The sequence below is a fragment of the Pseudonaja textilis genome, chromosome 3, assembly GCF_049901715.1.
Source record: "Pseudonaja textilis isolate UNSWEBS1 chromosome 3, rPseTex1.2, whole genome shotgun sequence".
In the NCBI taxonomy this organism is placed as follows: Eukaryota; Metazoa; Chordata; class Lepidosauria; order Squamata; family Elapidae; genus Pseudonaja; species Pseudonaja textilis.
Window position 1 is genome coordinate 112,753,767 of NC_141992.1, and position 576,716 is coordinate 113,330,482.

The window sequence follows — 576,716 nt, forward strand, 5'->3', positions numbered from 1 at the left end:
GGCTCGCCTTGCCTTGGGTGCTGAAAGAATCCTCACGCCTTAGTTTTGTTCAAAGCCACCGCCCCCTTCGATGAAACTAAGGCGCGAGGATTCCTTCAGGACCCAAACGCCGCTTTCCAACCGGAAAAGCTCACCCGGAAGCACTTTCTCATCAAAACAAGATGGCGGTGCCCAGCAAACCAGCGGTCCGGTAGAAAATGTTCCACGGACCGGTACCAGTCTGGGGGCCGGTGGTTGGGGACCCCTGGGGTAGGGGACAGCTATTTGTATACCAAATAGCTGCGTACTAGGCATGTTAGTGAAAGAATGGGTGGCTGGAACTTAAGCTGTGGGGAAAGACCCAGTCTGACCCAGTGTGCATTCCTGACATGCCTAGTACGCAGTTCAACCCTCCACAAAAAAAACCTAAATGCGATGTCTAACACTAAATGGTCTCCCTGATATAGATCTGGAGAAGGAAGCACAGATTTAGGCTCAATGCTGAAATGACTGCGTGGTTATGGCTGTTTGGTTCTCCTGGGCTGGGAATGTTTTCATTGTTGGTCTTGGATGGAATAGCATTTCCCCATTTAAGACCAGGAACTTGGGGAAAACAGTTGGAGATAAGCTGGACTCACAGCTAATCGTTGAAAAGCTGTGGCCAGAAAAGCCTTGGCTGCAATGGGTATGTGAGAATGACCTTGAGGCTGGGCAAAAAGAGGCAGCCAAGGGAATGGTCAGATAAAAGGTAGTGGAGTAGGCACAGGAATGTGGCCAGGGCAAATGGCCTGAGAAAAGACCCGCACAGGATTGAATTAGGTCTCCTGTTTCAAATACCTGGGAATAGTCCTTCATTCTGAGAACAGCCGGAAACCCCATTTCACCAATTACGCTGCTGAAAATGCACAGAGCTGATCTGCCATTCTTAAAGTATTCATGACAAGATGTGGCCTTCATATACCTGAAGCACTCAAATTATTTAAAACCAAGCCAGTAGAACAGCTTCTTCTTTAGAATACTGTTTGTTCGAGTCAGATAAGTTTGGCCCTTCAAATCCCACAATGCTTCTCTAAGCCAGCCTGAGACTCGAGGCAGGCCTCACAAAAGTAGAGGCTCAGATGTGGGTGACCATACTCAGTGATTAGCTCAGACTATCCCTTTCCCCACTTGGCTTTGCCCCATTAAGTATGAGAGATGATTTTCAGTCCCACATACAAAAAGGCAGTAGCAACTAAAATCCCATTCCTGGGCTTCTCTCCAGGTCTTCTACTCAGCACCGGATATGATTAAGCCAAAGTGTTTATTAAAACAGCTTGTAGCAGACACAGAGCACTAATTGGATCTAGAGTCAGGCACCCCATCTTTATTGCCAGTGAAGAGAAGGCACTGCTTCCCCAATGACATCTTTAATTAAACTTGAACTACCTAACCACTGGAGTACCTTTGCTTTGACATGCCCTCTCTTAAGCTGTCCTTGAAGTCTGATACAGGAAAATTCCCTACTTGGAGAGACAAATGTCATGGTGGCGCAGCAGTTAGAATGCAGCATTGCAGGCTAACTCTGCCCATTGTCAGACATCCGATCATGACTGGCTCAAGGTTGACTCAGCCTTCCATCCTTCTGAAGTTGGTAAAATTAAGATCCAGATTGTTGGGGGCAATATGCTGACTCTGTAAACAGCTTAGAGCAAGGGCCTTCAAACTTGGCAAGTTTAAGGCTTGTGGACTTTAATTCCCAGATTTCCTGAGCTAGCATGACTGGAGGAGGAATTCTGGGAGTCAATGTCCATAAGTCTTAAAGCTGTCGAGTTTGAAGATCCCTGGCTTAGAGAGACCTGATAAGTGCTATGAAGTGGTATATATGTCTAAGTGCCAAGCACTATTGTTAATACCGCCTGTGACTCTGGGCATACAACAATCTCAAAGGTCTGAGGGCCGGTTGTGGGTAGAGCTGAAACCAGCATGCTCAGGAATCGTTAAGCAAACCAACCTTTAATCTTCACTCAGGCCAGAGCCTCGGTACACAGTGACTGGGGAACAAAGTCATTTGCAAAGTCAGTGCTGGGAGCTCCTGCCTCCCAGCGCACTATATTGCCAAGGGACCACTCTCTCCGGCCAGCTGGACACACTCCACCAATCAGCCAACATCTGGTGACTGTCCTATGTTCCAGTAAGTCAGTTTTGGCCTCTTTGCAAGTCTGGCCGCAGCGGCACTCCCTCACAACCTTTGGTGTGTCTGGCGGAGCAATCAGCTCGTGAGTGGCTGACTGGTGCATCAGCCGGAAGTACTGCTGCCAACGGTTGCCATAATTTTACCCATCACTCTCTTTGCTCCAGGCTGCTCCACTTTCTGTTCACTTCCCCCCACCAGGTATGGTGAACCCCAGACCGGGGCTCAACAGCTGGGCACTCAGCTGCATGGTGTCCCAGTTGGTTGCACTGGAAACAGCGTAGTAGTGAACAGGACTTTCCAGGGGCCTGCCGCACTAGGGGCAGGCCGAGCTCTGCCAGGTTGTCTTTCTATGACCTTCCAGGGCCCAGGGCCCACATCCCCTTGGGACAGAACTCCCGTAATCCAGCGTCCCGGTCAATGACCGCCTGGAACCAATCTTGAAGCCAATGCAGGATGCCTCAGTAAACACAGATCTGGCATAGATCACAGTCCAAATCCACCCTGAATTGATGGACCAGCAACCTCTCTGGTCAGGCCCTCAGCTTACCAGTGACCCAGTGGAATTCCCAGACGTTTTCCACCACTGACCAGCCCCTCTGCTTCAGCAATAGGAGTTCCCCTTCCACCCATTGTGCATGGGACTTATCCTTGAATCTGACCCTCAGTGCCTCTAAGGAAATTCACCAACTATTCATTATGCAAGTCTGCAGCCTCACCTTCCAATACTGCTGTCACTGTCACGACCATTGCCATGTAGAACCGGGCATATTGATCTAAATGGCTAATGGCTTGGCTCAGAAATAAAGCCGTGTGGTCAGGATTCCTGTCAAACGATGCTTGCAATGGTGGCAGACCCCATGGCACCTTCTGGGGCCAATATCCTGTTGACCACGTGGGCCCAAGTCTGCCTGGCTTGGGTCTGGGACTGCAGGAGATGATGCCCACCAGCCCAACTGGTGGGACCTTGGGCACAGCCTCTGGTCCTGGGCACTACTGTTCCCCATTATGTTTGTCCCTTCTGTGGCCTATTCCAGGTATCCTACCAAATCAGCCAGTGAGGAACTCTGCTCCAAGGCCCCCACCTGCAAGGCATCATGGGTGCGGCTGGATGCCGGGTCCAGGTGGAACTTCAAGTTAGCCAGATGGAACAGGGTCAGCGGAGGCATAGCCGGTTGGGGTCCTGACCTCCGTGGCTGCCATGTTGCTACCAACTCTGCTCCCGTCTTCCATGGCTGCCAGGAGGGAGCATCCCAGAAACTGCCTTTCCTGAACCGCTCCCACAGCACATCCATGGAGTAACTACCCAGGGCAGTTGAGTAGCTCCACTCCCCCTCATCATTGTCTGTCCATCGTCTTTCCCACCATTCAGTCAAATGAGCCCCAGAATGCGGAGAGGTTGGCAACCATGGACCAAAGGCCCCAGTAACTGATGAACTGTGCCACCTGAGGGCCCGGGCTCTGGATGGCCTCTGGGACCCTTCAGGCCTCTGCTGGCTGCACCATTCTAGGTGTCTCACACTCCTTTGGCCTCACAGCTGGCTGTACACTTCTTCCATAGCCTTGGGCATGAGTATCTCCTCCTCCAAGCAGGCCCACCTCGCCCACATCTGGCACAGTTCCTTCCACCATCGTGCTGCCTTCCTCCTATCTGTCAGTTGCTTGGTCAATCCACAAGACAGGCTGTGGAAAAGAAAAGGGGAAAGAATAAAAAGAGAGGAGTACTAGCTTTTTCTCAAAGGTCTGAGGGCCAGACCTGGGTCGAACTGAAGCCAGCACGCTCAGGAACCATTAAACAAACCTAACTTTAATCTTCAATCAGGCTGGAGCCTCGGTATGCAATGAGCGGGGAACAAAGTCACTTGCAAAGTCAGCGCTGGGAGTTGTTCCTGCCTCCCAGGGCAATATATCACCAAGGGACCACTCCTTCTGGCAGCCTGGACATGTCCTGCTGATCAGCCAACATCCGGTGACTGTCACATGTTCCAGGAAGTCAGTTTCGGCCTCTTCGCACATCCAGCAGCAGCGGCACTCCATCCCAACTTTTGGTATGTCCAGCAGAGCGATCGGCTGATAAGTGGCTGGCCGATGCAGCATCTGGAAGTACCGCCGCCAACCGCCACCGTAGTTTCGCCAGTCATTCTCTCTGCTCCGCGCTGCTCTGCTTTCTGCCCACCTCCCCCCGCAGGTATGGTGAATCCTGGACCGGGGCTCAACAAACAACTTCTCCAATACCTGTTATAGAGCATATGCCTGGTTTAGCAAAGGGGAACTATACAACTGTCCTACTTTCAGTTATAACATGTGCTGCCAGATTCTGCACTGGTGTCAGATGACCTATGCTATAACCCAATCTTAATGAGTATCTTGTTTTTTTTTTAATTCTACAGTGTTCTGCATTATGATCGTTTGTCTATCATGTATTAACCTTTATGTTTCCTATACCCATCTAATATTTTTACCCCTCCTTTTAGATTTCTTTTTTGTTTTTATATATACTTCTATTTTATATTTCTTTTTTTATAATTATTTTTATACTTTGATATATTTTATGCTTTTTAATTGAATGTAACTCACCTTCCTTATGCTGGTCTTTGACTATAATAAATATTTGATTGATTTCAGAAGAGATCCTCCCTAGTTTCGTGGACTATAAATGGTTGGGGGTGAGAGAAGTAATTTCAGACATGCAAGAATGATGTCAGATGTTGCAAAGCAAGCAGAGAAGAAACATAGTCAGATGAATCGATCCTACTTTATTGTAAGATTACATTAACAAAAACCTGTGTGGGTTACTAAAATATGGTTTGTTTTGGCTTAGTGTGTGATCTAGCCATCATTGGGTAGGATGCACAACAGGTTCTGTGGAAATCAGCCACTGAATTCTTTGCCATAGTAGCTGGCTAAAAGAGTTGAGAAATGATGAGTCCTTACCCTCATTAAGCAGAGATCTTTGGATAAATTTTCTAGTCAGGCTGACAGGGATAATTGCTTAATTTTCACCTTCAGTTATACAAACCTCTTAACCCGCTAATCCTCTTAATCTCTGAGGAATGAAGGCAGTTGGGAGTCTCCCTGCAATCTTTGATAGTTCTTTTACAAAGACTTTACTAAATGTTGTACTAATTCAATTTATTAACTTAATCAGCCAGAAAATATAATCCAGTGAAACATCTAATGAAAGCAAAAGCAATTCATTTAACGCAGTCCTAACAGAATATCCAATGTTAGGTTTATTTTAAAAATAATACAGTGATGAAATTTGATGAAATTGTGTTGTTTGCAATTGCAATCCAGTGGACAAACTCTTGGGAGCAGCATACCCCAACAACCACAGTGGGGCTTATTTCTCAGTAAACATGCACAGAATTGCTTGTTATCAACAGGGCAATCAGAAAGTTAAAGACCATTAATACCTATATAACAATAGCATTTAAGTCTATAAAGCTCAAAATATGTATGCCTTTTAAGTCAGACCCATTAGATCTCTCCACTTTCTCAATGTTCTGGCATATTTTAATGTGAACATCTAGTAATGAATATACAGTATATAAAAATCATGCAAACATGGTTTTCCATGAATGAGGTCAGTTAGCACAGGGATAGTTTAGCCTTTTTTATCAGAGATGGCGATCTGTAGGGGGAGCTCTCTCTTCACACTGCAAAACTGATCCAAAGATTTAGTCTGGCTGAAAACCCAGCAAACTCCAGATTCAGCAAGCTTCTATTATAGCTCAACAGATACTACATTAGTAATCAAAATTGTGAACCTTTCAAAAATGGCAATTAAATAGTCATCCACTGAGTGATATAAATCAATCAAAACATCAGAGAGGACCTACATATTCATGGCTCTTACCAAAAAAATTCCAAACAACGAAAACAGCCCATTTAAAGTTCAATTACCTGTTTCTCAAGACTGTCACTAAAACTGGGAAATAGTTTAGCTGTCTGAATAACTCAGTGAAAGACTATTGTATTTGTATTTGTATTGTATGTATTTTGTATCCCAAAATACAATGCCTACCTTTTTCTTCAACCAATACTCATGCAAGAATGCAAATTTATTTGCAGGAAACAGTTGGTAGGAACTCAACTAAAGCCCAAACAGTACAAGAAAATTTTGGATTCTGCATCCACTGCCAACCTGCCTATCTTCTATCTAATTTTTATGGAAGAAAATGCATGCAGATCATGATTGTTGTTATTTCACCTTTTTATTAACTATTTGTACATATTACACAGACTTATCACCTAATAAAATCATCTTATCTTCTTCAGTCATGGGAAAGTATGGGCACCTGGGAAAACTGAAGTCAAGAGAAATTGAAAGTATTAATATTTCTTTATATTTTGGCCATAAAGGCAGGCTACAATCCTATGCACCGATGACCATGAAGGTACAGTCAATTTTACTGAAGACAGTGAGATGCTTTTCTAAAGGAAAATCAAAAGACCAAATGTCCATTGACACGAACAGCCAAGCACCTTGCTTGTGTGTGTGTATATGAGGAACACATTATCGTCATCTGGGCATGGAATACCTTTACGTATTACCAAGAATATTCTAACCACCCCGTGCATGAGTTGCTTAGGGCTCACAGGCACAGCGCCTTACTCAATTCCCTCAATTGCCTTAATTAGTGACACTTAAACTGCTAAACTGATCCCTTTCTTCAAGGGCTGGTTGAAGGGATGCCAAAACCTCTCGGGGAGTTTTTAAGGCCGGCGTACAAAACTGCAGCTCGACTTACTTACTTCCTTGGTCAGGTTATTGCTTGGTATTGCCATACATTTGAAAGGTTCCCCGAAGGAAGTTTGAGAGCTAAATGGGAGACCTGAGACCAATTAGGCTGGGGAGAGAGTCTGCTGTTGTGGTGCCCTCTTGGTTTTTGGCTCCTAACTTTTATAAGTCCTTCTTCACAGGCTATAAGGTAGAAACTTAAGTTCAGGCCAGTCCCTGGCACAACCCTGTTTGGCTGCTAAGAAGCGATCAGGCTGCAGCCGCAAAGATGCCAAAGGGAGGCGCCTCAAAATCGACTGGTGAAGGGAGCGTGCTTGGCGCCCGCTTTCTTTGCCTCGAAGCTCCCCAGAAAGTAGGCACAGAAGGGAGGGCTGGTAGTCAAAGCTCGCTCCGTGGTTCTGGGACGTGAGGAAGAGGGGTGGGCCTTAGCGACTCCCTCCGCGGCGGGAGGCGAAGAGGGCTGGCCGGCTCCAATTCCACACCCTTCCCCGCGAGGGCCGGAGGAGGAGCAACAACCGCGGCAGCAACTGGCCGCTCGCACATGCAGCAGCTTCGGCGCCGCCTCCCGGCCAGGTCTTCCAGCGGGGGACCTGCTGCTGGCGCCGCTCTCCGCTCCCTTTCCCATCCCGCTAATTTCCTCGTTTAGTGTCTCGGAAAGTGCTGCCGGCGGGCGATCCCCTTAGCCCCGGGGAGCCAGCCGTCCAGGGTCTGTGCCCCACCCGCCTTGCAGCCGCTCTTTTAACTCCCCCACCTCTCCGGAACCTTCCCGAGCGCTCCGGGTTGCCTCCTGAGGTGGGTCGGCTGTGCAAGTCCTACTCCATCCGAGCCCCTTTCGGAGGATAGTTCTGCGGCGGCCACAGTCGCGTCGCCTCGCACTTCTTCTGCCCTTTCCTTGAAACGGAGGTGTGCAAAAAGTGAAGCCTTCCCGACAAAGGTGAGAGTCGGTCGCGCCCTACAGCCTCGCCCTCCCTCCCTCTCTCTCCGTGTTTATTGGAAAGGATAACGGCTTAGCCGATTTCAGTCGCTTTGTACTTACTTCAAGTGGCGGGCAGGCTCACGAAGGTACGTCGCTGAGGTCGGGAGGTTTGCTCCGAAGACTTTTGCCTGGCATTTATTTCCTCGCTAGGCTTTGTCGCGGTTTCACCGAAGCGAAATCCGCGCGTACGCGGGATCGCGTCGAGGGTGTGTGGGCGCCTCGCGTTGCCTTCCGAAACTAAACATGGGACGCCTTGGACTCTTCTGTGTGTCGGTCTGAGGAATGCGAGGGAGGTAGAGACGCGGGGCGGGGGTGGTTTTAAAGGAGGTTTACTACAGGTCTCCTTGCCCCGTAGGCAGAGAAACTTTGGATTTGGGTAGTGTCACTTCACACGCTTTTCCAAACGCTCGTCGGTGTATAGTAGCTCAACTTTGGTATCTGCTTTGAAACGTTTGCTTCCAGCATCCTGCAGCTTTGAGAATTTGTGCCCTTGTCGGCAGGGGGCGCTTGAAGTGAGCCTCTCAGGGCAACTTCTTCTTGTTGTTGTTGTTATTATTATTATTATTTTAAAAACCTCAGATCGAAGAAGAGTTTAGTGACGTGCAAAGAAAACAGAGGAAATGCAGTTCCGCAAAACTGCTCTCCGTGTTCCTTTGTACTCCTGAACTTTTATTTTTATTTTTAAAGGAGGTATTTGCTGGCTAAGTTCTTTTAAGATTCACACACAGCAAATAAAAGTGATTTCTAACTAGGCTTTAGCAATAGCACCCAGACTTATGTACAGCTCCACAGTGCTTTACACTGCTCTCTGAGCGGTTTACAATGTCACCACATTGCCCCCAATATTCATTTTACTGATCTGGGAAAGATGGAAGGCTGAGCCACCTAGAACTGCAGGCTGTGGGCAGAGTTAGCCTGCAATACTGCATTCTAACCACTGTGCCACAAGGTGCTATACTCCTTGTTCTCAGTAAAAGAACAGTTCTGTAATGGAGTCCTACATATGCTTAATAGGATGTAAATAAACCTGAATTTTGAGCATCTTAAAAGTTTCTTTTGGGCTGATCTTGCCTCCTGATGACTTTGTGAACACATCTGTTAGAAAAGGCTGTACAGAAAGGGCTTGCTATTTTCTGGATATCTTTTCAACTTCCCCTTGTGGGATTCACTAGGAGGTGCTGATTCAAGTACTAACTAGGTTTAAGTCTGCCTTGTTTGGGAAGATGACTAGCCAAGATGACTAGCTTGTAGTGTTGTAAACTAAGAAAACAAAAAGCCAAGATATTATCTATCTGTGTTTTAAAATATATTTTGCATCATACAGGAAGCAAAAATATAAGACAGTAGCCTCTCCCCCAATATCTTCATGCATAAATCTTGCATATTGTACTGTGAAGTTAAATTGCCAATATTTAAGTCAATTTATATTCTTTTAACAATTTATATTATTTTCTATTAAATATAAGAACTAGAATATGCAACTCTGAATTCTGTTCAAGATTCCCTGCAATAAATATTTTAAATATCAAAAGAGGGATATGTTGCAGTATCATTTCAATTATATTGAATTATAGAAGTGTACACTATCTTGTCCTTGTTCTATTAATCTCCAAGCTATTGCTGTATTATGTTAAAATAGGCATCTACAAGAATCTCTTCAGCTTATTGGAGCTCAGATTTGTCTAGACAAAATTCATTCATTTTACATACTGGTGAGTACCATTTTATGCATACATAAAAACCCAATTCACCATTTACAAAATAGCATTATACATGCAAAAATCTGCTGCTTAGCAAACATTTACTTTCATGTATTACTCCAGTGAACCAATGCACATAAAGTATCTTCTTTTTAAAAGGGAGCTATCAAAGTAACACAACACTATGTTGTATCAGCTAGTGTTATGTTCAAATACCACATACAATTTATCTGTATTTATCAGTTTCTTGCAATAGATACAAAATATTTCTGTTGAAATAATACATTTAAATTTATAAAACTACATTAATGTTCACTTAGCAAACAATTCAGTTCTTTACACCATGTCTCTGTATATTCTCAAATATCAAATTAATATTTCCCAACAACTGTTTTAAGCAGTTATTATTGGCTTATTAATTTATATTGAAGTCCTGTAATACTAGAGGGAATTCCGGGAGTGCTTAATATGGCTTCTCTACACTTTTTCAGGAAATGCTTCTTGCGTTCTATTACAAGAAATAAATATCACCTGATTTGGTTGATAGTATGTGTATGTTCTTCATGTCATATTGATTCTCCAACAAAAAGATAGCTTTGCTATTCTCCAATTTGGCTTTCCCCATTTCTTAACTGAGCATGATTGTAAAAATTAACAAGCAGGCAGGGTAAGAAAAATAGAAGGTAAAATTCTATAGTTTTCAGGGAAATTGGAATCTTTTGGGGAGCGATATATGCTCATTCTAAAATGGCCCATGTGGCCAATTTTCCAGTGCACCAAGAATAATATTGGACCAACAATCAAGTAGCAAACAATACCCCAATCAAAGAACTGCCAAGCAAGCCAACTGTAAACAACAGCACAATCAAGGAACCAACAAGACCACTCCCACCAGCAGTGACAGGGCAAGTCACTAAAATACAAAATGAGGAGAAACTCCACTCCCTACTAGCACTGATAATGTTATGCAGTTTGGTAATGAGACGTCTGCAAGAAAACAACCAAGCTCAGAGAGTACAAAGAACCCCACAGATCAACCCTGAGCCACAAATATTCTCTTCTATTGGTACAATAGGTGGATCTTGCAATTCCTTCACCTGAAAAAGAAAACATGCCTTCCTTAACTGACTCTAGAAATTTTCTGAATGAAAACAGGATTGTTTTGCCAAATAGACTTCTGAAATAGCATATGAAACCTCTGTACGTATATCTTAAGAACATATGGAGGCATAATATGCAAGTATGGTAAACATTACCATGGTGAAATATTCATCTTTCAAATATGAGTTTTCCCCACATACTCAGTTTAAATGAAGCTCAGCTGCCTAAATCTATTGCTGTTTTTCATCACAATATATTTATATTCAGCTTAACCATCTGAGTTAAGCTTGAGGTATTCTCAGTCCAAGATGAATTATTGTCTTTGGGCACCATCAAGACTGTCCAGAAATAGTTGATTTTGAAGACTTAATAGCTCCCTAAGATATCAATTCAGATGTAAACCAATTAATATACCCAGAAAGGGTTCCCAGATCATAAATTAATTTTGTTGCTTTTGGTTTGTAACCCTCAGACTTTTATCAATAAATAGCAACATATTGTCTAAAAATGGGGTTACTTTGCTTTTTATACCGGTATGAATTAGAACATAAATTTCAGTGTGGCCTTTGATCTAACTATAGTTGCTAATGGTTCTAAACTAAATCAAACAGTAAAAGAGAAAAGAATTCTGAGGGAAAATAAAACTTTGAAAAAAATTTAAAACTTGCATTGCCGATACATTTTATCAAAAGCCTTCTCAATATCCAATGAAATATTGACAGCTGGATTCACCTTAGGATTATTTACAGCTGTAAAATGTGTCAGTATCTCATCTACAAGAAATAAACCCAGCTTGATCAGGATGTACCAGGTGTGCTAGTATATTATCTTCTTGGGTTGGTTGGCAAGTTAATAAATTTTCTAAATAAATACCATTTCTCCATTTTTATTCATTGATGAAATAGGTCTATTTTTAGTACAACATAAGATCATCCTAATTTGGTTGAGGACTAACAGTCCTCTAAGCTAATAGAATACCAGATGCAAACATTCTCATAAATACTGAATAGTTTAGAAGCTGAAATACTGGTAGCGTATTTGGTTTATACTATTATTTATGTAAACCAAGTTGGCATTGGCGTTATTCTTTATATTATCTATCATATTATGCTTCATATTATCATACTCTGCTTGAATAAAAAGATAATGATTTCTTCAAGATGACCTTGCTCCTTGTGATTGCATCCATTCAATTTTCTTGCCAACATTATAGAAATATTTGCTATTGCCTTATTCCATGATGCTTTTTTCAATTTTCCAGTCTGGTGAACAGCCATGGAATTCCAAGTGATTTCCCATCCAAGTTTTAACCAGGGCCAAGTTGCTTAAGCTTTTAAGAATTGCCAATTTGAGCTAGACTCTGCTACCTAGTGTAAGATCAGCTTTTTGACTCCATGTCTAGTGAAAACTGAGCTAAAAGAAACATTCATTTCCTACCAAATCCTTATGTTTTTTTTTTGTAAAACCTTGAAATATTAAATTTGTGTCTTCATGCATTATGCAGCATTTGTCCTAACTATTGAAATAAAAACCTGAACTTTTGTTGCTTTATTGTGCCAAAAGTTTACATGATCATTGTTTGAATTTCAAAAATCTTGCTGTATCTGTGTTAGCTCACAGTCTACCTTTGCAGAAAGCAATTTGTTTGCTCTCATATTTGTCACTACTTTACTTTCAGTGCAATAGCATCAGAGACTATGATATTTAGCTACTTTAAAATTCAATAACATTAAAGCCAGATTGAGTTGCAAGTGGATTCCAGGTTATTTTACTTGTTTTATCCAAATACTTCATAACGACTCATAGATCAAATAATCAAATAACAATTTTGCAGTATAATAAAATACTATAACAGTTAAGCCCCAGAATGAAAAAAGCACAGAATTATGAAGATGGGATCTTAAAAAGAAGAATCATATATACCCTTAAATAGTGGAATGAATCACTGTATAATCTAAATACAGGTAATTACAACAGTTTGTTTAGTGACTCTTCAAATTTAGAACGGCACTGAAAAAAAGTGACTTATAACCGTTTTTCAGTTATGATCTTTGCGTCATCCCCATGATCATGTGATCAAAATTCAGATGCTTGGCAACTGGTTCATATTTATGACTGTTGCTGTGTCCCAAGGTCATGTGATCCTCTTTTGCAGCCTTTTGACAAGCAAAGTCAGTAGGGAAGCCAGATTCACTTAACAACTGGTTTATTAGCTTATCAACTGCAGTGATTCACTTAACCACTGAGGCAAAAAAGCTAGTAAAACTCACTTAACACATGTATCACTTAACAAGAGAAATTTGGGGCTCAATTGTGATCGTAAGTCAAAGACTATCTGAAGGTTCACACTACCATCCTTGGCAATGCCCTATCCATCACATACTGGAAGGTGGCAAACCCAATAAGGCCAAATGGAATTTTTGAAACTGTAACAGTTCTTAAGGGGCGGCAAAAGTCTTTCCCTTTGGATTCAGTTTCCAGTTAGGACTATCAATAACTCTAGGTTATATCAAGTATATGTATATATCTAATTCCTATTATCTAGCAAATACTGTAGTATTTTCCTGGTATGGCATGGCTTTCAGGTTTGGCTAATGTGTTCACCTCGCCATCTACTTATTTGCATTGATCAAATTTGATTTCTATAGGCATCCACCTCAGCAAACGACTCTGGGAAGCCCACAATTCAGAAACACATAGTTAAAAGCTTAAAATCATTTTAAAACAAAAACAAACCATTAAGACACTAAAAGCATTAAAATTTAGATTTGTCTAAACTCATCACTTAGCTTTCAGACTAAGACTATTCACTTTATGATTGTTATGAAACATATAGCCGTTGATGGCAGCTTTTCCTTTGTTGGTAATTTTTGAGTTTCAGCAATGGAAATCAGGCAGATGCTGCCATTACAGTATCACATAGAGAAGCTGTACGGGTAGCAGCAGAGCTGAATTCTGATCCTGGTGTAAGGGTACATGTGGGGGAAGTCTAATTTGCATTGACAATGATTTCCACCCAGCTCTGGGATAGGAGGAGAGCAAAGCCAAGCAGGTAAGGGAATCAGTCAGGAAGTCATTGAAAATTCGTTTTTTGTTTTTGGGGGGCCCATCTCTATCACCACTTTCTTTTTCTCATACAGCCAAATGAAAGAGGAGGGGGAAAGGGCTGAAACAGGAGCTTAGTAGACTGACCTTAACGCTGACCATGATCATGTGGGTTCTTTGTTATACCAAATGTTTGTAGGAGCTGGGAAGACTTCATGGTTGGCACTTGACTGTCTGGGTCATCTGCAGTCATGCATTACCAGCACATGGGAGGGACTTAATTTCCCTGGGGAACTGCTGACTTAATCATTTTTGCCATCTGAACAGGCAGGGTGATGAGTATGAAGCCCAAGACATTATTTTGATTGATTAACCCTTGAAGTTCTGGTGGGTTCTCTTTGTTTCTTTTGTGTGTGGATATTTTGTGTACTAGAGGTGAATATCAAGTTGCTGTTAGGTGTGAATGATATATTTAAGCATAAAACAATCCTCGCAGTGATTTAATTGACAGAAAATGTGCTGATTCAGAATTCTGAAAATAAATCTGCTAGGTTGATTTCTATGTTTATATATAGTCAAAATGCTAACTTTTTACAGAACCAAACAATTATGATCCTGAGAAGCAAATGGTTTAGATGGGTTTGTAACAAGCACACAATTAAAAACATTTCAGCAGCTTTCAGTAGTGCTATATTAAAGGAAATGTACTTTGTGGCATTTTGTTGTTGTTAAACCAAACTAGAATTCAAACAACCTGTTAAAATATTCTGTTGAGCATAAGGTTTACGTATCCTGTTTTAGGAGAGGCAGTTTAATGTTATTCTCCCATCTTCTATCCCCAGAGCAGACCTGTAATTACTAAACATGAGCATTGAGATGATCTTATGTTTTATGCCCACTGTTTTTCTTTCTGAGGTAGTTCAGCAATTGGTAATATATTACTTCTTTCAAATGCAACAGGATTCCTCCAGGGGAAGGCAGAATGGCATGGTACATAAAGAAATGGTGTTGCCTTCTGTTAGATCAGGGGTGTCAAACTCGCATCGTCACGGGATGTATCGGGGCTTTTTCCCCTTTCACTAAACCAGGTGGGGGCAGGGCCAGCACATGACGTATCCGGCCCTCGGGCCGCACATTTGACACCCCTGTGTTAGATGAACAGTTTTCTTAAAACTTGAATGTTATGTGTGATTGTAATCTGGCCTCTTTCTTGCTTTTTGCTGCTGTTTCTGTTTAAGCTGCAGATACCGTGACTACTGAGGCACTCAGCTGGTCTAGCCTCTCCATTGTGCAGCCTTCCAGATGTTGCAGAAGAACATACCCCACTACTCCTTATTATTAGCCCTGCCTGCCAGGGCTGCTTGAGAGTTGTGGTTCAGCAGCCTCAAAAGGCATGATCATATCTTAGGATATCATTTCTTTTGACAAGGCTGGTTGAATAAGTGTTTAGCTCAGCCATGGCAAGGAGGGCCACCTTTAAAACTTGCTGACCTTTAACCTAGACAGCTTAGGGCTGGAGTATTTTAGGCTCTGCCTGTCCCATTGAGAAACTGACCTGCTATTATGATCTGAAAATGTTCCTTGATGTTAGGGGATTGTTAATCTGGCATGCAGGAGGCCACCTTCTAAATTACTCCCAGGCTACAAATACAGTTCATATAGAGCTGTGTTTGGTACTATCCTCTTGGGGTATAAGGGTGCATCATCTTATTCTTATTATTCTTATTATCTTGCTTTTAATTCCCTAATTCTGTACAGTATTTTTAATTTTTAAATAGGCTTTACATTGTAAGTTTCCTAGAATCTGTTTTTGTCATTTCTTAATTATATCCTACTCTTCTAGAAGTTCAAGGTAGTACGCATGCCACTAAATTTTGTCCACAACCACAACTCTATGAAGAAGGTTAGGTTAAGACTAAATAAGTGGTTTAAATTTGTATAAGTCTGAGTCTTAGGAAATGGTAACGTGTAGCTGGCCGAAGCTAAGCAGGGTCAGACCTGGTTAGTAACTGGATGAGAGTACTAGATGGGGTACTAGTTCTGGAGAGCCTAAAAGCCAATCTGGGAGAAGGTTATGATAAACAATTACTGTATTCTCAAGAAAACCATATGGACGTATCTGTGCACTTAGCTTAACTAGGCACTTTTCAGTACAGCAGTGTTTCTCAGCTTGGCAGCTTTAAGGTGTGTGGACTTCAACTCCCAGAATTCCCCAGTCAGCTATGCTACACACCAGAGGAAGGCAAGCCTCCCAGAAGCAGCTTATTTCTAATCCTGTTCTTTAAATCACCCAGGTACCCTAAAATAGACAAATAACTATGCTGGCTGGGGAATTTTGGGAGTTGAAGTCCACACATCTTAAAGCTGTCAAGGTTGAATAACATTGCAGTATAGTATATAGAGCAAAGGAATTTCTGAAACTCTAGGTTTGAACAGTTTCTTGGAAGATGATTGGAAGGGCTAACCAGATATTGGGGACACTTTAGTCAGCGTAAATTGTGAGTTTGCTGATTCACAACCTTCTAGGGGAATGTATTTGTTTTACTCATTGCCACTTTCATCAGTGAAGTCTGATGAAACACAGACATCAGTCTCTGGCTGCTGGCCCAGCATCATTGTTGATCTGAATACTCATCTCAGTGCTTCCTTTAATATTACAAAATACTTCTGAACTATATTTAAAAGTACTGTACTGAGCTGAAAGATGAAAAATATAGAGAAATTAGGAATGCTACCTCAGTAAAAACAAGGTTGATCATGAATCAGCATTGGTAGATGACATAAGAAGAATGTTAATGTACTAAAAGACTAACCCTCCGCAATTATTTGATTCTTATTCCTAAGTAAAAGCTTTTTTTTTTAAAAAAAGCCCATGAATAAGATACAACTTCTATATTATTGTACATCTTTTACTGATATTCCTTGAGCCCTCTTAAACTCTAATTGGACAAAGGTGTGATATTTCTAAGTAATTATATATATATTTACATATGAGGTTTAAAAAAAACGATGAAACAAGACAACCAGTATAGAGAATCAATTTATTGGTGTAGGTCCTCTCCCCCCCCCCCCCCCAAATGGTACTTTATTTAAATCCTCCAGATGTTACAAATCACTTCATGTAAGATCTTTAGTCTAAGGTCTGATAATTTAATGAAGTGCTATTTTTGTAGCCTAGTTATTTTGTCCCCTTTGACAATCCTTGATCATTGTGAAACTTAGTTTCACCTTCCAAGTGGATTCTTCTGAGGTTTAATATTCTCAGTATCTGTTTTGGTTTGCTGGCAGCAGGTGCAGATGGCTGAGGAGAGCGATGACTCTGATGAGGGGCCAGGACCATCAGGGAGTAGATTGCTGCCTTCAGGGGTTGTGGGGGCTGGCAGCAGTGATGAGGAGGTTCCCGAGGAGCCTGTGCCAAGTGCGCGTGAGCACAGGATAATTCGTAGAAGAGAACAGCTGGAGCAGCACAGGCGACTCAGGAGTAAAGATGCAACGTAATGGCCCCTCCCTCCAGGGAATATAAGCCTGGTTTCAAAAGGCTTTTGCTTTTGCAAAAAGCAAAAATGTTCTACGGGCTCAGCATTGTGTGTGGAGACTCTGCCTTATCTGAAGAATTCTGTCAAGGCTTTTCTGATTGGACTAATTGTCTGCAAGCCATCTTTTATCTACAAAGAAGTTGTTTGTAGATTAAAGCTTGTGAATGTTTGAGTTGCTGCGTTTGTTTGAGATTTTCTTGCTGGTAACAGGGTTGGGTCAGAACAGTATCAGTCCTCTTGCTCTGTCTCTTGCATGCTTTGGCCCCGGGGCATCATGATCTTCAGAGCTTCTTGTTAATCCTCTACTTTATTCAGCAACTAAAGCTTTTTTCTTTCATTGCACAGTTTCTTGAAATGCTTTTGTTTGGAGGGGGGAACCCACGGCCTGTGGGCCATTTTGCACTTCCTCCAAGTCTCTGAGATAGAGCCATCAAGATTTACAGTCAAATGGTTGACTTTAAATGGTGTGAGTTTGTCTATTTTAGAGTTCTTGCTGATTTAAAGAATAGGATTACAAATTAGCAAATTGGATTGTCTTCCTCTGGCATGTAGTTTGTTGGATCTGGTTGTAGTAATTCTACTTTAAATCTACAGTGTGTCCTTGTAACATTTACAGGCCATTCTTACTCCATCTTATGTCAACTTGGCATTCCCTTTCTATGGCACATTTACTCTCTGGAGGTTTCTTTAGGCAGTATTCAATGGCTATCGAGTACAGTCAGTTCTTATAGTGTTTTTTTTTTTCCTTTTGGAATTTTTGCCATTTTTTTTGTGGGTAGGTGTCCTCTTACTGAGCATTCTGATTGTCTCTCTTTGCTTCTCAGTATTCCTGCTTTTGGCTCTATAGTTGCGAACTTTTACTGGATTATAATAATGCTTGAGTTGGAGGAAACATGCTTTCAAATAGTAGTTGGGGTGAGAACGAGAATGGGGTGATATGCTTCCATCCATCCCTTGCTTGGGAGTTCTCCAAAGGCACATGGTTGACCATGGTGAGAAATAAAATGTTGGACTAAAATGGGCTTTGGCCTGATCCATTAGGATAACCTTTCTGTGTGGCTCTCTGTGAATTTTTAAACCTATTTTAGTAAGCCTTTTGGTTGGGTGTAACCTCAGCCTCTTGGCTGTAGCCAAGCCTCCCACAAGCTTACAAGTGGGCCACAAAGTTCCCAAGATTGGAAGAAACTAAAATTTGGGACTTGCACAGCACCCCAAATTAGATTATTACCCACGTTTTTTAGGCAGAAAGTAGTTGATTCATTAAACAAATATCATGATAATTGCAGTCTTTTTTCTCTGCAATGATGGATAGGAATAAGAAGGAAGTTGACAGGATAATGCATAGAAAAAGATGTACTACATTCATCATGCCCAGTTAATATACAACAAAAATGTTTATTTCCAATTAACAGAAGGAGATTTGCACAATCATGTTATATAAATATAGCCTTTTAATTACCATGATGCTATTAGTACATAATACATAATTGCATAATTATATATGTATAATTACTTGTATTGTATAATACTGTATTATTTTAAAATCTACAATGGAATCAGAGAATTCTTGTTTTTGTGAAATTGCAGAAAAGGGTGGGGGTGGTGTAAAATACATTGGCAAAAAAAAAAAAAAAAAGCCAGACTACTATTGCTACCAGGACAAATTAGGGGAAGCCAGTGGAACTTAATTCACGTTGAAGAACTGTATTTTAATCCCCTGCCCCGCTTTCTCTATATAGTCTGTCTGTCATCATTTAGTCCCCCACAATTGGATAAATGCAGAATTTTCCATGATCGGCTCCAGAATCTCAGACCAGAAACCGTGGCCTGCCTTAATGCAATGTTAACCTTTAAGTTGAAGTGAGATGTCACGTGATTAGCGCTTTCAACAAGGCAGCGTATAATTGCATTGCTGCTACTGTTGGGCAACAAACCACATTTGCCATTGTTCTACAAAGCGCTGTTTTTAAGAAGAAGGGAAAAAAGCACTGTAGAAAAAGTAAGAAGATACAACATCTTTCATGGTTCTCATACTCTTCAAATGGGTTGGACCTGGAATCCCATAATCCTTAATCAGGATAGGCAAAAGATGATGATTGGGGAAGTTCGGATTAATTGATCTGGATGGCATCCAGTTGTAGGCAATCTGAGCAACAACAAAACAAAACACCCCACTCTGTGTTGGTAATGAATATAATTTGTCCCTGAAGCTCTTCTTTTTCTCCCCCATTTTCTTTTTTCAACCTCTGCAACAAAGTTAGAAAGGCACCTGACTGTGATAAATGGATGAGCTGAAACGTTGCTAGGAGGTATGCCATTGGGGGGAGGAGGAGAGAGGTAGCGATAACTACACCACCTGCTGTTTTTGCTCCTTAACTTGGGTTTTCTAACGCCCACTGGCAATGTGATGGAAGCACATCTGGATTTAAAGATCGTCATATTGGGGGGTGGGGGGCAAGATCAAAGTGGGGCTAAGAGAATTCTTATAGTTAGATAATTAATGGTTTCCCCTGTTTGCTGATGTATAAATACTTAAAAGAGGAGCATTGTTTTCTGTTCCTCTCTGCTCTTAAGCCTCCTCTTTCATATTCCCTCATGAAATCAGTTATAAACTACTATGCACACTGTTTTTGTCTTTCCCAATTTGTCTCTGTAAAGTATTGCTGACTTGAAAGAATGTGTGTTTTATCAGCCATACCAAAACATATTTCAAACTGACCTCTCTGTGACATATAGTTTTTGCCAGCTGTTCATGGTAGACTAGTTTTAACGTTTTAGCCCAGAGCGCTGCAGGATTGCCCAGCCAAGAACAGGTGGCAGATTACTGTTTTGAAGCTCCCTAGAAATCTGAAAATCCCTTAGAGTCTAAACAGATATTTGCAGGTAAAATTAGGAATTGTGGCGGCAGCCTTTCATGAAGTTTTTTTTCCTTTTTCGATCCAGGGAAGCAGCAATAAAAAGCTTGGGCGGTATGAGATTTTTCCAGGAGCAGAGCAAATACATCATTTGCCATTGTTTTGGCTTATGATGATGATGATGATGATTTTTACTACTACTAAATGAGTAAGTAGGAACATTTGGGATTAGCATATGACTTGACTTTTTCTCAAGTTCTAGCAAACAAATATATTGTAGGTCGTCCTTGACTGATGGGACCAGAATTTCCGTTGCCAAGCAAGGCAGTTAATTGAATGTCATACCTGATTTAAGACCTTTTTTGCTAGGATTGTTGAGCGAACCCCTACTGTTGTTAAGTGAATCGTATGGTTGTGAAGTGAATCCAGCTTCCATTGACTTTGCTTGTCAGAGGCTGGCTGGGAAACTTGCAAACGGCAATCACATGATCCCTGGAAGCTGCAACCATCCTAAATACATGCCAATTGCCAGCTGCCCAAATTTGGATCATGTGACCGTGGAAATGTTGCACTGATCATAAGTGCAAGAACTGATTATAAGTCACATTTTTCAGTGTTTTTGTAAATTCATATGGTCACTAAATGAATGGTTCTAAGTTGAGGACTGCTTATAGTGGTATGTGTTAGGTTAATATAGAGTCTAGAATACCATACCTTTGAGAACGTGTTTCAGATCTAGAGGAGTAACAGAAGTGAGTTTGTAAGTCTTTAACACAAAAATCCATTTTTTGAGTTTTCTTCTACCGTGAGTTTTCTGATGTTATCAGATTAATTTAAAGGGGGGGGGGAGTTAAGCAAATATAGCAGTCCTGTCAATTATTGTGCCCCTCTCCCATTCAACCAATTTGCAGACATGAACAACAATCAAGTTTGGAGTTCATTCACTAGCTTCCAAGTTGGCATAATATAAATAATTAAGGTGCTAACATTCTCTAATCAACTGACCCATAAGGTGAAAATATTTGGGACTCAAGTCAGTCTCTGGGACCAGGATTTTTACAGCAGTTAGCAAAGCTGGCTGAGGAATTCTGGGAATTGAAGTCCACAAATCTTAAAAGTTGCCAAGGTTGAAGACTCCTGAGCTATAGGGGTCTCCAACCTGCCCAAGGAGGTGATGGTACAGCTCTACAGAGGAATTAATTGAGTCTATCATCTGCACCTCTATAACTGTCTGGTTTGGTTCTGCAACCCAACAGGACAGACACAGAGGATAATTAGGACTGCAGAAAAAACAATCACTACCAATCTTGCCTTCAGTTGAGGACCTGTATACTGCACGAGTCAAAAAGAGGTCTGTGAAAATATTTACAGACCCCTCACACCCCTCAGATAAACTGTTTCAACTCCTTCCCTCAAAATGACACTACAGAGCACTGCTCATCAGTACAACACAAGAACAGTTTTTCCCCCGAATGCCTTCACTCCGCTAAACAAATAATTTACTCAATACTGTCCTATTTACAAAGTCTACACTATTACAGTTAATGTTCTCATTACTCCTTATTACCCATCTCCTCCCACTTGTGACTGTATGACTGTAATTTTGTTGCTTGTATCCTTACGATTTATATTGACTGTTTCCTAGTATGATTTGATTGCTTATTGTACCCTATGACTATCATTCAGTATTGTACCTTATGATTCTTGACTCTTGACGAATGTATCTTTTCTTTTATGTATACTGAGAGCATTTGCACCAAGACAAATTCCTTGTGTGTCCAATCATTCTTAGCCAATAAAGAATTCTAATTCTAATAATAGGTTATAGACATGCAGGGCATTTTTGGAGGCATCCAAATATCCTCTCCCATTTTGCTGTGCTCAAACTTGAGCTCACTCTTTAATTTTTAAATTGATTTTATTTATATACTCTCCCTTTTAATGGCAACGACTCTTGTTGGCATAGAAGGATGCCAACAATGACAAAAAATCAGCAGACCAAGTAATAAATGTCTGAGGTGACATAAATCATATCAATTTTAAAAAAGTAATAAAAATAACCGCTTGCTTAATCTCCCAGTCTAGTTACCTGGTAACTAGACTAGTCTTTAAAGCCCTATGGAAGGCTATCAGGGATGGATATGTGCTATTCTACTAGGCAAGAGCTGCCTGCGACAAAGGAGGCCTTCTCTTGGATCCATTTATGTATATAGTCCCACCTTTATCTTTTTTATAAACAACTCAAGGTGGCGAATATATCTAATACTCCTCCTTCCTTTTGTTTTCTCCTCAACAACAGCCCTGGGAAGTGAGGTGAGGTGAGGTGGACTGAGGCCCAAGGCCACCCAGCTGGCTTCCGTGGCTAAGGTGGGGCCAGAACTCATGATCTCCTGGTTGCTAGCCTGGAATCAGAACACAAAATTTGGAAATTAAATGAGCATGGTTTTTGAACAATAGACTACCTGACAATTATGGTCACAGCCAACCATTTTTCAGGGGGTGCCACCAGAAACTATGGCATGAGTTGGCAAGTCTTCCTGAGACAGTGCAAAAATAAAGACAGTATTGGCAAAGATTTGGGAATCATTGGATTTCATCAGAAGCTAGTTGCACAAATGTTGTCAGGTACCATTCTGTCATTGGAAGTCATGCTATCCTTCAGATTAATAGAGTTGGAAGGGACCTTGTGGACCATCTAGTCCAACCCCTTGCCCAAGCAGGAGACACTACACCATTTCTAACAAATGGCCGTCCAATCTCTTCCTGAAAGCCTCCAGTAATGGGGCGTTGGTTCTTACCTGATACGCTTCTTTTCGTAGAGCTGTTGAGAGTGTCCAGGTTGGGAGGAGCTCCAGTCTCGGCTCTTCCAGGCTGAGCTTGAAATTGAGGAACGCCCCCTCACCGTCACGTGGTCCTCGGGCGCTCCCCAGGTTTTTGCACAGACGAGAAGGAAGGTCCTGTTCTCATCACACTCAGGAAAAAAATATATTAGATTGCTCGGTCAAACAGCCAGGTTTCCCACCAGACGGCCTACGGTGGGGCTGGACACTCTCAACAGCTCTACGAAAGAGCGTATCAGGTAAGAACCAACGCCCTTTTCCATAGAGCTGTCTCGAGTGTCCAGGTTGGGACATACCAAAGCTTGGCTAGTCCTGCGGGTGGGGCCCCGTCTGGTATAGAATCTCTCCTGGAACCCTGATGACCCGCTGGAAGGCATGCCCAACAGGAGAAAACCCTGGATATTGGGATGTCTCAACAAGTGGCCTAGAGAGGAGGCGGAGCTATCCGGGAGGCAGTCCCGCCAAAGAGGCCAACAGGTGTGCACTGGGACCGGGATTCAAGAAACTGGGAAGACCGACCCGTGTGGGGAATTCCCTGGGAGAACTCTGGGACAGAGAGAAGGAGGGGAGGTGCAGAGATCTGTGTGAGGCCGGGAGCGCAAGAAGGGACCCGGCTAGCATTGAATGGGGGTAGATGTGTTGCCGACCAGGCGCCCAGGGCAGGGTGAGGAGGACAAGAGTGCTCCTGGGGTAGGAGCCTGTTGCAAGCAGGGGTTAAAGATCGGAGTAGAGGTAGGCCTTCTCGCACTCCTTCCTCTTTTTTTTTTTTTTTTTTAAAGGACAAGCGCCTGAGGGCGACTGCATTATCGAGAACGACGGAACGAACCTCTCCCGGATCCCCGGGAGGGCTTCCTGGAAGGATTACCTCCGGACCCATCCGGCTCCGCTCGGTAGGGAGATCTATAGGGAGAGGATCGGTAGTATCTGGCAAAGGAGGAGGAATGAGAAGAACCCTGGCGAGGAGAGGGGGAGCCTCTGAAGTCGGACCTCCTAGAGAGGGAAGGGAGGTACTTGCGCTTGTTCCGGGTCTCGGCCAGGAATGGGTCGAGAACCGGTCCAAATAACTTCCCCCCAGAGATGGGGGCTGTTGCTAGCTTAGTCTTGTTTTTAACGTCCGCTTGCCAGTGGCGGAGCCAGAGTAGACGGCGGGCGGTAACCTGGGACGAAATGGCCCTGGTGGAGAACTTTGCCGCCTGGAAGGTGGCGTCTGCAGCTCGGCCGCGGCCAGGATCTTGGCAATGTCCTGGTGCGCCCTGAGATTGGCTGTGGGGACATGCTGCTTGAGCTGCTGGAGCCACTTGATGGAAGACCTGGTGAAAAACGACGCGGCAGTGGAAGCCCTGACTGCCCAAGCGTCAGAGAGGTGAGCGGCACAGGGCCAGTTCAGCTCGCTTGTCCTCGGGCTGGAGAGCATCGAGTGAGTCGCTGGGAGTAGAGCGGGAAACCAGGCCTACCACGGGCTGCGTCCACGGGGAGGGATCGAGCAAGGTGGAGAACTGCGGTTCCAGGTTAAAAACCGCTTGTCCTGGGTGTTGGGGGGAGGAGGCCCCGAGGAGGCCAGCTGCCTAGAAACCATGTCTGAGAATATGGGCGGGACAGGGATCACCTCAGTTTCGCCACGGGCTGAGAGAAGAGAGAGTCGGGAGGAACCCCTGCCGCCGCCGGGTTGGGTGGGGAGGGGGTTCAGGCCCGAGGTGGTCCTGGCTTTGAACAGGAGGGACCTAAATAGGTGTGGTTTAAAGAGCCCTAGAAACGCGGGCTGACCTGGAGGAGGCCCTCGTCCTCCGACATGTCCCCTTCTAGGGGACCTGTTCCCAAAAGAGTTCACTGCCTATGAGGGACCTCATGTCAAGGTCCTGCTCGTCCCCAAAGAGGGAAGGGTCCCGGGTTCTTGGGCCTCCATTCCCTCCAACTCCAAAGGTAAGGTTAAGTCCTCTTGGGGAGTTGCTTGACCATGCGAGGCCGCTGATCCTAGGGCCTCGGGGGCGCAGCCGAGGAGCCAGGCCGGCCAGCTGCTGCATCTGTTGTGCTACCCTTTGCCGGATGGCCAGCTCCATAGCCTGCATTAGGTTTTCGGGTATTTCCGCCATGGGGAGAGACTCCTCCGGGCGCAGTTCTACAGCAGTGGTGGGCAAGGTGACCTCAGGGGCCTGTCCAGGCTGTGGGGGAGAAGCAGAAGCAGGAGGGGAGGGGAGAGGAGGATGGGTGGAGGTTGATGGAACGGAAGGGTCCCGGGGCACAGAGCTTGACTCCTGAGAGCGTCTGTCAATTTCCCTTTCGAGGGCCCTGTGTCGCCTGAGGGCATCCCTTTGGGAAGCTTTGGATGGTTCCTGTGCCTGTTTGCGCAGGTGGTGGGATTTGGCCTTGGCCTTCAGAGAAGTGCCACGAGAGGTATTGTCGTCTGCCATCTGGAGAGGAGAGAAAAAAGGAAAAAATTTTTGGTTAATGCGAGGCGGTTAACGGGTCTGGGTACAGCCAAAGCAGAGGCTGGAACTCCCAGTGCTCGTGTTGCACCCCCTTTTTGTCAAGGCCACAGAATTGTTCTGTAACGTGTTGGGAAGTAGGGCCTAGCCCGGGGCCAATCGGCCAGAGTAAACGCCAAGCTGTCCCTGCCGGGCGAACCGGGGAAGGGACATGGCAAGCAACTAACTCCTTAGTTGGGGGAGACTTAGGCAGGATTGCAAGGTATTTGAGCAGTCCCAGGATCTGCCCAGGAGTCAGGAAAACAATGCGGCCTACTGGTAGGCCTCTGAAAAAAAAAAAAAAAACCAATGACCCTGAGGCCGCAGGCAGAAGGGAATAATGTAAGCTGAAACCAGGTCTGGATGCGGCCTACGGGAGGCCGGGAATCCCAACGCACGTTCCACGCCCCCCTTTTAGTCAAAAAAATTTTTCTGTTTAAAATAGAGGTTTGGTACGAACCAGGGCCTAGCCCAGAGACCAATCAGCCAGAAAGGTGAACGCCAGGCAGCTACCCCTGCCGGACGGACCGGGGAAGGGGTGAGGGGGGCAGAGCTGCTACTTCGCCTGCTGGGGAAAGAAAGGCTGCAGGGCCAACAGACCCTATTTCTGCAGGAGGCCTTTGGTGGAATGAAAGACAGGCTGAGACGAGGGAATCCCAGGCTGCCTAATAGTCAGTTAAGGCTGCGGCCTGTAAAGGCCTCTAGTAATGGCAGACGGCCATGCGGCCACTCCCAAGATGGCGGCCGCCCAGGGCACACCCAAGATGGCGGCCGTTCCAGGGCACACCAAGATGGCGCCGTTCCAGGGCCCACCCAAGATGGCGGACGCCACAGGGGGCCCGAGATGGAGGCCGCAAACGGAGGCAGCCCCAGCGGCGGTAAACTCCCAGGGAAGATTAGAGCCTTTGGGAGAACCAGGGAAGCGTACCCTGGGCTAGAAGGCGTCGCGGGGGAACAGCGGCTAAAGCGAGGAGAGGCAGGCAGGAGCGAAGCGGCCTCGCGCGGAGCGATTAGGCGGCAAACGAAGCTGGGGGCAGCGCTCGAAGCGCTGCGTTTTCTCCCCTAAGGAAACAGTTCGGAAGTTAAAAACACTCCTGGGGAGTTCAAACCTGAAGTCCTGCGCTGCCTGCGGTGATCCAGTAGAAAGCGATGAGAAGGAGAGGCCTAGAATGCTGAACGACCGGAGCAAGGGAAAAACAGCCTGTTAGCCACGAGGCTGAGCAAAAAACTGGGGAGTGCCCGAGGACCACGTGACGGTGAGGGGCGTTCCTCAATTTCAAGCTCAGCCTGGAAGAGCCGAGACTGGAGCTCCTCCCAACCTGGACACTCGAGACAGCTCTATGGAAAAGAAGCTCCCACAACTTCTGAAGGCAAGCTGTTCTATTGGTTGATTGTTCTCACTGTCACAACATTTCTCCCTATTTCTAGGTTGAATCTCTCCTTGATCAGTTTCCATCCATTATTCCTTGTCTGGCCTTTGGGTGCCTTGGAAAATAGCTTGACTCCCTCTTCTCTCTGGCAGCCCCTCAAATATTGGAACACTGCTATCATGCCTCCCTGGTCCTTCTCTTCAAGTTCCTGCAACCATTCATCATATGTTTTAGCCTCCAGTTTCCTAATCATCCTGGTTGCTCTTCTCTGCACTTTTTCTGCTTAGGCACCAGACCCAAAGGGGGCACCACAAATGAGAATATGGCTTCGTTTGTACAGTATGTGCAAAGGAGTGGGGCACCAAGATTTGTCAGCGCTTAGGGCACCAGTGAGCATCAATCCGCCACTGCCTGCAGATAACCTGGCCCTGTGGCATATATGGATTTAAAGGTGATGACCACCTTGAACTGTACTAGAAAGAAAGTGGAAGCCAGTGCAGCTTGCCCAGCAGAGGTATAAAAGAGATGTTACACGGGCAAACCTACCCTGCCGCATTCTGGACCAGTTGATGTTTCCGGGTAGTCTTCAAGGGTAGCCCCATTTAGAGTGCATTGCAATAATCCAAACTGCAGGGGTCAGCACATCCAGAGTGCAGTGAGTAAACACCATCCTGGGAAAACTTTTTTAATGATCAAAGCATATTTGCTAGATAACTTCAAACCAATCCTTTTGTCATTGACAAAATAAGCATACAGGTGGGCACTCAGAATTTACCTAAATTTTGGTGGTCTGCTTGATAAAAGAAAATAAAAAACAAGAGGAGTAAGGATGATTTATGTTAATTAGGCATTACAAAACACAGGAGGTCCTTGACTTAAGATGACAATTTGGATCAGAATTTCCATTGTTAAGTAGGGTAGTTGTTCCCAATTTTATGACCACTTTTGCCACAGCTGTTAAGTGAATCATTGCAGATGTTGTGTTAAGTTAGCTTCCCCCATTGGTTTTGCTTGGTGAAAGCCAGTTGGGAAGGTCACAGATGTTGATCACATGACCCCAGGATGCTGAACCCATCATTAATACATGCCAGTTACCAAATTTTGATCAAGTGAGCGTGGAAGATTGTGTGACGGTTGTAAGTGTGAGGAATGGTTGTAAATCACCTTTTTTTCAGTGACTTTGAATGGTTGCTAAAGAGATTGTTGTAAAGATGATGACAGTCTTGAAGTTCTGTGGAACCAAGAGAGAAGAAAAATTAAGCTCTGTATGTGGGCTTATTTGATAGTTTTTATTTTTTGATCCTACCCTCTCCACTGTAATGTGTTGGATTAATTGGTTACAAATAAAAAAAGAATATATGATTGAAGTTGATTCTTGGGATTGAGGGAGGTTTTCCTCCCTGGAGATAAGAAGGCAGCTCTTCTTGACCCTATCTCCTCAACTGAAGAAGAGTTCACTTTTCCTATTACTGTTTTATTGATTTCTTCTTGGCATATATAATTGATGTTGTACAGAAAAATTCTGATTCGATCTCAGTTTGGAATGTCATTCAAACTGCAGGTGAAGAGTGAAGAAATTGGACATTGGAAGTTCCCATTATTACCTTCCTTTATATTATAAGCTTTAGCCTGTGTTGACCTTGAAGGAAAATGAAATGTGCAAGCAATTCAGGGGTCATGTTTATCTAAGGAAATCTGCCACAATTTGGAAGCCATAACAGGAATTGGCAGTGAAATGTTGCAGGGCACTTACATTTTTAACCATTGTTTCTCTGCTCTTGCCTGACTAGAACAAGGACTTTGAACAATAGCGCTGCCTTTGAAAGGCTGAAAGCAGGGGAAATGATTAAAGGGTACTTTTTATTTTCCATCTTCTTAGAAATACAGGCAGTCTTCTACTGTGACCACAATTGGGTCCAACATTTCTGTTGCTAGGTGAAACATTTGTTAAGTGAGTTTTGCCCCACTTTATTACTTTTCTTGCCATAGCTGTTAAGTGAATCACTGCAGTTGTTGAGTTAGTAATCAGTTGTTAAATGAATCTGGCTTCCCCATTGACTTTGCTTGTCAAAAGATCACAAAAGACGATCACCTGACTCTGAGACACTGCAAATATGAAACTGTTGCCAGCCAACTGAATTTTGATCATGTGACCCTGGGGATGCTGCAACATTTGTAAGTGTGAAAAACAGTCATAAGCCACTTTTTTCAATGCTGCTGTAACTTTGAACAGTCACTAAGTGAACTGTTGCAAGTTGAGGACTACCTGTCTAACCTACCAAATGGAAGTGCTTGTTCCTACTTCTGGTTTTATAAAGTTAGATTCGATCTCCATATCCATCATCCCCTTCCGCAAGCAGGTAAATAAACCATAATATGCTGATCTTAAATCCCAGCAAGCAGAGCATATAAATTCACCTTAATCCATAATGCTTTGGGGAAATTATGACGAGTTAGTGGTAGAACTACTACTACTACTACTACAGTCAAAGGACTGGCTATTTTTTAAGAGATTATGTTTCAGGGGGAGGAGAGAACCGGAATAGGGGATGTTGTTGAGAGGTACAGGTGAAAGTATGGGTCTAACAGAGGTGATCAGGCCATACCGAGGCTTACTTCCCCTAAGGAGGTAGACAGCGCTCTGGATAATTTTAATTATTGATTATAGGTTGATAGCATTGATGAAATATTACTATTTTATGGAAAAAAAAGAACCTTTTAAGTTATATAATAAAAAGTCAATTTGTTCTTTTGCACCAATTCTTCTTCCCGCCCCTTTTGCCTATTGTGTTTCTAAACCTTAGCAGCTTTAAAATATGTGGACTTCAACTCCCAGAATTTCCCAGCTAGCATGCTTAAAGAATTTATAAACCCTGAAAGGAATTTAATGATGACTGCAGGAAAAAAAGGATAATGTCTTCTCAATCCTGTCTTTGGAATTCAGCATTTTTTTTCATGATGTCTTCTGGAATTGTTCTCAACGCTAAGCAAAGTTCTTTCCTAGTTCCAATTGTGTCTCATTGTCTAAATCTTTTTCCATAGCTCAATTTATTTCTGTTTTATTTTCCAAAATGTCTATTTTATCTTTAATTGGTTTACTTCAGTTTTTATACTTATCTTTGTATTTGTTTGTTTGATTTCTATGGCTACCTATCTCAACAACTGATTTTGGGTGGTGCATATCACAAATGTAAATACAAATTTTCTTCCATATTTGCAAATCTTTCCTCCATCCTATGGCCAAATCTCTTTTAACAGATGCAGTTGCTAATACAGCTACTGGAGCTGTGACATTATTCCCCAGTTTCTTCAAACATCAATTTGTAAAAATTTCTACTGGAACCCCATTTTCTGTGATTGGTTGTCCCTCTGTCAATTTATTTATGTATTTATTTATTTTATTTCACAAAAAGCAACTTTGAGCAGTACACAGCAGCCAATAAAACAATAAAATATATTAAAAAGCAATTACAAAAACAAAAAGTCATTAAAATGAAAAAGCACTAAAGTGTTTAAAATATATAAATAGAATATAGCATAAATCCATTAGTGTGATAGCCTACCTCTTTTCTGTGATTTTTCACTGCTTTTCTAGCAACTTTTCTTCTTTTCTAAATTGTAATCCAGAGAGGAGAAGTAACGAGTAAAATAGCAACTGGTTTCCCCCTCCTTTTCCCTCCTGAGAGACACCTGTGTCCTAGTCACAATCTGTAAATTTATAGTCATCTTAACTTTCACAACTTCTGATTTCCTTTGATCCCATACTTACATATTTAACAAAGTCAGCAAATCATCTTTAGCAAATTTAAATAATTTTCCAAGAAAATTATTTAATTAAATTAATTAAATTAATTAAATATTTAATTAATTCTAAAGTTCTTCAAAAAAACCCAATGTTCTGTTGAAAGAAATATCCTTCCAGGTTCAGTTCCAAATGGGAAAAAGACACTGGATTCATGGAAGTTGCTTGGAAAGAAGGTTTACTGCTGGACAGGACCCCATGCCTTGGAGCTCCTGAGCGAAAAAGGGCAGAGATGCTAAGAGTCCCTTGGTTTTATACCCTCTCTTGGGCCCCACCTTAGTGTTTCCTGTTCCTCTGTAAGAAATGTATCCCATTGGCTGTCAGACTCCCAGGGGTGGGGGTCTTAGCTAACTTTGTAGACTTTGTCTGGACCACATGGCTTCACCTGAGTGCTGGCAGATGCAATCTTCCCAGGCCATGTGGTGAGATGAGTAGAGGCCTTTGTTATGTAGAATATTCTGGCCCAGGCCTTAATGGCCTGCCCATTAACAAAGGTGGGGGTGAACTTCTGCTTCTGAGTTTCTACTTCTCTTTTTAGGGAAAATATTCTGCCTTTTTAGTATATCCTAAAATATTTCATTTTCCTAGGAGAGGGGTGGGTGCTAACTTCTTACAGTTCCAAATTTAGCTGTGTCTTTAATCTGTTTTTATCTTTTGTATTTCAGGCCCTTGAAAAACTTTTTTTCCTTATAGTTCTCCTTAAATCCTTTTGTCTATTTCCTTGCTTTTTATTTTAATCTATCTTGTGAATTGAAGGTACACTCACTGAGTTACTTGAGAAACTCTGCTGCTTGATAGATCTCTGTAAACTTTAAAATGTCTCTTCAGCATGCTATAAAAAGTGAATAAGCAAACCTAGTGTCCTTTAGACAGGCTTTGCATGAAACTGTGGGCATGAAGTTTTCTTCCATGACTCCCAGCACTTGCACTGTGCTTGCAAGTTGGTTGTAGAGTTCTTCTGGATCTCACAGTTTCCACACAAGGAGCCGTCTTCTGGAGCTTGACTGAATGATCTCTCAACTTCTCCTTGTCCAGAAAAGCTGCATTTGCTTGAGCTCACTGCCCAGCTACTAGTCTTGCCTTAGCATCATCTGATGCTTGGAGGCATCGATGTTATTCTGCTAAATTCTTCTCCCAGAAGCAGTTTCATTTGAGCTCTACAGAACAGTATCACTTTTCCCTCCATAAGACACTGAAGTAACATTTAAGCTAGTTTGACATGTAAGTTAACTAACATTTAACTTGAAAGGAGTTTAAGACAATAAAGCTGGAAAGTGTACATGAAGTTTGGTAACATAAGAAGGAAATTAGCTATTTGATTAGAAAAAAATGATAAAACAATATATTGATTTGAAACCAGAGTTATTCTTGTTGGTTGTACTACCAGAACAGTATGACAAAAGGAAAATATATTTAATTTTACATATATTAGCAGCAGCAAGAATTGTATTCGCACAACAATGGAAAAACGAAGAGATCCCTACAGGTGAAAGTGTTATATAAAAAAATTAGAATGTGCTGAGATGGATAGATTAACACTTAAAAGAAAAGAAAAGGAAGAAACAGAATACTTCTTGACATGGGACTTGTTTTACCAATGGTCAACTAACAGAATCAGAGATTAGAATCTAAAATGATCCAAAAGATAATAAAAACTTTTGTATTGAAAATTTTGTAAATAACTAATTGTATTACTATTTTGCGATTATACTAATATGTTTATTATGCTTATTATTATGATTAATGTTGATTAATATTGCATTTCTACTTAAAATTAATTGTGTCAGATAACATGCTGTTCAGATAGATATGGAATTTTTTATGTGCTATAAAAATGTATTAATAAAACATATTTTTTAAAAAGAAGGAAATTAGCACTACAGTGATACTTGGTATTCAACTGCTTTGAAACTCATTGAATTTGGTACTCAACACATTTTGACAGAAAAATTTTGTCCCAGTATTCATCTATGTTGGCTACCTTGCGACTCATTATTCCTTATCGGAAACATTTGTTTGGTACTCATCATTTTTGCTACCCATTGTGCCTCCCAGAACCAATTAACAGTGAGTACTGAGGTACCACTGTACATTTAAAAGTAAATACATCGTATGAGCAGTGAAGATGATGAATCTTGAGCAGTTCTGCAACAACTCATATTTCTTCATACATATATCTCTATGTGCAGTGAAAACTTGTTTTCAATTTGTTTTTATTGGCAGACATACGAGTGGGGAATGAAATAGTTCCAGGAACACAACTGAAAATAAATCTGCACAAATCTTCTTTTTCTAGAGCCTAGCAATTATTGTGGTATGATGTGCTAGGAACTGTGGATATAATAAGCCAAGGCTGGAATGGTTATACATAGCTCTAATTCATAGTTTGGTCAGTTGAATCAAATGGGTTTGTAAGCCAGGTGGATATGGATTGTTACAAGATATAAATATAATACTTTGCTTGTAAGAATGGGCTGTTCAGTTAAAATAATGCCTAGATTTATTAGTCAAAATGTAAAGAAGCCCTCAGTTGAGTTCAATTCCTGCTGATATAGATATGTAAACATACCTATGTTGGTGTTTTTGGCAATAATGTGAAAATATTTTGCCATTCCATTCTTCTAGGATATTTTTCAATTGATCAGTTTAGCTTGCAGTTCTAGTATTCCATTTCTGCATGGAGCCAGACATTCCCCTGCTTAGCTTCGGAGCTCAGACAAGATCAGCCAGGGCAATGCCACATACTGCAGCAAATTTTAGTAGGCATATCTAGTTTTTCAAATGGTCTGTCAACAAGTGGCTATTATGAGAACTAGTGTGTTAAGGCATCAACCTAGAAATCAGGAGACTCTTCTGTCTTAGGCAGAAGGCCAGCTGGGTAGCCTTGGGTCAGTCACTTTCTCTCAGCCCTAGAAAGGAGGCAATGGAAAACCACTTCTGAAAAACTTTTCCAGGAAAATTGCTGGGACTTGTTCAGGCGATCTCTGAGAATTTGCCGTGGTTGAATGGAAGAAAAGAAAAGTGGTTTAGTTAGCAAGAAGGGAGACGGGGGCATCAGTATAGCAATCAGGTTTTCTGACGAACGAACCAAAATCAAATCTCAGTAATGATTTGACATAACCTGATGAGCTTTGGGATACATGGTTAAGCCTGCCCTAATGTTTTGAGGATCTGTGTCTTTTGCTCTGAAATGGCAGGAATGCTGAGTGAAAGAGACAGGCAAGCCCTTTGCTTCAGATGTGCCATAATTTCTCACTTGGCTATGCTCAGTATAATTATACATGCACAGGAACAAACAACTCAAAATATCAAGTTGCTCTTGCCATGCAATAAGTACTTCTTCAAGCATAAAAATCAATGCATGAATGACACTTGGGCATTGTTACATTGTCAGCAGCTGCATCTCTTTCCAGTTTTTGAGGCCAACAAATACTGCTTTTTCTACAGTACTAGATACTTTGCTATGTCAGTAGTTGCTACAAATATGTCATTGTATTGCATGACTCTGGGAGTAGGGGGAGATTTATGGTCTTCAATTAAGAAACTTGTTTGGAGATAATGCCTACTTCTGTGGTTCTTACCAATGCCCATGCGAACTTTGTAGGAATCTGATCATACAATGACTTCTTAATTTACTAGTCCTTGATTCACTAGAATTCTCAAGCAGTGGGTCAAATTCCATTGCGTTTTCTACCATTTGTATAATCCGTCTCAATGCAAGTGTGTCATTAGGCAAATGAAATAAATATTCATGATGATGTGCCATCCAATTTATAGGATATTTGTGAAACATGGACATTTCCTTCCCCACTTAGTCTGTAAAAACAAGATTTCTGTGTAAATAAATCTCTAAAGGTGCATAGCCATTACTGAAGAAAAATTAAATTACGCACACTGAATTCCCAAACAAGGAATTTAGACTTGAAAAGTTACTTGAAATGCTGTCACCCTTCTTGGGCCTATCATTTAAAAATTATGTTAGGGGGAAGAGTTAATATCAGATTGTATATATCATTAGCTTGGAGGTTCATAACCAATTGTGCATAGATAAACTAATAGCTTACCCTGTCTTGATTTAGGGCAGTTAATATTAGTCTGATGTCCTCATCCTACATAAACCTGCAAAATGGCTGATCTGCTAATTCAAGCTTTATCTATATTGATATCAGTGGGAACAAGAATGTTAAGCAGCTGTGTGACTGGAATCTGATTAGACCACTCAGAGTGGGATGGAAAACAAAGTTACATTGAGAAAGTTAATTTATGCAATAGAGACTCATAACCAAGAGCCAAAATCTTGGCAGAATATCACTACTATAACATTATTGAAGCCTTTTCGTGCCTCATGTTTTGTCATTTCTAGCAACACAATGTAGAAAACAATATAAACAAGTTCAGTTAGGGGAAACAATCTCTGTAATGTCTTTATTGGCAAGAGAAGACATTGTGTTAACGCTATGCAGATATCTTGATTTTGCAACGATGCATAAAGAAACACCAAATTTTATACAGTACTGGATGTAGAATTCCTATTTATAGGACTTCAATCTTTATTTAGAAGATGTACTCTGAAGACAGAGGTGTTATTTTCTATGTAATATAGGCTATATAGTCTGGGAAAAGAAGCTGGTGAACCCTCTAAAGGTTTGACGCTAACACTGAAATGGCTAGTGGGGACATTTGATGAAGTGGTCCATTTTAAGGTAAAAGTTAAGACTCCTTTGAATCAACTTCAATTCTTGGTGGCTTCATATCACTTGTCTGCTGATGGTTCCCTATAATCAGGACTTGGAGGTATGCTTCTCCATTTCTTGTGTCAGTCAGCTTCACTGGCTACCTCTGGCAGTAGTAGTTTGATGGAGGAAAAACTCCTCTCTGTCTGTTATTTTTTATTAATAATGATTCAGGGTAAAGAGCCCAAGAGCCACCCTGTATCACCCACCTCAATTTCTGTCAGTCCACTCCACCTGAGGATCAGGCTCCCCCCTGACCCATTAACAAGCTGACAAATGAACAAAGAGATCCCATATGTTGAAACATATGAGGATGAAATTTACAAAGTGCTTCTCTTATTAAGAAAGCACACTCCGGGGCTAGCTTACTAAAACACTTCTAGACGCAAAACCTTTTAGCTACAGAAAAACAACTCTTGCACTAAAACTTCTCGGCCCCAAACCAACATCCTAACGTACAAGAGATTAAGGATTAACATTCCCTGCAAAGGTGAGAAAACTAATTACTCCCACCAGCAGACACCTCTGAAAGGATGTCTGCAGAATTCATGAACAAAGGACAAGTTTCTGTATAAATATCATCTTCTTGGCCATTCCATTGGTGGCTGTATTGCATGTTATGCTGTTGAATAAAACCACCCACTTCAAACATGTTCATTTGTGACCTGGCTTGGATTCAAACTTAGAACCTTTTCTTCTATCAATTTGGCAACCCAGATGGGATTCCAAACTAACCTGGCTGATGGACCCAGTGGAAGCCAGACCCTTCTACACTGCCACATTCTTGAGCCTGAGAAAATGGGAGAGGGGAATATCTTGGAGTGTATGTGGTTAGACATAATAGCATTCTTCTTCTCAGTCAAGGTCATGTTATTCTGCACCTGGTTGAGGGGATGTCTCAAGTTGGGATGGATGGTGATTGGGGGATGTGATGCGATGATGGGTGCAGGGGGTGGATTTTTAAAATTTTACTTGTTGTAAGGAAACCCGGAACTTTCAGATTCGGGATTTCCCAGATGTGCCAGTTTACTACCCAAATTAAAAAATACTTTTGAGAGGATGTCTGTCTTGGAGTTATTTGTTGGAGTGGAGGTTTTCTGGAACGCTGACACACAGTCTGGGTAACAGTTTTCACACAGCCAGTAACAGACCACATGTCCGGAATGTGCTACCCCAAACTGCCCATTACAACACAGGTAATCTATAAAGTTGTTGGTTTTCAGCTTGAACTGGAAGACCTAATCAGTGAGTACCGTGTGTGTGTGTGTGTGTGTGTGTGTGTGTGTGTTCCCACAGAGTGAATGCATGTGTGTGTGGGAGCCCTTCTCTATTTTCTTGCTGCAGTCCAGAATCTACATCCCACATCATTCTTGGCCACACCCAAACTTGAGCTTGTGTTGAGTTGTGACCAAGAGACCTTGGAAAGCAAGGGAGATTGACAGGGTTATCTAGATCCCAGCAGGTGGCAGAAGGCTGAGTGAATGGGCTCTTCTCTGGGCAATTACCAGCCTAGTCCCTGAGTAAATCCAAGTAGAAAAGGGGCTACCTGAACTCTGTGTAGGAGTCCCACTCTCAAATGCACAGCACTCAAAAACTGAGGACAAATTTAGGGAAGCTCACTAGGAGGTCTTCCAGGATGTGTGCGCGACACCCCAGACTGGCCGGGGCATGCATGTGGAACAAGTCACTGGAAAATTCCGTGTCAAAATTTCATCAGTTTCCCCCTTGGGAAGATTGCTTATTGCTCAGGATGGCAGGAAACTGTCCAGACAGAGAAGAAAAAAGATTGTGCATGGCAATTATGTAGGGTGTGGATGAAGCTATCAACTCAGGACAAAATGGATCACTGACTAAGGCTAGTAAAGGTGAGGCTGGAGAGAAGGAAGAAAAATGTGTTTTTGAGAAACAAGACGATGATATTGAAAATAGGAAAAATGTAATTTTAGGATCATGGTAATTTGTGTTAAATGAAAAAGAAGATCCTTAATAATCTAGCAGTAGAAAACATACTCAAAGAAGCTATAAATACAACTGGATAGGCCCTGAATTACTATTATATTGAATAAAAAATCTTTCACAATCACGGAAGCACTTTGACATGCATGTTTAATTAAAAAAAAAATCTTTTTGTATTTTCAGTCCCTGAGTGCACAATTGCTCCAGAATATGTAGAGACTTGAGAAGGTCATTGTGTTATGTAAAATGAGGCACAGAACCTTCACGGAAGCATGAAATCAAAATGATAGGATACCTTAATTATCCCATATCTGTTAAGGGACAGGCTCAGCCAAGCATTGTCCTAGCAGAAAAAAAATTCTTCAAAAGAAGAAGATCAGTTATCCTTGAACCTCATTAACTGGGAAGGATTTGCTAAGAAAGTAGAAGGAAATTAAGGGAAGTTATCACATATCTCATTAACTGGGAAGGATTTGCTAAGAAAGTAGAAGGAAATTAAGGGAAGTTATCACATATCTTTTTTTAAAAGTAGTTGATAAGTGATAAACAATGATAAGCTAGATCGTATGGGAGGAGAAGTTAATAGGAAAAGGAACTCCAACCACGAGGCAGTACCTAAAGTAGCAGGCACTAAAAATGTAAATGCAAATAGTTTCATTCAGGAGGGGAAAAATGCAGGATAGCAAAAGAAGCTAAAGTGGCTATACTAAAAGACTGAAAAACAATATAGGATATATACCAGGGGTGGGATTCTACAGGTTCGTACCTATTTGCTAGAACCGATTGTTAACATTCTAAGCAGTTCGGAGAACTGGTTGTTAGGAGAAATTACTGTCCTAATCCTGTAAGGAAGGCAGGAAGGAAACATTCTGGTGTTGCTTACAGAAACTGCCTCTCCATTAACCCTTATTACATTCTTGGCAGGACTAGACTTCCTGTCTCAGGATCGTCTCTGGAGTTTTTCCCCCTCCTTTGCTGGTACTTTGCTTGTGTGGAGTGACCATTCAAAGTTACAATGGCACTGAAAAAAGTGACTTATGACCGTTTTTCACACTTACGACTGTTGCAGCATCCCCACAGTCATGAGAGGCCAGGTGAGGAGATGCATGCCACGATGTGAGTGATGTTGAGTTGGCCACACCCAGCCAATAACATGACCACCAAGCCATGTCCACCCAGTCACCTGACCACCAAGCCATGCCTACCACCTAAGCCACAGCCACAGAACTGGTTGTTAAAAAATTTGAATCCCACCCCTGATATATACCGAATGTGGACAAAGGGAACAAGAGGAATACAACCAACTCAGAACTGTCAGGAAAGCAAAAGTTCAGAATAAAGCTAGCAGATAAGCAAAAAATCATCGATATATTTTTTTTTTAAAGGTTTGTAAAGAATTACTGTACCAGCTATTCAGTAAAGAAGGCAAAATGCAAATACATAACATGGAAAATACAACTTTTGTCATCCCATCCCTCCCCAAACAAGAGCCCTGTGTTCTATAGAAAATTTGCAAAGAATCAAATGCAAGGGCAGAACTGAAACTTGAGATTGATAGAAATATTTCTTCATAGTGAAAGAGTGCAGTTCTCCAAGTTCAAATGAATTGCATCCTTGAAGACTGAAGGAACTAGCAATGGGTCTGCCTGAACTCCTATGCATTATTTTGTATACCTTGTGGAGACCTGGAGAAGTGCCAGATGGATGAAAGAGAGTTAATGTTCTTTTCTTTAGAAAATGGGAAAAGGGAGCTCCAACAAACTGCAGACCCATCTCTGTGTTACTGACACTTGAAAAGATTCAAGAGCAGGTCATAAAAAAAAATCATTTGTAAGCACTTGGAAACAAGATAGCAATCACCAGAAGTCAGCATAAATTTTGCCAGACCAATCTTTGCCTTTTATTTTTGATCTTTTAACTGCCTTAATAGATTGTCAAATGCTTTGTTGAACTCAAAGTACAGTATATTAAGTCTGTCCTACTGCAGCCCTACAAGGAAACCAGTGGGAAGCTAGTTAAGTGTGGGTTATACAGAATAACTAATAACTGGATAGGCAAATGACATTAATACTGTACTCCAAAGCTAATGGATCTTTATCAGATTGGAGAGCGATATCAAGTGTTTATGCTCCAAAAAACATTTGTGATGTGCCCCAAAGCTTAGACCCGATTTGGGTAAAAAGGTGGAAGGAATGCTTATCAGATCTGCAGATTATACAAAATTGAGTGTGACAGGCAACACCCAAGAATTTAGAAATAATATTGAAACGTGATCATAATAGATTATGAAAGTTCAATTAAAGTAGGTAGAACACATTTAAGATTAGCAAGTGCAAAGTTCATTACTTAGGGAACAAAAAATAATTTGCATAGATATAGGAAATGGGAGAGGTACTTGGCTGAGTAATAGTATATACAAAAAAAAGTCTTGGAACATTTGTTGATGTGCAAATTGACTCCCAACCAGCTGCATAAATAGTAAATACAATTTTAGGCTCCATCAACAGATAAATAACAAATGTTAAATCACAGGGAATAGTAATTTCACTCTATTTTATTTGAAGTAGTGTGTTGAGTTCTGAAGTTGTTCTTTAAGAAAGTTCTTAAAAAATGGAACAGGTTCCAAGAAAAGCAGTGAAGATGATCAGGTGCTATAAACTTAATTGCTATGAAAGGAGTTTCATATGCTTAGCCTCGAGAAAAGCTGAGGAGTCATATAATTCATTTTAAATACTTGAAAGGAAGTCTCATGGAAGAAGATCAAGACCTGTTGACTCTTGTTCCAGAATACAAAATTTGGAATAAGGGTCTTAAATTGTAGGAAGGCGGATTCTGAATGGATATTATTATGAGCGAAATTTTCTAACAATGAGAGCAGCTGAACATAGAACCAATTATCCAGAGAGGAGGTGGCTTCTCCTTCATTATACAGGCTCACATGTGGCATAGACAACCATCTGCCTGGGATACTTCAATAAGGATTCTTGTACTGAATAGAGGATTTGATTTAATGGTCTCAATGACACTTCCCATCTGTGTGATTCTTTGTGACTATTCTGTGATTAACTCTCCAGATTTTGTAAAACTCAATTACATTCTAAAGGGCATGTGATCCTTCCCCACTCCAGGAATGCCGTTTCCTGCCAGGATGAAGAACCAGATTAGATTCCAGTAGCTGGTTCAGGACAAATATTTTGCCCTGTTTTGTAGGCCCTGCCCACTTAGTTTGTGCCTCTAGGATCCTTCTCAGGAGTGTTACAACAGGTATCAACAGTAGCTGATCTTGAAAACAGAACAAATTAGTACTTGAATGGGTTGTCACTGGAGTTTAGGCAATAAACTAGCCTAGGAAATAAATGTTCTAAGACAGGAACATTTATTGTTTCTAAGATGAGTCTTTATTAAATTGCATACAGGTAGTTCTCAATTTATGACCATAATTGAGCCCCAAATTTATGCTGCTAAGTAAGAAATTTGTTAAGTGAATTTTGCCCCATTTTATGACTTTTCTTGCCCCATTTGTTAAGTGAATCACTGCAGTTGTTAAATTAGTAACATGGTTGTTAAGTGAATCTGGCTTCCCCATTGACTTTGCTTGTCAGGTCACAAAAGTTGATCACATGACCCTGGGACACTGCAGCCATCATAAATAAGAACTACTTGTCAAACATCTGAATGTTTTATTTTATTTATTTATTTTGATTTGTCAATCGCTTACAAGTATAAGTATATACATAGTTATGAATACATGAAATGGACACATATAAGAAAAATAAAAGAAACAACAGGACAGGGATGGAAGGCACATTGCTGTGCTTATGCACGCCCCCTACAGACCTCTTAGGAAAGGGGTGAGGTCAGTAGTAGACAGTCTAAGGTTAAAGTTTTGGGGGTTTGGGGAAGAAACCACAGAGTCAGGTAGAGTATTCCAGACATTGACCACTCTGTTGCTGAAGTCGTATTTCCTGCAATCAAGTTTGGTGCGGTTTACCTTGAGTTTGTATCTATTGTGTGCTCTTGTATTGTTATGGTTGAAGCTGAAGTATTCATTGACAGGTAGGACATTGCAGTGTATGATTTTATATAGAAAACCTTGAATTATGCCATAATTCAAGGTTTTCTAGTTCTAGAATTTCAAGTCTGGTGGCATAAGGTATTCTCCAACGAGTAGAGGAGTGGAGAACTCTTCTTCTGAAATATTTCTGGACTTTCTCAACTGTGCTAGTATCAGATACGTAATGTGGGTTCCAGACTATTGAGCTGTATTCGAGTATTGGTCCAGCAAATGTTTTGTATGCTCTAGTTAGTAGTGTGATATTACCAGAGAAAAAGCTACGTAGGATTAGGTTAACAACTCTTAATGCCTTTTTGGCTATGTAGTTACAGCGGGCTCTAGCACTTAGATCATTAGAGATGAGTATTCCAAGGTTCTTTACAGAGTTTGGATCATCAACAAGGTCTTTACTATTCAGCTTGTATTTTATTTTCTGATTTTTTTTGCCAATATGTAAGCCAGAGCATTTATTTGTTGAGATTTGAAGTTGCCATTTGTTTGACCATTCTGATACATAGTCAAGGTCTTTTTGAAGGGTAGCAGTATTGTCTGTGGTGTTGAATAGCTTTACATCATCAGCGAAGAGGACACAGTTGCTCTTAATATGATCACAGAGGTCATTTACGTAGAGTATGAAGAGAGTTGGTCCTAGAACACTACCTTGGGGGACACCACTATTGACAGGTACAGAATTTGATAGGACACTCCCAATTTTGACCATTTGTTGTCTGTTTGACAGGAATGCTTCTATCCAGGTATGAAGGTGTCCAGAGATACCATAAGATTTTAGTTTTAGGAGTAGTTTGTTGTGTACCACTGAATCGAAGGCTTTACAGAAGTCTATGTAGATTGCATCTATTGCTTTGCCCTGATCGAGTTGTCTAGTCCATATGTTTTTGCAGTGTAAGAGTTGCAGATTACATGGTAGTTTTTTCCTATAACCAAATTGTTTATTGGAGAGTCGGTTGTTTATTTCTAAGTGGAGGATGATGGATTGGTTAATAATTGATTCCATGACTTTATAGGTGACGTAGCATAAAGAGATTGGTCTGTAATTTTCAACTAGGCTGGGGTCTCCCTTTTTGAAGATGGGGATGACTGTGGCTTGTGACCATAGTTTTGGCAAGGAGCTGGTCCTGAAAGATTTTTCAAAGATTATGCTTAGAGGTTCTGCTATGGCATTGGATAGCTTTTTTAAGAAGTAGGCACATATTCCATCCAGTCCAAAAGATAGAGATAGTTTTAGATTGCGTATTGCTTTTTCAACATTGTCTTCTGTAAAATCGATATGTATTAGATCATTGTAGTTGTCTGTGGTTCGGTGAGGAAATACTAGGCATGATCCATTGCTGTTTACAAATACTGAGCCAAAGAATGTGACCATGAGAATGCTGCTATGGTCATAAATGTGAAAATGGTCATAAGCCACTTTTTTGAGTGCTGTTGCAGCTTTGAACAGTCACTGAAGGAACTGTTGTAAGTCAAGGACTGCATGTATTTATAAGCAAATACAATACATTTCTATGAATGTCATAGAACTTTACACTTTTTCTTTGGGTAAGGATTTCTAGGGGAAGAGCTTTAATTTCTAATGTTCCCTTCTTATGTGGCAGTTGCTGGAAAGGGGGGGTTGTATTTAATGACAGATAGGTAGGAAAGATTTGATATCGTCCTACCTTTTCACAGCTCTGTCAATTATTTTGGAATGCTTAAGAGTGTAGAGCATTAAGTGGAGAGGAATGCTGAGGACAGATTTAGTAAGTTCTAGCCCTCCTGGTGGGAATACTGTGGGTTGCTTCATAAATATGTACTTAGGGTATGTATCTTCAATGCAGAAATGGGACTTCAATAAATACAAGTGTCATATACAGTTGCAAAGAGAAGCAATTGGCTTCCAGTTAAGTAGATAGCGTATTCTTTCTATTAACTCAATACTCAGTGAAATATAATTCAAATGAAATGGCTCTGAGCAGTAAAAAGGAAGGCTGAAGTCCTCTTCTATATTTTTCACAGATATTGGGGTTGGCTATTGGGATTGATTGTAGATGGATTTGGGCACTGGACTTACTTTGAGCTCACATCCCCCCAAATGTAGCATGAACTTGCTCAACAGCCATTTTTTTTCTACAATGTCCTCATGACTTTGCTACAATGTCAAGATGAAGCTCCCTGATCACTTATGACATCACTGCTTGCAGCACAAATTGAAGGTTTCACTTGTTCACTATGGATTGCAAAGTCCTCCAAGCCTGTTACCCTTCAGCTGGGTAAATCTTGAAGACAAACTGAGATTCCTTCAAAAAAGTGTTGGGTACTTTTAAAGTATTATTTTTAAAATATTTAAAAATAATCTGATTTGTAGGTCACAGGTGTCTAGGTAGGATTATGTCAAGCAGACGCATCAAGAAAACTCATTCCCGCTGTACTGCATTTACTCTCTTTCAATTTATCACCTGGGCTACAGTATTTGGATCATTTTAATGTTTTTTTTCAGAACAGAACTAGAACCATGTTCAAAAATTGATTGACATGACATGTATAACTATTGTCCCTGTTGGTTCCCTATTGTGTAATCCAAACTGATAACTTTCTCTAAGAAGTAAAGTCAAATCAGTATCTCCTCACTGATAAGCAAATCTTTAAAGCAGTGGTTCCCAAACTTTTTCAGTCCACCACCCCCTTGGTGCTACAAACTCATCCTCAATGCCCCCTGGGATTCAAATTTCTGTGGGCATGGCCTAATTTGAGGGTGTGGCTTGCTGTTCACGTGACTAGGTGGCATGGCTTGCTGGATGGCGCAGCTTGGTGGTCACATGACCAGGTAGGTGTGGTTTGGTGGTCATGTGACTGGGTGGGCGTGGCCAGGTGACTGGGAAACCAAATACAAGTGGTCCTCACTTAATGGCTGGTTTCTTAGCAAGTGTTCTAATTTATGACTGGCCTCCCTAGACCTACTTGAGCTGTTTTTGGAGTTTTGACAGCCACGCGCGCGCACACACACACACACTCCCTTCTAACCCTGCTGGAGCAGGTCATTGGGCTAGAATCAGCAAAGTATCTCTGATTAGATTCTATAATCAGAGATGCTTTGCTGATTCTTGTTGATTTGTTTTATTTGTATTTCTTTATTTTATGTTGCTGAATTGCATTGACATGTGTGTCCCTTCCTGTGCATAGCCCAGAAGCTTTTGTGATTCTTTGCAGCAAAAATTACTGACCTCTGGCTTCGATGTACTTTTCAAATGTGCCGCCACTGCTGTGTTCTAGGTGCCAGCTCTTCAGGTCCACCCCATTAAGCCTGCTACACTGGAAGGACCTGTCCAAGCAAGTCCAAGTGGAGCAGTGCACCAAGTCAATGGGGTGAGCCTGAGGTGGGAAAGAGAGAGAGAGAAAAGAAAGGGAGAGAGAGAGAGAGAGAGAGAGAAGGAAGAAAAGAAAGAGAAAAGGGAAAGAAAGAAAGAAAAAGGGACGGACAAAGAAAGATGGGGGGATGGAAGGAAGGGACAGAAAGAAAAAGAAATAAAGGAGGAGGGAGGGAGGAGAAAGATAATGAGGTATCTATTCTAGTCCAATCACCTGCTCCAGCAGGGTTAGAAGGAAGTGTGTGTGTGTGTGTGTGTGTGTGTGTGTATGTCTGTATGTGTTCTCCTTGTAATTTACCAGTACATTTTAGTTTTGTCTTCTCCAGAATTGGCACTGTAATACATTGGGAAAAAGTAATTTTTGGGGTGGAGGTCTGGTCCAATGTATCCTGTTTAAAGCCTCAACAAAATGTGAGAGCTTCCTGATAGTCTTGACCATGTTTTGTCCACAAAACCTTTAATAGAAGTCAAAGATGTTTCAATGTGCTGGCAAAGATGCTGGCAAAGATGTTTCAATGTGGAAAAGGGCCTCAGTCTAAACTAGGCCTCATTTCAATCTGATGCATCAGGTCTCTCTCTCTCTCTCTCTCTCTCCATCCATCCATCCATCCATCCCCCCTCTTCCTTTGTCTGACTCTTTTTTCTTTCTTTCCCTTTTCACTTTCTTTTCTTCCTTCTCTCTTTTTTTTCTCTCTCTTTTTTTCCCTCTTGCAGGCTGACCCCATTGACTTGGTACACCATTCCACTTGGACTTGCTTGGCCAGATTCCTCCGGTGAAGTGGGTTCAATGGTGTGGACCTGCGGGCCTGGCGTCTCGAATGCGGCAGCGGTGGTGCATTTGAAAAGTAGAGTAAAGCCAGAATGGCTTTGCTCTACTTTCCCAATGTGTCGCTGCCACATTTGAGGTGCCAGCCCTACAGGCTCACCCCACTGAGCCCCTTGCACTGCTCTGGTGCAACAGTCAATGGGCTGAGCCTGCGGGGCTGGCACCTCGAACACGGCAGTGGTAGGTTGCTGTACTTTCCCAACGTGCTGCTGCCGTGGCGTTCAAGGCACAGGCCCCACAGGTACACCCCATTGAGCCCTTGCACCGTTCCAGTGCAATAGCCAATAGGGTGAGCCTGCGGGGCCGGTGCCTCGAATGTGGCAGTGGCAGCACATTGGGAAAGTAGAGCAAAGCCACAGTGGCTTTGCTCTACTTTCCTAAAGTGCCGCAGTGGCAACATTCAAGGCGCTGGCCCCGCAGGTTCACCCCATTGAGCCTGCTGCACTGGAGGGACCAGCCCAAGCAAGTCCAAGTGGAACGGTGTACCAAGTCAATGGGGTGAGCCTAAGAGATGGAAAGAGAGAGAGGGAACTGGTAGAATCCCACCCTGAATTGTGCTCTGCGAGGGGCCCACCTCCAGTGCCCTCCTGACATCTCTTAGCGCCTCCTTGCTGGCCCCCTTACCTCTTTGCACCCCCCTAAGGCATCCCCCAGCAGGCGGTACTGCCCACTTTGGGAACCACAGCTTTAAAGTGTCATCATATAATCTTGGTCAAAAAGAAATCTCATTAACAGCTAGCAAAATACATAATGTATCTATTTTAACTCTTACCCAGTGGATTCTCTTCATTTTTAAAAATCTTGATGTTTAATCTTATAGTGTCCCACAAGTGGATTTCTTTTCATTTTCTTTTTGGTAAATAGCTTTAGCAATTCATTTTTGCCTCTTCTCAAACAGAATCTCCTTGGTTCCAGACATTCCTTTTTTTATATGTGAAGTAAGAAGGTTTTCCAAGTCACTCTTCTGATTTATTATTTGTATGTTCCCTTTAATTATTAAGACATCAATTGGTTTCATTTGTAAATACATTTTGGCATAATTTTCTATATCACTCATATATTCTGACATTTTAAAATCCATTTTCAAACACACATCTATTTCCATATAACCTTTATATTCTAGCATTTTTAAAACTCCAAATCCATATTCAAATCAGTCTGTTTTCTCCATAAAATCTGTTGTTCTTTATCCTCTACTATACTATCAAAAGAATTTTGTAAGCTATTTCCGAGTAAACTGATCCCAAATAGCCTTAATTTCTTTTATAGTCAAATAGAGTTACTCCATTGTGTTAATTGGTCTGTTCTCCTATAAGAATAATTCTTTTTTTTTTTCTGATACTCTATAGCCAATCTTTCAGTCCCCTCTTTTATCTCCTTATTTTCTAAGCAACACAATTTTCTCTCAGGAGGATTTCTGACATTTAATTTCAGACTTCATACACAGATAGCACTTGACTTCTGACCACAATTGGGACTGGAATCTCAGTCGTTCAGCAAAATGGTCATTAAGCAAGATGCCCATGCTTTATTCAATGACTGTAATGACGACTCTCTCAATCGTGGTCATTAACTGGATGGAACAAAAGAGCTGCCTGCCAAAGGAGGACAGGCAGCTTGTCTCCATCCATGGAGGGGAACTCCAGCGCTGGAATGCAGGAAATTGCTCAGATCTTCATGAACGTGAAAGGTAACTCCTCTACTGGGTTGTAGATTCTGAAGATCAAAGTTTCAGTTTCCGCTGCTCAACAAGTGTTTCCCATCCCCTTGCATGATAGAGGTGAAATCCTTCAGCGTGCAACAGCAGCTTTCAACCCTCTGATGACTTTCCTGTTGACTTTCTGGTGAAGCCGGCAGAGAAGATTGCAAATAGTGACAACATGATCACAAAGTGTTTGGCAACCAGTTGTAAGTGTGAACAAGATGCAAAACACCCAGATCATATCATGTGATTATATGGCTGGAAGTGCTTTACGAAAAGCACCCTTTCTGAAGTGTTATAACTTTGAATGGTTGTTAAATGACTGATTGTAAATTGAGGACTATCTATGCAACGTGACTTTTGAAAGGTTCTTAACTCCAAATAACAAGTAGCTTTATAAAGTAGTTAAGAGGGTAAGAAGGCAGACCCAGTGGCTTTTTGAAAAGTGTTGAGCATGACTTAGGCAAGACCAGTGGTAGGATTCAGCCAGTTTGCACCAGTTCGGCAGAACCAATACTTATTTTTTTGTTGAGTTTGGTGAACTGGTTATGATAAATCTGTGTTTTCTGGAATACGTCTGGTTTTCGTTCAATTTCCTACCAGGCAAGAAAAAATAACCCTCCCCAAAAGTCCAAGAGAAGAGTGACGGAAACCAAATAGAGATGCAGCACCTTCAATCACATCACTCAGGTGAAAACTGAAAATAAGATCAGGTCTTTTGAAAAGACCCATTAGGTCTTATTTTCAGGGCATGTCTTCCTTTACATAGGCAGCAAGGGTGGGGGTGGGGCCTGCCCATAAGCTGGCAGCTGAGGGCCAAAGCGCCAGTGGAGCGCCAGAGGGTGAGGGAGGGTGCTGAAGCAAGTGGGTTGCCCCTTCCTGGCCCGAGCTGGAATGCCACTGCATTTAAGTGCCAGTAGGTGCTGGACTTCCCTCTGGTGGGCCTGGGCAGCTGCTGGAGAGAGACAGGTCCATTTCAGTGCCTGGCGCCCAGATGCCCTCGCTTCTCCCAAGCATTTCTTTACTAACCTGATTTCTAGCTCTGTTGCATTTCTCTGTTGCATTTCTTGCCATCATGTGCAAGGAAACAAAAGTTTGTGGGACTAAAAAAATGTTCAATCAATTCCAACTTCTCACAAAAAAAAAAAAATCTCGCCAAGTTGGAATTGATTGAGGTTTTTATTTAGTCCCCCAAACGTTTGTTTTCCTGCGCACGACGGTGAGAAACACGACAGAGCTGGAAATCAGGTTAGCAAAGAAATGGTTGGGAGAAGGGAGGGCATCTGAGTGGTAGTGGGCGGGGCAAGCTCTATGACGGGACAGTGCACTGCAATGGAGAAACAGGAAACGGACTGGCTGGCATGAGGGGAGGAGGAAGAGCAGGGATAAAAAAGAGGGAAAGCGGCCTTCTTCTTCCCTTGTGCCAGCCACCTCGTTTCTCATTTCTCCACTGTAGCACAGTGCCCAGGATCCACTTTGACAGCCGGGGGGGGGGTTGTTGGGGGTGGTCAGTCCCCATTCATGCCATGGTCACTGACCAATCACCACACCCTCTCTTAGGAAGACAGCGCCAGCTGCCAATGCATCTGCGGGCAAGTCACAAGGCAATCCCACCCACCGGACCTGCCGAGCGATGCCAAAAACAGTAGTCGAAGCTTCCTGGAACTGCTGGGATCTGCGCATGCTCTTTGTAATCCTCCTGCTTGAAGTTTTGACTGCTGGGCAGGACCTCTCCCGACAGAAACTTCTTCCCTGCTTCCCTTCCAGAGCAAATTGCCTTTGCAGAATCAGACCCTGGAAGATCGTGGGAAGTGTATGTTTAGAAGCTATGTGCAACCTCTCCCTGTAATGAGAATCGCAGGCAATGCTGTTTGTAAAGGATCAATGAGACTTTCTCAGAATGACAGGAACTATAGTTCCCATCACCTTCAGGAAGCCTGGGTGATGGAAACCTTAGGCCAGGCTCCTCACAGCTGAAACAATCTGGCTCATCTAAGGTTTCCATCACCCAGGCTTCCTGAAGGTGATGACAACTGCAGCCCACCATGGGTGAAGAGTTTAGCTGAGCTGTGAAGTTGAACTTAACCAGTGCACCCCAAGCGAGAAAGCATTGTGAGCTTTGAGGATGCGAGTGTCTGTATTTCCGTGCCTCATGTGCAGAATTCATGCCGCTCCTTACCATTGGTGTTCAAGGAGGTAGTAATCATGGTAAATACAAATCATTATATTGATGACGAATGCAAATGAAAAAGCAGTTTCCAAAACCTTCCTCCCCCACCAAGTGAAACCTGAGTCACCGCGTAAAGTGGGATATCTTGGGATGCCCAGCTTCCCTTCCTGCTCTTTTGTAGAGAAAGAGAAAGCCGTTGGGGCAGTGCAGGCCACCTCTGGAGGTTGCTTCAGGGTGAGGGAGAGAGAGAGATGCTGAGGGTTGATGCCAACCCTCACCCCCGCCCACTCGCCAGATTCCTCAATCCAGGGTAGGGATAGAAAAGAGGCAGCCTCTGCTTGCCTCCGCCCTCAGTTCTCTTGACATTCAGGCCACCTTGCAGTCCTAACATTCAGGCCCTAACCCTAACTCTTTTGGTATATTGTTTTTTTAATACTTAAAATGGTCATTAGGGCAGAGAACCAGTTGTTAAATTATTTGAATCCCAGCCCTGGGCAAGACCAATTTTCTTCTGCCCCCTGGACCTCTCATAACTTTAGAGCAGAGGTCTCCAACCTTGGCAACTTTAAGACTTGTGGACTTCAACTCCCAGAGTTCCTGAGCCAGGCTGGGCAATTCTGGGAGTTGAAGTCCAGAAGTCTTAAAGTTGCCAAGGTTGGAGACCCCCTGTGTTAGATAATGCTGTTTTGTGACCTTCACAGGAAGTTTCTATAAGGAGCCAAGCATGGGTGATATTTGCCTTCTGCTTAATCTGGATAGGAGTTCTGAGGAGCTCATTTGCAAGAAGCAGAGTCATATTTAGTCCACTATGGTGCCACAGAAATTGAAATTGCTCAGCCCCTTAATCATTATGATTGCCATTTTCATCACTTTTTCCACTGCTATAATATTCTTTTTGAATTGTAATAATATTACAGTTTTATTTCAGTATTGATGCTTTTTCTCGTATTTTTAGAAAAGGAATTTGATTTTTTTTTATTGCAGCTACGTGCAGAATCAATACTTTTATTGAACTGTCTCCGATAGTCCTAAGCTTCTTTTCCTGATCAGCCATAATTAAGTCACATCTCATCAGTGTATGGATGAAATTGGAATAATTAACCTTAATATGCATCACTTCAATTTTTTTTTAACAAATTTTATTCAGTTTTTTACATAAAAATAAAAATCTCTTTTTAGTGGACAACATATTTCCAGGTCATCACCTTTACATACAAATATGACAGCAATTATACATTCATATACGCATACTTAATTCTATTATTACCTTTTCCATTCCAAATTTTCAGTAAGGAGAGAAACAAACACATTAATTCTAGCCTCTTTCATTAATCTCAATCGAAACATCTTTTTGCTTCATTTCAATTATTTCAAATATAATCCTTTAATACTTATTTTAAAAATAAAGATAAACAATATGTGTTCGCCTAATAATAATAATAATATGTTGCCAATGTCTCTCCTTGCTTTTAATAGTCTATATTGACTTATTAATTTAGTTGGTTCTTTAATCTGTCATATTCCCTTTCCATCACAAATTCTTTTTATAAATTCTAAATTAATACAAGTTTTAACACTAAAGAAAAAAACAAGTATAGGTTTCCCCCCTTTTACTGCTTTGAGTGTGACACCTCAGTGGTTAAAATATACCTTTATTCCCCCATCTTGATTCCCAATAAACCATTATTTTTAAGAAGTTACAATAATAATCATTACATCTTTTCATTTGGATTCTGCAGCATATTTCCCCCCCTTAATTTTTCATAAGAGTTATCAATATATTACCCTATTTTCTAAATATTTTTAATTGCAGAAATATTCTTATTACCCCTTGTCACCCTGCAGAATCCCCTTTTTAATTCATCAACCATTATCTCTGAAAAAACAATTTCTTTTCAACATTTTACTATTTCTGTATTTCTTTATTTCATGCGCCTGTTTCTTACTGCTTCTCCTCCCCCTCTTTTCCCCATATCTTTTCTCATTCCAGTTTATATCCTTCTCTTTCTTAATATCTTCCTTTCCCCTCTTCTGGGTCTTTCTGTCTTTCCTAACTTCACAGGTATTCCCCCTTTTGATTGCCTTCTTAAGTCTCAACTTTTTAACCTTCCTTCTTTCCCCACTTCTTTGCAGCGTTCTTTGTGTTAATTGTCTATTTAAAATGTCTTCTCCTTGAATCGACTCCTCCTCCTCTGAAGCTCTTTCTTCTTGTTCTTCAATCGCCATTTCCATTTTTTCTAACACAGAACAAAGTGATTCACCTCTTTCCTGTAGTAATTCTCTCATATTTTTAAGTTCCATTTTTAATTCCCGAAGAGATACCATCATTACACACTCTTGTATTTTATGATTGTTAAAGTCCACACACACACAAAAAACACTCTTACTTTCCTTCTTTCTTCTTTCAATTTTCTAAAGTTCTCAATTATTCCAGCCCAGGGTCTATACCAAAAATATCAATCAATCCCACAGTCAGTCTTTCCTTGCTTTTTTCTTTATTCTAGTTCTGCTTTCACTTTCTAAGATTCTTACTTTGTTTCAATATTTCTTTAATATTATATCCACACAAGTTCATTCAGAAACAAGATGTTTGAGCTCAAGTTTTTGTCCAAAGGTGGCACTCTCCATTATACAAAGTCTTCACCTTTTCCCTCTATTTTTTTATTTAGCGTTTTTCGAACCTCATTATTCCAACACAGTCCAGTCTCCAATTTGTAAACTTTATTATTATTATTTTTTGACAATCTTAAGTCCAGCTTTATTTTATGCCTGTTTATTGCCAAAATATTTTAGTCCAATTTAGTTAAATCTTTAGTTCCGGCTTCTTCCTTTCCTGGTTCGAAGCCCTGCTTAGCTGTCAGAAATACTTTCTTATTTTTTTTCCTGTCTCTTTGTAATTTCGCCACTCACTTTTCTTTTCTTAAAAATTCTATGTTACCTTAATTCTGGGGTACTTTTGTTTAGTTGTATCACCCAATTGTCCCAGTTCAGATGTTATCCACCTCTTTCTTCCCTCCTGCACAAATCTTAATCCAGCTGAGTCCTCCTCTTCGGGGTGGCCATTTTAAACCACCGCTGCAGTCGTCTTCGGGGGGAAAAAGACCAAGCCCAGCAGGGGAGATGTGGCTCCCCTAAACCTGGCTTGTGGCTTCCCCTTACTCCACCGCCCCTCCAAGGCAGCTTCAGCCCCTAATCGTAATGATTGGGGCTCTCCAACAAAAGAACACTGACCATAGCCGCAGAGAGTTGCAATCTACGGTCTGTCAGCGAGGCGGCTCCGCCTTCTTTTTCATCACTTCACTTTTGTCTACCGTGAACTCTGACAGTATTTGGAACCCTGAATATTTAGGTGATATTAGCTAATTTGGCTATTTCATGGTTTTCTCCTAATTCCTAATCATTTTTTAAAAAGTTAAAAGTATGAGCCTCAGGAAAGTTTCTTGATATGTTCTATTATATATGCACATTTATTGCAAATTATATATACAATATTTATTCATGCTGTTTTTTCTACTCAACCAATCACGTGATTATAAATTTTCTCAGGACTCTCAAGAAAAACTCAAGTTTCTTAAAACTCCAGGTCATTGCTATCTGCATGCTTATTATAAATATTAGGAATTCTAGAAGATTAGTGAAACAGACCTTGCTTGTTTTGACAGAAGCCATTTTGTTCTTTCACCCTTCAACACAAACTTGGCTTTCCATCTGCTTGTCAATTTCACTTTTCATAATGCTGCTCACTAATTCCTAAAGATTTGAGTTTGCCTCCATGTCTTCTGTATCTTTTTTAAAAAATTCCCATAACAACAGCTGCTTTTCAGGCCTGATGTGGGCTTCTAGGGATAAGTTACATATTTTTGTCTGGCAACCAAAGTCATCAGCATGTTCCAGAGAACCTAAGAGAAGAAGGCCTGTTGTTCCGGTGAGCTTTGAAAGGCTGATGCGATATTGAATAGCCCTGCTTAAGTTGCTCTGATGTTCTTCAGAGGAAAGGGGTATTTTTATGACACTCTGCGAGAGCTCCTGTCTCTGGAGAGTTTAAGGCTAAATTTGAAAACCGCCTATGAGTTATGGCAGGAGAGTTGGTTGGGAAGTGCTATTTGTATGCTTTCAAATAATCCCATTGACTGTGCTTTTATTATAGGTTCTTTTATGAAAATACACCATTTTTTCCCCCCTGGTGTCAAAATATCATTAAGAACCTGATGATTAAGGGAGCAATTAGCACATCTTTTGCAGAAGATGGATGTTAGAGAGCTATGTGGTGCTACACTATATTGATACAGAATACACTCCTATATTAAATAGCTTGTCGTTGTTAGGATTTAATTAATCACACATGAGTGAATTTCTGAGCACCATTAGTAAGTAGCATCCAGTGGTTTCCATACGAATATTGTTCATTTCATGACACTGTTTTTTCACAGATACTACATTCCAAAAACCTGATTTTTCTATTCCTTTGTTGCTATGTTGATTCTTTCTGTAAAATAGATATCTTTTTTTCTGTATTTAAATTTACCTGAATTTAAACTCATTACATAATATAGAAGCAAATTGTAATTTTGTGAAGAATAGCAGCCAATTGTTGTGATTCGCTGGCAGCCGGTGCAGACGGCAGAGGTATCAGACATTGAGGACAAAAGGGAACCAGTCAGGGAGTGTGGAGAGGACTTGGATGAGGGTCCCCATGTCTAATGTGGGGATAGGGCCAGGACCATCTGGGAGTGGGGTGCTGCCTCCAGAGTCTGGCAGCAGCGAAGCAGAGGACCCAGGGGAGCCTGTTCCCAGTGTGTGTGCTGGGAACAGGCTGCTAGAAGGTGAGAGCAAAGCTGCTAAAAGGTGAGAGCAGCTGAAGCAGAAGAGGCGACTCGGGAGTAAGGCTGGGAGGTGATTGCCCCTCCCATAAGGGATAAAAGTCAGACAATGACGAACGCTTTTCAGGAAGCAAACAGTTCAAAATATTCGGAGTCCTTCTTGAAGCTCTGCGTATTCTGGTCATTTTTTTCTGCTACTGTTATAATAAAGTTGGATACTTCTGTTTTTGGCAGCATTCCACAGCACTGACAGGCGGGTGCTTATCTGTTTAAGTTAGTTCTGGCTGTGAATGAAAATAATTCCCAGTGTTGCATTAAAATAGGTTTTGCTTTTAAAACAAGTTTGTGTTTAATTACGTTTGATGAAGCCTGGGTCAGAACACCAATACAGTTAACGTAACTTCCTACAGGCATGCATTTTTCATCCTTATTATTACCCAACCTCTGCTATTTCCACCCCTCTCTTCGGTCCAAATAAGAATGCCCCTTAAGGAAATGAAAGTTCACCTCTCCTCTCATATTTTTATTTTATTATTTTGGGCAGAAGTATTTACACTTTCTGGCTATTTATTATCCTCCCCCCCCCCCAATAATTATTTCTATATGTTGCACCTTCTGTAGAAGGATCCTGAAGAACACCATAATTCATGTAGGAGTTAACTGTGTTAAATGCCAGAACGATTGAGACAATATCAACACAGTTATTCTGTGTGAGCTTTGATAAGCTACCATCACCTCTATCAGGTGAAGTTATAGAACATATACATTCAATATTTGAGTTGAAGATAGTAACCAATACAGATATGGGGAAACAAAATACAGGACATGTGAAAAGTAAAAATAATGTTGTCGAAAACATTAGCATTCCTAGCCTGCATCTTTGTCCTGTACAATACATGGTTTAATTTGTTAGAAGTGTTCTACCTGATTCAGTGTAGTTCAAACAGTCCAGTCCCTTCAGCAAGGATAAACGGGTTGAAATCTGGCCATGCATATTCAGTGTTCCAAAATCAATGAGGAAAACACTTTACTTGGAACATTCTGTCAGTGGCCTCATAGATGACCTCCTAAAGCAAAGATTCTACAAAAGTAATCTTATGAAATTGTTGAACTAAAATCCATAAAGTGTGTCAGCTTTAATTTCTCATGGATTAAATAGAAATTAAAGGTTTTTATCAAATATTGTTTAGTGTGATATGTGAACCCATTTATTAATCCACTCTTCAGTGTAACATCTACAAATATTAGCACAAAGATGAAATCATCCTTCAAAGTTATTGCTTTATTCCCATCCATACAACCCAACCTCATGAAAAAAAGTGAATGCAAACTGCTGCACAAGAATACAACAGAGAAACAATATAATTCCCAACCTAATGAATTTATTACAATTCAGACTGATTATCATCTTCTGATCTAACAGCTCTGTATGCCAACAGATCACAAGAACATATATGGGATCCCCCATCATGGATGTATAGCAGAAACAGTTATGCTACAACTAAAAAACGTGGCCCTTTTAAACATCATTATCACAGAACTGGAGGACGACATGCTGCAATCCCAAATTTATTTTTTTTAAGTGCAAGAATCAAGTTTAAAATTTCTGTAGGAACTCCCCCCCCCAATTCATAAAATCAGTTACATCTCATCAACAAAGTATATCTACACCAACACTCAATAAAGCAGAATTTAATTTCCTACAAAATACATTAAAGAAGATCTACTTCTACAGTTTTATTAAACAAATGTACTAGGAAATGAAACTAATCAGATAGTCCACATTTTAGCAACTAGAGTTAGGACTTACAAAGTGATGGTTAAGCAAAGCAGTTACAAAATTAAAATGCACTGTGCTTATGATTTTAATTTCACATTCCTTTGCAGACCTGAAAAGAACATAAGTGTGAGGCTTTGTCATAATTTTACTTTTACATCACCATTGCAACTGTGTAAAGTTGTTAATTAGGCAGTTGCAAAATAAGGACTGTTCGTAAACAAAATATGCTACAGAACTGTTATAATACTGCTATACACAAATCTGCATTAGAAAGCATTCATGGTTCATCAACCATGAACATCCTATAAAAACACAACATAGAATCCTGTACAAACCAAAAACTGCATACATGGCCAAGACAGACTAACATGATATACAATCTTAACTTCCTGGATTATAACCAATAGTTATTATGGTGAACAAACAGGGCTCCGGTAGCTTCAGCAATTGATAGAATACAACATTGCAATAAAAAACCAAGATTCCAAGTACATAACAGCCATCCATGCCCTTAAAATTGATCATGCCTTTGATAGGCAGGTTACACACAAAAAGCAAGAAAGCCAGATAATGTCTAGAAACTGTTATTCAAGTAACCGATCCATTGAGCTGGATGCTACTCAAACAAATGAGTCCCAATCAAAATGGAAACATTACTCCCAATAACGAATTATTAGACGTTTCCTGGGAAGTGTCAATCACTAGTCAGCCCCTGAATTCAAATGTTACACAGATTTCTGATACTGCAAGGCATACTAAAAAGGGAAAAGGGAATGGCCTTGAAGGACAGGAGGAAGAGTTGCTACAAAGGCAATGGTCAGATAAAGGATGTCTGAGAATGGGGCAAGAATGTAATGTGATTAAATCTCTCAGGTAAGATAAAGAGAGAGAGAGGGAGAAAGAGCATTCAGATTTGCAAGATTCTGTTACTGTAGCTTTATAATAAATGTAGTAGTATATGGCATTGGTTTTCTAATCTGATCTATCTTGAATGGTTGACACATACCCTCCTCTGGACCTTTTTACTGAGAAAGCCTTGCCCAACTGTGAGGTGAAATTTTTACAGAAAACCCAGTTAACACTTTGCCATTAAGATCTCAACATCTGGAGTACCCAGTCATAAGGTATAAACATTTACTTGGTGAATAACTTCTACTTAAAAGTAATTATCTATAATTAAAGTGCCTCCATTTCATTTTCATTGTCCTGTTTATTATCCAAAGCTCTCTTCTCCATACATATATATTTGTCTTTTAATAATCCATGAATCTCATGAAATAAATAGTACTGCAGAAATCTGTATGTCATGGTTAATTTTTAAAATGCCATGGAAACAAATTATCTTGTCACTACAGTCACTACATTTCTGGGGTCAACTTTTTGGTCTATGAAGAATTACAAAATTGTAGCATTATTTCATGGTTTGCAATATTATGATTATTCTCACTGAGACTCACATCTTTTAAAGTGTTTTCTAAAATCAAAATGTTTTTGATATTCAAGGATATGTATACCACCTACATTTCAAATGATGAACAAACGTAAAACAAAAACATTTCAGTTATCCTGTAGATAGTTACTTAAAACATAACAACAACTCAGGCCTGGAATATGGAAATAATGTCATTATAGTTATACTTTGCTACATTCCTGGTAATTTTGCAATGATTAAATTGGTATGAAAACAACACATCCCATTTTAGTTTAGTAATTTGTTATTGCTCCCAACCATTTGAAAAATTTTTGCTTATGAATTAATAAAGATTGAACAGTATAACCATTGGTTGAGTTAAATTTTTAATTTTCCATTAACAATCTCTAGTTATGAGAATTAGATTGCATGTTCCAAATTAATTTTTGTTTGTTTGTTTGAAAAAGAGAAAAGCTTTCCCTGTTCCCTGTGGTCTTATGAATATTAAGAAATTACTATTTTCTTGTAACTTCAGTAGCAAATAGAATATTATGTCTTGGACAGTGCAGTTCACAGATTAAGGGTAGATATTGCCCAGTTTATCTCTATTAACAACAGTAGACAACCAGTAAGACTCCACTCTCTTCTTTTTAACTTACATCATTGCAAAGGCTAAGCATATGTGAACGTAATATGAATCTATGTCAGGAAATATTTTGATACATCTACATATAAATAACTTCCTCTACAAGTATTTTATTTTTAACATTATGGTAATATGAAGCACTGCAAGGTGATAAATTGAGACCACAGCCTGTTACATGCATTTTAACATTTGAAGACAGGCTGGCATCAAACAACTTAATGAAAATTGATAATACAGGATGGATTAAAACCTTACTCTGGAAAATCTATCAAGTGCCTGGTCTCCTAGTTACCCAGAAACCTGTTGCTTGTACCTGAGTGTCTTTCGTGCTTTCTATTTGTGATAGTAGTAGTGTATATTTCCCATCCAGTATCCAACCTACTATTCCTTGGTAAAAAAAAATTGAGAATGTTAATGGTCTTTGACCCTAACGATAGTTAACCCTAACCATAGAAGGCCCTGCGTGGAATGGATTACCTAGAACCTTTCAGTCAGATTTAGGCCTGGGAATGAGATGGATACGGCATTTCTTCTTCTTGTGGGTGAACTTCAATGATGTTTGGAGAGGTGCACCTTTCCTGACCTTGTTAGAGACTTCAGTGGCATACAATATGATTGACCATAATATCCTTTAGGACTGTCTTCAAGGGCTGGGGATTGAGGCACAATTTTGTAATGGTTCTGTAAAGGTGCTTCCAGTGGAATTTCTGGGAGGGGAAAGTCTTTGCCAACTTAAGTGTGGGGTGTCCCAGGGCATATGTTTTTTTCTCATTTTGTTTAATATCAACCAGTGGAGAGGCCATCTATCAGTTTGGGATCATGTATAAGCAATCTGTTGATGATACGGAGATGTGTTAAAAATCCTGACCTGAAGACCGTAATAAACTATGCAAAATAACCCCAGAACCATGGAGGAACAATTGGTATAATAATCTTCTGGTAGCAGGAATGTTCTATTTACTACTGTAGGTGGGATTGCCTTTTTGTGCAAGAATTTCTGTGTAACATGGGGGTACTTTTCTCTCTGTCTGCTTCTGGGACAGCCTTCAGCTATCTTCAGTTGCCTTTTTTAGTGACTCATGACCTTGTCATCTCTTAGAGTACTGTAATACAGTTTATATCAAATTGCATTTAAATAGTTTTTGCAAGCTGCAGCTAGCACAGAATGCAGCTGCCAATTCAGCAGGAAAACATCTGTTGGTTGCTTGTAGGCTCCTGGATTTAATATGCTCACAATTACCTGTAATCTTTTATATGGTTCTGTATAGTTTGGTCTACTTGCTTTAGGTAGAATCGTGCTTTCTATGTTGAGCACAGACAGAATGTTTTGGGTATTGAGTCTAACTAAGATAAGGAGGCTTGCAGCTTGGGGATAGCTGGGGTAGTTTTGTGGTAGGATTTCCCAATCATGAATGGCATTATTTTATTTTTAAAATGTGTTCATTGTATGTTTCAAGGAATAGGTAACATACAAATGTGGGCAAATAAATTATGTTAAAATCCCTCAAAGAAACAAAAAAAATGTAAGAATGTAAAATTGTGCAGATTGATTTCTAATGAGAAATAATCACCAAATGCATCTATTATATACTGTATGTGCACCCTAAAAATGAGGAAATATAGTAGAAAATCAAGTTAATGAGAAGAAAACTGGTGTAAAGTGAAAGTCAAGTCATGAGAATGCTGCATAAATATATAATGTAAATGTAATAGTTGTAGTCAATAATTATAACCATGTTGTTATACTGATTTAGACAAAATAATTAACCTTATGCATAAGTTTCATGAGTAGAAATGGCAACCATGGCAAAAGGTTGATAATCCTTCTGGAAACTTCTTCAGATTACAGTACCTTAAATTCCTCCATCAAATGACAGAAAGAACTAATTTTTTTATACTTCATCCCTATATAAATGAAAATGGTAAGTTTAGTTGCAATTGTCAGGGGTGGGATTCTACCGGTTCTGACCGGTTCTATAGAACTACTTGTTATGATTCTGTGCAGTTTGGAGAACTGGAAAATTGCGCCCCTGGCTGCCCCCCGCCGCCCAGTCAGTCCTTATCATGCATGTGCAACATTGCGCACGTGCTGACATAGCTGGCTGCTTTCTTCCCCTCCCAGTCACTCCTTAAGACAGTTCTTTCCCTCTCTCCTGACAATCAGCTGTGCCAGGATTCCCCTTGCTTACTTACTGCTTCACCCAGGAGGCTTCCTGAGGCCTGGGAAGGCAAAAAATGGAGCGCCGGGGGTGCTACCCCCCCCGCTCCATTTTTTTTCCTTCTTGAGCCCCAGGGAAGCCTTCTGGGAGCAAAAACTGCCCCCCAAGGAAGCTCCCCTGAGGCCCAGGAGGCCCTAAAATTGAGGGCAAGGGGGTGCTGTGTGCCCCCCCCTGCTCTGTTTTTTTCCTTCCTGAGCTGCAGGGAAGCCTTCTGGGAGCAAAAAAGCCCCCCGCAAGGGTTCCCTGAGGCTTTGAAGCCCAAAAAATGGGGGGGGGTGTTGCTGCCAAAAAGAAGAAGCCATGCCCACTCAGTCACATGGCCACGCCCATCTAGCCATGCCCACAGAACGGGTTGTTACAAAATTTGAATCCCATCCCTGGCAATCGTGGATTATTTTCTTGCTGAAGGTGCTAAATTGACAGAGGTAAAACTGTTCTCTGTGACTCCTTTTGGGAATAGGAATTCCTCCTCTGTACTATGGTTCATAGAATAGTACAGTCTTAATGTAGCTCTTACATTTCTGCTATTTTGCCAATTTTTTTTCTTTTATGTTTAAAAGAGATTTGGAATACAGTTTTAAGAAAACAAATGAGAGGGACAAAGTGGGCAACACTTTGGAAGTTGGGTAGTTTTTTGGGGGGTAGACTTATATAGAAGAGATGCAGTGGAAGACATCGCATTGCTGGCAACTCCAGATGGTCCTTGCTTAGTGATCATTCAAACTTACAGTGGACTCCCCAAAAGTTACTTTTGACCTGTTTCCAGATTTCCAATGACCCCCCCCACACATCCCTGGTCATGTGATTGCATTTTGGGCACTTGGTACCCAGCTCACATTTACTGCCATTTGCAATGTCCTGCAGTCATGTGACTGCAATTTTCAGCAATCAACATAATAGCACCTCATCAATTAGACGTATTAACATTTATCCCCCTTTCTTCAACATTTAAATATGTGGATTTTAAGTAAGCAATAAGTAAATAATTTATTACTAGAGCCTATGTGTATATAAATTTCTGGCTTAAAAGTTTCTTGGGGTTAAAAAGGAAAACAAATCAGGGATTTGCAACCAGAATTGTTAGGGAGGGGCTGGGGAATTTAGTTCAATCTTTTCCTTTGTGTTAAAACGAATTATGATTCATTCATCCCTTAAAAGGCCAGCAGCAAAAGTGTCTGGTCAGATCCACTCCTTTCACCCCCTGCTCTCCCCTCTCTCATATTGAGAAGCTATAGCAGAAATTGATTAACAAGTTTTTTTAAAGGAGACTTTTAGGATGGAATTTCTCTGCTGCTGTTTTGGGGCATTTACTTATTTATTTTCTTTATGTTGTAGTCAGACTGCCAGTGAAATTTAATGGAAGTTTCTGGAGTTCTAGGTGTCACAAGTTAGTCTTTGTACATTTGCATGTGAGCTGGTGATTGTGTTCTTTGAATTTAAGTGGTCAGTTATGATCAGATTCTGGTCTGGAGTTCTGTTTGATGCCACCTGTTTATGTACCAAAGTAAGTCTCATCCTATTGGGTCTCATTATCTATTTTCAAATACACTGTGATATCTAACAACCAGACAAGGTACGCCATGCATTTGAGGCCAGGACCAGATAATGCAATGTAGCACAAATGTAGGTAAATATAAAAGCATTGAGAAGACTATCCGGGTTAACAGAATCTTCAATAACTTGGAGACAACATGAATATCTTTGGTACAGCTTCTCTGCTTCTGTATATTATATATTGAGTGAAACTTATTATTATTTAACAGAGTTATTAGCAACCCCACACTATAGTTAACTTACAACACTATTTCAGATGAAAAAGTAATATTGTCAGTTGCCAAAGGATATTGTCAGTAAGCTTGCAAGAATGATGTGTAGAATGAGACTAAATTGTCTGGTTGTTAGACATCGTGTTAGTGAACAAATGATGCTAACATAATTATCAATAAATTTAAAGTCCTTGTGTCAAAAGAATATAAAAATCTTGAAAGCAGCAAACTGCTAAAAGTAAGATCTTGAATTCTGCTTTTGGACTCTACATGTAACCCAAAATTCAGAAAGCTATTAATGCAGGATATTCAGTTCTCTTAAGCAACTATGTATCCGTGGAATGGATCTTTCTGTTGACTTTAATTCAGACTGATTTTTATCTATCTGGGATGGATGGGCCTGAAACTACGCCGTTCCAAATTCGGGCATACTTTAGTCACAGTCTGTTTCTTCAGACTTGTGACATGTAATGAATTATAGCACTGTGACAGCTTTCCCTTTACCTCCAGGATTGGTTGCTTATAATGGAGAGGTTTCCCCCAGCATCCACAATAATGCTTTCTTTGGACCTTGATGGTCTCACAGGAAGATAAGAGAGAGGATTACATCCAGTAATTGACAGATTTGCTCTCAAATCAAAGAAGACTTGCAGTCAGGCCACAGTTTCTCCAATGCTTAGAAGGTCAACAACCAACCTTTCAAAAATATCCATTGATTAATCTGATAAACCACACACAATTTTTTTTGAAGAATTGACCTTGCTGTGTGATTAGAAGAAATATATCTAATTTAAAAAAAAACAAAGAAAGACCAATCAGTTTGAAATGTAGGGAACTCTGGTTCTGTATTCTGGATTTCTTATATATTTTCTATATTTATTTTAATTACATTTAAAAAAATCAATAAAACCAAATGACTTGTTTACTTTCTTCCTCAAATACATTCAAAACTGTAGTGTTTTTAAGGCAACCTATATGTTTGTCTACTTTGAAAATGAGATCTGTGACTCAGCAAAAATGGTGATAAGAGAAGAAAATCTAGACACATAACCTTGGGTACCTCAGCATTTCCTGGCCTCAACATAGAAGGTTTTATTGGGCAACTCATAAATAACCATTATCATCCTTTGGAAAATTCTATCCAAGGACTGTCAAAGTTTTTTGCTTGGTCCTGGTGGCAATTGATAATTAGCCATTTTTATCTCAAACTTTGTGGAAGTGCATAAAGATGAATTGTCATCTGCTGTGTCTTTAATCATTTGTTGAAATGCAGGCTGGTGTGTTGTTCTTCAACACCTATCTGTCCCAGCCAAAATGGCTTGTGGCGAAGTCTAGTGGGAAATGTAGTCTAAACATTTGGAAGATACTGTTTTCCTCCCCACCCATGCTTAAGAAAGTGTCTATGCACTCCTGAAAATACTAATATTTAGCCATCCTGGCTCCACGTATAACCTTTGGACAGTTTTCATGATAAGGTTTTCATGGTCTGGTTTTTAGAAATCTTGCAACTTTCTTACCAAACTTTAGAATATTGTAACCTGAAAATTAGGAATAAGTTTGCTGAGTTGTAAAGATATGTCCAGTGCAAATGATAGTTCTCTTACTCCCTGTACGTCTTCCTCTTCCATGCAAAATATTAAAGGATCTACAAGTGGATATCCTTGTGAGTAGTTATAGCCAGCAAAGGATAAACAGTAGATAAATGGAAAATCAAAAAACCTTGTATATATTGATATGGCAGAATAGACCATGATATAAAGACTGTCGTCAGAGAACTTCTCAGGACCAAGAGTACTGATGGAAGGGAGGATCATCAGAGGAGTTTCTTAGTTAATAGCTAATTAATATTAACAATTAATGTGTTTTTGATAAAATCCTCTCTCTCTTGAATGGTTTGGGGAAATAAGTGTTACAATGATCAAGACTATAAATTATATTTAGGAAAAATCATTCAAAGGGTATTTTCTTTTTTAAAAAAAGTACATTTGAACAGGTTTTATTCTCTGTCTCAGGAATGCTTTCTGAATCAAAGGATACTTCTGGGATATCATGAACAGACATGTTTCTACCATCTCTGTCACATAAAGTATGTCTGAAAAATTGTGAACAAATAAAAAGAGGGCCATGATATTGAGACAGACAAATCTTTTTTTTCTTCCCAAGACTCATTACAGGCTTCTTTGTTTTGGCTTTGAATTTTGCACTAGTCAATTTCCTGCGGAATGTATCTTGTTTTAAAATAAGAGATCAGAATATTCTTCTGACCTCTTATTCTAAAAGAAGATACTGTACATTCGGCAGGAAATTGACTAGTGCAAAATTCAGAGCCAATTGGGACACTGTGGTTGTTATTGTCAATGAAAGCTTACAAACAGCAGTAAAGGCTGTTGACTGTCCAACCTTGTCTATCCTTCACTCTCACTGCTGCTTCACCACTATCTATTTTGGAGTAAAAGCTCCTTGGAGCCAGGGATATCAGTGTTGCTAATATAACAGTACATGGACTGATAGCAAAATATAAATAATAAGTAAGCTAGGATATCTAAGTTTTAAATACAGGTAATCTTCGGCTTAAGACCACAAATAAGCCTCCAATTGCCCAAAGCCTCAAAAACGTAGTGAAACATTTGTTAAATGAGTTTTGCCCCATTTTACAACCTTTCTTGGCCAGTTGTTAAGTGAATAACTGCAGTTGTTAAATTGGTAACATGGTTGTTTAGTGTGTCTGGCTTCCCCATTGACTTTGCTTGACAGAAAGTCACAAAAGCTGATCACATGACCCCCAAGACACACCGCAACCATCATAAATATGAACCAGTGGCGAAGCATCTGAATTTGGATCATGTGACCATGGGGATACTACAATGACCGTAAGTGTGAAAAAGGTCATAATTCACTGTTTTTAGTACCATTGTAACTTTGAACAGTCAATATTTACAGACCCCTCACATCCCGGACACAAACTGTTTCAACTCCTTCCCTCAAAACGATGCTATAGAGCACTGCACACCAGAACAACTAGACACAAGAACAGTTTTTTCCCAAAAGCCATCACTCTGCTAAACAAATAATTCCCTCAACACTGTTCAACTATTTACAAAATGTACAGTACTATTACTGTTAATCTTCTCACCACTCCTTATCACCCATCCCCTCCCACTTGACTGTTTCCTAGCATGATTTGATTGTTGATTGTACCCTATGACTATCATTAAGTGTTGTACGTTATGATTCTTGATTCTTAACGAATGTACCTTTTCTTTATGTATACTGAGAGTATTTACACCAAGACAAATTCCTTGTGTGTCCAATCACACTTGGCCAATAAAGTATTCTGTTCTGTTCTGTTCTGTTCTGTTCTATAAGCGAATGGTTTTAAGTCAAGAACTGTTCGTGTTATTTTTCTTTCTTTTAGCCTAGAGTTTGAGGGCTGGCAGGTTTATACAGTTAGGTCTCAAAATATGACCACAGCTGAGAGCAGAATTTCTGTTGTAAATAAGGCAATTATTAAATGAGTGGCACCTGATTATACAGGGTTTTTTTTTGCCATGGTTGTTAAGTAAATCACTGCGGTTGTTAAATGAATCATGTGCTTCTTTAAGTGAATCTGACCCCCCCCCCGACTGCTTGTCAGAAACTGGCGGGCCACAGATGGCGATCCTATGATCCTGGGATGCAGCAACTATTGAAAATACATGCTGGTTGTCAAGCACCTAAATTCTGATCACATGACTATAGGGATGCTGCAGCAGTCATCAGGTTGAGGACTGGTGATCACATTTTTCAGTGCTGTTGTAAATGTGAATGGTTGCTAAACTAATGGTTATAAGTTAAGGTCCCCAACCTTTCCTGCTCTGTGGACCGACGGTATGTGTGTGGGGGAGGGGATGGTTTCCACATGCGTGCCTGCCCCATGCACAAATGGAGCTTTTCACCCTTACCTCCCACTTGCGTGGCCTGGTTCCCAACGGACTGCAGACTGGGAGTTGAGGACCCCTGAACTAAAACAATAAAGTGTTTTTGTAAGGGCTTAATTTTATCATTTGGGGGCTAAGGGTCATTCATAACTATATTTCATTTTCATCTTTTTCTTTTCAGCAAGCCGTATAAATGCCACACTCTCATCACTCTTGTGGACATGTATTTACTGTGGAAGTTTCAGGTGTCTCTTGTTCTGGAGATTGATAATATACATCTTTCTTATGTTTAAACATCCCAGTATTTTTGCTAGGAAAGTAAAAAAAAAATTCCTCTATCTAGTATATGCCATTACTACTGATGTGATTACTGTGTGCAATACAGGTGTTTAAGGCTTCAAATCAATGGTGGGATTCATTTTTTTTTACTACCAGTTCTGTGGGCGTGGCAGGGCAGGGGAAGGATACTGTAAACTCTCCAGTCAGAGGTCGTATTTTCTGGTTCTCCAGACTACTCAAAATTTCCACTACTGGTTCTCCAGAACTGGTCAGAACCTGCTGAATAACACCTCTACTTCAAATGGTTACTTAGTGGTTACTTTCTGTGACTAAAATGGAAATTAGAAAAAAAAGTGCTAATTATTTTCTTCCTGGTCTGGAAACTAATAACAATTTTTTCCTGAAATGTCTAGCAGACATATTTGTTTCCCAGTGAAATACAACAACATATCCCCGCTGCATTTTCAGATGTATTAAATGAATGTTTGCCTGGCCTTTGGCTTCTGCTGAAATAAAAGTTCTGTGAATTTCATGGTTGCTGTGGATACAGGTAACTGCCTTTGGTTGAAGGGACACTTGCACAAAGCTGCCCTTGTCCTCTAACAGATGCCTGGACAAATAATTTCAAAAAAGAGGTAGAGTTATTTGTATAGGAGAAACTGGTTTTTCTATACTCATGTAAATGCAGTGTCCATTGTGCTTGCAAGAGCAAAAGGAGATCTACATCACTGCTGAAACTGTGACTTTGAACACTAGTAGTTCTAAAGGCTGACTTCTAACAGAAATAGTCATTTATTCCGTGCCATGGCTGGCTTCTTAGCAGGGTGCTGTGGTTGAGCTGGAAACATTTAAAAGGGCTTGTGTGTGTGTGTGTGTGTGTGTGTGTGTGTGTGTGTGTGTACACCTACATATAAGCATTCTGATGTACTTCACCAGTTTGTCTGATTTAAAAAGAACAACAAGGAGATGTTTACAAGATGCCTGAGAATACCAGACTGGCCAATAAAGAGATTTTTCTATTCCCAAGGTGTTACAAAGACTTGTCCTCATAATCCTTTGAAAGGAGCGGTGGGGGCGGGGGGGGAGTGGGAACTGGAAGAGCAGCAGTTCTTTTGTTTTGGGGTCACTCAAGGGACATAGACTACAGTACTGAATAGGAAAACTTGGGCTTTTCCTTTAATTATATATCTTCAATTATAGATCTCAAGCTGATTTTGCTCTTTAAAGGGAAATTGTCATTTCTGGAATGGATTTCTAGGGGGATAGTGAGTACAGTGGAAACACTTCTCTTCTGACATACTGATGATGCATTTGTTTCATTTTGCCACGCTAGCTGAGAATTCTTCATGTCCAGCAGATCTAGGAGGCGAGAGGCTGGAGAAATCTGCAATAATGCAAGCCCTGGCATTTGTAAGTACTGGCATGGTTATAAATATCCACGATCAGTAGCAATATAGTTTTTCAAATGCATTTCGAGCTGCCACTTCTTTTACACAGATTGACAGTTTTACATGAATTCTTTCTCTCTAGTTTCTTCACTATCTGCGACTGTAAAAATCATGCTGAATATTTGCATAGATAACACCACTTGAAAAATAAATAGAACATCTGATAGGCCCTAATCTATAAAATGACTTACTATTTTCAAGTCACTGAATGCTTTAGATTTTAAATGATTCTGTAATAGCTTCTGGCTGCTTTGAGGCATCATAACCAGTTTATCATAAGGGCTTCCCACCTATCAGGACTACCATGCATAATTGGCATGGCCATGAGAAGACGATTGAAAGTATTTACTTCTGTTTTAGACTAATAATGTTTGCTTCATTCTCCAAAGTCCAAAAATTTTAATATAGTACAACAAACCAACCAAATGATAGTTTACAAAGATAACTTGCCTCGATGAACTGTAGTTAACATTAGCCAGTGATTAAGAGGCAATGTTAAAGTCAAAAGTGAAAGCATTTGATTTTATTGCTACCATGCTAGTAAACAGTTTAGTGCCACAACTAATTGTGGTGCTCTAATTATGAGGAAGATAGTTGGACTTGTTTTATAATTTGCTCTAAATTTATAGGGTGAGTATATAGGCTACCTGTAACTCTGCAATGGCAGAAGAAATGGAATGTCATACTAATGTTTGTATTGTATTGTTTTGAAATATTAACAGTGTACATTGGTGTGAAGTCTTTTTCTAGTAAATTTCATTTAGACTGTTTTTGTTGTTGCTAGTCTTAGAAAACATGCGGTTTGTTATCAAAGAGAAATTTCAGTAATGAAAGTCAACTTAAAAATATTTGGGGCAAAAATATTGTGTAGAAGAATGAAGTGCTCCATATGAATAGCTGGAAGTTGTGGTACATTAGTGAGGAAGATATCACACTATGAGGAAAACCAGTAGTGTGGGTTACTCCTTGATCAGAATTGAAAACATAGAATACTTATGCTTCTTTAAAAGGGAGTTACTTTAGGTAATGTTTTAGAACATCGAAGGCATACTTTTATGTCCTACCTTATTAGATGCCGCATAATGGCAAAGTTATTTTCAAGTAAGGATGGAACAGTTAGTTATTTGAATAAAGTACAATAACTTGTATTACTCTTTCTATGTTGGCATGTTGTTTAAATTTTCCTGCCGTTTTCCAGTACTTATTAATTGGCTGTTTACATCAATATTTGTTTTAGATAATACTGCTGCAGTATGCTCTAATAATAGCTCACATATTCATCTTAAAACCACACCCACATACACCCACACTATTTTAAAAATGTATATTATTCTATGAATTCATGCTTCATCTTTCGACTCATAGAGTGATTTCTGTGACTATGGCAGACCTGGATTTTCTCCATAGAGCTGCTGCGAGCATCCAGAGTGGGAGGTGCTCCAGTCTCAGCTCTCACAGGCTGAGCTTGAATTGAGGAACGCTCCTCCCCATCACATGATCCCTCGTAGCGTTCCCCAGTTTTAGCTCAGCCTCGTGACAGTCAGGCTGTGTTTCTTGAGCACTTGGCCGATTCAGGATTTCTCAGTAGGATTTCTTCTCCAGGTTGGACCTTTTAATTTGGTTATTTCTGTGCAGTTGCCTTGGGGTCTATAGCTCCCTAAGGGAGTTCCCCCATCCTGGGGTGGGGGTTCTTAATCCTTTCCCTTTGGGCAGAATTCCAGCACTTCGCGTTGCTGGGCCCCCCCCTCGCCTACCACTTCGTTCGCTCTACCGCTGAGCTCCGTTTCGTTCCTGCCTTCGATCGGTTGTTCCCCCCCACTGAACGCCCATAACCAGGGGAGATCTATCCCCCCCCTGTTCCTCCTTTTTCGGCCCCAGGCCTCCCCAGGGGGGGGGTGCTGAGCCCTCTCGCAGCGCCTGGGTGCGAGGCGGGGGCGCCGCCTTGGGGCTGTCTGGGGAACGGGAGCCGGGGACGCGCCCCAGGCTCCCTCACAGGCCTCCTCCATGCCGGGAGAGTAATCCGCCGCTGATAGCCCCTCTCACAACTCGTGGCCGCCATTTTGGGTGCCGCGTGGCGTCCACCATTTTGGGCACGACCTCGTGGCTGGCCGCCATTTTGGGGCCTTGTCTAACAGTGCAACCAGGCTGCGTTGATAAATTATCTCACTAGGCAGATCCCCGGGGACTGCTTAAAGCCACGCTCATTCCCTCAGGGTCTTTTCGAGGGTTCCCGAGCCTCCACAAGGTCCGTTGGCTCCGCAGCCGTTTTCAGCTGGCGAGGTAGCAGCGCTTTTCAACCCCCGGTCTTTGCCTGGGGAGGCAGCTGCTGTAGGCCATCATATCTTTTCTCAGGCCTGGCGTTCGTTTTGGCTGATTGATTTACCATCTGTACCTTACAACTGCTGCTCCCTCCCTTCTGGAGCAACTTTAAAGTGCATTAATAAAATAACAAATAAAACCGAAAGGGCAACAGGCCCAATTTCTTCATATATATATATTCGTCTTGCTTATATCTCAATTTCAACGCGTTTTAAAAAAAAAAAGGAAAACAATTAATAAATAAATGATTAAATTCATATATATATATATATATATATATATATATATATATATATATATATATATATATATATATATATATATATAAAATTTCACCAAAAGGGTGTGTGAAACAACCGCTGTGATACCCGGCCTTGGTGCAAGGTCGCAATCAGACAAGCCAACTGTCTCTTACTAATTTTAAATAATTTTTTCCAGCTTCTTTTCCAGATGGCAGATGACAATTCTTCACGTGGACCTTCTCTGAAGGCCAAATCCAAAACGCATTACTTGCGCAGACAGGCACAGGAGACCTCCAAAGCCTCACAGAAGGATGCCCTCAGATGCCACAACGCACTGGAGAGGGAAATAGACAGGCGGTCTAGAGAGTCATGCTCCGTGCCTCTGGCCCTCCCCCCCGCCACTCCCTCAACCTCCACCCAACCCCCCTCCTCCTCCCTCGCCTACTCAATCTTCGGCCTCGGTGCCTAGACAAGCTCCTGAAGCTACTTTCACCCCCACTGCTGCTGGCTTGCGCCAGGAAGAACCAGAGGAGGATTCCATGGTTGAAATCCCTGAGAAAATGAGATCCTGGATGGAGTTTGCCATCCGCCAGGGAATTGCGCAAGGTCTCCAGCAGATGGCCGGTCCGGCCCCTCGGCCTGCGGCCCCTGAAGTCCAGGCTCCAACCGTCAGATCTCTCCCCAGATCGGATGCTTCACATGGTCAGGTACTCTCCCAGAGGAACTCCCTCTCTCTCATGGGGTAGAGGAGGAGGAGCAGGAACAAGATCAAGGGGACCCGATTCATTTCGGGGAAGAGGAGGACCTTGATTTGGGGTCCATGATCTATAGCGAACCCCTCTCGGGGGCAGACCCAATGGAGGGGGAGATGTCAGAGGATGAAGGCCTCACCCCAGACCAGCCCACCTTTGTGGGGTTGTTCAAGCCACATCTGTTCAGGTCCATCCTTTTCAAGGCCAAAAATATCTCCGGCCTGATCTCCCAGCCTCCCCCTGAACCCGCATCCTCGGGGGGGGGCATGACTCCATCTTTAGTCAGCCAGTAGTAGAGACCAAGGTCATTCCGGTCCCACGTATCTTTTCCGATCTGGTTTCCAAGCAACTGGCCTCTACAGGGGCGCCTCCAGCCCCCTCCAGTCAGGACAAATGGTTTTTCAACCTTGATCCTGACTTCTCTCTCCTGTTAGACCCCCCCACGGTCGACGAACCCATCATGGGCTTGGCTTCTTCCTCGACCCCTAGCGATGCTCTAGAGGCCCTGAAACCAGAAGACAAGTGAGCCGAGCTAGCCTTACGCTGGGCCCACCAATCCGACGCCTGGGCCATTAGATCGGCCACGGCCGCATCTTTCTTCACCAGATCCTCAATCAGATGGCTCCACCAGCTAAAGCAACATGTCCCCGCGTCCAATCTTAGGGCACACCAGGACATTGCGAAGCTCATGGCGGTGGCCGAGTTCTCGGCCGACGCCATTTATCAGGCTGTGAAATTCTCCACCAGAGCCATATCCTCGCAGGTCACAGCTCGCCGCTTGCTCTGGATCCGTCACTGGCAAGCGGACATTAAAAACAAGGTGAAATTGGCATCCGCTCCCATTTCGGGAGGTAAATTATTTGGTCTGATCCTTGATCCCTTGCTGGTTGAGAGTCGTAACAAGCGCAAATACCTCCCCTCTCTTTTTCGGAGGTCCGACTCCAGAGCCCCCACCACTTCGACGAGGATCCTTTCATTCCTCCTTCCAGACCTCTTTTCCCCCAGATACCAGAGATCTCCCTCCTACCGGCCACCCCCATCACAAGATTGGGCCGAGTCCGCCGAGAGGTCCAGAAGGGGTGGCTCCTATAAAAGGCCCTTCCGGGGATCTGGGAGCAGGCCCTTTCGGTGCTCCAGATAACTTAACCCTCTCCCTCCCCATCGGTGGCTGTCTCAAGTACTTCGCCAACCGATGGGAGGCCTCTACTACTGATGCATGGGTCAGGGACACGGTCCGTTTTGGCCTTGCCCTTGAGTTCCAGTCCCCCCCTCCTGACTTCTTCATGTCCTCCCCCCTCTCCAAAGACCCTGCCAAGCAGGCCCTCATGGACGCCGCCATCAGTCACCTCCTCGACATAAAAGCTATTCAACCCGTCCCCATCTCTCAACGAGGATGAGGTTTCTATTCCCATCTGTTTGTAGTGCCCAAGCACTCGGGGGGTTGGAGGGCTATCTTAGACTTAAAAAGACTGAATCGTTTTCTGTCTCCCCGCAAATTCAAAATGCACACGTTACAATCAATACTCCTAGGAACCAGATGAGGGGACTGGCTCACTTCAATTGACCTCTCAGAGGCATACTTGCACATCGCAATTCAACCCTCTCACTACAAGTTTCTACGCTTCTCCTATAACAAACAACACTTCCAGTATGTCGCGCTTCCCTTTGGACTGTCCTCCGCTCCCAGGGCCTTCACCAAGGTTTTGGCGGCCCTGGCAGCCCACCTTAGATCCCTCCCAGTCCGTCTCCACTGCTACCTGGATGACATCCTCATCCAGTCCTCCTCAAAAGATCAGGCAGAGAGAGACACCAAACTCACTCTTGCTGCCCTTCAGGACCACGGGTTTCTGATAAATTGGAAAAAAAGTCACCTTTCCCCTTCTACCCGGCTAACCCATCTTGGGGCAGTGATTGACACTGTTCAGGAGCTGGTCTTCCTGTCCCCGGAAAGACTCCTTAGCATTCAAAAATCTATTAATCTTATTAGGCGTGCAAAAAAGGTCAAACTTGTCAAAATTGCTAGGTAAGTTGGTTTCATGTATCTCTGTTATTCCTTGGGCCCGTTTTCATACCAGATCCCTTCAATGGTTCCTGCTTCCATATCAGCGATCAGGAAGGAGCAACTCAAGGCTCCTGGTCAGAGTCCCTCCAAGAGTCCTCACGTCCCTCCTCTGGTGGACCAGACCGGCCATCAACAAGGGCCATTACTTCAAAGAGCCCAACCAGCTGACCCTCACCACAGACGTGAGCCTATTCGGATGGGGCGCTCACGTCCACACTCTCTCGTCCCAGGGCAGATGGTGGACAACAGAACGACTCTGCAGCATAAATTGGTTGGAGCTCCACGCCGTTTACCTGGCACTTCGCAGTTTCCTACCTCAGGTACGCGGGCGCCACATCCTGGTCCTTACAGACAACGTCACGGCCAAAGCCCATGTCAACAGGCAAGGGGGCACCAAATCGATACGGCTCATGAGAGAGGCCGAACGCCTTTGTCGATGGGCGGAAGCAAACCTGTCATCCATCAAGGCAGACCATATCTCAGGGGCTCTAAACATCCAAGTAGATTGGCTCAGCAGAGCCACCCTAGACCAAGCAGAATGGTGTCTCCACCCATCCCTATTCAGGGAGGCAGCCTCAATATTTGGCCTTCCCAAGGTGGACCTCTTTGCATCCCTCCTCAACGCCCAGCTACCAAGGTTCTTCTCCAGGTACCCCTCTCACGGGGTGGAGAACCACAACGCCCTGCGTAGTTCCTGGCCCCCAGGGCTTCTTTATGCCTCCCCCCCGGCCCTTATCCCGAGGGTCATCCACAAACTAATCCTGGAGCAAGCGGAAATTCTTCTGGTGACCCCCTATTGGCCCAGACGTCCGTGGTTTGCGGACCTCCGCAACCTCTCAGTGGCCCCCCCTGGAGGATCCCCCCCGACAAGATTTCTCTGTCCCAGGGCCCACTTGCACATCCGAAACCCCAATGGCTCCAATTAGCCATCTGGAAGTTGAGCGGGACCGCTTAAGAAGGGAGAAGTTCTCCAGCCAGGTCATAGACACCATTCTGGCAGCCAGATGGCCCTTGACCACACGAATATACAACGCCACATGGGTCGCCTTTCATAATTGGTCCCACAAACTCCAGATCAATCCCCGCTCTCCCTCCATTGCACAGGTCCTGGATTTTCTTCAAGAGGGCCTTAACAAGGGACTATCCCCTACCACCTTAAGACGGCAGGTCGCGGCCCTGGCAACCGTTATTCCCACCGGTAGTGGGGGTACCCTCTCTCATCACTCCCATATCCGGGACTTCCTTAAGGGAGCTTCCAATCTGCGCCCCCCAGCTGTCCACCACTATCCCACCTGGGATCTCAATAGGGTCCTCATTTCCCTCACCAAGCCTCTCTTCGAACCCATCAGGGATGCCTCCCTCCAGGTCCTGACACTCAAAACTGTGTTTCTCGTGGCTATCACATCTGCTCGCCGGATTTCGGAGATAGCAGCCCTGTCCATCAGAAAGGATTAATGCGTGTTCCATTTGGATAGGGCTGTTCTCCGACCTGACCCCACCTTCCTACCCAAGATTAACTCAGCTTTTTACAGAGCTCAGGAGCTCATCCTCCCGAACTTCTGCCCTAGACCCTCCCGGGAAAGGGAGAGACAGTGGCACACTCTTGATGTGCGGCGCGCCCTAAGGATCTACATCAGACGCACACAGCCCTTCCGGAAGTCAGAGGCATTATTTCTGTCTTTCCAACCCAAGTCGCTCGGTCACAAAGTGTCACCTACCACTGTTGGCCGCTGGATTAGGGCCACCATTTCTAAGGCATACCAGACACAGGCCCTACCTGTTCCCCCCGGCATAACTGCTCACTCCACCAGGAGCGTGGCTACCTCGGCCGCATGGGCCATGCAAGCTTCAATAACCAACATCTGCCGGGCTGCCACCTGGGCATCCCCGTCCCCTTTGATCAGGCATTACAAAATCGATGTGTTCACCTTGGCTGAGGCGTCTTTTGGCAGGCGGGTCCTTCAACGGGTCCTTGAGGTTCCAGAGGAGATTCCGAACCAGACGGGATCCCTCCCGTAGGACTCGCCAAGCTTTGGTATGTCCCACTCTGGATGCTCGCAGCAGCTCTATAGAGAAGGGGCGTTGGTTCTTACCTGATACACTTCTTCTTGTAGAGCTGCGTAGAGCATCCAGCCCCACCCCTTTAGTTCCGTCTGGTGGGGAATCTTGTTTCGGCCAATGGATTAGTTGTTAGTTAGGATGAGAACAAGGCCTTTCCTTCTCGTCTTCGCAAAACTGGGGAACACTACAAGGGACCACGTGATGGGGAGGAGCGTTCCTCAATTCAAGCTCAGCCTGTGAGAGCCGAGACTGGAGCACCTCCCACTCTGGATGCTCTACGCAGCTCTACGAGAAGAAGCGTATCAGGTAAGAACCAACGCCCCTTTTAGTGTCCAGAGACCACATCCAGCCTGCAGGTGGTCTCAGTCCAGCTCATGGCAGCAGGTGGTATCAGTGGGGGCAGGGCGTTATCAGAGGCAGGGGTGAGGAGTCAGCAGCGGTGGGAGCAGGATGGCAACAACTAATCTTTGCATTTACAAACCTAGCAGGTCTATAAAACAAAGAAAAGGTAAAGTAAGATCATAAGCACAGTCATGGTTTTACCTAGTGACCACTTTGCTTAATGACTGTGTTGCTGGTCTAGTTCTGATTGCTAAGTGAGAACTACTAGTATTGTGGAGAGAATTGAACCAAGAAGATCCTAATTGTAGCTTGATACATCATAAAGTAACATCACATAAGAAAAGCAAATATTGCAGATTTATTAATGTTTTCAAAGGAAGTTGACATAGTTTTCTGTACCTTCGGATTTAGATACAAAGTTTCCTGGATTGTGGATTGTGTCCATTTTATCAGATAAATGGAAAGTATTATGAAAAGGATTTTATAGGTAGAACAATAAGGGAAAGACACTAGAACTTAGTTGACTGTAATCATTAGTAATATAAGGCTTTCTGGAATTTATTTGAAATATCCATTATGTGAGGTTTTGGTTTTCAGACTATTTGTCTAATGAAGGTAGACAGGATCTACAAAACATTATATAAAAATAAATTGGTCAGCATTATTAGTGTAAGTTGTTAAAACTATAGTCCAGACCAGGGGTCTCCAACCTTTTGGACCTCAGGGACCACCAAATTCAGAATTTTAATCCTGCAAACCACTGATATGAACCCCCAGAAAGCCGCTTGCTGAAGCATCTGGACTCCCACTGACAGGATGGGGTCCTTCAGGCACTTAGCTTGGCTGCTTGTTTCTGCAACCTTAAATACTCAAAAGAGTCATTTGGACCCATTTCCCACAGAAAACAAAACACTGGGATCTCTTCTCTGTCTCTGTCTCTCTGTGTCTCTGTCTCTCTCTGTCTCTTGTCTCTGTCTCTCTCTCTCTCTGTCTCTGTCTCTGTCTCTCTCTCTCTCCCTGGGGGTGGGGGGAAAGGAACCTCTGAACTGATGCTGGGTGGTGGGAATCTGAAGTCTGGAGGCCGACGAATCAGATGGCTGGTGGGGAGGTGGGGCAACGGGTGATACTGGCGCCAGATGGACTGATGTGTTGGGAGATCGCAGCATCTTCCTGGGTGTTTCCTGGCCTGCGAAGGGGGAGGAAGGGGGGGAAAGGAACCTCTGCACTCTGCATTGCATTCTGCCTCCGGGAAGGGCTCCGATGCTGTGATCTCCCGTGTGCATCAGTCCATCTGCTGCCAGTATCACCCCTGTTGCAGACACGGGTGTGCTGCAGACCACCAAAATTTTATCACGGACCACCAGTGGTCGATGGACCACTGGTTGGCGATCTCTGGTCCAGACAATGATCACTTAAATGTGTTTCCTGAGAAATTACCTTTAGCCCCCTATCCCCAACTTAACTAGTATACATAGACTAAATCTTTGTTGTAAGCATTCATTAAGTACAGCCTGGCAGTAAAACTTTGTTGGCTCTATACATGGACATGTGATTGGTTAATATAAACTTGTGATCGATTTTTGATGAGGGCTGTTGAATATTTCCTATGGCACCATCTCACTATCATTTCTAGAGAATCAATAGAGTAATTATATAGTTTTACTAGTGAATGTCTCCTTTAGATATATTTGAGGGGGGGAAAAGCAAAATAGCAAGCATTATAGGAGAAAGTTTAATTGGGCCATGTAGACCAGTAAGAGTGCCCTTAAATTTTCTAATACGCCTAAGAGGATTTTACTTTAATTAAGAACTAGCCCTTTGGCAGTAGGAAATGAAATGAGTTGAACTGTTCAGGGTTTGAAATACTCCAAGGAACTTTCGCTACTTAAATTAAGATCATCATTTTAAACAATTCTAACCAGAAATACTTGGTGCAAAAAAAAAAAGAGAGTCAAATTCACAAGTATTAGAAATTGGAAGAAGTGCTACTTCTTCCAACTAAGGGGAAATCTTAGCTATTATATTAAACGCTACAAAAAATTAGGAGCTGTGCTGCTGATGTGTTATGCTATACCATCATTTGCTTTAAGTATAAATTTTAATTGATTGTGTATGATCAAATCAACGTTGACTCTGAACCACATACACATATTCTCCAAATGACAATCTGTTCCTAACCTTTTCCCTCAGGTTTTCCAAAATTATTCCCATTGTCCCTATAACTGAATCTGTCCACCTTACTGCTTATCTTCTTCTCTTTCCTTCCACTTTTCCCAGTATTATAGCCTTCTCCGGCTCTTTGCATAATATGTCTAAAGTAAGATAACTTGCGTCAGTAATTTACATTTTCAGTGAGAACGCTGAGCTGATTTGTTTGATGATCCAATTTTTGTTTTGGCTGTCCAAACTATTCTCAGGAATCGCCTCCAACACCAAAGTTCAAAAGTGTCAATACTCTTTCTGTTCTGCTTCTCCATCCATTGATTATCATAGGGAATACCACGGCTTTAACTATTCTTATCTTTATAGGTATAGACATATTGCAGCATCTGAGTATATTTTCCAAGGCCTTCATGGCTGCTCTACCAAGTGCTAGTTTGCGGCATATTTCTTGACTTGTTGATAGTTGATCCTGAAAGGCAGGAGTTATCTACCACTGCCCTATCTTCATTGTCAATTCTAAGGCTGGTTATTGTACTTGTCATTAGTTTCCTCTTCTTTATATGTAATCATATTTATTCACTGTACTTCTTGACTTTCATAGTTTATTAAGTATACCAAAAATAAACCAATTACTACATATTCACCTGATGTGGCAAATTAGGCTCATTTGTTATTGATCGCTCTTTCCTGTGAACAAGCGTGGTATAGAAACAGCTTTCTCTGGCTTGTTTAGGACTTACTGCATCATCTGTCCCCTAGGGGCTTCCCACTGGGAATATCTCAGTAAACAAACTTCATACCATGGAGATATTCTCCCTCCCACGGATGAACTGCATTCATATGTTATATAAGCTTTAAACAAAATGCTAACAGTTGTTTCCAAGCTCTGCAACAGGGACAGATAGAGTGACCAGACAGGTGTATTTGCCAGTAATGAACAAGCCTAGTCTTTCGTATCTTCAAAGGAATTCATTTTGCAGAGAAGTAAAAATGGCTAGCTGAGCTACTTCTTAATTGGCATTTTCTCCTTTTCCCCAAACTCTTTGACCACAGGTTTGTGGTTAACGGAGGCTTGGGCCCAGGGGTGAGATTCAAATTTTTTAACAACCGGTTCTGTGGACGTGGCTTAGGTGGTGGCTGTGGCTTGGTGGTCATGAGACTGGGTGCACATGGCTTGTTGGTCAAGTTATTGGCTGGGTGTGGCCAACCATTCACATCGAGGCACGCATCTCCTCACCTGGCCTCTCAAGGTTGTGAGGATGCTGCAACAGTCAAAAGTGTGAAAAATGTTCATGAGTCACTTTTTTCAGTGCCATTGTAACCTTGAATGGTCACTCCACACAAGCAAAATACCAGCAAAGGAGAGGAAAAAAACTCCAGAGTAGCTCCGGAGACAGGAAGTCTAGTCCTGCCAAGAACGTAATAAGGGTTAACAGAGAGGCAGTTTCTGTAAGCAACACCAGAATGTTTCCTTCCTGCCTTCTTTACAGGATTAGGCCAGTAATTTCTTCTAACAACCGGTTCTCCGAACTGCTTAGAATGTTAACAACCAGTTCTAGTGAATAGGTATGAACTGATAGAATCCCACCCCTGCTTGGGCCAGGCCCCAACCCAAATATAAAATATGTCAGGAAACTGCATATGGTGGCAAGCTATATTTAGATTTGCAAGCTAAAAAACAATGGTTTCAAACTAAGTTCTGATCCTTTGTTGATTCAGTGACCTCACTGACATTCATGGTAAAGCACATACATTCTATTATGGCTTAGCATGATAAAGCACATACATTCTATTATGGCTTAGCATGATAAAGCACATACATTCTATTATGGTTTAGCAATATCCAGAATGACAGGACTACTGCTTGAACAAAGTGAGCAAAAAGGAGATACAGACAAAAAGGAGACACAGACTAACATTCAAGTTATATTTCAGAAATATGCACAGCAGCACAGTTTCGGTTTCTCATTAGTTTTATATCTTATGCATAAATTGTATATCTCATTGGAACATTGAACATGGGGGGGTAATGGTAGACGACAGCTGCAGTCAGCAAGGTTTTCCAGCAAAAGAGACTAAGGAGAATTTTGGATTTCAGAGGCAGTATTCCAAGAAATGCCTTTAATTTGTGCAGTGCCAGCCTTGCAAGGTAGTCCATACAGGAAGTACCTCCAGATGAACTAATCCTACCTTGTTTTAAAGTTACATTAACATAATCTTGCAAATCTGAAGGTATATTTCTCTTTCTCTCCTCCCCCCCCCATCACCTTTACAACCCAAGAAACTAGAGAAGGTTGTTCTGAGATGTTTCTCATGTCCATATTCTTTTTGCAGGCTAAGCTGCTTCTTATCCAACCATTCCCCTTGTTGTGACTCTTCCCATATCTCCCAATGCCATTTCCACATACCATTACAAATAGTGGATTGCATATAGTGGATTGCAGAATATTACTACATATAACAGGCAGATATTAGTAGCTAGTACTTTCAGTATTTAACATTTCTACCCAAACTTTTAGGACATATATATGACATTCAGAATACCTGCTATCAGTATTCTCACAAAATAGCTGTCGTATTATATGTAGTCACAAAACTCCTATTTACCAGAAGGCTATTGAAATTACTCCTCTTTAGCCCTGTGGGATGCTTTGGAGCAGGGCTGTCAAACTCCTGGCTCATGGGCCAGATGTGCTGCACGCTGGCCATGCCCACACCTGGTTTAGCGAAGGGGGAAAATGTCCCAATACATCACATGAAGCCGCCATGACAACATGAGTTTGACACCCCTATTCTGGAGTATATCAGCTTCCTGCACTCAGTTTGCCAAATGAAGTGTTAGCCCCATCATATTTGGGCTGCAGTCCTCTATCATTATTTTCTAACGATCCCTTCAAAATGTTATCTGAAGCTGACTTTATGCTTGACACACTAGCTTTGTTAAAAACATAAATAATAAGTTAATTAAAAATATTAGATGATATAAGGGACCTGCTGGGTTTTAAAGGTGGTCTTACTGGGTACATTACTGCCTATGGAGATTACAGGTTAATAACTCCGCAAGACCAGACCTGAATAAGTACTGTGAAGTAGAGCAAGCACAATGATTTAAGATCTGTTATCCAAAATAAAATATAGGGGGTGCAATGGTTCAGTGTTTAAAGATGCTGAGCTTGTCAACTGGAAAGCTGACAGCTAGGGTTTGAGACCCACATGCTACACAATGGGTCAGGTCCCATTCCTGCCCCAGTCTCTGCTTACCTGGCAGTTTGAAAGCATGGAAATGCAAGTAGATTAATAGGTACCGCTTCAGTGGGAAGGTAATGGTGTTCCATGTGCCTCTGGTGCATAGCCATGCTGGCCACACAACCACAGAAAATGTCTTTGGACAAGGCTAGCTCCCTTGGCCAAGAAATGGAGATAAGCATCCTGCCCTAAAGTCGGACACAACTGGACAGGGAAACCTTTACTTTTATAACAATGATACAACAACTAGAAAATCTGCATATTGACAAAATTTTCATCTGTCAGTTATAAAATGCCATACTGCTTGGATCCACACATATATGACATCCTAGGTTTTGGGGAAGAACTGAGAATGAATGCAAGCTAGTGTTTATTAATAAACCTGTGATTTTACATTGTTGTATGTATAATAATAATAAATTCCAAAACATTACTTGAACACCATCAGCATTGACAAAGTCACCATTAGTCAATTGCAACAGGAGCTTTACTTGGAACAGCTTACATCCTGCAGTGATTTAACACCATCAAATAACAACATCTACGTATCCCAGATTCTTGGGAAGAACTAGATAGGTGGATAAAAATGCCAAATTCAGTCTAAACATCTGGCTGATTATGTAAGGTACCATACTAATAAATAAGATAATGGAAAGGATGTAAGGATGTTGTTCCCCTTTTGTTTGTATTTTTCTAATATGTGTAAGTATAGCCTCCTCTCTATAGCCAGTAGGGAAGAGGGTACACAGAAAATGGACACGTACAGCATTCTGAACCAGACTGCCACCAAAAGACTGTTTCTATGGTGAATATTGTTGCCTGCAATTTCTTATATTATTACAAATGCTTAACTGGAGCTACTGTATCCTTTAGACTCCCCCTTATTCTTTATGTTTTATTTTTCATAGAGAAAGGAAGCCTAGATTTCCTACAAAGGAAAGAAATGTTTCTCATTATGAAATTTCATTATGAATCTGACACACCTGAATTGGCCGCTCATGTATTCAGGAATCAGGATCCAATCTGGAAGGAAGAGAAACTGTCTGTTGTCTTGTGGTGTTCACACATTGTATCCTCTGGGACGATGTTTGGCATGTTCTCTCTGTATGTCTGCTTATGACTTGGTCAGCTCTTTCTGGGTTGGCATTTGACTGCTAGAGAAATGAATGCATTGGGAAACAAGAGCCAAGAATGCATTTCAAACAGATCTTAGAGATTTCTTTTTAAGGGAATCAATCTAGCCTAGACTTCCATTCCGTATTATAAGTTTCTAACGTTGTTGTTTTTTTTTTATTGAAAGAATGGTGAAGCAAGCAATGTACAACTGCACATTACAGATAGTTTCAATTTAAGAGATCATATGTGTGTTTTCATGGGGGTGCATTGGCTCAATGGTTAAAGATGCTGAACTTATCAGAGAGAAAGCTGATAGCCTGGGTTCGAGAACTGATTGCTGCACTAATGTTGTTTCTCCTTGGAAACCACTTTTGGACTTTATGATTGAGGTGGGAAAAAAATGAAACCCTGCTTTTGGGTTTTGCCAATTACCAATAGATTTGTTGTTATAGAAATGGCTAGTATATACTATTATATATGCATCAAAAAGGAGTTAGAAGTCAATGCTTTTTTTCTTTTTACCCTCTACCCCTACACTTTTCTTTCTTCCCCTTTGCCTCCCTTATTCTCCCCTTATTTTCATTTTTCCTTGTACTTCTGTATTTTATGTTTTGATAAACCAGTAAAATAGTAAAACTGAGAACCATGTGCTCTGCAACAGGGTGAGTTCCCATTATTTCCCCCAGCTTCTACCAACCTAGCAGTTCGAAAGCTTGAAAATGCTGACTCCCTTGATTAAGGAAAGGAATTGAGTGCTGCCCTCTAAAGTCAGACTCAACGGGGGAAACCTTTACCTTTATGCATTTCGATTCTCTGTTTCTAGACTCACTGAAGGGGAAAAGGACTATTTTGATTTACGTGTTAAAACTAAACACACCTAATACTGAATCTGCGTTTCTACCTCATTAGACCACTAAAAGTTTTACCATAGGGACTTATTTGTTGTCTTTGTTTGGGGTGTATTTTTCCATTTGGAATCATTTTAGTGTTTGGGTTTTTGGTTGTTGTTTTTTCTCTTTGTGGAGTAAATTTCTAGAAAGCCATTCTCTCCTTGTAAATCAACGTTGGAAAGAAATAAATTGGCAAGAATTACTGTGCTCTGTGTTGGTCTCACCAATCAAAGCTGCAACTTTAGAGTTCTGCTTTTAAATGTCATTGGCCATAGATTTGGAGACCCATTCAGATTTGGAGGAATAGTTCCTTCTGGATTCTTTACACTTTCAGTCTAATTGTCAGCCCTACTCAGTAGACCAGACCAGGAAAGCAAGTCCACCAAATTAAGGCTAGAACTACTTTTATTGAGGTTGGCAATAATCCGAATCTCCCAAGTCTGATTGTTCCATGCCTCTTTCCCCTTCTTATAGTCTAATGCAAAGCTCCCCATAACTTGAGATTTTCAAGAAGAAATTGGACTGCCATTTGTCTGAAATGGTGTAGGGTCTCCTGCTTAGGCAGGGGATTAGACTAGATGACCTACAAGGTCCCTTCTAATTCTGATTATCTGTATCTGTATCCCAGTCTCTGGGCTGTGGACCAGCACTGGTCTGTTACATGCTAGAAACTGGTCCATGCAAACAAGTGAAGCCCCATCCATGGTCTGTGGAAAAACGTCTCTCCATGGAACCAGTCTCTGGTGCTCAAAAAAGGTTGGAGGCTGCTGCTCTAATGAACCAGGGCAGTTTTTGTCTAAGCTGCTTCTGAGAAATATTTTATTTCTCAGGACATAAAAAAAAGTTTCAGGTACCAGTTCTTGCATATTTTTGTCAAGGTCATCTTCCTTACAGTCTCCAACAACGGTGCTCCAGAAATTCTGAAAATGAGGACTAACACCTCTGGCAAGCATCAGATATGAGAAGGCTGTTTTAGCCTCCCACAGTTACTTCAGTTTTTTAAAAAATAGCCAATCAAAATGACTAGTAGCTGGTAAAAGCAAGATCTTCATGTAATTAGCATTTTAATAGTGAAGGAAGGTGTTGGAGATTAATGAGAATATTTAAAAGTGGCACTAAATTGGTTGAACTGCTTTTCCATTTCTTACAGTGCTGCATATAGTCTCACATTGAAATTAACTACCTTCTTATTTCTTCATAATTGCTCATATCATATTTTGGGATGACGCTAAAGAAATTAAAATATAAATAACCAATTTCTGTTTGCAAAGTTCCTCTTCCCTATCATCCCGTCCTTGTTCTTGGGTTGACATTTGTTTTGGAAATTATGCTTGTGTTTCTCAAAAGTGGGAAGAGAACCAATCTTTTTCTTCTTGTGGTTATTTTCCTCATTATTTGTCTTGAAGGCATCGACTGTAGGAGGAGAAGTAGGAGACAGTGTCCCTTTTCATTGGTCCTGTCCTGTCCTGAGGCCAGCTTGGGAATAAGCTATCTTTAAAAGATTATTTTAAGACTGTTTGGCAACATTCAGTTTGGAGGACGCAGCAGATTGCTTTTCACAATAGTCTGGCAAGAAGGCAATGGGTATAATGCCTAGAGATTGTTTCTGTGGTGGATGAGTGCTGAGTGCGGCCTGTTCCAGCCTTTATTGGTGAGGAAACAACCTGGTAGTGCAGATAAGCCCTTACTTAATTGGGAAGCAGTGAAGTGAGAGCACCGTACGGAAAATACTGAAATCTGTTTTTTATTTTATTGCCGGTGTAATGTTTATGGAGATTTGAGTAGGTAGGCCACATTCAGCATGTGGTCTCAGCTCCTTCCATAATCTTCAGAGCCCCAAGAAGTGCTAACGAAATTCAGCAACAAACTGCATACAGGCTTTTTTTTTTTTTTTTTAACTGTGTCAAATTAAGTAAAATTGGTATGTTCAGTTTCTAAGCTTAATGATAGGAAACATTTATTTAAAATATTAAAAAGCAGAACCTAAGGGAAAGTGATTACATTAGTGCCCCGTTGCTTGGGGTCCTTGACTACTAGAAGAATAATTTGAATAGTGCAGGCACCAATTGCAAAATGATTAACTACTTCTGATTGTGAGCAGAAATTAGCCTTTTTCCACTGAAAATGAGAATTAGAGGAAACATTGTAAAGTGTCCAGTTTAATCCCTGGGCAATGCTGGAAACTAGCCAGGTCTACAGACGATTGTGCAGTTTCTGCTTAAACTCCTCCAAAAACAGAAGGCCCTTCATATTTCAGGCAGTTTGTGCTCTAGCCATTATTTTTTACTGATAAGATCTCTTTATTAATATTTAGTATACAATCGGCTTCTTATTTCTACCCATGGGTACTGGCTGTGCCCTCTGGAATAACTCTGCTCCGCTTTGCATAACTGCCTTGCAGTTATCTAAAGATATTGTCATATCTCTCTCTCAAATCTTTTCTTCCCAAGTTTGTCTTATTCAGCTCTTGTCAGGCTTTCTTCATATAATTTGATTTCCTGTGGCTTAATTGATCTTTTCTGGTATATGATTCAGTTTGCAAAGTCTTCCTTGAATTGTTCCAGGAATGAATCTAATTCCAAATATAACCTGTTTAAGGCAAAATAATACATGACACGTACAGGGGTTCTGATATAACTAAATAGCAGTTACAAAAACCTGATGGATAAAGAGAGTTTCAGATCATCAGAAATAATCTGATTTACTACTACTACTATTACTACTACTACAACTACTACTACTACTACTACTACTGTATCTAATAGACACTTCACCGAATGTGATACATCGAACATCTGTTGGGAATTAACTTAACACGAACTTTCATAATTTGTTTCATAAACTCCTTTTGAAATTATCTCACATGATAGTTGATGAGCAGTTCCTCAGTTCACATATCTTTATAAGCCTTGGTTTCTTTGCTGAATAACCCACAGCATGCTACAGACAGTGGTTTACAATTAAAGTGGTTGGGTTTGTACAAAATATTCAGTCAAAGCTATATCTGCTGTGTTACAGTTTAGCAGAGGAGTTCTCGAAGTGTAGATCAAACCACAGCAGTTAAAAACTCAAAGGAGCTAAAAACCATTTTTAAAAACGTGATCAGTCTTGCATCAATAAAACTTGTTTTGGGCTTTGCTTCTTATTTTGAGTGTGCAGGCCTGCAGATCAGAGTTGTGACATAGTACTGGATTGTAAGGTTTAAGATGCCCTGGGATATGTAAATGAAAATGTAATTATGAAAATGAAATGGTATATTCCTTTCTTGCCCAACTGCAACTTAAATGAACCATTTGTTTTATACATGAGGCCACAAAAAATTATTGTGTTATATGATATCAGGCCACTATTTAAGGAATAGTGCTGTCCTGACATTGATCAAAAGCTTGTAATTGTAGAATGAAGGAGAGATGTATATGACTTCTGCACAAATTTGGGAAGCTAATGATAAACTACAGAGGGATGACACTTTCAAACTCACTAGGTAGCTCAGTCCATGAAATCAACTCCATGGGAGGACTAAAACTACTTTTATTGAGATTGGCTATAAGAACAGAATTTCCCAACTTTGATTGTACTGGATCTCTTCCTACATCTCATTCAACTGTGAATTAGGGAGGTGTCTGCCTGAGCCACATTTAAATATTATCTCTATTCTCATAGCTTAAAAATGTTTCATTCCCCTTTGCCGAGATAATGATTTTTGCATATTTCTATCAAAGTCACCTTTCTTACTCCCTACAGGTACTGAGACACCTATTCAGGCTGCTTTCTGGTCTCTTCTGTCTCTCTCTACCCCCACCCAAATAATTTTGAGTGAAGCTTACCTGATCAGAGTTTAGGCTAAACTAAGCTTGAATGGCTCTTATAGGTAAAGTCAGGACCCAGGATTTTCTTACAGGGTTGGATTTTTTAAAGCTCAGTGAGAACTACAAGTAGTCCTTGAATTACAATTATTCATTTAGTGATCGTTTGAAGTTACAATGGCTCTGAAAAAAGTGGTTTATGACAATTTTTCACACTTATGACAGTTGCAATGTCCCAAAGTCATGTGATCACTTTTTGTGACCTTCTGACAAGCAAAGTCAATGGGGAATCCAGTGTTAACAACCGTGTTACTAATTTATCAACTACAGTGATTCACTTAACAAGTGAGGCAAGATAGGTTGCAAAATTCACTTAACAAATATCTTACTTAGCAACATAAATTTGGGCTCAATTGTGACCATAAGTTGAGGACTACCTATACTTCTGTGTCTTCTCCAGGAACATTAAAACGGCCTGTTTTTTCAGCACTTATAAAAAGCAGGGTTACATGGACAATCAAAAGTTTGGCAATGTTTGTTTCAACAAAGATCTCTTAATCAGTTATGCCAGTAACAGAACATATTTAGCTATAAACTGAACAAAGTTCTCTCTACTTGTCAGGATGTTAACACCTTTTTCATAATAAAATGTGCATGTTCTTCAACACTTAAAAATTCACAAGAAAATGCTTTCTTATGACTAAACTGGAATATTGGTTTTCCCCCTTAGTCAGCCAGCTTGAGAAATATTAGTTTTGAAGAAACTCTTCCTAATTAGGCTTATATTTGGAGTAACAAATATGATGGTTGATTGATTTTTCTTGTCTCCCCTTTTGGCTTTGTCATGTCAGCATTTTGTAGACTGGGAACACCCAAGAAAATGCTCCCATGTTAATGTGTTCAAACACCAGCTGCTGCTTCTGCCTCTGTTATTTTCTGAAAGTTACTGTCTTACATGTTTGTGCAGCCCGTCTATTTTAAGTGCCGTATACCACACTGGAAATGTACCCTCCAATTTCCTAGCCTTTGATCTTTTAAAATTGATTCTGAATTGCTGAGGGTATCACCAGTACAATACAAGGGTTGATTTTATTTTTTCTAATCAGTCTGTGCAATTATGGTAGCTCTTGTTAAGTACAGGTTTAAGTGTTTCCTCAGAGGCAAACAGTGAAAAAGAATTCAACCAGTGTTGATATCAGGTCAATGCTATAATATATTGCTTTTCTTTTTCAGAATACATTGGCAACATTATGTTCAGGCTGTGTTAATTGGCTAGGGGCTCTGGTTCAGTTCAGATTTTATATTAAAACATACATGACACTTAAAAAGCAAAGTTTGGGTTTCAGTTTTCAAATATACAACAAACAGGTTTAGTCTGAGTTAAAGCTGATTCTGTCTCCATTCCTGATCCAGTTCATTTCCAGCTGAATTGTTTCTAAGAAACAGCAGCTATAAGAAGCAGTGATAGCAACTATGATTAGTCTCTACCAGTGGTGGGATTCAAATCATTTTACTAGCGGTTCTGTGGGCATGGCTTGGTGGGCGTGGCAGGGGAAGGATATTGCAAAATCTCCAGTCAGTGGGGGTATTTGTCGGTTCTCTGAACTTCTCAAAATTTCCACTACTGGTTCTCCAGAACTGGTCAGAACCTGCTGAATACCACCTCTGGTCTCTACCATATCACAGGCACCCATCAAACTGTAGTTAAGGTTATTTTAACCAAACCTCAACATGATCTTTTAATTGAGTCCTAGATTCTACCTCCTCCCCACGCAGGTTATATCGGTATATATAATATTTGCCCAATGTTACTGTCATAATATCCCTATCCAAACTTGGATTGTGTTATGTATCATGGTTTGAACAAAGCCCTTAAATTGGAAACCAACAATATAATGCCAAGTCAACTGCTTAAACGTGATCAAGAGAGAAATTAACTTAGAAGAGAGGAAAACAGTATTTGACTTATTTATTCCTTCATTTATCTGCTGGGCTTTGTAGGTTACTTCAGCTGTGAATAACTCTGTTTTGAGAGGGCTGTTCTGATTTTCACAGACTGCTAAAAACTATGCAATGAAAAATAAATAAATTTAAATACACAACCTGCATATATTCTATTTAATTCATTTATTTATTTAAAAACTATATTTATTATATAGCTGCTCATCTTAGCTCAAACTCTAGGTAGTTCCCAATCAACAAGTAAAATAAGATAAGTGAAAACAAAATAATATATAAATCTTTTAGAATGAAAAACATTAAAAACCTGGCTTCCAACATCCTTGTTAAATCTTCCCATCTACTTCACCCTATCCCAGTGCTTTGGGGAAAAGCCAGATTTTAAGTGCTCTTTGGAAGGCTAGATTGGTAGTGTCCTGCCAAACCTCAAGTGGAAGGGTGTTCCACAGGGCAGGGGATGCCAGGGAAATCTCAAATGGCAAAAGAGCAGCAACTAAGCATATGCCCACCATATTTGACCTGGTAGGATGGGTAAATGTCCTTAGGGAGAAGCAATCCAACAGATAACCTGACTCTGTGCCATATAGGATAATAAACAGCATCTTGAATTGCACCTGGAAACTGGAAACCAGTGCAACTCTCACAAGAGAGTTATATGGCTAAACCTGGAGATACCCATCACTAAGTATCACATTCTGCACCAGTTGTAGCTTCAGGATGGGTCTTCAATCCAAACAAGAGGTGTGCAAAGCCCCCAGGAAAGAGCACAATTGGCACACCAGATGAATCTGTACAAGCCCCTCCCAAGCCATCTCAAGCAGGAGAAATAATAGCCCTGCCCCCAAACTGCAAACCAACTTATTCCAGGGATATGCTCCCTGACTGAGAGCTAGAGATAGAATATTATTATATGGCTCCTAGTGGGGACACAAACCCAGAGTCACTGACTTGCTAGGGGTGAGTTGAAGTCAATTCTTCCCCAACTCTTATGGCCTCCATGCACTTTGCAGCACTGCTACAGTACCATCTGTCTGGCTAGGGATGGAGATATATGTTAGGAATCTGTCCACCAATTAGTTGGGTTGGCAATATATAAACCAACAATGTATGTTTGTAGCTTTAAGACAAAATCACTGTATTAATTTATACTATATTCCAATTGGTTGATTATATTACAAATAACCATAAGAGGGAGCTAAAGATCATAGCTTGCTCTCTCTGACATTCTGTTGCTATCTAAGGTTCTCTGTTGTATTTATGCTGTGCTTATACTTTGATAGCTTTGTTTACTGTAAATGACAAAGGCAACCGGTATGAAGACTTTCTAATTGGATATTCTTTGGACTGTTAAATGTATATGACCTGGACCGTTTATTGGACTGTGCTATTTCTTGAAGTAAACTTTAACTCGATTTAGTGTATCTGTGTGTGGCTGGATAATTATTCATAACTACTCTCATAAATGTTTCCATGTGCATATCCTTGTTACTCAAGGGTCATTCTGTATATATCATAATATTGGTTATGGGCCCAGAGAGAGATATTGAGAATCAGTGTGAATATACAGTTTCATATTCAGATTGCAGTTTATTGTTAAACTACCAATGGCACAAGAACAGTCAACCAGTATATCCCAGATAACCCAGTTGGATGGAACAAACTATGTTTCCTGGTCTATGAAGTGCAGCCTACTTCTGCATAAGGTCGGATTATGGACTGTAATTAATAGTCCACCAGATGTAACAGCTTGGGACCCATTGAATGATGAAGATAAAAAGAAAATAGCTAACTTTAACTGGGATAATGAAAAGGCTCTTAGTATAATTGGACTGATACTGAGTGATCAGCAGCTAGTCCATATTCATGGTGAAGAATCTGCTGCTAGGTGTTGGGACATTTCGAAGAGGATTTATGTTTGAGATAGTGTGGGTGCACATATACACCTTATAAACTGTTTAGAGCCCGTCTTATAAAAGATGGCGATGTGTTAGCTCATTTGGAGTTTATGAAAAGGACTTTACAAGAGCAACAAGAAAAGGAGCTGTTTTTCTTGGAGTTGCATCAAGTTTACATCATTCTTTCTTCTTTGGATGAAACTTATGATGATTATGTGTCTTCACTGGAAGTTTTAAACAGAGATGAACTTACATTGACTGGCATAACTGAAAGACTGTTAGAAGAGTCAAGAAGAAGGCAAGATAGAAATCAACTGAGAGAAAGACAACCACAGGAAGAAAAATGGTCTTGAACTGCCTATATTGTTAGGAAATGTTTTTCTTGTGGGGCTAAAGGTCATATAGCCAGATACTATAAAAAGGGTAAGAAACAGAATGCTATTAATATACAGAGAGCTTATAAAGATATTAGTTTAGTCATATCAAGTACAACTACAATTGTAAACCATGATATATGGGTAGTTGACAGTGGACCATTGCAGTGTATAACTAAAAGTAAAGAGGTTTGTTAACATGATAAAGAGTAAACAGCATGTATCATTAGCTAACGGATGGAAATTGAGAGCATCTGGAGAAGATACTGCATATTGTTAATGTATGTTAAACAATACTGCATATTGTTAATTGTTTACTGATGTTATATGTACCTAGACTGATATTTAACTTACTATCTGTAAGAGCAATGGTAAAAGCAGGATTTGTTATAACTTTTCAGGGAGATAAATGTTTAATTGAAAAACAGGGTAAAAGTGTTACTGCAAGATTGGATAATGATTTGTTTATTATATATGATAACCATTAATTAATGCTAACTCAGTTTATGAGAATAAAAAGCTTCATGATGAATATATTCATCTGCTCCATAGGCTTATGGGACATATAAATTTCAAAATGCTAAAGAAAACTGTTGAGTTATCTAATGGTATAAAATTAAAACCTTGTACAAAGTATTTAAATTGCAATGCTTGTAATCAAGAAAAAAGCAAGGTAACTCCTGCAAATAGGATAAATGGATTCAAAACCAGTGAACCATTAGAGGTTGTTTTTGGTGGTATTATTGGACCTAAGAAACCTAGTTTAGGTGAAGCCTGTGACGTATTAAGTATAATTGATCATTTTTCCAGATATGGTTTCTGTTATTTAATGAAAACGAAGATAGAAAAATACCAGCATTTTGTAAACTGGCTAAAATTTGCTGAAACAAAAAAGAAACAGAAAGTTATTAGCTTGGTAACAGATAACGGTACTGAATTTACCAATAGAAAATTTGAAGCCATGTTACAGAAAGTTGGCATTGAACATTGAAATGTTTATTTTGCTCCTTATAGACCACAACATAACTCATATATTGAATGTAGAGGACAAACATTACAGGCTATGGCTAGGACTATGATTTCTGGTTTATCAGAGAAACTTTGGGGTGAAGCAATAATGTATGCTAACCATGTTTTGAATAAAGTAGTGAATTCAATGACAGGTGAATTACCATTTACTCGTTGGAATGGAAAAAAGCCAGATCTCCATTATTTACATACATTTGGAACCCCAGCATGGGTTCATATTCCCATGCAAGTAACATGAAAGGGACAACAGAGAGAGAGAGACAATTATATTTTGTAGGTTATGAAGCTAATCATAGATCATTTAGATTTTGGGAGCCAAGTACTACTAATGTATATTGCAGTGCAAGTGCTAAATCATGTTGGCTGGAGAGAGCTTGAACAGGAATATAATAAGGTACAGGATAGTGTTGTTGTTGAGACTCCACTGTTTACCAATAATCCTGATGATAATAATATTGATGATAAGATAGTGGAGGAATCCTCAATGGAGGAATCATCAATAGAAGAACCCTCTATGACTGTAGAAGATGAGGATTTGATAGGGGAGGTAAAGGAAGAACACATGCCAACAACATGCACTGAGTTGCCTAGGAGGTCAACTAGGGAGAGACATCCATCTGACAGATTTCAAGCAAGCATTGTATGTCAGGTTAATACAGGACCTTCTAACTTCAATGAAATAAAACTGTATCCTACAAAGGATCAGGTAGCTTGGCAGGAAGCTATGAATAGGGAGTTAAAATCATTAAAGGATTTAGAGGTGTATGAGGATGTAAAGTTACCACTAGGTGAGCATGCAATAGGTTGCAAATGGGTGTATAAGATAAAGACTGGTGTGGATGGGACTATTACCCATAAAGCAAGATTAGTTGCTCAAGGATTTGCTCGGTTAGATAAGGATTATGATGAAGTATTTGCACTTAATCCGAGAGCAAAATACATTGAGAGCAGCATTAGTTTGGGCAGCTAAGAATAAATGTAACATAAACTATGTAGATGTTGAAACTGCATATCTACATGCACCTTTACAACATACCATCTATATGAAAAAGCCATTAGGTTTAAAGGATGATGGAAAAACTGATTACTGGAAATTAAAGAAAAGTCTTTATGGTCTAAAGCAATCCGATTATGAATGGAATAAATGTATTGTAAAGGAATTAGTTTCAATAGGTTTTGAAGCTGGTATAGCTGATCCTTGTTTGTTCCGAAGAGAAAAAGTTGGTTTAATTTCTCTATTACTGTTATTTATGGATGACATAGCAATTATAACTAAAACTGAACAAGAAGCAAATGATACTGTTTATAGATTACAGAAAAAGTTCAGGATTAGAAATTTAGGGGAAATTATATGGGTTTTGATATAGTGAAAACGAATAAAGGTTTTAAAATTTCACAAGCCAAGATTAGCCAATTATTAAAACGTTATAACATGGAGCATTGTAAATCTGATAAGACACCAATGAGTAAGGAATTTACACATAGTGATATTAAATGTCCTATGTTTGATAAGGAAATATATCAATCCTTAATCGGTAGTCTATCATATCTGGGTAATTGGTCTAGACCAGATATATCTTACAGTGTAAACCAATTGGCTAGGTATAACACTGAACCAAATGAAAGGCATTGGCAAGCAGCTAAGTGAATAATTAGGTTTTTAAAACACACAATCAATTATTCATTATATTTAGAACCAAGTAATGAATTAGTGTTAACTGCATATGCTGATGCAAGTTTTGCAACTGATATAATGACTTGTAAGTCAACATAAGGTATAATGGTAATGTTGGGTAATGCTTTAATAGGATGGAAGTCTATTAGGCAACAACATATTAGTTTATCCACTATGGAAGCGGGATTCTCATGTTTATCGTTAATGTGTACAGAATTGATATATTATAGACAATTGTTGAAGGATATTGGAATTACTGTACATGATCTATTTATTGTTTATGAAGACAATCTGCAATTAGTATGGCTACTAATTTCGCTGTTAAAACAAGGTCTAAGCTTACTGATTTGAGATATTTGAACGTTAGACAGTGTGTTCAAAATAAATTAATTCAGTTAGAATACTGCGTGACTGAACATAATATTGCAGATCATTTCACAAAAGCTCAAGGTGCAATTAAGCATAAAGAGTGTTGTGAGAATTATGTTTAAAGATGTAATGTATTATATATTGACCTACCCAAAGGGGAGAATGTTAGGAATCTGTCCACCAATTAGTTGGGTTGGCAATATATAAACCAACAATGTATGTTTGTAGCTTTAAGACAAAATCATTGTATTGATTTATACTATATTCCGATTGGTTGATTATATTGCAAATTACCATAAGAGGGAGCTAGAGATCATAGCTTGCTCTCTCTGTCATTCTGTCTCTCTGACATTCTGTTGCTATCTAAGGTTCTCTGTTGTATTTATGCCGTGCTTATACTTTGATAGCTTTGTTTACTGTAAATGACAAAGGCAACCGGTAAGAAGACTTTGTAATTGGATATTCTTTGGACTGTTAAACGTATATGACCTGGACCATTTATTGGACTGTGCTATTTCTTAAAGTAAACTTTAACTCGATTTAGTGTATCTGTGTGTGGCTGGATAATTATTCATAACTACTCTCATAAATGTTTCCATGTGCATATCCTTGTTCCTCAAGGGTTATTCTGTACATATCATAACAATATATAATTGAATCTCACCAGTGGATGACCTCTTTTCATGTAGAGGTTTAAAAGGAGAGGGGAAAACCTCAAGCACTGGGGCACCCCACAACACAGGGTCCCAAAACATGACCTCTCCCCTTCCACCTGCACCCACACAGGAGATGAAGCACTCCCTATCCCCAAAGACAGTTCAGAAAGATGCCATGATCAATGGTATTGAAAGCCACTGATTGATCCAGTTGGGCCAGAATGGTTGCACCACCCAACAACATTCATTAATACAAGGGTCTTCAAACTTGGCAAGTTTAAGACATGTGGACTTCAACTCCCAGAATTCCTGACTGACTGGAGGAGGAATTCTGGGAGTTGAAGGCCATAAGTCTTAAATCTGTAAAGTTTGAAGACCGCTGCATTAATGTAACCAAAAATCAAAAAGCATTGTACTAGCAGAGGGAAAAAGACCACATTTCAAGTTTTTAAAGCTTGTGGAATAATTAAATCTTCCTAAAAACAGGAAGAGGAACACATTCTTCCTCCTTATTAGATACATTTTAAAAGAAGGAAGCATTTGGATATATGGCGGCATGCTGTTCCTAGAGGAGAGGCAGAGATTGAGGGAGACTCAGGAGTTCTCATTCCAGCTGAGGGAATCAATACTGTGGGAATTAAATGATGGAGCAGTATTTGCTTCTTCTATCACTTCTGGGTTTTTTTTTAGCACATCTTTCCATCCAATATGTATAGGACAAGATTGAAAACGTTCTTAAATTTAAAAAAAAAATATCCAAAATTTGTGACTCCAAAACTTTTAAATCTTGACAGATGAAATGTAAAAGCAATTCCCCTCCCAAAACAACAATATACAGTAGTTGTTTCACTTTAAATGCACTGTGAATGTAATTGCTTTTTAAAAAAAATAACATTTTGTAGGAGACAAAATAAAAAAGCCTGAATTGTGATTAATTGGTGAGTTCTTTATGTTGCTTTAGTGTTCTTGTACTGAAAAACAACAGAACTGTAGTATATTAGAAAAAATAATAATTTTATACTTTTATTTTTATGCTGCAAAGAATTTTTTTTTGATGCTCTGGGTCCCTAATCAGTCCTAGGTTACATCTTGGTAATGGGCTTGGCCCTAGATGGCCCTTTAATAAGAATGTAGAAGTCCTTTGAGACCTGTTAAAAAATATTGGAAAAGGTTGGAGTAGAGAACAATCAGCTTCTTTTATAAGCTTGTTTGGAGGAGCTTGTCAGAATGGCCAGAAGCAATGGTGAAATTTATGAACCATCCATTGACGCAAATGATATTAGTATGTTAAATGTCACTTATACTTTATGGCACTAAACAGGTTGCAATCTATACTGCTTTTCCATAGTCGACTCTACAAATGGTGAAACTAAAAAAGCTAGCTTTTTCCTTCCATTTTTATTATTTTGAAAACAGAAAATTTAAATCACCAATGTCTAAGCTATGATTTGTATTAGTTTATTCTCACCTTTTTCAAAGGAGAAAATTGGACAATTTTTTTCTATTTAAATCTTGTTTCTTTTTGGCTGCATCTATATATATATATATTGGAGGCTTTTGGTTAAATAATTCTAAGAGGGAGCATTAACTTATTTATAACAAAATTGTATGCTGTCCAATTCCAAACAGCTCAGCATAGCTTTCACAACATATAAACTGTACAGTCATCAGCATAGGCAACATAATACTCCAAAAGCCCTCTTGTGTATTTTAACACATTTGTAAAGATATTTTTGTTTGTGAAAATGACAGTAGTAGAATTTAAAAAGCCTTCTTCAACACAGCATATTTAGTCATCTGTGGTCACTATGTCTATACTGGGCAAGATGTTGATGATTTTAAGTTCAGTAATATCAAGTATTTCAATCTGTTTCTATCTCAGGCTTAAGATTGAAAACAATGGCTTCAGTCTGTGGATGAGAACTAGGCAGTAGGAGTGTGTCTTTTTTTTTGTTTAAGCTCTTAGCAGCTTTTGTGACTATTAAATATAGTATTGTCTGACGTCAGATGGAGAGTATGATGGTTAGGCTATTGTTTATTGAGTTTTCAGTCTTTCCTAAAGAATAGATTCAAAGTAGATTTTATCTCCTGAGCTTGGACTTATGGACCTCACCCCACCATTTCTTTAAGATCTTCATGAAACTACAAGAAGCAACTCTCAAGGGTTTTAAAATTCACTGCCTACAAAAAAAGTGATGATAGCTTAACACCCTTTCTACCTCAGTCTAAGGAGATATGGATTATTTGTTTCTAAATTTAGTAATTATATGAAATAATCAATTGAATAAAATTAGAAATGCCTTTAAGAGAACATACGATTGCAGGATAATTCTGTAACTTATCTTCAATGTATTCAGATTGTTCACCTCTTAAAAGAATTGGGTTTGCAATTGTATGGTTTTTATTTTTTTAATTATAAATTATATAGTTGCTAGTCATTCTATGTAGTTTTGAGCCAGAAAGATGAGGGGCAAATGCTTTTATAAATAAAAGTACCACATAAGAATTAATGCAACAATAACACTCCAGAGCTATCCAATTTAGTGAATGAATTGAATTACAAGCCATTCATTAATGGATTACAATTTGTACAAAATGTAGCTTTGACCTAGTGCTCAATGTTCAGTTAAGTTGTGTAGTCAACCTATGCTAACTATTGCATTTTTCCATCTATCATCAAACCAAGCCAGAGACCAAAAGGGAAATAAGAAAGTTGTTATAAATTCATTTATATTATTACTGTTCAATGCTTCTTGTGTTGTGAATCATTTCTGCACATTAAGGTTGGTATTTTATCATTCCAATCATCAATAGTAATATATAAATGATTTTAAAGTTGATTCATTATCCAATGGAGATGTCATTAAAATAATATGAGATTAAATAAATAACTATTCAACTCCTTTGTTTTGATTTATTTGTTTATAACCAGATCTTCAAAATTAATAGCTGGTAATTTGCCTGAGGCTCTTCATTCAGTTTTTATAAGATGAGCTACAAGCTTTGTGATGGTTCTTATACGAACAGTCATTTCATCTGCAGAAATAATAGTAGGGAAAACAGCAGGAGTTGTAAGAGGATACATAAATGAAGGAAAGAGTTACTTAGAAAAATTTTATCCATTTGAGAAAATTTATTATGAGGTAGTTTAAGTATCTTTTTTTAAAAAAAATAAACAACTAAGAAGTATATCTTTGTAAATGCCACATTCTGAATTTTCTATGTAGTTTTAGAAGATGCAGGCCAGACCTGGTGAATCTTATTATTGTTCTTTCTAAGCTAGAGAATAATTGAATAAGCTTTCTTACAACTGGCCATTGTAATACCTACCAGAAACATTAACAAACTTACAACTAACTCCAGGGTCCTCTGAACCACAGATCAAAAGCCATTGCTCATAGCAATTGTCCTTACTGGAAGCTAAGCAAAATAAAGTATGTTGAATCATATATTATCAAGAGTGAAAAAAAAGGTTGCTGTGGTGCAAATGGTAGAATTCTTTAATAGGTCTAATTTATTCTTATATTCCCCTTGGGCAATCTATATAAACTGGATGACAACAATACTAGGTACCTAACAGGGATATATAAAATGATGTTCTCCAAAAGAGACTAAACAAAACTTCATAGAATATTCATATCAAAGATATGCTGGCCTAGAAATGCAGACCATTTGAAATGGATATTTTATAAAGAAAAATAATGATGATTTTAAAAAGAAATGACAGTTTTAAGAAGAAAAAATGATGGTGCTTTTGAAAATATAGCATTATGGATAAACCACAATTTTAACAACTTTGTTAATTAAATAATATGTAGAGTTGCTTTTTTTAGCCTCACATTCTGCTCCCACCATTCTAGGTAATATTAATCTTTATATTGCACATTTCTGGCAGTTATGAAAACAAAATTCCATTTTACATAATACATTTTAATATTCTGAATTTCTGTACGATGCAAATGCATCATCTCTTAATAGTTTAGGTCTGTCTGACTGGTAGCTTCGGAATAAGGACAGAATGGTATTGATATTGTATCCTCTGAAATACAGGAGTTTATCATTCTTGATCTAGTTTAGGAACCATGAATTATGGCTTCAGTTTGGCATGTCATGGCAAAATAATTTTTGGAATCATCAGAAAAAAAGACAATAGTTTGAAGTGATGTTTGTGATTACATGAGCGAGAAAAAGATGCAGGAAATTTTTTTATATGTTATTATATCTTTTCTATATTGTTACATTTTTATATGTCATTATGTTATTATGTTATTATTTGTATGTCATCAGAAATGTTTATTGTATGAATAAAAGAGTTGGGATGAATGACAAAACATGCTTTAGGATTAAAATCTGGAAAATTGGATGTGTGCCAAGAATAAACTAATTGTTAACCTCTGGTCTAATGGTAATTCTGGTGTTGTTGCTTTTACATTTTGCAGGCTGTTTTCGCATCTGAATACCTGAAGCATTTCTGATTAAGGGAGATGTGATTGGTGCCCAGGATCAATATGCAAGACACTATTCTGACAGCAATTTTGATGGTCACAAGTCTGGAGATAATATGTTTGGGAGGCATGGCAGTGGAAGATTCCCAGTGTCAAAGGCTGGAGCATCCCATTGTTACAAGTGAGGGTAAGTAACTGAGAAAGAGCTTTTTCCAAATAATTTGGTAGGAAAGAAGATCAAATTTGGATCTTTTTAGACCAAAGCAAATGTGGGATTTTTTGTGCATGTTGTTTATAGATATCTCATCTATTTAGAGGATTTGTACATAAAGGTTAGGTACAGAGCTCTGTTTATAATCCCCTATAATTTACGGAATTACCAATCTTCATTTATGGAGTCATTCGGTAGAAGCCATTATCAACATTTTTGGTTTGCTTTTGACCATAAGGTTAACAGAGTTGTCCTTGAGCTAATATTCTAAGTTACCGTATTTTTTTTTTTTTTTTTTAGTTTTCCATTCATCTTCAAAACTCCTGGGATTTGTTTTTTCAGGACACCTTATCTTCTTGTTGTTTTGTCTTGGTAAAAGTTATGCAGTTAAGTGCTACTAGGTGTTGACCAGCAAGCTGATTTCAGTAATCCACATTTGCATATGTATCGGGAACAGTTTTAAGGGAAGCAAACTCTGAAGATATTGTAGGCCCCTTCTTTTTATCGAAGTCATTGATTATGTCTGCAAAATTGTCCAACAGTGTTCTCCCTTTGAAATTCAATTCTTCGTATCCTGCTAAGAAGCTTACTGCACTAATCAACCCAGAATAAACAGTCTGTTAAAGATTCAGTAGCCTATAAGTGTAAGTGGCCTATCCATCTGATTCCAGCCAGGATGAAAAGTAAATGGGATCCCTATTCATAGTTCCCCTTCCAGCAGTCTTGACTTCTTGTACATTGTGGCATCCTTGAAGTGTGCTAACAATGGTTCAGTCATTTTGGATGATGAGACCAGAGATGCATCTCTTTAATATATATCTTTGGACTGCCTTATTATTAATTTAAACAATTGAAATCGAACAATTCAAATCCTTTCAACCATCTTAGGATCACACAGATTTGGTTACCTCATGCCCACTGCCCTTCCAAAGAGTGTCTCCATTTCAGTGATTTCCATGCTGTTGTATGGTGGCTTATTAATCATCTTGGCAGCAAAATATGTCCCAGTGCATTCTAGTTTTTCTCCCCAGTATCTCTTTGGATGGGTAGTGGAAACCAGCAGATTTTTGTTATAAACGGTCTAAATAGCTGTCTCCCCTTCTAATCTGTGCTTCTTCCCCAAGAGCAGTGATAGCACCTGAGGCCTCCTTTTCTGGTAGCTAATCCCCTACTGGAGGTATGCTGAGTGGATTCAAACTTCCGCCTTAATCCAGATATGTAGACTGTAAACTTGAAGATATTTCAAGAGATGCCACTTTGGAAAAGCTGGTTATCATATGATGGCCAGGTCTTTTGTTTCCTATTCAACCTGCTAATCCATGTGTGAATCACAGATATCATGACGAAGAACTAGTTAGTATTTGAAAATATAGGTAGGTTCTGATGTCAATTGGGACTTGGGTTGTTGTTGCAAAGTGATGTGGTCATAAGTGATCACAACACTTAGAGGCGGCAATCCTGCTGTCTAGTTTCCATCATAACCTCAGGATGGGATGGGCTGCTAAGCAGGAAGAGGTGGGAGGGTGCCATGGACAGGCTCTATGACACTTACCATCCCTAAGATCTTGTACTCCATGATAGGCTCTTGGGAGAAAACCATGGCATTGAGTATTCTTCCTAAACCTAACCTGTAACATTTTGAACAGAAATGCCACAATTGCATTTTCATATTACTGTATTTGACAAAAATCTCATTTTCTGCATAGTGATAGTTAGAAATAGTTTATATTGTCAGACCAAGATTTGATTAAGGCAAATTTAAATGCATATTTGACATTAATTAATTATCTCTCTAAACTTATCTGATTTCTTTTATCACTTATTTGGTAGTCTCAGAAAAGATACTACTATATCATCTGAGAAGTGAAAGGCAAAGGAAGATAGTTAGAAGTACTTGGAGCAGCCAGTATAAGTGTGAGAATGAACAGCCAGAGCAAAAAAAAAAAGGAGTTTGGTATGAGTTGAAGATGAGTTATGGTTTGGGACCATAAGGCTTACTTAAGTCTCTATTTTTGGTTTTGACCACCTCACATTTTGATTAGACTGTGGCGGCACCTGGTTTAGCCTTTTATTGTACAAGGCCTTCCTTTGTTTTATTTTTCCTCTTCTATTTGCTTAGGCTGCTATAATTTTTTTTACATACACATAGACACTTGGTTGAAAATTCTTCTTTTTGATCCTGAGGTTGTGGTGGTGGTGATTTGATTACTGTAAAATAATTTGCCCCTTTGACTCTGCTTTTGGCTCTTTGTGCCTTGCCTGAGCTTGCTGTTGTGGTTGTAGGGTGCATTTTCTGTGTCTCTCTAGGCTACCCTGTCAGCTGACTCAGCAACCAAGCTAGACATTCAGAGGTTTTGTGTGGGCACAGAGAAAGCAAGCAATGGTGGAAGTGCAGAAAAATGCCATGTTCAGTGGGACATCTAATGCAGGTAGTTATTCAAGTGACCCGCAAAATTTGTATTAGCCTTTTCTTCCCCATGCCTCAGAACTGCCTGAATGAGAGACTCAACAAGTGTGTGGAACTGGTTCTTTTAGAACAGAAGGTGAAAAGGTTGGAAGCATGTCATTCCAATTTATCAGGGAGGGAGCACAGTTTTGACATGAAAGACTGCAGTTCTCTAAATCAAAGCAATAAAAAAAGAGTAAGAGGTGGAGGAATGAAAACATGATTTATAGGACCAAGAGAAAGGAGATATTCTGGAAATGCACTGTAAACACACAGCTGTTATTTAGACTTTTGACTTAGTGAGTGATGCTGTTATGTTAAAAGAAGAAATTTTAAGGAAAATACTCCGAATCCTGTGGATGGAAAGTACTTAACTGCCAGCCTAAGAAGGAGCAGACATATGGTTGTCAGAGATTTCCTGTGGAGAAGAACAGAAGCAACCAAACCTGAGACCTTTGAAAGAGCATAGCTTTCCTGGAGCTTGTATTCCAGATGTGACAGCAGACTGCTGAGGCTCTTCAGAGTAATTGGTTACTGCTTTCCCTGGCTAATTCACATGGGACAAATGATCCAGTCAGAGGAATTGTTGAATGTATCTCCAAAGTCAATAAAGCTCAGGATAAGAAAAGAATTCAGGAGCACAAATGATGTTTGCATCAGTACTTACCATTAAAGGTCAGAATGCTGGGAGGAAAGACTAGAAGATTACAGAAGTACAGTTGGCACCTGAGCCTGGACAGAGCCATCAGCAAAAGATTAGGGTTTGTAAACCTTGCTTTATAATACCAAAATGGAAATTCCTTATGGGTGACAGGGATGCCTATCATAAGAAGCTGAGTAGAAGCTTGATCAAAAAAGGCTTGGAACTAAATCTTGGGGTTTGAGTGAGTATAAAATATTGGGACAAGAGTGATTGCAGTAAGACATTGGCACTGGAAGCTAATAAATTACAGGCAACCGAGATCAGTAATTTACAAGCTTCAGAATAATCGGAAGGACAACATTGATGTATATCATTATATTTTTATGCTTTGAATCCTGATACAGTATAATAATACAATCTAAAAATTAATAGCATGAAACTATTGATAAAAATATTGTAAGCAAAGAATAAATTTTGTTCCAGAGAACTAGACTTCACTGCAAGGAAAAGGGGGCGTTGTTTGTAAAAAAAATATGTAAATCTGTGCAGAAATCCCTTCTGAGGAAGCATCTGGGTAAAAATGAAGAGAGTCACCATAGCATTGCTATGGCAAATCTACTCACCCAACCATCCAACCAGAAGACATAAATGATACTTTCCTGAATCATAAAATAAGGCTTATACATGGATGAATTTTAGTTGAAATCTTCCATTTACTACTGTCTTAACATATCCTGGAACCTTCACTTTGTCAACAGGGGAAGACTTGTTTAAATTGTCTGTTTGATTGATTGATTGTCACCCTGTCTATCCTCCAGCAACTCCAAACCAGCACACTGCTACTTTCCCCAGTTTTCTATAGCAAGAATGAGGTATGATTCTGAATCTATGATAGTGATCAGCTGACTAAAAGTGACTAGCTCAAATTCACCCAGTGAGCTTCTATGGATGAGGGAAGTTAACTATTTCACTGTACAAGTGCTCATTTATGAACAAAATATTTCCTTGCCTTGACTGCAATTTCATTTCTGGAAAAGTGGAGGAAGAAACAAGGGGATTTGTTGTCCTAGATTTAATGCTGACCCTTGTTGATGACATAGAAGGAACAAGAAGGAGAGAAGAGTTCGTCTCATCTTTTGTGTAAACAAGAGCTGTGAAAAGATAGTAACTACATGTATCCCTTGGACAATATAAAAGCTGATTTTGAAAGTTTGGAGGAAAAAAAAATACTATTCTGGACAACTTTCATCCAGTTCCTAACGTTGAAAAGTTGTAGAAATGGTGGTTGTGCTTCAAAGGTCTCTGGAAAAAGTGGGTTATCTGGACCACTTTCGGTCAGGGTTCAGGCCTCTGTGGGAAACTGAGAAGGCCTTGATCACAGTCTTGGATGACCTCTGGTGGAAGCATGATGGGATTAGAGCAGCTGTCCTTCTTGTTCTTTATCTTTCAACAACCTTTATTATAATCTGTTATGGTATCCTTTTCTGCAGCTTTAGTGCAGTATTTTAGGGACTGGGTGATTTAAAAAAAATCAAAGTGCATATTCTTTTTTCATTTTAGAATTAGGTGGCCTTCTATAGTAAATAAGTGTGATTTATAACTGCTGATACAGAGAGATAATGACCATTTAAGCAGTCTGCTTTCTGAGACCTTCTGTTTGAGCATAAACTGTTTAATCTCCTGCATTAAATATCTTGTTGGGGAGGTTTTGGGCTGCTAATAATCTCTTTTATCTTAGAGAATATAATAACTATTAGTTTGTTTTAGATGAGCAGCAGTGAAATATAAGTTCAGTTTTAGTAATTAAAGATTTAGTAATGGTGGCAAGAAAAGGAGAATCAGAATGGATGAATGAGGCAGTAAATAGCATTAAGAAAATAGTGACTCCTCAGTGAGAGATATTAAATGTATAACAACAATGAAGAAATAAAATCCAACTTTTTGCCTTCATTCGTGAAATCCAACTATGCTTATTTTGAATACTTTTTGAGTATAGATGTAGGCAAATTATATGTGTCCCAGGATAATGTTGCAAGATCCAATCTGGTTCGGTCACGGGACCAGAGGTGTTTTTGTGTTTTTTTAATAATTGGTCAAATAACTAAACCATAAAACGTTGTTGACAGTTGCAGTATAGCAGCTCACATTCTCTTGGTTATTGATCCATTTATTTGGCAAAGGCTGAAATTGTGAACTGAAGGGAGCCTGCAGGGCTAAAGGACGAATTGAGAAAGAAATGATTTCCTTTCGATAATCAACATTTAGCGAAGAATCAGCAGCCACTATGATGTCATGGTTTCCGCAATCCAGACAACAAGCGGGAGGAAGATTCCTCAAGTAGGAGGATTTTGATCAACTCCCAAATGCTACTCCAGCAGAAGGCAGCAGCTGCCTTAATTCTCTGGGCTTACAAACTGCACAGGAGACCTCCAAGAGAGGTGAGGCTGCCTGGGAAGCTGGAGATGACGAGACAGCAACCCACTTCGGTATTACTGCTGAGACAACTACACATTTATTTCTATGAAGTCACTGGAAATTGAGCATTACACAAAATGTATGCATGAGGAGCTTTTGGGTGCTTCCTGCTGACAGCAGTTTTTCTTAATGCCAATTCATTCCTCCGCTTACAGCAATTCTCCCCAAAAGCTATTCATAAATTAGGATAATCTTCAGTGTAGCATTAAATGTAGCACAGCAGGAAGGCGGTTATAAAAAAGATAACAGACGCTTACACACTCACACACCCACATGCATACCCTTGGATACACGCATCATGTTTATATTAATATTTAAATATTTCAGATATTTCAACTGTTGCATATTTTTCAGTCACTGTTTACAGCATAACATTGTGAAAAAGAAGCCCAGTTTGATACACAGGTTGTCCTTGACTTACGATCACAGTTGGGACTGGAAATTCAGTCACTAAGCAATGTAGTCATTAAGTGAGTCACAGCTGATTTTTTTGACCTTTTTTGTCATGGTTGTTAAAGGAATCTGATTTTCCCCCATTGATCTTACTTATTGGAAGACCCCCTAGGAATTATATCATTAAAGGACACTGCCTTTATTATTTTTATAAATGACTAAAAGTGGCAAACATAGTCCTTTCCTCTCCTATTTTCCACACACAACAACCCTGGTGGGTTGGCTTAAATGAGTGTGATTGGCTGACGATCATCCAGCTGGCTTTCATGCCTAATGTATAGAAACCAGGAGCCTTTAGACCATGCTGGCTCTAAATACATAGAGGTTGTCAAGAACCTGAATTATGATCACATGAATGTGAAGACACTGCAATGGTAATAAATATGAGGATTGTCCTCAGTCACTTTTTTCAGCTCTGCTGTAACTTCAAATGGTTGTTAAATGAATAGTCACGACTACCTGCAGTGGGACAGTTTGGAAACCCGTACAGAGTTGAACTGTAGATCATCCAGGGCAGTTTCCAACCTGGGTGCCTGAGGTTGTGTGGGTTTGAACAAAGGCTGAGAAATCAATCAGTCATTCTGTGGCATAAATGTAGGTGAATCGAAGGAGAACTCCCCGGATTGGAAGGCTGAACAATTTTGCCACATTTTTCAGAGGTTCCTGGAATTACCCTGTTGACATATGGGAAGGGAAAGCATTTTGTTTCACTGTTCGTATGAAACTGTATTTTTGATTGAGCATGTAGACTAGTGAAGGTGACAAATCTGTCACTTCACATTGAAGCTTTTGGGTAACTGGGGAACATTCTGTTATGCTGGAAGGAAGTTGGCATATTTCAAAGCGTTAAGTGTTAAATGTTCCACTTCTTTTTCTTAGTGAAGCAGACCATTTGCTTTCAGTATCAGAACTGATTTGAAAAACGATAACTGATAAGGCAAGGAAATGGAATAGAAATTGCAAAGAAATTAGTAGGTAAACAGCAGATTGGAAGGGCTGCATTCACACCCTGCTGTGTTACTTGTGTACCATATGTCTTTAAATACTGTTTGGAAGATGCACTTGGTGCAAAACACCCACTTTATCTTCTCTCCAGGGTGGAAACCAAAATAAGGGGAGACAGTGTCTTAAGCACCAATAGCAAATAATTATTTATTGTCTAGAAACACATGTTTTGGACTGTTCCTTCATCAAGGGCATTCTACAAGAAACCCTTACAAACAGTTTGTGTGGTTTTATCCATGTAAAAACATCTGTGTCTAAAAGCAGCATCCAGTACATAATAAACATGTTAAATAACCAGATAGCCTCTTGTGGAGAGCCAGGAATCTGAGCAACCCACTGCTGAAAGTTACCAACCCATGAACTAAATTAAGCCTCTTAGGGTAATTATCCAGAGTTTTGGCTGGAAACCACTGGTATCCTGACTTCTTAGAAGTCGTGCCTTGCTTTGAATTTATAGCCAATGTAGCAACAAAGTATATGAGGATAATAAACTGAGTTTGAACCTTATCAAAACTGTTAGATCTGGGAGGATGGTTCAAGAACGGAGGCAAGACTCAGATAGCAACAACAGCTCTTTATTAGTGACTTCAGATCTGAGCAACTAACCCCAGCCACAGCAGCCCCTTATATAGGGCTGGCTGCGGCTAGGCAGCCAATGAAGGCAATTTGAGTTTGCCGCTCTTGGCAGGGCCAATCGCAGCAGCCCGTTTACTGGCCAACCTCATCAGTCTATGGCGACCAATCACAATCGGCAATCAGCGGGCCAATCAGAGTTGCAGGCTTTCGAGCCTGCTAGTCTGGAACAAAAACAGACATGGTTGGGTGTGAGGCTCCCAATTGGATAGTTTGCCTATTAAATAAAGCATATTTATTGTATTATTTTATTTATATTTATTTATAATATTTAAGAACTACCTATCCTCTCTCCCCCAGAGCTGCATTCTCTCTCTCTTTTTTAATAGTTACATACTATGGGGGTTATCCTAAAACTATTAGCATCCCGGAAGTCCCAAATGGCCAGACTAAGCTGCACAATTAGTCTCATGTTTAGATTATGAATCTGAATATAAATAACCAGGGGACTGGCCCACAGTGCCTCTGCTAGTGAAAATGGGCTGTGGGGGTTGCAGGTGGCCTCCGTATATTCTGTTTTTGGCCTGGATGGCCTCCAAAACCCTGCCAGCCAAAACGAGCCATGAGGGTCCACCCGCAGGTGGCAGGAGCCCATCCAGGCCGAAAATGGGCCGTGCATGGCCCCCATGCGTCCCATTTTTGGCCTGGATGGCCTCCTGCAGCACCCTGTCAACCAAAATGGAGCATGGGGGACTGCCTGCCAGTGGCAGGAAGCTGTCCAGGCCAAAAATGAGGTGTGCAGGGGCCACAGGCAGCCTGTTTTGTCTGGCAGGGTGATGCAGGAGGGTGTCTGTCCTGTCTCCTCCCTCCACCCCAGCCCATGGAGGACAACTACAATGTTGATCTGGCCTTCCAAGAAATCCAGTTTGATGCCCCTGCTGTAGAGGCTGCAGCTAGTCCAAAATATGATGGACAGGTACTGAATCTGTCATATCTCTGCCCTGCCTGCAAGTAAGCTACTGAGCCAAATTTGAGGTTTGGCTTGAAGGCCTTAAAGAAGTAATTCCTGACACAGGATGCCTTCTTCATTACAGCCCTTGTTATTTGCTTAGATCTGTGTGAGCAGAGAACTGCAGAGAAGCATCTGGTGATTGCCCGTGGCAAACCCTCTCTGTGGAATGTCTTCCCTACTGACATCCAGGGAGTTTCTACCATACTATGTCGGAGGCATCTGTTGGAAACCGATCAGTTTACCACTGACTTCCCTTTATGAATGCCAGATGGGTCTTTTGATTTTGTCCTTCTTCCTTTTAATGAGCAAATGTTATATGGTTTTAAATCATTAACTTTTAGTACTGCATTTTATGTTTTGAAAATTGTTCCAAAATGCATTTCCACAGGAAATGGTATAAAAATGAATTTGGCAAATTCTCAGTATTCCAGATGTGTCTACCAAGTCAAAAAATTGGGATTCCTGGCTTAGAACTTCCCTTTTTTCCAAAGAGGCTCTTCTGAAAATGCATCTAGGTTTGGAGGGTAGTGTATTGAGCAGACAAGAGGCAGCTTTCCCTAGCATCACCCTTGAGCGATGGAAGGCAGAAGTGGAAATGTATATGGTGACCTGAAGTATCTCCGACCCCTCACTGCCTCTTTGCTGCTTGTCTTGTTTTCAGTGTAAGTCTAAAACTGCTGTTTCCTTGGTTATTTATTAAAGTTAATGTTCATATCAATATTAAAGAGTAATGTTGTTTTATAAAGCAGAGGATGGGAGAAAAGGTTGACAGGATGGACCTGAGTATCTTGTAATTTTCCCTAGGTCTTGATTCTGATGCTGACAATATTTACATTTATTAAGAGGCTCACAGAAAAGAAACAGGAAGGAAAGCAAACTCCGGGTCTACAGAAAACCAGAACAGAATTGAAGTGATTAATCACTTTAATTTTACAAAACTGTTGAGATCATTGGTATAAATAAAATGATTTGATAGCACCAAATGAAAATAAATGCCAATTAGTGTGTATATTATGACTATTTTCTTTCTGTTCTTGTAGAACTTGCTCCTTGGTTACATGTGTTCAGATCGGAAAGTGCTGTTGACTTCTCTCAAATAACATTTGATCCAAGACAAAAAGAACTGATTGTTGGCGCAAGGTGAGATGCTATTTTTAAAATGTACCTTCTGTTTTCCGAGTGCATTTGTGTTAAAATAACCTGGTTATATTTCTCTGTTATACTATGTTTTAAGGCATGGGTAAGCAAGCTGGCCGTTTCCTGAGGTTTTGGGGTTTAAGTTTCCATCAGTCCTGTGTGGTTGTTGCCCAAAATGTGTGTGTGGAGTATTAGGTCAATTAAATTAGATGTATGAAAAAGAATTGTGACACTTGTGTTTATGATTTTCTACACTCAGTATGTGACAAAGTCCCCTTTCCAATTTCAGTATGTAAATTCAGGCATTTCTCTGAATACACAATGGCTTGAAATTGGATAAAGGATGAGTTTGCACAGGATAACCATGCTACTTCATCTCTGTGATTTCTCTTTTCTTTTATTACAATGGTGCAAATCATGATATAATCAAAGAACAATTATTGCAAACCATGCAATTATTTCAGTGTAGTTTTCAGTGCATTGTTTATATAATGTGATTAAAATTATTATCACTCTACTATTTGAAAAGATAGGTGGGTGTGATGGCTTAGCAGTTAAAGATGCAGAGCTTGTCAACTGGAAAGCTGGCAGCCCGAGTTCAAGATCTGAGCACTGCACAATGGGATGAGTTGCTGTTACTTTCCCCAGTTCCTGCCCACTTAGCAGTTCAAAAGCTGTTCTGACCCAAACCTGGTTCCAAGAGAGCAAATACAAGACAAAGGCAGCAGTATAATCTTTTTATGTTTAAGCTAAGAATCCTGTTTCTTCACAGATAAAAGGCTGCTTCCAGTTAATTAGTTCTGACAAGAAAGAGCCTTGCCAAGTTTTTTCAAGTCTGACAAAAAACAACAGATAAGAAATAGTTTACAAGAATCTTTAAATACCAACTGTAATGTCCACGAGGCTGAGTTCAAAACTTCTTTGCTTTCTGCAAAGAAGGTTAGTTTCACAGCTGGCTTTTAATCTTCTTGAAGGAGGGGCCATTACCTTACAGCCTTACTCCTGAGTCACCCGTGCTGTTGTAACTGTTCTTTCCTCCGAGCAATCCTGCGTGCATGTGCACTTGGCACAGGCTCCTCGGGAACCTCCTCATCACTGCTGCCAGCCCCCACAATCTCTGAAGGCAGCAGTCCACTCCCTAATGGTCCTGGCCCCTCATCTGAGTCCTCACTCTCCTCAGCGTCCACACCTACTGTCAGCTAACCACAACAAAAGCCGACAAATGAGAGTAGGTAAATAGGTACCACTACAGTGGGAAGGTAACAGCATTCTGTATGCCTTGGGGTATAGTCATGCTGGCCACCTCACCATGGAAATATCTTCAGACAATGCTGGCTCTCTTGGCTAAAAAACAGAGATGAGCACTGTTCCTAGAGTCTGATGTGGTTGGACAGGGAAACCTTCACCTTTTGTTACCTATTTGAAAAAGTTACAGTATTGGAAAAAAAAGGAGAAAAGTAACATTCTTTACTAACTCTTAGGAAGTTAAGAAAGTCAGCATACTGATCTATCTTTCTTTCTTTCTTTCTTTCTTTCTTTCTTTCTTTCTTTCTTTCTTTCTTTCTTTCTTTCTTTCTTTCTTTCTTTCTTTCTTTCTTTCCTTCCTTCCTTCCTTCCTTCCTTCCTTCCTTCCTTCCTTCCTTCCTTCCTTCCTTCCTTCCTTCCTTTCTTTCTTTCTTTCCTTTTGCAAAAAAACCTGAAGAGTTTTTTGCAAGCAACTACAACAACCCCAAAAGAAGAGTACCTCTGAAATGTTATGATTTAAATAGAGTTTGTGGCATCATCAACAATGGCATGGACAGCCCAAAAGCCTTAACTTCATATGTTAAAGCTGTAGCTCTAATGAAAATTATACATCATCAGAGAGACATTACAGATAGTCCTCAACTTTCAATCATAATTGAGCCTGCCGATTTGATCATAAATTGTAATGGTCATAAAGTATGTTATCCTGTGACTGTCTTGATTTTACAATCTTTTTTGTGGCGGTGATTTAGCAAACATGGGACTGATTAAGGTATGAACATAAACATGAACAAAGGAAGTAAATACAGATAAATAGGGACAGTAAGAGAGGGATGTAGGTATGCTGATGCACTTATGCACACCCCCTTTAAGGATATCTTAAGAATGGGGTGAGATCCACAGTAGACAGTTTGAGGTTGAAGCTGTGAGGGTTTGAGGCTGTAACAACGGAGTCAGGTAGAGCATTCCAGGCCTTGACCACTCTGTTGCTGAAGTCATATTTTCTGCAATCAAGCTTGGAGAGGTTTACCTTGAGTTGGTATCGGTTGTTTGCCCGTGCATTATTGTGGTTGGAGCTGAAGAAGTTGTTGACAGGCAAGACATTGTAGCAGACCATTTTGTGTATTATGCTTAGATCGGACTGCAAGCAGCAGAGTTCCAGATTGTCCAAGCCCAAAATTTCAAGCCTGGAAGCATAGGGAATTCTGTTGTGGGTAGAGGAGTGGAGTACTCTTCTTGAGAAATACCTCGGAAATACCACTGTGTGCTATGGGGCATTTTTGCTGGAAACCAGAAGTAAACACTGGTTTTCCTCAAGAACTTTGCAAATCATTGTCCTAGGACTGTGAGATCCTGCAAACGGCCATAAATGTGGGCCAGTTGCTTATTGCCCAAAATGGGGGCATCACATCATAACTTTGAAAGATCACTAAGCAACTGGTTGTAACCCTACAGGTACAGCTATGAAGGAAGATGGTAGAGACAATTACTTTTTAGTTTAGTCTTATTTTCAAATGTAGCCTCACTTTTAAAACACACTAAGAAGGAATTAATTTAAATTGGTAAACCAAAAAAAAAAAAAAACCCTCACCAAACACAGTGATCAATCTATATAGTCAGTATATTCATAAAAATGTCTACCTTTATCCTAGTAAATAGCCCAAACCCCCCATGAGAAATTGGGGAATGAGCAGAGGCTGTTTTTCTATTAACATAAGGAATACCGTATGTTTTGGCTTTCTAATGGCAAAAACATCTATAGATCTGCTTTCTTTGACAGCTGTCTCCCAGCAACCCCTGTTAAAGGAGGCCAGAAATAGCTCCTGCAGACTGCTGGATATCTCTTCTTTCAAGCTTCTTGAACCTGCCTGCCCTGATCCTCTCTTAATCCTACTTGGCTCACTCATCTATTCCCTCTCTGTTTGTCTTTGGCTTTAGCCCAATCTAGCTTCAGCTCTGCTGCCCTGGCTTGCGACCTATACACAAATCAAAACTGTCCAAAATAACATGCTATAAAAATGATTCTTATGAAATCAGTGTTAAAGCCAAATGCTTACAGTATAAAATTGGACACATTTTCAGCGTGAATAGTAGAGTATCAATGCTTGTAATAAATACTGCTACATATTTTCTCACTTCCTTAAACAGTGGCAAGTTTCAAGAGCAATTCTGTTAAAAAATTAAATTGTTTACTTAGCCTCTTTTCATATGTAACCATAGAAGGAAGAGAATTACCGGGCTTTCCACTGAACTCAGGGTTATTGTGAGGCCCTTGAAAATGTGAGATCAGAAATGCAGTTGAACGATGAATGTCCAGTACGAGAGTTTTGTGTTGTCATTTTAACGCATGACAGATTTATTGTCCTTGGAGAAGGAGTGCATTGAAAACAGAAACCAGTGGTTTATTTCAAGTTATGTTGGACATGAAACTGGTCTTCAGCTGGATACGTCTAGAGTAGTTTGAGGGAAAGAAAAGGCAAAGATTGGAAAGACAATTTTGGAGACTAAGCAGTGAAGAGAACACTTTTCTTCCCTGACTTTCTAATATTTTCTCAGGTGTAAAACTACTGCAAGAAGTGGGGGGGGAAAGTAAGATTTTCAAATTGAAATTAAATCCTATCCACAATTTTATAAGAAGCCTTTGTTCTATGCAATTTAGGCATGAGCATTTGATGTTCCATAGGTCAAATGAACCTCTTCAAAGGGGTATTCATCTGGCTCTTGGTTTCCAATTCAGGGAATAACGTCTCCGAAGGGAAGTATCCACTCAAAGAGGAAGGCTAATTCCATATTTTCTCCCCCCACCCCATTATGTCAGCCTTGTAAGCTGATTGTTGCTTAGGGATACAGTACATTATTTTTTTAATCAAATCAGTAGAGTAGAAATACACTGCTCAAAAAAAATAAAGAGAACACTTAAACAATACAATGTAAAATCACACAAAGTCAATCACACTTCTGTGAAATCGAACTGTCCACTTAGGTAGCAACGCTGATTGACAATCAATTTCACATGTTGTTGTGCAAATGGAATAGACAACAGGTGGAAAGCATAGGCAGTTAGCAAGACATCCTCAATAAAGGAGTGGTTCTGCAGGTGGTGACCACAGACCACTTCTCAGTTCCTATGCTTTCTGGCTGATGGTCTGGTCACTTTTGAATGCTGGCGGTGCTTTCTCTCTAGTGGTAGCCTGAGACAGAGTCTACAACCCACACAAGTGGCTCAGGTAGTGCAGCTCATCCAGGATGGCACATCAGTGTGAGCTGTGGCAAGAAGGTTTGCTGTGTCTGTCAGTGTAGTGTCCAGAACATGGAGGTGCTACCAGGAGACAGGCCAGTACATCAGGAGATGTGGAGGAGGCCATAGGAGGGCAACAACCCAGCATCAGGACCGCTACCTCCACTTTTGTGCAAGGAGGGGCAGGAGGAGCACTGCCAGAGCCCTGCAAAATGACCTCCAGTGCATGTGGCTGCTCAAACGGTCAGAAACAGACTCCATGAGGGTGGTATGAGGGCCCGACATCCACAGGTGTGGGTTGTGCTTACAGCCCAACACCGTGCAGGACGTTTGGCATTTGCCAGAGAACACCAAGATTGGCAAATTCTCCACTGGTGCCCTGTGCTCTTCACAGATGAAAGCAGGTTCCACTGAACACATGTGACAGACGTGACAGGGTCTGGAGATGCCATGGAGAACATTCTGCTGCCTGCAACATCCTCCAGCACGACCGGTTTGGCAGTGGGTCAGTAATGGTGTGGGGTGGCATTTCTTTAGGGGGCCGCACAGCCCTCCATGTGCTCGCCAGAGGTAGCCTGACTGCCATTAGGTACCGAGATGAGATCCTAAGACCCCTTGTGAGACCATATGCTGGTGCGGTTGGCCCTGGGTTCCTCCTAATGCAAGACAATGCTAGACCTCATGTAGCTGGAGTGTGTCAGTTCCTGCAAGATGCTATGGACTGGCCTGCCCGTTCCCCAGACCTGAATCCAATTGAGCACATCTGGGACATCATGTCTTGCTCCATCCACCAACACCATGTTGCACCACAGACTGTCCAGGAGTTGGGGGATGCTTTAGTCCAGGTGTGGGAGGAGATCCCTCAGGAGACCATCCGCCACCTCACCAGGAGCATGCCCAGGCATTGTAGGGAGGTCCTACAGGCATGTGGAGGCCACACGCACTACTGAGCCTCATTTTGACTTGTTTTAAGGACATTACATCAAAGTTGAATCAGCCTGTAGTGTTTTTTTCCACTTTAATTTTGAGTGTAACTCCAAATCCAGACCTCCATGGGTTGCTAAATTTGATTTCCATTGATAATTTTTGTGTGATTTTGTTGTCAGCACATTCAACTATGTGATGAACAAAGTATTTAATAAGAATATTTCATTCATTCAGATCTAGGATGTCTTATTTTTGTGTTCCCTTTATTGTTTTGAGCAGTGTATATTTCAGAGAGAAAGTTACCATTCTCTTCTCTTCCATTTTGAAGTATCTAAGCAGGGGTAGAAAATATGCAAGACATAAGCAGCCCCAACAGTCCTCCTACTCTTTGAACAGAGACTGAATGGTCATCTATCAGAGATGCTTTGATCGATGGATTCTATAGTGAGCAGTATAGGACTAGATGATATCTAAGCCACCTTTCGAACTTGATAATTATCAGGTGCCTGCCTATCTAAGAAAATGTTTAAACGCCTGAATAAGAAAACGCTTAACTCACAGACTAAGTTAACTTAAACCAAGCTAAACGGCCATGTAGAATAATTTTTCATGCTTGCTGTGTCATAGTTTGTACCTAATAATGTTAAATGAATGTTAAATGCTTTAACGCTATGATAGTTGTATTACAATCTAGGAGCCACACGTGATTGTATAAAGCATGCAACTTTACCTTGAACTGAGACATGAATCCCTTTAGCCAAATTCTTTGTTTTCTCCAATTGACAAAAAGAGCTGATCACATTAACTCCCGAAAAAGAATCATAGCTGTGGGGTGAAACTCATCTTCTGCCTGCAAAGAGTCAGACTGAGGCTGGCTTTTTGCAGTTAGAGCAGATGGCTGGTAATGAGAAATACCCCTGCTGCCAATCATAGTAAGACATGGCAAGGACAGACGGGCCAGTAGTTTCACTTGGAAGAAAGCAGCTCTCTGGCTATGTACACCTGGAAAGACTGGAAATTGAAGTGCACTACTAGAGCACGTGCATTTCTATTTAATTGTGGATCTTCCTCCATATCATTGCTCACTATGTCAATCTAGAGATAGGGGATGGGTAAAATAGTATTTTATTCATCATTTAAAGCATAAGTGTAAACCTACCAATGAAAAACATAATTATCAATGAAAATTGTTAAATGTAGAGTTTTAACTAAAACATGAGATATTTCCTTAATGTTTGTTTCATCACATATCAGTGTTCTGCATATGTTAGTAGATAAAAGTAGAACCTATATAGGTATAGTTGTATAGAATTACACATTCAAAGGGAAAACCTGACCTTGTAGAAAATAATACTGCAGAATGCCAGAGGTTCCTGCTCATTTTTTTTTTCTTGAGATGGTATCCTTCTGCTGGTTACTTAATCATGTCTGATTGTCTTTCGTTACTACTTGGACTCAGAACTTCTATAACAGCCATCTTCAACTTTTACAGTTTTGCAGATTTGGGTGTGTGTGTGGAATAGTTCTACACAAGTGGCAGGCGAGCGCATGCATGCCCACTGCTTGCACAAATGGAACTACATTTGTGCACTTGTCCGCAGGCTGTGTGTGCAAGTGGAGTTGCATGCGTGCACATACTTGCCACCACTTCTGCAGTATGTTTCTGAATGGGCTGCAGTGAAGTAGGGGGCTATGGCCCAAGGGCTAGGGACCCCTGTTCTATAATAAAAAGACACTTCCCAAACAATTATCTTGTTTCTCCCAGATACTAGGATTTTTTCAAGCTGATAGAGAATGCAGTCAAAAATATTTGTTTTTGTCCCACTAGGGCTTAGTTTATTATGTCAAATCAAAGGGTTTTCAACTTTCCTACTTGTTACTTGTAACCTGAATACTAACTTGTATGTTTGTGTCTCTTTCCTACTTTTTTCCTGCAACCATCTTAATATAGGGGTTTCCTGTAATTAGAAATTTTGTACAACTACTATCTTATTTCATCCATCTACTGTAGGGGTGGAGACCCCTACATTCTATGTCCACATTCTCAAATCCCTACTGTTGTTAGCTCCGTAGACTATTTTTTAAAGCTCTGAATTGTTCTTACTTCCTTGTCCTTAGCTCTTGCTGCCAAACGTTGTCCACTGACATTTAGAAACCTTTTCCACTCCCTCTCTGAGATCTTGCAGCATCTGAGTTTTTCCTCTCCCCTCTTCCTCCACTCCCGCTGAGCTCTCCCAGTCTTGGAGCTGGCTTGTGGACCTCTGTACTGTTGCGCTCAGAGTGGATGCTCCAGGTCCATTTTTGCAGATGTTGGTTGGGCTCTTCCCTGTGGGTCTGGCCATTGGGAAGCTGTTCCAAGGAATGCAATTCCTTGTGTTATCCTGGGACCCCAGCAGTATTGAAATTCCAGATCTCAGGACCGAAGAAAAGGGCTTGCATATTTGAGGCATTCTTTCATACCAGGCTGCCTTTTAGTAGCTGCTATTTCCATGTGCACTAAGTTCTGAAACTGGATTCTGCTTTAAGTATCTATTCTTCCCTTCATGTTGTATATGAATTTCAGAGCAGAGAGCAGGCTTTTCAGTGCTGTAACATGAGTAGTAATAATGAGAATGTTTATAGAATGCCTCTATTTCAATCCTATTTGCAATCAAACTGAATTGTCTGAAATTCTCTTCCTCTCCACTACCCCAGAACTAAGTAATAAGAGCAAAAACCGAAAACCATAACCACACACTGCCAAAATTCAACCATTTTGTGGATGAATCTTCTGCTCAAGATCTTGGAGAGCTTTGGCGATGGGGTGTAGCCCATGGTCCACAGGTTCCTCCACTGCGATACTTTATTAAATTAAATTCCACAGTCAGTAAATCAGTCATTTTGTTTCAATCTTTCACCAACAAAGGGTTCTATAGTCTTGTTGAAGTGGTTTGGAGATAAATGATGGCTTAGGAAAGGAGAAGAACAAAATAAATGGGAAAAAAAACACTATCTCTTTACATTGTAAGATTAGGACCCACAGTGAGTTAATTTCTAAAATAATTGGTGTATGTTTTCTAGAAAGCCAGGCTCATTCTATGAATTAATATGGTTATGGAGAATTGCAGGAAAAGAAAAATGGTGGAGGTGAAAAAATGAAGTGAACTGTCAAGGAATTTATTTTTAGAACTGCATTCCTACAAAACTGTGATGATCTGCAAGTTGTTGGTTTCTTAGAAAAAGCAACCTGAAATAACAGCATGACTACTTACATCACCCACATTGCTGTGATGTAATTGGCTCTGGGTATGTCCTCATTATATTAATGCAACTGAGAAAATACCTGTAATCTCTCAAACTTTGCCTCCTTCCTTTAGAATGTAATCCCTTTACATCCCTTTACACCAGGATGTGTAAAAAGTACAATAAATACTGAACTTACGAAAAGTACAATAAGTACTGAATCTTTACCAGTAAAGTGAGAGTTGTATTTGGGAGAGAATACAATGTTAAATTCATAAATTCATTCTTTTCTTTTTCTTTTTGCTAATGAGCTTCAGTTACTAAGGCCACATGTAGAGGGATGAAACTTGATGGCTCTGTGACAAATCAGAGTTCTCTAGAAAATTGGTTTGCTTTTTTGTTCCAGTCAGGCTATTCTGTAGAGGGCTTAAGTTTCAGAACCAAGAACATCTTTATTTCTTAGAATTTCAGTTATATTATCTACATAGTCTGAATAACTGCTATTTCCTCCTTTTCACTCTAGGAACTACTTGTTCAGGCTGCATAGTGAGAATCTTTCTCTAATCCAGGTAAGCTTACCTGTATGGTAATTTTAAAAAGTACAATTTTCATCTTTTTAACTTCATCTTTATTTATAAAGTCACTGAAAACCTCAGCGTATAATTTGACTTACAATGTAGGTCCGGGGTAGGCAACTACCACTACTTTAACGACCTATGGACTTCAACTCCCAGAATTCCTGAGTCAGACATGGCTCAGTTCAGAAATAAAGAACTTGAAATTCTGTTCCTGTTTCTTTTTAGCTTGATTCCTTTCCATGTAAATGGATTTTTATTTTATGATAGAGGGGCTATGTTATAATAGAGTGCCTACAGCAACAGTCATATATAGCATGGAATTGGTATAGCTCGGAAAGCATAAAGGTAGTAAGAACAGATTTCAGTTTCTCTTCTAATTTCATTCATTCTGTTCTATTGAAAAATGAAAAAAAAATGCATCCATTTGAGTTGTTTCCTTGCCAGGTAATGAGGAAGCAGACCTACATTTTTTGTAACCCTGCTCCAGAATTTGAGATTGACAAAGATTCCCTTCCTCATCATCACCATAATTCCAAATGATCCAGAGTGGATTGGGCCATTTTGACCCTTGAAGTGCATTGTGTAGCCTTTACGCAGCCCAATGATAATTCAAATGAAATCACAGCAAATCTCCCCATGTTGGAAAGGCTGTGACTAGACAAGAGAAGCAGTCAACCGCTCTGTTTGCTCTCCAAGAGTAAAGTATTGGTGCATAATTTCAAGTTCTCTGCTCTCTTTTCTTCTAACTTTACTTTAGATTCAGATGGGTATCTTCTTTTCCACATAATGTACAGCAGTGCATTCATTCATCCCTCTGTGGAAGGCACGATGTTATGTTGAATATAATGGAGTAAGTGGATCAAGACTGATTGATCTGTGTGCTCACCTGCTTACTCCATAAAATGCCAAACTAGACTATGGGCTTGTCTTAGTTTGCTAGCAGCCTGGACTGCAGACAACAGGACAGATAGAACTGAGTTTTCAGTATCTCCAATTTTGTGATTAGACAATTTTTCTGTTAAATTTAGTATTAGAGCTATTTTCCTCTGCAGGGCTGGGGGAGTGATATACATGAAAACGTCTCAGTTGCACTATTGTGGCCACACTGTTCACTTTTTTTATTTTGTTTACTACAGCCTTCTAATGTTCATTTGATAGCTCACTTCATGAATGCCTTGACTTGTTGTTTAGAGCTCTTCTGCAAGCAATGTTACAGAAAAATTTGGTTTTGCCAGTATGGGGACTCAATTTTGACAGAGCTAGGCCAGTATAAATGGTCAAGTTCCAGGGAAATCAGGAGATTCAGGCAATTCAATTGAATATCAAGATTTATTGCAAGGTTAATCTCTCTACAAGAATCTGAACTACTAACTGTCAAGGGAAATTAATGTGAACTATGAATAGAAAGGAATTCAAGTGGGGCTGGACTTAGCTCTCTTCTAGCTGTGTAGGTACTTATGCGTGATGATGTGTTTGACTTCCTCCCTTGGGCTCAGCTTGATCATCTTCCAGAATAAGTTCTACCATGAATCCCCTAATTTTCCTCTTTAAATCTACCTCCAGACGTAGTTAGCTTGATTGGCTCACAACTGAATCAAAGCATTATAAGGTTAATGTTCAACTACACAAACTCCACACAAACTAATATAATCATGGCAACAGACTAAGGGCTTTATAAGAGTCTGTACTTTGTATTTTCATTGTAGAAATTGGATAGAACTTGTACAGACAAAATCTACCTCTGGATTTAATGTGTCATTGAATTATGTTTATCTTCAATCTTTAAAGATGTCTTTGTAGACACATGCAATGCTTGCTTACATATGCATCCAAGGACAAAAACCAATGAATAAGCCTCTTTATTATAAAGAAAGTTTTGTGTATGTGCCTGCTTTTGTTTGCATTGCAAAGGTAGCTGCCATTGTTATATGATGAATGAGTGGAATTCTGATGTGACCCACATCAATAGAATAAGTTAGTCATTGTAGCTTAAAACTTATTGATTTTACTATAACTCAAACATAACATTCTGGGTTGTGGCAAGTGTGTCCAAAGCAGCTGCCTGTGCTTAAATTCCCATGTTGGGGGAGGGGAGAGGATGGTGGAGGCTGCCCTTGTGCACAATATTTATGAAACAAATGCTTAGGACCACATTTTATAAAACAAATGTTTTCATTGCACATTTCTCAGAATTCCTTATTTTCTATAAATATTTGATGGTATAAACTGAGATGAAGATTGGTCTAATGGTGAAGGCACCAGGCTGGAAACGGAGAGACCATGAATTCTAGTCCTGCTTTATACAGGAAAGTAGGCTAGGTGACTTTGGGCCAGACACAAACTCCCAGCCCAGCCCACTTCAGTGGGTTGTTTTTATGGGGAAAATAGGAGGAGGAGTGTATGTTTGCTGCCATGAGTTATTTATAAAAAAAATAAAGCTGGGAGAAAAATACATAAATAAAACATTAATGCTAAGTGGAAAGGCATAAAATTGCATTATAAATATGTACATGTTTATGAAAATTATGATTCAACCATGCCTTCCTGCAACATGGACATTTATGATACACATTAATGACCAACTCTGATGGACACTGTGGCCAACACCATTTTCACTTCAAAAATAGAGTGTATGTGAATATGTGAAAGGTAAGAGGTAATTAGATTGCCCCCTAAATTATATTTCATGATTTGATAAGTTAAAAACTGGATGTTTTAATGTTTAAGTCAGAATTTCAAATTGGTTGTATAATTTATTAAAAGTTTGATCTTGAGAATTAAGTGGAGTTTTAACATTTCTTATATGCTTGGAAGAGTCACTGCACACTTGATCATGTCAGAACAGCTCATTAAGATGAAATGGCTTCGAACTCGACACAAGGCATGCTGAGCTTAAAATATTTTGATATACTTTTATATTTTATACATTAACTTTGTTACATGCAAAGGAGGGTGGAGGAGGAGTGGGGTCATGGGACCATAATTATTTAAATGGAATTTAATGCTCTCCAGTGTTTCATTCCAGATTTTTTAAGGATTATAATAGTTTGCATATTTGTTGAGGAGGGTTGTGTTTCAGAAATTGGGGATTTAGTTGTATTTATCCTTATTTTATTTTTTGATCTTGATTGTTTAACAACATTGGGTGTAGCATAAGCACCTCTATTTCTATATAATTATATAATTCTAGACCTAGAAAACCTAGAACTACGCCACCTTCGGTCTGATCTAAGTATAGTATATAAAATCATACATTGCAATGTCCTACTTGTCAATGAATACTTCAGCTTCAACCATAACAACACAAGAGCAAACAATAGATACAAACTCAAGGTTAATCGCACCAAACTTGATTGCAGGAAATATGACTTCAGCAACAGAGTGGTCAATGTCTGGAATACTCTACCTGACTCTGTGGTTTTTTTCCCAAACCCCAAAAACTTTAACCTTAGACTGTCTACTATTGACCTCACCCCTTTCCTAAGAGGTCTGTAGGGGGCATGTATAAGCGCACCAATGTGCCTACTGTCCCTGTCCTATTGTTTCTTTTATATTTTTAAAAATTTTTCCTATATGTATCCATGTATTCATAACTATGTTTTTATTTATACCTATTATCTTGTAAGCAATTGACAAATATAAATAAATAAATAAATAAACAAACAAACAAACAAACAAACAAACAAATAAATAAATAAAATAAATAACATGAGATTCTGGACTTTAGAGAGAGATGAATATGAAGTGCACAACTTAAATTTCCTTTCTTCCCTCCCTCCCATCATTTCTGGCATGTCTGTATTTTGACTGTGTTGCCCCCCACCCCCAAAAAGAATAAAAGACAATTTACCAATACTGATGAATAAATACTGCACTAAACACATGCTGGTTTCACAATCTAAATTTTATTAATATATCTTTCTTCTGCTGCTATTTCTCCACTTTCTCTGACATTGTGCCATTTCTTTCTGGGATAAGCAAAACACACAGAAAGAGTCAGAAATAATAATGCAAATAAGTTAAAGCATGAGTTTTAAAAAAAAACAAGAAAATGTAAATATAGATTATGGTCACAATACCTTTCTATAACTTCCTACAATTGTAATCTAGTTTTGCTTCGGCTAGGTTAATACACTGCTTCATATGTTGCCTTTCGTTCCCTAAACTTTTCATTTTTCTCTTTTTCAGGATCTCATTGCCTCCGCTCAACTGTATCTTTCTCAACCTTCTGCTTCCTTTGAAGCCATTCAATCTTCTTTCATATATTTATTTTGTGATTCAATCCTTGTTCATTCTCTCTGTGTGACAAACTACTTCAGCATAGCTACTTTGTATTTGCCACCTGTATTCTTGCTTTATGTACTTTATATGTAACCAATTCCCACCTCTGCACATTCAAGTTTTGCGTTTCTCCTGGTGGGTATAATCAATACTCACTCCTGTAAAGCAAAATGGGCAAAAACATTGCCATTTTAATTTATTTAATAGATTTCTGGCAATACATTGTAGGCTATCCACTAACCCCCTACCAGAATTTCCTATTAAAATCTAAAATAATTTTTACAATTCCGTTCACTCTGTTTGAACCTTGTTTGTTTTTCCTCTCTTTTCCTATTTCCTGAAGACTTTAATTTCCATCAAAACCACTCTGCATTTTCTTTAGCTCTTTTAATATTTACTTTTCCTTGCTCTCCTTAATTATATTATTTCCACTATCTTTTTCTCTCTTTTCCCAGTAATAACTTTTGCAGCTGTCACTCGCTAGTGTGTCTTTTTCTCATCCACAGTCACTTTTATGTCATCACTCCACAGAATATTCTTTTTTCATGCTTTCCATTAGCACATTTCATACACTTCTGTGGCATTGTGTAACTTAATTCATTTTGCTTCTACATCCTTTTTTAATATTAGGAAAAATGAGATTCATAGATTAAATAAGATAGAATGATTTTCCGCTCATTCTGTTGGGAATTAGTTCTATCTTCAAATATATTTTTCACAATAAAGCTCATACCTTTTTTGGTTGTCATTCTGCCTTTTCTTTATTATCACTTCTTTACTTTTTCTTTCATATCTATTTTTCAAAAAATATTCTCTTAGCACCCTGAGATAATAGCCTCACATTCCCTTATAATCCTTGTATCCTTCACTAACTCTCCGATCGCTCATGTTTTTTAATTCATTATTTTGTTGTGTGTGTATATGTGAATAGATTTATGCATTAACGACATGCTTGAAACATACTTTTTCTAAGTGGATGGTTACTGAACAGTTACCATTAGCGTTCATTTTTACTCTTTTTTACTGTTCAATCACTTTTTCTGTGTTCTGATTTTGTTCCACTTATCAGTCCATGTCACCAAGTAGATTAATGTTTGCCTGGATTGCGTTCATTCAGATTATAGTTTTTCCTCTCCCCATCCCTGGTTCTTCCACTGTTACTGTTCATTGAATCATAACATACATATGCACCCTCATCAGTCTAAATAACATTAATTTGTATTTTCTAACATACATTTTATCTCTTTAATTCACCCATTAAACTGTAGGTTTTTTAGTTTTTAGTTTATGCACCATACTTTTCTTTCTTTTCTTTCATTGTTTTTAATATTATGCTTTTGCATTTTATTTCTTTTGCATTCTAAATCACAGTCTTCTTTTTTATATGCCATGATTAACACCTGATGCAGTCATAGATATTTACCTTCATCGACTGTATGACTTTGGTAAATTGAGGCTTCCATATTAAACTTTTAAGCAGAACTACAAAAGATGTAGTGAAGCGAAATTATCAATCTTGATTATACCCATGCAGGACTAATAGCAAAGATGGTGTAGATCAGTTCTGGTACATTTTGGCCAATGTACAACAAGTGCACAAAAGTCCAATTTTATCCAAAGTGTGGACGAGAAGGGAAATATAACCAGAATGGAAGGAAAACTTCACAGAGAAAAGATAACACAAGTATATATTATTTAGATTTTGTTTGATTTCACTGAGTGACTAACAACGGAGGTCAAAATACTCACTTAAAAACGGAACTGTAACTGGAATAATGTAACTAATGTAAAGATTATAATTGTGTTGATTTTCATTCCATAATTTTGTGACATGGAATATTACATAGAGAAAAGGCAGATATGCTTTGAGTTGAATTCATCCCTTGGCAACCTTATCAATTTCTTGGTGGCCACAATATAGTAGTAGTCTTCCATGACGTCCTTCTGTATTATTTTTCATTCTCTCCCTCTTAAGCTAGAGCCATTGCATTCATGGTGATCTCCTATTCAAATACTAAACAGTCCTGATACAGCTTTGCTTCCAGGCCAAGGCAAGGTTGAACCGATGCTGAGGCTTTCCTGTTATGACATAATCTTTTCTGTGATTTTTTTTTCTTGTACTATTGTTGCAGGTTCTTCACTTAATGAGACTGTAGTAGAAAGTAACCCAGATGCTTGAACATTTCGTTTCATTTGCCAATAGCTGTGCAGACTTGCCTCATTTTGATTACAGAATTTGCCTGACAGAAAATTGCAACATGTGTCACCAGTTCAGTGGTAGTGCTTGAGAATCCTGCCAAGCACTGCTAAAGGGTACAGCTGGAATTAAATGCCAAATATGTTCTAGCACATTTTGACACAGCTTGAAGTGTTTTTTCATAGCTGCTTCCCAATTGCATATTGAATAATGTCCAGTCCATCCATCTCTGAGGCACTCAGAGATGAAACATGCTAGTACTGGAACTAAAAGTACACTGAACAACCGTAAAGTGGAGATTGTTCACAGGCCTTTGAATGAATACTAAGCCATGTGGTATTGTGGTAGGCTATTTAATGAGTATACGCAGTGGCATTGAAGAAGACAGACCCCTTTGTTAAGGATTATTATTGCAATATTGAAAATAAGGTGGCTATTATTCAAATACCTAAATACAATTCTCTATTACAGCTCTGTTTGCAATAAAAATCATACTGACAAATATAACAAGGAGCAAAAAAGGGCAATAAATAGACTCAAGGGTTAGGGCTTTTTAATTATATGAAAAGGTTAAAATATCTCAACCTTTTAAATATGGGAAAGTTGCAATAAAATAGGTAATGTTTATAAAATTATTTGTAATAATTTCATTAGATTATATGGCTGAAATAAATTATCTGGCTTTAAGTATTTGGGCATCAGCTTCCCTGGGGAAACCTGGTTTTGATATTTAGAATACACATTTTTACAAATAAAAATAAATGGATTTTTATACTACACCTAGTATGGAGAATGAAATTTATTGCCAAAAGTTATGCTAATGGCTTATACCTTACTCCTCTTTTCGATGGGTTTAAATGTATTCTTGGAGGAGTCCCCATTTTCCTTGAGCGTATAATCTTATTTGCTAAGCTTACTGGTATCTTAGAGCATCTAGCAAATCAATGTGGGAAACAAGATGCTGGTTTTGATAGACCATCAGGTCTCATTAGCTAGGATTCAGGGATCATAAATCTCTTCCTCCTCCAGCTTAGCACAAAGGCAGCCATTCTTCTTTCGAGTTGTTCATACATTAAACAGCAACACCAGGGACGAAATGCATTGTCCCAGGGAGGAAATCAGACCCTGCCTTTCCATTTTTAAAAGATCTCCAGTACATACAGCGGAAGAGGACGGCAGAGAGTCAACCTCTCATTTTCTACCAAGGTCTAACACTGCACAGAGCCACAAAACAAAATATAAAAGGGGAAAGAAAAAAACTGCTACTCCAAGCATTTTGGGAAATTTCAGTTTTGACTCTCTTCCCATGGTTCCTTGAAGTTACTGAAAAGCTGTGGAAGATATTCTCACATCTTCCAACTATAAAGCCTACAAAAAGAAATAAAGACTTTGCCTGTGATGGGGAAGAGTTCAATCCACAAATCACATCTGGCCAGCTGAAATATGGGATGTCTGTCTGCACAGTATAGTTCCATTCTGGCAGCACGTTTAACAATTACATTATTGAATTTGTACATGATTGTCTGTCATTTTGATTGGCAATATGTGTGGGTTGCAAGAAAAAGACCTATTCATTACATCTTTCAGTGGGAAAAGTTTCCAGACTCTGATCTCAGTTCTGTGATTGAGGCTTGATAAAATGGACCAGAATCCAAGCAACCAGAACATGAAATATTAGAGTCTGGTGGAAGAAATCAGGCAGGGAGCTGGTGGTCTGCAAAAAACAAACAAACACCTTTGCATATTCCTGGACCCTTCAGCTCACATTCTGATTATACTGGATTACCCAAAGGGGAGTCCCAGAGTTTTTGGGTGACATATGAATAAGTAAATATTATCTACTTATTTCTTTTTGGAAGTTAATGCTCAGAATATCTCAATTTTTCAATATAAACATAACCATTTTAAGCCAGATCTAGGGAACATGGTTTATTTTAAATTCTAACTCCCCTTGTATCCTTACTGCTTCTTCCATCTTTTTTTTCCCCCTGAACCACGAACGGTATATTAAAAGATGGAAAAAAGGAAACAGGAAAATTGCAGAATCCTAATTGATTTTCTATCTAGAAGCACCACATATTTGACCTCATATTCTTATGTATTTTATGCTAATCTATACCTTCATCCAACAGGAAGAACAACCAATATCACATTACTTTGCTATCTGTTGTTATGTATGTCTAATCAAAGTAGTGCCTACAATCAAAAAATATTTTAGTAGAGTTCCAGGGAGCATCCTGACCCCACAAGAAGTATCTTTCAATTCCGAATTTCTTCTTGCTCTTTCTTTACCATCATTCTTTGGCTCATAAGGATGAATAAGTAGGATATAGTAGTATTAGAGAATATGAGCAAAACCCACTATCATAATTCTGACAGTTAATAGTTACTAGTAGCAGTTAAGTGTGTCTGTGTAGAAGGTGATTTGCCAGAAATAACAGATAACACAGTCAGAAGGGACCTTGGAGGTCTTCTAGTCCAACCCCATGCACAAGCAAGAGACCCTATACCCATGATAGCAAACCTATGGCATGCGTGCCACAGGTGGCACATAGAGCCATTTGTGTCGGCATGGGAACTGCAGGCAAACTTACCTCACTGCGCATGCGTGCGGCTCACAGCCGATTTTTGGGCTGGTTTGAGGCTTTTTCGGCCTCCTGGAGGCTTGAAAAAAGCCTCTGCAGGCTTTGCAGGATGAATAATAGGCCCGTTTCGTCACTTCCAGTAATACCGGAAGTGACGAAACAGCCAAAAAAATCAGCTCTGAGGTGCGGTGCAGGTAAGGGGTCAGCAGTGGAAGATTGCGTGTGCATGTGCAGGGGGCATGCATTGTCTTCTGGGTGCTGGCATGCGCACAATTTTTGGCACAGGAGCCCAAAAAGATTAGCCACCACTGCTCTATACCATTCTGAACAAATGGCTGTCCAATATCTTCCTAAAAAAACTGCATTGATGGAGCAGTGGCTCCCCCAATGGTGCCAGTACAATTTACTGCCAATTGTTGATGATCATTTCTTTAATGCATTTTACCTTAAAATCCTGTTTGAATACACAGCATTTGATGAGAATGCAAACAGATAACAATAGTAAAAAGGCAATGACATGAAATTTGAAATTATATAGCTAGTTTTCTGGCACCGTGTAATTAAACCACCTTTGGAAATGCTATGTTTTGCCAGTATCTAATTACCAGAGCCATCTGTCGCCTAAGGCACGCTCTGCCATCTGTCTGGAATTTTGTTTCATTACTGCTTGTTTTCAGTTTTTAATTTAAAGAAATTGGTATCTATGTATGTTTGTATGGATTTGTATGAAAGTGGATGTTATATTAGCATGTCTTTTAATACAGGGCTCTCCAACTTTGGCTACTTTAAGCCTGGTGGATTTCAACTCCCAGAATTCCCCAGCCAGCAAAGCTGGCTGGGGAATTCTGGGAGTTGAAGTCCACCAGGTTTAAAGTAGCCAAGGTTGATGACCCCTGTTTAATACATCATGCAAACACACACCATTGCTCCCTCCCACCTTCCCTCTCCCTAAATTTAACAACCAGACTAGATATTAGCCAGGTTTTATTTGTTTACAAAGTTAAGCTTTGGGGCACTGGAATTATTAACTGAATGAGGAGATACATTAACTAGAAAAATAGTCTCTGGGGCTGTTACATTTCTAGCCCTAATCAAGTGAAATTGTAAAGAAAAAAAAATAGACAGAGTGAAATTTAGGCTTTCAGCATTTTTGCCCATCTTGGTACCTGGGCCTTAACAATGGATTCTTCTGAAATAATTAAGAGATGAAAGTGTTATTATTTTTGTAGCCTGGAGACCTGCGCTGTCTTGGTTGCTTGCTGTTGCTGTTGGAACGATGATGAAGACTTAGCTTCAAACGTCAGCTGAGGACTAGTTAATTGTCATCGGTAGTTTCTCAGAATTAGAGCTGTTCCTGGGCCCAATTCAAGTACCCGTGTACATCACACCATTTCTTCCGCATTTGGTCTTTATATTGAGAGGAAATGGAAATTAATTTCAACAATAGACTCCTTTTCACATTCATAGTAGTGACTGTTTTTGGCATGATAACCTCACATGACAAGTTTTGTATTACTCTATATACCATATTTTTCAGATTATTAAGACGCTCCGAACTATAAGATGCACCTAGTTTGGGGGGAGGAAAACAAGAAAAAAAAAATCTGCCTCTGCCTCCCAGCAATTTGCCTCCTTGCAGCAAACAGCAAACCGCCTGGTGAGTTCAGCACAGCCTGATTTAGCATGAGCAGCTGATTGTTGGTTGGATCTGCCTCCCAAAATACCAATGATCAGCTGTTCCAGTCTGCAGGGATAGCCACCACCTATCACTGCCTCCATGGGCCCCATTTTTGTCCTCCACATGCCCCATTTTCAGCTTCTGCGCATCCTGTGGGGCACACGGAGGCCAAAAACGGCGCGGGGAGGCTGAAAATGGGATGCATGGAGGTGGCAATAGACAATGGCGATCCCTGCAGACTGGAACAGCTGATCATCAGTATTCCAGGAGGCAGATCCAACCAACAATCAGGTGCTCATGCTAAATCAGGCTGTGCTGAAGCTAACCAGGCTGTTGGCTGTTTGCAGCAAGGAAGCAAATTGCTGGGAGGCAGAGGCTGAAGAGTGGGGGCAGGCAGGTGGGTGGGGCTTCAGCAACATTCATTGTATCAGATACACAGACATTTCCATCCACTTTTTTGAGGGGCGGAATGCATCTTATACACCGAAAAATATGGGTAAGTAGGTGAAAGAGTGAGGGCTCTTGGCCTCTGTGGCTCATGTAACATCCATTTCATGGGTCTTTCCCACCATTACCCGTTTCTTTTCTAGCCCTTACAATTTTTCATTTCCTTCCAATGTGTCTGGCCACTTTACACAGGCTTTTCATCCTCATCTTGTGTCCATCTTAGTTTGCATCATTTTGGAGACTTTAAAGGGGTCTTTGATTCTTTTGGGGAACAACTTTCTAAACTGAGTAGGAACAATTTAATGTTTGAACCTGGGCTGTAAAATACCTTGAGCTTTTAAGTTGAGTTGATTCTAAAGCCCACTTTAGAATACTTCTAGTGCTCAGGATAAGCCTTGCTGATAAGGCTTTTTAACATGATGCTTAGCATCAAAGGAGCAATCCATCCATGTGAATCACTCTCTGTTTTTAATAGTTCGTGCTGCTTTAAAGGATGCCCTGTAATTGGATTGGTAAATCAGGGCTGGATCTTTCTGAAATGAAGAAAGTATCCTACTATTTCCCACAACAAACAGGAGATGTTTATGATGAAGTCAAATGGGCAAATCTTTTCCTTCCTAAAGAAGAAATTTGAAAATATACTAAAGAGAATATACATGTTTGTGCTGTCACCCCTCCCCATTAATATTAGCTCTCAAGCTATTGAATAATACCAATTAATTTTAATTTCTAATAAATTAAATTTCACTTCCAAGAAAGGAAGGTCATACAAGTTACCTGCATGAAGTTATCTGCCAGGTTTTTGCTCATTTTTTGGCAGGGCCTGGGGAAGAGTACAGTTAAAAGGTTTCCAATTAAAATGCTGCACCTCTGATTTCAAAGCAGCCTGTAAGGTTGCTGATGTCATGTCAACGCAGTTGCTTTGCGCTCCTAAGTGCTTACACTCGAAACAAATGAAAACTTCTAAAGATTTTATAGATTACCAGATCATGGTCAGAAAGCAAATGTAAAGGATGCATCAGTCTCCTTTTGCTCCTGTCTGTTTAAGCTGACAGGAGAGATTGTGGACCATGTCTCCATGGAAACTAGTTCCTCAGCAGGCAAAGAGCTGAAGACTGCAACTCTCACTTAAAACCTTCATTTGTCAAGGGAAGAATCTTTTGAAGTAGTGTGGTATGTCAATCCCACATGGGGATATGAGATTCTCAAATGCCTTTGACAGCTAACATCTTATTAAAATATTGCACGATATATGTCGGTTCTACTGATGTTCTACTGATTTCAGAAACATGATAATTTTAAATTGGTTATTTTAATCAATTATAACTTTAACAGAATGTGATGTTTCATGGAGGGAAATGATTCTCTATTACAAAATGAGGTTCACTTAGATTTTGATGCAGACATTTCAAAAGAAAAGGGTAGGAATGTTAAAGGAAAACCAAGCATGGACTAAAGCCCTTGGTCTAATCCGCTGTTCTTATCGCATCAGTTCTGCAGAAATTGGATGGTAAAGGTTTTCATGGCATAGGGACGAAAGCTTTATCCCCTGCTGATGTCTGCATATTAGAAAGTTGATCCTGTTCTGTTTACTGAAACTTTTTAGTTCAGTTTATAGCAACTCAGTGGGTATCCATCTCTCTCTCTCACACACACATACAGTACAAGTTAGATTAAAAACCTAAGACTTCAGCTGTAGGCATAGTGGTTTATGAATCAGTGTTAAGATTTGTCTTTTATTACAGCAGAAGTCAAAGGAAGACATACAACACACATTGAAAATGAAAGAAGTGCAGTTGACAGAGCCAGCAGTAAAATAGTAGGGGTGTTTTTTTCCCTATAAATAACTACATGGATTGTCTAAGAGGTTGATTAAATGGTTGTTTCCTTCTTTATTTCTTGTATTTAAATCAGTAGGCAATTGATGGGAAATTGTGGCCTTCTAGCAGTTCTAGACAACAGGACTCATGCTGAGAGATCCTGGAAATTATGGTATAGCTACATTTGGAGGTTCATATCCTCTCATCTTCACTATAGGTTGAAGTAGAACCAGGGGTGGGATTCTATAGGTTCACACCTATCCGCTAGAACCAGTTGTTAACATTCTAAGCAGTTTGGAGAACCGGTTGTTAGAAGAAATTACTGGCCTAATCCTGTAAGGAAGGCAGGAAGGAAACGTTCTGGTGTTGCTTACGGAAACTGCCTCTCTGTTAATCCTTATTACGTTCTTGGCAGGACTAGACTTCCTGTCTCAGGAACTTCTCTGGAGTTTTTTTCCCCTTCTTTGCTGGTACTTTGCTTGTGTGGAGTGACCATTCAAAGTTACAACGGCACTGAAAAAAGTGACTTAGGACCGTTTTTCATACTTACAACTGTTGCAGCATCCCCACAGTCATGAGAGGCCAGGCAAGGAGATGCATGCCTCGATGTGAGTGATATTGAGTTGGCCACGCCCAGCCAATAACATGACCACCAAGCCACACCCACCAACTAAGCCATACCCACAGAACCGGTTGTTAAAAAATTTGAATCCCACCCCTGAGTAGAACATTCTTTTACCACTGGCATGCAAGCTAATAGTTAAACTAATTTAAAAAAACCTTACGCAAAATAGTACAATGTGAGAATCTAACCTAAAATATCAAAAATCTACAGTTCTGTAAATCTCTGGGTTAGATGGTTAGATATTGAACTTCTAGCAAAAATGGAAGCTGAGAGAGACAAGAAAGTAGTTGGTAACAGCTGCATTCACAAGGTTTATATCTGACAGACTTTCCAGACAGCTCTTGCATCAACTAGATTTTCTGAATCTAATTAAAATGTAATTGAGATTGATCCTGGCTGTCTTGATTTAGTTTCATTTCTATACGAACACAGGGTTGCTATGAGCATAGATCTGTTTATATTTTTGCAAATATGTTGGGTTCACAGAGACTCCACAGACAAACAATGCTTCCTTGCCAGCTTTCCGTATAGCAACTGAGTACTTTGTCCTTCCTCCATCAAGATTGGCTGTACAGTCATCTTCTTTGGGGGGGGCGGAGGTAAAAACAAGGAGAGAGAGAGAGAGAGAGAATTCCCCAGGCATCTGTGCTTGCCAAGATATTCAAACTGCTGTGTGTTTCAAAAGCTGTCACCACTGATATGCTGGAAGTTTGACATTTGAGCTACTGTGTTTTTAGTGCCATCAGATTTTATTCTTACATGTTAAATTGGAAACTTACATTTCAATATTCCAGTTATTGTCTTTTCAGCATATCCTCAGGCAGCCCTTTTTATACATTTTATCTGTATTTTTCTTTAGCAATGGCATTTATGAAGTAGCTTTCTTACAGTATGATTAGGGTTTTTGGTACTGCTAGACTTTCTTAGCATTCTCATCATGAGTTATTGATTAACATTCTTTTCCTTGTTACTTTTTCTGTGCATAGGTTGATACACCATTTGTTTCTCAAACTGAAAAAAAATGTTTGCTCTTTTCTTTATAGGCTTGCCAAAATTTGAAACCAAATCACCATTTCATCTTGGATGTAGATGATACATAATCATATGGATTTGTTATACTATCATAATTCTGAGAGTTCTGTAGTAATACATACAATACCTTTGACATGTTTCTTAAATCACAAATATGAGCTAGAGAACTCTTAAAATATGATTTTAGAGTTCTTCAAATTGGGTGGCCTAACTGATCACTGTTGAATAGAATTTTATTCCAACAGCAACAACAACAACATAATTATAAAAACAAATCAAGTTGATATTGATGGAACAGCAAAAGTGATAATTGAGAACGTATTAAGAGTATATCTTTTCATTTGAGATAGTATTTTGCATGATTCAGGTTTTAATTTTAGATATTTTTTCAAGATAAAAAAATTGTGTTGCTCTAGGTGGCACACACATGGTGGTTGGTCTAAGACTAAAATCCTTATACTAACTGCCCTATAATGTGCCACCCTAAGGATGTATTCAGAACTAACCAATCGCTAACTTCTTCGGGGCAAGGAGTTCAAACAGGTGGCAAATGCACAACTTATATCCATAACAAACCAACTTCTGACTTCATACTGAGACTGTTGTAATAGCACTGCTAGAAAAGATACAGGAGATAAAACCTTGTTCTTCTTGAACCCTATGTATATTTAGATAGGTGGTAGATATAGTAGTTTTGCTTCAGTCTGCAAAACTTGCTGAGAATGCAGTTTTGTCAATTACTGCTTTCCTAACAGCATCTTTGTTATGAAGCTCCTGCCAAGTTTTATCTTGTCTATGATTTTGATGAACCATAAGAGGTGTCAAGAAAGATCATTCAAACATTTGTAGTGATGTGTCATTGGTATTTTCTGTTTCTTCTTGTCACTTAAGGCACATGAATTAGAGCTATGCCAGTGGTAATGTTTCTCCTATTGAGATGATATTTTGTTAATCTTCTGGTTAATTTTATGCAAATCTCAAAAATGGGTCTTGTGTTTGAGGATTGCTGCAGGTAATAAAAAGTGCAGTTTCTAGACTTAATTTTTTTGGAACATGTTCTGTCAGCTGTGAGGAAAAATTACAGGACTATTTTAAAGTGTTTAAACTGTTTGAGATAACAATCACTTAAACATGCACACACCCATTACAAAGTTTCCTGGATGTTGAATTTACCTGGTGATGTTTTGCTTTAGGTCCTTTCACTGTCAAATGGAACAGATATTTTCAGAGCAGCTGCTTTATCTGACAAAATAAAAATAAAATGGTCCAATTATCTTTAAAGAACCTGTATATGACCTAAACCCACATTTAACGTTACAGATGCGCTCATATATGTATCCTGTTACTTTCATTTTATTTTTCTTTCATGGATTAATAGTTTTAATATATTGTAAGCTGTCATTGGGATAATTAGGAAAGAATAGTGTAATATTTGTCTCTCACACAAGAGGCACATTATGTCTGCCGTTTTCACATATGAAATAGGACTGGGGATGTGCACAGAGGTGGGATGCTGTCAGTGTAACAACCAGTTTGCTAATCATGTGCTTCACGAACTGGTCCAAACTGGGAGAATCCCACTCCTGGATGTGCATTAAAGTGGCGAAAAGTCCGGAAAAGCTGAAGTTTCAGCCCACACTTGAGTTCCTTTGCTATAATTAATCCTGGCCTTTCATTCAACCTGGCCAAGAACTTCCAGAATCAGAGTGGGACTGAGGAGAAAAGGAGTGGGAGGTAATGGACAATTAAACAGGCATAAATATTCTTTTAGTAAATGATTTGACTTTCATAATTGAACATGGACAATGAAAGAACATTGTTAATCCCTATCTTGTGTACTGTAGTTTACCATAAATCAGCAAATACGCTACATGTTCATTTCAGTGTGTTATCATCATTTTGATTTTCCTTGTAAGTTGATGTCGATGTGGTTGATTTCAGTAGAAAATGATTGTCTTTCAATGGGAATATCAGATCATATTTGATTTTGTGAACAAATAATCATTATGTTTCTGAATATTAGGGTGTGGAATGGCGTTGTGATGAGACTACTAAAAAAGCTTGTTATAGCAAAGGCAAATCAACGGTAAGTCCTTAATTAGTTTTCTCTATCTTAAATGGGGCTATTTCTTTTTTTTCCTCTTGATGTCTTGGATGTGGTAAAACTGCATCGATATTACATGTAATAGTTATTCCTAATATTTTGCCTTCTGGATTTAGTATGATTTCTGGATGTTTATTGTGAATTTTCATGCCAAGAGTACTCTGATGGATAGACTGCACAATGCAGGTTTTTTGAAGAAAAAAAGAACAAAAACAGAAACATGCCTGTAGAATAGAAGAAAGGTTACAGGTTTTTTTAAGACTGAAAAAAACCAAGCCAACTGAAAATGGAACTCAAGTATATTAGTAATAGGGCTAATATCCAGCTCACAATACTCCTGTGTAATCACTGACATTATCTGAAATTCTGGAGTGTGGTGGCTCATAACATTAGGACTGATGATTGGCAGGCTTGCATTTGAGACCTGATTCCTGCCACAGGAGGGGGTGAGCTCCCATCACACACTCCAGGTCCTGCTGTCCCAGTATTTGAAAGCAGGTGATTGTGGGTAGATAGATGGGTACCATTTCGGTAGTGCAACTTAATAGGGAGCTGAAAGGAGGCCCCCCCCTGGACAACAGTGATATCACTGTTCAATCCTTTCAACCTGGAAGTGGTCCTGGCACAAATGTAGTTGTAATCTGAAATTTACAAGCTCACTCTAAAATCTGAAGTTTTCCATTTTCCATAAAAATTGGGCTGATTGAATAAAAGTGTGTAAATAACCAAGGTGAAAATTTTCTGAAAATTTAACATCCCATTCTAAGCTGTTCCAGCTTCCTCAGAAATGTTCCAACTTTGAAACAAGTTATTCTGACTTTACTGAAAGACATCTAATCTTGAAATGGATATCAAAGGAAGGCATTTCTGAAGTATTATTTGATGGCTTGTTAGAGTTGGTTCATATATCATCTTTGTGTGATGACTTTGTGAGACAGAAGTGGAGGAAAAATAAAAGAATATATAAAAAAGAAAAAGCTGAATTAAAGAATTAAAGGGACTGAATTCTAAATAGTTACAAAATTTGTGTAGTACAATAAATGAAGAGGGTTATTTTTCAACCTTTGTACTATGTTTTTCAATTTTTGTATTACTTTATCAAAATAGAAAATACAAAGACAAATGAAAATAGTGGGAGGAAAAAGGGAAGAGAAAAAAGTGTAAAGTAAAAGGCAAAAAAAGAAAGAAAGGCATTGACTTCCAAATCTTTTTAGCGCAGTAGAATAAGATAATATCATACAGCCGTAACTTTTTACTTTTACATAATAATATACACTAGCCATTTCTATAATAACAAACCTATCTAATCAGCAAAACCTAATATCAATGTTTCATTTTGTTCACTTCAGACACAAAGTTCAGAAGTGGTTTCCAAGTGAAAACAAAGTTAGCTGTATTCTTTTCTTTGATTCAGCCAGTCAATTTAGCCATCTTTGCTAATTCCATCAGTTTTTGCAGTAATTAAAATATCTTTCCATTTTTGTACATAGTGATTCTTTCTACCAACAGCATATATATCAACTAAGTTCCAAATTTTTGTTCATGTTCTTTGTCCATTAAGCCTAAAAGGAAACTTTCTGGCTTTATCTTTATATTCCCTTCAAGAATCTTCTTTCTAATGAAAAATTAATTTTTGCCAACTTTTAAAATTCAATTTTATCTCCTTCTATATTTTACCATAATTTTTTTTGTAAAGCTTAGTAAGAGTCACTTTAAGAATCTTCTGTTTAAGATGTAAATCTTACTCCAACTTTTTTTTGCTTTGTCTCAAGTTCATCAGAGATGGTAAAAAATTTCTTCTTCACATTTATATTACCAACATGCATTTGCAATATCTTTATACATTTTTTACATTTAATGTAAATCTGAAAGCCTTTGTAATAAATGAAGCGGTTTACAGTAGCATCAGACAACAAAACGTAGTTTTTCTATAGAAGTCCACAGAAACAGTTACTGCACAATGAACATTGCTGTAATCTATAATCAGCAGCTGTTGTAATAAGTATATATGTTGATGTATTAGTACTTACATTGATGGATTGTGTTGCTGTCATTAGGAATTAATTGTAAATAAAATTTGACTTTATAGAAGTTTCTTAATATGTATCATTATACTAATAATATACTTTGCTTTGGCAGGAAGAGTGCCAGAATTATATCCGTGTTCTCCTGATTGGTGGAGATAGACTATTTGCATGCGGAACTAATGCATTTACACCCATTTGCACCAATCGGACGGTAAGAATATGAGTGGATCTACACTACAATCCTGTAGGTTTTATAATTCAATAAGACAGAAGTAGAGGAAGACTTCTGTGATTGTGGAATTTCTTGTACAAATAAATTGGATATTTTCCATTATGCACTTGGTGGCCATCTATCAACTGCAATGTATAATGCATAATTTCCAGTATTTCATCCATTCTATAATTACCAATATTATATCAACAGAGACTTGAGAATGTTATTACCACATAGTATATTATTAATCATAAATATTATTAATGACTGAAGAAAAAATGGCAAAGGGACCTGGGAATTTCTTTGTTGATTACATTTGGAATGAGAAACTCTCTGGTCTGCCATGGTCTCTTTCATGGAGTCTGATCTACAGCTGATCTGAGATTAGAAGTTTCCTCAGTCTTGTAAGGCTTTAAAATAGCCCAATCTGAATATCTGAGACTGTTTTAAGCATTCTGGCCATGGGGGACTTTTCAAAGAGGAATTACTCTGGAAAATGAAAGGTTCTGCTGCCCAACCTTACAATATTGGTAAGGAGCACCTATCATTTATAATAAAGCTTCAAAATAAGCTTAATTTGTGACTGTTCGGGCTATTTTTAAGACCTATTGTGATATAGGTGGCATTTTCAAGAAGAGGGAACTACCAGAAATGGAAAAACTTAGTCTTCTTAAAACGGTGATTTTCTCTCAAATGTTTGGTACCATATCCTGCAATACTTGAACACTGCTAGATTGGTTTACTGGTGCTGGGATACAATATGTATTCATGTTGTGGATTAACTGAATGAGTGTGTATATGCTAGAAGGACTGAATGGATTCACATAATAAAATAATATTTTTCAATATTTTGTAAAGTTTGGATGGAGTTCTGTTGACTGAGCTTCTGCAGTGGAAGCAAGGAGGAAGGAATTACCTTTCCTCTCAACTCCACATGTTCTTCCATACCTGAATAAATATGCATATTTTGAACAGTGAATATGTTATGAAGGTCATCTATATAATGGACATTGTGAATAGTAATCTATATAGGGTGAATGAGATGGAGTGTACTGTAAGTATGTAACCCTTTATTGAACTTGAAATCTCTAAAGCTAGTAAGAAGTCTATATTAATAAGAACGTAATTTAAGACATCATTTTTAATTCTTCACATTAAAAGTCAGTTTTTTCTTCCAGTTATTTGTGTGCATATGTCTATGTTTATATTTAATATAAGAACAGAGTTATGTAATAATTAATTCACTGTTGATATGGGGAAAAATTGAAGGAGTTCCTGAACCAAAAGCAGGACACATGTACAAATAAACTCTTCAGTTTATGTTCAAGATTTGTGGGTTTCATATTCTTTAATGCAGTTTGTAATAATTCTTCCTCTCCCCAATATTCTGATGAAGCTGAGTAACCTGGAGGAGACACATGATCAGATCAGTGGTATGGCACGCTGTCCTTATAGCCCCCAGCACAATTCTACAGCTCTCCTGGCAAGCACTGGTGAATTATATGCAGCAACTGTCATGGACTTTCCAGGGAGAGATCCTGCAATTTATCGCAGTTTGGGTATTCTTCCTCCACTTCGGACTGCACAGTACAACTCTAAGTGGCTCAATGGTGAGTATATGGAAGAGACATTTTATTTGTTGGGAAATGCTTTCAATTAATTCATTTTGAAGGAAAAAGCTTCATTCTTACAACTTAATGCTGCTTTGTCCACAGCCTCTTCACATATGGAATAATGACTTCTTAGATGTCATTATTGCAGGATTAAAGTTGGTCATGTTAGATGAAATTGGGGCATGGGGAGAAATAAAGAAAAGATATAAAAGAACGGAGTATTAATTGTGAAAATATAAGAGCATATGTTTATTTAGTTCTTAATACAAGTAGTCCTCAATCAGCAACCACTCGTTCAGTGCTTGTTCAAAGTTACAGCAATGCTGAATGTGAAGAGTTACAAGCACTCATCCTAATTGCAGCTATTGTAGCATCCCTACAATCACATCGTCGCAATTCGAGTGCTTGGCAACTTGCTTGCAGTTGAAATAGCTCAGCGTGATCAGGTGATAGCCATTTACCACCTTCGTTGCTGACTTTCAACAAGCTGAGTCAATTGTGAAGCTAGCAGGAGATTGCAAATGGTGATACCATGTCAAATAATCACATGAAGTTCACCTAACAATGGCAACTAGATTGGCCCAAACTGCCATTGTACATGCAGTCATATTAAGTCAGTGCAGTCCCATGATGTTCCAGTTTACAACTGCATTGCTTAACAATGGAGTTCCCAATCTGAATGACCTCAGTTCACCAAGGAGTCCGTAACTGGACTCCAGTTACTCCTGTAACTGTAATTAAAAAGATCATTGGCAGTTTTTGGACAGGTACTACAGCATATATGTATTACTAAATTATTGAGCTTTATCCTGTTATTATTTGAATGAACATAATCTTGGCAGGAGAAAGGAAGTCAGACTAAAATTGACAAGAAGTAAGTGGACATGAATGGAAATTTCAAAAAATATTACATAAAAATTTGGATTTAAGGAAAATATTGGCGGGGGGGTGGGGGGGCAAAACCAGTAGCCACTTGCATGAATCCTAGGTACATCCTAAAGAAATAAGGGTCCATGTATAGATGGATTGAGTTGATTTAGGGAGCAAATTTATTTTCCTCTATTTTTTCCCAAAAATATATTCCAGAACCAAATTTTGTATCTTCATATGACATCGGAAACTTCATCTACTTTTTCTTCCGAGAAAATGCAGTGGAACATGACTGTGGGAAAGTAGTTTTTTCTCGGGCCGCTCGAGTTTGTAAGAATGACATTGGTGGCAGATTTTTGCTGGAAGATACTTGGACCACCTTCATGAAAGCTCGTTTGAATTGCTCCCACCCTGGAGAAATTCCATTTTACTACAATGAATTACAGAGTACGTTCTTCCTGCCAGAACTGGAATTAGTCTACGGGATCTTTACCACTAATGTGTATGTAGTTTATGTAGTATTTTCTTTCTAGAACATTCAAACTTAACTTGAGGAGGTCTATTTATATCCAGGAATGGGCAATCTTGAAAACAAACCCATACTGAAAAAAATCTAAGATAAAGATTTTGGTAAAAAATGATTGCATATTTATCACTTTTAGAAGGGTATATCACTAACAGCTACATGAATGTGAATTTTTCAAACCTAAAAGCTTTCCTTGTTTGAATTTTTAATTTAATAAGATGGTAGCAATTGGCAAAAATTGAGACTATTGTATACTCAAACGTTTGTATCAGGCACATTAATGAATTAATTTTCAAAGATAACAGCTCCATTAGTAAACGTGGTTTATTTTTTAAAAAATATACAAAGGAGTTATGAAAACATGCCTTGTATTACAGCATGTTTTCTTAACTATGAATTGTTCAACTGGAGATGAGAGATCTTATGAAGCAGTGGTCCCCAGTCTTTGCTGCTTGGCAGCCAGGCTGGGGTGGAGAGGGGAACACAAACAGTAGGCCAGTGTGCATGCGTGCATGCCTGCAAGAGAGGAGACAAGCCTTCGGGGCATGGTCTCAGATCCTTCAGGCTTCTCCATGGCAAAAGCTTTTGCAAAGGGATAGAAAGCCTGAAGCAGTGCAAGATCTCTCCCCTGAAGCCTTTCGTCCACAGGTGGCTTGGCAGCCCGGGTGAGGGGTGGAGAGGGGAACCGGGCTATGTGAATGGCGGGCTGGCACACATGCACATGAAGCTCCACTCACGGAAGAAAGAAGAAAAGCCTTTGGGGGTGTTGCTCGCAGGACCTGGTTGCGAATAGGACACGGCCTGGTAGGCCCAAAGATTGGGGATCCCTACTATGAAGTATTGTTTTGATCACACAATGAAAATGCATGCCAGAAAGCATCTGGTCCATTCAAGAAAGGTAGTTGAATCTGGATGAATGCTATGATGGAGTAAATCTTGTCATAATCATATGAACAGTTAGCTTCTGGAGGCACATTGCAAGGCCTTTTCTCTTACAAGCCATTTCTTAGATATCTGAACAGCCAGATCTTACTAAGATATTTAAATGTAATGACTAATATGTTAAGCTTAATGCAACCATCAATTGGAAACCAATGGAGTCACTATAAATTGATAGTTTCCTGATTCAATTGACAGCAAGTTCCCTGATTATTTTGGCAGTTTCAAAGGTATTCTACAGTATTCTCAAACTTGGCACTTTAAGACTTTGGACTTCAACTCCCAGAATTCCTCAGCCAGCATAGCATAGCTGGCTGAGGAATTCTGGGAGTTGAAGTCCACAAGTCTTAAAGTTGCCAAGTTTGGGAGCCCTGCTATAGTATGTTTATTTCCTTCTGACCATCTGACCATTTTAAAGTCAGATTTTTTTCTACTGCCACTATCTCCTTCCGAGGGCTGAGAGAGATAGACTGTCCCAAGGTCACCTAGCTAGCTTCTGTCTCATGTGGGACTAGAACTCTCAGTTTCTAGCCTGATGCTTTAACCACTACTCCAAACTGGCTCTATTTTTATTTCTTTACTTTCTTTATGGTTGGATGTCTATTTCTATACATCTGTATATTTGTTATGTATCTGTATCTAAATATAAACTTATTCCATAATTCAGTTTGATTTTATGCATTGCATGACTGATAGTCAACATATTACAAACAATATAATTTCTAGAGAGCTCGCTACAGTTGTGTATTGCAGCAAGAGATTAATAATTGTAAGATTCATAATGATTATAATATGCATTTATAGCCACAGAAATGAATCAAATAGTATCTTTGTCTTATTGCCCTTTCACTTTTCTATGGTCTGACAAAAACACCTTGAAATATAGATGAAGCAGATCTTGGGGGAGGAGTTCTTGGAATTTAAGTTATTCTGAATTTGTATAAATTGAATAAGTTATTACTCCCAAATCTATAAGGTGGCTTTCCAGCATTTGAAGGTTTCAGCTTATGAAGAGGAGAGGAATACATTTCTGTAAGTGGAGGGAATCTCCCAAATACATTTAACTGCATATTTTTAGAGATCTTATGCAGACTCTCAGCTCTAAAATCTGACTTCTGCAAAGCATGCACAATGTACACTGTAAAGGGAAAATAATACTGGTATTTGAAACTGTCAAGTGGGAACAAGTGCTGGGACTATTATTTGGGTTAGCAGAATACAGGATGCCTGTATTAGCAGGATACAAAGTGAATTAATTAAATAATTTTAACAGACTGTTCTCTAGGAAACAATATGGAATTGGGTGCCCAGTGTATTATCTGAATAATTACTTTTCCAAAGTTCTTTCTGTGTAGCACTGAGTTAGGAGTAAATGTACATTTTCTATAGGCATATATGTGGCAATTTTGTCTAGAATTAATTAAAATATTTATTAAGTCTTTTAGCTTTTATCTGTTTCCTTCTTTAAGATAAAAATAGTTTTGTTATTTCATTCCAGGAATAACAAAATAGAAATACTTCACTCAGCTACTTTAATTCTACATTTAATATCCTTTACCTTACTTTAGCTAAATGTTTCATGAGTATTATTAAAACTTCACACTCAACCTGCTATGTTGCTGAATTAAATCTACCTACACCTTTATTACTAAATTAGCTTGTCATTTGCTCTTGTTTCATAGCTGTTCAGTGTGTTGAATTCTTGCTTAGCTGATAAGCTTACTACTATGTAGTGTATTCCCTTTGAATAACTAGGGTTTTAGCATACATGATCCTATACACTTAAACATTTATTTAAGAATCAGGTATATTGCTCTGTCACAAAAGAGATACTGCTGCCTAGTAACTTAAGGGATCTGTGAACATGTACTCAGTTTCCAGCATGAGCAACTTCCAGATGTGTGAGCTTCCAGAATTCCCCAGCCAGCATGGATGTTGCTAAGAATTTGGGGAACTGACACTTGCACATCTGGAGGATATCAAGATTGGGAAATGCTGATCCTAGGTAATTTGCAAATAAATTTGAGAATGAAAGATATAATTCTTACTGCTTGCATATATTAATGATTGTTAAACAGAAGAGCATTTATCCTTGCTTATTTTCATGATAATGGGTTTTTTTTCTTGCCCAAGTATGTGTAGCAAGATTTTAGATCACCACTTTTCTGTTTAGTTACCTCAACTAATCAACTGATAATTAGTTTATTCTTCAAGGAATAAATATCTACATGTTGTATTCTAGTTAATGTAGCCGTATCACAATACTTTTTTAAAAGCTAAGCTATTTTAGGAAAGGGTACAATGTTGGAGATTTTTATTGTAGCATTCAAAACAAAGTAATGTATGTGATAAGAACTGAATAGTAATTGCATAATATATAATTTATATATAGTCTCAGGTACCATGAGATTGTTAATTATAAAATAATGTTAAACTACAAAGAAACCTTTCTCAACTTGGTGCCTCCAGAGATGTTGCTCTAGATCTTACAGGACTATCATTCTAGAAAATTCTAACTTAGTAACCATGCTCCATAGTTAACATCTGTTCTGAGGTGAGATGCAAAGAATTATAAGTGTTATAGAAAATTTTCACTGGCTATATAAAATAATCTGTTTTCTCTGTGTTTTTTTAAAGGAACAGTGTAGCTGTTTCAGCTGTTTGTGTGTTCAACATGACTGCCATAATTCAGGTCTTTAGTGGGCAATTCAAATACCAAGAAAACTCTCGTTCTGCCTGGCTTCCTTATCCCAACCCTAATCCTAATTTTCAGGTAGTTGAAAATAAAAATTCATGTTGATCAAATTGCACTCACAGTTTTAGGAAGTTAAAATGTTTGTTGTCACAAGGGATCAATAGAGAAATAAATAAACATGGCAAAAATAATAAAGACCCCAAATATCCTGAATTTAATATTTAACTGACAGCTTTCAGTCCATGGTTATGATGATATAAGTTGCAAGCTGATAACATTGGGAGAGCAACACATTGTCCATTGAACTGGGATATTTTTGGTTCCTCCTAGAAATGTCTGTATTCATCTATCCTACCCTACATAAGGAGTGAATTCCACATTCTGCTACTCCTAAAAACTCATCATTCTGTTTTCATTGCTTAGATTCTTTTTGTTCTTAGATATGACCCTAGACATAAACTGTAAACTGTACAATATATGAGGAAATGAGCTTTCAGTTTTCTTGTCCTAAACTATTTATGGTTTAATAGGAAGATTCAACACTTTAAATTGCACTACAAACAAATAGAAAACTTATGTAGAACAGGTATTAGGATGGTGTGGCACCAATAAGCAATCTGGTTAAGAATTTTACAGCAACTTTAGTTGAAAAACACTCTGTGGGGGCGGTTCCTGGGATGTGTGCTATATTAATTTACCAAGGAAGGACTAAGGACTAAGCATGGATCACTGTTGCCAGATCAGCTTCCTCTAGGAGATAGAACTAGAGCATCAGGTAAAATTGAGCAAAAGGAAAACTTCTCACAATTGCCATCTTGGCTTCCAGAAACAAAGTTGGATCTACACCTCTCCTTTATAATTTTGTACTCATTTGAAGCAGAAAAGTTTGAGGGCTAGAATACAGCAGCTTAATTATAATCCCGATAACCTAATTTTGGGGAGGAGTTTCATTGGGAAAAGTAGATGCATAGCGAAGCCCTCACAGAAAAACAGAGCCTATCAGGCATGAAATACCAAGACTACATGTGAAGTTCCAATTAAATTGATTTATTACTACTCATGCCTAAGTACAGGAATTTACTCAACTAATAGCACTGTTGTGGAGCTTGATAAGAGTCAACAGAATTCAAGTGGGGTTGCACTTAGTCCATTTGTGGCCACATAGAGACTCTATGCTGATTTCTTTTTTGACTCGATCCATGGAATCTGCTGTTCCTTCTCTTACAGAGCCTGAGGCTCCTTTTATAATTATAATTATAATTACAACTGCGGCTGAGGTCTGCTTTGTGCTTTTGAGTTCCAAGTCTTGCTGGTCCTATCCAGGATGAACAGAAAACCGACACAATCTGGAGGACTATGTGCTATGTACTTCTTGTTTGTGATATGGGTGTTTAAGGATCAAAACGTCACATACCTTTTATTTCTTTTTTGAGATATCTTCAATGCAACATATTTGTATGTGTGGAAACTTATAGAGTATATATCAAAGGTGTCAAACTCAATTTCATTGAGTGCCGCATCAGGGTTGTGTTTGATCTTGTGGCCAGGATGGGCACGGCCAGCTTGATGTCACTTGTGTCAGTGGCACTTGTGGTGGCCCAAACGCTCTGCCAGCAAAAATGGGCTCCCGAGCTCCGTTTTTGGTTGCCACAGCCCCTTACAACCCTCTGCCAGCAAAAACGGAGCTCCATTTTCACTGGCAGAAGCACCATGGGCCAGATTCGCTGTTTCCAAGGTGCCCCATGGGCCAGATCTGGCCTTGAGTTTGACACCCTGGTATATATGGATAATCTGCTAATGAGGAAAAAGATTGAAGTATATTACATAGCTGGATGACCAGTCAGTTGTGCACAGTTTATTATAAGAGTTAGCCTTTAGATTGTTATAATTTGGGATCTCACAATACATACAGTATATGTCTTAAGTTCTAAAAATCTTGAATTGATGTAAACAGCATTATATGTATATATTTTCAGTGTGGCACCATGGATCAAGGCCTGTATTTGAATCTGACAGAAAGGAATCTCCAAGATGCCCAAAAATTCATTTTGATGCATGAAGTGATCCAACCGATCACACCAGTTCCTTACTTCATGGAAGACAATAGCCGCTTTTCTCATGTGGTTGTAGATGTGGTTCAAGGAAAAGAAATGCTTTTTCATATAATCTATTTGGCTACAGGTAATTTTTTTCTTTATTTCTAACATGCATAGATTATTCAGTAATTTGTTAGCTGAGATTTTTTTTTAAAAAAAGCTAAAGTACAAAAAGCACTTTAAAACACCAGTAGTAAAATAACATAAATCCAACAGCAAGGGGAAAATAATGGTATATACAATAATAAACAAGTAAACATATCAACAGATATTTTTAATTGAACTGATACTAAGTTATCTGTCCTGCCAGCCATTAATCCACATGCATGGATTTATCCAACTATCCGTGAGATTTGCTTTATTAGAGAAAAAAAATAGTTTAACATTTATAGTTTGTTTGCCAATCATTTTTATGAATTGGAAGTTAAAATGAAAGACCTATGGGTTCTTCTTAGAAATTTAGAAAAACATGTTTGATGTTCAGCTCTATTTCTAAGGAAATTTCTAAGAAAATGCAGTATTTAGGGACTTCATAGATTTAAAAGATGTAATAATTAAAGCAAGTTTAAAAATTCATATAAACTTGCTAAATAATTCCTATATTTATGTCTTATCTGTAGGAATCAAAGTTTTGATTTAAATACCTGAGAAGTTTTGTTGGACATTGCTTTAGTTAGAAATGTTAATATCTAATTATAGTACCTGTGCTTAATTAGACTGTGACTTCTGTTGCAAAATATTGGAATGGCTGAGAATGGGAAAACAAATGTGTGTTTTCCCCATTGAGAGTTATTAAAGCTACTTGCATGTTAAACCTTGTCAAACTTTTGTACATTAAGTGAATTAGTAGCAATTACTCCATGCAAGTAAGCTGAATTCTGTTCATGGATTAACATATTCTTTCTTGTTTTTTGGTCATCCTTCCATCCTCACAATCTATTTTGTGGCTTCAAGACCCTTATATATGTAGTATGGTACCATTTTTTTAAAATGAAAGCTGTTAATAATGAAAGCCAGCAAATCTTTCCTGAATGCCACTGGTTATACACAATTGTCTATTGGGATCCAAGCTGATATGACCATCTGTATTTTAAGAAAAGTAATAAAAAGAAAAGAACATTTCTGTTTCAACTCTTCATTCCCCTGTTAATGTTACTGGATTTCCAAACAATCATTGTACTTAAACTGCATTTGATATTTTTGCTAAAAGGATTGGCAAAAGAAACTGAAGAGTAATAACTTCATGATATGATTTCTAGCATGGGAGTATAGATGTGTTTAATATTTAAAAAATACAATGATTTATTTATTTCACAATGTAATTTTTCTTTGAGGAATATGGATCTCCAATCCCACTAATAAAATAATAAAAATGGAGTAAGTTAGAATAGGATGGCTGAATTGCTTTGTTTATAAAATAATGTTCATCCTACAATCATCAGTCCATGAAGGCAGAAATATGACATTTAATATAAATGTGAGATATAAGAAACAGGATATAGTATTTATAATTAGAACTAGTGTTAATTCATTTCCATATAATGAAACTGCAGTATTTAAAATGTATTGTACTTAGAATGAAGTTTTGATTCCATAGGTTAAGTATACACTGTTAAAAATCTAACAAACCTGAGAAGAATATAAAGCAAAACATGTGTATAGTATGATTAATCAATAAAAATTGGTTCATAAATCATCCTGAAAATATGTGAATTTTGAAGACACTGAAATGTCAATATCTATTTTTTGCCTCCCATTTTATGTTTGAGTTAAAACTGGAAGAAAGTAATTAAACAACTAGTAGATGTCTCAGAATTATAGCAATGTACTTGAATGGAAATATTTTCAGAAGCAAATTTGTTATTAAATGTATGTCTTTTCACTTGACTATTATTTATAGACAGCTCAAGGATTTTTAGTCCTTGTCCACTACTTTTTACTTGCTTGGTATGTTGTTTTAAAACTCATGATAAATGAAAATGGAATGGTTGGTACACAGTGTGTTTAGTCTGCAGGAGTTTCTTACATGAACCTCAACTTACAATGACCTCAACTTGCACACTGCAATTTGTTGAAAGTGGTTTCTTTATCATGCTGATATAAGGTGATGTATACTTACAGAGTATGATATTACTAGTTACGTTTCAGCCAGTAGTGTTTAAAAAATAAAAAGATAAATTGTTAATAATTAGCTATGTAATTTACTGTATCATATCTTCCTTTAAGATTTTAGATCAAATAAAGCATGTGCCAGATTGTGCTTTACTCTTGTGCTTTACTCTGAATGACCATTTGGAATCCCATGAAGCTGAGAAAAAAAATCTCTGCTGTGAACGTGTATGTAGATTGGATCTAAATTCATATACAAGTCTGGATTTGTAGATGCAGGTGTTTCTAGTCTACGTGTGGCCTTCAGGCAGAATTAGAAATGAACGTTGAACTGTCAGAGCTCTGGAAGGACTCATAGCCTGCAGTTATTTATACTTTTGCATCTTATTTCTCAGTTATTTTACTTGTGCTATGTGAAACTACTCAATTAAGTACAATTTTGGAAGATTTCAGGAAAAAAAATCCAAGCTACTTGCAACATATAATCTGCTGTTTCACTAATCTGTAGTTTTACATAAACTATCATTGTAATTACCTTTAGAATAGTGGGGTAATGTAGATATGTATTATTGCAAACTAGTCATACTACTACTTGATACTACTTCTTGTATCTCTCTATCTTTGTGTCTCTGATTCTTTGTACATGTGCATATAAACATGCTTGTCCCAAAGAGGCTTTTTACAAAAGGCAACTGGACTTCCTTGATTTTTTTTTCTTTAGAAAAAGTTTACTAAACTGAAGAAACTTCTTGGGTAAGAGGTGAAATGTTTTCAAAGGAAAAAAAATCAAGAAAGTCCAGTTGCTTTTTGGGAAAAGCATTTTTGGGACAACCATCAACTGGATGATTAGAATCTCCATAGGCAGACTTCTTTAACCAGATTGTGAAAATTCCACAAATTGTTAAAGTTGCATATGCATGTAAGATAATAGATCCATACCTGCCAGCCTATCAACCCTTTAAATCTCTTAACTTGTTCTGGATTTAAAATTGTTATTAGACTTTTCACTACTGGAATGAAAACATGAACATACATTGATATTCATAATCATTCTATTCTTTTTTTGTGGTTAAATTTAATACATAGCCCAGAAAAAAGAGTTAGAATAGTTAGCTAAAGTAACTTAAAGCAGGAGATAAGACAATAAAAAATAATTATATCTTGTTTAAATCACACCATCCATTATGTATTATTGCTTTTGCAAATCATCCTTATTTCCATCATATCTATATGCTGATCCATATATTATATTTTGTTCTTTAAACTTCTCACCTTGTTCTTTTTCAGGGCCTTATCAATCTGATCCAACAATAAATTTCTCTACCCTCTGCTTTCTCTTGTTCTGTTCACTCTTGTTTGCAGTTTGATACTTATTCAATTTCTCAATAGAATCAAAGCATCTCAGTCTATTGTTTTCCCACTAGACAATGTATTTTTTCCATTGGGCATTTATTTTTGTATTCAACTCATATTTATTCAGCCCCTATTCATTTGGCCCTGATTTTTCGTTTTACCACTCATAACTTCCCCATTTCTACTGCATATAAGTACTTTTTAATGTTCCTTCAATATTACTCAACGCTTATTTTAGAAAATGGACAGCAGCAGTATTAATAGAATCAGGGATTTTTGCTTCTCATTAGAATCATTCCTAGACCTTATGGAAAGGTATAAAAATTCATTCACTTTCTCTATTTTTTGTCATTTTTTGAAAAATTCATTTTACTTTGTGTATAATTTGAAAGTGTTTATATCCTGTTTTCTTTGTTACATTAATTTTCAAACCCATAATCCTTGTTGCACTATAAACACAAAGTCTGCAAACTGGGTTTTCTGCAACAATATGGCATCATTGCAGTCATAAGTATTCGTGTTCCCAACCATCACCTTCTACATCCAACCACAAATATTCCATTCATCCGTTAAACAACTAAGGGATATCATAAATCTTGTTCTCATGTTCTGTTCAAGGATATACTAGTTGCTAAGCAGTCCATTTATTTTCATGCATGGTTTATTTTCAATATATTACTGCATGTAGTGACCAACCTTCCACATCAAATATGAAACATTCCATATACCTCCTTATAAGATGCTTTCGCTAAATTAACCCTAACCCTAACCTCTTTTCCTCCTATTCATATGTTCAGCTTTTTCTCATCAAATAAAAAAAAAATCTGATTGGCATGTTCTTGGCATAAAGCCACACTAGACTTCCCAAATTTTGCTCATTGTCTCTTATTGCTTTGGAGTTGGAGTTTGGAGTTGGAGTTTGGAGATATTCTGAGAGATACTTAACAAATTCAATGTTTTGGGGTTTGGTTTTTCTACCTGTCCCAAATGTACAAGGTCAGGAATAGCACTCTTCCAAGTGCAGTCTTCATATGGACTTCAATAACAACAGCACTTAGACTTATATACCACTTTACAGTGCTTTACAGCCCCCTCTAAGCTGTTTCCAGAGTCAGCAAATTGCTCCCAACAATCTGGGTCCTTATTTTACCCATCTCGGAAGGATGGAAGGCTGAGTCAACCTTAAGCCTGGTGAGATTCGATCTGCCAAATTACAGGCAGCCAGCAGCCAGCAGCCAGTAGAAGTGGCTGGCAGTTTGCACATTAACCAATGCGCCACTGTGGCTCTTCAGATTATATAACTGTTATCCTATTTACTATATTTCAACATTTCCCGTTACAAAATCTAGACTTACAGCCTTATCATTTGAAAACAAAAACATTTATTATTTGTTTTTTGTGGAACATTAACATTTATAGCATTCATTTCAATTTCAGGTTTCAGTATATCACTATCATTCCCTTGCAGATCTCTAAAAAACCTTTTTATAGCACTTCTTCACTTAATATTTCATCTGAATCCATTTAATCATTTTTATTCTTAATTCCACTCATTCTGCTGGAGGCTGTTAATCCTTTTCACTGTCTTTAAAAGCAATTTTTATTTTCATTAAAATATCTGCATGTTCTCTTCCTCTTTTAATATTGACTTTTCCATGCTGACTTTGATGGCATTATTTGAAGCAAATTTTTCCTCTTTATGCACAATGTAAAATATCTTCTACAAGCACCCTTTGTTTTGATACCTATTAATGTTGCTTAAAACATTTCCATTTTAAAAAATTTATACCAATCAGTTTCCATATTATCCTTCTTTATATCCATTTTCCATTTGGTCTGCTATGAGATTAATACTTTTGTAGTAATCATATAGTATTTTACTTTGTCTTTCTGAAGGTCTACTTTCAGTCTCATTTCTTTCACATTTTTTCCTTTTCTTTTACGTCCATTTTCCCCCTAAAACATGATTCTGATTCTATTAAATAATGGCATGTTCTTCACTCGGAAGCTCTTATCACTCTTGTATTCATTATCAATTCTCTTAGTCGGAAGCTCTTATCACTCTTGTATTCATTATCAATTCTCTTAGTCTTTTAGCATAAACAAATCAGTCATGATTTTAGATTTATTCCTTTACATGTGTATATAATAGTGAGCTTCATATTTAAATTATATATTTGTAACAAATAACAAACAAATCAACCAAACAATACTTTTCTTTTGTTGGAACCTTTCCATCACTTTGCCTGTATCCTTTTACTTTATTCTGACTTGTCTATTCATGATGTATAACAGAATAACCTTTTCCTTTGAATCCCAGTCTTTCAGAATGCTACACAATTTTCCTCAAATTCATCTGTGGTGGTTTGTGCATTGGCTTCTGACAGGCTTCCAGGTATAACTTAAAATACTAGCTTGTTTTGATGCACTTGGTTTAACTCTCTGGTATCTCTAAGGCGATCTCCTTCCAGTAGGCCCATTGATTCTGTAAGCTTATACCGGGAAGATAAGCTTATGTCCCTTCCATTAAAAAGATGGACAGCAGCATTTCTCCAGCGAATCCCTTTCTTCTAGAACATAGGGGGTGAGGGAAGAGAGAGAAAGGGAGGGAAAGAGGAAGGGAGGGGGAGAGAAGGGGGATTAGAGATATGATGCTTTCTTTTAGAATAGCTGTCAAAACAGTATTGTTTCACAGAACATCTGGACTCAATTGCTACCATTAATAGAAGGCATTTGAAAAAAGGTGGTGTTATAATATTTTTATAATATGTTATATTATAGATTATAAAAATACAATAGCAAAATATCTCACCTGATCAAGGCAGCAAATGTACCTAGTACTCCATCCTATTTTCTCCACAACAATAATGCTTGTGAGGTAGGTTGGGCTGACAGAAAGTGATTTGGCCAAAGTCATCCAGTTGGCTTTCATGCTAAAGGCAGACTTACAGTTTGCAGATTCCTGATTTCTAGGCCAGCAACTTTACCACTAAATCAAACTGGCTCTCAACTGAATTAGTATTTGACTGTTCCTAATTGTTTACATTTCATATTTTATTGGGTTTTTTATTCCATTCTATCTAAACCATCAGGAGTCTCATAGGTCTGTAAACAAATGTAAATATATACAAATTATATACAAAATTATATCATTCAGTTATCTCCAACCTATGAATTCTTATTTTCATACAGATCCATTACATTCATTTGTTTATACCACAGAGCATAAATATACAACACTGAAAAAACTATTAAAAGTAATTTGGTTTTGTTTTAATAACAAACAATATCACAAAATACACTCATAATTACACAACATAAAAAACTACACATCACATAGTGATTAAAATAAATATAAAATAATACATCCATCTACACCTACGGAAAGAGAATCAATTTATCAATATATAAGTAATTTAGTTCTTCAACTTGTCATTAAATCCAGACCACATGAACATAATTAAAAACTGTTTGTGATGTGGCTAAGCATGGAATAATTGGTTCTGTTGTTCTAAGAAAAAAAAACACCATATAACATACCTAAATCTTTGGGGAAATTAAAGTAATTCTTCAGATCCTGACCTACCATGGTTACTGAGGTATATGTATAATTAAATTTTAAACCAATTGTGCAAAAGAGCAGTGTGACTGGATTGGGAATCAATAGCCGGTTTCCTCCCATGGCTTATCATTTCAAACATTTTTTAAAAAGAAATAATGCTTTTAAAAGAACAATTATACGATGTCTGGTTTGGGATTTTCCCTATCAATGATTGCATAGCACACACAAAGATGGTGTGATTGTGCGAAGGTAACTTAGTTTTAATTCTAGATCAGGAGGCTTGTCCCCTTTTAAATCATATATATTCTGATCATAGAATTAAACAAATACTAACCTTCCCTTTTTTATTTACTTTTTCTTTTGCAGTCAGTTCTTCTAAGCAAGCACAAGCATCCATTTTGCAAAATACTTGGATATATAAATATAAGCAACAGAATATTACAAATTAAAGGCTTTCAGAGAAGTATGAAAAATAATCATAGCTATACTATTTGGTATAGTTTAAGTCTTTGTACAGAAATACCATGTTTCCCTGAAAATAAGACATGGTCGTTTTTTGTTTTTTGTTTTGCTACCCAAAAAGGCACCAGGGCTTATTTTTGGTGGTGGTATTTTACTGACCTCGCAGAGACACCAACAGCCCCACCCAGCAGGAGTTTGCTCCCGGTCCACTTCTTCTGCAGCCCTTGGTGCTGCTCATGTGTGTTGCCCCTGGCCTCGGTTTTGCTGTCAGAGGCCATCAGGAATGTCCTCTGCAGCTGAAAAATGAACTCCAGACTGACACGTGCAGTGCCCTGGCCTCGTTTCACCTTCAGGACATTACTGGCTGTGTGTTGTGTTATTTTGAGAGGACAGCATATTTACACTATTATACAAGCTGTATACTCACTACTGTACATTGTAGCCAAGTGTCATTTTTTCAGTGTTGTCACATGAAAAGATATACTTAAATATTTACAAAATGTGAGGGGGATGTACTCACTTCTGTGATATACTCTATGTATCAGAGGTCTACATAGTTTTGAGGCTTCTATGGATTTTTATTTTCATTTAAAAATAATAATTTCCAATGTGGTATTTAGCTTTTTTACAACAACTGCACACAGAGTTGACATTTTCATTGAACTATCAAATATACAGTATTTCCTGGTCAGTCGCCATCATTACAGATCCCATCAACATAGTTTGTACTTGTTAACCTTGAACATTTGGCATTTTAATGCTCATTCTCCCAGTTTAGAAAAAAGCATTTGCTTCTGCATGATTGACTGATTGCTATTAATTTCCTTTTTGTAGTTGTTCATCTTGCAGTTGTGACTCTGGGTGGCAAACATATGATTAAAAAAGACAATGGAAATAAAAACAGATAATACATAACATAATAACAGTGAAATAATGTCAAATAATAAACACAACTCACATTCATGCAGAATCACAATGACAAGGCTCACCCTACCTCCAGACTCCTATGCCCATGGGAATTACAAGACTTAAATGTTAATTAGATCAATTAAAATATAATAAATGCTTGGAAACATTAATTCCCAATTTTTGTTTTTAACCAGCTACTTCTCCTTTGATGGAATATCTTAGAGCAGCTATTCTAAAAGTTCTGCTAAATTGATAATAGAATCATTTAAATAAATAAAAAAGCATATCTTCAGAACAGGAAATCAATTATTCCTACTGGTTTGTGAAGTCTAACATTTCAGACTTAGCCTAATGTAAAATTAAGGGCCAGCCAGGGGTGGGATTTGCCGGTTCACGGAATCAGCCATAAAACCGCCATAAAACTGGGGTGAACCGGTAGCAGCCCACCACTGGCTTGGGTGGTTGTGGCCGTTGTTGGTGTGGCCAGCATGATGTCACCATGTCAGGAGGCACCTATGGTGGCCCAAGTGCTCTGCCAATGAAAACGGGCTCCTGAGCAGTCAAAAGTGTACAAGACATATAGCAGGGGGCTCGAGACACAACCCTGGGGGGAACCAATACTGAGTGTAATAGTGGAAGAAAGGTGGGGGCCAAGTCTGACAGACTGTGGTCTGTTTGTCAAAAAGTTCTTAATCCAGAAGCATGTGGGGGTGAGGACCTGCAGATTATACTGTTTGGTTACTAGTATATCTGGGATGATAGTGTTAAATGCAGAGCTGTAGTCCACAAAGAGCATCCTCACATAGCTCTGTTTGTTCTCCAGATGACTCAGCGCTCTATGAAGTGTGATGGCCACAGCATCCTCTATAGATCTTTTTGCTCTATAAGCAAACTGATGTTGATCAAAGGGCAGGAGGCAGTCTCTGATGTGCTGTGAAACTAGTCACTCAAAAACCTTCATAATGGAGCTTGTTAACACTATGGATCTATAGTCATTGAGAGGGTTTATATTTGTTTTGGGGGGAATGGGGATGATGGTTGCAGCCTTCAGGCATTGTGGGATGATGGCATGTGTTAAAGACAGATTGGACAGCTCTAAATATAAATATGTAAATATTTCTGCCAATTGGTCAGCACATGTCTTTAACTACTGCACCAGGAATGCCATCAGGCCCTGCAGCTTTCCTGGGATTTACTGCTCTTAGTGTTTTTCTCACTTCATGCACCTGAAGAGAAAGAGGTACAGCATCGTGGTCTTCATGAGGCAGTATGTCTAGGTTCTTGGTGGTCTCAGAGCATGTGAAAAAGCTGTTTATCTCCTCTGCCAGAGTGCTACTGCTCTCGCTGTTCGTTGGGCCCTGGCCTTTATAGTTGGTCAGGGCCTGCATCCCCCTCCACATCTGCTGTAGGTCACTGTCAGTAAAGTGGCCCTTGACCTTCCTCCTATACATCTCCTTAGTATGTTTGATGCTCCTTCTCAGCTCAGCTCTGGCAGTGCTGTACTGTGAGGTGTCACCTGCTCTGAAAGCCAGGTCATGGGCCCTGATCAGATTGTAATGGGAATCCCTTTCTTCATGGATGTTGTGCTTGTGCCATTTTTTTGTTTGAAGAAAAAACAATTGCCTGATCAGGAGAACTTTTTGCAAGAGTGATGACCTACCCTTTTTGACTCAAGTATCAAAAGTACAAAAAAATGTGATTGCAGTATATGATAGAATCCATAGGAAACTCTCATGCTTGGAATACCTTCTGCTTCTAACTATTTATCTAAGGGACAAGCAAAGGGTGATGCTAGGCAGAGAGCCCAGTCTGATTTAATCATATTCCTTCTTTTTATATGTGCATATTATCAATGATATTTTGGTACCCGTGTAACAAGTTGAGTATGCTTAGGGCAGGGAACAGGTTATGAATATTTGAGGCAATAAAAGAGAGTGTGGTTTTAAAGATATCATAGGAGTAAAACTTAGTGACAAGTCTTTTTAAGGAATGGGCAGGTATCATGGTTTACTTTTCTTTTCTTTAAGATCTTCTGATAAACCTAATGTTACTGCCCATACTTTTCAAATATGAAGCTACAATCTTACATTGCTAGACAACTTTCTTGGACCTGATGTCACACAGATGTGTTGAACTACAGCATCTTTCCCTTAAGATGGTGGTTGTTGATCTGGAAACACCAGAATTGAGAAAAATTCTGCTAGCTCATATTGAACCACTGGATCTGCTTCCCTCTTCCTGTCTGCTGTAGCCCTGGCAGAGTAGGACACTGTGTTTGGGAGGAATCAATTTGCACTCAAAAGCTCCCTCACCACTATCATGTTTCAAGTCAAAAGGAGGTATACCAGGTGGATTGAAAAAAGCTTGCACAAAGTGTTGAAATACTCCTTCCAGCTATAACAGAAAAGCAGGATGGATCAATGGCATCAAGCAGCTGTATTTTTTTTTTAGCTTCAAAGTACGGGAGTACTCAGCTTCTACCTGACTTCCTCATTATAATTTCCTTTCTTTTCTGTCTCTTAAAATGAATGTGAAAGAAATTGTGATGACAACATTTCAGTAAATTCTGCTTGTTTGATCTGACCCACTTGTTGTTTTTACAGATCATGGGACAATTAAGAAAATCCTTGCTCCAGTTAATCAGACAGCCAGCAGTTGTTTGCTGGAGGAGGTTCACATCTTCCCAAAGAAGCAATGGGAACCCATCAAGAGCCTTCAGATTTTACACAGCCAGAGTGCTCTCTATGTGGGTCTTCAGAGAAGCGTGGTAAAGATCCCACTGAAGAGATGCCAGTTTTATAAAACATACAGGTAGCTGTCTGATTAGTTGACTTTGGATGATCTAGGTAGAAAGATGAGTAAAATATAATTACAGGATTAGTTAATGTAAAACTATTTTCATTAAGTAACCATCTGAAGCAGAACGATGTTCTGTTTAATAAAGGAAAGACTTCAGTTATAAAAAGGGTATACTATTGTTATTCCTTCACCAGAAAAACAATTTCCAAATGCTTTGAATGGTAGCCTACCCCTAATGGAATTCAATTCAGTTGATTAATCTTTCAGTTAAACTCTTCAATCTAATAACTCCCCTATCTAAAGCAATTTTCCATCTTAGGCAATGTAGAACATTTCCAGAATGTTATTATTAGTACCAGCAAAGTACAATTATCAGTAGGAAAATTCAACAGTTAGATTGAAAAATGTGCTACCTTCTGTTCAGGGATCTGAAGAGTATTTGAAGAGTTTGGGATAGATTTTAAACAATAAAAAGAGGGGCTAGCCCTTTCTCTTGCTTTGCCTGGAGAATAATAGTCTACAGATTATAGGAAGGCAGTTATAGCATAAATAAGGCTGTGGAAAAGAAGGAATTCTCTCCAGGTTGACTTATGACCTTAATGGAGCCTGAAATTTCCATTGTAAAGTCATGGCAGTTATAAGTCAAGGTACCCACGTATCAGGACCCAATTTTCTGACTTTGTGTGTGTGTGTGTGTGTGTGTGATGGTCATTAAACAAATGCTGCAGTTGTTAAGGAAACACTACAATTGTTAAGTGAACCAAGGTACTCCTGCCCATTTTCTGACAGAAATAATGGTCATATGATCATGGAACACTGCAGCTGACCATAAAGGTATGCCAATTAACAAGTGCCAAAATGCAGTCATGTGACTGCAGGGGTATACACAGCCTTTGGATCTCCCAAATTGCATCCTAAGTAGCTTTTGGAGGTTCCTTCATAACTTCTAACAGTGCTAAGGGAACAATTGTTAAACAAGAATTACCTATACCTCCCATCTTCAGGCTGCTTGTTTACTCAATAGGTCTTTACATGGCACATTAAGGAATGTTGGTTCTTTCCCATGAAGAAAAATGTGAGGATTTCTGTGATGTTTTCAATTTAATTTTTCAGCACATGTGTTGGATCCCAAGATCCTTATTGTGGCTGGGATTTGGTGCTAAGGAAATGCACACCATTGGAAGAAAGCTTGAGCATGAGTCAGTGGGAGCAGAGCATCTCTCTGTGTCCAGTAAGTAGAATTCAGATACTTTATCCTTTTCAAGTTGCCTGAATCCAAGTGATTTCCATAGAATCAGTTGTATTCATGGCAACAATTTCATTATTGTAATTATTTATAATAGTCTCCTTAAATCAATTTACAATAAAAAAACAGTTTAAATGAAAATTCAAAAATATTCTAAACCAGAAAAGGTTCAAACTGAAGCATTGAAACCAGAAAAGAAAGGTTTGGGATCTTTTCATAGAGCAATTTGTAGTAATTACTGGAGCCTTCTAGGGTGATTGTACTCCCGCCCCACCCACCACATCTCTTCAGGTATTCTTTGTATAGGGCAACTAACGGCACTTGATTTTATCAAAATAATAGTTGGTGTGTTTTGTCTGTCAGAGTTACATACTTAATGTTTTTTTATTCTTAGCAAGCTTTTATAAGGCATAATTTGTATACATCAAGTTACCCACCTACAATTTTACAAATGTAACACTATATATATGCAATCACTGAAGCAATAGAATATTGACGGGGGTTAGGGAAGCAGTTGGGAAGATGGAAACTGATTTGAGACTGAAGGGAAGGCAGAAAAATTATGTTTAGAAAGAATAAAAAGTGAGTCCCAGTAGCAAAAGGTCCATAACAATGGATGAAGGTGGAGGTCACAGAATGCGAGTGGAGAAAATAGGAAAGAACTGAAAAGATGAAGGACAATAGAAAGAAAAAGCTGCAACAGTGATAACAAAAAGCACCTTATGTCTTTGATTGAAGTTAGGTGTCATCAAGATGGGCTCGGCTCCTGGTAAATACAAGGATAAATGTTCCCATCTTAACCTGCCCAAGCATTAACTCATAGTTCCTCCAAGGACATTCTAGTTATCTCTTTGATGCCACCTATCCATCTTATCTGCTCTTCCCTCAATCTTGCCAACCAAACTTATTTTTTTCTACTTCATCATCCTTCCCATCAGATGCCTGAGGTAGGTAAGCTTCTGCTTGCTGATTATCACCTCAAGGGAACAATCAGCCTTTATTTGGTTCAGGACTGATTGATCATTTTTCTTGCCATCCATAGTACTTTCAGAAACACTCTTTAGATCCATAAATTGAAGAGGTCTGTCTTTTTCTCTCCATCCTGCTTTCAGAGCCATACATTATCTCTGGAAAGAGCAGTGCTTTAAGCTGTTATTGTTGAAGAGTCCACAACCTAAATAAATAAATAAATCTTATCTAGGTTTTTCATTGCCTTCCATCCTAAAATTAATCTTTACCTTACTTCTCCAGCACTTTGCCCATCTTTATCTGTTCCCTTGGGCCCAAGGAATCAAAATTATCTACCATCTTCAGTTCTAGGCTGTCATGTGTAAGTTTTCTAAGCATGCAGCTTGACATTACCTTTGTGTTCTTAAAGAAGAAAGAAACAGATTGAATTAAGTGAAAAGAGGTCCCAGAGGCAGGGTTTTGCATGAAATAAAACAGAAAGATAAAAGGGAAAAGATATTAAGGAAGAAGCGGGAAGTCAAGAGAATTTTAGAAAGGGAATCAGGCTGAGGGTCTACTTCACACAGAGTTTAGGAACAAGATTTCCTTCTGATATGGTTAGCTAATCATTTTAAATTTGTTTTTAAATACATTAATGCCAGACATTTGGATATCTATGTTCTGCCCAGGAAAGGAAGAAATGTTGTTAATATTCTATATTCTGAGGCAGCCATTCATAAATCCCTTAAAAAGAAGAGTAGAATTTTGCAGGGATCTGACCTTGGCTACTTTTCAGAATCTTAAGTACTCTTCATTTGCTCTCAAACCCATTCAGCCAAAGCATTTATTTGATCCATCATTCAAGCTTCTTGAAAACCCCGTATTTCATGGGATTGAATAAAATGGTATGGTTTCCTGAATATAGTGAGGATAACTCATGCTGCCCATTTCCCTTTTTCCAGAATTGAATATTTCAAAATCACTGTCACAAGAGCAGAACTTCTAACCTTTACCCCCACTGGCTCTGAAGTTCATACGGGAGATCACATTCTATAGAAAACCTGGACTCCTACAGCTAACCTATGAGGGCTCCATGACAATTGAGCCAGTCTATCTCATCCCCCCGCCCCCGAGTCTTAGGATATGCAGAAATAGCACACAAATCTCTTGCTATTAATGCACACACCAAAGTTTTGTTCCTTCCTTAAATTTACAAGGCCTTTCCTGTTTTAGTGAACAGACTCCCCCCTTACAACAGATGGGCCTAGATGTGGGTGCACTTACACTTAAGAGCTGCCTGAAAGTATTTGTAGATAATTTCCTCCTTTCTATTGCTTTCCACATTGACTTTTAGAGAGTTTATTTGAATATGCTCATTTTGTGACTTAGAACAAAATGTTCTAGTGACTGATGCTTTTCATATTGCCAGGCAGAGGAAGATAGAGATGAATGCATATTTTTGTGACACAAATTTTTCAGGACGGAATGGAATGGAATGGAATGGAATGGAATAGGAATAGAATAGAATAGAATAGAATTCTTTATTGGCCAAGTGTGATTGGACACACAAGGAATTTATTTAAGTGTAAATGCTCTAAGCGTACATAAAAGAAAAGGTACATTCATGAAGAGTCAAGTATCATAAGGTACAACACTTAATAATAGTCATAGGGTACAATAAGCAACCAAATCATACTAGGAAACAGTCAATAAAAATCATTAGGATAGAAGCAACAAGGTTGCAGTCATACAGTCATAAGTGGAGGAGATGGGTGAAAGGAAGGATGGGAGGAGTAATAGTAATAGTAATTCAGATTTAGTAAATAGTTGGACAGTGTTGAGGGAATTATTTGTTTAGCAGAGTGATGGTGTTCAGGAAAAAGCTGTTCTTTTGTCTAATTGTTCTGGTGTGCAGTGCTCTATAGCGTCATTTTGAGGGTAGGAGTTGAAACAGTTTATGTCCGGGATGTGAGGGGTCTGAATATGTACGGAAACCACTTTCAGTACCTTACACAGGCTCTCTATGTTTAAGAGCCTGATTTCACTTGAAACACTGCATTTCTTTTTGATTTATAGGTGTCAAATGACAAAACAGAGAACTGAGCTATTGTAATTGAGCCCCTCAGAATCAAAAGTAATACAGGGGGATCTAGAAAGCAACTTTCTGATGCCCAATTATAATATCTACAGATGGTAGGCATCTAAGCACAGTTGCTCTGCCGCTGGAATGATTTGATGGCTCTGGCTGTCTCTACCTTGAGACAGCTGGCATGGCAGGCAGCTGGTAATAAGTTTTGCGTGCAGGGTGGCTATGATTCACCAGCTTCAGCTGGTGCAAGTGACTCCTGAGTAGAAAAAAGATTCCCTCTATTAGGATAATAATTGCAGCCTTCAAACCTAAATTTATCTGTATACAGAGAAAAGGTGAAGAAAGTGTTTTGTTGTGAAATGTTGAAACTTTGTCACAGGGAGGAGAAACATCCATACAATAGTCCTCCAAGGGCTGTAATGTGTGTTACCCATTAAAGCTCTTGTAGGATTATTTTACAGATTTTTAGCCTGCCTTTCGGGGCATAATGATCATTTGTGCCATGTAAGAACTTCCTTTGCATGGAAATTTAGTGTGTCAGGAAATTTAGCTGGAGCCCTTATGTTTGACGTGTATATTTTCTGTAACAGAATGTAGGTTTTTTTTTTAAGGGGGAAGATTAATTACGATTAGCCATTCTCTTGGAAATAGTATAGGCTAGCAATAAATGTATCTCATCACTCTTTTAACTCTGGCTCAGCTATCCTTCATTTCTTCTGAGTTATGAGAAATCATATGAAAATGAACAGAAAATAATGTTTTTATTATTATAATTGGAAGGAATACATCATATACATATGCCTTATCCTGAAATCACATTAAGCCACATTTAACCTAATGAGAATGAGTCATAAAGACTTGTGCACTTTCCCTACCCTTTCATTTAGGAAGATTTCAGAAGCATTCACTTTTCATTTGATTTAACCGTGATTTGTCATCTGACCTCATAAATTTATTTGGAAGAAACTTCTTGATTAGAGGTTATCTCCTCACTGGTGAATTATAGTATCTTCATTGCATCATCAACCTTTCCCTGCAGTGTTGTAATCCATGTCCTCATTACTTTCATTTTGGCCGAACAAAGGTGGGTGACAATATAAGTTGCTTTTATAAGTTATAAGCTGTAAGTTATGAAACCAATTTATTCAAACCAACCATTATGCAAACAATACAAAAATATAATTAACTAAAAGTAAAAGCACAATCTTTGGAGTTTCTCGTGGGCTTGCTGGATTGATGGGATTGTATAAGCCATTATTTTCCAAGCTTTTTCCTTCATTACCCAAATCCGCTTACCAGAAAGTCTTTTATACCATTTATCAGAATGTCTTTATTATGTTTAGGTAATAAGTTTATAATTGTTAGTTTAAAAAAAGATTTTGGGAAGCACTTATGTAAACTGAACACTTGTTCCACCTTGTTCTTATAGCAGTAAACCAGAGCTTGCTTGCTTATCTATTTTTTTTTTTTTAGAAATGGACACCCCCTCATAGCAATAACTGAGCAACATACAAAAATTAAAACCATAAAATTAAACCAAGAGTCCAGATAACAAATGCCCAATGTTGAGAAAAGTACAACCAGGAAAAAAAAATCACTAAAAACAATCAATTAACAGAGTTTGCTTAATTTCCTCACCCAGATGTCCAGTGGGGGGCATCTTAGCAGGGCACAAGAAAACTAGAACAATATTAACTTACTTAGTGTTTGAGCAAGTATTCACAGCTCGTGACTGCAGATGCAAGAAAATCTGGTGAGGACCTGTGATTTTGGCAACCAGTGGCATGACAGTTGCAAGGTCCTTTTGCAAATCTTTTTCTTTTATTTCTTTTGGTTTATTACTCATTGCACTCTTAGCTAAATCTTAGCTAAACAGTCTGGAAACAAGGTTCAATTCTCTGTCAGCATCAATCAAATTCTTTATTTCTGCAACTTGATGTAGGAGTTTTTTCCTCAGTATTTTTCTTGCCCAGCAAGCCCTCAAAAATGTGATGATTAAATTTATACCTGCCTTTCTGCTTATAAATAATCTTATGTTACACAGTATATAAGCATTCAACCAATGAATATTTTAAAATTATTATGGTTAATGTGCTGAACTAGAAAGCAATAGACTTTGAGTTCTAGGCTTCCCTTAGTCACATGAAAGCTGGCTGGGTAAGTTTGGGCAAGGACCATGTGGGTTGTTAAGTGAGGACCTTATATGACCCCCATCTTCCTGTCAGCTTTCTCTTCAATTTTGCTTTTGAGGAGCTGTCAGAAAATGTTGCAGAGTGCAATTATATGACTCAGGAACTCTTCAATGTTGTAATTGTAAGCCAAGCATCCAGATAACAATCATGTAACTGCAGGCATGCTGCAATAATCATAAATATGACCTTCTGTCATAACTATCATTCATTCAGTGCTGTCATATACTTGTGTTTCCCCCTTTCTTTTGGGCCCCAAAATAAGCACTACGCCTTACTTTTGGGGGGGGGTATCTTATTTTTTTCCATATATGGGAGGCTCACTTCTGCTTGCTCGCAGGCGGGACAGGAGGATGTGCGGAGTGCCAGTGCCACCGCTGCAAGGCGGGTGGTGGAGCTGTTCCATATGCCCCACACAGGCTTACCTCAGGGCCCCCGCAACCAGATTATCCATACCCTGATACCTGCCTCACAAGTGCAAGAAGTGGGATGGTGGCCACATAGGCTCCTGCGGCACATGGATATTGGTGCTGCCACCGCAAGGCATATGTCAGGGCATGGATGGCCTGGCTGAGATGGTCCTGAAGTAGTTGGTGCGGGGCATGTGGGGCAGCTCTATCACCACCCGACCTCACCTCATGGTCACAACATTGTGAACAACCAGATGTGATGGTGGGCACCAGCTGAGCAGGCTCTTAATTAAGGCTTATTTGTGGGATAGGGCTTATATTAGGCACACACGTTAAAAACATGCTATGGCTTATTTTCAGAATAGAGCTTATTTTCGGGAAAATAGGGTATTTGATGGGCATTGAACAAGTATTTGTTAAATGAGGACCACTTGTAAAATCAATTTAAGAATTAAAAGCTTGATGAAAGAGGCATCTTTTTGCCTACTTTCCTGAATCCTGGGAGAAGGTCCTTGAGACCATTCCATTAGCTGGAAGCAAGATAGAATAAGGTTGTTTTTTGCATACTAGATAGCAAAGCTTCTAGTCCTGTCCTGCTGCTCTAAACACTGCAGTTGATACTGGTAGATGAGAATTTTGCTGCTGATGGTTGAACTATGGAGTCCTTGGTGCTTTCTGAGCTTGGTGGTTTTCATGCAGACATTTCATTACCAAACTAAGTAACATGAGCACATTGATGACAACAACCAGTTTCAGAGAACATCAGAGACCGCAGCTTGCAGTTGGTTGATTCAAAGCACTTCACAATAGCACTTAGAATTATATACTGCTCCATAGTGCTTTACAGCCCTCTCTTAAGTGGCTTACAGAGTCAGCATATTGCCCCCACAATCTGGGTCCTCATTTTACTACATTCTAACCACTGCACCACCAAGGCTTGATGTATGTATTAGCTTTATAATGGGAGAGGTGGTCCCTGACAGGGTAAGCCATATGCAGGTAGATGATTCCTTGGGCAACCTGATCATAAGATGTTTAAAGCTTTATAAACTAGCAATACCAACTTAAAATTAGTTTGAGCTAATTCATAGTTAGAACATAACTGATCATACATGTGTTACAAAAAGATCCTCCACTGCATATCTTAAGACTATTGTGACAAGGCTGTGTTTGTCCAACAAAAGTTGCCAGATACAAGGTGCTCTTGATCAGTGAGGCAAGTTGGATCTGTAATTATTTATACAGCAATTATCTGTTGCTTTAAATGTGATCACCAGAATTAATTATTTCTCCTTTGGTTTCCAGAAGAGGAATTTGACTGTGGATGGCCATTTTGGTTCCTGGTCAGAATGGAAGCCTTGTACACATGTAGATGGATCAAGTGTAGGCATTTGCCTCTGTAGAACACGCTTATGTGATAATCCAGTTCCAAAATGTGGGGGTCGCCACTGTGAAGGGTCAAGTATTGAGATTGTTAACTGCTCTAGGTATGTAAAAAGTAAAATAAACAGTGTAATATTGAATTCTTGGAAGATTATTTGTGTATGACCCAGGAGGTCATTGCTGACAGTAGAACTGCTTCATATTTTATATGCCTAAAATAAGTTAGTGTAATAAAATATATGTTACATATATTGTATGTTTGACAACAAATTCTGGCTGCAGCTGGTGATAAAATGTGCCACTTATCAGGACTCCAAACGTAGCAGCAAGCACAAAAATGCTTCCATTCCCACTTAATGCAGGATAAATATAGATCTTGCAAGCAATTTGATCCAATCTTACTTTCTGGTTATGTTCAGATTCTGCCTTTTCTGGATTAATGGGCAGATCTGGATCCCCAACTTTATGACTTTAAGGAATTGGGATTGAACATAGCAGTTTCTTAAGTATACACTCAGTGTTAAACATGGATTTCTTACTGTTAAAATACTGAAGAATTCTTAGTTTTTTAAAAACAAAGAACTACGGCAGAAAGAGAGCCCGTTTGCTCTAGTGCTTAAGGCTCCATGCTAGAAACCAGGAGACTGTAAGTTCTAGTCCTGCCTTAGGCTTCAAGAATCAACTGGGTGACTTTGGATTAGTTGTTATCTCTCAGCCCAACTCATCTCACCGTTGGTGAGGACAGAAGAAGGAGGAAGTAAATTTGTTCGCCTTTTTCAATTATTTATTATAAAAATAATAGAGGTGGCATAAAATACCTTTCAAAATCCCTTCCTATAATATAGTCTTAAATTAACTATAGCAGACCTGTTTACCTAATACAGTGCAATCCTACCACAACAGGGTTTTTTTGGAACTCATATACTCCGCCTATATATACTGTTTTGCCTACTGTTTTTAACCCTTGGTTCTATATATTGGGGGAATATGGTTCTAAACTGAAGTATAGTTTTCAAATATGAACTGGTTTTAAAAATATGTTGAATCATTTGATACTATTAGAGAAAACAATAAGAGAGAAGAGAAATCTTCGCTACCTTAGAAAGATCTTAAAACTCGCTGTGGTTAAAATATGATTAACTAAAGGTTTTCACGAGTTCCAAGATTTAAAATTTTCTAATTATATTCATATCTGAAATTTGGCAAACTCTAATTTAACTATTCAAGTTTTTTAAAAAATGTTTAAAGTTCATACAGCTGAAATATTGTCAGCCCTTCGAGGTAGCCCAAACTAGAAACCAAAAACATGAGTATTAATATTACCTTTATTATAAGGTTACGGTAACAGAATCTTACAAAAGTCTGAAAACGCTTCCACCCTCCCCTGCCTTTACTTTCCAGAGAACTAGGGAGGGTCCCTTATGAGATACTTTCTCCCAAAGTTATTCTCACAACCCATTACAAAAACACATGGTTCTTTTATTCTTTTATTTTAGTGGAATCAACACTCATGTGAGAATAGGTAATTTGCTGAATTATGATATCTTGTCTTATGACTTTTCCAATGGTGATTTTGTTTAGATCAAAATATGCACAACTTATGACCCAATGATTGCAAAAACAACCACCAGAAACAACTTTAACATAATGGCAAAGTTGCTTAGTGATGGAAAGATTAAAAAGAATACTTCTGGTTAGAAAAATCTTATTGTGCATCTTCGCTAACCTCGAAGAATGCTTAAGATTAGCAAAGATGCACCCCCAAATGAGTCCAATTTTCTGGAAATGTAAAAAAAAAGAAGGAACCTTTTTCCATATGTGGTGGTCATGTATAGAAGCCCAAAGTTATTGGAAGAAAATCAAAATTTGGCTGGAAGAAATGACAAAAGAGCAGATCAAATACAAAGCAGAGTCCTTCTTGTTAGGGATCTTTGACAAACAAATTTCCGAAAAAGCGAAATACACAACAATACACATCTTAACAGCAGCCAGATTAGCCTTCGCCCAATGTAGGAAGCAGCATCAGGCGCCATCAGACGAAATGATTATCAAAAAAATCTCAAGTTGTGCAGAAGTGGACAAACTAACTTTGGCACTAAAAAACCAAAGATACCTCAATATATTACGATAGCTGGGACTGTTGGTACAATTGGATTGACCAAAAATAGATTTTACACTATAAGGCAAAAGAGGATAGGATAAACCGATAGCAGTGGTATATAGATATATGTAAAGATTAGGTGTATTTATATGGCATAAACTAAGGGTTATGGGGGAAAAAAAAGAGATCTTACAAACTGGAAGATGAGAATGTTTTTAATAGCTTTCTATTCTTTTTGTCTATTTTCTTTTCTTTCTTTTTTCTTTTTTTGTTGTTGGTTTGTTTTAATTGTGTTTTAATTGTAAAATTAATAAAATTTATTTACAAAAAAAGAAAAAAGAAAAATCTTATTGTGAAAAGTTTTCCTCAAGATGTGTCAACCAGGAAAAATGGGATTTTCTAGAAGATCAGAGGATCTAACCATGTAATTAAGCCCATATTAGATTGTCCATTTTTAAAAAGCTGCTTGGGCTTTGTAATGAGATTCTCTAGAGTTAATGAAAGGATATTGAATTGTTTTGTTGATTGTTATTGGTCTTGCTCCAAGTAACCCACAAAGTGCCTTCCCTCCTGTGGAATCAGATATTTCTTTAGACATTCACACCTAGAAATGACTGAGCATGATCTATTGTTCTTACAGAAATGGAGGGTGGACTCCATGGTCAGCTTGGTCTCCTTGCAGCACCACTTGTGGAATAGGCTTTCAAGTACGTCAACGTTCCTGCAATAACCCAAGCCCTCGCTATGGAGGCCGTGTATGTGTTGGGCAGAACCGTGAAGAGAGGTAAGAGGCTAATATCTCCATCATCTGCTTCCCCTTTGTTTGTATCTGGGTTACCATGTTGTATTTCTTTAATGTCTTTAATTCTAAAAATAGAGTATAACTGGAGTTACTGCACAGGATATAGAAAAAAAATAACATTAAAATGATTAACATTAAACAGATAAAATTAAAATTAAGGAGAAAAAAATGGAAGAACTTTTAGGCTTACATATTAAAATGGAGATAATCCATGTTGGAGAATATAAAACACGGAATTATTCTGATCTGGAAATCTGCAGGTGAATGGGAGGGAAAAGCATCCATCAGAAAATATAAAATTAATACAAGATGTATTGAACTGATATCACTGTTTTGCAAACCAGAAGATGCCCCAATTTAGTAACTATTTATTAAATCAAACAATATAATTTTAAAGGCAAATTATTGCATTCATTCATGGATGAAATGAGCTGATATTAACCATCATTTTCAAGTTTATCCAGAGATAATTACTTCGTAATACATAGAAAAAAGAAACCAAAATATTCTAACACACTTCCTGTTTTTTCCTATAATAATAGAAAATAATGAGGCCATAAAGATATGCTTCTATTGTTTCAGTAGTTACCTGGAAATTTCTTCTTCCTGAAATTAAATAGAGGCTGAAGGAGAATTATTTCAGTTTTAAAGGAAGAAAACATTTTTTTTTTCATTTCTGGGAATGGAGGTGTTGAAAGATTTGATTGCATCTACAATGCTAGAATTCAACCTAAGAGAAAAGTGTGTATTCTGTTCAGATGTCCATCATTAGAGCGCCAGCTGCAATTGTCAGACCTGAAGATTTTATTTTACAATTTAACCACTGGCATAGTCTTCTATACCTTGCTCATTCTATCTCTGTGAGTATACGTACATGTATTTTTAGAGCAGAGAAAGGGGCAAAAAATGCCATAAGAATAACAGCTGTATGCTCAGTTGGACATTTTAGCCATACAGTTTAAGAAAAATGTAAATAAATGGAAGACGTACACGACTATAATTTGGCAAGACATAAAGTAAAGACATGTCTCCCAAAGTGTAGATGTGAGAAGGAGCCAATGAAAGCAAATTCTTAGGAAATTCAGAACAGATAAGGTCCTTCTTTACACATCATGCATTTTGATTGTGTGTTAACATGCTGCATGTAATTCTGAGCTGAAATACAGACAACATGTAGTCCATTACAAGATAGTCCATTGATTACAAATGCTAGCTTACATAGGATAATATGAGCATGTGTCAGAAAAAAAATGGAGTTCAGTTGTGGTTGTGACATCCTGGCCAGAAAATGCCAGGCTGATTGATACTGTCCTTACCATGAATATAAAACATTTATAGCATTTAACCTAGATACTACTAAAACTGGTAACTCAGTGTACACATTATATTATTAAGAAAGTTGTCTGGTACCCTTGATTGACCAAACCCTTGATGGGTAAAGGAGCTCAGTATTTGTGGAACTATCTGGAAAAAGAACAAGGAAATAATAAATGAAAAAAAGAATTTTGTTGTGTCTATGAAACTGAGGGAGTAAGAAGGATATAACAGATCTAAATGAAGGTAGTCTGATCATGTGGAATTGAGTTGATGGGTACATGCAGGGAGGAGTGTAGGTTTAATTATGAATGCAAAATATATGTAAAAAATATGAACAGTTACCATCTGAGTTGCAAATACATTTGAAAATAGGAATTCTTAAGAGAATACCTGGTGAATAGTGATAAAGAAAAATGGCTAGATAAGTTTTGGAGAAAATTGTGCAACCTAAAAGAATGAAATCGGTGGAATGAGGTAGAATGACTCATTTTTATGTGTGACATGAATAGATTGGTTGAAACAACACAAGGCAATCAAATGAACAGTCATTTGGAGTTCCAAGATGAATATGCTTAGAACTTCTATCAAAAAATATATTTCATGTATGCGGTTTAAGCATTAACCTATTCATACAAACAAATGGAAAAATGAATATAAAAACAAAAGTAAGGCAGATTTGATCATTTACAATGAAAGGTTGGTAGAATGTTAAAAATATAATAGCAATGGAGGGTGTTGGGTATATGAATACTCCAACTGGTTTGGGTTGAATAAATATGTAAACCTAGGATTAAGTGCTATGTAGCTTTAAGCACAAGAAACTGCAATGTCATTGTGGGTGCGGTTGCAGGCAGCCATATAGGTAGGAGGGAAATGTAATAGCTCCGGCTTCTGGATGCAACTGTCTGAGTCACCGGCTTCTGGATGCAACTGTTTGAGTCCGGCTTCTGGATGCACCTGGTTACTGTTCCAGGTCTGCTGCCTACTGTTGTTGGAAAGTCTATCTGCTTACTTTGGAGGCTACTGTGCCAGATACCATTTCACCTGAACACAAGGACTGTTTGGTTTGGTGAGCTGAGGATTCAGCGTTAGTACTTGAGAGAAAGGTATCTTAAGAAGAAGATATACAAGCAGATAAAGAGATTGTATTTACTGTTAAAAGAGACTTGATAACTGGATAGATATACTGGATACTGACATATGGACTGAATGACTATTCTTAATCTCTGTATGAATTAAATACCTATTTAAACCACAAACAGTGTATTTTGTCTCAAGTGTGTGTATACTCTAGGGCCCAGCCTCTCTCTCATTTGGCTGCCTGGCTTGACTGCTGCTGTGCACTCAGCTCAGGGGTTTATCCCCAAATCACTAACATTGGTTATGGGCCCAGCAGTGTGCACAGTCTAGCTAACCAGGATATAGCAGTGAGAGTTTGGTCAAGAGTTACACATTGCTGTAAAGACAAACTGTTTGTTAAATAGTTATTTTTCACAAGAGCAATGGCACAAGTAGATTTGCAAAGTTTGTCCATGATAGCCAGACTAGATGGAACAAACTATGTTTCATGGTCAATGAAGTGCAGTTTACTGCTACGAAGAGAAGGTTTGTGGGACATAATTACAAACCCACCAGATGTATCAAACTTAAATCCCAATGATGAAGAGGATTATAAACTGATACAGGATTATGAAAGAAAGAATGAACAGGCTTTGTGCATCATAGGTCTCACCCTGTCTAACCAGCAACTCATTCATATCCGAGGGGTGGAAAATGCTGCACACTGCTGGGATAGTCTTAAAAGGATTTATGTTCGAGACAGTGTAGGAGCTCATATCAATCTTACACGGAAGCTGTTTAGAACACATCTTGAGATAAATGGAGACATGTTGACTCATTTAAACTGTATGAAAAGCATTTTTCAAGAACTGCAAGAAAAAGAGCTTGTATTTAATGAGTTGCAACAAGTATACATCATATTGTCTTCTCTGGATCGAAGCTATGATGATTTTGTGACTGCATTGGAAGTATTGCCTAAAGACAGTTTATCAGTAACTGAGATTACCGGCAGGCTATTAGAGGAAGCCAGGAGAAGGAGTGAACGTGCCCAGCTGAGGGAAGATAAACATAAGGAAGAGAAATTATCTTCAAAGCTTGAGAGAAACCAGCTGTGTAAAGCAAAGCACCCGGAAGAAGAGAAGTTATCTTCAACGGCATACACAATTAAAAAGTGTTTTAATTGTGGAGGCAGAGGACATTTGGCAAGATTCTGCAGAAAAGGAAAAAGCCAGAATGTAAAGAAGCCAAAGAAATCCTTTGAATTAGCCACATACAGCAACTGTGAAGTGAAAAGTGATTTATGGGTGGTGGACAGTGGAGCATCCCACTGCATTACGAGAGATAAGACAAAGTTTATAAAAATGTCTACAAGCTCTCAGCATATATCACTCGCTAACGGGTGGCACCTCAAGGCCAAGGGTCAAGGTATTGCTTATTGTCCATGTTTAGACCAGAATATAAACATGTTATATGTACCACAGTTAAAAATGAATTTACTTTCTGTGAGAGAATTAGATAAACTAGGATATGTGGTTACATTTGAGAATAATAAGTGCACACTGGAAAGGGATAACAAAAAGGTAACTGCAGCTTTAAATGGAGCATTGTATGTCTTACATGATGGTAAGAAAGGGGAGGCACAAACTGTATTTAATAATACCAAGCCTCATGATGAATGTATCAATTTATTGCATAGGCGTTTGGGGCATGTAAATTTTAAAATGCTAAAACGCACAGTAGAGTTATCTGAAGGAATAAGGTTAAAACCCTGTGATAAGTATTTGCGTTGTAATGTCTGTTGTGAAGATAAGAGTAAGATATTGCCTGCAAATAGGCTAAATGGTTTCAAAACTAAAGAACCTTTAGAAGTTGTATTTGCAGACATTATAGGTCCAAAGAAACCTAGTATGGGGGGTGCTCGATATATACTGAGCATTATGGACCATTACTCTAGATATGGGTTTTGCTACCTAATGAAAAGCAAAACTGAAACATATCAACATTTCTTCAACTGGTTAAAGTTTGCTGAAAGGAAGACTAAACGGCAACTGATAACCTTGGTGACAGATAATGGTACGGAGTTTGTTAATAGCAAATTCCAGAGTAGATTAAAGGCAGCTGGAATAGCTCATAAGACATCTGCACCATACAGACCACAACACAATGCATTTATAGAAAGAAGAGGCCAAACACTACAGGCAATGGTTAGAACAATGTTAACTGATTCTGGGTTACCTGATTCTTTGTGGGGGGAAGCCACAATGTGTGCTAATCATTTATTAAATAACGTGGTTAACTCAACCACTGGTGAAATACCATTCACCATGTGGCATGGCAGGAAGCCTGATCTGAGTTACCTGCACACATTTGGTGCACCAGCATGGGTGCATATCCCTACACAACTCAGGCGTAAAGGGCAACATAAAGCTAAACAATTTTTCTTCGTTGGTTACCAAGCTAACCATAGGGCATATAGATTTTGGGAGAAAGGCACATCTAGAGTGTTATGTAGTGCCAATGCCCAATTTCTAGAGCACGTAGGATGGGATAAGTTAGAGCAGGATAACAGTAAAGAGGTGATTATTGAATCATATAGAAATCCCATTAAGTATCCCTGTAACTTTAAGAAAGATGTAAAGAGAGAAGTACAGGAAGAGATTGTGCCCATAGAAGAAGAAAAGGAAGAAATAGCTGAGCAAGATGAGGACCAGGTAGTAACTCAACCAAGCCCAGTAATTCCCAGAAGGACTACACGTATATCTAGACCGCCTGATAGATACCAGGCTAACACTGTGTGCCAGGTAAATAGAATTCCATCTACTGTGGATGAGATTAAAAGATATCCTTCTAAAGAGAAAGAAAAATGGTATGCAGCAATTAATAAAGAATTGAAGTCTCTGAAGGATATGAAGGTATATGAGAATGTGAGATTACCTGTTAATGAAAAACCCATTGGCTGCAAATGGATTTTTAAGATAAAAACTGATAAGGATGGAAATATAATCCATAAGGCAAGATTAGTAGCCCAAGGCTTTAGACAAAGTGCAAAGGACTATGATGAAGTATTTGCACCTAGTCTTAAAGCAGCAACTTTAAGGGCAGCCTTAGTGTGGGCAGCAAGCAAGAAGTATATAGTTAATCATTTAGATGTGGAAACTGCTTACTTGCATGCTCCACTAAGACATACTGTGTATATGAAAAGGCCTAATGGATTTAAGGATGACAATGACAATAATAATGATTGTTGGTTGTTAAAAAAGAGCCTCTATGGTCTTAAACAATCGGGCTATGAATGGAACCAGTATATTGTGAAGGAACTGACCAATATAGGGTTTAAAGCTGGTTTAGCCGACCCATGTCTATTTAAGAGAGAAAAGAATGGGAAAATATCATTATTATTGTTGTTTACTGATGATGTTGCTCTGATGACTAAAACTAATGATGAAGCAAATGAAATAATTGCATCATTAGCCAAGAAAATAAAAATCAAGCAATTAGGGGAGATAAAGAGATATCTAGGATTGAATATATTGAGAACACAGAAAGGTTTTAGGATATCTCAGGAAGATAAGATATCTAAATTGCTAATAGATTATAAGATGGAACTTTGTAAGCCTGCAAAGACTCCAATGAGTCAGGATATTTGCAAAATGGATACTCAAAGTCCCAAGTTTGATAAGGCAATATATCAATCTTTGATTGGTAGCTTATCATATATTAGCAATTGGTCAAGGCCAGATATTGCTTTTAGTATTAATCAGCTGGCACGACACAATAATGATCCACTTCAATGTCACTGGATAGCATTGAAAAGAATCTTAAGATATCTTAAAGGAACATTACACCATGCACTGTATTTAGAACCAAAAGGTGATCTCATACTGAGTGCTTATGCAGATGCTAGTTTTGCAGCAGAAAAAGATACTAGAAAGTCGACTTCAGGAACAGCCATAATGCTGGATAAGACATTAATAGGCTGGAAGTCAATAAGGCAACAGCATATAAGTTTGTCTACTATGGAGGCAGAATTCTCCTGTTTATCTTTATTGTGTACTGAGTTGATTATGTACAAACAAATGTTGAAGGATATGGGTATAACTGTAAATTACCCCATAGTTGTACATGAAGATAATCAGGCAGCAATTCAAATGGCCACTAATATTGCAGTTAAAACGAGAAGTAAACATACAGATTTGAGGTATCTTAATGTAAGACAATCTGTACAGAGTAAATTGATACAGCTGGAATACTGCATGTCGGAAGACAATGTAGCTGATCATTTTACTAAAGCCCAAGGTGCAATTAAGCATCTAGAGAGTTGTGAAAAATATGGGTTTAGAATGTAAAGGTTATATATTTATGTCACCCAAAAGGGGAGAATGTTGGGTATATGAATACTCCAACTGGTTTGGGTTGAATAAATATGTAAACCTAGGATTAAGTGCTATGTAGCTTTAAGCACAAGAAACTGCAATGTCATTGTGGGTGCGGTTGCAGGCAGCCATATAGGTAGGAGGGGAAACGTAATAGCTCCGGCTTCTGGATGCAACTGTCTGAGTCACCGGCTTCTGGATGCAACTGTTTGAGTCCGGCTTCTGGATGCACCTGGTTACTGTTCCAGGTCTTCTGCCTACTGTTGTTGGAAAGTCTATCTGCTTACTTTGGAGGCTACTGTGCCAGATACCATTTCACCTGAACACAAGGACTGTTTGGTTTGGTGAGCTGAGGATTCAGCGTTAGTACTTGAGAGAAAGGTATCTTAAGAAGAAGATATACAAGCAGATAAAGAGATTGTATTTACTGTTAAAAGAGACTTGATAACTGGATAGATATACTGGATACTGACATATGGACTGAATGACTATTCTTAATCTCTGTATGAATTAAATACCTATTTAAACCACAAACAGTGTATTTTGTCTCAAGTGTGTGTATACTCTAGGGCCCAGCCTCTCTCTCATTTGGCTGCCTGGCTTGACTGCTGCTGTGCACTCAGCTCAGGGGTTTATCCCCAAATCACTAACAGAGGGTTATAAATGTGGGATATATTTTCATAGTATAAAGTGTGGATCTTTAGGGAAAATGCACATAGAAAGAAAAAAACCCTCTGGAGTGAAAGTTGGATGATTGAAAGAAGAGAAAGCATGGATCCTATTTGAATAAGTATTAGAAAATGCATTAATTTCCCATCAAAATGGGTGAAAAGTGGAAATAAGAAAAGAAAGTGTGGAAACAGCTTGGAATAAAAAAACAGTTATGTTTGTATTTTTCATAATAATATATCACTGATGTTGTATTATAATAGGTTGTTTTGGAAGTGGCTGAAGAGAACTAAAGACGTTTCCAGTAGATTGAATAAAATAAAAAATAAAAGGGATGAAGTGATGCAAAAAAAATGAATAAAATTGAAATGAGGGGATGTTGGAAAGAGTGTTTTAGACTCCATTTTATGACTCCATAGGAATCATAGCACTGTGGCGAAGATCAGAACTAGGAAAAAAATGATAAGGTTTAGCCTCTGACCAAAAAGCAGTGGAAATTATTGATGCACTAATTAAGTGCTGTGAGAAATTATAAGAATAGCAAATGTATTAATCAATTTAGCCTACCCAACACTGTCCTCTCCTTCGTTTGGAGATGTATTGGTCACATAGAGAATGAATGAAAATGAAGTCAAGAAGTGTATGAGAAAAGAGTGAATGAGTTAAGGGGAATGTAAAACCCCAGGAAACCTGTCTTCCAAAAGAGAGTGGTGGGGAAGTAAAGAGTAAAAGGAATGGATAACAGAATTATTGCCACTTTTATTTATTTATTTATTTTGTCAAGTAATTATTAGATAAACATGGTTATAAATACATGAAATGGATACGAATAAGAAAAAAAGGAACAATAGAACAGGGACAGTAGGCACGTTGGTGCACTTATGCACGCCCCGTACAGACCTCTTAGGAAAGGGGTGAGATCAATAGTAGACAATCTAAGGTTAAAGTTTTTGGGGTTTGGGAAGAAACCACAGAGTCAGGTACAGTATTCCAGACATTGACCACTCTGTTGCTGAAGTCGTATTTCCTGCAATCAAGTTTGATGCGGTTTACCTTGAGTTTGTATCTATTGTGTGCTCTTGTATTGTTTTGGTTGAAGCTGCAATATTTATTGACAGGTAGGACATTGCAATATATAATTTTATGTACTATACTTAGATTGAACCGAAGGTGGCATAGTTCTAGGTTGTCTAGATCTAAAATTTCAAGTCTGGTGTCCTAAGGTATTCTGCTACGAGTAGTGGAGTGGAGGACTCTTCTCATAAAATATTTCTGGACTTTCTCAATTGTATTAATATCAGATATGTAATGAGGGTTCCAGACTGATGAGCAGTATTCAAGTATTGGTCTAGCAAATGTTTTATATGCTCTAGTTAGAAGAGTGATATTACCATAGAAAAAGCTATGCAAGATTAGGTTAACAACTCTTAATGCCTTTTTGGCTATGTTGTTAAAGTGGGCTCTAGCACTTAGATCATTTGAGATGAGTAACTTTGTCCTTGACAAAGTTTGTGTCATCAAGGTCTTGACTATTCAGCTTGTATTTTATTTTCTGATTTTTTTGCCAATATGTAAGACAGAGCATTTATTTGTTGAGATATCAAGTTGCTATTTGTTTGACCATTCTGACACATAGTCGAGGTCTTTTTGAAGGGTAGCAGTATTGTCAGTGGTGTTGAATAGCTTTACATCATCAGCAAAAAGAACACAGTTGCTCTTAATATGATCACAGAGATCATTTATGTAGAGTATGAAAAGAGTTGGTCCAAGAACACTGCCTCGGGGGACACCACTGTTGACAGGTACAGAATTTGATAGGGCACTCCAAATTTGACCATTTGTTGTCTGTTTGACAGGAATGCTCCTATCCAGTTATGCAGGTGTCCAGAGATACCATAAGATTTTAGTTTTAGGAGTAGTTTGTCGTGTACCACTGAATCAAAGGATTTACAGAAGCCTATGTAAATTGCGTCAATTGCTTTGCCCTGATCAAGTGGTGTAGTCCATATGTTTTTGCAGTGTAAGAGTTGCAGATTACAGGATAGTTAAATTTTCTGAATTTTAGCATAATTTTATTATGACCTGTGTGGTTCAGCCATTGCTTCATTGTCACCAATAATCTCTTTTCACACCACATTTTGAGAATCATGGTGAAAATGTTGATACCAATCAATTTGGATAGCTTCATAAGGGGAATTAGGCAAATCCATGACTATGAATAGCTGTTTTTCACAATGCGTATGTTACTTTTATAATGAAGATGGCAAATGTCATACATAATGCTGAGATAAATGTGTTGGTTCTTGCCCTTGTCCTTCCTAATGTTTCTGTGTAGGATTGCTGATTTCCTGGTCTATGATTCACTTGAGCAAATGAGGAAGAAATAAGTCAATAACCCACTATTGATCTATCGCTAAATGCATGGAGATCAAAGTCAATCATCCAAGTTTATTATTTTGCCCCAGGACCACAGTTTACACTTGCTGCTGTTAAGTTGTTTGCAGCTAAGGCCTGAATACAACTGTATTACAGAGTTCAGCTAGGACCAAACTAAATATGTAAAAATCCGGTGTGTCCTGAATACAGTAGTTTGTGTAAGAAACAGGAGTCAGTAATCTTGAATCCAATCTTTATATAAATACAGGTAGTTCTCAACTTAACCACTATTGAGCCCAAAATTTCTATTGCTAAGGGTGACAGTTAAACGAGTTTTGCCCCAATTTATGACCATGGGGGTATAGTTGTTGAGCGAATCACTGCAATTGTTAAGTTAGCCAAACAGTTATTAAGTGAATTTGGCTTCCCCATTGACTTTGTTTGTCAGAAAGTCACAAAAGATGATCACATGACCCCCAGAAACTGCAACCATCATCCAAGTTTTGAGCATGTGACCATGGGGAGGCTTCAGTGGTCATAAGTGTGAAAAAACAGTCATGTCCCTTTTTTCAGTGATGTTGTAATTTCAAACGGTTGCTAAATGAATGGTTGCAAGTTGAGGACTACCTGTAGTTTTACTTATTAGCTGAAATTAACCCACAGCTCTGTTGGACTAGTCCACTTTTCATTGTGTGCATGTATGTGTGTGCGCATTATTGACCCCTGGTGACTACTTGAACTAGTCCCTGAAGTTGAGCCTAAACTGAGTATGGATAGCCAGAAATGGCTCAAGATCAGCATTAAGCATTGGTATTGGAGTGCACATCCCATGTCAGATAATATATTATATTTTTCTCATGTGTGACAGGGCTCTGTAAGAGAAGTTATAATTCTTAAATGCCTTTTAGATAATTTTATTTTCAAATATGTATGTGTGTATACACATGTATGCTCATGTATATGTGTATGATATAAATGTGTGTATGTGTGTGTGTTTCTGTTGCACTTGTATTTTATACCAACTATTTCAAAGTTAATCCAGATTGCTAATTTTAATTTCTCCTTGTGAAATATTTGTAGCTGAAGCAAGCCTGTTGGCATATTTTGATATAAATATATCATAATATTGTCTTTTAGCCAATTTTAGTTTTCCTTGGCTATCTTGACATTGTAAATTTAGTTTTCAATAATTTGATTACCTGAATACCAATTCTCTTATGATGGTTAATGACCATAATAAAGTTAAGCTTTCTTGGCAAGATTTAGAAAATGGTTTGCCATTGTCTCCTTGCTGGGGCTGAGAGATAGAGAGAGACAGACTGGCCTAGAGTCACCCAACAGATTTCATGCCTAAAACAGGACTAGAGTTTAGTCTTCTGGCTTTTAGCTTAATGCCATAACCACTATGCCAAACTTGCTTTTGGTTCACCTAATACTGGGAGATAATTTCAAATCCTCCTAGGAAAAAGAATACCAAAGGAAGTTGAATTATTACATCTTTTCTAGCAATGCTCTTTTACCATTACAGCTAGATCAAGCTAAATTAGCTTTAAGACAGAAGGCTTAAGGAACAGGAGGTCATACCGCTGTCCTCCCATGGGATGTATTTATAAATGATCAAATTTTAGTTCCCAAACCAGCTTCATATTTATTGCAATATTTTACTCCTAAATTTAAGAGAGTTTTAAATGAAGCCTGTTTTAATGCCCTCCGTAAAGCTGTTTTAGAAAGGTTTTATAAGAACATTCCTTAAAGTACAATATTGTACTATATTATCGCTGTAGCATGGGTATAATAGAAACCACAAATCATTTTCCCCCCTGTATTGTCAGCATTCTAGGGTCATTCATCATCAGCTCTTTTAACTAAATTTTCAGGACATTCTGCTAATTTCTATTTTCATTGCCTGCCAGACAGTCAAAACAGATTGCTAAATTTGTTACCTTATGTATAAATTCCATTCACAAATTGCCAATAACAGTTATCCCCACAGTTAGTACTAATTTTATTGTTTTAAGATATAAATAGATAAGAGTATGTCCATTGCAATTTACATTATTAAACATTGGAGCCTTGCCTATTGAGTCTTTAAACTTTCTGTCTTTTTAAGATTAAAACTATTTGTGGAAGAAAAAAAAAGTAAATATTGCTGATTAATTTGGAACAATGCTTATTATGTTTGACTGATTTAATTTATGAAAACAAATATCCATAGGCTGGGCTTCCCTGGATGTGTTATAACATACATATAGCATGGTTGTTGACATTCTTGCTGGGAGTGATAGGATCTGTGGTCCAAGCTATTCTAACACACTAGAAGTGAACCAGGCTGGGAAAGTCCAGATAGTTTGTGGATCTCTGATTAATGAAATAGAACTCTTTTGCCTAGTAAGAGTTAGTAATGAATTACTTAGCCAAATAACATCTGTTTTCTTTTTTTATGTACAAACAGGATTTTATCCTAAGTAGGTGTTCCTATTCTTATGTCAGTAGAAGGAACTAGCTTGTTGTTCTTTCTTCCTTCTCATTACTTAAAACCGTTGACCACCTTGGAAGCTGAGCAGGGCTTGTTGGATATGTCAAAGGTCATATTACTTGCTTGACAGTTTTTTCATGTCACCTTCTCAATTCTATCTCATCGTTTCTGGACATAAGGTCAGTGCAGAGATCTATGAAGTCAGAGACATAATACTCTTATATTATTTGTTTTGCAAACCATAAATCCTCTGAGTTTTGAGAAAAGAAAGAAAAAAAACAGGGAGAGAAATATCAGCAGGGAGAAAGCATTACCTGCTAGCTTGAAATGCTTCCAAGAGGATTAATTGGACTTTGCTCAGACTCCTATGTTCCAGCAGAGTCATTCCTAAAATGAGACTTTGAATCATATTTGAGATTTCTGGGGCTTGCTTGCTCTTTGCTGCAGGGAATGCACTTCTGTGCTGTGCATACAGGGGGGAAAATATAAAACCGGCATCATGCCTCTTGTTTTATTAAATGCAAAACACTTTTCAACAATATTAAAAAATCAGAGCTTTGGGAATGCACCAGCTCCCAATTGTCAGCTATTACTGTCCGAACTGTGTATGAAATTGAGTGAAATGGAAAGCTGGTGAAACTGCATGGCTATCCATAAGTGACACAAACTGATAAAGTCCTGCTGGGGTTATAATTAAGGCTATGCAGAAGCAAGCCTTTCTTGTTTAGAGGCCCAGTCTGGAGTTCCATAAATTGTTGGATATAGTCAGAGGTGGTTCAGTTCTGCTTTTTGCCTGGGTTAGGAGTTAGAAAGATTCAATTTTCTTTTTCTTTAGCATGGGGAGATTGCAAGCCTACTGAGCTCACTTTTTTTCCAGCAGAATAAAAAGATGCTTGCAAAAAATATTGGAGCTTCACAAGATTGTGAAGTATGGCAATTTTCATAAAAACTATTGTTCCTCTAACTTTGTTACGGGACAGAATGTGATAAAAGTTTGTACTAAGTAGCCGTGCAGTATGTAAGAAAGAAGAAAGAGTTTCTGGGAGAACTAGTGATGTCTCTTCTTGAACATGATGGAACTGATAAATGGTTTGGGGGAGAAAAAAGTAACCCAATGGTTATTTCCACTCAAAAATATCATTTGGCTAGGTCTGCTAGCTAGCAGAGTTCATAAAGTACCATACGTAACTGAAAAACTTCCTATAGTAAGCTGGAACAAATAATAGAACTCAAGATCTCTATCTTTCCATTATATTGGGGAAGCCAATGTTTATCTGAATATAAAGATCACTCTGATGGGATGGAAGACCAAATCTAGTATTCCCACCCCATTCCATTTTACATTAATATTATTTCTAGGTGTGACTGCTAGGGTACCACTGTTCTTATAATATTCTGGAGTTCCAAAGAAACTAACTGATGTTGTCAAGGTCCAAAATCAAGATGGAACACATTCTGACTCATTCTGTATAAATAAGAATCTGTTCTACATTTTCTTTTCAACCTCATCATCATGGTTTGATCAAATCTGGTTACACCTGTATGTATAATCATGTATTATGTTACATATTTGCATTTTCTTCTTGTTAAAATTTGGTAGTTAAATATTAATATCACAGTAGTTGAGATCCTTTTATTGTGCAATTTCTGGTCTATCCTCAGATCTATAAAAGTGAATAAGTGTTCAGCACAAGATTTAATTTTTGGAGGAATGCTGTATGGATAATATACAAATGATCCTTGTTACCTGTTCTCTCTTATCCTTGGTTGCGCTTTAGAGACCAGCCCTCAATAAACGTGTAAAGATTCATGCGTATCCATAGTTTGGGCCTTATTTTTGTTTCTTTATACATGTACAAGATGGTGAATAGTATAGAATAAAAACTTCATTGTCACTTTAAATGTACACTAATCACATAAATTAAAATGAATTTTCATTGCATTCAGCTATCAAAACAACCATTATGCATATATCCACATATACACACATATATGACACAGAGAGCAATCACAGTCTAGTTCAGATGTATACATATACATGGCAAAAAAGATTCTGCAAATTTACAAGATGGATGGCATAAGTAACAAAGCTGTTACAAAAGCTAGTAGCCCTATTATAGATAGTTTGAAGCCTCTTCCCAGAAGGGAGCAACAGAAACAGACTGTGAAGTGGGCATGTGGGGTCTCTCTTCAAGCTCTAAGCACATAGCACTTACAAGCAGTATCCTGAATAATGGGAAGTTAACTTCCTATAATCTTCTCCGCTGTCCTTATCACTCTCTGTATGGACCTTCTATCTGAGGCATTGCTGCCACCAAACCAAACTGATGCATTTGTCAAAACGCTGTCAGTCGTGCCTCTGTAAAAGGTGGCCAGGACAGAAGGAGAAAGATGTCCTCTTCTCATCCGACCCAGGAAATGCAGGTGCTGGTTTGCATGCTTTACTAAAGAGACCAAGTCAAATTGTTGGTTATCTGTACTCCCAGATACTTAATACTATTGACCCCCTCCACAGCTGCAGCCTTGATACGAAGTGGTGTATGTCTATGCCGTCTCTTTCTAAAATCAACAACGATCTCCTTTGTTTTGTTAATATTCAAAACCAAGTTATTTTTATTGCACCAAAGCCTTCACCACCACCTCCCTGTAAGAATCTTCATTGTCATCCTAGACAAGACCCACAACTGCCATGTCATCTGCATAGTTCACAATATGATTCATCACAGACCTGGCACGGCAGTCATGGGCCATCAAGGTGAATAGTAATTGACTCAAGACACAGCCTGGCCTGTGGGGAACCTGTACTCAAGGAGGTGGAATTGGAAACTTCTCTAAGAAGAAACTTTGCCCATACATTTTTTCCAAAAAAAAAAACCCCAAAAGGAATAGATTAGATTATCCTATAATGTTCCTTTATTTGGTCCTCTCCTCCCCTTCTCCGCTCTCTTAGTTGCAGTAGATTTCACTGAGCTAGCTTCATCACCATCCTTACAGCAGCAGCCATGTTGTTTGAGTACCTGGTTGAGCCAGTTTGTGTTAGCTTTTCTGCTCCAAACAGCTATTTCACAATCACAGTGGAGAGGCCTCTTGATCGCTCAGTCAGAATGTAAGCCTATCACAAACAGCTTGTGGCAATCTCTTGATCACACCACTGAATGCTAGCACTGTCCTGCAGGCTGCTGGCATAATGGTCCTAACAGACTGAAAATAATTTTCAAAGGGGAGTAAAAGAAATAAAAGGTAACATCTGGGGGTGGTGGGGAGGAAGAAAACCTAAACAATGATAGGAATATCAAATCATGTTTTTATTTTTGCATCCAAGGCAAAATTATCTGATCCAAGCTCGAAAGGGGATGATGTCTGAAATTTAATTATCTTTCATTTCTAGACAATTATATTAATAAATCACCTTAATGCAACAGCACACTAAAGACCACATTAAATCTGACCTTGCTTTCCTTCTTACAGGTATTGTAATGAGCATTTGTTGTGTTCTCCGCATATGTTCTGGACTGGCTGGGGTGTATGGGAGCGATGTACAGCCCAGTGTGGAGGAGGCATTCAGGCTCGCCACCGAACATGCGAAAATGGTCCAGATTGTCCGGGTTGCAGTGTTGTGAGTAATATCTGCATTCGTTGTTTGCTTTTATATTTGTAGGACTTTAATATAAAGTCGAGAAGGTGATGTTGTATGACCCAGAGAAGAATTCAGAAATACACTAATCCATCACTATACAACAAATATTATCATTTTTAGAACTGTGCATGCTTCAGATATTACCCCCAAATGACTGTGGAGCACATGGGAACATGAATGCAGCATCTCAAAAAGCAGCTGCTTCACCTTTGCACGCAGTAGAGTGGAAGTTTGTGTGGCTGTTATTCTGTTGCCAGAGTTTTCCTCTTGCATGGGAGACCGCCTTGAGACCAGCTGGGTCTGCCTGGTGAATTTTTTTTACTGTTCCAGTATTTCAGAGTTGCCTTTTACATTAATTCTATAGTTTTGTTAAGTTCTGCTGCTGTGCTGATCCAGGCTATATTCTGATTTGTGGATTTCTACCTTATTGTTTGGTACTTTTGACTGAGCAAAACCAGAAGCGTCCTAGATAAATGAAATCTATTTATATTCTGCCCGCACAAACACAGGTTAAGAGCATTCTCCATTTCACTTTACCTTTCAGTGGCCTCTGTATTGTAGACTTCCAGAGGAGGATTATTTTGATCTTCCTTAGTGAACCTTTAAATTTGAGTGGTAAATAAAAGGTCAGAGCAGTCCTATCGTAACGTAACAGATCAAAGCAAGTTTTCTCTTGTGATTTTTTTTTTTTTTTACTGAGGGGAGTGATTTGGCATTAACCCAAGAGAAGTCAACCATCACACATATTATGTAGGAGAAATGTGTTTCATTTTAGCTGCTGTAATTATGGCTCTCATTTGATTCAGTCATAAAGCCTGTTTGTGCTAACTGTATACATAGAGTGAAAAATTAAATATTGTGAAATGAGCAACTAACCTGAGGACCTAAAATGAGTATTTAATGATGGACATTCTGCTAAGTATTGCAGAGACTATTAGTTTAGATGGCGCATTTTTCAGTAGAGGAGGAATCCAGAATCTACAACATCACATTTTTTACTAATCAGGGGTAGCTAGTTTAAAAGCTATGCCCTGCATGCCCATACTAAATGATTAAAGGCTGAATTCCCCCTAGCCCCCTTTTCTTGCTGTGGTACTACTTGAAATATCTGCCATTCTTAATCTAGCCAGTTACAGCACACATAAAAACCAGAACGATTCTAAACATGTTATGATTGCACGAGGCACTGAGGAAGGGTACAGTTAGGTGGGAGTTTAGTTTCACCAATGCTGAGAAAACTTCAATTGAAGAAAAGTACTTGGCTAAATTAGTTGTATCAAGCCAGAGTGGGCTATGAGGTAGAGCTAAAAAGAAGCCAGGGCTTATGGCGCTGGTAACTCATCATTATATCTGTCAGGAAAACATATTATGAAGGTAATTTTTCTGCCCATGGAATTTCTTGTGTTGGAGCCCTGGCCATTTCAAACTGCCTTGCTGTTCTCTGACAATAATGGGCAGGAGGGCTGGAATAAACAGAACAGTAGAACTGCTATTTATAACATGCATACACTATAGGTGTTTACTTTTGTGGTGATGGTTTGCCTCATACATACTTTTAACCATTCAAATTCTAAATGTTTTGGGACAAGGTTATCCAAGAGAAGAGTCATGATAGTTTTCCTCCCTTTCAAATTCCCTTTTCGGAGCAATTTGCTTGTGATTTTCTAAAGCTATGTTTATACTAGTATCAGTGGATTTTATTTTTAAAAAACAACTGTGGATACAATTTAAAATATTCTGTTTAAATAATCAAGTATATCCTTGATAAGTATATTAGACCATCAAATTATATTTTATATAAAGTATATTCCATTGTACCAGAATTCTATTTTCCACTGGATCTGGAGTTAGCAAGATAACCATTGTTGCCTACAGTAAATCTGTTAGCATCCAAATGATAATTTCTGCAGTTGTTAATGTTTTTTAAGCTTCTAGTTCAAGATTATTTGGTCCATGGAAGACTGAATCTGGTGCAATCTTCCAGCTTGCATATTAATCATATTATAACCCTGTTATAATTTACAGCCTGTCACCAGACTGTAAGCTTTGACAAGATCTGATCTTAATTATCCAAATTATCATACAGCATCATACATTTATCCCACAGTATCATAAACATTGGAGGTTTTTAAGAAGAAACAGGACAGCCTTTTGCCTGAGCGGGGTTGGACTAGAAGACCTCCAAGGTCCCTTCCAACTCAGCTATTCTCTTAAATTCTATTAAACCATGTCATTTCTTGTAGGAGTATCAGGCTTGCAATACCAACCCTTGTCCAGAACTGAAGAAGACAACTCCTTGGACTCCGTGGACACCAGTGAATATCTCTGACAATGGTGGGCACTATGAACAACGATTCCGATACACTTGTAAAGCACGACTTCCTGATGCAAGTTTGTTAGATGTGGGAAGGCAAAGGATTGAAATGCGCTATTGTTCAAAGGATGGCGCCACTGGATGCGCAACTGATGGTAAGCAATCATCCACATAATCCCTGTCAATCTTTTAAGCTTGTTATAATAGAAGGTCTCACAGACTTCAGGAAGAAACACTAACTGCTTATTGTTATAGTAAATTAAGTGATGGAGTATGAATTGCAGGGAGCTCTTTTGTGGCTGAACCTAATGGCATGCACTTGGAAATACATTGTTATCAGGCAGCAGTACTTCTCCTTTCTCCCCAGGTTTGTTACCCTCAGTACTTATGGTTGATGAACAAATCTGACCTCTGCAGTGGGGCAAACATAGCTGCCTCTGGTGTGCTCCCTATTATCTTTTCATTGTAGGGAATCACGGAGATAGCACTGCTTAGAGACTGTTACAGTGACATGTGGAAAAGGACATGTTGAGTGTGGGAAACAGGGAAAGTGTTAGGAAGAGGCTCAGACTGGCCCTTCCCTGGCTCCCTGGGGTACAAGAAGAAGGAAAAGGAAAATGCAACCAGGCTCATAAAACTGTTACAATAACCAATCTCAGTAAAATTCTAGTCATCTTGGGGTATCTGTTTCCTGATCTGGACAAGCTCAAAGAGTTAGCAGCAATTGAAGTGAGTAATAACTGCTGACATCTGTAATAGTTTATTGCACTTATACATAGTGTCATGTTGCCTGAGAACATATCCAGGAAATATGAACACAAAACACATCATTTAAAAATTAACTACTACCGCTCAGTTCTCCTGCAAAGAAACAAAAATCTATCTACCCATTTATCTTATTTGTCAAATTTATATGCCATTCATCTTGTGGTACAAGGCAGCACTAAACTGTATTTTTCTGTAGAAACATTTTTAATGCATAAAGGTATATGTAATGTGCTTTGAAGGAGATATTAATGTTTTCTTTTTGCAAATCACCCTGCCCCTTTAGTTAGCTTGACTGATCATTGAAGATTAGAATATATAGAATATATAATTAGAATATATTTTTAGAATTAAAAGTGATATAAAGCTATTGCTTTTTTCTGACATCTTTTAAACTTTTAAAATTCATCATCATCTGATTTTTGATTCTACAATTCTGCAGGGCATACTTACTTACATTCCATCAAAAACTATTAATATTCTTCTTGTTTTTTCCTTGAAGACATTTCACTTCTCATCCAAGAAGCTTCAGTTCTGACTGAATGCTGGAGAATGGAAGGACTTCTATTCCTTGCAGTCATCTAGTTTTTAGCCCTAAACACCTCATTGATACTTAACAAGGCCACTGACCCATGATTTGCTAGAACTTGACACTATTGTCTCATTCCTTCCCTGTGTTGGTACAATTTCTTTAGCTTCCACATTGCTTTTATTTAATGGGTGTTTGCCTAATGACAGTTTTGTCAAATCCAGACATCTCTGGATTTGTAGGGAAAAAAGGCTCAATTCTTTGTTTTGGGGAAAGATTAATGAGCCAGATATAGAGGTATAGCATAGAAATAGAGGGTAGAGAGTTACTGTTTTTTGTTTTCCTTCTCATTTGCCCTGCATGCTGGGGGATATGCTTCTTTTAATACTCTCCTAGCTCTTGCAGCAGAGCTATCAATCCATGATTTGACAAGGGTGTTTGTTTATCACCCAACATCACAGAGTCCAACCATTATTAGTACTAAGAAGACGTGACTGGCCTGAGATTATTCAGGTGGATTCCTGGCTAAGGAAAACCTAGAATCTGGATCTTTGTGCTCCTATTCTGCACTTAAGTAACATACGGATGTGGAATATTTGTGTTTTTGTCCTTGCAAATATTTCTTCTAAGGACAATGGCTGAGGCAGGGGCAGTGGGAGAGTTAACCCCCATTGCACCTTCTGATTGATTCTTCACTGTAAGATTTTGCTCTCTTGAATGTATTCTCTCAATTGTCCTGCAGTTGGAAGTAAAGTGAAAGTTGTTAGGTAAGTTCTAGCCAGATTTCAGCCATGTCTGCCATTCAACCAACTCAGATCCTGAAATTAACCAAATCTCTGGCATGGTTTTTGTGTGTGTGTGTGTGTGTGTGTGTGTGTGTGTGTGTGTGTGCAATTGAAAACTGGTAGTTGAAACAAATAAGAGATTCTTGATGTCTGTGTGCAGATCCTCTCCCACATCTCCTCCGTTTCCTTGCTCTTTCTGATTCTCTTCCAGCTGTACAGAGTTGTATACAGGCCTGAGTCTGGGAAATAAAACTTTATAGCCTGCAGCAGCTCATTTGAAATGCCAGCAGGACGATGTCTTCTACCATCCTCCCTGCAGCCAGGATTTTGTAATTAAAACTTCCTTTAACATGGCCTGTGTGCCTCATTCTTTACATCTTGTAGAATAGCTCTTCTGTTTTGGTTCCATTGTGACTATTTTAACATTCCTAATGCTGCACCTAAACACAAATTGTTATAACTCGTCCACCTTTTCTCTGCCTCATCTTTGACTCTTGATTCTGGGCCAGGAGACAACAATAGTAACCTTTGTTTGGCAGAATCTCAAGCACTTGAAGGCTTTTAATCGTTGTCTCTATTGACTTTGTGTTGCTCTAATTAAAAAGGACCAGGTAATTGCAACTCTCGCAATTATTATTGTAAATTGAAGAGTCTTGAGGATAAAGATAAAAACAGAAAAGAGCTAGCATCTAACTAAAATACTGAGGCAAGAAATATCAGATTTAAAGCTCACTTTTCCCTTTCAGCAAGCTTTTCTGTATAAATACTACATTTGCCAAGTACGGAGGATCCACCTTGTAGAGTTATTGTAAGGATGATTGAGATGGTGCTTTTGAACTGGTTTGGATGCTGCTCAGGTGCTAAGAACTGTAACTGCATATAGGGAGACTACAAGGAATTATGAGAATGCTTCTTCTGTTCAGATAGTTTCTCGGCATATAGTGCCCCGTTCCAGAATATCTTTATTTCATTTCCCCATGCTCTAGAACAGAGGTCTCCAAACTCGGCAACTTTAAGACTTATGGACTTAACCACAAGTCTTAAAAGTTGCCAAGTTTGGGGACCCCTGCTCTAGAATTAACATGGCGTGTTCTATAATGGTTAGGCCAGTCCCATCTCCTGCCTAGCAGGGTTTCTCCCCTCCCCAAAATATGTTTCCCCTTTGTACTTTAATCTTGTTCTTCTTCTGCACATTGTTTTCAGTGTTGTAGACTCTGAATACAGAGTCTATTAGATATCTTTCTTAAATTGATGAGGGATCCCAGCAATTGGAGGTCCCTAATTATATCAGCAAGAGGAAATGCAGATTTTTTTTTGACAAAATAATAAGGCTGCTACCCTACTTATTGGGAATTAATGAGAGCACACCAGATTTTATCTAAACAAGCATGCCTAGAATTTGGCTATAAAGTAATTTAAAAACTAAAAAGAGTGGTGAAAAGGCTTTTAATGAAGTTTGGTTACTTGTTTTGAAGAGTAATGAGTGAAAATGTCTCTACATGTGCAGTTTTCTTTGTAGCCTTTTCATCTGGAATTGGCATTGTTCATTTGTTTACTTCTTACAAAGACTCAAAATTAATATGGCTGCCAAGAGTTGTATTGCACTTCTGTCTCATCCTTTAAAAAAACCTTTGTGTTGTGATCAATTGAAATGCATTTGCAGTACAAACAAAAATAAATGTGTTCTAAACCACAGTTCACTTTTCTTAAGTCATGGATAAAAACATGTAGCAGAAAAGCAAACATCACAAATACCCTAGATTTAAAAGTCACAGCATTCATTGTAAATGCAGTTATACATAATTCATCCTGGTCATTGTGTTCTTACAGAAAGTATATGCTACAACAGATACCCGTATTTGTTGTGTATTCTACACCTGATGGAACAGAGTCATTTTGATAAAAAGCAATGGCTTTTAAATTTTACTTGTCTATTTTACTTTTTACTTAGCTCATTATGCTTTAAAAACAACCTTTTCAATCTTTAACATTAGCCTGTTTCAGTGCAATTAAATTAATATTATTAAAATCTGTTTTATGAATTCACTCTTCTTCGTGAGACTTCTTTACTTTGCCAATCTTTCTGAAGTCTACCACATTTTAAATATGGACAATCCACATTTGTTACAAATTATATATTCAAGACAGATCTACACAGGGAAGACCAACTGACGTCTGTTTAAAAACCACTCTTTTTTCCAACCAGTAGCCATTAGTCTGGCAGTGTCAGACTACATGATAAAGTTGGATCCAGTTGATAGTAAGGTTTTTTTTTTCTATTATGAGATATAGCCAGACTTCAAAATGACTTATAACCTTCAAAAGTGGAGTGTCCACTTTGGTAAAGCCACTAAGGGTCTGATTAAATTGCTTTGGGAATTGGAGTTTCATGGTTCACTGGCCAGTGTTATTTTTACACTTACACAGATTCCTATGAAGTATAACTGTCAGTCTTTGATACCATATTATAATCCATATGACAGAGTACTTCATAAGTGTTAAAAGTTACTCAGTCAGATGCAAATTAAATTAGAACAAAGTTATCGATACATTTGCAGATTACTGCCATGGTAAATTTTTTTATCCTGTTTATATTTGTATTCTTAGGCGATCTTTTGCATTCTGGGCATCGCTCCACTCACACTATCAATGGTGCTTGGTCCCCCTGGTCTCCATGGGCTCAGTGTAGTCGTGACTGCAACAGAGGTATTCGGAACCGCAAACGAATTTGCAATAATCCTGAGCCAAAGTATGGGGGATTGCCTTGCCTGGGACCTCCTTTGGAATACCAAGAATGCAACATCCTTCCATGCCCGGGTAAGTAGTCATAGATATTCAACTTCGTATAACCCAATAAGGAAGTAGTGGGAGACCAAGTGCTTTATGTTAGTGCCTTCTGCTTTATTTTATGCAATAGTTCCTAAATGTTTTTTTAAAAACATGCATTGTAAAGAAGTAATAATCTAGTTTTATTTCTTTAATTATACTCATTTCTGCATGAGAGCAGAAGAACAACTATGCTAAATCAAAGCGAGTTAATCATTTTTTTTTTATTTCTCATGTTGGTCTGCCAGATGCCAATAGGATGCTGCAAGCAAAAGATGAAGGCATATCCCTTCCCCACCATTTTCCCTTAGAGGTTTTATTTGGAAGTGTCCTGTTCCCAACATGGAGACAATATTGAATCCTCAAGACCAATAACGCTTGATAAACCTTTCCCTATTTATTTGTTAATTATAAACCATTCTAACCCCTCAATTTATCCAATTTCCATTTTTAAAGCTACCCACATTAGTGACTTATATTATCCTTAAGTGGTTTTTTTTCCCTTCTCTTCCAGTGCAGACCCGTAGCTTTAGCGGTTCTAGAAATCATGCTGTACCTGATTATAAACTCTTCAGACATGCAAAGAATTGAAAGCATTTTAGCCTTTTCAAGTAGAGGTGTTTAAGAACAAAGCTGGAAGAGACGTGGGAGATATTCTAGTCCATCCCCTGCTCAAGCAGGAGGCCCTAAACCATTTCAGACAAGTGGCTTGTCCAGTCTCTTCTTAAAAATCCCTGGAGGCTTTTAAGAAGAGACTGGACAAGTCACTTGTCTGAAATGGTTTATGTGAAGACCTCCCATGTCTCTTCCAGCTCTGTTCTGATTGATTGAAGCCTATAATCACTTGGTTGCTCTCTTCTGTTTTTTTCCAGCTTTATTAAATGCTTTTCCAAGTGTAGCAGTCAGAGCTAAAACAATATATCATAGTTTTGTTTAGAATTTAGATTAGACTTTAGCATTTTTATTTTCAGCCCCCTCCTAATGAATCTCTAGAATGAAATTTGCCTTTTTCATTGCTTTTGCAGACTCACTCAATATCTGCATGATACTGTCATTGTGATTTCTTTCCTAATTGGTTACAAACCATGCAGTATAAATATGAAATTAGTGTTCTTTTGCTCCATTGATTATCACATTACACTTAAACTTAAGTTGGATTGCATTTACCATTTGGATGACCATTTACTTAATTTAAAAGACCCTTCTGAAACTCTTCGGTGTTATTTTTAGTTTTTAGTGACTTGAATAGTTTGGTAACATCTGGCTAAGTTATTGATTACCCCAAGTCAATATTAAAAAGCACTGGCCCACAATACAGATGTTTTTCCTCCACTGAGAAAATTGCAATTTATTCCAGTTCTTTTTAAAAAAAAAGCTAGGTTATAGTCCATAAAAGACATGGGTACCTTATCCCATGTAAAAAAGGTAAAGGAATCCCTGTGAATTTTATTCCACTGGAAACTAAGCTTCTGGTTTTTGGTGCTTTTGCACCAAATTTAACAAAATTTAAAATTTGGGGAGCTACTCTTCCCGTTTCTGGTGCGTGCTCCCGTTTTGGCATTTGGTACCGAAAAGATTACCCACCACTGCTATAGGCACTCCAATAAGCAACATGTTTTCCAATCCAGGTGTCAGCAAGAAGTTATTCTGAGTCAGATGTTATCCAGCACCTGTTGGTATAGAAGGCAAAGGGAATGTCTTTGAAGGACAGGAGGACAAGCCACTACTAACAGTCAGATAAAAAACAAGAAACCAATATGACAAAAATGGCTCAGACAAACCTAAAAAGATAAAGCATGGGAGTAGGGACTGCACATTCAGACTTGCATAATTTTGTTACTAGGGCTGTTGCAATACTGTATAAATAGTCTTGGTTTATATGCCATTGGCAACTCCATCTTGTCTACTTTGTAGGGCTGATATTTTCCCCAAAGGAGCAGTTTAAAATCTATGTCAATTTTTGTTTGTTGTCTGTAATTGCATCCTGATTTTATTTTGGTTCAAGTGTAGCCTGTCTCTCTAATCTAAATCTTTCACCTGACATTTTTATCTCATGCATACATTGAGACCTCTGAACTCTGCATGTCTAACTAGCCTCATGAATGGATCTAGTGTTATCTCTAAAAATGCTACTTTGGCAGTCCTGGACTTGAATTTGTTACCTGCTACCCAATGGTACCAAAATGCCCATAAATTCTTCCTTTTCTCCAACAGTATTTAGTAGCTTATCTTGATGGCATGCAATATTTATAGCCTTCACATCAGATAGATTACTCTGAGGTCGACATTTGTCTTTGTATCTAATGATCAAATAATTGATAAAGAAGTAACCGCCACTCGCCCCAGAGGAATATCTATGAAATGAGAGGATATGGATACATCACCCAAGAATTGAGCCCCTTTCTACAGGGATATCTTGTTTATCCTTGAAATGATGCCCTCCTTCTCTAAAGCCCTCCTTCTCCCTGACAACAAGGGATTGCCACTGTCAGAGCAGGACAAAGTTTATCACACTCCATAAATCTCATCTAATCTATCTGGTTGTCTGAGCATCCTTATCTTAGCTGCTGTAGTCTCAAGATCAAGAAGAGTCACCAAGAGGCAAATAGTTACATATTTGACATTGTAAAGTAACCTGGAAAATTCCCCCTCACCTGTTGGCCTTCTCCTTCTATACTAGTTATTACTTGTAGCTTTATATTCTTCTCCTTTGAGACTAGTTCAACTAAAAGATGTGACACAGTTTCAGAAGACAGAGCCTTGACTTCTTTGCCCAGTAATTAATTTCACTTCTGAAGTTGTGACTGTGATTTGGGAAGGGACAGTCAGTGTATTTCTCCCCTGCCCAAATCCCTCTCCAATCTCCCTTGTTCTTACATGGCATGCTCAAGCTTTTTGCAAGCTGTCAGCTGCTTCTCCTGTTTTCAAAAAGGGCTTGGATGGGGCTGAATTCATGTTTGGAAACATAAAACTTCATGGGGGTGAGTGGGTGGTAATTGCTTACTACCAAGATGTGTTTCTTGACTTTATATCTCTGGTATTCCCTCAGAGGTTCATAATTATCCCAGACTTATTGTCCTTTTAAGCAAAATTTGAAGACTTGGCTCTTTCTCCAGGCCCTGGGACAAGGAATTGTGTTTTGTACACATTTTGTTTTAATTATCAGACCTGGAACCTTTTTGATTTCTGTCATTTTTATCTGATCTTACTAGTGGAGGATTTATGTTGGCTGTGTTTGCTTTAAACTGCCCAGTGTTGGTTGACTTAGGTTGCCCTATAAATATGATTGATTAAATAAATAAAAAACAAGTTTATCTTTTGTTTATGGCAGCACCGAGGCGAGATCAGGCTAGCCCCCTGATCAGGCTAGCTTGTTAATGTTTCAGAAGCTTTTAAAAACAGTTATTCCGGAGGGCCTTCTCTTGATTTTAGCATGCCATGTTCATTATGTTGTTTGTAGTTTTCCATATGTTTGGTGTTATTGTTTTATTGCTTTTATAGTTGTGATAGAATGGGTGTTTTACTTTATACTCTATGTAAGTCATCAGGAGTCTCTGGATTGCCACAGGGCAGAAATGTAGAAAGTCATTCATACCACATTTCAGCATAGCTATTGTGATATACTTCCCATTTGGAAGTGGCAGTATTGGCATTGGTTTGGGCTTTTTCCCATCTTATCATAATTGAGTTACCTTTTTAGAAGTGATACTTAAGAATATATATTTGTATTTACAGGTTTGTGGCTTCGAACACTGCAGTGACCTAGATCAGGGGTCCCCAACCACCGGGCCGCGGACCGGTACCGGTACCGGTCCGTGGAACATTTCCTACCGGGCCACCGGTTTGCTGGGCGCTGCCATCTTGTTTGACAAGAAAGTGCTTCTGGGTGAGCTTTTCCAGTTGGAAAGCGGCATTTGGGTCCTGAAGGAATCCTCGCGCCTTAGTTTCATTGAAGGGAGGGGGGGCTTCAAACGAAACTAAGGCGCGAGGATTCTTTCAGCACCCAAGGCAAGGCGAGCCGAGCGACCATCCTGAAACCGTCCCGAAGTGAAGCTCATCAACAAAGGTACAAAGGAGGAGTTGAAGGTGGCGGGGAGAAGCGGGGCACAGCTGGCTGGCCAGTCGCTTGGCTCACCTTGCCTTGTCATGCGTGCTGATGCTGGTACCGGGCCGCGGATCATTTTGTGATGCCGGTACCGGGCCGTGGCACAGAAAAGGTTGGGGGCCACTGATATAGATTATGCAGTTGTAAACTGGAAGACAATAAATGCATTAACTACTTTTTGAGAAACTATGAATAATAGCACTGTTCTTCTACATCTAGTTGATGGAAGTTGGTCCTGTTGGTCATCGTGGTCTAAGTGCTCTGCTACTTGTGGAAGTGGCCATTATATGAGGACTCGCTCCTGTACAAACCCAGCACCGGCTTATGGAGGTGACATCTGTTTAGGGCTCCACACCGAAGAAGCACTTTGCAATACAGAACAATGCCCAGGTTTGAAACATCTTGTTTGTTTCCTCACCAATTGTAGAACAGACATTGTTAAGAATTAGATTAAATTAGGCAGCATGTTCAGAATTGTTTACTGTTTCTACATTTATTTTCCTTTATACACATGTTATACTGAGAAAGATAATGCTGAGATGCTTCAGCTTACCTAAAGCCATAAGTTAGGTGGTGTAGGAATAGGGAACCAGATCTAGCATTCAAATCCAGCTTCAAAACTTGGGGGTCTTCATTCATCCCATTGGGATAGGCCTTGTATGATGCCCTCATCTGTTAATCTAGCTTGGGCTCTGCCTTATGAGCCCATTGTATTGCTCTCACACTCATTGTTGAGCCATACAATCCATGGAAACTTGCTCTGATGATTGCTTAGAATGGAATTAGCCACAACAAAAGATAGCATACAAGGTGGAAATCATGTTTTCATTCATGAAAATTGAGGATGCTGAAGCAGAAAACTCAACGGTTCTCTGAAAACTGGATGAGTTGTCTAATCCAGTTAGCAGCCACATGGAAAACAGTGGTCAGACCAGTCCTTTGCTTAGCTATATTTTCTACTTACATTTGTAGGTTTTGCCTTTTCCATTCCTAACTGATTCAACTGCAAAGCACTATGAGACAGTATATTGCCTAATGCTATTGTCATCCCTTTGCATTGGCTGATGATAGTGTCAGCCTCATTTTGTAAAACCTGTGAAACACTTTTATCATTTATTCACCAGCTTTCTCCAGAAATTTTGCTTTCAATTTCAATCTTCACCAATCAGGATAGGCTATAACCTAGGCTAAAACTAAGCCTTACACTAATATGCTTCCCATATTAACTTCTCCCCAGTTGTCCATAGCTGATAAACTCTCCAATCCTGCATGATCATGATGACATTTTCTGCATTTTTTTGCCATCGCTAGCAGCAGCCAATGATGTGGAACAAGATACATGATAGGAGATTAAGATTAGTAACTGTTCCACCTTTGTACATAGCCCTTAATTCTGGTGTATTGAATTTCCCAAAAGCTAAAGGTATTTTAATTTAGAGTTGACAGAATTTCTGTATATGCTCCTCCACCATCTGTCTCCCTTCTGTATCTGTTTCTCTAAGGATGTAAGGTTTGGATATCAGAAAATGTTTGAGCAGAAAAAAATAGTTGAGAGTTTAATTTGTTCCCTCCTAGGGTAGGTGAATTGCTGAACTCATACTGTTAATCCATCCAGATCCAACAAAGAACACCAAAAGATGTAGTATCAAATGAGCATTTTTTAAAAATTTGAATGTTTTTTTAAATTGACATAATGTTGGTCTAAAACATAACCATTGCTCCAGTTTATTTTATTTTATTTTATTTTATTTTATTTTATTTTATTTTATTTTATTTTATTTTATTTTATTTTATTTTATTTTATTTTATTTTATTTTATTTTATTTTATTTATTTTATTTATTTTGATTTGTCAATCAAAATTACAAAAAAGTGCCTTGATTGTCCTTGCAGAATCAACTTAATATGCTAAACATAGAAAAGATTGAAGATTGGGATAGGAGGACATTTAAAGGGAGCGCATGGTGGACAGATGGTCCCTTCATGCACTGTTGATTTTTGTCTGTTGCAGATAGTTGGTCAGACTGGTCAGGCTGGTCAGGCTGCGATGCATCTGGAGTCCAGGTCCGCACTCGCCAGTGTAAAGTTTTATTTCCTGTGGGTCACCAGTGCTCTGGGAATATGACTGAAAGTCAGCCGTGTGATTCCGATTCCAACTTCATACCAGGTAAGACCAAGCACAGATGGTACCCTGATGTGATTCCTGATATAACAAGCATGGCTAGGTGGCTGCACGCTTGCTGAAAGCATACTGAGATATGTCTAAAATGAAGAATTAAGAACTTGTCTCTGTTTAGTAAGATGGAGCTGGAGGGAGGAGACAAGGAGGAGTTACTTGTAATCTTCCCTCTTATCCCAAATGCATATGCCAGTCTAGTTCATGGACTTAAATCTCTTCTTTCTCCTACCTTGGCTTTTACCTTCTACTGATATTAGTTATAGCAGTGTTTCTCAGCCATGGCAGCTTGAAGATGTGTTGACTTCTATTCCCAGAATTCCCTAGCCAGCTCTTCAAGTCGCCATGGTTGAGAAACACTATTGTGTGGCATACCAGTTTAATACAATTATTATGATTGGTTGCACTGTAAGGCAGATGTGCATTTTGATCCACCTATCAGGTCCTTCCTAAGGACCTGGGTTAGGTATTATTATTATTATTATTATTATTATTATTATTATTATTATTATTATTATTATTATTATTATTATTATTATAATATGTATTGACTGGATTTGAGTGCATTGTTCTTGCAAGTTAGCAACTTGTGTTGTGTACTTAAGGTATCCTTTGAGGAATAATTTGCTTGCAGTCAAATGAAATATACTTAGGACAGACATTCTTCACCATTCAGCTGTTAATTCAGTTAATTGCTATTGTAGATATAACTGTTGCAAGAACCAGCAGCATCAAAGAAAAAAGATGTGGTGGTAAGATTCTTCACTTTTGTCTTATTTATGATAATTATTCATCTTTTCCCACCCACAACACTTTCATGAGAGTTTCTTCTATTTTTCTTACACCAGCCAAAACTGGAATTGCACATTTCAAATTTCCATGACTCTCCTGTGCTCCATTAGAGGAGAATAAGATGTAATGCAGTATTTAACACTTGGGCTTTTTGTGTGCTCTGAGCTTGATAATTTTCTTGCAGACCTTTCATATCTGGGAGACCTAATATCATTGTTATGAATGGAGGAGTGATGTTTGCAGATTGTTTATGTATAGTGGCTTGCCCTGCTAGTCTTGTTTCGGGTGTAATTTCTTCCTTAATGGTTCCCTGATTAGGATGTTGTTTCTTCCCTGATTGTTTATCTGGGGCTGTTTGCTGCTTATCTGGGGTTGGTTGGTTGCTATGGAGAGTTGTTCTGGGATTTCACTTTCCTTCCTTGTTTTAAATGGTATCTAGATGGGGTTTATCTCAGTGCATCTGTTGTCTTGTCAGAATACCAGTATTATTGTACCATTCATGTTATGGGTACCACTGGGAATCTTTTGATTGTGGCATTATAAGCAACAGTGAAGGCATAGAAAAAAATTCTTTCTTGTATTTCTTTAGAATTGGGATGAATTCTTTCACTACAGTCTGACTCTTTCCTGCTTATTTCACTACCTTTAGCATGGATAAATTAAGGAGTTGTGCAAGCCTTGCCAAGTTGAGAGGGTGGTAACAAGTAGTTATGACATTTCATGGTCCGTGTAGTTTTTACTGCATTCAAATCCAAATCTCTGGAAAAGTCTTCAATGAATAATTTTGGCAATTGAGTCACGATGCTGATGGTAGTCAGTATGTGAAATTTTGCTGCAGCCACTGATCAAATAGTCAATTGTTTCATCCTTTTCCACTACAAAGGCTTCATTTGATGTTGTTTTACATGTTGAATTTCCACCTTCATGTACTCAATTGGTAAAGCTTGTTCTTGAAATGCTAAAATAAAGGCTTCAGTTTCTTTAATACTCCTGATTTTAACTAACTCCATGTGGGGTTTTTATTAGTATTATTATTTTATCCAGACTATTCATCTATGTCAGGGGTGTCAAACTTGGCATCGTCATGGCATCGCCCCATGACATATCGCTACTCCCCCCCCCACTTCACTAAACTGGGCATGAGCATGGCCAGTACATGATGCATCTGGCCCGTGGGCCACAAATTTGACACCCCTGATCTATATATTACCTTGAGGCAGCAACCATATCTAATACTCCTGCCTCCTCTTTCCCTCACAACAACAACCTTCTGAGGTTGTTGGGCTGAGATAGAATGACTGGCCCCAAAGTCACCCAGTGACTTTTATGCCTAAGGCAGATCTAGAACTCAAAGTCTCCCAATTTCTAGGCCTGCACCTTCTCTACTGTATCAACTAGCTGTCCATATAATTGTGGTAGCCTTGAAAAACTTGTTCTGCTCTAAAAATACGTTTGGCAGGAAATTGAGAAAGCAGAATTTTGTAATCAATATAAAATTTAATATTTCCCCTTGCTCCCAAAATAAGTAAGGCACAAAAATTATAACATGTAAACTAAATAAGGTATTGATTTTCTTTTCTGATTCATCTAATTTGTAGAATTTAATCTGTTCCACATGACTGCTGTGGGGCTGAGTAGCTCAATTCTTGGGTGCCTTCTGACTCTTCTGGTTTACACTTATTGTCAGCGATATCAGCAACAGTCTCATGACGCTACTGTCATTCATCCAGTATCCCCAGCACCTCTGAACACCAATATCACCAATCACCTCAACAAACTGGACAAGTATGATTCTGTAGATGCCATTAAGGTAAGGAATCAATAGTAGCCATGTGTTGTCAAATGTAGACACACAAATTCCATTGCAAATTACTATGGGCTGTTTCAGGAGGGGCATAGCTAGATTTCCAGTGTTACAGTCAACCCCACGATCCTTCAGAATAATTTTGATGTGACAGATGAACATATTTATATAATTCAGTGAGCTTTTTCAGTGCATTTAATTTTATTAAATTATTTGAATTTTGCTTTAGCCATGGCTATTTTTGGTAGAATTACCTCAGATATACTATACAGAGTACTAAGCATGGCTCTCAATTCCAAAAAGCAAGTGTGTTCCTAGTATATGTAAAGGAACATTTGTAATGCATACTGTAGAACCAGTATTAGAACTGCTTCTGTTTCTAGACTTGATCAGGCAGAACTTCTCTTGAATTATATGGCAGCACTTTAAAGCAATTTTCATATCCTGATTATACTTGCTGACTTCTAAAGCCATCTGTCATGTCATACGGAGTCTGGTATGCAAATTCTGTGGTATCTTTAGTGATGCTCAAATATTTAAAATGTTAAAAATGATGTAAATTATGGCTTCCTCATCTGTTTTATATTTTTCAACAGTTATTTGTCACATTATTCAAACTTCATTCTTTCAAGTTGCCCATAAATAGACAACAAAATGTCAACAAAATAATTGTTTTCAAACCACTTCCTATTTTATTTGATTATATCTTTTTTACTTGATTTCCCTTTTTCTTTTTTCGTATTCCCAAGTTTCCACCATAATGTTACCTTTCTTTCTCTTCTCTTCACTGCACCTCATAAATATTCATTTATTTTAATGAGAATTTACTCTTTTCCTTTTCTTATTCTTTTCCCAGGCATTTAATAAAAATAATCTCATCCTAGAAGAACAAAACAAGTACTTCAATCCACATCTCACTGCAAAAGCATATTCCAATGCCTATTTTACAGATTTGAATCACTACGATGAATATTAAAAAGGCATCTGCTAATTTCATACAGGTCTCCAAGATGTGAACCCTCTGTGTGAATATCAAATTGTTAATACCATGTTGTGGCCAGCTTTAACACAACAGGAAGCACTCAGTTGTGTTGGTACAATCTTGCAGTAAAGAAACAACTTTGGTAATGCAATATTTGTATTGTGTTGTACATTGGAAATATACAGAGAAGAAATGAAATGTCTCGTGTAGAATACTTTGAGGCTTGCTACCATCCTACTAATTCATCTCCTCAGTTTTTCAGATATGTGTGGGAAGGGCCATAGATGCCTTCTAGATGCAGCGTTCTCATTTGCCTAAGAGACAACTTTTCCATGAATGGGAGGCCTAAAGAGAAAAGATAACAGATTATTGAATGGAATTACTCTTAGCAGAAGCCTTAAGCACTACATCCTTCATGCCAGATTAAGATATTAATGCAATATGTCCTAAAGAAGCTGGTAGCTTGTATGGCTACACCATCCTGGTGCAGGCTATGTAGCTGACATGTGCCACAGAGGAACAAAAGAACAAGCAACATAGCAAATCTAGAAATAGGCAGGCACTGTTTGTTTCAATCGGCCAGGATGGGACAATTCATAGAAAATAAATAAGGGCTCACTGAATTCTGCATGATATTGACATACATAGAGTTCTGTACCAAGCAAGAATGCCTGCATCTTGGGGACCAGTTTGCAGCCTATATGTAAGGATCCACCTGGAATGTTCATTATGTAACTGACAAACTGTGTTTTGTATTTTTGTTGCATTTATGTACTGAAAGAAAAGATAAGAACTACAAAAGGGAAACCAAAACAGCAACAAAAAACTTCCTCTAAGCATATCAAACTTCAAACAGCTCATTTTTTAAACTCAGCCCTAAACTTTCTCTATGGAATAATATTGTTCAATCGTTCTATTACAACTCTAAAAAAACCAGGGTGGCATTCTATGTTTCAAAAGAGTAAATTGTTTTGCAATATCCTCTGTCTCCTTCTCTGCCTTTAAATTGTTTATTCCCTTGAATATTTTAGGCCAATATAATTTCATTTGAAAATTACAGTATTGTATTTTTTACACTGATTTTCCCAAAAACGTTCTGGGTACCCCTTGTTTTGTTAATGTTTCCCCAGGAGGGCATATTCCCCAATTTCTAAACTTGGGTGTATTTTATTTTTTAAGTTTATTGTATATCCACCAAATTAAATTCCCACCTCCAAGTTTCAGAACTAAATTTAGTTGAAAGAGCCAGCAAAGGGTCCCAAATGTTACTGAAATCTCCAGCCTTAATTATCCACCAGTAAAATAAAAAAATTGTAAAATGTTTAGATGGCACTTATTGAACTAATGAGTATAAAATATTATATAAAGAATATAATGTGGTTGTTAAAACTTTTAAATGCCAGTATTAATTTTTTTGAAGTTTTACTGATTTAAATTACTCTACCGTGGCAGATTATACTTGATCAAGACATGTTTTGAATAAAATATATCTCTTGTATAGAAAAATACAGATGGGAGGAGGCCCAGTTGTTTTAAAAAAAGTTTTTGATTTGGTAAGCAATTGTTTTTTAAAAGTCCATCTAAGATTTTTTGTTTACATTCCATGATAAAGGCAACATACTTTTTAAAAACACACATTAAAATATAGCCAAGGAATTTAAAAAAAATTGAGACATTCTATTTAGGAACTAAAATCTCCATGATAAATCAAAGTACAAAAGGAGAAAAACTTTAAAAATGGACAGAAAATTTTTAAAAAATGAAAAGAAACTAGTGATAATCCTAGTAAATAAGAGGTGTTGAAAATATATAGAACAGCCCTCAGCACAAGCCAAGTGGCTGTTCAATCTCTAAAAGAAATGAAAATAAAAAAGTTAACTATAAGAACAACTTTGCTATGAATAAGCAATGAATGTCTGTATAGCTACTACATCAAAAATAGATAAACAACCAGGCAGAGCATATCCCAGCAATAAATAAAAATAAAATTGGGGAAAAAATAACTTGTTTAATTCCTTGAACTTGCTGAGTGATTTCATTTATGGAAGCTAATCTAGAAAAGTAATGATCATCTTTGCATTTCAATTTGAAGACTCCCATTTGCTGAGATTAAATGCAGGATAAGACCCCATGCTTTACTGTAAATCCTAAGAGACTCATAACAACTAGAGTGGCTTTCTTTGCTGAGCACAAATGGAAACCTACAGTTTCCAATTTCCAGCTTGACTACAAATCAAGTCTAAATTCTCCATAAGAATTACTGTAGACCAATCTTACTATGTTTCAGGAATGTTTAGAAATGGTAAATTATTTCCACAAAATAGACCTTATGAACAGGTCCCTTCATCTTGAAGAGCCTTTCTTAATTTCAGCAGATGGCTTGTGCCTGCCTGCAGATCCATTCCTGCTTTTGCCCTGCGTTTCTTAAGAGCAGATGGGAAAGCACAAGTGCTTCTATTTTTAATACTGTTTTAAAAATCAAGCTAAAATGTAAAATGGTGATGTGTATTAAGCAAACCATTATTATAATTCGATGCATCAAGATTGTAACCCTCTCCTTATTTTTATCAGGGAATAAGTCCAGTTCATTGTGAGAGTGGTTTTTGAGGAGACATAAAATACTGTGCTATACAGTAAGTGAACTTCGTCATCGGCATGTAAATAGAGGAAGTGCTTACTTGTATATAAAATGTATTTTTCTCCTGGTGCATTTTGTATTGGGGGGGGGGGGAGGAACGGGAAGCTCCTTAAGGATGCATCAAATGAGAGGCTGCAACTTTCACATTTATATTCTCTTGGCTACATGCTTTGCATTTGAAGATGAGGGTCTCAGGTCATCTTTTCCTACCATCCAACCAGCTTGAATTCAACCGTGGGGGGTAGTTTTACCTCAATGAAAAAGGGACATGGGAATAATGATTACTCATCAATAGTGGGCATACAGTTGCCAAATTGTGTTTAGATGTGGAGAGCGCCAGTTTTTGGAAAGTGAACAAATGAGCATGAAATCTTGTCAGTTTTTTTTTTTTTTGGATCAATCAGAAATTTTGTCTTAATTTTTTTTTTATCTATCCGATAGACCAGACACAAAAAGTGATGCTATATGTTATTGGTAGGCAGCAATAATAGAATCTTGCCAGATGCTTTGTGCTTTCCTCTCCACACCCACTTCAATCCCACCAAGTCAGGGAGGGCTTTACTGAGTCTCTTAATAATACTACCTCTATTCCTAGCATTCAAGGTATTTTTGTCACTTTTGCTTATGTAACAGCTTATGAGCCAACTCTACAAATAAAGTTTATTAATGTATCATGGTAAACATAGGTGCTAGTGTAGAATTTGAAATCTAATTGCATGCAATTTAACAAGTACCATGAAAAGGATTGTCTTAACGCCTATTTCTGTTGCCTAATTCTCTTCTGATCCTATGAACATCTTAGACTTTGTATATCAGGGCAAAACCAGGAAGCAGAATCTTCCTTTCCATGAAATAATAGACTGTATGGAGGGCAGTGTACATTAGAACACACAATGGATTAATGTAACATCAAGAACTATGGAGGATTAAAGTATTTGATACCTCGCTTAAGGACACTTGTGGAAAAGCAGCAGTTAATTTCCCCCATGGTATGTTTGCTTGCAGCCACCACTATTCTGTCAGAAAAATGGGGGCAGTTTTCACTCATAATCAGAGGCTGTAGAGGGCCATATGTGATCTAGCATAAGGATGTCCAACCTTGGCAACTTTTAAGACTTCCTCCCAGAATTCCCCAGCCACCCATGTTGACTGGGGAATTCTGAAAGTTGAAGTCCACAAGTCTTAAATTTGCCAAATTTGGACACCCTTGCTCTAGCAGAAATGTTGATGTTCAGATTTGGAAATTCAAAACCTAAAGGCAGGTCAGATCTTCCATCTCTATGCTGTAGAAAATATTGCATTTTCTATTGGGTAGCAAACTTGCACCTTTGTGCTCACAGCAAGGGAAAATTAGGAAGGGAAATTAACTCACAAGGTCATTTTAATAGGGAGTATTTCCCCCATCAAAGCCTCTTCCTCTTGCCCACCCAGCTGACATTGTCAGAAATAATTTGTGATTTAGGAATATCATAAAAGAAAAACAAGCATCTCAAACAGAATTTTATTACAAAACTTTCATTAAACATTGAACATGCAGTAAAAATAAATTTTATATTTGCAGCAAAAAACTTGGGTTCTTACTTAATCTCACACATCTCTCTGAAAACAATCTATCCAGCCTCTCCCCTTCAGCTCACTGGTTGAAAACAAGAGGCAGCTTCAGAGCAGGCATGAACCCTTATGCAGTCATCACCATCACCACATACCAAAGCTCTCCATCTGTTTCAACCCTGCGTGGTCCTTTCCGCAAAGCCCACTTGCAGAAAGGATTTCTGTCCAGCACGACAGAACTGCACAAGGAAGGACTGATTTACGGGTAGCTGCTGATCACTTGTTCAGTGACTGTTCAAAGTTACAGCAGTTCTGAAAAAGGGAAGTTCTACAACCAGTCCTTGAACTTGCAGCTTTTGCAGTGTCCCCATGGTCATGTGCTTGCAATTTGTGCGACTTTTGTGTTCATTTATGATGATTGAGACTGCCATTGGCGACCTTTACAGAGGCTTTGGGCAAACAAAAGCTAATGGGATTGGTGGCAGAAAGTTGCAAGTTGCAATCACATCACCTCACACGACTGCTGGGATTTGCTTCATGCCCAAAGCTTGAACTATACATTGGAGATCACCTGATGTCTCATTTTACAGAAGGATGGGAGGCAAATGAGTCAAATTATGTTTCATTTTGATTGCATCGCTTAGCAACAGTATTATAGTGTGAAAGTGAGGACTGCTTGAACTCTGGTTGGCTAGTGGTGTCACCGCTATAGGACAAAGATCCACAAATGTTGATAATTATGTTTCTGTAGATCAGCCATAGTTTTAAGGTTTCTTCACAGTGCAAGAGAAAGAAACCTTACCTTATTCTTTCCCTTGTCATCACATGGAAATTAATGAGAGTTGCTAGGCTGCCAGAAATTTGTTCCATGCTTGTAAGCAGAATAATATTTTAGAGAGCCAATCTCATTTACGTTTTATTACTTTTCCTTGCAAATAATGAAATAAAAGACCCTCAAACTGAAATTCTGTCAACACACAGTTGGGTTATGATCCCTGATGTGCTCTTTGTATTTGTCATGGAGTTGTTAGGACTTCACCATCCAAGTGAAAAAAACATTAAGAAAAGGCAATCCCTTACAATTCCTGAAGCCGAACCTAAGCTGCAATCCTATAGTTGGAAGTATGTCCTAATAAATTGAGTGGGTTTTACAGTACGTCTAAGTAGGAATGCATAGTGTTGTATAAAAAGTATGGGATAACTGCATTCTAGGAAGGCCGATTACTTATTTAAAAAGCTACTTTGTCTTTGTTTTGTGCACCCTGGAATTTATAGTGATAAGAACACCATTGGGAAGTTAGAAGGTTAATTGATTTGATTCTTCACAGCCTACTGCATAAAGGGGGATATTTCAGTAATGCTTATTTTTGCAAGTGATGTTGCCTTTTTGGACTACTGCTTTCAACCTGTACATTTGTAAATAAACAGATTGCTAACAAAGCTGTCATTTCTAACTTTTTCATCAGGGTATCACACCTAAGATTCTGAAACTACTACTTTTTTCTCTCATCACATAAAGATTAATTTTTTGGAGATTTTTTAATTAACCTTAGTATACTGCATTAGCAACTATTTGTCATGCAGCTTCTATTTTAAGAGGCTATTTTCTTTGCTGTCAGTTGGCCTGTTTATTGTTTAAGTAGAAAAATGGGAGACATTTTATCTTATCTTCATATTACAATTGTTTATTACTTAGAAATATTATAGAAAACTGGGAGATAATTGGAAGCAACCTTGCCTTTCTACAACAACATTAAAAAAACACATTTCTGAAAATAGATGCAGCCATCAGCATGTATAACACATATTAATGGCCAGTGGATAATGCTCAACCATCCTCTTTGCATTCCTTAAAAGCTCCTAAACCGAGTATCAGCAAAGAAACTCTTCCTTTAACCCAATCTCAACTTGCTTCTGTTTAAAATAACCTCAATAGCAAAAAAGAAAAGAAAAGAAAAGAAAGAATGCAAGATTTTAAAACTGCTTTGCGTCTTTAGCAAAAGCTGTTTCTGCAGGCATTAAAACTCACCTCTTTGTTTGAGATGTGCATATTGAAGCGCGTGATCATCAAATGACAACACAGAGCCAAAATAGTTATGATAAACCTTAAAAGACTCTTAGAGTTTATTTTATTTTACTGAAAACAGTAACAGTTTGCATACTATCTAGTAGCACTAGGTTTGATTCAGCCACACTTTAGAATATCTGGAGAATGTTAAATTTATTCAAATCAATCCAGCTTCTCATTTTGCAGCTTAACCCAAGGGTTTTTTGACAAGTCACTGTGGGACCATCATTCCAAACTACAGTAGAAAAATGAATGACTTTTAAATCACTTTTGAAGTAGCAGCAGTCATCTTTTAAAAAACAGTAAAATGAGATATGACATTATTTCTCTTAAAAAGATAAATTCAATGAAAGCTATTCACACAATATGCTTCACCTGATTACCAAAGTGGGTCATTTTCCTGGTTTCCATAATATCTCAAATGGTCAACTAGCCAAGCAGGCTAGGTTCATGCAACATGCAAAGGCAGTGAAAACCTGACTCTAACCAAAGGTACTGTATTGTGCAGAATGTGCTCAGTGATTACCCCTACAGCCACTCATTCAGAAGGTTGGGCTTTGTAAGTGAAATTAAGAAAAATGCTTCAAATATTCATATTTTTTTCAACACTAAGTCATGCCTATTTCATTGATCATGTTTAGATAAGAAGGAAATTTAATATACAGGTTTTCTTCCATCGTAACAAAACACTTCATAGAACATTATTTGGGCAAGAACTGGGCATTAGGCCCATCATCAAATGGTAGCGGATTCTTTTCAGGATTGGGGCTCATTTTCATGAAAATTATTTGCTTTATACCATGTCAACCCAAAATTTATTTTCATAATTTCCTCTGTTCCCAAAAGAGGGGACACTGCCAAAATAAAAGGATGGAGCCAACTTTTGGTTTAGATGTACATTTAGTAAAAATCATTATTAATATAAGTGCTCCAGCTGTATTTATAAATAAGTTATAAATAAGTACTTACAAAAAAATAAGTACTTTTTTCTGTAATTTTCCACTGTAGTTTTTTTTTCTGCAAAAGCAGAAAGACTAGACTTGAAGAATGAATAACATCTCTGATACTCTATATATTGTACCTAGCATACAATTGTTCTTGTTTTCAAAAAACCCTCAATTTGTTAATAGCCGAAGAAAACAGGTAATACCATTCTATGCCATATTTTCAAACCCAAGGCAAAGTTATATCAATCAACTTCAGAGGAAAAATGAAACACCATCTTGATGGAAATAAATGGCATCATTTATTTAAAACCACTTGTACTGTGACAAATCTCTTGGAAATGATGTATTTCTCTTTGTTATTTCCCTAGAAAAATAGTTCAAATTATAATTGAGAGAAAATTACAGACAGAAGTAGGCATTTAAAAAATTGCTGTTTACATTGGTCAAGTGAATTCCAAAAGCTAGTATTCAGGCCCATATATCCTGCAGGTATCTTTTTTCTTCTCTTAATGTAGCCAATATTTTCAATGCGTCCAGTTTATCAACTCCTTTGTCGGTGGTGAAGACTTCCACCAGAGTCTCATTCACATCTTTAGCCATATTTTTTGCATCTCTTAAAATAAAGAACAAAGAGAGAAAACAATTATAATTGACTTAAATAAATGGATTTTAACAAAGGTGGAGCTCTTGCCTCTTAATCAGAAGGCTGTGAGTAGGTAGTGGCCAATATTTCTCTCTCTCGGCATAAAGAGAAAATATCTGCTGCGAACTCCGTGCAGGTGTCAGGAAGGGCATCTGGCCAGTAAATGCTCAGCTCTATTCAAGTCACCCCTATTCCACCCCAATGCAAAGGATTATAGGGTTGTTAAAGGGGGGGAGTAGATATTAACACATACACCAGTCCATATAGTATTGCTATCAAATAGCAAAGACCACAGGTTGTGAAGTTTTAAAAAAAATCAAATATTCTGTTAAATATTATATTAAGTCAAGCACACCAAAGCGCCGCCCCTTTGAAAATGGCCAATGGTGGTACTAAATGGCAAGATATAATTCTCTGGTAGTTCTCACCTCGCAAAATTCTTAATATAGGTATCAATATACCTCTTTTAATAATCAGACTTTAAGAAGTAAAATTAACCACTTTACATGTTTGTTTAATTTTGGAGTTTCATTTCAGAGCTATAACCTGTCCTGCCTTATTTCTAGGGTTTTAAAATGCTCAGGAAAAAATGCTATTTATGAAAATGTCTCCATATATTCATATATGTTGAACATTTAACTAATGATAAATATATAATTTATCAGTAGCATGTTATAACAATTTATACTGAGGCACTTTTGATTGGGAAATTTTCTTGGACAAACTCATATGGTATGAATTGGGATGTGATCAAAAGTGCTACACTATTCCATAGGTTCTTTTCCTTCTGGTGTGCAGGCAGAGCAAGGCTCCCAGTGGCTTCTGGCTAGATAGCTTTATACAGGTAGTCCTCGACTTACAACAGTTCATTTAGTGACCACTCAAAGTTACAACGGCACTGAAAAAAGTGATTTATGATTGTTTTCATATTTATGACCACTGCAGCATCTCCATGGTCACATGAGCAAAATTCAAATGCTTGACAACTGGCTCATATTTATGACTGATGCTGTGTCCTGGGGTCATGTGATCCCCTTTTGCAATCTTCTAAAAAGCAAAGTCAACGGGGAAGCCAGGTTCATTTAACAACCACGTTACTAACTTAACAACTGAAGTGATTCATAACTGGTGTAAAAAAGGTCATAAATGGGGCAAAATTCACTGAACGAATGTCTCATTTGGCATAGAAATTTTAGGCTCAATTGTGTAGTCTGCAAAGTCTCTCATCTGTGTATTTTAAAAACAAAGCACCCAAACCAGAGCAGAAACAATCCCATTAAGTAGAAATAGTTCCCCTGAAATCTTTCAAATGTTGCCCGACAGAATTTCCACAAAACTGGAGGCTTTCAGACTTCCAAAATCCACAGGCGTATTTCATATTCCTACACAAACTACTAATTTGGGTGCTGTTAAATTTAATGCCATTTAACTCCCCCAAAATTGGGACTAGAGGTTATCTACTTAGCATAAATTTTAAAAATACTAATTTCAAATTTAAATATGTAATTGATGTTTCTTTTTATTTTAGCATGGGGGCCAGAAACAGTTGCTGAAAATTTAAAAATGAGTTATTTTGAATTTTCAATATTTCTGAATAAAACATGAATGAAACTGTGATGTTTTCCACACAAGTCTTACAACTAGATAAAGAAAAACCATTTAAATGGTTCAAAACCATTATACTTTCTTCACTTATTGATTTAAGAAAATGATACAAAGCTACATATTTTGTATATGAACTGCTAGGATTATCGGTTCATTTAAAGGGGACATTAGAGCCAGGTGTTTCAATCAATGAGATGATAATCAAGTGTGAGCGGTAGGTCCTGCCTTATTTAAACAACATTCTGGGTTTCATCATTAAAGTCTAATCTTTACATCACAGGTGTCTGGTAGTGTGCCATAGCTTGAACAAACAAGATTTTTGTGGATTATTGAAAAACAGTTGTTGATGCTTATCAGGCTAGAAGCATTACAAAATTATTTTCCAAAATTTGTAATCTTCCAATCCATTGTCAGGCAGATCAGGTATAAATGGAGGTAACTCAACACACTGGTACCTTCCCCAGGAGTGGTCAACCAGCCAAGATCACATTAAGTGCAAGGTATGAAATATTGAAGTCTCAAATATGTAAAGAACTGAAGGCCTATTTAGGGCCCTTTTAATCTTGCCTTTTTGTTTGCATTCTAGCCCCCTTACTTGCCTTAACTTGTAACCTGATTTTTCTATTATTTTGACTCAACAAGATTAACCTAGAAATACTTGCCCTTCTTTCTAGTTCATTTTTGTTCAGTCTTTCAAGCAACTTTTATTGTTATCCTGTCATCTTCCCACTGAAAGCCGTAATGAAAACTGCCTCCAGGATTTCCTTCTCTTTTTAAAAAAAGTCATAACCTCAAAAACACCTGGATTTCTCATTGATTTGGGGTTTTTATTATTTTGCTCTCAGTTTTTGTATTGCCAGTGATGAAAGCCTGAAGGTCTGGGTTTGTACATGCTAAGCTTACAGCAGCAAACTGTTTTAACACATTCTTGCATATCCAACGCTTATAAAAAATCAGTATTACTCACCCACACACATAAAAATATCCTTTCTCCTGCAGCAAAATCCTACTAATCTCTTTACAATAAAGCCGGAGGTTATCTTGAACGTATTTAGGAGGGGCAGTTTCTGCCACAGCTGGAACATCTCTTGAAAAGCAAACTATCAGGTAAGTTAACACGCCGTTTTCAAGAAAGAACCTGAGCTCATCTCTGCAAGAGAAATCCAAGCAAGAGGCCGGAATGAAGAAAATATGGTTCCAATGGACAACTGCTAAATGTTAAAATGCTAACAAGGAGCAGAAGAAAGCTTACTGGAACAAGTAATCTCTGGCCTTATGGCGGCAGCCAAAAAACAACCACGTCTCTCCAAACTTATAATCTGGATGCTTTTCGCTGAGCTTCTGCCTAAATAAAATATCCAATTAAAAATAATACAGTTGTAAAGTGTATTATGCATAGATTCTATCTGAAAAGTTTAACTGTTATTAATTCCTGAAGAAGAAATAGATTATAAACCTAAAATTTTCAGTATTTGTAGCAAAATAATTTATTTTACATATGAAGAGTAACACCTATCTAGTTTTTCCCCATCATTAATATAAATTGTACAGAAGAATTATAAGTGCACAGCCTTATGAAGGATTCTGGAGCGGAGACTCCTGTTGCCATGAAATTACTGTTTTATTCTTACGAGGTCCTCAGTTATGAGAGCAATATGATATACAATTATGATATACATATTATAGCAAAATGTTAAACCTAGAATCTGAGAACAAACGGAAATTCTTGATCAATCAGTCTATTTACCAATAAATCTGGAATTGGGAATTATTGTGCGTAAAAGTTTAAGGACTCATCAAACTGCAAGTTTCAATGAATTTCTAAATGAAGAAAAGCTAACATAATAGCAATAGCAATTGCACTTAGACCTATATACCACTTCACAGTGCTTTACAGCCTTCTCTAAGTGGTTTACAGAGTCAGCCTATTGCCCCCAACAATCTGGGTCCACATTTTACCGATCTCAGAAGGATGGAAGGCTGAGTCAACTTTGAGCCGGTGAGAATCAAACTACTGAACTGCTGGTAGCCAGCAGTCAGCAGAAGTAGCCTTCAGTACTGCATTCTAACCACTGCACTACCACAGTTCACAAGCTCTACCTAATATAAAATTAAACAAAACCTTTCTGCAATTTAATGATTTACAAATTCAGATTTTTTTTAAAAAAAGTGAATATGACAGTTCCAGGAGTTTGGGCATCCATTCAAGTCAGTACTATGTAGCATTTCCTTTGGCAGAAGTACCAACTTGCAACTTTTAAAATATAGTTAAGTGTCTATTTTTTCTTTTGGATCCCCCCACCATTCTTCCTTTAAGAACTTTTCTAGCTTAGAAATATTCTTAAGGCTCCCTCATGTACTGTATAACTGAGATTTCCCTCCCCAAATATTCAATAAAATTCAAATCTGCAAATACCACTCACAAATCTTTATCTATCTAGACCAGTGGCCCCCAACCTTTTTTGTGCCACGGCCCGGTACCGGCATCACAAAATGATCGTGGCCCGGTACCGGCATCAGCATGCATAACAAGGCAAGGCGAGCCGAGCGACCGGCCAGCCAGCCATCCCCGCTTCTCCCCGCCACCTTCAACTCCTCCTTTGTACCTTTGTCGATGGGCTTCGCTTCGGGACGGTCACTCAGCTCGCCTTGCCTTGGGTGCTGAAAGAATCCTCGCGCCTTAGTTTCATTTGAAGCCCCCCCCTTCGATGAAACTAAGGCGCGAGGATTCCTTCAGGACCCAAACACCGCTTTCCAACCGGAAAAGCTCACCCGGAAGGACTTTCTCGTCAAACAAGATGGCGGCGCCCAGCAAACCGGCGGCCCGGTAGGAAACGTTCCACGGACCAGTACCGGTCCGCGGCCCAGTGGTTGGGGACCCCTGATCTAGACAATATTTTATGGTTGATTGTTGAAATCTGAAGAGCAGGTGCACTGAAGTGTCTACATTTAAGTGTATTTACAATAATAGAAATACATTAAATCAACTAAACACAATGCTGTAGTGTTTCAAGTAAATAGGAGGGGCTTTTAGACATATTTCTTGTAGATTAATATAGGTCCTAGTTCTCCTACTTGATATTCATTCAGTCCATTATCAGATCAGAATGGCCTTATAACCTTGAAATCCTTTTGGTTGTAATTAAATCAACATTTTACTCATTTCATAGCTGCATATAATGTACATGGCTATTTCAATAATATGGAACAAATTAGTCCCAGCAGCTTGTTAAACACTGACTTGCATTATAAACAGTAATGAGAGCCAATCTGTTGCCTCTCCATTTTCCAGGGCAGAGCCTGGCTATCTCAATTAATGTTATTCTACAAATTTATGACTCAGGTTTTTAAAAGAAGTCATTTGGCATGGCAACTATTCAATTTCATGCTCCACATACAGTTACTTTTCTAGAAAACTCTCCTTATTACTCTTTCCCATATTACAAAATAAAGCATAAAGTCTGATGTGGTAAACTCATATTAATTAAATGAACAAATTGCAGTGTTTTTGGAATGAAAAAAGGGTCAAATATTGAACTTAAGATGTTCTGCACATCTACAGTTCAGCTTTGAAAGTTATCGCTTTCAAGCACAACTGATGTGATGTTTAAAAAGCTGCAGCTCGCAACAATAAAAGAACTTTTAACATACTGATATGCAGTTAGTTGAAACCAATCCAACGAAAGCAATTTTCCAAGCATTTTAGTCAGTGTATCTATGATAATAACATACTATCGCAGGGAACAAAACTAATATTTTATCCCCTAATTTGCCTAAATTTCTCCTGAAATAACGTATGCAAGATTTCATTTGGTATGGTTGCAATCTATTAAACCAAGATGAACTGGAAATAAGATACTGGAGTTCTATTTTGCTTAATTAGCATCTAGCCCATATTGGCTTATTTCAAAAGTTAAACAAGGTCAGACCAAAACTTGTATTTGAAAAGCAGCCTCGGGGAAGTGAAGAAGGGGGAAAAACAGACACTATCACAGATAGGATTAACTGGGAATAGCAGAATTTAATTCAAGTTGGCCTCCTTTTCACCATTCATTACCAAATGAGAAACATGCAATGAGACTGCATATAATTTTATACATTTTTAAAAAATATAATTTTACTAACCTTTAAAAATACTGCCATGTTCATTGTTAATTTATATTACTATATATGTTAAAAAAGGAAGCTATTGCTATAATAAAAGCAGCTATTGTAGCGCGCACGAGAAAAACAAATACCCCCCCCCCAAAGTACTAACAATGGAATGGGAGAGAATTATTTTTAAAAAAGAAAAAAAAAGACAAAAAAAATCACTTGAAACCAACAAAATATAAAACAAAAAGCAAGTGTAGACATCTAGCAAAAAACAAGCCAGCAATTTCCCATATCGTAACATTATGCTCTGTAATATTACAATCCGATTGGGTTGAAGATCTCGTTCATAGAAGATATAACTCGTGAGACAAAGGACTCCATGGCACACAATCGTGCCTACCGTCCCTTGTCCTATTGTCCCAATTATTCATACCTATTTCATGTATTTATACTTACGTTTATTCTTATTTCTATTATATTGACAAATCAAACAAACAAATGAATAAATAAAAGAATCTGACTGTTCGTGACCAGGTAAAGGTTTTCATAGTGTTGCCAGCTAGAAAATAGGTTGTTGGTGACAGACTGATATCTTTAAAAGACTTGCCTGTGCTGAAGAAAGCCAATAAACGGTGCAATTCCAGTTCCTGGACCAACCATAATAAAAGGAACAGATGGGTTGTCTGGTAAGTGAAAAACATTGGATGGGCGAGACATTATGTTGATCTAAAACGCAATTAAAATGAAACTGAAGAAAATGTAGAAACCAATCTCCTCAGTGATTAGGCATGATTGCTAACTTACTTAATTTTTTTTTAAAAAATAAAGAAATACAGGAATGATTAAACTACAAAATAATTAATGATTTCCATTGAAAGGAGGTGAAATAAGATGACAGAAACTCAATTTCTAATAACAGAAATTGGTTTACCAAGTGCAACATTTGTCTTTGACACTTCCTCCCACAGCATGGTGTGACAGTTGCTTCTACATTTTGAACAGAACAATCATGATAGCTTGTTAAGAAGGTCATAGACAAAAGAACAGTAAGTCACAGGCCTCACTTCTATTAAAACATAGTTTCTATTAATGTAATAAATGAAAGACTTGTGTCATTATAAGCATTTTTCATATAGCTGCAAAGACCCCTGCTGTTTCTTTAGCAAATACTTGATGTTATGAAATAATTTATTTTTTAAATGACTGCAATTTCTCTTTTGGCCATAAAGCATCTCATATGGATGCAAGTTAATTCTTGTCTCTAGAAGTGGTTTGTTTTCCTCAACTGAATTATGAAATTGTTAGATTATTTATGTACTCTTCAACAGAATTCTTATTTTTATGCTTTTTCTTTTTTACTTGATTTTCATTAAAGTAATTTTCATAAAATAAAAACAATAAAATTTTAAAGAAGAAAGTCACCCCCCCCCCAAAAAAAAGTGGTTAGTAAAGAAAGAAATGAAACAAAAAGGACAAAAGAAAATTGATATAAAAGATTAGCAATCAATCTTCTGTTTGCTGTCATAAATACATTATATTTTATCCTCTCTAAGATTAATCATGGTTCTTTGTAGACATCAAACCCATGAATCACAACTTCATTTTCCCCCATTTTCAGCAAAACGTCCATGAAGGATTTCTAGTTACTGACAAATATAAACATTGTTTTTTCCCTAATCAAGTAAGTCAACTTTGCCATCTCTGGAAATTTTGTCATTTTTATTAACTATTCCTCCATTGAGGGTATTTCAGAGTCTGTTCATCTTTGTTCAAAAAAGTATCTCACTATGGATGGTGCCATGTACAAAAACAATCTTCCATAAGTCTTTTCTACTTATCTATTCATTAAACCCAGTAAGAAAGATTCTGGTTTCAGTTGAATATTAAAACTTTACAATTCTTTATTTAAACCTCAAACTTTCTAGATTTTTTTATGTCTATGAACCATGATAAAACAACACTTTACATTTTCTACATTTCCAACATAGATTTGTATGAACATTCTAGAAAGCTTTTTTGGTGTCACATACCGATAGTACATCATTATGTGTACAAATTATCTTTTAAATTATAACAAACATTTGTACATTTTAAATTATAATACATTTCTCATCAACAATCCCAAAGCAGTGTACACTAATCATAAAATTATGCTCAAAGATAGTTGTTACAATTAATTGCTACAGTCAATATTTTATTGTTTGGCTTCTATTTTCATCCATCCTCATTCTCCCACCTCAGAAATCAATCAAAACTTTGTCCAGAATATTCCAACATTCTGGCCCTCAGGAGTGGAAGTTTTCCATTTTCAGAACCAGGTTTGGTAGTAGAATAATATCTTTACAGAAGATCCTAAATTATATTTTATAGCTGCTACTACCAATCCACAACCACTGTAGTAAGAATGGAAGCAATTATTTTCCCAGATTCTGCCTTGCAAAACGTAAGCTTTTTATCAAATGTTAATACCTGTGGACAGAAGAATTCTTTGCTCTTCTGATTCACCTGAAGGACTGGGGCAACCAGATCAGCTAGCCAACCTGTACAGACCCCTCTTCGCAGCTCACCTAGGTGGGATGGAAACTCCAGAATATTAAAGATGAAATGCATCTTTCCAGGATGAAACAAAGTCGAACTGCAATGAAATAGTCAAAGGAAAAACCAAATGTTCTATTGAATAATTTTCTGATAAAAAATATTACTATTGTCCAATATTCCAGATTGGAATCTGAGACTGAAAGCATGTGGCCAGTTACAACAGTTAATATAAAAGACAATTCCCCAAAGCTCTCTGATTATACTGTTCAGTTTCTCAGCATGATTTATCAGAATTCCAATGATTAGCCTTGCAGCAAGATGGCTGAGGAATCACAAACACACACCATGAAGGTGCTGCTACAGGAAACAGCTTTGTAGTTCAAAGACTTGAGAATTGGCTTCAACTTGAATCAGTTTGAAACAGTGGTTTGCCTGGACAAATGAGCCACAACAACCAAATAGGAACTTTCATAACAGAGATAATGCTTAGCAAAGATGCCTATTCGTTTTGCTAGTGCTGAGAAACAAACCACAAGACATCTAATGATGTATATGTGAATGACCTCCAGTCTTCAATTGCTAAGCTGATACACTTCCAAAGATTTCAATTTAACTTCTCAGTTATCTCCAACCATAAAAGGATTGGATCCATTTAAACAAATGGAAAACACCTTTAGTTCACAATTAAAATGTAATTACATTACCTTGCAACTGAATAGGGTCTGGCTTGCAACTTTGGAAGATGTTCTGAAAAGGAACAAACCTGAGTATAAAAGTTTAGCCTTGAATCCACTCTCATCTATTTATAAAACAAAACAACAATGGAATCTTCTAATAATTACGTATTTAAATAAAACTGAAAGCATTATGAAGTATTCCGTATATTGTATTTTGGTTGCAACTTTTAATAAACATTCTTATATAGAAGTCCAATAACACTACCACCACATCTAATTTCACCTTTAAGTTTGATTGTTGGGCAAGTTTTTGGTTGCTGGATTGGGGAGATGGTTAATTTGGTCTAAGAAAGAGGTGGTGTCAACACTATGAAATAAGTTGTCAAGGAGAAAACGAGTGTGCTGTAAGCTTCTTTTCTATATATGTCATAACCCTGAATATATATGTATGAAAGGAGAGAATTTGTATTGCAAAAATACAATGTCCTGCAGATGTCTCTGGTAATAGGTGCTGGTTACAGAGGGATGGCTCTAAAGCAAATGATTTATCTGGATCATCATACAGCCAGCATAGAAATGTTTTTGTTATGGTGGATGATTTTTCTCAAGACCTGTATGGAGAGTGCAGCCTTCCTGATCTCTTTAGATCAGGGGTGTAAAACTCATGTCGTCATGGCGGTGTCACGTGATGTATCAGGATTCCCCCCCCCTTCGCTAAACCAGGTGGGTACGTGATGCATCCGGCCTAAGGACCACGAGTTTGATATTCCTGCTTTAGATCTTTTGGCAGCATTCTATATCATTAACAAAGCAATTCAAGAGTATTCTTGAGTTGTCAGCTTACATACTGCCAACTAACTTCTGGACTACCTAAAAATGTCGGGATTTGTTAGCACTGTTCTTCAGTGGTTCCACACTAAGTAAATGGCAATTCCAGCTAAGAATAACTGTGAGGAAATAATAGTTATGCCTATAATTATTCCATTATGGTGCTTGGTCCTCCCATTTTATTTAATATTTACATAAAACCACTCATTTGCTCCATTCAGTTCCTCAAGAAGGGTATGCTGAAGTTTCTCATGTGTGTGAACTGGGCGGAGCCTATCAATATACTTTCTTATGACCACCAAGACACTGAGCATAAGAACTTTTCTTAACATCTTGCCTTTCAAAAGGCAGTGAAGACCTTATTTTTCTGAGCGCTGAAGTAGAAAGGCTATTTATTAATTTTGTTACTCTTTTTGTTTTGATTGTAATCCCCTATGAGTGCAGGTGGTCTATAAATATTCTTTTGCCAATAAATAAATAAACATTACAAAATGAACATAGGGTGAGGCTTAAGACAGGAATTGCCTAATTCACTCACTGAATTTATGACAGAAACAAGACTGAAACACGGACTTTCTAATTTAGAGTCCATAACTTAGCCACAATGGTGCAGTGGTTAGAGAGTAGTAGTGCAGGCTACTTCTACTGGCTGCCGGCTGCCTGCAATTTGGCAGTTCAAATCCTACCAGACTCAAGGTTGACTCAGCCTTCCAACCTTCCGAGGTGGGTAAAATGAAGACCCAAATTGTTGGGGCAATATGCTGACTCTGTAAACCACTTAGAGCTGTATAGCAGAATATATCTCTAAATGCTATTGCTATTGTTCCACACATACAACTTAATATGGAATATATAACTCATACTGCAAGACAAGTCATAGTGTAAAATGTATTAGTGTAATTTAGCTAAGCTTTTTTTGGAAAGCGAGCAACATATCAACTTCTAAGTATATAAATCTTTAGTATTTTGTTTTCTCCAGTTGAAGCATTCCATAAAATGACTTACCAATCAAAAGACTAAGTGGAGGCTTGCAGGCTGGGAAAACTCGGAGCAAATCTAATAAAGTAACAGTAGGATCCCTTATAAAAGAGTTATAATCCGAAGATCCTTGCTTGCTACACAGTTCTTGAAGTCTTCTTTTTTCACTAATGTCAGTGGTATAGTTTACCAAAGAGCGCAGAAATGCCTAATGAATAAATAAACAAAGAAATAATTCAAAATTGACCATGAGTTAACAAAACTTACCTACAGTTTAAAAAAATAGTCCTCCTACAAAATTTCATAAAGTTAGACATAATGAGCAGATCCCCAAACCAAAAGTAAACAGATATGAATAACAAATTACATTAAAACTACAGAACTGCATAAAAATGAAAAATAAATACAACAATTTAATATGCTTTGTAATCTGCCTTTATAAATATATAACATGTAAACAAGTTGAGAAACACTGCCAGTAAATAGAGGTCTCCATAGATTGTTAGGTGATGACATCTAGTGGATTATATTGAAAAAAATATCCCAATATGTTCATTTGCAAAAACACAGTTTAAACACTAGGTATTCAGACTCAGCTTATTTAATTGAAAAAGTAATATTGTATGCACACACAAGAACAGCCTTATTCAAACATGTTGTTAATTGATTATTACTATGAGCTCCACAATAGTGATTTTACTCATTGCAAATAAGAGACAAATCTTTATGTCTTCAGTAAATATTCATAGAAATATTTCCTGATTCTGAAGTGGTATAAAATCATTTCATTTAGTATATGCAACCGTTTATAGATTTACTGTATTGCCCATCAAAGATAAGATAAAGAGAAAAAATGATGATGCATTTTTCTCAACATCAGGCTGTAATCAGCTTGGCTAGACGGTTAAGTAAGCAACACATCAGCTTTTAAAGACATTTAATTTGAAGTAGCAGACAGTACATTTGCAACACAGGAGACAAACTAAAATGGCATTTGGTCTAGATTGAAAGTGAACCTTGCTATGTGCCAAGAATTACAGTTAATGACTATATGAAAAAAGAAATGGGGAAAATACCTTTTTGGGAACGGCTCTGATTTCCAGGCACCATGTAAAAATAAATTTAACAGTACTGTTATCTGGTACATACTGTGGCACTGTTGCTCCTATTTTAAAAGAATAACATAAGTTAAAACAGTGACCATATAGAAAATCCTTCATCTTCTATATAATTACTTGGAAAGAAATCTAAAAAGCAACCCAATTCCTTTGGTTCAGGTAGTACCCATGTTTCCCCCAAAATAAGACCGGGTCTTATATTAATTTTTACTACAAAAGACGCATTAGGTTTCATTTTCCATGTAATTCTCATTTTTGGACAGATCCGGTTCTAAATACATCCGTCTGACTGACAATCTTAACTGAGGCTTATTTTTGGAGTAAGGCTTATATTACGAGCTTCCTGAAAAACCACACTAGGGCTTATTTTCCAATTGTGTCTTATCTTCAGGGAAACATGGTTATAAAGCAAGCCCTGGGATATATAATTTGCCCTTATATTCTGAGGACGGCACTGAGCATGCTCATAACTGGCAAGTCCAATGCTTATAAGGACAATCCTGGAGGGTAAACAGAAAACCCTCCCTGAAACACTTCCTCAAGTCCCACACGTAGAAGCGTTCCTGGCATAAGTGTTAAAATTTAACAAGATCAATTGCAGATAGTCTGTATCCAATGGTGTCCATTTGTATCCAAATGCTAGATTGAAAGGAGCTTTTACTGCAGATTTTATGGGTGTGCAAAGAAAGAGATCAATGGGAAGATCTATGTCTGAGTGGAAATCCATTTCTATTACAGTTGGATAAAAGAATGTCCTAAGAATGTTTTTTTTCAGAAGGGATCTTAAAATGTAAAGTTCTGGAGGGAAAGAAATCCCCCCCCCCCCCAGGGAAAATCCTGGAATGATATTCCCCAAATTGGAACACTGCTGTGACAGCATCCTCCCAAATTCCAGGCCATCATGGAATTCCAAGAGTCAAAACTGCAAATGGTACCAAGTTGAGGAAGGAGATTGAGGTAATTTTCTTTATAGATTAACTATCTGATTTATACTGAGATGCAGAACAATAATTTAGTATATACCCTAAAAAAGAGCCCAGATTTCAATTATGAAAGAATTATATTTCTTTTATTCAGCAATGGCAGGCTAAGGGGAAAACAACTTATGAATTAGAGATAAACTGACATTATCACAAGGGTGTTTCTATGTTCCCCCCACATTTATACTGGACCAAGGCAATTTTATGTAAATTGATCTGACTTCTGAGATGATATTTTGATAAAAGTTTGCAGTGAAGCTACATTTATTCAGAATAAGGAGTTTCACAAAGAGCTCCTAAAGAATCCAGATAAATTCAACAAAAAGAAGATTAAGCTTATAAATTCAAGTTTATGGAATATGGAATAAATTCATAATTTGGATAACAATGTATACATATAAGTATACGAATATAGGACGAAGCTATAAATAAACCTAATAGAGCAAAAATAATGCAATGATTCACACAATCAATGGAAGGGTGACCCCAAACCACAACCTCTAGTCATCTGCTGATGGCTTGTTTGAACTGGCATGCATTGTTGTAAACAAAAAAAAAGTTTATTTTAATTATAGAAATTAAGACATTGTCTCCAGACAAAAATAAGAATATCACTCACAAAATCACAGTTCTTCTCAAAAGGTATCATATGCCACATAATACTGACATACAACTTACCTCTTTTTTTGGTGCCTTCCTTAACTCTTAAGGAAACAAAATGATCTTTTTTTCCCAAGAGTCCCAAAATATCAAGAAGTTCATCCACCTCCAATGCATCATTGGGACAAATTATATTAAAGTTATCTCCAGGCTGGTAGTTAAATGTTGTTTCCTGTATTCAAATTATTACTATTATGGTTGGTTGCACAATCAGTTAGATATTTAGACTAGATGTGACATTTTTATTCATTTATTGAGTCCTTCCCAGGGACCTGGGATAGTTATATTTTTTACTGGAATAACACAATACAAACAACAACAACAATTGCATATTTCCTGAACCAGTGTTCTTTGAAAATTTGAGTTCCAGCAAATCTAGGAATTATCTAAGTAACATCATAAGAGGTAACATATTACTTATGGGACTGTTTCTCTCCAACTGTTTTTACCCATCCTGTCTGATCTGTGCAATTGTATATGGGAATGACCTTCGGACTTTGGGGAGCAAGACACAACGAAGGGAACAGTTAGATAAAAGGCAACTTACCCCCCCAGCAGGAATGTGGGTGGGGCAAAAAGCTCAAGAGACACCTTATTTTCAGGTAATAAATAGGCTGAGCATGGGCAGAGCAAGAGAAGTACCTTCAGGCTTAAAAGATTCTGTTAATTATAACCTTATCCTAAAATAGAACTACCTCATCTGGTCATGCTTCTTGTCTGGTTTAACCTGTAGAATCAACACCAACCTTGCAATCTTTGCGGGTTTTTTCTTTAAATTTTTTTATTGTAAGCTGTCTAGAGTTGTGTGAAAGTGAGATGGGAGACTATATAAATTTAATGAATAAATAATAAATAAGTAAATGTAACCCTTTCCAATGAAATAAATGTGATGCCTTAGCCAATACATTCGTGATTAAATTCATGTCAACATTAAGAAGTGTTTTCTGACTAGCTCTCCCTTTTTTACTCTCTATACCAGTGGTCGCCAACCGGTGGGCCGCGATAAAATTTTGGTGGTCCGCAGAGAAATGTCATCCCCAGAGCACCCTCCAAAGCAATTAATCCAGGCAGCATAGGAACACAAGGCTGCACCACCCACATGGCCCTCACTCCCCGCCCACTCACTCCTTACCTGGCAAACTTGCCTGCTAAATTGCTATTTTTCCTTTTTCCGACCATCAGCTGTTCTTCTGTGCTGGGAGATTTAGAATAGCTAGAAAGCAGGAAATCATTGGATTTCTTGCTTTCTAACTAATCTTTAGATTTTCGGATCTGCTTCCTTAGGAAGCAGTACAGACTCAGCTAGCCGATGGCAGAAACACAGATCTCTAAGTGATTCTGTGAGAAACTCAATCTGCCTGCCTGCTTTGCCTGATTTTGGGTAAAAGTTGCTTTTTATAAAAAAAATCAATATTTATATATTTATAATATTTACATACAAGCAGTCACATGACCACCAAGTCACACCTACAAATTAGGTCACACCCACAGAACTGGTTAAGAAATTTGAATCCCACCCCTGCCTCTGTGTGGTTTTGGGGGGGGAGACATTAGATCAGATCTCTCTCTCTCCCCCTCTCTCTCCCAATGTCAGCAAGCCACCATCAGTCAAAATTCACATTAGTGGTCCCTGGGATTTAAAATTATGAGTTTGGTGGTCCCTGAGATCCAAAAGGTTGGCGACCCCTGCTCTATGCCATTTTCCTTACTTACATTTTCCAGCTTGCTTCTCCATTTACCCACCTACACTCACTTCCAAGAGAAGATTAATTAGATCCTCTAATTATCAGCCTAGTTTAGATAAGTTCTATACTGAGGTCCAGCTCCTCCTATTTGCTGGATTTTGTTTTACTTATTACCCAACTAATATGAAACAATATCAAATTCCATAATTTATAGAACTATCATAAAGGCTATCATAAAGGCTTTTAGAATACTTCTTTTACATGCATACACACGTGAGGAAACCCTACATTAGTTAAATAAATGTTTAGTTACCCAGTGAACACTGAATGCCAACTATCTAATGTAAGCCAGTACAGGGAAAACAGTTGGCTAGCTGAAGCTTTGATCAGGAATACATCACATTGAAATACGTATTGCAGTTCTATTTTTATCAATATCGGCTGAAGTAATTGAAAACATTCATCAACTTACAGAAATATCCAGTTCAATTAGCAATGTTTTTTTAACTGCATCATCCCTGGTAAGTTGAATGGCCTTCGAGATAGGAACACGAAAAATGGTGTTCTCCGAAATATAAGGTAGGCTAGCATTCTGCAAATAGATTGACACAAATTTAATTCAAAGGACTAAGTACAAGAAATAATTGCACAAGATGTTTGATATTTACATTCAATGAACAATCCATCCAAATAAAGCCTTTTTTGGACCTTCCCCCTGCTGGAGCATGTATCACCCTCATTTTTCCAGGACATCCATGTTTTAAAGCCTCTTCCTATGTTAGAATCAAAGGAGCCAGGACCAAACTGCTTTTAGTGGATGGTAGAACAAGGATCTCAGCACAATTTCCCCACTCCAAGGACAACCTCTCATTCTGACCTAGATTTTGCTGAATTCTAGTCCTTACTTTATAGGGATTGCAAGAAAAAACCTTAATTATTAAAGATCTAATTAAGTCTGAGCAAGGCACGGCGCTGTTGAAGAATTCATGCTAACACCTACGTTTTCCTCAGCTACTCAATTAAAAAAATTTTAAAGACTTTTCTATATGTTTAACATGAATTCTAAAGCAAAATTCAAGATTCCAGATTCTGAAGTTTATGGTTACAAACATCTTCAATATGGGAGACTCTACCTGAACACAGTTTTCTTTAAACTGCACTTCTAGATATTCTGGTGGCAAAGCAGGAATATTAAGAGTTGCTTTTGACAAGGAAGACCCTGAGAAAGAAAGTGAAGGTTGAGAGTTTTCGGTAGGCAGTTCTGAGTTTATATTTTCTTTTGATGAAAGATTATTTTTCACACCGGAATCTTCAGTTTTCAAGCATTCTGCTTGGAGGCCTATACAGAGATTAGAAAACTTGTCGGCACAAAAAGAAGTATTTTTGTCTTCTTTTCTAGATGCAAACTCTTGATTAAGTGCAACCCAAAGTCCAGCAATCCATGGTTCAACCACCAGCTCCAACCTGAAACAAAGAGAGTAAATAAATGAAAAGATCAGGGTAAAAATCATCATTTTTCACTTAGTCTTGACTGGTGGGTGACTTCATGGTCATGTTCATGTAGTTTGCTTGCCAATAACATGGAAATGATTTGTCCCTGCTCCGAAGCTAAGCAGAGCTGATCATGGTTGCTATTTGGATGAAGACCTTGCTGGAATTTTAGGCAGAAGGAAAACGGTAATAATCTGCTTCCATTCTGTTGCTCAGAAAACAATATAGACATCAGGATTAGGGTCTTGAAAGAGACTTTATTTTAAATTAAATGAAATAGATCAATAAGTATCACAGGTAGTCCTTGGCTTACAGCTATTTAATGATGATTTGGAATTATGATGGCTTCGGAAAAATGTCATATGACTCATCCTCAATAATACAACCACCGCACTACACCTATGGCCACATCATCACAATTCAGGTGCTTGGCAACTGGCCTGAATTGACAATGGTTGCAAAGTCTTATGGTTACATTATTGCAATTTGAAACCTTCCCAGGCAGCTTCTGATAAGCGAAGTCAATTGGAAAAACTGAATTTGCTTAAGGAACACACGATTTGCTTAAAGACTGTAGTAAAAATGGTCATTAAATTGGATCTGGTCACCTGATTACTTGCTTAATGACTGTATTGCTTAGCGACCCAAATTCTAGTCCCGATTCTGGTTGAGTCGAGAACTATTATTTAATTGGATGCTGTTAAAGAAAGCCCATCTGTGTCAATAAAGATAATCACAATTAAATGCTGCAATAAAAAAACATATCGGTACTGGAGGGCAGAGTTGGTGTCGCGGCGGTTGGATGGGCGATCTTGATTCTCCAAGATCACCGTCAATATCTCAGCCGCTGGTCGGTCCCCATGGACCTAAACCATCCTGTAGAGACGGTGATTGACAAGGGCACGTCCTGTTGATCCCAGGGACATCGCAAAGTCCCTGGTTGATCCAGTGAAAGCCCTTTTTGCCAGCGGCGGAGAGGCAGCCTTCCAAGCTGCTGAAGCTGGGACAGCTCCGGAACAGAAGAGATTGGAAGAAAGTGTGTCAGCTTGGTGAGATGAACTTTTACTTATTATTTCTTGGAGAGAACAAAAAATGAAAAAATGAAAGTGGACTAAAAGTGAAGAGGAAAGAGTTTAAGTGGCGTGATTAATTGTCAAAGTGAAAGTTTTGTTCTTTTTTCCCCCTTTTTATTGGAATTTTGAACTTGGCAAAGCTGTTTTACTTTAAGCTGGACTGGTACTTTTTAATCTTTTTATTTCTGTTTGTATTTCTTTCTCCTTTTTTAACAATCCTTTTGAAAATTCTTTTTGGATTAAGATTCTTCTGCTTGATTTAAGATTTATTTTTCTCCCTTTAAAAAAAGGGGGGGGGAGAGATTTTACTTTTTTTTCTTTTAGTTCCTGGTTGTAGATTGAGGAGGGGGAAGTGAAAGTGAATGAAAGTAGCACTGCCGCCCAGAGGCTTGGATACATTTTTTCTTTTTTCTTTCACTAGTTTGTGTTACAATCAAGGACTCTGAGCTGTGTATTGGAAAAGATAGAGATGAGCATGGCAGTTTGTTTATTCAGGTGCTCATTTCTGAACAGATAGCTGGAGTCTGGATTTGAAGTTGAAAGAAAAAAGATTGAAGTGACCTTGAAAAACTCTGAGCTGATTTATCAAAGAGCCTTGGATATTTGGCGGCAGAGGCTTGTTTTATATTAGAATTACTTTTTACATTTGCCTCCCTTTCTACCTGCCCTCCCAATAGTGGGGCTCTTTTTTTCTCTTTAATTGGATTTTAACTTTTTTAAACCTAGAATGTAAACCTTTTATTTTGGTTTTCTTTTTGTTTATTAAGAGGAACATATAGAATATTTTTCTTTTTTGATTTTTTACATCTACCATTGCAAATAATTGGATTAAGGTATACAAGTGCCTGAAGAGTTTCTTTTTCCTTTTTTCCTTTGGAGTGGCAACTGTTTGCCTTCGTTTTTTTTTCTTTTTTCTCTCTCTTTCTTTACAGATAAGCATTACAAGATGAGTAGAAAGACAACAGCCCCAGCTTCTTCAATACCAACCCCCTCACCATCTGGAGGACAACAATCTATACAGACAATATTACAACAGGAAAAAGAGAAAGAGAAGGAAGTGACATTACAGATGATCATGCAAGGAATCCAGAAAATTGAACAAAAAATTGAAAAGACAGATGAAAAAGTGGAAAATATTCAACAGATGATGATGAAACATGAAGACAGATTTTAAAAAAATTGAAGAAGATACACAGAGAGATAAGAAAATTGGAGATATTGATATTAGTTTGAGCAATATTAAGAAGGGCAGGGGTGAATCATTGGATGGGAAATAGACAAATCAGAATTTTACTTAAGATTTCAAAATATAGAAGAAGGGAAAGGTGAAAACCTTGCTGAAATAATGGCAGAAGTATTGGCAGAAGCAATGGAAATAACTAAAGAAAAGATGATGGATAGGATGGATGAAGTGTTTCGTGTCTACACAAGATATGCAATAGACTACCAAGAGAAGTTCACATCAGATTTTCTAAGATGATTATTAAGACACAGATACTCCAGGTGGCGAGAGAGAAAACACTAAAATATAAAAATAAAGAAACAGATACCAAGAAGAGTAAGAGAGATGAGAAGAGAATATTTATTCCTGACTAAAGAGCTACTTAAAAGAGGAGTAAACTACAGATGATTGATGCCAGAAGGCCTTTTGTTCACTTGGCAGGAACAAAGACAGAGAATTGACACAGTTGGAAAAGCTGAGCTATTCTACTTAGAATACTTTAGAGAAAAGGAGGAAGAAGAAAGAAAGGAAGAGTCACTAATTGAATTCCAAGAGGAGTCTATAGCAGTAATTGAAAAAGAAAAAGAAGAAGGTGCAGTAGGTGGCGAACCCAGAGAACAACAAGAATTGAGATCTACTAGAGCAATAAAACCCTCTTATAAAGCTTAACATGGATGAAAGAAAATTGATCACGATTAACATAAATGGACTTAATTCGGCTATTAAAAGAAGGAAGTATTCCACAAATTAGATAAATTAAAATTTGATATAATCTGCTTACAAGAGGTACATATTAAAAAGCAACATGAATATATACTAAAAAAAGGAAAATTAGGGAAATTATTTACATCGCTGCACAATCGAAAAAAGAGGTGGCATTACATATTAAAGAAACAATCTTGGCAGAACTAATTTATACAGATGATGATGGAAGGATTTTGATTATGGAGATAACAGATAACAGCGTTAAAACACTTTTAATTGCAATTTATGCCCCAAATGATAAACAAGAATTCTATAGGAAATTACATACAAAAATAATTGATTTGGACTAATATCTGTATGTTGGGTGATTTTAATGGAATAATTAATAACCGGTTGGAGTATAAAACACAGAAAACAACAAAGAAAGTTAGAAAGATACTACCAAAATCCTTCCTTCAAATAACAGAAGAATTTAATTTAAAAGATGCATGGAGAGAAAGAGAAATGTGGAAAGTAAGCAATATACTTTCTATTCAAATAGACACACATCCTGGTCTAGAATAGTTATGATATGGATGTCAGCAGAATTATTGACTAGTGCATGACAGATTGAAATAGAAACAAGCACATGGGCAGATCATAATCCAGTATCAGTTATTTGGAAAGGATACAAGAGGGGATCTAGATGGACTCTAAATAATATGATTCTGAAAGAAAAAGACTTTAAACAGAAAATAGAGAAAGAACTTGTTTCTTCTTCAAAGAAAATAGAAAAGATACATCTTTACAGAATCTCTGGAACATGATGAAGGCCTACACAAGAGGCTTGATAATAGATTATACTAGGAGAAGAAACATAAAACAGAAAAAGACATTTAAGACATTAGAGGATGACTATAAAAGACTGGAAAAAGACTTACAGAAGTCTCCACAAAAAAAGACATTAAAAATAAAATGGATATAATTAAACATAAAATGAGACTAATGGAAAAAGAGGAATTAGCACAAAAAATTAAAAGTGCGAAACAGAATTACTTTGAAGATGCAAATAAATCAGGCAGATGGCTAGCTTATAAACTGAGAAAGGAAAGAGAAGCAAGAAGAATTAGCCAACTGATAAATAAATAAGAACAGGTTTGTTATGGAAATGAGGAGAAGAAAAAAAATTACACAAGATTACTATGGAAAACTATACTTTCAAGAGAATATTCAAGAAGAAAAAATCAAGCAATATCTTCAGAAATTTGGTTTGGGCCGCACATAAAATAAAATAACAGTAACGATACCTGATCATCCAAAAAACCATAGAAAACATAGTTAACCTATTAAATTTATTTGGAAATGAAGTTAGTGAGATGTTTTTATTATTTATTATTAATTATTTATTAAACATTATTTATTTTTTATCACAGTTTTTTTATCACAGTTTATTTTCCGGCCAAATTTTGCGGGGGGGAGAGTGGGGGGAGAAAGCTCACCCACCTCGCACCTACCTCTCCTCCTGCAAATGGCCTGGCTGGATGAGGCAGGACTGGAAGGCAGAAGCAGCAGCAGCAGTGGCGGGGCAGAAGCCTTCCCCACCACCGCTGCTGCTTCTGCCCCCACCGTCTTCTTCCCTGCCACCGCTGCTGCTTCTGCCCCCACCGCTTATTCCCTGCCACCGCTGCTGCTTCTGCCCCGCCGCCTTCTTCTGCCACCGCTGCTGCTTCTGCCCCCACTGCGGGGGCAGTGGCGGGGCAGAAGCAGCAGTGGTGGCGGGGAAGAAGCAGCGGCGGCAGGGGCAGCGATGGCAGGCAGGGGAAGAAGCGGCGGCAGGGGCAGAAGCGGCGGCAGTGCCGGCGGCGGCAACAGCAGGAGGTGGCGCCTGGCGACACCCGCCTTTTCTCTTGCTGCTTGGTCTGGTGCTCGCGCCCGCCCGCCTCCCGCCTGCCTCCTCCTCCTCCTCCTCGCTGGCTCTGGCACGAAGGTTGGGGTGGGCACTGGGCCGCATTACGAGGCGACCTGGGCGCATGCGGCCCGTGGGCCGCGGTTGGACAAGCCTGTTCTAGATGCTCAAAAAGTCTTTGACAATGTGAGTTGGCGATTTATTTTACTGCAACTGATACAAGTTGGCTTTGGTAAGAAATTTATCCAAGCCATTGAAACAATATATCATGAACAAACTGCAAAGGTGATGGTGAATGGAGAATTAACAGAATCCATAGATATAAGAAAAGGGACAAGGCAAAGCTGTCCATTGTCGCGTCTGCTATTTGTGTTAACACTGGAAGTGTTGAACAGGAATATCAGAGAAGAAAAAGAAATAAAAGGAATGAAAATTAAAAAGGAGGAGTATAAATTGCAAGCTTTTGCAGATGACCTGGTATTTATTTTAGAAGACCCAATGGAAACAGCACCCAAATTACTAGAAAAAATAGAAGAATATGGAAAAGTAGCAGGTTTGAGAATAAATAAAGACAAAACAAATATAGTAACAAATTTAGAATATGTTAACAAGACGAAAGAAAGAGTTGGAAGAAACTTTAAAAATACAGGTCACGAACAAGGTTAAATACTTAGGGATTTATATTACACCAAGATGCAGTACCTTGAAGGAAGGTTAAATTCAAACAGCAGATTGCGACAGACTTGATGAAATGGGAAAAATTGCAACTATCATTGATTGGGAGAATAGCCACAATTAAGATGAATATATATTTATTCCAGGCAATTCCTATTTGATTAGGGAAAGGGTTTTTTGAAGATTTAAATAGAATTGTGTCGAAATATATTTGGCAGGGTAAAAAAGCAAGAATAAAATTAAAGCTGTTACAAGATGCAAGAATAAGAGGAGGGTTTGCCTTGCCCAATTGGGAGCTGTATTACCAGGCGACAAGTTTAATGTGGGTAAAGGAATGGATAACACTAAGGAACAGTAGATTATTGATTTTGGAAGGCCATGACTTGCTGTTGGGATGGCATTCCTTTCTCTGGTGTAAGGAAACTAAAACACAGGGGTATTTTAGAAGACATTATATTCATGAGGCATTGTTTTTGAGCTGGAAGAAGATAAAAAGACAATATTATTTAAAAATTCCAACATGGATATCAACTATTGAAGCTTTTTCTTATCCAATAATATATAACAAGGAACAAACAGTTAGATATGGGGAGTTATTGAATAAAAAGGATGAACTTAAATCTGCAAATGCTGGAAGAACAAGGTATAAAAATGAATTAGTTTTCTTATTTGCAAATACAATCTAGGTTTGATAAAGACTCCAAGGCAGAAGGTATTTATGATAAGTTGACTGACTTAGATAAAATTTTGATGGGTACTGATGAAAAGGTAATTAAAAAACTTTATGGACATCTATTAGAATTTAAATTGGAGGAGGAGCAAGTTAAACGATGATTGCTTGGGGGAAAATTTTTGGATATGGGATTGATTTGGAAAAATGGCAAAAATTGTGGTCTCAAAATTATAAAATGACAATGTCAACTGCATATAAAGAAAATTTGTATAAAATGTTTTACAGGTGGCACCTACCCCCAATGAGACTTGCGAGAATGTTTAAGAATAAATTGGATAAATGCTGGAAATGTCATCAGATACCTGGTTCATATTACCATATGCGGTGGACATGTTTGGACACAAAGAAATATAGGACTAAAATCCACATATGGTTGGAAAAAATGAAAAACAACATGTAGACTTTAAACCAGAGATCTTTTTATTGGGAGTCATACCGGACATGTACAATAAAGAACTGAAATATTTGATTGTAAATGTTTTAACAGTGGCTAGAATTGTATTTGCGAAGAACTGGAAAAATGACAAAATACCTATGCAGGATGAAGTTATCAAAAAAATTATGGACTGTGCTGAAATGAGTAAACTGACATTTGAAATTAGAGAAGAAGATAAGCAATTTTATATGATATGGGATTTGTTTTATCAATGGTTGGATAAAAAGGCATGGTAATATAATAGACTAGATAATTTTGTGATAGAAATCTAATAGATTGATATAAAACATAATGTAGATATATATAACCACTGGTTGAAAGTATAACATAAATTTTAAGATAAAACTTGGAACATCTTGTATAAAACAATGGAATAGTTTAGTCATGGATGATTAATAACTGATAAATATATAAACATATGTTAGTTTGACAATGTGAAGACTGATATAAATTGTGAATAAATGACTACAAAAGTATAGCACAAAAGATACGTAACCAACTGACACACTGTATGTATATAAAATGGAAGAGGATTTTATGTTTTTGTATGTGTATGTTTCTGTTTAAAAATAAAAAACTGTATTTAAAAAAAAATACTGGTACTTTTTGGAAATCCTTATGTGAACATTTTCATAAAAAAAGATGTAAGAACTTACTGTTGCAAAGAAAAGTTAACTTCCTCTTTTTCTCTACAAGCTCACCCAAACTTCACCTTTATGAACTTAAGATAAAGATTCAAATCTTTCCTGGAATTTATAGAGAAGTAAGGTAACAAAGATGACCATTGTCCCTGGGTTATTGGTATTATTTCTGTTCAACAATTGTCCTGTTTTAGGCTTTTCACTCACATTCACACACTTACTAGGTGAGGAAAACTCAAGACTCAGCATATAATAGCTTATAAGAAAAGAAACGGAAAAATGGAAAAAAATAGCCAGGGTGATTTTGGGTGGTTTCATTTTCAATAGAACTGTGCAGAAAAGTAGTTGAAATCCAGTCCAAAGTTCAGAGATACAAGTCAGGCTTATCAGCCAGTCCAAGGCTAGTGTTTCACAAGCAGGGTTCATAGGAGTGACATGCCATAGCAGGAAATCAAATGGAGAAACATGGCTCATCATGGCTGCCTCTTAAATCAGCCTGCAGCCAGTTGTCTTTAATCATGAAGTTACTCCCTTGCTTGAGAAGGAATCTCACTGAGCTTTTTTGTTCTACTCTCCACTCTGTTTGCCAGATACTCGGGCTTGGAGACCTTACATTATCATATGGTTGCTCCAGCTATTCTGATGGTGCCTGAATCTAATCAGTTTCAGGTGATTCCTGGCTTGGTGTCTCTTCAGGCTGACATTCCACTGATTCAGCTGGAGCAACTTCTTCAGAATTATAATCTAAGTCATGAGCTGTGACAATAGTTCTGCCAGTGGACAAAAGTTGTCTCAACTGAGATGAGGGAATCTCTTTATCTTGTGATACCACAGTTGTCCCAGGAGCCAAGACTAGCATGGGCAGCATGAAGCCAGGTCAACTCTAGCCAACTTCCTGACATATTCCCCCCCCCCTCCCGCTTTTAAATCCTCCCACCTCCACTTGTTATGGGACTAGCATCATTCCATTGATTAAAAACATTTCAGATTCATATTTAAACATGTTGGGAAGAAATTAAAACTTTTCCAAAAGAAATTAGGTTCTTACCCTACAGCATCATCAGCTAATCCCACTTCACAAAACCGTTGAGCCCCAAGTTCCAGAAATCGTTTGTCTATTATTTTCCCACCATTGCAGAAGAATGTGTATTCAGAGTCTCCAAGACCTGAGAAGATCAAATAAAATAGAATAGAATACTTTATTGGCCAAGTGTGATTGGACACACAGGAATTTGTCTTGATGTAAATACTCTCAGTATACATAAAGGAAAAGATACATTCGTCAGGAGTCTAGAATCATAAGGTATGACACTTATTGATAGTCCTAGGGTACAATAAGTAATCAATCATATTAGGAAGCTTGATTTATTTGCAAGGGGAAGCCTCTGAATTTTTTATTTTTATTTTATTATTATTTTTTGATTGGATTAAGGTGTGGAATTTGAAGAAACATACTCTTTTTGCTTTTTTTCCCCTCTTTTTCTTCTCTTTGGCTTTGCTCTTGTTTATTATTATTATTACTGGGTTTTTATTTTTATTTTTATCTTCTCTTGTGGATTACTTTTTAATTGGATTAAGGTCAGGAAGAACTTGAAGAATTTTCTTTTTCTTTTTCTCTTTTTTCTTCTTTTTCTCTTATTATTGTTTTTTTATATTATTGGCTTTTTCAGTTTGGATTATAATTGGTTACCTTTTTTTGGATTAAAATTTGAAAGAATTTGAAGAGCTGGAACCACTTAAAATGAGTAAGAAACTTATATCTTCGGGAGCCTCTGTGTCTACTTCTGCTTCCCCACCATCTGGACAGCGTTCAATTCAGACAATGTTAAAGCAAGATAAAGAAAAAGAACAAGAAAGAGTAACTTTACAGATGATTATGCAAGGAATTCAAGATCTCAAGATAAAAACGGATACCATTGAGCAAAGAACAGGGAGGACGGAGGAAAAAGTGGAAAGTATTCAACAGATGATGGCAAAGTATGAGGAGAGACTTCAAAAAGTCGAAGAGGGGGCAAACGAAGAGAGGAGAAGATTGGGAATATCGATAATAGATTAACAGTGATTGAACAAGAAAAAGTGGGATGTTGAAGTGGGAGTTGGATAGGTCAGAATTCTATCTTAGATTTCAAAATATAGAAGAAGAAAAAGGACAAGATTTGGCTGCGATAATGATAGGAATCTTGGCGGACGCTTTGGGAATAACAGAAGAGAAGATGATGGATGGAATAGATGAGATATATCGAGTCTTTACAAGATATGCGATGAGAAATAATCTGCCCAGAGAAGTTCATATTAGATTTATTAAAAAATCCATGAAGACACAAATCTTGCAAGTGGCAAGAGAGAAGACATTGAAATATAAAGGTAAAGAAATTTTGGTCTTAAAACAAATACCTAGAAGAGTGAGAGAGATGAGAAGAGAATATCGATTTCTGACCAAAATGTTATTGCAAAAGGAGGTGACCTACAGATGGCTGATCCCAGAAGGACTGATGTTCACGTGGCAGGAACAGAGATATAGAATCGATTCAATTGAGAAAGCAGAACTGTTCCACACAGAATTTTTTGGAGAGAGAGAAGGAGAGGCAGAAAAGGAGGCTTTATTAACTGAACCTCAAGAGGAACAAATGGAGATTGGAAAAGAAGAAGGCGCAGTAGGTGGACAGGTGGATATTAAAGATCAGCGTGAATTAAGGCCCATGAGAGTGGTTAAATCTAAATATAAAATATAACCATGGAAGAGAAAAAACTGATTACAATGAATATAAATGGACTGAATTCGGCTGCTAAGAGAAGGAAGATTTTCCATAAATTAAGCAAACTAAAGTTTGATATAATCTGTCTACAAGAAGTACATATTAAAAAGCAACATGAACAACTGTTAGTACAACCAAAATTAGGGAAATTGTTTTCCTCTTTGACTCAATGTAAGAAAAGAGGGGTGGTCTTATATATCAAAGAGGCTATCCCAGCAAAACTGATTTATACAGATGAAGATGGGAGAATATTAATGGTGGAAATAATGGACAATAATAGAAAGATACTTTTGACTGCAATTTATGCCCCGAATGATAAACAGGAAGAATTTTATAAAAAACTACACACAAAGATGGCTGGACTGGACTATGTTAATATAATTATGATGGGAGACTTCAACGGAATCGTGGACAATAAACTTGATCATATTGCAACAGCAGCTAAGAATAATAGAAAAACTCTTCCTAAATCTTTTTTTAAAATGATAGATGAATTAACTCTAAAAGATATATGGAGAGAAAGAAATGTTAAACTTAAGCAATATACGTTCTATTCAAATAGACATTTATCATGGTCCAGACTTGACATGATCTGGATCTCAACAGACTTAATATCTAGCGTTCAAGAAGTAAATATTGAAACAAGTACTTGGGCTGATCATAATCCATTGACAATCAAATGGAAGGGACAAAAAAAAAGATCGAGATGGACATTAAATAATACCATTTTAAAGGAGAAAGAATTTACACAATGGATGGAGAAAGAATTGGTTTTTTTTCTTAAAGAAAACAGAAAAGAAGATACTTCAATACAGAATGTTTGGGATACAATGAAGGCTTATGTTAGAGGCTTGATAATAGACTACACAAGAAAAAGAATATTAGGAAAAGGCAAGCTTTTAAAGCCTTGGAGGATGAATATAAAAGACTCGAAAAAGAACTGCAGAAAATGCCACAGAAAAAGACGTTAAACTGAAACTGGATATAATTAAACATAAAATGGACCTAATAGAGAAAGAAGAACTGGCACAGAAAATTAGGAATGCTAAACAGAATTATTTTGAAGATGCAAATAAGCCAGGTAGATGGCTAGCATATAAGTTGAGAAAGGAGAAAGAGTCGAGGAAAATATCACAGTTAATAGATGACCAAGGTAAAATTTGTTATGGCAGCAAAGAGAAAAAGAAATTATTCATGATTTTTATAAACATTTATATAAGAAAGAAGATATTGATGAGGAGAAAGTTAAACAGTACCTACAGAATGCAAATCTACCTAAGATACCTAAAGAGATTGAAGAAATGTTAGAAAGTAATATAACAATGATGGAGTTAAGCCAAGCACTTAAGAAACAAAATAATGGAAAGGCACCAGGTCCAGACAGGTTTCCTGTAGAATTTTATAAAACCTTTCAAGAATCACTGTGTATTCCATTGTTAGAAGTTATGAATGAAGTTATGTTAAAAAAGATGATACCTAAAACATGGTCAGAGGCCTATATTACACTTATTCCAAAAGAGGAAGCGGATTTACTTCAAATCAAGAATTATAGACCGATTTCTTTATTAAATGCAGATTATAAAATCTTTGCTTCAATATTAGCAGAAAGACTTAAAAATACCTAAACAACTTTATTCATCCAGACCAAAATGGGTTCTTGCCAAAGCGACAAATCAGAGACAATATGAGAATAATTTTGGACACCTTGGAATACTATGAGGCGCATCCAGAAAAGCAAATGGCTTTGATATTTTTAGATGCCCAAAAGGCATTTGATAACGTGAATTGGAGATTTATGTTACTTTTAATGGAACAGATGGGCTTTGCTAGAAGATTTATTCAGGCAATAGAAGCAATTTACAATGAGCAAACAGCTATGGTAATGATGGAGGGAGAATTTACAGATCCTATTAGCATAAGAAAAGGCACAAGACAAGGTTGTCCGCTTTCTCCCTTGCTATTTGTATTGACTTTGGAAGTGTTGAATAGAAATATTAGAGAAGATAAAACTATAAAAGGAATGAAAATTAAAAAGAAGAATTTAAACTACAAGCTTTTGCAGATGATCTAGTCTTTATCTTGGAAGATCCTATAGAAACAGCCTTGAAGCTGTTGGAAAAGATAGAGGCATATGGGGAGGTGGCGGTCTGAAAACAAATAAAGATAAAACTAAGATTTTGACAAAGAATATGTTGCTAAGACAAAGAGAAGAATTGGCAGAATTGTTAAAAATTCAAGTGACAAATAAGGTTAAGTATTTGGGGATATACTTGACATCAAGATGTAGTACATTAAAAGAGAACAATTATATTAAACTCAAACAACAGATAGCCCTAGATCTGAAGAAATGGGAAAACCTACAATTGTCATTAATAGGAAGGATTTCAACAATTAAGATGAATATTTTACCCAGAATTTTATTTTTGTTTCAAACAATACCAATTAGGCTTGGAAAAGACTATTTTGAGGATTTAAATAAAATTGTCTTGAAGTATATATGGCAAGGCAAGAAAGCAAGGATAAAGTTAAAGCTTTTACAGGATGCCAGAACCAGAGGAGGGTTTGGCCTGCCTAATTGGGAGTTGTACTACCAAGCTGCAAATTTGATGTGGGTTAAAGAATGGATAATATTAAGGAAAACTAGATTGTTGACATTAGAAGGTCATGATTTGTTGCTGGGTTGGCATGCTTTTTTATGGTATAAGGGAACCAAAACACAGGGGTATTTTAGAAGACATTTTATACGGGAGTCTCTGTGGTTAAATTGGGAGAAGACAAAAAAACAATGTTATTTGAAAATTCCAGTTTGGTTATCGACGATAGAAGCGTTTTCTTACCCTATAATTTATAAAAAGGAACAAACAGTTAGCTATGGGAATTACTAGATGAAAAGGGTGAACTTAAATCGATACAAAAATTAGAGGAACAAGGTATACAGATGAATTGGTTTTCATATTTGCAAATACATGCAAAGTATCATGAGGATTCCAAAACAGAGGGATTTTATGATAAACAAACTGATCTAGATAAGATTTTGATGGGTACTGATGAAAAGGTGATTAAAAAATTATATGGTTACTTATTGGAAATTAAGCTGGAGGAAGAACAAGTTAAGGAAACTATGATTGCTTGGGGGAGGAATTTTGGATATGGGATTGATTTAGAGAAATGGCAGAATTTATGGTTGCAAAATTATAAAATGACAATGTCTACAGCCTATAAAGAAAATTTGTATAAGATGTTTTACAGGTGGCATTTTCCTCCGACAAGGATAGCAAGAATGTTCAAGAACAATCCGAAAAATGCTGGAAATGTCATCAGAAACCTGGTTCATACTACCATATGTGGTGGACTTGTGAGGACGCTAGAAAATATTGGACTAAAATCCACATGTGGCTGGAAAAAATGACAAAGAAGCACATAGACTTGAAACCGGAGTTTTTTTATTGGGAATCTTACCAGATGTTTATAGCAAAGAGTTGAAATATTTGATTGTAAATGTATTGACTGCGGCTAGGATTGTATTTGCAAAGAATTGGAAAAATGAGAAAATTCCATTACAGGAAGAAGTTATAAAGAAAATATTGGAATGTGCTGAGATGAGTAGATAGACTTTTGAAATTAGAGAGCAAGAAGATAAAAATTTTATATAATTTGGGATCTTTTCTACCAATGGCTGAATGATGAAATACAAAAATAGAATATTTGAAATGCTAGATAATAAGGAATAATATTGAATTTATTTTTCTTTTCTCATTTTTGGTATTGGATATTATATTAATATAATGGTTTTCTTTTTCTTTTTCTTTTCCTTTTACTTTAGGATAGAACTGGCATGATTATATGATTTGTTTTAGAATAAATTACTTAAAATATAGTTATCTCACAAAGGCATGATTGAACAAAAGTGTAGTCAAACTTCTTTTTTTTTAGTAATGATATGATGATTTATAAGTTGGTATTGATAATAAGAGCTATTATATAAGGTAATTGTAATTGTGACTATGAAGTGAACGCACAAAACTGATGAACCAACCTACTCACTGTTTGTATATAAATATGGGGGAGCTGATGTTTTTATGTTTTGTCTGTTTGTTTGTATATTAAAAAACAATAAAAACTTTTATTAAAAAAAATAGAAAAAATAATAATAATAAAAATTAAAAAAAACTTAAATAAAAAAAAGGAAACAGTCAATATAAATCGTAAGTATACAAGCGACAAAGTTACAGTCATACAGTCACAAGTGGGAGGGGGTGGGTGATAAGGAGTGATGACAAGATTAACAGTAATAGTAGTGCAGACTTTGTAATAGTTGAACAGGGTTGAGGGAATTATTTGTTTAGCAGAGTGATGGCTTTCGGGAAAAAACTGTTCTTGTGTCTAGTTGTTCTGGTGTGCAATGCTCTATAGCGTCATTTTGAGGAAAGGAGTTGAAACCGTTTATGTCTGGGATGTGAGGGGTCTGTAAATATTTTCACAGCCCTCTTTTTGACTCATGCAGTATACAGGTCCTCAGTTGAAGGCAGGTTGGTAGTAATTGGTTTTTTTTTTGCAGTCCTAATTACTGTCTGAAGTCTGTGTCTGTCTTGTTGGGTTGCAGAACCAAACCAGATAGTTATAAAGGATTAAACATCAGACACCCAGATCATGCAAATAGACAAAGAATTTCAAAATGAATTTAGAAATATACCCAAGCACTTGAAAAATAAAAAACAAACAAGAAACCAGCCCTCTCTACATCCCCCCTCCCAAAACCCTAGAATGAGTCAACGTAATGCCTATATTCTAGTACACTTCTCTGTAAAGATTGTACTGGGGAATTCTAGGTCAGCATTCCTCAACTAGCTTAGACCTCGATTCCAATACCCATCATCTCTAGCCAATACCACTCCAACACTATGATGTATGATTGGCTGAAATATATCTTTTGCTATCTGTTTATAGAAGTCTAATCATTTGAGTAACAGCTATGAGCAAAAACCAAAGAATTCTCTACAGCCTCTCCTTATGGAAGAGCTTCAGTTTCTTCCAGTTTCTTTTGATCTCCATAGAAATTGAATTAGTATATATTCCATATAGACAATAGGACAATGTCTAGGCAAAAGACTAAATGAACTCCATACTTCAACCAACCAGAAAGAACTTCAGAAATTGTGAGTTCCTTTTGGAATAAGATGGAATATGAACATCATTTCCTCCTGGTTGGTGAAGGCCAGCTGGGAGGTGACATGCAGTGGGATTACTCACTTATTCCTTGATCATCTTGCATGTAGGGAACTGCATACGCTTTACTTGGGGCTGCCCTTTAAGGCAATACGTAAACTGCAAATGGTACATGATGCAGCAGGTGGGTAGTAATGGGAAAACCTTTCTTCATTACCTGCATTGGTTTCTACTTAGTTTCCAGGTGCAATTCAATGTATGAGTTACCTATAAAATCCTTCATGGCATTGAGGGATTACTGTCTCCAGTGCTATACAGTTTGACAGAGTTGGCATGCTCTGAGTCTCATTGATCAAACACTATCATTTAATGAGGATGTGGGCAACCCGCGGCTCTTTGTACGTCCCTGTACTTGCCTCTTCTTCCGGCAATTGTTGGTGCTGCGTGCACCTCAATCGCTCGGGGAGACACGCAACTTTGAAATGGTTCAAGAGGGAACACAAGAGAGAGAGAGAGATGAGGAGAGAGACGAAAAAGAGACGAGAGAGGGAGAAAGAGAGATGAGAGAAAGAGAGATGAAAGAGAGAGGAGAAAGAGTTGAGTGGGAGAGAGATGGGGGGGAAAGAGACCTGTTTCCCAGAGAAAATACCGGGAGCCACAAAACCTGGGTAGGCGTGGCGGGGGGGTGTCATGTAACTGGGTGGGAGTGACATTAAGTTGGCCATGCGCAGCCATGTTTTGTGGCTCCTGGTGTTTTCTGTGGGAAACGGGTCCAAATGTTTAAGGTTGCAGACCCCTGATCTAATGGAACCCAGGAACAAGGGCTTCTCTATTGTTGCACCTGCCCTCTGGAAAAGTATTTCCCTTCTCAAGATTTATCTTGTCTTTATATCTTGTCTTTGCCCAAATGGTCCTTAAAAATAATATCAAATTTTCTTTCTAAAAAAAGAATTGTAGGCCTTGGAACAGGGCAGATTGGGAGAGGGAGGAATTCTACGGAAATATATATGTTCAGTTGTGTGTTTTATCACTCTATCCAGACATAATTGTCCTTTCTTTATTATATTGTTTTTCACTGTTGTTGATGTTGTCCTCTGCCCAGAATCATGGAGTTGGACAGCTTTATAAATTTGATGAATAAATTTGATTAGTTATACTGAGTTAGCTAACTAAAAAGAAACACAAGTCCTAACAGAAATAATTAGAAGAGTTGGCTTGAGTGACTGGTAATTGAAATGGGGCTTTGCAGTATGGAAGAATTGTTTTTGCTCTTTGTTAGTTACTTGATATCCAAGGTATTTCTGTGGGGGTAGGCAATGATGGAAGAATTATTGAACATTTAAATTGCCCAAATAATAAAGTGAACTGGGGTGAATCTGATCCTAACAGAAGAGGAATTAAGGGAAACAAAGGAATCAGTTTTCAATCTCAGATGAGCAATAGTGTCTATCCAGAGATAAATAATGTTGCTTCAGTAAACACAAGTTAATAGTTAAATTTTACATCATTTATAAACTTTGCATGATATGCGATAATATATTTGGAAGCAGCCCAGAGTTGCTTGAAAGATGGGTGGCTATATAAATGTTTTAAATAAAATAAATGTTTTATACCTTGCACAGAAAAATGTCCTTTGGAAAAATCATGTTCTTTCACTAAAGTATTATTTATAAAAGCCATTTTACTGTCATTCTTTAACAGAACATTGATGACACTGTTTCAAATTTTGTTGGATTTGGTTTGTTATTTACAGACTTTTAAATTGTATTTGATTTTTTTTTTATCTCTAAGTTTTATTTTATGTTACCTAGTTTCTTTATGACTATTTTAGTTACAATTTTTAAATCTACTTTGCAGGCAAAAATAGAAGGAAGACGTATAGCATCCGACCCACATCCAGATCTGCGGCTGAGCTTTGAAAGAAAGGTTGACCAAAGAAAAATGCACTTCCGGCTCAACACAAAAAGACCTAGGATGGGTACCTCCTCTATATACATTCTTTTCAGCAATGCCAAATTGATTAAGAAGAATGGAAGACTACTCATGATCTTAAGTTAAATTGCAAAAATCCTATAATGGCTCTACTGTTCCAGAACCAAGTGCAAATAGAGAAAGAATTTAATCTACTCCACAAGAGAGATTTATACTTAACTCAGATTTTTTTCCTTCTTCATGAGAACAGTAATTTATAAGTCATTTACCTAGCAGTCCATATCGTATATGAGACAAGTGATCAGATGGCAAACTTTTGTCATTAATTTCCTTTATAAATTTGATTGCAGTATCTGGAAGTTCTCCTGTACCAGTAGTAGAAGTAACAATAACCACAGGATCCTTTTCCTTATCCAAATTATACTATAAATCAAAAGGAAAATACCGCGTTAAAATAATGAGCACAAAATCAAAATAACTTTGTGCCATCTGTACATACACTAAAAAAATTATATCAACATTAAGGGATGTTGATTGGGGAATTCTGGGAGTTCAAGTCTACATATCTTAAAAGTTGCCAGTGTTGAGAAACACTGTTCTATCTTTATGACAAAAGCCCGAACAATACAAAAAATATACAGAGAGCTACCATATGAATTACTAAACTCTTTAGAGTCAATCAATATTCAGTGATTCAACACATAATTTATAAGACTACTATAGCATAAACACAGGCTGAAAAAAGTAGATTAAGAGTTGTGCCATTAATAGAAAAAAATTAAAAATAATAAATATAATTGCAACTTCAATGGAATATACGTGAATCATTTTAACTGTAAAATTTACTCTACACTTAGTCCTCAACTTATGAACAGAATTAGGCCTGGAGTGTTTGTCATAAGTCATTACAATCATTAAGTGAGGTGCCCATGTGACTGCTTTGCTCAATTACTGCAATTTCTGAGTTTGTCAGTTGTGGTCCATTAAGTAAACAGAAGAGAATTGCACTGGTGGAACAGATAAAAAAACTTCCAAAGATCTGAGCTTCCTTTCTCTGGCCTAGTGCAGCAGTTTTCATCCCCTCTCTTCACTAGAATTTTTAACTTTTAGAACCACTTTTTCCGCTAGCTTTCTGGCTCAAAAACTAGCAAATGCAATGTTTCTGAAAGGTAGAAAAGACTTTTCCCAAGCTTTCTGCCTTTAAGAAACATTGCATTTATTCGCTTTTGACTTAGATAGCCAGCCCAAATGCAAGCTTTCTTAATAGAAGACAAGCAGGAAAAAACCTTTGTACCTTCAGAAACATTTGTGTTTGCTGGCTTTTTATTTATCAAAATTGTATGCCACCTATTTCACTAAAGGTCACTGTTGGCTGGTAAGATAGCAAACATCATTGTTCTGAATGGTAGAAAGGTTTCTTCCAGCTAGTTTCTTTGAAAGCAACAGGGCTGCTTGGCAGAGAGATTTTTGCCCATCACAGAGACAAAATCAATCTGAGAGGCAGCCCTTCTGCTCATAAAGATCCTGGCTGGAAAAAGTCCCTGGCTAATAACATGCACGTCTCTAGGTGTGATTAGATCATTAGAAAATACATATCAGTACTGATTCTACTACAGGGTACATGCATACTTGCATAGTTTAATCATTTCTAGTTATTAGATATCCAAGACAATGTTTTACATAGGCTTATATTCAGCACAATATACTATTTCTGGATTAGAAAGAAATGAGATCAAATTCTAGTCTAAGTTTAATCTTGACTTTCTAAAATATCTTAAGGAAGAAACTGAAATTCATGTACATGCATTTAAAAAATATCCTTGTTCCTTTATTTCTCCTTCAGTTCCTTTTCTCTTTGAAAAAAAGATAAACTTGTAGATAGATCTATATAAACAATTGACAATACAACAGTTTATTTCATGATTTAAACTGAGTAGAAAAAAATAAATCATGCTTTTTGATAGACCTCTAAGGAAACATTTGAATATTCAGATAACAGAGTACAAGAGGAAGGGCAAATCATTCATTGCTTATTTTGTAATTTGTCGAAAAACAGCGCTTAATATTACAGTCTTACCTGCTCTGATTCACTGAAGCAGTGAATATCAGCTTCAAATCCATGTTCCTTTGCCTCCTGGCATATTTCTTCAGCTATGGCTTTTGCCTGTCCTTTCTGACTTGCATAAAGCAGCAGAAATCTTCTATTTCTTTCACAACACATTTTTCAAGGTTTAACTGAGGGGGGAGGCAAAGAAAAAAATGTGGTGCACTTATTTCTAATGAACAGACACAACAATTCTTAATGCATAGCACCTACATTTACTAGCGTTTCAGTCTTCTATTCGGTTAACAGCAAATAAAATACAAAACAAAAATAAAAACTAATGTTAAAGGGGGCAACTAAAGGCCTGACAGAAGAGATGCATCTTGATTGCTCTTGGAAAAACACTGAGGATCAAATGCATTCCCACGTGGCCAATAAATATATCCCTGAAAGCAGGCAGGAAGGTGTGTAGGGCAGGTCCCAAACATGCCTTAAGCCACCAAGGGCTTTATAAATCGTACACGGAAAAGTACTGATCCAGGGCAGATTTTTAACACGGACCTCAACTGAAGCATGCCACGTTTTGCACCAATGGGAGCTACCGCTGCATTTGTTGCTTTCCCTTACATTCCTCTCCATTTCCGAATGCTCCGAATGGCTTACTGCAGGGTCTCAACCGTGGCACTTTAAGACTTGTGGACTTCAACTCCCAGAGTTCCTCAGCCAGCTTTGGCTGAGGAACTCTGGGAGTTGAAGTCCACAAGTCTTAAAGTTGCCACGGTTGGAGACCCCTGGCTTACTGTACACAAGTAACAAGAAAGTTGTTTTCTTGTTAACAGAAAGCTAAACCGTAATTCAGTTAGAAAGCAGCATTAAGTCCGAAGCCGGGAAGCGGGGGAAGGAATATAACTGGGGTGGGTGGGAGGATCAAGTGGTGAGTCCCCTGTAGGTGGGATGTCTTGAAAGGAGAGCCCCCCCGCCCCCCAAGCCAGACCCTGCCGGATCTCACCCGGCAGGCAAATTCCGCACCGGGAACCTGTCTTATCATTTCGGGGGTAAAACTCACCCCTGAGCCCAAGAAAAAAAAAAAAAACACCCCTCCTTCAAGCAGAGCTGCAGCTGCTCGTATTCACGAGAAGGTTGCCAACAGGCTCCGATCACACGTGCGCCGCCCAATTTTGCGCTCCTCCAGAACTCAGATCCTCGCCGGCGCAGGATTGGAGAGAGTCATCCGGGCGCGGTCACACGAAAAGAGATCTTTTCCAGTCTTTTGCCTCAAAGGGTGCCGGCTCTCCAGAAATCCCTCCCAGAAGAGGCTGGTTCCCCCCACGCCGCCGGCCTGGGGCACTTTCTGTCTCTGTCACTCAGCCGTCATGAAGGGGGTGGGTACATTTTTTTTTTTAAAGCAGATTAATATTCAAATAGATAAAGAGACGAGCGTCTTTCTCCCCTCCGTCCTTTTTGTAGCTTCCAGAGAAAGGCCACAAGGGGGCCCGCCTAAGAAATGTCTCATCCCGCTCAGTTTTGCGAAATGCAAGAGAATGGAACAATTTACAGTCTCAGATAATAGCATCATTTTGCAAAATTTTCAGAAAAAAACCACTCCTGAATAATCGTTATTAACAGCAGGAGGGGCTGGGTCGTCTTGCTTGCAGTAGCTGACGATGCTGAATTGGAAATTAATGATAATGAGCTCCGCCATTGGAAGTGATGAGGCTTTTTTTTTTTTTTTGGTCAAGCCGATGAGTTTCGATTTCCAATCCTATCCTTACCAGCAAATATCAACAGGGGAGCCCAGGGCATGTATCCCTCTGTACATTTCTATCTCCACGAAGTATGCAAAAGCAAATCAGGGTCACGCTTTGAAGGGGCGAAGTGGGCTTTTGCGACTTTTTCAGCCAATCCGTGAATCCAGGAGGGGTGGGCACAGAATGAAAAGACGCGATCCGATTGGTTGTCGCGCTTAACCAGAAGTGGAACCTTGAAATCGCTGGGGAAGAAGGTAAGGATGACCTCCACGTGGAGCCCGTTGGCGGACTGTGCGGTTCCTGCTCCGTTTGTTTGTTTTTTTGGCTTAATCCCCTCTTGGTAACCATTGGGGTCGGGGGCAAGCTGTTCCACGCCGCTTGCACTGGGTGAGCGCTGTTGTAACTTTGGGAACTGCGGTTCTCTGGCCCAGGGGTCTCCAACTTTGGTGACGTTAAGCCTGGAGGACTTCAACTCCCAGAATTCCCCAGCCAGCTTTGCTTTGCTTTGCTGGCTGGGGAATTCTGGGAGTTGAAGTCCTCCAGGCTTAACGTTACCAAGGTTGGAGACCCCTGCTCTGACCGGTGGGTGCTGCCATTACAGCTACTACGGTAGTAAAAACAGGCCGGGAAGCTTAGGAGTGTGTCCACTGTTGCGACTGTTTTTGAATAGAATTCTTTATTGGCCAAGCGTGATTGGACACACAAGGAATTCGTCTTGGGGCAAATGCTCTCAAGTGTACATAAAAAAGATACATTCATGAAGAGTCAAGAATCATAAGGTACAACACTTAGTAATAGTCATAGGGTACAATAAGCAATCAAATCATACTAGGAAACAGTCAATATAAATCGTAAGGCTACAAGCGACAAAATTACAGTCATACAGTCACAAATGGGAGGGGATGGGTGATAAGGAGTGATGAGATTAACAGTAATAGTAGTGCGGACTTTGTAATAGTTGAACAGTGTTTAGGGAATTATTTGTTTAGCAGAGTGATGGCTTTGTGGTGGTGGGGGGAACTGTTCTTGTGTCTAGTTGTTCTGGTATGCAGTGCTCTATAGCGTCATTTTGAGGGAAGGAGTTGAAAGCGTTTACGTCCGGGATGTGAGGGATCTGTAAATATTTTCACAGCCGTCTTTTTGACTCGTGCAGTATACAGGTCCTCAATTGAAGGCAGGTGGGTAGTAATTGTTTTTTCTGCAGTCCTAATTCCTCTTTGGAGTCTGTGTCTTGTTGGGTTGCAGAGCCAAACCAGACAGTTATAGAGGTGCAGATGACAGACTCTATAAGGAATATTTATTATACCTTATCTGTCAACATGCTGGCTGGGGAATGCTGGGAGTTGTAGTCCACTCATCTTAAAGTTGAGAAAGACACTGACTATCAGATAAATTCTTTGCCTTATATCTCAATTTCTGCTTTCCCCATGAGATCTGAACAACTCCAATTCAGCAAGAAGGAAGCTCCAGAGACAGTCTACATGTTCATTTACCTGTCTGTGGCCAGCCTATCAAATTAGTAACATCCTGCTGTCTTCTCTAAGCCGAGCTTTTTAAAATGCATTGTCTTATTTCCTGAACTCATTGGGTTGGGTGATAAGGAGTGATGAGAAGGAGTAATAGTAGTGCAGACTTCGTAAATTTCCTTGGATATTTTTGCTTTGTTGCTCAGGCCTGGGCAGTAGCCCTGGTTTCTATGGGTGGTTGTTGTGCTTTGTTATTGTGGTCTCCCTTGTGTGAGAGCAGCAACTTTGCTGATCTCCTTTTCCAACCGCAATAAAAGGACCCTTCTGGCAATAGCAATTTGCCACACTTTCCTCCTTCCTCCTACCTTGAGGACCGGAGAAGAACGCATTGGCCGAGGAGTAGGAAAGAGCTCACAGTAGTTGCATTTCACATAAAAAGTCTTGAATCCTGCAGTGTTTACCAAAGAAATGCACAATTTACATTTGCAATTATTTATGTATTGCATTTTACATAATTGGGTTTGTTTTCTTTTTTACCATGGCAATACTGACAAGGAGCAGGATTGAAATTTCTCCCTTGTCTTGTCTTATCTAGGTACTTATTTGAACTTTAGCCTTATTCATAATACTTTCAAAGATATATTTACAGATGCTTAATATTTAAGGTATTTTTCTGAGTTGAATTCATTGGTTAACAGTCTCATACTCTGATCATTTCATTCTCACACAGAATTGAGACATTGATGTTAACTCTATGCTGTTCTTGCTTATCATTTCAAACTGTTTAAAAAGTCAGTCTCTCTATTTAACTTTTTCTTCTGTTTTCAGACAATGTCATCAGCCAAGCTAAGATGGCTTTCATAGTTGTCAGATCTTTCCGTGTATATGTTTCGAATGTACAAGCATGCAGACAATTACTAACTGGAAGCAGAGCCTTCAGCCATTTCTGTCAGAAAATGAGGCAATTGGCAGTCAGCCACTTTGACTCTTCTATATTGGAAAACAGAAGAGGGTTCCTGTGCACTTCTTGTAGAAACTACCATGTGAAACTAAAAAATCACACTAGCCCTGTTGTGGAAACAGTGCAACATCTTGGAGAGGCCAATAACAATTTAAATTATAATAACAAGACAGTAGGTGAACAGATATTTTTGAAAGAATTGAACCAATGGTCTTCATACAAAGATATTTTCAAATTTGTGAGTTCATTGGAAAGTTTATCTGACATCATGGTAGCAGCAATCTTTCAGCGATTGGGTGAAGTCCAGCTACAAGACAGCTTAATGAAAAGTCCCGAGTTGCTGATAGAAAATGATATGTTCAAATCACTTTGCTTGCGGTTGGAGAAAGAATCTACACATTTATCTGACTCTGCTCTTGTAAATTCTCTAAATGCATTGACAAAGTTGCATGTGGATCCTTGCAATACCCTGATGGTTTGCTTGGTATCAGAGACCCAGAAACGTCTTGATAAGGGACAAATGACCATTAAAAATTTGTGTATTCTTGGAGAAGGCTTATTTAATCTTGGAGGACCAGAACAGGCTATGCTGGACCAAATTATGAATCAAATTCAGAGTACAAATGTTGAGGACTGGAAGATTGAAGAAATGGTCCTGGTATACAGAACTCTGCAGCTGTATGCAGGTAGGAGAACGAACCTGTTCCAGAACCTGCTAAGCAAAATGAACAGTTTTGCAGAGACAGAAGATTGCCAGTTCACTCCCAAACAGACAAGTACAGTGTTAAGTGCTCTGGTTGTTTTAGATGAAACCCAAGTCAGTAACTTGATAATAAAACTTTGTAAGCATGCATCATGCTATATCCCGTACTTTACAGATGATGAAATGATAGATGTGCTGGAAGCATTCATTCATTTCGGATGCTCTGACCAGTGTTTCACAGAGGCGCTAGAAAGACATGTTACTAAATTTGCCTTTGTGATGCATCCCAACACAATTTCCAAAATCATGCAGTACTGCAGCACGCTATGCATTCTTTCCAAACCCATATTCAATGCAGTGGCAGAAACCTTTATCTACAATGCTGATAATTTCACCATTTCTCAGATTGTTGAGCAGGTTGTTCCATTTGGGAAGCTCAACTATTTGCCCCCGTCTGCTCCATCTTTTTTCCGACAGGTTGAAAGGTTCGTTAGCATGCGACTTTCTGAGTTTGAGCCTCATGAACTTGTGAACCTTCTTCATTCATGCATTCTCATTAAATGCTACCCGCTCAATTTTATGGAAAAACTGTTCAGTCCCTTTTTTCTGCATGAATTGCAAGGTAAGCAAGTAAACTTTATAATTTCTGTTATAATAGCTCTCTTACTAACAGTTGTTTTCAAATAGTTTGTAAGAGCCATAGGTGCTCCTTAAATGAAGATTAATAAGGCATTCAGATGCCTGCCTGGTCTTAAAATATTTATAAAGACATAATAGCACTTACAGAACAAACCAAATATGATTAAAATTTTGGTATCTGTTTGGCTCATCCCCATTTACCTCACCCAACTTGCCAATAGTTGAGTTAGATAGTTCAAGATTTCTTATCTTCTAAGTTTGTTTTTCTGATCAGCAGTAATGACCATAACATGGCCTTTGGGAAGCCACACAAGGTGGCAGGGGACAACTAGTTGGAGTTTTGGGAGTATTTATGACACTATAAACAACAGTGTGTAATAATATAAAAGTAATGCAAGTTATATTGACTTAAAACCATTTGTTTACCAATCATTTGCAATTACAATGGCACTGGTGAGGATGGCAGAGAAGATTATTGGTAGTTCACTTCCATCTATCCAGGACATACCATTCCAAGCAATGCTTGACCAGGATCGACAGGATTGTCTGGGATGCCAGACATCCTCTTCACAATCTGTTTTCCTTGTTACCTTCTGGGAGGAGGCTTCGTGGTATACGAAGCAGAACATAGAGATTCAGTCACATTTTTGTTTCATATAGTATCAATCTTGTGAACTCTCAAGCTTCCTCTTTCCGATATGCATTCAAGATGGACAATGATTAATATAGCTAGCTAGCATGTGTATACCTGTATGTGTTACGTATGTGTACACTTTTGAGAGCAGGCAACAGAATTTCATTTTTAATGTGTGCCATTGTGCCCACAGTAAAAAAATGACAAAAAAGGTTATCACCAAAAAATGTGATAAGTCCTCGCACTTCCTACAATCATAGCATCCCCACAGTTAAAGCCAGGTGCCTGACAACTGGCATGTGTTTGTGATGATTGCAACATTCCAGGATTACATCACCTCCATTTGCAATATTGCCAGCCAGCTTCTGACAAGCAGGGTCAAGAGAGAAGCTGAATTTGCTTAATGACCTCATGGTTGGTTTGACAACTCTAGCAAAAAAGGCCATAAAAGTGGCCATGACTCATTTAATAACTACTTTGCTTAGCAAAGGAAATTCTGGTCCCAATTGTGACCACAAATTGAGGACTACATGAAATAATTTTGCCACAAATATGTAGCTTTGCATTCTTTTCTTCAATAAATAAATAAACAGGCATAATGCTTTTGATTTGCTTATTCAATTGGCTTTTATCTAGTTTTAGAACTTGTATAGATCATGTTTTAGGTCATATTTATGCATAAATATTGAACACTCAAAAGGGTTCACAAACTTCTAAGAATTACTGTCGGTTCTCCTTTATAAACTTCTCCATTTTGAAAACTGTATTGATTACCAGTTTCCTTCTGGGTGGTAATCAAGATGATGATTGTTTCCTTTAAAATATTCTACAGGATCCCTATCAGTGGGCAGTGCCTGTTTTGTAAGATCTGGAAGCATAAAATCTATACAGATCTTTCTAGGTCACCAACCTTTTGGACCTCAAGGACTACCAAACTCATAATTTTAAATCCCAGGGACCACTAACCAGTTCTGTGGGCATGGCTTAATTTGTGGCTTGGTGGTCATGTGACTAGCTAGGCATGGCTTGTGTGTAAATATTATAAATATTTATATAAATATTGATTTCTTTAATAAAAAAAGAACAACTTTTACCCAAAATCAGGCAAAGCAGGCAGGCAGATTGAGTTGCTCACAGAATCATTCAGTGATCTATCTATCTGCCATCAGCTAGCTCAGTCTGTCACATAAAATTTGCTTGCCCTGAGTCTGCACTGAATAATAGAACCTTCAGTCCTAAGGGAGGTTCGGCTGTGCTTAAAAGCAGAGCCAAAGATCTAAAGACTAACTAGAAAGCAAGCAATCTCCCGGCACAGCAGAACAGCTGATGGTCGGAAAAAGGAAAAATAGCAATTTAGCAGGCAAGTTTGTTGGGTAAGGAGTGAGTGGGCAGGGAGGGTTCCCGCGGGCCATGTGGGCGGCACAGCCTTGTGTTTCTGCGCAGCCTGGATTAATTGCTTTGGGGGGTGCTCTGGGGGTGAGATTTCTCTGTGGCCCAGCAAAATTTTCTCGTGGCCCACCAGTGGGCCGCAGCCCACCGGTTGGCAACCGCTGTTCTAGGGCAGGGGCCCCCAACCTGTCAGCCTTAGCCCACTAGTAGGCCATGAGGTGTTTATAACTGGGCCGCAGAAACAGCTGGCGAGCGTGCATTCATCCATCCTCATTTGCATGCGCTGCGGGCGAGCGAGCAATGGTTTCTGCAAAGCCGAAAACATTGAGAAACTCTGCTCTAGAGAATGTTCTCTTCAGGAATCACAGGGATTTTTCTTCTCAGTTATGGCACCTTCTTTGGAACAATATCCCCCTGCTCCAAGCTTAGACTGATTTGACTGTGTTGACTTTTTAGACAGTTATCAAAATGTGGCTATTCCATAGTTGTTATGAGTGCCCCCTCCCCTTAAAACATTTTTTAAAATAATGTTTGCTTTTCTTTGGCATTAGAGGACTCATAATTCTTATTTAATGATGAGAATGATGATTTAGCTTTTTCTAACTCTAAGGGAATATAAACCGCTCAAGAATCTTTTGGGGTTGGAGCGGCATTATAAACATTAGTAAAAATGAAAGCTGAGCAATTAACTTTAAGTTGCTGTGTGATGATGTGTCTGTCTGGTTGTTTGCATCTTAGCTGAAAGTCCAAGATCGAAGATTCTTTCTCAGTTGACTCAGCTGTTTTTAACCATTCGACTGGAGTGTCCATACTATAAGGTATGATATTTTTGATGGTAATTGATGTTAATCGTTAAGCAAATGCCAGCATCTGTACATCTGTACTCAATCCAATAAGTGTTGCATAATACTAATGGCCAAAAATATTAATGTTCCTTGTAAGTAATCCTCCATACCAGCAGTAATAATTTTGCTGGCATTTTAGGCTGTAGTCCTATGGGATTTTGGCCATAAGATATACAAGATGAAAGTGTTCATATAGATTTATACTGGGGGCGGGCAGGGGGGGCAGACTTCTGCTCCCATTATAGCACAAACCCCAAAGAAGCATTCCAGGGCATGACATCTGCATCTGGAAAATAACTTGTATTTAATAATAACTTTTCTCTTGTAACTGGAGAGAAAAATAAGAGTCTGTTAATACTACTTTATGGGTTTTCCAATGTGGTGGTTTCTCTGCTGTGTCTTCTCCACCTTATTCGTCATTATTATTCCAGCATTATGTACCTTGTTAATGTTTACTCATATTTACTCATATTTGTTTTTTTTAATCAACAGGAAGCAACTTGTCATAAAATTGATTAAAATTCTAATCTTTTGTCATTGCAGAAGCTCAGGCTCCCCCTAGACTACCAAGTCAAGTCCTTTTACACTAGATGTGAGTCATTAGAATCCAAGGTTGATCTTCATCTTTTCAACAGAGTGAAGGCTGGCATGATTGACCTCTTAGGGAGCCAAAAATATTTTGTCTATAATGTTCTGACACCATATCACTACACTATAGGTGAGCAAACTGTCTGTACTTTTCAAATAGCTGTGTTTAGTTTAGATGGGTGCAGTTTTTTTTCAGGATTGAGTGGGTTGAATGGCCATATTCCAAGGAGTAATGGGTGAGATGAGGTTAATCTTCAGCAATATATTTGATTATTTTCCCTTTGCATCACATTAAAAAATATAGTTTTGTAAATTAACTTTTGAAAATCTCTGTGAGTTCTGCTAGGCCTTTCGATGACTGCAGGGATTTGCTTTGGACTTAGGCAATAGTTTCCACTGATGTTATTTCCCTCATGATGTCTTATCTCTATTGTTGGAATTTGTTCTTCAGAGTATTTGTATTGAATATTCATACATAGCACTGAAGTTCTGGAAACTATAATCCTAGAAGCTCATGTTCATTCAGTGTGAACTCTGTAAACTATACCTTCAGAACTCCAGCAAGAGTGATTGACTCTCCATGCAGTTAATTGGTTTGGATGTGGGGACATAATGGTGGGGATAAAAAGTGAAACAATACATCTTCCATTGGTGCAAGGGCCCTAGACAATTTCCTTGAAGCCTTCTACCTCCTACTTTTTAAGCCACTCTCAACTGCATGGAACTTGAGTATTTTCTTAGAATTCTTAAGATTTTATTCGAGCACAGCTATGTTTGTTTCTAGCCAAGATAAATGTATTTAACAAATAGTAAGGCTGCCCATTTCCTTGTTTGATTAAAATTTGGATTAAAAATAAGTTTATTCAATTATGAAAAGTAATGAAATTCAGCAAAAAGATAGTTGCGAGGAATGTTATTTTCTTTCTGTTTGTCTGTACAAGATATTGAGATAAAGCTCAATGAAGAAGGATTTGTACTACCCGTCAACGCATATGACGAGGTATATGAAAGGTAAGGAAAACTGGATGGTTGGTTGTTATTTTCCAAAATGAGTTCACAACCTGAAGAAACTTTTCAGTTTTATTTTCTCATGAAAAGGTAAAACATTATTTCTAGCATTTGGTTTATATTTCTGTTTGAAAAGTTTATTCTACTTTTTCCTGTGTGGTTGATTCTGATTGTGATAGAAGAAGCAAAGCATTATACATGTGCTAACATTGGTAGAATATCAGCAATATTGTGGTTCAAGAGTTCCAAGTCTTTTTAGTCTTTACTCAACCCCTGAGAAATCACCACACATTTTTCAATGTTCAAGTCAAGCTAGTGTTTTTGCTACATTTTTGCCCCTTCCTTTCCGTACTGTTGCAGTTCCCTAGAGCTGTTTCCTAAAGAAGGTGGCAGCATGCAAATCCATCATGCTACCTTCAGAAGGAAGGAATCCCTGTTCACACCTTACTGCTATGGCAGATGATTCTGGTCCCAAAAAGTCCATGGATTTGCTTTGCTTAGCAAACTACTTTTAATTCTCACAATAGCCATAAGCCAATGAAAACCCACAACCTTTTTGTCCATCCGTCTAGGCTCCTGTTTATGCCCCTAATGCTAACTTGACTCTGCTTGGAACTGCTTGTTGTACAGTTCTCTCAAGTGTGTGTCAGGGTGAAAGAGGTTGACCAACTTTTGTCATATATATTTATCAGTGGTGGGTTTCAAAATAGTTTACCACTGGTTCGGTGGGTGTGGCTTGGTGGGCGTGCTTTGCGTGCACCAAATGCACACTTTGCGCAGGCGCAGAGGCTTTCCGACTCACCCCCTGCAAACTGTCTGAATGAGTTACTTGGTTATGCTTCATTGTGGTTGCACACCAGAACTGTACTGAACTGAAATGTCAACTAGGAAGACTATCTGTTCCAGAAGACTGCAGGTAGTCCTCGACTTAAGACCAGTCAGTTAGCAACCAGTTGAAGTTACAACAGATCTCCCTGTGGGTACTTACAAACCAGATTCAAAGTTCTGATGCCCCTGCTCCCTGCAGTCATGTGACCACACTTCGGGTACTTGCCAGCCAGGTTGCATTTGCAGCTGTTTGTGGCATCCTGTGTCATTGCAGTGGGCATGTTTTACAACGGTTTTACCTAAAAACAAGCAAAAATGTTTTACCTAAAACAGGCAAAACTAGCCTATAATGAACTATTGTTCATATTGTGATGGCATTCGCTTAAAAAAAAAAAAGTAGGAATGGTCAGCTTTTCCCAACATGTTTCCCTTCAGATGCATATATCCAACATTATTTTTTGTGCTGGTCAGTAATGAGTTGTAATCTAACCCTGTTGAAGGTCTCTGACTTAAAAAAGCCTGCACTGACATTTTGAATTTGAAGCACTGGCAATGTTTTGATTTTACAGAATAGCTCTCTGCATTGATGATGAAAAAAGATTTTGTGCTAATAGTCACAATCTTCTTGGAAAAGAATCCATTAAGCAAAGACACCTGAAGCTCATTGGTTATGTGGTTGTACAGGTAAATTCAATAATATTGCTATATATTTCAAGAGATAGGAACACCCTTCTTCAAATATTTAACTATATTTGGAGATCCATATTGGTGCTTTGTTCATAGAAATGATTACTTCTGAGGGTTGATCCAGACTGTTTTGCTCTTGGTCTCAATGAACTTAGAGCATGAGGCTAGGAAGCAGGAGGGTGTGAGTTCAAATCCTGGCTTAGCTGTGAAAGCCAGTCTGGTGACTTGAGCCAGTCACTCTCTCAGCCCAATTCACCTCACAGAATTGTTGTGGGGAAAATAGGAGGAGCAAAAGTGTGTTGGATATGTTCATCATCTATTTGTAAAAATAATAAAGGCAGTATACAAATTAAATAAAAAGTGTATGTCTCAAAGCAATATTTCCCTATTCAGTTCTAATACCAGTACATACATTATTGCCATTATATTGAATTGAATCACTGGAATGTCTAGTTCAGTACTAGACCAAAAATAACTGTTAAAATTTTCAGACAGGAATCTTTCTTTTTCCCACTTTGAGACTGCCTTTGGGATTGTCTTCATTTAAATTGAATGTTTCACTTTAAACTATGTTCATAACCCTAGGATGAACTCTCCCCAGTGGGTATAATTGGATTTTGTTGTAGCACTTAGCATTTCAGTTTTATTAGAAGACAGCCATTATTCAAGACTAAAATCCCCAGTTGTAGTCCCCCAAGGACCTGTTGCCCATTGCATTCCTGTTGTGCCATATGCCTGGAGCCATTCTTGCATCAAAGCATAGGTGACAGGACTGTCAAGAATATTGGAACAGGGCAGGAACAAGGCCTTTATTTATCAGGTGGGGAAAGTAAATGAAAAGGGATTAAATGACCTTTTGTGATAAGCCTGCTCATGTCTTTATTTTAAAAAAGAAAACAGGATAAAATTGTTCTAATGTTTTAATCTCTGCAGAATTATTTGAATAATGTTTCCTGCATTTCTTTACATTTCAGATCCCATTTTTTGAGTTTAACCCATTGGACAACAAAAATGATGTGCAGGAATACCTACACAAGAAAGTATTTCCTAACTTTTATAGCTTCCATGAAAATAAAGCCGAATCCAAATAAATGTATATGAAGGCTATTCTTCATTTTGTGTTTGAGAAATTGAGATTTAAATAAATCCAGCGCTTTATCCTATTATATAGTTTTGTCTCCTGGTGTTACATGGAGAGAAAGTACAAATGCACCCAAGTTTATTTTTTTCCCGATGTGATTGACTTAATATCATGTTAACCTGGGAAATAGTCGCATTTTCTCGTGGTACTATATAGCGTGTCCTGGAAAATATTGGAATGTTTAGTTCTTAATGGTTTTAGGGTTTTTTTTCTGTTTAGTTTTTGAAGGCTGAGGGTGCATGTATACAAAGGAGCCAGACTTAATGTGACAGTAAACATATAATTTGAGTGCACATACCTTTTAGGTATGCATGGAATATATGCATATATGCATATTTGTATGGAATGTATATTGATATGTATGTATGTGTATATGTTGAATACATTGTATATTGTTAAGTGTTGTTAATTAGTAAAGTTATATGATGCCCATTTCACCAAAAGATGTCTCTAGGCAGCTTACCACTAAGTAAAAACAAGAAGATTCTACCACGAGAAAGATTTTCATAGGGGCCAGTGACTTTACATTTATTTTTCCTTCTCTATTCTCCTGATTAAAATTGGCACGTCCCCCTTCTCCTATATGCTGTTCTGTGAAGAAGCTTCCTTTCTGGGCTGATAGGAGATGCAGGTTAAATGTGGCTTACATAAACTCATACTGTGGGTAGTTTTAGTATCTAGTAGCTTTGACAAAAATTCCACTACAAACAGTAATCAAAACTATTCAACTTCACGAGGTGAAATTAATGTCAAGCTTTAATGTTTGTATTCAGCATTGAAAATTTATTATTATGAAGCTGTCCATCTATCAGCTGATCTTCATTCCTCATGCACAACTCATATAAATACTCACATGTGCATCCTTGGTGTATAAGCAGGTTGATATATGTTTTTCTCAGTATTTTTTCCTTTAATGGTGACTTCCTTAGTTAAGCATTCCAAACACACTTATAAAACATTAAATTAACGAAGATATGAAATTGGAAGGAAAAGCATGTTAAGCAACAATACATGCTACCAAGTCCTTTAGTTTTGATACAATTAAAAGAACAGAAACTATAAATCATAAACAAACAAGAAATGACAGAGGTGATTGTTTTCAGATTAATACATGGCTACTTCAGTGTGTTAAGAGTGTCAAGCCACTTTTCTGGTGAAATCTTTGCACAATTTTTCCAGGAGAAAAAATGGAGAGGCGAGTACATGTATAAACTGTAGGTCACACAAGTATGTCACACAAGTATGCCTTTAAGGACCTAAACCTGGTTTTAGCTAAAACCCCAGCAATAAATATATAGAAAGATATTGCAATGATACGTTTGCACTGTAAATCCAAGCAGGACACTACAGGAATTTGATACCATCTTGCTGTTAGTTATCTATCAACAGTAGATTCTTAAGCTGGATTCATTTTTCTATCAAGCAGGCTATTCCATTTTTTCTGTAGAACTCTGTCTTTACGTGATTAATGCGCACGTAGTCTCGGATTAGCCGTTCCACTGGTTTGTTTATATGCCGCCCATATTCAGAAGACGACAAGATGGCTATAGGCCTTTTCTTTTCCTGTAAGAATATTTTGAGATGTGATTGCCAACTATAAAAACACAAGAGATAAAGAGAATACTAGATAAGATGCTTGGTATGGTGCTGCTGGCAATGGTGGCGGATGTCCTACATCCAAATCAAAATGACATCTTCCAAATACATTCTGGTTTCCTGAAGTGAAAAGAAGTAAAAAATATCTCTCACAGCTTTACACTCTTCAGCTATATCCATTAAAAACAGCTCGAGTCCCCTGTAATCCTTTCCAAAAGAGAAATGCCATTGGGGTATAATTTCTTCCACCCTACAGGAACTTCTTTTTAAAATGCCTCATATTCTGTGTAGATTGTCTGATATGATCAAGTACTTTGATATTTGTGTTACTAAATACTTCCTCAAGGAAGGATTGCCATTTTTTTTCCTGCAAAATGCAACTATCATCTGACAGTAATGAGTATTTGTGTAGCACTTCAGAAGGTTTATTTACACAACTGATTTCTAGCATTCCATTAGCAATATTATTCTCCATAAATCTTATAGAAACTTGGTGGCAAGACATAATAGCTTCCCTATTTCAATTCCATATATTTCAGGGGTGGAGGGAAATGTTTGCTAAATTATGATCTATTTTAATGAATGAGCTCAACATCTTAATTCTGTTTGTATCATACTAATGGCTTGGGGGGAGACATCCCTTATACTTCAGTCTACTTTAAGTGCAAAATACTATGTTTGAAGCTGCATTTCAGCCCCAAAGCCGTGCATGTGCGCGTGCGCTCACAATCAGCGAACCCCTTGCCAACGAAGGTGCAGCTTACCTCTGGGAATACCTGCATCTATGATTCAGCCAATGGTCTTTCTGGTTGAAGAAGGCTGAATCTGAAGAAGGCTGAATATGAGTTGTGTCATATAACCCTAAGCAGGTTGTTTTGATACAGCCTAGAACACGGATGTCAAACTGGTGGTGTCACATGCTGTCACGTGATGTTTTTTTCCCTTTGTGGAGCTGGGGTGGGTGTGGCCTGCTTGTGACACATCTGGCCCACAGGCTGCCAGTTTGACACTCCTGTCCTAGGAGTTCTTAGCCTTAAGTAAATTTGCGTAAGATCCTAGCTTTAAACTAGTAATTACTACAGTACTCCATTGCATGCTTGTAGAATGCAGTAATTGACAGCAGCCAGAACTCGGACATTATCATGAGTGAACAGAAAGGAGGGTGAGTAGTGATTTTTGTCACCCTAAGACTTGACAATCACCTCGTCATTAATGTGAAGTCCTCTGCTTTTTGCGTGTTCTCTGTCGCACCGATGAAGCTTTGCATCATACCCGATGGGTCTTTTGAAAACGCAGTCATAAAGGGCAACAATTCCTGCCTTAAAAATTAAAAGGCCAGATCAGTAGAATGATGAAACAGGATCACCAGGATCACATCACAGTGATGGAATCCATTCCCTTGAGCATTCCGATATGCATAAACATTGGTATTACCATATACTGAATTTTCTTTGCTGAGCAGTAATGTGTATGTACTCATATCTTCTAAGTGCTGTTAATAAGTGACAGAACTTTTAACAAGGCTTTCTTTAAAAAAATACAGTGCTGAACATTTTTATAAAACACAGGATCTACAATAATTCCTATCTAGGAGACAGATACTAGTGACCTTCACTGAATTTACCATAGCCATTGAACATATTGAGCTCTTCCAATGTGATTAAAAGCCTTTAAACACTGCTTAGCTTCTAAAGAGAGAAAGAAGCTGTAGGGTTGTGCCAGTGTCAGCATGCCACATGGCTGAATATGACCCTTGGCTCCAAAGTTAATCTATATTCCTACTCAGTATAGCACAATACAAGACACTGCTCAAAAATGAGGTTACAAGCATACAGCTCTTTCTGGTTTGACCAACCATTATTCAAACAAGTGATCCAGAATGAGTGCCAAAGTAAAAGTAAGAGCCTTGGTGGTACAGTACAGAATGCAGTACTGCGGGGTATTTCTGCTGACTGCCAGCTGCCTGCAATTTGGCAGTTCAAATCTCACCAGGCTCAAGGTTGACTCAGCCTTCCATCCTTCCAAGGTGAGTAAAATGAAAACCCAAATTGTTGGGGGAAATATAACTCTGTAACACCATTTGAGAGGGCTGTAAAACACTAAAGCTGTCAGCCTTCAAGATTTCCTTCCTTTGCATCTTTCGGCTGTCATCAGTAATGGGGAGAGGAGGGGGAAAATAATTACGGGAAGTCAGCTGTATAAGTTGGGGGGGGGAGTTTCTTGCTTATGTTTTTCCTATGCTATGCGCAGCTGCAACTCTTTATCAAAATATGTCCAGGTCAATGGACAGAGGCCTCATCACCACCTGAAGATGCCCACATGACATTATATACAACTTTTTATTGGATTGACAGTTTGAACTGTTGTGGGTGGGAACGTTGCCATTACTTTGTATATGTGATTTACGCACTCATTTTCTCAGATTCAGAATTCTTTTGATGCTGCCACTTGATTTCCAGTAAAAGATATCTTTTCTCTAATTAATGGAGTCTTAAGTATTTCTTTTTTGGATTTTGAATGGAGCACCAGCTGACCAAAGCGGTGTAGAACTCTAAGTGCTATTGCTATTGTAAGTTCCATAGACTACATGTTTCAAAAATTGCATATAGTTAGTCCTTGACTTACAATTCATTTGGTGACCCTTCAAAGTTACAACGACACTGAAAAAAAATGACTTAGGATTGTTTTGCACATGGCCAATGCAACATCCCCATGGTCATGCAATCAAAATTCAGATGCTTGGCAACTGATTCATATTTATGATGGTTGTGGTGTCCCAAGTAGGGGTGGGATTCCACCGGTATAACAACTGGTTCGGTGATTGTGCGCTCCATGCACACACTCTGCATATAGAAAAAGCTCATGCTTACCTTCAACTACAGCCTCTGTGAAGTCCACAAGTCTTAAAGTGGCCAAGGTTGGAGACCCCCTGCTCTAAACAAAGGAAATAAAGCACCGGAAAGAGCAGGGGCGGGCAGGTGGGCCCACATGCTCGTGGTAGCGAACTGGTTCAGAGCCAGCTAATCATTGGAACAAAGGGTTTGCCTGAACTGGTCTGAACTGGTAGAATCGCATCCCTGGTCCCAGGGTCATATGATCACCTTTTGTGACCTTCTGACAAGCAAAATCAGTGTGGAAGCCAGTTTCACTTAACAACTTCAATTCATTTAGCAACCGTGACAAGAAAAAGTTGTAGAGTGGGGCAAAATCCACTTAAATGTTTCACTCAGCAACATAAACTTGGCCTCAACTGTGGTTGTAGGTTGAGGACTACCTGCATTGCAATTTGCTATCTGGGGATGAAAGATTGAGCGATGCTTCATTCCCAGAGCCTTTTAATAGGGGTTTCCATCATAACACCTGTCTTGGATGCTTTGACCCCTCCTCCCAATTATCGCACAAAATTTCTGGACATACCTTTCTCTCCTGGTAAAAATAACTAAGTTCAGGAGGGTCCTTGCGTCGAGGCGGGATGTAGCTGAAGGCTGACTGTGCCGAGAGTGGAAGCTGGTGTTTCCTTATTAGTGCCTTGTTGACACCTTCCAGTCCTTCCAACTCTTCCTCTTCCTCCGGTTCTTTCCCATTCTGGGCTTCTTGCATTCCCCTGTGAAGGCCAGTGTTTGGCTGAGTGGCAGGCTAGATTGCTTTGCATTCCCTACTAATTTCCCACCCAGCTCCAGCTGGTGTGTTTGCAGAGTTCTTTGGTTACTAAGAGACCATCTGAATAAACTATGATGTCAAATCACTTATAAGGGGGTTGGAAGTTTGAGAAAAGCTGTGGCTGGGCAAAACAAAGACCAGGCTGCTCTCACTCACTGCTATGTTAAATCTATTTCACAAGTGAAGTGTTAGCAGGGAATTTTTCTGAGAAATACAGGAATAGTAGACAGATACAAAGACGTGAGGCTATGATTCTGAATCAATTCATCACACAGTGTCTTCTGGATGACGATATATGTTTCTTGCAACATGAGACGCCTCTGTAAGCGCTATATAGATATCACCGAATCTAAGTGGAGGTGTTGATATCAAAGCTAAAGGGGGAAATAGTTACTTTTCAACTGGAAGACAGACAAAAGGTCCTTGAACAATGAGTTCAGAAGCATTTAATGTCAGGAGAGCGGTTACTGATACCTGCATGCAAACAGGGTAATAGGAGCCTCATCAAATGTGTCTCATTAGTAGCTGTTAATAAAAGCACTGACAAGAAAGAATCATGTAACCCGATATTTTGGTATTCTAGGACACGGCGCTACTTGATAATTTTTCATTTTAGATGACGCACCATACTATATAGACATAACTGCTGCAAAGATCAGAGTGAAAAGGTAACAACGTTGCCTGATGAAACCACAAAAGTGCAAGCCAAACAGGCTTTTATGATTGAGAAATACCATTATTCTGTCAGGTTTCTGCTTCCAACATCTAACAGTAAGAGCAGATTAAATTATGGCAAAATGGTAAATAGACTTCCTTACCCCGCATTAAGTTATTCAGCATTTAAAGCTGCCTTTTTTTTTACAGTGGATTTTGTAAATGTTGTACAATATTGAGCAGCCTTCTGAGAAAGCAAACTGATGTTTATCACTAAAGAACAGTGTCTGCAGCTTCCTTTAGGCAAACCCAAAATGATGACCTATGTACAATGACATCACATAGTAAATATTACCATTATATATTTGTGTCCTGCTATCTGAAACAAGGCCATAACTTCTGTATTTTACATGATGATACTTTTTATCATTTCACTTTGCTTATGATTAAATTTTTACCAGGAATTGAATGGTATCTTTTGTTTATATATTATAGTACACTATGTAGTATAATAAATTATTGTAGTGCATCGTCTTCCATGTTCTCCAATTCTTTTTAGATCTTTATAGCAATAATTTTGCATAAATAATACTTTCAGCATTTGCCTATCTAGGACAAATAAGCTATTATAAACTTGGCATTAATTCAGGCTTCCTCTTTGCAGGTTCAGCTTTTTCTTTTTATGATCACTAGCGGGATATTAGTGATGAGTAGGTAAACTGTTACAGTAATTGCTCTACTTTCTATATCCACAACAAAGTTAGGGAGAAGTTTCTGACTGCCTCTCATTTTTCATACTTTTAACGGCAACATTGCGTTAAGTAGCACTAAGGCACGGGTGTCAAACTCGCCATGTCACATAGATGTCACGTGACATATCACGACGTTTTTGCCTTCGCGGAACTTGGGTGGGCATGGCCTGCGTGTGACACATCCAGCCTACAGGCCGTCAGTTTGACACCCCTGCATTAAGGAGAATTCATACATACAAAACAGCTATAATATACAATAAAATATGAATTATTACTTTGCTAATATTTATCCTTGCTTCCATGGCCTTATCACCTTTGACTTTGAAGATATTTAAATCATAAACTTTGGGCAGAAGAGTTTGGGTTTTTGTTTTTGCCTTTGTACCAGAAAGCTCACTGATGACATGTTACAGGTGTAATAAACTCACAATTGCAAATAAAGTACATAGAAACCTTTAATGAATTTATATTACAAAAGACAAGGGCATCAAAACATTTTAACACATTTTATACAAAACTGGTCCTGCTTATCTATGAATTTCTCTGGGGAAACTATCAAGCCTGAAGCTCTATTTTATGTTGTTGGCTGTGAGACACAACTAGTGAACACACCCTAGTTGTAATGATGAAGGGATAGAATTAGATATTCAGAATTATATAATTCAGGATTAGAGGATGTTATATGGAGCTACCATATATTTTCATGATGTTTCATGCAGCTCTAATTTTATTGCCATAAAGTGCTTTTCTGTAAATTTTTTCCAATTATCGTCTTCATAGCCTCCTTCTGCATCAGGCCATTAATTTTTCCAACTCAGCTTATTTCCCTCGATTCTTTACCACTGAAAAGTCAAGAATACAAATCAAGCCGTCATTATCTCAGTGCACAGCACTCACTTTGGCCATTTCTGGAATCTGGCAACTACCGAGGTCTCTTGATGGAAAATGATGGGACGAGACTGTAGACACTACTACAGCAACATTTCTATACACCAGAAAAGTACACACATGTTGTTCATGGTGTGGGCTAGAGGAGATTTAAGAAAAAAGTGTGGGGTGCTTTATCTCTAAAAATATGAGATGTCTACCCTTGATATCTTTCATGATGCCACATTCCCTTGGGAAAGGGACTTAGTCATTTCAGTATGTACAAAGTAGGTCTGAAGCTCTCCTTTTCCTTTGACGTTAATGATACCTCGGCAGGTGCAAATATAGCCCAATGTTTGTAGGATGTTACTGGTTTCTTCCGTGACCTGCAAAAAATATTTAAATAAACACATTCAGACGTTTTTTAAAAAGCCTAGAAATCTTTTTCTTCTATGCCCTGAACTATTTGCTGTGAGTATAGATCAACAAATATAATTATGGGGAAGGTTTTCAGTATAACCTTGCCATCTTTAAAGATGAGAATCTCATTCAGAGTCTTTCCTGATTATCTTAACAGACAAGTACATGAAAAAATATATATTGGGACATATTAGCAATTAGTAATATTTAGAAATCCAATGAAATCATTGGGATTTCACTTGGCTAAACCTGGAACACCAATAAGTAGAACTCAGAATTTACTGCAGAATCATCTAGGATAGTGCTAATATTCTGTGGTGGATAAAAGTTTTTTATTGTATTAACTTTTTAAAAAATTAAAGCAAATTTGAAGTTAACAACTCCAATGAGACTAGTTGGGTTTCTTCTTGAAGATAGGAAGGATGAAGAGAGAAAAGGATGATCAGAAATGAAGACAGAACATGTAGAACATGTGCACAAAACTTTTTTGGTAACTGTTGCTATTTTTCTCCTTTATAAATTAACTTTTGAAATGCTACCTCTTCCAAATAGTTAATAATATAGAGAATCAGATTCTACATAAGATTTGTTGGCCATTAGCAAGAATAAAAAAATAACCTGTATTTTATCTAAAATGCCAGTACTATCCATCCTGCTGGCCACATTCACGGTGTTGCCCCAGATGTCATATTGTGGTTTCTGAGCTCCAATGACTCCAGCAATTACAGGCCCATGATTGATACCTGTAAAAAGAAATTTTAATTTATTTTGCCCTCTATTGTTATTTATTTATTTTAAAAAAATACAGCCACCCAACTTACTCTTAGGCAGCTTACAAAGATAAAAACCCAATATAAAAGCCACAAAAAAAGCAATTAATATTTTGCTTTCTAGTTAGAAACGTTTCCTTAGTTTCTTTCTTAATAAATCAAGACAAATACAAAGATGTAAATCAAAATAATTCAACTTGACTATTTTGCTCAGCAAGTTGTCAAAAACATTGGGGTACTTTTCTATCAAACTAAAAACTTGACTTTCTCAATAGGACTCAGCTTATATAATCATTGATAGTGTGTGATCCATATCCTAAAATTCAGACCTCCCTCCCTAAGATAAAAAGCACGGAGAAGGTATTTCTGAACTTAAGAAGCAAACGAGAGGGAGGGAAGGAGTGTCACCAATGTAGTGCATCTATGCCAATTGCTTTGCATTCAGCTATTGTTGCCCTCACATCCCCTTGGAGAAAAATAGCAAGCTGCTGAAGGACAAACTGCATAAAGGAAAATTTTGCTGGTGACAATATATCTTTCTTACAAGTCTATTTGTTCTTCTTTATCGCAGACATTGATTAATGTAATAGAGAACTAAACACAATAGTTGCTCAAGTTAAAAAAAAGAAACATAAAGCCACTGAAAAAAATGGGTCCCAAGCCAAGTGATATTCATAATTTAAAGTGTTATGTTACAGTCAAATAATAGACTGCTGGCAAGGAGAAATTACTTAGCTGTTAATTTTAGGTGAACTCTGCAAACAGTAATTAAAAAATCATGCATATTAAATTAATCTGTCACCCAGAAAAAGGCTTTTATTTATTCATTTCCTACCTTTATTATTTTGATAAATAACAAGGTAGTAGCCTATCTAATATTATATTCTCTTTCTAGTTTCCCCAAATCAAGGCCACAAATACACCTAATATTCCTGCTTTTTATTTTTTTCTCACAACAACCCTGTGAGATGAATTTGGTTGAGAGGGAGTGACTGGCAAAGACATCTAGCTGGTTTTCATGCCTGAGGTGGGGCTAGAACTCACAGTCGCTCGCTTTCTAGCCTAGTACCTTAACCACTACACCAAACTGGTTCTCTCAGGAAAAGCTTTATTAAGGAGTGGGATCAACTGCCATGAGTAAATCACAACACAGCACAATTGATCCCAGCTACGTTGGGATAGATTCTATTAGCAGATGGAAATTTCCTTGAATCTGTGCTCTGATGCAAATATGGTATCAAAACACAGTAGCATTAAAGGGCTGTAGACCTACATTCAGTAAGTATCTCCTTCAAATAACAAGCTGATTTAAGACTATATTCAGCTGGTTCCCTGACTCAACTTTAATATTGCTTCCATAACACTGTGTTCCTATGCCAGAAACTGACTATTCCTATTTACAGACCAAGGCCACCAGCAATTAAGGAAAATATCTACATATATTACAATGGCTCACAATCCATAACCTTCATCCAGGGCTATCAAAATTAGGAGGGCCAAATCCTATCAGCTAAATATTAATTTTAACCAATAGTTAGAGTATCTGTGTTCTAGTTGAATGCTTCATTTGGGACAATATAAGAATATGACAGTGTGAAAATCAAAGATTAAGTATTTAGGGGTTTTTCAAAGTAAAAACTACTTGAACAAATACCCTTACACTGGAAAAAGTTCTACCTGGAAAGATCCTAACATATATAGTACAAATATTGGATGAGTCCTAATATCTGGTCAAGAATTTTTAGAAACCTATCTCAAAACAGTTAGATGAAGGACCTGAAGTGACAGGGATCAGAGTAAACTGCAAAATATCTTGTAATTTCATTGACATTGCCACTTCTCTCATATCATGGAACACTGCTGACTGGAAATCTAAATTTAGGGACATACACTTCATTAGTTTTATAATAGAGTTTGGTTCTATGTTCTTAAGCAGACTTAGATTCTAGATGAGTTAATGTTTAGTTGAATGTCATTCAGTCAGACTCAAAATAACTTCAAGGCCTGGGAAGAGTAAGCCAAACAGGTACTGGGATACTTATTACACCTTTCCAGGTCTAAACCGTGTGCACTATGTTAGCTAGGACAGATGTGTTAGTCATAAGAAATAAGCACCGTAATCCACATTATATCAATACCACTTTTAATGGTCATATTAGCATTTAGTGGCAATTCATGGTTATAAAACTATGATTTTTAAGTTGCATGTACTTTTCTTAAAAGCAAAATTATAAATAAAATAATGCTATTGGGCAAGGAGAAGAACTGAATACAGTGACTTTCTATTCAGTGGCACTTAATAGAATACAATGAAGATACATTTGATGCAGCTTATATCAATACTTTCCCAGAGGATCCTAGGAAAAAGAGGTGTAAAATGGTTTCACCTTCTTTACTTTTGAAATGTAATATTCAGCTATTGGCTTGACCCATTCCTGTCTTTGAATAGGATACATAGTATTCAGGAAAAGAAATAGAAATCACTGGATATCCCGTTGGATATAAACAAATCTGGGAATGTTTTTCTGGGTTATCATGAGTTATATTCAACTCATGGATGGAAAGGGTGAAGAAAATATTGTACATGAGGACAAAATACGATTCATTGCCAAGGTTTTGACACTAGGGGATGCTGTAAGCTAAGATGATTGTAATCTACAAACCTAATAGAATAACCTAATACTGAGTGAGAATATGAAAAGCATAATTTGTTAAATTAAATACTTTTTATATTTACATAAACACAAACATACACACACACTCCTGATGCCTTTTAACTTCACATTGTATTCAAAAACATCTAGCGTTTTTCAAAGGATGCTGAATATTGGAATGACCTTCAATCAGCCAGAAATGTAATGTATTTTCTTTTGATTCCACAAACTCTGAATATTTTAGAAAAAGAAAATATTTTATTTATTTATTTATGGACTGACTTTTAATAAAAAAAAGTATAATGAAAAGGGTACTTTTATTTTTAGTTATGTTTTATGGATCATTTTACGTTTGTTGTAACACTTAGATTCATTATATGAATTAGCCATGGAATTTCTGACAATAAATAAATAAAATAAAATAAAGTAGGCCAGTATAACTCACATGTTCAGATTTAAAAAGGCTAAAGATTTCTTAATTTTAAAAAAGGTGAAAGAAGCACAGCGGAAATGCAATCTCCCTAAAATGTCTTTCTTTTCCTTACTTAGACATTGATGGACTTACGCTAGCTACTGCATTCTTATTACATTATTTAAATATACATTCCCCTAAAATGTATATAAGGTTATCTTTCTTCTCACAGTCCTTTTTTTTCTTGCTGGCATATAATCACAATCTAACCTCGAGAAAATGGTAACATTTCTTCTCTACTTATAGAAAATCTGCTTCATATTCTTACCATGGACTGAATTCATGTTAAGCTTCTGGGTTTTGTTTTGTTTTTTTGTTCATTGTCTTGCAAAATTTTGTGCTATGCTATGACTTTATCCTTTTATCTTTAACAACTGGGAAGGTGGGACCTTTTTGTCCTTTTTTATAGACATGTGAGTTATTGAAATAACTAAAAAAACCCATGAATTTGCAATACAGAATGAAACATTAGAAGTTGCTGCTATGGTTTAAGGATTGGGTTAAATTAGAAAATAGAAGGTTATTAGTATTAGAAGGTTTTGATCTCCAACTTGGCTGGCACGCCTTCATGTGGGATGGAAAATCTAAACAACATTCATATTTCCAAAGGCACCATGTAAGAAATGTGTTGTTCAATATTTGGGGAAAGATTAAAAAAACCCACTACCCAAAGGTTCCACTGTGGCTATCTACATTGGAAGCAGTCACATATCCAAATCTATTGGATTATGAAAATATTGTCAGGTATAAAGATTTACTATATGATACTAGAGAGCTTAAAAATAGGAACCAAATACAAATTCAAGGAAAGGAGATAGCATTGGTGGCCCTTTGCACAAATACAAACCCATTATAAAAAAGATAGAGAACAATTTGGCTTTAATATGACCCCACAAGAATTAGATAAAATATGGCTAGGAGAGGAAAAGAAAACAATTAGTAAAACATATCTTTTGGATTACAAATTAAAAGAAGAAATAGTCACAGAATCTATGATAATTTGGGCTAAAAATGTGGGTCACTGAATTAGATAAGTGGGAACACATCTGGCAAACAAATTACAAATTAACTATGTGAGTCTCCTATAAAGAAAACTTATACAAAATGGTTCATCGCTGGCACCTACCTCCTGCGAGACAGGCTAAGATGTTCCCCAAGCTACCACCCAACTGTTGGAAATGTCACTACGCACAAGAAACATATTTTCACATGTGGTGGACTTGCCCATGTGCTCAGAAGTTTTGGAGGAATATTAGAAATTGAATTTTAAATATAACAAAACAAAATTTAAAACTTGAACCCGAAGCTTTTCTGCTAAGTATGATAGATTTAAACATGGAGAAAAAATATCAATATTTAATTTTGCACATTATAACTGCGGCCAGAATAACCTACGCACAAAACTGGAAACTGTCTTTCATTCCTTCAGAGGATATGATAATTAAAAAAAATACATGAATGTGCTGAGATGGATAGCCTAACCAAATTGTTAAAAAATAAACAAGATAGTGACTATTATGAAATATGGAAAATTTGGTATGATTGGTTAAAGAAAAGGTAATATTTGATATTTGGATAAGTTATGGAAATGACAGGAGACGTGGATTTAATTATAAACTATATAGAGAAATTAAAACATTAAAAGAACGAAGGAGTTATTGTAACAAGGCAGATCACGTCAATGATAAAGATAAAAATAAATAAATTTAACCATTGCTCAATATACGCTGTAAAATGTATATATGTATGTGTGTGTGTGTGTGTGTGTGTGTGTGTGTATCACTCTGAGAAGCACAGAGCCGGAGACAGAAGCCTGAAGATGATGAATGAGACTTCATCGAAACGTTGCCTAGATACTTCGAATCTTACACGGGAGAAAACCCAAACAACCAAAGATCCATATATGGCTCTGTCTCCGGCTCTGTGCTATATATAGCATATATATATATATATGGCATTCAGCTTTGTTCGGGTATTTTCCCACGTCATTGTAGTTGTGCTTTTAAAGTTGTAGCGACGTTTTAGCAGAATCTCATCTGCCATCATCAGGCTTCTGTATAGTGTTCGTCTGTGAGTCAGGCTTTTATAGTGGTTTCAGATTTAAATTTGGGGCAGCCTATTGCTGTGCCAGAATGGTTTTTTCTTCACCCTGATTGGTTGGGAGTCTTGGTCTGTGTTTATTGGTCTTGGAGTTTGCTGTGTTCTGCTTGATTGGTGTTTCTAATATCTCCTGTCTGTTTTTTGGCTCTTTTTGTCTCTTGATTGGCTGGCAGCATTGTGTTACTTTATTGGAGGCCTTTAGTACAGCTTGACTCCGGGTAAATGGACGGCTATCATTAGTTAGGAAGCTAGGTTTCATCTGGGTGCCTGGTTGGGGTGTGTTTGAGCTGGAGGTATCAGGGGGGATCTGTCTGTGGCCAGGTGTTTGCCTGGCTTGTGGTGTGGAGATTTTTTTGTTTGTGAGTGCAGGCTTCCAAATGATTGACAGTCTGGTGGAATCATCTCTTCTATTCATGCTTTCTAGTCTCTTTTCAATCTCTATGGCTTCTCTGATGATTCTGTGGCTGGGGTTTTCTATAGTGGCTAGGGTTTTGGTGCCATTGAAGTTGATGCTAAGTACCCACGAAAACTTAAGAAAACAAATATCAAACCTCTACGGGGAGGAAATAAACAGCCAGATCAAAACCTACGAGAAACTGGAAATTAAAAGAGCAAGAATACTATGTGACCTCCAATTCCCACGCAGCTGTAGAGACAGCAATACCACGCCAACCTGCTTCAAATTAACATTTCATCAAAGCACAGCAGCCACTAAACGTATCCTGAAAGAACTGAAATGGCTCTACTAAGGAACGAGCTCCATAGCAAGAGATTCCAATTAGATCAGTTAAACAAAGACTTGCTAGCACTACACCTGGAATTGAGCAGCAAAATCTACCCTCTACTTTGGGACAAGATTAAACAACTTACAACTTGGAGAGCTGAATCTGAAAGCACTTACAAAACTGATAAACTCTTGAAAAAATTAAAGAAATTAGAACAGGACAAGAAAACCCCCAACAACTCACAACAACACCTGAAGCAATTAGTATACAACGTTTCCAACAGAGAACTCACCAAAACAGAAACAGATGTCCTAACCAAAGGATTCAATTATGCTATAGCACCCCAAAAAATCCCCACAGAATCCATCATATGTGCAGTAGAATCCAGCCTAACCAAATTAAATACAGATGAAGCTGATAAAATAAGACACCAAGTTACCAACATCCTCTGCACGAGCAAACCACCCAAAAGCAACTTGCAGAAAGAAGAAATTAAAGCGCTACAAATCCTGAAAAGAGATAACAGCATAATCATACTCCCAGCAGACAAAGGGAATGCCACAGTAGTAATGGATAGAAAAGACTATGAAACAAAATTGACAGACCTACTCCAAGACTCCACATACAAACCCATAAACACAGACCCAACCACATACCTGGGAAAATTAACCAAGAAGAAAATTATAACCAGCCACATGAGCAAAGAGATCCAACAGACAATCACCCCAAGAGAAAAATCTTCCAGATGCCCCAAACTATACGGCCTCCCAAAAATACACAAAGAAGGCATACCTCTCAGACCCATAGTCAGCTCCAGAGGAGCACCACTACAAAACCTAGCCAAAACAGCTACAGCCCCATGCTGAAACAGCAGCTTCACATGTACAAAACTCGTACCACTTCTTGGAAAAGATCAAAGATCTACATGTGGAGCAAGAAGATCTGCTTGTAACTTTTGACGTGGTTTCACTATTCACTCAAGTCCTGATAAAAAAGACTCTTGAAATCATCAAAAATAAATACCAACCAGCTAAACACCTCATGGAACTAACAGAACACTGCTTAAGCAACACATATTTCATATACAAAGGACAAAGATACAAACAAATTGAACGAGCCCCTATGGGATCACCACTGTCACCCGTCATTGCAAACCTGTTCATGGAAGAATTCGAATCCAGAGCCCTGGCCAATGCCATCCACAAACCCAAACTATGGTTAAGATACATAGATGACACATTTGTGATTTGGCCCCATGGAAAAGAAAACCTAAACAATTTCCTAACGCACCTAAACAGCACACACCCCAAAATCAAGTTCACCATGGAAACAGAAACAAACAAACAACTACCATTCCTAGATGTACTAATCTACAAAAAAACAGATGGCACACTAGGACACAACGTATACCAGAAGAAAAGACACACTAACTGCTACCTCAACGCCCAATCCCACCACCATCCAGCACAGATAAACTCCGTGGCTAAAACACTAATTACTAGAACCAAATGCCTGGCAGACAAGACACGCATTAAGACTGAACTATGCACCCTGACTAAAGTACTGACAGCCAACGGCTTCCACAAAAGCAAAATCACCGGCTTGATCCACAAAAACACACTGAGACATAATAGAGACCCAGAAGATGAACAGACCTATGGAACAGCTGTCCTGCCCTACATAAAAGGTACTACAGACAAAATTAGTAAGATACTGCACAGACATCACATCAAGACTGCCTTCAAAACAGACAGAAAAATAGCAGCCATCCTTAGAAACCCCCAAAGATAAAATTGACCTGGAAAACCAAGGCATATACGAAGTCCCCTGTGCATCATGCCTGGCCACATACATTGGACAGACCAATAGAAGAATAAGTACCCGCCTGGATGAACACAAAAATGCAGTCAAAAAGCTGGAACACACTTCCTCACTAGTCCAACACATGGAAGCCACAGGTCATAGCATCAACTTCAATGGCACCAAAACCCTAGCCACTATAGAAAACCCCAGCCACAGAATCATCAGAGAAGCCATAGAGATTGAAAAAAGACCAGAAAGCATGAATAGAAGAGATGATTCCACCAGACTGTCAATCATTTGGAAGCCTGCACTCACAAACAGAAAAATCTCCACACCACAAGCCAGGCAAACACCTGGCCACAGACAGATCCCCCCTGATACCTCCAGCTCAAACACACCCCAACCAGGCACCCAGATGAAACCTAGCTTCCTAACTAATGATAGCTGTCCATTTACCCGGAGCCAAGCTGCACTAAAGGCCTCCAATAAAGTAACGCAATGCTGCCAGCCAATCAAGAGACAAAAAGAGCCAAAAAACAGACAGGAGATATTAGAAACACCAATCAAGCAGAACACAGCAAACTCCAAGACCAATAAACACAGACCAAGACTCCCAACCAATCAGGGTGAAGAAAAAACCATTCTGGCACAGCAATAGGCTGCCCCAAATTTAAATCTGAAACCACTATAAAAGCCTGACTCACAGACGAACACTATACAGAAGTCTGATGATGGCAGATGAGATTCTGCCGAAACATTGCTACAACTTTAAAAGCACAACTACAATGACGTGGGAAAATACCCGAACAAAGCTGAATGCCATACATGTAAGTACCCATGAAAACTTAAGAAAACACACACACACACACACACACACACACACACACACACACATATATATATATATATATATATATATATATGGATCTTTGGTTGTTCGGGTTTTCTCCCGCGTAAGATTCAAAGTATCTAGGCAACGTTTCGATGAAGTCTCATTCATCATCTTCAGGCTTCTGTCTCCGGCTCTGTGCTTTTCAGAGTAATGTGAGATTGCAGCTGCTTCCTCCTTTTAACTGCCAGTGGGGTGGGACTTGATTGGGTGGGGGCTTGGCTGTGTTCTGATTGGGTGGGGTGTGTTCTCATTGGTAGGGGTTTGGTTGTGTTCTGATTGGTTGGGGGTTAGCCGTGTTCTGATTGGTTGGAGGCGTGTTCTGTTCAGGTGGGGGCTTGGCTGTGCTCCGGTTAGTCTTAGTTGCTGGGGATTTGAGCTGGTGAGTTGTGATCTTGCTGTTTGGCTTCTAGTTCGTGGTCCTGTTGCATCTTCATAGTGGGTGTCGGTTTGCTTCATGTATGGCTCGGAGGGGTTTGAAGTGGGTAGTGATGCAGCTGTAGTGCAGCTTATGGTCCATGGTCGTGTCTCATCTTCTGAGTGGGTGAGAGTCTGTTTTCTACATGGAAGTGTGGTGGTGGCATCTTGTGTGGCTCTCATGGGTGTGGGTCTGGACAACCAAACAACCAAAGATCCACATATAAATACCAGCGAGAACCTCAGAAAACAAATATATATATATATATATATATATATATATATATATATATATATATATATATATATATATATATATATATATATATATATCTGTTTTAAATGTATGTCAAACAAATGTTTTTTTCTAGAATAAATTTTTTTTAAAAAAAGTTGCTGCTATGAGACAACATGTAATACTCTTTCTTCACTTACCTACTCGAAGTTTGAAATCATTAAAGGAATGCTTGTTTATTACATCCAGTTTTGCTCCAAGGGCAAATGCAAACTCTACCATAGTCCCAATATGCATATATTGTCGGTCAGGTTCCTGAATGCAAACACAGACTACAGTAAGGCAAGTACAATCATCAAAACATGCCACAAACTTGTTTTCTATGCATATCCATATGAAAACATTCCAGGAAGAAATGCTTCAATTTTAGGGCTACTTGAACATTCATTAATATATATATATATATCAATAATTAATATAGAGGGAATTCCTAGAAAATGTGCAAAAATTAAACTGTACATTATTTATTGCAGTATTTGAGAAAACACAAAACCATTTGTGGTTATGTTTGCTGCAACCTATGGAATATCAACGTGCATGAGATTAGAGATAAAACTAGTATTCTTCAAATCCTGAACAAACGACTTTCTTCCTGCAGATAAGAAATTTCCCAGGACTGTATTTAGATATTTCTGAGTTCCTGTTACGAGACCATCTGCCAGTTTCCAATAGGTAAGACCTTTTCCAATTTCCTTGCATAAACATTTACCGCTTACTGATCTCAACACTCATCATTCCACTCTCTGTCAGTGGTCTGCTGCATGAAGTAGCACAGGGAGAATGTACATTAAAGAGGTTAGTGCTTGTTATTAAGGCTAACACAATGGGACTCTCAGTTTGGGGCCTAAGCTGTGAAATATTAGAATCTGCCCTCTACTGCAAAATGCAAATTAAAATGAAGGAAACAAGCCCTTGGGTTCCTGTATCTGTTTTACTGAGAAGAGTCCAGCTGTCTTTTGGACTATGGCTCATCTTGAATGCACACCAGGGCGTGGGTCCATTTTATGAGCTGCAGTGATAAAATAGCAAAGTAAGATTGGACTATTTCTGTGTGTTTTGAAGACGCAGCAAAGTTAATGTATCCTACTTGCAAAAGAAATAAAAATCAAAGTCCCTCTGAATTTCATTGGAAAGGCAGAGGGGGAAGAGAAATAAAACTTGATTTGTACAATTTCAAATTAAATATAGATAGTGAAATGTCAGATACTATAAATATTTTCAGCTTGATGTTTTGAAGTCTCTCAGAAGGATACTCTATTTATTGTACTGACAATGACAGTAATATTTCCATTAAACTGGCAAATTGATGTTTTGGGAGGAGCATTTTAGGTGTCAACATTTTGTTTTGTATTTCATATATGACAACAATAATTCTATAACTGGTCAAACAATAAATATTGAAGACGGATGTCTATTTGAAGGAAAGGGTGAATCATGTAGCACAATATGGATCCATTTTTGCATTTAACCCCATAATTGTAAATGTAGAAGTAGAGAGTTGCAGAGAAGGAACTTAAAAGCTGGGAAGCAACTGACATTTTCTTTATACCGATTCTCCCCACAAATGCTGCTTGTTGTTGGGCTTCAGATGGAGCCGCTCTGATGGGAAAGAAAAATTTGACACACTTTCTCTGATTCTAACACATCCTTTCATTCTTGGTGAATAGAGGCTTTTTACTACATTTGCCAAGATGACAGTTCCATGCTGTGACCTTAATTCAAGAGCTGCACGGAGCACACAAATTACTTTGAGTTTACAGTGGGACTTTTTCAGATTTATTTTTCAATCTGAAACGACTGAAAATACACCTCTTAATACTCCAAATAAGCGTGGAGCATTATTCAGAGGAACTTCATTAGGATCAGGATGACTACATTTCTGCAGCATATCCCAAACTCTGTCTTTTGGATCTCTTCAATGTGTATATAATATTGATGTATACCGGACTGTGTTCTTGACTGGGCATTGCACTTAGTCCTGTGGCGGCCATATATGTGCTTCCAATTGTCTTGATTTTTTCAACTCCACTAAACTTGGGCTTAGATAAAAGCTGTGGAGAAACAGAAGTCTGATCACAAAACAATCACATACTAGCTTGTTAACACATGTCACTAGATACTTGTTTAGATACTAGATATTATATTTGTCACTAGATAGTTCTTTAAAGGAAGCCCAAAGAGCCCAAGTCTGGAAGAACTATCCCCATTTTTTAAGGGTAGTCTACATAGAACAGTAGTAATCTCTTTAAACATATCTGCTCATAATATAGAAACCAGATGTTATGGCACAATGCATATGCAGGTGACATGAAGTAAGCTTTCCCCAACGTGTCTCCATATTCCAATATCTTTATCTCAGGTCAGCTGACTGGATGAGCTGACTGTGTTGAAGGAAACAACTTAGTTGTACCAGTCCATAGCCCTGAGTGCAGACTGGATGGTATACGTCCAAAGGAAAATCTGCTGATGTTGCTAAACTCTTCATCTTTTGGAACTAAGCTTGTGAGTCTGTCAACCAAAACTTTTTGTAAGAAGCGGGGTTTGGTTTACTGGGCCTGAGATTTAATACCCATTGTAACTCATGCTTAGGTTTCCATTTCTATTTCATCTTTTCTCTGCTGTTATCATGGCAGCATATATGGAAATTTCTTCTCTGCTCATTTTATTCCATATAAAAAAATATATATAAAATAGAGTGGGCTGGGACAGAATGACTGAGCCTAGTCAACTGGCGAATTCCTTTACTGAATGACAAGTTGAACCATTGTGTCCCCAATTCAACTCCCAAATTTTAACTACTACATTACACTGCCTCTTGGTTTGCTGAACTTAAATACAGAAAGACTATTTAATGTAGCCCTGAAAAATATACATATGGAAGTATTACTTCAAACAGTATTTTCTCTTGTTTCCATATGCTCCCAAAAATTTAAACACAACAAACTGTTTTACGTATACAATTACATTCTTCCAAGTTCAGTTTCTTTGCCAGATTTGAAGCATCACATGTTTAAACATAAAGCTATTGTGCTGGGTTTCCTAAACATATTACTTTAAATAGTTTTATATGCTGACCATAAAAGCTAACCTGCCATCATAATAATGGGAAAATAATGGTCAAATCCAAACAATCACAGAAGAAAAAAATGTAAAACTGTTTAAAGAACAAAATTTGAATTCAGGAACAGTTTCACAGCAAATCACATAATTATAATGTCTACGTGTTAATCAAAATAGTTTGGCAATTACTCTGCAGCTGCTAAAGCAGTGAGAGATAGCTCAATGCCTTTTTTCCCAGCTTCAAAGTTCTGCTTGCTGTTGACATGACTAATGTTCACTGTCTTCAATAACAGCTAAATTAATAACTATTCTGCTCATTCTCATAGACTGTACCTTCCCAGATTAGTCCCTTCGATGGTTTTCTATACCTAAAACATTTTAATTAAGAAAAACAAACCAAAGCTTGTTTTTAAAAGAGAATATGCCATAAGGTCCATAACATAGTAGATAATGTTTTGGCCAAAGGAGAGAATCGGAGGATATCATTTATACAGACCAAGGAAACTTCCTTGCACTAAGAAACTGTAATGAAGCAGAGGTGATTCCTCTGTACCTCACAGGACTTTTCTAAAGCAGGCTTGGTCACATGCCCAGGCGACTTGGAAACTAGCTCTTTTTTCTGTACACTTCCGAACAAAATATGTAATGTATAGGGAAAAGAATCTATCCTTCACACAATTAGGTAACAGCTCTTTTTGGTTACAGTCAACTTTATTCCTCTTTAATTTTTGTCCCTCAGGAACTGTGGTTTTCACAGCACTCTCTCCATCAATCTTCTCTACAGCAACAATCCCATGAACTCAGTTCTGCTGACAATGTGAATTGAAGTCTAAAGTTAGGCACAGTTATGGATTATGGCCAACACTGCTTAGATTGAACAATCATTTGTCTGGTTTTCTGTTTGAGCATGAGGTTGGACTAGAAGATCTCCAAGGTCCCTTCCAACTCTGTTATTCTGAAAATTCCAAGCCAACAATCTTCTCTGCTGAAAGGTTGAGCAGATGTAGGGTTTCAAAATGTATTTCTTGAACAGAATTAATTGACTTAATGGGGTTAAAGGCATTCCTGTCTTGGCTAAAAAGTCTTTGTTTCAGCATAAGTTCTTGCTCATATTTTAATTGAAGGAACAATACACTTACATCATCAAAGTCAGCAATGATCTCATTTAGAAGCCTGAGACATTCTAAACCTTCTTTGTTAACATCAGATTCTGTATAAAATTCTTTGAAATCTGGAATGGAGGCAAACATGACGCAGACGCAATCATACGACTGGTGGTATAAATCCTGTTGTTGAGAGACGAATAAGAGACAATGTTATCCATGTTCTCAGCAGAAGCCATACATCAAATAATAATAAAGAAAAAAAAGGCAAAAGCGCTAATGATTTTTATAAAATTATACAAAGATAAGCTTAAATCAACTTTGCGTTGCTTCTTGCTTTAGTTTCATTAAAAACCATTTATTAAATGAAAAGCATTTATTAATTTGATTAAACTATTAAATTAAAATTCATCTGTATGCCAAGTATCCTGAACTACAACAAACTATGCTGGTCATCACCAAAAGTATTTGATAGACCTTTCAGCATTTCTGTGATACACATCTCAACTACCCAATTTGATGTAGTGGTGAGAGGAAAGGCCTAGAAACCAGAAGGCTCTGAGTTCTAATTCTGTCTTAGGAATGAAAGCTGGCTGGGAGATTTTAGGTCAGTCACTCTCTATCAGCTCTCTCACTGCATTGCTGTTGTTGGAGAAAATAGGAAGCAGGAATATTAGGTATATTTGCCACCATGAGTTGACTAATCTCTTTTAAAAGGTCTTAATAATTAATAGGCATAATTCATGTAAGATTGTGATATGCAAGATATACTTCATATACGTCATAATCCTGCTATCTTAATTGGAGATTGAAAAAGTTATATTATTTGGAAGAATGAAATAGGACACTGCTTTCTTTCATATTTTTAATTAGATTGGAAATGTATGAAAAAGATTCTTGCCAAAGGAAGTCAACATTATTTATCATCAAAGCATTGTTCAGCATTTCTAGCAGAGAATGCTGAAAAGAAACCCCAGTCCAAAACTATTTACATATACAGTTCCCACACAGCTGTGCTTCCATATGCATTTTAGTGGGGGGTGGGGATTTTAGGATTTTCTGTGTGCATATGCATAATTTTCCAGTGATATGGCCTAGTGCAAGTAAATTGCTGGTTGTCTGTTACTGTTGTGCAGGCTGCAACAGATCAATAAGACAGATATTATATCATGAGGCTGAGCCTTAATTCAGAATTTGGAAGTCCTTCCAACTCGGTAAACATATGGTGATATTATATTAGTATTTGGAAGTCCTTCCAACTTGGTAAACATATGGTGATATTACATTAGCATGCTTGATAGAGGTCTTTCTAAGCAGCAAATGATCACTTGGAATGATGAAATTTTAGTTATAAATCACAGAAATATGTGTTAGGAATGATAGTCACCTAACAGTTGGGTTGGCAATATATAAACCAGGATAGTTATTTAATACCGTTGTATCTTTAAGAGAGTGCTGTAATTGTGATTGGCTGAGGTTCCTCCGATGGTCATAAGATGGAGCCAGAAACCGGGTTTGCTCTCTTCTTACATTTCCCTATTGCCTTTTGCCTGATCATTATTCTGCTGGAATTGCTGTGAGTCTTGCAAACTGTTAGCAAACTCCATTTACTGAACTTCGTTTATGATACTGGACTTTGTTTTTGGATTATCCCTGGACTGATTGTATTGAATACTAACTGCTTTAACCATGTATGATTTGGACTGTTTGTTGGACTTTGTTTACCCATTTACAGGAAGTAAAACCTACATTTTACTATTCAGTGAATCTGTATGCTGGTTGTGTGTTATTCCTCACCACTCTCACTATGTTTCCCTGAGTGTACTCATTCTCCTAATGGGGAATACCTCAACACTGGTTATGGGCCCAGTTCATACCAGACTCAGATAACTGAGAGTTAGTGTGAATATGCAATACCGAATACAGACAGCTGTTTATTGTTTAATCGTGGGTTACTGTCCTGGCAAAGATGGCACAAGACCCGTCAACAAGTCTATCACTAATAACTCGGTTGGATGGAACAAAAACTATGTTTCCTGGTCTATGAAGTGCAGTCCAGTTCTGCGTAGGGAACGGTTATGGGCTGCAGTTCTGGATCCACCGGATGTAAATGCTTGGGATCCAAATAATGAGGACGATGCCAAAAAGTTAGCTGACTTTAAATGGAACAATGAATGAGTTCTTTGTATAATTGGACTAACACTGAGTGATCAGTAGCTAGTCCATATTCATGGAGAAGAGTCTGCTGCTAGGTATTGGAGAATTCGAAGAGGATTTATGTTCATGGGAGTGTAGATGCACACATACATCTTACACGTAAACTGTTTAGCGCACGTCTTCTGAAATGTGGAGATATGTTAGCTCATTTGAACTTTAAGAAAAGAACTTTTCAAGAGCTACATGAGAAGGAACTGATTTTTTCAGAGCTACATCAGGTTTACATCATTCTTTCCTCACTGGATGAAAGTTATGATGATTACATATCTTCACTGGAAGTCCTGACCAGAAATAAACTGACATTGACTGACATAACCGGATGATTGTTAGAAGAGGCAAGACGAAGGCAGGATAGAGACCAACTGAGAGAGAAACAACTACAAGAAGAGGATTTGTTTTCAACTGCCTATACTGTTAGGAAATGTTTTTCTTGTGGGGCTAGGGGACATATAGCTAGATTCTGTAAGAAAGGAAAACGACAGAATACTGGTGATCACCAGAAGTCTAAGAAGAATATTAATTTAGCTATGTCTAGCAATTCAACTGTAAACTATGATTTGTGGGTAGTTGATAGTGGAGCATCGCAGTGCATTACTAGAAATAGAGAGAGGTTTGTAAAGATGTCTACGAGTAAGCAACATGTATCACTGGCAAATGGATGGAAGATGAAAACATCTGGCGAAGGTACTGCATATTGTTCATGTGTAAATAAGCATTTATCTATGTTATATGTACCTAAACTGAAATTTAATGTGTTATCAGTAAGGGCTTTAGTTAATATTGATTAAGTAGTAACCTTTAGGGGAGATAACTGTATAATAGAGAAAGAGAGTAAGTGTTACTGCTACTTTAGAGAATGATTTATATGTTATACATGAAGACCAATTGCAGATGGCTAACTCAGTTTATAACAATGTTAAGCCATATGACGAATGTATACCTTTACTGCATAGACGTCTGGGGCACATTAATTTCAAAATGCTGAAACACACTATTAAATCGTCAGAGGGGATAAAATTAAAACCTTGGAGCAAGTACTTAAACTGTAATGCCTGTAATCAGGAGAAAAGCAAGGTTATTCTAGCAAACAGACTAAATGGGTTTAAGACCAAAGAACCTTTAGAGGTTGTTTTTGTTGACATAATTAGTCCTAAGAAATCTAGTTTGGGAGGTGCCTGCTATGTTTTGAGTATAACGGACCTTTACTCATGGTATGGTTTCTGCTATCTAATGTAAAACAAAACAGAAACGTTCCAACATTTCTTTAATTGGCTAAGATTTGCAGAAAGGAAAATGAGACATAAGGTAATTACTTTAGTTACAGATAACGGGACTGAGTTTATTAATAATAGATTTCAAACGATGTTGAAATTGGCTGGTATCGAGCATAAGCGTTCTGCACCTTACAGGCCACAACATAACTCGTTTATAGAACGAAGAGGACAAACGTTACAAGCCATGGCTCGCACTGTTATCTGATTCAGATTTGCCTGAAACACTATGGGGTGAAGCCATAATGTGTAACAACCATGTGTTAATGTGGTGAACACAATAACTGGTGAATTGCCATTTACTCGTTGGCATGGCAGAAAACCAAATTTAAGTTGTCTACACACATTTGGAGCTCCAGCATGGGTGCATATTCCCTCACAAGTAAGATTAAAAGGGCATCCTAGAGCTAGGAAATTATTTTTCGTAGGTTATGAGGCCAACCATAGATCATTTAGATTTTGGGATCCAGTCACAGCTAATATTTACTGTAGCATTAGTGCTAAATTTCTTGAGCACGTTGGGTGGAATAAACTAGAACAGGAATCCAACAATGAAGTTATTATCGACACCCAAGTAGTCCCTAATGATGAGATAGTTAAACCATCAATAGCCATTAAAGAGGAAGAATAGGCACAGGAGGAGGTAGAAGAACAGGAGCAGGTGGAACAGGAGAGTCCACCAGTAAGCCCTGAGTTGCCTAGATGTTCAACCCGTGAAACATGACCACCAGATAGATATCAGGCTAGTATAGTATCCCAAGTAAATATAGTTCCTACTAACTATAATGAACTGAAACTGTATCCTGCTAAGGATCAGGCTGCTTGGCAGGAAGCAATGGATAAGGAACTGGAATCCTTACAAAGTTTGGAGGTATATGAAAATGTCAGGTTACCACCAGGTGAGCATGCCATAGGGTGTAAATGGATTTATAAAATTAAGACAGGTGTGGATGGGACTGTTACCCATAAAGCCAGGTTAGCAGCACAAGGGTTTGATCAGTTAGCCAACGACTATGACAAGGTGTTTGCACCTAGTCTGAAGGCTACCACATTACGAGCAGCATTAATGTGGGCAGCTAAAACTAAATACACAATAAACCATTTAGATGTAGAGACAGCATATCTTCATGCACCGTTGCAACATACTATATATTTAAAGAAGCCTTTGGGAATAAAAACTGATAACAAAACTGATTGCTGGAGATTAAAAAAGAGTCTTTTATGGCTTGAAGCAATCAGGCTATGAATGGAACCAGTGCATAGTGAAGGAATTAACAAAGATAGGTTTTGTAACTGGCATGGCTGATCCATGTTTATTCAAAAAGGAAAGTAATGGTGTAATTTCATTGCTGCTAAGTTCACTGATGACATAGCATTAATCACTAAGAATGATCAAGAAGCTACTGAGATTATTTCACTGTTAGAGAAGAAATTTAAAAAAAACATTTAGATGAGATTAAACAGTATCTTAGTTTAAAAATAGATAAAACTAGGGGAGGCTACAAAATCTCACAGGCAGATAAAATTAACCAGTTACTGAAGAACTTTAAAATGGAACTTTGTAAGCCAGCTAAAACACCAATGAGCCAGGTGTTTAGCCACAGTGTTGTGCAAAGTCCTGTTTTTGATAAAATCATCTATCAGTCATTGATCAGTAGCTAATCCTATTTTAGTAATTGGTCTAGGCCAGACATAGCATATCGTATCAACCAATTAGCCAGGTTTAATACTGAGTCTACTGAAAGGCACTGGCAAGCTGCTAAGCATGTGTTGAGATATCTTAAACAAACGATGCATTATGCATTATATTTGGAGCTTAAGGATGAACTAAGTTTAACTGCATATGCTGATGCAAGTTTTGCTACAGATGTACCTACACGTAAATCAACGTCAGGTACTGTAGTGTTATTAGGAAAGGTGTTAATTGGATGGCGATCTATTCTATGTCTGGCCTAGAACAATTACTAAGATAGGATAAGCTACCAATCAATGACATCTCACCCTAAAGAGTTAATGCATCCCTGTTCTTTGGAAAGCTCCAAGGAATTGCTTTGAAGACTTTTCCTAGTTTTTGGTGCTCAAGTATATATGCAAGAGAAAACTTGTTGCAGAGCTGCTAGAAAAATCAAGCAATCATGCACTCAAAAGAATGCAGAGAAAACTGGCTTCCAAAGCCTGCAGCTACTTTATCCTTCCAGGAAGGGAACTTCGCTCTTGTTCACATGCTGTGACAATTGTCCCTTTTGAAGACTTGAAAAGTTTTCTACTAAACAAATACCGGAACGCTGGAAACTATATAAATAAAACGATCAGGGAACAGAAAACTAACTGTTGATAGTTGTAATACCTAGGTTTCAGATGGAAATGGAAACAGGTAGCTGGGAGAGAATTACTTCCTATGCAAAGCAGGTCATCCTCATAGGTTATAAAAATAATTCCCAGTCTAACAACAATGTTGGTAATATTTTAAATTTCAGAGGGGAAAACAAAGATTTTATCATTTTAGAAAATACTAAAGCAAAAAAGAAATTACACTGAAGTGTTATACCTTGGAAGAATTTTGCTTTGTGAAAACTGTCATCAGGTGGATGCTTGCTAATGGACTAAGTATTTTTTAAATGTCTTCAAATTAGATTTTTTTTAGAATAGAATAGAATTCTTTATTGGCCAAGTGTGATTGGACTCACAAGGAATTTGTCTTGGTGCATGTGCTCTCAGTGTACATAAAATAAAAGATACATGAGTCAAGAATCATAAGGTACAACACTTAATAATAGCCATAGGGTAGAATAAGCAATCAAATCATACTAGGAAACAGTCAATAAAAATTGCAACAAAGTTACAGTCATATAGTCATAAGTGGGAGAAGATGGGTGAAAGGAAGGATGGGAAGATTAATAGCAATAGTAATGCAGACTTAGTAAATAGTTTGACAGTGTTGTGGGAATTTTTACTTCTGATGATTGCTTGGATAGGTCCCTGCAGTTTTCCTGGCAAGATTTTAGGAGTAGTTTGCATTATGTGGCTGAGGGAGAGTGACTGTCTCAAAGCCCCCCTTGGCTTTGTGCCTAAGCTAGGACTAAAACTCACAGTCTCCTAGTTTCTAGACTGGTGTGTTAACCATCACACCAAACTGGCTCTGGTTTTATACCTTTGAGTTGGTTTTTTGACTCTGGGAAACTGCCTGGACAAGTCCTTGCAATTTTCTTGGCAAGGTTTTTCAGAAGTGGTTTGCCATTGCCTCCTTCCTAGAGCTGAGAAAGGAAGTCACTGGCCCAAGTAATTTAAAATATTTTTTAACAATTAAAATGGCTACAATTTTGTATGATTTCAGGATTTTTGCAAGAGACTGTATGAACTGCCAAGTCACAAATGATCTGCTTCTTTCCCCATTCCTTCAAGCCAAGAGATGATTTGGTAAGACTTAAGCTTTTCTTTTTATTGCCTTTGAAGGTATATTCTACACCCTGGTTACAGATCATTGTCTTTTCAGTGCATGTGAGTGATTAATAGAAATGTAATTTTGTGTTGGAATACAGTTTGCAAAAAACACAAAGGTTTGTTTTTTAAGGATTCCTTGCAATAATGAGCCCAAGATCTGGTGACTCCAAATGTATACTGTTTGTTCTGTGTAATTTCCAATACTCACAAACAATATGTTATTTGTAAATTAACAGATATAAAAGAGGGTAAGTCTCAGTGGTTTGTTAAATCCAAATGGCAACAATGTCCTAGAGCAGCGTTTTTCAATCTCAGCAACTCTGCAATATGTGGCTGGGGGAATTATGGGAATTGAAGTCCATATATCTTAATGTTGCTGAAGTTGAAAAACACTGCTTTAGAGTACCATACTCAGTATTTGAGTACCAGAAAAAAAATGCCATTTTTTTTCCAACCCTGTCTTCTAACAAATAGCAAGCAGACTTGGAGTTAAGCTGTTTTGCCACTTCTTACTTTCTAGGGCAGAAAACCTTACAGCAAGGGTCTTCAAACTTGGCAAGTTTAAGACTTGTGGACTTCAACTCCCAGAATTCCTGAGCTAACATGACTGGAGGAGGAATTCTGGGAGTTGAAGTCCACAAGGCCTAAAGCTGTCCAGTTTGAAGACCTCTGCTCTACAGTCTGTGGTTTGTCTTCTGCTCTCTGGAAATTGACCAGGTTAGTTAACTTAAGATGAGAGGTAGTGAGATGGACTGACCTCATTCTTCAAGTTCCTTGCCAAGAAATGTTCAGCCACATGAGCAGGCAGTACATTTTCCAGAAGAAGCCGATTCAAATTCTCCATCGTCTCTATCTCTTCACGTTCTTTTTTGAACTTGTTCTTCCACAGGAAATCTAACCTACAGTAATATTCATTCTGTTACAAAGAGGACACAGAAGTAAAGAAACAATAGGCATCTTGTCCTATCAGATGATTTTAAAGAGAAATATAGCAAGCAGACGAACACAATACAGAAGCCTGATGATGGCAGATGAGATTCTGCCAAAAGTTGCTACAACTTTAAAAGTACAACTATAATGACGTGGGAAAATACCCGAACAAAGCTGAATACCATACATGTAAGTACCCGCGAAAACTTAAGAAAACAAATATATATATATTATATATACATTCACCCCAAGTGATTTTCTTATCCTGATCCATTTAGGGTCTGTGTCCATTTATTTAAATACAGTACAATATTATACCACTTCTACACTCTATGGCATGTGCGTGCTATCATATCTCAAGCTACAATCTCATATACGAAATAAGAGCTGAATGCATAACTTAACATGTTGAACAATGTTAAGTCTCGAGAAGGAGTCCAATGAAACAATTAAGGGAAAAGAGGAATACCACTGAGAATACTGAAGAAGGACACTATTGCTGGGTTTGCTTATTACAAAAGTCATGTAACAAAGCAATTCCCTGAGAAAATAGCTAGGTTCTCAAAGTATGCATAATCCTGAAATACTTAATCTTATTTTAAGTTAGCCTGAAGTCAACCCATCAACCCAGATAATGAGAGATGGTCAAGTATATGAATAAAACACCCAATGCAACTTAAAGTATCTTTGTAATAACTTGCTTTCTATTTGAGAACAAATAACAAAGTTTAAAAATAACTAAAATAACATTAAAAATTATAGTTAGAAAGATGAGCCCAGTGAAAAGTAAGGTGAAACACAATCATGATTAAAAAGGGTGGTGGGGGAAATAAATCAATAAAATAGGAAATAGCTAGTGATTATTCTTATCTTATCCATAGGAGATATATGTCTCCCTTTTTTCTGATGAAAATAATAAAATGTGAAGAGTTGTAATTAAAAAAGCCAATTCCTCTCCTCCTCCTCCTCCCCCTCCTAGCTTATCCTTCCTTAAGCATTTCAAATGTACCTTTTTTTTTAAAAAAAAGGGAAAGCTACCAGGAGTAATTCAGATCCAAATAAATAATAAGTAAAGAAAGAATTAAGGGCAGACTTTTTGGGGGAGTGATATAATTATCTGCAGATATTATAACGGTTCATGGCACAGTCAGCCAGTGTTCAAGCTGGATTTGGCATTTTTATCCACCTATTGAGTCCTTCCCAAGGACTTTATTATTATTAATTATTAAATCAATTTATATAGCCATCCATCTCACAAACAAGCAACTCTACTCTTAGGTGACCTAAAACGGAACTAAAAACAGTGAATAAATACATTAACAAGTATAAAAACCAAGCTAAAACTATTATTATTAAACCATTTTATATAGGAGTTCAAAGCTAGCTTGGGAAGGTAGCTTGAGAAAGGAAAATCCAATGGAAAATCAGTTTCATATTTCAAATCTTTTCCCAATATGTTTTTGGAACAGTCTCAGTGAAGAAATGGAAAAAGTAACTACCGGAATCTAACAGAAACATCTGCATTTTTGAATTGGTAGTGGAAATATCTCACCTCCCTGAAATACTGTTATTCTTCTCTCTGTTCTGTAGAAATATCATGAAAAAAGCTCAAACAGACATATATTTGACCATCTGGTGGGGTGGGAGCAACAGGGAATGGAGAAAGCAATTAATAAAAAACAAACAGAACGAAACGATGAATAATTTTCTTCCATGACTCTCATCGATCATAATGAAAAGAAGGAAAATGTCCCTCCAAAAATGCAAACAAGGGAAAATGTATGGAATGAAAAGTGAGAGAGGTTGCTATATAATACCCAGCCTTTTAAAAAAAATAATGAATAAAAATGACACTGAATCAGAAATTCAGTCACACTTGAATTCATTTAGTATGACTTTTTATTTTTGTTGACAGGGAGAATGAAATATGAGTCTTGATATTAATCTATTTACCAAATAAAAGTAATGACACTGAATAAAGAAATCTACTATTTACATAGCCAATGATAAAAAAAAACTTGCTTCACAAGAAATGCTTCAAATATATTTTACTTATTTTTAAATCTAGTTTCTAAACCTGCCCATTTTGCAATGACTCTGGAAGCATGCATATTAAAAGCATATCCAATGCAATAAAAACAAAAAATAATGTGGTAACTCAAGGACTAATCCACCCAGCACGTTAATAACGTGCTCACAAAAGAGAGATACTTCTCTAATACAGAATCTGAGGAAAGAGTTAAATCTTTGAGACCTTTTTTGAAGAACAATTCAAACCTCTGGGGAGATGCTATGTTACAGAGCAGCTCTGCTACAGACAAGAGTTGTCATTAAAGTCCCATCAAATGACACCGTTTTACAGATAAGGCCCATAAGGTCTTACCAGTTAGAAACGATGGGAGAATAGTTGCCTTCAGATAATCAGACCTTATATGCCATGAAGCGCTTTATAGGTCCCAACCAGCACCTTGAAATGCCTCCTGATGGATAGCCAGTGCTTTGCAAGCGACAGAGATGTCACCAACATAGGCCCCTAAGAGTCTGTACCATCGTATTGTGGACCGGCTGCAGCTTCCAAAGGGTCTTAAGGGCAAGATGTTCTGTTGTTAGTCCACATAGGGTAACTAAGACTTGAGTGAGACAAGATTCATAATTTAGGAAAAGGTGCTTCACAAATCTGGACAAAGGCTTCCTGTCAAGCTATCACCTGCTGTTTTAACAGAACTGCTGCAGTTATGTGATTGTGGGAAGCTGCGAATAGAATTTAGAAGTTAGAATGACTTCATTTGAACGTACACTAATCAGCATACATTAAAATGAAATTTCACTGCATACAGCTCTCAAAGGGTCACTACCTCCAATATACACTACATAAATAAATAAATAAACAAACAAATAAATACATACATACATACAATACTCACATATACTGTATTATATCACACAGCCATAACAGAGAGAAGCTGATAGCCAGACACATGATTGCGGGGGGTGGGTGACTGTCAGAACTTCGAATCCAGGTTCTAAGTATTCCCAAAGGGAATCCATTGTAATTTCGAATGGTCACAAAACAACAAATTGTAAACTGAGGTCTATCTATACCACCTCTCCGCAGCCCATCACAACCAAGACTTTACTGTTTGTTCTCTTTCCACCATCAGTTCTCACTCCTGTACCCTTCAGCTTTCACTTGATACCGGTAGTCCTCGACTTAGGACCACAACTGGGACCAGAATTCTGGTTCCTAAGTGATGCAAGCATAAAGTGCAATGTCGTATGACTATGTTTCTTAGCAACCCCAATCCCAGAACCCCATGGCCATCATTAAGTGAATTTTACCAGTCTTTAGCTGAAGGTCCACCTCAATTCAAGCCATTCTAGGCTTGTTCTCTTCAGCCCTGAGTCTCAGTAGGGTAAGAGATTGTCTTTAACTCTCTCTACCTGAGTTTTAGGCTGTCCTGCAACCTGCCTTGAGGGCCAGCAAGCAGACCCAAAACTATGTGGCTCTGGGATGTTTGCCATGCCCTAGGTAGCCACAGCCACCCCAGCTGCCCAGTCCCATTCACCTTTGCCACCTTATGTTCCACTATCCTAGTCCACATTTGCCATCTTCTTGCTCCTGCTTACAGATGAGACATGCCCAGCCTCACTGCTTGGCTAGGCTGGGCCTAGTTTTATACTACATAAGAAAGAAAAAAGAGGGGGGTGTCAAAAGCAGCCCTTGAACCTCAGTGCAAAGTGCTCTTGGGTGGGTGGGTGCAGAGGTGGTATTCAGCAGATTCTGACCAGTTCTGGAGAACCGGTAGTGGAAATTTTGAGTAGTTTGGAGAACCAGCAAATACCACCTCTGGCTGGCCCCACCCCCATCTATTCTCTGCCTCCCGAGTCCCAGCTGATCGGCTGGGTCTTCATTTGTTGCCCTGCACAGGAGAACAGAGCTGGAAAGCAGGTTAGTGGGGTGGGGAGGGAATGGGGATTTTGCAGTAACCTTCCCCTGCCACACCCACCAAGCCACGGCCACAGAACCAGTAGTAAAAAAATTTGAATCCCACCACTGGCTTAGTGCTCTGAAAAAGAAAAAGGAATTGCTTCTGGCTCCCACCACTCTTTCCAGCAGTGCAAAACCAGCCCCAGTCCAGCCCAGCAGCTGGGCTGGGCATGCCCTATCAGTAGCAGGAGCAAGTAGATGGTGAAGGCCAGCTGGGATGGCAGAGTGCAGGATGGCAGGGGGCCAAAAGAGCATAGATGATGGGAGAGATAAGGATTGGGGGATTTGCAGTATCCCTCAGATATATGGGTAGGTTGCTAAGCACATGAATTTGATCATGTGGCTATGGGGGAACTGCAATGGCCGTAACTTTGGGCATGGGTCATAAGTTCCTTCATCCAGCACCACTATAAGTTCAAGTGGCTAGAGAATGAATGAACAGTCCTAAATTAAGACTACCTATATCTCAGTATTTAAGAGAAGTATCGCAGCTGTATGATGTTTTCTATTTTCCTATTCCCTTTGAAAAGCAATAGAGAGTTAAAATGTAAAATTCAGTATTACAAGTCACTGACTTATAGGCAACAAAGGGAATGCGGAATGGGTTTCTTAAATTCTAAGGACTCTGACATTTCTATGCAGCTCAAAACTCTAGAATCTGTAAGGATAATTTGGTCACAAAAGCAGTCTTTGCTAACACTGCTGTGACAGAAGTAAAAGAAAGTACTGATTAGATTAATTACAGAATTTGATTGTCATGTGCTTTGTAAAGAAACTCCCTACTTAGATGTTTTCCAGAAGATACTTTACATAGTCAATCACATTCTAAATTAAACACAAGCTATCTTGTCAAAATTTATTCAATTTTAAATAGAATTATGAAGACATTAAATGTATTGTGTGCAACCATAGACCTCTACACATGATCTACATAGAGAAAGAGGCAAAACTACGCAACTAATTTTAGTTTAGGAGAGCTCCATCTGTTTTATCTAATAATATATTTCAGACATATTGTTATACCAAGTTATTTCTATTGTTACATATATGTATGTGTGTGTGTGTGTGTGTGTGTGTGTGTGTGTGTGTGTGTATTAGATTCAAATACATTACAAATTTAGTGACCAAAACAACTCTCTTTAATCTTGTAAATTCTCAAGCTTCCTCTTTTTCCTATATGTATTCAAAATGGACAGTGATGTGTGTGTGTGTGTGTGTGTGTGTGTGTGTGTGTCAGTGATGGTATTCAGCTGGTTTGCACTGGTTCAGGTGAACCGGCAGCAAGAATTTGGCATGGGTCGCCGAACTGGCAGCAACATCTTGCTGGCCACACCCCTGACCCGGTCGCCCGGTCTCCACTCACTTGCTCATCCTGCCTGCCTGATGCTCACTCGCTGCGCCCATCCCGTCTGCCCACCCACCCACTTGCCACTTGCCCTGCCCAGTCACTCCTCCCCTCCTGGGTCCTCGTAGCTTGCCATTCTAGCCTTCCCATGTGGTGCCTGCGCCCCAACTGAGCAGCCTGACCTTCCTGCTCACAGGTAAGCCTGCGAGTTGTACTAGCCCCTCCCCCACCATCCCCAGACTTTTCCGGGCCTTCCCTACCATCCCTGGGCTCGGCTGGCTGGCTAAGCCAGCGCAGCTCCATCCCACACGGTGCTTTCCCAGCTTTTCCTACCACGTTGCAGCCATGAGGACAGATGGATGTCCCAGCTGGGGCTGCTGAAAATTGTGCACCGCATGTGCAGCCCCAGCTGAGACATCCACCTGCACTGCCCTCCCACTGCCGCCCACAAGAAAGCAAGCGATTGCTGGAGGTCTTTGGGAGGGTGAGCAGATGCTGCTGCCGCTGTCTGTGGAGGTGCTTTGGGAGGGCTGGAGTGGGGAGGGCGCTCCATGGCCCCATCACCACCTCTGCTCGCAAGAAAGCAAGCAGTTACCAGAGGTCTTTGAGAGGGCGGCCAGATGCTCCTGCCACTGCCACCATCTGCGGAGGTGCTTTGGGAGGCTGGAGTAGGGGGTGCTCCACGGCTCCACCACCACCTCTGCCCGCAAGAAAGCAAGTGGACGCTGGAGGTTTTGGGGAGGGCGGGGGGATGCTGCTGCTGCCGCCATCTGCAGAAGTATTTTGGGAGGCTGGACTGTGTGATCCATGGCCCTGCTACCACCTCCACCTGCAAGAAAGCCAGCAGCCACCGGAAGTCTTAGGGAGAATGCGCCGCCTGCTTTCTTCCTTTTCCTGCCACCCGCTGCTGACTGGAGCTTGTGGGATCATTCAGTTTGTTCTAGACCAGGTGGGTGTGTGTGTGTGGAGAGAGAGAGAGAAAGAGGGAGAAAGAGAGAGAGAGAGAGAGAGAGAGAGAGAGAAAGAAGGAAAGAAAGAGGAAGGGAGAGAAAGAAATGAAAGAAAGAAAAAGAAATAGGAAGAGAGTGGTGTGTGTGAGAGAGGGACAAGAAAGAAAAAGCAAAAAAGAGAGAAAGAAAAAGAAATAGGAAGAGAGAGAAAGAGAGAGAAAACTATGCTATTATTTTTAATTGTTCCATTATTTATCATGTGTTAATATTTTACACTGTCCCTACACCTAGAATGATTTTACTGCCTTTCTTTTGCCCAGGGCTGCCACATATTTTTCAGGGATTTACATGCATTCAATGTCTAGCCCAGAGCATAAATATGCATGTGTTTATTTTGTACATCAGGTTGCATAAGTCCAGCTTAATATGCTATTCCTGGTATGTGATATTTTGTATACATACAAAGAATCTTTGACTTTTAGGCTTGCTGTCGAACAATATGGAGGTTGTATTACATGAATGGCTATTTTATATGTGAAAGTATGAAATAAATTTGAGTAGAGGTCCTGGGAAAGTGTCAGAATAACAGAATAACACTTAGACAGACCTTGAGGGACCTAGTCTTTTCTGAAAAATTTCCAGTGATTGAGCACCAAGAACTTCTGGAGACAGGCAGTTCCACTGGTTAATTGTTCTCACTGTTAGGAAGTTTCTCCTTAGTTTTAGGTTGCTTCTCTCTTTGTTCAGTTTCCACCCATTGCTTCTTGTTTGCATTCTGCTTCTTTGGAAAATACATTGTCCCCCTTCTTTGTGACAGCTTCTTAAAAGCCTGTTGCCTATTACACTCTTGGGCAAAGCATGTGAGCCATTTCCTCCTTTCAGTGCTCCATGAAAGTACATCTATAGTATGTAGATAATAAAGTCAAAGAAAGGTGAACACCATTTTTACAGAACTATAGATACGTTGAGGCTGGGTGTGACAAGGAGTGGCTGGGAGAGAGCGGCCAGACGAGGCACCCCTTGATGTGAGTGACATTGAGTTGGCCACGCCCACCCAATCACATAACCACCAATCACGCCGACCCAGACACATGCCCATCAAGCCATGCCCACCAAATAAGCTACGCCCACAGAACCAGTAGTAAAAAAATTTGAATCCCACCACTGGTGTGTGTGTGTGTATTTCATGTGTGCGTTTGTGTGTTATGTATGTATACACTTTTTAGGGCAGGCAACAGAATTTCATTTTTAATGTATGGCAATATGCTCACAGTAAAAAAACGATAATAAATCATTTATTTATTTATCATCAATTATCTGTCTATGCACCCCATTTATGTATGTTTGTATGGATGGAGACAGAGAGACAGAGATTGAGATAGAGACAGATAGATAGAGCAAGAGCAAGACAGACAGAGAGAGAGCAGATAGACAGACATGATACAATAGATACAATAGCTTTGTGTTCATATAAAGGTAAGACAGATTGCCTGGAAGGAGAAGCTAGGAAAGCCCTAAGAGATTTTCGAAAAATGAATTATACATTGTCTATCCAGAAACTGGATGTAATAATTATTCTGCACCAGGTTTTAGTCCTGCATACATCTGAAATAAAATCTTGTTCAGGTAGCATTTTAACACTGAGTTAATAAGATCATCCTTTTTCATTAGTTAAATGTTAAAATATATCCACAAACTTTTCTGCTATCAATTTTATTAATTTACAAGGACATGCCATTATTAAATGGCCAAATATTTAAAGTACTGAATTATTCTATGACAGGTCCTTGAACAGACCATTTGAATTTTTCTCCGCTTTCAAAATTTAAATAATTTGTTATAGAATGGTTTGATGTTGGCATCACTACCGAAACCTGGATAACATTCAGTTCAATTATGCAATCTCCTTAATTAGTATTCTGTTGCATCCTTCCTCTTTTTACCACTTCCTGTCCAATACTATTTTATGGAGGAGCCATATCATGCAATTTCTATTACTCAAAATTTCAGCTAGCCCTTACAAAAAAGACCTTACTCAAGTCCCATTATAGACTGAAACCACCGAAAAGAAATAAAATAGATAAGAGATTGAGAAGTGAAGCACATAGTACATTTGTCAAAAAAAACAACAACCCACCAATATTATTCTCCAATGAAAAGGTAGGAAAAAAACCCCTATCTTCTTTCCCACTGCTTTTTTCCAATAAGGTGATACTTATTCTTGCAGTTCTTTGCAATATCCATTTTTGACATTTAATATAATTAATGTGTTTTTTGAGTAGTGATTTCTAAGCAATAGTTCTACTAATAACAGTTTTTAGGAGCTTTGCCTTTACTGTTCTGCTTTTTTAATAATTGTTTTCATGTCTTCCAAAATTAAAATGTGTAGCTATTTAAAATTTAGAATAGAATAGAATAGAACTGTAAGGGACCTTGGAGGTCTTCTAGTCCAGCCCCCTGCTCAAGCAGGAGAACCTATACAATCTCAGACAAAATATAAAAAAAGGGGGGGGGAAATCCCTTCTCATTCCTCAAGGTGGTATGTGTCTTTCTCAAGCTTGGATCCTCTTTCCTAAAGCTCTGCAAATTTGAAGGTTCTACGCAGTATCTTAATTGTTCTTAACAACAGGGAACTTTGTTGTTGTCCCTGGGATCTGTTGACCAAGCTTACGTGTTACAGTCCCAAATGCTCCTACTGCCACTGGGACCACTTGTGGCATTTACTGTCCACATCCTCTCAAACTGCTTCTTCAGGTCCTGGTACTTTTCAAGCTTCTTATACTCCTTCCTAATGTTACTGTCATTTGGCACTGCTAAATCTATCATTGCCATCTTCTTCTGGCCCTTGTCTACTACCGGAATATATTAGCCAATACCTGCCTGCCTGCCTGCCTGGATCTGAAAGTCCCATAGGAAGTGTCTATGGAGGAAAAACAGCAGTTCAGGCATGGGACACACCCCTACTGACTCTAATAGTAATTAAGGGATGCTACAAACATTATAAACACAGACACTGGTCATTTCAGCACCATTATAACTAGGAGCAGTTGCTGAATGAGGCATTCAGTAAGCAAGGACTACCTGTAATTGTCCACGAACCATATTAAATTCCAAAGCACAGTGCAATTTATTGGTAAGGTCAAACTTTGGAGGAATGGGAGAGAATCACAGTCTCTATCTACTAATTAACAGTGAGATTGCAAATTAAAAAACTCTATGTGCTTAGTGTGTCTTTGAAGTAAGAGGCCACTTAAAGCTTAATAAGATATTTCTTTGCACTATTCAATTTTCTGAAGTGATAAAAAGACTTTCAATTAAATAGTACATCCTAACAACAATAATTGCAAAGACCACAGGAGAACAATATCTTGATCAAATTCAACAGCTCAATAGTCTTTTGCTACTTCCTGCTGGCCAAGTAAGGTTTCCTTAGTTTCGTACTACAACAGAGCAGAACAAAGCCATAAGTCTGTCACAATGCTAAGCAGCAGGAACAAAAAGGATAGTTCTGAAAGAAAATACAATGGAAACAACAGTGACCTTAGAAAGACATGCGCAAAATACAGAACGTTTTGTACAAGAAATATACAATAGAAATAGTATGAATGGTATTCAGAAAAAAAGCTCAAAATATTATTAAAATTTATTTATTCTATCCTTTAATGTATAAAATATTTATCAAATTTAATATGAACATAAACTCAAGGGTGCGCTTCAAAAATTTTAGCAAAGGGTTCTCTGCCTGGTTGGTGGGTGGGTGTGGCCTAGCCAGCCTCCTGCACCATGGTGGAGGGGGGGTGTTTTTGCCCTCCCCGGGCTCTGGGTGCTTTCCTTGAGCGTCCAGGAGGGCAAAAATGGCCTCCTGGACTCCGGAGATGCTCTGGAAGTCGGAAATGGGCCCGTTTCCGGCCTCCCCAAATTTCTGGGAATTCCATTTTTCATCCTCCCTGACTTCCGTGTGCGCCCTGCACTTACCTGCATCCAAAACGGACCATGTGGGGACTCCAGGGAGAGGCGGGGTGGGCGGGGCCAGCCAGGCGTGGGAATTGGGGTTCTCCAAGCTGTGCAGAATCTTAGCTAGGGGCTCTCCCAAACCCCTGTGAACCCCCAGCAGCCCACGCCTGTCTGAACGTATTTCTTTATATTAGTGAAACTGAAAGTAGATACAAGACTAGCAAATCTTACTAGTACTATTACACGCAAAACGTAATCACCGAACTGGAAGTAGCACCAGCTGAATCTCACCCCTGAATAATGGGATCAGCATATTGGACTTAATTCTCACTAACAGAGATGAAATGATAGAAGGTGTTGAAGCTATAGGAACCTTGGGAGCAAGTGACCATGCAATATTGGAATTCAACATTATACAAGCACAAGTAGGAGAACAAAGTCAAACTAGGGTCTTGGACTTTAAGAGAACTAATTTCAATAAACTTAGAGAGAGCTTGGGAAGGATTCCATGGATGAGAATCCCCAAGGGGAAAACAAGTCAAGAAGCTTGAGAAATTTTGAAAAGTGAGATTATAAAATCTCAGTCTAGCACAATACCAATGAAGAAGAAAAATAACAACTCTCAAAAGAAACCAGCATGGCTACATAAAGAGCTCTCTGACAAATTGAAAGACAAAAGGGACAAGTATAAAAAATGCAAAGAGGGGCAAATAACGAAGGCAGAATATCAGCATATAGCCCGAGCCTGTAAAGATGAAGTGAGAACAGCTAAGGCTCACAATGAACAAAGGCTTGTGACAAAAGTAAAACATAACGAAAAAAAGCTTCTTCCAAGATGTTAAAAACAAAAAAAAGTCAAGGAAACAATTGATCCATTGCTGGGAGAAAGTGGCAAGAAGGTGACAAGCAACAGGGAGAAAGCAGAACTACTTAACTCGGTTTTTGCATCTGTGTTTACACGAAGGGAAAAAACAGTCTAACGTATAAAAAAAATAGCACCACAAAAAAAAAAAAAACAGAACAGGAACACAAGTTAAAATAGGGAAGGAAATGGTAAGTCAACACCTGTCTACCCTAGATGAGTTCAAATCACCAGGACCGGATGGATTATATGCCAAGGCTCTGAAGGAACTGGCAGACGAGATCTCAGGACCACTGAACTATACCTTTCAAAGATCCTGGAGCACTGGGGAACTGCCAGAGGACTGGAAAAGAGCTCATGTACTCTCCATCTTCAAAAAAGGGGAAAAATAGATCCAGGAAACTACAGACCTATCAGCCTGACCTTAATGCTAGGGAAGATTCTGGAAAAAATAATCAAGCAATGAATTAGTGAACACCTTGAAGCAAACAAAGTAATAACCAAAAGTCAACATGGATTTATTAAAAAGATTCTACCAGCCTAATTTTATTGCATTCTTTGACAAACTGACAAAATTAGTTGATCAAAGGAATCCTGTTGATATAATTTACTTGGACTTCAGCAAGGCATTTGATAAAGTAGACCATAACCTACCACTTGATAAGATAGAAAAAATGGGGGTTAGACAACATCACCACCAGATGGATTCGTAACTGGCTGACCAACCGCACACAATGTGTAGTCCTCAATGGAACTGCATCTACATGGAGGGAAGTTTGCAGTGGAGTACCCAAAGGCTCTGTTTTAGGCCCAGTACTCTTCAACATTTTCATCCATGACTTGGAAGGCAGAAGGGGATAGATGGGGAACACATCAGATTTGCAGATGACACCAAGCTGGCAGGAATAGCCAACACTCCAGAAGATAGGCATAAGATACAGAATGATCTTGACAGACTTGAACATTGGGTGCTATTTAACAAAATGAAATTCAATGGTGAAAAAAGTAAGGTTCTACATTTAGGCAAAAAAAATCAAATGCACAGGTACAGTATATGTGGTACCTTGCTCAATAGTAGTAACTGTGAGAGGAATCTTAGAGTCCAAGTGGACAACCATTTAAATATGAGCCAACAGTGTGCAGCAGCTGCCAGAAAAGCCAACACAGTCCTAGGCTTGCATAAACCGAGGGATAGAATCAAGATCATGTGTTATTACCACTTTATAATGCCTTGGTAATACTTGAAATACTGCATTCAGTTTTGGTCACCACGATGTAAAAAAGATGTTGAGACTCTAGAAAAAGTGCAGAGAAGAACAACAAAGATGATTAGGGGACTGGAGGTAAAAACATATGAAGAACAGTTGCAGGAACTGGGTATGTCTAGTGTAATGAAAAGAAGGACTAGGGAAGACATGATAGCAGTGTTCCAACATCTCAGGGGCTGCCACAAAGAAGAGGGAGTCAAGCTATTTATTTTTCAAAGCACCTGAGGGTAGGACAAGAAGCAATAGTTAAAAACTAATCAAGGAGAGAAGCAACTTAGAACTAAGGAGAAATTTCCTGACAGTCAGAACAATTAATCAGTGGAACATCTTGCCTCCAGAAATTGTGAATGCTCCAACACTGAAAGTTTTAAAAAAGATGTTGGATAACAATTTGTCTGAAGTGGTGTAGGGTTTCCTGCCTAGGCAGAGGGTTGGACTAGAAGACCTCCAAGGTCCCTTCCAACTCTGTTATTCTATTATTCTATTCTATAAATACACCCACCAAGAGAAACTGAAATGAAATATTCAACCATCTTGGAGCAATGTATTTTGCAAGGCAGATTTGGACCAAGGATCAAAATGAATAAATGATTTCAAAATTGTGCAAAACTGGGCCATCTGATCATGTTCTTTCTATACTATTGTTGTTGTGATGATGATGTTTTCTTCATCTAGAAAAATAATGCTGCAATAGGTGCATCTCTAGTCTCATCAGTTAAAGAAAATAGGTTCTCCTTGGTTATAACTATAGGCCATCTTGAATCCTTAGGACATGTATAGTAAAGTTTCAGAACAGGCTTTAACAATACAAAATATAATAATACAAAATACATCAAAGACATTTTTTCCCCTCAATTCTGCAACTATCTTAAAAATGAACATTGCAATCTCTTAGTGCCTCATTTCTACTTTAGGCTAAATTACCGAGGGAAACAAACATCTTCTCTTACAATCCTTACTAGAAGTTTATAGAAGTTTATATAGTACTAAATGGAATTACCAAAAATAGAAAACCAATTTATCTAAATTACTGCAATAAACAGGTCAATTTTAAGAAATAGGAAAGTGTACAGCCCTTGTAGTTTCAATTTAAAATTAGTGTTAAAATGCTAGAATCTTTATTTAATTATGGAATGGAATAACTGCAATGGAAATTGTAATTTGGATTACCTGATTTTTTAGTTGTACAATCAATACAAGGAGTCCTCATGTTATGATGGTAATTGGAACCAGAATTTCTTGTGCTGAGCAATGTGGACTACAATGATACACATCTGTATCAGAAATCCCTGCAGTCCCCATTACCATGGTTAAACAAGGATTGTGGGTCATTAAGCGAGACATCTTTGCAACTTCATGCTGGCTTCCAACAACCAAAATCAATTCCTTTCAGGGCTAAGCTAGAGTTTATCTAACAGTTGTCCAATATCCTTTTCAAAGCCATCTGCACCTGTAAAACAAACCATACTTTCCCCCACCAAGTCCATAAACCAACTCATGTGTTGCCTTTTAATCTTTATACTTCTTTGCTCTATTTAAGGATTACATGAGCTCCATCCAAGTATCGCTTTCTAAGTATTATCCCTTCCTCTCAGCCCATGATTTTTTTTCTTTCATGCATCTATTTGCCGATTTGATCCTCATTCAGTTTCTCTATATAACCAAATCAATGAAATCATCTTCCTTCAAAATGGTTATTTCTTTTAATTTCTTTTAATTATTTTAATTCATATTCACTTATAAATCTATTCATTCCTAATCACCTCTTTTTTTGGTTTATTATACACACATCTCCACTTGACCCAACTCACTTCTAATTGACCACACCTAACATTTCTTCTGATGTACCATACCATACTCTCGCTCCCATCCAATATATCCAGATTTGGCCCATGGGGTCCTTAGACCTGGCCTGTGGAGTTGCTCTGGACACAGAGAAGGACTGGCCTGCGGTGCCTGTGCCAGCAAAACTGGAGCTCCATTTTCACTGGCAGCACGTTGCAGAAGGCCATTGCAGCCAAAAACAGGGCTTGGGAACCCGTTTTTGCTGGCAGAGTGCTCAGGCCACCACAGGCATCCCTGACATGAGTGACATCAACCTGGTCATGCCCACCCTGGCCACGCCCACTCCCCGAGGTCAAACACAATGCTGATGTGGCCCTCAGTGAAATCAAGTCTGACAACCCCTGTTCTAGAACCAAGCCAAGTGCAAAAATGCTAGAGAATTCTGGAAGCATGGCACTTACACAAAACAGAGACCACAGTCAAGAAGTAAACAATATCCCAATTAAGGGACCACCAGATCAGACAAACAAGCTATCAGAAAACAACAGTCTAATCAAATGAGAACATAGCTCATTCCCTGCTAGCACTGATGATGTTAGCTAGTTTGCTAAGGAAATATCTGCAAGAAACAACCAAGCTCATAGGGCACCGAGGAACCCACAGTTCCTTCTTTTGCCCTGTGCATGTACGCATGAATAAATTTAAATGTAAATCATGTATTTGAAAGAGGCAGACCTTTTTCTAAAACTGATATTCATCAATCATGTCTTATTAATTTGTGAATCTCTGAATGGCCCAATAATTCTATAGCACTCCCTCATCTTTGTGCCATCTAACCATCCATGGCATTTAAAAGAGTAACTGTATTCTTTTAGGTTTCATTCACTCAGACTGTTATACAGGTTTTTGCAAAACTAATTTCTGATACTTTTATTATCAGTGTTCACTAGAGTGTAATATGGAAGTACCATTAAACTTGAATAAACTTTGAACACTTACGAAATAGATGACACGAGGAAATATTTTCTAAGGTAATGTTAGCCCTTTCATTCATAATTAAGCCTACAGCTTCCCTTCCCTGCATTTATTCCATCAATTTAGCTCCATAAGACCAGACACTTCCCCCTTCTTTTAGTCACACAAAAACCATACATCTATTTAATTTCCATCATATCTTTCATTAACTTTAATTGTGTATTCCTTCTATGTTCCAAGTCACAACGTCCATCACCCACCATGCCTTTGGCTTTACATATCATTTTTAGAAAAGTAAAGTAGACCAGGCTGGGATCCCTGAAAATAGCTAAGCTGCACCCATGTTTCCTGCTAATGGTAATGCCAAGATACTAGTCAATTTGGGCACACAGAGCGTTGAAAGCAGAATGAAATTCCTAGAAAGAGAAAAAAAAAGAAGAGCAAGAGTCTTACCTGTCTGCTAAGTACCAGCAATGTGATGAAGAAGATAAAAAGAGATACAGAACCCATTGTTTTTAGATCTTTCAGGATCCCTGGCCTGTAAAAAATAAAGTAGTTTCATCACAGGGAATCAAAATTGATATACAAATTCTGAATATGCCCGTTTAAGTTTATGGTACATTTTTTTTTAATACAACTCTTCATTCTATGCACCTAATGAGTTTTCCCTGAATGACAACATTTTAGATTGCCAATTTATATACAGTTTTGTATGTGAATGTTTCCCCATACAGAAACCACTTTCAGAAAAAAAGAATAAAAACAGGAAATGTTAAAAATACTCTTCATGAGAAACTGGAAAAAAAAACTCAGCAAATTTTGGGGAAAAAAGTATATATCCAGTCCAGTCAGGTTGACCATAGCTAAAAATTCACAAAACCTCCCTTCTTCCCAGCAGCCTAACTAAATTTACGAAATTCAATACCTAATAACTTGTAGCAATTTCAGGATTGCCAAAATCAGTGATTCAATAAGAATTTCAATTCTGCATTATTTATAGAACATGGAATCATAGGGCTGGAAGAGACTGTGGAGGTCTTCTAAGGTCTGGATAGTATAAATTATCCTGCCTTGAGCTGCGGGTTGGACTAGAAGACTTTAGTCCAACTCCCAGCTCAAGGCAGGAGAACCTATACCATCCAGACCTTATACCATCCCAGTCAAACGGTTGGCCAGTCTATTTTTGAAAATCTCTACTGACAAGAGCACCAGTGGTGAGATTCATTTTTTTTTTACTGCCGGTTCTGTTGGTATGGCTAGGTAGGTGTGGCCAGGTGGTCATGTGACTGGGTGGGCGTGGCTATGTGGTCTTGTGACTGGTCTTTTTTTTCTTGTGCAGCACCCCCGCCCCATTTTTGCCTAGTAGGCCTCAGAGAAGCCTCCGAAAAAGAAGCATTTTGAAGCCTTCTAAGATAAGTACAACAGTGAGGGGGGGAGATCAGCTGTGCCATGTGATTTAGATTAAGCTAGAAAGCAAGAAATCTGACGATTTCCTTCTTTTTAGCTAATCTAAATCGTGCGGCATAGCTGATCATCACCAATACTGGTTCGGCTGAACTGGTAGCATTTTTTTACTACCAGTTTTCCCGAAGAGGTAGCATTTTTAACTACCAGTTCAGGTGAACTGGGCTGAACCGGCAGCATTTCACCTCTGCAGAGGACCCACAATTCTTGGAGGAAGCTATTCCGTTGACTAACTGTTCTCACTGTCAGAAATGTTTCCTTAGTTCTAGGCTGAATCTCTCTTTAACAAGCTTCTACCCATTATTGTGCACTTTAGTGCTTTGGCAAATAAGTCAACCCCTTCTTCTCTGTGACAGCTCTAGAGTACTGGAAGACAGTTTATCATATCTCCCTAATCCTTTTTTGGTAGGCTAGACATACCCTCAACCACACAACTTAGCCTCCAAATCCTTTTATCACTTTTGTTGCTCTTCTCTGCACACTTTCTAGGGCCTTGGAATCTTTTATTTTATTTATCAAATATACAGCCTGACCATATCACTCACAGTGACTGCTGGACTGTGTGTGATGACCCAGGGTGGGATACAGAAACAACACAGGCACAAAAACAGGTGAAGTTCCTTTAATTCCTTCAACTTGGCTTCAAAGCAGTCCATCCTTTTAACCAGTTTTCACAGCTGCAGCTCATGAAGGGATCAAGGCCCTTTCCTCCCCCATAGACCATGCCATTCACGTTTCTCCCTTATGCTCTCCTCCTTGCATGCCCTAGGATGGAGAGGGGATGGGCCTGGGTCTTCTGACTGCCCAGCCAGCCTGTACCCTTCCCCAGCTTCCTCCACAACCTCTGAGGCCACATTTCCACTCCCTGTCAGCTGTTCCTCCTGTCCCTCGGAGTCAGTCTCTAACAGGTGCATGACAGTGTGATGGGCCCAATTGTCATTATTTATATGTGTCAAAATCAAGTATAGAACACCAGGAAGCATATAATGTCTGTAGTAGAGTAAAAATAAAAATACCTTACTTGCGGAGATGATTAGTTTCTGACACATAGATTATGAACACAAATACTAGTGCAAGAGTTCTAATGCCTTAAATAAACAAAGATAGTATTTTTGATTTCTATTTTACATTACCCTGTCTAGTATGCTAATCTTACCAAGCTACCACCAATTATCTGAATTAAATATTTCACCCATCCTCTAGCTTTAAAGATGGGACTTTTTTTTCTTCCTTGTCTTCTCATCTCATGTATCAAGTTGGTAAGATCTTTGAGATATAGAAAACAGTCATTTGGGTCCCAGGCCATTTCTCTTAAACATTACAAGGAGAGAAGAAACATGGAGGAAGCAGTCGGCATCCCGCACAGTTCCTGGAGACATAAACAATGGTTTTCATTTGGTGGCCTACCTTTTTAGAGATGCCGTTGTATAGAGTAACTTGCTGTAGTTATCTAGCACAGAGCCATGTGTGTGCAAAAGAATGACATTGTAGACAATCAGAGCAACCAACATGATTGCCATTTTCAGCTCATGATTTATCCGGAGGAAAACAGAACAAGAAATGAGACCCAGGATGCAGCTGTAGATAAAATACTAGAAAAGAAAAATCAAATCAAATAAATATTTGGAAATCAAATATCAACACCCAGTTCTTATTGGTTATAAAACAGTGCCTAGCTTGTATTATTTCAGATAATAAATGGGACAAGACGTGAACACTTTTTATTAAAATTATCTACATATAAAATTAGAGGACTAGATGAAAGATTCCATTACTCTTTTCCCTGACTTGCTAGTTTCTATTTGAAGGATTTTTGACTCATCAAATTAAACTCTGCAACCAACCCTCACATTCATGACCTTTGCAGGTCTGTAAAGCAAAAGAAAACTGAAGTATGATTAAAAAAAACAGTTTCATTTAGCAACTGCTCCACTTAATGATCACGTTGCTGGTCCTATTTTGCGATTGCTAAACAAGGACTACTGAACTGCAGTCCTGCCTAAGTCTCACTGAATCCAGCCAAACATTTCTTCAAAGTAAACAAAAAACAAATTAGTCTGTAAGGCCTAATGAAGTATATTGACACTGTCAATTGGTGGTGGTGGTGGGGGATTTGGATGTAACAGAGAGTACCATCTAGTGGTAAAAGAAATTATTTGTGACTCTTTATAACTTGGCTCTTTTAAAAGTTGGATTTGATACAAAGTAAGTGAAACTTTGTTACAATCAAATAGAGACCCTGGAAAATGAAAGTGGAATATTGAACATTAAAACAAAGAAAGAAACAGGAAGAAACTATCTTGGGATTTTTTGGTGATCTTGGCATAAACTTAAATTTATGGACATTGGACTATTTGATGAATCTGGGAAAACCTAAAGAGGAAAGCTGACTGTTGGAAATAAACTCTATAGACATTGGTTGAATCAAATTACTGGATAATTGTGGGCATAAAGTATATATATATATACATACATACATACATACATACATACACACATGGCAGATGAGATTCTGCCGAAACATTGCTACAACTTTAAAAGCACAACTACAATGACGTGGGAAAATACCCGAACAAAGCTGAATGCCATACATGTAAGTACCCGCGAAAACTTAAGAAAACACATATATATATGTATGTGTGTGTGTGTGTGTTTTTTCTTAAGTTTTCGCGGGTATTTATATATATGGTATTCAGCTTTGTTCGGGTATTTTCCCACGTCATTATAGTTGTGCTTTTAAAGTTGTAGCAACGTTTCAGCAGAATCTCATCTGCCATCATCAGGCTTCTGTATTGTGTTCATCTGTGACTCAGACTTTCACAGCTGTTTCTGTTTTAAATTTGGTGCTAGCCTACGCAGAAAAGGGAATTACAGAAGGAAGCTTTAAAGAGGGAGGAGGATAAAAACTGGAGTAACAAAAGAAAGGGAAAAATGAAGGGAAAAAGAAGTAAAAGAAACAGAACCAGGAAATAAAGAAATATGGAAATTGAACAAAAATGAAAAGAAACTGTTTATTCAAAAGACATAGAGACAATGGTTAATTAAGAATTAAGAAAGGGGATTCTGAAAGGTGATGAGATGTAGAATAAATGTATTAGCAACAAATTATTTTGAAAGTAGGAAAATAGATTATTAAAATGAAAGATTGGAACTGATACTTTTTCGTTATTGGAATACTTGTTTTTTTGTTAAACTATATGCAGAGATAAATGGAATAAATGTGGAAAAAGAGAAATTAGAATAAGTTTATTAACTACGTTTAATGAATTTATAGAATATAGTTGAAATGAATTATGAGAATTGTTGTAATGAGATTAATATCAGTTTTTATGATGAACTGAATAGATAAATTTTTCTTTTGAAATTATAAATGTTTTTGATGTAATTGAAGGGGAAAGTACCATGCGGAATCTGATTTAAAAGGTATATATGTTATATTACATATATATATGTAATTACTAGGAGATTATTATTAATTTTTAAGGTGATAATTAAAAAGTTAAATGATTATTGGGAGTTAAAGGGGAACTAATTAAATGATATATAAGGTATAGGGGTGGCATACTCTAATTGGTAATTCTGGGGAAAACTTTTTGAAATGTTTGAACTGAGATGGAATTTTTGAAATGATAAAATAAGAATATGTGATGAAAGTGCAAACCTGACATAAAAATATAAAGCACAATAAATATGAAGATATGAGAATTATTTAACATTAAAAGAAATAGGTGAAGAAATGAATTGAAAAGTTATAAAATATACTTGAGGAAAGTATTTGAGGAAATTAATAGAAAATATGTAACGTAATGATAAGATATAAAACTAAATGTGAAAGATGAATATGTAATCAAAGTCATGTTTGTGTGGAAATGTGAAAACCTGGAATCATGTTGTTCACTAAAAAAGATGTTTTTAAAATGTGAAAAAAGAAAGAAAAAATTTGCCTTTTTACATAGTTTTTAATCATTTTATAGGCACAATTTTTTTCTGCTAAGAATCATGCAAATATGATACAAACTTACTGGTAAGAAAAAATTGTGGCTTTGAATATACCAGAGCGTCTGATCTCTTGCATCAGGAGAACTTATGTTTGATGAATTAAGAATGGGGAGAGATTCAACCATACCACCATCATTCAAGAAAAACTAAATAAAAAAATCATAAGGTTTCAGTCAAATATACAGAATCTAAATAAAATAACAACAACATATGTATATATAAAATGAAATAGGAGTTTTGATTAAAAGTTAAACATGATATTGCTCTCTTTTTTAAAAAGACAAATGTTTCATCATGATGGGAAAAAAGTTTCTTTAAAGTTGTATGATTTTTTTCAACTTATCAGAAGCTTTCTGTTTGACACATTGTTCTGATAAAAAATAGAAATTATCTTAAGGCATTGAAAGCAATAAAAAACAGAATTTAATCCATGCAGGTTACACATTTCTTTTCTTTCATCATTGAAAGTAACATGCCCAAACAGAATAAACAAATCAATACAATTAAGTAAAAGAAAATCTTATTAAACTTACCATGTTGAACACAGCCATAGTTAATATTACAGCTGTTGTTATCAATGTAATCATGATTCGTGGCCAAGGGTGGTTTTCAATGACTCCAGCTGATTTCAGAATCCACCTCAGGAAAGCTGAGAGTTTCTTGTTACACTGCTGAATACAGAATACATGAAAATGCACATATCTATTTCTGTTTAGTCCCCAAAGGGGAAAAAAAGTGTTCCAAAAATATCCAGGGCAACAGCAAGCAGAAGATACAAAACAAAAGGAGAGAAGTAAGAGGTTACCAAGCATCATGTTGATCAATTGCTATTTATTTAGAATGACAACGCTCTACGTTATAAAGCAGGAAACAATTTAGGAGACAAAAAGGACTTCACAGTCTCCTAGTAGAGACAATTGCTCAGGTTTTAACTTCATTTCTGGGCTATAAGGAAATCTCAGAATGCCTAACAAGACAATTAAAAAAGAAGAAGATAAGGATGGCTTCAAATCAAATTCAATTCCTGCTTACCAGTGTTACATAAGTAGTTTGACTTTGCCTTCTCCCAGATATTTTTCAACTTCTCAGCTTCTGAGCTCAACCAAGATTGGCTAAGTACCGTCACCCTTAAATCTAAAACATTATTTGATGTAACCAGGAGTGGGATTCATATTTTGTAACAACCAGTTCTGTGGGTGTGGCCAGATGGGCGTGGCCAGAAGACATCGCCATGTGATTGGGTGGGCATGGTTTCTTCGTCTTCTTTTTTGCAGCACCCCCTCCCGTTTTTTGGGCCTTCTGGGCCTCAGGGAAGACTCCTGGGGGGGGGGTGTTTTTGCTCCCAGAAGGCTTCCCTAGGGCTCAGGAAGGAAAAAAACTGAGCATAGGTGGGACATGCAGCAACCCCTTGCATTCCATTTGGGGCCCCCTGTGCCTCAGGGGAGCCTCCTGGGGGGCGTTTTTGCTCTCAAAAGGCTTCCCTGCGGCCCAGAAAGGCAAAAAAAATGGAGGGGGTGCTGCGCCCCTCCATTTTTTGTCTTCCTGGGCCTCAGGGAAGCCTCCTGGGTGAAGCAGTAAGTAAACAAGGGGAATCCCAGCACAGCTGATCATAGGAACAGCTGATGGTTGGGAGGGGAAAAAAAGAAACACCTTAAGGAGTGACTGGGTGGGGAAGAACCCAGTCACCAATGTCAGGCATGCACGCAATGTTGTGCATGTGTGATAAGGATTGACTGGGCGGGGAGGGGCAGGCGGGGAGGGGCAGGCGGGGAGGGACAGACGGAGAGGGGTGGGGCCAGCCAGGGGCATGATTTTCTGGTTCTCCAAACTCTGCAAAATCAGTTCTATAGACAACTGGTTCTACAGAACCGGTCCAAACCGGTAGAATCCCACCCCTGGATGTAACCCTTGTATTCCCTACTTACAATATTTAGCAGGAAATGCAGAAAGATCAAGTCTTATTAAAAAGTTATAAATAAATGAAATGAGGCAAATTTGAGAGGCAGGAGGCTGTGAACTCATCCAAAACAGGCAAGTCTAGAATTACTAATTCAAATATTTGGCCTAATAGTTTAAAAAAAAACATTCACTACTGAAGCTATATTGCCATATTGAGTAATAAAAAGAGCATTGCCTGTTTATTTTGATCTCCAAATTTAGAAACATACAAAGATATGCAAATTTACAAATGTTATTGTTCACCATTGAGCTAAAAGCCATCTGAGCCATGCAAACAAACATTTACACATTCATACTTATTTACCAAGTAGTCATGCTAGGTTTGATTTCTAGAATATTGATTTCTAGAATATTGATACAGTTATAGCACTGTTTTTCACAATCTTTAGTACCTTTGTGTTGTATTATATTATGATTTTCATTTGAGTACTCTGATTTATACTGCTGGTTAATGGTTTAATTTTATATTAATTATCTGGTTTTTCTGGATTATTTCAGCAATAATGGTGATTACAAAATTCCTTTGGTGTAAAAGTCCTATCCCAACTCTTCTATTTTGAGGTATTTAATTGCCTTATTTTATCAAATGAGATTAGTTTATTTGATCCAAAAGCAGCATAAATAACATTTTTAAATTATAAGATTATGAATCTTCCCATATAGATTACAGGCAAATTTATAAATTAGGAGTCTAAAAGTCTTATATAAATAAACATGCAAATAATCACATTATGTTTAACATCAAATATTAATATTGGAAATATATACTGATGCATAATAACAAAATCAATGTAATAAAATATGTTAAAATATTATTCAATGTTATATAGAGAATAAATAAAAATAATTCAATCTTCTATATGTCTATAATATAGTTCTATATTATAACTAATTGGAATGAAAAACAAACATTAAATGTACAAAAACCAAGGACGAAGAGCAAGGAAAAAAAGTATGTTTTTTTAAAGTCCTGGAAACTCATTTCATATACAAAATAATTCCTGTTAAAAGTGTTTTTAAAAATCCTCTTTCTTGGAACCTCTCACCAATTCAAATGTAGAATGATCCCCTAAATTGTTCTGAAGTAAAAATAGGATATATCCAGTTTATTTCAAAACAAAATTAATCCACTATTTAAAAAGTAAAATGATCTCTTAATGTAAGATCTTCATGGGTAAAGTTATACCTAAAACTCAAAGATTCCCATATATCACAGCATTAAGTATTGAAATTTATCTGCAGATAAATAGGATACCTCTGCAGACAAAGTTATTTAATATCCAATTAATTTGTCTGAAATGATATGTAAGATTTTTAAAAAAACTTTTAAAATAAAAAGAATAGATCGCAGCATTAAGATCTATTAACAAAATGAGAAGTGGTCAACATGTCACCTATACAATAACTTCATAATGTCTGACACCAGCACAAAAGATTCTTGATAATGTCATCATGTACATGTCTTGAATCTTCATTTTATTTTATTAAGGCTTGAAGTGAGTCACTCACCAGGTATTTCCAACCTTGTTCCTTTGAAATGCCCATATTTAATATCCTTTACAAGGATCCAATTTGTGGCTATAGCAATTATGATGACTTCCTCAGGAATGCATCATAATTGATCATCATCATCATCCATAATGATGAATTCTGGGGTGGGTGTCAACCTATTCTCCAAAACACCAGAAGCCAAGACAAAAAACAATGGATGGAAACTAACCAAAAAGAGAAGCAACCTAGAACTAAGGAGAGAAATTTCCTAACTATGAGAACAATTAACTAGTGTAAGCAAGGGGGTTGGACTAGAAGATCTCCAAGATTCCTTCTAATTCTTTTATTCCCCATCTACAGGCCTCCCATTTCAGCTAGAGAGCATCACCTTGTGGTCTCTTCATGAGAAAAAAGAAACACCTCTCTCTTTTATTCAGAGGGGATCAAAAGGGCAGATATACTGTCTAGCTTCTTTAAAAAAAGTCAATGAAGGTTGGCTCTCCCAAACAGCAGAGCTGTCTTCAGTCTGTGTTGTGGTTAGCCAGCAGCAGGTACAGATGGCTGAGGAGAGCGATGACTCTGATGAGGGGCCAGGACCATCAGGGAATGGACTGCTGCCTTCAGAGATTGCGGGGGCTGGCAGCAGTGACAAGGAGGTTCCCGAGGAGCCTGTGCCAAGTGCACGTGCACAAAGGGTTGCTCGGAGGAAAGAACAATTACATCAGCACAGGCGACTCAGGAGTAAGGCTGTAAGGTAATGGCCCCTCCCTCAAGAGGATAAAAGCCAGGTTTGGAAAAGCGTTCTTTGCAGACAGCAAAGAAGCTCCTAAACTCAACTGGTGGACATTTTAGTTCGTGTTTGGATAATTTTGTAAATTAGTTCTTATCTCTGGATTTTTGGCAGCCTTGACAAACAACTTGGCAACGCTCTTTCTTGTTGGAGCTAATTAGTGGAAAGCAGCCTTCAGAACAGAATTCATTATTAAACCTTAAAAGGTGGTGATTGCTGCCTTTGTCTGTGTTTGCTCTTTGGGAACCCGGTTGGGTCAGAACAGTCTGCCATCTTTCCCAGAAATTTAAGGTATCAAAAATTAATCTAACTAAAGCAGTTCATATGGGTAGAAGAGAGAATAATGAATTCAGATTGGAAAGGACTAATAGAATACAGCCTATAAATTGAATAGGTTTTAAAAAATCTTGCAAAATATTATGAATATGAGCGTGTTTGTTTTTGGACAGAGGGTGAACATTACAATCTGAAATTTGAATGAGATCCCTTCCAGATAATATATGACCCAGTGCTGAAAAATAATTAAATATAAGTTTTGAAAAGTCGATAAATATTGATCTTCCAGTCTAATAATGAGAATTTTAAAATCTTACTTTTTTTAACCAACCATCAGCTTTGAAAGTCTACTAATCAAATTTGCAATGATTGTTTTAGATTTACAAATATTGTTTAAGTATGTCTTCTCCATTAGGGTTTTCTGCAACATTTTGAAAATTTAAATAATATTTGACTATCTTAGAAGACACCAGTATCTTAACATTGTATGTTATAAAAGAAACAGCCCTTAAAATGAATTAATCTTAGAACAAGACAAAAAGAAATCACTATATACACTTTGGGTATACAAATATGCCATCAGAAGCCACCCTGATCCCCTCATTCGCTCAAGAAAATGATGAAACAAAAAAATAACAAAAACAACAATTAAATTTGGACCTCCTCAATATTGATTCCCTCTTCTTTGTGGCAACCTCTGAGATATCGGAACACTGCTATCATGTCACCCCTAGTCCTTCTTTTCATTAAACCAGACATACCCAATTGCAGCAATTGTTCTTTATATGTTTTAGCCTCCAGTCTCCTAATCATCTTCTTCTCTGTACTCTTTCTAAAGTCTCAACATCTTTTTTACATTGTGGTTACTAAAGCTGGATGCAGTATTAAGTGTGGCCTTAGCAAGGCATTGTAAAGTGGTATTAACACTTCATGTAATCTTGATTTCATCCCTCTCTTAACGTAGCCTAGAACTGTGTTGGCTTTTTTGGCAGCTGCAGCACACTGCTGGCTCATATTTAAGTGATTATCCACTAGGATTCCAAGATCCCTCTCACAGTAATTACTATTGAGCCAGGTACCACCTATACCTGTGCATTTGATTTTTCTTGCCTAAATATTGAACCTTACTTTTTTCACCATTGAATTTCATTTTTTAAATAGCATCCAATATTATGCGTTGTTCTTTCTCACTATTGGTCACAGAAATTTCACAAAATATAGCTAGTGGTCTATTAGCAGACACTATGGAGTTCTCAGTGCTCTCTGAGTTTGGTTGCTTTTTACCTGACTAGCTAATTCTAAATTATTTGCTTTTCTGAAATATTGTTTGAAATTATTAGCAGGCGCAATAACAAAACTTGAAGAAGTTTTATTTCACCAGTGCAACTACAGGAAGAACTGACAATAGTAAGCCGTTTTTCTTCTGCAAGATTTTTTGAACAGATCATTGGCTTCTGTCCAGAAATTGAACAAGATTTTCTGTATATGTAATATAGCCCTGAAACTTTCTCCCACATAATGTCAAACACATTTTTGTTTTCTAGGAATAGCATAACATGAAAATTTGTCCTTTGAAATTCAATGACACCAGATCTGGCTTTTTGAATATTTCATCCCTCCCAGCAAATATAATAAACTTAATAATAAATATCCAATGCTTATCAAAGGAACAAAATGGAGAGACTGAAACACGATGAGCTCTCTTAATTTCTAGCTGATAAAATTCTTCTTGCAAGATATTAGGGCTTCCACAAAAATGACAGCTTTATCTTTCTCCTCTTGCTCTCAAAATCCCATTACATGTAAATCTGACTGATGCTGCTGAAATTCTAAGTCTACAATTTTGTCCTAAATGGTTTTATTATATACCATTAAATCATTTATGGATGTCTCAACAGACTTCCGCGTTCTTCCAGCTGAGATATTCTATTCTGGTACTTAACTCTATTCTGAATCAACTATGGTTTTAATATCTTTTCAATACACCCAAAACTCTTTATGAAAACAGACCTACTCCTTAATTGCTAAAGCTGTTGCCTTGGAGAGAAAATAGAGTAGAATTTTTTTGAGTCCCAACTAGTGATTTACAAACAACCTCATTTTGACAGCAAAACAGAAGATAATCACAGTTTTGTGTTCCAGTGGTACTAATTAAACAGTTATCAAGATAAAACTCCAGAGAAAATGCTGAGATCCCTCTGACTATAGCATACACTTACTTGGAAATCCCTCTTTTTAAAATGAAGATGAAAGTGGATCTTGATCTCCATTCCCAGCTCCCTAATATACTGCAGAGGATTCCCTGGGGACACTGATGGTAGAAAGCTCTCCTAGGGCTGGCACTTAATTGGGTACTGTCAGACTTAGCCCAAGTACACCGTAACAAAATCCAGCCAGATCTTTATTGTTTACACCATACAGACAGAATCTTGCCAGACTAAACTTATAGTAGTTTAATCTAATGGATATACTATGCAAAGTTCTATGGAATGGTTATCCTAAATCTCTTCTAGTTCACATGACCCAGCTTGGGATTGTGATGTCTCTTTTATCGCCTCCCTTCTTAGAATATGGTCCCTTCTTCTTGGAACCTGATAACTGCAAGTCCATTATCTTACCTCCCCCTTCGTAGAAACATTCCATCACAGCCATTCCCTAAGCAACTCAGAACAGAAATACACAAAACCACAATATCACTCTTGGGTAAAAATCATGGTAGTTTTTCCAGCTTAGCTAGGGAGGGAAGGGGGATCTTGGATAATACCAGCAATTATTTCCTCATTCATATAGTCATGGTTTATAAGGGCAACCAAGTATACAGAAGATCCAAAACAATGCCCTTCCCCAATCTCTGATCTGTGCTTTTGAGAAAGAAAACAGTCTTATTTGGGGGATAATAGTACAGAATCTTTTGACAGAAAGCAAGGATTTAGGCAAGCCAATGTTCTATATCCTCATTAGTATCTTCCACCAAAATAGACTATTGGTTTTGAATCATTAAATTTTGGAAGGAGGACTTCAGAAGGCTCATGAGAACAATGAAGACTAGGTTGTTACCCAATTGTTAGTCTATGCTGTTGATACATTCTGGGGTTGCATAGCAGTCTAGGATGGAATGATACTTAATACCTAATACCTTTTTTCCTTATTTTCTATCTTTGATATAAATCATTTTTATATTGCTGGCTTTTATGAATATTATGCTAAAGCCATTTGATTTTAGTTTAGCTTTTAATGGTAAAAAGTTTAGTTTCAAAGATTTGGCTAGTAATCACATTTAAACTTACTTAAGAATAAGTAAAATTACGAATCTATAGAAATACCTTTCAGTACAAAAAGCAATTCTTTTTACCTTATGTTGAAATCACTAACATCTACCCTACCAACACTATCTAATCCATTTCATTTTCATCAGTCATAAACATAATAAAGGCATGGAAGAAGGCAATGGCAAGCTACTTGCACACTGTCATAAGAGCCAGTCATGTCTCATGAAATCACCAAGAATCAAGTTCTATAGGAGATTTTATCTTTCTTTGCCATCTAAGGCATAGTTGATATAACGTTATTATGTCATATCAACCAACAATTAACTTTGAAAACTGTCCTTGTACTGATGTTGTTCCAAGATGTAAGTTTTAGAAGTCATACTATGGTTGGTAAACAACAGTATATTAAAAAAAACTTTATTTTGTTTCTAAGGAAAAAAAAACCTTAAAGGAATAGTAAATTATCTCTTAGTTGTTCAAAAAATGAATTTCTTTTCCTATTTGGTGGCAGAGAAAAAAGGTAACTACATATGTTAGTATGGTCGGAAAAAGGTAGAAATCAGACACAAACAAACTTTTCTAGAGAATCATCCAATGCTATACTTTTATTCCAAACCAATCTCGTTCTACAATTATTTTGCGGAATATGGGTTAACAATGTTCTTCTATTGCTACTGTATTTTCAATGTGTTTTGTCTTTCCTTCCCAATGCCTTGCTCCTTGACATACGTCTTTTTTTATTTTTGCTCAATTTGGAGATGCAGTAAGGACTAACAGAAGCTACAGAGGAGAAAGGCAAACAATTTTATTTGATTCAGGTATGTCAGTTTCTATTTTCCAGCCATAAATTGATGCATAAACTTAGACGTAAATAGCTTTTAAAAATGGTTGCAGAGAATGCTACTGGATTCTATTGCAAGAAAGCAAGTCTGTTTTTCTTCTCTAAAAATTTCAGAAATCATTGTACCTAAACAAGCTATATGTCCTGGCAAATATTTTCAATTGCCCCAGAAATCTTGACCTATATTACAGGGTGGTGGTGGTAGTGGTGGAAAATATAAGCCCAGTTTCATTGCTGAGAATCTCTGTGACACTTGTTTCAAGTGGTGATATCTGTGGCTGTTTTAAGTAGAAGGAATCTGTTTCATTTCAGCCTTTCTACTTTTTTGTGGAAAACAGTAAGCAACATTTCAAGTTGGAATCTGCTTAAAGAATCTTCTACAAATTAGCTTTATATTACAGGCACGTGAATATTGATTTAGTTTTTATAAGAAGAGAGAAGACACAACTTCTTATGCTAAGCTAACCCAGCAATAGTTAAAACTAATTTTTAATATCAAGGACTTTTTTTAAAAAAAATAAAACATTGTGAGTCATGTTGCATAGAGCTAAGTGACTTAATCTCTAGCCTTAAAACAAAGTGTTATTCAGTTTCAAAACAATCTGTGGCATTACATGGAAATCTAATGGTCTTAACAGTTCAGGCTGTATAGAACTTCAGATCTGATCTCCAAAGGTACTTCAGAGAACATGCAAATACCAGTGTAATATTTATCTGTTTATAGAAGTGTGCTTTTCCTCAGAAGCATATAGTTGGAGGAAAATATGGTGCTGTTTGAAAGTATTGTGCAGCTGTCCTAGTCAATGATTTTTATTAGCATGTTTTCATCACATGGCATTGATTTAAAATTAACATTACTTTTCAAAAAGTTAAATCACATTTATATTCTTTACACTTCTCACACAGCAGAAAGCAAATAAAACTTGGAGTGCTTAACATCGTACCACCATTAAAATAATAGCAGAACTATTTAAAATACAGTAACACGTCATTAAATAAATTAGATAAGGCAAGTTGCAATTTGAAGTTCTTACATTTTTGGTGTTGTGTAGCAATTTCTCAATATAAATAAATGCATTTCAGAAAACTAAATAAAATGTAAGTAAATTAACAGCAAAAAAAATAAATAAGTCATTTAAGATCTCCTTTCTTTAAAAAAATGTTCACAGAAGAGCAACTAAGATGATCAAAGACCTGGAAAGTAAAATATATGAAGAATGGCTGCAGGATTTGGGTTTGGCTAGTCTAAAGAAAAGAAAAATTAGGAGCGACATGACAGCAGTATTCTAGTGTTTGAGGGATTGCCACAAAGAAGAGGGGGTCAAATTATTCTCCAAAGCACCAGGGGGCAGGACAAGAAACAATGGTTGGAAACTAATCAAAGGGAGAAGCAACCTGGAATTAAGGAGAAACTTCCTAATAGTGAGGACAGTTAACCAGTGGAACAGCTTGCCTTCAAAAGTCATTGGCATTCCATTACTGAAGGTTTTTAAGAAGAGACTAGATAATCACTTGTCGGAAATTATATAGGTTCTCCTGCTTGAGCAGGGGGCTGGGTTAGAAGACCTCCAAGTTCCCTTCCAGCTTCTATTCTGTTCTGTTCTATGCCATGCCATTCTAAAATTAAGTAGCCAAGAGAGATAATTTGCTGTTTAGTCAGAGAAAGCAGTCTTGAAGAAGTAATGAAGTGTCTTGGATCAATTATTTAATTTGACAGATTTGCCCTTTGCAGTCAGTATGCATTGAACACTTACCAAAAGCTGTCCTGCAAAACAGATGAAAAGAATGAAGGAGAGTAGCAGAAAGGCAGCTCCAAAGGAGATTCCAAGTATAGACTTTCTGGGGAAAAAAAGAAAGAAAGGGGGCTTTTTTCACGGAAACCAATTCCATGTAAACATAACACAAACGATGGTTGTTTTCTTTGCCTCGGCCGCATCTCTCTACAAAAGTGACTATAGGGAAGTAGGGAACTCTTTTGAACTTCCAAAGGGGCATATGCTGATGAGATTTAATTTTTTTCATTGGTTCGAGATCTAAAAACATCCCAAACCCTTTTCTCCTGAGCTAGTGACCTGGTTCACCAGAGAAAAAGGAGTTTTAAGTTTAGTTTAGGACTAGGGGAGGCAATGTGAAGGAGTATACCATACCCTCACATGCAGGACTCTTTCAATATTCAAATTAGTTTCCCTCCCTATCTTGGAAACATGTGCCACTTGGTATAGATCAAGTCCTGAGAGAAGTAGAGACTTTCTTTAATTTATGCACATATTATATTTCTTAATTATGATAATAAATGAAACACAACTCTTTCCTTGACCAATGCCTAGATATTTTTAAGCTGTATAGTATATAGTATAATAAAAATATTTTCAAATTTCTGCTGGGAGAATTGCAGAAATATAATTAAAATGCCAATTATGCATATTGAGGGTTAATTAGTATTTAAGGCAGAATCTTTAATTTTAGTAAGGGAATACTACCAGGGAGTAAAAAACAATGTCAAAATTTAGCGTAGCAACAAAATACCAATATCTTAGAATGCATTACGAATAGATTCTAAGCAAAACACCTATATTGCCTTTCTTCTTCTGGACCAACGGAAAAAAACAATTTTACATCAGGTTACATTGGTTATTATAGGAACAAATGGGTGTTTCCAGAACTAGGTCTGTGCCCACAGGAATTAGATTTCGGAGATAAAACAATCACTCAGAAATGAATATATACTCCCATTTAAACAAATAAGGTTTGGCCTTACCTGCTTCTACCGTGTATTAATTAGATTTATATCCTGCCTTTTATTCAGGAGCTTGCCTGGACATTCATAATGCTCCCTAATTTTGTCTGAAATGGCAACCTTATGATATTGAGTAGCCCAATATGATCAAATAAGTTTCAGTGGCTTCTATGATTGAATGACTTGGGCCTCCTTGCTCTTTGTCCAACATCATAACCCCAACTTCTACACAACACTGTGATGTTCCATACATGTAAACAGTAAAAAAAAATAGAGCAATTTGTAGGTATATATTTTATAAATATGTGTGCTGACTAGAAGATGCCTCTGCCACAGAAGCTTATATGTATCCCTCTTTTAACTGTATCAACAGATACACAAAAACACTGTATTTTCTCAGGGATATTTTTTCATCAACTCTAATTATTTATTAAATTTATACCTCTCCCATTCTGAAGCTCAAGATGGTATACACAGTACATCATTTTGTCCTCACAAAAATCTATCAACATGAGGATTTTATGGGGAAGCACTGGCAGTTTATTGCACGAAAGTCATAAAATATAATTTGGTGTAGTGAGAGAACCAATTTGATGTAATGGTAAAGATACGAGGCTAGAAAGCAGGAGACTGAATTCTAATCTTCTCTTAGGCACGAAAGCTAGCTGGGTGACTTTGGGTCAGTCACTCTCCTTCAGCCCCACCCATCAAATTTGTTGCTGTCATGGGGAAAGCTGGAGGCAGGAGTTTTAGATATGTTCACCATCTTGAAAAGACCCCCCTCCCCAAAAGAGGTGGGATAAAATTACTAATGTTGCTGTTGGATTTACATAACAATTCTGTTGATGTTCCATTCCATAGTGGTCAATTGTTCATTTCAGAAATTCAGTATTAAATGCTTATTTTTGTCCTTAATTATATTGCATGTATATGAAAAAGAAATTCAGGGATGAATTCTTGTAGGAAAATCAGAGAGCTAATTTTCATCTTTAAGAGCATTAGATTAAGTTTGATAATTTCCAAGTCTGTTCTTTTCCATTTTGAAAGTACATTCATGAAACTTTCAAAAGATTTCAATTAGACCAGAGGTTCGGAACACATAAGAGTTTCATTGTTAAAACATTTTTTTCTAATATAAACATTTGCAGTAGCTCTCCATTCTTTCTTTTCTGCAACAAAAAGAAAGCCTTCATATAAATGAGTGGCATAAAAATGAGAGAGGAAGTGAGAGAGAAACAAAGAATTTGTGAGCGTCATTTGCTTTCAAACAATCAGAGCACTAAGTGTTCTTTTCAAAATTCAATGTGCTGAAAATCCTGCTTCAGCCTTCAACTCAATATCCTGAAAGTTTCCTATGTAAAAAGTAATCAATTGAATTATGCAAGGATTGTTCAATTTGATTTTTAAAATGATTTTGTACTTTCACCTAGAAATAAAGCTAGTTAGTTGTGAAATAGGGAACATATGCAATGGGGTGATCCACTGCCCAATGGAGTCAGAATCAAATATCACTGTATATAAGACCTTGTTAAAGTCAAGGAATAATCATCAATAGGCTCAATAATTTTCATATGAAAAGAGAGCTCATGAAAAAAAAATCCTATATTTCACCGTCATTCAATTTTCCTGACAGGCCACATATGTCCATATGTATTTTAGTGATGAGCCACCCAAAGTTGTCGAGAGTTAGGAAACATAAAATAAACAAAATATTTCAGAATTTTCTGAATTGCTGCAGTGAATGTAAGTTTAACAATGCAATGAATTCATTTCTTGATGAGACTTTGGGAACATTCTCTCTAATTGTGAACATTACGATACTGAGAAAGTAAATTGGTGAAAGACCAAACTTTCACTGAATTTATACTGAGAAACTACAATGTGGTCAAGTGTTTACCAGAGCTCAAAGATGAGGCAAACTAATTTTTATGTTTCCTTGCCTTGCTGCCAGTAATTAACCTAGGAGGTTAGAAGTATTTGCAAGAAGCCTGAACTCCAAAGAATAACAAGAACAATAAAAAGTATATACAACTGCAGCATTATTTAAAACATTTGTTTCCTTGCTTGTTTGCTTGTCTATAGAACTCTTGGCCGGACTATCTTGCTGTTCAGCCAGCAAGGCTTCTGAAAGACTTCCAGAATTATTGTTATAGGGTAACAGTTGGAACTGGCCTTTCGGCAAGTTTTAGAATGAATTTCAGCAGGTTTTAGAGTGAATTTCTAAGATACTAATTTTATTAATAAGTATGTTAATATGAATATCTGAAAACAAAGGTTCAAAACCCAAAGATTATGACTAGTTCTGCTGACTGAATCAGCAGCAAAACCTTTTAGTTGCAAAGCAGCTGAAGAGACATCATAGTAATGTCTATGGAGATTCTCAGTCATCCAGAGTTGTCCCCAAAGTGCTTTTCAAAAGGCAACAGTACTTTTTTCTTCTTCTTAGAGACGTTTTGCTTCTCAGCCAATAAGCTTCTTCAGCTCTGACCAAATGGGATATACAGGATTATAAATCCTTCCATCCTCCACCATTTGGTCAGAACTGAAGAACCTTCTTGGATGAGAAGTGAAATGCCATCAAGAAAAAAAAAAACCAAAGTCCAGTTGCCTTTTGAAAAAGCACTTTTGAGAAACAAGGTTAATAGTATTACATGCCCACCAAGCAGAAGTGGAAAAAGGGAAGTGCTACATCTTTGCTGAGGTTGTTTTAAAAAAAACCACAAAGGAGTAAATGGTCAGGATGTCTCTGATATCTTGCACCAAATCTGATTGTGATCAAGTCAGGGCCAGTCTAAAGAGGTTTGTGAAGAAAGACAAACTGAGAAGGAAGAAGGAACAAAGGAAGGTGGTGGTGGAAAAGACAAAATAGGCATACAGTATGTCTATTTACTAGACATAAAGTAGGCTGTATTTAAAAAAAAACTGCCAGTATGATGGGATTATAGACAGGTCCAATTTAGTCTAAAAGAGGTTCCATGGGTATTAGCAAAAACACAATATTCATCACTCACTTACTTTGGTAGCACTAGAATCTGCACAAGAAAAATGCAGAAGAATATAAGACAGGCACAGGTTACATAGTACTTGAATGCAGGAAGAGTTGTTGCTCTATACTAAAAGAAAATGAGAGATTACAAAAAAAAAATCAAAATATTTCTTTGTTAAAAATGACTACAAGTTAGTTATGACACCTATTGCATTTTAAAATATTTACTCATTCAAGGGTGTCCTTTATCTAGACAGCTTTATGGCTTTAAGCAAAAGGAATTGGAAGAATTAAAAGATGACGGTTGATCAACAGTTATTAACCATGATATTTATAATTGAACTTCAATATCTAGAGGCCACATAACTGAAAATTCTAACTGCTGAAATCCAGGAGGGAAGAGCTATTCATAAACAAATCCTGAACAGGTTCCATGCCTTTGATGACCTCTATCAATTAATTCACTGGGACTGATGACTGGCCACATTGGTATAGTGAACCAGAGCCAACCATGTCTTTTTTCAAAGCATCAATAAGCATTATGAAGCTTCTTTATTAATTACTTTTTTTATATTGACAAAGTTTTAAAATGCTCCACAGAAATGAAACTCAAAATGTTCATTTGGGGATACATGCTATTTGAATTATGGAACAACTGCTACAAACAACCATATTGAAATGCATAAGAGCAACAAAAGTACTGTTATGGATTGCAGTACAGGAATTTTCCAATCCATTGTACCTTGATCTTTCAGGAAAAAGCAGGTTTAATGGGTTCATAGGATCCATTAACCTCCCACACATGAAAATGAGTAACACAAATTGATTTTGAAACTCTGGGATGATTATTCCTATTCTGGAATAAACCAAGATACTTCAGATGAAGTGTTAATGAGGACTGAGGATAACTATATCATAGGTGGCTGTCATTCAATCACTAATGTCATTCAGCTCATTTCTGAAAGAAGATCAGTATGAATTAATAATCAACAAGCTACTACATACTTTAATTTTCTAGATCTATTGGACTTCTCTAAAAGCTGTTATAGCTTTGATTATTTTGATTATTTTTTTTGCAAAATTCTGACTTAAGTAATAGATATATGAAATTGAAGAATATGCAGGAAATTCACATTTACTGAAATACAGCCAGTTTCACCTCTTCCTATTTGATTTCACTTCCTATTTTATTTCTGGAATTCTTTTCCCATGTACAAAACCAAAATCACGCAACTCTATATCAAAGACAAAATTATACTGTATATATAGTATATAAAAGAACCGAATCACCCACAACATTAAAGAATTCACGCATTTTCAGGTACAAGTAAGTACAAGCTACTTTCTTTTTTCTTATTGACTAGAGAATTTGGGAAATATATGTAAAATAGAATTTATAATTTAAATATAACTCACTTCTTTTTCTAAGATTTTATTGTAGAAGAGCAATGATATTCTTTGAATATCCTCAGATTTAAGCCATTGCCTAGAAAAGGAAAAGAATCATAACAGCATTATACATAAGCTGCTAATATTTTTTTTCTGGAGACTTAGATAAGAAAAAATTAACTTGGTTCATAAAGGAAATTGAACAGTTGGGTGTGTTTATGTAATAGAAATATACTAGTTATAGCAATTTCTCCTCTTTAGTGGAGCCTGTGAATAGGAGCCATAGATCTCCATCAATCTACATTGTCCAGGCTTCTAAAATAGTACCAGTCTAAAAATGTAAAGTAGGAATGATTTCTAAAGTTGGTGGCAGTTTTAAACTGAAGAGCTGAATAGTGTATTGTAATAAGAAGCATTTAACGTAGCAACAATAGTTTATTTTTACATGTACATTTCATGATCTACATAGAAGCTCACAAGTCAAAATAAGCCCTTGTACTGTATCTCCACAGTTCTACGTGATAATAAGTACCCTAGAATCCTACTAAAGGAAGGGAAGGAATGTAAAACTATGTGCAGGTTTCAGAGCTAATATGATCAGAATAGATATTCAGTTCTTCTCATCTATTTTGAATAAAATGTTGGTCACTAAATTTCAGCAGATATTGCTTAATATAAAAATATTGATTTCTTGTCCAACAGAGAAGAGAGTTAAGTCATAGAACAGCTTATATTTTTCTAGTCTGTATATATAATCTGGGAAGAAAGGGAACAGTCGGATTCCTATTTTGAAATAGGCTTCTCCAACTCCAGTTCAAAAAATTCTGCCTTCAGATTTCTCAATGGGCTTCAATGCTTACTTCCATAATATGAACAGCAGTGGTACAAACAACAACTTTGTGGGCAAACATACTTTTGAGCATTTATTCCATCAATTGCTTGAATCATCCTTTCATTTAATTCCTCTTCAAATTTTTTCTTCTGAGATTTTGTTCTGTAGAGATATAAATAAGGGAGTGAAGTTAGCATCCTGAAGGCTGAAATTTAAATAAAATTCAGATAATTCTCGTCTTATGACTAGTAGCCGAATGACTGTTCAAAATTGAGATGGCTTTGGAAAAAGTTACTACCCATCCTCAAAATTGTGACTGTCATACACCCCTTGAGGTCGCATGACTGCACTTTGAGCATTTGTCAGCTAGCTTGCATTTACAACAGTTGGCAGTGTCATATATGCACATTTTTCTTATTTTTTCCTGCTTTGCTGCAAAAAGCACCTGTTGGGTTAACTGGATTTGATCATGTAATTGCTATGATGATTTGATTAACAATCATCATAAAAAGAATCATAAAATTGAATCTAGCCCCATGGTGACTCAACAACCACAAAGACTTATAGCCAAATTTTTAGGCTTAACTGTGGTTGTAAGCTGAGGATTACCTATAGCTTTGGTGGCACAGTGGTTAAAATATTGCAGGCAAACTCTGCCCACAGCCTGGAGTTCAGTTCTGATGGGGCAAATAATGCTTACATTCGAAACTGCCCAGAGAGTGCTATAAAACACTATGAGACGGTATATAACCCTAAATGCTATTGCTTACCTTTATAGTGCTCATTAGGGCAATCAAAATAAAAGCAATCAGAAAAGCAGAAAGAAGACCAATATATTACTATTCCTATTTCCTGTAGCAGGCCAGCATAAATTGACATATATTGTAGTGATCTGTATTTGGTAACAGCTTTTCATTTTACAATATAATATTAAATTTTTATGATGTGACGGTAGACTTACATAGCGTACACCTGTTTCTATTTCAGTCAAACAGAGCTGTTTGATAAGAACATAAATTGAGATACTGGATTTTAATAATTAGACTCAATGGCTTTAGCAATGTTATAATGGAGCCAGATTTTAATAATTAGACTCAATGGCTTTAGCAATGTTATAATGGAGTCTCAAATGAAGTGATATAATTATATATTTTGTTTCCAAAGAACTTGAAAAATTGCCTTGCTGTATATATTGTTATTGTTATATTATATTCTATAACATCATGGGATACAAAACTTCATATAATATGGCTAATTTTATACCTCTTTGTCATGTGGGACAAAATGGTCAAGATTGGCCTGGTCAAAACTTGAAGCTGAATGATGATTAGCTGCTGCTGTGGGAGGGCAGGGCTAACAACAATCAGGGCTCAGTAGGCTATGTGCAAAACATAATCCAAATGTGTGACTCCCAAAGGTTGCGATGAAGATAATGTTGGGTCATGAGAGTTGCAGTACAGAGAATGCCACCTTTTATGAGCTTCCTTCCTTCTTAACAATTCTTATTTCTAATTTTTATTAGAGAAATAGTATGCTAATCCTATTGCAATTGTAGTGGGAAATCTCTTGGCACTTATTGATTGGGCTCATATGAGCTCTTGAAATATGCTTAAGGACAAAAGCCTAGCTTCTTTGAAGGTGAGAAAATGTTAGGTTCTGAAACTAAAATTTCAGATAGGATCCAAGGACCAAGCAAAATCAGTCACCAGGGACAAAGAAGCTAAAGAAAGAGCTTCAGAGCAGAGTGAAAAAGGGGCCATAAGAAATATAGCAGAGGAGACTACTCAGAAATGATCAGAAGCCACAGAAGGGAAGGAGAGGAAATCCTAACAAGGATGATTAACAGATAGGATAACTAAATAAAGTATTGATATGAAAAACAGGATTAACTATGGTTGATGAAGAGATGGGGAAGATGAATGAGAAGCAACGACGACTAAAGAAAACAAACCTATTAACTGTAGTGAATGGAAGGAGGTGCAAAGAAAGCCAGAGAACACAAAACTGCCATCTATAGTTTTAGAATAATTATTAAAGAGAGATATCCTATCACATTATTAATACCATCATTACAATTTAATAACTTGTCTGAATTTCGCATGTTAAACTATTTGGTACACAGTTTCAATGCTTTTAAAAATCACATCATTAACATTTTGACAAGATTTCAAAATAATTATTACAATTACTCAGTCTAGAACATATCTTTTTGTTTTGCTGATGATTTCATCCTACCAACAAATTCCTATTAATAAAAATACCTAATGTATTTCTATCTTGTCTAAATTAAACTGACATGGTTTTATAATATTTGCATTATTTCAATTTATCCTCTTACCTTAACAGTTACGCAAAACTATCATGGCTATAAAAAATGCTTGTGTAGAATGACTGAGTAAACTAGCATGGTTTTCCATGATACTGAGGTCTTTATAAGTTGCACGTACCTTTCTCTACAACGCTGGAAATTATACTGACCCATAGGCATGTCCTAAGAAAGAGTAACAGAAAGTATCATCCAGATATAAAGAACTATAAAATAACTATTGGATTCAATGTACAAGATTGTGCTTTAATGCAAACTAGTTGTCTTTTTTATATACATTCAGTGTTGATGCAGAGGAATTGGTACTTTAACTGTTTGCTAGCCTTTAGCATCAAACGGTTCACTATTTAATCTATACCTGATGCTTTCCTGTTTGACTGTTGGTTGATTGCCTGTCATATTTCATAGTTGATTTCTGAACATATGTTCCTTGCCTGACAAACGTTACTTTCATTTTATAATCCCGTTTGTAAAGGACTTTCCATCTTTGTTTAATCTTATTTGCCTATATTTTTTCCAGTTATCATAACTTCGCTTTAAATTTTCCATTGTTTCTCTGAACTTTTAAAAAAGATCTTCCATTTTCCTTTTCTTGTTACTTTGCTCTGTATATTGGCATTCTTAACAGATTTTTTTTCTTTGTCTCTCGTTTGATGTTGAAAGTTTGCATTAAAGTCAGTCCTTGTATGAACAGAGTGCACTTTCTGATCTTCTGCAGTATTTGATTCTGATGATGTCTACCATTGATGTCCATGTGCAGACTTCAAATTTATGTTCCTTGAAGCAGTTCACAATACACAATTCTTTTCTTAAAGGTTTTTATCTCTTATATTATTGTACTTCTCTAATCTGATGTTTTGATGTTTCAGATTCCTTCATTTTCCCAATGTTTGCATTCAACACATTAATTGGCAACATGCTGACTTTTCTTGATCTTGCACTTAACACCACTTGTAATGTGTCACAGAATTCCTCAAGGTCTTTCTTTTCTCTAGTTTTAGTAAATGCTTATACAAATGCACTTGTATAATGTAGCCAGGTAAAAATAATTAGCTATCTCATTTTGAAATTCATTGCCATTTCATTGTTCATATGAATTCCTGCCCTGAATTTAAGCAACTGAATTAAATTGGCCCATTGTGGTCCATCTAAGTTCACGTATTCCTATTTGCATCCAATTTGCTGAGTTTCAGCGCTGAGAATAAGGCAGTCTCTGACTTACAATCATTTCTTTATTGCTTGGCAACTGCTCAAACTTATGACAGGAATCCCCCACTCTCCAAGGTACTTATTATATGATTCTGATGTCCTGACGGCTGCCTCCGCCTTGATCATTTACTACATATGGAGGATCTGGCAACTGGCCCACATTTTTGGTTGTTGCAGCATCCTGTACTCACATAACCATATTTTATGACTTTCTGCTGAGAACCGGCATTTCCTTCAAGTTTTTGGCAAAAATGCTCCACAGCAAACAATGGGTCCACTTTACAACTGCTGCATTTGCTTAATATCACCACAAAAAAAAATTCATAAAATCAGGTCATTCATGTAGGTAATCTGCTTTATAACAATCAGAACCTTCACAGGCAAGCTCTATTATAGTTTAAAGTTGAGGACTACATGTAGTGGTTTCTAAATTTTCTGCATAAGTAGAGGTAAGGTAATCTATGACATCTAGAAAAGCACTAACACAGGAGTCAAACACTTTACAGAAATTTGTCCTCTCTAGGCCTAGGCAGTATTTAGTCAGTTATTTATTCATTATAATTCTAATACATTTAACAATGGCAGTTCTCCACCCAATTTTCTACAGATCGCATATAGTATTATTTCAATAATGTAATATCACCTGAAGAAACAATGCCTAATTCTGAAGTTTATTAATTTAATGAAGGATAATGATGCTAAAAAGGCTGATGGATTATTCTTAGGTGGGTCCTAAAAAATCAGGTTAATTAGTTTTTCTCCCCACAAAAAGATATTTTAGTTATTTAAAAATATACAGAAGCTGATACCATGGTGCTGATCTTGCCATTTTCAGTAATCATACTGTCCCGATGGTGCAAATGAGCAAATGGCTTAGCTGCTCCCCACGATTCCAAGTATCTAGTCATACGAACAGAGGCTCTCATTTTAGCTCCTTCTAGGGTGTTTCGGGGTCGGAAATGATGTTGTGGGCTTCGTTTTTCGTCCTAATTTGAAAATAAGTAAAAAAGAGACAAAAGGGTAAAATAGGCATTGATCACTTTCCTAAAAAATTGAATTTTTAGCCCAATGAATTTTTAGCCCATTCAATGTTTTTCAGTATTAATCCCGCACTTTTCAGAACTATTCCAGTCAAACCTTCATCACTGACTGCTTGTAGATTATCAAACATAAACACTTCGCTATAGAAAAAAAACAATGTTACTTACCTTAGGGTTGATTATAAAGAAGGTTTTCACGTTATGCTGCTTGAGATATGGATCCCTTGCATCACCATCCCCTTCTTCTACTTTGTACACTCCATTCAAGTGTGCCAAGGTGACTGAAGTAATGTGAACACGGCTGAAATTATGGTTTATTTTAAAAATGACCATTATACAACATTAAGAAAGTAGCATTTATTTTCCTTTTAGTTATAGCTGAGAATTATTTCCTCAAGATTTAGATGCATAACTATATAAGGAATAAGGAATAAGTAATAGAAATACAGTAAATAACTCAAACTGAGATTTGATTCCAATGATGAGACTGTAGCTAAGGCATGTTATTCTATGCGTCAGCGGTAGAAGCATTTGAGTGGATATCTTATGGAACATACAATGCTGGCTTGTTAAGGAAAAGACTCAGAAACTTTCCACGTGTATATCATTTTTAATGTGGTAAAAATGTGATTATTCCATGTATAATTTGACCCTCAGACCCCAGCTAACTGTCTTGATGAAAGTCAAGCCCACTTTTAATCTGCATTTCAGAAAACATGATTTTAAATATTATGTTTGCTGAACTTGCAAAGTTGTGGAGATTGAGACACCAATAAACAACAGTTTCTCTATTTAACAGAATATTAAATCTTAATATTTGAATACAGCTTCAAAATTTTGAATATGCTATACATAGCTAGAACAGCATACATTCTGCAAACACTATTCAGTTTCAATAAATGGAAGAAATCTGTACTTGCAGTAGTTAAATTTGCAATACACTGAGCGAGTAGTATTTTTGGATTGATTAATATGTGCAAGCATACACTATAACTGTATAGTGTCCTGTTTTATGACCAAGTAACACCCTAACAATATGAAATTACTGCCAGGATTATTCTATATATGTGATATATATATGTATATATCAAAATACATATAAATTAAATAATGATCTTACCCAGGCATTCCTCCAGCTTCCATATGATTGGCCAGTGTTACATCATGTGACCACACATCATATTGCCATTTTTGCAGTCCAATCACACCACAAAGGACATTCCCAGAGTGTACTCCCACTCTCATATTAATATCAACTCCAGTTGCATCTCTCACCTTCCTATTTATTGAGAAATAATTAATGGAAGATGTTCAACATTAGTCTTTCAAAAGTCAAACCAATATCATGCAATTTGTAATAGGCAACTCTAGAAATTTTAATAGATATGCATTTGCAAACAATTTGAAATAATGAAACTATTTTAGCCATTTTAAGTGCTGATTTAATGTTTCTCTGATTAATACAAACATTTAAAGAAATAAATATATTTAAAATGATTCATACTTGTATATATGCCTATGATGCTAATCAATTCTGGTAATTAGCAAAACTCAGAAAAGAAATAAAAAGCAGAAAATCGAAGACATGGTAAGAAAAAAAATCTAAACATATCTAGTTTCTACCAGCACCATTTATGATATATCCTTATTTTATTTATTTATTTTTTGCTTTTGTACCTTTGTGAACTATCCTTGTTTCCTTCACACACTTCAGCACTCAGACATGGCCTTTCGCCCCTCTCTCTTTTTTCAGGTCTCAACTTTCTTGACCTACCCTTTCTACTCAGTGCATTCATTCTTCCTTCATCTATTTGTCTAGCTATTTGACCTTAATTCCTTCTCTCTCTACATCCAAGTAATTTCAACATACTTCTTTCATACCAACCACTCATTTTATATTCAATTTATTTTTATTATCCATTTACTCTTAATCATTTTTCTTCTTCTATTACACATACTTCTTAAGTACAACAAATGTTATCTTCTTCCTATATCTCATCTCTTATCCATAAGAAAACCCATAAAACGTTATCATTTCAGTCCTGATATCAGCACAAGTCCACTAAGGGTTATCTATTTTAACTTCAATCAAATAAACCTGCTTTGTATTTTTTCCCTTTACTTCTAACAATCTTAATCTTTAGGCCACTGAAATAAAGTTACAGAACTTGATTTCTTTTCATTTTTCTGTCTCCCATTCTCATAAGATTCTTCAAAATTTTATCAAGCTCTTTTGTAAACTAATATAGGCAAATTATTTAGCTCATTTTTTGGATTAGTGTTTGTATATCACTTTTAATTATTAAGACATCAGCCTTCAGCCAGTTTCTTTTGAATGTCCAGTGTAACAATTGTTTCAACGTCATTCTTGCAAAGTATCATTGGTAGATCTACTTTCAACTCCATCATGATCTTGTCAGGTAAAACCTATTCCTCTCTCATAATATCTTTTACATACAATCTCCCCATAAGGGCAGATGTCTCCTTTGATAGTACTAAAATTATCCCCTGGGTCCACTGTTAAAAAATATAATTTTTTAATATTCTAACATTGGCCATATTGAATACATTTTTGAACAGGTCTCATATATAGTCTTTTCTTGAAGTGATTCTACTTTTATCAGCTCCCCTTTAATTTGCTTCCATTTTCATTTTTCTAAGATCCTCTCTTGATACTACCAAAATACAGGCTATTCCTAACAGTACAGGTAGTCCTCAATGTATGAACACAAGAGACAAGAATTTCTATTTCTAAGCAAGGCAGTTGTTAAGTGAGTTGCAGTTGTTACATGAATCTAGCTTCTCCTGTTGACTTAGCTTGTCAGCTACTTCTTGATTTCCACCCATCCAGCAATATCACTTACCAGAATATTTTTTCTCCTGGCTCACATTGATTCAAAATGTTGCACAATGTCCACAACAGTCATCTCTATTGATTGATTAACATCATACACTAGATTGTAACTTGAAATGACTACCAATCTATGGATTTCCTAAGCACCTATAACACCATAGATAATATTTTTTACTTTCTGATATAAATTTTAGCTTTTGTTCACAAAAACCCTAAAACTTTACAGTACTTCCTTCTATCTATTCATCAGCTCCACACAGAGGTTGGGCTATTTTCATTCAGATCTATTACATTCTTCTCCCTTCTCTGTTTCCCTCACACAGAATGTACCTATTTTTTTGTTAATTTGTTTATTCATTAATTCATAGTTTTCTTTTTACCTTCTAAGTTGCAATCTTCTATGCATGATGCTCATCATTAGATGGCCTAATAGATATTGAATTCCACCATCCACACTGGCTTTCATTAATTAAGGGTGTTCAGATAATATTGGGTTTTATTTTTGTAAGCCATGTGGAGTTATTGATTGTGAGTTGGGTGGCTGTATAAATTTTCTCAAATAAATAATGCTTTCTATTCAATTTGAATCTTCAATTCTGGCTTGCTAAATTTACATTTAGTTACAGTTCTTTCTTGTAAGAGGCTGATGCAAAGATCTGTTGGCATCCTCTGCCGTTATTGCTAAACCTTGTTCTTTTTCAGCATTGAAGTGGTGTTTGCCTTTATAGATTTTTTTTAATTTTAAAATAAAGTTTATTTAAGAATCATACATTTAAAACATTTAAAAAACAAATGAACATATAAACAGATATATATACATATATACATTTTGCAGCATAAAGTTGAGCAATGGTTACACATTTTTTAACAATGACGTGATCTGCCTTGTGACAATACCTTCTTCATTCTTAGTTTCACAAAATGCTTTATGATAAAAGGCACGTCTTCAGTAACTTTATAACTTATCCAGTTGACAAATATTGCCTTTTCTTTAAGCATTCATACCAGCAATTCCATGTTTCCTAGTAATCACTATCTTGGTTATTTTTTAGTAGTTTAGTTAGGCTATCCATCTCCGCCCACTCGTAAATTTTTTTGATGACCATCTCCTCTGAAGGGATGGTAGACAATTTCCAATTTTGTGCATAGCTTATTCTAGCTGCTGTTATAATGTGTAAAATTAAATATTGGTATTTTTTTCCCATTTTTGAATCTATCATACCTAGCAAGAAAGTTTTGGGTTCAAGTTTTACTTCTTGTTTAGTTATATTTAAAATCCAATTTTTGATATTTTTCCAAAACTTTTCTGCAAATGGACAGGTCCACTACATATGAAAATATGTTCCCTGGACGCAGTTACACTTCCAACAGTTTGGGGGAAGGTTCGGGAACATCTTATCCAGTCTCGCGGGTGGCAAGTGCCAACAATACACCATTTTATAGAGGTTCTCTTTATACGAGGCCAACAGAGTTAATTTGTAGTTTGTTTCCCAAATATGTTCCCACTTGTTTAATTCAATACTGTGGCTCACATTTTTTGCCCAAATTATCATACACTCCTTGACTGTTTCTTCTTTTTGTTTATAATCCAATAGATATTTATATATTTTACTAATCATCTTCTTTTCCTCTCCTTGCCAAATTTTATCTAATTTTTGGTAGGTCATGTTAAAGCCAAATTGTTCTTTATCTTTTTTGTAGTGCGATTGTATCTGCGCATTGGGGCACCATGGTATCTCTTTTCCTAAAATGTGTATTTGATTCCTACCCTTTAACTCTCCATTTTGATGTAATAAATCTTTATATCTTACAATATTGTCAAAATCTAAGACATTTGGATGTGTAACTGCCTCCACTGTGGATAACCACAGTGGGACCTTACAGTAATGTATTTTTAAAAAATCTTTCCCCAAATAGTTAGTAACACACTCCTTATATAATGCCTTTGAAAGTACAAGTGGTGTTTACTCTTTCCATCCCACATAAATGCGTGCCATCCCAATTGGAGATCAAAGCCCTCTAATGTTAAGATACTTTTATTTATCAAATTAACCCAGTCTTTGAGCCAGGTTGCCATCGCAGCATAGTAGTATGTTTCGAAATCTGGAAGACCAAAGCCTCCTTTATTTCTACCGTGTTTCTCATATAAAAAGTGATATTGGCCTATAATTTTGAATTTTTTGTGGGTCTAACTGTTCTTTGTGAATAAGAGTTATATATGCTTCGGTCCATGATTTTGGTATATTAGTGTTATCCAAGGCTTCATTATATAAGTCTGTCATTAATTCCTCCAATAACTCTTGGAACTCCTTATAGAATTCAGATGGAATTCCATCTGGACCCGGGGTTTTATTTAGTTTTTTGGCTCCAATTGCCTTTCTAATTTCTTCTGTGTATATTTTATTATTTAAAATACATTTCTCTTCATCTGTAATTTCCGGTAAAAAATTTTCTTCCAAATATTGGTTAATAAGTTGTCCTGGTACTTCTTCTTGATTGTATAGATTTGTAAAAAGGTCCTTGGCAATATCTTTCTTTTCCTTAGCCTGGGTACATACTTTCCCTTCTTGGTCTTGGAGAGCTACGATCGTTCTTTTTCCTTGATCTTTTTTTATTTTATGAGCTAACCATCTCCCTGGCTTATTCGCATTTTCAAAATATTTTTGTTTTACTAATTTAACTTTTGGGGTCAGGTCTTCCTGCATACTTAAATTTATCTTAAGTTTTACCGAATCTATTTCTTTACTAATATTTTGATTATTTGGATCAACTTGTCTACTTACTTCTAAATCTTTAAGCTTCTCTCTCCACACATTTTATTGTTGTCTTTTTTCTGTATTTTTTTTAAATATTATAACCAATAGTTAAACCTCTCACATAGGCTTTTGTTGTATCCCAGAGATTTTGAAGAGACGTATGCTCTCTTATTTATTTCAAAAAATATTTTCAATTCTTTTCTCACCATTTCTATATATTCAGTATCTTTTAATATACTATTATTAAATGTCCATCTTCCAATCATTCTCTTTCCTTTCCACTTAATTTGAATAGGGTTATGATCAGCCCATACATTTGGCAAAATCTCTATGTTTTCAATGTTTTCCATTAAACCTGGGTCCATCCAAATCTGATCTCTTCTAGACCAAGAATGATGGGGATTGGAAAAGAAAGCATATTGCCTTTTGGTTGGATATAGTTCTCTCCACACATCCTTCAAGTTTAATTCCCTTACCATGTTTATTTTTTATTTTGGAACTTTTATAGTCTTTATCCTTGTCTGAAACAGCATTTAAATCTCCTACAATACATACATTTGTATATTCATTTTCTACTATCTTATGATGGTGTTTATTATAAAATTCTTTTTGATATATATTCGGGGCATATACTGTAACTAACAAGGTCTTTTTCTGATTTAATATTATTTCTATAAATAACATTCTTCCATCATCATCCTTATATACTTGCTTGTGTTGCAGCCAATCTTTTATATATACCACAATACCCCTTGAAAGAACCCAATACATTTTTCCCAAATTAGTATCCTTTAGGAGGTCTGCCTGTTTATCCATGATATGTACCTCTTGTATACAAGTTATATCTGCATTTTGCTTTTTAAGTTTTTCAAATGACTGTTTTCTTTTTAATATTGAATTTAAACCATAAGGTAATTTCTCTGCTCATATTACTGTCTGTGTAGAGCATTTTTTGCTTCTTTCCTTATTCTGGGTTCTCTTGTACTTGGTCTGTTGTCCTCATCTTCTCTATTTCTGAGATTCTGACTGTGGTACGGGTTCTTTTTCTTCAGATAATTGTTCTTCCTGGCTTCTTGTATTTAAATCTTCTCCACTTTCACGTTCTTCTTCAGGTCCCAGATATTGTTCACGAAATTGATGTGCTTTCTCTATTGTGTCGATTTTATATTTTTTATCCTGCCATGCTACTAGGAGCCCTTCTGGGGTGAGCCATCTGAACAATATACCATTTTTAATTAACTGAGATGACAAAAACTGGTAGCCCTTTCTTTGCTCCCTAACTCTCCTGGGTATTTGCTTCAATGTTACCACTTCATGATCTTTATATATCAGTGGCTCATCTCTGGTCTTGCCATATAGCATGTCTCGTATCGTCTTTCTCACGAATCAGATGTGGACTTCTCGGGGTAGTCTGTGTCTCCGGGCGTAATGCGTGTACACTCTGTAGACCTCATCAATGTCATTCTCAATTTCGTGTTTGTCTTTCTGTAGGGCTGTTGCTATCAAATTTACCATTATTTCATATAGATCCTCCTTTTTATCTTCAACAACATTCTGGTATCTCAAATAAAATGATGCTTTTTCTAATTCTATATGTACCACAGAATCCCGAAGTTCAATATAAAAATTTCCAATTTTGTTCTGATTCCTCTAATCTCTTTTCCACCACCTCAGTTCTTGCCTCTACTATGTTTAATTTTTGTTCATTTTTTTGTCATTGTCTCCTGGATCTTTCCGATTTTACTATCTAAATTTTGTATCTCATTCTTCACTCCTCCTATTTCCGTTCTCATTTCTAATGTCATGTCTTCGTGATTCCTCACTATCAGTTCATGGGTTTTTACCATCATTTCCTGCATCATGGCAAGTGTTGACTGTACTGCCTGCAAACTTTGGGCAGAACTTGTCTTTTCCGCCAATAACATGCGTCAATTGATCTCTGTCCCAGAGGTAAAGATGTCGCTGTTGTAGGTTCTTCCCTGATTTTACATTTGTAGTTATTGTTGCCATTTTAACTATTTGTAGAAGCTCTCTCCAATCTACCATCAACTATCCTAGTAGAGTTATACTGTCTTCTCCTTTAAATATTATACACGTATTTATACATATGTTGTTAAATAAAAAATTTCTATTATAGGTAATCCCAGACAGATCTTAGTTCAATTTCTTAAGTGGTCAAATATTCTAAGGTTTAGAGATTTAAATATTAACCCAATATATATTTAATTAATCCACTATAAATACAAGTAAGTAAATACTAATATGTTTAACCAGAAGAACATCAAATCTATGTAATCATGAAAATATTGTAAATAGTTAAAGCACCCAGCTAATTAATGTATTTAAATATCTGGACTTATCTTTTTTCTTTAAGGATATATATTTAATCAAAGTAAGTAATTCTATTTTCTTTCTTTTACCTTAGATTTCTTGTATAATACTTTTAAACAGGGATTGATTGGTATAATTGATCAGTAGAACAATAAAATGATAATAATAATAATAATACTATGATAATACGATATAATTATTCTTTGACCATCTAATTCATATGTTTATAGAATCACTTTCCTACAATTAATCCAAAAAATTCAATCAGCATTAAGCAATATTCTATATACAAATTTCTCATATCTTTACCTCTATCAAATTAATTTTCTACCAACATCACTTAAATAGATTTGTATCTTACCAATATCTATTAAATGAGATCCAGAGATTTTTTTTTTGTTAATTGTCTTACATCAGGTCTTAATTCAAAATGTCCTCATTCCAAATTGCACTGTCACTTTCTCCGTTTGTGTATTTTCTTGTTGCTCTTTTATTTTTTTATTCCCACACAGTCACAGTTTCACTTATGAACCTTAGATAAGTCTTTCTTATTTTGTTGTCAGGATTGTCTATTAATATTTATCAGATTAAAGTTTCTTTCCCCAGTCCTTTCTTCCGATCTTTCAATGCAGTAAAAGTTCATTCCCAAGTTTTACACTCTTAATTGTCCTTTCATTTTCCTATAACACTTAATCACTTTCACTTCTTTTTCTTTCTTCCTTCACTTCTCAAATAAACAGATATCAAAGTTCTATAGTTCACTCCTCCACTCGCAAAGCAAATGTTATTACATCAGCCTTTGTCTCCTTAGGTTTCACGATCCATTAGTCAGCATAAATCTCTGCCATTGTTTCAGTCAGTGCTCCTGTCAAAAACTCCACCGCTTCGCTACACCACTCAGTTTGGAGCTTTCTTTACAGTATACACCAATATTCTCAAGATCTTCTTTAAATATGCCTTTCCAGTGCTCAGCCTGCTATTTCTCTCTTTTCACTCCTTTTAATCGGCTGGGCTGCTGCGTCCCTGGTTCCAATCGTCACAGTTGTCATAATCTCCCTCTTCTGCCATTGGTTTTCAGGGGGTTCTTCTTCCAGTCTCCAGGATTACGGCACCTCCCCAAGACCTCCGTGTCTTCCCCTTTCTTTTGCCTACCCCTCCGGGATCTGGCATGCTCCAAAAAGCCACCAACTAGTGAAAATCAGAATCTTTCAGAGCAGCGGTCCGCTCCTCAGCTCCGCACCGACACAGCGCCCAACCGGCACCGTTCCCAGGCTTCTGCTCACCTCAGCCTTTATAGATTTAATGTGCGATAACCCATGATTGGTAAATTCACCTGGCATTACCAGATACTGGTAGAAAAAAAACATGGTGGGAAAAATAACCACCAATTTCTCTCATTAATAGAGACAGTTTGGTATAGTGGTTAAAACACCAGGCTAGAAACTGGGAAGCGATGAGTACTAGTTAATATTAGGCAAGATTTATTCCCAAATAATATTACAACAAAATTGTAAATTGTAAACAATGCCAACCAATTAATTTTACCTACCAGCATGAAGGAAGAAGTGAAGTTCTATTTATCTATCAGGACACAGCTTATTTAGCATTTCACTACATAATTATTAAAAGAGGAGGTCAAAATATGAACACCCCCAAACTATTGTTTAATTTGCAATAAATTATTTGCTGTGAACCCTGGTTCCTGTGCTCCATTTCACTCCTTAAATGTCACTTATCAGATCAGTTCAAGCTTAGCAGAGAGAAAGAACAGCGAACCATACATCACACCTACCAGTTACTATTAATCCTGCAATTGGAGATTGATTAAAATTGAAAAAGGAGCTTCATGGATTAAACACCTTGATTAAGATTTGAATTCCTTTTTCTTATGGCCTCCTCTTTTGTGTTAGTTTGTTTGGCACTATGAAAAAAAAGCATTTGGATTTTGAACAAATAGCAGCGGTTCTCTGAGATTCCAAAAATTTTTCCTCCCCAGCCCTAACAGGAGAGAATCAGCACTGAACCAGGAGTTTCATTTGTATGTAAAATACATTCTACCATTTTATAGTAGCCTTCCCCCATTTTCTTGGACTAAAAAGGAAATAAGCAACACTTACCTTGGAGAGCAGGCATTCCTCTCCCACCCCTAACTCAGATGAATTTGCCTGCCAAATGATATATCTGCAGGGAAAAATGAAAGGGGAAAAAATCCCCTTCTCTGTCCCATCGTTGTTCATGAATTCCTACCTATATTTGATTATTCTGAGCAGCTATTCTCAATAACTTGAAAATTAAGATTAGATTGCATTGATAATAATTTCTAATTGCTTCTTCAGTAGTACCAAGATCATTTTCTCAATAGGAATTCATTTGAGAAAGTTCATGATGGTTACCTTTTAAAATACAAAGGAGGAAATGAGGGAATTAAGTGTCTGTGGAAAAGCAGCAGCATTGCATTTAATTTAGACATTAGCACAAATTAACTTTACACCTAATCCACAGAGTTAAGACAAAAGTGTTGATTGCACAACAAACAGTTGGAATGGGTAACATGCTTAATGGGACATCTGATAGTCTGAGCTTTGCTGATGGCTATGTAGGGGGCACCAAGCAATTGTTAACAGGTGTAATTAAGACTCTGAATTTCTTCATGAAGTTAAAACAGAGATCACTTCAGAGACAGAGGTGGTCTTCGCACCTTATCTCCTGGGCAGAGAGGAACATTTTTTTCAAATATTCATTTAAGAAGCTATTTTATTAACCATATGTCACTTAGAATGTGACTGACGGGCACTCTTCAGAGGCTTCTAGCCACCCAGATGCACCTTGCAGGGGAGCAGCATAAAAATTTAATAAATAAATAATAAACAACAAACAAACAAATAGAAGTGTTGACAGAAGGCAGGACGACCCATCCTCTTATGCTGCCTTCCATATGCAGGAGGCAATTGTCTACTGTGGAGAGCTTCCTGTAGTTGTGGATTTTATTTTATTGTTACTGGTGAACTCTACATATTTCAAAGAAATATGATCACTCCCACTGCACTGAATGCAGCCAAATTTATAGCAAGCTTTTTTTTTTGCAAAACACTTTCATGCTATGATTTTTTTTCTACATTCCACAGCAAATATATGTGCCTCCAGAGTTCACGGTTTGTTTGAAGTAGCCTTTAATGTGTTTTTGTTCAATCTGCATAATTTTAAATAAATAAATGTCTCCTTTGTTGTTAGAAGACTGATATTCTTGTATTCTAGATTCTGCTGCATTGTAATGTTTTGAAGTTTGTATTTTAAAACTTACACTTTTGGTAACCTTAGGAGCCCTTTCCCTCTGAATAAAATAACTAAACTTTAATTTCCTTCACTGCCATAATTTCAGGATAAAAAAAATCATGACCACCCAATCAGATTTGAGTTTAAAATAAAGAGCTAAAAATTAGAAATTGGGAAAGAGACATAGAGTAAACCTTTCCTAATAAGTTTTGTTTCATAATTATGAAAGAATCTTTTATATATTTTAAATACATATACAATATTTACTCACTTTATAGCTTCACACATATCCAGTCCCATTTTCACACAATTCTTGGCATGATTTTGTAGTGATATTGGAAGGCCAGACACACAGTAATAGCAGTCTCCTAAGATTTTAATTCTCATACATTCATTTTCCTAAAAAGGGGAGGGGGAGGGGGAAACAGGGTGAAGGAATCAGTCAAGGCAGCAACATAAAGCTTATCAGCTAGGCTGCAGAACCTGATGCACCTGATTGTGTCAATTGTATTCCATCTAAAAATACAGAGATGACTGGGCCAAAATATTTATAGCTGAAATAAACTCCAGGATTCTGTGCTTCCCTATTTCCAGTGACCTACTTTTCCTGAGTTATGAAATCAGAAGCATGCTCAAACAATGTTGTCTCCAAACTCCCAGGGATTTAAAGCCAACACTCCTTCTAATCAAATTAGACAAGTCCGTTGAAAATAGACTTGAAATTTTAAATTCAGGATATTTGTTACCAACTCTATTTGAGCAGATGCAGGAATACCAACACTTTCTAAGCTATAATGCTATATTATTACAAGCTAATCTCTCTCTTAAGGGATAAAATTAGTCCTTAGATTTGAGCATTATTTTAATTCATTCAAAACTTCATTACTTCTCTAGGGGTCCTTGACACACGCAATGTTTGGGGAGATGCCCAAAAGACAGCTTATGTTCTTCTTAGTCTGCAATTCTCTGTTACAAAGAAATCAGGGAAGCAAAGTAGGACATGTTCTGAACTCACTATTCAACAATCAGCCAATGTGGGAATGTACCTGTATGTCTAACTAATATCTACAGGATGCACCAATTCCTCTAAGATCCTTGTTTTTTTTGCAATGCAACTTTAAATGGCAAAGCCCAAATTCTGATAGAATTTGAATGAATAATTTGATTGTCAGTCTTTACAAAAGAGTGGCAGAGCCAGTCAAAGAGGAGAAACCAAACTCTGGAACTGTGACTCAGTCAGGATGATAAAGATTATAAAGACTATTGCTGCTATTAAACGAACTGAGCCTTAGAGTAATGAGTGATATTTCTAGGACTCAAAATATTGCCTTGCAACGCCAGTATATACCTGCAAATAAATAATAAACAGTTCAAAGTGAAGAGATGTCTAACAGAACAAAGGTTTTTTTTTCCAGATCTACAATAAAACACTACTGCATTTAATGCATAAATTGTATTTTTTATTATTTCCAAAATTTTATACTGATTTGTCCTCATTTTTATTAACTTGGGGTGTTTCAAAGTAATTTATTTTCTCCCTTCTTATACCAGGATGTAACAAAAGCAACTATTGCAAAAGGAGCAACTGTATTTGTACAAAAGCATTTTTGGAGGCTGTGAGGAAGCAGTATCCAGGAAAGGCTAAACTTTCCTCATGCCATTGTTATCTACGTATTATGGTTATAAAAATACAGTGACAACATTATAGCATTAGCTATGAATAAAACTTTCATACATACTTACTTTAGCAATTTGATCAAACTTGCCAAAGAGTTCATTCAGCATATGCACCAGTTCTCCAGGGGAACAATCACTAGCCAAGCGAGTAAATCCCACAATATCGGCATATAAAATGCTGCACATAAAAAAAATTAGCATTGTTGATTTTTTTTCAAGTTAAAAAACAATATTTTATCATAACATTCATTTAAAAGAACCAGGAATGGGGAATGTTCCAAATACCTTATCAGAAACAAACACATTTGGCCACCAACCATTTTTCACAAGGGATTTAAAAAGAGCCAATTTACACAGCTATTTTTAATGGATTGGTCATGTGTGTGGTGATTTTATCCTGAAAACTATTCTGGCAGGCCTCCAACATTCATCAGGTTTCATCTACAACAATGGCAGTTAAAGTCTCCCTTCCCTGGCACCTCTAATAGTACTCCTTCAGAGTCTGAAGGCATCTCCATATAGTCACTGCTTCCATTTTCCAAAACCTCAGAAGTACTCTGAAGGGGATTGATGGTTGTTTTTATTTTAATCTTAAGAGCAAGGGGCAAAAAGCACAGTCCCACCCTGTAGTAGCAAAAATCTCCTCACCTATTTCATGCTAATGTAGACCTACCAATCAGGACTGCAAAAATCTGAATGACCACCAGACTACAACAAAGAATAGTCTGGCCACCTAGCTATAAAGAAAAAATTGGAGTGGAATGGGTATGGAATGAGTTAGTAGCCTGATGTTTTTTGCAAACCTGGAAGCAACTGACAAAACTCATCTCAGTTTTGCCTGTGTTGTTTCTTTGATTCCTAAAAGGTAGCTGCTGGAAAGCCATTAAGAAAGTCAGGGAGGGGATCCAACTGATATAACTACCAGTTCTGTTGTTCTGCGTCATGCACGCATGCGTGAGTTGTGCGAGTGCAATTTACGACCTGCTGAGCTGCTCGGACAGCTCAGCAGCACTGCATGCGGATGCGCAGTGGTTAGAAAAGCCCTTTTTTCCTGCTTTTTCAACCACAGCTGCGCCGCGCAAAGCAGCTGCAGTTGAAAAAGCAGGAAATAAAGGACAGGTAAGAGCCCGGGTGAGTGGGCCAAAACAGCATCAGACACACTGGTTCTGTGTCTGCTGCTCTTCAGAGCTACTGGTTTTGTAGAGCCAGACAGAACCGGTAGAATCCCACCCCTGAAGAGAGTGCTGCAAAGGTGAGAATATAACTTTCTGTTTCCTAGTCCTAAATACAGGACTTGAGAAAGATGCGTGTCTCCAACTTCCTCCAAAACTATCAACTTTCCAGCAGTTTCAGTCTGGTATATAACTGTGCCAGACATAAATCATACCAGCTTTTCAAATTTGCTAAATGTCACAAGAATGCAGAGGCTGAATGCTATAGAATCACTATTCTACTGTTTCCCCATTACTTCTACCATGAGCTTGGAATGTGGCTGATCTGGGCAAAGCTGATTATTCCATTTATTTCTAATGACAGCTCACCATATCCTAGTGACAGAGATGCATTCTAGCTTTGCTGTGTTGAAAATCAGCTGAATTTGGGCTAGTTAATCAAACCTGACTGAAGCCATACCATCAGCTAACTTATTCTTTTTACGTTCTGTATCTCCCATAAAAGCCATAATTTCAGCCTGCAGGGTGCATTTAATATCCCCAAACCAACTTCATTTCTCCCCCCCAAAATAAATTTGTTGAAGTTTTACATTTTTACAGTGTTACATTTTAACTATCTTGTTTATATGCTTTTACATTAAAATCAGAAAAGAGTAGAAAAAAACAAGTGTAGGTTTTACACTAATGAAGAAAATACTAATTTTGGTGCTGCCTCTGCCAATTTATTTATTTATAAAATTTATTGGCCACCCATCTTATCATAGGGTAACACTCGGTGGCTTACAATCATTAAAATATGCTTATACATATATTCCATAGTTCATTAAAACCTAAATAAATTAAAATCAAACATTAAAATTGAAGGACACGTAGGGAGGGTGAGGGGATGGAGCGGAGGGAAGTGGGATAAATTGTTACGTGATCAACCACCTCCATTGTGCTGTTTCCCCCATTGGGACTCCAAGCAATTATTGGGGCCCAGAGCGAAAGGATAAGATCAAAACAGTTCCAAGAACTGGCTTCAAACAATACCTTACATTGGTGTGCCTTTTGACATACAAATTGTGAAAGTTGTTTGTACTTTCCAGCTGGCCTGCTTTGGGTCCTTGTAACCTTTGAATGATCTCAGCTTTCATTTCCATGGCTATGTGAGCAGGAAGCAGAGAAAGCAGAAGACGTTCCTGGTTTTGAAAATAAAAGACAAAAATGTCCAGGCTTCCACTAATTTTAAATAAGAAAAAATTGCTAAAGAAAACCATAACTTCTCCAAGGATGCTTGGGACAAAGCAGTGAGTGATGTACTATCTTTTGTAGGGCTGACTAAACCAGGCTTGTCCAACCTGCGGCCCAAGGGCCGCATGCGGCCCAGGTCACCTTGTAATGCGGCCCAGTGCCCACCCCAACCTTTGTGCCAGAGCCAGCGAGGAGGAGGAGGAGGAGAAGCAGGCGCGAGGCAGGGTGAGGCGAGCACCAGGCCAAGCAGCAACAGAAAAAGCAGGCGCCGTCAGAGCACCACCTCCTGCTGTTGCCACCACCGCCATCGCTTCTGCCCCGCCGCTTCTGCCCCCGCTGCCGCTTCTGCCCTGCCGCCGCTGCCGCTTCTGCCCCCACCGCCTCCGCTTCTGCCCCCGCCACCGCTGCTGCTTCTGCCCCCGCCGCCACTGCCCCCGCTGCTGCTTCTGCCCCGCCGCTGCTGCTGCTTCTGCCTTCCAGTCCTGCCTCATCCAGCCAGGCCATTTGCAGGAGGAGAGGTAGGCGCGAAGTGGGCGAGCTTTCTCCCCCTGCAAAATTTGGCCGAAAATAAACCATGATAAAAACTGTGATAAAAATAAATAATTTTTAATAAATAATTAATAATAAAAACATCTCACTAACTTCATTTCCAAATAAATTTAATATGTTAACTATGTTTTCTATGGTTTTTTTGGATGATCAGGTATCGTTACTGTTATTTTATTTTATGTGCGGCCCAAACCAAATTTTCATCTTCTAATGTGGCCCAGGGAAGGTGAAAGGTTGGACACCCCTGGACTAAACCATTTGAAAGCGGTGCTTCACTAGGCATTTTAGCCAAACTGTTACAACCTCTTCAAATGTTAAAATAGTCACATCTTTTGCAAATTCATGTGGCTGCTCTAAAGGCTGGCTCCAGTTTATTAGTTTATTGATATACTGTAGTCACAGACAATATTTCTGCTGGGACTACCAGAGAAGCTGCAGTTAGACATCATCTCAGAAGCAACTATGACAGCTTTGCAACAGCCAAAACTACTTTAATGTTGACGAATGGCGTATGTTTTGCAAAGCTCCTCTTTTTAATGTTTTGCAAAGCCTAATCATTTGTAATCTTCCCTCCATTTTTCTTCTGTAAAACACAGAGTGAATATAACCTTCTGTAGAAGACTGATTGGAAGAGCAATTTTGCAAACTTTTCTAATAATTTGGAAGAAAAAATGGGAAGCAGTCATAGAAGGTGAAGGAAAAGGGTAAGTATATGGGCACAGATACACATTATTTCTAAACTAAGGTCTCTTAATGTTACCAGTCAAAATGTTTGCTTCCAAATAAATTTTCTCCAAAAGCAAAACATAAAGGACTTGTCCTTTAGATGGTTACTATAAATGAACATAATAACATCGTATTGCTGAATCAGGATAAGGCCTATCTTAATCCAGCATTTTATTTCTCACGGGGGTCAACCTGATGTCTTTGAGGGACTTACATCATATTCTACTCTCTATTGTTCCCCTGAACCGGCATTGAGGTACGCTGCTCCAAATTCCAGCTAAAATAGAGGCATTGATTGCCTGTCCAGCATGAATGGATCTATTCTTCTTTTAAAGCCATTCAAATTAGTGGCATCATCATGTTTTATGGCAACCGATCTCACAGTTAAATTCTGTATGTGGATTAAGCCATGAATGAAAGTGGTATATGCAAATGATGTGAATCCCTCAAAGACATCAGCCTTTGTAAAAATGGATCCCAGGAAACCATGTAATAGATATCTCACCTGGAGGCATCACCATCCGTAGTTAATAGCTCCTTATTCCTTTTTTAAAAGGCAGATTCAAAGGTCAATAATATGCCTTTGCCCTATGACCATAAATATCTTGGGTTCAGCCTACCTTGCCATTTATTGCATTGAGCTTATTCAAATATTATTTGTTTCTCTTATTCATAAGTAGAACACACACAGTTTTTGTCCAATAAAAGACAACACTTGAAAATCTTCCATTCAGGATCATGTAGTCACATTGCGAAAGCATTAAATCAGGAGACCTGGCCAATAATTCAGGCTACTTAGGGGATGCCAATTGGCTTGGCATTTTGCATACAGATTTGAGTAGCACAGACAGCAATTGGTAGATGGATATGACTCTCAACATAGTTCCTAGTCCCAGGGAATGCCTGTTGTGGGTTTAAAAGAGTGATTTTCCTTCTTTGCTTTGTAGTTTTTTTTGCCACAGAAGTGAATAGCTGACGATCTGAAAACTGTTCTGGTCCACATGGAAGAGGAGAGAGATCTTTCACTTGGAGAAAGGGAAACCTCTGCCAAAGCTCTGGGAAAGAAGCTGTTAAAATGTCTCCAATGGTCATGTGTACAGAAGCAATATTACTCATCATCTTCAATAAAGCCAGTGTAGACTAATGATTACTGTATTATCTAGAAAGGTCCCCTGGGTGACTTTGGGCTAACTCTCTCTCACCTCGGTCTATCTTAGATTGTTGTAGGGGAAAAGGGAAAAGAGTAAGTGCCTTGAGTATCTTGAGTCCCTGAACAAAAAGTGAGATTTAAATTGAATCAATGAATGACAGTTCTCTTCAAAACATGCCCCTATTTATGTATTTGACAAAACATTAAAGGCACTTCCTTCCTCAGAAACCTGTTTCCTGCTCTCTGTCGCATTATAAGCAGGTCAAAGAAGAGATGCCACAAAGGCAATATTTGTCAGAGATTAGACCTCAATTTTTGTTCTTCTGAGATTTTTTTTCAATGAGAGAACATACAACAGGCTGCATTTACAAATAATACATGACAAAGCATTGATGTGTCTATTTATTCTCCATACCTTATTAAGCAAAAATACTTTGTTTCCCTCAGGCACATCATTTTCTTTAGAATCAAAGAACAACTCTGATACAAAGGCCAACAAATTTCCATATATTGGTGCTAATTCATTTGTCATAAATGGATCAGTCATCACATTGGGAAAACTATTTAGTTCGGTGGGTAATGCAACTCTTAAGCTTTTACAATAGTCAAAGCTGAAACATATTAATTAATTAATTTATTTGTTCCCCTTTTACACCCTGCTGCCATATCATAGCACAGATGTTCCACCTGCCATGTCTCAGCTACACAAATCTCCCCTTTCTTAAATAATTCTGTTCAGTCTGCCTTGCTGTCAATAATTTTTACAATTCTTTTTGAGTTTAAACTCTCTCTCCCTCCCCCTTTAAAATCAATGCTTTCCAATTATGCCACTTTGGTTATCACTTTGTCCCTTATCAGTTTTGAAATTCTCCCCAAGTACAAGGTTGTTCTCTTTTTCTCCTATTTTACTTTTCTCTTTGGTAGTAAGCCCCTATTTTTAGACAGTAAGCCCCTATTTTTTAAAAAAATTCTATCATAACTCTAAATTTCTCATTATTCATAAAGTGAACAGATATGTAATACAAAATAGATTTGGGTTTTTTTTATAGCTGTTCTCCCCTCTTTTTCCTTTTTTAAAAATCTACATATTCCAACAAAATTCTTTCCTTCTGACATCATTTTTGTAGCGACAACACCACTATTCATTCTCCTTTTTTAAGAAGGGCATTGATTCAGTTACACAAGTAGAATCCCACTCTGTTACCTTGTCCATTTAAACCTGTCACAGCTCTTGAGTCCTGTTTCTAAGCACATTATTATTATTAGGATCCTGTATCCTCCATGAAAGTGACATTCAGTGAGTTATCTCAGATACTAACAACGCCTCCTGGAAAAATCTTTCAAAACATCTTGTAAGTCACACAATGCGAAATACCTGAAATGAACAAGGGTAATTATGCTAACTGCTTGTCAGTGTCAAAACGAGGCCTGAAGTCTTTGAAATTGCCTTGCCTTATTCTCTGCGAGAGTTTAAACAGTGAGGCAAACAATTTTATAGGGAGTGGGAATATATAAACTAAAAAAGCTAAGGGTGCATATTTCTGTGTGCATATATTACACACGTATAAGACAGAGTCATGCATTTAATAGATAGCTATCAAAGAAGTAACAAAATAAAATGGACAAAACCGAGCACATTTTACATTCTAGCAATACATCAAAAGAAAGGGAGCATCTATGAAGATAAGGAGAAACAAACTGTTTTCTTCTGAGCTCAATTCCTATTTTGCTTTTATTTATAATAGGAATTAGTAATCTTTGGATAACTGAGGCCCATACTTCACATTTTGTGGGCCAAATGAATGGATGATAGGTAGAGTCAAGATTTCTTTTTCTTTTCTTTTTTTCAATTTTCTAAAGGACATTGTCTTTATTTTATAAATTATATTCAACCTCTTTTAGGGCATATGCTTTGTTTTCTGGTTGTTTCCCCTTCAAATAGTAAAAAAAACAACCACTATTTTTGGTTACTGTAATGTAGTCGGAAGTGATTCCAGAGGATTCCCAAGATAAAAAAAAGAGTTGGGACTATATCAGGTGCTAGTATCTCAGGCTGCTTATAATAGTTATCTAATTTACAACACAGAACTTGATACTGTTCTATGCACCATGTAATTCTGCTCTATCTTTGGAACAAAAAATAGAAAAGTGATGGTTTGTTTGTTTGTTTAGTCAAACGCTTACAATATGATAGAAATAAGAATAAACATGAGTTTAAATACAAGAAATAGGAACTAATAATTGGGGACAATAGGACAGGGATGGTAGGCACGATTGTGCGCTTATGCACGCTCCTTACAGACCTCTTAGGAATGGGGTTAGGTCAAAAGGTTAGTTTGAGGGTAAAGGAGTGGGAATTTGAGCAGGTGACAACAGAATCAGGTAGTGAGTTCCAGACATGGACCACTCTGTTGCTGAAATCATACTTCCTGCAATCAAGTTTGGAGTGGTTTACATTAAGTTTATATCTGTTGTGTGCTCTTGTGTTGTTGTGATTAAAGCTGAAATATTCATTACCTGGTAAGACATTGAAATACACTATATGATTTTATGTACTATGCTTAAGTCCAATCTTAGCGTATTTCAACCTTGTCTAAGCCTAGAATCTCAAGTCGGATAGTGTAGGGTATTCTGTTGTGAACAGAGGAGTGTGGTACTCTTCTGGTAAAATATTTCTGGACTCACTCAATTGATATACAGTGCGGATTCCAGACAGCGGATGTGTATTCAAGTATTGGTCTAGCAAAGGTTTTGTATTGGTTATCAAATGTGGTTGGCTGCAAGCTTGCACCTACATGCCAGCCTCATCAGGAGCAATGCAAGTTATAGTCCAACAACATCTAGACAGCTACAGAAGCCCAATTTCAGCTAAGCTAAAGGAGACCCACTGAATGGGATATTACTGGTGAATTCTAAAAGATTGAGGAAGTCTTAGGTTCACTGAAGCATCTCTAAGGGATCTCTAAGGCAAGATTATTTGTAAACAAGGATCTGAAGTATAAAAAGACTATAATGAATACTCAATTCATATTCCAGGCTTCTGCATTATCTAATTTACAGTTCGTGTTCATTCATTCATTCATCCATTCATTCATTCATTCCTGTTTACTGGTTAAAATGATGCCATGGAAATGCCCACAGTACAATATCCATGGAGATTCTCAGTCATCCTGGTCATGATTGTCCCAAAGATGCTTTTTTCAAGAGGCAACTTGGCTTTCTGTTTTTTCTTGGTTGATGTTTTGCTTCTCAGATGAGAAGCGAAACATTATCAAAGAAAGTCCTGTTACTTTGAAAAAAGCACCTTTAGGACTACAGTACAATAGATTAGATAAGAATAATGATATACTGTAGGTACATGCTTATCCATATATGTTTCACTATGTTTAATGTTTCTTCCAAGTAAGCATCACAATTTTCAGCAAATGTGTATCATATCCATACACCCTTATATCATTATAGTTGTGAATATGCTGCAATTAAAAAGTGCAGACAAAGAAAAGTGTGTTATAGGACAGCGGTCGCCAAGTGGTAGGCTGCAGCCCACTGGTGGTCCATGAGAAAAATTTGGTGGGCCGCAGAGAAATCTCCTCCCCAGAGCACCCCCAAAAAGCAATTAATCCAGGCTGTGCAGAAACATAAGGCTGCGCTGCCCACATGGCCCACGAGAACCCTCCCCGCCCACTCACTCCTTACCCAGTAAACTTGCCTGCTAAATTGCTATTTTTCCTTTTTCCGACCATCATTTGTTCTGCAGTGCTGGGAGATTTAGATTAGTCAGGAAGCAGGAAATGGTTGGATTTCTTGCTTTCTAGCTAGTCTTTAGATCTTTGACTCAGCACAGCCCAACCTCCTTTAGGACTGAAGGAAGCAAATTCAGCGCAGCCTCACAGCAAGCAAATTTGAGAGACTGAGCTAGCTGATGGCAGATAGATAGATCACTGCATGATTCTATGAGCAACTCAATCTGCCCGCTTTGCCTGATTTGGGGTAAAAGTTGCTCTTTTTTATAAAAAAAATCAATATTTACATGCATGGTGTGTTGTGAGTTAATTTTGTGAGTTTGCTTGCTAGCAAATTTTATTTGAACCAGTTAGTGGTCCCTGGGATCCAAAATTATGAGTTTGGTGGTCTCTGAGGTCCAAAAGGTTGGTGACCCCTGTTATAGGTTACAAAATTCAGAGTCCTATAAATCTCACCTTCCTATGTAAAAGAATGCTATGAACTTTTTAGCCACCAAGATTGAAAAATATATGGAGAAATGTTGAATCCTTGCAATTATAGGAGTAAATGAATAGGGTATCTAGTGGCTGCTTTTGTGTTTTAGACCCCTCTATGGAAGTTGCAAGCCTCACTTGTTTGATATAACTTCTTTTGACAAATTTTGTCCCTTTGATGGATAGGACACTTCTTTTTTTCATGAGTAATAAACTGAGGAAAGAAGGAATTTGATATTTTCCTTGTTAGAAGCAAAACAGGAAAAAGAGCTTAATAAAATGATAACAAACACGGTGATGAGGCAATTCAGAATAAAGAAACCAACATAGACAGATTCAGGTATAGCCAAAAACATCTACACAAAAGCAACTGGCAGGCTGCCAACACTCTTTCAGATTCTTTATATAGAGCCTTAAAAGGAGGATAATTTGAATTGCCTATAGACTATAGTTATTATTAGAGTAATAATAATAGTAGAGGCAGTAGCAGCAGCAATGTTGTCTACGTTGCCTTTGATTTATCCAAATAAAAGCTTCAATTTTTTTGTGGAACAAAAAGTAAATAATCTTATTATATTCTCCCAGCATTTCTTTATATCATGAGATCCTATTGTTGAAAGAGCTGGCTCATTTATTAAAAATATATACACATTAGTTTTGAAAATGCTTCACAAATCTCAACAGTATTCCTTTTCGGCATTAAGAATGTTCCTTCAAGTTTCAAAGCAATGGACCATACCAAAAGAAGAATTTTGATGCCGAGAGTCTAATATACCTTTTATCTTCCACTTTCCTTCATTGTGAACCAAACTAAAGAGAGAACAAAAGCTTAAAAGTAATAGAATTTCCATCTTTTCTATTCTTGAGTAAAAATTGGAACAAACAAAACTTACATTGATTTCTGAGGAGTTCTTCCTTCCCCTTGCCTGATCAACAGCAATTTTAGTACATTTAACAAAACAATATAAATGATAGGAAACAAAATAGTAAATAAAGTCTTTACCTGCTGTCGTTTCTCAAACTCCAGCTTGATGCGTGATTTGATGCAATTACAGGTATCCTGATATGTCTGCTGTAGAGCAAGTTCCATCAACTGTTTGTGATAGGCTCCAGCCAGATTCCCACAGATAAAAATGATGACATTTGCCAGAATCTACCAGGACAATAAGACAGATCAAGCTCTCACTCAGTTATCATTACCATAGTCTGTTTTACCTTTGGGTTTCACTGTTATAGGCTTTATTGGTCCCTACTTCCTCTCCATTAGGTTTACAAAACTGTATTTTGCATTTTAAGGTATGAATATTAGGAATATCATATTTTTACCTGGGGAATATTTACCTCATCCAAAAGTCAAAGCCTCCCTCTAACTCTGATGATTTATTATTTAGACAGCAATCTATCCTTATTATAAAATTGTAACTCCAAGAATTATTGAGATACTTCTAGAAATTATTTCCATTTTCTCCTATTAACAATGGGAGAACAACATTCCAGAAGATAATATCAAGGAATATTCAGGGATCCAGGAGAAGAACATTCTCTGCTGTAGCGCTGGCCCTTTGGAACATCCTGCCCTACAGGGTGAAATTTGCCCTCACCCTCCTACCCTTCTGCAAAGTCCCAAAGACCTGTCTCAGCCGGTTGGCCTGGGGGCCAATTGCAGAGTACATCACTGGAAATGCTTGCTGGACTGACTAGCTGACCCCACCTCCCCCTTGCGCTTCCTGCTCCCCCTCCACTGATCTTTTTAATTCCACATTATTGTACTTCCATTAATTATTTTTATCATTTTATTCATTTACTATTTACTTTTACATTTTAATCTCTTTTTTCCACTTTATTGTTGTAAGCTGCCAGAGTAATCCCATGGTGAGATGGGAGGCAAATCAAATTAACAAACAAATAAAATGCAGAAATCCATCTTGTAAAAGAATAATGATGTCTGGAGAATATGAAATCATGGTGATAATTATCAGCCATTTTCACAGTCCTATAAAGCAATGGAGGCTTGAATAGACTAGTCACAAATCATGAACATAGCCCTTGATATAATGTTGAAAAAAAAACAAATTGGAATAGTCTTTGTTAGATTCCCTTTTATATGATATTGGACTTAGGTGATAATGGAAGAAAAACAAATTGATAAGTAGATAACTTACTTTGCTACAGTAACATTTTCAGATGTTACATTTTACTTTTTAAAATTTAAACAAATAATGTTGCGTTAGCAATATATTGAAATTAACAGTATAATACAGAATAAGCAAAAGGTAACAAGCAGCAGGAATTTTATGTCACCTATATTTTACAATTCTGTTTCCAATTAAAGAAAATTGTAAGGTCATGTAACTGAACATGTTATATCCCACTAGATATCTTACTCCCAGATGATGGGGAATTGTTGATGAATATTTGTTTAGAGTTTCAAGCCAACTACCTAAACTTGTCATGCAGCACATATTTAACAAGCTGGGTCATCAAATAACAAAGGGAACGTCTTCAAGTCAAGATATATTATCTCTATTTCTTTTCTGTTCAAATATGTCCAATTATTAGGTCCTGCATGGACAAGTCCCTGCAGTTTTCTTGGCAAAGTTTTTCAGAAATGGTTTGTCATTGCCTCCTTCCTAGAGCTAAGAAAAAGTGACTAGCTCAAGATCATCCAGCTGGCTTTATGCCTAAGGCAGCACTAGAACTCAGAGTGTCCCATTTTCTAGGCTGATGCCATAACCAGGAGTGGGATTCCACCGGTTCCCTCCAGTTCTATAGAACCGGATGTTATGATTCTGCTCAGTTTGGAGAACCGGCAAATCATACCCCTGGTTGGCCCCGCCCCTTCCCCTCCCAGCCACTTGCCTCTGATGAGGCAGCAGATATATTGCTGGAGCTGCCGGGCTTTAAGCCTGCAGCAAAAATCCCTTTCTCTTCTCCCTCCCCCTCTCCTATTTGGAAGATATTGAGTTTTGCTGTTGCTGTCAATGTTCTCCATGCTTCCTAAATGAAGTAATGGAAAGTGGCTGGTGTGTGTGTGTGTGTGAATTTAAGCCACCTTCCTATAAAATCCATTCAGAAAACAAAGGAGCAGATATTGTTTAATTCTGCTTCAGCCCAGATTGCTGGGAGAGAAAGTAGTTTAAAAGTATTATTTAACTGACCAATCCATTGGCTTCCCTGCACTTCTTGTAACACAGAGTAGCTGCTTGCCTTTTAAAATCCACCACTGAAGCCCAAGAGTGCTGAATTTCAAAATAAAAGCCAAGGAGCTCAATGCTACAAGAAGTTCCAGGAAGCGTTGTTGAAGCTGAACTGGGCTTTCAAGCATTGTAAAGTAGCCTGGAGCAAGTATGCCTTGGGGGAGACTTTAATATCTTTAAAGCTGTGTCCTTGTGATGAAGGGGCAGTTTATATTTATATTTTATAGATTAATCCCCTGGTAGAAAATAGGTAACATGATCCATTTGAGGTCAATCCATGCATTTAGTGAGGAAGAGGAGGAGGCAATATTAAATCAGAGCCTTGGTACAAGAGGCAATCCAACAGAAGTGCCTTGATGGTTCTGTCCAAGCAGAGACAGGAGCGTGGTAAGTATGGGATCTTACTAAATCAATTCATACATAGATACAATGTTCAGTATCTCTAAAGTTGGTAATTCTTTCATGTTACTAACTTGGGAGTAATCAAATGATCAGGTCTCATGCTGCCTGGGGAATTCTGGGAATTGAAGTCCACAAGTTGCTAAGCTTGAAAAACATCAGAAATACAACTTCTTGTGAGCCTGGGTTATTTTCCTGCATTTGGGGAATAAGGAAATTATCCTATGTCCCTTTTGCAGAGATGCAGCTGAAATTTAGTTAGATGCTAATTGGAAGGTTAAAGCCGCAGATACAGATAGTCTTTGACTTACAACTACTTGTTTAGCCTCCGTTTAAAGTTACAACAGCACTGAAAAAAATTACTTATATTCCCCCCACCCGCAGAGAGAGAGAGACAGAGACAGAGACAGAGGGAGAGAGGGAAAGCAAGAGAAAAGAGAGAGAGAGAAGGGGGGGGGAGAGAGAAGACACACACACACACACACTGAAAGAGAAAGGGAAAGAGAGAGAGAGAGGGAAAGAGAGACAAGAGATGGAGAGGGGGGAGAGAGAGAGAAGACAGAGTGAGAAGACACACACATAGAGAGAGAGAGAGACAGGGAAGGAGGGAAAGAGAGATAAGAGACAGAGAGATGAGAGAGAGAGAGAAAGAAAGAAAAAGGGAGAAAGAAAAAGAGATGAGAAAGAGGGAGAAAGACAGAGAGAGAGATACCTGTTTAAAAGAAAATAGAAAAATGGCTCTTAGAGTGTTTAAGGTTGCAGACCCCAGGTTAGGCAAACATCATGGTCATTAAGTTAACCTTGTGGTCATTAAGCAAACACTGGTTGTTAAACAAGTCCATTTTCTCCAATAGGCATTTTTAACTGGAAACAGAAGGAATTGTTGGAAACTCGCAAAAAAAATAGAAAACCTCAGTCACAAGACTGTGTGGGATGTTGTGTAACTGATCATAAGTGTGTGTGTGCGCACACATGCATATGGCTGTCAAAACACCAAAAATAGGTCAAATAGCGTTAGGGAGGTCAGTTGTAAATTAGAACACTTGCTAAGCAACTGGCCATTAAGCGAGAACCACTTATATTTGGTTAGCTAGTCACATGCCACCAAGCCATGCCTACCCCAGTCACATGACCACCTAGCCACACCCACCCAGTCACATGACCAAATCATGCCCAGTCAGCAAGCCACACTCACCCAGTCACATGACCACCAAGCCACACCCACAAATTAGGCCATGCCCACAGAACCGGTTGTTAAGAAACTTGAATCCTACCCCTGGCCATAACTATGAGGGCTATCCACAAAATAGATTACGTTTTCGTCTGTAGCAAGAAGGGGCGGAGCTAGCACGGCCATCTTTGGTCTGTGCGTCCGCCACTCAGTCTGCATCTAGTCGTGCTAGTGGGAGGTTCATATCGTTGCCCGTTATTTCACAGCAAACGTTTGAAATGTGTGCTGCAATTGAAAATCCCGCAAGTTGTGAGGTGTGATCAGTGATAAGGTTTTTGTTGGCAAAAAACCATAAACCGATTGAAATTTTAATTGAAAAATTGAAAAACTAAGAAAAGCAATTCAGAGTAAGCATAGAGGAAAGTTAAGCTCAAAAATTTTGTTCCAAGCCAGGTCTTCATCCTCGGAAACAAGTGGTAGTCGCTTGGTGCAAGATCGGGGCTGTAGGGCGGATGAGGAAAAATCTCCCACTTGAAAGCATTCAGGACTTCTCGAGTGCGATTTGCTGTGTGTGGTCGGGCACTGTCATGCAAAAACAAAATTTTTGAGCTTAACTTTCCTCTACGCTTGTTCTGAATTGCTTTTCTTAGTTTTTCAATTTTTCAATTAAAATTTCAGTCGGTTTATGTTTTTTTGCCAACAAAAACCTTATCACTGATCACACCTCACAACTCGCGGGATTTTCAATTGCGGCACACATTTCAAACGTTTGCTGTGAAATAACGGGCAAAGATACGAATCTCCCACTAGCACGACTAGATGCAGATTGAGCAGCGGACGCACAGACCAAAGATGGCCACGCTAGCTCTGCCCCTTCTTGCTACAGATGAAAATGTAATCTATTTTGTGGATAGCCCTCGTATTACACAAAAATGGTTTTTTAAAATAAGGTCCATAACATTCCCATAATCTATTAATGGTTAGGGTTAGGATTGCGCCCCCCCCCCTTGAGAATAACCAATCTCTATGATAATCTAGAAAATTTGCCACTGAATTTGATGTCCAAAATAAAAATTGGATTTAGCTATATCATTTGCCCTGAATATGGCAAAGATGATTTTTTTTTACCTCACAAAATGCAGGTTTAGAAATCTCTTTCTTGCCTCATGACCTATATATCAGAGGTTTCTACTTCTTCAGCATTAGAACAGTTCATAGGAATTGTGAAAGACTCCTGCACATGCCTTAAATGCTACAAAACTCTAAAGGATAATGAAAATTCCATCAAATGTTCTCTATGTAACAAATACGCTCATCATGACTGCTTGGGATTACCCGAGCAAATGATTGAATACCTAGAATCATCCAATGAGTTTCCATATCTCTGCAAATCATGCAGACCCAAACTGGATCTGTTTGAAAGAGTTGATACCATAGAAACACGAATAACATCCCTTGACACCATAGTTGCATCCCTGGACGCCTTAAAAGAAAGATTATCCAACCTTGAAAAAAAAGACACAACGCAAAAACCTGAACATCTAATAGCTACAAACCACATCTCTACCCAACAACCACAACCCAATCCACAACCCAATCCACAAAAAAACATAAGCCAGGCAAATAATGATATCCCAATCCTCATCAGAGAAGATGTTGAGCGTGAACGGAAACGTCCAAATGCCAACTTATTTGGTTTAGAGGACATCAATGATAATGATGACATCACAACTGTCTGAAACATCATCAGTGATTATCAAGCTTCAACCATCTCCCCTGATGAAATACTTGACATTTCCCACATTGGCCGAGAGCTCAAAAACAGAGACGGCTCTGTGGCCCCACGCTTCTGCAGGGTCATTTGCAAAAATGAATCAAGCAAACGTAAATTCATTTACACTATAAATTCACTCGCCAAAACCAACACCAACCATAAGAACCTCCGTTGTCACCCTGACCTAACCATACAGTGATGTGCCCGCTCCTGTGTACACCACACTGAACTCAAAAAACGTCTAGACAATGGAGAGAAGGACCTGTACATTGACTACCATGCTGACTGTATCAAAAGTAAGTCACACAGCCCGCAACTCAGCTTTAACCTTCAACCACAACCCTACCACAACCAATCCATCATCACCCAAGACTAGGCACGCATGCCCCTAACTACCTCAATTCCAACTACTGCTGGCCTTAAATGCAAGCTACTCAATGCAAGAAGCCTTGCAAATAAAATACCTGAATTTCTCCTCTTACTAAATATGGCTAAATTCAACAATCATATTTGTCTGTGAAACATGGCTCAACGCATCTCTCCCCGATTCCATTACCACAGTAAGAGACTATCATGTTTACCGATCAGATCGTGAAATTCGTAGAGGAGGTGGTGTTGCTATCTTCTATAAAAAGTCCTTACATCTAAAAAACATCCAAGTTACCCAGGAGCTTGCTCTTCCTGAGACCATTATCTGTGAACTATCCTTAAATATCACATTTCGATTCTTACTATGTTACAGAGCACCTGATTATGACATCGAACATGTAAACAAGCTAAATACACTACTAACATGGGCAGCATCCTGCCCACACGCTTTTATCTTTCCTGGTGGCTTCAATCTACCTCATATTGACTGGACCCTAAATGAATGTACAACTGAACCCATACACGCAACCTTCTACAATGCTGTTACAAATCTGGGACTGGAACAACTAGCAACCAACAACACTAGACTAAACAACTGCCTCGATCTCATCTTCTGCAATAGTTTGAATTTAATTTACAGAATACAAATTAAAGAAACCTTTTCCAGCAGTGACCACAATATGATTGACTTTTGTCTCAACATACGCCCACACAAAAATCATCACAATGACATAATCCCCAATTATAACTTCAAAAAAGGCAACTATGATCTTATAGACAACGATCTCTCATCCCTTGATTGGCAATCTCTATTCACTGGATGCAATACTGTTGAAGACCATTACAACATATTTTTACTTGAAGTCAAAAGAGTCATCAAACTATATGTACCAACAACAACTCCCAAAACAAAACAAAACCAGATTACCCATAACAATAAGGAAACTTCAATCCAAAAAGAGATCACTCTGGCGGAAAAACAAATCTGGTCACATTGCCAATTTCAAAAGCCAATACAAAAATGTATGACACCAGATGAAGACTGAATGCACCAATTATCACATTAAACAAGAGGAAAACCTTCTATGCACCAGTTCCACCCCCGCTTTTTACAGTTTTGTAAACAACAAACTAAAAGACTCAAGGTCCATCCCACCCCTGATAGGACCTAATAGTAAAGACTGCAACGACGACACCATTAAAGCCAACATCTTTAACACATTCTTTGGCTTAGTATTTGTAATGGATCATGCCCGGTATTTCCTAGCCGAACCACAGACAACTACAATGATCTAATACATATTGATTTTACAGAAGACAATGTTGAAAAAGCACATTATGTGCCTAAGTATGGTGTATAAAATCATACATTTCAATGTCCTACCTGTCAATGAGTACTTCAGCTTCAATCATAACAACACAAGAGCACACAATAGATACAAACTCAAGGTTAACCGCACCAAACTTGATTGTAGGAAATATGACTTCAGCAACAGAGTGGTCAATGTCTGGAATACTCTACCTGACTCTCTGGTTTCTTGCCCAAATCCCAAAAACTTTAACCTTAGACTGTCTACTATTGACCTCACCCCTTTCCTAAGAGGTCTGTAGGGGCGTGCATAAGCGCACCAACGTACCTACAATCCCTGTCCTATTGTTTCTCTTATTTTTCTTATATGTACTCATTTCATGTATTCATAATTATGTATATACTTATACCTATTAACTTGTAAGCAATTGACAAATCAAACCAAATAAATAAATAAATAAATTTGTAGTTTTTTATCTCCACTGATCTCCTAATGCTGGTAGCATTTTTCAGCTTTTTTATTTCTCAAACCATACTGTCTCACTATTTCTTCTTAGTTCAAATCTTCAAATGAGTTGTCTTGTTTAGTTTTACAGCATCCTCATTTGCTGTTTCTTTTTATTTTATTTCCCTCCAAAGCAGCTGTCAGCTGATTGATGACACAGTTTGGGGATTTAGCTTTCAATTCTTTCTTAACTATTTTACTGGTCCTTAAGCCCACACAGTTTTATCTCTTTACGACATCTTCTGACTAGCCTTTAGTTAAATTATTGTGTCCTCAATAGTTGCCCCTCACTTGGCCAATACTTAAACTAAATGCTACCTTCTTACTGCTTCAGAAAAATTTAAACCAACATTAACAGTTAAAATTCTAGACAGGGTGAAATAACAACAAAAAACAAACACTGAAAAATCACAATCAGTATTCTAATGAGTGTAGATAACTAATTAACAATTATACTTGTTAAGCCTATATGCCACCAACTCCCATTACACTATTTCTACATAGCTTGAAAAAATTATCTAGTACCCCTGGATCTCTGAACTCATAGGGAGAACTGCTAGATGGCAGCTAGATTGATGGAGGTGGTCTTTTAGATGTAGCCTATAACTTTTATTGTCCTGAGACACTGTCATACAGAAACCTCCCATCTGCTTAGGTTGGTAACTGCTGGATCTTATAATATTCCTGCAAATAATTAGTGCTCCCTTTTCATTAGGTGAAGAGAGAAGATTGTTTCCTTAGGGAAAAATTCAGCAACGAAGTTGAGTGAAATTATAATTAGCTATGCTTCTACACAACCAATGCTAAGCATCTGTTAGAATTGCAATTCAAAGTTCTCTCCCTCCCTCTCCACTTTATCTGGTAAATCACTTAGCTAATTCTGAAATTTAGCTTTGAATACATTTCTATGTGAGTCATCTGATAAGGTGCATGATACAAAGCAGCATGACATTTAATTGAAGCTTTTAGGCTGGAAACCTATCTAAACTTATTTGGGAATAAGATCCATTCGAGATAACATGACCTGTTTCTGGGCAAATATTCTTAAGATTTCCTCTGCCTTTTTTGAGGTTCTAAGTTTTAAATTCTGTAGCCAAAACAGACATATTTGTACATCTAAGAATAACAGGGGTGTGTTAATCTGCCTCCTGCCAGTAATGAAATTGTTCAACCTTAAAATGCCATAGCAGATTTGAATTAGCCCAGATTGGCCGGGGGAGAATCACATTTTAATGTTCCCCATTGCAATTCTTTATAATAATGTATGTGTATTATGTGCCTGTCCTTCCTTTCCTCTCACATGACAAATTCTAAATTTAGCATTTGGGATGCTACATTTCAATTAGAGGTAAAAAACAGTAAAACATGACAGCTAGCCAGTCACATATGTGTGCACTGCGCACACACACACACACACACACACCAGAGGTGGTATTCAGCAAGTTCTGACCAGTTCTGGAGAACCAGTAGCAGAAATTTTGTGTAGTTCGGAGAACCGGCAAATACCACCTCTGACTGGAGATTTTGCAGTATCCTCCTCCTGCCACGCCCACCAAGCCACGCCCACAGAACCGGTAGTAAAAAAACCTGAATCCCACCACTGACACACATCTATACAACCTGCCATTTTATTCACTGGAGTCCATCCCATTGCCTTTAGGAAATCATATATGTTTATTTTCATTGCATTCTCCTGACTCCTTGGATAAGTCAAAAGCCTGGTCAGGACACTTTAAATTCTGATCAGAATAATAAACAGAACTAATAATACAGGCATACTAACATGGAGAGATGTTTTTTTTTAAAGAGGAAACATGTGCCTGTGCCCCCTGATATATTTAAAAACTAGATATTGTAGATAAATACTTAGATAAAATACTTTTCTCCAAGACATTTACTGACTGATTGGTAAGATTTGTATGGTTGCACAAGTCAAATATGATTCTGGGAGACATTAATAAAAGATCATAAATTATAAATGTAAAACAGAAAAACAACACATGGTATTAAAAACCCAACTAAAACAATAAAATGGCAATCAGAACTAAAAATACTATTACTCAATCAATAGAGATTTTATTCATCCTGTCCCAAAAACATGGAGAAAAAATTAGATTTTCTGAGGATGTGATTATCCTTCAATGCATGAGTATTCTCCTACAAATATGCATCTGTAATCAGATAATGAGAAATGATTTTACTATGTGGTCTCTGCCTATAATTTGTATGGGGTAGAAGGTCCAGAGAAGACTTTCCTGCTGTGCGTTGTTCATGACAAAACAAAATTATACACTCTCAATAAATTTTCTTATTCTTCCTTGTTCTTTCACTACCATGCATCATCCCCAACTCCAATTTGTCAAAACTTAGAAGATGCTTTCAAGTTCGTAGGACAAAAAACTACCTAGCCAGAAGCATCCCAAGTCTGAAGCTAATGAATGAGAAATCTGCACTCTGAGAGTGCTGGGCCAATATAAACACTCCAGTTACACAAAAAGAGAGTGACAATGTTTTCCCCACCATTTCTTAGCAGCTGTCTCTTCTGTTCTGGTTAATTTGGCACTCCCACAATTCTAGACTGAGGCAAGATAAATAATACATTTAGGGACATATCTACACAGCATGAGCTGAACTGCTGCTCATTAAACTCAACATGCATGTTGATGTTTGCTCAAGGAAAAAAACTATTTTGCCAAACAAAACACTCAAACCACTCATATCCATTTTAAATTTGGATAATGAGCACAGATTAAAAGGATCTCTTGTGGTACACAGGGGGGACTGAAGAAGGAAGTTTAAACAAGAAATTGATTTGGGAGGATTTTTGCATTAAAAGCAATGAAACACTTAGTTAATATTCTGGTTACAAATTACTTTTGAAAAAAACTGTCCTCCCTCCCTCCTTCAGTGTGTGTATGTGGTAGTGGCTTTGTATATATTAAAGAAAGATGGTCACACAAGATAATTTCTTCATAATGAATGGATGTCCCTATATTCATTGATTTTTTTTATATTATTGTGTCAAACTAGCCCTTGAGACTATGACTATGGACATAAAAGAAGCACTTCTGCATGTTAAATATACAGCACCTTAATATTCCATAATATGAAATTAGTGAATTGCAATTATTAATTCTAATTAGTGAATAGCAAGAAAAATAAGTAGTATATAATTAGGGACAGTTTTGTAGTACTAAATTCAACTCATTTTCTGCTCTATTGATTTTAACTACCAACAATAAAAACAATAGTTGTCTTTGGAAGTATGGTCTTCTAGGTAACTCCATCTTATTTTGTTTCACTATTATTCACTATTATGATGAAGCCAACATAATAGTGTGCTTTTAGATCATTGTGAGTTTAGATGAAAAATAGAAATGACCTCAAAGAGCGTTGTTCCTTTCTTCAGGCCTATTGAACATCCATAGGTCAGCACATAATCAGTTTTGGGCCCTAGAATATTGTATGCATGGTTCTGATGTAAATATGTTGGATTCTGATATAAATATGTTGGATTTAATGATGAAAGTAAAATAAATTTGAATTTAAGAAGATCTGCTCTCTTCCCTATTCTCAGTGACAGCCTTATAGATACACTAAAGCACAAAATCAACCCAGAGTGACTAAAGCCAGGGGTGGGATTCTTCCGGTTCTGACCAGTTCTATAGAACTGGTTGTTATGATTCTGTGCAGTTCGGAGAATCTTCAAGTCGTGCCCCTGGATGGCCCTGGCCCTCTCTGCCCATCCCTCCCCTTCCCACCCAGTCAGCCCTTATTGTGCATGCGTGACATCGCACACATGCCCAACATCACTGACTGCATTCTTCCCCACCCAGTAACTCCTTAAAGTATTTCCTTCCCCTCCCCCCGATTATCAGCTGTTCCGATGATCAGCTTTGCCGGGATCCTCCTCATTGTCTTACTGCTTCGCCCAAGGAGGCTTCCCTGAGGCACAGAAAGTCCAAAAATGGAGTTCTGTTTTTTGCCTTCCTGGGCCCAGGGAAGCCTTCTGGGAGCAAAGAATTCCCTGAGGCCCAGGAGGCAAAAAAACCGGGGGGGTTTGCTGAAAAAAAAAAAGCCACGCCCACAGAACCAGTTGTTAAAAATTTGAACCCCAACCCTGATTAAAGCTATACTTTATTAAGATTAGCTTTAGTAAATGTTTTCAAGGCTGATTAAGTTAGTCCTCTCCTTTTTTTTTTATATGAATCAAGGAGGTGTTTACATGAGCTACTTCCAAATGTTATCCTATTTCCCAAGATGTAAAGAATATTTCAGGCATCTTGCCAAGGTAATAGTTTTTGCGTTTTTCTGTTAAGGTTAGCTACCTTACTCTCTTAAATTATCCTAGGATTACTCTGCCATTTTAGAAGAAAATTACTTTTGGGGAAAAATCCTTCACAAATGGTGCTTATTTGTGTGGGAGAAGGTATAAGCATGTCCCCCATCATATATATTAACAGATAACAGATAATCAGAGTTGGAAGGGACCTTATAGGTCATCTAGTCCAACCCCCTGCCCAAGCGGGAGACCCTACACCATTTCTGACAAATGGCAGTCCAATCTCTTCTTGAAAGTCTCAACTGATGGTGCTCCCACAAATTCTGAGGGCAAGCTGTTCCATTGGTTGATTGTTCTCACTGTCAGAAAGTTTCTTCTTATTTCCAGGTTAAATCTCTCCTTGTTCAGTTTCCATCCATTATTCCTTGTCTGGCCTACAAGTGCTTTAGAAAATAGCTTGACTCCTTCCTCTCTGTGGCAGCCCCTCAAATATTGGAAGACTGCTATCATGTCTCCCCTGGGTTCTTCTCTTCACTAGACTAGCCATGCCCAGTTCCTGTAACTGTTCTTCATGTTTTAGTCTCTAGTCTCCTAATCATCCTAGTTTGCTCTTCTCTGTATTTTTTCTAGAGTTTCAACATCTTTTTTATAATGTGAACAAAACTGGACGCAGTACTCTTGGTATGGTCTTACTAAGACTATATACAGTGATATTAGTACCTCACTTGATCTTGATTGTATCCCCCTGTTAATGCAATTTAGGATTGCATTAGCTTTTTTGGCTGCTGCTGCACACCGTTGGTTCATATTTAGCTGGTTGTCCACTAAGACTCCAAGAGCCCTCTCACAGTTACTGCTACTGAGCCTGGTTTCACCCAGTCTATATGTGTACTTTTGGTTTTTCTTGCCCAAGTGTAGGACTTTACTTTTCTCTACACTGAATTTCATTTTGTTAGATATTGTGTGAACATGATGTGTGTGATCATACCATTTGGTTCAGAAACATTAAATTATTCAATCTAAAAAAATGAATGTTATAAGTGAAGATTCCTGAATATATTTTGCTTCACGTGATAATGAATTACAGATAGCAGATTTAGTGATGATTAAAATTAGGCCTTTTAAAAGCAGAAGGACAACTATGAGTTTCCTTTTAAAAAACACTCTAAATTAAAACATGAACGTTGTGAGACCTTTGTTTGCTCATTGACTTGAACTTTCCATAGTCAGTGCAATGATAACAACATATGGAAAACTTCACACAATCTACCAGCTTGCTGTGTCATTTTCATATTATGTTCACTGAAGAACAGGACTGTCTCAGGGATTGAGAACATAGCTGGTACACAGTTCCTCATTTAACAGAAAAATGAAGTTAAGCACAAAATGTTTCCCCTTATAAAGTTCTTAAATAAAAAAACATGGCCATTTAACAAAATGTATTGGTTTTGCGTTGGCAAATTATCTTTTTTATCACTTTGTCTGGAAAGTGACAAATGCACAAAAACATTGAATAGCTTAGTGTTTTAGGGAAAACAGGAGTGTTTATGGGAAAACAGATTCTCAGTCTTTTTAAAAAGTGAACTCATGCTAAATTAGATAATAGAAATTTTAACTTCTTTGGAAACTAGTGCTTTATTCTGTCTTGATTATATCGATGCCTCAATATCACACATCTTTGAAACACAGATACATTTCAGCACAAGCTAAAGTGTTCTAAGCTATAACTTTCTTCTGTACATCTCTGAATTAATTGTCTTTATGGTAGGACCGCACTTGGCATGAAAGTGAACATTAATTTCCCCCCTAGCTCCAAAGCCCTTTCATTTGTTTGCTACCCAAATTGACTGTTGGTTTAATGCCATTTTGTTTTCATATTGACTTTTACTATCAAGGGAAAAACAATGTGATTTGTTCTCATCTGCAACTAGATGTGTAGTAAGAAGGTCTAATTCCAAGTTGCAAATACCAACAAATATGCTATTTAGATAAATGGAATATCTTCTTCATTTCCTGCTCCAGAAACACTTTTATACACTTCTACTTAATTCCAAAATTGCTTTATGGATACTTTTTTCTAGGTTAGAAATTTTTGTTCATTAATTCTCTTTTAACATTTTGTGGTTCTCCAATAGATCACAGAGAAAACAGTTTGCCTCTGGAGTGCCTGTATTCATGCATGATACTGAGGGATCCTAGTTGGATGACATGAGAAGCCAGATAGACAACTGTCTTAGACCTCTCTGGGGAACCAGTTCCTCTTGTTTCATGAAGGTAAATCTCTGCCAGGAACATAGACTGATGGAGTATATGTAATAAAACCATATACTGGAGTATAACTCTCTTAAATTCTCCTTTAAAATCTCACTGGCTAGCTATTCTGCAGGAAAGATAAGCTAAATCCAATATATTATTATTATTATTGAAACAGCTAATCAGTTAGAAGTTTTAACTTATTTGTTTTTATTTATTGAAACAATTTATATGGCTACCTATCTCACCAAGGTATCTCTAGATAATATAGAGAAATTAAAACAAAAAACAAAAAGTAGCACAGTCACAAAATCAATATTCAAAACCATGCAGTCATGAATGTTCAGAGTAAAAAAAAAACTTCTTTCAATCATTAAAACAAAACAGACAGATAAGGGCTTGCTTAACCTCCCAGGACAAATACCTGTGAGCACATCCAGATCTTTAATACTTTATGAAAGATGAACAGGGTGAGTGGCATCTGGTTCTCTGTGACAGCGCTCTTCCATGGGGAAGTGACAGGGAAGATATGACCCCTAGGTCCCACAAGATGAAACTGACTAATAGGACTTGGGGCTTGCTAACCCATCGATTCTGGTATGGTGAGCAGAGATAGAACCACAAATAACCTAACCCTTTGCCACATAACCAGCATACTAAATTACATCCAGAAATCTAGTGGGAACTACTACAGCTTGTAGAACAAAGATGTTACATAGTTATCATGTATCATTCATAGCCTCAGTCCATTGGATTGAGCTTAAGAACCAAATACACATAGCTCTCACTTAGCAGCCAATAATTCAGCAACCATTCAAAGTTACAATAACGCTGAATGAGCAGCCTTATGTTGTGGCCATCACAGCATCTCTACGGTCACATGATTGTGATTTGATTTTGATCAGCTTAGCAACATGAGTACATTTACAAGAAGTTCAGTCTCCTGAGCTGACATGATCTCCATTTGTAACTTTCACGGCCAGTTTCAGATAAGCATTTTGCTTAATGTCTGCATCACTTATCAATGGTGTTCATGATCATTAACCCAGAGTACTTGTATAAAATTTTCCCTGCTCATCTGGCCTAGGATGAGGTCAAGGTGGGTGCCTGCTCTCCCATTTCTCTAATGTCAAAAATATTTTTTTAAATAAATGAACAGGAATTCACTCATGTAGATTACAAGAAAAATGTATAAGTATTTTACCATTTTTAAAATTATTATTTTTGCCTTTGAGTAAACCTTGATTCCTGGTAACTATTGTACCTGGAAAATTCTCTGCAATATGCAACTTTTTCAGAAGTTATTTGCCCTTGCCTGCTTCCTAGGGCTAAGAGAGGGTACCTGGCTCAAGGTCGCCCAGCTGGCTTTGTGCTTATAGCAGGACTAGTACTCATGGACTTCCAGCCTGGTACTTTAACCACCACATCAAACTGGCTCTGTTTACTAAATTGCTCAGTAGGTATTCAATTTGATTATGTAAATTTACTGTTCCTAATTAATATAAAGTTTACTTATATAGCATATTTTAATATCTGTCCATATTTAAATATATTAGCAATTTTTAATATACAGATTTCTATACGCTCATGTCTAAACACACTACAAGTTCTGTTTTTCCAACAGATATTTAAGCTCATCACAAGAAACTTTGTGGCGCTCTGCTGGGTTCCTGATAGCTGAAATACACTAATTTTTAATGGATTGAAGGTTTTTTTTTAAGTTATTCTGACAGCTTAATTTTAGTGCTAAACTAGAACTGCTGCATATAATTTCATGGCTAATCTTTGAAATCCATTAAAGAAAAGTAGCAAAAGAGGCAAGGCAATGTGGATTTGGATCCTGCTATTCAGACTGAGAGAGGACCTCTTATTATCAGTGAGTGGTTCTATCTGAATTCTAGAATCCTAGTCCAAATCCTAGTCCTAGAAAACAAAATGTGGATTTTTGAAGCAGAGAAAACAGCTCATCACTAAGTAAGATGGGTCTCTACTGAATGGAATAATTGTATATATTACTTTTTCCTGATTGGATTTACTTTTTCTAAGGGTAGTAATCAGCTGTTAGAAGTAAAAATAGCATACAGTATAGAAAACCAGATTGGCAGTAATGTCAGTGCTTCTTCTTTTCTCTTTAAGTAGGCATGGTATTACAAGGGAGCTAAATGAGCATCTAGAAGTAGGTAAAAGGTCAACTGTCCTTCAGGTTGGTGACGTCATAGATACATCCCTCTAGCACAGAGGTATCCAACGTTTGCAACTTTAAGATTTGTGGACTCCAACTCTCAGAATTCCTCAGCCAGCCATGTTGGCTGGGAAATTCTAGGAGTTGAAGTCTACAAGTCTTAATGTTGCCAGGGTTGACATCCATTCTTTAGCAGTACCAAGGGGATTCTTAGGCTTCTACTTAGGCAACATCCAAGTATTAAGCAGGCTCAACCCAGTTTAATTTCTAAGCCAAGACAAGTTTGACTAGAAGCTGTCACACACAAGATGAGAAAGATTTTAGCAGACACTTCTGTCAGTTTATCTGCAGATAAGACTTATGACAGCTAATTTCCCATTATGTCTGTCATGTGCCCTTTGTAATAGGAAATGGCCCATAATATGAATATACACAATATGTATCTATATAACAGTTGCCCAGACTTCCAATTGCCCCAGACAATCTTGTGGGACACCAACTTATAGTATCACAAATCTTTGTAGGGTGAGGCCAGTTCAGAAAATTCATGAAATTATATCCTCAATTGTCCAACTATCAAGTAGAAACAAAACATAAACTGTATTGGATTATCTTTTTTACTGAATTGGTTTGTAGGATTGTGGAGGATAGGTGGCATTGGTTTTCAGAGTCATGTTGGTGAGGAAAGTATACATTTGAAAAATAAAATAAAATCAGCACCACTCACAACAAATAGGAGATGTTCTGGTAAGAAGTAGTATCAGTTGTTCTACATAGGATTTCTCAAATAACAAGAATGCCATTTCAGCATAGCTGATACCTTCACCACATACAGTTATTGTGGCAATTTCTGTGCTGGGGACTGCTGACTGAGACAGCACAGGTTCAAAAATATATTTATTTATTCAATTTCTATAGCTGCCCAACTCAATCAAGTGACTCTGGGTGGCTTACAATTCTAAATATTTTTCTCCAAAAGAGAAAATCCTGAAAATAATTACTATGTTTTATTTAGATTACCTTTCCTCATCTTAAACACACAACAAAAATTAAACCATATACAGTATTCTCTGCAATCATGAATGAAGATTTCACTTGGGAAAAGCAGGCCCCTCTGATCCCTATCTTGAAATCGCTACTGCCAATACTGCTTGGAAGTCTCCTTGAAGTGTTCAGAACCTTTACTTGCCCAGATGTTATTTTTGTTGGCAAAGTTAATAAAGTTTAGTGCCTTCTCATATAATTTGCATAAAGCAATATTTCCTAACGGATCCAGGAGATGCATAGAGTTCCTATGAAATTTAGGACTAGGATATTTCAATATAAACAGATGTAGAATTCTAAGATATAATGTTTAGAAGTATAATAACGGATCCTCTCATGTTCCTAATTATATACTACTGATATTTGCTGTCCAAGGTAATCATCAAATCATTCTGCATGTTGCTGAAAACCTACCTGCCAAATCAATTGTTCCTTCATGATGTCTGCGGATGATATACAGATGCTGAGCACAATGGTATGTGATGCAGAGGTTAGAACGCTGGCAATTATTGCATCCTGCATGTTGAAGGGCAGCATGGTATAGACGACAAAAATGATGAATAGGAAAAATGATACCTGTGCAAAGAAGACAAAAGCAACTCATATAAAAAATAACTCAAAAACCCTTCAAAACTGCATTAGATAAAAGAGGAATAAGCTAGAGTCCAAAGTGTGATACACATTGCCTTGGTATGCACCAAACGTATTTGTTTTGGCATGGCATGATATGCAAATCTGACAAATTTCATTAACCCAGATTTATGGTTTAAGCATAGAGTATGAACTGAGATAATCTGTCACATTCAAGCTTAACATAGTTAACACAGTTAAATCAGGTCCGGTTTGTTTTCCTGGTAAGACTTGGTTTCTGGGAGAATTATGGAGAACCTCATAAATCATTTTAATAAGGGATATACAACCCAATTTCCATGTATTTTCAGATTTCTTTCTTTTTCCTGTAGTCTTTATAGTCCATTGATGTGCTTCACAAAGCAGGGGAGCCAATTCAGCAACTGAAGTTTAGGTTAAGATGGTTTAGATTAAAAAGAGTTGAGGCTACTTCGGTATTTGTGGTGAGTAGTTGCCTTGTCAAATGGAACCTATGTTCTGCAATTAGAATTGTGGGGTACAGGAGAGAAAGACTGAGAAAGGAATGGGGGCAGACTATATCATTCAGGTGGGTTGACCAAATCATCCAATTAGTGAGAGACAGAGGATATAAGGTGGGGACCTGGAAGTAGGCTGCTCACTGAGATGCAATTTCATGGTCTTCAAAAAAAATTCCATTTTCTGGTCCTAGAATTCAGTACCGATCCCAAGTCACCAGATCCCCAGAAGTCCTGGCTCCTGGCTATTGCTATCAAATGTCAGGTTGGTCTGTAACAAAGCAATCCTTATATAGAATCATCCTGAATGTGATGGCTGATCTGGTGTACTACTAAGACCTGAATGAACCCAAAATTAGGGTAGTTTTCTCTTGGAGATAAAACCACCTGAATTTCAAGTGTGGCAATATAGCACATGTTCAGAATGGAGAATGGCAACTGTCATCCATGAAGGCCTAATCCTTCCAGAGGTTCTGTGCTACAATTGATGGTAAAACTCTGTGGCTGAAGTGGAGTTGTAAGGATGAGTTAGATTTGTTACAGCTATACCAACCTCCTTACTGCACAGTGGCATTTTTGCCTGTTTCCATTGTTTTGTTTTTATTATTATAAGATCTTGCTATGTTATTGGGGATGTTTTACTGGTTGTTTTTAATTGTATACCTCCCATAGTTGACTAAGTTAGGCAGTTCTATACACTTGGGTAAATAAATAAATGTCTTCCTTGATATGACCAGTTCAGTATACTCAATCATTAAGAAGATTGTTGTCTGTTACAAATCATACAGTAATTGGCAAAAACGTTGTTCTTCTTCTTCAAAAAAAAACAGATTTAAGTTAAATCTCCATATCATATGAATCAACATATTTATTTGTTGGTTGCAACTTTAGAAAATAAATACCACTCTCTGAATGATATACAAATAAATATTTAGGCAGCATTTACTGGCCAAGCCATAAATAGCTGAATTCAAATAAACACTAAGCCACAAACAGCTGGGCTCACCCAGAGTTTTAAGACCTAAGCAAAACATATTATTGCCTAGTGTGATAAATCAAGCCACAGTATCATAGTACTGGTACAAAAAATCTGATATTTAAAGACTGGATAAATTGTGCAATGCAGTGCATGTATATTACCTTAACCAGACAGAACTGAGCAGTGCTTTGAACTTCTTTAGTCTGGAAAGATTTCAGTTGCAGGCTTCTGATAGTCTCAGGCTTCATAGGCCCACATACTCAATTAGAGTCTAGAATGGCATAATATGCATGCATGATCACCTCACTAGTGTTAGAGAAATAGGTCTGCGCCCAGACTTTAAGATAGTCGAATATTAAGTAGCTATTAAACCTTTAACTTCTAATTGTTAATTTCAAATGAGATAAATTTGTCTAGTAATTACCTCTTTCTTTAAATTTAGGTCTAATTTCATTTTTTATGGCTCAGGATTTTAAGTTCTTGGATGGTTTTTAACTGTTTTGTATTCTTCAAGTTTTGTATAGTTTTATATTGTTCACTTTTGTTGCCTCTGCTTCCAGTACATATTGTATGGGTCTTGTCTTTTTACAGTCTTAGTCAAATCTTATTTTGTAGGTATCCGGGTATTGGACCACGGCAATAAAGATTTGATTTGATTTGATCCTAACCACCGCCCTGCACTAATTTTCCTGACAAGTAAGGTTACAGTTCAGAACATTTCTGTACTGGATAAAGGACCAAAATTCCTTCCACAAGCAGTTCAAATATAAGGGCCTTTAGGAATGGGCGTTGGTAAATTTACCTGAGAACACCCTTTCTATATATGCTGCTAGAGAGCCCAGGATAGGCTTGACTCCTCCTGATGACATCATCAAGCTGAGTCTGTCTTGTATAAAAGGTTCTGCCTGTGGGAGTTTCCCCCAGCTTTGGTGAAGGTACTTGACAGACTGCAGTAAGTGTCTCTGAAAGCCAAACAGAATCTTTAACATTAACATTTCTTACCATAGTCCGGATGAAATAAGGGAGGGGCTGGACCTTCTAGAAGCATATATAGAAAGGGTGTTCTCAGGTAAATTTACCAATGCCCATTCTCCTAAATGCTGCTGCGAGAACCCAGGATGGGACATACCAAAGCCTGCATGTCCATGGGAGGGTCCTCGTCCGGCAAATCTCTCCGAAGTTGGAACCACTCGCTGAATCACCTGTCTGCCAAAAGCCGCACTCATGGAGGCATAGGAGTCCAGACAGTAATGACTGATGAACAGAGATGGGGAGGTCCACGTAGCCGCTCTGCAAATCTCTTCTAGGGGTGCCTGGGTGGTCCAGGCAGCTGAAGTTGAGGCACTTCTAGCAGAGTGTGCCGTTAGGCCCTGGGGTACTGGAAGGGCTCTGGCTTTGTAGGCCTGTGCGATGCATGCTCTGATCCACCTACTCAAGGTGGGAGAAGAGGCTTGTTCCCCCAATGGGAAGGGGAAAAGGACACAAACATGGCCTCAGTTTTCCTAAACGTTGAGGTACATCTAATGTAAATTCTAAATGCTCTTCTAACATCTAGGGTGTGCCACTTGTGCTCTAGGTCATGGTGCGGAAGGGGACAGAAATCAGGTAACACTGTGTCCTGGGATCTATGGAACACGGTATTAATCTTAGGTACAAAGGTAGGGTCTAGATGTCTTTCCTGACAGACAAGGCTGCCAGGACCAAAATCCTTCTTGAAGAGGTGATCGCTACCAGAAATGCCACCTTACAAGACAAAAACAGCAAGGGAATTGACGTCAGTGGTTCAAATGGGGCCTCAGTCACCAACTGCAGTACTTTAGAGAGTTCCCATGTTGGATATTGATGAACCACTGGAGGCTTTAGGTTTGTATCACACTTCAGAAACCTGCAGACCGTGGGAGTCTAGACAAAGATTCCACTCCCCTTAAGGATAGAACAGAGGACAAGGCTGCAACCTGCCTCCACAGAGTGTTAGGTGAAAGTCCCTTGTCTAGGCCCTCTTGGACGAAGTCTAGCACCTGGGCAATTGAGGCCCCAGAAGTGGCAATGTCATACTCACAATACCATTTGCTGAAGCTTTCCAGGTTGTATCACAGATGCAGTTAGTGGAGGGTCTCCTGAAGGCCTGGATAGTTCTTATTACTCTGGAAGAATAATTGTCCCAGATCAGAGATCCCCGCTCAATCTCCAGACAGCCAACTGAAGCCACTGGGGCTCTGGATGCAATATTGACCACTGGCTGAGTGTCACTCTGTCTTCCGGTATCCTCCAAGGACTGGAGATGGAAAGGTTTACTAAGTCTGCAAACCATGACCTCCTGGGCCAGTGAGGAGCTACAAATGTAAGTTCTGCTCTTTCCGCCAACAGTTTCTGGATGACCCTCAGAATCAGGGGCAGAGGAGGAAAGGCATACTGGAGCTCCTGTGGCCAAGGGCTGCATAAAGCATTTGTTCCCTCTGCCCCGGAACCACAACCTAGAGTAGAACCTTGGGAGTTGCGTGTTGTCCTGGGAAGTGAAGAGATCCACTGCTGGCCATCTAAAGTGCTTCAACAGCTCCTGAAATAAATCGGGGTGGAAACGCCACTCTGCGTGGTCAGTGGTGGCTCTGCTAAGCCAGTCACCCTCAACATTGGCCATGCCTGTGATGTGCTCAACTCTGAGCAATACCTATTGTCTCTCTGCCCATAAGCAGAGTTGTTCTGCCTCTAGCGTCATCTTGGAGATTAATATGTGCCTTGGTTGACACATTGTCAGTCAAGATCAGGATGTCGTTCTCTGAGACAGCACCCTCTAACTGTGTCAGGGCCAAATGGACCGCTCGAAGTTCTAGCCAATTAATATTATGGCCCAAATCTGCCTGGGACCATTGTCCTGGACCACCCTGGATTGAAGGTGGGCTCCCTAGCCATACAGACTGGCATCTGTGGGTCAGCACTAACCCGTCTGGTTCCTTGAACAAGTGTCCCATGGGAAACGCTTCAGATGACCACCATCGAAAAGATTTAAGGACCAATGGAGTTAATTTGACCTGTAAGAGGAAACAACTCCTACCTGTCTTCTGATAAGGTAGAAAAAACATTGGAATGACCTGGCATGTAATCTAGCCCAGGGCACTATATTAATGCATCATATCATTTTCCCCAGGAGCTTGGAAAACGGAGCCAGGGGCACTCTAGATTTAGCTTTTACATGTCCAATTAACTCCCTGATGCTCTCCTGATGTTCCTGGGACAAGGACGCCTTGCAGGAAATTGTATCTATTACAGCTCCCAGATAGAGTAAGGTATTGGGGGGAGTAAAGTGGCTTTTTGGCCTCGTTGACAGAGAAGCCATGCTCTTGGAGCACCTGAACGGTGATTTCCAAATCCTCTGGTGCCCTAGATGGAGAAGATGACTGGACCAGTATATCATCCAGGTAACACTGGACTCTTACTGGGATTGCCCAAGGCTGCCAACAGCTTCGTAAATGATCTGGGGGCCGATGAAAGTCCAAAGGGCAAGGTCCTGTATTGGTAGTGTCTCCCATTATAACAGAACCTGAGGGACTGTCGATAGGCTGTAAGCTCAATGGAAGAGAAGAGATCGCCCTCCCGAATGCTCTCTAGAATAGAATGCAGCATCTGCATTTTAAAGCGCCTGTATGGGAGAAACTCATTCAGAAATTTTAGGTTGAGACTAGCTCGCTAACCCACCAAGGCTCTGGGGACAACAAAAAACCAAGAATAAGACTCACGTCCCCATTGGAGTTCAGGGACTGGCTGAATAGCCCTCATGTCAACTAGGTGTTGAATGGACGATTCCATAAGGGCTCTTTTTGAATTGTCCCGCAAGACGGGGCAGAGCACAAAATTTTCTGGGGATGACAATAGTAATTCTAGTTGTAACCCCGACCTCATTGTATTGAGTACCCAGGAGTCCATCATTGACTTCTCCTATCTGGAGGCAAAGAAGGCCAAATGACTTCCGATGGTAGGGAGAACGAGGAGTTATTTAGAGTGGCAGAATGAGCGACCCCCTCCTCCCATGAAAGGGCCATTTACCTGCAATTTGTTATTGTCTACCGTGTGCGACAGGGCGTTGCTCTTGGTGCTGGGAATACGGTCTCTGCGGCCTGGAGAAGCGAGAGGTAATTTAGGGCTTAAATGGAGGTGGCCGGTATGGGGCAGGGCGGAAGTCTGCCCTCTGGCCTGTCAAGGAAGGAACTTTCCTTTTGTCCCTCATTATGACGACTAATGGATCGAGAGCATTGCCAAAGCTTCTCACTGGTGCCGGGGGCCAAAGCCAGCTTCCACTTGTGCCGAGGCTCCGCTTGCAAATTTCATAACCATAGCAGTCTCCTCGCTGCCACAGACAACGCCATGGCCCTGGAGAGAACTTAGCGGAATTTGGGGTGGCGTCCACTGTGAATTCTGCTGCGGCTATGATCTTATTGAGATCTTGATACGATCTAAAGTCTGATGGAAGTATGCGGTCTTGTAGCTGGTGCAGCCAGTGGATAGAGGACCTTGTGAAAAACGATGCCAAAAGAAAAAGGAGACAACACTCTAAATCTGTTCAAAGGGAGGTAGTGGCCAAGATCAGGGCCAAAGCTTTGGGCCTCAAGAAAACATCTCAGGCTGAACTAAAAGCAGAGAAACAAAGACATGCGGCCTTGCAGAGGCACTTCAATAAGGCTATTGAGCAGATGAGAGGACAGCTGCAACGGCCTCCCAACCATCTTACCATCCAATTGTTCAGGCAGGTACTTCCAGGGGAGATGGAACTCCAGGCCCCTTTTAACAACACCCAAGCCTGGTCTCCAGAGCTGGTTGAGGATCAATTAGGGCCTCAAAACCTAAGCAGATCAGGCCTCAATTTTAAACAGTCCTCTTGGGACTGCTCTTCAGCTCGGCCTCCATGGCCCAAAGTGGTTCTTGACCTAGACCCGACACTATCTTCACCCCCGCTGCAGGCCCTCACCCCACAGATCCATCATTTGGTGGCAGACTACAAGATGTAGTCTCCATTGCCATCAGACAGGACCTAGCAAAAGGGCTGCAATGAATTTTTCGATCCTCAAATAGGGCCCAGCCACCTTTTCCGGCCTACCCACAAGCCCAGATCCCCCAGAGGGGACTGCTTCACCTTCAGGAGCCCAGGGTCCCTTCTGTTCAATCAGAATGGGGGGAGCTAGAGCAGGGAGACTGTGCAGAACCATCTGAACGTAGCCACTCTCCTGCTCTGAACGGGAGGAGGGAGAAAACTGGGACCCCAACCTCTCTGAGGAAGAGGAAGATCTGCGAACCGATCAACCCCATCAGCCTCAGTCTTTAAACTGGCTTTATTCAAGCCTCTTCTCCACAAGGCACTGGTTACTGCCCAGTTGTCCCCAGAGGAGGCTGCCCCTGAACCTCAGGTGGTACAGTCAGGGCCCGGGGATACCCTCTTCTCCAAACCCAACTTCATATGATAGGCGGTTCTACAATGTGGGCCATTCCCTTGCTACTGCTCTTGCAGTTCTCTCTGTAGACGCTCCAGTCGTGGCTTCCTTCTCCTCGGGCACTCCAACTGAGCCCGAGGATGTACCTTAGGCAGAGGACAAACATGCCGAGCAGACATTAAAATGTAACCACCAGGCCTCTGCTTGGGCTGTCCAGGCCTTGACTGCTGCATCGTTTTTCACAAGGTCCTCTATCCACTGGCTGCACCAGCTACAGGCCGTTGGTAGATGAGGCCACCTCAAATAGTCGCTTGCCACGTGCATTGGAAGAGGAAGCTTTCAAAATGGCTTCTTGCAAAATGGCCTCTTCCCTAGTCTGGAAACAGCCCAGAGTGGCGAAATTGGCTAGAAAGGGAAAACCGCAGCTTTTTTGGTCAGCTGTGAGGTGCGATTATCGCTGATCCGATCTTTATGATCACGGTGGCTGAAATCGCAGAGGGAGAGCTGTAGGGGAGGGCCAAGGCTTCTCCCTTACTTACAGTCCCCTTTGGACTGAAAGCGTCGAATCCTTGGCATTGCACGAGAGTGGAGCCCCACTCTCCTGAAGGCACAGCTGTACCAGGTCCCCAGGAGCTGTGCCAATTATCTAAGATCGCTGTTTGACTTTGCTGCTGTCTAAAACTGCTTTCAGAGACACCAGCTCAATTATCATCTAAAGAAGCTGAGTCAAAGCTGGGGGAAACTCCCACAGGCAGTCCTTTTTATACAAGACAGACTCAGCTTGATGATGTCATCAGGAGGAGTCTAACCCATCTTGGGCTCTTGCAGCAGCATTTAGAAGAATAACTTTATACATTTTTATTTCTCTTCTTTTTCATCCTGCAATGCCCTGAGGTTGTACCTAAAAATATTTGGATTGAGGACAAGTAAATGCAGTTTCTTCATATAATTTTGATTCCTGCAGTACACTTAAGAATCAGAACAGCTTGGTTTATTTTTTTTTATTAGTATTCAAGTAATTCATACTCCCTGAATAATAAACTAAAATTTCAGTGTTATTTTTCCAAATTTTGCAATGTAATTCTTCTATTTAAGAGAACTTAGCTCTATGTGCATATAAGAAACCATATTCAAGGATGTGCATATTAGTTTAATGAACACATTAAATGCCTGGAGAGATATTAAATTTGGAAAGGGTATATTAAAATACATATAAATGAAAAATAAATAGAAACTTTTGTATTTAAAAATATGAATCCTGAAGTTTGCATGTAGTTATAAATCAAACAATTTCTATAATTCCTAAGTATGTTACAATAATCTAATTTATGAAAAAGAATCATCTATGATTTCTGTATATTTCACACATTTGGTTTTGGTTATAGACCACAACTATGGAGCAGAATTAATCAAAAAGATAGTAGCAAAGAAACATTTCTAACATAAAATATACCCAAATATTAACATTTTCATATAGTCAAATTAGTGTATTCATACAATAATTTTAGTTGCTCTTTAATTTAATTCAATGCAGTTTAATACAAAAATAGGAAATTAATACAAAATCAATACTAATTTTCATACAAAAATGTTGACCTCGGTTTAATATAATGCCTTCTAAATACAATAACTGCAATAAATTCAAACTAAAATAAATGGAGTAACTCAGGGCTGTCAAACTCCTAGACTGGATGTGTCACACTCTAGCCACCTCCCCGCCCAGTTTAGCAAAGAGGGGAAAAAGTCCCGATACATTATGTGAGTTTGAAACCTCTGCAGTAACAGATTCTTTCCCCAAAAGCAAGGTGACACATTTCATACAAATACATGATATTAAACCAATACAGGAAAAAGAATAGGAAAAAGAAGCATATATATTCTTGGATTGTAGAATTACCATAATACAGAATAGATGGATAGATTATTTTGCCTTTTTGTATGATACAAATTTCTTAATTATTTACTACTTTTGCCTTATCACCATTAGTGGAATACCAAATATATGCTTTGGGTTTAAATCACATTTGGATCCTTTATGAGGCAGAGAAGCATTTTTGGGATTATAAAATTTGGTGAAATGGTTCAGGACTGGAAATGGTTCAGAAATGGAAACAGAAATGGTTCAGGACCTTTGTTCCTCATTATCTCTCCGCTCTATGCCCCTACATAAAAAAGTTTCTTTTTCTGGGAATATTTCGACTCCAAGATCTTTAGTGGGAAGTAGACAATCATTTTAAATGTCCACTCTATCTAGCATGCTCTATGTCACCCCCAAATCATTTAATAAGTAAAGTAGTGCATCACTGAATTTGATGATAAAGGATACAGTAAAAGAAGATGGAAAATGTCACTGCGACACATAAAGAATTTATTTTCTTTCAAGTATTTTCCCCACACAGCTACTGCTATAAAATATTGCAGACTCTGTTGCTGAGAAACTCATTCCTAAATGTAAATTGTTTTCAATACATCAAACAGACAATGCTAAAAGAAAGCAGTCTAGATCTTATTATAGCTCTCCACACTCGAACGAAGTTAGTTTAGACCACTGCTATTTTATTATTGCTATTACCACCCGGCATGCACACATTCTCATACACTTTAAGCCAGTAGAAAGAGGAATCTTTATCTCTGAATTTCCGTTAAATTATTATAATATAAAGTTGATTTATTTCTTGAAAATGGTCAGTTTTCATCATTTACAAAACAACAACTGTTCCATCCCAACCAGAGAGTAGTGTTACTGCCAAATATTGCACATGAAATATGAATGTATCTGGTTTCATTTCCCACATACAGATAGACAGAACGTCTTGCTATGTGGAAAGATTAACTGGTCTGTTTTGGAGCTCTTTGTTAACAAAAGGGCCACTTCCTTCATAGCAACTGATTTTGGAGTAAGCACAAAGAACATCAAATTCAATGACTGTTGTTGGTAAGGGTATAGCAGGGTTATGAAATAAAACTTGCTGCCCCCATTCCTTCACTTCCACATGTCATGTTGCAACCAAGGCTCTTTCAATCAAAATTCTAAACTACTTTTGGTTGCAATCCTAGAAGTAATCTTTATTAAACTTAGTGGTCCTTATTTTGAAGCAGACATTGTAAATTTCTACATCATAAAACATCATCTGATCTTAAGTTCCATTAACTAAATGTTGTCTGAGATGCTCCAGCATATCTCTTGCTTTGTCCCTTTGTTTAAAATACTGCCTAAATAGAAGCTAAGCTTGCTTACTGCTTTATTTTAAATAAATAAACCTCACACCAACTTCAAGCCATTGGTTTTTCAAAGCAACAAAAGGAATAATTTGACATTGGTTGTGCTAGTCTCAGCTTTACCAAAGGTTTTTGAGCACAACCTATGAAAATCTTCCATCTCCTCAAAATATCCCATAGTACAAAACATTTATATCCAGAATGTTGGAAGAGACAATTTAAATCCCTCTGATCCTGGCTTCTTGATTTGGTACCATCTTCTATGAAATGGACTTAAGAGTTTCCACAGTAAAATAACTGCACTTAATAATAGCCAAAAGGCCTATTATTGTATTTATTGCTTCACTTTGTTTTTCTTCTTTTAAATTTTTCCATATCGTTGATCCAACAAATATGAACGAATCACATTGAACATAAAGTAACCTCAATTGTCCCAGATATTTATCATGAAGTCCTTACTGTTATTTGAACATTAACAAGAAATAACACTAAAATTAACTGAAAGAAAGAAAATAGCATTTATTTATTTGTTGATTTATCTTTTAACCAATTAAGTTCTGTAGCTATTCATCTCAGTCAATGACTGTTACAATGATACTTACAATTCAAAAAAATGTATTAAAATTGAATACTAAAATATTTTAAAATAATAAAATAATTTATAAATATATTTATAAATATATTTATAAAAAAATAAGTAAAATAAATATATGTAGTAGCCAAGATATTTGGCCAGTTAGCAATGCATCCAGGAAACGGAGCCTTTAACACATACAGCAGCCCAGGCTTTGGAACACAGTCAGGTTTTTAGGTCTTAGGTGTATTTCACTGCTATGAGAATTAATTAATTAATTAATTAATTAATTAATTAATTAATTCATTCATTCATTCATTCATTCATTCTACTTCAACTGTAACCAACTCTTTAAATGGCAGACATTCCCAATTCCTGGATAGAGATTAAAACAATAAATCTAATAAACAAGATAGTATTAACTGTAAATTATCATCCCAAGTAACAAGAAGTGTAACAATAAATGACATACTACAAGGGGGTAAATCAATCATATAACAATCCCTGAAGGCTTTTTCTGAATAGCTTTCTTAAACCCTAGTAAGCTTGGTGCTAGCCTAATCTCAGAAAGAATGTTGTTCCGAAGAAGGAAAAAAAGAAGAGGAATGATCTTTAAATAAGTACTAGAAGCAGATGTTAATATACTCCAATTAAAAAATAAAAAACCAAAATCAAAGTAAAAATGAATAAATAAATATAATAAATAAATAATAAATAAATTAAAAAGAAAACAAAAACAAGCAAAAATCAAAGGGCAGACTCAATGGACCACTGGATCTTTTTCTGCTGTCAGTTTTCTGTTTATCATTATATTTCAGATAAGAAAAAAAATCAGTACAAAGTACATCAGTACTTGAAAAGAAACTCAGGATATTTTTCTCATAAAGAGGAATTGTGTTCATTTAGAGCTATTTTCTACAAGCCATCTTTTCTCAAGCATACTTCAATCTTCCCTTTTTCTTCAACTCCAAAGTCCAAATTTAGGCAATTTTTCCAAAAATATTTATGGAGTAGTTTAATTTTACTGCACAAGCTCATTATTCTAAACTTTGCAGGCTACAATCAAGAATATTATTTCTCTATTCTATTTATTTGCTCATGTATCTCCTTGCTTGAAATTATTTTTCACTGTTTCATCTCTTTCTGTTTATGTCAGAGAGTTCAGAATCTGACAATCCAAACAGATTGTCTAATGGGCTGGATGCATCACATACTGACCACGCCCATGCCCGGTTTAGAGAAGGGGGAAAAAGTCCCGATATATCATGTGACACTGCTGTGACGATGTGAGTTTGACACCCGTGGTCTAATATAATAACTGGATCCAAGAGATAAAGTACAAATAGAAGAGTCAATGGGGAAAACGTAGAATTTGAAAATCTTGTTAGTAAAAAAAAAAAACCATTCAAACACATAGAGAATGATTCATTCATCTCTGTCACAAAATGATAGGACTATGACATCACAAACTATTTTAGGCATAATAGATTTCCATTCTGCAAAAGGCAAGTGAACAGAGGTAGTAGGCTTAGCAAACTCATTCAGAGGTTGAAATTTTTCATATTGCAGTTTATGAGTCATGTTTCAACATACAGAAAAATTACATATAAGGGTTTATACAATTCTAATAGTAGTGCCCAAATTAAATCAGATTGGGGCAGTCTATCAATAATGCCAATAAATAAAAATAAATCACCTCTAAGTATAGCATTATCTCTTAAAAAATACGACTCCATCTATTTTGATAAGTCATTCTTGAGATTGGTTATTACACTTGGCAAAGACTTCAAACAACTTTCCTTTCTTCTTTGTGTTAGCCTGGCAGCATTTCTTACAGCAGTCAATAATTGCTAGAATAGTTATAGAACCTCATTCCATCCCGGGTTCCTGGAAGAAAACTCTGGTGACCTTCTACTTGATGGGCAATTCCAAGGAATTGACAAAATAATCATTTAGCAAGTTTGCAACACGAAATCCTAGACCCAAACATGAAATCCTAGATCGAAATCCCAGACCCTAAAATTTATAAATACCCCCTCCAAATCATTACTGTACAAAACAAAATGGACATAATTGGCTTCCTTGGCAACTACCTGACTTTTTTAAAAAAGAGAAAGCATAAAATGTCTATGGAGATTCTCAGTCATTCAGGTCATGGTTGTCCCAAAGGTGCTTTTTTCAAGAGGCAACTGAACTTTCTGGTTTTTCTTCTCATCCAAGATGAGAAAATGAGAAACAAAACATTTTCAAAGAAAAAACAAAAAAAAGCACCTTTGGGACATGTGGATTGAACAAACTAGGTACATTTAACCGATCCACAAAATCAATAGTAGATAGACAACTCTTTAGGGAATTGAAATAATTCATGAAACCCTGTTTCTTCAGTACATTTTTTTCTTTCTACTCTACTTGAATGTTTCTACTGGGTTTCTAAAATAATATTGTTAGGTGCTATGAGTACTTAAAAAAAACACAACCCTTTCTCTTTCATAATTGCAATGGCGGAGAATTGAAGCATATACAGGCATCCATTATGAAATGTAACAATTTAATTTAAAAGCAGGCTTTTGATCCTGTAAATGTGTTTTCAGCCAAAACATTTTGTGTTTCGCTGTATTTTCCAAATTCACATTTATTGATTTTCTACTTCTCCAAAATACTGTAAGAAAGCTTAAAGAAAATTTCATATACTTTACAACCCTGCCCTCTTGTGACTGAATCTGCTGTTGGGATCACCAGCTGTTACTCTAAAGTGTATAATGTTTGGGCCAGAGGATATAAACCCACCAGATGTGTGATGACTGCAACTCAGTAGGATAGCAGTAACACTGATTGGCCTATCTATCATACTATAGAATGATCACAGCCAGAGTAAGCCAACAATAAAACATATTTGGTAGGGGTGTAGAAAACATTTCAAGCTTGAGGTAGCTGTTCCAAGAATTATAAGAAAACAAATCTTATGTGTTCCAAGACATTACAGCAAAACATGGCTGTTTTCTATGATGGTATGTTGAATGTTCTGGTTATAAAACAACTTTAACATAGCCAAGGTTCTGATCTTAAAATATGCATATTCTAAATTTTGTCTGACAACAGCATTATCTCATGTTTTATTTTTGTGGAACAGAGTGAATTTAGATAATTACAACGTTCTACAGTACTTCAAGTGGATCTGTTTTGTTTCAAGCTCAAAAATGGGTTTTCCATTTAGTACACATTCTTACTATTTGGTGACAGCTTGGAAATACTTTTGGAATTTTTATAGTGGTATTGGATTATCAAATTTGAACCAGAGAAATAGTTTGTTGTGCAGACAATAGTATAAAAATGAGTTATCGTAAATAACTATCTACCTCTCACTTGAATCCTAAAAGGATAATTGCAATGTAAGAAGATACTAATGGAAAGTTGTTATATCTATGTAACAGTTGGCACACCATTAGGCTGTAGGTACTCTAGAGTTGTAATAGTTGTTAACAGTTACCCATCATTTATGGTATAATATAATCTCACTGTGTGTCCTCACCACTGCAGTCTTCCAGATACATTCTCAAAATCCAATCCAACTTTGTCAGCCAGTAGGTCTCCTTTCTAGTTTTCCTTTCCTCTCAACACTTCCACAAATGTAAAATCAAAGATAGAAAAATAAGTACAAAAATGAACATATTAACCAGAACAAAATAATAATACCCTTAACCTAGAACAATTTCCCTTTGTATTTATATTTAGGCAAAAACAATATTTGTATTTCAAAGTACTAAGAGCAGGAAGATTTACAGAAATGCTGACATTCAGGGATTGACATGCAACCACACACTTCTGAACCACAACTGTAACTTCACAGAAGGGAGAAGAGGTAGAGGGGAAAGAACGCTCTGCCCAAGCCCAGACACTTCTCTTGGTCCTATTCTCAGGGTGCCATTGGAGATAAAAATTACCTTCCTGACTACTTCTCAAGGACTACTCAATTTGCTAGTTCTCCCAGCCTAAGTCAAGAAGGAAATAATAATCCCTGTTGTGGTCTGGGTATACGATTGCCATTCAATTGCTTGCTTGCTTGCTGCTGCTCTGTTAGTGAACAGCCTAGATCTACTCAGCATATATCTTTCAATTTTAAGCTGGAAAGTAGTTGTGGGATGTTAGTAAATCAGAGTCAGTAAATCATACAGCTTAATCTATTTTTAATATGGTCTAAAAAGTTAAGCCTTCTCCTGAAGGTTACTTTAAAGGCTGATGATAGTCTTGGCTGTTCAATCTGTGATTTCATCCTTGCTGCTTGATTCATGAGAAGCAGTCCTTTACAAGTGTGTGCATTTAATCTATCATCCAGAAAAAAATATCCTCAGCAGCAATTCCCAGAGCAAGCAATATCTAAATCAAAGAATTAATATTGAAATAATAAAAGGGATAGTGCAAGTTGCAGATTTCTAGCTGTGTTTTGTATGATGTTTTATTTTCCAGAACCCTGGCACCCTGGCAAATTCCAACTCTTACAGAATGATTTTTCAGATAAGATGAGAGGGAGCCCTCAGGGTTTTTCACAACAAAATAGAAAGAGCCACAAAATAGAATAGCAGAAAAGAGTTAAGAAAGTACCAAAAAAACATCCCCGTCTCATGCAGGTATGTGCGCGCACGCGCGCGCGCGCACACAGACAGAGAGAGAGAGAGAGAGAGAGAGACAGAAAGAGAAACAAAGCCCTCTATATTTTATTTTAAGGCTAACAATTTTAATTTGATAATTAACTATATTTTTAACAGGGCTGATATATGTTGAATTTAATACATGCAACTTTCTGGCATGGTAATAATTTAATTGTGTAAAATTCAAAAGAGATTATGGAATGCAAACGCTTGCTTTAAAAGATTTTTTAAATTTTGCTTTTGAATGTATGAATAAAATAAAAAGACTATATAAAAGATGTTGAAATTTATTTTTATTCTTTGAAATTTATTTTAAAATGGCCTCATTGTTTTCAATCCTTTCTTTCAGGCTTATACATTATAATGGAATAAATTATTCCCACTGGTTATTTTTATGTAAGTATTACATAAAATAGGATTTTAAAAATAGCAATTAGTGATTATGTTGTACATGTTTCAGCCAACTGTAAAAAGATTTTCAACAAAAATGTTTAATGTTAATGAATTTATTCAATATTTAGAATTGTTTTCCTTGCAACAAATAATTCATAAGTAGTTGCTCTCCCATGGATAAATTGTAATCCCTAGTATCCCAGCTGTCTTTTTTTAAAAAAATATGGATTTAAAAGCTTAGATCTGAGACAAAATATAAGGCTTCTTCCCACTTTTCTGAATAGTTATGAATAAATAATCCTAACACAGTGTTTCAATTTAAAAAAAAAGATCTTTGGGGAAGAAAACCTACAGAGAATGTTTTTCCCCAATAAAAGAAATACATAAATCCAGACTCTGGCTATAGATGTGATTAGGAAGACAAACTATTATTCAGAAACAAGACATGGGAAAAAAGATAGATGTTTGCAATGCTGTATTCAAATTCAGTTCTTACTTTTTTTTAAAGAAAAGGATTACTTCTTGGGATGTCTGAATATTTTTTTTTAAAAAAATCCTGCTCCTACAACATACATTATCATGCATGTTTATTTTGAAGTTTGCTTCCCTATTTTCATTTGGCCTAGCCCTGGTAAACAGGCCTCTGAGAAAACCTTTCTGCCTTCTTTTTTATACCCGGTTGCTGCAAGCTGGCCTATGCTTAGAAACTTCCTTGTACCTAAAGAGCTCTCTGCATATGATTCTGTATATTCTAAAGAGGAAGAGAAAGAGACATATACAATTTCTCATACAGTCACAACAGATTTGTCATCTATGACACTAATCCAATTCCACAGACATGCTCATCAACAAGGCAAATGGTTCAGCTATCAAGCTTTGCTTTTTTATCTTTCAGGAAAGCTGTCTAACATTTCCTACATCACGTTGTGTTTATTCATTGCTTTGTTTTTTGAGAAAATATTTTGAAACAGATACAAAATTACTCCAAAAGATTGCATACAGTGATGCTATCTTAGTGACTGCGCCTCTGATTTAGGAGAAAAGCCATTCTATTCTTATGAGGAACACAAATCCAGTTACTGCTAAAACCCTTTCTACATATACATTATTATTAGTATTATTATTAATTATTAATCATTTCTTAGTCATGCCATCTTTTCTTTCAAAGGAGTCTAGAGCCTTTTATATTTATTTATTTTTAATTCAATTCTGGCACTATTTTATAACAAATGGACTTTGGGCAGCTCCTCGTATAATAAATTATAAAAACCCAATACAGAGAAAAACAAGGTGAGATTAGGTTGTTCTACTCAAAACTACAGACCAAAACAAGTTCAACAAGATGCTCCATTTACATTTACAGACCAAAACAAGTTCAACGAGATGTTCCACGTCTTCAAGGTCTTAAGAAGTACCAAAAGGACGGGAAGTCCACAGCACAATGGAAGAGAAGGCCCACTTCCTGGTTCCTAATAGATGGTATTATTTAACTGGAGGAACCCAATGTGCACCAATTCTGGTAGTACGTTCCAGCAAGATAGAAAACATGAGATATAGGCACTCCACCAAATAATCTGTCCCTGTGCCATGTAGGACATTTTAGATGATGATCAGCACCTTTAATTGATTCCAGAATCAAACTGGCAATGAGTGCAGCTTGCAAAGCAGAGATATCATGGGAATTTACAGAGGTATGCCCATAACTGCCTATACCAGTGCATGCTGGATCACTTGGAAGCTTTTGAAGCCCATTGCAGCAATTGAGCCTGTGAGATGACTAGGAGATGAATGATAGTCTGAAGGGCCTCTTAATCCAGGAAGGGGCACTAGTGGCACAGTAGATGGAACAGGATCTGGGAGTACAAAGGACCTCTAGGTTATTTATGAGATCTATACTCCATATTCTGCCTTTCCTCCAGAAGCTCAAGACAAAGTTCATAACATTTATTCTTCTCATATTTTCCTCAACAAAAACTGCAAGTTAAGTGGATTTGCCAGTAATTGCCAGTGATTGGTCCAAAGTTGCTTGCACAGCTTCCATGATGATATGTTTTTTCATTTCATTCCCCATGATCCAATCAGAGCTGAAGAAGTTATTGGATTAGAAGCAAAACATCTTCAAAGAAAAACAAGAAAGTCCAGTTGCATCTTGAAAAAGCACCTTTGGGACAACCAGGACCTGGATGACTGAGAATCTTCATAGACACTTCCATAATGAAAGACCTGGGTGTCCCTGGTACCAGTCCAGTATCTTAACCCTTACAATGCATTGAGCCATAAAATAGCTTTGAAGCTTCAAGGATTGCTTTAGAGGAAGCAATAAGGAATAGCTGTTAGTGAATAATGGTTTCAGATTGGATGTCCTGCTTCTTGCAAACACAATTCCTTTTTCTATTGCAAATCTACAGGATGATTGTTAATTTACACCCTCTGAGCTATTTTTTTAAAAAAAGAGTTGCATTTCAAACTTGTTTTTTCAGAATGTACATAGGAGACAAGAATACCTATTCAGAATCACAGAATACACAGACCATATACCATGGTAAAGCATTCTAAACAGAGAGCTGTGCAAAGATTCAAAAGGAGCCCTTCACAAAATGTGTTATGCAAGTATAATGTACTCCTTCAAACACTGAAGCAGCTGCATCTTCTGGATGATTCAAAAATGTTCCAGTTTTTGTACGGCTGTCTGTGTAAATACATGCAATACAAAAAAATTATTTGGTTCCTACAATATAAAACACCAGCTCTTTTCTATCGTTTTACCAAAATTATTGCTATTAGAAACAGGTATCTTTTGCCTGAAACTGGTATCCTTAATGTTCAAATTCCCTTTTAACTATCAATCTTTAATGTCAAAATTCACCTAAAAGCAAACCCAGATTTGATTTTGTTATGTAATTAAAAACTCTCCCAATGGGGTAAATGAATTTTAGTACTAAAGAAAAAGACGTGGACTTCCCTACAAATAAATGAACTATTATAAAACTCAAGGTATCATATGAATAAACTTTACCGTTCAATTTACAGTTTATATAACTAGTAGAAGAACTACTTATTCATTTATTAGCCTATGACAGACAATAAACAGATTTAATGATCCTGAAAAAGTAGCCTTTTAAATAGATAGATTTATTATCCATGCCTATAAAGCTATCTGAGGAAATGTTATGAGGTAGTCATATTTATGTATCTTGATTCATGTTCAGGACTGCAATTTACTAAAAATTCTGCAATCTTGGAATTAACCAATTCCATATCTTAAAATATTTTGGGCTGGAAAATAAAAAGGGAGGCTCCATAGAAATTACCATTTAGATATCTGCCAAGTCTAGAAAAGTTTCCTTTTTTCAGGATGCTAGAAGCAGTAGATACCCGATGACTCATTGCTTTCCTGCCATGTTCCCTATTGTTCTCTTTGAACCAAAAGAAAGCATAGATCAGTAAAAAGAAGGGGTAGGTAGGTATTTTGCATGGGGGGGGGATACCCTGGTTAATAGACTAAAGATGGAGTTAAGATTGAAGCACACTTTTTTTTTTAACAAAGTCCTTTTAAGGGAGCAACAGAAAAGAAAAATCCTACATTTGTAATAACCAACATGAGTAGGTCTGCTGTCATCATTATACTGGGCTTCCCAAACATTTGCTTTTTTACCAGGGCAAAGAAGCTTTATGCCTCATAGCTGGACTGCACTGAGGCAGTGGAAGCTTCCTGAGGCATGGTAGTTTTGAACTGAGCCATGCCACAGTGACTGAACTTCCAAGAAAGGCTGTGACTTTGCATTGTGGCTCAGATCTGAAATTGTTTATGGCAAATCTGAATCTAACACTTATTGTAAAATAAATAGCTGTACAAGTAGCTCTCCGTGATGACTGTAATTGAGCCTAGAATCTTAGTTGTTGAGCAAAGTGGTCATTAAGAGATACCATGTCACCATTTTATTCAATGACCGCAATCCCAGTTTTCCCAGTTGTGGTTGTTTAACAACCAGGTGGGTCATTAAGCAAACATTGGGGAGAAAGCCCAGACCTCACCTCACCCAAGGCCTAGACCCTCAACCCACCCCACTGGGGAGAACAATTGCGAGAATGATGGCATTTACTAGTGAGGGAAATCCCTCAGTTTGCTGGAGGAACACACTTCAAATCTGGTGAACATGCTAGTAAATGCTCTACTTCTGGAAGGCATAGTACACCGATATTTGCTGGTGTTTTCCACTCCTCTCTGAAGAGGAAAACACTAATGAATCCCATCATTCTGAGCCTTTCAGGATACTGGTGTTTACTAGTGTTTTCCCCTTCCCTATGGAAGGGAAAACAACACCAGCATTTGACTAGCCTTTCAGAACACTGGCATTTGGAGGGGAAAACCCTAGCAAATGCTAATGCTGGACTTCACTAGCATTTTCACTAGATTTGAGGTCCATTCCTCCAGCGCGTGGGACAATTTCCCCACTCTGCATGGAGGAGAGCAGCAATCCCTTGGCACACTGAGAGGATGAACCTCAAATCCAACATCTCCTCCACTTATAACCTTTCTTGTCAGCTTCCCCATTGCCTTTCTGGGGAAGTTGGCAAAGAAGATTGCAAATGGTGATCACATAATCACAGGGTACTTGGGAAGTGTGGGCACTTGCAAACACATTTCAAAGAATTATTTAGTTTTTTTTTTCTTCAAACCATCCAATAGACCAAAAATCCAATCACACAAGTATTTTAAGATTCCTTACAGGCATACTAAGCACATCACAATGGTTACAGATGTATAAAAGTACCTAAGTATCTTTTACGGCCTTTTAATCAGTGTTGTCTCCTAGAAACTGACTGCCTAGACTACACCCTGAAGGTTTTTTGGGGCAATGTTTTTGGAAGTAGTTTGTCATTGCCTCCTTCCTCGGGCTGAGAGGCAGTGACTGGCCCAATGTCACCCAGCTCAGTCTGCTGATATTTAGCTAGGTGCCTTAACCACTTCCCCAAACCAGCTCTCTTAACACCTACCTTCCAGTTTACAATCTAACACAGCCTTGTCTATCCTGGTATCTTTGAGATGATGACCATAAACTTTCATATCTGAAGGGAATCAAGTTGGGAAAGTTTTTTTCTAAAAAGAAACTTAAGGAAAGGGATCAGAAAACAGTAACATAAAGAATGCCAGATGAATTGTTTACCTGCTTCTTGAAGTTGACAAAAACATAACTGGCAATATGCCTTGGACAAATGGACTGAGAATTGCATAAAGTACAAATTTTAGTATCATTTTTTTCAGTTAATATTTTATGTAATTCCATTAATGTACATGATTCTTTAGTGAAACAGAATTTATAATAAACCAGCTGCCCAGGTATTTATTTATCCCAATCCTGTATTAGGTAGGAAAATGAATGAATTATATCTATAGTGTCAAATCAAAGTAACTTTATTTACAGGGTTTTAAAAGTATACGTAGAGTATACAAACTATAAAGGAAGCTGTAAATGTAACAGCTCTATATCTCCTATAGTGTAGTCAGGCTTCATGGTGTTGTACTGTCTCTGAATGTCTAGATGTAGCAGCTCTATCTCTGTTATCCTGTAGTCGGGACTCACGCTGTTGTACTGTCTCTTAAGTTCTAGATGTAATAGCTCTCTCACACAGCGTCACAAGTGATTTATTCCTCTCCTCTGGAGTTTCTTATCTATGCTGGTGTTTCATTTTTGTAGCGTTTGATGGCATTTGGCCAATTGCCCAACGTTTCCACGGAAGGCGGACGGCCCCTTACCAGAGGGAGTCCCCTTGCTTTTTTGTAAAAACCAATCCCCCTTACCAGAGGGAGCCCTCTTGTGGTGCACTGTGAAGCCGTTGTCATGTACCGTATATATACCTATTGCACTAACTATGGTATGTATGGTGCATGTCCAAGCATCCAGTAGACATTGATACATAAAAACAAATTGATCACTGGCATATGGGTTGCCTTTACAGATTAAGAAGGGGGGGGGGGAAGCTTCTTATGTGATTCCTGAAAAAATTGCTATTTCTCTATATACCCTTTTTTAATACTGGCAGAAGAGTAAATAAGAAAACAATCTATTACAGTATGTCACAGCATGGAGATGTTCTGAAATACGGCACAATGGTACAGAGAAAGACTGTGAAATTTGGAGACATTCCAATCTATGCTTATATTTGTAGCATTTTAATGTTCTACTACAGTATGTAGTAGGTAGTTGATCTGTAGGGCCTGTTTGACAAATATTCTATGCACTGAATGGCAAATGCTCCCAATATCACACAGCTACTTTTCCTCAGGTTAGCCCAACTCCTCCTATCTGCATTTATACATAAATCAAGAGATATGACACAGATAAAAATAATTCAATATATTTCAAGCAAACAGCCATAATTGTTTTTAGCAGAAAAATATTTATTTGTGTGTTTTGGTATAATCTTTTGAAAGAACAAAATCCTTAGTGATATATCTACATATCTGTGATATTTTCCCATTTGTTCATTCAGATAAAATTGACCCCAGAACCCTGAAGAAGCTTCAGTCACCCTTTTCACTCCTTAAAGCAGGGATGAAGAATGATGGCCCCTTTTATGAACTTCAGCTTCCAGAATTCCTGAGCCAGCCATGTTGAAGTCCACAAGTCATACAGGGACCATTGATCCCCACACCTCTGCCTTAAAGGATAACTGAACTTTCCCAAAATATAGGCTGATCATTTGGCTCCAAGGCTGGCGCTGTAACACTCACACCCCTATAGGCCTTAAAGGTCAACCTTTAAAAACTAATACCCATCCCCCAGCTATAAGAATGTTGAGGAGTCTTAGGTGAAAGCAACCTCATTTACTACAGGTAGTCCTCAACTCACAACAGTTCATTTAGTGACCGTTCAAAGCTATAACGGAAATGAAAAAAGTGACTTATGACCGTTTTTCACAGTAATGACCTTTGCAGCATCCGCATGATCATGGGATAAAATTTCAGATGCTTGGCAACTGGTTCATTGCTGGTCATTTGATAACATTTTGCAACTTTCCAACAAGCAAAATCAATGGAGAAACCAGATTCATTTAACCACCAGATTACTAACTTGTCAACTGCAAGTGATTCACTTAACAATAACTGTGTCAAGAAATGGGGCAAAACTCATTTAACAAATGATTCACTTAACAACAGAAATTTTGGGCTCAATTGTAGTAGTAAATTGAGGACTACCTTTATTTATTTTTTAATTCACGCTTCCCCCCAAAAATCTAGCTTTCTTTTATTTAATATCGAGATCTTGAGTGGTATTTTACATGGCTGTTTAAACATTGGTTTGTAGTAGACAGCACTATTTATTTAAGTAGTTTAAAATTCACAATATGATCTCCAATGTTACAATTTGTTAAACAATTATAACTGTCTATAATTATAATACAGCTCTCATAATTTGTGTAGTTATTTCATCCTGGAAAGTAAAGCTATAACCAGAGGTGGGATTCAGCAGGTTCTGACCAGTTCTGGAGAACTGGTAGCGGAAATTTTGTAGTTTGGAGAACCAGCAAATACCACCTCAGACTGGAGATTTTACAGTATCCTTGCCACGCCCACCAAGCCATGCCCATAGAACCGGTAGTAAATAAAAAAATTGAATCCCACCACTGGCTATAACCAATCTTAGATTCTTGGAATTTGCCATCTTCAAAGTTCAATATAATTCAGAAAATGGACAGAAGTTGCATTCTGGGTAAAAAAAAAAGTTATTTGTAATTTTAAGTAAGAATAAACATACAAACAGAAAACAAATAACTTACCACTGCACTCATGTACCCTTAACCTTGCCAATATCCATGGGTTCTCACTTTGGTTCTCAATTCAAAATAGAAACTGGTGAGAGGATTCAAAGTGGGATCCGCATAATTGCTAAAAAGTTCTGCTTGGGAAACACTAATTGACTATTTTTAAATGAAGTATCAACAACTATTTGCTACTGTAATAGTTTTACCCTATATACTTACAGATAAGCCAAGAATTTTAAGATTCCAAAATACTGTACACCCCCAAAATAGGATTCAGCTTATCCATGGATAAGCTAGTCCATAAATTAATATGTTAATACTTTTTTAAAGTACCTGTTTATCCCATATATACTTGCAGATAAGCCCAGCCCTTGAATTTTTAACCAGAATACCATGAAAATTCAGGTCAACATATTCACATGTAGCACATTTAAAAAATTCAAGGTTTATCTTATGTATAGCTAGGCTTATATGCATATACATGGTATGCAGAGATGGGGTACTACTGCCTGTTTGGACCGGTTCTCCCAAACCAGTTGTTCCGATTCTGCGCGTTTCAGAAAACCGGCAAATCAGACCACCGGTTGACCCCTCCTCGCCCATTTATGGGGCTGTTTTCTGCTGTCTTTCAGCTGAAAAATGGCCTGAAAACTGCCCCCAAAATGCCCCCTCCCAAAACAGCCTGAAAATGGCTAGAAAATTGGCCTGGTTTGGGGCTGTTTTTCAGGCCATTTTCAGGCTGTTTCTCGAATGCTAATTTTGTTTCACATATTTGTGGAACTATTTTTTTTTCTCTGCCTTTATCTCTGTTTAATTATGTTCATTAGTATTTAGAAGGTACAGTCAAAGACAATAGCTGTTAGCCATGAATATTCCAGTGGTACCATCAGTTCTTTCAATAAGTCATCCAATTCTATTCCTTTAGATAACTATATCACTCAAATTGCATTCTCACTTTAAAAACTGTCCTTTCTTTTAGTACAAGATGAACAAAAAGAACTTAGATTTTGTAACTGTATGGACTGTGCAATTCAAGAAGTTCAAACCTTTTATCAGTGACAGCAGACAGACCAGTATTCCAAGAAAAATGATAAAGGCAGAGTATGTGCTACATGAATTCTGATTTGATTCAGGTATAGATGGATAATTTGAAATCTGATTTAAAGAATGTGACTTATTTTTTAAAAATATTACTTTTACTAAAGTGACATCTTAAAAATATTTTTAAAAGGGAGATAAAGACTAATGCAAACCAATATAAACTAAGAAAAAGAAAAGAAAAAGAAAGAAAGAAAACTAAAAATGCAACAGACAAAAATATATATGAAAAGATAGGGAAAAATGATACAAAAAATAGCTTTAAATCTTCTTTACAGTAGTTCTAAATATAATTATACATTTACTACTTACTCCATGGTTACATTACCCTCTTCTTTCTATGGCCTGAAAAACGGCCTGAAAACACCCCCATAAAAAAGTTGGCTGTGAGGAAGAGAAGCCAGGTGAGCTGAACCCAGACGTGTCCCAGGTTCACTCGTCCCAGAAACAGCAACCTCACACTCTTCCCCTCTCTGCTAGCCCCCTTCTTCACATGGGATCATCCAGCAACAGAGACAGAGAGGGAGGTGGTGTTTCTGTGTGCTCCCGTTTCTGTGTGGCACTCTCCCCTGAATGCTAGCAACCGGTGCTGCCCCCTTCTCCCTCTCAGTCTCCACTGCTGGGCGATCCCGCGTGAAGAAGAGGGTTAGCAGAGAGGGAAGAATACGAGGTTGCTGCTTCTCAGATGAGGGGACCCAGCTTCTCTTCCTCTTGCAGCCAGCTTTCCCAGTCTAGCTTGATGCAGGCTTCCTCCCCAGGCCTCCATCAGTTTTCCCCTGGCCGGACAAAGCTAGGGAAAAAGCCAGCTCTCACCGGCACCCATCCTCATGAACAGCAGCAGGCTTGGAAAGGGCAATGTGAGCTGTGCTGCCGCCTGTGTCAAGCTAGACTGGGGAGGGAGAACATGAGCCAGGCAAAGGGGAGAGCGAGGGATGTCCACTGCATGCCGGGCCTGGTGGACTTTCTGAGCCTGCCTAAAGCAGGGAGGGAGGTTGTGTGTGAGAGAGAGGGGAGAGGGGGAGGGAGAGAGAGAGAGATCCAATCCAATCTTGGAGAGTTATATCAGGGCTGGTGGAGATGCGCTCTCACTCTCTCTCTCTCTCTCTCTCTCTCACACACACACACACACACACACACACACACACACAACAGGTTGGGTCTTTCTTTTCTCCCACTCCCCCAGAGACCCCTGGATTCCCTCCCCAACCCTGCCACCCACATGACATAGTGACATACAGTTGGCCATGCCTCCTCAGTCACATGACCCACACAGCCATGCCTGCCCAGCCACGCCCACACAGCCAGTCATTAGGGAAGAGAACCGGTTGTTAAAAAATTGCAGCCCACCACTATTATTGTCTATTGTTGCTTCACTATGAATTTCTAAATTTAAGGTATCCTACATTTCCCTACGGTTCTATGACATACAAAACAATATTTTTGCCACTATTCCATAGTAACATGGTAAGATGGCTATGATAAATAATGCTGAAGCAGGAAAATTTTAAAAAGGGGAAGTGAGAAAAAGAAACCCTGAGTTGAAAAAAAAAACAGGATCTGGTAAACCTGTTCTGCATATTTGATGCCTGGGATCTGACTAGCCATGGAGCACTTCTAGGATCATCTAACAATAAAGACACAACGAAAGTATGAGGCATCTATAGATTTCTTCACTTCTTATCACAGAATCCAAACAAATAAGAAGCTTTCCATTGGCTATCTTAACACTTTTCACACAGCCCATGATGAATCCTCAACCTCTCTAGATATAAAAAAATCCAGACTCTGGAGCTAGTAAACACTATTGGATATGGAGCATTTTTCAACACTCTCACAGTAAACAGCTCTGAGATTTGGGATTCTGCCCACTCATTCAGTCCCTGCCACAGCTGGAATGGTCAATCACAAGAATGAACTGGTGAAGCTAAACAAAAATAGCTTGGCTAAGAACAAGGCTGAAGCTGGATGAATTCCAAAAAAACAAACTATTTTTTGAAATCCAATTTTTCGTACTGGACATGTTGCACTGAAGACAAAGTTGTGATATTCAGAATAATCCATATGCACACAGACAACTAAAACACAAGGAATTTAGACAAAGCTTTTCTGCCTCTGTCAGTATTACTTCTACCCTTCCAGCTTAACTTATTTTGTTCTACTTCAAAATGAAGTATTGCACTACAATGACTCAGTATTTGCCAAATATGTGGGGGCCATTGGCATTTTTTAGAAACAGAGATGGCATTCGGTCCGAGCATTTCACTTTGCAAGAAACCTATTTCTCAGTTAATTTTCTCTTTAAAGAGAAAAATCAAGAAAAGACAGAAATCTGCCAAGCATCAAATGTGGTGATTGAGTAAAACCCATCACCACCAATTGGATATCCTAGCCATACAGAAACCTACTATTATTCACAGCTATCATTATTGCTGATAGGATTCAAAATACTGCATGACAATTTTTTCAACCTGAATCAACAAACAAATAAACACCATAAAGAAAAAGAGTTTAGTCCTTCCTTTTCTAGTGTGTGTGTGTGTGCATGTACTAGAGCGTTCTTCTTTTCTCAATCAAAACAAATAGGATTACTATTTTAAGGGCTAAGGCTGTTATCAACTGTTTTTAATCAATGCAGAGGAAAATGAATTACATATTAGGAACATTAAAAAACATTTTATTGCTCATACTTAGATCTAGCTCAGTCTAAGGTGATTAATTTATTTCTGGGCTATACCATTTCAGACAGAGGTGCTGATTACTGATTGCTCTTCTATACAAATACATTCCCTACAGATGGAGGGCTGAAAGATTCTAATATAACATGTTCCATGAACTGGTCATTAAAATATTATTGATTTAGAGAGGTATGATGCTGTTTGCCTCCTCGTGGTACACTCTGGACAGCATGACAGTGTGAACAAAACAACTAGCAACAATTGGAAGCCAGACTACATTGAAGAATTGGCAGTTAACGACAGTTGGCAGTCAGACATCTTTGTAGAACTCCTGGCTCTCTAACATGGCAACAGCAATGGTCAACTCTGAACAGGATCTGTACCGAACATGCTGTCCGCCAGGGCTCATTGTTTAAGTGGGGTTTTGTCTCTACTCCTCAGTGTGACTGTGGTGCTCAACAAAATATCCATCATATTGTGTCCAAATGTCCATCAAGAGCTTACACCGGCCCAATGTCTGACTTTTTTCAACATAGACCACCCTGTCCTTGAATGGCTGGGTGGACTGGACATTAACATTTGAACTACTATAAGCCCATGTATTTGCCATTCGCTAAATAAATAAATATTGATTTAGAATTGAAACACATGGAAAATGAAAGATAATATATTTAGTGGCTCGTCTCCTTCTTTTTCATGGGACTTTTAAAGTCCCTCTTTGTACCACAGCAAATTTTGGGGACACACACACATACACAGTTTGAAGACCAACTGCCCTGTATGGCTTAGTAGAAAGCCAAGACCACATGATAATGTTCTAGCAATAAAAAAATACCCCATATAATCAATAAAAGCAACAGTTAATTGGAAATAATAAACCCAACATCTGAAGAAGAATAATAAAAAAACTTTGCTTAGAATCATGAAGAAATGGGGTAGGTGCCATATAAAGCACTCTGAAGACATTTTAAAATAGGTTGCAGGGTATTGCTATCTATCACATTTCTAGTTTTGTGTCTTATATTTGAATATTAAAAAATTCAATATATCCCGTATAACTCTAAAGCTGTACAGAGCTACAATGAATGACAAAAAAAGTAAAGAAAATTATTATCATTGTCAATGAAAGTATTTATCTAAAATCTAAAAGGCAGTGTATTTGATTTCTTTAATATCTGTACATAAAGCATATGATATCTGACTAGGATGAAAGTCTTGGTAATGTCATTAATCAGCCTCAGAACTGACAACTTCTGTCTTAACACTGGTCAAAATAAGACCTTTCCTCGTTCTGGACCTTTCTGAGAGTTTCAGGTCAATTCTTTAAAACTGGATACATTTCATTTTTAATCCCCTAATGCATGCTCATTCTAATGAGTCACTGCAAAGAAGCAAGAGACAGACAGTCCTTACTGCCTGGCTGGCAGCAGCAGATTCCTGCTGATGGCAACAATTTATTTGGTGGTTGCTTAAAAGCCTTTTTCAAATATTATATTGAATTCCAAAAATGCTATTTCCTCCGAAGTTATTTTGCTATACATGCCATAGGACAAGTTAAATCGTACTTTGATTTGAGCACTGCTTTCAATAGTATCTTCAGACGCCCAACATGAAAGTACAATTGTTTTTTTACGTCTCTGTCAAATAACACTTCAACATTTACAATTTAGTTTCCCTAGATGGTGGGTTTGATCAAGATTAGGTGAGTGTAATAGTGTTAAATTTCTTCCCTCTCAGCCTCAGGTGTCACAATTTGTGTCATTTAATGCAGGCCTCTAGCTACTTTTCAAGCACTTGAGGAACAGATGAGCAGCTGCGGGAAAGAGCTACAAGCTGTTGCTTTGCTATATGATACACCTTAATTTTAGTCCAATCCTATAATCTTTCTTGTGGCTACTTTAAGACATAGTATTTCAAGAGAAGGGTAAAGGAAAATTCCCATTCTAAATTTCTAGCACAGTTCCTGCATAGTTCTCAACTGAAGATTTTTATGCAATTCTTTTGCAATTTGACGCCACGTGTGTTTTTAAAATTATTCTTAAGATCATCTCACATTATTTACTTAAATTAAAAAATAATAATTCAAGTAAATCCACTTCTCTTTTTTCAGATTTTCTAAATTTAACCTACTTCTATTTTTGAAATAAAAGAGGGTCAAAGAGAATAAAGAGTTTGTTGTATGTATCATAGGCAGCTGATTTTCCTGAATCTGGAATGACCTTATTAGCTAATCAGCTGATCGAAAAGAAAAACTATTACATTTCAAACTACATCAACTTGACTTTTCAATCATTCAACAAAAACACTGTCTGTTTTCAGCTCTTGACAATGGAAGTTTTTCTATTCAGTCATGAGGAGTCTTAACTTGTTAACTTTCTCAATCCATTCCTCCCCCAATATCTATGTACAGTTAAAACTCTTGTTTTCAAAACCTTTAACTAAGCGAAACGGTGCACCCTAGGCATAAATTTTGAACAAAATTGCCTCAAATGTCATGTTATGACATTAAAATTATCATAAAATACTTTATGTCATAATACAGAACATGTTGTAAAGAACCTCTATGTAATGCCTTCATTGGAAAAATTGGAATATATTCAGAGAGCTATCTGCTTTGGGGAAAAAAACATGTTGAACTGTGTAACATATCAAACATCAGCACAGAAAATGTTTTATTACATTTTGTATGATGTCATATACTATTTTATGGTAATTTTTATGTCATAACATGCTTTATAAAATTTGCCAGATTTGAATTTGGCAGTCATGTGTTCCAGATTTTGGACACTTATGGTAAGTTAGACCATTTATGGCACTTTGGTCAAAAATTGTTGCCCTATAATGCACTGTTTCGCCAAGTTAAAGGTTATGGGAACAAGAGTTTTAGTCGTATAACAGACAGCAGGCACCTTATTAGGTCATTGTTTCAGAGATATTTCCTTACCTAAATAGAGAAATAGAATGACCATGGATAAGCAAAACAAAAACAAAAAACAGTGGAAGCAGGAGTGACTTCCAACTTCTTGCCAGCTTCCCCATTGAGTTTCCTTGTGGGAAACTGGCAGGGAGTATCAGAAATCCTTCCTTCCTTCCTGGAAATCAGTGGGGAATCCAGCAGGAAGTTGCAAGGCCCAAGGCCAGCAGGCAGATATGTTGTTGCTACCAAGTAAGGAAGAAAATGATGGGATCTATGGAGATGTGTGTAAGCAATGGTACCCGAAGATACACGAGAGGTGCTATGGATTGGGTATGGGTATGTATCAGAGATACCACACTTGCTAGGAGTGTGCTGGTGGACAGTGTATGTTGAAAAGTGTGCTTGGGAGTGCACAAAAGGTGCTGAACAGGGAAAGTGGCATGGATCAAGAAAGGTATGTGAGACATGGGATCTGTAAGAGGTACTATGTGAGTCAATTAGGGTACATAGGGAGTGGTGCAAAAAATGAATGGAGGTCATAGGAATATGTGAGAGATGCCACAGCAATCAGGGATGATGCATGGCATGCCACAAGGGTAAGGGAAGACATGCAGCAGGGTGGCACATATTGGAGGAGGATGTAGGGAAGTGGCATGGGCTGGAAGGTGATGGGGATTTTGTCTTCCCTGTTCCTCCCTTCCTTCCTTCCCCCTTCCCTTTCTAGCAGGCAAATAAGTGGCTGTTGCTAGGCGTGAGAAGGAACAGGGGAGTGTGTGACTGGCTGGGAAACTGTCCCAGAATGTTGAAAATGAAGATCACTGGCTATAGCAGCAGCCCAATAACACTGATGCAGACATAACTTTCACAACTTTCATTTTCTCAGGAATAATAGTTCCCAGATTGGGCATGCACTCTGTAAATTAGCCACTTGAGATTCAAAAAATGTTATCCTATCATGCACCATTTCACCCAGTTGAAGGTCATGGAAACAGTTTTAGAGGTATATAATTAGATACATCTTTGAATGTATCTCAACTTTTCCGGTGAGGCCAGTATATTATAGGTTCTTTCACTATTGAAGACATTGAGGAATCTGGTAAGGAAATATCTCTGAAAGGATCTCCCAATGGATCATGGGTTGTCTAGGTTTCAATAAAATCAAGTATTCCTTTAAACCGATAGAAATGTTTTGTATAAAAACAAAAAAATCAAAGCCTACCTGGTCCCATGGACAGATTATTCCTCCAAACCACATGAAGAGATATCCCATGGCAACAAGGCATACCCAGACAACCACAGAGAAAACACGTAGGAACTTTTTGAATAATGGTTCTACACAGGCAAGGATAAATATGGCAAAGAAAATTGCCAGAGCGGTGGGAACAGTTATCAGGAATGCAACATGGTCCTCCGTTTCCTGAAAATAAGAAAATATGAAAGTTTACAATTTATTCTTAACATCATCCTCTGTTGAAATAAATACCAAACTAGTAAAACTTTTCCAGACTGATCATATGTTTAAATTACCATGTATTGCATTTTCAAGGGTCAATTATTTTTGTGTAAAGCAGAAGATCAGTATCATAGGGCAAATTGATTTAATCCAATTTAACAAACAATATAGAGAAATATATATTTTAAATAAAAAAGAGAGAACCATGTATTTTCTAGCTAATGCTTGAACAATGAAAACCTATTGGTTTGCAACTTGAATTAAATTATCTTATGAATGTAAGATTTTATTATGCTGCTCAGTTGCCTTTCACTGTATACTGCATTCTCTAGGAGAAAAAAAAAGTAGTGACAAAGTTTGTCTTTCTGCATGCATATGCCAGAAACTAGATTTTATTAAATCCAGGGTTACTTACTTCTGAATAAACACACTGAGGAATGCATTGTCACTTACTTGCAAGTCTAAATTCCAGGAATTAGTTTATGCTTTCCTTCCATAAAACATGGCAAACTCTAGATGGAAATTTCCAAGCAGTTATGTCAGGATAGTGTGTTTTTGAGATTTCTACAAGCTGGCTCAAACCCCTCACATGAGCTTAAGCAGTCCTTGAGAGCCAGTCTTTTGAATTTTTTTCTGTATGATTTGGAGACTGTCTATCTAACAAAATCATTTTATGGTGCTCAAAAAAATATAAGGTTCTCTTGAAATAAAGAAAGTTTCTTCCAAATGTTAGCTTTCAGGGTAGGGTGAGGTTGAAATTAGATTTTTGTTGTGTGTGAGCCTAATCTATTTCTTTGGCCAAAAATTCTAAAAATCTCCATAATTTACTTCGCATCTGTGTTCAGTTTCCACCTTCAAGTGCAGTTTCCCTTTCTGAAATCCACCCACATTAGATTAAAAAATTTTTTTTCTTCTATACAAAACAATAACAAAATCCTGAATTATTTTGCTAAATTATTTTGCAATCTAGATTTTATTTTAATCATTTTTCCATTTCTCACATAAGGCAAACCAGCCACGTATGAAAACTGAACTGAAATCTGTTTGACTCCTTCTCATGACCAAGTGGGAGGAGGAAAGAAGAGTGCTCTTCACCCTTAAAATGGCAATGGAACTAAATATTTTTCCATAAAATGGAATGGAAGGTTAGAGTATTCATTGAATAACGTAACTATTGATAACGTACTTGAAATACAATATATAATGCACTGTGTTTTATTTTAAAATTTACGTCATATTTAAATTTGACAGCATTAAAATGATCTTGAGTTGCACAAATATTTATTTTAAACACTATGTTCTCTGTCCCCACTTTTCTTTTTTCAACTATGCAAATATACTTAAAAATAAATCTCCGGCATATGCTTCTATCTTTCCCTATTATTTTCTTCTCTACCTCTTTAGTTGTGTTAATATGAAAAAAAAATCTCATTTTTATTTATCTATAACTTTATTTGTGCTAAGATTACAAAACCTTTTTTTTAGTAAGAATTCTAGACCAATCATTCTTTAAAGCCAAAAATAACATTTTCTGTAGTGATTTAATTCTGAACCCATCTATAGACCCCCTAGCTGAAAATATTTCGTTCTTTTTTTAGGATTAGATTTTGTATTAGCTTCTACCTTGACCTCTATCTGCTGCTTTCAAGTAATCTTAACTGAGGATGATAAAATACAGTATTTGAAAATTGTATAACCTGCCCTCCCAGGTAACAGTAGCTGACTGAGAACTCTCTAATCCAGAAAGCTTCAAGTAAACGCTAAAACGCATTACTGCCAGGAGCAATAGAGCCTCCTAAAGTTGTGGTCAAGCCCACAAATGGGACAGAGTCCCCTCCGCAGGCCTTTTAGGCTAAGCTCCAAGAATGACTCTAGGCACAAGTCACAATCTCCCAGCCCTGGTTGCTTGGTCATATCTGAAGTATTTATAACTTACCTTACAAAAGCAATAGCCACTGAGCAGTTTTGTTCAGAAAGGCTGAATTGTCTGGGTGACCCACATCCATTTAATTGCCCCCCCCCCCGACACCCTTGGAAGCAAGACACAGAAGCCTAACTGAGGAAAGTGGCAGGAAAGATGCCGTGAAAATCTATATAGTGGAAAAGAAGGAGACAGGCCTGTTCCTCTAGCAAGACAGCAAAGACACAGTAGCATGAAGAGCAACATTCATTTTGAATTTGCTTTTCTTATGTAATTGCTGAAGATGGGTCGTGTGTGTGTGTGTGTGTGTGTGTGTGTGTGTGTTTGTGTGTGTGATGTGGTCTACTTCTGTATGTTGGACAGGGAGACAGAAACAATGTTGTCCTTGTTTTGTCAAAGATAAAGGAATGCATCTGGCTGCTTTGAAAAATATTTTTAAAGAGCAGCACTACAATCTTTTCCCATGCTTCCAGCCTGCTATTTCTTAGTGCCTTATTAAGCATTTAATGTTATTTTTCAAGGGATGAGGAGAAGGAGAAAGCGTGTAATAACTGTGCACTGATTCCTCCCCATAAAATTGCTTTCCCTTGCCTCCATGACATGCTCCAATTTCAGGGTGTAAATACCATTTAGTTATTTATATTTATTATTCTGCTCAAGCTTTCTGTTGTCTTCTACGAAGAACCACAGCTTTACCCTGGTTTCTTCTTTTTATATAGCTTGATTTCCAAAGTTCCTAATGTTCTATTTTTTCCACCTGTTTTCAATTTATATCTTACACAGTAAACAATATAAATATTGAAACTTGCATTAACAACTTTTGCTTTTTTTGTTTTGAGTGGGAACTCATATTATACAGTTATTAAATATGTCTATAAATCTACTGAGCATTGTGTTTATTCAAGTTTATTGAATCTGTATGTAAATTGAAAGATCAGTCACCATCTATTTCATAAAGGGTTTATTAAAATTATTTCTGGAGAAAGTTCTAATGCTGGAAAAGGTGGAAGGAAAGAGAAGAAGAGGGTGACCAGAGCAAGATGAATAGACTCAACTGCAGTGCACTGTTTTGAAGAACTGAAAAATGAGGTTAGGCCCAGATTGTGATGGAGAAAAGTGTTTCTATCGGGTGAATAAGAGTTGATAACAACTTGAAGCCACATAATCAATTATTAAAATAATTAACATAAATATTAAAATGTATCTTGTTCTTTACAACAAAACATCCTTTTTAAAAACAAAATTATCTAAAAATTAGTAATAATCCAAAAAATGGATTCAGTATCTATCTCAGAGAAACACAGTGAAAGAGGATGGCCTGTATCAAATACAGGCTGTCTTATAATAGCGGTCAGACCAGTTTCCTATATCAAGTGTGGCAACAGCCCTCCAAATGCCAGCAGTGGAACTGCTCCGAATGGAACATGTGACATTTGCACACTGCATATGTCCCCTACTATGGAGCTGCAGCTATTCAGCTCAATGTTCTGGTAAACTGTCTTACACAGTTTCCCTAGTACAAAATTAAATTTTAACAAAAATGTTAATCTCATGATGAAAAAGAGAAACTAAGCATTTAAAAACTGTCCAAAATAGATTAAGCAAAAGCCTTGTTCAATAAATGCAAGTAGGCTGCACCAAATAATTCTATCTTGGCCACAGGAAGAGCTAGATAAGTCCGTTCTCTGATCTTGTCAGGACTGCCATCCTGCTACACCATGCATTGCCTGCTGTCAGCCTGTCATACTCCAAGGGCAGGGGGTGGCATGAGAGGAATTGAAACTCTGCATCATGCCATCCTGTGAGAGCCACCAACTATTCCAAGGTCACACTGTGGAATGCAGAACCATCCAGTCTGAAAAGACAGGGACTGTTATCCAAACAATTTATTAACACCCAATTGGACACCTGTTGATAATCACGGGGGAGGGAGATGAGAACAAAGTAAAAGTTAACTATATGCTTTGGGTGCAAAACTCTCAGATTCAGCTTTTTAACCATTTGGTTTAGTAAAGTTTACTTCTATTAACAATGGACTTGAGAGTCTTTCTTTTGTAACCAAGTTGGGACAGTTGATAGATCTTGCAATGCAGCAGAAAAACCTTCAAGAATGAGGACATTGCAAAGACAGCTATAGGTATTAATTCTACCTTTGTTTACCTGATTGTATTACATATAGAGAGATCAATTATAGGGGACCATATTCAATATTAAGGACATTGTGCCTCCATTCAGATTTCCATCTTGCTCTGCACAGAGGAAACTGGGCTTGATTAAAACTAAATTTCCCTCCTAGAAGGCATGATATATGCTTGCATATACTTTCATATGCAATATTATATCAACAGTTTTCAATCCATGTACTGAAGAATTCCATGGAACTTTCTTACTAAATTCTTATTTTAAAAATCAGCACAAGAGCATTCTGAAAAACATTTCAACTACTATTACAAATTTTCAACTGCACATCCTCCCATTGGGCAGTCTGGGATGCATTTTAGAAATGAAAAAGAACTTTCATTTGGAGTGATGATAAGGCTGAATAACTCCAGATCAATAGAGAACTGGAAAATGCTCAGAGGGAGCTTTATTCCATCATCTGCAATTTGCTCTATGTGTCTCTGACCTTGAATAAAAATAAAGGTAAATTAAAATATAAATATAATGTTAAAATGGAAATACAACAATAGACATTAACTGAACCCATCTTCCTAGGATTCAATTCAATTACATTTTTTAAATGAGTTATAACCACCCAATCTGGGTGGCTTGCAAAATACAAAAAGCAGTTGGAGAGTTAAGTTTGTGAAACAATTTAAACAGTTAAAACATACATTAAAAAGGCAGCCCAAGATTCCACATACAGATTAACAAACACATTAATGCTAGGCCTGGGAACAGAGCCATTCCTTAAGGGCTTTCTAGAATCCCAGTAGTAGTGGCCATCTACATTCAGGGTAGGGGGGGATTGTGTTCCAAAGGATGGTGGCACCGCAGAAAAGACACACTTTAAGGTGACAATGTTTAATGGAGGGGAACTTGAACTTGAAAGTACTGGATAAGAAAAAGCAATTGGAGAGTGTGGGTAGGGCAGTATCTCAAAAAAGCAAAGAAATATCTGCACCTAGCATTAGCATTGCCTGCAAAGGGTTTTTTTTTCTAAAAGAAAAAAACAGTGCTATAATCTAAGCTCTTCAGGAAGAAAAGATGGCCTTGGCATGAAATTTATTTCCAACAGGCATGTACAGTGAAATAAAAATGAATAGTCACATACTTTGAAAACTTTGTTTCTATGCACATCTCCACACACACAAATACTTAATAGGCTTTTTAAAAAGCACATGGCAGCGTTTGGAGGTCACAAATGTAGTATTCTAGTTTATAAACATTCCTTAACTTTTCTAACACATCCTACATTTCCCCTGCATTTATATGTTATATAGTAGAATGTGCCTTGTACTCCAATTTTAGTCACAGCTACTGTTACACTCTATTAATTATATATTCCTCCTGAGCAGCAATTGCATTTTAAAGGAGCAGTGATTCATCTGATGCACAAAAAATACTACAATCTAGACCTTGTCTTGGTTGCAATAACAGAATCCTCTTTTTCTAAAATATCAGTAAGTTCTTTAAGAATTTGGGGTTGCAACTTTCTCTGTTTTTGCTAACACAAGCACAAAGAATCATTAGAATGACTAGAAGGGATCCACTACAGAAATAATTAATGGAAGCAATGAATCATGCAATGCAAATCAAGTATTTTCACCTGTCTACTGTACTATATATAGATGTCAACATCCATCTTGTTTACTATCACCTAATGTAAACGATGAACATATGTCTGTCAAAGTAACATCTTGCCTCAAAGTATTATAGCTCATGATTCTATGTAGGTATACATATTCCATTTTAACTAAGTACAAAATAACTATACAATAAATAATCAGGAATTTAAAATAAAATGCTTTAAAATAATGGGACACTTTTCATCAGGAAATAAAATATGTATTTATTAGCAACATTACCAAAAATGGCACAATAGTGTTTGTCCATATAAAAATAGTACATTAAGTAGCCTTGTATTTTAATCTTTCCATTTAATCTCATTAAAATTATTCATTCTCCATTTAATTTCTCCATTTAATCTCTCCAAAGAGTGATTTTTAAAACAACAACAAGGTAATTACAGGATTCTAATTTATTCTTCTATTACTCTGAGCCAAGAAAGTGCAAACCACTTATAAAATTCAACATAGATTTAATTGAACAAAACTCTTCTTTAGGAAAGTTTAATCTTGTGTTGTGGTTTCTGCAAGGTCAGTGAGGCTATTTAATATATAAATCCATAGAAAACATATAATTCCTAGTAGTTGATAGAAAAACAAAAGCAAAAGAACAGGCCTCACACATGTCTTCAAGCGGTCATTACCCTGAGAAAGATCTAGAATATGTCTGTGAGAAATTAATTAATTAATTAAACAAATTAATACAGCTACCATCTTCTAAAAGAAACTCTGGTTGGGGAACAAAAACACTTTCAATTAAAAAAATAAATTGCATTGAGACCCCAATAAAAACTTCTATTCAGATATTTCTCAGTGAGCAAATCAGTATGAAAGGATCCTCTAGAATTATATTAAAAATCACTACAGTTCATTTTTTGTAGTTTAAAATCATTACTTCTTGCTATCTTTTTGTATACCCTTCAAGGCTGTGGTACAGTGGCTAGTTATCCCACAGTTACACCTGAGGATCTGTTTATAAAACTGCACATGTATTCATCATCTCCCCTGTTCTTCTGTTTATTGAGAACCACCAAAAACACAGAAAACTGCCTCACATAATAGTTAAGCAACCTCTTTAAGAATTATGGATAAGATAAGCATATAATAAATTATAGTTTTACTGCTGCATGCATTAGGATTCCAAGGTAAAAAATGCCATATACTGTAAGTGCAAGAAAGTTCTCAAAGGTTTAACCCTTATCAGCCCCCACTACACCAACTGATTATTTATGAAAACACTGATTCAATTTTCTAGTTTTTCTCTGCCTCCATTTTTTTATTCCCATCCATGCAATTCCCTGTATCAAAAGGTATACAGAAAATAACTTAGCAGCACTCATTAACTAACCCCAAATCCAAAATTAATACTGTGGGTCAATTCTGAAATATTTATGACAACATTGAGAAATGTATCTTCAGCTCTCTGAAGATAATAGGACAGACTATCCCTTCCATGCCACGTTCTCACAAAATGGTCAATTGAGTAAGCCACTATTCCTCCTACGGACCAGCAGTGCATAAATTGTGATGACCAATCAGGGAGCAGACACTACAAAAGAGCCCAGAAGGCAATCAGCTGCTGTATTTTCTTTTTTGCCCATGGACAAGAAAAAGGGTGTGGTGGGTTTTTCATACACAACACCATCACATCAGGTTCAGCAGGAGGACCTTACCCAGAACTATAACTATAGGGGGAGGATTAAAGATGCTTAGAAAAGTTATTTTTAGTTGGATCTTTTTATAATATTTGTTAGTATGTTTCCTACCTGTATTCTTTTTACAAATAGCTCAAGGTGGCAAACATATACAACATACCTTCCTCCTCCTATTTTCCCCACAACAACAATCCTGTGAGATGAGTTGAACTGAGAGAAAGACTGGCCCAAAATCACCTAGCTGACTTTCATGGCTAAAACAGGACCTTCAAATCATGGTCTCCCGCTTCCTAGCCTGGTGCCTTAACCACTAGATCAAACTGACATAATTTGTCTATCTTTGATGTTAGAAGGACTTTTAATCTCTGATAATTGTTTCATCCTACCTCAGGTTGACTTGGGGAACTAAGTTTAGCCCCAAACAATTACAGGGTTGTTTTAGCTTAGAACACCTATGAATATAATCAAGTGGATTACCGTTTTTTCCCGACAGTCTATCTCCTCTTCTCTTGATTTAGTTAAGCATGTTATACAAATGAGACTATCGAGTTGTAAAAGGAGAGAAAGTTGTTTCCAGCCAGAGGTGGGATTCAAATTTTTTAACAACCATTCTGTGGGCGTGGTTTAGTTGGTGGGTGTGGTTTGGTGGTCATGTAACTGGGTGGACGTGGCTTGGTGGTCATGTTATTGGCTGGGCGTAGCCAACTCAATTATCACTCACATCCAGGCACACATCTCCTTCCCTGGCCTCTCATATCTGTAGGGATGCTGCAACAGTTGTAAGTGTGAAAAATGGTCATAAGTCACTTTTTTCAGTGCTATTGTAACTTTGAATGGTCACTCCACATAAGCAAAGTACCAGAAAAGGAAGGAAAAAGAACTCCAGAGAAGTTCCTGAGACAGGAAGTCTAGTCCTGCCAAGAATGTAATAAGGGTTAATGGAGAGGCAGTTTCTGTAAACAACACCAGAATGTTTCCTTCCTGCCTTCCTTACAGGATTAGGCCACTAATTTCTTCTAACAACCGGTTCTCTGAACTGCTTAGAATGTTAAGAACCAGTTCTAGTAAATAGGTGCGAACTGGTAGAATCCCACCCCTGTTTCCAACCAAATAATTTTTAAAAAATCACAAAAGAAAACAAAACAATCAAAAGGTTATTTAAAAGAGCGCCTAAAATTTATCATTCCTTTGATTTATTAACTGGGATTGCAATCCTGAAAAGTTTACCCAGGAGTAAACATGATTGAATTGTAGCAGTCATGCATGCATTGGATTGGATTTTTTTCTTTTAATAAGTCCAAGAAGCTCTGCAATTCAAGGAAGTTCAAGTTCTTCTTAATTTTATAAAATCTCTGATATAATCTTCAATATCCTAGTATTCTGTCAAACTGGATTTCTTTGAGGGCCGGATCAGCACTGTAGTTCTCCTCTGCGGGCAGGCGGGGGGGGGGGGAATGGGGCAGATACTTCCTGCAGCACCCTGCCGGCCAAAACAGGGTACAGAGTGCTGCTGAAGGCTGTGGGGGTCAAAAATGGGCCATGCGGGAGCCTTGCAGGGCCTCTGCACAGCCCATTCTTGGCCAGCAGAGTGCTGCAGGGGGGCTGTGGAGGCTGAAAATGGGCCACAGGGGCCTCATGTGGTCCCCCACAGCCTGTTTTGGCCGGCAGGGGCACCGCGAGCCAGTTCTTTGATATTTCCAGGCCAGCCCTGTAGACCAGATTTAAGCACTCCGTGAGCCAGATGCAGCCTGCAGGCCTTGAGTTTGACACTCCTGCCCTAGTGGATTAGATCTTGGAGATTCTGTTATGCAATATAATAGTTCCAGTTCTCCCTCTCAATCATATCCAGCAGATAAAATCAAGTATTAGGAGTTCTGGATGGTCTGGATAATTCCCCTAAAACAGTTCGTTAGAACTGTATATATTTGAATACAGGTTTGTCTTGTTTTATTCTATTTGTTTATTTATTTTGTTGTATTTATGAGATGTGTTAGATGCCTTAAATATTCTATGAATGGGAAGATGGAAATATGGATTATGAGGATAAGGATGAAAATGGTGATGATGATTATAACAATGCTGTATGTTCTGCATTTGGATTCCAGTTAAAAGTGGTAACATGACAAATCACATTACCAGGTAAAATTTCAGCTGAAAATATCACAAAGCTAATCCTGGTACTGGTTCTTATTACACCTATTTGTAACATAGATGGTCTTTATTTAGAAATTTAGCGACTGTTCACAGTTATGACAGTGATGAAGAAATAGCTTTGTGATCAGTTTTCATGTTTATGACATTTGCAGGTCTGTAAAACCAGGGCAGCTGAAAGTCAACTGAAACATTAATTAGCATTTAAAAGTTTGGTGACAGAGATGTGTCTTTACAAATTTTCTAAATCCAAACAATAGGAGGAGCATCAGCACATCCTCAAACTAATGAAACAAAATATGTACCATGACATCACAACACATGCTCAACCTTTATGTGCTTGTATATGACATCATAATGCAAGTGGAAAAGGGACAAAGTTTACATCCTGACATCTCAAGTACATTTTGCCACCTGCTTCCCTCAAGAGTAGGGGCCAAATTCAGTTTGTGCAGGAATGCATAATAGCCCTAACCAAAGATCTCGTAGGACCAATTTCTTTCTTTCTTTTTCTGCTTGAAGCTTCTCTATCACTGAGGCTTTTCAAGAAAAAATAGAGAATTTTAGAATCTCCTAGACCGTTTTGTCAAATTATCTAAGATACCTAGGAATTTACTTTTATATATTGGTGGAAAAAGAAAAGGAAAAGCATGTATACTACATCATATTTTAATATTTTGTACCCCAACACTGACTGTAAGCCTTATTGACCTCAGATTTCTTTATGGCTAGTCTTTACCTGTTCCCCTTTTCAGATAGATGGCCAAATATTTAAATATGGCCAAATATTCACAATAAGGGTAGGCAAGACTGACATATCACCTGAAAAGTTTCTGTGCACCTAGCATTTGATGAACTGTATATGAAGGAACATGTAAAGATTCAGGGGCAGTGTCGGGCACAGTCTAATCCCTTTCTCCTTTCATATCATAATTCTTTATTGTCTGAAAAGAGTTTCGCTGTTATTGTTAATGTCAATTAATTGTTTATATGTATTGATGTCAAAAAAATGTGAATATCTTTTTAAAAAGAACTGCTGTTTGAACTGTGTTAATAACAATTTTATAATTCTGAAATGCAGAAACTTATTAAAATTAATTTCTGAGAAGCCAAAAAATCTTGAAAATAATGAAACGGCATTGTATAAATAACATAAACCCAGTTGAGATTAACAGTAGCATAACCACAGCAAGTATTGCATTCTAGGTTATTTTCCCCTACTTGAACATTGGTTATACAATTAAGTAGAATGAAAAAAATATGTTAGAGAAACTGTTTTATGAAATTTTGAGAAACACAGTCCCAGTGTCATGCTGGGAAATTGAGTGTGGACTGGAAAATTAACTTCTCAGTAAACACCATGTGATTTTATACAGAAGGATGGAGGGTCTGGGAGAATGATTCTCAATGGCTTTGGTTGTATTATTACACTTTCCTGGAAAAATTGAAAAGTTTCAACTGATTGTGGTATTAAAAGAAACAATTGAAGCTTGTGAACTTTTAACAGTTTGTCTATGGAAGAAATTACCCTTCCAAATTTAGGCTGGAGATGAGACCAAATACAATGGCTTTCTTCCTGATATTCATGTATTAATCTCAAGTATAAATAAGTAGCTCCTGAAAATAAAAATAATATATAATGCTTAATTAGTAAGGAACTTTTGGACACCTGCAACGGAAGTTCATTCTTTTCACTTGAAAACACATGTTCAACACCGAAGCATTTCTTCTTTAAAGTAAACCTTACTACTTTTCATTTTTCTTGCATCAAGAATAACTAGGACATATACTTTGTTGCAGAATAAGTAATGGGATAATACAAAAGAAAAATATTCAGAGTTGTCATTGGAATGTTCTACATTTCAAACCGTGCAATTTCCTCTCTGATATTGGCTTAGGAAATGAAATGTTTAATTGTCTAAGAAGTTATATGTTAAAAGGGTGTAATATTTTAATGAGTCAAATTGAAAGGGAAATTCTCAAACCAATTTGGGCAGGCAGAATTCTTGCACTAAATAAGTTTAGAAGATTTGTTTCTGTATCATTTCTGCATATAAATAAGACTTGCCATTATTCAAGCAGAATACACTGAATTAAATAGACATTTTGTTTACAGGCTCAGCTATAAGAGATTAGAGGTTTTGTGAAAGGTATTTTTTAGGTGGCCACTATGTATAATTTGTTGTTTGGTTTGGCATTATCAGAGCAAAAGTAAAATCCCTAGTTCTAATATGAGTTTTAAATAGTATAAACTGTACTGGGGGAAGGGGGATTTCATTAATTATAAACTGCAATTTATATATTGCAATAATTTTTATACAAAAGATTAAGAAAAGTGTCTCATGTATTTACAGATCCAAACCAGTAGTCAGATTATTATTGAACTGATTACTGAATTGTTAAAAAGCAGAAAAAATAATATTCTCATTACATTTTAATATTAAAAATACTGAAAACTGCTGCAAATTACACAGCAGTTGCATAATTAAAAAACTTAACGTTTCAAATTATTTTGCAAGGAATTTAACATTATTTTCATAACTTTGTTTTATCATTGTATTAAAACAGAATATCATGGTATGAATAACCGTACAATTTGCAAACATTAGCTGGTGTTTTAAAACTGTCTAATGACAAAGTAATAATTATGAATTTATATCAGTGCAACTGACATATAGATTGAAAAAAATGTTTGACCCTGAATAGTTTCTTAGCAAGAGGTACCTCAGACAAAAGCTTTTAAGCAAGAAACTTCCCAATACCCCTAAATCTCTTGATTTATCATATAATGGCAAACAGAACCAAGGACAACTTTTCTTTTGACTGTAAAAGAAAATTGCTGTTATGGACAAAATAATATGTGGATAATTATTTCTCCCTGGCCTCATACCATTTTTGTTATTAGCCAGTGAGAAAAAAAGCCTCCTAAATATATAAGAAATGAACTCACCCCCACTTCCTATGGCATGTTTGGAATGCCAAAGACAAACCAAACTCTTAACATTCAAAATATCTCTCTAAGCCAGCCGAGCTTCTGCCAATGCATACACTGGTTTCCGTACCTCACAATAGCTTCTCAGGTTCAGGGCATTCATGACACATTCAGAATCGGGAAAACATTTAAATTGGCCTAAGAAGTTAGACATAAGATCCAGAATGCATTTTTCTCATGGAAATGAATAGAGTAGGATGAAAGGAAAATCAGCAACATTCAATTTCTCAATTCAGACATTAAAAAAGTACTGGAATAGGTTTTTGAGGGATAATCTCTGCATTCATTTTATCCCTTCACTGGGACTTTTGACTGACTCACAAGACATTTTCCAATTTCCCTGATACCACTGTTCCTCAATAGTCCATCTCCTCCTGTCCCTCCCTCCCTGCTTTTATAGCTGGTCTGTTGAGTGATTTCAGTTATGATGCACTGCTGAGTAAACTAAGCTCGAATATTACAGTATCGTAGCTGTTACTGTTGGGAATGAGTTCAGAATGTGGCTGTGTTGATAGACACGGCCCACTAACTTAAAATTGTGACTCTGAGAATTGAAAAACTATACAAGATCTCTGATTTATTTGAGAGAGACATACAGAGGGGGAGAGAGGGAGGGGGAGGGGAAGAGAAGGGGGGGATTGAAAAGGAACAATTGCATATTTTTTCAAACTCTTTTCTGTGGAGATCTCCACACTCACAAATACTTCATAGGCTTTTTAAAAAGCACATGGCCGCATTTGGAGCCCACAAATGTAGTCTTCTAGGTTATTAACATTCCTTAACTTTTCTAACCGGTCTCCTATGTTTCTCCTGCATTTCTAATGCTATAGATTGATTATGTGCCTGGTACTTCTATTTAAACCACAAATAGTATTAATTGTAGGCTCCTCCTGAGCAGCAATTGTATTTTGAGGGAAGAGTGTTAGCATTTGATGCCCAGCAATACTCCAGTGTAGATCTTGTCTTGGTTGCAATAAGACAATCCTCTTTATTTAGAATACCAAATAGTCTTTAGAGAGCTCTACTGTAAACATGAAAACATTCAAAAAATGAATGGTGCACACGCCTTAGAAAGAAAGGATATTATTTTTTTTATAGAAAGAAAACAAGCATCTCTCACCCTGCAAATTTCTGGTATTTTATTTTAGAGTAGAGTATTGGCCAATGATTATACTACTTATTTTCCTGAACATCAAGCTTTGGGATAATCCTACTTGTATATATATATATGTTGATGCTATAGGAACCACGCCCCTGGTTTTTTTTAATGGAGGAGCATGCAGCTTAGTTTTGATGTTGTGCCCAGTATTTTCACACTGAAAAGAGCATAGGATGTCCATGCTGGTCCTGATTTTAATGTCCCCATCTTTCCATGCCAGTTTTTGTTTGAGCAGTATTGTCTGGCATAGAATTCAATCACGTTCATGTGAACTCTCCAAAGCCCAAGGCTTCTGCTTTATCGCAATTCCTATTTGCAATGCAAACAGAAGTAGAGAGCATAGGGATTTCCAGAATGGGGCCATACTTAACATACTTTTCCTTCTGCTGAAAATTATGGTTTTATAATATTGTCAATCTAATATGTAGGACAATTTGAAAAAAGGTTACAAGAAATAATTAAAGCAAGTATATATAAAAAGTGGGTTATAGCATTGACTATTTCTGTTCGGTGTCAGTCAGTTTTGATCTTCTCTAGGACACTCAATTCCATCCTCTCTCAATTTTCAGGTTCTCCCTGCAGTCCAAAGTCTGTGGCCATTGAAGACATTCAAATAATGCTGCTTCCTAGCTTTAGAGACATAGTTTATACAGATAAGTAGTGTTAAATATGAAATTAATATTTAATAATATTTATAATATTCTAGTCTAGCCTTTTAGCTTGAATTTCACATCTAGCCTATCTCTCCCAGTTTTAAGCAGTTTCTTCATTGTTTTCTTCAATTCTGATCTTTGAGTGAAATAAACTTTAAACAAAAGTGGCACTAATTCTCCACCGGTTTATTCAGAGGTAACCTTTAATGGACAGATCTTCCTGAGGGGAATTTCTGGAAACCCTTGGGTTTCCCAAAACTTAGTGATGGAGCCCTTCAATATGTAGGGCCCTCTGTTTGGCCTTATATACCGAGAAAACAGAGAGATGGTCTTTTTAACACGTTTGGGACAAAAACATTTTTAAAAGTGGATACCAGAAATTTGTGTAGCTTTCAAACTCTTGTCACTTAGACAACAAATGCCAACAAGGTTAATCTGTCAGCAGGAGAGAAACCAAGCAAATGAATTAGAAGAATTAAATTTGGACTGAGAGCCTAAGCAGTTACTTGGCTGTGAACTTCACTGAAATCTGTGAGACTTATTTCCAAGGAGCCAGGCTGATGACCAAATCATTGGTATGTGTAAATTCCACTAAAAAAACTGGCAACTAACAGAACCAAGCACAGTAAAAGAACCACATAATTATCATTGGAAATAACTGTATAGCCTCTTTTATTTACACGAACTGTAAAAGTTAGAGAGACAATTACATCAAATAATATTGGCTTGCAAATCAAAAGGAGGCTGCAGTGAAAATCAGTTTGAAAAACAAAAGCTTGAAGTTAAAAGATTGCAGGGCATGGAAGCCAGTCCTTGCTTTAAAGAGACAAAATCGGGTGAAAGCTCAGCAGTAACTCTGCAATTGATTGTAGCCCTTGTGCAGAAATCAGACATAAAAATGAAAAAGGGAGAAAGAGTGCAGATTCTGGAGTACAAATAATAAATTCAGACCTGGATATGTTTGGAAGAATAAGTGCTTCTAATACAAAAGTAATGCCATTAAAAGAGAGTACTGTAGAAACTTTTCAAAGTGTGAAAAAATATTGAATGAAATTGGACTTAAGCAATCCCAGGGATAACTGCATTTCCCTCAAATATATTAACTGGTTTTGGATCCAGATATTTAAAAAATTAATACAATTACGGTATATATTGGCAGCCTTAGCATTTGCCACCATATCCTTAACATTCTGAAAACCAGAGGCTTTCCATAGATGTGATACACAATACAGTAGCTGAAAAATGTTTTCAGTATTAGACAACACGGAGCTTTAGACAATAACTGAAATAATGACAAGGATGGCATAACCAATTCACAACCAATCCTTTTTTAGAATCAAATAAGATGGTCACTTGATTTCTTAATATTTGAGGGCAGTGGGAAATGTACATAAAACTCTGTTTTTAAAAGTTTCGAAGGGCTTGAAAAACAACCCTGTGAAGCCAGTGCCCGGGGCCACATGTTAAAGCAGATCGAGGGCGATGCCTTAAGCTCCCTTTCTCTGCTAAACTCTAGTGGGGTGTATCCTGAGGGAGGCCTGGAGGACCAAAGCTGAGCCAGACCGCGGGGTCCGGTACTAGTTCTCGGAGCAAGAACTCCGCAGCTCTTAAGAGCGAAGCGGAAGGCCACTTCCCGCAAGTCTGTCTGGGACTCTGAAGGGCAGCGGACGCTTCCTCGAGGTAGCGGCAAATTTCTTTGTCCGCCAAAGAGCGCCACTCTAAGCGACAGGCAACTTACCAGCCCGGAGGCGAAAAAGAAGACGGCGAGCAAAGCGAGGCAGGCGCCAATCACGATGAGCAGCAGGAAGACAAGCAGCGGGTGTTGTTGGCTCATGCAATAGTACGACTCGTAGAGCCAGTCGCGGTGGGGGCGGCGGCGGCGTCGGCAGCAGCACACGCACAGAGGGCCCCGTTTAGAGCCCTCGGGGCCCCCGCAGCCTTCGCCCTCAGCCTCGGCCGGGGCGTCCGCAGCGCCGCGCTCCAGCAAGTACCGGTGCCGCCTCATCGTTAGTGCGCTGGAAACGGAACAACCGGTAAAGAAAGAAAAGAGCTCAACTGCTCCGGAGCAGCCGGGCGCCTTTCTGGGTTTGCGCCGCGGAGCGCGAAGAACGGCAGCAGCACCAGCAACCCCCGGCGGCTCTGCCCAAGCATGATGCGGGAGCGAACCGAAGAAAGCGGGCGCACGGGGGCGCGGCGGCGGCAGCAGCAGCAGCGAAGGAACTACCTCTCGGCTGGGGACATGCCCGGGCCCTTCCAGTAGCGGGTGGGAGATAAGCCACCGAGCAGCCGCCCAGTCCCGAAATGATACCGCCGCTGCCTCCTGCAGAGCCACTACCGCCGTCCAACCTCGGGGGAGGAGGAGGCGGGCTCCCTCTCCCCTCCCTCCGCCCCCCTCCACTCTGCTCGCAACCGGCTGCCCTCCGTCGGCAGCCGGGTTACTGAGAGGCTGGGCTGTCAGCCTCTGGGAAACCTGGCGTGCCCGAAGGGGGTCTGCATCTCGGAGGCATATGCAGAGCGCAGGTGGCGGAGAGAGGCGAATTCAGGGCGCGCGAAGAAGAAGCCGGCGCTCAAACCGAGCTGATTACCTTCTTCGGATTACTTTTTTTTTTCCCTTGAGCGGATGGCCCGGCATCGCGAATCTGGTCTGCTCAAACGCAATTTTGATCGGGAGACAAGAACTAAAACCCTCCACCACCACCTCCTCCTCCTCCTCCTCCTCTTCTTCTTCTTCTTCTTCTTCTTCTGAAATATTGGGTTGTACTGTACAGACCCAACCTGTATTGGTGGGCAGAGATATCCACTGCTGAATTAGCATTCAGCATCAAAACCTTGGGACAGAGATAGTTTGTTTTTTTAATAGAAGAACAACTTGCTCTTCTTCTATCTTATTTTTGTTTAACCTTTATTTAGAATCTTAGTAAACTCTTGCTTATCACCATATCTTATCTCCAAATACTGGAGCTAATATGTATCTGGGGCATTGAGAAAAAAGACACCAAGAAGCCGAGAAGTTAAAAGCCACAGTATCTTCCAGTCCTCATACCAAAAGATCCTAAGGAGAACTAATGGACTTACATATTACATTGAAGGAGACTGAGACTTAGTACCTGCCTCCGTGCTTGGAAAAGCAGGATATTGTCTCCACCATGACTTGCTTGGCCACTGCAACCCTGAAATTTGTTCCAGATTTCCTCAAATTTGATTCCAGAATTTTCAGAATCATTGCTTGGGAACCTTTTGAAAAGATGTTCGTAAAATTGGCATCTTTGGTATTCTCTGAGCTTGATTGTTCATTTGCCAATGTTTCATTACCCAATTAGATAACATCAGTGCTCTTCTATTGGAAAAAAATAGTTTTCCTTCTTTTCACACCATATAAAACTAGCCAAGCCTGTCTTATCAGGTACATCTAAAATAAACAGTTTCCAACTTGGAAATGCACTTGGGTTTGGGGTAAGTTATAACTGAGAGCTAAAAAAAAAGTCTACGGAGTAATACAGGAAATATTTTTTTGAGCCCACAGAAAGGTTAGGGATTTAAACATTTAAAAGCAATATTGACACTTTCTTTGTGTTGTTTTGATTTGATTTCCTTCCTTGATCAATCAGTTAAGCACAAAGCAGTATATGAAGGCAAAAACTTGCAAGAGCCTGAGGGTATTGTAGTGATAGAGTGAGCCTTTCATTTAAAAATCAATACTTTGGAGCCTTTTTTCCCCCAAACTATTTGTCTAATCAGGAAGCTGAACAATGCCAATCTAGTCTACAGAAGCATAATACATTAACATTACCTTTTTAAATATAATTTTCATTTTAAGAAATGTAAAGGAAGAATAATACAAACCAACATAAAGTAAGAAAAAATAAATCAAAGAGAAAACTAAAACTGCAAGGAAGAGGAAAAAAGGCAAAAAAGGAAGGAAAAAAGATAACAACAAAGTAGCTTCCAGTCTTCTTTATATTCACTATAAGTATACAGGTGAAACTCGAAAAATTAGAATATCATGCAAAAGTTCATTTATTTTAGTTATGCAACTTAAAAGGTGAAACTAATATATGAGATAGTCTCATTACATGCAAAGCAAGATAGTTCAAGCCGTGATGTGTCATAATTGAGATGATTATGGCTTACAGCTCATGAAAACCCCAAATCCACAATCTCAGAAAATTAGAATATTGTGAAAAAGTTCAATATTCTAGGCTCAAAGTGTCCCACTCTAATCAGCTAATTAAGCTATAACACCTGCAAAGGGTTCCTGAGCCTTTAAATGGTCTCTCAGTCTGGTTCAGTAGGAATCACAATCATGGGAAAGACTGCTGACCTGACAGTTGTGCAGAAAACCATCATTAACACACTCCATAAGGAGGGAAAGCCTCAAAAGGTAATTGCAAAAGAAGTTGGATGTTCCCAAAGTGCTGTATCAAAGCACATTAATAGAAAGTTATGTGGAAGAGAAAAGTGTGGAAGAAAAAGGTGCACAAGGAGCAGGGATGACCGCAGCCTGGAGAGGATTGCCCGAAAAAGGCCATTCAAAAGTGTTGGGGACTTTCACAGGGAGTGGACTGAGGCTGGAGTCAGTGCATCAAGAGCCAGCACACAGAGACGGATCCTGGGCATGGCTTCAAATGTCGTATTCCTCTTGTCAAGCCGCTCCTGAATAATAAACAACGTCCGAAGCATCTTACCTGGGCTAAAGAAAAACAGAACTGATCTGTTGCTCAGTGGTCCAAAGTCCTCTTTTCTGATGAGAGCAACTTTTGCATCTCATTTGGAAACCAAGGAGCCAGAGTCTGGAGGAAGAATGGAGAGGCACACACTGCAAGATGCTTGAAGTCCAGTGTGAAGTTTCCACAGTCTGTGTCCGATTTGAGGAGCCATGTCATCTGCTGGTGTTGGTCCACTGTGCTTCATTAAGTCCAGGGTCAACGCAGCCGTCTACAGGAGATTTTGGAGCACTTCATGCTTCCTTCCACAGACGAGCTTTATGGGGATGCTGACTTCATTTTCCAGCAGGACGTGGTACCTGCCCACACTGCAAAAAGCACCAAAACCTGGTTCAATGACCGTGGGATTACTGTGCTTGATTGGACAGCAAACTCACCTGACCTGAACCCCATAGAGAATCTATGGGGCATTGGCAAGAGAAAGATGAGAGACATGAGACCGAACAATGCAGAAGAGCTGAAGGCCGCTATTGAAGCATCCTGGTCTTCCATAACACCTCAGCAGTGCCAAAGGCTGATAGGTTCCATGCCACACAGCATTGAGGCAGTAATTGCTGCAAAAGGGGCCCAAACCAAGTACTGAGTACATATGCATGCTTATACTTTTCAGAGGTCTGATATTGTTCTATGTACAATCCTTGTTTTATTGATTGCATGTAATATTCTAATTTTCTGAGATTGTGGATTTGGGATTTTCATGAGCTGTAAGCCATAATCATCACAATTATGACAAATCATGGCTTGAACTATCTTGCTTTGCATGTAATGAGTATCTCATATATTAGTTTCACCTTTTAAGTTGCATTACTGAAATATATGAACTTTTGCACAATATTCTAATTTTTCGAGTTTCACCTCTTCCTATATGGTTATAACATAACTCTCTTCTTTCTATAATCTGTGCTATAATCAAAACCATAAATCATACGTTTCTTTTCTTCTGTTTTACCCCAAAAGCCTATACGGAGTTTCCCGTCAATAATAAACAAATATATTGTCTTTTCTCTAATCAAAGAAGTCAGTATGACCATCTTAACAAGTTCCATCATCAGCTCACCAACCATTCCTGCATTGTGGGTAATGCCAACTCTTTTCATCTTTGTGCATACAATGATCTTTCCACAGCTGTCTTGTATTGAAATAAATTCCTATAATTTTTTTCCATTACTTGTCCCAAAAGAAAAACCTCTGGTCCTAATTGTACATTAATCTTTACTATCTTCTAATGTATTTGAATTCAAATTTATAGCTATTTAAAACATCTGTTAAACATGATAAAGTGCCCCCTTCTTGTTCACATTTCCAACATACATTTGAAGTGTCTTTATACATTCTAGATAGTTTCTCTGGTTAGGTATACATACCAACAATAGTTCATTTAATAAAAATTATCTTTAAGATGATAACATGATTTAAATTTTAATTCTTTCAATCACATGTTTTTCCATTGTTCCATGTGGATAAAATAAAATTAAACTGAGGTTTTAGCTCACTGTATCATACACTCTTGCACTTATTCTTCTGTTTCAAGTTTCAGTAAAGGTTTATACATTTTAGCAATTACAGTTCATCATTGCTGCACATTTCTATTTCAAACTCAGTCTTAACAATGTTCAAAACTACATTTGTTTGTCTACTTTTAATAGCTAATAATCGTATATAAGAGTACCATTGACAACTATATACCTCTGCCATTATTTCTTTTCATGATTTTATTTTATATTCCATTGACAACATTTTAATATCTCACTGTAAGTTACCCATTTGTGTTTGCCTATTACTTCTTGTCTATAAAATGTTTCTTGTGCAGAAAGCTACAAAGAAGTTTTTGGGTAAAACCTGGGTTTATATTTAATACTCTCAAGATAGTACCTCTAATATACTGATTTTTAAAATCCACATTAACCATGACTTTATTGTACCATGAATATCCATGCCATCCAAGTCTCAGGTCATATCTTTCTAATTCCAAAAGCCTTCTATTTCTCAGCAGCAGATGAAAGAATGGTCTTTCATCCAAACAAAACAACAAGCTGCAAAATACAATTTCAAATAAGGTGAACCCAATCATCGTCTTTCTTTTGCATTTTTTAATACCTTATGCTTGCTTAACTCATGTTTCTTCCCTACACCCAGATTTAGATATATCCTTAGTTGTGCTTTTAAAGTTGTAGCAACGTTTCGGCAGAATCTCATCTGCCATCATGTAAGTACCCGCGAAAACTTAAGAAAACAAATATATATATATATTATACAAACAGATCCCCCCTGATACCTCCAGCTCAAACACACCCCAACCAAGCACCCAGATGAAACCTAGCTTCCTAAAAAATGATAGCCGTCCATTTACTTGGAGCCAAGCTACACTAAAGGCCTCCAATAAAGGAACACAATGTTGCCAGCCAATCAAGACACAAAAAGAGCCACAAAACAGACAGAAGATTAGAAACACCAATCAAGCAGAACACAGCAAACTCCAAGACCAATAAACACAGACCAAGACTCCCAACCAATCAGAATGAAGAAAAAAACATTCTGGCACAGCAGTAGGCTGCCCCAAATTTAAAACTGAAATGGCTGTGATAGTCTGACTCACAGACGAACACAATACAGAAACCTGATGATGGCAGATGAGATTCTGCTGAAACATTGCTACAACTTTAAAAGCACAACTACAATGACGTGGGAAAATACCTGAACAAAGCTGAATGCCATACATGTAAATTGTAGTTGTGCTTTTAAAGTTGTAGCAACATTTTGGTAGAATCTGCCATCATCAGGCTTCTGTATAGTGTAGTATAGTATAGAAATATATATATATATTTCATGTAACTGCAGGGATCTATCTTATCTTCCCTCCATTGATACTTATGGATATTGCTCAGGGGGCTTTGCTTTGGTTTTGAAATAATGGATCGGAGAGGAGTGCTAGAGAAGTTAAGTCAAGATTGTTGCATTTTTCATTTTTGTTTCTACTTTACAGGATGTGATATATCCGTTTTCAGATAGCAAATCAGTATTTATATCAAAAGAGCTGTGTTTGATGAGAACCAAAGTCCCATATAGTAACCAACTAGTTACCACTGCTGAGCTACAAGCAAAATGAGAACAGAACAGACAGCTTCTGTTGCATTCCCTACAAATATTATAAACAGTTTTACTCTTTCTAATATATTGGGTAATGTACACTCAACATGATTTGAAATCATAGCTAGCCTTAACCTCCGTGAATATGTTTAATCCTCTTTTAAAGTGATTGAAGTTGGTAGCTGTCATGACTTCTGGTACTAAGACATTCCAAACATTATTGTGAGAAGAAATATTTTATGTATTCCAACACCACCAACACTAACATTCAGCTTCACTGGGTGATCCAGGATCTGAGAATTTTGAGAGAAAAGGAAAATCTCCTGATTTCTTTTTCCACACAGTGTGCAATTGTACTCACTTCCATCCCTCTCCACTCTTTGCTCTTTAAACAGTTTCTAAACCTTTCCCGTCCCTTAATCACGTGGATTGCTTTTTCCAGTTCTTTTTTTTCCAGGTACAATGACAACTGTACCCAGATTTCTAAGATGTCATATCACAAATCTATAAACAGGCAATACAATAGTGGCAGTTTTGTTTCTGCTCTTTTGCAAATGATCCGCAAGGTGAAGCCTGCCGTTGTAAAGAGCTGAACCGACTGTCCATCAAGCACCTTAAGACCGCTTTCCTTATCTGTCACTGTTCACTTAGAGTAGGGAAGACTAGACATTTTGCTTTTGCCCCAATCTCCATAGTTTTGACTATGGCATCAGCCATTTTCATGCTTATTTTTTAAGTCTGAGTGGCTTTTTTTAATGTCATGCCTTGTTCATTTTATCAATCACTCTGATAATTCCTAACACCAGATAGCTTGTTAATACATCAAATTACATCAAACAGACTAAGGGCCAATAAAGTTAGCAAGGAGGAGAGAAATATTCTTTGCATTGTTTCCTGGGTAGAAATCCTTTTTTTGCTTTTTACCAAAAATTCTATTACTATTTGCTGGAATTGTTAATGTTGCTCAGAACTTTTTGAAATCCAGGCGAACACTGACTAGATTACTGCAGGTCTTAAATTTGCTGTTCTACTTTAAAAGATCAGTGGGAGAAACATATTTTTGGAGAAGCCATGTTAATGTTTTCCTCAGCAGCACTTGTTCTTATATTTATTTAGCAAGCTTGTCTTTTATGATGCTTTCCTTGTATAGCTAGAAAAAAAATCTTAAAAGCACCTTTCTAGTCCTCTGATTCAGTAAGTGAGGGTTTTGTTACATTTTTCAGATGATCATCAGTTCTCTATTTGAGTTCTTTTAAGACTTACATGAAAATGATCTTGCCTGATGTCCTATCGTATCTCATTCAAGTTGCTAGAAATAAATGCACTTTACTAATTTTATAAATGTTTCAAATTTCACAAGAAGTGTGAAGTTTTTTGCATTTGCTGAGTTCTGAAGTGGCTGGAGGATACGTATGAATCTTTAAAAGTCTTTCTGTGCAATCATCTCTGCCCGGGTCTGTTTCTTCTTCTTACAGAAGTCACTTTTGTAACTTCATGAAAAGCCTGGGGAAAGACATCATAAAGTAATTTCTCATTGGACTTTTTTCAAATTGGCCAGAGAATCTGCAGACAGATAGCAGGAAGTGTAATAGATAGGAATATACAAAATTAGTTGATCTGGAAACAGAATATGCCAGGGAACATTAACGAAAATGTGAAAGAAATTCTCAAGGACCACGAGAATAAGTAGAAAAACTGGAGCATCTGTTACAGAAAAGGAAAACAGTAACTTTAATTACTGTATAGTTGCTCAGTATGATAGAGAACTTTTAGTTGAATATTATTTGGACTTAATGCCTTGCTTTAGATCAGTAAGTCTGAAACTTCATATTTTCACTCTTATTTGGCTGAGTGTATTCCTGAAAGTCAGTTCAGGTACAATTTTATATTACATATTTGGCACTAAAGATAAATACAAAGTTTTTATCAGCTAAATACAAATTTGTTCACCTTCCTAAACTGAACAAGTGGCTGGCTTCCCAAAGTCTCACAATCTCTCTAACCAGCTTTTTGCTTTTAATAATTTATTTCTCTTTCAAAGTTATTTTTGTTTCATACTAGCAGGCTTGTAGGCCTGCATTCCTATTGGTCCGGAAAAGCCGGGCCATGATTGGACAAAACTAAGCGTTCTGATTGGTTCTTATTCGGCTGCCGCAATTGGGTAAAACCAAGCGCGGCAAGCTCAAATGCTTGTCATAGGCTGCTTAGCTGCAGCCAGCTCTATAAAAGGAGCTGCCTCAGCTGGGAGTCTTGTCTCGGTATCTGGTTTCCTAATAAAGAGCTGTTGTCACTACTTCGAGTCTCGTCTCTTCTTGGGACCCACCACCCAGACTTAACAATTTTTATCTTCATTTTTTAGAAGTTTTATCCTCAGAAATCAAATGTGCCTGCATTTGATTTCCTTAGTAATTTTCCACTTGTATACAAATGACATTTGATACCATCATGTACATGGTTTCCCTGTGTTTCAACCTGATTCACCCTTCAGCACAAGTTCTTGAATGCCAGGTTAAATTAATTTCAATATTTCAAGACTGTCTTTCTAGTCAGTTCCATGACCATTTTTTCTTTTGTGCTATTATTTAGAATGCCTAAGTGTTTTTTTTTCCCCTGTGGATCATGCCATAGACAGTCAATTGGTAATCACTGACAATCTATATATTATTATAACTGTTGTAACTGCTAGAATGTTTGTAATGTTTAGTTGGGTGAAATTGTGCATCATAGGCCAACAATTTTGAAGCAAGGTATCTCAGAATAGAATAGAATAGAATAGAATAGAATAGAATAGAATAGAATAGAATTGGCCAAGTGTGATTGGACACACAAGGAATTTGTCTTGGTGCAAATGCTCTTAGTATACATAAAAGAAAAAATACATTCATCAAGAGTCAAGAATCATAAGGTACAACACCTTAATAATAGTCATAGGGTACAAAAAGCAGTCAAATCATACTAGGAAGCAGTCTATAGATCATAAGGATACAAGTGACAAAGGTACAGTCATACAGTCACAAGTGGGAGGGGATGGGTGCAGGGGTGGGATTCTACCAGTTTGCACCTATTTGCTAGAACCGGTTGTTAACATTCTAAGCAGTTCAGAGAACCGGTTGTTAGAAGAAATTACTGGCCTAATCCTGTAAGAAAGGTAGGAAGGAAACATTCTGGTGTTGCTTACGGAAACTGCCTCTCCGCTAACCCTTATTACATTCTTGGCAGGACTAGACTTCCTGTCTCAGGAATGTCTCTGGAGTTTTTTTCCACTCCTTTGCTGGTACTTTGCTTGTGTGGACTGACGATTCAAAGTTACAATGGCACTGAAAAAAGTGACTTATGACCATTTTTCATATTTACGACTGTTACAGCATCCCCACAGTCATGAGAGGCTAGGCGAGGAGATGCGTGCCTCGATGTGCGTGATATTGAGTTGGCCACGCTCAGCCAATAACATGACCACCAAATCATGTCCACCCAGTCACATGACCACCAAGCCACACCCACTACCTGAGCCACGCCCAGAGAACCAGTTGTTAAAAATTTGAATCCCACCCCTGAATGGGTGATAAGGAGTGATGAGAAGGTTAATAGTAATAGTAGTGCAGACTTTGTAAAAAGTTGGACAGTGTTGAGGGAATTATTTGTTTAACAGAGTGATGGCTTTTGGAGAAAAATTGTTCTTGTGTCTAGTTGTTCTGGTGTACAGAGTTCTATAGTGTTGGTTTGAGAGTTGAAATAGTTTATGTCTGGGATGTGAGGGTTAACTTACAGAATGTGTCCAAAATTTGGAATCCATGCTACCACCTTGCCACATGGCTGCAATCAACCAAGTTCATATAATTCTCATAGGTATATCCCCAACATTTTTCCCATCTACCTCTGGCCCCTGTGTCCAATCAGCTGGTAGAAAGGCCCGAGAGATGAGTAACTATTGCTGTTTAGAAAGAAGGTTAAAATTTGAAATCTCTTGATAGTGGTGGGTGGTGAGGGACGATTGAGGGAGTAAATTGGATGCCTGCTGGTGAGGTAGGCTGGCTGGAGGGTGCTGGCAATTGATCAGTGAGCCCTCTTCCTCCCTGTGATCCTTGGGGACATGCTGGAATGTGAAGCAGGGATGCAGTTTTCTTCACAGTTAGCGGCTCACTTCTTCTCCTAGCAAAAAGACAGGCAGTTCTGCAGGCCAGTTGAGGAGATTTTACTGGGGCTCTGCTGAGGATCATGAGGGGAGGGAGCCTGTTTTTTTTTTAATTTAAATGTATTGATTTATTGTAGAAAATAAAATACAAAACAGTAAAACAAACAAAATGAAACAAAACAAAAACATTCAACCCTAACAAAAAAAAGTGTACAAAAAAAGAAGAAAAATATGAAAAGAAAATTGTTCCCTGCCACCTTTCCACAAGTTAAGAGGGGGCAGCAGGAAGTCTTCTGAGGTGATGACAGCACTGTGTACTTCAAGAATTTGGCAAAATTGTGGCCAGGACCCTTTCTTCTTGTGGGTTTGAAAGTTGACAAAAGCTTCCTGCCAACTTGTCACAAGGAAAGTTGGAAGTCAGTCTCACACACAGTGCATTATTGCCTGCCCCCAAGGTTGTTCTATTTCTCTGTTTAGATAAGGCAATGTCTGAAATGATGACCCAGTGGGTCACAGACTGTCTAGTATTTTGCATTTTCTCCACAAAGAGGAAAAAAGCAATGACTTGGGTTTTTTCCAGTGTTCATGCTTCTATTTTTAGAACCACCATCTGAAAAAGGTTAGACAAGACAATGTAATCGGCTCAGACTTCAACTCACTTAGCAGGCTTTGAAGTTCAATGGAGATTTGAATTATCCCCCTCTCCCATTTGCAATCCAATATTATAATTACTACTCCATAGTATAACACCATTTATTGAAAGAGGGCATTTTCACAGAGCCAGTATCATCATTTCATGCAAACATGGCAGTTCAGCAAAAGAACCTCTGTTTTGGGTTATCTTACATGATGTGCAACAATTTTTGTTTCTTAGAAGAACTGCAGAGATGAGTTCTTAAATACAACAGGAATTCTTGAACCTATTATGAGCAGGGCCTGGAGGGTGACCTTTATGTACTGATCTGCAAAGTGGCATCTCTTACTAGCTTTCATTTCTCCTGTTTGCACGTTTATTGTTTTTCTTGGAATAGTCATGCCCAAGAAGACTTTCATTTTTAAATTTGTGATTCCAAATCCTAAGGTGACCAACTTTTTTAAAATTAAAAAAAGGACACAAATAAATGGAAGAAAAAAAACAAAGCCACTTGTGCATGGTGCACTCTTGTGTGCAGTGCACTCTCTCAAAACAATTCTCCTATGTGGAGCGCATGCGTCTCATAATTGCATCTCGCTGCGCTGTACCAAGCCTTGACGAATCGTCATGTCAAGTACAAATATGTCACATCACACACAACAGATCGGATTGGCATCGATCAAATATGGAGATTTACAGATTAGTCTTCAAATATCAAAAAGGAGGACATGTAGGAGGACACATTTTAAGAGAGGACAGAACTTTAAAAAGGACTGTCCTCCCTAAAGGAGGACAGTTGGTCACCTTACAAATCCTGTGCTTGCAAACTAGTTTGTTTAACTCACGAGGCCTAGTTGTGGCTTATCCATATGGCTTATCCATAGTTCCTTTTCACTTTGAAACCAAAACAAAATGTTATTGTTGTGTATATGACTTTCAGCTCGCTTTAGATTGCTTTGTATATCATGTATCTTGGCAGTCAAAATAATTATATCATTAATTATGAAGGGGACACGATTAAATACACAGGGAGCATACTGATTAAAAATAAAACTTGTTTAGCTTTATAAATCTAGTTCTACTGTTCCATCCTGCTTTGGAGAATGGGGCTTCCAAAATGCCATTCATAGGCTGGGTAGAAGCTTAGGCCTCTAAGGTCACTGTCATTTTCCTAATACATAGATCATAGTGCTTATTATAAGGAATCTAACCCCAACTTCAGTTAGAGTTTAACATATCACAATTGTTAGGAATAGACTGATAGCAGAATTATCATCTTTCTATTAAATTGATAGTTTGTGAAGAAATTTTCCCCCTTTGTCAAACTTTAGAGCAAAATCTAGTGTGTCTGTAGTTTCTCTTGAAACATTGTCTAATTTTTCAGATTTACGAGATATAAATGAAACTAGGTATGGACAAATCTGTTGATTGTAGTTTTCCTTCATTTCTCTTTTTTCTTGTTCTTCATTAGGAGACCTCTGTGTTTAGAAATAAAAATTATTATGGAAATATTTATACATTTGCAGGCATACTTTTCATAGTTAGATGAGGATAGATAGATAGATAGATAGATAGATAGATAGATAGATAGATAGATAGATAGATAGATAGATGATAGATAGACAGACAGACAGACAGACAGACATGGATAGATATTCATATATGCACTTTCCCAATGTATACCTTTGGAGGTTACCCGCGGATGCTCCTATCACTATCAAAGTAGGTGAAAATCAGAGTGCTGTGCAGTCTGTAACAAGAGAGTAGCAGTATTATGTTCCATAGAATTTTGCTGCATCCAGAAAAATGCGATAATCTTATTCTTTTTCTTTTAGTATAAAAATGGTCTGTCCTTTTTTAAACAATTCCCTCCTATCATCTAAGAAACTAGCATCCTGCATTATAAGGAGGAGGAATGAATGTGGAAAAGTGAAACTTCCATTAAGCTTAGATGTGAGAAAACTGACACTCTGGAAATGGAATTCAAGGATGGTCATTAGGACAGGCAGTATAATACTAAATGCTTCATTTTTTTAAAATTCATATTTTCTTGTAGGAAAAGAATATTGGAAAAGTTCAAGGAAAGGAAAGACAAGAGGAGAAGAAGAAGAAGCACAAGCAATTACTCCATCGTGCTTGCTTAAGTGCAGACCATCCAGGCATGTAATCAGGGACATAATAGAGAAAATAATAGGTTAGGTGATGTAATTTATTGAATCAATATCTGCCTACAGAAGAATCAGCCCCCTTTTACAATCTCCCCTGAGAAGTTTCTATGGTAAAAAGAAATTTGAACAAAAGATACAAAGGTAAGAAACCTTTACGTTTACTGAGAAAATGTATGAATCTGGAAAAATGCTTTTATATTTCTCAAGGTTCTAGATGTAATTTTGAGCATCTGAGAAGGCAAACTGAGAGCCGCTTTGGTCTAATGATTAAGGCATTGAACTAGGAACAAGAAAATAGGAGTTCTAGTTCTGCCTATGCATGGAAGCCAACTGGATGACTTTGACCAATTATTTACTCTCCGTGCTAGAAAGAAGGCAATGGCAAACCTCATTCAAAAATGTTCTGCAGAAATGTTGCATAGACTCAAATGTTGTTTGACTTGAAGGCATGCGCACACATGCCACACGCATGGGGAGAGGGGGGAAGGAGGGAGAGAGAAAGAGAAAGAGAAGGAAAGAGATTTGATTGGTATCTTAGAGGGCTCTATCAAGGGTTTGAAGAGCCATGAAATTTACCAAGGGTGGGATCCAATCTGATGATTCCATTATGAGCCTGGCCTTATTTAGATAATAGTCTGGCCAGTGATAATGTAGCATCCTGACATTCTCCAGACTATCTATATAGTCCTAGTTATAAGCCAATTTAAATCAAAATTTCTAATTTTAAATTTAAGAGCTGGTTTCAAGATACTATGATTGACATGCAGGTGCATAAGGGAACACAAGAAATGGAAGGATAATTATGTATGCTCCCCATTCCTAGTTTAATAAACTAAGGATTGCTAATTCAGAACAGTTGTATGCAAATTGACTGGATATGTGTTAGTATCAATAACAGAAATAATTATGTCACGGATTGGCTTGTCAGAGTCTAATTGCTACAGACAAGAGCTACCAGAATTGCTCATTTCTCTTTTAAGCTAAGTGACCAGTTAACGGATTAGTGATTATGTTCTCTCAGATTTTGAATACGTTCTAATATCCCAGATATTCAATAGCAGAATAACTAATTCAAGCTGTTCATTTCAGCCTGCAGTCTACTGGAAACAGATTAAATCCATCTATCTATCATCTATCATCTCAAAGAATTAGGGGCAACATGATAGTAGAATTCCACTATTTGAGGGGCTGCCACAAAGAAGAGGGTGTCAATTATTCTACAAAGCACCAGAGGGCAGGACAATAAGCAATGGTTGGAAACGAACCAAAGAGAGAAGTAATCTGGAATTAAGCAGAAGCTTCCTAACAGTGAAGACAATTAACCAGTGGAATAGCTTGCTTTCAGAAATCGAGGGTGCTCCATCACTGGAGGTTTTTAAGAAAAAACTAGACAGTGACTTACCTGAAATAGTATAGGTTCTCCTGCTTGAGTAGGGGGCTGGACTAGAAGACCTCTAAGGTCCCTTCCAGCTTCTCTTCTCTTCTCTTCTCTTCTCTTCTCTTCTCTTCTCTTCTCTTCTCTTCTCTTCTCTTCGACTCTTCACATTCTTCCTACCAATAGCCTCATCATATGTAAATAAAAATCCAACTTCCTAACTTGCATGGTAACTTAATTCAACATTAATTTTTCAGTGTTAGGTAAGGCTATCCTAAATATGTAAAAAAATGTTTCTTATTAGTATAACCCTTCAGAACAAAATAGCTTTTTAGAAAAAGGAAGAGCAAGCATGTGTTTAATTCACAATCCAGTGATTAAACTTGCACTCAGTAATTATAATGGCTTCATTCTGATTAATCAACCAGGGCTGCAATTATATACACATTTATTTCCAAGTAGGCTTCATTAAGCTAAGGAGGACCTGATTTTGAAGCAGTAAATATTAAGTACACTTAGACTGGTACATTTCTGCCTTTATACTTTTAGAATAGATTTTCTGATGTTTCTGGTGCATTGAACACCCTGCTCCTTTTATGTGGTAAGCAGCCACTGATTTTTAGTGAATAGCCTATTTTAGAACCGTAGGGGAAGGGCTTAAGCATAACAATCAGTGGGATACATGGCTCGCTAATAGCTCTAGATGGCATCTCCTTTATTATTAACATGGCTACCCAAGCCCTAGAAGCTTCTAATGGAAAACTTGCCTAAGAAAGAACAGAATTTAAAAAGAAAATTTTTAAAACAGAGCTGGCTCTGAAAACATGAGGAAAGAAGAAAGTAAATACAGGCAATGTTTAAGAAATGTTTGTCCATGAGTTTGTGCAGGGGTTGATCCAGTGGTTTAATTGCTATTCTCATATTTCACTTGCATGGGAGTTTGTGCAAACAATTGCATTAGTGCATTCTTTTCCAAGCTACATCTTCCAGGGAGTTATTAAATTACTTAAATTTGTTTGTTTATTTTATGGTATATTTAAATAAGCATGTTTTTATTTTTAATATTTTTATTTGGCTTTTTAAAATTTTCTGTTCTATATTCACTGAGTTAATAGTTTCTATTCTTTCTAACACTTATACTTTTGTTTTCAACTTGATAGATGCAACTTTTTTTAATTGAATATAATTAACAAACATAATAAAGAAATTACATTAATATAAATTTAAGATGCGGAGAAAAAATATATATAAAATACTAAAATAATCTCTTCAAAAGTAAGTAAAGAGACAGGTACTGAGTATGTGCCAATTTACCATATATGATAAAATATTATCATATTATAGTCTTTTTATTTAGATCAACTATGATAATATAAACCAGATTTGGTAGAATTAGGTTTGTGCCTTTGATGTATCATTATTTTAATTTTATCTGCATTTTTAATGTGGCAATTGAAGAGGTCTTATTAGTCTGATTCTTAATTATCAAGAGTTTTCCCATGGCGGACAACTATTATTTAAGCAGCCAATAAATAATATTTTTAAGCTTGATATTTGGTCCTGTAACTAGATGCAGTAAGACTAATTCTGGGGAGTATGCAATTGTTTGTTCAGTAATGCTACTTATCTGCCCAAAATTTTTATGCTGAAAGGATAGTACTGTTTTATTGCATGGCCACCACAAATCAAAGAATGCCCCCCCTTTTTTTTTCAGACCCTCTCCAGCATTTGTAAAAACAATTTCAAAAAACAATAATTGACACACACATATATGTGTCAATCTGACTGGAGTGAAATGCCAGCAATGGATAATTTTCCACTGCGTTTCTTGATTGAAGCTGAAGTGAATCTACCTGCTAGGAATTTTTTTTGCATAAATTTATCTGGAAATCCCTACAGTAGAGAAAACTGCATTAATGCTTGGAAGCAACTTCTCCCCAAGGGGAAAACAGCTTTTACTTTTACTTTCTTGATATAAAAGCAAGAAAAGAATTATATCTCCAAGTTTTTAAACTGACTTTTTATTAAGCAAACAAGCAACCAAAAAGATGAATCATTTAAATATCAATTTTTAATATTTCCAACCTGAATGATATTTCTGTAATACAGAGCTGAGAGATTTCCATAAGCCTATTTTTAATTATAGCATTCTTCAAAAGCCTTGGTTTTTTGTTTTGTTTTTTGTTTTGGCCAAAACAATTTTTTATAAATGTTACTGATCTAAGGAAAGTTGTACTTCAGGTGTATAACCTGTAGCAACTAATAAGAGAAGTTGAGTCAATTTCTTATGAAAAATGGATAGTAAACCATCTGAATGATTCATTGTGAAAATTGTTGGATGATCTTGCTAATTTCTTCACAAACTTTTAATCAAAAGGAATGATGAATTGGTCATTACCACCAGAGATGGAAGTAAATACCAAATTGCTTGCAGCACCACCAGACTAGGTACTATACTTACAAGTTATATAATATAGTTTAAATTCTTAAGGAAATGCTGGACAATAGTTTTAAAATATTCCCTATCACAAAGAATTCCAATGAAATTTATCAAGTTTAGATTCCAGTCATCCTTCCAAATGCTTAGTATAGCATTTTAATATAAAATTATGGGGTTTTCTTGACTTCAAGTGAAATATATGTACACCATTCATTCATCATTCTGAATATAGATATTTTACAAATGATTACACATAAACTCTGTGAACTAATGAAAAATCTCTTGATGAGAATTAGAAGCTTCATGGAAGTGGTTTTGGAAAAAGTTATTAATAGCTCAACACAAGCAGTTTAAAAGCCTATAAAATGTCTTTCCTCCAGAAACTATTTTATTTTCACATCTTTGTCACTTCTGAATTATCCATGCTACTTAGCTGTGTCAGCTACATTTTCACTAAAACCTTTTCTCCATGTTAGTCTTTTCATAAATAAAATGCAATTTTTTTCTTGATGCAGTTTACCCATTGCAATAAAAGTCTCAGTATAATGACTAAGGACAGCAAGATCTGCCTATGTAAAAAAAAGGAAAACAGTTTGTGGGTGATAAAATATATTCATCTTTCAGGAAAACCGGAAGAGGAATATTGAAGCAATAAGAAGAGCCTTAAAACCATTTTCCCAATTGTGCTATTTTTCCATTTACACTTGGCTAATTTTAAAAAACATCATTAAAATATGGCACACAATTGCAAACTGAAGTGGACAAAAAAATCCTGAATCTATAGATGTCTTAAATGGAAGAAAGCAAATAGGATCCCAGAACTTGGGCAGAATTATATTTTGTTATTAAAAAAAACTCTTGGGAAGACTAATGGTAGCTGAATAGTTATGCTTAAACAATAGGAAGAACAAACATAATATTGGGCTAGAAATGTCAAAATGGCAACTCCACCCATGTAACTTTATAACTACACATGCAATACTCCGTAGAATTCTGGGTTCCACCATATTTACAATCTTGAATTTATTTTAATCTTGAAAAGAAAAGGAAATCTAGCTGTTCCAAAACTGTTAAGTTTGGGCAATGAGAGGCTGAACCAGAGCATGAATGCAACAATACTTTATTATAACAATAAAGGGCTGACCGTGCTTGCCACGCCTGGAACTGGCTCGCAGCAATCAGCAACTGGTGGGACCCCGCAGCCCGCTTTTATAGCTGGCTGCTGGGAGAACCAACCAATGGGAGAAAGGGAAAGGTCGCCCACGCAAAGGGACTGGACCTGAGTGAGAACTCCTAGAGTCCTCAGGACATAACACCCCTTCCCCCCAGATGCGAACATGCATAGTCCTTGAGGTAGACAGGGGGCTTGTGTTGGCGCCCGGAACGGCGCAGCTCGGGAACATTGTCTGTCCGTTCAGGATCAGCCTGTGACGGTAGGGCCGGCAGGGTGTCGCCAACGCGCTCTCCAGCTCGGGCATCCCCGGGACTCGCAGGGTTGGTTACTGGGGACGAGCTCCCGTGGACTGGATCGGGCTGGTCAACCCTCTGGGTGCTGTTGTCCGAGTTCGGGCTGTCGGGAACGACTGTAGGTGCGAACTGGTCGTTGGGCACGATGTGGCTGTGAGGCGGATGAGGAGGTTCCCCTTCGTCTGGTGACTCTGGATCCCTGCTGGCAAGGGTGCTGAGGCGCCTCCGCAGTTGGTCTATGTGCCTCCTCCAGACACAGCCATCCTCCAGCCTGACTCTATACGATCTCGGCCCGGTGATGGCTATGACCTCGCCTGGAATCCATAGTGGGTCCCCAGCGAAGTTCCTCGCGAATACTGGTTCCTGTAACATAAAATGTCTAACCCCCGATGAGGAAGCAAGGGGAGAGTCAGGGCAGTATTGTGGGTGGAGTCTGTCCAATACAGTCCTCAGGCGCCGGCCCATCAGGAGCTCCGCTGGGGACTTATTGGTGACTGAACAGGGGGTTGAGTGCTGGCTCATCAGGAACCGCGAGAGTTTGTGGTGCCAGTCATCCCTGCTGAACCTGGCGAGGGCTTCTTTAGTGGTCCTGGCGGCTCTTTCAGCCAACCCGTTACTGGCAGGATGAAATGGGGCTGTGAAAATGTGGCGGATACCCAGGTTGGCAGCGAAACGGCTGAACTTGATCGATGCGAACTGTGGGCCATTGTCGGAGACAATGGAGTCGGGTAGTCCATGCGTTACGAACAGGCGCGTTAACACGTTGGTGATTGCTAGTGTGGTGGTCGTGGATAGCTGTGCTACGTCAATCCATTTGGAATAGGCGTCCACGACCACTAGGAACATCTTCCCATGCAAGGGGCCGGCCAGATCGATATGGATTCTAGACCAAGGGGCGCTGGCGCTCTCCCATCTGGTAGGGGTGGCAATGGGGGGAGCAGGACAGGATTCCTGACAGATGTTGCAGGAACTTACCCAATTGACAATGTCCTCGTCGAGACCCGGCCACCACACGTAGCTGCATGCTAATGCCTTCATTCTCACGATGCCAGGGTGTCCCTCGTGCAACGCCTCCAGGACTCGGGTACGCAGCGAGGTTGGGATGACCACTCGAGTGCCCCATAGTAGACAACCCTGCAAACTGGACAGCTCCTGCATGCGAATCTTAAAGGGTGTGAATTTGTTTTCAATGTTGCCACCCGGCCACCCCTCCTCACCCAGTCGAGCACCTGGGCGAGCGTTTGGTCTGCCTTGGTTTTAGCAGCAATGTCAAGGGCAGTGATGGGCAGGTCCAACTGGGTGATCTCGAAAATAGCGTTGACAGGAGCGGGGTCTTCAGCCGGAGCAGGTAAGGGGCAGCGACTGAGAGCGTCGGCGTGGGACAGTATTTTGCCCGGGCGGTGTATAAGTTTGTAGGAGTAGGCTGCTAGGAAGAGTGTCCACCTTGTCATCCTAGGGGAAAGGACCTGAGGGGTCTGTTTGTCCCCAGCCAGTAGGCCCAGGAGGGGCTTGTGGTCCGTAACCAATTCGAAAAAATGGCCAAAAAGGAATTCGTGAAATTTTTTCACGGCCGCAACAGCTGCTAGGGCTTCCTTGTCGATCTGGCTGTAATTGCGCTCCGTGGCAGAGAGCGTCCTTGAGAAAAAGGCGATGGGAGCCTCGGCGCCATTGGGAAGTCTGTGACTAAGGACCGCCCCAATTCCAAAAGGGGATGTGTCTGCTGCCAGTACTAAAGGAAGGTTAGGGTCGAATTGGATAAGCACCGCCTCCGACGTGAGTAGTGCTTTGACGGCGTTAAACGCCTGGTCTTCTTTGTGCCCCCAGTGCCAAGGTGACTTTTTGTCCAGTAATCTGTGTAGTGGTTCGGCTACTGAGGCTTTGTGGGGCAAGAAGGATGCGTAAAAGTTCAGCAGCCCCAAGAAAGCTTGTAGCTCAGTTTTGGAGGTTGGAGTGGGGGCCTCGTGGATTGTCCTAACCTTGGACTCCAGGGGGTGAATGCCAGAGGCGTCAATTTTATAACCCAGAAAGTCCACCTGTCTAGTGCCAATGGCACATTTTTCTTTTTTCAACTTGAGGCCATGCTGTCTGAACCTCTCTAACACTGCTCGCACTCTCTGGAAGAGTTGGGGTCTGTCCCTGGCCGAGACTAAGATGTCATCGAAGTAGGGTACTACACCAGGGAGGCCCTGTAAAATCCGCTCCATGAGGGATTGAAAAATACCTGGGGCAACACTAACGCCAAATTGGAGACGCTTGCATCGGAAGGCACCCCTGTGAGTGACGATGGTCTGGAGTTCCGCTGTTTGGTTATCAACAGGGAACTGCTGATATGCTTGAGACATGTCCAATTTAGCAAAAACACTGCCTGGCTCGAATGTGTGCAATAAATGCTGAATGACGGGCACAGGGTAAGCGCTAACTTGTAAATATTTATTGATTGTTGTCTTGTAGTCCGAGCAAATTCTCAGGCTACCGTCTTTTTTGAGGGGTGTGACAATGGGCGTCTCCCACTTGGCGAAATCTGTTGGCTCAATGACCCCTTGTTTTAATAGTTTATCCAATTCAGCATCTAGTTTTGGCCGAATAGCGAATGGGACTCTACGTGGTTTTAGTCTGATTGGGACTGCCTGGGGTCAACTGAGAATGAGATGGGGGTCCCATTATAACACCCCAGCTCCTCGCTGAACACATCTGCGTAATCAGCGAATAAGGAGTCAGTGTCTAAGGTTGAGACAGCATGGACTCCTGTTAGCCCTAGGCCGAGGTGGGGAAACCAATCGAGCCCCAATAAGGTGGGTAGATTGCCATTAACTACCACTAGAGGTAGGTGACCTTTAAAAGTTCTAAAACTGACAAGGAACTTGCCTCTGCCGATCACAGGAATGGTCTTCCCCTGGTAGTCCTTCAGGCCGAACTGGCATCTTTGAAGCCGGGTAGTAGATAGGCTGGGGAGGAGTCTCTTGAGGGTGTTCCACGAAATTATTGAGAGCGCTGACCCTGTGTCAACCTCCATGTGGCACGGTTTACCTTCTAGGGAAACGGAGAGAGAAATTTTACTAACAGTGTGGCAAGTGCGCTTGGCAAGGCGGTGCGTGCGACAGTTTAATACTTGCCTCTGTGGTCCCGAGTGCGAGGGAGGGTGTCTTTGTGCTGCGCTTTGGGGGGCTTGGCAGACTCTCGCGATGTGCCCCCTTTTATGGCAGTTGTTGCAGGTGGCTCCTTTAAACTTGCAGATGGCCCTTTGATGCGATCCCCCACAGGCTAGGCACAGGGTGATGTGCTTGGGTGGACCGGTGTTTTCTTGTTTGGCCCCTACCTGTGGCCGTCTGTCGTTGGCGAGGCGGTGGACGTCGTTTTCATCGTTGAGGGTTTCCTCTGCTACCACCTCCTCGGAATGGACTGGGAGTGAAGCCAGCTTGGCACTTGGGCCCTGTATTTCGGTGGCTGAGTTCATTGCCAGCTCGGCTGCCAAGGCCTCCTCGACCGCTTGTGTGAGGTTGAGTCTTTTTTTGCTAGAAGGCGCCTTTGTAGGTTGAGGTCCTTGACCCCGCAGACTAATTGATCGAGAAGCATGTCCTCCAGGTAGGTTCCAAACCCGCAATGCAGTGCTGCTGTTCTGAGAGCGGCCATATATTGATTGATGGTCTCTTTACTCGATTGCTTCCTCATACGGAAAGTGAACCTCCTGGCGATCTATGAGGGCCTGGGAGCATAGTGGTTAGTGAGGATCTCAAGCAACTCGGACCACGGAACGTTTTTCAACTCCCTTGGAGCTACGAGCGCTGCGGCAGTATCGTAAACGGTGGCTCCGCAGTAGATTAGGAAATAGGATTTTTTCCGATGCTCTCCCGCATCCGCCAGGCCGACCGCATCGATGTAATGATTGAAGCGGTTCTTATACGATTCCCACTTCTCTTCGTCTGGTTTGAACGCTGGGAATACTGGATTGGAACTCATGGTGCTGGGACCGGCTGAGCTACCTGTGGAAAAAATCTCTCTGGGACAACGGGCAAGGTTTTAGTGCTCGTGGTATGCAAGTGATTTCAGCTCTGGAGAGGCTTTTCGCTATCCTCTCTCTCTCTCTGGGTTAACCATGTTGGCTGTTAGCCGTTGGTGGTGTCTAGGTTCGCGCCAGTGTGGGCGTTAGTGACTTTGCTACAGCGCTGTGCTGTGTCTCTCTTAGGTTTGAAATTCAAATGACAGCCGTTTGAATTTCGCGCCTGATACAGAGCGGCTGCGGCTCGCAGCGCTTCACTTTCCCTGTAGCTGGGCTAACAAGCGGCTACAGACGCTTCTAACTTTCGAACCTGACCGCTTTCTCTGGCTGCGGATCAGCGTTCGCTTCTCTTCGCTTGCTGACCGCTTTCTCTGTCGGCGGATCAGCGTTTGCTCTTTTTGTTTGCTCTTTTTGTTGGCTGACCGCTCTCTCTGGCTGCGGATCAGCGTTTCTCTTATCGCCGGCCGATCGCTCTCTCTGGGCTGCGGATCAGCGGCTAGTGACTCAGCGGTTGCATGGTGCTTCTGGTAGCCATCCCACCCTCGTCACCAGTGTTAAGTTTGGGCAATGAGAGGCTGAACCAGAGCATGAATGCAACAATACTTTATTATAACAATAAAGGGCTGACCGTGCTTGCCACGCCTGGAACTGGCTCGCAGCAATCAGCAACTGGTGGGACCCCGCAGCCCGCTTTTATAGCGGGCTGCTGGGAGAACCAACCAATGGGAGAAAGGGAAAGGTCGCCCACGCAAAGGGACTGGACCTGAGTGAGAACTCCTAGAGTCCTCAGGACATAACAAAAACATATTTCAGCTTTTTGTTGGAAGTTGTTAATGGAGGCAGAAAAATGAACAATTCAGCTTAAGGCTGTTCTGCTTATGGAATGAACAGGATCTGACCCACAACATTTATAAGGTTTATTATTTCCCAGAATATTTTCCAAAGCAAACCATACTATTCATATCAATGCAGCATACCCTTCCCAGTTTATCAAAAGTGTACTTCAGGAACTAAAATCTACAAAAATTTGCATTAACGCTCTGCCTTAAAGAAAAAAAATTAGGTCCAGTATTTATTTTAAAACATACTATAATTTAAATCAAGATGGAGCTACACATTTAAAATGGAGTTATTCCTTTTTAGAAATACTTTTTAAAAATAACTCATATTCTACAATCTAAAACAAACTAAAAAAAACCTTATTAGAACATACAGTGTCATGGCTTTTGTAGTATCAAGTAAGTTTCATGTTATGAAATTAAAAAGTGATAGAGTTTAGAAATGGACATCTAATGCTGAAAAATTAATGTTAACTTTCTTCATTGAAATTAAAGGTAGAATGTCAAAACTACTGTTTATCAAATCTTATTTGAAATGGAAATTTACTATAGGTATAAAAAAACTTGGTTTGGGGCTAAAAGATGTAGAGAAAAAATTAGATGATACCATGGGGGAATCTTATCAGCATCTAGACTGAAAATAAGCTTTTTACATTGTGGCATGAAACTGCAGGAGGTATGTATTATAACTTTGATATTATTCTTTCATCATTGGTAGGTATGTGACTGGTTTCAATTTATGAAAGTAAGTTTTTAATGAGATGTTATACATAACCACACAGAAGACTGAGTTTCCTCAAAAGTTGGACTGCAGCTGGAATTGTGTGCAGAAACATCTGCACAATGTGCAGGTAAGTCCAGATAGGCAATTCCGCAGAAGGTCGTGGAGAATAACAGGGCTAAGATCCTCCTAAGAATTTTCCAGATCCAAAGAGACATTCCACTGTCAACCAGACACTATAGTAATAGACAAGGAGCAGAACAGAGTGCTGGTGATAAAAGTAGCAGTGCCAAGTGACAGCAACCCCAGAAGAAGGAATATGAACAGCTGGAGAAATATCAGGCATCAGAGGAGCTGGAGAGGATGTGAAAAATAAACCAAAGCTGCTGTCAAATAGTAGTAGGATCCCTCAAGACTGTGACTCCTAACTTGGGAGAGTGACTCCAACAGATCCCAGGCAAAAACATTTGAGCTTTTTCTCCAGAAGACTGCATTGCTAGGAACAGCTAAGATACCGTGCAAAACCTTCAAACTCCCAGGCCTCAGGTAGAGCACCCAAGGTTAAGAAAGATACAACTCACCCATGGGGTTGAGAAGGGATACAAATATTAGTTTTATTAAAAATTCTCCAGATCTGTTAGTATCTCTCCTGTGCCATTTAAAAATACACTATATAGTGGTTCACTTTCCTGAACAGTATTTTTAGTCTGGCATGTTAAAATAGAACACCAGCTCTTAATTCATTCACAGCAGGAGCTGTGTTTTCTGAGAAACAATGTATTTTCTCTCTCTCTTTCTCTCTCTCTCTTTTTTTGGAATTGGTTCCAGCTGGCAGCAACACCAAAATTTAGCAGCAAGCACACATTCTTCTTTTTTTTATGGTTTAGATCTATCAAAACCTGCTTTAAGTCACTTGGAGGGAACAGAGAAAAAAATCATTTCTTATGTTCGTTTTTTTACAAAACACAATGTGAAGTTGAGGTTTCCCCAAATATAGATGAATGTTCCGGTTTAGTTAAACCACAGGTTTAACCAGGCCTGCAGGGTTATTTTCCCATAGGAGTGGGCTCTGTTTTTCTATAGACTGTAAGAGAAGCCTGGTGGACTAATCCAAGACACAGCTTAACCCAGCAGAATGTTTTTCAATCTTGGCAACTTTAAGATATGTAGGCTTCAACTCCCAGAATTCACAACCATCATATTTATAGCAAGAGATAGAGACATATGCACCTCCCTTCTTTTACTCCCCTGCAACGGGTATTTGAATGCATGCAGCTGCCAGGCTGGAGGTAATCAATTAACCTTACTTATTATAGTTTTATGCCATTGCAATCCAAAAGCTTCTTGGCAGCTTACTTTAAAAAGTTACAATAACAATAGCACTTACATATTGCTTCATTGAGCTTCACAGCAGTCTCTGAGAAGTTTACAGTGTTTGTCCCCAACAATCTGAGTCCTCTTTACTGACTTCAGAACGATAGAAGGCTGAATTGAACTGGTCAGGAGCTAGTGTCATCTCCACAGGCAACTGTTCTGCAACATTGGTGCTACTATAGAAGTTCCTGAACAGTGTTAGAAGTATAGCAGTTTATTCCTGATAAAGACAATTGGTTTGGCCAATGCAGTGGAGCAGGTGGTCCCTGCAGGTATCTGTATGCCAAGCTGTAGCTTCTACTTGCTGATCCAGCAGGAATCGTAAGTCCAGAACCACCTGCAGACGGCAAACTGATGGGTAATGCCTGCCCATCATAGAGTAATGGTGGTGTAGCAGAGAACCCTAATGTATTTCTGACTTCTGACTTCTCAGGGTTCAACCTCTCTTCTATCCAGGCTCAACAGCCTCTAGGCACTGAGAACACTAAGTCTTCAATATAATAGCTCTTGATAGAACTGTCCTCCTTGTATTTATCCAACCCCCCTTTAAAACTATCCAAGTTATTGCCTTGGATTATCATGTGACAATGAATTCTACAAGTTAAGCCTCCCTGCCCTTTGGTGTCTTTCCAATTAGCTACCTCCTGCTTTTAGAAAAGGAGAAAAACTTCTCCCTCTCTACTTTTTCTCAATCATGGTAATCTTTTTTTCCAAGCTAAAACATCTCAAACTTCCCAGACTTTTCTAATAGAGCAGGATACTCACGCTCACTGAAAGTTTTGGTTACCCCATTTTCCAGGAGCACCAGGAGAAATGCTCCCTTGTTATTTCTGGTCACCCATTTGTTTTTATTCCATCTCCTTTTTACCAATAAAACCTCTCTCCCACCCATTGTTATAGTTCAGTTTTGTTTCTCCTCCCCGCTCCTCTCTCTTTATGGAAATATCACTAAAAATTAATACACTCCTTCATAGCAAATAACTCATACAAAATGACTTGCTAGGCGTTCTTAGTGAAGAACTCAACATTTCATAGAGTGCTGAGCCAGCTTAGCCTAGCAGTTCCTTCCTTCACAATTCACCCTGAGAGTCCCTGGTTTCCACTCTGATACTTATTATTTAGTAAGAGGGATTTTGCTTTATGGAAATCTTTTCAGGAAATGCTAAAAGCGCTGTACTAATGTGTGATGTGCAAAAGCTATTTTGATCTCCTAATCTACATGAGTCTCTAAATGATTTACCATCTGCTCTTTAAATCATTATTCTTTCTCGTTTGCATTGAGCCTGTAGAAAACTTTATAAATGTCAGTGCGCATTTGTGCAATTATCCCACCAGATATTTTCTCCTACCTCCAGTGATTTCCGGATTCTTTGTTATACCATGAACGTCTTTGGGTAGTGTCATTTCCCCTAAATATATGTAATGAAAATTAGAATCTTCTTCAATAAAGGAGATAAAGGGGGAGGAGAGATAGTCAAGAATATGACAGCAGCAAAATGAAAGCAAGCTACAATGAAGCTGAACAATCACACCAGGGATGTCAGAAATATTGTGAAGGACTAATCGATTGGCAGACAGGCAGCCGTCACCACAGTCTCTGTAAAAGTGGTAGAGTGGCAATAATAAGAGCCAAAAGAGGGAGGTTTAAGGAACTCTTTTGAAAACGGGCTGTAACCAGGGGTGGAATTCTACAGGTTCTGTCCAACTTTGTAGAACCAATAGCTCTGAAGAGCAGCAGACATAGAACCGATTGAAAAAGCAGGAAAATAGTGCTTTTTCAAACGCTGTGCACCCACATGCAGCACTGCTTAGCTGTCCGGGCAGCAAGCTGATGATGTTTTACACGTGCACGCAGCAAAACGTAAATCACCAAACCGGTAGTTACACTGGTTGGATCCCACGCCTGGCTGTAACCTATCTGGTTCTTCCAAACCTATGTTTGTCACATGCAGCTTTTGCCATTCAATTGACTTAATAGTGAATTTTCATTGGAAGTAAGCTTTTAAATAAAATATTTCAGGCAGGTTAAAATAATTCTCTGCTAGCTGCAGAAAAAGGATGGAACAGACAGAAGCAACTAAAATATGGCTGGAAAGAAGAGTGATTTCCAGCTTCAAGGCAAATCGCTTCATGGTAGCCACTGTGAAGGGAAAACAAGGAGGTGGGTAAGCTGTATTCGTTTATGTATAACTCCTACCGTTGCTATTATTGTTGTTTGTACTGCTTTGTTTCGGAGACCTAAAAACCATAATCTGAAATGTTTTTGAAAGATTGGATAAAGAAGCTGAATACAAAAAAATGAGAGAGCAAAAGAGATTACTTTGTGCAAATATGCCCTTTCGCCACTTTTGGGTTATTCAGCAAATGCAGGAATTGGCAGCCCACATTTTTTCAGGGAAATAAACTGTTCCAGAAATACACAAGTAAAGAAGGAGGCCATTGGTTTTTGTGTCTTCCCATTTTCCACAGCTGTACCGGGCTCACATCCAGAGCCTTTTCCTTTATATCTAAGATAGCGGTAGGCTTGGGCATAACAACAGAATTAGAATGGCCACCGTTACATACCCCAAGGGATCTTCTACTTGGCCCAAAATAACCCAAATGCATTTGAAAGCAGGATGAAATTCCACTACAGAGCAATCAAAAGCACAGATGGCAGGATAATGAATGCTTCTGTCAGCAGCAGCTACATCAAACCGTTAGGAATCAAATGCAATAAATCAAGACCACGAGGAAGAGAAGCAAACTGACGTGCCTTGGGGTTGCACTGCTGCGATATATTCATCTCGTCTGTAGTTGAATGTATTTGTGCCCCTTTATGTGGTCCCTTTAAGGGACAACTGCCTATCAGGTATGCAATGGTTCCTCAAGTCTTCTGTTGCTGGCCCCCATGCTAACTTGGCCCCACAGTCATGCCAATGGGGAAAGGAAGATATTATATCCCATGCCTGATAAAGAAGCCAAAAGTGAAACAAGGACAGGGAGAAATTAACTAGTTTGGGCTAACTAGCATCCATGATTGGTCCTTGATTGGAACTCAAATCATAATCATTAACTCAAAGTTGATAGGCAACACAAGAAATAAGTATGAACTAAACGCCAGACCTACAACTTCTTCTATGCAAATAATGCTGTGATTTTATCACTGACCTCAATAGAGCTAAAGAGGGGCTTTCATCCTTTATCCTTCTGTTCTGGTTTATTTATTTATTCATATTCCACCTTCATTATTATTTTTTAAATAAATAACTCAATGGCGCAAATGTAGTTAATACTCCTTGTTCCTCCTATTTTTCCCCTTGTGCGGTGAATTGGGCTGACAAGAAAACGACTGGCCCAAAGTCAACCAGCCAGCTTTCATCGCTAATGTGGGACTAGAACTCACAATCTTCAGGTTTCTAATCAGATGCCTGAACAACTAGACTATTAGCGTTTACAACTGAACTGCAACAAATAAAGATTATGGTCTTCTCAAAAAGACTCCAAAGACTGTACTGAATTGTGAATGGGCAGAAATCTGAGCTCATGATGTGCTTGCATTATCTCAATTAAAAGTAAATGGGGAACTACTTATATACCACACAGGAGGCTCAATAAAGCAGTTCAGCCATTCTGTAATTGTTCTACATAAAGGAGTGAATATAGTCCAGCTGCCATTAAGTTCTTTGTAGTAACACTGCTAGCCCAACTTCAGAGCTCACAAGGTAGACATCTCTATTTGAACCTATCTAATCTAGGTTCTAAGAAAATTATTTTTAGTGGCAAGCTGTCTACCTAATGCAGCACTGCAATATGATGCAGACACACCCAAAGTTGATACTAGGATGTGGTTGAGGAAATGTCATTTGTTTTGTACTTCAAGGCTTGGCCCTACAGGTGCTGGTAGATTCCTGCCATGCACTCTGGAAAATTACAGCAGGGCAGAAATTGGTGTGTTATAATGGGTTTGGAAATTGAATATGACCATGTAAGAAATATCCTGAAACAAACTAATCAATATAGGTAGGCAAACAGACAGATAAAATCAAACAGAATTTTTGCAAGCATGGTAGTTAGTCAATTGCTATATATTTCCCAAACAACCCAATATCTTCAAAAGTATCACTGGGTTTTCATTTTTGGTTGCTTTGATCCTTTCCTATCAACTATTCTGAAGAGCATAGATTTTGAATTTTCCGCTAAATAAATTGAGATTCTCTCCATGACAGGATGTGATTTGAGACTTACTTGCCCATATATTTCTGTGCTGATGCCTATATATGTTATGCATACTCAATGAACTTTGCTTCATTGATGAAGCAAACTTTTGATGAAAAATATTTGGATTGCTCCAGATGGTATTTCTATAAAATATTTATTTAAAAATAAAGATCCCCAAATTAACTGGCATGTAGCAAAATCCTGTTCAATAATATGCCAAATACAGAAATACAGGAATATCAAACGTTAGTTAGATAAATATTTTAAAATATATTGTATATTTATCTTGTATTGTATTGTACTGTATTGTATTATATATTTGGTATATATTATATTATTATATTGCACTAAATTCATAGAAGCATATTGATTTCACTAATATGTAATCTTGATAAAGAATTCAGTTAAATGTCTAATTAATCAAAATCTTTCAACTTTAATATTTCAATGTTCAAAAATTTAAAAATTTCAGTAGTATATTTAAATAATGGTTTATTAGAACGGTATTTTAATTTTTAATTGTACAAATATTTTTATAGGCAGTCTTTTATCAAATTATACAACAATTTTAAGCTCCTAATATCAGACAAGCATGCTAATTTCTCTTTTCCTTTATGCGTCTTCTTATTGACAGACTTTATAATTAATATTTTACTTTTATTTTTTGAAATTGTGTTTTATATGGCGTTTATAATTTCATTTGAATAATTGTGTATTTTACTGGTCTGTGACCCCAAAGAAAGCTATTCCCTAGTATTCTCAGCAGAATCTTCTTCTTTTTTCATTATAGATCATAATTGGCTTTAAGCAGGGTTTTCACGCTGCCTTCAAACCCTGGCTTCCTCTTGAAAGCAAATTAAATGGAATGTTGTACTCTGCTAAGTTTGAAAAATTCAGGAAGGAATTTCCTTAGTGAAAAGGGAAAGGCTTTCGGAGCATCTGGCCCATAGAAACAAAAGATCCTGGTCTTAACCTTTCATTAAGTTTAGGAAGTTCTCCATCAGCACTGGTGTCTTTTGACAAGCAGAAATAATGAAAAATTAATGTCACTTGCTAGCATTAGACTAATCTAATTACTTTAGATTACTAGAGTAACCTCCCATTCATTTTTCATTATTTTTTGAACTCAGAATAAAGTTTGAAAACGATAAATGCAGAGAAATTAACCCAAACTCCTTAGGTAAGATACTGGAGCCAAAACAAGCTAAAATTCTTAGTTGGTGACAAAATTATATTCTGGGGACATAATGCTTAACTTCATGCAACTACAATAATTTAGATACCTCCTATCCCACCAATTTAATTTCTCCAAACTTTTTAGAAACTTTGTTTCACATACAAGATAGAAGCATTCTTTCAGACATCAGTTGTACTGTACTAAGGGAAGGACCCATTCTTTGTTGAAACTAAGATTGGGACAAAGAGTACAGACTATGTTCAAAGTTCAAAGTTATGATGATTTTGAAGGAGATTTACCATCCATTTTCATAGCTGTGACTGTGTTATGGGGGTCCCCTTAGTCACATAATCAGGATCGGGTACTTGGCAACCAGTTTGCAGGTATGACAATTGCAATGTCCTGTGGTCCAGCAGTGATGGTCACAAATGGTGATCATATATTCTAGGTAATGCTAATTTGTATCTGACAAATTAATATGAAAAAATTAAAGTGCTTTATGCTGACTTTGTGTAATCTACAACCTTCCAAAATCCATGGAAGCTCCAGATATATTGTTTTATACCAGGGGTGTCCAACCTTTCACCTTCCCTGGGCCACATTAGAAGATGAAAATTTGGTTTGGGCCGCACATAAAATAAAATAACAGTAACGATACCTGATCATCCAAAAAAACCATAGAAAACATAGTTAACATATTAAATTTCTTTGGAAATGAAGTTAGTGAGATGTTTTTATTATTTATTATTAATTATTTATTAAAAACTATTTATTTTTATCACGTTTTTTTATCATGGTTTTTTACCACGGTTTATTTTCTGGCCAAATTTTGCGGGGAGAGAAACTCGCCCGCCTTGCGCCTACCTCTCCTCCTCCTGCAAATGGCCCGGCTGGATGAGGCAGGACTGGAAGGCAGAAGCAGCAGCAGCGGTGGGGGCAGAAGTGGCAGCGACGGCAGGGGCAGAAGTGGCAGTGGGGGCAGAAGCGGTGGCGGGGGCAGCGGTGGCAGGGGCAGAAGCGGCAGCAGCGGTGGGGGCAGAAGCGGCAGTGGGGGCAGAAGCGGCGGCGGTGGCGGGGGCAGAAGCGGCAGCGGTGGCGGGGGCAGAAGCGGCGGCAGTGGCAGGGGCAGAAGCGGTGGCGGCGGCGGCAACAGCAGGAAGTGGCGCTCTGACGGTGCCCACCTTTTCTGTTGTTGCTTGGCCTGGCGCTCGCCTCGCCTCGCCCCGCCTTGCGCCTGCCTCTCCTCTTCCTCGCTGGCCCTGGCATGAAGGTTGGGGTGGGCACTGGGCCGCATTACGAGGCGACCTGGGCCACATGCGGCCCGCGGGCCGCGGGTTGGACAAGACTGTTCTATACCTTCTAGTATTTGGGAAATTGTAGAAACAATAGATTTGTGGCTGGTTTATTATGATTGTCACGTCTATCCCAACTCAACCTGCTCAGTGTTTGTTATTTGTTGATGCCAATGCCTGATTTTGCGTGTAAAGCTTATGCCTTATTACTAAACTCAGTTTCTCCTCATTTGTTAAAATTCAGCTATACATTGTTTGAGTTATTGATACTGAGCAAATTAAACCAGGATATGATTCCCTATTTTCTCTGTAGAGTTGTCTAGGTTGCTGTCAGAAGCCTCACTGAACTCTCTTTTATTATGGACTCTCTTATTTGGTACAAAGAAACAATTAGTATTATGGTACTAAAAACCGAATAGCAAATCTATAACTTTGTAGGGTCTGTGGGGGAGTGGGAGGGCAGAGGTGGTATTCAGCCAGTTTGGACCAATTCTGTACCAGTAGTGGAAATTCTGACTAGAATTTCAGAGAACCAGCAAATACCACCTCTCGTTGCCCCCACCAACCTTCTCCTGCTGCTACCTCTCCTATATTCCCTTGTTTTTTAACCTCAGCTGATTTGTGCGGCAGTGCACAAAGCTCAGCTTACCAGCATTGATAGAGGTGGTCTTTGAGCTTTCCGTGTATGCATGCATGTGCAAAGCGTGCATACATAAAACTGCACATAGAACCAGTAGGAAACAATTTGGAAACCCACTACTGCAGGAGGGGGGAAATTCTCTGCAATTTAACTGAAGACAGAAAACTGCATGAATTGAAGAAAACTAGAGCGAGAATCATAGCAGCATATCATGAATCAAATGTGCCACTTTGGCTTAATGGATTGATGCAGAGAGCCATAGAGAAGTAAAAAGATGAACTTGGGGAAATAATTATTCACTTGTTCATTGAGGCTGTTCAGGCATGTTAAATATTGGGATGAATCCCAGAGTTACAGGTGAAGCCATAGTGATTCTGGGACTAATTAACTTCCCATTTGGGTCTCTAATTTGTATCACCCATCACTCTTAGTGATTGGGTCCATATTTTTATATCCCATGTGATACATTTAAGCTAACAAAGAATTAGTATAGTTAAGTGAAAAAAAATGCCCTGATCTTCAAATATGCTTAATATCTACTGAAATAATTAAACACAGAACAAATTAAACCATTAAAAAACCCTCATAAATCACATTTATTCAGGGTTCAGTATTTGGTGGCTCAATGGTGTATTTAACTCTAGACGTTTTATAAAGGCTAGAAAGTATTATCAGCTCTGAAGATATTTTAAAGGACAATTTGCTACTGAATTAATTAGTATAAAAGAATAGAAGAAGAAAATAATACAATTGTCTTGCTGTTTTAAGACAATCTTCTAATCAGAGGTGGTATTCAGCAGGTTCTGACCAGTTCTGGAGAACCCCTAGCAGAAATATTGAGTAGTTTGGAGAACCGGCAAATACCACCTCTGACTGGAGATTTGTCAGTATCCTTCCCCTGCCACGCCCACCAAGCCATGCCCACAGAACTGGTAGTAAAAAAAATTGAGTCCCACCACTGCTTCTAATGTGTATGTTTCTATATTATTTTTACATTTGCGAGCAACCCCCTCAAAGCAGATCTTGCAACTTCTACAATCACATAAAGGACAAAAAAGAAGAAGAAGCAAAATCACATCTGCATGAATAAGAATGTAATGTTCTTCCTTTTGTCAGTAGCTTTCAGTGTATGCTTTACCTTGCTCAGTTCTCAAAATTGCACCCAATGCTGTATATCCTTAAAACTGATGTGGTTTTTAAGTGTGGATTGCTGGAAGGTGAAAGTTACTCATAATCTAAATGTCTGTTGGTATTGGGTTTACAACACACATACATCCTATCTATGTTAGGGTAGATCAACACAATACATCTACTACCACAGGAAAAACTTAACATATATTGGAGATAATACATGCACATTTGCTAACTGAGGCATCTAGCTGAATGAGTCATATGAACACAAACTAAGAGTACAGAACAGTCTTCTAGAAGAATGAAATGGAAGCAAAGTGACCTTTTGTGCTCATATAACACATACTGAATATGCTAATTTCAGCGTGTTTTACTCTTAGTTGACAGGATGCTATTATCTTTTAGCAATATATTTTTACCAAGTTAGATTGTTCCAGTTATGACAATAGAAGAAGCAAATTGGGGAGTGGATAAAACAGGAAATATCTTCAAGCCTTCCCTCAAATCCAAGGTCCAGGAAAAGTACAGGGAAGTTGTGGAAAATTTAACAAAGATGTATGAAGTCATGCCTTCTGGGAATGTGGATAATCGGTTTCTCAGAGAAAATCCTTCTTGAGATGTCCATACTCAGAAGGATTCAGTTGGTATTCAAGCACAGGTAATCCCTGACTTACAACTATTCATTTAATGACAATTCAAAATCACAATGGCATGGGAAAAAGTGATTTATGATCAGTTTTCACGACCATTGCAACATCCCCATGGATCATGTGATCAAAGTTTGGATGCTTGGCAACTGGCATGTATGTATTGGTTGGAGTGTCCTGGGGTCATGTGATCGATCCCCTTTTGCAACCTCTGACAAGCAAAGTCAATGGGGAAGCCAGATTCACTTAACTTCTAACTTGTTGTTAGCTACCAACTTGTTATTAACTTAACTCCAGTGATGCACTTAACAATTTTGACAAGAAACATCATAAAATGGACAAAAATCACGTAACAGATGTGTCACTTAGCAACAGAAATTTGGGGGGGGGGGTCTATTATGGTCATACGTTGAAGACTACCTGTTGCCCATTGGAGTAGCAGAACCTACAGTGGATTTGGGCTGTGGGGGAAGTTGCTCAGCTGCAATTTCTTAGCCAGTCTAAATTCATGTCTAGCTTTGTGGGGGAAAATCAATTATGTAGACTTTGTTTGAGCAATAGCCAGAATAGCAAGGCCTTTACATGCAGAGCTGAGGTTAGGCTTATGTGAGCTTAGCTTTAGAGATATAAAAAACAGAAAGTAATTTAGGGTGATATCCTGTCAAACTTGATCTAGAGCAGGGGTCGCCAACCTTTTGGATCTCAGGGACCACCAAACTCATAATTTTAAATCTCGTGGACAAGAGACCCTGGGAAAATCCTCCAAAAAGTCTGCAGGAAAATTCCCCACCCCATTTTCCTACTGATCGATCATTCTTTATTTGGGATCTCAGGATACTGTCTCCAGCTCCTTTCTCAGGGGGGGGGGAGAGAGACTTTTGGCTTCATGCAAGGAAAGCAGCAGAAGTCTTTCTTTCTCTCCCCAAAACTCCGCCAGAAATGAGTCTTTGCCAGCATAGCCTCTTGGAGCAGGATGCCTTCCAGGGTCCCAAACACTTATTTCTGGTGGAGTTTAGAGGAGAGAAAGGAAGACTTTTGCTGCTTTCCTTGCATGCAGCCAAAAGCAGAAGAAGAAAGAAGCTGAAAGAAGCAGCCCGGTGGGCAGGGCAGGTGTGTGGGGCAAGTTCCCCCCTCCACCCTTTCCCCCTCCCCTCACTACCTCATACTGTTCACAATGCAAACGACGCAAGCCTTGTGTTCCCATGCAGCCTGGATTAATTGCTTTATGGTTTCTCTGCGAACCACCAAAATTTTCTCGTGGACCACCGGTGGTCCCCAGCCCACTGGCTGGCGACTACTGATCTAGAGATGCTCCTCTAGTTAGATCAGAGTCTCTCTCTAGCAAGTTATTTTATTAGTTTATTTTTTAAAAAATGTGTCAAAAGTTAATCATGCATATTTTGTTTGTACTGGCTTTGTTGCTCTTCTTTGTGATTCTGATGTTTCCTTCACTTTTGTGAAATAAAATTTTGATTGTTATTTTTATTGTTATTTGGCTGTTAGTCACCTTGCCAGCTTTTGGGGTGGAGCTGAAGGAAAAGGCTGAAATAGTGTGTAGATGAAAGGCTGAAGGAAAAGGCTGAAATAATGTGTAAACGACATATGGTTTCCATCCTAGAACTTTAATAAATGGGTTAAACTAGACTTCTCATGGTGCTTAGGCAGAAAAAAAGTTTATGTTAGTTATAAGGAAGAATGGACTATAAGAGTTTCAAAGTTACAAAGTCAAAGAGAAAATTAAATATCAATCCCTTTATATTTTTCAGGGCTTTTCAAACACTGCTTTTGTTTCCTATGTAATCCTGTGACATTCTTGAATGTTCCAATTCCCTAGTCAGGAGGGTAAAACCACTGTCTTTTGATTATACAAAATTCTCAGGCTATGAGAATGTAAAAACAGCTCTATTTTCCTGCATATGAATATTTTAAAATATGACTGGGAAGGATGTCAATTTGAGGCACATAATAATCATATAATAGTGGAGGATTATTTTGCAGCATCTTGTTTATGTATCCATATACCTCTGAGTTGGTAGGTGGAGAGGAAATACATTGGCTTGCTAGAAATGTTTAGATCATGCTAGCTGGGGAGTTCTAGGAGTTGAAGTCAACACATCTTAAAGATACCAAAGTTGAGAATCGCTAATCTAGATTATAGTTCCAGCTTGCGTAGAATAATATGACTGACTGGTATCATCCTGATCGGTAGCAGGGAATGCTGCATATAGCACAAATAAGATTAAGGCTACTAACCTAATCTGTTCTTTTTCTATATTATTAAAAAAACATTATGTGAAACCTTCAGTTGACCAAATAAATACCTGGTAAGTGACTGAGATCAATATCTATTAACATCTGGTGATGCCCATCATATGTAGAAGATTGTATCTTGGGATTTAAAAAGAGTAAATGGTAAAGACCATGAATAAATGAATAAACAGAAAGAAAAATATATTCCTTTGGTGTCTGTAAAACAGAGAAGGGGAAAATGTAATAGATATAAATTAACGTGGTCTTGTGTGGCTAAGTTGATGAATACATGCAGGGAAGTGAAGGAGTAGGTTTTGCTATGAATAAATGGGTATGAATGAGTTACTATATATGTCAGAAAGTTTATAATGGCACCATTTAGATTGTTATAAATATGTTTGAAAGTAATTCATAGACTGATGATAATGGAAGTGAGATGAGTTTTGGAAAAATGTTCAACCTTCTAAATGAGTGCAATCAAGGAAGAAAAACAATTTAGTTAGATGACATAAATGGATGAGTGGGAATGAGAGGAGAAAATAAAGGAAAAAGTGACTGGGTCATTTGGAAACAAAGGAAATTAGAGGGTGAGAACATCTGCTTAGAAAAACATCTGTTTGTTTTGAACAAATTGTTTCAAACACCAGTCATATTCATAAATATATTGTGCATGGTAGAGAAATGAATGTAAATCTAAAAGCAGGATGGATTTCATGATTTAAGTTGAAAAACTGAGAGAATTTGAGAAGGATATGGTAAGTGTTATGTCCTGAGGACTCAAGGAGTTCTCACTCAGGTCCACTCTTTTTACGTGGGCGTTATTCCCCCATTCCCATTGGTTGGCTCTCCCCAGCAGCCAGCTATAAAAGCAGGCTGCGGGGTCCAACCGGTTGCTGATTGCTGCGAGCCAGTTCCAGGCTTGGCAAGCACGGTCAGCCCTTTATTGTAAAATAAAGTATTGTTGCACTCATGCTCTGGTTCAGCCTCTCATTGCTCAAACAAAACACTGGCGACGAGGATGGGATGGCTACCAGATGCACCTTGCAACCGCTGAGTCACTAGCCACCGATCCGCAGCCCAGAGAGAGCGATCGGCTGGCGATAAGGGAAACGCTGATCCGCAGCCAGAGAGAGCGGTCAGCTAACAAAACGAGCGATCAAAAAGAGCAAACGCAGATCCGCAGCCAGAGAAAGCGGTCTGAGTCAAAAAGTTAGAAGCGTCTGTAGCCGCTTGTTAGCCCCGCTACGGGGAAAGTGAAGCGCTGCGAGCCGCAGCCGCTCTGCATTTGGCGCGAAATTCAAATGGGTGTCATTTGAATTTCGAGCCAGTAGGAATCACAGCACAGCGCTGTAGAGAGTCACTAACGCCCACTTTTTTTGGCGTGAATCAAGACACCTCCAACGGCTAGCAGCCAACGTGGTAACCCAGAGAGAGAAAGAGAGGGTAGCAAAAAACCTCTCCAGAGCTGATATCACTAGTAACTCACGAGCGCTCGTAGTCCCAGAGAGATTTTTTCCGCAGGTAGCCCAGTCGTTCCAGCACCATGAGTTCCAACCCAGTATTCCCGGCATTTAAACCAGACGAAGAGAAGTGGGAATCGTATAAGAACCGTTTCAATCATTACATCGATGCGGTCGGCCTGGCGGATGCGGGAGAGCATCGGAAAAAATCCTATTTCCTAATCTACTGCGGAGCCACCGTTTACGATACCGCCGCAGCACTCGTAGCGCCGAGAGAATTGAAAAACGTTCCGTGGTCCGAGTTGCTTGAGATCCTCACTAACCACTACGCTCCCAGGCCTTCACAAATCGCCAGGAGGTTCACGTTCCGTATGAGGAAGCAATCTAGTAAGGAGACCATCAATCAATATATGGCCGCCCTCAGAACAGCAGCCCTGCACTGCGGGTTTGGAACATACCTGGAGGACATGCTCCTCGATCAGTTAGTTTGTGGGGTCAAGGATCTCAACCTACAGAGGCGACTGCTAGCTAAAAAAGACCTCAACCTCGCGCAAGCGGTAGAGGAGGCACTAGCAGCCGAGCTAGCAACAAACTCAGCCACCGAAATTCAGGGCCCAAGCGCCAAGCTAGCATCGTTCCCAGTCCATTCCGAAGAGGTGGAAGCGGAGGAAGCCCACAACAATGAGAACGATGTCCATCGCCTCACCAATGACAGACGGTCGCAGGTAGGGGCCAAACAAGAATACACCGGTCCACCCAAGCACATCACACTGTGCCTAGCCTGTGGGGGATCACATCAAAGGGCCACCTGCAAGTTTAAAGGAGCCATTTGCAACAACTGCCATAAGAGGGGGCACATTGCGAGAGTCTGCCAAGCCCCCAAAGCGCTGCACACAGACCCCCGTCCTCGCACTCGGGACCACAGAGGCAAGTATTAAACTGTCGCACGCACCGCCTTGCCAGGCGTACTTGCCACACTGTTAGTAAAATTTCTCTCTCCGTTTCCCTAGAAGGTAAACCGTGCCACATGGAGGTTGACACAGGGTCAGCGCTCTCAATAATCTCGTGGAACACCCTCAAGAGACTCCACCCCAGCCTATCTACTACCCGGCTTCAGAGATGCCAGTTCGGTCTGAAGGACTACCAGGGAAGGCCATTCCCGTGATCGGCAGAGGCAAGTTCTTTGTCAGTTTTAGAGCTTTTAAAGGCCACCTACCTCTAGTGGTAGTTAACGGCAATCTACCCACCTTATTGGGGCTCGATTGGTTTCCCCACCTCGGCCTAGGGTTAACAGGAGTCCATGCTGTCTCAACCTCAGACACTGACTCCTTATTCGCTGACTACGCAGATGTGTTCAGCGAGGAGCTGGGGTGTTATAATGGAACCCCATCTCGTTCACCGTTGACCCCCAGGCAGTCCCAATCAGATTAAAACCACGTAGAGTTCCATTTGCTATTCGACCAAAACTAGACGCTGAATTGGATAAACTACTAAAACAAGGGGTCATTGAGCCAACAGATTTCGCCAAGTGGGAGACGCCCATTGTCACACCCTCAAAAAGATGGTAGCCTGAGAATTTGCTCGGACTACAAGACAACAATCAATAAATATTTACAAGTTAGCGCCTACCCTGTGCCCGTCATTCAGCACTTATTGCACACATTCGAACCGGGCAGTATTTTTGCTAAATTGGACATGTCTCAAGCATATCAACAGTTCCCTGTTGATAACCAAACAGCGGAACTTCAGACCATCGTCACTCACAGGGGTGCCTTCCGATGCAAGCGTCTCCAATTTGGCGTAAGTGTTGCCCCGGGTATTTTTCAGTCCCTCATGGAGCGGATTTTACAGGGCCTCCCTGGTGTAGTACCCTACTTCGACGACATCTTGGTCTCGGCCAGGGACAGACCCCAACTTTTCCAGAGAGTGCGAGCAGTGTTAGAGAGGTTCAGACAGCATGGCCTCAAGTTAAAAAAAGAAAAATGCGCCATTGCCACTAGACAGGTGGACTTTCTGGGTTATAAAATTGACGCCTCTGGCATTCACCCCTGGAGTCCAAGGTTAGGGCGATCCACGAAGCTCCCACACCGACCTCCAAAACGGAGCTACAAGCTTTCTTGGGACTCCTAAACTTTTATGCATCCTTCTTGCCCCATAAAGCCTCAGTAGCCGAACCCCTACACAGATTACTAGACAAAAAGTCACCGTGGCACTGGGGACACAAAGAAGACCAGGCGTTTAATGCCGTCAAATCACTACTTACGTCAGAGGCAGTGCTCATCCAATTCGACCCCAACCTTCCTTTAGTACTGGCAGCAGACGCATCCCCTTTTGGAATTGGGGCGGTCCTTAGTCACCGACTCGCCAATGGCGCCGAGGCCCCCATCGCCTTTTTCTCCAGGACGCTCTCGGCCACGGAGCGAAATTACAGCCAAATAGACAAGGAAGCCCTAGCAGCTGTTGCAGCGTGAAAAAGTTTCACGAATTCCTTTTGGCCACTTCTTGAACTGGTCACCGACCATAAGCCCCTCCTGGGCCTACTGGCCGGCGACAAACAGACACCTCAAGTCCTCTCCCTAGGATGACAAGGTGGACACTTTTCCTAGCGGCCTACTCATACAAACTTATCCACCGCCCGGGCAAAACTCTATCCCACGCTGACGCGCTCAGTCGCTGTCCCTTACCCGCTCCGGCTGAAGACCCAGCTCCTGTCAATGCCATTTTCGAAATCACCCAGTTGGACCTGCCCATCACCGCCCTTGACATCGCCGCCAAAACCAAGGCAGACCAAACGCTCGCCCAGGTGCTCGACTGGGTGAGGAGGGGGTGGCCGGGAGGCAACGTTGATAACAAATTCGCACCCTTTAAGACTCGCATGCAGGAGCTGTCCAGTTTGCAGGGTTGTCTACTGTGGGGCACTCGAGTGGTCATTCCGACCTTGCTGCGTACCCGAGTCCTGGAGGCGTTGCACGAGGGACACCCCGGCATTGTGAGAATGAAGGCATTAGCACGCAGCTACGTGTGGTGGCCGGGTCTAGACGAGGACATTGTCAATTGGGTAAGTTCCTGCAGCATTTGCCAGGAATCCCGTCCTGCTCCCCCATCGCCACCCCTACCAGATGGGAGAGCGCCAGCGCCCTTGGTCTAGAATCCATATCGATCTGGCCGGCCCGTGCATGGAAAGATGTTCCTAGTGGTCGTGGACGCTTATTCCAAATGGATAGACGTGGCACAGCTATCCACGACCACCACACTAGCAATCACCAACGTGTTAACGCGCCTGTTCGTTACACATGGACTACCCGACTCCTTGGTCTCCGATAATGGCCCACAGTTCGCATCAGTAGAATTCAGCCGTTTTGCAGCCAACCTAGGCATTCACCACATTTTCACAGCCCCATTTCACCCTGCGAGTAATGGGTTGGCCGAAAGGGCCGTCAGGACCACCAAAGAGGCCCTCGCTAGGTTTGGCAGAGATGACTGGCACCACAAACTCTCACGGTTCCTGATGAGCCAGCACTCAACCCCCTGTGCAGTCACCAATAAGTCCCCAGCGGAACTTCTGATGGGCCGGCGCCTGAGGACTGTATTAGATAGACTGCACCCACAATACTGCCCTGACTCTCCCCTCGCTTCCACTTCGGGGGTTAGACATTTTATGTTACAGGATTTCGCTGGGGACCCACTTTGGATTCCGGGCGAGGTCATCGCCGTCACCGGGCCGAGATCGTATAGAGTCAGGCTGGAGGATGGTCGCGTCTGGAGGAGACACATAGACCAACTCAGAAGGCGCCTCAGCAACCTCGCAAACAAGAATCCAGAGTCTCCAGTCGAAGGGGAACCGTCTCATCCGCCGCCCAGCCACATCGTACCCAGCGACCAGTCTGCACCAGCGGTCGTTCCGGTCAGCCCAAACTCGGACAACAGCGCCCAGAGAGTTGACCAGCCTGATCCAACCCACGAGGACTCGACCCCGGTAACCAACCCGGTGGTTCCCGAGGATGCCCAGTCCAGAGAGAGTGTTGGCGACACTATGCCGGCTCGACCATCACAGACTGGTACCGAACAGACAGACAATGTTCCCGAGTTGCGCCGTTCCGGGCGCCAACACAAACCCCCCGTCTACCTCAAGGACTATGCATGTTCGCATCTGGGGGGAAGGGGTGTTATGTCCTGAGGACTCAAGGAGTTCTCACTCAGGTCCACTCTTTTTACGTGGGCGTTATTCCCCCATTCCCATTGGTTGGCTCTCCCCAGCAGCCAGCTATAAAAGCAGGCTGCGGGGTCCAACCGGTTGCTGATTGCTGCGAGCCAGTTCCAGGCTTGGCAAGCACGGTCAGCCCTTTATTGTAAAATAAAGTATTGTTGCACTCATGCTCTGGTTCAGCCTCTCATTGCTCAAACAAAACAGTAAGAGTTTTTGAATGAGAGACAGACCAGTTTTGGCAATGTCAAGAGTTGGACATGGAGAAATGTTTCTAAGAAAAAAGGCAAAGAAATAAAAGAAACATGAATGAAAGTAAAAGTAGTAGAAAGAAAGAATTGCTGAAAGTAGAAGTTTTGAATGAAAACATATTAAAAGATAGATCAGTCTCCTGAAAGAATTAAAAATAGAAATTGTATGTAAAAATATAGACCTAGAAGAGATTGTGGAATCATTAAAAAAGAACGAAAACAATTATATTACACAGTACCATGGAAGTGGGTGAATAATACTAATGGGAAGTATGAAGAAGGAATTATGAAGTGAAAAGGAGTGTGGATTACAAAAAGTACATATAAGAGAATGAGTGCTGCAAAAATTGGGACAGAAGGAGATAACTGCATACAGAGAAAAATGCTAGTTGCAAAGAATGAAATCAATGAGAGCGCTAATCACAAAAGGTTAAAATAGGCAAGAAAATGCTGAGTGACTTTAATGAGAATAGTTTTCGAAGTGGGTAAAAGGGCTAAACAAGAAGTCTCCAGCCCAATAAATGGAATTAAAAATAACAATGAAGAACTGATTTGGGATGAAACTAAACAAGAGAGTATTGGAAGGATCACTTTAGCAATTTGTATGGGAACAATATGCCCAAAACGAAAATGAAACCAATATTAACATCCAAGAAAACATTGGTGAAAAGAAACTCATAAATGCTGCATGAATCCTGCAAAATAGCAAGGCTGCAGGGTAGATGATGTGAGAGGAGAATTGTTAAAATGTAAGTACAGATAATCCTTGACTTACAACGATTCATTTAATGACTCTTTGAAGTGACAATGATGCTGAAAAAAGTGACTTATGACTGCTCCTTACATTTATGAGCATTGCAATGTTCTTATGGTCATGTGATCAAAATTCAGGAACTGGCCACTGGCATGTATTGATGACAGTTGCAACATCCCAGAGTCACGTGATCACCATTTGCAACTTTTCTAGCCAGGTTCCAACAAGCAAAGTCAACAGGAAAGGCTGGATTTGCTTAATGATTGTGTTAATTCACTTAATAACTGCAATATTTGCTTAACAACAGCTTAACAAAATTCATAAAATCCAGCATGATTCACTTAACAACCATCTCACTTAGCAATGGGATTTGTGCTCTCATTTATGGTTGTAAGTCAAAAACTACCTGTATATGCAAAGTCCATGAATATATAAATATTTAATGAATACATAAAGATTGCATAGGTGGCTAATGATTACAAGAAGTCCATTGTTTATTCCCTACAAGAGCTTGCTAGGAAAAATGAATGAAAACACTATAGAGGTGGTAAGGTATGTCTGATATGTTTGGCAAAATTCTGACTGAAGAGCTACAAGAGTGACAATGAGCAGAATAACAGAGATATTTTCTACCAGAGTTTTGGCAGATCACTGAGAAAGGTATGGATGTAAGAAATGAAGTTTTCTGTACTTTTATTGACTCAACGAGAATGCTTGATAAAGTGAACAGGAATGGAGTGTTTTGAGAGCATACAGAGTTGAAGGATAATTGCTAAATACAACAGAAGGGGTAAATGATGGGAAAAAAATTTATATGAGAAAAAAATGAAATGCTCATATGAATGGTACAGCCTTGAGAAGGGAGTGAAACAAGAATGTGTGATGTCCTCTTGGTTGTTTAATATATAGATATGAATATTTTATTTATTTAAAGCATTTATATATCAGTTTCCAATCAAGAATTAGAATAACATAAAAACCACATAAAAACTATTCAAACCATAAACATTAAAAACACAAATTCAAGCTTCAAACAGGCAGTAACCTCATTCTACACCACTTGGGAGGAAAGCCAGGTCTTCAGTGTTTTCCAGAAGGCTAGACAGGTAGAGGCCTGCCAAACCTCAGGTGGAAAAGTATTTCACAGGACAGAGGCAGACACACTTTCCAACACCCTTAAGGTGGCAATGTTAAAGGACTAAGAGCGTGCTCACCCTATTTAATCTGATATAGATGTTCTTATGGAAAAGCAGTCCTGTAGATCAGGGATCCCCAAACTTGGCAACTTTAAGACTTGTGGACTTCAACTCCCAGAAATTCTTAGCCAGCTGAGAAATTCTGAGAGTTGAAGTCCACAAGTCTTAAAGTTGCCAAGTTTGGAGACCTCTGCTGTAGATAACCTGGTCCTATGCCATATAGGGCTTTAAAAGTGATAACCAGCACCTTGAATTATACCAAAAGGAAACTGGAAGCCACTACAGCTTGCCCAACAAAGGTGTTAATTGGGTAAATCTAGGACACCCATTAATGTGCGTGCCACTGTATTCAGGGCAACTGAAGCTTCTGGGTGGTCTTTCAGGACAGATCCATCTAGAATGCATTGCAATAATCCAAATGGGAAGTGACCAAGGCATACTGGCCATGAACAAGGCTTCTAGGCTTAGGAAAGGGCACAATAGGCACACCAAACAAATCTGTGCAAAGCCCCCCCCCCCCCCGCCGCCGCCGCCATGGCTGTCATCTGCTCCTTTAGCAGAAGCTGTGAATCCATCAGGACCTCCAAGTTGCACATGAACTCAATCTAAGGAAGTGCCACCCCACCCAAAGTCGAAGATGGAATATCATCTGGGCCTGGAGGGCCAAAAACTCAGAGCTACTCTGTCTTTCTGAGGTTGAGTTAGAGCCAATTCCTCCCTATTCAGATGCTTACAGTCTCCAAGCACTTGGCCAGCACTACCACAGTACCACCTGTCTGACTAGGGGTGAAGATATATAATTGGGTATTATCAGCATACTGGTAACACTAGACCACTTACCGACATATGGTCACCCCCAATAGTTTTATGTAGATGTCAAAAGGGAGAAGTGAAAGGCTTGAGCCCTGAGGCAATTCACACTGCAGAGAAAGGGGTGCATCACTATCTCCTTTAGAGCCAGTAGTACCACCCTCTCCTGCAAAGAGGTGTTAATCACCACTTGGACTCAACCATATGCCACTTACCAGGGGGGCTTGACCAACCAGGAAGGGTCCAGAACACGGGTGTCTAAGCTCACAGTCCCAAGGATCCTGTCCACTTCCTTTGACTCCTCCTGGCTTGAATTCCTCTCAGATAACAAATCTCAGATGTGTCTCCATTCAGAATCCAATTCCAAGCAAAAGTATATTCGTTATAATAAATGTATAGGAATGTCTGTACTAATATTTGATGTATTTTGATTACAGATATGAATGAGGCTATATATGCAGAGAATGTGATGCTGTTTCCCCCAAATCCAAGGGATTTTAAGAAAATGCTAGATTGCATAATGTAACAAAGTACTTTAACCTAAAACTTAGTTGTTCAAATCCAAGGTGATAATATTTGACAGGAAAACAGAATGAAAGATTGCAAGTTATGTATAAATAGTTCTTTTAAAAAAGTAGATGAATGTATTTTCCATGGTAGAATGTTCACTGAACATGATTGAAGGAATGATGAAATGTAAACATATGCTATTATTGAAAGAAATATAGCCAGTACCATGTGGTCCCTTATGGGAAACTTATATGTATATTGTTTAAAGAAGCAAAAATGGCAGTGTATAAGAGCGTGCTTTTGTCTATTTTCAATGGAAGTGAGAATTTGGTATTAAAGGAAAAGCAATAAATTAAATTGCAGGCAGAGGGAATAGGCTACTTAAAAAGCATGTGTGGTAAGAGTCAATAATGCATGGCTGATATATGCATATGGACTGAATACAAAATTAGATAGCCAATACAAAAGTAGGGAAATGAATGAGACTTCAGTCCTATGAAAAATATATTAAAGAATAATGAAGGGGAAAGGCTGAGGAATCATGATTCGTACTGTTTGCTGTTTTCAGCAAAGGCTCATGTATGTAGGCATTTGTCAATGTAGAATTTAAAAACGGGTTATGAGAGTCTTTTCATCCATGTCAAATCCTTCCCTCCACCGGCCCCTTCTTTTTAGTGTTATTTTCCATCCTTCTTCTTAATACCATAAAGCTTGTAAGGAGAGATACAAAGAACTTCTTGAACCTAGATTTTCATAGAAGGCCAGATTTTTCCTCATTGGTCAAATTACCTAGAAAGGCAGATTTTTTTTTCAAACTATGCAGGCTGTTTCACATAGGAGCTAAAGGGAGCTTTAGAGCTGAAATACGGGAGAGGAGTAATTAAAATAAGACTGAGATCATAAAAATTAATACAATTTACATACTTCAGCAAAGAATTACTGGTGGCCTTGACTGCTTTTGGTAGATTCTTTGAGAAACTCTTTCCATCTTGATTCAGATTGTTCATATTAGAATTAGCATGTCAAAAGGTGCAGTGAGGTAGATTGAATTTTGGAGCATGAACCTTAAAAATCCTGGGAATTACAATATTTTTATCACAACAAGATGATCTCTATATTTATAACTAGAAGGCGAAAGTGAGAACAAATTGAGCATAAAATGTGTGTTATGGCTGCTGTCACCCAACAGATGTATGTAGAGACACCATGGGAAATTACAGAATTTTAGCCTTAATGGGAGCTTTTTATAAAGTAGCTTTGTGCTTGCCAGCTGGCATTGCCACTGAATGACTTTCACAGTCTGTATTGAATTTCCTTAGTGTTAACTTTTGAACCAGCTTGCTTTTAGATGCAGGAGTGATCAGCTACAGCACCTATTAATGGACTCTCTGCTATCCCCTAACGTAGAAGACGAAGCCAACTTTCACATCTGATGGCTATTGGAATATGTGTAAGGTGCTTTGAAGTGCTCCAAATCCATAACACTTAAGATAAAAGCAGATCCAAGAAGAAAGAGATATATTGTACTTTCCTATTCTACTGAACTTGTTACATCTTTCTTTTAAAGGAAAAAAAACTAGGTCATAAGAGAGGAGTCTGTTAGAACATCCTTTTTTTCTGCATTATTATAGAGGAGACACAAGCTGTGCCACAGTTAGACTCAATAAAATGAAATTAAGGTATACAATAACATAGAGGAAAGGTGTAATCTTTATTAGGGACTAGAGTTTATCAATATCTTATCGTGGCAATCTAGCCTGTAATCAGATAAGAGAGTATATACTAAGGTTTGGAATTAAGACAATTTTTAGAATTGTAATTCCACTCAAACTTCAGAATTAAGAAGATGAAACCATGTTGCAGTATATAGTACAATATAAAACTCTGATTCAAATGCTAATGTATAAATTTACAGAATAATAACTGAAAGGAAAACAGAAAAAGTTAGCATAAATTATAAAATATCTATATCTGCACCTCCCAAACTATGTTGCAATGCCTCCAGATGTTGAAGCAAACTCACAGAGGTGCCACGGACTATTTTAAATTTTTGTAGCATCCATTTGTAGCATATCTTTTTGACACTAAGAGTGCCTAAACAAACAAATGTGTACTGCATCATTAACGTTTAGTTTTAATAGCAATAGTAAGCTATGTAATAATATGAATTTAATATTACTCCACAATAAATTTCCCTTTTTATGACCCTGTAATCCTTTAACTTAGAAGTAGAATCGAGGCAACTAGATCGAGCTAAGTGTTTACTAGCTGGATGTCCTTCCAGACACCATCCAGAGTTTGCAGCAGATATTTTTTCTTTGCGCACTAGGAGAGAAACATCTGCCGCTACCTGGGATTGAACTCTCAACTTTCTGAGTGGGAGGCAAGTATCTTCACCACTAGGCCACCACTTTACTGTTACTCCACGATATATCGTAGTATAATATAAAACAATGTGGTATATAGAAAGCAATAGCCATGCAACTAAAGGCTAAAGGCTAAAAGATAAAACTAAACCAATACAGGCAGTCCTTGATTTATGACCACAATCGAGCCCAGAATTTATGTTTCTAAGTGAAACATTTGTTAAGTGAGTTTTGCCCCATTTTACAAGTTTGTTAAGTGAATCTGGCTTCCCCGTTGATTTTGCTTGTCAGAAAGTTGCAAAAGGAGATCACATGACCCCAGGACACTGCAACCATCATAAATATGAACCAGTTCTCAAGCACCCGAAGGTAAATCATGTGAGCATATGGATGCTACAACAGCTATGTGAAAAATGGTCATAAGTCACTTTTTTCAGTGCTATTGTAACTTCAAACATCACTAAATGAATTGTTGTAAGTCAAGGACTACCTGTACAATACTAATTTATGGGCAAGCTCATCTGTCTGATAGCTCTAATAAGCTGTGAATGAGTGATTTCCTTTACTCCTGTCACTAAATAAAGTTCTAATCTAAATCACTGACTATTACTCTCTATCCAGGGCAGGAGTTTACATGTGATACAACAAAATTTTTGCAACATGTAGGCTGACAATATTATCTTTCTCATCTAGTGAGTGATGTAAAAAATATGTGTCAGGATGCTCCAGAAATACAGATAAGAGAGGCGTGATCATCTGAAGATAACTGTTCCTGTAAAACTGGCAGTGGAGAAAAACATAGGCTGCAGGTTCAGTAGCTCCCACACCACCACAAGGACAGCACCAGGCTGCAAAGAGAATTTCCTGTATTTTCCCTCCACAAGTATTGTGCCCAGCACATTGATAGAAGCCAGAACAAGAGCTCCTTTAGAGTCTGGGGGATATTATTTGAGCAGATCAAAGGGAGGTTGAAGCCCAAACATTCATTAGTTATAAATGCTTTCTGATTGACCTTCAGTGCTAAAAATGTTTTATTTTAAGGTTAAAAATCTTTTATTTTAATTCAGCTTAATCTTTCCCAGTGGCAAAGGAGCGTCATGGGACAAACCATAATAATTCAATATCTTTAGGGCAACTGTTTTCCAAGAAGAATTGAAATTATCTGCCAAAGTCAGATAGGCCAGTTTAACTGGGCTTATAGAGCAGCTTTAGCCAATGAATAAAAATATTATCCAAAGGCTAGATTCAGCTTTATTAATTCCTCTCTCCCAATGGAGCACATGTTTGGAACACAATGGCTACCCTGCAAAACATTTCTCCAGAATTGGCTTAGGTTCTCTCTCTAGCATAACCATGTTGTTTTGCCGGCCAAATCAAGTCCTACAGTATGCCACAGCTGTACTCAGGTGTCAGCTACAAAATAATTTAATTGTAATAAGTATAAAAAGAAAAGCTTGGATAATCAAGGTGGATGCCTGTGCATTTGGAAATATATAATTCAAGTGAGCATTTTGGTTTCCAGAGACTTGGAAAACCACCCCCAAGTACCGTATTTGAAGGCCTTAACCTGCTCAGTGGAGTATTTGCCTATCTGCCAAATTCACTGCTTTGAATATTTGGAGAAAATAAGGATCTCAATCTTAGCTAGGCTTATTTTTATTTTTTCCGTGTTGCAATAAGACACGAACAATAGTGAAATTGTTTTAAGGCCAGCAGGTAGTCAAGGGCAAAACTGCTGCAGCTTCTGTGTATAATAACACACTGTTACGCCTATAAGCCAGTTTAGGAAGATGGCAAGTGAGATTGCATCAAGAAAATAATGTAATAATTAAATAACACTGAAGCCAAAATATATCACTATCTCCTGTCCTTATAGGTAATTTTTTAGTTGCAGGTTCTTCACTGCTATACCTGAATCTCAATCTTGATTTCTCATGAATGTTAAATATCAAAAGCCTAAATGTTTTTAACCATAATTTTGTTCTCAAATCTGATTAAATATAAACTTAAAATCACTGAATGCTGTAAAAAGAGATAAGTCAGATTAATTGATATCCATTTCTGCTAGGGAGTGTAGCCCCATGTCAGGGTACATAGCCCTAAACCCGGCCTGTTTTTATTTAGCAGAATAAACTCAGATTTGAGCTAGTCTAAAAATTTAACTTGCAAGTGTATTTGGCATATATTTTACTAATTTTACTTAGCAGAGTAATAGGTGGACATTAGAAGGAGCATCTTCAATCTTTGGAAATTCAGGTAAAACCAAAGAAAACCATGTGAAGAATTTCTGCCTTGGATCATGGTGAATTGCTTATCAGTTAGAGAGGATGATATTGCAGTAGATGAACTGCAGATGCCACATCAGAGTAGCAAAAAATCAAATGACCATTAGATGGGAACAGAGAACAGGGTTTTTCCCTATCTCTTTGCTGTCATTTCCTGGCCACCTGGTCCTTTTCAGTTCAGATCTGTTATGTAAAAAAAAGCAAGCAAGCAAGCAAACAAAAAAGCAAACAGTTCACCTTTTTCTGTTAAAGTCAGCCTTACCAGGTATACCAGACAGCCAGATAAGCTCTGTTATGTCTTTGGGACTGGTTGGAGTCCCCAACCAGGTCCGCTGTTTGAGCGGGAGCACCAGCCGCTCCCATTGGCTGACACCGTTTGACAGCCGTCTATAAAAGGTGGCTGTCAAGCAGTGTCAGCCCCGTTGCCGCCAGCTAACCTGCCTAGTTAGAAGGCAGACGCGGCAACCCTTTATTCTTAGAATAAAGCCTTTAACGTTCACTCTGGCTCAGCCTCGTTCCTCCGCCGCTCTACAACACTGGCGACGAGGGCGGGATGCGATCGGAGGCTGCCAGACGTGCGATTCAGAAGAGCTGTAGCCACTAAGAGCGAAGCCACGGGCGCTGAAGCCGCAGCCGCCGGTGCTCACAAAGAGCGCGAAATTCAAAAAGCCTCCTCAGCCGGGGAGACAGACACCGCCTGATAGGCGCAGCCGCAAACGCTCTTCTAAGAGCGCGAATTTTGAATCACAACTACTAAGGTGACAGGCACTGCCGCCTCAAAATGAATGCCAATCCGACATTCCCACCCTTCAAGCCTACCGAGGAAACGTGGGATTCATATAAAAACCGTTTCAGCTACTTCCTCGACGCTATTGGTCTAACAGATGCTGCTGAACACAGAAAAAAATCCTTCTTCCTCAGCTACTGTGGGGCTGCGGTTTTTGACACCGCTACAGCACTAGTTGCCCCTCGCTCTATCAGGAGCATACCTTGGGATGAACTCCAAGAGATCCTCTCCAACCACTACTCACCTAAACCATCCCAGATAGCCAGGAGATATGCCTTCAGAACTAGAAGGCAGGGTGAGGGGGAGTCAATTAATGAGTATATGGCAGCTCTGAGGACAGCTGCCTTACAGTGTGGTTTTAGAGACTACCTAGAGGACATGTTATTAGACCAGATCGTCTGTGGGGTTAGAGACCTTAGGCTTCAAAGGCGCTTGCTAGCCAAAAAGGATTTAACCCTAGCTTTAGCCGTAGAAGAAGCCCAAGCTGCTGAGCTCTCTGCCCAATCAGCAGCTGAGATTCAAGGAACTCCTTTAAGACCCAGCAGCTCCACTATTCATTCAGAGGAAGTTTCCCTTGAAGAAGACCCCATAGACTCAACAGACATTAACCGCCTTAGGCAACAAAAGCCCTCACAGAAAGGAGCTGGGCAGAGAAACAACTTCACCCCCAAGCAACCTCCCATTTGCCTAGCCTGCGGGGGTTCCCACTCTAGGGCATCCTGCAGGTTTAGGAATGCCATCTGTCTAAATTGTCAGAAGAAAGGCCATCTAGCCAGAATCTGCCAAGCAGGGCGAACTTTTCCTCAGAGACCTCCACCACCTGCTAATTTCCAAAGGCAAGTGGAGGACTGCTATACTTGCTACCACGCGAACCATACTTCCAAGACTCCTAATAAAATCAGTATTTTTGTTTCTTTAGAAGGTAAGCCTTGCAGAATGGAGGTAGACACGGGATCTGCACTCTCGATCATCTCCTGGGAAACCCTAAAGAAGATTCATCCCAGATTCTCAAAGAAGAAGCTGCAGAAATGCCACCTGACACTGCGGGACTACCAAGGCAAGAACATCCCTGTCATCGGGAAAGGCAAGTTTTTAGTTCAGTTCCAAGGGTTTAAAGGCCATTTGCCTTTGGTGGTTGTTAATGGTGCCCTCCCCAGTCTGTTGGGACTAGATTGGTTCCCTTCTCTCGGCCTTAGTGTAACGGGGATCCATGCTGTCTCAACCTCTGACGTAGACGCCCTATTCTCAGACTACTCTGATGTTTTTAGCAGCGAGCTGGGCTGCTATTCTGGCACCCCCATCTCCTTCACTGTGGACCCTCAGGCAATTCCCCTTCGCCTTAAGCCACGCAGAGTGCCCTTTGCCATCCGTCCTAAGTTAGATTTAGAATTAGATAAGTTACTGAAGCAAGGGGTGTTAGAGCCAACTGACTTTGCCAAATGGGAGACCCCCATAGTCACCCCACTCAAGAAAGATGGCAGCATAAGAATCTGCGCAGACTATAAAACCACCCTCAATCGTTATCTGCAGGTCAGCGCCTACCCTGTCCCTGTTATTCAACACCTGTTACACACCTTCAAACCCGGCACCATCTTTGCCAAATTAGATATGTCCCAGGCATACCAACAGTTCCCTGTCGATGATCAGACAGCTGAATTACAAACCATAGTCACACATAGAGGGGCATTCAAGTGCAAACGCCTCCAATTCGGGGTAAGTGTAGCCCCGGGTATATTCCAATCCCTCATGGAAAGGATTCTCCAAGGTCTCCCAGGGGTTGTCCCTTACTTCGATGACATTTTAGTCTCAGCAATTGACAGACCTCAGCTCATGCAAAGGGTCAGAGCAGTCCTAGAGAAGTTTAGGCAGCATGGCCTCAAACTTAAAAGGGAGAAGTGCGCCATCGCCACTAGGCAAGTGGACTTTCTGGGGTATAGGATAGATGCCTCTGGCATTCACCCAGTCGAATCCAAAGTAAAGGCTATCCATGAGGCACCCACTCCAACTAACAAGACGGAGCTCCAAGCCTTTCTGGGGCTACTAAACTTTTACGCTTCATTTCTTCCACACAAAGCATCTATTGCTGAACCCTTACACAGACTGTTAGACAAAGATTCCCCCTGGCATTGGGGACCCAAAGAAGCCCATGCTTTCAAGTCAGTCAAATCCTTACTCACATCTGATGCAGTTTTAATCCAATATAATCAACGACTCCCCCTGGTCCTAGCTGCTGATGCATCCCCCTTTGGGATTGGGGCTGTTCTGAGCCACAGGCTTCCCAACGGTTCTGAGGCACCAATTGCCTTCTTCTCTAGGACCTTCTCTACTGCAGAAAGAAACTACAGCCAAATAGATAAGGAGGCCTTGGCTGCAGTAGCTGCAGTTAAAAAGTTTCATGAATTTTTGTTTGGGCACCATTTTGAACTTATAACTGACCATAAACCACTCCTGGGGCTTTTATCAGGGGATAAGCAAACCCCACAGGTACTATCACCTAGAATGACCAGGTGGACTTTGTTCCTGGCCGCTTACTCATTCAAATTGGTGCATCGCCCTGGAAAAACTTGAGTCACGCTGATGCCCTTAGTCGCTGCCCCCTGCCAGTCCCAGTCGAAGACCCAGCACCCGTTCATGCCATCTTTGAAGTAAACAAACTTAAATTGCCAGTTACAGCCGAAGACATTGCTGCGCACTCAAAAAAAGACAGAATAATTGCCCAAGTTATGGACTGGGTGGGAAGGGGGTGGCCTGAAACACAATACACTTCTGACTTTGCTCCTTTCAAAATCCGTAAGCAGGAATTGTCGAAACTACAGGGATGTCTGTTGTGGGGGACAAGGGTAATCATCCCAGCCACTCTTCGTGTACCCATCCTAAAGGTACTTCACGAGGGCCACCCGGGCATCGTAAGGATGAAGGCTCTGGCCCACAGCTACGTTTGGTGGCCTGGCATGGATGCCCAAATCTCCAGCTGGGTAAGCTCATGCCAGCCTTGCCAAGAAACCAGGGCTGCCCCACCAGCAGCCATGCCTACCAAGTGGGAAAGTGCTAGTGGTCCTTGGTCTCGCCTGCACATCGACCTAGCTGGACCAGTACATGGAAGGACCTTCTTGGTTGTAGTAGACTCTTATTCCAAATGGATAGACTTGGCCCTACTACCTTCAACAACCACTCAAGCAATTGTTAAGGCTCTGACCCGTTTCTTCGTGACCCATGGGCTCCCTGATACGCTGGTGTCTGACAATGGCCCCCAGTTCACGTCTTGTGAGTTTAGTATGTTCGTTGCCAACTTGGGCATCAGACACATCCTTACAGCCCCTTTTCACCCAGCTAGCAACGGGATGGCTGAGAGGGCAGTCAGGTCAGCAAAAGAGGCACTTGCCAGGTTTGGCCAGGAAAACTGGCACTCCAAACTGTCCCGTTACCTCCTGAGCCAACATACGACACCATGCATCACTACAAATAAATCCCCAGCAGAGCTCTTGATGGGGAGACGCCTTAGGACCACCCTGGACAGGTTGCACCCCCACTACTGCCCAGACACCCCTATAGGATCTGACAGTTTGGTCAGGGACTTTGCTCTGCATGACCTGGTGTACGCCAGAAATTATGCAGGGGACCCTCTGTGGGTACCTGGTCAAGTTGTGTCAGTCACAGGTCCAAGATCCTACAGAGTCCTCCTGGAAGACGGACGCCTGTGGCGCAGACACGTGGACCAACTCAGACGGCGATGGAGAAGCACAGCTGATGCCTACCCAGCAGTCACCAAGGAACCAGTCTACCCAGCCCAATCTCCCGGCACCGAGGGCTCCCTGCCGGAACCGGTCTACCCAGACGAAAGCTCCCCGCAGGACCCGATCTACCCCGTCGACCAAGAGAGTTTACTGGAGGACCCGGCCTACCGACAAGGGACCCCGAACCAACAACCAAGCGAACCTGTCTACCGTCCAGACCGAGCGACTCACCAAGGTCAGCCCGAACAGGGGGACTTACCTAATTCACACAGTGCCCCCACCAACCGAGCCCGCTCATCAGCAACCTCCGAGATGCTGCCTGGGGGCGAGGACTTGACTCCAGCCAGTGGCTTGCCCGGACTACGACGATCCTGCCGCCAGCGCAGACGACCAACCTACTTGAAGGACTATGCATGCTCCCGGCTAGGGGAAAGGAGTGTTATGTCTTTGGGACTGGTTGGAGTCCCCAACCAGGTCCGCTGTTTGAGCGGGAGCACCAGCCGCTCCCATTGGCTGACACCGTTTGACAGCCGTCTATAAAAGGCGGCTGTCAAGCAGTGTCAGCCCCGTTGCCGCCAGCTAACCTGCCTAGTTAGAAGGCAGACGCGGCAACCCTTTATTCTTAGAATAAAGCCTTTAACGTTCACTCTGGCTCAGCCTCGTTCCTCCGCCGCTCTACAACAAGCTCACTCTACTTTATTGTGAAGCTACAGTATATTGATAGAATCTTGCAAGTCTCAAAGCACAGCTCTCCCACCTTTGTCTTCATAGCCTGATAATTTAGGATGAACTTTTCTCGCTCTAAGCAGGTGTAAGTTGGGCTCCTCAGCTATGTCCATTCCTGAGGCAGCATCTACAGTATTTACCTAACCTCCCAAGGTCATTCCCATATACTATTATACTCTATTTCTTATTGTGAGGAACAAGAATGTGGTGGATTGTAGTCCAGAGTTGCAGAGGGGAGAAGCCCTTTCCTAGAGAGCAAAGAGACAGTAGAGCTTGGAATCTTTGGCATGAAGGAAGGAGGAAAGGCAGACCCACCCACCCTATAATTATGCAGATAGGTGCTTTAGCCTGGCAAGATTTATGTCTATAGGTGGACACAATAAAGTAGCTGCTCAAAAGTAACTTCACATACCATTCCTGGTTCCTTGGACCTGACAAAGCAGAGGAAGCCTTTCCATTCTAGAGGCTCATCTGAGGCTGGGTTGTACCAGAAAGCAAACACTCAGTGCAACTCACATAGCACCAGTGTCACATAGTCATATAGAGGCATGCCCGTAACTGTCCACTCTGCTACACTCTGGACTAGCTGAAGCTTCTATAAGTGAACTTATAAATGGCATATACAAATGGCATATAAGGTTGAGATATTCCAGGATCCCCTGCTTATCTAATAAGAGATCCGAGTCCAGAAGGATAGTCCTTGAATAGGGTAGTGCAATCCCATCCAAGTCAAATATGAAATATCCCTGGAAGTATGTAAATGTTTGCAATTATTTAATACTTCTTTTGTGTGCAAAAGGTAGGAAGGACAGAATGAGGAAAGGAAAGAAAGAAGGAGCAAATATGTTTGACCCTATGGCCTATCTTCAACTTTCTTTTTTTGGAGAAGGTGTCAAGGTTGAACACTTTTTGAAACATTTAGGTCTTATCACTATTCAAATTGCAAAGAACTGGGGGGAGAAAAGGGGAGAAAGAATGCAGATGTTCCTAAGATGGACTGTGGGAGCCAAGATCCTATCAAGGCCACTGATGCAGGTGTCTGACAGAAAGATGAATTGTAACTGTTCTCAAAACAAAAGGACAATTCATAATTGGACAATGTGACTAACTAAGGGTGGAGAGAAAGAGAAGCTATTGTTTAACTATATAAGCATTGCACGGGAAAAACCAGAGTTGGTTTTAATTCTTCAGTACCAAAATGTCTCCAATAAAATTTTTGCTTTGGAGATTTCAAAGGGTCTACTTTTCGTGGGTTCGCTAGTCAGACCATTGACAGAAGGTTGTTGAGATGGTAGTGAGGTAGCAGCCTTCCTGTTTTTGAATTGCTTGCCATAGCAGGTAAAGATCAGTCCCCCCATTCACTCATATTTTGGAAAGCTGTGAAAATTGTTATCTGTAATGGTTTTGTCTGAAGCCTTGAATCACAGCTGGAACATGGAGCACAGCAGACTGTGAGCCTGCTGAAGCAGCAGGCAATCAGGCAGCTGCAAGAGCTTCAAGAAACGACGAACCCTGATTCAGATATTTGCCTGCCTTTTTATTTTATGTCAGCTGGCACAAGGTATCATCTTTCCAGAGGTGGAAAAGTATGTTTTTTTAGAGGATGGAAATGGCCTGATGTTTGTATACTGATATTTTGATACTATTTTTAGTTTTCCTGGTATTCTTTCAGCCACCTAGCATCTAAAGGGGCATCCTGATACGATGAAGAAGTGATGGAAAGAGTTCCCATGACCCTCATTTTGTTAATAGAGCAAGTAATGGAGAATTCAGCTTCTAGCTATAAAACCTCTAAAATGTTCCGGATATATATATATCCAGTTACTGCAAATGGCTTTTAAGATCCTCAGGATGTCATATAAAATTGAAATAATTGATAAAATGACCATGATTTCTCCCCTGAGAGGGTTCCTTAACTCAGAATTAATGACTTAGAACATCCTCCTGTCAAAACCAGATTTCCACAGGCATGTCGAACTGTGATATCTATTCAAGGAACTGTGATGGGCTGACAGCCAGCTTAAATCCTAGCAGGACTGGTGGGAGGTTTCAGGAGCATGACGGTATAATTTCTATACGACATGGCAAGTGTGAGAATGGGCCCCTCCACATGGAGCTTCTTTTCAATTTGCATGATCACGATGGCAGGGAAACAGACAGCCTGTCCCTGGAGTCCCCTTACCAATAATAAGGCTCAGTTTTCTTTTTCTCCTACTCACAAGGATGCTCTTTAGCGTTGCCCTACTTTGGTGAATCTCTGCAGAATCAGTTGGTTGTTCTAAATTCTTCTTTGCTGACTACATTCTGTATGTCAAGGCATGTTTTAGTTTCCTTTCTTGAAACAGATAGGTGGACGTCAGAGCAATTCGTGTAATCTGCTACAAGATGGCCATCTCTTGACAAGAAAATAAAGGAAAGTCAGCTGTAATGAGCACTTTCAATGTAATCAGAAGCGGCTACTTTGTCTTAAAAAGAAAAGCAGTCTTTAACTTTTTCTTCCTTGTCTGTTGATGCATGCCCAACCTGGAATTAAAACAGCCTCAACAAATAATCAAAAACCATATCCTGACCATTCAATTAGAGATGGACTTTATCAATCTCAATTTTAACCGAAGTTTGCATTTTAGCTTTCACCCATCATATTCACATGGCAATAACATCATGTTCCATGATGGCTATAAACTAAGCAAGAAATCCCTGCATTGTACTTTGGAGCCCACAATCTGGAAAACTCATTAGAACCACTCAGCAAGTGGTATAGCTTATCCAACTCCTGATGAAATGTAGCTCTGCAGGAGAGTTTTTAAGAATCATCATCAAAGGGCAAATGGCAGGTGAATTCCAAGCGGAAGCCAGGTGATCTTTAATGTTCTATTTATAAAGCAACCCTTTTTCTCTACCTTCCTTTTTGAAAATACGTTATAATTATAATTTCATGATTTTGACATCGGCATCCTTAGTGTCATGCTGAGATAATCAAATTTTCTGGAGCATTTCTATTGAGGCAATTGTTGATTGTGCATTACTGAAGCAGTACAGAATGCTATTTCCATTATTTGCTCGTTTGATGGGGTGGGGTAGATGTTTAGTATAACATTCAGAAGTTACTCATGCTGCTTTGATTTGCATTTCTTGGCTGCCTGTCATATGGTTAAATTCTGATTTGCCATACTCAGAGCATATCTCCCTGAACATTAAATACATGTAGCTAACTGAGCAGTCTATATTTGGGGATTAATTTGGAAATTATTATCCAAATTTTAACTGCATATGGTTGTGGGCTAATAGGTTTATATTTCATTGTCCTTACTCAAAGCACACAGGCATATCTATTGAAAGTTAAATTCTAGGTGAACATCTTTTGGCTGAAAGTGAGCTTAAAACTCTTACAAATTTAATCTTGCATAAGTATGGAAACTCTCAGATATCTCAAATGCTGGATTTAATGTGCCCTACTAGGTGGGCATTATCATGTTTAATAAATTTCTTGATACGGGTGAAGAAGGAGAGTGCAAAAGTTGACTTGAAACTCAAAATTAAGAAAACTAAGATTATGGCATCTGGCCCTCTCAATTCCTGGCAAATAGATGGGAAAGAAATGGAGGTAGTGACAGATTTTATTTTCCTGGGCTCCAAGGTCACCGCAGATGGGGACTGTAGCCAAGAAATTAAAAGATGCTTGCTCCTGGGGAGGAAAGCTATGGGCAAATCTAGATAGCATACTAAAAAGCAGAGACATGACCCTGCCAACAAAAGTGTGTATAGTCAAGGCTATAGTTTTCCCAGTTGCAATGTATGGCTGTGAAAGTTGGACCATAAGAAAGGCTAAGCAGCAAAGAATTGAGGCCTTTGAACTATGGTGTTGGAAAAGACTCCTGTGAGTCCCTTGGACTGCAAGGTGATTAAACCGGTCATTCCTACAGGAGATCAACCCTGACTGCTCTTTAGAAGGCCAGATCCTGAAGATGAAGCTCAAATACTTTGGCCACCTAATGAGAAGGAATGACTCACTGGAGAATAGCCTAATGCTGGGAAAGATTGAGGGCAATAGAAGAAGGGGACGACAGAGAATGAGTTGGCTGGATGGTGTCATTGAAGCAGTCGGCGTGAGCTTAAATGGATTCCAGGAGATGGTAGAGGACAGGAAGGCCTGGGGGAACATTGTCCATGGGGTAGCGATGGGTCAGACACACAATTAACAACTACAACAACAACTAGGTGGGCCTTATCATCTTTAATAAAATTCCCTTGTCGTTCAGCTCAAGTTATTAAAGGCACTTCCAAACAACCAGTCATTTGGTTTCACAACTTTTTAAATTCCAGCTTAAAGTGCATGTGCTTTTGTTCTGAGCTGTTTTATTCTCTTCCTTGCCACTTTTCCTACATACATAATAGCCTAGGCAAAATCACCAAGGAGGAAACTGAATGGACTTAATTAGCAATAGATCAATGATTAGCAAAGCACCAGGATGCTTAGGTTTCTGAGATAGTTTTGTAATTTTTGGAGAGAACAATTGCTTTGAAATGTAATTCTTAAATAAAACAAACATGAAACAATGGGGGAATACTCCAATATTTTGCACAACAACAAACTCTATTCATGATACATTTGATCAGCAGACTCAAGTAATGCCAAAAACAGGGTTGCACCTTATTATGATAACTTCTTAACTTTGAACACTGAGATGATAGCCACAAAGCTGCAAGGAATTTTCATAAGGTGCTGATAGGGCAATATATGGGCAGAGAGGATAGTGCTGATTGATAGAAGGGGATACTGGGGGGAGATAGCTTTACAATAAATATTATCTTGAAGCATGCTGTAAATCAAGGGAGAATATAGGAGAAGGAGTGGGCAAAATCAAAAGAGGAATCAGCCTAGAATCTTTATATACCCTCAACCTAGGTCCAACCCTTTTTGAATTTTTTTGATCCTTATCTAGCATCAAAATGGTGCTAATCGTTAGTTGAATAGATTCCTGTGCATAGGGGCCACTAGTAATAAATCAGTTTAATTGGAACTTCACACATAGTCCTGATCTTTCACACCTGACAGAGATACATTTACTGCGCTTCTGAATAAGCAACATGTACAGGACTGTGGGGTTCTTTCCCCAAACAGGGCAGCTGTGATTAAAATAAATTAGCAGAATAATCCTTTATAAAATAAATTAGCAGAATAACCTTTGCAAAGAGAAGAGATATAGAGTAGTTATAGCTGCAGAACATCTAGATCCTTCAAATTGGGGAGGTAAATGATCAACATAAGATAAATGTGCTAAGGGAAGCAGTTCTCCCCTGAGCTTGTTCTGTTCCAGTGAAAGAATTAATGACTTCCTGTTATAATTATTGCAGGACATTTATCCCCCAAAGTGCGCTTGCTGCAATTTGAAGACTCCTGGAATCCACCCTTCTTTTAACACTGCTATCTTATGAACCTTGTGAAAGTGGATAACAGATTGCTGGAGCCTCATAATACATTATCCATCATTTCCTTGAGCATAGCTGGAGGGTCATTAAAGAGCAAAGTCATGGATTTTCTTTTACAGGAAATTCAGATGACTAACATTTTTTTTATACTTTATTGTTTTCTTATCTAACCTGTGCTTGAGTCTTAAGTAGAGTGTCATAAATCAAGAGGGGGGGGCTCAAGGGAAGAGATCACCCTAAATGAATGATGCCAGTTTTGTTCTGCCTTGAAGATTTCATTTGATAAACAGTTATTTTTCACCTGTCCAGTTTAATGGACTTAACTAGAAAGTTTTCCTATTTTGGTTTTTCCATTATTACTATTTTTGTTTTTATTATTGTTGTGAATTGCCGAGTCATGTCAGACAAGATAGGCAGCCATATAAATTTAATAATAGAAGGATAAGATGGGATTTCTCCTCTCCCCTGTTTTTGTTGATTCCCTTGGCCCATGGAATGACTCACTAGATAAAATGTAATTAAGTTAGCCTTCAGTTAGCAACAGGTATAATTTTAAAATTATATAGGCTTAGTTCAGATGAGTTTTTAGCCCCCCCCCTTTTTTTTTTGCTCAGACCATATGATCTCCACAATTGGTTATATATTGGTATCTAGAGAGCTAGATGCCCCACTGATTTATTCTGATATAATTCTGAGATTTAAAGCAGTCGTTACTTTTTGCTATTATGCTTTAGAACAGTGTTATCCAGTTAGCCAGTTAAAGCCCATTACAAAATCCAGCTGACTTCACTAGCATCTGATGGTTCACAAAAGAAATAAAAAACAAGATGGAATGGTTGGTTAGATTCTAAAATAGAGAATTGATTGCATTTGAAATAAGGTATATCATTCTCTTGACCTATTTCTTCCTCAAGCAACTCAGAATGATCTTAGTCCTTTATAAGAAGGCTAGAGGTTATAGTGGCTTAACTGCTGTATCCTTGTAGAAGTTTTGTACATAATTATGTGGATTGTATGTATATGTTTACTTTTCTTTTGTCATGTTCTCATCATAAGCTAAATAAATAATAGTGAGTCAAGAAGAGGCCAAAAATACACATGAAAAGAAAGGTTTGGTAGTCCCTGTGTTATAGCCAAAAAAGAAGCACTGGCAGTACATGTACAATTTAATGTTTTTCAACCAGAAATCCTTGACTAGCCTCCACTAATGAGTAATGAGATTACCCACCCAATGGACCAACTTAAAAGTGAGAAAACCCCTGGCACTGATACAATCCAACATGAGCTTATCAAATCTAACATAAGATGATAAGCTCAGTGCTACCTTCTTTATTCACATATATTAACAACAAAGCCAGGATTCTGGATGATAAGAGCATAGCCATACTTATATCTTTGTATAAAAAAGAGGAAAGAAACAATCTGGCCAACTATAGACCAGTTAACCTATTAATTAATAAGTTATGTGCAGTGTCTATATATAAAAATGAATCTCTGTGATGTTTAAGATGATATCACTAATGCTGGACAAGGCAGCTTCCAGGTGCGTTGATCAATGATCAATCTATTATTACAGTTCCTTGGGAGAAAAAGTTGTCACCTTTGAAATTATATTCAATGTTTGTTGATTTTTAAGCAGTATGGAACTTGATCTTGAGAAGCAGATTATACTCCTCAATAGATGCTTCTTGTTTTTAATACATACACTATATAAGAAGACAGATTTAGGAGTAAAATTCATTCATCAGCGAGACCTTTCTAACTATATCAAGGTTTCTAGGGTGTGAAGCAAGAGTCTACATTAGTTCCACTGCTTTTAAATTTACATAAACTTGCTAGTAAAATTCTCCACTCCACAGACGTGTTTTTAAAAATTCTTTTATATTAGGGGTGTCAAACTCAAGGGCCTGGACTCGCCCCACAGGGTGCTTGAATCTGGCCTTTGGGGCCACCCTGGAAAGAGCAAAGGACCGGCCTGTGGTGGCTCTGCCAGTGAAACTGAAGCTCAGGAGGGCTGTGTGTGGCCGTCCCAGGTTCATTTTCAGCCGTGACGGCCTCCTGCAGTCCTCTGCCAGTGGAAATGGAGCTGGGGGGGTGCACCCTCTGTTTTCACTGGCAGAGGGCTGCAGGAGGCCGTCACGGCTGAAAACGGGGCCCAGGAGCCCATTTTCATGGCAGAGCATTTGGGCCACCACAGGCATTTCCAACAGGAATGACATCATGCTGGCCATGCCCACCCCGGCCCCCTGAGGTCAAACATAACCCTGATATAGCCCTCAGTGAAATCAAGTTTGACACCCCTGTTTTATATGTAGTTGATGTGCTAATATTTAACAAATACAAGCAGGCTAGCATCTTTTTGCCAAAGTGAGCATTACATCATCATTTAAAGAAAGAAAAAAGAATTACTATTTTCCAACAACAGATAAAAGCACAAATGGACAGTTAATAACCATACAGTCAAACAGGTTAATCATTATAAGTAGTTCAGGGCTATTTTCCAAAGCATAGCAAATTAAAGTCTCATGTTACATACTCTGTGCCACTTTGATGCTTACGGTCATTTTAAACTTGTATTGAAAACAAGGAAGAAAACTTTCTCCTGCAGCAATTTTATTTTTAAATAATTGCGAGCCAAATCATAACATAAATGATGTATGGAATATAATTGACTCATCTTCACATTTTATGACTGATAAATAGATTTTATCAGTTTTCCTTACAGTCATTTCAGGTGCCCCAGATATAAATCTAATGCAATCCTGAGGCTGGGAGCAGGCTTGCCAAGTGTTGAAATTCAGTCCTGATCCAAAATACTAACCCCTTGGACCAGAATTGTCTTTAACACGGTAGATTAGTTCCAATGGATGCATATAAAGACAGCTGACAATTTGTTTGAACAAAAGCTTCTCACCTGAATATCTAAATGAACAATGATATAAGGCTCTCATAAGGATTGACAGCTGACACAGAACATCAGGAGTCCCACAATTCTGTAGCTTGTTAGTGAAAATTTATAATGGTACTGGATCAATTATTTACCAAATCTTACTTTTAAAAAAAGATGGCCTCTTAAAGGTCACAATGCTTTTCCAGCTGCTGACTGGAGGGCAGATATAAGAAGGTTCTATACCTAAAAGACTATGCCCGTGTAGAAAGGGAGGAGTAGAAACTATGCCCTAAGATGAACAAGTCAGACACCAAAAGTTAAGCCCACTTATTAAAAGGTTTAAAGGTGCTCCACAGACCCTGTATAAGATCATAAATGCGTTATGAATAAACATCAAAGCAAAATTCTATGTTTCATGCCATTGCAATATTGTATGTCATAAAGTTATTTACTTTTTTCCATTTTATTTTTTCATACTTATTATGTGAATCCAACCAAGGGATTGTAAAGTAGAAAATGACATAAATAAGTTTATGTACAATCATACGTTAAATAGATCAGCTCAATTACAGGTTTTATATTTATTAATTGTTATGCCACAATATCTTAAATTTACCTACTTATTCATTAAACTTATTCCATGGATATTTTGCTGTTTCTCTCTCCCGGCGCCCACACTCCTCTTTTCCTTTGTACTGGTCGAATGTAATAAAGTTTATTCTGTTTTATTCTTGTTCTATTTGGAAGCTGTTCATGGAATGGTGGGGTAGGGAATAAGGTTTTCCTTTGTGCCCCCTGCCCTCCAACATGCTGTTCATTTTGTTTCTGTTAGGTGTCCAGCAAAGCCCTTCTGTAATGTTTGGTGGTATCTTTATGAGTTTAGTTTCTCATTTCTTGTGATGTCAGGATTTTCCCACTTCATCCTAACTCCCCTAACTCCACTACAATCTATCATTGTAAAACAGCATCCTAAATCTTTAACATCTACAAGGTTAAGCAGGGTTAATATTGACTGAGCAAATCTACATAGCTAATGCTCTGAGTATTCTTTTGCTTTATTTGCTCCTGGTTAAACATGTGGAAAATTTTGCAGCTCACTCCACGTATTGCAAAAATGTGGTTGAAAGAATTAATCGTTAAGAATTAAAGTCAATGTAGCAGATTAAAGACCATTAGCATGGTATAGAAAATTGGGGTTGAAAAATCAATGTTTGGTTGCATTGTAAATGCTAAATCAGAATCTAGTATAATTTGTGGAATTCTACAAAATGAGGCTAAGATATCCTTAGTTGTTCCAATTTTATAGTAATATTTTCCTTTTATGCTGAAAGAAACCAGAGGCTTGTTGGTTGTACAGTTAGCTGATCCATAGGTGATGAACCATCATCTATTGGTCACCTTGCACTGTCTCCTCCACTGACCCCATTCTTTCTTATTTTCTGTGGAGGGAAAGAACAGGGCACAGCTACTGCTATTGAGCAGTTATACATAGTATAATAGCTGTTGCTATTGACAGTTCAGTACTCACAGCTCTTCACAAAAACTGATCAACAATTTGACGGAGCTACATGATAAAGTGATTTAAAAAGCCAAACCCCATTTTAAACAAACGACCAGACAGCAAATGAGTTGGGGTAATGCTTGATAAAGCCATTTTACAGTTGAGCACAGATTGTTTTAGATTTTTTAGTGCTCTTTCAAGACAGCTGAAACCCATGTCAAAACAAACCTCCAGACCACTGATGATATAGAGTGAAGGTAGAAAGCTGGTTGCTAAAGATTGTCTTATGAGGCTTCCTCACTCTATTCATCAGCTGGAGTGCTCCTTGCTTTGAGCACCAACTGAACCTGGGACCCTCTAACCGTGGACCAGCTGCACGCTGAGTATCTGATCCAAGTGTGTTTTCCTGGCCAGCACCCACCACTGCATGGATTATTTGCAAGTCCCAGGGTGCCTTATTAGAAACCCCCTTCCTATCCTGTAGTTTTGTGTCTCAATACTAGGTTTTGACAGGTGTGTAGATCAAACTATTCTTTGATACCGTCTTTGAAACATCGGAATGTTCTGACAGAACAGTAGCAGAAAGCTAGAACAATGATTATAAAAACAGAATAGAGATTGGCACTAGGGATACCAAATTTTATGCCAGTTTAGTCTTCTTTTATCTCAACAAGTGGGGAAATGCCCTGAGTTTTAAATATTGAGGGCATGTCATGTACATTATCTCAGTAGTTTTTACATCAACCTACAAGTCAGGACATTTTATTGTTGCCTCCACAATATTCATGATTTTTGAAATTATTATTTTGCAGGCACTAGACCCCTTTGGAAGCACCTTAAGTGTGGATACTTGGGGAACTACATTAAGCGTGAGTATGCATTTATGTCCTGGCTGGAAAAGAAACAGTAGCTTTCTCAAATGGTTCTTTCCAAATGCGTTGGGTCAGCTCCCCCAATTTCCAGGCAGTATGGAGAAATATTTAAGAGAAGATGGATAGCTTGCCTGCAAGAAATGAACTCTATTTGTGTATTTATTTTTCAGAAGCAAAACTTCCTATCTTATGGAATGAAACATGCTAAGCATGAGATTGTCCCTCCAGAAAAGGAATCCCCAAACTTGGCAACTTTAAGACTTGTGGACTTTAACTTCCAGAATTCTCCAGCCAGAATTCTGGGAGTTGAAGTCAGGGGTTGGATTCTACAGGTTTGCACCTATTCGCTAGAACCAGTTGTTAACGTTCTAAGCAGTTTGGAGAACCGGTTGTTAGAAGAAATTACTGGCCTAATCGTATAAGGAAGGCAGGAAGGAAACATTCTGGTGTTGTTTACAGAAACTGCCTCTCCATTAACTCTTATTACATTTTTGGCAGGACTAGACTTCCTGTCTCTGGAACTTCTCTGGAGTTTGTTTTCCTCCTTTGCTGGTACTTTGCTTGTGTGGAGTGACCATTAAAAGTTACAATGGCACTGAAAAAAGTGACTTATGACTGTTTTTCACACTTACGACTGTTGCAGCATCCCCACAGTCATGAGAGGCCAGGCGAGGAGATGCGTGCCTCAATGTGGGTGATGTTGAATTGGCCATGCCCAACCAGTCACATGACCACCAAGCCATGCCCACCAATTAAGCCACACCCACAGAACCGGTTGTTAAAAATTTTGAATCCCACCCCTGGTTGAAGTCCACAAATCTTAAAGTTGCCAAGTTTGGAGACCTCTGCTCCAAAACACCTTGCTTATTTGTAAAAGCAATGGAAAGTATCCCACATGAAGGAGTTTTAAAAGTTTCTGTTGAAATGTATCCAACCCATTTCTCCAGGAGCAATCATTTTTCAAATTATATATGCAGCATGTAGCAGGAAAAATTGTAATCCTGCTGCTTCTTTATACATCCAAATACATTTAATTGCTTTCAAAAATACTCTGCTAGCATGCAGATTTCAAAATGCTTACTGTAATATACAAATGACATTCACTGTTGTTATACAATCAACATTAGCAAAGGAAGTGCACATAAATGTTATTTAGATATTTTTCTCAACTGAATATGCATATTCATAAAGTTTTTTAAAAACACAAAATTGGTATGATATCAAAGTAGTTCAGAACTGGTTGAAGATTACTGTCTAATTTTTGTAAAAGCCAGCTGCTTCTTCAGTCTTCATTTAAATCCCTATATTCTAGGATTGTTTAGGATTAATTTCCATTTTGAGGGGATTTCTTAATAAAAAAAAGGCATTTTCCTGATGTTTTCTGATCTTAATTTCAGTAAGAGAAGAACTATTGATCTGTTGACATTTATAGAATGTCTAACCTTTTTTCTCAGTGACAACTTAGATTTTACTTGTGAGTCTACTTAGCAGATGTTGGGCGGGAGAAATGAATTCAGCCAGGCTCCTTATGACAGATGTACTCCTGAACATAAGCAGAATGCCTGCAGAATACTGAGAAATTAAATAGTGGAACATCTCATTTTTAAAAAATGTTCATAAAACAGTTGTCTTGAATGCGGGATATGAGCTTAGTCCAGCTGTCAGTGAATGCAATATGGATACATTCTTTGTATTTGAAATAATAGCTAGATTTAAGAAGTATGCACATGAAGACAGAAAAGGCTCAATTTTATCCGAACTGCATCTTGAAGAAAGAGCAGCATAAGACAATGTTCCTTTTGTCTGTTAAACACAGTTTCTTAATTAATATTAGATCAAACGAGAAAGAGAAATGGAGATGTATGCAGACCGTTCCTCTTGCTTCTTGTTATTTGACAAAATGGTTCAAAAAGCTTGGATGTGCAGAAAATGATGGAATTTCCAATGAAGCTGGCTTACCTTTTTCTCTTTTTTAGTAACTTATCTTTGCCTTATCTAGTATATTGAAATGGAGATGGTTTCCTCTGGTTTGAAGTCTCTTCTCTGGTGTAAATCTTATGGGTGAGGGAAAAACATATCCGATTCATGCACCAATGCAGATGGCTAGACACAGAGGTTCCCATGCCATCCTAAAAGGTGCTGAAGAAAATCAGTGAGGGACAAAAGGGACAGTAGGGAATTTACCCATTGATTGTGAGAGGATTTTATTTATTTGTTTATTCATTCATTTATATTCTGCCTTTATTGTTATTACAAATATCTCAAGGCAGTGAACATATCTAATACTCCTTCCTTCTTCTATTTTCCCCACAACCGTCCTCTGAGGTGATTTGGGCTGAGTGAGAGTGACTGGCTTAAAGTCACCTAGCCAGCTTTCATGGCAAAGGCAGAATTTGAATTCATAGCCTCTCACTTTCTAGCCTGGTGCCTTAATCGCTAGACCAAACTGGCTCTCAGATGCATAATGAAGGAAGCTGTCAACTGTTTCTACCTGCCTTTTAAGGTTAAACTAGAAATTTGCACCATTGTTACTTTACAATGTCTGAGGTCAGACTGCAGACAGACAAGAGTGGATGCTGTGGAGATGTTGCTTTATTTACTGATTGATGCTTATTCATAAATAATCTTGTGGAACAATAATTTGAAGTTGCTCCAAATAGAACTCAGATCATATTAAATCACAGAATAACAAGACTGTCTTGTTGAAATCAGACTTTTGAAAGGTCTTAGAAGTTGCCAATGTGGCTATTTATATCTCTTACTTACCGGTGCTTATTTACAGTGATGAATTCTAGCTGCACAGAGAAAAGCAAAAGTATTACTATTAATGTTTAAAAACAAAGAAAAACAGTTTAAAATGTTTTAACCATTGTTAATTTAACAGTTGGCTGAGAGTCACTAGAAGAAGAGCAGCACATAAGTTCTCCTCCTCCCCCCAATCAATGCCATTCTGAGTCTCCATGCAGTATTAATATTAAAAACACAGAAAAGGCAAAGCTGTCCAGAAGACCCAGATCTTAATTGTCTTCTCAAATGCCAAAGGGGGAAGGGTTGCCCTGTTTCTGATCTTACAGATGTGCAGAATCCACATGGAGTAGGCAGTCTTGAAGATAACCAAGCCCAGAGCCATGTGGGACTTTAAACAACAGTCCCTGAAGCCTGTTGTGGCTCACGCAGTAAAAGTGCTACATGACCAAACTGTACCACTTTAATGCATTTTGGGTGTGCTGCAGTTTTCAAATGGTGTTTGAGGATTGTTCCATAATGCAAAAAGTTGTAGTAATCCAAATATGAGGTGATAATTCTGTGAATGAGCATCAACAGATCTTCCTTTCAAAAACAGCTTTAACTAGTGCACAAAATGGAGTCTGAAATTAATGCTGTGGAACTTCACAGCCCACTTGTCCAACCTCCTTCCCCAAATGAATCTTCTTAAGAAGGAGAAATATTGTAACAAATATTCCTTCAACTTACCTTATAGCAGATCAAGAAGATCAGCCATTATCAGAGTGTATCATAAGAAATTTCAGGCTCCAACTGAATCTCTATCCTAATGAGCTGTTCCTCACTAGATTGTTCAAATTGGATATTCCTGCTTTCTAGGTCTATCTCCCTTACTGCCCTCATTCTGGCACATTCAGGAACTGCTTTCCTGCTTCTCACTTTCTTTGAGTAAATGAAAAGCCTATTTGTGGACATTCGGGGGCTAATCAATACCCCATGAATTTCAGTTCCTCAAAAACTCAGCTCAGGCAACCCCTATATCTTCTGGATTATCAGAGTTGACAACATATTGGATGGCAACTATCAAATGCTCAGAAATAAGTTTCCTATGACCAGAATTCTATGTATAAATAGAATAAGATGCCTTTAAAAAGCACATATAAATGTTTAGAAGCAAAAATCAATGCACAATGCCACATTTTTCCATATTAAAGGATTCTATTCTGGGCACTTGGCTTTCTAGTCTAATTAAATCAGCTCTTAGAGTTACTTATTTTGTTACAAAAAGACAATCTTACAATCAAACTATTCAAGTTCTAATTATGGTTGGCAAATGCAAACTGTGTATGCCATATTTCAGACTAAACGTTCTTAGTTCTTTCTCAAATGTCTCCAACCAAATTTGTATAAAGTTCTCCTTGTTGTCTTGTGACATGCCCCAAATCTTGTGGTACATTTCTATCATAAAAATACTGTTTAGGTTTCCAGCTAAAGTGAAAGAGTTGGCAACTCCAGAATGATTTCAGTCCAAGAGTGCTGCTACTTTAATGCACAGCTAAAGGCTGATTTTAGGTACTCTTTTCTCTGATAGTTTACTTTCTTCCTGCTGCAGTCTCATTACATTGCCCTTGTCTCATTTGAGGCAGTATAGAGTTGTCCTAGGTCAGTGGTGGCGAACCTTTTCGGCACCAAGTGCCCAAACAGGAGCACACGCGGGAGCACACATTTGCCAGAAACCAGAAGACCAGTTCCCTGGCACATGTGCACAGGAACACTGGAAACCATCATGGTCCTAGGCTATTCTAGACTTAGTGTTTTGCCTATTTTTCTTACACAGTATCTTCAGTATATAAGATCTGGCATGATATGATTGTTGACACCGTCATGGATTGGGATCTGTCTAGTACCTACTGGCCACTTCAGACTGTATCCCCCCTTCCCTACTTCACTGGGAACTGCTCTCTGTGTCCATCTTGGCTTGGCTGCAAGACAGACCAAACACCTGCTTTGGTAGTAACATCTGTCCGGCAATGCCTGACTGGCAATTTTGAAATCACTCCTCAGGACTTTGTATAAGCATGAGTTTGGTGCTCTTTGAAAAGAAAACTAGACCTGTGTATAAAATATGTTTGTCATTTGCCGGAGGGAATGTTAGTTCTATGCTCTATCAAAGGTCAATTCAAAGTGGGAAAAATTCAAAGTGTTCTGCCAGCTATGTATCACTATTTCTTTCACCATTGTGCGTGTTGCATCATGTTTCATAGGAAGCAGGTTGATCACTCTTATGTACTCACTAAGAGTTGATACCAATTTGATAGCACTTAATCAATTCACTGTCAGTGTTCTATCGCCAGAACAAAAGCAGACTCGAGACCGGAGTTGAATTCAGCTCTTTATTAACTGTCAGTAACTTCAACTAAAGTCGAGCCGTGGCACCCCTTTTTATAGCGGCTGCTTGCGGCTCGCAACCAATGGCATTTATTTAAACTTCCTGCCGCTTAGGCAGCCAATCGGAACTGTTGTTATCTACCAATCACTAAACGATGGTATCTGTCCAATAGGAATGTAGTTTTACAAGTATGCAAACAAGTACACTACACCTCTCCCCTCTTTGTTTGATCCAACATTACGTGACATAGTCGCGTAAGTAGGCGGGGCTTTGTGGGTTCTAGTTGACCTGCGCAGTTCAGTCTCTGCGTTGACCTCGGTCAGTTTGGACAGGCTCACCGTCTTTCCCGTTCTTCTCTCTGGAACCTCCTGGAAGGATGACTCAGCCATGCCGCTCCCACCGTGCCTTCTTGGGTTGATTGGACGGGTGCTATCTGTGCTCCTGTCCGACGTGTTTGGGCAGGTAGAGTCGGCTCAGCTGCTTCTTTCCTGGTTCTCCTTCAGCTCTCTTTTCTCGAATTCCTCTAATGGTAAGTAGTTTTTATTTCTTTTTGGATTTTCAGTTTCTGGTTGGTGGTTTGTTTACGGAGGGTTTCCCTTTTCTTTATTATTTAAATGTCCCCCCCCCCCGGTTTTATTATTATTGTATATTGGTTCTTATGGGTTTGTTTTTTTCATGTTCTGGGGTGTGTCGGTGTTGCGTTCGATGTATCGAGACCGTAGTTGATCCATGTGTCTTTTCCACGATCTGCCGTCAGTTGTCTCTAGCCGGTACGATCGGGGGCCTGTAATTTGTGTTATCGTGGCTGGTAGCCACAATGGTTCTCTGGTAAGATTCTTTGCGTATACCAGGTCGCCTGGTATGAATGTGCGGTACTTACTGGAGGAGTCCGGTGGCTTTTCAGGATTGTAGGTGGGGTGCAGTCTGTCCAGATATGAGCACAATTTTCTGCCCATCAAAAGTTCAGCTGGGCTCTTGTTTGTTGATGTGTACGGCGTTATATGTTGAATGGTGAGCATAGTGTTAACTTTGTCTTGCATGTCGCCTCCTTCAAGTTTTTCTAATGCTTCTTTCATGTATCGAACCATGTGTTCCGCCCCTCCGTTCACCACTGGATGAGCTGGCACTGTCAGAGCATGTTGTATTCCTTGTTCTGCAAGGAATTGTTCAAAAGCTAATGCTGTGAACTGTGGGCCATTGTCTGATACTACTACATCTGGTAGACCATGAGTAGCGAAGAGTTTCTTTAGTTGTTTAGTGACAGCTTCAGTCGTTGTTGAACTCATGATGCTGACTTCTAACCAGTTCGAGTTGGCATCAACGATGATTAAATATGTATATCCCTTTGTTGGTCTGGCAAAGTCTATGTGGATCCTTGACCAGTGGCCTCTGGGTGTCTCCCAGTCAAGGACCGGTGCTAAATGGGGGATAGGTCTGCACCTGTCTTTGTCTATTCCTGGCCACCAGACATAGCTCCTGGCCAGGGACTTCATCTTTACCATGGCCGGGTGTCCTTCATGTAACATGTTCAGCACGTCTTCTTGCAATTTCCGTGGAACAACAACCCTATACCCCCACAATATGCATCCTTTCTCAATTGACATCTCAGTTTGCCAGTTTTTGAACGGTTTAAAAGTCTGGGTTTTTTTTTCATTTTCTGGCCAGCTTCTCCCCACCCAGTTCAGGATTCGGGCCATCAGTGCATCTTTTGCTGTTTCCCTCGCAATGTCCGAAGTGGTGATGGGCAAGTTTGATATCGTTTCAATTTGCAGAGTGTGTGTGGTGGGAGCTGGGTCATCATCGTAACCTGGTAGTGGTGAGCGGCTCAATGCGTCTGTGTGGGGTATGGCTTTTCCTGGTCGATAGATGAGCTGGTAATTGTAGGCTGCAAGAAATTCCGACCATCTTGTCATTCTTGGAGACAGGATGTTGGGGGTGGCCCTGTCTCTGGCCAGGATTCCTAGCAGTGGTTTGTGGTCGGTAATTAAAGAAAATGTCCTACCATAAAGATATTCGTGAAAGAGTTTTACCCCCAAGATCGCGGCCAAGGCTTCTCTATCCAGTTGGCTGTAGTTTCTTTCAGCCTTGGACAACGTCTTGGAATAAAAGGAGATCGGTGCCTCTCTGCCATCCGGTAGTGTGTGGCTAAGTATTGCACCTACGCCGAATGGTGAAGCGGCACAGGTGACAGTAAGTGATAGCATGTTGCTGTATTGGATCAATGCAGATTTAGATGTAATTAAGTCCTTAATTCTTTGGAATGCAGCTTCTTCTTGTCAGCCCCATTTCCAGATGGCTTTTTTATCGAGTAGTCTATGCAGTGGTTCTGCTATTGTTGCCTTCTGTGGCAAAAAGGCATGATAAAAATTAATGAGTCCCAAGAATGCCTGCAAATCCGTTTTGTTTTTGGGTCTGGGTGCTTCTTTTATCGCTCGTATTTTTTTTTTTGGCAGGGTGAATTCCTGCTTCATCAATAAGATATCCTAGGAACTCAACCTGATTTGTGGCAAGTTGGCATTTTTCTTTTTTGACCTTGAGACCTGCTTCTCTAAACTTTTGCAAAACTGCCCTTAGCCAGTCTTTTAGTTGTTTTTTTTATTTCCGGCTGATATTAGTACATCATCGAAATAGGGAACCACCCCTTTTAGTCCTTGGAGGAGGCGTTCCATCAGGCTTTGGAAGACATCGGGGGCCACGCTGACACCAAATTGTAATCTGTTGCATTTAAAGGCCCCTCTATGTGTTATGATAGTTTGTGCCTCTGCCGTCTTGGAATCAACCGGTAACTGTTGATATGCCTGCATGAGATCAAGCTTTGCAAAAAATTTTCCTCCCCTCAACGAGTGCAACAGGTGCTGGACTACTGGAACGGGGTATGCGCTCTGCTGCAATGCATGGTTCAGGGTGGCCTTATAGTCACCACAGATGCGCACAGACCCATCTGGTTTCACGGGGATCACAATCGGGGTCTTCCATCTCGCATGGTCGATTGGCTCTAACACCCCTTGTGCGATGAGTTTGTTCAGCTGCTCATCGATTTTTGGCTTTAACGCAAAGGGAACGTCTGACCTTTAGCCTGATGGAGGCTGTGTTCAGGTTTAGGCTAAATGAGATAGGGGTCCCATGGTACTTGCCTAAGGTCCCATCGAATATGTCATGGAACTCCTCCATCAGGTCTTTCTCCCAGTCTGTCACGGTGACGCTGTTGATTCCTGTCACTTCGATTCCTAGAGGCTCGAACCATTCTAAACCAAGCAGGCTGGGGCGGTCTCGGTCAATGATTGTCAATGGAAGAATTTCAGTGTGTTTCTTAAATTTTACCTTGAAGTGTCCCAATCCCACTACTGGTATCTTGTTTCCTTGGTAGTCTTTTATCATCAGGCTTTGCTCTTCGAGTTTCTTTTCGTCGTATGTCTGGTATCAAGTTTTTTATTGTGTTCCATGATACCTTTGACAGATATGAGCTGGAGTCTACTTCCATTTCACATGGCTCTCCTTCTATCTGGATGTTTATTCGAACCTTCTTAGTATTAGTTACTCTGGCAGTTCCAATAATAATTGTCTGATGTGTTTCTTCCTTCTCATTGAGTCGTTGACTTCTATTCTCCCGGCTCCTTCCGGTTGGCTTCTCCTTAGTTCTGGGGGGGTACTGCCTCATCTTTTTGGACTATAGCTCTTTTTGTTTCGGCAGACCCTTGCAATGTGCCCCCATTTTTCGCAGTGTCTGCAGATGGCATCCAAAAAACGACACTCAGAGTGCAGGTGATTTCCTCCAAATCCGGCACACTGAGAATCAGGTCTTCTCCCTCTTTTTTCTCGCTGGTTATGCTCTGACTGAAGTTTGTTTACCTCTTTGTCTTCTTCCTCGGAGTCGGTTGATGACTCGATGTCTTCATGGTGGGTGGTTGCGGTAATATGTTTCTGGGTACCTTCCGTTTTCTTTTCTCTGCTCTGGCTCGGGCTGTTGGCTGTATTCATTTGCTTCATTTTCACCGCAGATTTTTTTGCTGCCTCAGCTGCGGTTGCTTCAGCAATGGCTTCATTTGCGGTAATGTTGGGTCGATTTAGCAGTTTGCTCTGTAGTGTAGCATCTCTCAATCCAAGGACTATGCGATGCCTCATGGCTTCATCCATGTTGAACTCGCACGCTCCTCCAATGTCCCTTAATGCTGCTACGAAGTCTCCAATACTTTCGCCTTCTTGTTGATCCCGTTTGTAAAATTCATGTCTTCGAATGAGGTTGAACACAACAGGCGCGTAATGGTTTCTCAGCATTCGGTTCAGGTCCGGCCATGCCATCTATTTGACATCATTTGGTCTCGCTAATGCCTTCACCATTTTAAAAATGGTCGGACCGCAATGCGTCAGGAATACAGCTCTCTTCCTCTAGTCAGTGATTCCTTGTAGTTCATTGCTTTCTAAGAACATCAGAAACCTATCAATATATGATTCCCAGTCTTTGGCTGGGTTGAAGGGGGCGGGTGGCGAGTTGTTGCTGGCCATCTCGTTGATTTTTCGGCTGTCGTTGCCACATGCTTACGGTCTTTGTTCCTTCAATCCCATCCTCGTCGCCAGTGTTCTATCACCAGAACAAAAGCAGACTTGAGACCAGAGTTGAATTCAGCTCTTTATTAACTGTCAGTAACTTCAACTAAAGTCGAGCCGCGGCAGCCCTTTTTATAGCGGCTGCTTGCGGCTCGCAACCAATGGCATTTATTTAAATTTCCCGCCACTTAGGCGGCCAATTGGAACTGTTGTTATCTACCAATCGCTAAACGATGGTATCTGTCCAATAGGAATGTAGCATTACGAGTATGCAAACAAGTACACTACAGTCAGAATCAATGTATTGATCAGCATTCTAATTCTCATTCACATAGCTGAATAATATCAAATGGAAATAGTTTCTGGCTCATGTAACAACTGAATTTAACTAGAATTAAAAACTGCTTTTAATTGGCAATATCTAAGAAGGTCTTCATAACAGAATCAAAAAGATCTGATTATTAACATCATCTAGCACATTTGGTGAATTGAAATTCGCATAATAGATAGATACATTTCTCTTATGTTGTTTAACTATAATTGGCTTTCAGAATTCTTTTACTGCATTTTTATTGTTTTCATTGTCACTAACTGCCTTAGGTGTTGTCTGAAAAAAAAAAAGGAATACAGAGGGAAATAATTACATGCTTTTTAAATATTTGTGCTTATTTTTAGTCAAAGACTCTAAAGTGACTTCCAAATATTAGTCTCTACCTCAAACTTATAGACTAGATAAAGCATGCAAGTAGTGTGGAGAGAGTGGTTAAAAAGCCAGAGATTATATTTGCAGCTCTGAACGCAGTCACTAGAATAAAAATGTTTCCAATGCCTACTATTGCAGTAGAAGTTACAGACAGGCTCTGTTTTCCTTTTTTTCTTTCTCTATGCTGCTGCACCTACTCCCTGATCTATAAACCCTTCTCTAACACGGAACAGAGTTCACAGCATGTACCATAACAAGGGTGGGATTCAAAAACCCCAGTTGCTGGGTGAATGTAGCCATGGTGGGTGTGGCCTACCGGAACTTCTGGGAGGGCCATTTTTTGCCTTCCCAAGGGTCCTGAGGCTTTCCTTGGACCTCTGGGAGGGCAAAAACAGCCCCCCCGGGCTCTGGAGGCCCTCTAGAAGCCGGAAACAGGTCCATTTTGCAACTTCTGGTACTTCTGGGTGGGTGGTTTTTTGCCTTCCCAAGGGTCCAGAGGCTTCTCTTGGGCCTCTGGGAGGGCAAAAACAGCCTCCTCTGGGCTCTGGAGGCCCTCCAGAAGCCGAAAACAGGCCCATTCCCAGATTTCTGGAAGGCCTGTTTTCCCCCTCCCAGAGCTTCCACATGGACCCTGCACTTACCCCCATTGAAAATGGGCTGCATGAAGACTCCTGGGAGGGAAGGGGCGGGCAGTGCCTGTCGGTCGGTTCAAATAACGGTTCGGCAAACCAGATGCAAATTTAACATCTGGTTCGCCCGAACTGATCTGAACCAGTAGAATCCCACCCCTGCCATAGTGGTGTTGTCAGATTGTTCCAGCTACTATTGATCAAAAGTCTCACATTCTATGCTAGATTAAACCATCGATATTTGTCAGTTCTGCCACCAGCCATCATTATTTCATCAGCTTCGCAATGAGCTACAGCCAGATAGCAAAGTTGTGGGTTTCCCCCCTAAAACCACAGCCTGGGTTCGGTGTGCATTTGTGAAATCAGTGCAAGCAGGTTCAAGCAGAGACATTTGGGAGCTAGAAGAGGAGGAACATTGCTCAGTCCCAATCATGGCCACACTTCAGGGTAGATGCCCCACTTCCTGATTCAGCATCGTCCCCCCATGGTAGTTTAGTATACCACTGCAGCATGGCAGAGCTTCACTAGTGCTTTCACTTAATTGTCCTTAATTGTTGGGTTTGCAACTTTATTTTTTTGCTGCCTGAAATTAAGAATGAATAGCAGCACAAGAGGAGGGGGAGAGGGCTGGAGAATGATCCAATCATCCCAGTGACCTAGTTTTCTCCTCTTCCTTCCCAACCTTGGATCCAATTATTATCTCACCAGGTGTAAGGAGAGAAATCACTGATAACTAAGTTGATTCCAAAGGGGATTTTGTGGGAAATTACTGCCTTAAGCAATATAATTTTCTCTTTCTGCAGAAGAAATGGTTATTCTAAACATTCTTATGGGATGAATGCTGGAAATCTTTCCAACTGCCAAGGAAAGCAGTTATACAAGTCATTAAAAACAAAAGGAGCTGAAGACAAGGGAGAGAAGATAACAGTAGCAGCAAGCTAGGTTAGTCTCATTCATAGTGACCAGGATGAGGAAGGTTTACACTTTCCTCCTGCAGAATATTCCCAAGGACAGTGACTCCTGCCTTAGGCTGCTCTTATGAAGAAACAATGCACTTGCTTTCAGGCCAGTAATCTTGATGCCCATTTGACCACAGCAAAGAGCCAAAGTGACATCTGCAACCTGCTCCCATATGCCATTTTAAGATGGTGAGCTTGCCCAGAATCCATGACTTCAGGCCCTAGATGCTTCATCTGCTCTTTGGTTTTACCAGCTTGTTTGATACCTGGCCATCTGCATCCTATTTTGTAATGTTTGAATGGATATATAGCTAGTGGGGAGTATAAAAATTAAGGCCAATTGGACTAGATCTGAATTAGACAATGTTCTACATTACTGTTCTTTGAAAAATAGTCATCAGTGGAAGAAATGTGTTATGTCCTTGGGGCTGACACCAGTTCCCCATCAGGTCCGCAATTCCTGCGGGGGCGTTCTTAGTCCCCATTGGCTGGCTCCCTTCGACAGTCGGCTATAAAAGCCGGCTGCTAGGTTGAGCCAGCTGCTATTCGCTGGTAGGTCTGCTGTTAGCTGCAGACGCGACAGCCCCCTTTATTCCCACGAATAAAGTGTGTTATGACTGAAGCTCTGGTGTGGCCTCCCTCCTTTCCGAACTTAACATTGGCGACGAGGATGGGATGTGGCCAACCAGCAGCTATACAAGAGCTGAATATCACGAATCTGAAGCGCTGAACCGTAGCCGCAACGTTGAGAGCTCGGTCAGCCATTTGAGAAGGAATCGAAGCAGAGCGTGTAGCCGCTCAAGAACACAAACTAGCTACAAGAGAGTGGGCGCTGAGAGCCTCAGCCGCCCAAAAGCAAACTTGCCAGAATTGCGTGTAGCGAAGCTCCAGCGCAACGCTCACGACCGCTAAATCTAGGCGCGAAATTCAAATCGCTGTCAGCGCGCAGCTGCAGCATCGCCGCCTCACCCTTGTAAGGGCGCGAATTTCAAACAGACGTCAGTTATAGCGTCTGTTCCCAGCCGCCAAGGGCTGCAGAGAGCGAGAAAACCCAGAGAGATTCCACGAGCTGAATCACCAGACCGAAATTGCACTGCGAGCGCAGCTGCTACCTGTACAACCCAGAGAGAACTCAGAAGCTGAACACTCGTTTAACAGCACTACAAACTGTAGCTGCTACCTTTTCCAGGGCCTGTATTCCCAGTGAGACTTGTTTTACCTGCCACAAGCTGAACCAGTCATGAATGCGAATCCGGCGTTCCAGCCATTTAAACCAGACGAAGATAAATGGGACTCTTATAAAAACCGGTTTAACCATTATATTGATGCTGTGGGTCTGGCTGACGCTACAGACAACAAAAAGAAGTCCTTCTTCCTGAGCTACTGTGGGGCCACCATATTTGACACGGCAACAGCACTGTTCGCCCCAAGAGAACTCAAGAATGTCCCATGGTCTGAGCTACTGGAGACCCTCTCCAATCATTATTCGCCGAAACCGTCACAGATCGCGAGACGCTTCGCGCTTCGCATGAGGAAGCAAGCGGAGGGAGAAACCATAAACCAATATATGGCAGCCCTCAGAACCGCAGCCCTGCACTGTGAATTTAAAGGCTACCTTGATGACATGCTCCTGGACCAACTTGTCTGCGGAGTCAAGGATACAAGACTACAGAGGCGGTTGTTGGCAAGGAAGGACCTCAACCTCGCACAAGCCATCGAGGAAGCCCTGGCTGCAGAATTGGCAATATAGTCAGCGGCTGAAATACAGGGAAGCACCCCCAAAGGTAATCCAGTCACTGTACATTCTGAGGAGGCAGTGAACGAAGAAGAGCCCATCGAGCAATCTGAGGTGCACCGTCTCAAACCATTCAAGCAGCCACAGGTAGGAACTAGACCGAGAGAAGGCAACGTACCTAGGCACACCCCGCTGTGCCTCTCCTGTGGGGGTCCCCATGCCAGAGCAATGTGCAGGTTCAAAAGTGCCACCTGCAACAACTGCAGCAGAAGAGGACACATCGCTAGGGTGTGCCAGGCAGCGCACGTGGCTCCACAAAAGCCACCATCTTACGCCCCTCGGGGCCATCCAGGCAAGTAGAAAATTGTTTTACATGCTATCAAGCTAACCATACCTTCTTAACACCCAATAAAATTAAACTCTCCATTCATTTAGAAGGTAGACCCTGCCTAATGGAGGTCGATACCGGGTCAGCGCTCTCGATTATTTCATGGAGCACGCTCAAGAAAATACGTCCCAGCCTGTCCAGGAAACAACTGCAGAAGAGTCGCCTATCCTTACGAGACTACTAAGGGAAGAACATTCCAGTAATCGGAACAGGCAAGTTCCTAGTCAAATTCAGAACCTTTAAAGGCCACCTGCCATTAGTGGTAGTTGATGGTGCCCTTCCTAGTCTTTTGGGGTTGGATTGGTTCCCCTCTCTTGGCCTTAACTTAACGGGGGTTCATGCTGTCTCGTCCTCTGACACCGACTCACTGTTCTCTGATTACACTGACGTTTTCAGCGATGAATTAGGGTGCTACAAGGGCACACCTATTTCCTTCTCAGTGGACCCCCAGGCAGTTCCCATCCGCTTGAAACCGCGGAGAGTGCCATTCGCTCTGCGTTCTAAGCTGGATGCGGAACTAGACAAATTGTTAAAACAAGGGGTAATCGAACCCACGGATTTTGCTAAGTGGGAGACACCTATTGTCACACCCCTCAAAAAAGATGGTAGTATAAGGATGTGTTCAGACTACAAGACCACAATAAATCGCTATTTACAGACTAGCGCATACCCAGTGCCAGTAATCCAGCATTTACTGCACACATTCGAACCCGGAACGATATTCGCCAAATTGGATATGTCACAGGCTTACCAACAGTTTCCTGTGGACAACCAAACAGCCGAATTGCAAACCATTGTTACCCACAGAGGGGCCTTCCGATGCAAGCGCCTCCAATTTGGTGTGAGTGTCGCCCCGGGCATATTCCAGTCGTTAATGGAACGGATCCTACAGGGCCTCCCTGGCGTGGTTCCGTACTTTGATGACATCTTGGTTTCCACCCGGGACAGAACACAGCTTTTCCTCAGAGTTAGAGGGGTGTTGGACAGATTCAGACAGCATGGCCTCAAACTAAAAAAAGAAAAATGCACCATAGCCACTAAGCAGGTGGACTTTCTCGGGTACTGAATAGACGCCTCTGGCATCCACCCGGTAGAATCAAAGGTTAAAGCCATTCACGAGGCACCCACGCCGTCGTCCAAACCAGAACTACAAGCCTTCCTAGGCCTGCTGAATTTCTATGCATCATTTCTGCCGCACAAGGCATCAGTGGCAGAACCACTGCATAGACTCTTAGATAAAAATGTTCCATGGCACTGGGGACCCAAAGAGGAATACGCCTTCAGGGCAGTCAAGTCACTCCTCACTTCAGACGCTGTACTGATCCAATTCAACCAGAACCTACCGCTAGTTTTGGCAGCAGATGCCTCACCTTTCGGGATTGGGGCCGTATTAAGTCATAGACTACCCAACGGGTCCGAAGCCCCCATTGCGTTCTTCTCTAGAACATTTTCAACGACAGAACACAACTATAGCCAAATCGACAAAGAGGCCCTAGCTGCCGTAGCCGCTGTTAAAAAATTTCATGAATTTCTGTTTGGGCACAACTTCGAACTGGTTACAGATCACAAACCGTTGTTGGGACTTCTCTCCGGAGAGAAGCAAACACCACAAGTCTTGTCTCCCCGAATGACAAGATGGACCTTATTCCTGGCAGCGTATTCATACAAGTTAGTTCACCGTCCAGGAAAAAATCTCAGCCATGCAGACGCCCTCAGCCAGTGCCCGCTACCAACGCCCGTGGAGGATCCGGCCCCAGTCCACACCATCTTTGACACCAGTGAGTTCAGAATTCCAGTCACTGCGAGAGACATTGCCTTCCAATCCAGAAAGGACAGACTGATCGCCCAGGTCCTGGACTGGGTACGGAGGGGGTGGCTGGGTAGTAACACTTCTAATGAATTTTCACCCTTTAAAGTCCGCCAACAGGAACTTTCCAGTTTACAGGGTTGTCTGCTATGGGGGACCAGAGTTGTCATTCCGGAATCACTACGCAGACCCGTCCTGAAGGCATTACACGAGGGGCACCCCGGCATTGTACGAATGAAGGCGTTGGCACGGAGCTATGTATGGTGGCCGGGCATACAATGTCCTGAAGGCATTACACGAGGGGCACCCCAGCATTGTACGAATGAAGGCGTTGGCACGGAGCTATGTATGGTGGCCGGGCATGGACGACGAAATTGCGAAATGGGTAAGCTCCTGCCGTCCCTGTCAAGAATCCCGGCCAGCGCCCCCAGTAACCCCTCCCACCAAATGGGAAAGCGCCAACGCACCATGGTCTCGTCTACATGTTGACCTGGCCGGCCCATTCCATGGCAAGACATTCCTAATAGTAGTAGACTCATTTTCTAAATGGATCGATGTGGCACTCCTACTCTCAACCACCACACGAGCAATCGCCCAAGCACTGACTCGTTTGTTCGTCACACACGGTCTCCCGGACACTATTGTGTCGGATAACAGTCCTCAATTTACATCCACAGACTTCAGCCGGTATGTCGCCAACCTAGGCATCCGGCACATCCTAACGGCTCCCTTTCACCCCTCGAGCAATGGGTTGGCTGAAAGAGCAGTCAGAACAACCAAAGAGGCCCTCGCCAGGTTCACCCAAGATGACTGGCATTCCAGACTCTCTAGATTCCTTATAAGCCAACACTCGACCCCGTGCACGGTCACAAACAAGTCACCGGCAGAGCTACTGATGGGCAGATGCTTAAGGACAATACTAGACAGGCTGCACCCTCACTATTGCTCAGACACACCCATGGGGTCTAACAGTAGGGTCAGGAGTTTTGTCTTACAGGATCAAGTCTTCACCAGAAATTACGCGGGAGACCCGTTGTGGGTACCTGGCAGGATCGTGGCCATCACGGGGCCCAGGTCGTACCACATCCAGTTAGAAGATGGGCGCATTTGGCGGAGACACCTGGATCAGTTGAGGAGCCGGCAGAACGAGCACGCCACCACCGACCCAGAGACCACAGCAACATTCCAGGCACCGCATCCGGCACCTAGCTGGGACACTCAGAGTAACCTGCCTCCACCAACCGAACCGAGGGAGCAGACGACTGACCATGACCATCCTACAGAACCAGCAACCATTCCCAGCAGTTCCTCTACCGCACCGGGAGACCGAAGCGACTCGACAACCCGGCCGGCGACCGGCGAGCAAGGTTGGGTGGCTGGACAGCTACCAAGGGACCAAATCCCCGCTGTCCCGAACTCTGTGCCAACCGCTCCTACACCCGAACTAAGACGATCAGAGCGGCAACACAAACCGCCTTCATACCTTAAAGACTACTCATGTTCGTATCTGGGGGGGAAGGGGTGTTATGTCCTTGGGGCTGACACCAGTTCCCCATCAGGTCCGCAATTCCTGTGGGGGCGTTCTTAGTCCCCATTGGCTGGCTCCCTTCGACAGTCGGCTATAAAAGCCGGCTGCTAGGTTGAGCCAGCTGCTGTTCGCTGGTAGGTCTGCTGTTAGCTGCAGACGCGACAGCCCCCTTTATTCCCACAAATAAAGTGTGTTATGACTGAAGCTCTGGTGTGGCCTCCCTCCTTTCCGAACTTAACAAAATGTCTATACTTCTCTCTGCTCTCTCTCTCTCTCTCTCTCTCTCTGTGTATATGTGTGTCTGTCTCTGTCTGTGTGTGTGTGTGTGTGTGTGTTTATGTGTGTCTGCCTGTTTTCTTGTGTTTCAGTTCACTTTCAGTTTCACTAACCGATTATACAAGTCCCTGCAGTTTTCTTGGCAATTTTTTTCAGATGTGGTTTGTTCTTTTCCTGCTTCCCAAGGGCTAAGAGAAAGCAACTGGCCCAAAGTCACCTAGATAGCTTTGTGCCCAGCGCAGGACTAGAATTTGAATTTTTCTAGTTTCTAACCTTACTCACTATATCACACTGAATCTCTCAAACACTATAGAGAGTATGGGGAAGGAATATATAAGAGGTGACAGTAAGTGGTTAAACAGAATCTCTCAGGTGTGAAAGAATAACCACATAGAATTATTAATGGTCACCTAGCTGTAAATCTCTCCTTGAACTACTCTATCTGCTATAATTTATAGGGCAGAGGCTAAATTTCCCTGGATGTTTACTCATGTGCAAAGCTAAGCTCAGCTAATTTCAGTATAATGTCCTGCTTCTATATCTGGTACCACATTCCACTCTCATCAGATCCAGTTACACTGGCTATCCTCAAGGCTTACTACAGGTAAGTGGCATTGTAGCCATTTACCTGAAAATTTCAGGTTAGCTGTGCTGGAAATCCACTTCCAGTTTTGTAGCAGCAGAGATTAATTTATTTTATTTTCTACCTTTATTATTTTTGCAAATAACTCAAGGTGGCAAACACTCACTTTCCTCCTCCTATTTAAATATATGTTTCTTGAAAATTTTACAAAGAACATAAAAACTACCTGCAGACTAATAAAGACGAAAAGCAGTAAAGAAGAAAAAAAAATAAAAAAAGATTCCCGTTTCCCTTGCAGCAAATATAAATACAATGACAAAATTATCACTTACTTTAGTTCACAAAAGAAAGCTCACTTTTTTCGCTCATCCAATTATTTTTCTAATCATCAAACCACAAATCATAAGTACATTTCTCTCATTTTATGCAAAAAGTCTATAAGGGGTTTCTGTAAGATATTTTCTCTAATCAAAAAGGTTAATTTAGCCATTTCCACAAATTTCATTATTTTCACCATTGTGGGTGATGTTGAACCGTTTCACTTCTGGGAATAGTTTTGCTGCAGTTGTCGTGTGTATGAAATAAGTTCCCTGACTTTTTTTTTAGTTGGTTATCCTTTACTCCCAAAAGAATAATCTCTGGTTTCAATTGAAATTTAACTTTTACAATCTTTTGAATCAGTGATGTATTTGAATCTAAAACTGAATCCAATGTGTATATTTAAATCCAAAATTCAAATTTTGGCTATTTTTACACATCCACCAAACATGGAAAAAGTCCCTTCATCTTGTTCACATTAAAAGCACCATCATACATTCTAGACAATTTCTCAGGTGACAAATATCAATGATGAGCAGCGGAGATTAAAAATTCAGAGTCTGCTGAGCTGAGCTTAGCCTCCAAGATGAAACAGTCAAAGCTTAACAAAATGATCAGACAGAAAGAAATACACTTTTCCTGCAATCCCAGATAAACACTGGGAGGGAAGAAAGTATTTTCCAGATGTTTTGAATCTGTCAAACAGAAGAAGGCAGAAGCCATGACAGGTTGTACCAATTCATGCTTCAGTCTGAAAGCAAGAGGTACCTACTTCCTGGAGGAAAAAGAAAGAACAAAAATCTATTGCCACTTACCAAATGCTTCTGGAACTGATAGGAAATTGCTGCCACTCAGATATAACTGAATTTTTTAAATTTAGGGTGGGGGGAAATTACTTCTGTTTTTTGTCCCTTCAGGAGCTGATAAAGATAAACTTATTAACAATGAAAATGTTCCATCAGTTGATAAAAGGTTATATTTTAAATGTCCAAATTATGGTTTATTGTCATATTATATTACTATCTCAGCATATCTTTCCATGCTGATCCATCCTATCTCATATTCACATAAAACTGGAATTCTTGGGGTTTACCATATAGTTATCCTATGGTTCTAATTTAGCTATGGAGATGATAGCTCAGATCCCCATTAGATTCCATGTCATATCCACGTTTTATTTCATTTAGAACTACTAAAGCTATGTTGCAAAACCACTGGATGGCAGCAAAGGGATACAGAAAATGTTGCTGCCCTCTAGTGGTTCTCTGATGTTTTGCAGCCAGTTATGTAAAAAGAAAACTGGAAGAGAATCAAATATGGAACCCAAGGCTCCTGATGTGTTTATTAATGCTTCTTGGCCCTGCATATTCTCTAGAAGCTGTCTTGGAGAATAAAAATATTAAAGATTTGAAGCTTGGTGTTTGTTTTGGAAATAGCCCATCAGACCAGCAAACAGAAAGGCATAAGATAAGGAGAGAGAAAATTTTCCTGGGGGTCCAGAGAGATAACATGGGATAATCTTACCAGCTGCTTCCTGGTAGCTTACAATCCTCTAACTGGCCATATTGATAATGCAGTCCTTTTATGAGAGGACCTCTGATATGTTGTTAAATTCCAAATGTTCCCCTGAAAAAGTTGGAGATCTCTGTAACTAAGAAAAGAACAGCAGTGGAGAGAGGGCTCTATGGTTGCAAGAAACAAACACCAGGAAAGATTGTATCTGTATGTTTGGTGGAGATACAATATACAATAGCTGTCAAAAATATGCTAGTGGTAGCCACAAGCCAGGGAGTCATGATCTTATCATTAAAAAACAGTTGGATGTCAAGTGTATCTTTTTCTTTGTGGAATGATAACTAAAAATTGAGTGAGGGCTGTCAAGATTTTTGTTGACAAAAGTTTGTATGAACTAAACAGTCTTTGTTCTGAAATCTGGAAACTGAATGGCTGAGTTTAGCTTTTTGCCTTATAATTGCATAACATCACATCATTCTTTCTGAATAAAAATTACTTTTAGAAAATGAGTTTTTAAGCACTTTATATTTGGTTTAATAAATTCAAAGGATTTAAAGTTGTAAGATCAATATACCATGTTTTCCCCAAAATAGTATCCAGTCTTATTTTCTTTTGGGCTCCAATAAATACTATTTTCAGGGGATATCTTATTTCCTCCCCTCATGTACTTTAAAAGTACATGGGAGGCCCACTTCTTCTGCTTGCTTGCTATGGGGCAGGAGACTATGTGGTGTGCCAGTGTTGCCATGATGCAGGAGGGTGGAGTTGCCCCACATGCCCCACACTGGCTTAGCTTAGGGCCCCTGCTGCCAGACCACCTGCACCTTGACACCTGCCTTATGGTGATGGCTCCAGCAGCCCCATACAGTAGGACCTAGCTTGGCCGCTGGCCCACTTCTTTTGCTTGCTCACATGGAGCAGGAGGCTGAGTGATGTGTTGGTGCTGTGGCTGAGGCAGGGGGAGGAGTTGCACCATGCACCCCATACTGACTTATCTCACAGCCCCCGCAACTAGACTATCCACATCTCAACACTTGCCTTGTCTCACAGCCACAGCACCAATGCATTACTTGACCTCCTGCTCCCTTGCAGCCGCATGAACAAGCAGAAGAAGTGGGCTGGGGGCCATGTGAAATCCTGCTGGATGGGGCTATTAGAGCCACTGCCACAAAGTGAGGCAGGTATTTGGATGTAGGGGGACCTTGAGGTAAGCCGATATGGGGCACGTGGGGCAGTTCCACTCCCTGCCTCACATTGCAGCTGGGGCACCACAAGCAACCATATGGAATGGGCAGCTGGCCAGCTGTGCAGGCACTTAAGTGGGACTTATTTTGGTGGTAGGGTTTATATTGGGTGCATGTGCAAGAAACATGGTAGGACTTATTTTCAGGATAGGTCTTACTTTTGGGAAAACATGGTGGAGACATTGGTTGGAGTCCATATTGCAACTTTTAAAATTTGCTTCTCACTCCTAGGACAAATTTACTGAAATAGTCTATTTGGATCACAAAGTAGATGTTATTAATTAGCTGCATTCTTGGATAAAAACAAAAGAAATATATTTGTATATTTACAATTTGTGATAGGGTGAAGAATTCTGGGTTTAAAATATTGTTTTGTCTATGCTGCTAAACTTTTGTTGTATATTAACCTGAATTGATATTTCCTTCTCAAGTATTTGTTATTCAGGGACTGGCCTCTAACTCTTGAATTGGAGTTTAGAGTTATTCTGAATTGCAGATTGATGTTTTGTGGAACTAATTTTAGTTCAGCTAATTTACTTTCTGGAACATCTTAGAAGACCCAAACTGGATCTGTTTGAAAGACTTGATACCATAGAAACATGAATAACATCCCTTGACACCATAGTAGCATCCCTGGACGCTTTAAAAGAAAGATTATCCAACCTTGAAAAAAAAGACACAATGCAAAAACCTGAACATCCAATAGCTACAAACCACATCTCCACCCAACACCACAACCCAATCCACAACCCAATCCACAAAAAAACATAAATCAGACAAATAATGATATCCCAATCCTCATCAGAGAAGCTGTTGAGCATGAACGGAAACGTCCAAACGCCATCTTATTTGGTCTAGAGGTCATCAATGACAATGATGACATCACAACTGTCTGAAACATCATCAGTGATTATCAAGCATCAACCATCTCCCCTGATGAAATACTTGACATTTCCTGCATTGGTTGAGAGCTCAAAAACAGAGACGGCTCTGTGGCCCCACGCTTCTGCAGCGTCATTTGCAAAAATGAATCAAGCAAATGTAAATTCATTTATACTATAAATTCACTTGCCAAAAGCAACACCAACCATAAGAACTTCCATTCTTGCCCTGACCTAACCATACAGCAGCGTGCCTGCTCCCGTGTATTCCGCACAGAACTCAAAAAATGTCTAGACAATGGAGAGAAGGATCTGTACATTGACTACCGTACTGACTGTATCAAAAGTAAGTCACACAACCCGCAACTCAGCTTTAACATTCAACCACAACCCTACTTCAACCAATCCACCATCACCCAAGACTAGGCACGCACGCCCCTAACTACCTCAACTACAGCTGGCCTTAAATGCAAGCTACTCAATGCAAGAGGTCTTGTGAATAAAATACCTGAATTTCTCCTCTACTAAATATGGCTAAATTCGACATCATATTTGTCTGTGAAACATGGCTCAACACCCTGACTCCATTACCACAGTAAGAGACTATCATGTTTACTGATCAAATTGTGAAATTCATAGAGGAGGTGGTGTTGCTATCTTCTATAAAAAGTCCTTACATCTAAAAAACATCCAAATTACCAATGAGCTTGGAATACAAACTAAACACTTTTCCAACAGTGACGACAACATGATTGACTTTTGTCTCAACATACGCCCACACAAAAATCATCACAATGACATAATCCCCAATTATAACTTCAGAAAAGGCAACTATGATCTTATTGACAATGATCGCTCATCCCTTGATTGGCAATCTCTATTCACTGGATGCAATACTGTTGAAGACCATTACAACATATTTTTACTTGAAGTCAAAAGAGTCATCAAACTATATGTACAAATAACAACTCCCAAAACAAAACAAAACAAACAGATTACCCATAATAATAAGGAAACTACAATCCAAAAAGAGATCACTCTGGTGGAAAAACAAATCTGATCATGTTGCCAACTTCAAAAGCCGATACAAAAATGTATGCCACCAGATAAAGACTGAATGCACCAATTATCACATTAAACAAGAGGAAAACCTTCTATGCACCAATTCCACCCGCACTTTCTACAATTTTGTAAGCAACAAACTAAAAGACTCAAGGTCCATCCCACCCCTGATAGGACCTCATGGTAAAAACTGCAACGACGGCACCATTAAAGCCAACCTCTTTAACACATTCTTTGGCTCAGTATTTGTAAACAGCAATGGATCATGCCCAGTATTTCCTAGCCAAACCACAGAAATATACAATGATCTAATACCTATCGATTTTACAGAAGACAATGTTGAAAAAGCACTACACAATCTAAAACCATCTCTATCTATTGGACTGGATGGAATATGTGCCTACTTCTTAAAAAAGCTATCCACTGCCATAGCAGAACCTCTAAGCATAATCTTTGAAAAATCTTTCAGGACCAGCTCCTTGCCTAACCTATGGTCGCAAGCCACGGCCATCCCCATCTTCAAAAAGGGAGACCCCAGCCTAGTTGAAAATTACAGACCAATCTCCTTATGCTGAGTCACCTGTAAAGTCATGGAATCAATTATTAAACAATCCAATATCCTCCACTTAGAGACAAACAACCTACTCTCTAATAAACAGTTTGATTTCAGGGAAAAACTATCCTGTAATCTGCAACTCTTACACTGCAAAAACATATGGACTACACAACTCGATCAGGGCAAAACAATAGATGCAATTTACATAGACTTCTGTAAAGTCTTTGATTCAGTGGTACACAACAAACTACTCCTAAAACTAAAATCTTATGGTATCTCTGGACACTTGCAAACTGGATAGAAGCATTCTTGTCAAACAGATATCAAATGGTCAAAATTGGGAGTGTCCTATCAAATTCTGTACCTGTCAATAGTGGTGTCCCCCAAGGCAGTGTTCTAGGACCAACTCTCTTCATACTCTACATAAATGACCTTTGTGATCATATTAAGAGCAACTGTGTTCTTTTTGCTAATGATGTAAAGCTGTTCAATACCACAGACAATACTGCTACCCTTCAAAAAGATCTTGATTATGTATCAGAATGGTCAAACAAATGGCAACTTCAAATCTCAACAAATAAATGCTCTATCTTACATATTGGCAAAAAAAATCAGAAAATAAAATACAAGCTGAATAGTCAAGATCTTGTTGATGATCCAAGCTCTGTAAAGGACCTTGGAATACTCGTCTCTAATGATCTAAGTGCTAGAGCCCACTGTAACTACATAGCCAAAAAGGCATTAAGAGTTGTTAACCTAATCCTACCTAGCTTTTTCTCTGGTAATATCACACTACTAACTAGAGCATACAAAACATTTGCTAGACCAATACTTGAATACAGCCCATCAGTCTGGAACCTGCATTATGTATCTGATATTAATATAGTTGAGAAAGTCCAGAAATATTTCACAAGAAGAGTTCTCCACTCCTCTACTCATTGCAGAATACCTTATGCCACCAGACTTGAAATTCTAGACCTAGAAAACCTTGAATTACGCCGTCTTCGGTCTGATCTAAGTATGTATGATAAAATCATACATTGCAATGTCCTACCTGTCAATGAATACTTCAGCTTCAACCATAACAACAAAAGAGCGCACAATAGATACAAACTCAAGGTTAACCACACCAAACTTGATTGCAGGAAATATGACTTCAGCAACAGAGTGGTCAATATCTGGAATACTATACCTGACTCTGGTTTCTTCCCCACACCCCAAAAACTTTAACCTTAGACTGTCTACTATTGACTTCACCCCTTTCCTAAGAGGTCTGTAGGGGGCGTGCATAAGCGCACCAACGTGCCTACCATCCCTGTCCTATTGTTTCTTTTATTTCTTTTACCTATTATCTTGTAAGCGATTGACAAATCAAAATAAATAAATAAAATAAATAAATAGAAGAAATAAAGATGTGACAAAATCACATTCAACAGAATGAAATTATTTCATAATTCATTTTAAAATATACCAGTTAATAAATGGCATATCTTTCTGTGGAAAGCAGCATATAGGTCAGTTTGGCAACAAAATATCCTTGCTAGACATTAATTGGTATTCCTTCTATCCTATGTTCCGGGGACAGCTGAAATACCTAATAATGCCTGTAATGAATTCCCAGCATTTTAATGGCTTTTAATTATTTAATCTTCAATTGTTAATACCCAAAGTGAGTAGAACATCTGTTAGCTTCACTCATCTATTTCATTGTTGTTCCTCATTGATCAAAATCTTGCTGCTTGTGTTGGAGATGAAGTTCTGGAGTAAGGATCCTGCTTTCTTCAAGTAGGCTTCAGAAACAATTAAGAATCCTGATAGGGTGGAAGACATCTTCATTTGCAATGCACTCTCTTATGAGATTTAGGAGGACTCAACAGAGGAGCCATTTGTTGTCCTTTGCTTTTAATTCTATCTGGGCCTGGGCATGGAAGGACATAGTGATCAAAGATACTTTTGTGTGTTTTCATACGTATTTGAACATATCTTTTATTGTATTGTTCAATAATGAAGACCTTTTAAAGGTCTTCATTGTGTTTTCAAATATGTAATTAAAGTTTCTTTAAGCATTCCACTACATTTCAATATTAAGAGAAAGATGGTCTCTAAAGGAGGATAAGTACATGCAGAAGTGTGAACTTGGTAGCATATGTTGAAATTTGCTTGAAATCTATTTTTGAAATACTGACAGTTTCAAGTGCCCTCCAGTGAAGAAAGACACTGAAAATTGATAGGAATTCAAAATGAACCCCAGGGAGACACTGTGGAGCTTCAAGGTGAATGCAGAATTTCCTTGATAGTCTTTGCTAGAAGCAAAACTGAGTACATCTACATTCTTGTCGGTAGAATATAAGACATGCAACTGTGCACTAAATTTCTATTGGGATGGCATCTGGGGAATAATTTAACTAGGCTGACCTTTGGAACAACCCAAGATGCCTTGTCTTTGTGTGTTTTTATAAAAGACCCTAGAAATCCAAACCAAGAATCAGTAGAGTACATTAACCTGTACATTAAAACAAAGGAAATTATGTCTTTGGCAACATTTAGAATACCTTATACCACACCACTGAAAGAATGATGGCACTCATACTGCAGATAAGGGAGTTCTGAAATTCATTACAGTAGGGAAGACTACAGGTTTGGGCTTTTGGTACATAATGGAGCCTCGGTGGTGCAGTGGTTAGAGTGCAGTACTGCAAGCTACTCCCACTGCAATTTGGCAGATGGAATCCCACCAGGCTCAAAGTTGACTCAGCCTTCCATCCTTCCGAGGTGGGTAAAATGAGGACCCAAATTGCTGGGGGCAATATGCTGACTTTGTAAAAACTGCTTTGAGAGGGCTGTAAAGCACTGTAAAGTGGTATATAAATCTAAGTGCTATTGCTATAATTCCATCAGTCACAATGACCACATGAAGAATGAGTTACTCACGACTCTCCACTTTCTCTTCACATTCCCCAGTGCTGGGATTGTTGCCTTCTAGCCTTTCTCCAGCACAAATATAACCAGGCAGCATCTTTTTTTTTTCTGATGTGATGTTGCCTTCATCTCAATTGTAGCCCAAGAGTGAGAGAGGCTTAAGTAGTCCTCAATACCACCAATATTAATGTAATATTTCACAAGTATTCCAAAACCTTTGTAGACTTTTGGGCAGCTTCAAAATATGTAAGAACAATTAGGCTGGTGTCACATCCATTATGTTAAAAAGAAAAGTTAGGTGACTAGCTGTGCCTGGAAATAGAACCAAGCTCAAAGAACACCAAGGACCTCATAGTTCAACCCTGAGCTAAAAATATTCTTCTATCAAATCCATCCCTGTTTTCTACAATTTTGAAAGTTGTAATTTAAGTCATTCACGATGGACAAACTTTGTATGCTACATAAAGTTCAGGCTGATATCTTCTTTTAACTTTTACTATTCTGACATAAGTTGAATTTTTTTAAAAAAACTCATCTTAGTTATGAAAATATTTTATTGTATATATATTTTCAAAAGTCACATACTTCTGAGATATATTGTACCAAACAACATTTTTAAAAGAAAAAAATAAAATAGACTAAGCCAGATATTGAGACAAAAAAAAAATGAAATAAAAATTGGCTACTGAAAATTAAAGTGCTAGTCAAAAAGTCAGATTAAAAAAAACTACTTCAAGGAAACAGATTTTTAAATGAAGATCTCAGAATAAATATATCCTATCTAAACAATTTGAAAATATAAACACCAAATATGTTTAGCAATGTTTATTGAAATCTATCAGTATTCAGAGGCAATATTGAATTGTTTTATAACTTACACTTTTGTGTCCTTTTAAAAATAGAAGCAGGAGTTGAGCTAGTATTTGAAAGTAGGAATGAGAACTGTCTGAAATAGGTGAACCATACAGGGACCAAAATTTTTATTTATTTGACAAAAAAGAATAAAAACAGAAGTATTAATTTCCATTTTACAGATTTAATCTCATGATTTTTTTTTTTGAGATGGGAAAGGACCATGATGAAGAAGAGTTCTTTTAGCAGTAAGCAGAACTTTAAGACTGAAGTTGGATATTCCCTTCAAAATGCTAGAAATTGAAATGAATTCTGCAAATGTGAACAGAATAACATCCTGGCATATAATAGTAAAATACTGTTTGTATCTCACAGGACTTACAAAGCAAAACATTTTAATTTTAATTTCACAAGTTCAGGACCTTTTAATATATATGTGGGAATGCTCCACTCACACAACGAAAAAAATCAACTTGTTACCAAATCAGCGCAAGCTGAATATTCTTGCTACCACATCCCCTCCAGACATCTGAAGAATTGCAGCTAGTCAGAATGAGAGATGACAATTGAGCAATTATACTCTTATAATCATGTGGAACACAGATGTTTGAGATTATACAAAAACTTTCTTACGGAAACAAAACCATTAGATACCAGTCCAACTTCTGCTATGATAAACATAACTAAATAAATTCACAGATCATATTCAATTTGTAGTTGACTACTATTGTAAAAGTCCACTGCATTCTTTTTCATATGCATAACTTATTCTTTTCTTCCCAGGAAGGAAGAATTAGGGAAGCATTTGATAGATTACCTAGATTTGTGAATTTTTCTTTTCATGAAGGTAAAATAAAAAGAATTAGCTTTCTTTAATAATGAGCTGGTTTTGTACCCAATGACTACACTTTGGTGTAATTACAAGGTGCTGCTGAACTGATATTACATTTTCTTTCTACTTTTGTACTTCTGAAGTAGATTAAAGTGAAAAACATGGAGTTTAGATGATGTTTTCTTTCTACAACCAACTCAAATTTAATCTTATTTTAGATTATGCTCAGTGTGTGGTATCTTAGCTCAGCAGTGTGTCAATATAAATGCAGTAATTGAACTTAACTTGCCAAACAGCACATTTCATCTGACAAAATGAGGACTTAGATGCCTAAGGCTACACCAGCTGAAGAAACCATATGAGGCTTTTCTCCTGCAATCTCAGACATTAAGAAGTCTTGTTTTGCAGAATAAGTATTGTATATAATAAGGGCACAATTTCAGAATCCTGGCACTAAAGATCAGTTTAAACTATATCTCAACCATATGTTCCTTCTTTGCCAGTTTTGGGTGATGTGGGGTTGGAGAGATAAATGGATATAAGAAAAGAAAACAGACTTTGTTAGAGACTGATGATGCTACCCATTCCTAATCCTAGGCTCACTCTCCATGCAGACCTAGAAGATTTACATCAATTGCCCTCAATAGAAAAGAGCATGTGCAGTCTTGTTCTAAGGCAGGAGTCTCCAACTTTAAGACCTGTTGACTTCAATTCCCAGAATTCCTCAGCCAGCAATGAAATTCTAGGAGTTGGTCCACAAGTTGTAAAATTGCCAAGTTTGGAAACTCCTGATCTAAATTAAGAAACCCAAAGATGGGATGAGAAAATGAGATATCAAGACATTACATGTTGGGAGGAAAAAATCTTGGTGCACTCAACTGAATTAGGAAAAGAGATAGACAGTTAATAAATATTAGATGCAACTATAGATGTGAGAAGGATTGATTTTGCGTATCGTTTTGAAATAACCATCTAAGAATTGTAATCTCCTAGTTGTGCTAATTGTTTGTTCCCAACACCACCAATCAATGTATCAATTTTTAAAATATTACTTGAAAATACAAATGTACCTTTAACTCCATTATCTCATGCATGAATTGTATACTGGGCATTGTGACTGAAGCTATGTTTTAATAAACTTCCATGAATGCCACAATAAAAACAACAGTCACTGCCCTCTGTAACTTTCTCTTTCCCTTTTCTAAAGCTCACACAATATAAATCAGGAGATTCTTAACTATTTTGCTTTTTTAATGGGAAAACTCTGTAGGCCTCTTGGGATGATCCATTTTTTTGACATACAGATGGAGACATCAATCACATTAGTTAACCAAAGTAAATATTTCAATGTGTGAAGGACTAATTAGACTGCCTCTGTATTTAATATATTGGAAACTTAGTTGGATACTTTCTTGGTGCTTACCTGGAATGCACTAAACAATTCTAATCAATTTTTGAAAGAAATGCTGATCCCAATCTATCTCTTCCTCTTACTGGAAGTACCTTATTGAAATTAAATCATTCATATAAGGCAGGGCTGTCAAACTCTCAGCCCACGGGCCGGATGCGTCACACACTGGCCACACCCGGTTTAGCAAAGGGGAAAAAAGTCATGATACATCACATGACAACATTGTGATGATGTGAATTTGATACCCCTGATATAAGGCTTGTAATGCTAAGCTAACAAAGGATAACAGGAAGCTGCTAACTTTTGTGCTATCTTGGGAGCATGGAGTACATTTCCTATTATATACATCTACACTCATTTTAGCAATGCTTTTAAAAATGTTATACATTTGTTGCCATTGTAGGTAACAGTCATTTAATAGCATCATGTTTCTAGAAAAGTATGTAAAGAATTCCATAGAAATAGGTATGATCAAATACAATGCATACCTGAGATATCTCTTGGCAATCTTTTATCTTCTATATTACATTAGGAAGTCTGCATTTCAGTAGGTTATAAAGACAAGTAAATTATTGCTGATAATTGAGTGTGCAGATTTACAACCCATTTTTCAAGGTAGATATTATTCTACAATATTTGGCATTCATCTGTCACTAACTAGCATTAACAAGCTTTAGCAAACTGAAAGTTCAGTGGATGCAAACATTTTCACAATGGAGGTGTTTTTTAATTATCCTGTTTAAAATAGTTTTTAAGCTTTGAAACTGTGCTTACAATCTTTTCTGTTTAGTGATATCCAGAAATGATTTATGCCAGAAACTCATCTTGCTGTTATAAAATTCTGTGAAATACATTCTCCATCATCCACATTTTGTTTTGTTTTGTTTTTCATTTTGTTTTAATTTTATGTCACATTTAGAATCTGCCCATCTTCCTCATACAGCAATTCTGGGAGGTGATTTCTGACACATTGCTAAAAACACCATATTAAAATAGGAAATATGACTATTATTTTGATTACAGAGAAATCTTAAAGAAATTCTAGGACCATCCTGACTTCATTGAAGGTCCCCAGAAATATTGCCAGGACAACAACAGCTCTATTTTTAGAGAGCCTTCTCTCATTTCTTCCTGGAACCACACAACATAGGTAAGCTCTCCTATTGTTTTCTTCTACTGTTTAGGCTTGGGATTTTCATAGTATTTTGGCAGTGTGCCAAGGAAGTCTTGCCATTGATCATTTTTAAGTTAGCCTTTACTTATCATGGAAGCATGGCGCCTTCTCAAATTGCCTTGAATTTGTGTTCATGATGTCTAAATATAGTTGAACCTGAAAAACTGTGGCATTGTAACAGGAGATTTGCTATAGAGTTTCTGATTGGCCTGGACATCACCATATGACTATTTCTAGAAATAAATATGTTCCTAAAATGGCATCAGCCCTCAAAGGTGAACTTTCTAAGCACTAAAGTGTTCCTCTTAGAAAAACATTTTTGCTCTACCAAAATCCCATTTTGACCACATTTTTAAATGGAAAAACAAGCTGAATTTGGTGTAGCCCAATTTGCTTCCTACCATTGCATGCCCTCTTAGACATCTAGTGAAGAGACTCTCCATATAGAAGTCATTTGAGCTTTCATCACATTTCTCAAAAAGTAAATTCTTGAGGTAAAATTGAAAATTCCTGTTGTGAGACAAGTGTCAGTACAAATAAAAGGCTCCTGGATGACTTAGAAAATTTCTTGCCTTTATGCACCCATGTTATCACTGATTCTTCCTCTCAGGAAAACAGGACAACAAGAAAACAAGACCCCCAAAGATGCCATTCTTCTATAGAGTGCTGCGAAAATTCTACTAGCAATAAAGGAGAATATTTGTAGCTCAGGATTGAAATGAAGGGTCCTTGGTACTCTCTGATCTTGGATGTTTTCTTGCAGATGTTTCATTACTAAATCTAGGTAACCTCATCAGATTATATTAGCCTTTAAAATAAGAAATGGATGTTCTGTGGGAAAAAAAAGATGTTTAACCTTGAGTAAAGAAAAATGGGCTGCAGTTAAGGCAAATCACTTAATGAAACAATTGTCATGGAGCACTGAAGAAAAACATAGAAAAATTAATCTTATAAATTCAGGTATTTTTTTCTTTAAGAATCAGCAGTGAAAGCAAACCAACACAACTTACAGGCCCACGGACTCCCATACAATCCACCCCACAGATCACCAATGGAACGCCTTTTACAAGTCTTCATTTACAAGAGTTGGTTCTGCTTTCTCTGCAATAAGGACTACAATGTAGAACAGGGGTGTCAACCTCACATTGTCATGGAGGCTTCATGTCACATATCAGGACTTTCCCCCCACTTTACTATACCGGGTGTGGGTGTGACCAGCACTTTTAGAACTTGAAATAAACATTTTACAAAATTAAGCACAGCAGCCATATTTAGTGTTTCCCCTTCCCTTTGGCTATCAGGAACCATGTCTTTTTAAAGCAATTAATTGGGTCTTCAAATCCCAGAGACGGTGGAAGTGAGGTAAAAAGGTCCTAAAAAAGGTCCAGCCCCAGTTTTTTATTGAGCTTTTCATTGTCAAAAAACTATTAGAGACTATGCAGCAGTTTTATGCCAGAATCAAACTGACGATTAGTTTCTGACTTTAGGTTTGGAGGCCTCTTAAAAAGTCATTCAAAATTATCTAAATATTAAAATATTTGGTTCAATTTGACAGTATTTGGTAGTTGTAGCAGCATATGGAATTAAACAATTTGATATGTACTAGAGAAGAAAGTGTTCTGAATTGTTGAGAAGAAAGGGTGCAAATATTTTTTGGCTTGTTTTTCTGGTTTGTTGAGCTAATTTCAGTAACAGTAATTGTTATTGAGTACTAATCAGGGAAGAGAAACTGGATTTGTTCAAGTTACCTAGGAAACATGGCAGGGAAAGGATTTGAACCTGAAATGTCAACGTTTTTAGACAGGATATTTGCCCTTTGTATTGAATAGTTTGTATTAAGCTGTTCTAGTTCAGAATTGTAGTCAACAGTCTAATAGAAATAGGACCAATTGAGATTACAATGACAACTTAGAGATCAGCTTTTTGTATTAGTATCATAGCTATCAATAAATAGGTATGGCATTCAAAGAAGAGCTCAGCTGAGTGTATCTCTATGTGTTTTGTGAAATAGTGATGGGGAGATAAAAGATTTTAGAGAACAGCTTCATCAATAATCCAATAATTGCTGGAAGAAAGCGAAATAAATGGAATGGATAAACAAGACCTGCACCTTGATTTATATAAAGGAAGTTTCACCCAAGACTGAGAGTTGTGCAATTTTGCAGGACAGTGTCAGCATTCCTTTACTTTATATAATGGGAAGAAGTACAATTCAATTAATTTAACACACAATACTATTTAAAGAGTGGCTTTGCAGTGTGAGATGGGTGATATATAAATTTAATATACTTAGATTCATTACAACGTTACCCTGTGGTAAGATGGGTGGACAATAACTTAATAAATAAAATTGAAAAATAAAGGATATTGATGTGATACTAAGTAATTGGTAAGTTACTGCAGACAAATTCACATCACTTAGTTTGGTTCCCAAACAGCCAAACACAGACTAAAAGTCTGACACTAACTTGGAGGTTTATTATTATGATTTGTTCCACTGTCAGTCAGATGTTCGGACTGGATTTTGCATTTTTATTCCCCTTTCGAGTCCTTTTGAAATACCTGGAATAGGTAGGTATTGATGTTTGAGAATGTTAGAAATATGGTCACAGGGTATAAGCTGTTCCAATTAAAGCTTGTCTTTTGCAATTGACTGATGATGAATTTCTTAGTACCAATGGTGCCCAAGTGGTAATTCAGCTGTTTTGGAATTACACACAAGGCACCTTTTACTATTGGTACTACATTTGCCACAGTCATTGTATTATTTTTATTATTATTATCAGTGGTGGGATTCAATTTTTTTTACTACCGGTTCTATGGGTGTGGCTTGGTGGGCGTGGCAGGGGAAGGATACTGCAAAATCCCATTCCCACCCCACTGACCTGATTTCCAGCTCTGTTCTCCTGGGCAGGGCAACAAAAGAAGACCCAGCCAATCAACTGGGACTCAGGAGGCAAAGAATAGATGGGGCAGGGCCAGTCAGAGGTGGTATTTGCCAGTTCTCTGAACTACTCAAAATTTCCTCTACTGGTTCTCCAAACTACTCAAAATTTCTGCTATCGGTCCTCCAGAACTGGTCAGAACCTGCTGAATACCATCTCTGATTATTATGATTTGTCACATTGTCATCCAAATGTTAAGATTTGACATTTTTATCTATCTATTGAGTCCAAAGGACCTAGGATAGGCAGATGTTAAAGTTTGAAGAGGTATTATTGCAGGTTGTAAGTTGTTCCAGTAAAGCTGACTTTTGCAATTGACTGATGGTGAATTTGTCAATGCCAATGGTATTAAAGTGGTGCTCCAGTAATTTTGGGATTACAGTCAAGATGCCTATTATCAGGGGTGGGTTTCTACTAGTTCTGTCCACCTCTGTAGAACCGGTAGCTCTGAAGAGCAGCAGACATAGAACTGGTTCTATGTCTGCTGATTTTTTGCCCACCCGCCCACCTGGGCTCTTTCCTGATCTTTATTTCCTGATTTTTCAACTTCAGCTGCCGAACGAGGCACAGTTGCAGTTAAAAAACAAGAAAAGAGTTTCAAAGGCTGCTTCTCCGCATGCAGCGTGCTAATGACGATTAACAGGTGCGTGGCTCACAGCGGGCAGGGAAGCTCGTAAATCCCAAACTGGTAGTTAATCCTGTCGTATCCCACCTCTGCCTATTATTATTGATACTATACAGAAAAAGAATAACAGAGTTGGAAGGGACCTTGGAGGTCATCTAGACCAACCCCCTGCTTGAGCAGGAGAGTCTATTCCAAATATTAGCCTCTACCTAGGATTGAACTCACAGCCTCCTGATTGTGAGGTGAGAGCTTCACCTCTAGGCCACCGCACTGGACTAATTATTGGACTATTCCATTATTATTAAGGGATGTACAAGATTTTTAGAAGGCTGGGGGCTTAATTAACTTTATGGAAGTCTGCAATAGGTTAACCGGGTAGGGAAATGATAAACTGAGAATGTGATTTTAATTTGTATTCCGCACTATTGCTTTATTTCATAGTCCATGACAGAAACGCAGCACAACAGTTTTAAGATGGCTTTTGGCTAAGCCATCCTTTTCCTAAATTTGTCGGCTTTCCATCATCTGTGATAAAGAGTGTTGCATTTTTTAGAAAAGGAATTTTCTTCCCTGCATCCAATTACAAGATCAGACAGAGTAATAGTGTCAGATCTCACCATGCTTTAGTTATATCCTACTGGAACTATTTCAGTGTGCTCTATATATAATTGTCTTATGCTTGATGTATTTGGTTCAGAAAGCTGTGTTCACACTATGAAATGGGCTAGTGATAAGAATCATAAGAAATCCTGTGTTGAAGCAACTCTTTTGGCTAGTACTGTTTTTAGGGAAAAATGTCAGAATGCTGTTTATAATCTATAAAGTCCTGTGAATTTAGGTCTATTTATTTGAAAGACTAGTGTTCCAGACAAGTTATGGGAACTTTTTCAGAAGAATGGAGGCATCATTGATGGAAACACAAGGAAGGGCGTTCTAAGTGGCTGCTCCCAGACTATCAAAACTGCCTGTTAAGGATTGTCAGGTTATTTCTCTTTCTATTGCTGCATGTAAGGATGCAAAAGCATTTTTTACAAGCATGTTTTTAACCTGGCTTGTATGCTGCTAAAAGCAGATGTACCGCATGTGTGTGTGTGTGTGTGTGTGTTCACATTATTGTTGATTATATGGTATGGGATTTATTCTACCAATGGTTAAATAATAAAAGTGGAAGTTAGAAATGGGGAAACAAAATTAAGATAACATGTTAAAAGAAGAAGATATGTTAAAAGTGACAAGTTAATATCATGACTAACATGTTGAATATCACTACATTAATATCGTATAATCAATAGGTGGATATTACAATGTAAAATAAAAAAATATTATTTAAAAAGTTATTGTTGACTCCTGGTACAAGTGTATGTAATTTTCTTGGAAGTATTTTTGTAACTTTTGCCTCCTTCCTAGATCTAAGACAGAGTGATTGCTCAAGGCTGGCTTTGAGTCTAAGGTGCGACTAGCACTCAATGTCTTCTGGTTTCTACCAGGAGTGCCTTAACTACTATGCCAAAATGACTATCATGAGTGGGTCCTTTTTGTGTCTTTTAATTGATGTGTTTGACTATTTCAGTTGAGTTATTTATGTTTAATTGTGATTCTCTTTTCTTTAATTATTGCTAATCAATTCAAGCACTATTTGAGAGGACAGAAACTATTCAACAAATTTTTCCTTCAGATTCCTTTGTCTCTGTCATAATAGGTTCATTTTATAGTTTATCCCAGTATCTGTTCTTCAAATTACAAAGAAAGATTCAGATAATACAGTTATGCATTACAATAATACAAGACAGAATATTAATTCCTCACACTTGATCTTAGCCCCCAAACCAAAAAGCAAACTGAGCAACTGCATGTCAGACAACAACAGTACCAAGAACTTGCAGGCTTGTTTGACACCATTAAAAAAAAATACTTCTGGACTTTTCAATAAAGTACAAAAGTCCCCAGCATCCCTCTCACATTAGTTTGGCACTATTAGGCTTCTGATGTCTGCAGGACTTCTGCCATCTCAACCTGCTTCATGCAATATCCTGCAGTCTTTTGAAGACTAGTGCAGGAATCTCTTTGATCCCATCTTGTAATATTTTGTTCTGTTCCAGTTCAACATCCTTCAACTTTGCTAGAGTTTCCCCCCCACCCCGATTCTTTACCTTTCACTCACATATCTCTATATTATATGAATTATGAATTTCTGTTTGATGATCAACATTTCAGGGGTATGACCAATCTTTATTTGGTAGGTAGGTAGGTAGGTAGGTATTCTTAATAACTATATCCTGATCTATAATTCAAAGGGACCTATTTTCCCCACTCTTTCTCACTGTCCAGCTTGAAAAGACCTTTTGTTCTAATATTTGCTATTATAGAAATATCCTTATCCTTCACATCTTTGTTTAAATCTGTAATTGCCTCTCTTTCTAAAATTAGAAAGTAATTTCTTTGCTGTCAACTTTAAGTTTACTGGATATGCCAATTAACATTAATGTTGCTTCTATCTTCTTCATATTTAACATTAAACTAGATTTTTCACTTTCCATTTTAACTCTTATATCAAGCTTTCCTAAGAATTCTTTATCTTTAGCTAACAAGAAATGTTTGGAAATTTGCATATCCAAAACTGGTAATATTTCACCTACCAAGTTTATCTCTAACATCATTCCTAAAATATATTCACTATATATTCATATATAGGGGGATAATATACATCTTTTTTCACTTCTTATTCTGAAGATGTTTCAGCATCCTCTGTGTTAATGTATTCCACAATTCACATCTACTTTGGCCTTACTTTGATAAATAAAGCAAAGTTAAATCTTTTTTCTTGTCCTTTTGTCCACTTTGTTAGCAACGTAAACCCATGTCCCATTGCCTTTCCCAAATCATTTATGTTCAGTTGGAATTTTCCTTCCTATGCTATACAGAGAATCATTAAAATTGCCCAGAATAACATTGGGCTCCAGCTACCAGCCCTGGATGACATCTTCACATCTCGCTGTTTGAGGAAGTTGCACAACATTCTCAGAGACTCTCCCCATCCTGCTTAGAATCTTTATGAACTGTTTATGAAGATACAGAACAATTAAAACTTGGACCACATGTTTTCTGAATAGTTTTTATCCCAGAGCTATAATTGCACTTAACAATGAACTTAAGGACCACCAGCAGTGATCTGTTGGACAGTATTATTTGGTCTGTTGTGTGGATGCTTGTGTGTGTTTTAGGAGGCAGGGAATTTTGGCAGGTGGGGAGGTGTTTGGGGATTGTCATGTTCATGTTGAGTCTGGTCTCTGGGTGTTATGTGAATTTTGTTGTATGTATGTATACTGTGTATATATGTACAATGACAATAAAGAATTCAATTCAATGCTCTACTCTCTGGAATATTCAAACGTTGCTTGCATGAGGAATTACTGTGATGTTTTGACAATTGTATTGCATCTTATTTTCTCTAAAAATATCCCCTATTAAGCTAGGAAACTAAACAACTACTTTGCAGAATATATTATATTGATTTAGCTCCACTCCCATCCTGCAGAAGAGCAGAACAAGTACAGCTTACTTTACAAAGTTGGCAAAATCCCCTAATATATCAATTGCTGTTGCATGTAAATAATATGACATGTTTTATCTGCAAGTTTTAAAATGTTTAGAAATTCAGTCAAATCACCATTATTTTAAAATAAAAACTGAGTAAAAAAGGAAGGAACAAATTAGGGAGAACTTTCAGCCCTAGAGAGCAGATCAGACTAAGAAACCAATGCCGTATGGGTCTACAACTACTTTTATTAGAACAGCTAAAGTAACAGCCTTGCAAGTCTAAAAGTACTTCCGTGCCCCCTCCCTTTATCCTTCTGTGATTTAGGGAGGGGTCTGAGGCATTTTCTGAAATTAGTTTCTTGGAATGGGCTTGTCTCATTGTTGCTCCGATAATGGATCTCCCCACGAGTCTTCAAGGCCATTCCTGAATGCTGTCTATAATTTGCTCTTTGCAGTTTTAGATAAATAAATGTACAAATGATCAATCACAGCTACATCCCCCCTTTTAATGGGGCAGTAACATTTCCCAGCTGGATTGTTGAAAAAGACAGTGTATATTTCAGTTATTGCTAGGACTTTTGATTTAATGGCTAAAAAGTTCAGAAAAACAGGAAAAAATCTTTCTTACTACATGTTTTGTATGGTATCAGCTTTGAGAAAGATAGGGACCAGGTTCTTTTTAAAGTGACAATTGGAGTGATGTCTGATTTCCTGTTCCTTGCTGAGGTCATGTTATATTCTTTGTAATCTTTGTCACTAGACTAAAATGTTCTCTTTGTTACTATGGAATATAATGCTATCCGTTCCCATGGAACTCAGCATAGTGATAACAGAGGGGGGAGTAAGCGAGAGCACTTAATCAATAAGTAAATGCTAGATTGTCTTTCAACAAGAGAATTTTTTTCATTATGTGGCAACCTCTGATGCTGACTGCAGTGCTCAAGGCATGGAAAGAATGAAGAGGGCATAGAAGTATGAGCCTAGGAATGGAATAAGAAGGGATAAGTATGGAGAATTGTAACTGGCATATTTTCCCATTTCTCTACTTTATCGTACTCTGGTTCAGCATCCCACTCCTCTTGAATAAAATTTAAACTATAATAATTTCTAAAATAAAAAAAATCAACAATGAAGAGCTATCCCCGTCAGTGTTCAGTTCTTTCATGGCTGTACATTCACTCCACTTTATTGTTTCACGTATTATGAAATACTACAATACATGCAAAAGAAAATTCGACAGGAGCAGTGAGCATTGATGCTGGTGATTCATGTGTGTGGTAGCTGTAGTGGTATGTGGGAATGACCTTGGGAGACAGGGAAGAGCCGCTAGGCAACAGTCAGATAAGCAGAAGCTGAGCCCACAGAAGGAGTGGGGGCATGGCAAACATCTCAGAAGTGACTCTCCCTAGTTTCCTGGGCTGGAAAAGGCAAGTGGGGAAGTGAGAAATGTACTTTCAGACTTGCAAAATTCTGTTAATGTAAACCTTACAATAAAGTTAGTAACTAGTAATTTGAGTGTGCTTCTTGTCTTGACTACCTTGCAGGGCTGACAGTAATCGCAAGGGTGGAGTATTGCTCTTGACGCAGAGTATGAAAAGAGTACGTGCTCTTCGTGCACAATATCCCTTGATAGCCCTCAAAGCACTGCAACTAAGTGAAGCATGAACGACATAAAGCTTCCTCATTTGTCCTCTTTTGAAACAGCTTCATGGACTATCTATTGCATTCTGAGGCCAGTTCAAGCTTTCCCAGGTAGACCAGACAAGAAAAATAACCACATAAATGAAATCTACTTCATTGTAAAGTTACATTAATGGAATTTTGCAAGTCTCAAAATATAATCCTCCCACTGTCTCCTTTATAGTCTGGGGAAATAGGGAGGGTCCCTTCAGAGTCTGTTGCTCTACTCAATATCCATCTGTGAGCTATGATCTCTCATATCTGACTGTTCCCTTGGCAGTCCATCTTTGCCCTGTCTCCCATGCTTCTGTCCACATATAGTTACATCTACAGAATAGTGAATAGTGAATATAATTTATATAATCTAAACTGAAGCAATTCAGAGAGTCACCTATTCTAGAACTGGGCATTATTCCGAGCTGAAACAGGCAAAGTGTTTCTGTTCTAGTGTTGACATATGTGCTATTGGCGCCTCCTGAAAGAAGCTGTATCTTTGTCTGGGCCCAAGAAAGAACCAGATTTTTCCTGCAAAAAATGGAAATCAAAATTCAGGAAGCAGTGACAGGGTGTAAGTGGAGTCACAAACTGAACTTGTCCCAAATGCGCTAAGATTACCAATGGGACCCTTTTTAAGGGCCCCATCATGGACATGTTTGGCAGCAATTTTCTTTTTGAGTGGGGGAAAGTACATTAAGGAATAAATTAGACTAAATTTGGAAGAACTTCTTTTTTTAGCATTATATGAAGAGATTCAAATATTTTCCAAGACTTTTTAATGAAGCTGCAGTGCCAGGTTTTTCTGTTTTTTATTTTATGGTTGTTGATTTTTATACTATTTTATATTATTTCATAATATTTTTATACTTTTTTATTGGTTGTATTGGTTTTATTGGTTCCCTGTGGAAAGGATGCAATGGGAAACTAAGAGAAAATGGACAGCAGGGACAAGTGTATATAGCACAGAGCAGCAATTTTAGAGCAGTGATATTCATATATATGGATTAGAAATAGTTGGGCAATTCTTGGATATTATACTTTATTTTTTTATTCTTGTTGCACAATGTCATCTGAACTGGTAAATTGAAAATACATATATAAATGCACATCCAATTATAATTTGAGTGAGGAAAAAAGCAGAGTAGTAGGTAAAATATGAAGAGTACTGAAACATTGCAAAATTTAAAAAATCTCAGATGAGTTTTTTTTTTTATGAAATAGACTGAGAAATTTCTATATGCAAATTATTCCAACTCCTCATGTGCCCAGGAACTTGTCAGTCTGATAGTAATTAACAGAGGTATATTTGTTCAAAACTATCATCTTTATTTTTATAAAGAAAATATTATCATTACAATGAGCAAAGCCTAATGAATAATCAAAAATCAGAATCACTAGAACTACTAGTGACCCAGGAAAAAGGTGTTTTATTGTTCCTTGTTTGTCCTTATAGCTGAAAAAACAAAATATTGTTGAAATCAGGTTATTATTACCCATAATTATTATTTTTTAACTACAGTTGTCTACAAGTAAACAGGTAAATCTTTTATAAGATGATTTTTTTAAAAATAAAAAAGCATGGTTATTATCAAGGTTGCACTTGCAAATTTTTTCTTACCTACATTCTGTGTAAAAAAAAAAAAAAGCTTCTGGCAGCAGGTTTGACAAGTTGGTTGGAGATTGCAGTTCTAAAAAGCTTTGTTCTCCTGTCCCATTTGGATAAAATGAACAGAAATATCAATGAGTTTCAGTGATATTTCACTGTGCACCCAGCCTGTAAATCTTCAAAGCTGTGCTCCACTGTTTTGCTGCCATTTTTGATCTCTTCCATTTCCATGTATTAAGACTTTAAATGCTTGCTTTCAATCTCTTAATTTGGCCTTAACTTATTTCCAGCTTCTTGATTCAAAGAAGTAACACAATCCCATATCTAAATGCACATTTAATAATTGCGTGAGTTACAGCATGATTATCAAATGATGCTCAGTTGCTTCTGTCAATGGATATATTTTTGGTGCTGGCTTTTACATGCTTCAAAGAAACAGTGGCACTTGTGTAGTGGCAATTCAGAATACCATTGTTATTTCAATAAGTTTATAGTGACATATTTTGATTTCTCCTTCATATTAAGAAAAGTTGAGAACTTTAGAACTCATTCTAAGCTAACCTGATTATTTTTCACTCTTCTTTGCTTGAATAAGAAGAGAATTTTCACATAACTGCAAACCTGTGAAAGTGTCAGACTTACAGTTCCCATCCTAAAACCATGTCCTATCCAATCAAAGTCAGATCCTGCAATTTCATAACCATAGTAGGGCCGTGAAGTCATGGTGCAAGGTTTTGATAAAAACCTTGGGATTGTGATTGTTCTTGTGTATGCACAGAACCTAACAGTGAGTTCTGTGAAAATTGGCCACCCTTGGGGTATTTCTGCTGTCATTATTAAGGAGCTCTGGACAGCTTATAAGAGATTTGGGTATCATCTTGCCCAGTATGTAATGCTTTTTATGTTACGGTTTTAAAATCTGTTTTCCACAGTTAAATAATAAATCTTAAAATATTTTTATTCACTGAAGTGTGCATTATCTCTGGATCTGGAAGAACCAATTGTCCGGGCACCTGATCACTGCCCTGACACCTGGCAAAAAAATTCGTCGTAAAGGACATTTGTGGCGAGAAGAAAAAATATAGTTTGCAATGAACATTACAATTCTATTCCTTGTACGTATAATGGACACCTAACATCGAAAACATCATCAAAAAAGCACAACAAAGAATGTTCTTCCTGCACCAACTCAGAAAGCTCAAACTGTCCAAGGAGCTGCTGATTCAGTTCTACAGAGGAATTATTGAGTCTATCATCTGCACCTCTGTAACTGTCTGGTTTGGTTCTGCAACCCAACAGGACAGACACAGACTTCAGAGGATAATTAGGGCTGCAGAAAAAAGAATTACTACCAACCTACCTTCAATCGAGGACCTGTATACTGCACGAAACAAAAAGAGGGCTGTGAAAATATTTACCGACCCCTCACATCCTGAACATAAACTGTTTCAACTCCTTCCCTCAAAACAATGCTATAGAGCACTGCACACCAGAACAGCTAGACACAAGAACAGTTTTCCCGAAAACCATCACTCTGCTAAACAAATAATTTCCCCAACACTATTCAACTATTACAAAGTCTGCACTGCTATTACTGTTAATCTTGTCATCACTCTCACTTGTGACTGTAGGACTGTAAGTTTGTCACTTGTATCTTTACGATTTATATTGACTGTTTCCTAGTATGATTTGATTGCTTATTCTATCCTATGACTATCATTAAGTGTTGTACCTCATGATTCTTGACTCTTGATGAATGTATCTTTTCTTTTGTGTATACTAAGAGTATTTGCACCAGGACAAATTTCTTGTGTTTCCAATCACACTTGGCCAATAAAGAATTATATAAGTGTACATAGTCAATCTAGCTTCTATGTATTTTATTTAATATTATGGCTAAAGCAAACATAACCAATATAATCAATAGTTCAGTTCATTAAACTGATTGGTTGACACAAAATTAACAGTGAAATACACTTTGAACATCAAATAGTTTTTTTGTTTGATTCTTATAATAAATTGTTTCTTATATTGAGGTTATCTTACTTGTTGCTTTTTGTCACAATGTCAAAAACTATTAAATATTGTCCTAAAGGTGCTTTTTTCAGGAGGCAACTGGACTTCCTTGTGTTTCCTTTTGAAGACGTTTTGCTTCTCATCCAAGATGCTTCTTCAGCTCTGAAAGGATAGTGGGGAATGGAAGGACCCAGTTGCCTCCTGAAAAAAGCACCTTTAGGACCACCATGACCTGGATGAATGAGAATCTCTACAGACTTTTAAATATTGCCTTTTAATATCACTATTTTATGATAATCAGATTGTGTTGATTCTTTTCCTATAAAAGTAATTCATGTAATCTTCACCAATGCACCTTTAGCAAAAAAAAAAAAAACCATTCAAAATATTCCTATTTATTTCATCATGTTGGAGGATGAGGCATGAATGTCAAAGAATTTAAAGATGACCTTTAGGAAAGAAAAGAAGAATCATTAAGGAGAGACATGCCGGAAAGTTAACACAATCCAGGGATGGAAGCAAATGGTAAGAAACTCAAATAACCCTGCTTCTATTCTATTTAGATGGGCCAGATCGAAACTTGAACAGCCTTTTTATTATTCTCTTATTATATCCTATAACAATAAATTAGCATTCAGTGAGGAACTGGTAACTGGTAACTGGTAACTGCCTTAGGACAGTATGTTTTTTGACAGCAAATGTAAACCAACTTATTTAACCAATACATATAAATATAAATAAATATTAGACACCCCATGACCTGTTGCATCAACATTTCAGAGGTATGTCCTTATCAGATTCCTTAATGCCTTCAACAATAGCAGAGATTCTACTGTACTACCTTCACTGGAAAAAATTCTTTAAAATTCTGAGACTATGGCTATGGAATAAAGAGTATGGACTATTGTATACAAATAGTCCTTCACTTTCAACCACAATTGGAACTGGAATTTCTATCACCAAGCAAGGCAGTAGTTAAAGGAGTTGTGCCTCATTTTACTATCTTTTTTATTGTGGTCATTAAGTGAATCATGCAGTTGTTAAACAAACTTGGCTTTCCCCATTGGCTTTGTTTGCTGGAAGCCATCTTGGAAGACCACAAATGCCGCTCACATAATCCTGGGACATTACAACAGTCATAAATGCATACTGGTTGCTGTTTTTGATTATATGACCAAGGGGACAATGGGTTGGTTGTAAATATGAGGACTGGTCATTAGAGTAAGACCATTTTTTCAGCACTATAACTTTGATCAATCACTAAACATATGGTCATTAAGTCCAGGATTCCTTGTATTCCATTTGTACAACTTGAGAGAATGAAGTGTCACACTTTGCTTAGGAATGTCTCAAGATATTCCTCCAAGAGGCAGCAAATACTGAACATTTTATTATTCCCCTGACCGCCCCCTAAAAAGGAGATTGTTAGGTTTGTCATGACAGCTGAGAGAAAACCAGCATGAGACAGATTGCTAACGGGCAACAAGGGTTTCCTGGACACGCATGCTGGTTTTTCCACTTAGCATTGAAAGGCTAATATTTCAGAGATTTTAATGGATTTCATGCTTCTTGCTGATGCACCTTGTTCGTTTTGCCCCAAAAACATTTTGCATTTTCCTAGCAAAATATCTTATAAAAGCACTGAAATGTTTCTATGTTTCTATGTCAGCACTCCACATATATAAAGCTGTTAAATTCATTCAAGTATGAATGTAAACCTAATAAAAAGTTAAAAAAAAGAGAGTAGTGTATCAAAAATGAGATAATCCCTCATTGAGACAAACAAATAAGTAATGATTTTAAAACCCTGCTTTGGTTTATATAAACACAGTTTTAAGTATTTAAATGATAAATATTGACGAACCTACCATTTTTTATATGACAACGAAATTAATATTTTTTACTCTACACATTTACTCCGTCTAATATTTTGGAACAAAGGTCTACATTCAAAGAGATTTCTTGTCATTAATTAATACTAATTATGGGCCCATATTTATCAGACACAGTTTAATTGTACTATTTGTTCCAATAATGGACTGTTTTAGGAATGGTGTAATAAAAAATCTATAACTTTTGGTACCAGTCCAATATGTGCACGTTTGATATACATGGTGGGAATAGAGTTTTTGCAGTTTTCCAAAGCTGTCTACAAGAGGCCACACACAAAAATTGGTGGGCTATATGAGTTTCTTACACTTGATTTATAGTGATATTGCATCTGAACTGCTTATTCACATGTGCAAGTCATAGCTGAATGACCTAATCATTCATCAATAAACTTGTGTATAATCCAAAAACAAAAAGACTGAAGAACTACACAGTTGTCTGGATCATGACTTTTGCTTGCCAAACTACAATATCAAGAGAAGAGAGTATTTGTATCTCAGGGTTAAACTGTGGAATCCTTAGTGCTCTCTGAGCTTGGTGGTTTTTTGCGGATGTTTCATCACGAAACTAGATAGGTACTAGCGCTGATGATTGGTTTGGTTGTGAAATGTCTAGGTTGGTGATGAAATGTCTTCAAAAAACCCCTACCAAGCTAAAATAGCACCAAGGACTCCCCAAATTACAATATGGAATCAAACTTGAACATTTCTGCAAGGCAAATGGGATATATTTAATGCAAATTTAATTCCTGCCTTCTAATAGTTTATTTAGGCTGCATCTATGTCATGAATTAAATAGATCTATATCTATTATTATACCTTCATTATTTTGCCTAGTTCAATAATTTACTGGCACAGCATCCATGGGATTAAGATGTGGGCATTTGGTAACTGGCACGTATTCCCAATGGTTGTAGCATATATGATCGGCATATATAACCTTCGCAGCTGGCTTCTATCAAAGTTAATGGGGGGAAGCTGGATTTGCTCAACGACTGCACAATTCACTTAACAACTGTAGTGATTTGTTGAACAACTGTAGCAAAAAAAGGTGATAAAATCAGGTGTGACTCCTTGCTTAGCAACAGCAAATTCTGGTCCCAATTGTGGTCATGAGTCAAGGACAGACAGACAGACAGACAGACATTTTATATAGAGACATATCTTTCCCTACAGAGAAAGAGATGTAGATCTACAGGGACTTCTTTGGGGTGCTCACTTTTATAATGGTCTTTGTATTCTGAAATTCAGGGAAACCCCTATCACTATTTGACATGGCACAGGGGACTAAAGGGAACCTGGTAATCTTAGACACACTCTCTGAAGCATCTCAGAAGCTCATCTCTTCTCTTTTTTTTTTTGACAATAATATTAATCTTCCAAATATTACTATAAAATATAAGGAGTATAGTTCATTGTATACAGTGACATTTGTTGTTGAATAAACCTGTTTAGGGTTGTCTTACATAAATAAACTAAGCATGGGGGCTCAGGGGACATAGTCTTTCTATTTTATTTTCAGTGTATCTCACAAATACAGAAATGTCCAAATCTGTGTGGAATAAAATAGGCTAGATGAAATCGTGTTGAAGTGAAATTATTTTGTCAGCATTTTGTGCCAGATTAATCTTTGGGGTATTGTGGTTTCCAGGCAGCTAAGAGTAACTCAATATTTTGTTCTGTTATATGTAATGTTCATATTTCCTTATCTTGACACAGGAAGAACTTCAACTGGTGTTGATTTTCTACCTTCATGCTACAGAACTGCAGTTGTCAATTTTCTGCCTATCTCAGCACTATAAAGGCTCTGTCTCTTGGCAGGAAGAGAGGCAATAATTTCAGATTTGCAGTTCTTTTTTAGACTCCTGTGAATTGCATCTTCCCTTCCACACAGCCTTCTTATCTTAAGATCAAGATAAACAAGGAAATACGGGAAAGGAAACAGGCAGACCATCTGTCTTTTTGATCTGTATAATATTGCTGAAGCCAATAAATGGAGATTGGCAACATATATTTAAAAAAAAAATCTCAGCTCCTAGTAGAAGGTCTCAGATGATATGGCACTGCTCTAATTCCCAGAAACGGGCTTTTTCAGGTCCATCAGCTGCTATTTTATTTTCAGTTATAAAATATCCGATGCTTGGTTTTGGCTTAAAGTAAAGAGAGAACCAAGTTACCAGTTTATATGCTTTAGCTCAGGGGTCGCCAACCTTTTGGACCTCAGGGACCACCAAACTCATAATTTTAAATCCTGGGGACTACTAATATGAATTTTGACTGACAGTGGCTTGCTGACATTGGTGGGAGAGGGAGAGAGAGAGAGAGATCTGATTTAACCTCTCTCTCTCCCTCTCACTCTCTCTCACACACTCTCTCTCTCTCACACACACACACAAACACACAGAGGCAGGGATGGGATTCAAATTTCTTAACAACCAGTTCTGTGGGCATGGCCTAATTTGTGGGTGTGGCTTGGTGGTCATGTGACTGGCTGGGCATGGCTTGTGTGTAAATATTATAAATATTTATCTAAATATTGAATTTTTTATTAAAAAAAGAGCAACTTTTACCTAAAATCAGGCAAAGCAGGCAGGCAGATTGAGTTGCTCACAGAATCACAGGTTCATTCAGAGATCTATCTTTCTGATATTGGCTACCATTTTGGTCTACACTGAATAATAGAAGCTTCAATCCTCAGGAAGGTTTGGCTCTGCTTAAAAGCAGAGGTGAAGATCTAAAGATTAGTTAGAAAGCAAGAAATCCAATGGTTTCCTGCTTTCTAGCTAATCTAAATCTCCCAGCACAGCAGAACAACTGATGGTCGGGAAAAAGAAAAAATAGCAACTTAGCAGGCAAGTTTGCCAGGTAAGGAGTGGGTGGGGAGGGTTCCTGCGGGCCATGTGGGCAATGCAGCCTTGTGTTCCTGCGTAGCCTGGGGGGGGGTGCTTTGGGAGGGGTGCTCTGGGGGTGACATTTCTCTGCGGCCCACCAAAATTTTCTTGCGGACCACCAGTGGACCGTGGCCCATCAGTTGGCGACCACTGGTTTAGCTGATCTTTTTTTTTCTTTGCTTCTATTCAGTAGCATTCAATTTTCAGAGACTGTTTTTACAAAGTCCCTACAGTTTTCTTAGGAAGATTTTTCTGAATTGGTTTACCATTGTTTCCTTCCTAATGCTGAGATAAAGTGATTGCCCAAAAGTCACTCTGCTCGCTTTGTGCCTAAGTCAGAACTAAACTCACAGTCTCCTGGCTAAAAGCCTGGCACCTTAGGCACCTTAGCAAATTAGTTCTAGAGTAATGTACATAAATATAAATAAAATATCCAACCGCTGTCCTAGTCACTTCATTGCACATCCTTATTCAGGGGTGGGCTTCAAAAATGTCAGCAACGGGTACTCCCCAGTTGTGGGTGGGTGTGGCCATGGTGGGCATGGCCTAGTCAGCCTCCTGCACCATTGTGGGTGAGGCATTTTCACCTTCCCCAGGCTCTGGAGGCTTTCCTCAAGCCTCCTGGACAGCGAAAACTGCCTCCCCCAGACTCCGGAGGCCAGCCAGGGGTGGGATTTGGCAGTTCGCTGAACCAGCCATAACATTAGCAACAGGTCCTCCTGAACCCGGGTGAACCCATAATAGTCCATCCCTGTCCTTATTGTCCTATCTCTTATTCCCAGATCTAGGCTCCAAACATCTGGATTCCAGCAGAAGATAAAGAATACCTGAACTCTTTGCTGTTTTCTAATAATTGCTTGGGATTTTTTCAGATCAGATCTGGTAACCTTATCATGTAGCATCCAATTTTAACAGAAGAAACAATTTGTGAAAGATATCAGGTAGGAAATAATTTGTGCCATATTTTCTGAGAGTATACTTGAAGTCAGCCCCCACTGCGTTTATAGTTGTCAAAAACAGAACAAAAAAAAATCATTATCGACACCTGGGAAGCTAAATACTCAATGCCTTTAGAACAAAATACAGGTTGAGAATTGATGAGTCAGAGGGGAAATGTAGGGTCTGGGGCCAGATAATTGTTTTTAGGACAATGAAAATGATTTTATAATTGCATCACTTCCCACATGAGAAAGTTAGGGTACCTTTAAACCAGATATAAATAGTGAATATTATCAGATCATCATCCTTGGTGTGAAACTTTTATCTTTGAATTTCTGCAGATGATGTTGCTATAATATGATGCGATTATTTCCTTTGTAATGAATAGAACATTTCACGGTTACATTTAAAAGAGTGAAAACTACCCAGATCAACAGAAGCGCATAATATTATTATTTTTTACTTCCAGAGAATAGAGACTTTGGTTGATTCCATGAATTTTTTTCTGATAAGGTTCTGCCTATCTGGCAAAGAGGCCTCACAAGTGTGCAGAAGTTCCAAATGTTTGATATAAATTTTGAAACAGAACTAGCCAAGACATTTGGGAACAAGAAAGTGACCCTATCTAATTCCAAAACCCAGATGGATTGGCTATAGACTATGTTTTCAACACTGATGTTGAAATTCTGCTTCCACCATCCAAGAAAATAACGCTGTAACTGAAAAAAAATAGGACATATGCCATTTTTTTTCACCAACAGTTTGATGCCAGATCCCAGAATCTGCTGTCTGAAGTGATTCTCTTACTTCCTTGGGCTAAATTCTTCATTTAAGTGTTTAGTTGGTAGAATAAAGCTTTGCGGACCTCGCCCGAGCGCGAGACAAACGCTGAAGAAAAAGAAGAAGAAAGAAGAAGAAGAAGAAGTTGGTAGAATAAAGCTTTGTGTTTTTATTCTCCTGCTAAAAGGCAAATGACTTGTCTTTTAATGTATGCAAAAGAGGAGCTTTGGGATCAATATGGAAATTATATTCTTAGTTAATTTGTAAACATTACACCAAATTATATGATAATTATTTTTGAAATCATATAAAGTTACCCTGCCTGGTATTTTTGGAAAAGATGCAGCAGATAATGAAAAGGAAGTGGCTTATTCCAGTATTAGTGAAACTAACATTCTCACCATCACCACTGCAGAAGATATCTATAGTACATCTGTTCAAGGAAATGATTAAACATAAAAATATACTCACACTATTTGTAAAGTGTAAATTGAAAATTGTAAACCATGTTGATTCACAGGTGACCAAGAAATGCATTATAGCTGAAATCAGAAATTCACTCTACTCTATGACCATCAGTCAATTAACAGAATTAAAATACATAGAATTAAAAATTAAAAATAAATTAAAATACATATACAAAATTAAAAGTCATAGTTGGCAGAGTCACTTAAGGGTCACTGAGACGAAGCCACTATCTATGTAGGAATGTAAGTTAAAGCATACCTAAAGGCTAGCTGTCCCACCTCTGGTTGAAGACATCCACTGAATGGGAGCTCAATTACTCAGTAATTATTTCATTGTCAAACTGTTCCTACCACAGGAGCAGCATGCAGATGCTGTTCTGACACAAGAATTTTAGGTCATTTTCAGAGCATGCTTTGTTCTCTTAGGACATTTTTTCCCCTAACACGACACCAAAATTTGTCTTCTTTTATCTTAAGATCGGTACTCCATGTCCTATCTTTCCTGCTATCTGGAATTATAAAGAATAGATCCTATGCTTCAATTTTGCAACATCCTTTCAGGTATTTTCAAAGTGCAATTGTATCCTCTTTCATCTTCATGTCTCAAAGCAAAACTTTCCCAACACCTTCAATTTCTCATTGTAGACTTAATTTTATTTACAGTATTTGACAATGCTTGTAAATCTCCCTCTCTCGTAGTATTTAGAAAATCACCAAACCCAGTTTTATTCTGTTGAGTCTTCAATCCAAAATGAATGTTACTGATAATTATCTTTATCATAGAATTATGGAGTTGTAAAGGAGCACAAGGCTCATCCAGTCAATTAAACTCTCCTTGAGAGACCGTGGGCCAGTATCTTTTTAAAACTAGCAGAAATGGAAAGCTCACAAGTAGACACACAATTCTACAGTTGTTCAGATCTTATTGGCAGGAAGTTTTTCTTTATATAAACAAAATCTTTCCCTTTACACAATTTCCTTTTGTTTTTAATTTTAAGCTGCCTATAGTTGTTATGAATAAGGTATTCAATAAAGGTTTCTAGGCTCTGCAGAAGTAAATACGAGCTGTGATGGTGCAGTGCTTAGAATGCAATAATATTGCAGGCTATTTCTGCTGCCTGCTGGCTGCCTGCAGTTTGGCAGTTCAATTCTCAACTGGATCAAGGTTTGACTCAGCCGTCTATCCTTCCAAGGTCGGTAAAATGAGGACCCAGATTGTTGGGGACAATATATTTACTCTGGAAACTGCTTAAAGGGCTGTAAAACACTATGAAGTGCGATTGCTATTTCTATTGTTAAATGAGTTCTGGAAACTAATGGCCAAATAGTTTCCTTCCTAAATTGAAGAACCAGTTCTTCACATATTTACTGTTCATGAGTAAATGTACTATAAGGTAATAAAACAGCTAAGGTAATGATCATGGGCTTTTTTTTCATATGAAGCATCAGCAAGGTTGATTACAGTAGACCAAAAGGCACATCTTACATAGGTATTCTAAAAGGCTGATGTAAACATATATGCAAGAATAAACAAAATGCAGATTAATTCATAACAAACTGCACTTGATGGTCTGTTAATGGTATGATTACGCATAACGGTTTCTTTTTCAAATATGTTTATTTCATCTGCTCATTTGGACATCTTTCCCTTTCCCATATAGTTCAATATACTGTATTTCAGTGTAAATATTCATATTGAACAAAAGGACAAACTCTTATTTAACGCCTTGTTTTCTTACAAGCAAGGGGATTTGTTGCAACATTTTCCCTTTAACAGTCAGTTTTTCTCTCCTACCTAGATTAGCCACACCAGTAAACCTAACCATGCCATGAGTGGAATAACCTCAATGTCTTTTATGGCCAATCAAACTTGGTTCAATTATGTCAGAAAGGGAAATCGAAAACTAAAGCAGATTCCTTCCTCAGTTGCAGAAGTTCACTTCCACCAAAAGGCTGGAAAAATAATGATTTTTGGCATTGTAAAAAAAATTGGCAAAAAATTGTAACTTGTTTAGCTCATCTCTAAAATTCAACCATTTTTATTTAAGCATGTTCTTTAATTAAGAACATCACGACTGCATACAGTGAGTCAACAGGAAAAACAAGCTAGGATCATGAAATACACCCCCCCGCCTTTCCTTGTTCTAAAGGAGAAAAAACTTTTCCACTCACTGAAGTCTCTAGTTGTGTTGACATTTTATTTTATTTATTTATTTTATTTTATTTGGTTTGTTAATTGGTTACAAGATAATAGGTATAAATAAAAACATAGTTATGAATACATGGATACATATAAGAAAAATAAAAGAAACAATAGGACAGGGACGGTAGGCACGTTAGTGTGCTTATTCATGCCCCCTAGAGACCTCTTAGGAAAGGGGTGAGGTCAATAGTAGACAGTCTAAGGTTAAAGTTTTTAGGGTTTGGGGAAGAAACCACAGAGTCAGGTAGAGTATTCCAGACATTGACCACTCCATTGCTGAAGTCATATTTCCTGCAATCAAGTTTGGTGCGGTTAACCTTGAGTTTGTATCTATTTGCTCTTGTGTTGTTATGGTTGAAGCTGAAGTATTCATTGACAGGTAGGACATTGCAATGTATGATTTTATATACTATACTTAGATTGGACCGAAGGTGGCATAGTTCTAGGTTTTCTAGGTCTAGAATTTCAAGTCTGGTGGCATAAAGTATTCTGCAATGAGTAGAGGAGTGGAGAACTCTTCTTGTGAAATATATCTGGACTTTCTCAATTGTGTTAATATCAGATACGTAATGTGGGTTCCAGACTGACGAGTTGTATTCGACATGACATAATCACAACTTATTCAGTTTCTTTTTAAGTTAGTGTTTTGTATAAATCCAAGCCACTTAGTTTGTGGTTCAATTTTCCATGGGAATTCAGAAACTTGGGTTGCTAAAGTAAAATTAACTCTAAAAGTTGTGCAGAATACATTAGAACAGGGAATGTCCTGGGGACCTGGGGACCAAGCTTTGCTTCTTCATTTGCAGTCACTCAACCAGGCAAGGAAAGGCAAGATGAAATTTCATACTAACTCTAATGCATTTCACACAAAATTTCCAAATTTCAATAGCACATAAATAAATCTGTTTCCAGACTGAAGGCCTGCCTATAATGCAGTTCATCTCTTTGCCTAATATGTCTGGTTTTTCTCATTATTTGTCTGCAGCATACTGGATTACTTTGTGTAATCAGTATTATGTTGTCTGTTGGAATCAACTTTTCTTCTTTTTTATTAACCTCTAGGAAGTCACCATTGAAGAAATGGACATAAATCAATCCTTGTCAACTTTGAAGGCAAAATTTAAAACTTATGAAGTAAATAAGTAGTATGAACAGAATTTTGCTTATTAAATTATTGATACAAATCCTTAATAAACTTTCTTAATATGTTTTATCCGCTATACAAAAGTTTTGAAATACTCCAGTTTTGAATACATGTTAAAGATTAAACAGAAAATTCTAGAAATACCTTTGGGTTTTTAAAATGCCTTTTAGATATTACCTCAGTGAAAGATAAATACTGATCTGTTCATTTCCTATAGAATTTCATTTTTAAATGACTACAGCAAAGATTAGTCTGATCAAGAGCATGACTTTACAAATGAATCAGTGAAAGGAAAAACTGGTAAAAGGATGCTATATTAGTAAAGAGCAAGTTATTTGGAATGTATGAAATAATGTGTGCTACTGTTTACAGATCCCTAACTGATATTTGTAAAATGTTTGTGAATTCCTTGGAAGACATGCTTTATGATACTTTGTAGAAGTGCCTTGATAAAGAATGATATTAACAATTTGACAGATCCAGAGAAAAATAAATTAGTAAAAATATCATAATAAAACACTGAAAAGAAAGACAGGCAAAAAAATTGAATAACGTGATAAAAGAGGGTTTTTAAAATTCAAGATATGTGAGTAAGTATAGGGAAAATGTAGAAATTTACTCATTTTAATTGTTAAAAAAACAATTGCTCTGTAGTAGTTTTTAAAGACTGCTATTTCATCTGTCCACTTCTGTGTTCCACATGTTCTGGAATTCCATTACAAAGTTTTCAATTTTCCTTTCTGTAATTTTATTTATTGCAAATTAATTAATGGATATGCACATGAAGCCTTGTAAGACCTCTCAGAGCAAAATATTGCCATGGTTTCTTCTAGAAACACATAGAGTTGGTGACTAACAGAACCTAGAATAGTTAAACAGAGGTCATAAGATTACAAAGCAAAATGGCTCAAAGTGAGATGCATTAATTCAATATGATGCCATTTGCTATATTTGTAAGGCCATCCTTTTCTTTTGCAACCTAAGCTGAAATGTTAGATTAAAAGAAAGCAGCAACAGAACATAAGAGAGGGGGAGGAGGGAAGAGCAACTATCCAAGTTCAACATTAAAGTGCTTATGACCAGACCTTGTTCTGGAATGTAGGTATGCATGCATGGGTGGCTAGATGGGTGGGAAATCTTACCTGATTCTGAATTTTTAATGGAGAAATATACTGAAAACTTGCATACCTGCCTTCTCTGAGAGACGACACTCAAAAACGTGATTTCATATTTCTTTTCTGGACACCTTGAAAATGAATATGAGGGATCAATATTCACACTTGAACTGTAAGATGGTAAGGAATATTTGTTTGTTTGTTTATGGGAACATGTACCAGATGAATATGTACAGTACAAATCACTTGAATTAAAATCATCATCACTTTATATAAACAGTTCAGCACTATTATTCAAAATGCAGTGAAATGTATTTTGTAGGTAGTACCAATAGTGAGTTGATTTTATCTCTAGCTTTTGTTGTTGTTGTTGTTGTTTACACAGCTAGAAAAAAACCCTAGTGCAAACTACATGATTCCAGGCTAAAATGCTCAGAACTCTGAGCCATCACAAACAAAGATCAGACAGGTAGGTAACTCCTGCTCCAAGTGATTGGAGAGCATATTTCTAGGGCACATCTAATCACCCTTTCCATTACTAGACCGAAAGCCACCTCCACTGTCTAGAGGGAGAAAAAAAAACTGTTGTTAATTTAAGGTTAATGATAAGAACAGATGAATCAAGCCTAGCCTTTAAAGGAATAATAGTAATTACCTCTATATATACAACCACTGACTACCTTGATTGGCTGTTAAGTAAATACACTTAAGTACATTTAGGTAGATAATGTAAAGCCCACAAGCTGAGTATAGTTGCCAGCATCCATTATCTTGAGATTATGACATTTTTAAAAATTAGTGTGGAAATAGAAATAGCACATCTGTCAGAAGTAAGCCACCCCCTCCTCATTCTATCCTTAAGAATCCCCCTCCCTTCAATCTCCTGGAATTCAATGGTGTGAATTTAATTGCTTTGCTGGCAAATTTTAGCAGCTAATTTCAGGCCATATTAGAAAAAAGGTTAATGCTTAGAAATGGAAGCAGAGTGCATCCCGGAGCTTCTGTTTCCATCCTCAAACAGGCTGACAAAATTAGCTTAATTCCTTTCAGTAAAGGAGGTATAAGAAATGGATCAAGGGTGGGATTCTACAGGTTCACACGTATTCGCTAGAACCGGTTGTTAACATTCTAAGCAGTTTGGAGAACCAGTTGTTCTCTGGCCTAATCCTATAAGGAAGGCAGGAAGGAAACATTCTGGTGTTCCTTACAGAAACTGCCTCTCCGTTGACCCTTATTATATTCTTGGCAGGACTAGACTTCCTGTCTCTGGAACTTCTCTAGAATTTTTCCCCCTCCTTTGCTTGTGCGGAGTGACCATTCAAAGTTACAATGGCACTGAAAAAAATGACTTATGACCATTTTTCACATTTATGACTGTTGCATTATCCCCACAGTCATGAGAGGCCAGGCGAGGAGATGCGTGCCTCGATGTGAGTGATGTTGAGTTGGCCACACCCAGCCAGTCACATGACTATCAAGCCACCCCCACCAACTAAGCCATGCCCACAGAACCAGTTGTTAAAAAATTTGAACCCTACCCCTGAAATGGATCCTCAAAACACACAGTTATTTTGAAAGGGTCTCCAAAGGGGAGAATTATAGAGGATTTTATAAAGTTCTAGATAAACCAGAAAAAGATTATAAAATTATTTCTTTAAAGAGGTCCCAAGTTGCACAAAACGCTCACAAGTACTGTTGGAATATAGCTAGAAATGCTGGTTCCTCTTAAAGAAGTGAATATATCATGTAGGAAAATCTATGTCACAGAAGACTTAAATCTTACGTATAGTAAAATATGTATAGGAAAGATAAATGCCCACTCTTTAGCTATAGATAAAGAGACACCTGCTTCGCCATAAATAAGGAAGTTTGCTGTAACTTTGAGATAAGGAGACAGCTGTTTTAACAGAATATGAAAGGAAGATTTTCATGGTGATAGAGGGAAACTATTGTAATAAGCTGACACATTTCACGTTTCATTAATACTGACTGGCTAAATTTTAAACTAAAAGATGTATAAAAAGGGGATGGAATGGTAGCCATAGCAATGCCACTAGTTCAAAGCACTGTGACAACTTTGGATGAATAAACATAATTTGAGTCTCCACTGAATGTCTGGTGATTTCTATTAAATTATTGCCTTGGGCCATAAATAAGAACAGAACTAGAATAACAGAGTTGGTAGAGACTTTGGAGGTGTACTAGTCCAGCAAAAGAGGCGGGGGGGAAACTCCAGAGACGTTCCTGAGACAAGAAGTCTGGTCCTGCCAAGAATGTAATAAGGATTAACAGAGAGGCAGTTTCTGTAAGCAACACCAGAATGTTTCCTTCCTGACTTCCTTACAGGATTAGGCCAGTACTTTCTTCTAACAACCTGTTCTCTGAACTGCTTAGAATGTTAACAACCCGTTTTAGTGAATAGGTGCGAACTGATAGAATCCCACCCCTGCTTCAACTCCCAGAATTCCTCAGCCAGCTTGGTTCTAGTCCAACCCCCTGCTTAAGCAGGAAAGCCTACATTTTTCCACAAATGATTGTCCAATCTCTTCCTAAAAACTTCCAGTGTTTTTAATTTTCTGGAGGCAAGTCGTTCCACTGATTAATTGTTCTCGCTGTCAGGAAATTCTCCTTAATTCTTGGTTGCTTCTCTCCTTGATTAGTTTCCATTCATTGCTTCTTTGTCCTACCTTCAGGTAGGGTTAGGGTTAGGGAGTTCTACTCTCCCTCCCCATCTGAAAAGAAATCTGTTCCAAATGCAAAACACAAGCAAGGGGAGAGGAGTTTCAGTTTCAGTTTCAGTTTTAGTTTCACAGCAGCAACCAGCTTTACTATAGAACGCTTGAGCTAAGCCACGCCCAGGCTCCTTGCTGTCTCCTTGTTCACACAGCAAATACCATTTCAGTTTCCAAACAGCCTTCAACTCTCTCACACACTGACAGGACACTAGCCAAATGAATACCAATGGATGCTGGTAGGCAGAGGCAGAATTTTCTTTTCCTTATTTTCGTCCCCAAAAACTAAGCCCAACCACATAGTTTCATAGCAAAGCATGGGTATCGAGCTAGTATATAATATATATAAAAGAAATAGTAGTGATAATATTAGAGACAATAAATATTTTATCTGGCACATATGATCCTAATTGCAGATTCATGGCTAGAAGTTTACCAATATCTTAGAAAGAAAGGATCTTTGCAGCAAATGCTTCCTGCTTGCTTCTCCTTTTTCCAGATCTTTATAGATTAACAATTTAAATCCAAGGCTTGAGAGAGAAATGTTCCTTCTCTCTTTTCTCCTAGCCTCCATACCCAAATTCTGGCTAGGATCTATGTTTATGAAGAAATACTTTCCCTCTTCAGCAGAAACAGAGCATTCTGGGTAATCTTCCTAGTTCCTGGCCACATCATGGTCTAGAGAAAATGTATACTGCGTATGTTTGAGCCAGCAGATTAGTGTCTGGCCTAGGAACTGACAGGCAGAATTGATGCGGCAACCAGCTCAATAAGAAATTGCACAGAATAGCATTCAGTCCATTAGCTTTAATTCTGTAAGTGTATTGGTGATACTACAGAATTATTTCATTTAAGCTTCCTGGATTTTTGGATTCTAAATTAATTAATTTGGCTTGTAAAGTGGCATCAGTATCACTGCAATTCTTCTGTTTCAGATTCTGCAGGGATTGTTTTACGGATGCAATTTGCCACAAATTCTTTCTATTTGCTTCCTGTTGATATGCTCAAATGTTTGGACAGAGAAAGAGGCGGTGGGGGGGGGCCACAAAATCCTCTCAGTACTATTAAACTATTTTATCACATACTTTTATAGATAGTGAATCAGCACTGAAATAGAGTAACTCTGAATAAACATGGAATTCAATGATTTAAGAATTTGGAAGCTTACTTTACTTCAGAAATAGAATCAAGTTCACAAATTCAGAGCAATGTAAACAGATTTTCCAGGAGACTTGGTTTACATGAGCGATTGACTAATAAATTAATCATTTAAGCTTGCCAGAGGCAATTGTTGCTTTCTGAGAAAATATCTTGCACTCACCATTTAAGCTGTTACTGTCCTGCTGGCTTGACTTTATGCTGGTTTAAGAAAATCCTTTCTGGGCTGAGACATGTTGGGAACAACTTGATAGGTATTTAGTTCAGACAGAAGGCTGGCTTAACCCTTCTGGATACTGTATATGATTAGGTAAGTATTCCCAGTCATATTTGTATACATGTATGCATGCATGTGAGTGATATGTACGGTAAACTGAAATCTTATATGCAGAAGTAAAATGTATAAGCGTGCATATATGCAGATACGACAAATGGCTTAATCAACTGTTTCTATAGTTACCTACACTGCTGAAACAGCACAGAGGTTAAGGATTTTGCTTAGTACAGAGAAGGTAGCACTTTGAAACCTAGCAGAAATTTTCATGTAGGCTCCCCACCCCCACCCCAGTTATATTTTTTCTTTTCTTGAGTAGTTAGTTTTTCTACTGGGTTTTTTCTTAGTCCATAGGTTATAGCAGGGGTACATTCAAGGCCCGCGGGTGACCCTGGAAATAGCAAAGGACCAGCCTGTGGTGCCTCTGCTAGCGAAGCGGAGCTAGGGTAGGCCATTCACAGCTCCATTTTCACTGGCACAGGGCTGCAGGAGTATCCCCTCAGCCCTGCCCAGGCTGCCCCAGGTGGCCCCTGACATGAGTAATGTCAAGCTGGCCACGGCCACCCTGGCCACGCCCTTTTGCCCCTCCCCCTGAGGTCAAGCACAACCCTGATGTGGTCCTCAATGAAATTGAGTTTGACATCCTTGTGAGTTTTACTTTTTTTGGAAGTGTATTTCAGAATTAGAGAAGAGGAATGAAATGATCCTTAATACCATTGGTTGAGAAATGTATGGTTGGATGTCCATTTTCACCTTTGAAGGTCTGCTGGAGCTGGGGGCTTGAGGGATATACCGGAAGTAATGAAATGGAGCTGTTTTTCAGCCTCCAAAGGCTGCAGAGGCTTCCCTCATGCCCTCGGGAGGGCAAAAACAGCCTCCTCGGGCTCCAGCAGCCCTCCGAAGGCTGAAAACTGGCACTTCTGGTATTTCCGGAAGGCCCGTCTTTCGGCCTCCCGAGGCTGCAGAGGCTTCTTTCGAACCTCAGGGAGGCCAAAAATCAGCTGGGAGGCATGCGCATGTGCAGTGCAGGTAAGGGGGGATGTTGCGTGCGCATGCACAGGGGGGGCAGGGCACATTGCATTGTGGGTACTGGCACACATGCAAGCACATGCTATCACGCGTGCTTGCGCTTTCGACACACCATACCACACCAAAAAGGTTCGCCATAACTGATATACTGTATTGCATTCCTATAGGTTGTCTTGAAGGGAAATTAAATCTCCTTCTGTGCTATATTTAAATTCTCTAAAATTGGGAATATTTAACTCCTAATGTAATGCACTTGGGGGGGGGGGGGGGGGGGGGGGGGGGGGGGGGGGGGGGGGGGGGGGGGGGGGGGGGGGGGGGGGGGGGGGTTGGGGGGTTTTGTTTTTGTTTTACCATGATCTCCAATATTATAATAAGACTTTCTGGCTTGCATCCTGTGTCTTTCCAGCAATAGTCAGGTTGCCACTGGGCTTTTATAAGTGCTTACTTGGTTGCTTTTCTGCTAAAATATGTGTCCATAAGTGAAGTATTCATTAGTATTATACAAGACGCCCTAGTTATAGTTTTGCCTCATATAGACACAACACTTGACTGAATAATTTATTCACCAATATATTCGTATGCTTACATTGCTGACATTAGAAAGTAAGCAATTTTGGTAATACTAGGAATTTACCTCTCAAATGTAGGGCTACCTTGTAACCGAAAGAAAAGAGAAATAATGGGACAAGCTCCAAGTATTCCAACAGAAGCATGCACAATGCTATGCATGGAAGTCTCAAAGGCATTTTTTCAAAAGGTGACTGGACTGTTTTTTTTCCTCAAGGAAGAACAAAACATTTCACTTGTCCTTCTTCCTCAGAGAAAAAACAGTCCAGTTCCCTTTTGAAAAGCATCTTTGAGACAACTATGACCCTGGATGACTGAGAATTTCCACAGATACTATGCATGGAAATACAAGTATTTAAAAGCATGAAAATACAACTGTGTATTCCTATTCAAAACACAGAAGAAAAAATACAATACAGAATACCATCTGACTGCTTGGAGTCAAACATTAATGTAATTACTAGGGAATCTAATTAGCCTGATTTTCATATCTATTAAGTAGTAAATCCCAGTCAGTTCTCTGGAACGCCTTCTCAACATGAACACAGTTGCAGCTTTGACATCCTACCAGCTTCAACTGGACTTGCAAAGACAAGCAGAAGTCTTTCTTCATTACTGGCAGTTTATTTGGCACCTTGGGTCTCAGGAAATAAAGCACTATAGTTTTCAGCAGTGGATAATCACACTACAACAATATCCACAGGAGGATGGGATCAATAAAATAAAAAAACAATCATAGCCATCTACTTGTAAGTCGTATAGTGTTGTGCATGCATATCAATCCATGTACAAAATGGGATTGATCATGCGGTCTTGGCCACCATCTTGACTGGTTTCAGCCCTAGATTTACCCCCTAGTGCCATGACAGCTTGTTTGGCAACCCTATGTTAGAAGGCCCTGGTTGGAGCCAATAATATTAGCAGCTGCCAATATCCACTTCACCCATCTGTTTACCTCTCCAAACCTCCTGTAACCCTGGCAAAGGTAGAAAAGGGAGCGTGGCATAGGTAGCAATAATCCTAGTCATAATATGATGGCTGTTGGCTCCTAATTCTCTGCTAGAAAGAAGTTTGGTGTCATGGCAACTGCATATCTACTCCCAGTGGGTCCAAATTGCAGCAAATTGCCATGTGGCCTTCTTTTTCTTTTCTCTTCTTTTTTACTTTTTGTACTCTGCTGGTTTTTATTTAGCCTTTTTGATTTTAGTCAGAATGAATTCATTCATTAACTTTTAAATAAATGTTCCCATGCCTATCTGCACAGTAGCATATATTAATACCTAATGAAAAATACTGCAAAGAGGATTTAAGAAGGAACCAGCCAACCTGCTACCTGAAGACAGGGAGATGAATGCAAAGTTAACAAAGAATGAAAACATAGTCACCTTATCGGGTGCAATTAACTATTTCCTGCATTGTACATAGCTTTATAATGTCACTGGTTACTTAAATATAACATGAAGTATTGCAATACATTCCTTTTGTATACATGGACCATCATCGCATACATATAAAAGGAAAGGATTGAGCAATGGGACAGCATGATGCTTGTTTTGCTTCTTCCAGACACCGCTGGGCCTAATCTTAATGAGACCAGAATGAGAAGGCATAAACTACAGCTCAAAAGCCCTCTTCGTTACATAAGGATTTAATAAAGAGAAGAGCACTTCTAATGCAGATTTTATTTCTTTTTGAAAACATCTCTCTATGTAGTTGGGAGAGGGAGTGGAGAAGAGAGAGGGAATTTTTGCAAAGCAAATATTCTAGGGAAAGGTTTAAGTTGTTGAGGACCAAGACTCAGATTTTCAGCAGTGTAAACAGAAGGAGATATATTTTATACTTCAGCTGCAAAGGTTAAACCTAGCTTATTATATATCCTCTCGGCTCCATTAATTATTTATCACATATAAGTTTCCAAGGTTAACTGTGAAGGTCAGATTTTCATCTTCTTGGGAACTGTATCTTAAGTAAACACTTGAATAATGCTGAAGGAATATATTACAAGACATAATGTTTGTATGTGATCCTGAGCTAAGAAACTGCTGTTGTTTGGATTCAGTGACAATCTGAGTTGAAGAATTTCAAACTTAATCCTTATTGAAGTGGTAAACTCCATGGGATTATAGCCCTCAACATAGATAGCATGTGGAAGCATGCATTTATATATACTATTTTTAAAAAAACATTCTTTATACATAAGTAAGATATTAATAAACTGTATTTCAAAAGATAATTCCTGTTGCAAGTAGGAAATCTTCTTTGAAGAAGGGTTCATTCTAACATATGAATGTCCATATTCATTGTGAGGTTTTTTAATCAGGTCTACCTTATGGGACTAATGGTCACTCAATATCTAGCATGGCATGAATCAAATTTATGTTTAAGAGCTGGAGTGGTGAATATGCAATGTCCGTCTTCAGGAGGTTGGGATTGCACAGTCTCTTGGTCTAATCATGTTGAGATTGTTTGATAAATCTACCTGTGACAAAACCTACATACATAATAAAAAATAAGTTGCTACAGTGGCTACAGAGGTTGGGTTTCAGTTTGCCTCCTGATTCCCTCACGCTGTCCCCCAACCACAGGACCAAAGAGCTTGGTCTCACACAGTGGTGGGATTCAAATAATTTAACAACATTTCTCTGCCCTAATGATTTCTTCCAACAACCGGTTTACCAAACTGCTCAGAAAGTTAACAACCATCTCCCTAAGTGGTGCGAACTGGCTGAATCCCACCACTGGTCTCACAGCAGACTTACCGGACCAACTAAAGCCGAGTAGATCATTGACCTGATCTCCAGTCCCAACCAGATAATCTCAAACTGCCTCCTCCATCCATAGTTGAGGAAAATTGAATTTTATTTATAGATGTGCCAATACTAAATGATACTAAAGCAACTCAAAAAAAGTATTGGGACTTAACAATCTGAATACAGAGATTTTTTTTACTAAAATGACTAACACTTCTCTATGATTATTGGTGAATTAGAGATAATAGAATAGAAGGGAAGGTAATAGAATAATAGAATTGGAAGGGACCTTGGAGGTCTTCTAGTCCAACCCCCTGCTCAGGCAGGAAACCCTATACTATTTTAGATAAATAGTTGTCTAATCTCTTCTTTAAAACTTCCAGTGTTTGGAGCATTCACAACTTCTGGAAGCAAGATGTTCCACTGTCAGGAAATTTCTCATTAGTTCTAGGTTACTTCTCTCCTTGATTAGTTTCCATCCATTACTTCTTGTCCTGCCTTTGGAGAAGATGTGGACTCCCTCTTCTTTGTGGGAACCCCTGAGGTATTGGAGCATCGCTATCATGTCACCCCTAGTCCTTCTTTTCATTAAACTAGATATATCCAATTCCAGCAACTGTTCTTTATATGTTTTGGCCAGTCCCCTAATCATCTTTCTCTTCCCTGCAGTTTTTTACATCATGGCAACCAAAACTGGATGCAGAATTCCAAGCGTGGCCTTACCAAGGCATTATAAAGTGGTATTGACACTTCAAGTGATCTTAATTGTCTCCCTCTGTTTATGCAGCCTAGAACTCTGTTAGCTTTTTTGGCAGCTGCAGCACACTGCTGGCTCATATTTAAATGGCTGTCCACTAGGACTCCAAGATCTCTCTCACAGTTACTACTATTGAGCAAGGTACCACATATACTGTACCTGTGCATTTGATTTTTCTTGCCTGACTGTAAAACCTTACTTTTTCCAACATTGAATTTCATTTTGTTAGATAGTGCCCTGTGTTCAGGTCTGTAAAGATCCTTCTGTATCTTAAGCCTATCTTCTGGAGTGTTGGCTATTCCTGCCAGCTAGGTGTTGTCTGCAAATTTGATGAGTTCCTCATCTATCCCCTCAGTCAAATCATTGATGAAGATGTACTGGGCCTAAAACAGAACTTTGGGATAACCCTCTGTACTATAGCAATGTAATTATCAAAACAACTCACAAAATTAGTACTATTAGCTCTCACAACATCACATAAACAAAAAGCAGCCTTGCTAGAGCTTCAAAATGATTATAGCAGTACTTGGATAGTTCTTAGGCTCTGGGATAAAATGATTTACTCTAAATTGCCACATTTGCTAAATATTCTTCAGAAGAGATGACAACAACAACAAAAAGTAGTTCAATAATAGAGGATATCATTGTTTCTATGCTATAGTGAGATGAGAAGCATGACTATAACTGTCAAAATGGACTATAATGCATCAATGTTTGTTTTGGATACCTTTTGCATAATCTTGTATAGCTTCTGGTACTAAAGAACTTGTTCCGGAAACTTTTGATGAACTGAATTCAGATTAGGCAATTAAAGGATGCATAAATTTACCATTGGAAAAAAAAATGCTTACTAGATATCTGAAAAATAATGTGAAAAACCTCTACATCTCATCCTCAAAGTAACAGAGTAGAATGGTAAAGGTTGACTCAACTTTACCTAGGTCAAGTTCCTGCAATGCATATAAAAATAATATCTGGGCAAGGTTGAATTTTGACCAAATTAATTAATATATTCCTTATATGGAATGCTGAGATGATGTTATATTTATTTACTTTCAGATGACAAATTGATGAAAACTTAATTTAAATAATTAGTCTAGACTCAAAATCATTATACCCAGACTTGTCCAAAGTTTGTTTTTCTATTCAGATGAAAAGGGATGCTAACAATAATACACTTCGCAGCAGAAAATTGTAATTGGTGTATAATCTATTGGTCTCTGTTATGTTAAGTGGAACAATTCTTAATACATGATAATTTATGTCATTTTTAATAAAAATATTTGGGGGATGGGATGGGTTTGATATTAAAGAACCAGGCTTTCTAATTATCCAAGGTGTCATTGTCATCTTCTATCCCACATTCTCATCTTGAGACTACCTAATTTTATCTTGAGAAGCTTGTAGAAAGTAATAGAGGCTGAACATGTAATGGTCAGCTTTTTAAGAAATATAGCATAAGTAATTCAAATAATTCCATATTCAAAGAGGCTTTTTTTCAAAACTGGAACCTCAAGAGAAGCCTTGAAAACATATTCTGAGGAGCATCTGCTAGAACTAGATATATGCATTATTAGAGACCTGAGATCTTCCAATGTATTAAGCTTTATTTTATTGCAAATTTGAGCATTAGCATGCATAGTTACCAGTTGATTTAAAGGCATAAAGAGAATCATTATCTCCCATCATGTTAAAATAAAGTATTAAAATATTTTCTGAAGTGAGAAAATTAAGGGCAGTGAATTAAACAGACCGTCTTCTTTGAACAACTTTAGACAAGGAATAACAAAAGTGTTTATGATATGACAAAAGAGTCTGTGATATCTGCACCGATAGGAGGGAGTTTCCTCAGTAGCAAAGGATTCCACTGTGCCAATGGAAGGTCCATTAATGGAGGTAACCACAGCCACATTCCCTCTGCAACAGCATGAATTGCTTTTTCAGGAGCAACATCTTGACTTGAGAACATGCAGTCATTAAAATATGTGTTTGGACCTGTAGCATCCAAAACTATGTAAGATATACTTGTCTACCTAAGGAAAACTGTAAGATCCAAAGTTGAAAGTCAGCCCATTAAGCCAATTGTGGTATTCAAAGCCCCCTTAAAACACCTAAGGAAATGTATATGGATGAAATGGTGGTGTAGCTCCTTGCCAAGCAAAGTGAAACCTCTATACAGTTTGAACATGTTATTAATACAAAACAGTAGGGTTTTAGGAAGTGTGTGTGTGTGTGTGTGTGTGTGTGTGCATGTGTTGCCTGGTCAACAGTGCAGTATATTCTCCCTCATACACTTCAAGACCCAGCTGTCAAAACTAAGTTTAAAGACTTGCCCCTGATTTCAATTCAGATAAAACTGCATTTACCCTAAACTTAGGGAAGGTGAATTAATGCATATACACAGCTTTCCTTGTGAAAACTGTTTCACCATTGTAACTTGCTATCACCATGCTGATGATTAATTATTTGTGAACACATTCCTATTTCTGCCTATAAAATAGCATAGAAAATAAGGATCAAGCAAAACAATTACTATTTGGGCTAATTAAAAATCAATATAAAAAGTGTTTTGTTTCTGAAACAAGTTCTTTAAGTTCGAACTGCTCCATCATTATGGTCATGATAAATTAGCCTGCCATTCATGATATCTCAGTGGGCTGGAGGAGGAGGAGTGGCTCATAAACCAAGTGTGAACCTTAAAAAAGAACATCAATCTTTCTGGCATCTCTAAAATGATGCATCCAATTCTGCAACAATTCAGGAGACATCTGTCTGGGGACCTCAAATTTTTTCAAATCAAAATTAAGCCTTGAGGGGCTCTGTGTTTTCAGGGACATGGGCTAAGAAGATAAAATGAAAATGCCCATGAGTTGCTGTTTGCCCCACCCACAAACACATCTTATAGAGACACTCCTTTGCTCTGGATTGAGTTGTCTTCTTTTACAGACCCATTGTGGGAAAAACCAGCACGAGAAGCGAAAGACATGGGGAAAATTGAGAATTTAGTGACTTCGTGCTTGTCAAGATGCCCCAAGGTAGTAATTAACTTGCTGCAGCTTCACAGGGACTCAACACAACACAGCTAGGACTAAATCTTTATTGCAACTCAAGAATGATGGAAATAGATAGTAGTAACAGACTGTTGAATCCATTCCTAGGTCTATGTCTTCCTTGGTTTCAGTTCCAGCTCCCTCTCTTCCCTTATCTGCCTTTGTGTAATGGTAATTTGCTTGCTCATTATCCAATCTTATACCAGTAAGAGGCAATTGCCTGTTTATATTCTCCATATGTCTGTCCTGGGAATCTTGCAATGAATAAAACCAACACTGGCTGTGCTTTGCTTTATATAGCCCTCTCCCTTCCCATCTCTCCTTTTGTAGATTTGGGGGTCAGACTGGATATTACCATGTAAGTATGCCATCATATATCGTTTCAACGCAGTGATCAACTGGGAGAATTCAAAACAAAAGCAAACAAGCAAAACTATAAGTAGAGTCGTATCTGAAATGTATAGGAATCAATTTTATTACACGTTAAAAGGGAGGTGGAGGAGGAGAGGAGCATATCAATTAGGCTAAATTGGATCTTCCATTTTACCTTCCAAATTGAAAGCTATGAAGAAAAGATACAAAGTGAAATGAAAAGGCATCAAGCAGAGCAGAAATCCTTCATCTTTAACCCTTGTATTACTTTGCTTCTCTTAATCTGTCCATAAGCCTGGTTACAACAGGAAAGCAACTTTTTTCAATGGAAATTTTCAGTGGGAAAGAAAAAGGCAGGGTATGGTTAACCCCTCTTGCTCATCTGATATATTTGCCACCCTAATGACACCTGCCAATTAGTAGTTTTTGGCAGACACTTGAATTTATAAATCTGGACTGCCATTATCTACCTCAGGCATAGGCTCATCCTCATATGTAGCCATGGCATGAAGATACTCAGCTAAATATCACCCTGAACTATCCCTTGTCCTTCACAGAGAAAGCTGGAATTAATACTTAGGCGTTTTAGCTTAAAAGTGGTGTTTCCCCCTTCTGATATATTTTACTATACACAGGATCTGCAAAACTTTAATGATGTTGTGGTCAATCACCTGGTCAGGGGTAAGATTTGCCCGTTTCTTATTGGCTGTTGTAGGCTTTTGTAGATAAGACCTCCTCCTTGTGCTCACCGCGAGTGTTCCTCCGTCACCATTTTGTCTTGTGTTGCAGGAGAGACTGGAATCTCAGTAAAGGAAAATGTGCGTCACTCAGGGTTGAAATGTGGGGTCCTTGGTACTCTCTGAGCTTGGTTGTTTTCATGCAGACATTTCATTGCCCAAACTGGAAAGGAACATCAACAGTGACTAGGTTGGGTAATGAAACATCTGCAAGAAAACATCCAGGCTCGGGGAGCACCGAGGAACTTTCAGAATGGAATCTAGTTCATGGCATGTGTGAGTTAAGAATATTCATGATGGCTTTTAGCTGGAGAACCTTCCCAGACAGCTGGGAAGAGGTTCTTTCAGAGGGCTGTGATTAAATTCCAGGCTTAGCATCCTATCCCCAGATTGCTAGAGCTCAGAGGAAAGATGGGGAGCTGACTCTTTCCTGGGTAAGTTTGCAGTTTCAAATATTTAGAAGAAAGCATTTATTGTGATGATACCAGCCACATACATTTTACCCTTGACATTTCAGGACTCTTTCCCACAAATAATAAGCGGAAAATTGCTTTGAGCATGCATATATTTCTATTTTTATGTGGGATATATCTAAAGACTGAAATAATCTTGGAACTAACAGAAGGAAATACCAACCATCTGTTGTACTGAAAAAAAATATATACATCTCTCTTGGATGCGTGCTGTCCCCTGCAACCATATTTATACCAGAAGAAAATATTGGTGTCAAGTAGGTCTTGGCAATGGATTCTCCCCATTGGATAAATGCACACTTCTAACATTTAGAAGGACAACTTATATGACAACTCTCAGGATTCTACAATATACTTTGGATTTCCTTATTTTGTTTTCTGTTTGAAATGATAAGGCAAACCAGATTTTGCATGTAATTTATTTTTTTAATTATTAAAATGAACTTTATTTGCAAAAGATTAAAAAGATACAAACATACAGAAATAAAAAATAGTAAACGTACAAATAAAACAGTAAACATATTTCTTTCTATTACATTGGCTATTAGGTTCGATAGTTCATTGTAAACAATAATAAATAATAATTGGCAAGTATTCCTTATCTCTTACAGATTACATATTAATTAATAAATAACACCTATCACTCTACTATTACTATTGGATTATAACTGTATTATTTAATCAATAAATCCTTCATAGTGTTTATGTAGTAGGAGAGAAGATTGAAACCATTATTTTATACATTCAATATATACAACCTATATATAATATATTTCCTGGGTTCATTTATTCTGTACATTCTTTTACTTGCATTCTACCCAGTTGTACCATTTATCCCAGACCAGGTAATACTCTGAATCATCCTTCCCATTTAATTTGAGTGTAAGCCTCTCCATTTCGGCACATTCATAATTTTTTTTGAATAATAATGTGCATCGGTGGTATATTGGGCCTTTTCCAATATTGCGCCAAAGAAATTCGTGCCGCTGTTAGTAAATTGATAATCAGGTATCTCACTTTGGGAAGATAGTCCCCTTTAATCATCCTCAGGAGGAAGTTCTGGTTTCCACTCCAGTCCGCATTCAATAATTTCTTCTATCCATATTCTTATCCTTGTCCAATATTTTTTACTCTCAGAGCATGTCCACCAAAGGTGGAAATAGGTACCAAATTTCTCTTTACATTTCCAACAGCTTGGATTTGCTGTTGGATATATATTAGCTAATCTAGAGGGTGCCAGATGCCACCTATATATCATTTTATATAGATTTTCCTTGTATGGCATTGATTTTGTTAATGTAAAATTCCTTTGCCAGATTTCCTCCCAATCGTCCAGATCTATATTGTAACCGAAGTTTTTTGCCCAGGCTAGCATTGGTCCTTTCACAATTTCCTCTGCCAATTCCTATTCTAATAGGTCAGATTTTGCATGTAATTTAAATACAACCCTTGCCGACCATGCAAAAACTTTTTAAACAACTGCAAAATGTCTTTTTCATTCATAAGGAGAATATGGTAAGGCCTTAGCTTTAACTCTGGATTCTGAAAATGGGCAAGTATTAAATGTATTCGTTGCTTTTTCTTGCACTTAGAGGAGTCACTATTCTATAACTGTAAAACAAGATTTTAGAGAATTAGATTTCCATTTTATGATAATATTGTCCCAAGATAATATTCTAACTCTGCTTTTAATTTGAATTCTTTCCTGCCTAGACATGCCAGGATGAATAATTAGCTCTACATTCAATTTAATTTCCTAAAAATAATTAAAACTCAGTTTGTACAATTGATTTATGGAGATGCACTTCTTTTTTATTTTTTGTTTTTGTTTTATTTTCACAACAACCTTTATAAAAATATAATCTGAGAGTTTACATGACAAAGCATGCAGCAGATTGTAAGTACAGTATTCAGTCAAAGATAAGATTCACTTTTCTTCTCAGTAGTATTCCCAAGTCATTTATGGCCTATTTTAAATTCGGATTTTTATTCATGAAGATCTTTCTTGTTTCAAAGACAAGCTGCAGAAAGGCTGTTTCTCCAGTGACATATATAAAACCTATTGTTGAGTTTTTCAGGTTATATTATAAAAACTAGCCTGGGTGTAATGTACCTGGAAAATATGACAATTGCAAATTAGATGGAGCTGCTTAAATATATGTTAATTGGGTCGATGTTTCATTAGCCTTGCTACAGGCAGATTTCTTAAACTTTGAGATGGGAAATCATTTTCAAATTTTAGTTATACATTTGTATGGATCGGCAAGTAGGGAAAGCATGCTTTATATCTTGATGTCATGATGAGGAGCAGGTATCTTAAGTTAAATATCTTAAAGAGTTAAATATTCCTTTCATTTATTCTCACCAGGAACCAGCAAAATGAGCAGCACTGTTGCATGGAAGAACATGGTAAATAGCTGGATCTGAATGGATGGTCTTTTCATGAGGGAGAAATTGTTCATACACTGTACTCCATCCCAACCGACTTTGCAATATGCAATCCTTGTAATGGCTGATTCAGAAAATCCTCTGGAAATTGAATGCACGCTTAACAAATAACCATCACCTCACCTTTGAGTCCAATCCTAATGTCAGCTACTGTTGAGTGAAAGAGATTAAAATGCCGCAGAAAAGCTTCTTAACTGAAAGGGAGGGGGAAAATCTCTGTTAGTATAAATCTACTGACTACTGTGGCAGTTTTGGAGGTGCTCTGAAATGAAATATTTTTGAATGGAGAAGGGTTCTGCCTCCTTTCAGAGGCTCCACAAAATTCCCTCTCACTTTTGCAAACCTAGACCTCTGACATCAAGAGAGAGAAACAGCCTTTCTGCTCAATTTTGTTTGATTTATCTTATAATTTAGAGATATCCAGAAGAACTGATCCATTAAAAAAAAACTACAAAAAGTTGACGCTATCACCTCTCCCTAAGGGCTGAAGAATTGCTAGGTTTACAGTGACTTCCTATAATGGTGGCAGCTGTACAGATTTCTGGGGATGCTCCTCCAGAGAGCAGGTGACATGACAGAGAAGCACACTTCCTAAATCTTACTAGATGATAGCAATACCAATAGCACATAGACTTATATACTACTTTATGGTGCTTTACAGCCCTCTCTAAGCAGTTTACAGAGTCAGCACATTGCTCACAACAATTTGGGTCCTCATTTTACCCACCTCGGAAGGATGGAAGGCTGAGTCAACCTTGAGCCTGGTGAGATTTGAACTGCCAAATTGCAGGTAGCCATCAGCCACAGAAGTAGCATGCAGTACTGCACTCTAACCACTGCAGCACTGCACTGTGGCTCATATATGATATTGCTTAATTAAAGTCAGTCACTCTTACTGGGCAGGCAAAATTATTAGACCTTATGCCATGAAGGGCTTTATAGCTGATAACCAGCACATGAATTATGCATGGCAGGTAGCTGATAGCTAATGCAGCTCTGGAATTCTAATGTCACATGAGCATATTGCAACATACCCATTGCTGCCTGAACCACAGCATTCTGGATCAGCTGGTTCTGAGTGGTCTTTAAAGGCAAACTCATGTAGAGAGCATTGCAACAGTCCATTGTGAAGCCACATCTGGAATCCAATAACGGGCACAATAGGCAAAGTAGATACCTCTGTGTACCCAGGTTATTCTAACCATAGCTGTCACCTGCTTTTTGAACAAGAGATGTGAATCCATGAGGACCCATCTAACTGTACACCATTCAAGATTATGGAAGGTAGATGGAAAGACAAAAATACCAGGAAGGGAGAGAGAGAGAAAAAGCTACTCCCTTAAAAAGAAAAGGAAGGGAATCATTAATACTAAAGCTTTTCCTTTAAAATAAAAAGCAAGCGTAGAAATTTTACTTCCAAAGACAAGAAAAAAAACAAAGACAAATTCCAAAGAGCCAAAAATCCAAATAGCTATTACAAAAAGTGAACTGATGAGGAGGGGTAGCGCAGCTTAGAAGAAATAAAAAGAGCAGACTGCACTTTGTTTAATTATCCAAGGCTCTTGTTGTAACTCTCTTCTCCAGAGAGTTATCAACTTTTCTTTTCCTATAAGCTTCAACACCAGACTCCAGCTGTTGATAGAAACCCAGAAGAGCACCTGCAATAATACTCTCCCATGCTCTTCCCTCTATCTTATCAAACAGGCAATGTCCTTGAAAAGCAGTCTCAGTTCTTTCTCAGCTTTGTCTGGTCAAAAGAGAAATAAAATATTTCCAAGCATCTAGTTGGCAGTGTTACAAAGTTTCTTTTGCTTTCACTTTCCCCCTCCTTTTCCAAGCAAAATATAATAATAATTAAATAATAATAATTAAATATAATTAAAAAAAGAAAAAGATATTTAAAAAAATAACTAAAGGGGGGTCTCTAGCCTAAAAAACTATAACATCAAATAGGAGAAAAAGAATAGATAAAAGAAGAAGAAAAAACCAGTCCAGTTTCAAAATATAAAATCATGTATAGAAAATCCAGCAATGAGAAAAAAAAATATTACATTGACATTCCTGTTTAAAATCACCGCTTAATCACTTCTGTCAAAACTTTTACAGATTATTTCTTTTCCTTAGGGTGTCCTTTCAAATCTTAAAATAAACAAAAAGTTCTCACCAAACCGGCACACTCTCTCTTTCTGTTCTCTTTCATTTCGGAGCTGTCCCAACTTCAGCAGCATTAATGGCTGCCTCTGCTGCTGGCCAAAAGAGCTTCTCCTGGATCTACCAGGGACTTTGCGGTATCCCTGGGATCAACAGGATGCGCTCTTCACATTCACCATCTCTTCGGGATGGTTTAGATCCAATTGGACCATCCAGGAGCAAAGATATTGGCAGCGATCTCAGACCTCCAAGATCGCATGCCATATCATCGTGATGCCAGCGATGCCCCGTTCTTTTTTTTAATGCATCCTTTTATATTTGAGAACTCTTTATTGGATTAAGGTATTGAAGAACCTGAAGAATTTTTCCTTTCTTTTTTTAGCTTTTTATTCTTCACTTTTCCGCCTTTTTTAGGATTTTACAACTTTTTCTTTTTTGTGTGTGTTTATGGTCTTTTCCTTCATTTGTGAATTTTTACTGTTATCTAACCAATCAATTGGATTAAGGTATACAAGAACCTGAAGAAGAAGATTATTATTATTATTATTATTATTATTATTATTATTATTATTATTATTATTATTATCATTATTATTATTATTATTATTGCTTCTTTTTTTCCTACTATTTTTATTTGGAACTGCAATTGGTTATTTCACAATTGGATTAAGGTCTAGAAGAACCTGAAGATTTTGAATCGCTCGAAATGAGTAGGAAATTAACAGCTCCTGGTTCCTCAACTTCTACTTCTTCCTCTCCACCATCTGGAGGACAATGTTCAATACAGACAATGTTAAGGCAAGAAAAAGAACAAGAAAAAGTGACCCTGCAGATGATTATGCAAGGAATTCAAAATATTCAAACAAGATCAGAGAATACTGAAAACAGAATAGAGAACTTTGAACAAAGAACAGGGAAAACTGATGAAAAAGTGGAGAACATCCAACAAATGATGATGAAGTATGATGAGAGACTCCAAAAAATTGAAGAAGAAGATAAACAAAGAGACAAGAACATTGGAGACATTGATAACAGATTAACTGTGGTTGAACAAGATAAAAGTGGGATGCTGAGATGGGAGATGGACAGATCAAAATTTTATTTTAGATTCCAAAACATAGAGGAAGAAAAAGGACAAAATCTAGCTGAGATAATGATAGAAATATTGGCTGAAGCTTTGGAAACAACTGAAGAGAAATGATGGATGGAATAGATGAGGTCCATCGAGTCTTCACAAGATATGCAATGAGAAATAGCCTACCAAGAGAAGTTCACATCAGATTTACAAAGAAAGCCATTAAAATGCTAAACAGAACTACTTTGAAGATGAAAATAAACCAGGTAGATGGTTACCATATAAATTGAGAAAGGAAAAAGAATCAAGGAAAATATTGCAATTAATAGATGACGAAGGCCAAGTTTGCTATGGTAGTAAAGAGAAGAAGGAAATCGTACAAGACTATTATGGGAAACTATACACACAAGAGAATATTGATGAGGAAAGAGTTAAACAGTACCTCCAGAATGCTAAGTTACCCCAGATACCTAAAGATATTGAAACAATGTTAGAAAGTAATATAACGATGATGGAGTTAACTGAAGCACTCAAGAAGCAAAATAATGGAAAGACACCAGGCCCAGGTGAACTTCTGGCAGAATTTTACAAAACGTTATAAGAATCGTTGAATCTTCCATTGCTAGAAGTTATGAATGAAGTTATGTTAAAGAAGAAGATACCTAAATCATGGTCAGAAGCTTATATTACACTTGTTCCAAAAGAGGAAACCGATCCATTACAAATCAAGAACTATAGACCTATTTCCCTACTAAACGCAGATTATAAAATTTTTGCTTCAATATTGGCAGAAAGACTTAAAAAATACTTAAATAATTTTATCCATCCTGATCAAAATGGATGTCTGCCAAAGAGACAAATTAAAGACAATATGAGAGTAATCTTGAACACTTTGGAATACTACGAGGCACATCCTGAAAACCAAATGGCTTTGATATTTCTAGGTGCACAGAAAGCATTTGATAATGTGAATTGGCGATTCATGTTATTACAGCTGGAACAGATGGACTTTGCTAGAAAATTTATTCAAGCAATATAAGCTATATAAGCAAACGGCAAAGGTAATGATAGAGGGAGAACTGGCAGACTCTATCGATATAAGAAAAGGAACAAGACAAGGATGCCCACTATCACCTGTTGTTTGTGTTAACTTTGGAAATGCTAAATAGAAATATTAGAGATGAAAAGAATATAAAAGGGATGAAAATTAAAAAGGAAGAATTTAAGTTACAAGCATTTGCAAATGATCTGGTTTTCATTTTAGAAGACCCACTAGAAACAGCATCAAAATTGATAGAAAAGATAGAGACATATGGAAAGGTGGCTGGTTTGAAAATAAATAAAGAGAAGACAAAGATCTTTACAAAGAATATAACAAATATATTCAGGTCACGAATAAGATCAAGTACTTGGGGATATACTTGACAGCAAGATGCGGCACACTAAAAGAGAACAATTATATCAAACTTAAACAGCAGATAGTGCTACATTTGGCGAAATGGGAAAATTTACAACTGTCATTAATAGGGAAAATATCAACAATCAAGATGAATATATTACCCAGAATTTTATATTTGTTTTGAACAATTCCAATTAGGCTTGGGAAATACTACTTTGAAGATTTAAATAAAATTGTGTTGAAATATATATGGCAAGGTAAAAAAAGACAATGTTATTTGAAAATTCCAGTCTGGCTATCGACTATTGAAGCATTTTCTTATCCTATAATATACAAAAAGGAACAAACAGTTAGATATGGTGAAATATTGAATGAAAAGGGTGAACTTAAATCTATACAAAAACTAGAGGAACAAGGTATAAAGATGAATTGGTTTTGATATGCGCAAATACATTCAAGGTATGATAAAGATTCTAAAACAGAAGGTTTCTATGATAAACTGACTGACTTAGATAAGATTTTGACAGGTACTGATGAAAAGGTGATTAAAAATTGTATGGATATTTATTAGAAATTAAACTAGAAGAAGAACAAGTTAAAGAAACAATGATTGCTTGGGGGAAGAATTTTGGATATGGGATTGATCTAGAGAAATGGCAAAAATTGTGGTCTCAAAATTATAAAATGACAATGTCAACAGCATATAAAGAAAATTTGTATAAGATGTTTTACATTTCCCCCGACAAGAATAGCAAGAATGTTCAAGAATAAATCTGAAAAATGTTGGAAATGTCATCAAACACCTGGCTCATATTACCATATGTGGTGGACTTGTGTGGATGCTAAAAAATACTGGACTAAAATCCACATGAGGTTGGAAAAAATGACAACAAAAATATAGATTTGAAACCAGAGATATTCTTATTGGGAATTTTACCTGAAATATACAGTAAAGACTTGAAATACCTGATTGTAAATGTATTAACAGCGGCTAGGATTGTATTTGCTAAAAAGTGGAAAAATGAGAAAACACCATCACAGGAGGAAATTATTAAGAAAATATTGGAATGTGCTGAAATGAGTAGATTGACATTTAAAATTAGAGAACAAGATAATAAACAATTTTATAAAATTTGAGATCTATTCTATCAATGGCTAGTCAATAAAATATAGTAATGAAATATATAGACTTTTAGAAAATACTAAGTATATAAAGATGTATTCTTTTCTTATTATATCTACAAAATGATTCTAGGATAGATTTGAGATGATAATATGAACTGTCATAAAACAAATTAACTAAAATATGATTATTTCGTAAAGCATGAATGAATAAAAGTATAGTCAAATGATTGATTAATAATGATATTAATGTATTTAATATTTGATTGAAAATACGAGATTATATACAATGTAATTGTAATTGAAGACTACGAAATGGAAGCACAAAACAATTTGTAAACCAACCGGCACACTGTATGTATATATATGGAAGATGGCTTGATGTTTTTATGTTTTTTTTGTTTATGTTTGTTTTAAAAACCAATAAAAATTTTAAAAAAAGATTATAGGTAGAAGGACCCCTGAACCAGAAAATTCAAATATGTACAAGCACTTGGTGTTGGGAGGATTGAGCCTGAGATCCAGATCCACATGGTCTCCAGACACTGGGATAGATTATCAACATCATTTGTCTAGCTCAGGGTTGGGTATCATCAACATAATGAAGATAGTGAATCCCAACTGGCAGATCACCTCACTCAGTGGCTTTATGGAGATCTTAAAGAGGAATGGTGAAAGCACTGAGCCCTAAAGCACCTCACAAGTGCAGGGCTGTGAGCTTGATCAACAGCAATTGAAAGCAACTATAAAAAGAACCATTGTAATGTAATGATTCCTGCTCCCAATCCCTGCAGCCAGTCATGATTGGCAATACTGAAAGCTTCTGAATGATCAAAGAGCGGCTGAAGCCTGACTTAAATGAATCCAGATAATCCATTTCCTCCATATTATCAGAAGCTATTATTTGACCACTTTTTCAATAACATTACCCAAAATGGGTGAAAATTGTCCCAGATCATCCAGTCGAGCATTGTTTTTTGAGGAGGGTCTAAGAACAATTCACCATGGCCAACTTGCTGTAGCCATCTTGCCATGGTCATCTCACTGCAGCCAACTCAAATGATCATTTTGCTGCAGCCATCTCGCTGCAGCCAACTTGCTGCACGATAACTTGCTGGGTCCAACTCATCATGGACAATTCAATGCAGGATAACTTAGTGCAATAAATGTTATCTGCCACTGTTTCTTCAACGTTATTTTCATTTTTGTCAATTTGAGTTGTCCCGTGGTGAGTTGGCTATGGTGAGATGGCCACAATAAGTTGGCCATAGCAAGATGACCATGGTGAGATGGCCCTGGCAAGTTGGCTGCAGCAAGATGGCCTCAGTGAGTTAGTGTCAGTGTGATGGCTGTGGCAAGATGGCCCCAGCGAGTTGACCATGGCAAATTGTCCCATTCGGCATACCACTGTGTGATTTCAACTGCATGTTGTGTCTTGAGTACATTTAGCAACTCAGGAAGGATCTGAATCTAATAAATAAGTGGCTGAGCTCATAGTTTGAAAGAAACAGTCCACTTCATCAGGAATCACAGACTCAAATTCAATCTCGGTAACTTCGTAAGACCATGTCTCAGGCACTTCAACTGGACTTACACATGAGATCTATAATGGAAGATGTGGATAACCTAGAGCAACAAGGGGAAGAGATGTTGCTTAGAAATAATCAGACAAGAGCGATAGGAGCCCCCAGTGGTTTAATGGGACTTTGGGGCCTGAACTGAATGAGGGGGAGGAACAGATGGGGTGCATCCCAGATACGCATATGTGTAGAGAGGAGAGGAGAGCAACGGAATGCTATAAGCAGGTTCTCAGGGAAAAGAAGGCGTAGATGCTAACCAGCCCCTCCCTGGCTGAGAAATAAATAGTAGTTGTTTGGGAGTGGCCAGTTGTTGCAGACAACTATTCGTTTTCCAAGATACATCAATCAAGTTGGATTCCTTTGCCAGAACCAGGTTTGTTGGGACTAATTGCTCTGTATTTGTGGTGCCAACTGAGCCTCCCTGCTGGGAAATAATAGGTAGCAAATTTGCCTCAGCTGCTGTGAACAGGAACTGTTTTTGCTTGGTTTAATCATTGAAGGACTTTTTTTTTTTTTTTGAGTTCTCATGTGAATAGAGACTGTTCGTGCCAAGTTTTAGAAGGGGAAAAGACTTTCATTTGTGACTAATTATTTTTGATTTGGTCTATCCAACGTGAATAAAGACTGTTCCTGCTCTGCTATAAAAAGGGATTTGTTTTACTCGTGAGTAAGTGGTTTCTCATTGCTTGAAAAGGCTGGGTCAGAACAACAATAAGGGAAGAGCATACATTGCAATGTCCTACCTGCAAATGAATACTTCAGCTTCAGTCATAACAATACAAGAACAAACAATAGATACAAACTCAAAGTTAACCTCACCAAACTTGACTGCAGAAAATACGAGTTCAGCAACAGAGTGGTCAATGTTTGGAATACTCTACCTGACTCTGTGGTTTCTTCCCCAAACCCCAAAACTATTGACCTCACCCCCCCTTCCTAAGATGCCTGTAGGGGGTGTGCATAAGCGCACCAATTGTGCCTACCGTCCCTGTCCTATTGTTTTTTTATTTTTCTTATAAGTATCTATCTCATGTATTCAAAACTATATTTAGTCTTATACCTGTATCTTGTAAGCAATTGACAAATCAAATAAATGCTAAAATACTAGTATTAACGGACTTTACCACTATGATGTGCTCCAGGGGTGGGATTCAAATTTTTAACAACCAGTTCTGTGGGCGTGACTTAGGTGGTGGGTGTGGCTTGGTGGTCATGTGACTGGGTGGACATGGCTTGGTGGTCATGTTATTGGCTGGGTGTGGCCAACTCAGTATCACTCACATCAAGGCACGCATCTCCTCGCCTGGCCTCTCATGACTGTGGGGATGCTGCAACAGTTGTAAGTGTGAAAAATGATTTTGTTTAGGGGATAAGAGGAAACTGATTATTTCTGCCTCTGAAAAGAAGAGCTTAACTAATTGCACAGAAAAATGCAATACGGTACGGTTTGGGTTGTGCAAGCAAATTAGAACATCCACCTCTAAATTAAAGGATTTGGTAAAGAGAGAAGAGAAACTTTATACTGACAAAATGGTCATAAGTCACTTTTTTCAGTGCCATTTAACTTTAAATGGTCACTCCACACAAGCAAAGTACCAGCAAAGGAGGGGAAAAAAACTCCAGAAAAGTTCCTGAGACAGGAAGTCTAGTCCTGCCAAGAATGTAATAAGGGTTAACAGAGAGGCAGTTTCTGTAAGCAACACCAGAATGTTTCCTTTCTGCCTTCCTTACAGGATTAGGACAGTAATTTCTTCTAACAACCAGTTCTTCGAACTGCTTAGAATGTTAACAACCGGTTCTAGCGAATAGGTGCGAACTGGTAGAATCCCACCCCTGATGTGCTCATATATATGGCCTTTTTCTTATACTCACTCAGATTTCCTCTTCGTCTTTCTCCAGTCCTACTCTAGGTATCTCTAGGTGCTTTAATCTCCTAAAGTTTCTCCAGAAGCATGGGTAGTCTGAGATCTGCATACAGGGACAAGCCAGTCAAGGATTCAATACATTCAAGGCCTCAAGCACCAGCCCATTCCAGGCTGCAACTACGATTTTGGCTGAACTGCCCACCGAGTCCTCATGGAAAACCCCAAATTCTCACTGGAAACCAACAGGGTCCAAATGTCACCTAGGATTGGCTAATCTAATAGGCTTTTTTTCTGTTTAATAGCCTCCTTCCTCTTGGTAGGATTGTTTTTTTAGTTTTTAGTTTTGCCATATTTTCTTCAACCGACATTAGGCACACAATTTTACACAAATGTCATTTTTAAAACATTGAATGATATTGGTTTGAAAACTCTAAAATAATACAGGAGTAAAACAGGAATCGGGGTTCTTCCTTTCATCTCTCCAATGGACAAATCCTGCTCTGATGCAGAGACTACCTTCTGGAAAATGAAAGTAGGATTTCAGCTATTTAAGATAATGAATAAAATAATTTCATCCTGCATTCTTCTTCTGTAGCATGAAATTGCTTTTTCTTCCTTCTGTATAAACACTCTTACATGCTTTTGTCTAGGGGATAAGAGGAAACTGATTATTTCTGCCTCTGAAAAGAAGAGCTTAACTAATTGCACAGAAAAATGCAATATGGTACGGTTTGGGTTGTGCAAGCAAATTAGAACTTCCACCTCTAAATTAAAGGATTTGGTAAAGCGAGAAGAGAAACTTTATACTGACAAAATTGAACTCATATCATAAAAGTCACCCTCTTTCTGACAACTGCTGTACTGACTCTCTTCAACCCAGATCAGTATTTGGGACTCCTGTGGTATAATGGTGATTTGGCCATTAAATAAAGCACTCTGCCCATGGCTTCCATAGCCTCCATCCCCCGCAAGTAGCACCTCTATAGACCTGCTGGCTGGTGATGACAGGAACTGTGCGCCATTCTCTGGAGAGCAACAGCCTGAAAAGCTTTGTGAGAAGTAGTGAGAAAATTGCTTTTAGCACTTGCCAGAAAGAAAAAGCGCACCAGCATAGGGAAAATGTGTGGCTGTGTTGCTGTCAGAGCAGAAGGCAATTGGTCCTGTGCATCAACCTGCCCCTCCCCCATTAATTTGAAACATCAGGGTAGATCTCTTACACAATATTGCGGTCATCATGCCAGGAGGAAATGCTTGCTAGATGTTTATTTCAACTGAAGACCAAAGATAGTTTTTCACTAGTTGCTGAGGCAAAATATGTTCGTTTAAACAACCATTTAGCTGAGTTTGATGACTAGGAGCAACCTTTTATTGGATTGAGGTACTGAATTTCCTACTCTTTGATATTTGTTACAGGAAATGTCTGTTGGACACAGAGTTCCCTGCACCAAATTGTCTATTCCATAGAGGATCATCTGGTTTCCTACTGTTTAATCTCCATTTTGCTATTATTCTATATATAAAAGTTTTAAAGCTGAATAATTAAAGGTCCTTCCCTTTGAAAGTTATTTATGCCAATTAGCCACAATATTGTTCTGGAAAAATCACATACTTTTAAATATAAATAATTAAATCCTTTGCTAGTTTATCTCTTACCTACAGGTAATCCTTGCTTACTGACCACTTCATGCAATGACTCTTTCATCGCTTTACTGTATCCCACAGTTACAGAATCACTATTTGCATGCTTTGCACCTGCTTGCAACAAGTAGAGTTAATAAAGAAGACAGAAGTTAAATCATAAATCATGGTCTGGTGATTTTCCACTTAGCAACCAGTTGCTTAACCATTGAGTTGCCAGTCCCGATTGTGGACACCAACCAAGGACATTTTTCATTTGTTTTTCTTTCTCTGTTTTTGTATCTTGTCCCATTTTTCTAGTTCAGTGTTTTTAATGTTTGCTGAGGTTTAATAAATATCAAGCTTTTGTTTTATGCTACTTGCACTAAGTGGTTTGTGTCCTTACTTGGATGCGGGGATTGACTGGGAATGTACAGGGTGCAAACTAAGCCTGAAATTACACACAGTAATTTTTCAGCAATATTTATAATTTAAGACTAAGCTTTAACTTTCTCCAAGCAACTTGGGAAAAGGGGAGGAGGAGGAGGAGGAGGAGGAGGAGGAGGAGGAGGAGGAGGAGGAGGAGGAGGAGGAAATCATCCTTCCCAGGAGATGAATACCATGGGTAAAACTAGAAATGGCATAAAATTAATTTATATTTTATTAATTTGTGGTATAAGTAGTCCTTGACTTACAACCACAATGGAGTCCAAAATTTCTATTGTTAAGTGAGACATTTGTTAAGAGAGTTTTGCCCCATTTTACACCCTTTCTTGCCAGAGTTGTTAAGTGAATCACTGTAGTTGGCTAGTTAGTAACTTGGTTGTTAGGTGAGTCTTCTGATTTATGATCACATGATCATGGGGATGCTCCAGAGGTTGTAAAACGGACTTAAGTCACATTTTTCAGTGCTATTGTAATTTTGAACAGTTACCAGTGAACAGTTGTTAGTCGAGGGTATCTGTACTCCTTCACAAAGTGCTTTAGGAGGTTTAATATGCAAATGGCATCTGTTGTAGTAAATAAGTACAATCAACATTGCTGAAAGCAGGAAAGCAGTATAGCCTTTCTACTGAAGTCCTAATTATAATTATTCATCCAAAGCTACTCCTTCAATTGGAATTTTAAAAACTCTGGTTGATGGCAATGGGAGCTTTTTTTTCCACAAATACTTCAAGTAATTTTTGATGAGTGATTTTCATCCAATCTGTATCAGGGAAGATTATAGTTAAACTGCACCTTGATGCCAGCCATTATCCTTAATCCACTTTCCCTAATAGCTGTTTTCATTGGTGTTTTAAAAACAAATTAATAGTTTTTTAAAAAAAATCACTAAGTTTGGTCTATGAAGAAAAGGAGCAGAAAGGAGAAGAATATACAGAGGGAGAAATGTGTGGTGTTCTAAAGTATTGGATTTATGGATAGTTCTTGCTCCATTTGGTTGGCTAAACAAGGTAGAGCAAACATTCAGAAAATTCTGGCATTCTCTCAAACCCCTTTACTAGCAGAGATAACAGGAGATGTATTGTGAATGTAGTCTGTTTGCCAGTTTCCAGATGGATTTATAATAATCCTGTTGCCTGGAATGGCCCTCTGTCATATACAGAATTGGACTAGAACCCCTTTCATTCCCATTTAACACAAATTTGAGAATTTGAAAATAGATTAAGGATTGTGTAGGAGCTTCAGATTTCTATCTCTCTAGTAGTACTGTATCTGAGTAACATGTGAAACTCATAAGAAGCGGGAGATCCAGGAATTGAAGTAAAGAAGTATATACTTCAGGGAGTCTCTGTCTCTGTAAAAGTAGATAAAATATCTAACTACTAGTAGAAATGCTTTCTTTAAAAGCTATATTTGTTGTATTGTGCCAAGTCAAAGGTACATTCCATTTGTTGTACATTTTGTACAAAGTTAAGAAGAATATAATTCCAAATCTTATTATTATACTTCAGTCCTGTTCATGGTGATATAGCTTTTCTTCAGACTCTTCTTGGGATTTCTAATAATATTTAGAATTCCTTCTCTATCTATTTGGGAAAACTGTGGGAGTGGAGACGATTTTCCATTTGTAGCAGTCCATTATCATCATTATCATCTGACTGGGACATTCGATTTTATTTGGATTTTGCTGCTCAACTAAATTGAGGTTGCAGTATCTTACAATCTGAGCAAGTCTGTACTTTATTTTCTTCAACAATGAATTTCATTTTAACATTTAACATGTACTATACGAAGTTTTTTAAATTATAGTTTATTTAAAAAAATAAAAGTTTGGTTTTGTTTACCTCCTGTAAAATTAATATATCTACTGAAGAGGAAAGAAAGGTCAGAATCTCAATCACAAGTCTCTACGTAGTATGGTTAAAAGTTTTCAAATTTTCACCTTTTGATCTTTTAATGGTCAGAAAGCCGGCATCGTATTTGAGAAGTCACTGTTTCTCACACACTAGGGTTAGGTAAAGGACATGCCCTGAATGATAAATGATGGGAAATACTAAGCCACTACCTCAAAGCAGGAGGTAAAACTTGGTGTGAAGCTCCAGAAGATTTCTGGAAGATGTTGGATTTTCCAACCTTCTGCCCAGTAAGCACCTACAAAAGTTTGCATTATCTTCATGTAATAAAGTAAGAGGACACTTATCTCTGTTTCTCCTCATCCAGTACAATTCAGCAGAGTGTGTTCCCTCCATGTCCCCTCCATTAAGCTTTGCCATCTCCTGGGACCTATGAAGCAGGACTTTTTGCCATCACCCTCTGGAACAGAATCCTCCCAGAGATAAGGAGGGCGCCCTCTTTCCTGGAGTTACAGAAAGTTTTGAAAACTTGGCTTTGGTTCCAAATTGAGGGTTGATGTTTATTATTTGTTCATTGGCCCCTGCTTTGTTTTGCTGATTTTCTTGCCTATTGGATTACTTTAGTCTTAATTGTTAGATTTCATCTCTTTAGCTGTTCTGTTTGCTCTAATTTTGCATCCCACCCAGAATCCAATGGATAAATTTAAATCAATCAATCAATGTATGTGTTTATGTTTTTTCTTTTTCCTTACATTATCTCATGTGTGCTCACGTGGAAGCAAAGGATGCATTGTGATCTTCTCTAGGCCACATGACCAGAAGGGATGAGAGCTCAGAACGGGACAGTCACCAACATTGCAAGCCATGGCCCAAACACGTTGGGGATTTTTGTTTCATTGCAGCCCTCTGCTCTATCTGGCCTTTTTTGGAAACTTGATTCTCAGTTGCTCTCTTCTTTACCAGCAGCAGAACGTCTGTCTTTTCAAGTCTTAACAGTTCCTCTGCTGATGGAGGTAGAATCACTTCCTGCTTTATGTAACTTTTTTCCAATATTCTATAAGATTGGGGGGGAAAAAATAAGGTTGGGGAAATTTGCAGAACATGCTTCTGAAGTGCTTTCCTCTCCTTTTTCCAAAACATCAGATGCCCATATTCTCCTTTGGACTTGGAAATCATGTTTTACGCCTGTATGTGTGAGTTTCTCCTTTTCCTTTGTGTTGCATTTATGTGTGCTTACACATATATGTGGGGAACAGTGGAAAGCACGGAGAAAACTTTCTATGTTCTGTTTTGGAGTTTCCCAGGGAGCTCATAAATGGGCAAATGATAAAGGAAGCTCTGCCTTTTTTGCATGTGAGTGGTGATGGCTGTTTGTATGTGCAAGATGGAGGGAGCTCATATCATCAGCATAATGCTGCTTTCCTCATTTTGTTGAGGACACTAGATCCTGCATGTACTTTTGCTTTCACCACCAAAATTTAGTCCACTTCTGAGCATTTTGCCAGCAGACAGAAAGACAGACCAGGCTCTCATCTCTTTTACATAATTTAGTTTGAGTATTTCATTGGGGTGAAAAGATTTTTTTTTAAAGGATGGGGAGTGGAATCATGTTTGTTTCTTATTGTTCATCCTATAAACAAAATAATGATGCTAGAATTTTCTCCCTTTGGACAAAGTGGGTTACGTCTCTGCAGAACAAATACTACTTGTGATGTGGTTCTCAGTCTTGTCATGCTCTGCATGCCTTTCTTATCTTGTTACCTTCTGGAGGGAGATGCATTTTGATTTTTAAAAGGAAAGAAAAAAACCCTGGACAGTACAACAAGCTCTGAATTCAAAATAGTATGTGCAGTAAAATATCATTAGAAGTTCATTCCCGTCTTTCTCCCATTAGTTTCTCAAATCAAATATAAGTTTTATAAAGCTTGACAAAATGCAAATGAGCAGATACACCAATTGCAACGATGATTCTACCCTATCCCCTGAAATATACAAAATCAATTACAGTGACAGAGAAAATCATAGAAAGCACAGAAAAAGCATAATGGGAAGGTGCCGAAAACTAGAACAGGACCATGGTAAAAAAGACTGAGATTCCTTAAATTCTTTATTCATTTGCTTAGACATACCTGCCATGTCTTCCATAGTATGTTTATAGCAATAGCAACACTACCTAGACCAGGGGTGGGCAAACTTTTTGGCTCGGGGGCCACATTGACTTTTAAAATTTGACAGACAGGCCGGGTCAGCACAAGATTTTTGGGGAATTGCCCCCCCCACCCTCCCCCCCTTTTTCTCCTCCTTCCCCTTCCCTCAGAGGCCCCCTGAGTCAGGAGTTGCTATCGCCGGCTCAGCTCCGTGCAGCTCCAGTCCCGCATTGCCTTGGGAAGGGAAAGGCAAAAAGGAAGAGCTGCGGTGGTGCTTTGCAACGGCAGCAGTGGCACCGGGGGCTCAGGCTCAGCGGCTCCTGGTTTTGCCTTTCCCTTCCCAAGGCAATGCGGGACTGGAGCCGTGCGGAGCTGCACCCGTGGTAGCAACTCCTGACAGCCCCAGCCGGACAGCTGAGCGGAGCCCGGGTGGAGGGAAAGTAGTGGGCGTTCCCTGGGCGGCAACCTCGGCCCCACCACCAGGGAAACAGCTGCCCAGCTCCGTGTTGTGTGTGCAATTTTATGGTGCGCGGCGCAGGGTCTCTTTTGGCCGGCCCCAATTTTTTTTTCAGAGGGGAATTTTTTTTTCAGAGGCGGGCCGTATTAAAATGACCAATGGGCCAGATGTGGCCTGTAGGCCATAGTTTGCCCACCCCTGACTTAGACTTATATACTGCTTCACAGTGCTTAACAGCTTTCTCTAAGCAGTTTACAGGGTCAGCATATTGCCCCCAACAATCTGGGTCCTCATTTTACCCACCTTGGAAGGATGGAAGGCTGAATCAACCTTGAGCCTGATGAGATTTGATCTGCCAAATTGCAGGCAGCCGGCAGTCGACAGAAGTAGCCTGCAGTACTGCACTCTAACCACTGTGCCACCATGGCTCATATCTTAGTCTGCCTACAATTTTTTTTTAAGTTGTTTATTAATTGTCCAATTACCTGCACATCAGAGGTCTGTGTCTATGGGCAGTGCTTTCTCCCTTGGTTCTTCATTGCTGGGAAGAGGTAGCTCCTCAAAACCCTCTCCTTTAGGTTTTCCAAATAAGCTTTGGTGCCCTTTCCTTGGCATAAGAGTCTCCTTCCTTAATATCCTGCTTAAAATATTTTACTATTCGATAAGACATTTAATGTAATAACCTGGCTATATATATATATAAAAAACTCGACTGGGGGAAAAGCAGAGAATTCACCACACCATCTTCCTCTCTGGCTAACCGTCTTCCCATACTCTGATTAAATGAAAAGATTTAATTGTAACCACTATTCTTGGATCAGTTGTATAACTTCATTTTAGTGTCTGCTATGTTTGTTGGAAACGTAGAAAATTTTGTCCAGATAGTTAAAGGATTTCACTTCTTTAATACTCAGCCTTCTTTCCCTCATGCATAAAATTTAGGTCTCTTTGCAAAGATTGGGGTCTAAGTTTTGTTACACTTAATATCGAGTGCTTCCTCAGAACAATAATTGATCAAAATATTCAGTATTTATTTAAATCAAATTGCAATATTATAAAAGGGGGTATGCCAACTATGTTTTGGAGGTTGAAGGGTAGAGTGGGGGATATTACAAAGTCTTGGACTGCATTACTAGTAAAATTCAGACTGCTTCAATACTGTCAGTGAGGTGAGAATAAACAACAACAAAAAGCAAATACCCAATTTATTCCATGTCACAAACAGGTAATATTCAAACAAAGGATTACTGTATTATTTTATTTAATAATCTTTTCTAGTAATATTTGTTTGTCTAGCAATATACATTTACTTAGCAATAAAAAGGAGGGAGGGGGGAGGGAAGCCTGCTAAATCAGTCATAAGTTTTATCTGGAACATCTTCCAGGTCTAACTGGGGCCAAAAATCCACAATTCCAGTCTTTGACTGGGCTAATCCTGAAAACTTAGCATGAGGACAGAAGGAAAGGCTGACAGCACATAAATTTATGGAGGGCCTGAAGCTGCAGGAATACACTTCTAAAAATGCACCATCATCAAGAAGAAGGATGGCTAAGAGAAGTTTTAGCCAGGTTTAGTCAAGATCCAGGTTTCTGCTATGAACATTACAAATCCAATATGGAAGTCATTGGTATAAATCAGTGGTTCCCAATCCTGGTGAGTTTAACATGCATGGCCTTCCATTTTGTGTTCGTGGGCAGGGCTTTCTGGTTGGGGAATTCTGGAAGTCCACACATCTTAAAGTTGCCAAGATTGAGAACCCCTGGTATAAATAACTGTATATCTCATGATTAAGTAGAAAGAGGCAAAATGGTGAAAGAAAAAGTCAGTGTTTATTTGGTTGATGTTCATGAATAAACAAAGCTTGTTCGGTAACTTAAATAAAATCCTGAATCTACCAAATATAATTTGTTTGTCCTGCATTATACTTCATTTTATTAAAGTATAGTTCTAAGTTTTGTTTCAACATTCTTGCCTCCATAAAAATAAAGTTCTGCATTTTAGAGTTAGCTCCCCAGCTTCCAAAATAATTGTAATTTTATTTTAATTTTTTTCTTCAGCATATAAATATGACCACAATGGTCAGGGGTAGGATTCAGTTTTTTTAACAACCGGTTCTGTGGACGTGGCTTAGTTGGTGGGTGTGGCTTGGTGGTCATGTGACTAGGTGGGCATGGCCAACTCGACATCACTCATGTCAAGGGCGCTTCTCCTCGCCTGGCCTCTCATGACAGTGGGGGTACTGCAACAGTCATAAGTGTGAAAAATGGTCATAACTCACTTTTTTCGGTGCCATTGTAACTTTGAATGGTCAGTAAATGAACTGTTGTAAGTCAAGGCTTACTTGTACAAAAATACAAAAAGCTTCTTTCCTTGCAAAATGCTGCCCTAAATACCAATCATTAGATTAAAAATACCTGCAAGCCAGAGTTACAAATCAAGCAGGATGCCAGAGCACCTTGAGGAATGAAAATAGTTAAAATGCAGTGATAAATATCAAGCAGCCAACTCTTGCTCATAAAGTGAAACCCTTTAGCAGAGAGGTCATTTAAGCACATCCAGGAAAAGCAATCCTTAGATCCATTTGCACCACTTAAAGCTGGTCTCACTCACCTCACAAGATATCCTAAGAAAATCATCCAGGTTAAGGAAAGGTCACATGCCCCCCAGAAAAGCAATAAAAAAAATCAGTGCCAAGCTTGCATCCTGCCTCTTGGAAGTATTCCCCAAAAGGACAGTGCCAGATAGTACTAAAGCAGTGAGGAAGCCCCCTCCCCAGATAGAAAAAGAAAACATGAGGCAGGAAAAAATTCAAACACAATACAAATACTTAAATCACAACAGTAGCTGTTGCTTGTTGAAGCTGAATAGGGAAAATTATCCCATCAATAAACACAGGATTAAACTTTACCAAGGAACCTTCACCAAAAACCAGTTTTAGACCAAAACTCAGAAACAGTATGCAAACTCACATTAGAATGTCAATCTTTCTAGCTAGCCAAGAAGCCTTGTTGAATGTCACTCATCTTGGTTCCCTGTCACTAAAAGCTTTGCTTCATTATTCAATTATTTCTTCAAAGTGCTGATTGTCCAGGGAAGTATTTCCTCCCAACAGCAGTGTAAAAATTTTAAAACAACCCTTCCCCTTTAAGAAAGCCAAGCTCCCAGACTTCCGGTTCAGGCTTCTTCGGCGACGGACAAAATCTGCAATCATGCGCAGTTTTGATCCGTGCATGCCGCTGGAGTGCCCAAGTCGCCCGGATTCAGGGCTGAAGCCACCCCATAGAGGTGGTGAGGAAGGGGGAGCTGTCAGCGGGGTTAAGGAGAGCTGCATCTCTCCTCCTTGGCTGGCCATTACTCCTTTCCCAAAGGCGGTTGCAGCGGTGGTCAGAAATGGCCACCTCAAAGAAGAACCCAACCGGACAAGATTGTGCAGGAGGAAGTTTAAAGGAGAAAGTTTGACTGATGAGGTTGAATGGAGATCATCTATTTAAGGTACCTGGAACCTGAATTTTAAAGACTTAATACTATTCCTAAAAAAGATCTCAAGCGGCGAAAGAGAAAGGGAAAGGAAACGGAATTGGCTTTTTTTCCTCTCATATTGACAGTTTTAATTGACTTGGAATGTTAAGAAGAAGAGATTCAAATAAGAAATTGATACTAATCCACTTTGACATTAATAGGCTATTTCTAGCTGAAAATAAAGTGTCAAAGGGATAAAGATTCTTGGATAATTTAAAATTTTTCTTTAAAAAAGAAAGAAAGCAGAGGAGTGAAAAAAGAAACAAGAGGGTGGAATCTGGAAAATGTAGGAGACCACCTGGAAATTAAAAAAATAGATAGTGGAATTTTAACAAGGCTTGCAAAAGATACATTGTAGCTGAAACTTTGTTACAAGATAACAAAGCCCCTGAAAAGAGAAAATGAGAAAAGAAGCAATAAACAGTTTTGGATTATTGGATGATTCCTGGAATTTTGGACGGTGGATCCTAATGAAATAAAATAAAATCAATTGGGGGTTGTTTACATTTTTTTAAAATGGCATAACTCCTTGAAGAGTCAAAAATGAGACTTAAAGAAAGAGGATCTTTTGGCTTCATATTTCAATTTTTAGAAATGGAGATTTTGAACTATGAAAAACAACAAGAAACGCTGGCAAGACAAGAAGGGTGGGATAAAGAAGAACCCATCTTTAATGACCAAGCAACTTTAAGCGGGGTAAAAAAGGGAAAGGGCAGAAAGGGAGTTAAAAACTTAAGCATTGAAGCAATAACCTAAAAAAGAGTAATCATAATATCAGGAAGAAGCAGAAGGGAGGATCACAGAAGGGAGAATCAGATAGAAAAGGGACTAAAAAGGGGAGGGAGAAGAACAGAGGGAAGAGGGAAAGGAAAAGAAGCTACAAAGGACAGAAACAAGATATAAAGGTACAGGAAAAGCGTACAAGAATTAAAGGTATAAACCTATTTAAAAGACACAGAGACAATGGTTAAAATTTAACTTAAGGAGGGGATTCTGCAAGGGTGCATGGGATAGCATTGTTATATTAGAAATAGAAAAGGGTTAGAAAATATGTTTAGATGATTAAAGTGATAGAAAAAATTTGTATTGATGTGTAATGGAATATTTGTTTGTAAAGAGAACAAGGCTCTCAATGATTTAAAAAGAAAGTTTAAAAAAACTGAAAAGAAACATGGAAGATTTTTATCAGTTGACAAGATGAATTTGAATAAGAATAATAATTTTATTGACTACTATTAATAACTATTGTTTTGTTTTTTATTTAAAGACAGTAATAAGTAAAATATGAACTATAGATGATTAAAGTGAAAGACAACTGATATTACTAGGTAATGTTTGTTAAAAGAAATATAAATATAAAATATTGTTATTAATATTAATGGCAGAGCTGTACTTGAATAGAATAATTATTCCATTTACTATTGTTATACAGATATGCACAGATATATATATATATACATATATACTTTTTTCTTTTAAGAATTTAGTGTGTATTTTTAAAGGAATGTACCAAGCAGAATTCGATTGAAAATAGGTATGTGTTGTAAAATAGAGGTTAAAAAAATGAATGTTATAACTGTAACTTAACTGTAACTTAAATTTTTAAACAAGATTTGAAAAAAGATACAAAGGTGTTACACTCCAGTC

General features: G+C 38.4%; 5 protein-coding genes and 1 long non-coding RNA gene across 20 annotated transcripts; 3 read left to right on the forward strand and 3 right to left on the reverse strand.

Moving 5' to 3' along the window:
- Positions 1 to 7,460: 7,460 nt before the first annotated feature.
- Positions 7,461 to 202,891, forward strand: SEMA5A (semaphorin 5A). Of its 4 annotated transcripts, none has more exons than XM_087930659.1 (24): positions 7,461 to 7,827; positions 67,555 to 67,631; positions 99,065 to 99,257; positions 108,929 to 109,028; positions 118,181 to 118,226; positions 134,924 to 134,986; positions 137,144 to 137,242; positions 138,642 to 138,855; positions 139,945 to 140,230; positions 143,831 to 143,966; positions 145,865 to 146,069; positions 156,983 to 157,190; positions 158,292 to 158,409; positions 165,366 to 165,547; positions 168,185 to 168,328; positions 184,085 to 184,232; positions 186,497 to 186,722; positions 191,254 to 191,463; positions 195,797 to 195,967; positions 197,588 to 197,743; positions 198,457 to 198,504; positions 200,143 to 200,354; positions 201,205 to 202,490; positions 202,567 to 202,891. In XM_087930659.1, the coding sequence occupies exons 3-23, from the start codon at positions 99,134 to 99,136 to the stop codon at positions 201,322 to 201,324; spliced, it is 3,216 nt and encodes a 1,071-aa protein (XP_087786785.1). In that variant the 5' UTR covers positions 7,461 to 7,827; positions 67,555 to 67,631; positions 99,065 to 99,133; the 3' UTR covers positions 201,325 to 202,490; positions 202,567 to 202,891. The 4 variants fall into 4 exon arrangements, with proteins under 4 accessions (XP_087786785.1, XP_087786784.1, XP_087786783.1 ...); XM_087930658.1 differs by having other exon boundaries at positions 7,695 to 7,827; positions 143,837 to 143,966; XM_087930657.1 differs by lacking the exon at positions 67,555 to 67,631 and having other exon boundaries at positions 7,705 to 7,827.
- MTRR (5-methyltetrahydrofolate-homocysteine methyltransferase reductase) lies at positions 201,469 to 260,119 on the reverse strand. 7 transcript variants are annotated; one of them, XM_087930664.1, is made up of 16 exons: positions 246,197 to 246,436; positions 245,134 to 245,291; positions 243,326 to 243,479; positions 234,251 to 234,368; positions 225,475 to 225,805; positions 224,814 to 224,933; positions 222,675 to 222,828; positions 220,975 to 221,063; positions 219,926 to 220,106; positions 218,120 to 218,162; positions 217,347 to 217,512; positions 215,481 to 215,603; positions 212,035 to 212,123; positions 211,750 to 211,932; positions 208,973 to 209,147; positions 201,469 to 201,675 (listed from the first exon to the last, which is right to left on the reverse strand). In XM_087930664.1, the coding sequence occupies exons 2-15, from the start codon at positions 245,275 to 245,277 to the stop codon at positions 209,003 to 209,005; spliced, it is 2,040 nt and encodes a 679-aa protein (XP_087786790.1). In that variant the 5' UTR covers positions 245,278 to 245,291; positions 246,197 to 246,436; the 3' UTR covers positions 201,469 to 201,675; positions 208,973 to 209,002. The 7 variants fall into 7 exon arrangements, with proteins under 7 accessions (XP_087786790.1, XP_087786794.1, XP_087786788.1 ...); XM_087930668.1 differs by lacking the exons at positions 201,469 to 201,675; positions 246,197 to 246,436 and adding an exon at positions 260,098 to 260,119 and having other exon boundaries at positions 207,722 to 209,147; XM_087930662.1 differs by lacking the exon at positions 201,469 to 201,675 and having other exon boundaries at positions 207,722 to 209,147; positions 246,167 to 246,583.
- Positions 246,918 to 257,759, forward strand: FASTKD3 (FASTK mitochondrial RNA regulator 3). Of its 4 annotated transcripts, none has more exons than XM_026700995.2 (7): positions 246,918 to 247,102; positions 249,143 to 250,600; positions 253,379 to 253,458; positions 254,029 to 254,203; positions 255,015 to 255,084; positions 256,479 to 256,593; positions 257,571 to 257,759. In XM_026700995.2, exons 2-7 carry the CDS (start codon positions 249,166 to 249,168, stop codon positions 257,685 to 257,687), a joined length of 1,992 nt encoding a protein of 663 aa, XP_026556780.2. In that variant the 5' UTR covers positions 246,918 to 247,102; positions 249,143 to 249,165; the 3' UTR covers positions 257,688 to 257,759. The 4 variants fall into 4 exon arrangements, with proteins under 4 accessions (XP_026556780.2, XP_026556781.2, XP_087786795.1 ...); XM_026700996.2 differs by having other exon boundaries at positions 247,058 to 247,235; XM_087930669.1 differs by having other exon boundaries at positions 247,093 to 247,627.
- On the reverse strand, positions 258,476 to 263,020 carry CFAP90 (cilia and flagella associated protein 90). Its single transcript, XM_026700997.2, has 3 exons — positions 262,751 to 263,020; positions 260,536 to 260,652; positions 258,476 to 259,300 (listed from the first exon to the last, which is right to left on the reverse strand). Exons 1-3 carry the CDS (start codon positions 262,931 to 262,933, stop codon positions 259,145 to 259,147), a joined length of 456 nt encoding a protein of 151 aa, XP_026556782.2. The 5' UTR covers positions 262,934 to 263,020; the 3' UTR covers positions 258,476 to 259,144.
- On the forward strand, positions 260,415 to 287,920 carry LOC148126292 (uncharacterized). The gene is made up of 3 exons (XR_015743070.1): positions 260,415 to 260,495; positions 276,410 to 276,483; positions 287,793 to 287,920. It is a non-coding gene; the product is annotated as an uncharacterized LOC148126292 (long non-coding RNA).
- ADCY2 (adenylate cyclase 2) lies at positions 264,837 to 420,405 on the reverse strand. 3 transcript variants are annotated; one of them, XM_087930653.1, is made up of 25 exons: positions 418,296 to 420,405; positions 402,005 to 402,202; positions 370,406 to 370,567; positions 352,510 to 352,659; positions 344,664 to 344,812; positions 342,526 to 342,637; positions 341,054 to 341,181; positions 330,689 to 330,847; positions 329,737 to 329,869; positions 329,338 to 329,514; positions 327,441 to 327,484; positions 325,075 to 325,155; positions 324,189 to 324,258; positions 322,802 to 322,899; positions 318,804 to 318,888; positions 308,957 to 309,091; positions 308,447 to 308,569; positions 305,832 to 306,016; positions 303,414 to 303,498; positions 287,661 to 287,819; positions 280,011 to 280,157; positions 277,755 to 277,862; positions 275,952 to 276,066; positions 266,305 to 266,429; positions 264,837 to 265,652 (listed from the first exon to the last, which is right to left on the reverse strand). In XM_087930653.1, exons 1-25 carry the CDS (start codon positions 418,560 to 418,562, stop codon positions 265,500 to 265,502), a joined length of 3,348 nt encoding a protein of 1,115 aa, XP_087786779.1. In that variant the 5' UTR covers positions 418,563 to 420,405; the 3' UTR covers positions 264,837 to 265,499. The 3 variants fall into 3 exon arrangements, with proteins under 3 accessions (XP_087786779.1, XP_026556783.1, XP_087786781.1); XM_026700998.2 differs by having other exon boundaries at positions 308,957 to 309,094; XM_087930655.1 differs by lacking the exon at positions 287,661 to 287,819 and having other exon boundaries at positions 308,957 to 309,094.
- Positions 420,406 to 576,716: the final 156,311 nt, after the last annotated feature.

What these genes read in the sequence shown, in the direction of transcription:
- SEMA5A (XM_087930659.1), top strand. Translation starts at nt 99,134, where the DNA reads ATGCAAGACACTATTCTGACAGCAATTTTGATGGTCACAAGTCTGGAG. An exon ending in CCATTTGCACCAATCGGACG is followed by an intron (nt 137,243 to 138,641) that starts GTAAGAATATGA and finishes ATTCTGATGAAG; the next exon opens with CTGAGTAACCTGGAGGAGAC. An exon ending in CACTGGATGCGCAACTGATG is followed by an intron (nt 186,723 to 191,253) that starts GTAAGCAATCAT and finishes TTGTATTCTTAG; the next exon opens with GCGATCTTTTGCATTCTGGG.
- MTRR (XM_087930664.1), bottom strand. Translation starts at nt 245,277, where the DNA reads ATGTGTTGTGAAAGAAATAGAAGATTTCTGCTGCTTTATGCAAGTCAG. An exon ending in TAATTGAACTGGATATTTCT is followed by an intron (nt 222,829 to 224,813) that starts GTAAGTTGATGA and finishes ATTTGAATACAG; the next exon opens with GAAACAACATTTAACTACCA. An exon ending in GGAAGGCACCAAAAAAAGAG is followed by an intron (nt 221,064 to 222,674) that starts GTAAGTTGTATG and finishes CTTTTAAAATAG; the next exon opens with GAGCAACAGTGCCACAGTAT.
- FASTKD3 (XM_026700995.2), top strand. Translation starts at nt 249,166, where the DNA reads ATGGCTTTCATAGTTGTCAGATCTTTCCGTGTATATGTTTCGAATGTA. An exon ending in TGGAGTGTCCATACTATAAG is followed by an intron (nt 253,459 to 254,028) that starts GTATGATATTTT and finishes TTGTCATTGCAG; the next exon opens with AAGCTCAGGCTCCCCCTAGA. An exon ending in ACCATATCACTACACTATAG is followed by an intron (nt 254,204 to 255,014) that starts GTGAGCAAACTG and finishes TGTCTGTACAAG; the next exon opens with ATATTGAGATAAAGCTCAAT.
- CFAP90 (XM_026700997.2), bottom strand. Translation starts at nt 262,933, where the DNA reads ATGCAAGAAGCCCAGAATGGGAAAGAACCGGAGGAAGAGGAAGAGTTG. An exon ending in ATTTTTACCAGGAGAGAAAG is followed by an intron (nt 260,653 to 262,750) that starts GTATGTCCAGAA and finishes TTAATTTTTAAG; the next exon opens with GCAGGAATTGTTGCCCTTTA. An exon ending in GACTTCACATTAATGACGAG is followed by an intron (nt 259,301 to 260,535) that starts GTGATTGTCAAG and finishes ATATTCTTACAG; the next exon opens with GAAAAGAAAAGGCCTATAGC.
- ADCY2 (XM_026700998.2), bottom strand. Translation starts at nt 418,562, where the DNA reads ATGAGGCGGCACCGGTACTTGCTGGAGCGCGGCGCTGCGGACGCCCCG. An exon ending in AGGAACAATTGATTTGGCAG is followed by an intron (nt 352,660 to 370,405) that starts GTAGGTTTTCAG and finishes TTGTCCTGGTAG; the next exon opens with ATTCTGGCAAATGTCATCAT. An exon ending in TCATTGCTGACTTTGATGAT is followed by an intron (nt 277,863 to 280,010) that starts GTAAGTGTATTG and finishes GTTTCTCCACAG; the next exon opens with CTTTTATCTAAGCCCAAGTT.